Source organism: Peromyscus eremicus, chromosome 7 (assembly GCF_949786415.1).
Source record: "Peromyscus eremicus chromosome 7, PerEre_H2_v1, whole genome shotgun sequence".
Classification (NCBI taxonomy): Eukaryota; Metazoa; Chordata; class Mammalia; order Rodentia; family Cricetidae; genus Peromyscus; species Peromyscus eremicus.
The window spans coordinates 66,201,781-66,718,866 of record NC_081422.1 but is presented as its reverse complement, the minus strand read 5'-3'; the positions used below and the strand labels follow the sequence as shown (position 1 = coordinate 66,718,866).

The 517,086-nt window shown below is 41.6% G+C and overlaps 1 protein-coding gene, 2 non-coding genes and 1 pseudogene across 5 annotated transcripts; all 4 read left to right on the top strand.

Moving 5' to 3' along the window:
- Window positions 1-8,559: 8,559 nt before the first annotated feature.
- LOC131915718 (U6 spliceosomal RNA) lies at window positions 8,560-8,668 on the top strand. Its single transcript, XR_009380379.1, has one exon. It is a non-coding gene; the product is annotated as a U6 spliceosomal RNA (small nuclear RNA).
- An 86,287-nt stretch (window positions 8,669-94,955) lies between these two features.
- Window positions 94,956-95,052, top strand: LOC131915713 (U6 spliceosomal RNA; annotated as a pseudogene).
- Window positions 95,053-129,444: 34,392 nt separating this feature from the next.
- Window positions 129,445-129,547, top strand: LOC131915715 (U6 spliceosomal RNA). Its single transcript, XR_009380376.1, has one exon. It is a non-coding gene; the product is annotated as a U6 spliceosomal RNA (small nuclear RNA).
- An 11,976-nt stretch (window positions 129,548-141,523) lies between these two features.
- Window positions 141,524-413,194, top strand: Tcf12 (transcription factor 12). 3 transcript variants are annotated; one of them, XM_059268212.1, is made up of 21 exons: window positions 141,524-141,684; window positions 142,402-142,498; window positions 143,487-143,559; window positions 237,771-237,844; window positions 257,129-257,231; window positions 308,246-308,310; window positions 332,506-332,641; window positions 337,512-337,564; window positions 372,679-372,784; window positions 374,212-374,351; window positions 374,823-374,967; window positions 375,288-375,352; window positions 382,517-382,595; window positions 389,067-389,140; window positions 390,102-390,173; window positions 391,032-391,238; window positions 399,660-399,774; window positions 400,429-400,591; window positions 402,822-403,054; window positions 406,872-407,025; window positions 410,882-413,194. In XM_059268212.1, exons 2-20 carry the CDS (start codon window positions 142,424-142,426, stop codon window positions 407,012-407,014), a joined length of 2,121 nt encoding a protein of 706 aa, XP_059124195.1. In that variant the 5' UTR covers window positions 141,524-141,684; window positions 142,402-142,423; the 3' UTR covers window positions 407,015-407,025; window positions 410,882-413,194. The 3 variants fall into 3 exon arrangements, with proteins under 3 accessions (XP_059124195.1, XP_059124196.1, XP_059124197.1); XM_059268213.1 differs by lacking the exon at window positions 390,102-390,173 and having other exon boundaries at window positions 141,525-141,684; XM_059268214.1 differs by lacking the exons at window positions 141,524-141,684; window positions 142,402-142,498 and adding an exon at window positions 246,856-246,917 and having other exon boundaries at window positions 143,523-143,559.
- The last annotated feature ends 103,892 nt before the right edge of the window (window positions 413,195-517,086 follow it).

Genomic DNA, 517,086 nt, shown 5'->3' with positions numbered 1-517,086 from the left:
CCAGGAGTTGCTCAGTCCAGGCCGGATGTCTCAGATGGTCTTTGGTATACCCTGAAGAAGCAGACTCTAATGCCAGTGAAGGAATGGAATTGCTAGAAAGGCAAGGGCAAGCAGGCCAAGAGCAAAAGCTTTTTTCTTCCATGTCCTTACGTAGGCTTCCAGCAGAAGATGTGATCAGGGTAGAGGTGGGGTTCTCCAACTCAAATGATCTGGATTAAAGGTGTGTCTTCCTATCTCAAAGATACAGAGTAGAAGTTAAGCAAAAACCAGTCACAAATGTGCCCTCCATTTAGAGGTTTTAGTGAATTACAGATGTAGTAATATGTAGTAATAGCCATCACAGTTTGCCTCCTTTCATGATCCATATTGCTTCCAATTGACATGGTTGTGTTCCATAAATTCTCAGGACTGGTATTTTTTTTATTGACTTTTAATATGCTCATCTGTCCACATGTTCCTAATCCAATTTATAGGAGCTGCCCTTTTTTGTTTGTTTGTTTAGTTGGTTGTTTGGTTTTTCGAGACAGGGTTTTTCTGTGCAGCTCTGGCTGTCGTGGATCTCACTCTGTAGAGCAGACTGGCCTCAAACTCACAGAGATGAACCTACCTCTGCCTCCCGAGTGATGGGATTAAAAGAGTGGGCCACCATGGCCCAGCTATGGAGATGCCTTCTTACTTGCATGTATAAATTATTTCTCTTCCTGCCACAGTGGGGTAGTGGTAAGGCACACCTTTAATCCCAGCACTTGGGAGGCAGAAGCAGGTGGATCTCTGTGAGTTCGAGGCCAGCCTGGTCTACAGAGAGAGTTCCAGGAAAGGCTCCAAAGTTACAGAGAAACTCTGTGTCAAGAGAAAAAAAAAAGAAAGAAAGAAAAGCTGGCTAGCTGAGGCCAGGCATTCATAACTAAGAATAAACCTCCGTGTGTGAATTTATTTGGGAGCGGGGTGGCGGGCCTTTCAAAAGAGAATAAACAAACAACAGCAGCTATGGAAGGAGGGTAATATTGGAAACGGACTATAACAATCTCTTTCTTACAGTGTCTGTATCATAATATGTATGCTCATAAGCCCCGCACTCCAATGCTAGGAAAGGAAGGGTGTTATTGGAAGCTGGGAGGTTGAAAGGAGGAGTTGCAGGCAAATAAGACAGCTTGTTTACCAACACACAGGTCTCTAGATATGCAGATACATCAAACCCTCAGGCACACATGAGCCAAGCACAGACAGACAGACAGACACACCCACATACACACACAGAGAGACTTACATAAAGGCCTACAAGACAGAAGACAGGCTGGTCTAGGCAAAGGCCAGTGCTCAGACACCGAGACAATATTTATGCAGAATCACACAAAAATGGCATTCTGCCAGGAATAGTTATGACAGATTACATCACTGCAGTACTGTTTACATTTGGGCTCCCCATACATCCGACTTGAGTCATCTTGTGCTGACTCACTACCACCCACACCTCACACCCCTTGCCAAAGTGTAGCATTCACCATCTTGGCCCATACTGAATATCTATACCAGCGCTATTTGGTCTAAACATAAACTGCCTTATACAGTCCTCTGTTCGTAACACACAGACAATGAGCATTTTACAGAAGCCATATGTACCATTTTTGGTGAAGTTGCTTTCAAGAGCTTGCTTGCTAAGGAACCTTTCTTCTTTTCGTTTCTAATAGACATTGGGTGGGACCACAGCTGATAAGGTGAGCAGGTCATTAGGTTTGTAGGAAGCTGAAATATTTTTACTGTAAATAAAGGATGACACTTGTTTGTGAGATGCCAGAAAATCCCTAGGAAAGGAGTAAGCCCTCACTCGAAGGTCAAACAGCCTTTGACCTTGAGTATGGCTCATTCCTACTTCAACATTCCTAACCTGAAAATGTCTTACTATAAGAGGAATGTTGTATTTATGTTGACAGCCTTCACAGAAAATTTTATTGATTTTGTGGAATTCTTGATTCTCAGTTGGTGAGAAACTTCAGACTCTGAAGTCCTTCCCTACCCCTCATGCCCCTATATCTTACTTCACTAGAATATCTCTCTCTTGGCTCTCTTGACTCACTTCCCACACCTTCCTTATGTTTTTAAGTGCTTTGCTTCCTCTAACCTCTCTTACATGCTATGTATTCAGCTCTGGGTACCATCATAGTACCCACTCTCCTTACATGAGGTCATGCTGATCACTGGTCCCTAACTGATTGTGACAGATACAGTTTTCCAGCTTCCATCCCACAATTCTTCTGTCTTTACCCATGTAGTTTGGGGGCAGAATTAATTAATATCCTCCTAAAACAGGTTCAAAGATGGCCCTGCTGTCTTTGGGGTAAAAACCTGGCTGGGACCTAGTAACCCCAACAAGGTAGGCTGAACCACCCACTCTAGTGTGCCAACCAAAGAGATGAGAAAAAAAACTGAGAAAGATTTGTTGTGTGGCCACGTTGGGAAGAGGAGCAGATGGAGGAGTCCAGTGACCCAACCCCCACATCTATCTCTGTAGAACTGAAATGATTTGAACTCTTAAATAGAGGAAGAACTGTAGCAAGGACAAGGTGTATACATAATTAAGCAGCCCTAGGTATGGTCTTACTGGTCCTGTTCCGTCTAGCTCAATGGGTCTCAACCTTCCTAATGCTGTGACCCTTTAATACAGTTCCTCACTTTGTCATGACCCCTGTATTAGTCAGGGTTCTCTAGAGTCATGGAACTTATAGAATGAATATATATAGTATATATATAGCATAGAATGAATATATAATATATATATGATAGATTCACAACATGCCCCCACGGTTGGGCACGTCCAGCGGACCTAGACACTTCTGTCTAGCCAGTTCCGGGTTAAAATAGCCATTTCCCGGCCAAGGCGTCTCACATGACCAGGACCTCGTGGCTTTGCATGGTTGCATAAGAGCACACAACGCAACCATGTGATCTACGCACAGCACATACGTAGAGTAGCCACACCGACCTGGGTATGCGTGTGCCACCCAACCTTTATAAGCTGGCGCCATATTCCTGGCTTCCTTCTTCTTCTCCACACACATGTCTCTTCTGCAGGCCTGAGCACTTGTCTGTCCTCTTATCTTAATAAAACTCTCCTTAGTGGATTCTGTCGTGTTTTGTGACATTTCCTCGCAGGGTAAGAGCGCCACCAAATAACTAACAATACACACATACATATAATGACTTACAGGCTGCAATCCAACAATGGCTAGCTATGAACGAAAATCCAAGAATCTAGTAGTTTCTTAGTCCCACAAGGCTGGGTGTCTCAGCTGGTCTTCTATATATGCTGGAATCCCAAAGAAGTAGTCTTCAGTGCCAGTGAAGGAATGGATGTGTTGACAAGGGGAAGGCAGGCAAGCAGGTGAAGACTAACAATCCCTTCCTCTTCCTTTGTCCTTATACAGGCTTCCAGCAGAAGATGTGGCCCAGATTAAAGGTGTGCCTTCCGGCATCAAGATCTGAACAAAAGCCATGTTGTCTATCTGCCTCAAGATCCGGATCGCAAGTGTGCCCTCTATTTTTGTACTGTACTTCTTTCCAGATAGAGTCAAGTTGACATGGATGAATAGCTATCACAGCCCCCAACCATAAAATTGTTTTGTTGTGAGCTGGAGAGATGGCTCATCAGTTAAGAGCACTGGCTACTCTTCCAGAGGACTCAGGTTCAATTCTCAGCACCCACATGGCCCCTCACAACTGTCTGTAACTCAAGTTCCAGTGGATCCAACATTTTCATACAGACATACATGCACACAAAACATCAATGCATTTTAAAAAGTTTATTTTAGGGCTGGAGAGATGGCTCAGAGGTTAAGAACACTGGCTGTTCTTCCAGAAGTCTTGAGTTCAATTCCCAGCACCCACATGGTAGCACACAACCATCTGTAATGAGATACGTAATAAATAAATAAATAAATAAATAAATAAATAAATAAATAAATAATCTTTAAAAATTTTTATTTTAAATTTTGTTGCTACTTCATAGCTTTAATTTTGCTACTGTTATGAATAGTAATGTAAATATCTGATATGCAAGATATCCGAAATTGACCCCAAAGGGGTCAAGACACACAGGTTGAGAACCATTGTCTAGTTCCTGTAAATTGGTCTGAGGAAGTTCTTAGTGCTTGCAGGGGAAAGCTGACTTTCCAGGAGATGATCGTCATCTACAGAGGGTCCATCCAATGAGGCTTTGTTCTCCCTGAAATTTAACAATAATGACTTACCTCTCTGACTTCAGCCTTAAGGAGAGTAAGAAACAGTAAACATTAGGGTTTTTTTTTCTATCTCTGTGAAACACTATGAAACTTTTCAAATTCAAATCTTTTCATCTCCCCCACCTAGTAAAACCTTTGTGCAAATGTTTGAATTCTGCCCCACCTGCTAAAACTTTTGTTTACTGCATTCTCCTAACTGAAGTGACTTTTGTAACAGACTGCTTTCTACTCTCCTTCTTTTTCTTTTCCCTGATTCTTCTAAAACTAACCAATCATGAAAGACTGTGAAGTTGTACTCCAGCCAGTGGGAAAAAGACAGTTACCGCTTGGGTTAGAATAAAAACCATGTAAACTTCCCATCCCAGAGTGCCCCCTGTTTTGTTTGTTTGTTTGTTTGTTTTCTGTGAGCAGAGCAGAGTACCCTTCTGATGAGAAAGAGAAGTAAAGCTTTGCCTGTTGAAACACCTAAATCAGGGGAAAGGGGGGTGGGGTGGGGTGGGAGGTTGGGAGCGGTAGAAAACACACAGACACTCTTAAAGCTAAACAGAAAATCTGTATTGCCGGCTGGCAGCTGCATGGAGAATTTGCCCACATCACGCAGTCCGGAGCCTCACAATTCTGTCCTTTATGCACAAAATCCACATCTTGTTGACATACTTAGGTTAGCAAGAACAGTTATGGAGAAGTGAGATGAGTACGTTTAGAGACTTCTGGAACTGTGGAATAGGTCTTTAGGTGTTGGGGCCTATGTGCTGGTTTCTAAGGCCAGAATGGTACCTCTCACATGGCATCAGTTGAGCCATGTTAGGTCTTGGAGCCTATTACAGTACTCTCCTTCTTTGTGACGCTGGAATTATTTCTAACAGAAGGATGAGCTAGGTTACACAGATACTCCTTAAGTGGTTAACAAGCTGACCTGCAGATAGGTAAACAGTTGACCCCAAATAAACCAAGCACACAAAATTAAGGCAAAGGTGCTAGGCTTCTCCCTAAATTTAGTTTCCTTGTGCACAGAAGTGAGAAATCCATGCTTTTTTAGCAGTGTCTGCGTGCCTGTTTGAGTCAGACTGACCTGATGATGCCAATGATGGTTCTTGTTTCAGGGTGTTTAAACATGACCACTCCATGGTATGGTGAAGGGGAAGGTTTTTATTGTAGACACGAGAGAGAGAAAGAACAGCCAGAGGCATCTAGAAGAGTCCAGAGCAGAGAGAGAAAGAAGTAGAATGAACAGGGCCAGCAGACTGGACCTGGCCGGGGCTAACTGTGAGAGAGGAAAGAATAGCAGGGGAGCAGGGGATAGAGAATAGAGAGAACATAAATAGAGAAGGAGAGAGAGAGAGAGAGAGAGAGAGAGAGAGAGAGAGAGAGAGAGAGAGAGAGAGAACATAGTGAGAGAAGCCAAGCAGAGCAGAGAGCGAGAATAGCAGGGTTATATGGAGAGTGAGCAGCTGGGGAAGGGAAGCTGTGAATGGGAGGGAGTTTAGGGTGGGGGAGGAGATGGGAAGGGCTAGACCACTTGTATGGACTTTGAAATGTGTAACAGGTACTTGTGATACTGAAGGATCCTGGAGGCCAGTGTGAGCTTTGATATGCTAATAGGCACCTCGGGTTGCATTTTCCCTTCTGCCAGAAGTAAGGGAAGTGACTCTTTTTTGATAGATGGGAACCAACTGGTTAGACAAGTTCCTGAGGAATGCTGGCTTTTATCTAACCACCAGAGATCTTCCTATAGCCCAGGTTGAGCTCACTGGACTGCCTTTTAGAGTTTGCAGAACTGGAGTTTCCTTTGGACCTAACATGGAAGTCTGTCAGCATGAGGTTCAGGACTCTTGTCTGAACGCAGGGAAACAAGATTTTTTTTTCTTTCTCTGGATAGTGTAGTATTAGAGGATGAATACAGGAAGCATTGTAATCTTTGTTTATTCTTCTGCCACTGAAGAGAGCCAGCTGATAATAAAGCTAGCACAGGGAGTAGGAAGGGCCAGAAAGATCAAGGAAAGGAAGTCAATTCCAGAGAGCCTCATAAACCTCAAGATCAAACACAGCCTTGAACCCCTTGCTCTCGTTGGACTTCTTAGTCATGTGACTTAATCGATACCCTGGTTGGTTAGGTGAATCCTGTGATATCTCTATAGAGTTCTTTGTTATATGGGTTAAATTCTCCCTGTTATTCAGACTGAAGAATTCCAAGAGAAGTTGCTGTCATGTATTTAATTGAATGTATTTGAGCTCCCAGAATCTTGTATCTATCCCAAAGTGGAACCTTTCAAAATAATCCCAAATAATCCAATTGTTATTGTTATGCCCAGATCTCGGGGACCCCTCAAAAGACCACCACAGAGACCAACCATATGCAAAGGCAAAAAGCCTTTATTCAAGCTTGAGCTTGGACTCTCTGCATGATCAGAGAGCAGAGAGCCCTGAACAGGGGTGGGGTAGGGTTTTTATCATAACAGAGGTTGGGATGAGGGAATTTCCAGGGTTCAGGACCCTGATTGGCTGACATTTGTCTAGGAGTGTGTGCTGGGAATGTTTGGAATGTCAGGTATTTCCCTTTAAATGCTGGCCCTCCCTGGGTGAGGTTAGCTTATGGCTTTTTCTGGGGACCAGGTGGTACCTGCCAGTAAGCCTCTCATGGCAGCTGTGTCTGGGCCCCTAAGCATGTGGTCAAGCTATTTTAGGGCCCCCACATTATGAGTCCCTTCCAGAGAGCAACGGAAAAGGTTGGCTGCTGTTATCAGAGACCATGAGAATTGGCACCACACCAAAACAGACATAATGACAAAACCTTCATACTGTCTCTGTTCCCAAAGGGCCAGCATAGCCTTCCTGCACATCACATCATTTATCTCCTATAAGTGCCCTTTCAGTGCCCCAACTCTAAGAAGTTGTTCCCATTTGTTCTCTCCTTCCCCTTAGGGAACTATCTAAGACCCAAGTTCTTTCTGACTCCTTTACAGACAGTAATTTAAATATGCATCTTCTTCTGCTAACCTTCAGGCTAATGCTCATGCCCTCAATAACTGAACCTAAAAGAGGGTAAAGAATAAGGTTTTCCTTTCAACAAAGCCAATTTGAGTTGTCCTCAGCAACTGAAAAGCAAAGACAATGATGTATATTGGCTACCTTATTTCCTCCTTCCATCCATGAAACTCATTCCCTACTACTCTTGGATCCATCTCAGGCCTTATGACTCTATGTAGCTAGTAAAAATGTAGGGTTCTGGGCAGTGGTTGTGGCGCACGCCTTTCATCCCAGAACTCGCCTTTCATCCCAGAACTCGGGAGGCAGAGGCAGGCAGATCTCTGTGAGTTCAAGGCCAGTCTGGGCTACAGATCGAGTTCCAGGAAAGGCTCCAAAGCTACACAGAGAAACCCTGTCTCAAAACAAACAAACAAACAAACAAAAATGTAGAGTTCACCCAATGTAAACCTATTTAGAGTTGCTGTTTGTTTTTTAATGTAGCCAGGATAAAAAAGCCTGGGAAGCTAGGGGGATGGCAGTGTTAGTATTCATGAGAAGTTCCATAAAAGACCACTAGTCACAATGCAATCAGCACGAGCGTTTATTAAAAATTACCAGCCTGTTGGGGGTCTAACGATCTGACAAACTGGCAAATGGCAACCCTGAGAGAAGCTCCCAAGCTTCTTTTACATACAGCTGAAGGAATTTCTAAGGCAGTGAGATCTTTCTATCTAGGATTGGCTTATGCAAGTGGCAATCATATTAGTATGTTTCTAATTGGTTAGGACTAGCAGGGGTGGGCTAAGGCTGTAGCTTTTCCATTCTTGGGCAAGTCTGAATAAGTTTCAGGCGATGTCCTTATTTAGTTATTACCTGGGGGGTGGGGGGGGTGGGAGGTAGAGGGTGGCCCAAGCCTAGTAAGTCAGTTCCCCTCATTTCAAGAGGCAGGAGCTGAGGCCTCTTTTTAACTGAGTTATTAGGAGCCTGTCATGGTGTTTGCCTGGCTTTCTCATTAGCAACACTAGATGGAAGGACATCAGGTCTCTGAATGATTACACTGAACATATCACTTACCCTCATTGGACTGACTAGAGCAAAAAATAATCCTTATTGGCTTATAAGACTGAGACTTAGGAGTTGTTGGTTATGATAGCTACAATTACTAATCCTGGTAAATAATAAAAATGGTGCACACACAACATAGTAGCCCACTGACTACAGAGCAGGTGTGGCAGACTGGGCAACTGAAGACTGATATTAAGCAGTGACTAACCTGTTACTTACATTACCTCAGAAGGCAGATATCCCTCTTGGTAAAGTATAACTCCAAAGGAAAAGCTTGGAATAGCAGATGTTGGTGTTCTGTACAACAGCACACATACTAAAATTGAAATGAATCAGAGAAGACTAACCTAGCCCTTGTATAAGGCTGAAAACCAGATTTGCAGAAAGCATTCCATATTTTTTAGAAATGTATTTATTTGTATATGGCAGGGTTGGGGGAAGTGTATATATTTGTGTGTGTGTGTCCAAGTCTGGAGGCCAGAGAACACCACATATGCTATCTCATAACCAGCTATAACACCAGTTCCAGGGGAATCCAACGCCCTCTTCTGGCCTCTACAGGTACTGCACACATGTGGTGCACAGGCTGGCAAAACATCCAACTGCATAAAATAAAAATTAAGCAAATCTTTTCAAAAACAGAATTAAAGCTATGCCTATATTTTGCTTTCCTGAGTACAATCTCACCTGAAGCAGGTGCAGGTACTGGGTCATAGATACAGGCCTATTGTCTATTTCTTGGGGGCACGGCTGCTTGAATGTGGGCCTTTCTAGGTTAAGAGTCTCTATGTGGTTTCTTCGCCTAGAGGTAGATTTTAGTGTACCAGACAAATGGATGACTGCCATCCTGCAGGCAGCCCTCCTCAGGGTTACATTTAACTGAGTGTTGAGAAAATAGTGAGCAGCTCTGAATTTGAAATTCACCCCCTCCAAAATCTAGAATACACAGATTCATTATTGTTAATTGAATATAGTGCTTTATGTTCTAATAATCAGCAGAACTAGAGGAAGCACTGACATTTTCTACTGAATATTAAAACATGCAAAAAGCTAGCTGGATAGAAAATCACTCCACCTGGTGCTTGGAGTCATGCCAGAGTAGTCAATGCTAGGAATAAGGATGAGGTTGTCTTCAGAGAGTCAGCTGTGTTCCACTGTAAACTACAAATAGGCTGCCAGTGTTCTGGAGTTCAATACCATAAACCAGAGCCGCTATTGTTTAGTCTAGAAACTATCAAATAATACTTTTCCATTAAAATCTGTATGCCAGAAGTATCCATGGAGCATCAAGATGATCAAGATTTAGTTTGGAGTGACCCTCCTGAAACCAATGACAGCTATGGATACAATTTATCAAGTGTGAAAGTACTACACACACACACACACACACACACACACACACACACACACACACATTTTGAGCCAAGGGTTGAGCCCAGTGCTCAGAGTTAAGTTCATGTTTAACACTCTGTATACACAGGCAAAAGTGACTTTTTTTCCGAGACAGGGTTTCTCTGTGTAGTTTTGGTGCCTGTCCTATATCTCGCTCTGTAGACCAGGTTGGCCTCGAACTCACAGAGATCCACCTGCCTCTGCCTTCCAAGTGCTGGGATTAAAGGTGTGCACCACCACTGCCTGGCTATTTTATGTATATGAGAGCTCTATCTGCATGTCTGCCTTCAGCCAGAAGAGGGCATTAGATCTCATTGCAGGTGGTTGTGAGTCACCATGTGGTTGCTGGGAATTGAACTCAGGACCTCTGGAAGAACAGCCAGTGCTGTTATCCTCTGAGCCATCTCTCCAGCCCCATCAAAAGTGACATTTTTAATGGCAGAAAACAACACATAAATGAATCTTATTTTCAGAACATGAAGATATCAGTGTTTTAAAAACATAATAGCTTGGACCTGAGAAATGGCTTAGTAATTAATAGCACAGGACAAGGTCCTATATGTAACATTATAGTGTCAGTAAGACTGTTTTATACTAAAACCTCCCTCTCCTCTATTTATCCATTCCTCCCTCCTACCAGTTAAACTTCTGGGACCCACTGATCTCATTGTCTACACAGTCTTGCCTTTTTCAGAATGTGATATACTTAGAGTCATGTGCACTACAGTAAAGTAAGTACCCGTGTACTTTAGTGTGGTTGTGTAGATGAGAAATGTCCCTATAGAGTATTTGAACACTGTCCCCAGTTAATGGCACTGTTTGAGGAGGTTATGGAAGCTTTAGGACAACGATTCTCAACCTGTGGGTCATGACCTCTTTGGGAATCAAATGACCTTTTCACAGGGGTCATGTAAGACCACTGGAAAACACAGATATTACATCATGATTCATAACCGTAGCAAAATTACAGTTATGAAGTAGCAATAAAAATAATCTTATGGTTAGGGTGTCACGACAACATGAGGAACTGTATTGAAGGGTCGCAGCATTAGGAAGGTTGAGGACCACTGCTTTAGGAGGTAGACTAGCCTTACTAAAAGACTGCTTCACTGCAGAGCAGGCTTTGAGGGCCTATAGCTTCATTGAATTTCCTGTTCCTGTGTACAAATGAAAATGTGATGGGCCATTGCCCTGTTCCTGCTGCTGTCGCGGACCATCCTTCTGCAACCGTAAGCCAAAATAAACCCTTTCTTCTTTAATTTGCTTTGGTCAGGGCATTTTATCACAGCAACAGAAAAGTAACTAATACACTCAACAATATGCATTTGAGTTTCCTCCATGTTTTTTTCATAGCTTGAAAGATCATTTATTGTCATCACTGAGTAGCATTTTATTATATGATTGTGCCACAGTTTGCTTAGTTACCAATTGAAAACATCTTGTTTGCTTATAGTCTGGGGTGGTTATGAAGAAAACTGATGTAAGCATTCATGTGCACGTGTGTGTGTGGGGACACACACTTTAAAATCCCTTGTAGAAATACCTAGGTCTCCACAAGTTTGATTCACTTGACCAAGGTGATATAACCAGGAAGTAACATATATAGAACCTGAACTCCAACAACCTGACCCAGAGTCTGTACTCGTACCCGTATGAAACTGCCTCTCTACTTGTGATACAAAAATGGGAAGATTTCAGGTTGGGGATTTAGCTCAGTGGTAGACCGCTTGCCTAGCAAGCATAAGGCCTTGGGTTCGATCCTCAGCTAAAAAAAAAAAAAGAAGAAGAAGAAGAAGAAGAAGAAGAAGAAGAAGAAGAAGAAGATTTCATTGATGCGGAATTCTGAGTCAGATCTAGGACAAGACCAAGAGTCATAAGCAGAAGTTGTGAGAAACTTTCAACATATGTTGTGAAATGCTGCTTGGAAAAGTGGGATGATGGTCATACAGCAATGTAAGTGTATTATTAGCTAATGTCACTGAATTGTAAACTAAAAATAGTTAAAATAGTAACATACATATTTTATTTTAATTAAAAGCAAGACATTGTGCATGTTGATTTGTGGGTATGAAAGTAAATTAATTTGACTAAAGCTAAAGCTTTATTATGAGAAGCTGAATATGTAAATTTAAAACAAAACTGATATAAAATTTTATATTCTTTTTTTTTTTTTTTGAGACAGGGTTTCTCTGTAGTTTTGGTGCCTGTCCTAGATCTTGCTCTGTAGACCAGGCTGACCTTGAACTCACAGAGATCCACCTGGCTCTGCCTCCCGAGTGCTGGGATTAAAGGTGTGCACCACCACCGCCCAGCAAAATTTTATATTCTAAGGTCTTGGAGAATCATTGAAAATTTGCAAGGTGAAATACAAATGAAACATGTAATTTCAAAGAACTGAACTGCACTGTATCAAATATGTTGAAGTGGGAGCAGGCTAGAAGCTGCAAATAACTCAGTTGAGTCCACATCTTCTCATTCCTTCTAGCAGAAGCATTATACAGTGGCACTACTGTCTCTATTATATACTTAAGGAAGTGAAGGCTCACTCACTTCTGTGCAACTAGTATTATGTAACAAACAATTTTGAACTAGGTCTCTTTAGTTCAAATCCAGTGGGACTTATGAGGAGGCAGAAATAACTTGAACTTAAGAATCATAATGATCTTTAATTCTGACTTTGTCTGTAAGTAAGCTGTGTGACTTTAAGAAATTCATTGAGCTTGTCTGAACCTCAATTTCTCTTCTATGAAAATATGGTTTAAAAAAAAATACCTATCCCCTAATAGTGAATCCTACATATATGTAGAGCAAAGCTTGGCACATGATCCCCAAGATGTGCTCAGTAAATGCATTTCTTTCTTCCTAAAAGAAGTTACGTTGTTAGGGCTGGTGGAACAGCTCAGCAGTTAAGAGTATTTTCTGCTCTTCTAGAAGACATGGATTCAGTTCCAGATCCATGTCCAGTGGCTGTCAAGTAGTTATAAGCCCAGCTCCAGGCATCTGGTGCCCTCTTCTGGCCTCCCAGGCACCAGCACTCTCGTGAACATACACACAGCCTGTCAGTTGCACATACACATTAATAAAAATAAAATAATATCTTTTTAAAAATTGTGATGTTTATCTGGCATTTATTTTGTAGCACATACGTAAATAAAATTATTGATGATATTTTTTATTTCCTAGATATAAATTTAGGTTTTTCTTGCATTGACAAATGCTAATTTTCACACGTTAATCTTTTTCTGGCTAAGAGAAATACACATCTTACTAATTAAAGGCACAGACTTCTAAAGAAAAATTATGAACATGATTTGGAAACTCATGTACATATTTATTTAACACCATTTCATATCTTTAAGAATCCTTTTGGAAACTTATTTAGAAAACTGAAAAGTCCTTGAATACCAAGTGGTTTAGCAGGAATTTTTTAATGAGTTAAGTGTAAATGAATCAAAAACACATGAATTCTATTTTCTGTAAATAACACATGGTTTTGAAAACTGAAAATATAGTTGGAAAAAAATTATCTCTTGTGTACTATTGAATCAGAACACAGAAGTGGCACTTCCTAAAATGAGGCAGGTCCTATTTAGAAGGCAGATGACTATCTGTTGAGTTCTCCCTGAATGATCACAGCATTTCTTGTGAGACTGACTTTTATTTACTTATTGATTGATTGATTGATTGATTGATAAAATTTAGAATGATATCCAGGCTGCATCTAATTTGACTTTTGGCGTTCCTGTTTCAAAAAGTGTAGGATTAATCATGTTCTTTGGATAAAAGAGAAAGCAATTGTTTTTATCACTGTAAATTTTTAATATGGGACCTTAGATATGAGAATGGTCGGGGGGTGGGAGGAGTGTTGGTGAAACGGGGCACAACAATCCCCAGGAAGAAGTATTCTGTAGGAAAGGCAGGAAGATTAGTGAGCTGGATTCTCACCAAAGCATTAAAGCCTTTCACTAATATTGCCAAGTAATGTGTCTCTAAATACTTTAGTTATATTGTACCTGTGACCTCCTCCTTCTGCCCTAACTCAGGTCAGGATTTTTTAAATTTAATTTAATTTCACTTCATTTTTGTAGGTGAGTGTTTTGCTTGCATGATGTCTATACAACTACTTGTGTGCCTAGTGCCCAGGGGTGTCAGAAAGGAGCATCAGATCCCCTGGATCTGGAGTCACAGAGGGTTGTGAGTCACTGTGTGGATGCTGGGAATTGAACTCTAGTCTTCTGGAAGAAAAGCCAGTACTCTTACCCCTTTGTCTCACTTTCCCCTATTCTCTTCCTCACAGGAGATCTAGGATCCACATGAAGCAGTCATATTTACAGTATTACTGTTCCTCTGGTTGAAACCATCCAGTTTCTTCTTTTGGTATTCAGAAGAGTTTCCATTCACTTGAAGTTGTAGACATTCTCTTCCCTCATTCAAAATGGAGAAAACGACTATATTTTGTTAGTTTTAGAATAAACACATGCAAATAAAATGGCTTTGGGTAAAACATGAGTTCATGCAGTGAAATGAGCACTAAGATATGAGTAAATAGACATCCACTGAAAGGAGCAGAGGACTGATGGGAAATAGACGTGTAGACCAGTGGATCAGAATTAAGAGTCTACATATAACTTCTAGGCTGGGTGGGATGGCACAGGCCTAAAATTCCAGTACTCAGGAATGGAGGAGTTCAAAGCAAGCCCCTACTACATAATGAGTTTAAGGCCAGCCTAGGCTGTGAGAGATCTTGACTCAAAAAAAGTAAAACAAGGGTAAGCGAGGTGGCCCAACAGGTAAAGGTACTGTCCTCCAAGGCCTGAGTGTCATTTTTGGAACCCACATGATGGAAAGAAAGAACTAATTTCTTTAGGTTATCCTCTGAGCTCCATACATCCACTGTGGTGTGCACACACACTAAATAATTTTTTCAAAGGCAGGAAAAGAAAATGATCTGGCCATTGTTCAAAGTCAGACATAGAATTGCCACAAAATTCATCAATTCCTCTACTGGCTGTAAGAGGCACAAGTGCTCACAGATACACATTGGACAAAGTAGGAATGTTAATCATACAAGGTTGTCTCCTCAAAGTAGGATATAAATACCTGTTTTCCACCCAGAAAGCTGGAAGTGGATGTTATTAATGACCTGGTGACCTTGGCTATCTGTCCAGCCAGACCTCATTCAAATCTGCTGTAATGTTCATCCCAGACTCTCCTCCATTAGACCTTTATATTTAGCTTTGTTTCTTTTTGTTTTGTTTTTCAAGACAGGGTTTCTCTGAGTAGCCCTGGCTGTCCTGGAACTCACTCTGTAGAGCAGGCTGGTCTCGAACTCCCAGAGATCCACTGCCCAGCTTTTAGCGTTGTTTCTTAGTCAAAATAACCCATCCTTAGGGGAAGAATCACGTGTACTTTGTAGCCTGTTGACCCTTTACACTATCGCAGTCAGAGACCACACCAGATCCTAGGCCCTTAAGCTATTGAACCCATTTCCATGGTCACATGTACTTTTGAGTTTAGTTTCAATGTAATTATACCTCCTTGTGCACCAGGGACTGTATTATACCAGGAAGCTTGTTTCCAAAATTGTACTGTGTTTAAATATGCTTATAGTAAACTGCCTGGTGTCAGATTCCAGAAGTTTCTGACTCAGAACGAGCTAAGTCAGGCTGAACCAAATTTTCTTTCTTACTTTATGTAGATCATTTCCCTGACATCAGAAGAGATTACAAGGACCCCTGAAATTGGCTACATACCCAAGAAAAAATGAAATGATGGTGTCTATACCAACATTTGTATGAGAATGTTTCCAGCAGCAGTATTAACTGTGACCAAATTCAAAAAGATGTGATGGCCATCACCTGGTGACAGATATAAACTGAGATATAGTCATACAATGGAATAATACTTGGCAACAAAAAGAAACAAAGTTCTGACATGTTGCTAGATTCTAATGGCTCCCTCGGAGGAGGGGGTGAGAAGGCATGGCGTCAATGACACAGATATCAGGAGTCAGTTGAAGGCAAACAGCAGACTCATTTATTCAATAATGGGGAAGGCCTTTTATACCCTCCTCCCAGCACCCAGGATGTGTCCCAATCTGGTGGCACAACATGGTCATCCCTCATTGGATGGGCATGATCAGGAACTCTGACAGTGCCTGTTGCTAGGCCCTCAGGCAGACTCCAGGTTAGCTCATAAGGAAGTACATTAAGTGCATGCCTGGGCAACTGGTTTGAGCCAATTTCCTTGACCCTATACTCCTGTCTGTGGGAGCCCATTTTTCGGGTTCCTCGTGGCTTTACCCAGCAGGTCCACATAGAGGATGATTAGGACCATGGGCTTGAGTGCAGGTGTCTGAGATGGTCTGCACTTGGCTGTGCTGGGGGAGGTCTTTTGTTCCACCCCTTGGTGTCTCTATAAATACCCTGGGGCAGAGACAGTCTGGGCCCATTGGAAAAGGTTCCAGGCCCTCTTGAGGCTATCCTTTATTTTCTGTCTGTTTATCTCTGCAATATTCTCCGCAATAAATCCTTCTATCTAATATTTCCTGATGCTCACACTCAAGAAAACTCTGGGGAACTGTGGGGTTGGTGGGTAAATGCCCCACACCTGTCATACTATATATCCACCATTTTATTTTATTACATGGGCGCGCTCAGCATGGGAGTCAGAGTTCTTTGCTCTGGCCTTGTTGATCCAGCCTCAGGGAGTCTCAGCAACTGGATTGTAGCCTGTCTTAGGTTGATTTGCCAAACAAGGTCTTACCCGTCATTGACCATCAGCCCTTGAAGAGTGTTCATCCCTGGAGAGTCACCCCTGTTGGGGAGGATCAGGCAGTAGCCTTTTGAATTTCAGAAAGCCATACATGCACAACCTCCTGTGAAGGGCTATGAATTGGATGCTAAGAGCCATTAACACCTGTAGAGTCACCTTAGTGGCCACGTGTTGTTGCTGGATGTGATGTAGGAGACACTTATAAAGGAGAAAGATTAAAAGCACTACCCTGCCAATCAAAACATAAGTGAAAATCTAGGAGGGATCAAACAGCCTCTTTATATCATGCCAAACCTTTTCAAAAAGTAAAGTCAAAGGTCATAACCTCTGCCCTTTTCTGATTTAATTGGAAAATTTTGTGTGTTAGCCATAATGAATAATATAGAAACTTAGCTGACTGTGGGACCTTAATATACTTAGGTAGCTCCCAGCCTCCTAAACTAATGTTCTTCATCTCAAAAGGCATCATACAAAATGAGGAAAAGTGAGGGTCCACAAGTCTTCAGCCTTTAGAGGGGCAATGAGAACAAGAAAGGGGAGTATATACATTACCTATCCTGGGTTATTTCCTCCTTGGTAGAAGCAGGCTGATCTGTGGCCAGGCATACATCTCTTGTTGGAACCCATATTGGTTTAGTGGCACTCTGAGGAAAAACACAAGCATACTCTTTTCCACTGATTAGCAGGAGGGCTGGTGGCTGCCACTGGAGGGAGATAGGATCTCTGCATCTCATTGGGGGCAGAGGTATGTTCTTTGGCAGAGATGCCCAGTGCTTATAGCCAGGCTGAGCTCCTTGTAATCAAAACTGAGAAAGTTCATATGGAAAAGGACCCCTGTTAAAGCCAGATGAGGATCTCTCCTATTCTCTGTCAAGATAGTCTTTGTCAACAGCTCCTTAAGAACTCTGTTGGTCCTCTCCACAATGGCTTGTCCCTATGAATTGTAGGGGATGCCAGTGGTATGGGAAATCTTCCAGGACCCAAGAAAGTCATTGATTGTTGAGAGGCATAAGCAGGGCCATTGTCAGTCTTAAGTGATCAAGGTACCCCCATAACTACCACGGCTGACTTAAGGGCCTTGATAACATTGATAACTTCTCCCCAGAAAGGGTGAGGGCATAAACAAAGGAGGAATATGTATCTATTATCACATGAACATATTTAAGACTGCCAAAGGGGGCATGATGTGTGACATCCATCTGCCAGATGATGTTAGGCAACAAGCCCCAGGGATTAACCCCTGCAAGTTGAAGCAGTCCTAAGGGGGCCAGAGGAGTGCAAGTGGCATAAGCCTGGGACAAATGTTTGCATTAGAAAACTGGTAATTCTGGAAGAAGTCTATGCAAATTCTGTGGAGATTGATGAAATTGCTGGTGAAGAGCCCTGGCATGCTCTAGGAGATTCATACTGGCTGTTAATATGATGGTGTCTGTGACCTCATTTCCTCGAGCTAATATTCCAGATAATTTGGAGTGAGATCTAATATGTGACAGGTACCAATGCTCAGTCCTCTGATTTAGGACATCTTGTATGAGCACCATGGTGCTGGTGATGGGGGTCAGTGAGTCTTTGACTCAAGAAAAGGCCAGCACATGAACTGCCTGTACAGTGTACTGGCTGTCAGAAAAAAATATTAATGGGTTCGGTCTGGTACTCCACTAGAACCTTGAGGAGGGCCAATAACTCACCCAAATGAACAGAACCAGGGTTAGGGATAACATATGTAACACCTTTGGAGTCAGGACACTGGATAAGAATACCATATGTGTTTTTATTAGAATCTGAAAAAGCCAGGGTGGTGTAAGGGATGTGAGTGAAGGAGGGGACTGCATGGGACTGTATCTATATTGGAAGTGTGGGGAGTTCTGCTAAGACCTTGGTTTTTGGCAAATGATTGCCAATAGTTCCTGTGAATCCTGCAACCATTTCCTGGAATGAGATAAAATCTGCACAGAGGGACTGGGTTTTTTTTTTTTTAAAAAAAGGGGGGAAGACAAACTTTTCTGGCTCTCATCCATGTGTTCTCTGTGCCAGCATCCGTGCCTTAAGGCCAAGTTGGAAAGATTGGTCAAACTCAGAGGTGACCTTGTGCAGGTCAGAATGTGCTTGATGCATCCATAGAAGGGGTCCAGATTGCCATAACACTCCCAAGAATCCCCTGGATGTCCAGAGGATCATTGCCAATAAGGGTCTTTGGGGATCATGGTGTTGAGGCTGGAGGTGGCTACCATGGCCAAAACCTTTGGTAGGAAATCTTTAGCTTCTCAGGTAAGTCTAACCTTAGTGGAAGGACAGGTGAGGCCCTCCAACAGTAAAAAGAGGTGTCTCATCTCTTGGTCAGGGATAAGTAAGAAAGGTTTAAGCCAATTAATTGTGCCACACAATTGTTGTAGTTCTGATAGTAAGTATGATTCCTTCATTTCCAATTTAAAAGAAAAGGGCAGACCTGCTTAGCAATGGGAAATCCTAAAAAGGCAAAGAGGGGTACCACGTGGACCTTATCTGGAGCCACCATCAGATGCAATGATGCAAGATCTTCTAATACTCCCTTGGCAGTCTTTTACAGGTAGGCTGCATCTGGGTATTTCAGGAGGAGATCATATAATGGATCAAAAGAACATCCCTGGGGACATTGACCAAAGCTTGAGAGACATATAACTGGCAGATAGTGGCTATTCTTCATTCCTTGGGGCAAACAGTCCATTGATATCTCTTAGCTGGTTTATGCATATTAGGTTGCCACACAGTAAAGGCAAAATGACCTTGATCCTAAGGGGCCAGAGGAATTTGAAAAAAGCAATCTTTAATTTCTAAAACTAATATATAATAAGATGGAGGAACAGTGCTATAATGGAGGAGGCCTGGCAGTGTAGACCCCATTTTTTCCATTAGACCACTAACCACACAAAGATCTTGCAGGAGGCGGTAGCATCCCAAGTTCTTGGGGATAACAAATATAGGGGTATTGTGTTTACTTGTGGATGGTTCTATGTGCCCCATCTTTACCTTTTCTGCAATTAATTCCTTTAGGATTGACAGCTTGGGTTCAATTATAGGCCACTGTTCCACCCATACTTCTTGATCTGAGAGCCACATCAATGGAATGGGGTTAGGGGGCTCAATTGCAGTGGATCTCATGGGACAGTGGCCCTTAGAATTGGGGGTGTGGATCTCATGCAGGGTTGTGGACTGCAAGACCCACATGGACCTCAATGTCATCAAAAAAGGCCTTGTCATCTGTAGTTAGGACAACACCCATATCCTAAATATCTCTGCCCCACAGGTTCCCAGGTACAGTGGAAATGATAGGGTGAACGGCTCCCCGATTGCCATCAAGGTCCTTCCAATGGACCGCTCAGGTGGTCATCTTAGAATCTTGTTGGCCTCCCACACCACTGATGGGGGAAGCGAGTTTAAACTTCCAATGAGGGAAACGAAGTGCCTCAGTCTCAGCTAAAACGATGGTGTCCACACCCGTGTCAGCCAAGCCTTTGACAGCTTGTCCATCAAGATAGATGGTCAGCATTGGGAAGTGAGGAAAAATGGGCATTGTCCAATAGATTTTTGGATTACCAGAGCCTCCTCTTATGGGTGGGGCTGAGGAGCACTCCCTCCTGGAGTTTAAAAGGGCTGGTGTTTTGGCAGGCTGTGACCTGCAATCCTTTGCCCGATGAAATTCCTCATTGCATCTGGGGCATCGGGTCCTAGGTTTTGCCTGGGGGCAGTCACACTGCAAATGGCCTGGTTTGCCACATGCCCAGCAAGTTCTGTCTACCTGGGGACCCTTGGGAGTGTCATTAGCACGCTGCCTGACAGCGAGGAGAGCATCCAGGGAGGCGGTAAGAGCAGCAATGGGAGCGGTGCTGGGTTGAGATCTCTGGTTGCCTGAACCCATTTATGTGTGTCCTCACTTTGCATGGCTGCAACTGCATTATGGGTTTGGGTGTTGAGCCCCTCCCAAGTCAGCTGTTTAATCAACGTATCTCTAGTGGGGCTGGCATCTACTCTGCCCTCGCCTGCCTCATTGACAGGCCAGGAAGTCAGGGAAGAACTCCCCGGGCTGTTGAATGAGATTGTGAAAGTACGCCAAGGGGTCTCGGGGAGTACAGGCTCTGAGGGCCTTGAGGGCCAGGTCCCAGACCTGTTGAAAATAGGCATTCAAGCCAATCTGTGTCTGGTGCACAGGATGGACATATTCCCCACACCCTGTGAGCGTATCATAGGTCACCAGGATGTTAGTAAGTTGTCCATCCGGGCCTGGGATTCCGCCTGATCATCATAGGCCAGTCTCTAACTGAGAAAGACTGCAGGCTCCAATACAGCTTTAAGCAAATGGTACCGATCGAAATCAGTTTGTAACTGCATGGACCATTGAGCAAGGACCTGCTGAAAGTAGGGTGAATCTGGGCCTGACTCATTGGCTGCCTTCCGGATGAGGGAGAGTTCAGCTATGGGGGTGGGAATCCAGGGCTGGGCATCAGCATTTGGGCCCATATTGACTGCAAAGGCTTCTGTTGGTCTATGGACTGAACGTGGCACAGGCTGTGAGGATTATAGGATGCCTGGTGCCGGGAGAGAGTAGCCACCTCTGGAGGCAGGCAGGTACTGGGGTAGATCACCCCCAGAATACCACAGCCGAGGCACAGCCATCCTTGGTGGTGGTGGAGCAGAGGGGGGAGCAGCACATGACTTATTGACAGCTGCCTTCTCCTTGACAGATTTCACAGGGCCCAAACTGTCTGTCTCCTCCTCATCGGATATTATAGAGATATCTGACATGGAAATGGTGGGGGTGATGAAAAGATTACACATCTTTTAGAGGGAAACAGCAAGCAAACAACAGTCAGAGAGATGACAGCCAACAGGGGTTGAAGTTTGTATCGGACCCCTATGTCTTGTGCTTAGTGGGAGATGTGCTTAGTGGGGGACTTCTGTGTTTTTTTTTATGCCACGGCTGTATGCCCACATGGTATCTCTGGCTGAAGGGTGGTGTTTGGGAGCTGAGCCTTGGTTCTGCTTCTTTGGGGGTCAATCCTTATGCGGAGGTGCTGGGCAAACCAAAACAGAAAAAAAAAAAATGTGCCTTCCTAACGGGACAGGCAGACAAACAAGACAGACAACACAAAAGAAGGAAAGAAGTGGGGGTCCCAATGCTTACCTGCCAGAGGGACCAAAAGAAACAGCACTGGGGGGGCCTTCTCACTGAAACACACCATCTTGGGGGTGCTGTCAAGCACTGTGAGCGAAGGGAGGGAGAAGATCAGAATCTGCACTGAGAAAGAGAAAATAACAGAAGTCCAACATTCAGGCACCAGATGTTGCTGGATCCTAACGGCTCCCTTGGGGGAGGGGGTGAGAAAGCCTGGTGTCGAGGACACAGACACCGGGAGTCAGCTGAAGGCAAACAGCAGACTCATTTATTCAATAATGGGGAAGACTTTATATACCTTCCTCCCAGCACCCAAGCTGTGTCCCAATCTGGTGACATTGCAAGGTTGTCCTTCATTGACTGGGCACAATCAGGAACTCTGACAGCACCTGTTGCTAGGCCCTCAGGCAAACTCCAGGTTGGCTCATAAGGAAGTATGTTATGTGCATGCCTGGGCAACTGGTTTGAGCCAATTTTCTAGACCCTATACACCTGTCCTAATACACTGATACATGCTACAACATAGATGAACCTTAATTGAAAAGGGTAACTGAAAATGGTAGGGCCAGGGCGATTTCTGTTTTATTTACTTATTTTTTTGATGTTTTTCCAAATACATAGTAGTAAACATACATCAATTTTTCTTCCATAAAAAAATAATTCCAAGATGTGAAATAAAGAACTTGTCTGAACACAGCATTTTCTTTGCTTAGAGACAAACTGGAATGAGAAAAAAATTAGCTGGATGAACACATTGCTAATTGTAATGGTTAATGTTATATATTAATTTGGCTAAGACACTCCATTGGTCTTAGCGTGTTCCCCACCATCCTGAAACAGTGGACCTCATAGAACAATGGAATGGCCTTTTGACAACAGTTACAGTGCTAATTAGGTGGCAGTAGCCTGGAGGGCTGGGGTGAGGCTATCCAGAAGGCTTTGAATCAGTGTCCAATATATGATACAATTTCTCTCATAGCCAGGATTCATAGGTCCAGGAATCAAGGGGTGAAAAGGGAAAGGGTTCTATTGTTACCTCTAGTGACCCACTAGGAAAATTTTTGCTCCCTGTTCCTGTGACCTTAAGTTCTGCTGTCCTAGAAGTTTTGGTTTCAGAGTGGGGAGTGTTCCTGCCAGAAGATACAACAAACATTTTATTGACCTGGAAGTTCAAACTTCCCCCTTGCCACATTGAGCTTCTGATGACCCTAAACCAACAGGCTAAGAAAGAAATAACAGTGTTAGGAGGGGGTAATTGACCCAGATTATCAAGGGGAAATTGGATTGTTTCTCCACATGGAGATAAAGTTTATGTCTGAAGTGCAGGAGATCCTTTAGAGCAGCATCTCTTGGTGATATCAGGTCCTATGGTTAAAGTCAATGAGAGCTACAACAAACTAATACAGGCAGGATGGCAAAAAGACACAGACCCTTCCAGGAATGAAAGTGTAGGTCACTCCTCCAGGAAAAGGACCAACACCTTGTGCTTGCTGAGGGTAGAGGAAATACAGAATGGGTAGTAAAGGAAGGTAGCTAAGGCCAGTTGCAGAAAGGAAGATTATAATTGATACGGATATTTCTGTGGTGGTTTGAATAACAACCCCCATAAGCTCATGGATTTGAATGCTTAATCACTAGGGAGTAGGAACTGTTTGAAAGGATTAGAAGGATTAGGAGGTGTGGTCCTGTTGAACGAAGTGTGTCACTGGGGGTGGGAGTTGAGGTTACAAAAGCCTATGCCAGGCTCAGTCACTTTCTTTCTTCCTGTTGCCTGCAGATCAGGATGTAGAACTCTCAGCTCCTTCTCCAGCACCATACCTATCTGCCTGTGTGCCACCATGCTCCCCACCATGACGATAATGGACTAACTTCTGAAACTGTAAGTAAGCCCCCAATTAAATGCTTTCTTTTATAAGAGTTGCCTTGGTCATGGTGTCTCTTCACAGCAATAAAACAGTGACTATGACAGTTTCTGTTGTATTTTAAGAATGTGTTTTTGCAGATATTTGTGTTTTCTTTCCTTTATTTCTTTATCACGTAATGTAACATCAACTGAGATAATATTGACATATATTCTAAAATAAATAATGCATTTGAGGTTGTACATGGCATATATATAATTATATGTTATATATATATATATATAGTTATATAGTTATATATATAGTTATATAATGTTAGGCTTAATTTTGACCTGGTTATTATTTTCATTTAGAAAAGAAGCATGAAATAAGGAGATATGATTGTGTGTCAGGCTAACAAGGGGTTGACTCATGATAGCTATTTCTGGTTGTCAACTGCAGGTGGAGTTTTCCTGTCCCACAGCCACTCTCAAATAATCACTCAGAGATTAATATTAATTACAAATGTTCAGCCAATAGCTCAGACTTGTTACTAGCTAACTCTTACAACTTAACCCATTTCTGTACATCTATATGAGGCCCCATGGCTCATGGCTTTTACCTCTATCCCATTTTGTACGTCCAACTCATTCTCTGTCTGTCTATCGACTCCTCTGACTTCGCCCTTCCTCCTCCCAGCATTCTCCTAGTCTGGCTCTCCTGCCTAACTTTATCCTGTTCAGCTATCCAGTCAGCTTCTTTATTAAACCAATCACAGCAACAAAACTTCACAGTGTACAAAAGGATTATTCCATAGCAGTCATCTTGATTACATCTGGAATTAACTAAAAACCCAAGCAGCTGGGCATACCCATAATGCTTCTTCTTGATTGGATCATGTGAGATATGAAGACCCACCCTAAATCTGGCCCATGCTTCCTGGACATGGAAGAAAGAAACTTTTGCTTTGTGTCCGCTTGCCCTCATTCTCACTAGCAAGTTCATTTATCCTGCTGCTGATGCAGTTCTTCACTGGTGTTAGAGCCTACTTCTTCAGGACCCTGAAGTATACTGAAGAACAGCTGAGAAGCCTTATGGGTGACTGAACAGCAATTAGATTCTTGGACTTTCCATTAGGAGACAGCCATTGTCAGGCTAGCTGGACCATAGCCTGTAAGCCGTTCAATAAATCTCATATATACATACATACATATGTGTATATATACATATATATACACATATACATATATAAGAATTTATATATTCTATCAATTCTGTTCCTTTAGATTCAAAACTTCTTTTTGTTTTATTTATTTATTTGTATCACAGTGGCTCTCAACCTGAGTGTTACTATTCCTTTGGAGGTCACATATAAGATATCTTGCACATCAGATATTTACATTACAATTCATAACAGTAGCAAAATTACAGTTATGAAGTAGCAACAAAAACAGTTTTATGGTTGGGGGTCATCACAACATGATGGACCATATTAAAGGGTCACAGCATTAGGAAGGTTGAGAACCACTGCTTTAGAAAATCCTAATACAAGCATACCATCTAGACATTCAGTTCATGCCAATTTACATGTCCCTTTGAAGATAGGTTTTCAGATGAGATTAACATTAAAATTAGTAGCCTTTGAGTAAAGCACATTGTCTTTCATAATGTAAGTAAGCTGAGAGGGGGAAGAGAAAAAGATATATAGACTATACACATAGTAGATATATACTGTGTATATATATAATATATATACAGACATACAGACAGTATGTGTATATATACATAGATATGCATTGTAGATTATATATATATATATATACATTGTGCATGAAGAGAAAGAATATTCACCAATATGTACAGTCATACACATGCTGCTCCAGTTCTGTTTCTCTGAGGATTTTTACCTATAACAACTTGGAAAGCACCAAGCCAAGCATTAAGGTAGTAAAAATCATTTGTCCAGTTAAAAACTTTTAGAACTTGTAATGACTCCAACATATTATATTCTGTATCGAATGCCATCAGATTTTTCCCTACAAATACTATTGTCTCAGAAATGTGACTGATGCATTTTTCCCTGTGTCTTTTTATTGTCTTTAATTCTTACTTATTTAGGATCTAGGAATTGAATCCAAGTCTCACATATGCTAACCATACCCTCTGTTACAGAGCCACATCCTCAACCTGTTGATGACTTTATTTAGATACAATTGACATATCACAGCAGTCATGTATTCAAAGTATAAAACTGAATGATCTTTAGTACATTCACAGAGCATACAGCCACTTCTACTATACATAGTATTTCCATTACCCCAGGAGGAGAGACACTTCCTCTCTAAGTAGTCACCCTAGCCCTGCTCCCTCTGCCTACACCTAGGAAAACACAGATCCCTTTCATCTGTAGACTTACTGATTCCAATAGTCTACACCAGGAAGCACAGAGTGTGGAGTCTCTCCTCACTTGCTACTCCCATTGAGCACATGTTTTCAAAGTCCATCCACGCTGATGTCAATGTTATTGCTTCGCCTCTTTTTATTGCCAAGTAGTATTCCACTTATGGATATGCCATTTTAGGATTGTTTTCACTTGGAAGGTTCTTACTGGTTTCCTTGCAAAGTGTCAGAAAAGTAAGAAAGAATACAAAAAATTGAACTCTGGAAAAGTTCTCAAGTGAATGATTACAGAATCAGTGTTCCAAGTACGGTATTCGTTATAGGCACCATTTCTATTAGCAAAGCATTTCCAAAGTCCTACTGTTAAAAATATGCTCTTATTGCAATCATTTGTATCTAAGTACTTTTGTTTATGGGAGAGGAAATTGAAATGGCTCTCTTGGCAGGACCATTGCAGTTGTGTGAGCCAAAGGATTAAGAGTACCTTTGAGAAGGGACAGCATGTGATCACTCTGGCTTTGAAAAGGATGGTAAATTTATATGTACAATGTATGGATGATGCTTTCATTACATCCTTATGAGACTGTCATTCAAACTAGCCTTTCTGTCAGGAACCAGTTTTCAATCCACAAAACTTACTCCATGTGTTAGAATCCTTGCTGGGTCCAGATCACATGCAATTGTCCACGAATCCTGGTCAATTCACTTTTGAAGATCCATTTCTAAAATAAAATGACTCTGTAATTCAGACTTTGAGTAACAACTGTCCATGCTGTCCTAGTACAGGAAAGCTTAAATCTAATCCTAACATCATTACACATCGTCGTGTAAAATAAGAGCCATTGGTATTGCCAAGTCCCAAGGTAGAGCTCATTTGATTTCCGCTGAACTAGCTGGTGCCTGGTATTGCTTCACAGGGCATAAACAGAACAGTAGCTATGTTTCCACAGCATAGACGAATCCTCTAGAAAGAACAGTAAAGTCACTGGACTTAGTGTGGAACTAGAGGCTCAGAAATTCCATAAAATAAGGAAAGCAAAGGAATGCAGGTAGAGCAACTTAGACTGTTTTCCTTCCTACCACAAAGAGCTCCCTCACCAACGTTCATGTTTGGTTCCCTGTTGGTTTGTTTAAATGATTATGAACTATTAGTAAAGTCCAGCCGGGCGGAACTGTTCAGTGGGCAGTGTTTGTCTTGGGTGTTCCCTTCATTTCCTCCCCCTGTTTCCTTTCTCAGCATTCTTTCTTCTTGAAACATCTTTCAAGTTTCAAAGGCAAATTGCTTATTTTCAAAAAAAAAAAAAAAAACCCAAAAACAAAAACAAAAACAAAAAAAACCCCAGGCATTTAAAAAGTAATCATAAAAACTCAAAGAAGTAAATGCTAGTGATGAAATTTCACATACTGTTCATGGATCAGAGGTGAATTTCAGGGTCTTCCTGCATCTGCACTTCCTCTTCCACAGTGACAAAGCATGTCCTACACCCATAGCCATCTCTCCATGTGCAGGAGCACAGAGGACGGAGGACTGGTTCTTAGACCACAAACCCCTGCTGTCTGCCAGGAGTGCCTGTTCCCCTTCAACCCTGAAGCCTGAGAGCAGGACCATGTGACAGAGAAGATGTGGTGGTTCAGCTACCAGAGTTAAGACTAGGAGATGCTGCCCACAGAGTAGGCAACTAGGAATCAACCAGGTCAGGGCTTTTATGCCAGGGTTTGTTTCCTGCTCTGCTCTCTCTAATTGTCCTGACAGCTATTGCCAACCAGGGCATCTTGGGCCACATGTCCATAAGATTCATTGAAAGATTCTCTAATCTGAAAGTTTAAATAAGGACAAAATGCTTATTTGATAGACTGAGACTGTAGTTCAGTTGGTAGCGTCGGATTTGATCCCTAGCACCAACCACTAAATATGGCAGGGCCGTGCAAGTCTATAATCCCAGCACAGCAGAGGTAGAAGCAGGAGAATCAGAAGTTCAAGGTCATTTTCAACTATGTATCATTTTAAAGTTCAACCCTGTTGCAATAATAATAATAATAATAATAATAATAATAATAATAATAAATACTCTGTGTTTGAGAGATTCATATCCTAATATGAAAGGAGACTTGGATACATATTTCCAGTTTGAAGACAGTGGAACAAAATTAGTATTCCTCCTTCTCTGGGAAATCACCCAAAAGCAAATGAGAAGCAAACAGAAATGCAGTCCAGGATACCTATGAAAATATAAGCTACACAAAGGTAAAGGGCTGCCCAAGGTGGTGAGGAGCAGACAGGAAATGGAGGAAGAACAGGAACCGCCTGGGAGTGTAACCCTCTAAAGAGCCTGCAAAGCCAGGAGCACATCCCAGACACTGGTGGCCCTGACCGTCTTGTGTATCCTACGGAAGGGGCAGCGTGATTGTAAAAGACACAGAGGGTGGGACTGTGCTCCTGTTAGGAGCTGAAGAAGAGCAGTTAGTGGGGAGGAGGATTGGAAAATAGGACTGGTATTGATCTTCCAGCAGCCTATCGGACATCTGGGGAGAGGTGACAAATAGGTTGTCTCTCTCCTTTAGGTAATGACCCTTAGCCAATGTTGGCTAACCTTGGACAACTCTAGTATCTCTAACTACCAATCGTTTGTAAATGTTTGCTCAAAATCAGTCCATGGACCCAAAATGACAGATGAAAAATAAATCACCCAGGGTGTGTGTGTGTCTGTGTGTGCATGAGCACACACAATGATCAAAGAGGAAAGATTAGAAAAAGAAATGCAGGGGAGCACTGGTCACAGATGTTTTCCATGGAACTGATGAAACTTTGAACTAAGGGCTTCCCCATGAATTTAACAGTTAACAAAGCAACTCACTTATAAAACATACATACATGGAAACTGTTCAGCCTTACAAAGAAGGAAATTTTGACACATGCTACTGAATGGATAAACCTTGAAAATATTGTACTGAACGTATAAAATGGCAAATACCATAGATAATGGCTAATCTTGGTTGTCAACTTGACTACATCTGGAGTCAACAAAAACCCCAAGCAGCTAGCCACACCTGTGAGAGATTTTTCTTGATTGAATTATTTCATATAGGAAGACCCACACTAAACCTGGACCATTTGAGGTGGAAGACCTGCCCTAAGTCCACCTTCTGGTGGCAGTCTTTATAAAAGGGCATGGAAGAAGGACGGTTTGTGCCTGCTTGCCTTTACTCTTGATGGCAAGTTTACCTGCTGCTGGGGCATTCCTTTGCCGGTATTAGAATCTATTTCTTCGGGATTCCAGTGTATAGTAAAGACCAGCTGAGACATCCAGCCTCGTGGACTGGACAGCTGTCTGATTCTTGGACTTTCCTCTGGGAGACAGCCATTGCTGGGCTAGCTGGACCACAGCCTGTAAGCCACTCCAATAAATCTCTTTCCTGTATACAAATAGGTTCAGTCTATTGTTCTGTTCCTCTAGAGAACCCTGATTAACGTACATTGTATGACTCCACTTAAATTAAACTCCTTAAACAGTCAAATGCATAGGGACAGGTGTGGAATGATGTTACAGGAACTGAGGACGGGGAAGAATGGGGGCTAGTCTTTAATGAATGTAGTTCAAGTTGAGGAGGACATGAGAGCCCTAAGCTAGATGTTTATACAATGTGATGTATGCGCACTTAACTTTCAGCATAAATGAGAACACCAAACAGATACAAGAGTCAGGAAGATGGAGACACACAAGGCGATGAATCTCCAGAAAGGCGCTGGGCATGATGGCACGAGCCTTTAATCCCAGCACTCAGGAGACAGCGTCAGGCAGATCGCCGAGAGTTCCAGGCAAGCCTGGTCACATAGTGAGTTCTAGGATAGACAGGGCTGGGTTGGAGACCCTGTGTCAAACACCACACCTGACCAAAAAAAAAAAAAAAAAAAAAAAAAATCTTTAGAGAGTGTCCTAAAAATGATATGAAATGGAATGAAAATTTGTAGCATGAGGGAAGTACCAAGAATTATATATGAGAAAAGCAAGCAAAGTGAATGAAAAGAAATATAATTTAAAATAATTATAGTCAGGGGCATAGCAGCACTTGGGGAGGCGGGGGACAGAGACAGGTCAATTTCTGTGAGTTTGAAGCCTGGTCTACATAGCAAATTCCAGGCTACCCAGGATGACATAGTAAGACCCTGTCTTAATAAATAGTTACAGGTTAAAAAAAAAAGTGCTATATATAGAAGACAGAGAAAACAGATCCGGCAGACAATTATCTGCAATCCACACTGAATGAATCAGAGAAAATATTGCAATACAGTGGGTGTGGAGGCTGGAATGAGAACGGCCCCCATATGTTTGAATACTTGGCCTCTAGTTGGAACTGTTTGGCAAGGATTAAGAGGCGTGGCCTTGTTGGAGAAAATGTGTCAATGGGGGTGGGCTCTGAAGTTTCAAAAGCCCACACCATTCCCAGGTAGCATTCTCTCTCTGCTTGTGGATCAGATATAAGTTCTCAGCTACTTCTCTTCTCCAGGGCTATGCCTGCCCATCTACTGCCATGTTCTCTGCCATGACAGTCATGGACTCTAGCCCTCTGGAACTATGAGCCCCGTTAATGTTTTCTTTGATAAATTGCCTTGGTCATGGTGTCTCTTCACAGCAATAGAGAGGTAACAAAGAGGGCTGGAGAAAATAGTCCTTTTGATGGAGCCTTGTGGTCTGGGCCCGGGTTAGTGGTACACAACCATAATCATAGCTACTCAGGAAGCTGAGGCAGGAAAACAAGAAGTTCAAGGCCAGCCTCCGAAACTTTGTGAGACCCTATTGCAATACAAAAAAAAAAAAAAAAAAAAAAAAAAGAAGAGGGCTGAGAACACAGCTCAGTGGCAGAGTACTTGCTTTGAGCATTTGAGGTCCAGAGTTCAACTCCAATTATAAGAACAATAATAACAAGATGTCATGTTTCAAGGAAAATCTGACACACTAATGTTCCACCCTGAAACATAACCTCGTATAACTGAGAAAATTTGAAACTAAAAAAAAGGAGAAAAACAAGAATTCCTTGAATAATAAAGCAAAACAGAAACAACAACAAAAATAATGTGATGATATTTTATTTGTGCTTTAATAAATAAAACTTGCCTGGAGATCAGAGGAGAAGGTCAGCCATAAGTAAACAAAGAAGTCGGGCAGTGGTAGCACACGCCCTTAATCCTATCACTTGGCAGGCGGGATCTCTGTGTGTTCAAGGCCACACTGGAAACAGAGCCAGGTGTAGTGGCACAGGCCTTAAATTCCAATACTAGTTAACCATGGAGGTGTGGAGGTCTGGACAGACAGACAGGTAGTGACAGAGCTGTGTAGGAAGAGGAAGTGATGTAGCTGAACAGAGAGAGCAAATCAGATGCCGGAACAGCAAGGCATATAGACATGGGTAGACAGGAAGTAGCTCGCATTTGGAAGCTGCAGAGCTGGTGAGGTAAGGTTGGCTGGTGGCTTTCCCTATTTCCCTGATCTCTAAGGCTTTCACCCCTGTATTTGGCTCCATATTTTTTATTTGATAAGACCATTCAGAAATTCATCTACAAAATAAGTCATCTGTAAAATGTAAAAACAAATTGGGTGGTGTAAAATTTCTCTACAACTACCAGGTGTGGTGGCGCACACCTTTAATCCCAGCACCCCTGGAGGCAGAGGCAGGTGGATCTCTATGAGTCTGTGGCCAGCCAAGGCTATATAGAGATGCTTTGTCACAAACAAACAAACACACAAACAAAAAAATATTCCTTTACAAATACATTGAATTGTAGTGGACAGAATAGAATGCCTCTAAATCCTCAAGGAAAGAAAGTATGAGTCCAAATATCTATATAATCCAATTGTTATTTAAATATACATCTTAAATATCCACGAGCTCTGTGTCAGTATTGGGAAAATATTTGGAATTCCTACTATAGTAAAAATACCAACTTAAAAAATATTTTATGTGTATGAGTGCTGGCTTATATGTATGTATAACAAATGTGGACCCTGTGCCTGCAGTGCCAATTCAGGCCAGAAGAGGGCATTAGATCTCCTGGAACTAGGGTTACATGGATGTGAGCCACCATGAGGGTGCTTGAGAAATGAACCTTGGTCCTGTGGAAGACCAGCCAGTGCTCTTAACTGCTGAGCCATCTCTTCGGCCTCAAGCACTTGAGCCAAGAATTTGAGGTAAACATAGTCATTTGTTTGACTTAAAACAAAACTTAAATTTTTTTAAAATTTAATTTTAATTAGAGAATTAAAAAAATATGGACCGGAGATGTGGCTTAATGATAGAGCATCTGCTAGTATGTGTAAGACCCTAGCACCACAAAGCAACATACAAAGGTATAAACAAAGCAATAACTTAGATGATAAATGTATAAAGAATGTGAGCTATTTACAGAAAAGGAAATATAAACGTCTCTCAGTCGTATATGAGAAGACAATCTCACCATCGTGAGAAATACAAAGAAAGCCAAAGCCCAAAGACATCGCAGCTCATTGGTGTTGTGTAGGGGAGAGTTCGTAGAAGACGTGATCATCTGTCCAAGTTGCAAGCACACATTCTTTGCATCTGTAATTTTACCCCTAGGAACTTATCCTCTGGAGTATTTAAAACATGCACAAAATGTTATAAGTAGAAAACAAGTCTTTGAAGCATTGTTTGTAAGAGCCGAAGTCTAGAGAGCACTTACATGTCCATTAATGTCAGCTTGGTCAAGTAAATGATCATGTAGCTAGTCAGCTGCTAAGATGGGGATACTTTTCTTTTTTAACTGATAAATAATAATAAGTTCCAACTATTGTTTAGTGAAAAAAAAAAAAAAAACAAGCTAGAGTGTATAGAACTTAGCATAAAAGGCCAAAGCTGTAAGTACATATTCACGAGTATTGCACTGAGGGACGTATAAGATTTTGGAAGCGTTAGTTGTCTCTGAGGACGTGTCTAGACAGGACCTGAATAGGATTTACTACTATATATTCTCGAGCTGTCCAAATGTGAAGGCATGAATGCATTATCTATTCATAAGTGAATAAGCGAGCCGTGTGTGGTTCTGTCTGTGGGACCTCTCTTCTAGGAGATCTGCGTCCCCTCCGCTGGGCGTGGCTAGGAAGGGTCCTTGTGCCTCGCAGCTGCTGCTTTTGTTAGCCCCATTCTGGGCTATCTGCCACCTTCTTCAGAGCCTTGCCCTGTTCAGATTACCGCGGCAGTCTGAGTCAGGATGGTGCTGCTTGCCGCAAGGCTTTGAAAACTAGTTTCAGAAAATTCCTGGGCTTATTCACAGGCAGTCGCTCAGAACTTCATACTTGAGACAGCGGTCTTCATAAAACCTGTTAGCTGCTTTCTTAATCGCATTGAACTTATGGAGGTTTCCTTCTGTTTGTCTGAGGACATGCCAAATTAGGAATACTTTCCCCCCAGGGTAAGCCACATTTTCTTTCTTTCTTTTCTCTTTCTCTTCTTAAAAAGCATTTTTAATTGTTATATATGCATTATAGTGAGTTATTTTTTGGGCCCTCCACCCTGAATGCACCCAATCTCATCTTTCATTTTATTTTATTTATTTGTTTTTGGTTTTTCGAGGCAGGATTTCTTTGTGTAACCTTGCTGTCCTGGAACTCCCCCTGTAGACCAGGCTGGCCCTCAAACTCACAGAGCTCCACTGCCTCTGCCTCCCTAGTGCTGGGATTAAAGGCGTGCTCTATCACTGCCTGGGTCCTCTCTTTCTCTCTCTGTCTCTCTGTCTCTCTGTCTCTCTCGTTTTTCCTATTTTCTTTTCTGAGCAGGGTCTCATATATAACAGAAGGTCACCTAGAAGTCACCACGTAGCCCAGGCTGGCCTCAAACTCACTTGCTGTTCTACCTAAACCTCAAAGGTGCTAGGAGTGTAGACGTGCACCACCACACCCAGCCCACATCTTACGGCTTTCATAGCAGTGAGGTGGACATGTAGAACTCTAGAAAAAGTAAAGCAGACCAAGTAGACAAAGATAATTGATGCGCCTTTTTTAATTTTCTACCCAATTTTAGTCATATTCTCCTCAGCTGTTAGAGACTGGAAAATCTTGATTGTCCAGGCTCTTGACATTACTGGTATTTTTGCAACTAGAAGCACACAGGTCATCCCTGCAGGGTATTTTTAGGCTATTTCCTGGCAGATTGCAGGGGTATCTTGACCCCATATTTTTAAACACATAATTTTTCATGAGGTAGAGATTATGGCCTCTTAATGAAATTTACTTGCAATCTCCTGATACCTTATTAAGCCTCCACCAATGACAAGGTCCCATTAGACCTGCCTAAGCTAAAGCCTATTTGATATTAGAACACAAGGAAAGGTCTCTGCCTAAGTAGATTAAGGACACACAAATCAAGCAAGCCAGATCTCTAACAAGGGAACCCGAAGCACAGAATTTGCATGCGTTATTCATCCCTGCTCCGCGCAAACACGCAGATATTGCTCCGTGAACCTTGGCCCACCGTGCTTAAGAACAATGGTTAGAACGTCAGTACAGGATCCCTCTTTCCATGACTGCTGCCAGAGGACTTTGAGGCTCCGCTGGGGGATTTACACAGTAATTCCCTCCTAACACCCTCCAGTCTCCCTTGTCTGAAATGTCACCCGGAGCTTTGTGGGCAGGCTGGTTTCTTTACCTCTGTGTCTCCACTTCATGCATTCCATTCTGATTTCCTGTTGGCCCTTCTCCTACTGGCCTCTGGCTAAAAGAGTAACTTCTCCAGGTCATATTTCTCTGATAAATATACATTTTTAATTTGATCGTTAAACACTGAAGACGCAATGCAGTCTGGGCTGTGCCCTGCTCAGCAGTACAACCCCTCTCTTTTACTCGGCCTTAGGCATGTAGTTTTGTGATCAATCAAGTCTGTGTACATTCTATAATGTGATCTGCTCTCTGAGCCACACCGTCCTCCATCTTCCTTGAGTTAGTGTCCTTACTGATCCATGTCCGTGTCTGCATTCTGTTTACAAAAGAAAAGGAATCTACCATTGTCCTTACAATTGTTCTCCATGAGGGTGACATGAGAGGGTCTCGTCCCACCACCAAGCAAAGCCTCATCAGAGTTCTGACTACTCCAACGGAGTTAGAAAAACCTGTGTCGTCTTCAGGTCTGGAACTCAAGGGGAGGTTTCCACTAAAGATAGGAACCTTCGCCTTACAAACAGCATTGAAAGCCGCGGGGCAGATGGAGATAACCAAAGGAATGAGTGCAGATAAAGAGCAGAAAGAGGCTCCATGGCCCTTTAGAGACTGCAACAAGAAAGGGGTTAGCAAGGATTCCTACTCTGTAAAATTGGAGGAAAACTAGGGGCATGTCAAGTAGTCAAGTAAAGAAAGTATTTTAGGGGTGGGAGAGGTAGTTGGTTTGTAGAGGGGTTTCCTAGCATGCCCTGGGCTCTATCTCCAGCCCCGTGTAAAACCAGGCACGGTGGAACACGCCTGTAATCCCAGCACTAGGGAGGTGGAGGCAGGAAGATCAGAAGTTACAGGTTATCCTCGGCTACATAGGGAGTCTGAGGCCAGCCTGGGCTACCCAAGACCCTGTCTCAAGAACAAAACTAAAAGAGAAAAGGAAAAGTATTTTAGGTCGTCTGTGCCAGCCCTTGATGAGGATTAAACAGTGGGAGGGTGAGGGCTGCTAAGGAATTTGACAAAATGGGAGAAACACTCAGGGAGGGGGTGTTAGTGGAGGGGTGGGACTGAAGCCTGAGCGGATAGCGTGGCACCTGTGGAAACATGTCACTCAGATCTCCTGCCACAGGGGGCAGACTTGACTGACAACCCCAGCTGAAGTGCCTCAGCTCCACCACCGGATTTGTGGTAAGACCAAGGTTACCCAGCCAGCGACCGAACCCGGCTGGAGGGGATGCAACTCCTGTAACCGGCAACTTTGGTAGAGAGATTCACCTTGATCCCCACAAAACCTTCTTGGTGCCATGTGTGGTCTGAGATGCTGTCTCAGCCCTTCCTTCTGCCTCTTCTGCTGGGACATCTTCGTCCACCATTCCTGTACCCTTCCCCTTTTACAGGCATGGCCCCCTGTAAATAGCTTACTTGTCTAATTCCTTCCTGACGGCTGGTTTGTTTGTTTCAGTTTGGCTTGGGTTTTTTTTTGAAGTGGATTTCTCTAACAGTCCTAGCTGTCCTGGAACTTGCTCTGTAGACCAGGCTGGCCCTCAGACTCATAGAGATCCTCCTGCCTCTCCCTCCCGAGTGCTGGGATTAAAGGCATGTGCCACCACACCCAGCTCAGAGTATCTGAACAACAACAAATGGAGCAAAAAGTGGGGTGATTCAGCCTCTCCTGTGCTCCCCACAGTCCCACTAGCACTTCAAAGTAGGGAGGGTGTCTCCCAGAATAAATACTCTTCAGCACACATCGCTCCATTTGTCTCCACGCCTTTCTGTGAATTGGCAGCATTGGTGGTTAGTGTCTGTGTGGAAGAGATGATGAGAGAACTGTGGTTGAGAGTTGGCGTGAATTGTCAGCGTTCCCGTGGCCAGCGGAAGGAAGATGGAAACAAGAGCTGGGGTGCATTGTCAGGGTTCCCGTGGCCAGCGGAGGGAAGATTGAAACAAGAGTTGGCGTGAATTGTCAGCGTTCCCGTGGCCAGCGGAGGGAAGATGGAAACAAGAGCTGGGGTGAATTGTCAGGGTTCCCGTGGCCAGCGGAGGGAAGATGGAAACAAGCAGCATCTGTCCCTTAAGGATGGAGTCACGGTGAAAAGGCGTCATTCGGTTTGGTTCTGTGCAAACTCCATGCAGTGTGTTCACACAGGCCTAGATGGCATGGGTCACCTCCCACCTCTCTGTATTCCAGTCTTCTGGGACCCCATCAGACGAGAAAGCCATCCTTGGCTGGAGTACTGTGACTCACTGCTGTATTTTATTCTGATTCCAAGCCAATGTTGTCTTTGTCGTGGTGTCCTGTAGCCCTTCAAACTGTACGCCAAAGCCCGTCCTTCTCTGCTCCTCCTTCTTTTGGTTTTTCAAGACTGGGTTTCTCTGTGTAGCCTTGGCTGTCCTGGAACTCACTCTGTAGACCAGGTTGCCTCTAACTCACAGAGATTCTCCTGCCTCTACCTCCCAGTGCTGGGATTGCAAGTGTGAGCCAACACCGCCTGTATTCTGCTTCTTGTCAGGGTTTGTTTGTTTGCAGCAAGAGAAAAGGAATGTGCAAATTCTTCCATTGTTCCCACCACTGTATAGACAGGTCCTCCACTCTTCAGGAAATTCTCCGTACCGTTGGTGACAAATCTTCCTCAAATACCTTTGTTTACATTCCACAGTTGTACAGGACTATCCCCTGAACACACTGCCACCATCTTCAGGAGTCCTGCTGGGTCTATGCACCAAAGATCATCATAGCTGTTCTTGTTGACTCAGAAGTAAAGGCAAGCAGGGCAGAAGGTCCACAGGACCCTCACCTGGCTGTTCAGCTGCCCTTTCTAACCAGTTGTGTGCAGTTCTGCATGTGGCCTCAGGGCAGTGTGGGCTGGACTGTGTGGCTGGGGAAGGACTAGAGCCCTCTACACAGCCATGACAGAGTCCTCATCCAGTGTGGCTGCTTTAAGGCCACCCATACTCCTGCCTGTCACCCCTCACCCAGTGCTCTGTCAGGAAGCCTAATACAATCATTGGTTCCTCAGAGTGAACTTTGGGGGAATCAGACTTCAGATTGTCACTGGGACCTTAGTAGGAGGGGGTGGAAGTCTAGCAACATCCACCAATGGCTGCCTGCTCCTCAGCCTTGTTTTTTAGTGGCTGCCTTCCAATTCTAGAATAAAATCAAATCTTGCTGAGACACAGAACATGCTGCGCCAGAATACCACGCATTGGCATGTTAAAGCATGGTGGTGTCAGATGCAGCACTGTTACAGCACAGTGAGGCAGTGTGATGGCACAACGGATCACCATGCTTTCACAGTACACTGTGGTGGTGGAATAAAAGGAGTGCTGTGATGTCATAGTGGAGTATTCTGATGACAGCGCAGCATTGTGATGTCACAAAGGAGTACTGGGATGTCAAAATGCAGCATTGTGAGGTCCTGGGATGGCACAATGGGTCACTGTGATTTCATAGTATACTGTGGTGATGATAAAGCAGTATTGTGATGTCATAGTAGAGCAATGTGAGGGCACAGTGGACCACTATGATGACACGGTGCATCATTGTGAGGGCACAGTGGACCACTACGATGTCACAGTGCATCATTGTGAGGGCACAGTGGACCACTATGATGTCATGGAGCATCATTGTGAGGGCACAGTGGACCACTATGATGACACGGTGCATCATTGTGAGGGCACAGTGGACCACTATGATGCCATGGTGCATCATTGTGAGGGCACAGTGGACCACTATGATGCCATAGTGCATCGTTGTAATGGCACAGTGGACCACTATGATGTCACAGCATATCCTTGTGAGGGGACAGTGGACCACTATGATGTCACAGTGCATCATTGTGAGGGCACAGTGGACCACTATGATGTCACAGTGCATCATTGTGAGGGCACAGTGGACCACTATGATGTCATGGTGCATCATTGAGAGGGCACAGTGGACCACTATGATGTCATGCATCATTGTGAGGGCACAGTGGACCACTATGATGTCACAGTGCATCATTGTGAGGGCAGAGTTGACCACTATGATGTCATGGTGCATCATTGTGAGAGCACAGTGGACCACTATGATATCACAGTGCATCATTGTGAGGGCACAGTGGACCACTATGATGTCACAGTGCATCATTGTGAGGGCACAGTGGACCACAATGATGTCACAGTGCATCGTTGTCAGGGCACAGTGGACCACTATGATGTCACGGTGCATCATTGTGAGGGCACAGTGGACCACTATGATGTCACAGTGCATCATTGTGAGGGCACAGTGGACCACTATGAAGTCACAGTGCATCATTGTGATGGCACAGTGGACCACTATGATGTCATGGTGCATCATTGTGAGGGCACAGTGGACCACTATGATGTCACGGTGCATCATTGTGAGGGCACAGTGGACCACTATGATGTCACACTGCATCATTGTGAGGGCACAGTGGACCCCTATGATGTCATGGAGCATCATTGTGAGGGCACAGTGGACCACTATGATGTCACAGTGCATCATTGTGATGGCACAGTGGACCACTATGATGTCACAGTGCATCATTGTGAGGGCACAGTGGAGCCCTATGATGTCATGGTGCATCATTGTGAGGGCACAGTGGACCACTATGATGTCACAGTGCATCATTGTGAGGTCACAGTGGACCACTATGATGTCACAGTGCATCATTGTGAGGGCACAGTGGACCACTGTGATGTCACGGTGCATCATTGTGAGGGCACAGTGGACCACTATGATGTCACAGTGCATCATTGTGAGGTCACAGTGGACCACTATGATGTCACGGTGCATCATTGTGAGGGCACAGTGGACCACTATGATGTCACAGTGCATCATTGTGATGGCACAGTGGACCTCTATGATGTCACAGTGCATCATTGTGAGGGCACAGTGGACCACTATGATGTCACAGTGCATCATTGTGAGGGCACAGTGGACCTCTATGATGTCACAGTGCATCATTGTGAGGGCACAGTGGACCACTATGATGTCACAGCATATCCTTGTGAGGGGACAGTGGACCACTATGATGTCACAGCATATCCTTGTGAGGGCACAGTGGACCACTATGATGTCACAGTGCATCATTGTGAGGGCACAGTGGACCACTATGATGTCACAGTGCATCATTGTGAGGGCACAGTGGACCACTATGATGTCACAGTGCATCATTGTGAGGGCACAGTTGACCACTATGATATCACGGTGCATCATTGTGAGGGCACAGTGGACCACTATGATGTCACAGTGCATCATTGTGAGGGCGCAGTGGACCACTATGATATCACGGTGCATCATTGTGAGGGCACAGTGGACCACTATGATGTCACAGTGCATCATTGTGAGGGCACAGTGGACCACTATGATGTCACAGTCCATCAATGTGAGGGCACAGTGGACCACTATGATGTCACAGTGCATCATTATGAGGGCACTGTGGACCACTATGATGTCACAGTGCATCATTGTGAGGGCACAGTTGACCACTATGATGTCACAGTGCATCATTGTGAGGGCACAGTGGACTACTACGATGTCACGGAGCATCATTGTGAGGGCACAGTGGACCCCTATGATGTCATGGAGCATCATTGTGAGGGCACAGTGGACCACTATGATTTCACAGTGCATCGTTGTGAGGGCACAGTGGACCACTATGATGTCACAGTGCATCGTTGTGAGGGCACAGTGGACCACTATGAGGTCACGGTGCATCATTGTGAGGGCACAGTGGACCCCTATGATGTCACAGTGCATCATTGTGAGGGCACAGTGGACCACTATGATGCCATAGTGCATCATTGTGAGGACACAGTGGACCACTATGATGTCACAGTGCATCATTGTGAGGGCACAGTTGACCGCTATGATGTCACACTGCATCATTGTGAGGGCACAGTGGACCCCTATGATGTCATGGAGCATCATTGTGAGGGCACAGTGGACCACTATGATGTCACAGTGCATCATTGTGAGGGCACAGTGGACCACTATGATGTCACAGTGCATCATTGTGATGGCACAGTGGACCACTATGATGTCACAGTGCATCATTGTGAGGGCACAGTGGAGCCCTATGATGTCATGGTGCATCATTGTGAGGGCACAGTGGACCACTATGATGTCACAATGCATCATTGTGAGGGCACAGTGGACCACTACGATGTCACGGTGCATCGTTGTGAGGGCACAGTGGACCACTATGATGTCATGGTGCATCATTGTGAGGGCACAATGGACCACTATGATGCCATAGTGCATCATTGTGAGGGCACAGTGGACCACTATGATACCATGGAGCATCATTGTGAGGGCACAGTGGACCACTATGATGTCACAGTGCATCATTGTGAGGGCACAGTGGACAACTATGATGTCACAGTGCATCAATGTGAGGGCACAGTGGATCACTATGGTGTCACAGTTCATCATTGTTTAGGCACAGTGGACCACTATGAAGTCACAGTGCATCATTGTGATGGCACAGTGGACCACTATGATGTCACGGTGCATCATTGTGAGGGCACAGTGGACCACTATGATGTCACAGTTCATCATTGTTTAGGCACAGTGGACCACTATGATGTCACAGTGCATCATTGTGAGGACACAGTGGACCACTATGTTGTCACAGTGCATCAATGTGAGGGCACAGTGGATCACTATGTTGTCACAGTGCATCAATGTGAGGGCACAGTGGACCACTATGATGTCATGGTGCATCGTTGTAAGGGCACTGTGGACCCCTATGATGTCACAGTGCATCATTGTGAGGGCACAGTGGACCACTATGATGTCACGGTGCATCATTGTGAGGGCACAGTGGACCACTATGATGTCACAGTGCATCGTTGTGAGGGCACTGTGGACCCCTATGATGTCACAGTGCATCAATGTGAGGGCACAGTGGACCACTATGATGTCACGGTGCATCATTGTGAGGGCACAGTGGACCACTATGATGTCACGGTGCATCATTGTGAGGGCACAGTGGACCACTATGATGTCACAGTGCATCATTGTGAGGTCACAGTGGACCACTATGATGTCACAGTGCATCATTGTGAGGGCACAGTGGACCACTATGATGTCACAGTGCATCATTGTGAGGGCACAGTGGAGCCCTATGATGTCACGGTGCATCATTGTGAGGGCACAGTGGACCACTATGATGTCATGGTGCATCATTGTGAGGTCACAGTGGACCACTACGATGTCACAGTGCATCGTTGTGAGGGCACAGTGGACCTCTATGATGTCACAGTGCATCATTGTGAGGGCACAGTGGACCACTATGATGTCACAGCATATCCTTGTGAGGGGACAGTGGACCACTATGATGTCACAGCATATCCTTGTGAGGGCACAGTGGACCACTATGATGTCACAGTGCATCATTGTGAGGGCACAGTGGACCACTATGATGTCACAGTGCATCATTGTGAGGGCACAGTGGACCACTATGATGTCACAGTGCATCATTGTGAGGGCACAGTTGACCACTATGATATCACGGTGCATCATTGTGAGGGCACAGTGGACCACTATGATGTCACAGTGCATCATTGTGAGGGCGCAGTGGACCACTATGATATCACGGTGCATCATTGTGAGGGCACAGTGGACCACTATGATGTCACAGTGCATCATTGTGAGGGCACAGTGGACCACTATGATGTCACAGTCCATCAATGTGAGGGCACAGTGGACCACTATGATGTCACAGTGCATCATTGTGAGGGCACAGTTGACCACTATGATGTCACAGTGCATCATTGTGAGGGCACAGTGGACTACTACGATGTCACGGAGCATCATTGTGAGGGCACAGTGGACCCCTATGATGTCATGGAGCATCATTGTGAGGGCACAGTGGACCACTATGATTTCACAGTGCATCGTTGTGAGGGCACAGTGGACCACTATGATGTCACAGTGCATCGTTGTGAGGGCACAGTGGACCACTATGATGTCATGGTGCATCATTGTGAGGTCACAGTGGACCCCTATGATGTCACAGTGCATCATTGTGAGGGCACAGTGGACCACTATGATGCCATAGTGCATCATTGTGAGGACACAGTGGACCACTATGATGTCACAGTGCATCATTGTGAGGGCACAGTTGACCACTATGATGTCACACTGCATCATTGTGAGGGCACAGTGGACCCCTATGATGTCATGGAGCATCATTGTGAGGGCACAGTGGACCTCTATGATGTCACAGTGCATCATTGTGAGGGCACAGTGGACCACTATGATGTCACAGTGCATCATTGTGAGGGCACAGTGGAGCCCTATGATGTCACAGTGCATCATTGTGAGGGCACAGTGGACCACTATGATGTCACAGTGCATCATTGTGAGGGCACAGTGGAGCCCTATGATGTCATGGTGCATCATTGTGAGGGCACAGTGGACCACTATGATGTCACAATGCATCATTGTGAGGACACAGTGGACCACTATGATGTCACAGTGCATCATTGTGAGGGCACAGTGGACCCCTATGATGTAATGGTGCATCATTGTGAGGGCACAGTTGACCACTATGATGTCACAGTGCATCATTGTGAGGACACAGTGGACCACTATGATGTCACAGAGCATCATTGTGAGGGCACAGTGGACCACTATGATGTCACAGTTCATCATTGTTTAGGCACAGTGGACCACTATGATGTCACAGTGCATCATTGTGAGGGCACAGTGGACCACTATGATGTCATGGTGCATCATTGTGAGGGCACAGTGGACCACTATGATATCACGGTGCATCATTGTGAGGGCACAGTGGACCACTATGATGTCACAGTGCATCAATGTGAGGGCACAGTGGACCACTATGATGTCATGGTGCATCATTGTGAGGGCACAGTGGACCACTATGATGTCACAGTTCATCATTGTTTAGGCACAGTGGACCACTATGATGTCACGGTGCATCATTGTGAGGGCACAGTGGACCACTATGATGTCACAGTTCATCATTGTTTAGGCACAGTGGACCACTATGATGTCACAGTGCATCATTGTGATGGCACAGTGGACCACTATGTTTTCACAGTGCATCAATGTGAGGGCACAGTGCACCACTATGATGTCACAGTGCATCATTGTTTAGGCACAGTGGACCACTATGATGTCACAGTGCAACAATGTGAGGGCACAGTGGACCACTATGATGTCATGGTGCATCGTTGTGAGGGCACAGCGGACCACTATGATGTCACAGTGCATCGTTGTGAGGGCACTGTGGACCCCTATGATGTCACAGTGCATCATTGTGAGGGCACAGTGGACCACTATGATGTCACGGCATATCGTTGTGATGGCACAGTTGACCACTATGATGTCATGGTGCATCATTGTGAGGGCACAGTGGACCACTATGATGTCACAGTGCATCATTGTGAGGGCACAGTGGACCCCTATGATGTCACGGTGCATCATTGTGAGGGCACAGTGGACCACTGTGATGTCATGGTGCATCATTGTGAGGGCACAGTGGACCCCTATGATGTCACAGTGCATCATTGGTGAGGTCACAGTGGACCACTATGATGTCATGGTGCATCATTGTGAGGACACAGTGGACCACTATGATGTCACAGTGCATCATTGTGATGGCACAATGGACCTCTATGATGTCACACTGCATCATTGTGAGGGCACAGTGGACCACTATGATGTCACAGCATATCCTTGTGAGGGGACAGTGGACCACTATGATGTCACAGTGCATCATTGTGAGGGCACAGTGGACCACTATGATGTCACAGTGCATCGTTGTGAGGTCACAGTGGACCACTATGATGTCACAGTGCATCATTGTGAGGGCACAGTTGACCACTATGATATCACAGTGCATCATTGTGAGGGCACTGTGGACCACTATGATGTCACACTGCATCATTGTGAGGGCGCAGTGGACCACTATGATATCACGGTGCATCATTGTGAGGGCACAGTGGACCACTATGATGTCACAGTGCATCATTGTGAGGGCGCAGTGGACTACTATGATGTCACAGTGCATCATTATGATGGCACAGTGGACCACTATGATGTCACAGTGCATCATTGTGAGGGCACAGTTGACCACTATGATGTCACAGTCCATCAATTTGAGGGCACAGTGGACCCCTATGATGTCATGGAGCATCATTGTGAGGGCACAGTGGACCACTATGATGCCATAGTGCATCATTGTGAGGGCGCAGTGGACCACTATGATGTCACGGAATATCGTTGTGAGGGCACAGTGGACCACTATGATGTCACAGTGCATCGTTGTGAGGGCACAGTGGACCACTATGATGTCACAGTGCATCATTGTGAGGGCACAGTGGACCACTATGATGTCACGGTGCATCATTGTGAGGGCACAGTGGACCACTATGATGTCACGGTGCATCATTGTGAGGGCACAGTGGACCACTATGATGTCATGGTGCATCATTGTGAGGGCACAGTGGACCACTGTGATGTCACGGCATATCGTTGTGATGGCACAGTGGACCACTATGATGTCACGGTGCATCATTGTGAGGGCACAGTGGACCACTATGATGTCACAGTGCATCATTGTGATGGCACAGTGGACCTCTATGATGTCACGGTGCATCATTGTGAGGTCACAGTGGACCACTATGATGTCATGGTGCATCATTGTGAGGGCACAGTGGACCACTATGATGTCACAGTGCATCATTGTGATGGCACAGTGGACCTCTATGATGTCACGGTGCATCATTGTGAGGGCACAGTGGACCACTATGATGTCACGGCGCATCATTGTGAGGGCACAAGGGATCAAAATAGAGTATTGTGAAGGCACAACTTACCATTATAATATTACAGTGCAGCGTAATAATAGCAGAATGTATGCTAAACAGGAGCACTGATTTCACTTGGAGAATTGTGATGACGGTGTAGCATTGTGATGGGACGATGGAAGATTATGACGGCACAATAGAGCCTTGTGATGTCATTGTTCAGCATTATGATGTCATAATAAAGCCTAATTGGAGAATACAATATTGTGATGTCATAGTTCAGCATTGTGATGACATTATGGAACTTTTAATATCACAGTACAGCATTGTAATGGTACAAAGGGAATTATTTTAGTTGCATTGTGTGTGTGTGTGTGTGTGTGTGTGTGTGTGTGTGTGTGTGCAGGCACACATGCTGCAGGGTACATGTGGAAGTCACAGGATAACTCGGTTCTCCACTTTTACAATTTGAGTCCCAGGGATTAAACTCTGGTCATCAGACTTGGTGGCAAGTGCCTTAATCCACGAGCCATCTTGCTGGACCCGGGGAAAAAATTTAAGAGATATTTCTGAAGGCAAATGAGATTTAATTAAATACGTTGGTGCTGCAGAATGGCTTGGTCAGAGTTCTAGGACACTGTTAATAGGAGTCTGAAGACTGGCTGGGACAGTTGCCTGGGTGGAACATCTGGAGGTGGGAACAGACTGGAGCCTCTTCTCACCAGATTGTGAATCGCAGACACGTCTGAACAGATGAGTGTCGTAAACAGATGTGTGTTTGGGGTAGATAATTTGACCTCAGTGAGTTGGCTGAATTAAAATGGGGACATGTAGAGACAGGAATTATGCCTTTTAAAGATGGCATTCTGCTTTTAAGCAGAAGGCCACTTGATAAAACGGAGAAACTGGGGAAGGGAGCCCATGGTGGCTGAAGGCATTCTCCACCTGAGCCTCGAACTCCCCAGCTCTGTGTTAGGAACAGACTCGAGGTCTGCACCCTCAGTGTCTGCACCCTCAGTGTCTGCACCCTCAGTGTCTGCACCCTCAGTCTCTGCACCCTCAGTGTCTGCACCCCCCTCAGTGTCTGCACCCCCCTCAGTGTCTGCACCCCCCTCAGTGTCTGCACCCTCAGTGTCTGCACCCTCAGTGTCTGCACCCTCAGTGTCTGCACCCTCAGTGTCTGCACCCTCAGTGTCTGTACCCTCAGTGTCTGTACCCTCAGTGTCTGCACCCCCCTCAGTGTCTGCACCCCCCTCAGTGTCTGCACCCTCAGTGTCTGCACCCTCAGTGTCTGCACCCTCAGTGTCTGCACCCTCAGTGTGGAGTCATCCCCTCCCTTGCACTGTCGCTTTGGGCTTTGGCAACTGCAGTAAGCCTAACATGTGAGTTTGCTCGGCGAATTACACACTCTCTTTTTCTTGACAAGTTTGGAACCTTTAAGTATTTATTTCTAGGACTCGCTGTTAATATAAGCTAAATTAGGGAACACTCACATACTATGTATTTCTGGTGGCACTAAGTCTGTGACACAGAAGGAAGTATTGTGTCACATTTGTATTTGGGAGAATAAATTTACAGTCAGGAAATTAACAAGGACTTTGAGTTTACATGATAGTCTGAGTTTATTCAACAATCATCTGAACGGTGTCTGTGCAAGGAGATATAAAGACACATTTAACCAAGTCTTGGTCTCTAGGAGCTCAGAATTAAGAATCAGAGACCAATCAGCACACAGCCGTTAAAAGGTTTACAACAAACCGTAGCAGTTTATCCAGTGTTACATGGCACAATGGGTAGTTAGCTGACTTTACAGATGGAAGGGAAGCTCTGCAAGGAAGCAATCCCTTTAGCTGTCTCCTGGGTTCTCTCTGAGTCTCTTGCCACACAAGGTGGACTAACAAGGAGGTCGTGTATAAAGCTACAAAGAATCAAACTTGGTGGTACCCCCATCTGGGAGTCTGTGACTAATGGATTCCAAGTTCAAATCTGTCCGGACTACAAAGCAAGGCCCTGTCCCACTGACATGTACGGGAAGTTAAAGTCAACTGGAAATAGCAGTAATTATGGTTTAAACATTGAAGCTGTCTGCTTCTGGGTGTAGCTTGTTGTTTTCTAGGACCGCGAGGTCCGTTATTGGACTGTTCATCCTGTCTTTCTGATTTTCGGTGTGAGCACTTACAGCTATACACGTCCCTCTTAAAATCAACTTCCCAAGCTATTACCCTTGCACTTATGAGTATCAAGGATTAGATGGTTTACTGTGAAATTCTGTCTGTATCTTTTTTTCTCCCCACACAAGAAAGAACATGTACAGACCTACACCACACCACACACACACACACACACACACACACACACACACACACACACACACACGCCTTTATTTTCCAGAAGATGCTTATAGGCAATAACCAGCTGGTCCTTACTATCTTGACTCCATTTCTTCATGTTGCCTGCTAATTTACTCCCTGCACACACCTGATCTGTGATTCTACAGAAACCTGATGGTGTCCTACTGGGGCAGCTTCTTGTGGTTCTATGGCCCATGAAGATTGTGGACTGGCTGCCACTATCTTTCCTGGTATGTCTATAATGTTCTGTACTTGTTAAAGAACAGCTAAGATGAACTTCTGGAAGTTTAGTGGATAGAGTGCACTTTTAATTGTTTTTATGAATATTGCCAAATTACTTTCCTAAAAGATTGTACCAACTTACACAAACAAGACTATGTTTTATATTGTTGATATTCATTCCAGGCTTAATTTTTCAACTTTCCCATATTATTATCCTGGTGTACTTTTAAAAGTATATATAAGCCAAACATGGTATCACACGCCTATGGTTCCTGCACTCAGGAACCTGGGGAAAGAGGGTCAGAAGTTTGAGGCTAGCCTGGACTCAGTAGAGAGACCCTGTGGTAAACTAAACCAAATGAAACAGAAAACCCAAAGCAACAGCAACAAAGGTAGATAGGATTTTAGTTATGCGATTCATTTATCTGCAAAGTTGAACATGTTTTTATTACCCATTTACATTTATTTTGATATAAACCTTCTCTCTAATTTACTCACTTTTCTGCTGAGTGCTTAAGTCTTCTCTGGTTGATTTGTTCAGTTTTTCTGCACATTAAGTAAACTGGCCTTTTGTCTAACTTTTCACACACTGACATCATCCTTTCAACCTTTTCTCTGCCCCTCCCTCCTCCTTTTGGGCTTTTAAACACATTTCTTTACAGCTTGGGCTTGACGTAATACCTAGGAAGGTGTTTTTTACTTCAGGATGATATTAGAACCTCCACCATGTTTCTATCAAACACCTCGTGTTTGTTCTGTTATACAAAAGCCACTGCAATGTACATAGTCACTTCCTGTTAGACCCTTCTGCTGCGTCCAGCTTTCTGAATGGCACATCTTCTTGCCCTTTGGATTCCTTAAGACACTGGCGAGCAGCAGATCAACATCTTCTCTGTAAAGCTTTTCATGAAAACCTGTTTTTCTTCTCTAGTTTAATAATCTCAACCACTTGAACCACATTTCATTTCTTTTCTTTTTCTTACTTCATCTCTGATGACTGACTCTTAAATGTCCCCTGCCACTTCACATGAACCTTAAAAGTCAGTGCCCCAAACTGGCGTGATACCTTAAGGGTATGACCAATTCTAAGTTTAGCAGAGGGATAGTTTCCTAACTCTTGGATGTCATAGACCTATTAATACATTTCACTATCACAGTTAGCTTTATAAAACCACCTGCCTGATTCTGCCAGCTCATAGCTATCAAACCCATAAAACGAGAAATAACGTCAAATGTACTAGATGACAGGAAAAAAAAAAGACTTTTAAAAGATCCTGAGAATTTAGAAATGGGGTGAAAATTATCAGGAACAAAACTACAAGTTTTGCATGTATACTGAAGAAAGTATAAGACAGATTTCATTTAATACGTATGAAGCATTTTAGATTACCATAAACTTAAAACTGACCACAACACGAAATCACTGCCAAAATGTTAATGCATTTTTGACTGGAAAAAGAATTAATAGCTGACTGTTCATAGCCTCTCCCCTCCCTCCTTTAGCCAAGGAAATTTTTTTCTTGGCAAGGTTAGTTACTTGGCCTCATTAAGAGATTAGTGGATTGAGTAAGAGGGAAAGGGTTCAATTGATCTCCTGGAAAAGTCAGAGAGTTGCACAAGCAAAGAGATTCTGAAGAATGGAAGAGTTTACTGAGAAGAGCAAAGCCAGTTAGCACCAGCTAAAAGAGTAAGCTGGGGACATTTGCTTACTTCTGTCATACAAAAGGAAAAAAGAAAAAAAGGGAAAAAGAAATTAGATTAGCAGCTGCCTTGTAGCAAGGGAGGCTTTTCAGATGAGGCTGGAGGGCTTCAGGAATTATTGCCAAGGAATCAGGGATACCACCTCACTTAGTATGCATTCTAAAAAACATACAGAAAAGTTAATTTCCCCCCAATTATTTTGGAATGTCTGAAATGTGTATCTGAATGGAGCTTACAGCTGAGCTAAAAGCAGAGGCTATCTCAACCACACGTGGGTCATGAAATCTCACATTCCGTCAGCAGAACTATCGTGTTCACCACAATAAAAATGATCGTCATGTCGGTTGGCCAGATGACGTCCGTATCATCTCCGGCTCTGGGTGCCACATATTTATAAAGTGTACCAGCTTGCTAGGGCTACTATAACAAAGCCCATGACCCAGGGAGCTCAAACCAAAAGAACTTATTTCCCGTGGTTCTGAGGGAGAAGAGTCTGGGGCCCTGAAGTGATTTCTCCAGCAGCGTTTCTCCTTGGTGCTGTCTGTCTTCTCTAAGTCTCACCAATAATGTTGGATTGGGGCTTGCCACAACAACTCATTTGAGTAACCCTCTTTAAAAACACTTTTAAAACCCTCTCTCCAAATACGGTCTCATTCTGAGGTGCTGGAATTGAGGGTTTCAACATGAATTTGGTGGAGAAGACACAAGTCAGCCCATAACATAGGCTACCAAAAATTCACTCTATATCCTCATTTTTTTAGATGCCCTTGAATTTTATTATTGATCTTTTAGGACCCAAGTAACTGCAATTTACTAATTGTCAGACTATTTCACTATTTTCATTAAATATCTATTCATGACATTAACCTGATTGGTATATATTATATATTATTTTCATATTACATATTCTTTTTGAGTTCAAAGCCTTTAGAAACTAATAATATGTTAGTTACATGAAAACAGTATTCTGTAAGATGGTCTTTTGGGAATAAAATATTTGGAGACACAAAGAGAAATGAATTACTTTTCTATAAAATGAGGCATCTGGACCAGAAAGTCTCCAACGCCCCACACAGCTGTCAAGACCTATAGTTCAAACACATTTAAAAAAAGTATAACATGTTGTTAAATATAACTTTAAAATATTAGATTGGGTTACAGATCGTATGCAGGAAGGGAAGGCAGAATCTGGTTAGGGCCTGTGGAAGGTCTTCCTAAAACTCAATTGGCTGACATGAATGAAGTGTCTTGAAGAAAGCCCTTCAGATCCAACTGCTGACCTCAGGCGGGCTTTCACAGTCCCAGTAACTCATACTGATGATATTTCCGGCTTCACACCCCTCTCTTTGATACAGGCTGACCTTGAACTTCCTCTGTATCTAAAGAAAACCCTGATGGTCTTGCCTCCACCTTCAGCAAGCTAAGATCATAGGTGTGGACTACATAGATGTGCCTGGTTTATGCGGTGCTGCGGATTGACCAAAGAGTCTCATGCATGCTGTGCGTGCATGCTACTAACTGAGCTGCAGCTACAGCTAGACTCTTAATTTTGTACTGTTTCCGTAATCAGCACTTTCTTTAATAGTGCTTTAACACTATTCTGTAAAATAGTTAGGATCAACCATACACCCAAGCGTCCCCCATGAGCCATGCCTTGCACCCCAAACCTCTGGACAGTGAGCAAATGCATTTTAGAATTTCCTGAACTCATATTTTATCATTTATTGCAGAAATAGCACTATTTAATCGATATTAACTGATTTCCTATTTAGGCAAAGAATAGATAACAAAATCCTACAGTGTGTAGATGAGTACTGCACTTTGCAGTGTTATATTATTATATTGGCTCATAGTCCCTAGCTTATGTGGAAATCTATTCATTACTTTTCAACAAGCCACGATTACACAGTAGATCTGCCAATCCCTAAAATTAGTTTTTTAAAAATACTTTGTGTAAGTCAGAAAATATGGCTCATCTCTTTGAAGGCTGAAGACAGGTTTAATATTTTACTTTTCTTTTTTTCTTGTTTTTTTTTTTTTTCAGGAGAAAAGATAAGGACCAACTATCAGGAGAAGTTATGAATATGTGGCAGTAATACTTAGAGGCTGCTCTCCGTGGTGAATTACACTTTGAAAGACTTTCACAGACTGAGGCTCATTTCTGACATCAAGTTGAAATCACCTTAGCATGGATAATTTTTAAATGAAATAGTTTCTGAGGGTAGAAAAGAGCCATATTGGATTTTATCTGGTTATTAAATTCAAAAAATGTCTTGTATCAAGAAAGTGGATATTGTCCCAGCATTATTAAAATATTCTATTTAGAAAAATGACATTGTTACTCCTATGAAACAGATGTTGGTCTAGATAAAGGTAAATGCCTTCACGGGTCTCAAACACATGCACATGGGATTACAGAAAATAATTATAGTTCAAGCAGGGAATGCTGCCTCTTCGGCTGGGCAGACAGTGTTTGGGTGAGCTGCTGAGGGCTAACTAAGTACCCCAAAACTTTACGGCTTAAAACAAGGACTGGAAAGCTTTTCCAGCAAAGTGCATCCATTTAAACTCTTGGTGGCAACTGCTCAACTCAGCTGTGGCAAGTCAAAAGCAGTCAGAAACAGTATGCAACCAAGTGGCATCTCCGCTCGCCAGAGAGGCGGTGGGCATCAGCCAGTGGGCTACAGAAACAGTATGTAAACAGGTAGCATCTCTGCTCTCCAGAGAGGCAGTGGGCGTCAGCCGGTGGGCTATAGCTTCTTGGCTTCTGGTTTATAAGGGCTCATAATTTTATAGGTTGGGCTGGGCGGTGGTGGTGGCACACGCCTTTAATCCCAGCTCTCGGGAGGCAGAGCCAGCCGGATCTCTGTGAGTTCAAGGCCAGTCTGGTCTACTGAGCGAGATCCAGGAAAGGCGCAAAGCTACACAGAGAAACCCTGTCTCAGAAAAACCAAAAAAGAAAAAAGAAAAAGAAAAACAAATAATTTTATAGGTTGGTATTGGGGCAGAGTATCTGGCTTCTTGTGGTTGACCGGTTTAACGGATGTGTATGCCTTGAACTGGCAAGCAGACGGAGGGAAGACTGGTCTTTGTTGGTCTCCTTCACACACCTAGCAGCAGACTAGGCTGTTGGCTGTGTACCTGTGTGCCTGCCCTAGCCTCTGTCGTCAGTTAATTTGAGGTTTCCTCCGTAGGAGCTAGGCTGCTGGGACTCAAAAAAGCATAAGCTTCAAGACCTCTTCAAGGTTTGGCTAACAGGTCACATGATGCCATTTTAGATATTGTTAGTCAAGAACATAAAATCACACGGATCGGGGAGAGGACCATCCCTCCTGATGTGAAGAGCTCCAGATGTTGGTGGTCATTTTTAAGGGAGTAAAATTTTATCAGAAGAATGTGTAAACTTCTGCAATTGTTTCTCACTTTAAAAGACTGTTAGTACTTTGTGTATCCTGGCTTCCATTCTTACTGTAAGTCATTCAGCAACATAACTGAAAAATAAGAATATATCTAAATCTCCATTCAAAGTACCTGGAAACGTTTGTGACAAGGAGTTTAGGAGAGTGAATGAGGCTGGGTTGTGGTGGCGCATGCCTTTAATCCCAGCAATCAAAGGCAAGGTAGGCGGATCTCTGAGTTCCAGGCCAGCCTGGTCCACAGAGCAAAAGTGAAAAGAGATAGCCCAGTGACCCAAGTTGAAGTAACCTTTTGATTGGTAATGAGGGCCTTAGTTAAAAGCGCCATTCCCTCTTCATGAAATGCTCTCAGCTACCACACACCCAGTATTAGGGGTTTTTATCCTTTAAACTCTCAACTCAAAGAGCCCCAAAACACTATCACTCACTCATAAAACATAGTCCAAATTTCATTTTGATAATGGTTAAGTGTAGAACATTTGCATTTGTTTGGAATTATTTCAATTAATGTTTCTGTCACTTATATGAACTATCTACCCAAAACTCTCTTCTTGCCTGCTCACCAATTACAGTTCCTGGCATGCAGTAAGTGTTCAATTAATAAGCTTGGAAAACAATTGAGAGGAAAAGGTTCTCTCAACATAATGGTTTGATTTTCACACCAAGTAACAACTTGAATCGTACATGAAGGGAGCAGAAAGTCGCAGAGACATTTACTGGGTCACTCACAGCATAAAAGCAGGTTGGTAAAATTTATTTTAAAGCCAGCAAGAAGAAATTTTTCTGGTAATGTTCAAGCAATTTCTAAAAACAGAAAAAAAAAAAAAAAACAACTTAAAAACAAATGTATCAGGCTATATATCATTTTACCTAAAGACTAGATTAAATAGTTGAATTAACGTTCCTCAAACGGTAAAAGGTTGAATGATAAATTTGTTTTTAATACAGTTCAGCCAAAGGGGGGCAGAATACAACCAATGTATTAATTAAAAAGCCACTGGGGATGGTTTGAGGAAAAGCAGGGCCTGGCTCTTCCCTCTCCTGGCTTAGAGGAGCATGGAGAAGCTGTGAGAAGACCTGCAATGGTGACCTCAGTGTTGGATCCCAACTTCTGCAGTTTCTGCAACAAAGAGCTTGGGATGACTGTCACAGATTGCCCATGACTTCTTCATCATCAAAAGAACATTCTAGATGGATCTCAGTTTTAAAAGATTCCATTTTTGCATCAGGATCTCCTTTTATTTTCCTGCTGACCTGTCTTCATTCCAGAAAAACAAAAGCTGTGTGACACATTCTTAGACACGAGTTTCTAGAACAGTAGAACAACTCTTGTTTGTTATTGTTGCTGTTTGCGGTGATGATTGAATGAAAGTTGAACAAAAGTCTATTTAGACGTGGAATGAGCTATCTTAGACACCTGAGAAGTAGAATCACAATACTTCCATTGCTGTCTTAACCTGAGGTGTGTTCCCTCACCCCTGCCTCCTCTAAGCTCTTTTGGTTTTTAGCGTTACAAAGAGTTCACCCTTCCCAGTCTTATCTCTCTGAGTTGATTTCCTCTGTTCTTCTAGACCCTTGCTATGGAGGAACAGTGGCTGTCAAAGCTCAGTTCAAGGTTAGTGTGCTGGTTTGAATGAGAATGGCTCCTGGGGGCTCCTCTATTTGAACGTTTGTTGGCTGGTTTGTGGACTGTTTAGGAAGGATTGGGAGATGTGGCCTTGGAGGAGGTGTGTCACGGTGGTGGGATTTGAAGTTTCAAAAGCGACAGGAGGCCTACTCCCTACCCCCACACCTGGCACGCCTACAACTTGCCAGTCAGATAGCTCTCAGCTAACACTCTAGTGCCTTGTCTGCCCGCCCCGCCCTGCTTCCCACATGATGATGGTCATGGACTCACCCTCTGAAACTGTGAAATGCTTTCTTTGTAAGTTGCCTTGGTCATGGTGTCTCTTCACAGTAATAGAACAGGAAGACAGTTGTCATTACCCATACTCCAAACCTCCTTAAAAATGTTTAAAATACACCCCTCAAATTGCTCTCCACTGCTCTTCTTGCACTTCCAAGATTTTGATTCAATAAATGAGAGAATATAATAAATCTGAAAAGAATTTAAAACCTCTGTATCCCTTCATTTATTGCAGCATTAGTCACAGCAGCTAAAAGTGGAAGCAACTAAGGTATACGTAGATGGCTGAGTAAAGAAAATGTGGTACATACATGCATGGAATATGCACACTCCCACAATGAAGGAATTTTTGACACATGCAACAACTTGGTCATCCACAATATCTTGGGGGTATGACATTATGTCAGAGGTCAAACAGAAAGGATAAATGTCTTGAGTCCATCCAAATGAGCTCTATTGCATAGTCTAGAAGACATGGCACCTTTAAGATTCTCAGAAGGACTTCTGAAAATTATTTATTTTTATTTTGTATGTATGACTTTTGCCTATGTGTCTGTATGTATACGACATGTGTGCGGGGTGCCTGAGGAGGTCAGAAGAGGGCATTGGATCTCCCTGAAACTGGAGTTGCAGGTGGTTGTGAGTCACCATGTGGTGCTAAGAACAGAACCTGGGGCCTCTGAGCCATCTCTCCAGCCTGAGCAGAAAAGGGGGGAGGAAGAGAAGATGAAATCATTTATTGTGATAGCATCACTTAAAGAAGACTGGCCATTACCTGACTCCAGTCCTCATGGCCAGTGTTTCACGTTTCTTTTAACCCTTTGTGCTCCCTGGCTTTGTTTGTTTGTTTGTTGAGACAGGCTTCTTGGATTTCTTGACTGAACACATTCATTGTTTTATTTTACCAGGGTGAGTATATTTTGTTTGTAGAGAAATAGAATGGACAGCAGTAGAGATTTACTCCTGGATGTGGCTTTCTGTTTGGAATGGCCACGTGAAGTGGGAAGGTTGCAGTGAGGCAGGGTCAGTGTGTACTTCTCTTTCCTGGCTGAGAAGATGGCTGTCTTTGTTAGCATGTTGTATTTCAGAATGTGAGCATTGTGTCCACTCTGACTAGAGATAAGGGAGAGTCAGCAGACAAATGTCAGCTGGTGAGATCTGGTTGGCGTTTACAGCCCAAGGTAAGTAGCTATGAGTAAGAGACAAGAGTCTCACCTGAAGGCACACACACACACACACACACACACACACACACACGATAAAAGTTAGAAAGAAGGATGTGATACACACTACTGATAAGTAATCACTGTACACTGTTTCTTCCCCTTCAACATGACTTCTTTCCTTCTTTTTATTTTTGTTTTTGTCAAATTTATCATTTGACCATTATGGTGGTTTGAATAAAAATGCTCCCTCATAGATTCATTGTGGTGATATTTTAATTGTGCTGAAATGTGATTTTATTTGTATGTTAATAAATAAAGTTTGTCTGGAGATCAGAGGTCACAAAACGAGCCATAAACAGAAGTCAGGCGGTGGTAGCACACGCTCTTAATCCGATCACATGGCAGGCAGAGTCTCTGTGTGGTCAAGGACACAGCCAAGCGTGGTGACACTCGCCTTTAATCCCAGTACCAACTATAGAGACCTGGAGGTCTGTATAAACAGGCAGTGATGAGGAAGTGATGTGGCTGGGCTTAGAACCAATGAGAAGGCAGAACAGGAAGGCAATAAAAGCACAGATTAGACAGGAAGAAGCTCTCTCTCTGGGAAAGCTACAGCGTGGTGGTAAGTTAAGGCTAGTTGTGGCTCTTAGCTAGTTCTCTGATCTCTTCAGCTATTACCCTGTATTTGGTTCCGTGTTTCTTATTTAATAAGACTGTTTAGAAATTTGTCTACAGTTCATAGATTTGAATACTTGGTCTCCACACGATTTGAAAGGATTGGGAGGTGCGGCCTTCTTGGAGGAAGTGTATCACTGAGGGTGAGCTTGAGGTTTCAAAAAGCCCATGCCAAACCCAGGGTCTCCCTCCTTCTGCTGCCTGTGGATCCGGATGTAGAACTCTCAGCTCCTTCTCCAGCACCATGTCTGCATGCTGCCATGTTTCCCTCCGCGATGACAATGGACCAGACCTCTGACACTGTAAGCCAGCTCCAAGGAAATGCTTTCCTTTTTAAGAGTTGCTGTGATCATGATGTCTCTTCACAGCAACAGAAGAACACTGATTAACACAGCCATCAGTTGCCAATAAACAAGGAGCTATCCTGAGTTTACCAGAGAGTGATGCCTGTCGCCAAGATACCCTGGAGCTGGAAGCAGAAATTGGCCAAGAATCTAGGAAGGCAGGAACTTGAGGCTGCAGATGATAGCATGGTTATCACACTGAGCGTGAAGGAAGGGAAGGGTGGGTGTGGATGAGGATGCTGGGTGGTCAGGAGGAATACACTGGACAAACAATTGGCCCTACTTGCCCAGCACTCCTTGTTCTCACCATGAACCCTTCCTTCCCCCATACTTGAGTCAAACTGCTCTAGAAGAACCAAAGCTACACCCCTCCAGCTTGGGTGGTTTTAACTCAGGACTGGTGTACAAGTTTATCTCCCCAGGTTAGTGAATGACTTAGGAAAACTTATGTGGCCCCAGGCACAACAATAGCCAGATACATAGTTTTGCTGGAATGACTGGGAAAGAGACACACTCAGCACAGGGACAGTTTAGATGACAGGTGTAAGTTTGTAGTTCTTAGGGGAGAGTGGCACTATTGTGGTGGTGGTGGGGGGTTGGGGGGCGGATGCTTGAGGGTAAAGCCTGTGCAAAGGACAGCAGAAAAGGAATCAGAATGGAAAAGAGAATGAGAAACAACGGCCTTTTCGTTACCCTTTGGAGTCGGTAGATTGGACACTTATGGGGGAACACACCTTGTGAACTTGCTCTCGTTTGGGTAGGGAGTCTCTCTTATCCTCAAATGAGACACCACAGATCACGCTTTCCTAGTCACCAGGCCCCAGCAGACACAGATGGGGAAATCCCCTTTAAGAAAACATGGGACACAGAGGTGCCACGTGGAATCTGCTGGTTTCTAGTGACAGCCGATAGTAGCACCCATGTCAATAAAGGTCTGTTCCTGCTGGTAACGCACACCAAAGCCCTGAGTGCTAGGCATGGGGGGTTAGAGGCAGGAGCAGAGTCTTCATGGGACCTCCGATGGCTGGATGTTCGGCCTCTTGGCCTTTCTGTGAGCTGCCAAATATGCTTGAATAAATTTCTCTTTGGTTTCATCAGCTAGTCAGGTTTCTGCTGCTTTAAAATACAACTTGTAGCTGGGCGCACGCATTTAAACCCAGCACTTGGGAGGCAGAGCCAGGAGGATTTCTGTGAGTTCGAGACCAGCCTGGTCTACAGAGCGAGATCCAGGATAGGCACCAAAACTTTACACAGAAACTCTGTCTTGAAAAAACAAAAAACAAACAAACAAACAAATACAACTTGTAGTACTAATGTAGCAATCAGCAAATACTTGATATGTCGTTGTGCACTGTTCTGAAATAGATGTTATTAGTTCCTTTTGTATCAGTCAGGTTTTTAATTGTCCAGTATCAGGACAGTTGAAAAAATGCCCAAGGCAAGTATGAAGTAGAAAGTGCTGATTAACTGACACTTTAGGAGGTTCAAATCCAAGTCAGGTAACCTGTTGGTTTGGGCCTCCCTCAGGTGATATTGGCACAATCTGACCAGAGCACAGCCAAATAAACCATTCCCAGCACAAGCCCAGGGTTGTGGATCAAGAAAACCGAACAAGTAAGGCATGGCGGCACATACCTTCGATCCCAGCATTTAGGAGGTTGAGCCAGGTGGACCTCTGTGAGTTTAAGGTCATCTTGGTCTATATAGCAAGTTCCAGGCCAGCCAAGGCTATCTAGTAAGCCCCATCTCAAAAAAAAAAAAAAAAAAAAAGGGCAAGCCCCACAGTCATCTTAAGGGCATCCTTTTATAAGACCCCACCTCTTAAACTCTACCTTCCAACACCATACCTGGCCCCACATTTTTACATAGGGGAACCTCAAGGACATTTCATCAAAACCAGAATGCTACTGGACAGATGAAAAGCAGATTTAGTAATATTGAGTACATCCTACTTAATGTTAATGATACTAATTATCAGTAACTAATACTGATAGGTCATGTATCTAATAACTCATAGCGCAGAGATTTGAATTCTTCTCTTTTGTTTAAATCTCCAAAGTTCATGTTTTTGTGGTACGTCATTGGAAGCATTCTTTTATAACTGCAAATGTGATTTAGGCCCTACCAGTGGGACACTCAGAACCGCCACAAGAAGAGAGGGAATCCACACCGGGGCCTTAATTGTGACTACCAATCAGGTACAGCACAGATGGGCCAACAGTGAGGACACCCGCTCTGCACTGTGGCCCTTGGGTAACCTGATCTTGGAGTCTGCACTGTGGCCCTTGGGTGACATGATCTTGGAGTCTGCACTGTGGCCCTTGGGTGACATGATCTTGGAGTCTGCACTGTGGCCCTTGGGTGACATGATCTTGGAGTCTGCACTGTGGCCCTTGGGTAACGTGATCTTGGAGTCTGCACTGTGGCCCTTGGGTGACGTGATCTTGGAGTCTGCACTGTGACCCTTGGGTAACGTGATCTTGGAGTCTGCATGGGGCACTTGGCCGGGTTATTGCAAAGATCTCTTCTGGAGAGGTGGGTTATATGACGAGATGCTGGGAGTGTTCCTGCCAGTCTGGACCAGATGCCTCCTCAGCCAGTACTTGCCACATGGATTACCTATTCCCTATGAGTTACTGCTTGAAGACTTGACTGGTTCTTGTGGCCTGCTTCTGAATCCTCTCTAACGCAAGCACGCGGAAGGGTCAAGTGCTGTAGAAGCGAGGGGAGAATCAACCTCCCAGTGTAACATGTCGTCGTGAAGAACACGGGCTGAAGGGTTTTGTACAGCTGAATTTTCTCCAATGCTCGCAGACTAAGTTTGTTTATTCTTTTTTTTTTTTTTTTAAAGATTTTATTTATTTATTATATATACAGTGTTCTGCCTGCAGGCCAGAAGAGGGCACCAGATCTCATTACAGATGGTTGTGAACCACCATGTGGTTGCTGGGAATTGAACTCAGGACCTCTGGAAGAGCAGCCAGTGCTCTTAACCTCTGAGCCATCTCTCCAACCCCAGTTTGTTTATTCTTTACAAAGCTAGTCAGCACCACCTGTTTAAGTGGTGTGAGGACATTCAACTCGGTTGAGCACAGAGTGCAAGCAGCGGAAGCCCCTTAGAGATCTCCATAGCTGAGGAGACTCTTAGGAAAATGAGACAAATTGTTCCAAAGTCACACATCCAAAACAGTTGCAGAACGAGAAGGCACACCCAAGGCTAATGATGCCTGCACCAGATCGACTTCCATGACATCAGCTAAAACCCACACTGGACACAAACCGCTCGTTCCTGAGCACCCGACAGTGATGCCGCGGCAGCCAGAGTCTTACGCATCCTCTGTCTGGGTTTTATTCTTATCATCATCTTAAACATTTGACAGAGAAGCTCAATTCCAAAGACACTGTCCCTAAAAATAACTGAAAGACACGCTGGAAAAAAATTAGCATAATGTATTTTTTTTTAAAAACTCTATAATTTACAGTGTAATCTAAAAATGTGTGACAAAGTAATTCTTGTGCCGAGAAAACTCCCCTGGGATGTTTGGTTCCATTTAAAAGCGTCTCGGTATGGGGGTTGAGGGAGCGGCAGCCCTGTGGCACTCTTCCACCAGGGTAAAATGTTATTCCTGTGACTCACAGCAAGGGGCCTGACGAACACTCGGAGTCGATATGGAGGTTCTTGCCATCAGGATAAAATGAGAATTGCAGTGGGTGGTCCTAGTCTAGCCTTCTGCTTCTGTCCTGGCTCAGGTGGTTGCCCTGGAAACAGTGGGGTGGCAAACAAATCCATTTGGAACTTTTAAAGAGAGCCTGCACATGAGGCCTCATTTTGATTTGCCCCCCGGCTTTCCGGAAGGCTCTCTTCCTCAGAGAGGGCGTGCCCCTTTGGACTACCTTGAAAGCTGGTACAGTCCAGCGTCTTTGGCAAGATCCAGTTGGCTGGCTGGCCAGAGTTTGGCAGACCGCGGGGAAAGGGGCTCTGCCGATCATTATTTAGCCTTGGCTCCTCCACACAGATGGTTCTGATCTTCTCCTCCCCCACCTAAGAATTTTTCTAAAATGACACCCAAGTTTTTCTTGGCAGAAGTATCATTCCTGGCAAACAGTTCACTGCAGCTCTAATTATGATGACAGATCTAATGGAGAAGATAATCATATTAAATGGTTCTTATTCTGTTCCGTGTGATGAACCAGTGATTGCCATGAAATGTGTTCAACAGCCAGAAGTAAAGAGAAAGGGTAGCACACCCATGGGACACGTTAAGATTTTAAGGACTCCAAAATCAGGCAGGAGACGGGCAGAATGATAGCCGAGTAGTGCTGGATGTGAGAGCTTGTACCTCACTCACTGATCAAGAAACCCCATTCTCCTCAAGAGTCTTTCACAGCAGACACGATTCTGACACCTGTATGCACAGCGAAGAAGACTTTACTCAAGAGGATCTCAGTAGGGTGGCCTGTGCCCCAGAAGGTGAGAGGGAACAAGCTCTTGTCTCTGACAAAGACAAGTAGGGGTTGATGGCCACTGAGCAGAGTGGCTGGGAGGGGACACTGGGCTGAGAAGATTCTTTCTAAATTGATTTTCTTGCTTTGCTGCTGAGCACAGCCCACATAAGAGAGGAAAGGGGTAAGAAAGGTACTCAGATAGCACGGGTATTCGGGTATCAAACTCCTCAACACGTTGACGGGGGATGCTTACTAAAACTGGGCTAGGCAAGCCAAAGACAAGCAAACCGGCCAGAGTAAAGACCCAGTGGAGAAAGGGGTTCAGAGGAGCCAGTTACGGTTGGGTCTAGAATGTTCCCCACAGGCTCAGGCTGGAATATTCAGTCCCCAGATTGTGGTACTAACTTAAAAGCCATGGGAGACTTGAGGTGGGGCTTGGCTGAGAAAAGAAAGGCCGTCTTTGGGAGCTGTACCTGTTTCTGGGTCCAGTGCCAAGCTCTTGGCCTCCTGGTTCGCCATGATGGAGGAGCACTGTCTCATGTTCCCACCGCCCTGAGCTCTGCCATGCCTTCCCCGCTGTGACCAACTAGACCACTCTGTCGGGTCGTTTGGTCACAGAGAAGCCAAGGTAACTAATGTAGATGCCAAGGGAAAACACTTCCTGATACAGGATGGGCAAGGGCTTCCTGAAAGGGTTCTAATAGAATAAAAAAACAGCCCTAAGAATTGACAAATGGGACCTCACGGAACCAAAAAGCTTCTACACAGCAAAGGAGACAATTAAGGGAAGAGACAAGCACCCAATGAGAGAAAATCTTTGCAAAATCCACATCTGACAGAAAGTTACTGTATAAAATCTAAAAAGAACTTCAAAACTTAACTATCACAAAACAGTCTAATCAGTACATGGGTAAATAAAATGTACAGACACGTCCCAACAGCTGGGCAGATGGCCAGAAGATACCTGGGAAAATGGTCAGTGTTCTTAGCTATTAGGTATTGGTGTAAATGCAGATCTCAGGTCTCCAGGCGCCTCCCTTGGCCCCACCTTGTAGGCATGACAGTTGCCGAAGTCTCAGTGGGGGTTGGAACTTCCAGATCAAAGCTACCCACTACAATTAGGGGAATGCAAATAAAAACAGCCAACCACTTAGCCGTTTCTCCAGCATCCTAATAAAGATTCTGAAATAGCCTCATTCATTTAGTCAAAGATTAATTTGGAAAGCTGAGAGTGGTGCCGCACACCTTTAATCCCAGCACTCGGGAGGCAGAGCCAGGTGGATCTCTGTGAGTTCGAGGCCAGCCTGGTCTACAGAGTGAGATCCAGGACAGGCACCAAAAACTACACAGAGAAACCCTGTCTTGAAATCTGTTTTGTTTTTTGTTTTTTTCGAGACAGGATTTCTCCATGTAGTTTTTTGTTTGTTTGTTTGTTTTTGTTTTGTTTTTCGAGACAGGGTTTCTCTGTGTAGTTTTGTGCCTTTCTTGGATCTCGCTCTGTAGACCAGGCTGGCCTGGAACTCACAGAGATTCTCCTGGCTCTGCCTCCCGAGTGCTGGGATTAAAGGCGTGTGCCACTGCCACCTGGCTACTTAGATGTTTTTATTCAAATAGGATAGTGTTCATCCATAGAAAGCCTACTTACTAAAATATTGATGTACAATTATATGTTTTCTTTTTTTTTTTTTTTTTTTTTTTTTTTTTGGTTTTTCGAGACAGGGTTTCTCTGTGTAGCTTTGCGCCTTTCCTGGGACTCACTTGGTAGCCCAGGCTGGCCTCAAACTCACAGAGATCCACCTGGCTCTGCCTCCCGAGTGCTGGGATTAAAAGCGTGCGCCACCACCGCCTGGCTATGTTTTCATTTTATATTAATGTATGTCTTTGTTTTTTTCCCTATAAAATTTATACGAGGAAAAGAAACATTCTCATTTGTTGTTTAAGCAACAATAAACGTAGTTACAATGTGTGGTGACCAAGGGTTTGTTTGCGGGGAGGGAGGATGACTTCCATGGTGGAAGTAACCTTCTTTATTCTCACCCTTTCTAAACCCAAATCCCGCTATGCTTTCGCTCATTTCCGCAAAAGATGTGCTGTTCCCGAGGAGAAACTTTTCCCTGCTGGACTTGAAAGAGATGAAGAGGGTTCCTTGCCAGAGGCCTGCTTGAAAAGCCACCATGGTGGTCTTAACTCATCAGTAATGTCTTATGGACATTATTCATCTTTTCTACATATTTGTGTTCACATTTGTGTGAAGACCTGAGTCCTAGAAAGGGATGTGGTAATGGGAGCCCGGAACAAGTCTGACGCTGGAGCTGAAGAGGGGGAGAGTCCAGGGGAAGCATCCTTGGGGGAGGAGCTGAATTAATTGCCTGTTAAATCCAAAGCACGGTCACATATGTGAGGAGAAAGAGAGAGAGGAGGATGGGAGAGGGAAAATGGGAAAGGGAAGGAAAAGAGAGATGCAGAAGGAAAGAGAGAGGGAGGGAGGGAGAGAGGGAGTGAGGCAGGGAGAGAGGGAGGGAGGGAGAGAGGGAGGGAGGGAGTGAGGCAGGGAGAGAGGGAGGGAGGGAGTGAGGCAGGGAGAGAGGGAGGGAGGGAGTGAGGCAGGGAGAGAGGGAGGGAGGGAGTGAGGCAGGGAGAGAGGGAGGGAGGGAGTGAGGCAGGGAGAGAGGGAGGGAGGGAGTGAGGCAGGGAGAGAGGGAGGGAGGGAGTGAGGCAGGGAGAGAGGGAGGGAGGGAGAGAGGCAGGGAGAGAGGCAGGGAAAGAGGGAGGGAGGGAGGGAGGGAGCAGATCAAATGTGAGGGCAAACTGGAAGACCAATTGAGAAGCAAGTTAGACATCACGACAGAGGAAGAAACTAAACATTGAGATGGTTTTGTGGCTTTTTAAACATGGGTGCCAGCAGCCCTAGCCTGTGGATGGAAACTCTAACCTGGCCCTTCTTCCGCTGGCTGTATCCTGTAGTTTGTGCAGCTTGAGTGGGTTCTCAGCCGGGGTGGGGTCATGTCACATCTCCTCATCCAGTTGGTGTCCTTCTTAAGAGAAGGACCGGAATGGGCTGTGGTACTGATGAGGATCCAGAGCTTTGATAACTGGGCTCTTCTAGCTCAGCTGCAGGATAAAGGGAAGGACGTTAAATCTAGGGAAATGTCTCAGTACAGGGCTAGAAGAAACTGGCAGAAACAAACCTCATCATTCCTTTTATTACCAAAGCAGAAGCAACCAGAAGACAACTGTGGTGTTTCCCATCATCATGTTCACTAATGTTCTCCTTTCCATCCTGTGATGGCAAACCAAACCCATTCTGGATTGCAAGTCCTCTTAGACCTTGCCACTTGTGGCCAGGATCCTCTCTCACTTATGGAAAGTCTTTTCAGCACTAGTTCTCTCCAGCATCTCAATACTTCCCTTTCTAGTCGTTCATTCCGGCAGCTACCTACCTATTAATTACCCATCATCTATATATCTTTTCCCCACTCACTGCCTATATATTCATCTGTCTATTCATCCATCCGCCATCTATCTACATTTTTGTATCTGTGTTTTATTTCATCTTAAATATATTCTCTCTAGAATGTATGCTCTTCTCTATCTACCCACTGCCGCTACTCAGCTCTCTACATCATCTGAGCAAGCCTCTCACTTGACCTCTTAGTAGTCCCAGACTGCACCCTGGCTCAGTCTGGCTGTACACTGTTGGTTTCTTAGAAGCCTGCAGCCAGCCTCTTTTCTCTTTCTCCCATTTTTTTTTTCCAGAGCTGAGGACCAAACCCAGGGCCTTGCACTTGCTAGGCAAGCGCTCTACCACTGAGCTAAATCCCCAACCCCTCTTTTTCCCAATTTTTGAGTCATTTAAACTCTATCCTTTAGATACACATGCTCACTTTGTGGGAGGTCTTAACCTAGGGCTTTAACTTGTATCTCTGTCAATAGCTCTCTGATCTATATTTTCCAGCCCTGACATTTTCCTTAGCAAATCTTTCTACTTGACATTTCCATCAGATAACTAATAAGCATTTCAAATCAAACATTTTCCAAATAGAGCTTGATCATCTCTCCCAAACTTGTTTGTCCCAGTTTTCTCTGCTGTAGCAACTGGCCTTACTTATCTTATAGCTCAGCTCATATACTTACACCTATATGGTGTCCAAGCCCAGTTATGGGAGCCCCTGCCGCTGGCCCATTGACCTCTTTGTGAAGACCAGGACCTAGTATCCTGGATATTCCTAGCAGATGATGGCCAAAAGCAGTGCTGCGGTCCCTGCTCATGGCTCTGCAGCATCTGATTGCAGATGAAATGGCAGATCCAAAGCGCTTGGAGAAGGTGATCGGTTCTGCACTTCTGTATCTAATTAACCACCCCGCCTGGTGGACAAGAGATCTTGTTCTCAAGAGGGTGGCAATTAAACTTTTCCAAAAGCCAGTTTCCAAAAGAAGGCCTGTCCCCCTGGGGCACAACGTCCCCATTTCAATGGCTGGAGACTGTCAAGTGGATTGGGCTGTTTCGGGTAGATTAGGAAAGACTGAAAGAATGACCCAAGTAATTCTAATTACTTTGTAGAAGGCTTCATTTGCACCTGAGAACCAAGAAAACCTTTTCCTACTGAGCAAGCCAAAGAGAAGAAATGAGGGAAGAATTGTCTGCTAAACTCTAGGAGTTGAGCCATCTGGTAATGAGCCCTGTGGGCCCTGACTCCAAGACTCTGAGTAAAGAAGCACAGAGCAGCTATTTTGGCTGGACAGCTTGGTCCAGGAGCTCCGCCATTTTCTCGGACATGTACTTTTCAGGGCTGGCCTGCAGGTGGTGGTGCAGCCCACAGAGCACTGTACAAGCAAGTGACTGATGGGATGTTAGACCTAGGTAGATATCTGTATTAGGATTCCGTCCAAGTGTGTCTTGCCTACTTGCTTCCGGGTATGATTCATTAAGCATGAGGGAATGACGACGATGGAGCAGGATGAGACCTTAGCCTGCCAAGTAACTCCTTGCCTATTGATCTCAAAACCTCTTCCTCATCCAGACTAGTGACAAAAGAAAAGGCCCTTTCAGGATGTGCTTAAAATGTCCTTTCTTGTTAGGTTGTGAGTATCCACCAAGAAGGTGCCTATGGGGTTAAGTGGCCACTTCTCTCACCATGCTGGTGTAGCTGGTCCCTAGACTCAACTGAGCAGGTGAGTATCTTCTTCAGACAAGTCAATCATTGTTCTTGTCCAAGCTACCATCTATGTGTACCAGGGTCTGTAAGAGTTGAGAAGGCCCATGGTATTACCTGGATCCTCATTGGTCAGCGATCCAGTGATGAGAGTTTCTACTCTGAAGTGGGGACCACCGCAGTGTTTTGTTTTGTTTTTTTTTTTTCTCCCAGTCTAGACTTTTGAGGTAACTATCCCTGAAATTCATGGTTCTGGTCATCTGACTGTACCCCCCCTCCCCGCCCCATTCAGCTAACTCTTGGCCAGAGCCCGCTGAATGTACCTCTGTGCTCTCAAACCAGGGTGTCCGTCAGAACACTCGGGACGCACAGGATCACCTGTGCAACACCAAGTCACGTGAGCTCAGCAGAGGCGATGGTTCACACTCATCTGTCAACTCGCCTCCCACGGCCGCCTCTTCATCTCCACTCACCGCCAAGAATCTGGCCTCTGGCCTGCTTGCGTCTTCTTCTGTTCCTTTTTCCTTCCACTTGGGATCGGGTGGGGCGGGCAGTCTTTCAGCAGGTCACTCGTTCAGCATCTCCTTGCGAGCTATAGCAGTGGGCTACACTGCCTGTCTTCCGTGGGCAGAAAGGATCTTTTTCAGACTTAAGAAAAGACACCAAAAATTGTACCCAGCCCCATCTTAGTTATTAATAAACTTGAACCTAAGAAATCCTTCTGGACAATGTCTAAGTCTGGCTGTGAAGCCGATGCGAAATGTGATCAAAGCAGAGACCAGAACTTGACTGTTCAAAGCTAGGCTCTCCGTCAAGCTCCAAGTGGGTGTTTACAATAAAAACAAACTGGGGGCTGGAGTTAAGAGCTCAGCAGTTCAAACTGCTTGCTGCTCTCACAGAGGACGTGAGTTCGGTTCCCGGCACCCACACCAGGCAGCTTATAACTGTCCATAACTCAGTTCCAGGGGACTCAGACACCTCTTTGCACCCACAAGCATGTACCACCCCACCCCGGACACAAATGCGTAGTTAAAAACGAAGCCTTCAAAAAGAATAGTAAGATAAATAAACTTAATTCAAATATAAAAATTCAGGCTCCTCAGTCGTACAAGCCGCAGCTCAAACCTTTAGTAGTTGCCTAGGTATCGAAAAGCATGACTGCTCTTCTGGAGGACAGCTGCTCTCTCCCGAAGCTCTAAAAGCCTCTGTCTAGATGTGTGGGAAACTTCCTGGAAGAATAAATTCTACCAGACACGGCACTACATCTGAAAAGATAGTCTCAAACAACTATTCATGATCTTCTTGCTCTGGACTCCCAAGAGGCTGGCTTAGCAAGCCTCACCCACGTTCTCAAGGGCCAGTGCTGTTCTCTGTCCCTCCTTACAGGAGGCTGTATGAGTTCTAAGGCCCCAAGATTTTATCCATGAGCTGTTTGAGATTTCAATACAGCCACATTGGAACATTAATCCAAGAAGAGGGTCCTCCGAGTGTGGGGCCGAGTGTGGCTGCATAGTTTCATACCTATGAAGCTGGCCCTGCTCTGAGATAATCACACCCAAAAGAGCAATCAAGGCAGCCCTGTGGGCTTACTAAGGAATTTACTCATGAGCACCAACGCCAGAGTCCACAGCTGCACCAGTGTTGGCCAAGCTCAGATGTTAATTCAGACAGCTGCTCAGGGAATGTCTGTGGCTGGAGCGAGCTCTCCGGCCAAGAAGAAGTGGCAGGAAGCAGAGCCTTAGGATGTATTGGAAAGCCAACTCCTGGAAGGTCTGAGTGTGCCAGGCGCCTCCAGATGCATATGTTTCCATCACAGCCAGGGGCGTGCCCAGCTGGGAAGGCTGAGACTTGTCACATCATTTCAGAGAACTGGAGAACAGGGAAAAGACGGCACACCCAGGGCCTTCAGCACTGGGAATGGCATCCTGATTCCCTACCTGGACTCTGAGTGTGGCAGACTGTGGGGTCTAATCTGCCTCCATCTGAGAGAAGAGGTTTCTAGAAGAGATCAGGACATCAGAGCATCCAAATAAGTCATCAGTGCAGAAAATCTACCTGTCCATCAACCAGAGGGAAACCTAGGAACAAAAAATGAAAGGACTGAAGTGGAGGGACATATTTAGATGTTCCAAACACTTTTTAAGATCAGTTCATTCCCAGCCAGGCGGTGGTGGCGCACGCCTTGAATCCCAGCACTTGGGAGGCAGAGCCAGGCGGATCTCTGTGAGTTCGAGGCCAGCCTGGTGTCCAGAACGAGTTCCAGAACAGCCAGGGCTTCACAGAGAAACAAACAAACAAACAAAGAAACAAAAAAGAATAACCTGATCAAAGTATACTTCAGGAATTTCTCAAGGAATTGATAATAACATTTGAAATAAAAAAGACCAAAGAGATAACACAAAAACAACAATGGAGTCATTCTGGTGGACCTTTGGGTCATTTGAGGGTCAGGCAGAACGGTCACTGTTTCAATGCCTTTGGGCAGATGAAGGCTGACCCAGAGCCCATGGGGGTGAGGGCTGGATGCCTTCTCTGTGAAAGTCCAGAAGCTGCACACAAAACTCTGAGCTCTGTGAGATGTGGATTCCAGAGACCCAGGAGACGTCTTTGAAGGGGACCCTTGAGGTGCTAGGCCCGTCATGAAAACAAGAGAGCTCAAAGGCCAGACTTCTCCCAGTTTGGGAGGTAGCATGGAAGCCTGAGACTTTAGTCTCTCTAAGGTCTTTCCATTTCATCCTGACTTGTAATTCCAGGAGAAAAGAAAGGGAAGAGTAAAGAAAAAAACAAAATAAAAAACTGAATCAACCCAACAGAAAGTAGTAAAGAAAATGATGTTGAACAATGTAAATATAAAACAAAAGGTAAGTAATTTTTCAATAATAAAAATGCATGTTACCATTCTAAGACTGAATTTGCCAGCTAAGGACAGAAATCTCAGAATATTTCTTTATACAGACATGGTCTTATTATGTCACCCAGACAGTCCTTGAACTTCTGGGCTCAAGGGATCTTCCTAACTCAGCTTTCATAGTAGCTGAGGCTACAGGCATGTGTCATTGTGCCCAGCTGAGCTTCATAGAGTTTTTAAAAATTTAGCTATAGGCCGGGCAGTGGTGGCACATGCCTTTAATCCCAGCACTCACAAGGCAGAAGCAGGTGAATCTCTGTGAGTTTGAGGCCAGCCTGGGCTACAGAGTGAGTTCCAGGACAGGCTCCAAAGCTACACAGAGAAACCCTGTCTCAAAAAACAAAAACAACAACAACAAAAAAAATTTAGCTATATACTACTTCTAAGAGGTACACCTAAGACATGATAATTCAGAGAGGTCATTATATAAACAAATGGGCAAAATACATTAGAAAAAATTATTTTAATTAAATATATAACAATATTATCATTAAGTTTTCAAATTGGTTGGAAAAATATAATGGATAAGGGATGTCATTGCATAGTGGCAGAAAGATTAAATGAATAATTCACAATGAAAGAATGCCATTTGAAGCCTATGTGTTGGGGCAGTGCGTGTATGATGTCAAAAATCACAGAGAAAACAACAAATTCATAATCCTGCTGTGGGTATAAATAACAACCTTAATACTCCTAAGTCACAGGGAACACATTCTCTCTAGCCCATGGGCAACTTGTGCAGAAGCAAATTTCTAGCAAATACTGATCACCAAAAGTCATCTCAGACACGTTTTCTCGTGGTTCAATACACTTAGAAGTCAGCATAATAATCACATTATTGCCATTCACTTCAGAACTCCTAACTACTACTGGAAAAATGCAAATTAGCAAATTTTAGTGCCGCTCAGACAATGAATACACAGTACCAAGATATATAGAACTTTTTAAAAAAAAGATTTATTTATTTATTACATATACAGTGTTCTGTCTGCATGTATGCATGCAGGCCAGAAAAGGGCACCAGATCTCACTACAGATGGTTGTGAGCCACCATGTGGTTGCTGGGAATTGAACTCAGGACCTTCGGAAGAGCAGCCAGTGCTCTTAGAGCGGCCAGTGCTCTTAGAGCGGCCAGTGCTCTTAGCCGTTGAGCCATCTCTCCAGCCCCAATATATAGAACTTTAAAGGAATATAGTAGAAAGAAAACAAAGCATGTATCCTAAATATTAAATAAAAAAAAAATCTGAGCTGAGCTGGGCAGCAGTGGCACACGCCTTTAATCTCAGCACTCGGGAGGCAGAGCCAGGCAGATCTCAGTGAGATCGAGGCCAGCCTGGTCTACAGAGCAAGATCCAGGACACCAAAGCTACATGGAGAAACCTTGTCTCCAAAAACAACAACAAAAAAAGCAACCAAACAAAAAAACAAAAAAACAAAAAAAAAAGAAAAGAAAAGAAATGACTCCTACTACTAAGTAAAGCCAAAATCACTATTCTGACTAATATTTTATATAAACTGTAAGCATAGCCGTATGTCTGCCTTCCTCCCAAGTGACTGCTTTTCGTCACAAGCATTCACTAATAAGTTCCTTACACCCAGTCAGAAGCATACACGCTGCCCGCTGTGCGTGCCTTTACTGTGCGTCTATTTATACGGGATGACGGGTACTTTCCCCAATAAATCTCACCACTTCTCCTGCTAAGAAACTTGGTGACACATGGACTCATCCCTACACTTTCCCCAACAGTAAGAGGAATGGACACACGGCAGAGTTTGGCTACAAACATGAACAGCTCTGGGGTATATCAGAAGGGAAAGGCACGCAACAAAATCCATCTTTCTAAACTTTCCTCCCAGCAGCTTGAGCAAAGGCGGGAAGGATCTGGAGACCTCAGAGTGGGTTATTTCCGCTAGTCTGTGATCAAGAAGAGAACCCCGAGTCTGCCAGATCTAGAGCTCAACTACTTCCCACAGCGAGCCTTCCCATGTGTAATATTACATTTCAAAAGTACTATGTCTTTGTGAGCCAGTTACCTTCCTAGTGGCGTGACTTTAATCCCCGTCAAACCAAGGACCACACTGGGGACAATGTCCCTGCCTTCTGCTAGAACAGCTACACTTGCAGGGCCCCGACCCTCCTGGGGATGAGGGGAGACTTCTGCTTTATACGAGCTTGCAGATGATGATGGCGAGGAAGCTGGGGAGAGGCTCAGGGTGCGGCGGGGGTGAGGGGTCGGGGTGTGGGGGAGTTGGGGGGTGGTCGGGGTGGGATCAGGGGAGAGGAGAGAGGAGCACCATGCTCGCCTCTTTTTCGTGTCTTTCATTTCACAACTTCTTCCTTTCCATGCCTGCTGGGGCGCTTGCTTGCCTTGCGTCGGAGCCAAAAGACAGGTCAACTCCATTGCTGCTTATCCAAGTTGGCAGAGGCTGTGGCAGCAGGGTGGTAACTCTGCCCGATGTTCCCAAGCTGTGGCTGGGACGCTTCCAACAGCAAAGTCACTCAGTAAACAGTCCTCTGCTTCTTCCTTGGGTTGGCGGAGATATCACTGGGCCCTTGTACTACCCACTCCTTACTTTTCAAGAAGCCCACAGACCAGAAACTTCCCAGGTCTCCCTGTCTTCAAAGAACCTTTGGGTAGGTATAAAACACCTCTGACATGCCGTCATTTCTGTTCTAAACCCAATACATGGCTTCCTGGGGATCTGTACGTTGGGTACTATTTCCTGTACATCACTGAGTTCAACACTCAAAAACTTTATTTAATGTCTGTGTTAAGCCTGGCTTTGCTCCAGAGTAGGGTAGGGCCAGGGAGACAAATAAATACTGCTCTTAATAGTGTTTTATTTTTAAAAGTATACAAACTAATTGGAGACAGAAACACCCAGGTGGAATTAGTACAGCACCGAGAAAAATGTCTATAATCATCAAAAGTATGGGGGTAAAGATGTGAGAGACATGGTGGCCTGAGCTGGAGATGGGTTTGCAAGAGGGGCAGAGGATTAAGGAGGACTTACCTAGGGGGGAAAGATAGTCAAGGCTTGAGAGGCTGACCCCAGTAGAGCAGACTGAGACTATCAGACCAGTCTAATAAAGCAGCTTGGACCCCAGAAGATAGAAAAGCACACAAGCAAATCAAAGCCAGGAACCAGCATAGAGCAATAAGCCATCAAAGACTCCCTTATCTTGATATGTGTTGAGTCCCAGAGACCAAAGGATCCTCTTGAACCATGTTTTCCACCCCATGCTTTCATTTTACAGGGAAGAGCTGAGGCTTAGGGCACGAAGCTATTTCACCATCTCAAGCAACAGAGAGATCCGAGCCAGAATGGAAAGTCACCTCCAGCACTCTGGATTCCACTGTTCACACCCTGCTTCCACACCACACTGCTGTACCCAGATGGCACAAGCCCCGCCAGGCCAGTGACATGCTAAGAGTAAGGACGTAGGTCTAAGGCAGAAGTATCCTGAAGGGCAAAGCTCACTCTGTGCACAGATCTCAACTTTTCTTGAATTTCACTGCATGTTGTATCACATTTCAGTGGCTCTGATTGACACTCAGGATTTTCCATTGGCCCCACCCAGCCTTTATGACCTTCATTCCCAACACTCCCCAACCTCTATTCTCCAGCCAGACGCTCCACTCAATCCCCCGGCTTTTGCTGGGCCCCTGCGTGTGGCTGGGACACTGCCCTCTCATCCCCTTCTCCCCCAAGGCTGCTTTCCCTATTACTACCTAGATGTAAAGTTCAGGGCTCAGGCTGCCTCAAGTCTCTTCTACACCATCGTTTAATTCTAGGCAACCTGATTCGATTCATTTCAACACACTTTACAAAGGACCTATCATGTGTCAGGCATCCTACTAGGCACTTGAGATTCAAGGAAAAGTAAAGCATGGGTCTAGATAGGGAAGGGAAACACAAAAACAAATCAATCATAGGAATAAGTGAAAGAAACACAGTCTAGAACAGTGGTTCTAAACCCCTTTGGGGATCGAACGACCCTTTCACAGGGGGCGCCTAAGACCATCAGAAAACAGACATTTACATAACAATTCATAACAGTTGCAAAATTACAGTTACGAAGTAGCAACCAAAATTTTATGTTTGGGGGTCATCACAACATGAGGAACTGTATTAGAGGGTCACAGTATTAGGAAGGTTGAAAATCACTGGTGTAGAGGAAGAAAAGGGAAGGGGCCCCATGGATAGAGTGGTGTCTGAGGTCAGTTAGTGGACGAATGGGAACACTTAGGGGCCAGTTTGTAGAAAGAAGGAAAAGCGGCAGAGAAGACCGGATGTGGTAACTCAGAGCACCCAGTGGCTCAGGTTTAGTGTCCAACATTTTACCCCGTAGGACTGGGTTTGGTACTAGGGCTGGCTGTGTCTTCAGTGCGGTGTGCCGATAGAAGACCTGGAAGAGGAAAGGCACGAGGGATGGTGAGGGGCTTCTCCACGGGCTTTGATGAATGGATGAAGTCAACCTAACTTGGTGCTTAGGACCCAAGTGGAGGAAATTACTGAAGACAGAGCTTGAAGCAAATACGTGCAGATGGAAACGGAGGGGAAGTTGCCATGCCGGGAGAAAGAGCGGGGCAGTCATCTGTTGCTTAGTTGTTTCAGGTACGTAACTTTCTCCTGAGACACCTTTCCTAAATTCTCCAAGGACAGGAATTATCTTTCAAATGTCCTTTTCATAGTTCCAAGTTACTCACGCAGCTCTGGATGCACAGTGGGCGTTTGATCAATTATCAAGAATCTTTTGGGGGTCTGACAAAATTTTAAAAGGAAAGAAAGAAAAAGAGAAAAATCCTCCTATTTGTTCATGACGGGAACTTGTTTTTATTCCCCAAATCTGTGACTAAGAATGAAAATTCATAAGCTTTTACAAATCCACATTTGAAAGAAAGATGGTGTGTGTAATTAGAAGCTTATGGTTGGCTAATGAGGGCCAGAAGATCCCAGCTAAAGCCAACATCTCATCTCCAAGCAGCCTTCCTCGCTGTGTGGGCACCCCAACTGCTAAGTTTATTTAATAGATCAAATTAAATGGTTGATTGCTCGCGAAGGGCGTCTCGGGGACTTGGGACTTAGGTTGGCTTTGGTACTCGTTTCTCCAAGCTCGTTACTGACAGAAGTACTCAGTCCTGTTATCTTAAAAATCAAGCCACTTCTAGATACAAAGACTCATAAAAGACTGTGTGTACATACTGGTTATTTTCCTGGAGGAGAAACACAAGGTATGGAGGATTCATTTATTTTATTTTATTTTACCAATTCTTACTCCATTCCTCCCAAATCTGAGCAGGCTCTGAAAAAAGCCTTGAACACACATACATACATACATACATACATACATACATACGTATGTATGTATATGTTTTAAGTGCAAAGGGTAATTTTTAGTTCCATAAAGACAAGAATCCTTGTTGTGTGTTTATATTACAACAAATACACCATTTTTGTGGGCTGGCAGTGTGGCCCAGTGGTGGAGTACTTGTCTGATGTGAACAAGGCTCTGTAGACCCCAATACTGCACATGCTATTTTAAAAATCACAACTATCGAGATACTGTAATGTTCGGATGGTGTTCTAAACAGTTAACAATGGCACTGTGTGTGCCTCAGCTACTGAGAACAGACCCCTGAACGACCTGGAGAGAGACCAGTTGGTTCATTAAACCTACACATAAGAGCTCTGTGTCGACCTTGGTATAGTGTGCTGGTAAGGTCCCATTGTTCAGCCACGTCCCTCTCTGCAACACCCACACATTTCCTTTGGAGACAGTGCCATTCTCAGCCTCTACTCCCCCAGTCCACAAGGCCGAGCATGGATCCGGATTCAGCCAACCGATGTGGGGAGACATGGGAGGAAGGGATTTGGCCAATTAAAGTGTTCTGTCCTCCTCACCTCAGTCATTAATTGACTGACAAATGGGTGTGACACTGGCTTAACCAGGCACAGTCCTCCCAGAACCTTTCCTCATCAACTAATGAGGATGAATTCTCTCCTTGGGAGATTGCTAAACTTGAAGAATGTGAGCCTGAGGCATCCGGAGGCCATCTTGCCTTTGTAGAGGAGAAAGGCAGAAGTTGAGAAGAAATAAGTGAATGTACAAGGGGAAGAAACACGGCATCATGGCTTGACTCTGGATCTAACTGTTTCCGCAGCCAGCTACAGTCTACTGGACTTTCTAGTTAATCAAATAATTTTTTTTTCCTTTTCCAGTTTTGCTTACATGAGATTAAATGAAATAATTTCTGACTTTATCATTCACGTAAGAGCTAATTAATTAGCTCAGTGGTAGAGCACTTGCCTAGCAAGCGCAAGGCCCTGGGTTCAGTCCTCAGCTCTGAAAAAATTTTAAAAAAAGAAAAAAAATCTTGGACGTAATTGAAAAGGCTGCTTGTCCTAAGACTCCAGACTAATGCATCATACAACCAGAAACCATCATGGGTCCTTAACCAGAGGATAACCAAATACAGATGCCGGCAAAAGATGTATGGAAATAATCAAAGCAACATGTGCTCATCCAGAAGTGTGTGTGTGTGTGTGTTCTTAATTTTCAAAGATGCCAAATACCATTTCTTTCTGTTAGCATCACAGAAAAGGACTAATTGACTGCACCTTAAAATAATTGGAATTATTTTAGTCTCTTTCTCTAATTATTTGCAACACTGAACCATGGATTTATCTCATTCATCTATTCTATAAGCATATTTTAAGAAGTTGTATGGGGCCGGGTGGTGGCGCACGCCTTTAATCCCAGCACTCAGGAGGCAGAGCCAGGCAGATCTCTGTGAGTTTGAGGCCAGCCTGTGTGGGTTACTGCTACAGGCATTAGGAATAAAACAATGAATTAGATAAATGCTCTGCCATGCAGGAGCTTACATTCTGGTAAGAGATGGGAATGCGAAGGGATAAATGGCTGAAGAGCTGCCTTTTCCTAAAGAAACTTCCTTTTTTTCTGAGGCAGTTAGACCAGAGCTTGGTCATAAAGGACCTGAGGGGTGGACAAGTCCTCAGGCTTCCAGTCATTTCTGGGTAACTGAATTTTCTGTCATTTCACGTGACGTGTGTGTGTGTGTGTGTGTGTGTGTGTGTGTGTGTGTGTGTGCCTGTTGTAATAAACATTCTTACTGGAACCATATCCATGGTGAATAATAACCCTCTTCATGAGGCCAAATCTGATAAATTTTGGTTAATTCAGATTGAAAAAAAAAAACCCTCAATTTTACATTTTTTAAAGTTTAATTACGCACAGAATGTCTGAGTCAGGAGCAGAGCTGGTGTCCGTCTCAGGCACTCTTGGCTTCATTAAAGAGGCCCTGCAGCTAAGTCTTGGGAGGATCCCTTCATAAGGAAGCCGTGGAGGCCATACTGTTTCCCTCGGTTCCTCCTTGGAATGCTTGATAGTTTAACTCAAGACAGCAGCTGCCTCCTTAGCTCAGTCCCTGGGTTTTTCTGTTTGGTTTTGGTGGATGAGCAGTCTATCTAGAAAACGAGAGTGAAGCAAGTCCTTTCTCCCTGACTTTTAAACCCTCCTCGTGGATTTTCAAATTAAATGGAATCCAAAATGGCCTGTGCCTTCTTGTCCCACAAACCCCTCTCTCAAGGGGAAAATAAAGCATTAATTGGGGTAGTTGACTTATGATGGATTTAGTGCTGAGGTCTAAGGCCAGAAAGCTCGTCAGAACATTGTAGTCCAGATGTTTCATTCCAAAAATATTTGCACAAGTTAAGTTACTTGTCCAATTCTCAGAGTTAGTTAGTGGCCTGGCCAAGATGAGGACCCAACATTACTATTAAACTCCTCCCAAGTCCCACGACAGCTAGGGCACTCCTTTCGAGAACCTTATAATGCAGGCATGCCTACTGTATCACTGTGGCCTCTCCACAGGAACCTCAAGACCGCCAGGCCAGTTCCTCGGTTCAGCTTCCTCAAAGCTCATCTGAAAGACCACTGTCAGGATTTCTCATGGGCAGTCCTTCTGGTGACCCATTTCCAGGTCTCTAAGACCCGTTTCTTCTGAAGCCCCACAATGTCGCTTCCTCCTCTGTGTGGGGATCTTCTTTCCAAGCCCTACCTACCTTCTGTTTAACACATAGATGTGTTCAAGGGCATATGTGTGTGTGTGTGTGTGTGTGTGTGTGTATGTGTGTGTATATATGTATGTATGTGTGTGTGTGTATATATGTATGTATGTATTGCAGTCTATTCCAGAGACATTCTTTTATTTTCATTAGCGCCAAACACGAGAGTTTCCATATTCAGCCCTGTTTGATGGTGCACATCTTTTGTTCCAAGAAGTAGAGGCAGGTGGATCTCTGTGAGTTTGAGGCTATCCTGGTTTACATAATGACCTCCATGTCAGTTACATAGTGAGAACTTTCAAAAATAAATTAATAGGGACTCAGAGAGATGACTCAACAGTTGAAGGTACTGGCTGTTCTTCCAGAGGACCTGGGTTCAATTCCCAGGAACCACAAGGCAACTCACAACCATCTAACTCCTGTTCCAAGGGATTTGACGCCCTCTTCTGGCCTCCAAGGACACTGCAGGCCAAATGCCCATAGATTAAAAAGTTAAAAATAAATAAATAAAATAAAATGTCTACACTTACAATTTCTATTTACTCCTTCAACTTCAAAAATATGACTTTCAAGACTGTTTGTCAATGAAATGTCTGAGTCAAGGATATGTGTGCTTTTTGAGGACATTTCCAGGTCTTACCTTTTCTTCTCTCTCTGTTCCTTAATCTTCTTTTAATGCTGTCTATTTCTTTTAGTCTCTCTCCCTTCTCCTCCACACGCTGTTACTGATGTTTCCTAAGGTTCTGTTCTCTACTGTGATAGTTTCCTTTATGCCCCAATCCTCACACTAAGTCAACACCACACACAGATACCATTTGGAGAAACAGATTTCTCCTAGACATTGAGCGTTGAGTTAATTACTTTTTATTTTTATTTTCCAAGACAGGGTTTCTCTGTGTAACAGCCTTGGCTGTCCTGGATCTCGCTTTTGTAGAGCAGGCTGGCCTCGAACTCACAGAGATCCACCTGCCTCTGCCTCCCAAGTGCTGGGATTAAAGGTGTGTACCACCACCACTCAGCTTAAGCATAAATTTCTTATACTTACATTTTACAACTGAAGTTTTGCAAAATGGAGGCAAATAAAACTAAAAATTGTAAAACTCAGAAAATAACGCATTAATTTATGTAGCTAGGGTTTCTTTAATTTTTTTTTTTACACTACACTGTTGATTTGCATTGTGAACAGGGAAGCGGCTGCTGCCAACAGAGGCTTTTTCAACTGAGATCGAGCCTTGTGCCATCCGATGACTCGGTTCTTCCAGCCCTTGTCTCTAGTCAAACTGCTGTGACACTTTCATTCACATGAGCTAGCAGGCACACAGTGACCCTTGACCAGGTTACATCATTTACATATTAAGCCCTACTCTGTGATACTTGGCACCAGCAAGATGATAAACAGAAACACAAACGCAGAAACTAGGGGAGGCTGGCAATACTCATTCATAAGATGGTCATCCTGATAATCCAGATTATTGTTGAAATCGAAGCGTGAGTGTAAAATCAACCCAGTGAGCACACAGACTCCTGAAAAGGCCGCTGAAGAGTCTCAGAGACTTAGGAACCCCAACTGTGTGAATTTGTATCTGCAGACCCCAAGCCCCGAGCCTCTACCCTGTTTCCAACTGTCTACCACAAACTTCTCTACCTACATGACATCTTGCACACAACATGTCCAAACCGAACTTGTTATTGCTCCCCACGCACACACCCACCTTAACCTCTATTCCCGATCCTAGTCAATGACATCATCATCTACCCAGATACCTAAGCCAAAAAGGTAAGTCTCATCCTAGATCCTGTCCTCTGCCTCTCCTCCTACAGCAAAGCCTTGTTGATTCTCTTTCCTAAACCTCTGACAATTCAATCATCAATTTTCCTTCGTCCAAGGAAACCCATGAGAAATTATCTCAAGGCAGTAGTCTAAATATGATACGACAACAGCAAAGACGGACATATTCATTCCACTGAAATACTCAGTAGAGAAAAACAGCTCACCACTCTCGAGGGAAGCACGAAAGTACAGTTCTTAGAATTTTGAGTATCAAAAGAAGTTTTGGGTAGGGGTGGGGGAAATGAGCTTGCTCAGCAGGTAAAGAAGGCATTTGCCACCAAACCTGAGGACCTCAGTGTTATCCCTGGAACTCATACGGTTGAAGGGGAAAAGCAACTTCTGCAATTTGTCCACTGGCATGTACACACACACACACACACACACACACACACACACACAAAACGTATAATCAAAGAATTAAGGACCAATGAGATAGCTGAGGGTAAGGGCCCTTTCTGCCAAGTCTGACAACCTGAGCTTAATCGTGGGAGCCATAGGGTGGAAAGGGAGAACTGACTGCCACAAATTGTCCTCTGATCTCTACATATGCACCATGGCAAGTATGCACACCCCCACCCCCATACACAGCTATATATATAAATTTAAATTTAAAAAATTAATGCTGAGGTTCAGTCCTCAGCTCCAAAAAAAAAAAATTAATGCTGAATATAAGATGCTTTTAAAATACTGGCTATATTTTTAGATCTGACCTTAGCCAAAAGTGGGTGGTTATATTTTTAGGAAAATGCTTAGATAGATCAAAAGCAGAAGAGAAATCCTTTGGAACTATAACGAAGAGAAAGGAAAACGGGCTTATGAAGAGTTAACGTTCTAGACCCAGCTCATGCCTGGGGTAACTGTCAGCCTTCAGTGGCCTGAAACTTTGTTCTAAAGGGCCCTGAACAGGGAAGACAAGAGGCAGAGTACGCCCACATGGGCAGTAGATGACGCTGGACTTTGCATAAAGCAAGAAATCTCCAAACAGCCCATGTCCCGGATGAGTGGATCAGAACACAATCCACCCATGAGAAAAGATGGTAAGGAATTGCCTGCCTTGGCTTTGGCCATAAATGGAGACCAAGAAATGATTTGCTCTTGATAAATCAAAACTATAAGCCCACTCCCAAGTGGCTTTGGTAATAGGATTTACAAACTCTGAATGGTCTGAAAAAAAAATGCAAGCAAAATTTTTTATTCTGGTTAATTAGGTTGGTGGTGCTTCACATACTTTTAAGAAATGGAACCATACCTCTCAAACGCAGTTTCACGTGAATACCGGAAGTGGACAAGGGTACAATAACAAAAAGAAAGCCATAGACTCATTCCTCTGATGAGTACAGGCATAACACATTTTAGTGAAATACTTGTGAACTGAATTCAGGAACACATTAGGAAGATAATACACCATCATCAAGTTGGTTTCCCCCCCAGATTGCAAGGATGGTTCAATATCTGAAAATCAGCCGATATAACGCAGCACATCAATAGACTCAAAGAACAGAATTCCTATGATTATCATCTTAGCTTTGTTTCCGGTTGCTGTCAGAAAACACCCTAGCAGAGGACATAAAGGAGAAAGGGTTTGTTTAGCTCACAATTCCAGGTTAGAGTCCATCCTATCAGAGATGTCAAGATGGCAGGAACTCTTGAAGCAGCTCGTCATATGACATCCAGAGTACCATGGCAGCAGAGAGCAATGAATTCATGGGTGCATGCTTGTGTTCATCTGGCTCGGTTTGTTTTTCAGGTGGTCCAGGGACTAGCCCATGAAGTGGAGTTACCCACCTGCAGGGAGTCTTCCCACCCCAATTAATCCAAGTAAGAAACTCCTTCACAACCTGATCTAGACAAGTTTCCCCTAGGACCTCCTTCCAGGGGATTCTAGATTATGCCAAGTTGACAGTTAAAACTGACCACCACAATCATGTCAACAGTTGCAGAAAAAGCCTTTGATAAAGTGGAACATTCACCCTTACAATAAAAGCCCGGGTGAAACTGAGAACGGAAAGGAAACAGAATTTGTGGAACAAGACAAGGTTATTCACTGTCTACGTTATCCTCCCAAGATTTGAAGTCTTAGTGGGAGCAATAAGAAAGGGAACAAAGTAAAGGGTTACAAACAGGAAAAGAAGAAGTCAGATTATCCATATGTGCAGATTACACAATCCTATAAAAGACTGTAAAGACAAATCAGTCAGCCTGCTCTACAGAGAGAGTTCCAGCACAGCCAGGGCTACACAGAGAAACCCTGTCCTGAAAAAACAAAACAAAACCCTGCACCAGAAAGCTCTCAGATAAACATTTTCAGCAAAGTATCACTATACAAAACTGACATATAAAAGTCAGTAGGTTTACCACATACCAGTAATGAACTTAGCAAAAACGAAGAAAAGAAAAGGGAAAAAAAAGCTTTAATTTATTGTAGCTTCAAATAAATCCGTAAGGGCTGGGGAAATGCCACTGGCTGTAGCGTAGTTGCTGTGCAGTGAGGACCTGAGTCTGAGCTCTAGCACTCACACTGAAACATTTTAAAAAGCCAGGCATAGTGGTGTGTGTCTGTGGGGAGAAGAAGGCAGACCTATGGCTGGATCTTACTGGTCAGCCAGTCTAGCAGAACTGGGGAGCTCTTGGTTCAGGGAGAGACCTTATCTCAGAAAACAAGATGGAGAGAGATTGCAGAAGAAACCCGACTTCCACTTCTGGCCTCCGCACACATGCACGCACAGGTGGACACACACACACACACTACATATACACACAAAATAATAACAATAATAATAGTTACTAGTAGTAAACATAAGGTATGAAATACTCTATAATGAAACATTTAAAACATGGGGAAATTAAAGGAGACAGCAGAAGGTGGAAAGAACTCACATGCACACGGACTGGCAAATCAATACTGGAAAACTGGGGCTGGTGAGATAGCTTAGTAGATAAGGGAGCTTGCCAAGTCTGAAGGCCTGAGTTCAGTCCCCAGAGCCCACAGAATGGGCTGAGAGAACTGACTCCTGCAAGTTATCCTCTGACCTTCAGATGAGTGCTGTGGGGCTCTCTCACACACACACCAAGTTTATTTTAAAAGACTTTGAAAAATGACTAGATAACCAAAATCAATTTATAGATTCAATGCAATCTCCATAAAAATTCCAGTGATGTCATTTACAGAGAAGCATTTAAAGTGCGAAGATTCATATGAAAATTCAAAAGATCCTAGCAGCCAATGTCATTCTGAGGAGAGAGAGCAATGTTGGAGGGATCACTTAAATCTGATCTTGAGGTACACTATAAAACCATTGTAAGAAAAAATGACATAGAGACCAGAGGAACAGAACGGAAGACTCACAAATAAGCCTGCAGAGTTAATGATATCTAATATTTGACAAAGATACTAAAGACATGCATTGCAGAGGACAGCCACTTCAATGAATGGTTCTGGGGAAACTATATATCTACCTGTAAAATAATGCAACTAGATATAAATCAACACACACACACACACACACACACACACACACACACACACACACACCCTCAATTCAAAATGGATCAAAGGCCTAAACTGCTGGAGGAAAACATAAACAAAACACTTTAAGATATAGGCAGAGGCAAGGACTTACTGTAAAGGATTCTAAAAGCACAGCTAATACTTCCAGAGGACCCGGGTTTGGTTTCCAGCCTCCACGTGGTGGCTCACAACCATCTCTAATTAATTAATTATATTAATTTAATTTAATGCCCTCTTCTGGCCTCCACTGGGACCAGACACACAAGTGGTGAACAGACATACATATAGGCAAAGCACCCATATACACAAAATTAATAATAATAGTAATTCTAAAAATTGACGAAGGGAAATTTAAAAGATTTCTGTACCTCAAAGCAAACAACAGATTGAAAAGACAGCTTACAGAATGGAAGAAAATCTTTGCCAACTATACACCTGAGGGGGAAGTAATACCTAGATTTTATTAAAAAAAAAAAAAACTCCAAAAATAAAAAAACCCAATCATTCTATCAGTAAATGACCTAATGAGCTGAGTAGACATTTCTCAAAAGATGAAATACAAATGATCCACAAATATATGAAAAACTGTTCAACATCCTTTGCCTTCAGAGAAACACACGTTAACTGTGCTGAGATTCCATCCCACTCCATCGAGAGTGGCTATTCTCAAGGAGACAAAGCTGGACTGGCAGTGGTGGTTCACACCTTTAGTCCCAGCACTCAGCAAAGGCAGACAGATCTTTGTGAGTTCAAGGTTAGCCTGGTCTATATAGGTCTATACAGCCAGGGCTACATAGAGAGACTGGGGGGGGGGGGGGAAGGTGTGAGAAAAGGACTCTTAATACAGAAATCAGTATGGAGGCTTCTCCAAAACACAAACTAGAACTAGCCATGCTCCATTTGTAGCCCCCTGGATAGATGTCTGAAGGAAACTAAGTCTGCACATCTATGTATTTTGTTTTGTTTTGAATTTGTCTTTTATGTATGTGGGCGTTTTGCCTATATGTGTGAATACACATGTAAGCATTGCCTGTGGAGGCCAGAAGAGGGAGTCCGTTCTCCTGGAGCCTTCAGATGGCTGTGAGCCACCACGTGAGTGCTGGGAATCTTCCTCGGGACTCTTTCAGTGCTCTTAGCAGCTGAGTCCTCCCCCCAGCCCCTGCACACCCACATTGATTGCTGCACTATTTGAAATAGTGACGATATGGAAGCGGCCTAGAAATCCACTAACACGTGCTTGGGTAAGGAAAATGTGGTAAACAAGCTCAATGGAGGCCTTTCTTCAGCTGCAATAAGAATAAAACCTATGTGATTTGCAGGAAAATGCATGGACCTGGTGATCACTATGTTAAGCAAAATAAGCCAGAGTTAGAAAGCCAGACATATATTGCATGTTTTCTTTCATATGCGAAGCCTAGAGTAAGGATTATGGGGGAAAGGTGGGCAGGATAAGAAAGGGCAGTGGGGGAAACTGATCCCCCAAACTCTGAGAATGCTAGCAGGAAACATGAAAAATATGTGCACAGGCCAGGGCTTTCCGTGAAGGATTCCGAAAGCACGAAAGGGATGCTTCACGTTTTCTCATATGTGGAGTCTGATTTAACTACACACACACACACACACACACACACACACACACACAGAGTGTGTGTGTACATATACATATATATATATACATATATGCATTTTCTCATATGTGGAGCTGATTTAACTACACACACACACACACTGTGTGTGTACATATACATATATACACACATATATATGTGACATGAAAGCATAGGGACTATTTGGGAGAAGGAAGGGGAGCAGTAGGGGTGGGGCAGGAGGTGCTGGGGAACAAATGTGAGCAAAATGTATTGCTGTATTATGAAAATGTTAGACTGAAGCCTCATTATTTTGTATACTAAAATAATGAGGGAATAAGAAATTCCAACTTCCAAAAATACTACTAATACTATTTCAAGGAGTATGAACACTTAATAAAAACAAGGCAGGAGGAAACTTTACACCGAGCGTCAGTCTTAAAAATCTTGCTGAGGGGGCTGCGGAGTTGGCTCCATGGTTAAGAGCACTTGTTGCAAAAGACCAGGGTTCTAGTCCCAGCACCCACATGGAGGCTTACTACTTCCTCAGGCACAGGGTACGTATGTGGTGCACAGACGCAGTGCAGGTAAAGCACCTATATGAATAAAATAAATATAAAAAAAGAACAAAAAATCTTGTTGGAAAGATTCAAAAAAGCTTGAGATAGAAAAATTTCCTAACAGAGTGTAAAATAAGAGCTGGGTGTGGTGGTGTAGACCTGTAACCTCAGCACTTAGGAGGCTGAGGCTGGAGGATTATAAGTTCAAACACCAGCCAAGACTACAAAAACAAAAAACAAAACAAAGGAGGAGGAGGAGGAGGAGGAGGAGGAGGAGGAGGAGGAGGAGGAGGAGGAGGATTAGAAGAATTAGAAGAAAAAGGAGGAGGAGGAGGAGGAGGAGGAAGAGGAGGAGGAGGAGAAGAAGAAGAAGAAGAAGAAGAAGAAGAAGAAGAAGAAGAAGAAGAAGAAGAAGAAGAAGAAAAAAAAAACATGTTCAGAAAACCTTTTTTTGGGGGGGGGCACAGGGCTTCAGTCTGTAGCTTTAAACTTGCTCTGTATCTCAGGTTGGCTTCAAACACACAATCCTCCTGCCTCAGCCTCTGAAGTGCTGGAATTAGAAGTGTGCGCCACCATAGCCCCTGAGGTTTGTATTTACCTGTATGGTCACCGGTACTAAAGCTGTTGCTGGGACCGAACTAGGGCTGTGTGCAGGGAGGATTGCACTCCACCTGTGAGCTGTGCCTTGGGGCCCAGGTACTTGCGCTCCCCGTTTGGCGTCCCTTTGATTACCTCATTGTTGAAGAATAGTTTTGTACTTAAAGGATTTTGGTGGATGTAAAGGAAAAGAAAAGATTCGAATAGGAAAAAGAGAGAAAGAGGGAAGAGAGGAAAAAAGAAAACCTCGCAGCCCTCGCAGCCCAGCTAGATGGTGCCCTTCTTCCTCATGCTTTGTCAAGCTGCTTCCAACTCGGCCTTAGCTATGACTTCCTGTTCGCATCCCGCCTGGAGGGCAGCCAGGCGGCTGTGTGTGGAGTCTTCTCAGACCTTTTCTTCCGTGTGTCCCATTATCACGGGAGAGCACTATCCTCTTGGCAGGTCTCTAGGGTCGTAGATAAAATAATTTATACCGACCCAGAAGGAAACTTGAGGACAATTTTATTGGAGCTTGAGAGAAAGACACGGGGCAGGCGGGCTGGGGTGGGTGTCTGCAGAAAAGTGGGGCTGGACACGAAGGGAGAAAGTTGTCCTTTGTAAGCCAGGGGTCAGGGAAAGCTACGTGTGTGCGTGCATGTGTGCGCGTGCGTGAGCGAGCGTGTGTGTGTGTGTGTGTGTGTGTGTGTGTGTGTGTGTGTGTGTAGCAAGATGCTTGGGATTTTAGGCCATGTCCAAAAGAGGGAGACGGAAGGAGGAAACAGAGAAAAGTCTACACTTTCTGGACAGTGAGCCTGCTTGGCAGTGAGGGTCTGCACCAACCACAAGGGATGGGCTCCAGAGGCACGTATCTCATTAAGGAGGTGGTTGCTCCCTCTTCAGATGAACTCTTTATTTTCAGCTTCTGGCTTCAGGCTGTCCCCCTGAGGTTGTAAAACAGGATTTTCTCCTTATCCCAGGAGGTGTTGGAGGCGCCTGCTGTCTTCAGAAAAGGGCATTATCAACCACTGCCGCAATTTGGAAGAGGCTACTGACCATCAACCATCGTATTTCAATTCTAGCAACGAGCAGTCGTGATATTTCCCCCTTCCTTAAAATTTGTGTCTTTCCAGCACATGGGGTTCCGAAGCTGACTGAAGGAAGGGTCCATCTTCAATGGCCTTCAAACTTGTTGATTTCTAACTAGCTACCTAACTTTCCTGATCTGCATGATGTGTGTGGCTTTCTAGTTCCTGTGTGTGTGTGTGTGTGTGTGTGTGTGTGTGTGTGTGTGTGTTGCCATTCAGGTTGATTTGTTTTGTTGTCCTGGGGACTGGACACAAATGCTTCATATTCATACAAGTGCTGCCACCAAGCCTTTGAATGCCCAAAGAAATTCCTGTTCTGTCTTTCCCAGGCTTACAGTGTGTCTGTTTTTATGTATTTCTGTCTTTCCCAGGCTTACAGTGTGTCTGTTTTTATGGTTTTTTGCCTCAGTTGAAATTTTCAGTTGCTCATAGCAGTAAGAGGTGACTGATTGTCCACTGTTTTCAGGGACAGCCTCTTGCACAACGGCCCGCCTGCCAGGAGTAAGTCTGGTCTGGACAACAAAGGCAAAGGCTAGCATCTTTCTTCAGAGCACGGACAACGTGGCTTGTGAAGAAGACCTGTTCTTTTTCCTGGGACCCAGAGTCCCACATTGAGGAAGTCACTGATGTCTTCAGGTTTACCAGCAAGCCAGGAAAAAGGTCAAGGGTGAGGAAGAGTCACGTGAGCATCCCTATACTTTTTTTTTTTTTTTCCTTCTTTCCCCTTAGGTTTGTATGTATTGGGTGGTGGGTCTGGACACACACACGCCCTAACTTGTGTGTGGAGGTCAGAGAACAACGTTCAGATCTCTGGATAGAGGTCAGAGAACAATTTTCAGGATTCTGTATGGAGGTTAGAGGAGAACTTTTGGGAGCTGGTTCTCACTTTTCACCTTGTACTGGGGTCTTCTGTTTGTACTGCTGCTCAGTGTACTTCAGGATAGCCTGGGAGACTTGATTAAATCGGTGACAATTCTCTAGTTCCGAAAAAGCTGATTTCAACATTTTTCTCTCTTAATCCATAGGTAATTTTATAATGGGAGAAGCTACTGATTCCGGCACATAGAGTTTGCCAGCCCAGCCTAATCAGCAAGCCCCGGGCCCCAAGGAGGGATTCTGGGGTGAAACACAGGATAGGGGACAGAGATGCTCAGCAATTCACAGCACTTGCTGCCTTTCCAAAGCATCCAGGTTAGGTTCCCAATACCCACAGTAGCCTGTAATTCCAGTTCCAGGGGATCCAGATCCAGTGCCCTCTTCTAACCTCCACAGGAACCTGCACACACATGGTGTTTACACACACACACACACACACACACACACACACACACAATAATAATAAATCTTTTTTGTTGTTGTTTTTGTTTTTTGAGACAGGATTTCTCTGTGTAGCCCTGGCTGTTCTGGAACTTGCTCTGTAGATCAGGCTGGCCTTGAACTCACTGAGATCTGCCTGCCTCTGCCTCTCGTGTGCTGGGATTAAAGATGTGCACTACCACCACCTGGCCAATAATAATAAATCTCAGGAAAAAAATTAAGGTATCTAGATCCTGAAGAATGACCTTCAAGGTTGATTTCTGGCTTCAACATACACAGGCACACGTGTGCATGTGCACATATCTACACATGTAGAAACAAACACACACAAAACACACCAAAATAAGGGGAGACAAAAACATTGACAAAATTGAAGACAGAAATACAGATTTTACATTAGTTTGAAACTATCAAAAATGGTTAGAACATCTACAGTAAAAAATCAATAAGAAAACAAAGTATTTTTGAGCGGCATAGACCACTTAGTCCTTTATAAACTAACCAGATCCCCAGACACATGTCGAGCATTGCCCAACAACAACAGGATAGCTCGTCTTCTTCAGCATGATGGGAACATCCTCTACGACAGATCCTATCCCAGGCCACAGAACAGACTCCGCACATTCTAAAAGATTAAGAGCATAGAAAGTTCATTCTCTGCTGTAACTTCACTACTGCGGGTGTGTGTGTGGGGGGGAGACTTTAAAAACAAAACAAACAAACAAAAACTAACAACGACACTCAAACCATGAAGAGACCAAAGAAGAAATCAGAAATCAGAAGGAACACTTAAAAACAGAGATGGCGCCAGGTGGTGGCGGCGGTGCACGCCTTTAACCCCAGCACTTGCGAGGTAGATGCAGGTGGATTTCTGTGAGTTTGAGGCCAGCCTGGTCTTCAAAGTGAGTTCCAGGGCAGCCAGGATTACACACAGAAACCCTTTCTCGAAAATCCAATCTATAAATAAATTAATAAAATAAAAATAGAGATGGATGAAAATGAAGACACAACGTAGAACTTATGGGATTCCACAAAAGCAGAAGTAAGGGAGAAACGTGAGGGAGTAAGACAGCTGCAGAGTTCCCTGGACACGGCATGGCCCCACAGAAAACTGAAATCATCACAAACTGAAAGCTTATCATACAGAAGATAAGCACTCGGGTAAGTCAGGCTCTCAAGAGCTACCAAGACTTTAGCCTAAGCTATCCTGTTCCAGAGTTGCAGGGATTCACTATCTTCAAGCTTCCTCCATGAGGACGACTTCATTTGTATAATATAACAACACCTACTTAAAAAAAAAAAAAAAAAAAAAAAAAAAAAAAAAAAAAGGTAGACCGGGCGGTGGTGATGCACGCCTTTAATCCCAGCACTCGAGAGGCAGAGCTAGGTGGATTTTGAGGCCAGCCTGGTCTACAGGCACCAAAACTACACAGGGAAACCCTGTCTCAAAAAATTAAATTAAATTAAAAAAAAAAAAGATAAATAATGAGTAAGTCCGGCATTGGCTCACTTTAAGCCGGACACAACTGGCGTAGGAGCAGTTAGGGTGGCCTCCTCTCCGATCCTCACGGCTTTCACTGAGGGTAGTTGGCTAGCCATACAACTTCAAGTAGCAAATTCTAACATCCTCACGTGACCTATCCAGACAAGTGATGATGGCGGAAGTGTCTCTGTCTACACTTCTCGATTTTTCTTGCATTGGAATCTTCCCCAAAGCTCCAGGAACAACCTACATGTTTCATGGCCCTGAAATAGACCAGCTGCGAACCCTTGAACTAAACAGACACGAGATCCCCGTTGTCACTTACGAGTCACTTGCCTGGACTGCAGCTGCATTCTCTTCCTGCACTGCCATCCAGTTCTTAGAAACGGGGGTGGGGGGGTGGGGGGGGTGGGGGGGTGGGGGGGGTGGGGGGGTGGGGGGGGGGTGGGGGGGGTGGGAGGGGGGGTGATTCTCAGGTGGCAGCCTAAGTAGTGGTCAACAGTTATTTTTGAGTTTTATGTATGTACTATGATTAAGCAATCCCACACCAACAGGTTGTTAATTTTACGAGGTTCTGAAGCATGCTGAAGTCAACGTATTTCTAGCTTTTTCACACTTCCAAATTTTTCTCCATGACAAATTCCTAGTAGAATTTTTTTTTTTTTTTGCATACAAGCTAATTTTAAGGTTTGAAATTGTCACGCAGAGATCTATTTGACAAAGTGACCGTCCAGCATGTTTACGCAATCGCACATGCTCACCAAGAGGAGAACAGTTCCCTTCACACTTTCGAGAATGTTAATTAGAATTGTTTTAAGTGTCTGTAAATATAAACAAAAGTTGCACAGCTGTCTTCTACTCAACAGCATACTGTCCATGGCTTCCTCTACGCTGCACACGTGACCGGCTTCACTGGAAAGAACACATGCAGGGCTCTCCCTTGCACCGTAGTACTGGTTTGTCACACCCTGCTTGGGTTGGCCCAGCATTTCACTAAGTGTAAGAACCACCAACAGGGATATTCTTGAATGCATATCTTTGTTTCCTAGCAAAAATGTTTCTAAAGACTAAGGTCCCATAATAGTTTCGAGGTCAAAAGCACGTCTCACACTGTTTACTGCTTCCTCATGGTCAGATTGTTCCCTATTCTCAAGCCAATATTTCATATCACTAATACGTCAGCCTAGGGGCTGGAGAGATGGCTCAGTGGTTAAGAGCACTGAATGCTCTTCCAGAGGACCTGGGCTCAATTCCCTGCACCCACATGGTGACTCATAACTATCTGTAACTCCAGTTCCAGGAAATCCAATACCCTCTTCTGGTCTCTGTGGGAACTAGGCATGCATGTGATGCAAAGACATACATGTAGGCAGAACAACATGCCTAATAAATAAGCTTAGTCATTTAGAAAGTAGTTTAGTATTGTGTTGAAAACATTGGCCATTGTAATTCACCTATAAACTGTTCTATTCTACCCCTTACATATTCTCCACTAGTTTGTGTATGTGTGTGTGTGTGTGTGTGCATGCATCTGTGTGTATGTGTGCATATGTATACATGTGTATATGTTTATATGCATATGTGTATATGTGTGTTTGTATGTCTTTCTTAATTTACCTCACAGAATTGTTGATATATCATAGTTACCCTTTGTCTACTATATATTTGAAATACTTTCCCCAGTTTATCATCATTCTCTTACATTACTTGTGGTATTTTTATCATATATATTTTAAATTCGGGTGAATCTTTCCTTAATAGAATACCACGGCAACTCAATTGAAATGGCGCTGTGATATCTTGCTAGCCTGGCATGGCAAACCAATCATTATAACTCTTTCAAAGTCTTCATTTTTTTTTTTTTACACTTCCAATCTAATTCACAACTCTTCTTGAAAATGTCTCCTCTTTCTCACTCAAGAATTTACCACTGGAATACGGCATTCACATATTTTTAGTCATCTCTGACTCCTTCCTCTGGCCTGTGTCTTTAGGACTCCTCAGACGTTGTCACCCTTCACTGTTCACATGGCCATTGCTTTTCACAGGCTTTATCACTTCTGAGTGAATTACTGCAACAGTCTCCTAAGAGGGCTCCCAGTCTCTGGTGTCACTCTCCTTCAACTCGTTCTCTATCCTGGGACCAGAGACACTTCTCTAAAACCAAAGCCTGTGTGACCACAAACTTGTATTCTCCAAAGTGCACTCTGTCCCCTGTAGTTGATGACCACGCTTACCTCACACGTGAGGTTCTGTTCTCCTCCATCCCTACACTTTCTTGGTGACTCTCTTCCTCTTATTTTATGATTCTTCTCACTCTGTAGAGCTGTTTCATTTGCTTCTTCACCTAATGAAACACTCAGCTCAAGCTTCATCTTTCCCCATAGCAGCCTTGTGTAACGGCACGTCTAGTGCATATGTACATATATTCCATAATGTCCATCAAACCATTCACAGCAGTTGTACTCATAATAATCCAAGACAGTCTAAATGCCCATCAATAATAAAGTCATTTAATAAGGTGTGGCTTATCCCCGCATTGGAATGATAAGCATCAATACAAGCAGAGAACGAACTACTAAGAAACAAACAACATAAAAATATCTAACAGACATAGTGTGAAGTAGAGGAACACAGACTCAAATGAGCACAGTACCATCCCACAGGCCATGGTGGAAAAGCTGAATGGATCCTAAGACAGAGCACACGGGTGACACATGCTTCTGAAGCAAGAGGTAATTGCGGGTAGATTGAGCCCTGCCTCATTCTGTACAACAGACAAGTCTTTAAAGTCAGACTAGAAGGAACCAAACTGTTTTGTAGTAACTCACTTGTGTTCCCAGACAAAGACAAGAATGTTTGTAGGAATGCAGAAACAGCCAGGCCCAGCAAGACAATACCACAACATTCCACTAGAAAAGTAGTGTCAGATACACAAAACAGCAGAGCAAACCACTCCAGAATGACCGCTAATGAGAACATGAAATCACTGAAACCAATCCTAAGGTGTGGAGCTGGAAAATTCTTATCAGGCGTTAAAAGAGCTGTGGGAACAGCGTGCAGCTTGCTCAGAACAGAAAGTGGAGGGAGACAGGGATGCTCTGAAAAACGTCCAACTAAAACAGTTGAAAACCATGATGGACAAAGTAAAATGACTCCGGATGATCCTAATAGCGTGTTTGACAGCACCCGTGAGAAGATCAGCGCATGTGATGGTGTAGAAAAGAATGAACTCAAGGACATAGAAATAGAAATAGCAAAATGAAACACAAACAGATGATGGTTTACTCATCAGAACCCAAGTGACCCACAGAATAACTTTAATGTTCTTAAAGCTTAATATTTGTGCAGATTTTCAGAGGAGAGGATAGAGACAGGGTAACAAAAAAAAATTGAAGAAAAAAACCTCTTGAAATCCTGAAAACTTTAAAACCGAATGAAAGTCATGAACCCACGTATTCAAGAAGTTTAGCCAATTCCAAGCGTAAGAAACATCGTAAGCACTGTGCCAAAGAAAACTGTAATTTAATTATTCCAAAAACAATGATAATGAGACAATGTTAAAAAAAAAACAAACCAGCTAGAGTAAAACAGGCATATTGTGGAGAAAGGAGATAAGGATAATAGTAGGTTTCTTATCAGAAATCTGAGATAGAAGAACTGGAGGAGGAGCGTCATTAAGGTTCTGCAAGAAGGCAAACCTGTCAACCCAGAGCTCCATATCTAATAAAAACATCTTTCCTCAAAAGGGTAAACCAAAGGCTGTTTACAACAAATACAAACACTCCTCCTGAGCAGACCGGCACTGTGAGAAAAGTTACAGGAAGTCCTGCAGGTAAGAGAAAATGATGGCAGCTGGAAGCTGGATTCTACGGGAAAGAATGCAGGGCAACGGGGATCGAACCCCCTGGGCAAGCATTTAAAAGGTAACCTTAATAACGTTAAAAGGTAAGCATTGGAACAAAATAATAACAACGTGTTGTGGAGTTTATAATGTGACTGTGTGGCAGCAACACTAATACCTAAGGCAAAAAATTAAATTAATTAATTAAAAAAAAAGCAAAACACAACCCAAACCATGGCCACCACCAGCACCAGCACCAGCACTAGCACCAGCAGCAGCAGCACCACCAACAAAACAAACATGAAAAGAGAGGCTGGAAAGATGGCTCAATGGTGTAAGAGCAGTTGCTGTTCTTCCAGAGGCCGAGTTTAGTTCTCAGAACCTACACTGGGCAGCTCCAAACCAACCTGTAACTCAGTTCCGAGGGATCAACTTCTGGCCTCAACAGGCAACTACAGGCATATGTGTACACAGACACACGGATACATAAATAAAGTAAGCATTTTTAAAGGAAAGCATTTATTGATAAGTGTATGAACTATTTAGAGGTAAATATAATAATCTTACGTACTGGGAACTATAGAACATTTCTGAGACTAATTAAAGATAATCTGAGTGAATAAAGAGACATGCTTCATTATTGATTTAGAAGTCTCAATATTGTTAATATGTCAGTTCTTCCCGATTTGTGTTATGGATTCGATGGCTCCTCACTCAGCTCTTGGTAGAAGTTGATGGTAGTAGCTACACAGAAATGAAATATCCAAAAACTAAAAAAAAAAAAAAAAGAACAAATAAGTTCAACATCAGTATAAAAATAAAGCAATCAATAAGGTCTGATATTAGTATAAAGACTGACAAGGAAGAATCCAAAAAGATACCCGTTATATGTATATGGAAATGCAGTTTATTTTTATTTTTTAAATTTTATGTGTAGATGTTTTAGCTGAATGTATACTTGTGCACCTCACATATGCTTGGTGCTCACAGAACCCAGAAGAGGGCATCAGATACTCTGGAACTGAGTTACAGAGAGTTGTGGGTCACAACCTGGTGCTGGGACTTGAACCCAGGTCCTTCAAAAGAGCAGCCAATGTGCTCAGCTCTCCTCCAGGCCTAATAAGTAATTTTTTATCTTTTTGAGAAACACATAGAACCAATCCAGTGGAAAAGGTTCATTGTCAGCACCTAATAGTGCTACGACATGGAGGGAAACGTGTGTTGCCTTGAATTATAGAGAGCTTTATAGGCGGTGTCAGATTTGGCCACACAAATATTTAGATTTTATGTATGGAAGAAACAGCCTGAATAAGTCAGTGCATGTGGGTTGGATCTTCAATGCCTCCCAAGGACTCACACACATATTGCAGGCTCAGTTCCCAGCTCATAGCACTGCCCCAGGGTGACAGGATTTCTAGGAGATAGCGCATTGAGGAGAAAGGTTGAGTGGTGGTAGGTATGCCTTTGTTTTCTTTTTTGTTTTTAATGTTTTGAGACCAGGATGGTGCTCGCTTCGGCAGCACATATACTAAAAAAAAAAAAAAAAATTGGAACGATACAGAGAAGATTAGCATGGCTCCTGCGCAAGGATGACATAAATTTTTGAACTCACTTCATAACTGAAAACTCAGAAAGGCAACCAAAACCTAAAAAAATTACTCTTCTTCCATTTACCTGTCTACTTGACCTGAGAAAGAATGTCCACACCCTGGGGTACTCCCTCAATACCTGACAATTAAGTTTTAAATGCACTATTATGGTCTCTGTGTGTGTGTGTGATATATATTTGTGAGTGTGTGCCACAGCACACTCACACAGGTCATAGGACAGATTCTGGGGACTGGTTCCCTCCTTTCTACCTTACACAGGCTCTAGGGATAAAATTCAGGTCCCCAGGTTTGTATCACAACACTTTTCCCACAGGGCCATCTTGCAAGCCCCTCCTGAAAGGTTTTTATAGATCAGAACATGGAAGCCTGTAAGCAACCAGCCGCTACGCACTCCCGTTCTTAACACTCACAGCTGAGAATGACTGAGTTTTTCACTAGAGATGAGCAAATGAGCATGAAAAAGGCCCTGAGCAGACACTCAGTGGATCCTAGTTATAACCAGTAGACGTTCGACATGGAAAGTGGAACATTTTATTACTGTGACAAGCCCTGATACTCAGGATGGTGTTTGTAACTTTGAAGTGAGAAGCACGCTGGCATCAGGAACAGAAACACAGGTCTGTTGCTTACCCTTGGTGTGACTCTGAACCCAGGTCTCCACACTGAACTCTGACTTTGCAGTGATCCATTTACACCGTTGGTAATTCTGTTGTTATAGTACCCATTATTTTGTCCTGTTGTTTCATGTCTGATTTGTGTGACTGTCCTCCCAACCAATGTTTAGTGGTCACTTTTCATCAGTGACAGCTTCCCAACAATTATTTGTGTGTAAGACTTTCACCACACATATTTATTTGATGGATACAAAAATTAGAAAGATTTGCAATACTAAGAGCTGGCAAAAACTACAGGTGGCAATCTGGTCAGGAACACAGTAGGCCAATGATTATTTAAGAGTGCTATTCGCCGGGCGGTGGTGGCACACGCCTTTAATCCCAGCACTTGGGAGGCAGAGGCAGGCAGATCTCTAAGTTTGAGGCTAGCCTGGTCTACAGTGAGTTCCAGGACAGCCAGGGCTACACAGAGAAACCCTGTCTCAAAAAAAAAAAAAAGGAAAAAAAAAGACTGCTATTCAAACTAAGGCTTAGTGGAGCATACTTATAATCCCAGCACTTGGGATGTAGAAGCAGGAGGACCAGGAGTTCAAGGTCATCCTCAGCTACCTAGCAAGTTCAAGGTCAGCCTGGGCTATGTCTCTAGATGATAAATGTACAAATATTTACATATTTATAAATAACCAAACAAATAACATGCAGAGTCAGACCCAAGTTGGGGGCTGGAGAGATGGCTCAGAGGTTAAGAGCACTGGTTGCTCTTCTAGAGGTCCTGAGTTTAATTCCCAGCAACCACATGGTGGCTTACAACCTTCTGTAATGAGATCTGGTGTGCAGGCATACATGCAGGCAGAACACTGTATACATAATAAATAAATCTAAAAAAAAAGACCCAAGTTGAGTGTGATGGCACACACTTGTAATCTCAGTACTCAGGAAGCTAAGGTAGGAGCTACTTGGAGTTCAAGGCCAATCTAAGCTACACAGTAAGACCTTCAAAAACAGGAAAGGAAAGAAAAGAATAAAATCTGATGTCTTCCTTGGTTATGAAGGAATAGTACAACTCTGTCCTAAGCCTTCCTCATCACCCAATGCTTTGGCCGTTTTTGACTTTCTGTCAAGTCTTTGAATTGAAAGAAAACCACTTAGAACAAAGTCAGTGCTTTGTTATTTTGAATCCCACAAAATAGCATCGTAATAGATGTCTGCGGGTATGGACTGGACAGTAATTTTGAGAAAGAAGGCATCATTAAGGAAACCTTAAGTCTTCATTCATTACCTGTTGCAATTCCTTGGTAAGGAGGGAAATTCTAAGCCAAAGACTGAAGAAATCACATCATTACGTTGGGCTCTGTTGGGCTCTCTTGGCTCGTGATCCTCTCTCTTGGCCCCCTCTTCCTCTGCTCTCTCACTCTCCCCACCTCTCTCTCCTTTCATGGCCCAGTTCAGTAACTGGCCACATTTAGTCAGCTACTTTCTCTCCCTACTCTGGACTCCTTCAGGTGCCTCTGGCTGTACTCTCTCTTATACCTACAATAAAAACCTTCTCCTCAACCATTAAAAAAAAAGGTAGGGCTTATTCCACACAGTGCTGTGTCAATCTTAGCCCAGGATGCATTGAACTTCACTGGTCCCAATTCACACACTTCTAATGCAACTATGTCAACCCTTGATTAGTCAAGAGTGAATTATCAAATTCATAGTTTACCTTGGTTTTTGCTTCTACTCTCTCTAGCTATGGGCACCGACTCTTGGGCACCTTCCTCTTCTTGTGCATGGATGGTGGTGGGATTGACCATGAATAAAGGAAACCTATGCCGTGCATAAATGGAGAAATCCAACACCACCTGTGGACATTTTATGTGGACATTATGCTGGTCATAAATTGTATTGAAATAAAAATGTCTTGGGATTTAAAATTCAGGGATATTTATTGAAGCAGTTCATCAGAGACTAACAAAGAACTAACTAAATGATGTCTTCCAGTATTCTGTTGCCTCAGATCAGTGTCATTGTCCATAGACTGGACAAAACATGAATGTGACACCCTGAGAGCCGTGGTCAGTCATGCTTGTCCCAGCTTGACCACTGTTTCTTTAATAGCAGGAAATCCACTGCCTACCCCAGCACTACTCATGGTCAGTTAACTGAATGTTTCCACTCTGCTTTGGTCCAGCTGTAATTATTTCATCAAAGAATGAAAAAAACATCTTGTGTATATCCTGTCAAGTGTAATTCAGTCTTTCTTTCTTTTTTTTTTTTTTTGTTTGTTTGTTTTTTTCGAGACAGGGTTTCTCTGTTTCTCTGTGTAGCTTTGGAGCCTGTCCTAGAACTCACTCTGTAGCCCAGGCTGGCCTCAAACTCACAGAGATCCGCCTGCCTCTGCCTCTCGAGTGCTAGGATTAAAGGAGTGTGCCACCACCGCCCGGCCAGTCTTTATTTCTTACACTTTCCATCACTGTAATACTTCACATGTGTGAAAATTTATGCATACAACACACAGATGAATATCAACATCTTTAGAAAGGATGAAACAAGTCACAGAAGGACATGAATGGGTGAAGCTTTAATGTGTACATGTTATCTTGGTTGCACATGCCAATCTATGTATAAAAAAAAAATCACACATTGAAAACAGAGAGGAGAAGAACAGGCTGGGAGTGACAGAATGCAGGACCTGGACCTGCTGCTGTGGCCGCATGAACAGCATCGCCATTTCTGAAGAAGCAGACTTTCTGACCATGAGCTGGATGGAGTCTCTGGAGTGATACAACATGGCCCTCTTGTTGAACTTTGGAATTTGCTTCATTTTATACTTCTTAGTCTCCCAGTATGCTTAGAAATGACTTGTTCCCTCACTAGGAGATGTAAAAAGGAGAAAATAAAGAAAAAGGATGTGAAGTATATATATTGAGCTAATTAAAAAACAGTAATAGTGGCCAGGCGGTGGTGGCGCACGCCTTTAATCCCAGCATTTGGGAGGCAGAGGCAGGTGGATCTCTGTGAGTTGGAGGCCAACCTGGGCTACAGAGTGAGTTCCAGGACAGGCTCCAAAGCTACACAGAGAAACCCTGTCTCAAAAAAAGACCAAAAAGAAAAAAAAACCAAAAACCAAAAAACAAAAAAAAAACCAGTAATAGCTAAAATGTTTTCTAACCTTCCCTGTATGTCAGGTATGGCAGAAGAAGGTGCTATCATTATTTAGAGTCCATGAATAACAGAACTGAAGCCCAGAGATGTTGTGTAACTGGTCTAAGACCACACAGCAACAAGTGGAGAAGAGAGGAGAAGGAGGGTAAGAGGCAATAGATTGTATTCTTTGCAAAACTGTGACCTTCTATGAAGGTCAGAGGCTTCTCTAGCTAAAATATTAGTTCCTTTCACCAAGTATCCTTATGGAGAAAAGCAGCAAACTCAGGAAAAGCTGCCTTCCGTCATGAAATCGGATTTAAGATGGGCCTGGTCACACACCAATAATCTCAGCACTTGCAAAGCTGAGGCAGGAGGATCATGAGTTCTACTCAGCCTGGACTACATGACAAGATACTATCTCAAAATGCCAAAAAAAGAGTGAAAAAGAGAGAGAAGCAGGAGGAGGAAGGGAGGAGGAAGGAAAAATAGAAGAAAAAATCAGGTTTTTAAAAACGATGAAAAACTAAGTTCTAAATATTATATTGCTGCTACAATAATTATTTACAATTAACCCATAAATTAAAACACTAAGTGCCTAGAGTTGCATTTACACTTAGAGCAAATGCTAAAGAGGTCAGGAGTAATTCTTCACTGATTAGCACTTTGTAGACACTTCTATCTTTTACAATGGATAAAGAAATATTAGATGAGGAAACATCACAGAAGCACAGAAGAGGAATAAGAGGAGGAAGAGGAAGTAGAGGAAAAGGAAGAGGAAGAGGAGGAAGAGGAAGAAGAAGAGTAGGAGGAAGAGGAGCTGAGCTTAGGAAGAAACAGTCACATGAGGCTCCTTGAAGGAAAGGCATAGGAGTTGGCCTAAATAGTTTTAAACTGAGTCATCAGCACTCCCGTCCTGACTGACTTCTTTCTAACTTTGAGCTATCCAGATTTCTGCACATCTGATTTATTTTATAGGATCCTATTCATGTGGAAATGCCACCTACTTCACGGGAAATTTTAGCTTGAAAAACCCCAGATTCGGTCAGGCGGTGGTGTCGCACGCCTTTAATCCCAGCACTCTGGAGGCAGAGGCAGGCAGATCTCTGGGAGTTCAAGGCCAGCCTGGTCTACAGAGTGAGTTCCAGGACAGCTGAGGCTAAAAAAAAAAAAAGGTCACATTCCTGTACAAATTATTCTTTGAGGACCTTTGTTCTTTTAAATTATATAAGAAAAATAAATATGACTGGAGATGGTAAAAAAAAAAAAGGGGGGGGGGGGAGAAAGAAAGAAAGCCTCAGATTCCTGCAACGATGTCTTCAAACACAATAAAAAACCACCAGCAGTTAGCTCCCATGGCCCACTCCAGTGTCGCTGCGGTACAGTAAATCATTTGAATGGCTGAAATGTTCAGGGCTGTGGAGGTGCATTTTGAAGGCCAAGGTGCAGCAGCGTTGCTGTTTGACTGCTGGTGTGGCAGGACTGTCGCCGGCTGCCCTGCCTGACACTCTCTTCCCCCGCTTGTCAAAACATCCCATTCTCTGAGCACGGCCACAGCTTGCAAAAAAAAAGGTCTTCTTCATTTATTCCAGAACATTTGGAAAAACGATCTGCAGTATATACATTGTTCTGTAAAATATAGACTCAGAAGGTGGCAGCCCATCCAAGTCAAAAAATGTCACTTGGCTACAACGGGTGGGCTGCCGACCTGGCCACCCACTCCCCAGCTGCAGGAAATGAATGTAAAGTAAGTTGGTCATTTGTCTCAGGACAAAGTACAGCTGCCAAGTATTTTCTCCCCATTTGTCAGCCCTGCTCCAGTCCGGTGCGTTCCATCAACCCGTGGGCAGCCGAGTGGCTTCTTCTCTGTAGAACAATAAGCTTAACCCACTAGGTTTATTTGTTGAAGTCATCTGGTGAATTCTTTCAAATGATGCCTTGTTTCTAGTACCGCTTGTGTTTCGCATTCATGTAAGCTTCTGCGCAGCTGCTCCGGAAGAAAAGAGAAGGCAGCCCTCGCAGAGCAGTGAATAGAGAATACGATCTTAAACTTGCCTTTCTTTCTCCTAAATTTAGCACCTGGCATATGGAATAGTCAGCGGGTGGCTCAGCAGGGACAGGCTTAATGTTTCTTCATACCTGCCACTGAGGTGTTTGACATTTTGGCTTGCTAAAGAACCAATTTTTGAGCCCATTACTGTGTCCACCCCCGTGTGTGTGTTTGTGTGTGTGTGTGTGTGTGTGTGTGTGTGTGGTGTGGTGTGGTGTGGTTTGCATGCACATTCTTATACTTATGGGCATGGTGAGCGACCACTCAGGTCTCCAGAGGAGAGCCTAAGAGATACTGGCTACTACCAGACAATATTCTAAAGCTGAGAAACACATATTGAGTGATTTAAATCCCTCTAGAGGCGGAGGAGAAGGGGGTTGTTTACAATCCAGGAACTACACTTACCATCTGATAAGAATCTGTGATTGTTATTTGAAGAACCCAGTTTAACGTTCACAGAGGTAACGTCTCCAGTGTACGAAAAGCAGCTACAGAATCAGAATTCCACCAACACTTACGCACATGGAATATGTACTGTTTAGGTAATAATACTTTTAAAGAAGAAAAAAATAAAGTCTCAAATGTGAACAACATTTAAAAAAATCTCCTAAGCTGAGACATGGACAGTGAGAGGGTAGAAAAGCCCCAGGTGATCCAGTTCCTGGCTTGATGTAAGGCAAAGGACAGAGTCGTTAATGTTCTGATGAGAGTCTGCGTATAAAGTCGTCACCACCACCACCACCACCACCACCACTACCTCCACCACCACCACCACCACCACCACCACCACCACCACCTCCACCACCACTGCCAGAAGGCTCATATGTTGAAGGCTCAACCCAAGTAATGGCATTAATAAAGGACACTGACTTCATCAGTGACTTAAACCTGCTGATGAGGTCACAGCTGAAAGAGCTGTTAGGAGATGGGCCTGGTTGCAGGAGGGTTATGGGAGAGGGCCTTGTGACTCAAGGCTTCCTTCTCTTTCTCCCTCTGCTTCCCGCCTGTGAGCAGCTGAGCCCAGAGTTCTTTAGAAACAGAAGCTAACGATACAGCTTTGGGACTGACCTTAGTGGTAAGCTAGCTCCATAGTTGATCGCCTCCAGCTGGGGACTCATTGATCTTTTTCCACACTATGGTGACAGTAAGGAAATTCTGGGCTGCATTTGGGACACTTCATTTTCATTCTCCTTTGCATCCAGGCAGCATAAAACTGTAAAAATGAGACTGCAACCTGCAATAGTGCAAAGCAAGCTGAATATCACCAGGAGAGTCAGGGCTCTCCCGTGATCTACACAAGCTTTTATTTAAAAAAAAAAAAAAAGATATATAGGGCTAGAGAGATGGCTCAGCAGCTAAGAGCTGACTGCTAGTCCAGAGGACCCATGTTCGAAGCTCAGCACCCACTTGGATGCTCACAACTGTCTGTAACTACAGTTCAGGGGATCTGACACTCTCTTCTGACCTCCATGGGCAGCTGGCAGGCATGTAGTACACAATCATATATGCATAATCAATCAAAATGCCCATACACATAAAATTAAAAACAAATCAATCTCAATTTTTAAACATTTATTTTTATTACTTGTCATTTAATTTTTTATTTATTGAGACTTTCACAGGAGTACTATTTTTACATCATTCCAACCCCTTCATCTCCCCCTCTAACTCCTCTCATATTCTCCCCAACTCCCCTTTAATTCATGCCCCCCTGTTGACACACACACACACACACACACACATACACACACACATGTATGTATATAGGTATGTAAAGAACCTAAAGAATCCATTTAATGTTGCTCATGTGCACATGTGTTTAGGCCTGACCACTTGAGAATGAATAATCTATCAAGGCAGCTTGTCCATGGAGAAAGCTGATTCTCCCCATCTCAGCAGAGTAGCTCTTCACCTTGTGAAATGTCCCCCATCCACACTGGCATGTCAACTGGTGTTGTGGTGATGCAGGTCTTGTTTAGGCAACAGAATTGTTGAGATTTCATACGTGAAACTCCCCTGTCACTCTTGGCGACACTAGCAGAAGGTATCCTATATGCATCTGGGTGTCTGGGTATGATTTTCTGCAGGTGAGTACAGATGTTCTTAGAGGCCAGAAGAGGGAGGTGGACCCCCTGGGGCTAGAGTCACAAGTGTTTGCGAGCTGCCAGACATGGGTGCTGAGAACCAAACTGTGGTCCTCAGGAAGAGCAGTAAACACTCTTATCTGCGGATCCAGCTCTGCAGGCCCAACATTTCAAAACCTTAAAACTGTTACTATTAGTTATAAATGGAGAGAGAGATGGAAAAAGATAGTAAAGCTGTTGTTTATTGAGTATACTGGAACTCGAGGCATTAGGAACACCAGGAACGGAGGTGTTCCAGTTCTTGGTTGAACATGCAGGGAGAGTAGTTGGAATATTGCCCTCCTTTGCATAGCGTGCTGTCTGGAGAGAGAGCCGATTGCTGAAGGGTTTAGTGCCGTCTCAAGTTCTGGTGTGAGTCTAATGTTTTACCTTTGCATAATCACCTGAGGTATTTCTGAGAGTTTCATGTGGAGCTCTTGCTGTCCTCACTTCTCGGCGGTTTTCACCCTTTGTGCTGCAGCCATTTTCTTTCCCGTGCTAAGCTCCTTTTACCAAGTTCAGTATCTGGAGTCTCTCACGCGATGGAGGGTCAGCATTCCTGCCGTCGGCTGACACTCCTTCTACTTAGGTTTCCATTTGAATTTCACTTCCACCTGTGTCATTTGGGGTTATTGGCCGAAATTTCTTGCCAGTTAGCCAAGTCTCTCCCTTTTCATGAAATGTTCTTTGAAGGTGTCACCAAGAGATGCCACACACCCAGAGACAGCATACTGTTTCTGCCTGCCTGTGACTGAACGAAGATAGAGAATGACCTGTCATTGACAGTCATTGAATGAACTCAAGTGCTTAGTCATTGATCCTGATACGTTTCTATCCTTTACTTTGTGATTTTGGAGTTAAGAGCTATCAACAAAAATTTCAACCCTGGGTTGAAATTAACTAGGTTAAAAAAACCAAACCAAAACAAAACAAAAATCTATGGGTGTGGTGGTGCTTAATCCCAGTATTTGGGAGGCAGAGGCAGGCAGATCTCTGGGAGTTCAAGGCCAGCCTGGTCTACCAAAGCGAGTTCCAGGACAGCTAAGACTGTTTCACAGAGAAACCCTGTCTCAAAAAACAAAATGAAACAAAAAAGTTGAGCCCTAATGTTGGAGGAGGGTTAATTATCAGGAGGACTAAAAATGATCCCTCTTAGAGACATTCAGAGCGAAGCTGTCTGTGAACAACCCCAGGTTAGAGCTGGTAAGAAAAGTCTAGGTATGCCCATGAGACACTCATTCTCTGGTTGATTGCCTCCTCTTTCCCCTCAATTTTTAGCCATTCTTTACATTCTTTCTTCTCTAGACAGAGACAAGGAGAATTTGTACTATAACCTTATCAGTCAATGCTGCTACTGATGATTTGTCTTGAATGTATCGGCTAAGATGGGATCTTTTTTTCTTCAAGACAGGGTTTCTCTGGGTACCAGTCAATTCTGGCTGTCCTGGAACTCACCTTGTAGCCCAGGCTGGCCTCGAACTCACTGAGCTCCACCTGCCTTTGCCTCCCAAGTGTTGGGATTAAGGCGTGCACCACCCCCAACTAGCTAAGATGAGATGTTGAAATTATACTTAATTGTATTTTTTCCATATAGTTCTCACACCCTATGACCATAGATATTTGCATTACTTAAATAATGTTCTGTCCTAGAGAACACTATTCATTTTAATACCTTTAATCAATCCTGTGTTATCCAACATTCCACTCATACAAACATGTTCCTTCTTTGACTCAGCATGTCAGGCACTGTATCACACACTTGGAATAGGTCATGTTCCTGTGTAAAACAAACAGCCATCTTGCCTCTGTGGAACTACAATTTAATTGGTAGTTGAGGCATGAGGCAATAAACATAAAGTTGATTATATTATTTAGGGCAATTAATAATAATGAGATTGTAAATGAGAAAAAAAATATAGACATCTGAATGCACATAAAAAATGATTCACAGCTTTGGCCAGACGATGAAGTGGACAGGATGTGCCTCTGGGCATAATGCTCCCAGAATGATGTCGTGTCACATGGAGTACTCTGGCCAGATATGCATATCTTAAATCTAGCCAAGAGGAGACACCGGGCCGATCCCAAGTAAAGAGCGCTCTACAGAGAGAAAAGTAGTTAGAAAAAAACAGGGTCATAAACGATGAGGTGGGTTTTTGTATGTTTTGTTTTATTGGGTTTTGAGACAGGGTCTCTCTACGTAGCCCTGGATGTGCTGGAACTCACTATGTAGACCAGGCTGGCTTTGAACTCACCTGCTTCTGCCTCCTAAGTGCTGGTATTAATGGCGTGCACCACCACAACTGGCTAAGGAGGTCAAGGGTGTTTTGTTTTTCAATTGTAGGGCTCTTTATTGCCAAGAAGTCTCTTACCAAAGTGCAGTGACTGAATTTTTGTTGTTTGCAGTAAATTTTTCTCCTGTTTATCATGTCTTCTTTCTTTTTTTTTTCCTTCCAAAAAGTGTATTTTTATTTTATGTGTATGAGTTTTTGCCTACATTTCTGTATGTGCACCACGTGTGCCTGGTGCCCATGGAGACCAGAAGAGGGCATCAGGTCCCCTGGACCTGGAGTTACAGATGGTCATCAGTCACTGAAAACCAAACTCAAATCCTCTGCGAGAACAGTGAGCACTCTTAACCACTGAGCCGTGTCTCCAGACCTTCGAGCTCTTCTTAGGTATGGGGGGGAGAGGTAGTGGGGGTGAGCAGGGTCTCATGTATGTAGCCTAGGCAGACCTGAACTTGCTAGGCTGCCAGGGATGACATTGAATGTCTGATCCTTCTGTCTCCACTTCCCAAATGCTGGGATTATAGGCGTGCACTAACCACCACATCTAATTAATTTGAGGACAGAACTCTTCCTAGCCAAGGACTCTACTGAGCTACAGCCCCAGCACACAAAGCTTAAGTACTCTACCTCATCCTTTCATTCATCAGCTTTACTGAGCACCTGCTGGCTCAGCTACAGAATGACTGAGAGTTTAGGCCTAAATTATCTAATTCATAGCCTCATGAACATCTCTGCAGCTTGTGCCAAGCTCTTCCAGAGACAAGAACTTTTCTTTTCTTTTCTTTCTTTCTCTACATAAGAACAAGAAGTATTTTCTTCCCTCTCTGAGCTAAGCCTCCATGACATTCATGAAGGCTGGAGATGGAATGCAGCAGTAACAGCGCTTGCCTAGCATGAGTTCTCCTCATTGAAGCAAAGTACAACAAAACAAAATAAATCATTAAGGCTCCTTTTGACTAATATTCAGATGAAAATTTTTTAAAAATCATTTTCTACACAAGTGGGAGAATATATGTTCATTTTATTTATATGATCCCATTTTTCTCCATTGCTGGAAAGGCCAAGTCTATAAAAAATAGTGACATGACTACAGAGATTTGGTTTCATCTCCCTCCACCCTCCTCCTTTTCCTTGCCCCTTCCACGTCAAGCATTTTGAGAACTCTTGCGGAGTTTCGCCTGTCCATAACACTTCCCTGAGTTTGCCTTTTCCACACAGCAGCACATTTAATAGCCATGTACACTTACCTCTGTCCTAAATCTCCTCTCCAACTTGACCTGCCCCGAGCATAACCCTCGGGATCTTCTCTCTGCTAAGTAGCTGTGGTTAACTAGCCCGAGCCAGTAGACTGAGCTTTATTCTTTAGGTTGGTTTGTGACCAGTAGAGTGCTTGCCTAGAATGTACAAAACCCTGGGCTTGAATTTTAGTGCTGCAAATAAATAAATAAACAAACAAATAAATAAGTAAGTAAGTAAATTAGTTTTTTTTTAAAAGAGTGATTTGCACAGGTAAGCAGAGAATGTTATCTCTTGGAGAAAGTGTGGTTTTAAAAACAGCATTTTAACGGGCAGTGGTGGCGCACGCCTATCCCAGCACTTGGGAGGCAGAGACAGGCAGATCTCTGTGAGTTCGAGGCCAGCCTGGGCTATAGAGTGAGTTCCAGGAAAGGCGAAAAGCTATACAGAGAAACCCTATCTCGAAAAACAAAAGAAAAGGAAAAAGAAAAAAGAAAGAAAGAAAGAAAAGAAAACAGCATTAAACAGCATTTTATTAATTTGTCTAATATCGCTGCCCAGATTCAGCTCCTTGCCCTGCATTTGTTAGATGTGGCCTCTGTAACACTCACATGTTGAGTGCCTGAGCAATTCTGACAAATACTGTTTTAGTTTGTTGTTTTGTTTTTTAGTTTTTTGAGGTCACATGCTGTGTAGACCAGACTCACCTTCAGTTCATGACAACCAACTACCTTAGCTTCCCAAGCATTAGGATTACTAGTGAGAGCCCACATCCAATTAGACTTTTGACTCTTGAGATGAGGGTCTCAGTATGTGGCCCAGGCTAGCTTTGATCCAGCCTCCGGAATCAGGCGTGTGCCACTACAAACAGCTAGAGTGGGTCAGGGCCTGGGACATGCGTGGCAAATGCTTTGCCAGTGAGCTACACCCACAGAATTTGGCTAGAACATCAACGGTAGTCACAGAAGAAACTTCAAGTTAGAATGTGAATATAATATGAGCATTGTAAACTCTACTTTTAAATGGTAGTTTTGATGACTAATCTAAGAACTGAAGATCATAGTGTTCGATGTTTACACTGTGAAAACATATCCATTATTCTGAAAGACACTGTGCCAGTTACCAGTGTGTTCACTCTTAACCCTATGCTCGCTCTTCAGTACTTTCTCTGCAGCATCCCCCTTATCCGATGGGCACAGTGTTAAGACCTGTCCATAGAGAGCTAAAAGGATGTCAAGGAAGAGGGCTTTCCTCCTAGGTTCTTATTGTTCATGTTGGCTTCTTCCAGTTCCTGTCATACTATCCATCAAGCTAGCAAGATACAGGAATGACCTTTCCTGATGACCCAGCTGTGTCCCCAAACTACATAGTCTCTCAGTGACTGTACAGTTTGGAGGCCAAGCCCAGTGACCTTGTCACAGTGGTTTTTCCACGTAGCCTAAGCCTGTGCTCACAGCTGGACTTCAATTCCTTCTAAGCCCTACAGCCTTGGGTCATCTACACTGGTGAGGGAGAAGAGGCAGGATGATTTCCTTCAGCAGTCCAGGCAGGTCATAGTGATAATTGTTGTCATTTTGAGACAGGGTCTCATGCAGCCTAGCCTGGCCTTGAACATTCTATATAGCTAAGAATGTTCTTAAAATTCTGTGATCTTCATCTGTAGCCTCCTGAATGCTGGCTAATGACAATTTTTAATCAGCACTATTGCAGAAAATCTACAAATAGACTGGGTATGAGGTTGGAGTTAAAATGAGAAATCAAGATAACTATACCAAGCAATAGGATAAAGGGTAGTGGGAGTGTTGGGATAGAAAATACTCAGAGAGGCCTGTATTAGGAAGTGAGGGAAGGCAAATGGAAGCCAAGTTTTCTATTTTTTTTTTTAAAGATTTATTTATTTATTGTGTATACAGAAGAGGGTGCCAGATCTCATTACAGATGTTTGTAAGCCACCATGTGGGTGCTGGGAATTGAACTTAGGACCTCTGGAAGAGCAGTCAGTGCTTTTAACCTCTGAGCCATCTCTCCAGCTCTCTATTTTAACCAGGTTTCATTTTAAATACTCATTAAACATGAAAACGAACTTATCACTTAGGAAGTTAGTTTTACCAACTTAGAAGAGAAAATAAGTATATGTACGTATATTCTTACATACATATGAAAAAATATATACTGGTGTATAGAAGTGTATTAGGTCACGGCTCTGGATGAAATTGTCTAAAATTTTCACAGAGGAAGTGGACACGAGAGAAGGAGAGGAGAGAGGAAAGGAAGGAAGGCTGAAAAAGAAGGAAGAGCTCAGAGGTAAGTAGAAAGTAGTGGAAGGGGGAGAGCTGCCTTCCACATTAGCATGCCATTGGTGATCTTGATAAGAAACTCTTCAGGGCGGCAGGCCGAACAAAATCAGCTGCACGGTCCGGCCGCTCCGTCTCCTGAGGGCTCGTTTTCTCAACTCCTACTGATTAGGGAAAAGTCTTCTATTCCTCCAAACACCTCACTGTCACACACCTCTTGGGTCTGATTCCCCCTTTTACTTTGAATACTGGTTCATTAACAAACTGGAAAATGCAAAGTGGAAACCGACTACATCTGAGATCCTTTTGTTTCCCTGTATTTATATCATCGGCGCACATTCCATCTAGTCTCCAGGTTTTGCCCTGACAAGTCCAGTTTTGCCTGAGCATTGATTACATAAAAATCCATCTGGGAACTGTGAGGATGGATATAGGGCAGAGTCCTCAGGACAGTGATGTGAGAGCTAACCATCATCCTTTACTTCACCTTGCTCGCCCCAGTACTGACTATACATTTCTCAAGCCCACTTTCTGGGTCTATTTTTCTTAATAACATTCGTCACGACCTGAGAGTGTGTTGTGTAATTTCTGTCTATCTGTTGACAGTCTACCCTACCCTCCTCCCATAGAGTGGAAGCTCTATGAGGTCATGGGGGAGCGTGTGTGTTGTCCACATCTGCTCCCCCTGTCAACGCATGCATGTGCACAGACACAGCTTGAAGGTGCCATCTACAGAGTAGATGCTCCATATTCATTCTTTCCTGTCTTTCTCCTTTCATTCTTTCTTTTTTAGACAGGGTCTCTCAACAAGTCCCAGACTTGCTATACAGCCAACACCCAGACTCAAACTTGAAATTCTCCTGCCTCTGCTTCCTAACTGCTGGGATGACCAGCATGCACCATACCTGCCCTAAACATAATCTTACAATCCAGCTGTTATGCTGGATTATACCTGAAGGAGATGAAAATGTAAATGCACACACACACAAACACACACACACACTTTCACACAAATGTTTACAGCAGCATTTTTTTCTTAGTCAGAAGAAATCTCCTTCAGCAGATGGATAAATATATAACCTGTGATATATCCACACTATGAAACGTTATTCAGTGCTAAAAAGAAGTAAATTAACTGAGCCACGAAAAGAGAAAAGGAAGTTAAATGTGTGTGCTAACAGAAAGAAGCCGATATGAAAGGTGAACATGTTGTATTGTTGGAACTTTCTGACGGTCTTGAAAAGGTGAAACTATAGGAGTAAAAAGATCAGCATTTTCAGAGAGTGGATAGGCAGAGCACAGGATTTCTGAATGTATGAGGGCAAAAGTCTCATGGAAATCTGTGTACTTAATACTAAGTTACACTAAAAGCCTTAAAGTGTTTTAAGAAACTGAGTCCATTAAAAGTTACATCTGAGCCGGGCGGTGGTGGCGCACGCCTTTAATCCCAGCACTCGGGAGGCAGAGGCAGGCGGATCTTTGTGAGTTCGAGGCCAGCCTGGTCTACAGAGCAAGATCCAGGAAAAGGCGCAAAGCTACACAGAGAAACCCTGTCTCAAAAAACAAAACAACAACAACAACAACAAAGTTACATCTGATGAGTTTATTGGCGCAATACCGGCATGACTATGATGGCGGTAACTAACTGCTCTCTGACTTGAGGCCTGTTCCACAGGAGGGCATTCAGACCTGGTACTGCAACCTCAGTTAAACCCGTAGCTGAGGAGGCCACAGGAGTCAGGGGAGTTTTACTGTAGCTGTTTAGCTAAATTGACACGCCACCAAACTGCCTTCTGAAGATTTATGTGCAAGCCCATGGACAAAAGCTTAGACATCCTTCATCAGAGAAGCTTCCCTTTGCCGGGAACTACAGTGAGTGCAAAGAGTCATGGCAGTAATTGAATGCTCGGGCCCAAGCAGGACTTTTACACTACCCATTCTAAGGCTCAGGGGACACTGCAGAAGAGGAGACAAAAAGAATGTGAGAGCCAGAAGGCAGGGAGAAGGGCTTGGACATGGTATCCTCTGGGCATGACGGCCACTGTGAGCATTCCTTCCCAGCAGCTGCAGTTACAGCCTGCACAAGACTGAGTCGGCTGTGGGTCAGAGAGGAGCTCGCTCACAAGGCCGGACCTTACCCTGCTGCACTATTTTCTACTGAGGCATCTGGGGCCAAGAATTCTGCCTGAGAATTCGTTGTTTGGGTTAACGGACGGACCACCATTGTCTTTAATTGTGTACCCATGGATGAGTGAGTGTATCAGGCTCCAGTGAATAGTTCAAAACCCACGGTCACCCAGCCAACCGGTGGGTCACGAGACAAAACGAAAGATATAAATATAAGAAAGAGACCTGTAGGGAGGGTGGGGATGGACAGAGGTGAAAGGGCTAGATGAGAGGATGGGTGTGTGTGAGAGAATACTTTATATGCATGTCTGAATCTTCAAAGAACAAATTCACCAAAAAAAATTTTTTTAAAGAAAAAAATTACTTTCAATTTTTTCTTTAAAAAAAGATTTATTTCTATGTGCATTGGTGTTTTGCCTGCGTGTATGTCTGTGCAAGGGTGCCAGATCCCCTGGAACTGGAGTTATAGACAATTATGAGCTGCCATGTGTGTGCTGGGAATTGAACCCAGGTCCTCTGGAAGTGCAGACAGTGCTCTTAACCCCTAAGTCATCTCTCCAGCACTTACTTTTAATTTTTTATTTCCTTATTTTTCTTAAAAATGTATTTATTTTTATTTTTATGTGCATTGGTGTTTTGCCTGCATGTGTGTCTGTGTGAGGGCGCCAGATCTCTTGGAAGTGGAGTTACAGATAGCTGTGAGCTGCCATGTGGGTGCTGGGAATTGAACCAGGGACCTCTGGAAAAGCAGCCTGTACTCTTAACCACTGAGCCATCTCTCCAGCCCCCTATTTGTTTTTTTCAAGACAGGGTTTCTCTATGTAATCTTGTCTGTCCTGGAAATTACTCTGTAGACCAGGCTGGTCTCAAACTCAGAGATCCACCTGCCTCTGCCTTCTGAGTGCTGGGACTAAAAGCATACATCACCACGTCTGGGTGTTTATTTTTTAAAATAAGAATAACAATATGGAGAAACCTTGACTATCATACACACAGTGAAACAAGCCAGACATATGCTTGATTCTACTTGTTCCTACCAGAATGCTTGAACTCACAGAGAAAGCAGAATGTTGGTTGTCAGGCACTGGGAAAGGAAGGGAAAGAGAATTATGGTTTCATTGGCACAGAGTTGCGTTTGGGAAGATGGAAAGATTTTATAGATGGATTATGGTACAAAACATTAGCATATTTGAAGGTCAATGAATTGTACATCTAGAGATGGTTAAAATGGTAGCTTTTGTGTATGCATAATTTTCCACAATAAAAATATAAAAAAAAATAGGTCATTCCATGTTAACATATGTATTTTTATGATTGGCTATATTTTTTTCAATCAAAAACATTAGTAAGAGGAAATGGTATTGTTTTACATTTGCAAGCCTCCTGGACGGTTGGTCTCCTAGAAGATAACTTGATTCTGTATGTCTCTGTTCCCAGTCCATCACAATGTGTTGTTTCGGCTAATGTATGAGATGACCTGGCCTCGTGAGATACAGAGTGGTGGGGAAAGGATCATTTCAATCCCCTTTCTGTAGCTGTGAGTACTTTAGTACTTCTTCCATGGTACAGCAAAGCTTGACGAGTGGGGGTTTCTTCAAATGTAGGCTCTCTCAGTAGTTCAGATCTCCCAAATGTCACATTTCAAAGTATGTCAGAAAAAACATTTGTTGATATCACCACCAACCTCAAAGAAAAGTCTTAAAGTACTGGGAAGATGTTAAGCTCCAAGATGGCAAATGTGTTTTCCAAAAATTCGAACTTTTTGCAAATGCAGATTTTAGCAGTATCAATAAATGTAGCCAGTTGTTTCTCTTGGAGTGATAGGCTCACACATATTATTTTAGAAAGTATCTGTCAGAAACCTAAGTCTAAGTAAGTGATCACAGCTGGCCTTTGGGGCCTTCAGGTAAATAAAAGCCAGTAATTCAGTTCAGTGCACAAGCGCGCTTTCTCAAGACTTTTACAGACAACAATCCTCATACGAACTTCCCATTCACCATATAACGTGTTAAGAATGCATGTGCTAATCTTAATAACCTAAGTCACAGAGGGGAACCTCTACAATCTGATGAAACACTAGGCAATACCTATTTCTACTATAATAATAAACTATAGGAGACTAAATGTTTTCTCTTTTGAGGTTGAGCATAAGGCAAGAATGTCAACTTTTGTTGTTCTATCCAAAAAACAAACAAACAAATACCCACCAGCCCTATTTTCAGTAGTTATACCTTTTAAAGGTGTGGGGATTGAACTCAGGGCTTCACAAATGCCAGGCAAATACTCTGCCTTTGAATCACACTTTAGCTCCACGTACACCCATTTTAACGAATATAAGAAGGAGTTTTGGAGCTAGGCATGGTGGCACAGGCCTTTAATCCCAGCCCTCGGGAGGCAGAGGCAGGTGGATCTCTGTGACTTCAAGGCTAGCCTGGTCTACAGAGTGAGTTCTAAGCCAGCCAGGTTGGTGTAGTGAAACCCAATTTCAAGGCACTTTTGGAAAAGAACAATTGACAGAGTATATCACCCATTCAGCGCCTTATTTGCCAAGGATCCTTTTTTTTTTTTTTTTTTTTTTTTTGGTTTTTCGAGACAGGGTTTCTCTGTGTAGCTTTGCGCTTTTCCTGGAACTCACTTGGTAGCCCAGGCTGGCCTCGAACTCACAGAGATCCGCCTGGCTCTGCCTCCTGAGTGCTGGAATTAAAGGCGTGCACCATCACCGCCCGGCTGCCAAGGATCCTTTTTTAAAAATCGGTGTGTGTCTTATTTCCTAATGCGTCTCCCGAGGTTCACGTGACTGGATGCATGATGTTGGTTTCTTGATTTCCTCCATTCAGGTAATAATGGTTGCCTAAGCACTTATGTGTCAGGAAGGCATAGGGCCTGGACATCTGATAATGGATAGATGCAGGACTCAACAGATTTTTGTCGATAGTCAGTGATCATCAGCTACGTGTCTGAGAGAATGTGGTTTTCTTTTCTCTTGAAGGCCGTGTCCAGGGCTCCACAGGTCCTATTGACAATGTTGTGAAAATGAGGACATCAAGACAGAGAGACTGATTTAAATGACTTGCTCAGGGCCATGCACTTCTTCACAAGCTGAGTGAGGATGCAGAGCCCCTCCGGCTTCTCTCCTGCACGGAGATGCTGGGGGGACTCATTCAGATTGACTGGATTTCATATTTCATTTCAACTCTCTCATTTCATCGCCGCGACATCCACCTTCTCTGCCTCGTATTTCAGGACCCGGAGTCTGAATTGCTTTACTTCCACTTCAGACACTGTCAAGATAAATTAGACACCAAGGGTCCATGACACCATCTGAAGCAGAACTGCTATTAGCAGAAAATATGTAAGCAGTTTTGTATTTCAATATAGGGTAGCACTATTTGCGAAGACATATTTTCTACTAAAAATGAAAGTGGGAATAATAAAACTGAATGAGTTTTGAATATTAAAAAGATCAGAATTTGGTTTCACTACATCTGCAAGCAAGCATCGCCAAAGGAAGGGAGGCAACAGTAAATATTTTTATCACCTTTCGGTGCATCTACAAAGCATTCTTCTGAATAAGATCTGACAGGCTCCTGACTGTGAGCAGAGATACGGTAACAACTCTGATGATACACACACTTGCATCAGATACAGGCTCCAGTTTGCTGGATTCATCCATCCATAGCCTAGCCTGCTCAGCTGACAAGGCATGTTATTAATATGGCATATCGTACCACGAGTGCATTGCCCTACATGGTGTTTATCTTGTTGGGAACTGTAATTGTCTGAAACAATGGCCTCGGTGAGAAGATGTGAAATGTTATGAGCTGCGTAAAGATCAAAATAATTTGTAGTTGTTGGAGAAGAATTTAAACAGGAGCACAGAGTTGTGCTACATAGTTAATGCTGCCTGGGGTTAATGATTTGGTCTTGACTTTAATTCTTAGTTCTTTCCCAGTTCCTGTAAGATAACTGAATTCTGGGCCAAGACTTGTGGAGAAGCAAAGGTCCCCCTCCAGGATGTGAATTCCATTTTGGTGTCCCCACCAATGTCTCCCTAGCACATGGCATGCTTCTTGGAAGGGAGTGAACATATAATTGCTTATTTAATAAAAAAAAAAAGTAGAGGAAAAAATATAGGGCTAGGGGTGCAACCAAGCTATTATCAGAGTTTCCCCTAGACGTAACTGTGGAGAAAAAGGAAAAGAACAGGACCCAATTTCCTGAGAATTGGATTAATAGGAAAGAAGCCAGCAAAATGGAAGCAGGTCTCCCATTGAGAGGCTGAAGACACCACATGGCTCCCACACTGCTGAGCCAAACGAAAACCCCATGTACACTGAAGAGCAAGAAAATGTAGCATGTCCTTGGGCCTGCCTCCTCGCCCCCGAAGCATCTGGGCGTATGCTTGTATCTTTCAGTCTGGCTCTTGGAAGACAATACCAGGAACTTTGGTGATCCTCTGATTCTAGTAAATGCAGGAGCAAGTAGAAGAAGGGGTGTTAGAAAATGTAGTGGGGGCAAGCATGAAAGCAAAGTCAGGAAGACAGACAGACAAATGGCCAGATCTGGAAATGGCTTTGGGTTACCTGTCCATTGAGATAGTAAAGAAGGAATCTGAGAGAGGTCAGAACAATTTAGAGGCAATGGAGGAGACAAAAATCAATATCCTGAAGTACAGGAAGAAAGGCTATGGGAATCTAAGCCACAATCACTTTGCCTTAGTTTTTTTTTGTTTGTTTGTTTTTGGTTTTGTTTTCCTGGCAAAATTTGATGCTCTTTGGATTAAACCTCCGCATGTGTTTTTGTTGTTGTTGTTGTTGGCTTTTTTTTTTTTTTTTTTGAGCAGCCTGATGGACAGATTATTGTTTTGTTTTGTCTTTTTTTGAGACAGGGTTTCTCTGTATACTTCTGGCTGTCCTAGAACTCACTCTGTAGACTGGGTTGGCCTCAAACTCAGAGTGCAGGGATTAAAGGCACATGCTACCACACCCAGCACAGGATGAACAGATTATAAGTGGTAATCAGTTTAGGATCGTATGTCAAATAACACTGCACAATAGGACCAAGATCTGTTAGAGGTCTCTAGAAAGCTTTCCTCCAGAGAGGGAGAGAAACACATTCCCTTCACATCTGATGCCAAGTCTCATTGAAGCTGTGGTATAGCAGTGAAGGATTACTGTCATCTGAAGAGGGTACAGCAGAAAGAAGTGCACAGAGGACCTAGATTATGTCTGTGAATTACTCCTAACCAGTCCTGGGCTTCCATAGAACAGCTCAGGAGATGATAAAGTCCTCATTTTTCAAAAGCCACCTCTAGTCAGGACTTTTTTGTTGCAAGCATTTTTGTTGCTAGCTTGATCGTTTCTACTAATGCAGAGGGTGAGAGCATGTGTTAGAAATGTGAACACTCGGGTTTTAAACCCCTGAAAGGGGGATTTCACTTTCTCTCATAACCTTTAGCTCCTTCCCTACCCTCCTGCATTCAGACAAATATAAAAGACAAAAGCACTTTCTCGTCCTCAGGGTCTTTAGCCCCAGCTCTAGCTCAGTGTAGTGGCTTCCTCTTTCCTGGAACCTATTCTGTCCCAGGAGGTTCCCCACTTAGCCAGTACACAGGTTTCTGGAGCCTTGCCTCATAAATTCTGTCTTAGTTACAGGTGGTTGTGAGCCACCATGTGGGTGCTGGGAATTGAACTCAGGACCTCTGGAAGAGCAGTTGGTGCTCTTAACCTCTGAGCCATCTCTCCAGCCCAAGTTAGGGTTTCTAATTGCTGTGAAGAGATACCACGACAGTGGCAACTCTTGTAAAGGAAAACCTTTAATTGGGGTGGCTTACAGTTTCAGCATTTTAATACATTATCATCATGGCAGGACACGGTGGAGTGCAGGCAGACATGGTGCTGGAGCTGAAAGTCCTACCACTTGATCAGCAGGCAACAGGAAGTGAACTGAGACACTGAGCGTGGCTTAAGCATATATGAGACCTCAAAGCCTGCCTCCACAGTGACACACTTCCTCCATCAAGGTACACCCCCCTAATTGTGCCACTCCCTTTGGGGCCATTTTCTTTCAAACCACCACAGGTCCCACAGGCATACATGTCTAAAACCCCAAGCCATAGCTTAGCCTCAAGTGGGGAGTTCACCCACAGCACTATTCTGTACCGAGTGATGCTTTGCAGCTCTGGGGCAGAGCATGTGGAAATGTAGTCAGAGCATGTGGAAATGGCTAAAACATAGGCATGGGAGGGTATGAGAATGCAATTTGTGGAGTTGACTAGATTATAGTTCTCATAACCATCATATAGCACCTAATAGAACTCTACTTACAGTTTTTCTACACGTACATTAAACTGAAATGAGATTATAGGCAGATGGACAAGTGGCTTTCTCTCATAGAATTTTCCCTTTAGTGTCTTTCAAAGGTATCACTTTCCCTCCTAAAAACTAAACCTTCAATATTCTCAATTGGTTGAGTTTATTTTTATAACACACTTTGAGACAGGGAGTGGCAGGATAGTTTTATTTAACTTGCCAAGAAGCAAGACACAAAGAGATGATCAGACTTGGCCACCATCCCAGAGGACATCCATGGCAGAGCCTGGATGGTCCTTTAGTCCCCGGGGCTCTCAGGCTTTTGTTCTGATGTCCCTGTATATAATTGTTTTGATAGCAATTTCTCTGGTTCTCTTTCACTAGCCTGCTAATCACTCATGTCAATCACATTCAAGAATCATGGGCCTAAGGGTCAGCCACAGTCCCAGGGGAACAGAATCCAAAAGAAGAAAATAAGGCATAATATAGCATTTTCTCCTTCAAGCGTGTATGTCAGTTGTGGCCTCATAAATCTGACAGTGTGTGGCAGGAGGAAGTTGAAGACCTCCGCCCTGGGCTGCAGAAAGAATAGGGTCTATGAAGTGCTCTGACCAGAGCTTAAACCAAGTGAGCGAGAACCCTCAAGGGTGATCGATGGGTTCTCCACGCAGTCTCTAAAGAAGCAGGAAGGGAGTCTTCCTTTCCTTCCTCTTCCAAGATTCCCCCCTGTAGCGTCCCTGTGCAGTCTCGGGACATAGGGACTGTGGCGGAGCGCACGTGCACACCTCCTCCTCGACCCTTGGCCATCTTGCTCCAGTTCACTTTCACTTTAGAAAGCTAAATCCTGGGGGGGCCCCCCGAAAGAGCTGCGCCCAGGGTGGGGAAAAAAAAGGCCACAAGACTCAGAGCGACCTCTGGGCTGGGACCCCGGACTCCGCGTGCGCGCGTGCGCGGGGCAGCCCCGGGCTAATCTCCTGCCACTCATCCCGGCGGACGCGGGCGTTCCGGCCGCAGCGCCTGGAGCCTCGCGCCGGGGCCCAGCTGGGCCGCGCGCGGAAGGACAAATAGTCCCGTCGGCTGCTCCGCGCGCCCCTCCGAGACCGCGCTCGCCCCGCCCGAGCGGCCCGGCCTCGGCCTCGGGCGGCGGGAAGTGGGCGGCCGCTCGACCCCTGGCTTCTCCCTCGGGGGCCGGGCGGGTGTGCGCAGCTCCTCGAGGGGGAAAAAGTAATTGGATTCCGGGCTCCGCGCTGCCGAGAACGGCGGAGAGCCGCAGCTGAGGCTGCAGCGCGTGGGCGGAGGAGGGCGAGGCGGGGGAGGGACCGGGGAGACGCCGCCGGCTCTCCCGTGCCCCCGGCGACCTGGCCGGTGCAGGCCGCAGCTGGAAGACGGCCGCCGCGGGGAAGGGCTTAGCGCGCTCGCCCCGGGGACCCCGAGGGCGCCGCTCCTCACTCCTTTCCAGTCGCCACCCGGTCTGTGGCGCTCACCTGGCTGACGACACCCGCCCAGGGAAACGTTTGAAAACCCAAGTCTGTCAGCATCCCTCAGGGGTTCTTCTCCCCAAGCTCTGCTGTGCAGCTGAGGTGGGAAAAGAACCTTTCAGCCAGTGTGCAAGTGGAGATTGCTCCCAAAGTCACAGAGAACACAGGGGGAAAGTAACCCACGTCCTGGCTTGGGTGACAGACTCCCCCTAAGTTCCCTTTCCCCGGAGATTTATCACAAGTGGGAACCCTAAGCAGGGTTTGTGGTTTTCTTTTTCTCCCCAGCTGAACTGGTAGGAATGTTCTAGAACTTTTAAATGTAGCCCTTTTGCGGTATATATGATTTTTTTCCCCTTTTATTTTCCTTTATTACATCTCACACATTCGTTCACTATGCTTTTATCGAGGAATTTCTTCTGTACCAGGCTCTATTCTGCTTATCAGGAATATTATCAGTGAATCAGCCAAAACTCTCTGAGCTCTATGGACTTTGTTACAGTTGATGAGATGCACGATTCAGTACCGTGTGATGGCAAGTGCTATGGAAAAATAAAACTGCAGAGCAAAGGATGCAGGTAGAGGCGACGTTCAGTGTGTGTTTTGTGGGAGTTGACTTAGAAAGACCTTTTCCGAAGACCTTGTGTTTAAAACTGAGGTCTGAGTTAGGAAGCCAAGCAAAACATCCCTGGACAGGTAACTTTACAGATGGAGGGAAGAACAAATCCAAAGGCTCTGAAACCGGAAAAAGTCTAGTGAGCGGTTCAGCAATCAGTGAGGAGGCCGATGTGAGTTCCACGCAGTGGGCAAGAGCAGTTGGAAATGAGGGTGGAGGTGGGCTGAGAGGTCCCGGCCATATGGACCAAGGGTATTAAGGGCTTCATGTTGTTGTTTTCAGATTTTTAAAACTTTGATGGGCACGAGTGTTTTGCCTGCAGGTCATGTATAAACCACGTGCGTGTCTGGTGCATGCAGAGGTCAGAAGAGAGTGTTGGAACCCCTGGAACTCGTATTCCTGATGGCTGAATCACCGTGGGGGTCCTGGGAACTGAACCCAGGTCCTCTGTGTGAAACGTTTGTATAGTTTTTCTGCTCCTCCTTTCCAAGCTGTCTCCTCTTGCCCCATCAGACACTAGATGTGTTTGGTTCTGGTGTCCCCCTTTTCTCTCCTGGTCTCTAACAGTAAATGCTAATTTCTGCTTCTTTCCCCACCCTCTGATACTCATTTACAGCCAATGCTTCAACTGGTCTTCATGTGCAGACCCTTTACGTTAGCCTCATCTTTATTCCCGGTTGCTGTAGACTTTATTTATTTGAGATAAGGTCTTATGATATAGCCTTAGCTGGTCTGAAACTCTGGAGACCAGGTTGGCCCTGAACTCACAAAAACCCATCTGCTTCTGCCTCCTGAGTAGTGGGTGTGTGCCTCTACACCTAGCTGCTGTATGCTTTACTCCTGCTTCATCACCGTTTCCAACAGGAAATTTCCTGTGATCTCCCTGATGGCACCAGGTCAAAAGCTAACCTTGCTGTCTTTGAAAACCTGTGACACACTCCTTCCTCATTACTACCCTTCCCTCTGTGCCGCCCGCACTGAAGTGCCTGTCATTGTCCACACGCTGTTTCTTCTTATTTATTTTACCTGGCCAGTTTTCAGGACCTTTAGTGTCTCGTTTGAAGTACCTCATATCAAATTCCTTCCTCTATCTTTACTTCATGGTTTTTTGCCTAAGACCTTGAACATTGCCAGCCAGGATCGGTTCAACAGTCTTTTTATGGTCTCTCTGACTTCCTTTTCTCTCTGTTTCCATGTAACTTGCCAGAATAATTGCTCATTTTTAGCACATCTCTTCATGCCCAGATAGCTTTATGGTTATATGTTCTCTTGCATTAAATTTAAACTCTGGTGACTGACTTTCAAGCTCGTCCTCCAGTCCTGTTTCCTTCTGTCTTTTGACCCACCCCTCAGCCTGCCCCCTCAATTTTGGTTAGATCTGTCCAACAAGTACATTCCTATTCATTTATTTCTTTGTATATGCTTATACATCTGCCCTCACATAACTTAGTATTTGACTCATTTGGATCTTATAATGACAAAAATATAACTTAGATTTGCTTAAACAGAAGGGGAATCCTGTTAGATTTTGTTCCTGCAGCGGGACACCGAGACTGGCTTAAAAGCAGAAGTTGTGGAGGTTCAAGTCCTGGGCGCCTGCATCAGCTCCCTCTCTCTCTCTCTCTCTCTCTCTCTCTCTCTCTCTCTCTCTCTCTCTCTCTCTCTCTGTCTCTCTCAGCTGTCAATCCGTGGCCATGGCAACAGTGGAAATGTATGCAGAAACAAGTGGTTCCACCTCCATATAGGAGGCCAGAGAGAGGCTGGGTGGGGCCAGGCTCCTGCTTTTCTAGGAAACCTTTCCAGAAACCCAACCAAGACCTAAGGAAAAACACTTTCATCTCTTTCAGGCAAGCGCACACCCTCTGTTGCCTTAAGAACTTCTCACTTGGCCTCGCCTAAAAAGTTCCATAGGGCTTCCTGCAACCGCCACTCTGGGGCCGGCCGAGCTTCCCGATACACAAACCGTTAGGGAAGGTAACATGCAAACCGCGGCAGGAATTTATTGGCTCACGTCAGCGAAACATTCAAGAGTGTCAGACATGGCTTGCTAAAGAGTTGACATTTTGTCACCGAGATTCAGTGTCTCCCTCCTGTATCAGTTCTCTCCTCTGTTCTGAATCTCCACAGATAAGTGTCCAGCAGTTGTAGCTGACACCAACCTCACTGACAGGCGGGATGCTTCTTCCTAACTCAGTCACGGTTGCCTAAAGAGCGCCATGCTTAGACTGGTCTAGAGTGATGGACAGACCTCTTCTAGACATAGGAGTCTGTCAGGAGCACACAGATGATACAAGATGATATGACTTGAAATAGCAGCAGTATGGCTGTTGGAGAAAGGCGGGTGGATTTTAGGTAACAAAGAGCAGACGTAGTCTATGTAAAGCCCTGTTTTCCTAATGTCTCCTGTGTAGGCTTCATAAATAAATGTATCAACAACATTTTCTACCAGCAAAAATATACTCGCTTACTTTAGGTATTAGCGATAACTCTTAAGTGCCCACAGCAGGGCGTTGTGGTTTGAATGTGAAATGTCTCTCCTAGACTCCTATTTTTGAACACCTGGTCCCCAGCTGGCGGCTCCGTGAGGGAAAGTCATGGAATCTTTAGGAAGTGGCTCCTCACTAGAGGTATGGGTCACTGGAAGCTGTATAGGGAGCCCCTCCCCCAACTTCCTGTTCACTTTCTGCTTCTTGAGTCTAGGCGGAATGTGACCAACCTGCCCCTGCCTGTTGCCATGTCGTCCCTGACATGGTGGACTGGATTCCTCTGGAATGGTAAGCCAAAGAAGCCCTTTCCCTCCTAAGTTGCTTTTGTTAAGGTCTTTTGTCACAAAAATAGGGAAGAAAGCTAAACCACAATAATACACAGTCTTCTCCATTAGACAGCAGCATAAATTCTTCTGTCTGGTCTCCAAGGACACATGATACAGTTACCTACAAAGTAGAAATAAATCATAACAAAAAAGAAAGGACAGTACAATGAAAACCACTATTGGAAAAAAATTAATAATGCTGAATACACAGTGGCCTACAAGTCACAGCATCTACCCCATCTTGTTCGACAGTAAAGGAACAAATTTCCTAGCATAAGGGAGGAAGTTCTTCGATCATCTGGATGCCGTATGCTCTGTTCCTGGAGGAACTCTCAGCTGCTCTTCCATAGTCAAATCAAATAGGCAATGAGGAAGAGAATCTTCCAGGAGTCACACTTCTTCAGCATCTTCTTCCCTTATATATTAGTAGGGCCTGAAGAGAAAACAAACAAAACAAAACAAAACAAAACAAAAAACAGCTGGGTGGTGGTGGCGCACACCTGTCATCCCTGCACTCGGGAGGCAGAGGCAGGCAGATCTCTGTGAGTTCGAGGCCAGCCTGGAGCAAGTTCCAGGACAGCCAGGGCTGTTACACAGAGGAAACCTTGTCTCCAAAAACAAACAAACAAAAAGCAAAAGCAATGCTCACTTAGACAACAATAACTAGTTTTTACCAAAAACAGTTGTGATCTCCTTCTGTTGTGTAGAATTGTTGCTGTTAAGTATCCATCTACCCAGGAACTACATTTCTTAGCCTCAGGTTAATCTTAGTAGAGTCATGTGATTATCTCCACTGGAAGTGATGATTGTCACTTTTACCCAGTGTGTTTAAGAATCAGACACAATGAGGAAAGGTGCGTACTGCCAAGACTGAAGACCTGAATTCAGTCCTTGGAACTTAGATTCCTACAAATTATTCTCTGACCTCCACAAGTGTCACACACACACACACACACACACACACACACACACACACGCACACGCACACGCACGCACGCACGCATGCGCACACACACACACAAATAAATGTGTAACAATAGTTAAGTTAGCCTTTCTTAATTGTTTCCTAGCTTCTGGCTGCAGTGAAGGTAACTTTGAAGAAAATGGTGATCAAGAGCTCTGTTCTTAAACTTTTATTTTTATTCTATTTCATGAGTTTTTTGCCTGCACGTATGTCTGTGTACCACTTGAATGCCTGATGCCTGAGGAGGCCAGAAGAGGAGTCATGGATGGTGGTTAACAGCTGCTGGGAAACAAACCCTGGTCCTCTGCAAGAGCAGTGAGTGCTCTGAACCTTTGACCATCTCTCCAGCAAGATACTAGACTTTTTTAAAGTGAGGACTATGTATCTACCACACTTCAGTCCTCAAGCATCAGTAGTTCCCATCATGGTACTTATGTTCGGTGTGAGTAGCCTGCCTTTGCTATCTAGATTTAGTGTACCTCTTACAGTACAGTTTGAAGTCTTAGGAAGCCTCCGGTGTTTGCATGTGACCAGTTCTGTAAGGGGAAGAACCCAAAGCGGAGTGTGTGCTGTTGTTCAAGCTGCCGTCTTGACTCTAGATGTTATTACTACTTTCGTATTTAGCAATAGACCTTGGTAGTCTCCCAGTGTGCTGGCCTCTAATTTGCTTTCTGCCTGAGGACAGTTTGGCAGTGTTCTTTTAGGGCTTCCCCAGTCTTTTATGGCCCCAGATTATTGAAATTTCTGTCACTTTTATTTTACTCTGTAAGCAAAAAATAGTCACTCATTACCAAGTGATTTCTTTTCTGCCTTAGGTAAATCAACCTCAATCTTAAATCTAACTCTCTCATAGGGCCTTATTAAAAGCTAGGAAGTAATACCTAATGCTTTCTAGACTCTAACCTTTAAACAACAATTCCTTTTATATTTAATGCTTGGTAGGCACATGTTCTGAATCCCAGAGTACAGGAAGTACTGATTTAACCTATTGCTTTGCTATATTGAAGTCCAAGCTCAGTGTAGATGAAGTCTCTTCTGGACCAACCAGTTCAATAGTTTGAATTTCTCTACTAATCCCCACTCTTGATACCAATTGATGAATCATTAGACATATCTTAATTGCAAGTGACAAAATGAAAGGACACACTACAAACTGGCTTTGGGGGGCGAGAAGTGTTGGCAACTGACTCACATAACTAAGAAAAAAAAATCTAGTGATATATTTAACTTAAGGCACAGTTTGCTTCAAGGGCATAAGCAATGCCATTAGAATTTTATGCCTTTTCCTCTCTTGGCACTGTGCTCTGAGTTGGCTTCCTTCTCAGGCTCCATGTGGTGGCTCCTGGCAGCTCCAGTTCACATAATCCTCACTGTTAGCAATCTCGGTGGAAGAGCACACATCAGTGTGCTGCGTGTGCCAGTGATAGTCTCTTCTTTCTCTCGCCGGCTCTGATTAGGACACACGGAACAACCCAGTGATTCAGAGCTGATTTGCGTGGCTACTTTCCTTAAGCGAGGATTCAACACCACCTAAAAGACACTGAGAGAAAAATCAGACCATGATTCTCAGGAAAAGGGTGAATAAATACTGAGTGGCAAAACAAAAACAAACAAACAGAAAAACAGCCTCGTCTCATTAGATAGCGACGTCTATTTCCCAATGTGTTGGTTTTCCCTCCTTCACTGGACTGTCAGTGTCCCAAGAGAAGGCTCTCACACTGTTCTGTGTCTTAATAGTGCCAACCCAGGAGGCAGACCTTGGAGACTAGCTGATTGCTGTTTCTCCTTATATTACTAGAGAGGGCACAGTAAAAGAGGATAAAGGTAGCCCAAGAAAGGAACAGTTTCCAGAGGTATGGGAAGGGCTGAAGGAATCCACAAGGAGTGGTAAAGCTCTTAATGACTGGCAGCCTGGGAGGCATAAAGCCTAAAGGAATGGGAAGAGAGCTTTAAGTGGAATCCAGGAGAAGCTGTAGCTGGGAAGGAGATGTCTGACAAGAGCTGTGACTATAAATAGAGAAATGCAGCCAACTGCCAAATGTGGTCCAGCAAAGGACTGGGGAGAAACATTTGTCTTTCCCCTCTATCTTCTAAACTTCTGTTGGAACCTCCCATGAGCTAAACCCAATCAGAAACCAGAGGGCTTTAGCAATAGACTCTGCAGAACCCAGCTTCCCGCAGACAGCAGGGCAAGTGGGATGTAAAGTGGGCCTGGAAGAACGAACAGGAAATGAGCAGTGCATCTGTCTTGTCCTACAGAGCAACTCCAAGTCGGAGGACTCCCTGTTCTGTGCCGATGATATAGAATGGATATATCAGGGGAACACAGTTTGATCCTTTTCAACAAGTTAGTTAAACCCGTACCTCACGTGGTTTAATGTTATTAACATTTTAGGATTTTAACCTTCATGGATTCATACATGGGAAGAAGTCTTCCGTGAGGCAGTGTGGTTAAAATGCTATCACTGCTGCGCTGATAGGAAACTCCTCGAGAATATTATACCTGGCGATCCATCAGGCAGCATAGCTCAGCACCTGTCAGAGAGTGACAATCTTGATAAATGTTTGGTGGTCTTTAAAAACGATTGAATGAATAAATTAAAATATTTGATGCCAGAAGACTGTAAAGAGAAAGCTAGCCGCATTTTCCTTGTTGGAGCTCTGATGCTCAAGAACGCTACAGTATCTCCCGTCCTGTCTCCTGAAGTGTGACTCTGGTGTCTTAGTTGTAACCGAGGCTTGATCTCTTACAGGAGATGGAATGGCAATAAACAGTCCATCTTCAGCAGTAACATGTTCCATAATGAATTGTCATGCTAATAAATCCATGAAGTCCATTTCAGTTAATACTCCATTATGTTTTTAGTCTGAGAGTGGGTTTTCCTCGTGGCTGTGCCCTTCAGGTTTAAAAAAATAAATACACTTGCCTCATTATATAAGCTGGTATTATGAAGTGCCAGTCTAAACTTTTTTTTTTAACGGATTCAAGTTATAGTCAAGCTAAAAATGCATATTCTTGTTCTTTGGCAATCTTGTATATATATGCTCCTGCTTTCATGTATATCAGCATTCATGTATTCATTCAACAAACATGGTAATGTAGGTACCATGTGCCACACATAGCCCATGCCCTTATGGGGCTTATGTCTAATGCAATATTTTCGGAGTTAAATGAGACCCTGAATTAATTGTCTAAAGATCTGTAAGAATAAAGATTCTGCTTCACAGAATCTGGGATAGTCAACTAGAGTACATTTCTAACCACGTCCTGAGCGAAGACCATGTTGATCTATGGACTACACCTGCAGAGCAAGGGTGGATTTATCGATCCTCACAATAGTAACCTCATCAACACTGGATTTTTGTGGTTGCTGTCTGATTCTGTTTTCATATACCTACTGTGCAAAATACTGTTATACACATTACAGAAAATTTGGGAAAGTCACTACACAACAGAAAAAAGCTAGTTTGGCACATAATTATGGTTATATGAATATTTAAATAAAATATTCAGAAAAGGCAAAACTGCCATAACAAAATTAGATGGTTGGTTACCTGGGCTAGAGAGGGATACAGGGATTAACTGTAAATGGCTAAGAGAGGTCCTATTGAACTGATAATATATATATATATATATATATATATATTTTTTTTTTTTTCTATATATATATAATATATGGTTTTTCGAGACAGGGTTGCTCTGTGTAGCTTTTCGCCTTTCCTGGAACTGACTCTGTAGCCCAGGCTGACCTCGAACTCACAGAGATTTGCCTGCCTCTGCCTCCTGCATACTGGGATTAAAGGCAAGTGCCACCACCGCCTGGCTTGATAATTTTTTTTAAAACAAGACTACTATAATGGCTGCACAGCTTGATAGACACACTAAAATTGATTGAAATGAATAAAAGTTGTAAGTAAACACCTCAATAAAACTCCAATAATTTTGATACAGTGTGAACAAATGCAATAGAAACATGTAGTCTTGGCCCCTATTGACAGGGAACTGGAACTGATAAAAGCTGATTTACTCAGTCATGTAAGTAGTTAGTGACCGCATATTAATCTGTCCTATAGAGACAGAAGTCTTAGTCAGAAACCTAGCTGCTAAAGAGAGGTGCGTCAGCAAATTGATCCCCTTTCACCAAGATATTTCCCATCTCTCAGAATTGCCACTCTCCCAGAGACAGAGCTCATCCTAAGTTTTGACCTCCTGGAACTGAAGTACCCCAACTACCAGATGACAGGTCACAAGCTGGGTGGCTTCTGGCAGATCCTTTGGCTTCATCAGAGTTCTTAGTTTCAAGCAACAACAACAAAACCAAACAGTCCTATCTAGTTTAGTAGCTAAGGAGTTGGGCAACTCACACAATCCTGAAGACTGAGAATCAAGCTCAAAGCTGGACAGCTAAGAACAATGCCCATAAGCCATGAACCGAAGGAACCCAGTGAGAGGGTAGCTGAACGTGCTAGATTCTGCCTTTTAATCCAGCACGATTTGAGGAACTCAATCTGGGCATAAGTGCATTGTTGCAAGAGAGAAGGCTGGCTGGCTTTTTCCTTTGTGTTCCTAGTTCCTGCTGAGGCCAAGCAGGTGCTCCTGACTAGGGAAAGGTAGACTGTTTACCTAAGTCTAGGCTGCAAGGAAGGATGGTGCAGGGATTAAATATACAACTTCTACCATTGTTTTTCAAGGCCCACATGTTCAATGAATTCTCCAAGCTCAAAGAATTCAGATGCCAGACTACGAAACAAACCAACAAATAAAATCCCCCCACCTCCTAAATTGGTATGTATTATAGCCATTCACAACTCGCGGTCCATGGACCACTCCCAGAAAATTACCTGGACGCTTGTTAGAAGGAGGGTCTGGGCTGGGGAGATAGTGCAGTGGGTCAAACGCTTGCTTTGTAAGCATGAAGACCTGTGTCCGTTCCCCAGCACCTCCACAGAAAAGACGTCAGGCATGATGGCACAGGCATGTAATCACAGCACTGGCCAGGCAGAGACAGGTAGATCCCTGGGACTCTTTGGCTAGTTTCAGGCCAGTGAGAGACCCTGTCTCAAGTAATAATAATAATGATGTAAAATAAAATAAAAACCCAAACCCCCAAAACAAAGAAAAAAACAAGACAAGACAAAAGGCCCAAGGGAATGGCATCTCAGGATCGATGCCTAAGGTAGACCCATGGCCTCCACCTGCACTTGTGTGTGTGTGTGTGTGTGTGTGTGTGTGTGTGTGTGTGTGTGTTTATACACACAGAAGAAAGGGCAGAATCTGGGAGGTCTGTTCCAGAGCTTCAGGAGTAAGACCTGCCAGCTAATAAATACCCAAATGCTTTACGAAGTTTGAGAAATGTTCTGTTATGGAACATACTTTTTTTTTTAAACTCTCAAAAATCAGTTACCATTGTGTCCTGCTCATCCACAGAACTGTGTTTAATGCAGGAAATGCAGCTAAATTTGAGATAAACAACAAATAATTTTAAAAATTAGAATGTTCCTTGGAAGCTGGGCATACTGGTACATGCCTTTAATCCTAGCACTTGGGAGGCAGCGCTGGGCGGACCTCTGGGAGTTCAAGACCAGCCTAAGCTTATAGTGAGTTCTAGGCCAGCCTAGTGAGACTGTCTCAAAATAAAAGAAAAAGAAAGAAAGAAAGAAAGAAAGAAAGAAAGAAAGAAAGAAAGAAAGAAAGAAAGAAAGAAAAGAAAGAAAGAAAGAAAAGAAAGAAAAGAAAGAAAGAAGTTAAAATAAAATGAAGAGAATGTTCCTTGGAGTATTGGGGGGCATTCTTATACTAAAATTTGTTATCTTTCTGAAACTGAAAATTAAATCAGCATCCTGTATTTTATCTGATAGCTGTATTCACTCACCAAACCTTTTCCTTGTAGTTAACACAAATGAGTAAAAAGAAAGGGATGTTAATTGGCCACAAGAATGTGTTGATATCAGTGTTCTGTTTTGACCTAGGAGACCCTAAGTTTCATGAAAGCTGAACATGGAATTGGCAGTTTCAAGCCCACTTGGAATTCTGCTCAAGCATTTCGTGCTTGTGACTCCTTTTCATTTGAAGGGTGAATGCAGAGTGAGGCGTGGTGTGTGTGTGGCCAGAGGACAACCTTCTGGTTTGTCTTTAGGTGCTGTCCTCCATTTTGTTGCTGTTGTTTTGAGCCAACGTCTCTCGGCCTGAAACTCACTGAGGACGCTAACACGGCTGGCCAGCAAGCTCCAGGGATCTGCCTGTCTCCACCTTCCCAGTGTTGGGGATCACCACCTTCTTTACATGTGTTCTGGGGATCTGATTCAGGGTCTCAGGCTTGCAAGGCAAGCACTTTTCATTGACTGAGCTACCGCTAGCCCAGGGTTTTTAAAATACACCTAGTAAAAACAGAATGATGCAGAGAAGAGTAGCATGGGCCCTGCACATAAAAGACATGCAAATTCATGAAATATTCCATATTTTTTGTAGGTACCACCTTCTCTCCCTGTTTTATCAGGGACAGTAGGGCCATTACTTGTTCCAGTCTGAGGCTCTCTTTCTGGCTTTCTCTTGGAAGTTACTGGTTTTTTTTTTTTTTTTTAAGAAATCCTTTTCTGGAAAATAATAAAATACACCCATGAATTGCAAGTAATTTAACTTAAAGAGTTTTGATCAATAACATGTTTATTTTACAGAATTAGACTATAAGCTAGTAAGGAAAGGAAATGGTGGCAGTCATTTCTGGCTTAAGTCTTGAGACTGTTAGAATTTCATCTTCTTTCCTAAAGAAAGGAGTTGCTTGGGGGCTAAAGAGAAGTTGGCTCAGTGGTTAAGAGTGGTTAAGACTGCTCTTCCAGATGACCGGAGTTTGATTCCCAGCACCCACATGGCAGTTCACAGAGTGTAACTCCAGCTCCAGGAATCTGATACTCTCTTCTGGCTTCCAAGAACACTGCATGCACTTGCATGGGCATACGTCCAGACAACCTATGCACACAGAATAAAAATAAATCTTAAAAACATGTTGTTACCTATGCCCAAGAGTTTTAGAAAAAAGTGGTTTGCAATTCTCTCGGAAAGAGACAGATAGTGCTTTATATCAATCAGATTAAAAAATACTACACCCCAGGGGGCTGGAGAGATGGCCCAATGGTTAAAAGCATTTGCTGCTCTTGCAGAGGACCCAGGTTTGGTTCCCAGAACCCACCTTGGGTGCCTCACAAAGGCCTGTAACAACTCTAGCTCCACGGGATCTGATGCTTCTGCTCTCTGCAGGCACCGGCACTCATATGCACAGACTGTCACGTGACACATGCACATAATTAAGAAATAAGTACATAAAAGGAACATCACATTAAGAAATTATAGAAAACTGCTATAAAACATATACCGATTGCATCTATTTAGAAGGTAGTTTAATTCGCTTTAATGCTTAACCATCTAATTCAACCAGCCAAATAGGACATTTGGGGTAGTTTTGGGAGTGACTTTCATTTCATAACTCTTTGTGTAGTTATAAGAGTCACTTGCCATACACTTCAGCATCCTCTCACCAAGCCTTATTGTATTCTCTTGGCTGATGATGACACATCCAGGGATTACAGTCACAAGAAATAGAATATCCTTAGGGACTGGTAAACGTTAGTGACTAAACATACGCACCTTCCCTCCTCCCTAGCCTCCAGAGGTTTTATACCGTGCTCATTGCCACTCTTTAGTGCGTTATTTGCAAATACCATCCTAGAGAGGTGAAGGATGTATTTGCTCTTGCAGAGACTGGAAATCAATTTGCAGCACCCATGTCAAGCAGTTCAAAACCATCTGTAATTCTAACTCCAGGGGAATCTGATGCCTCTGGCCTCCACAAGCACCTTCACTCTCACACACACATTTACACACACACACACACACACACACACATAATTTAAAAAAATCTTTGATGTACAAATATGTGTATAATTTCATTGTGAATTTTACTAATTCTTGATCTTCATCCAATTCAGCAATGTCCGTGTGTGTTTTTCATTGGCGTTGATCATTCTGTTTCCTATTTATTTGTTTGTTTGTTTGTTTATTTATTTATTTATTTATTTGTGTTATTATTTGTAGGGCTAAGGATTTGATCTAGGGCCTTGTGCATGCTAGCCAGTGCTTTTTCACTAAGCTATACCCCCCATCATCTGATGTTCTAAAAATATTTTTCTATTTTAAGGTTTGTTTTATTTTATTTTCATTTGTGTGTGTGTGTGTGTGTTATGAATTTGTGGATGTGCAGATGGATGCCTGAAGAAAGCATTTGATCCCTTGGAGCTGGAGTTACAGGCAGCTGTGAGGCTCTCCATGTGGGTGCTGAGAGCTGAACTCTGCTCCTCTGGAAGAGCAGCAAGTGTTCTTAACTGCTGAGCCATCTCTCTAGCCCCTAAAACAATTCTTAGTAGCATGTTTTTCATTTTGCTTTTGTTTCTTGGATAGCTGAATATGCATATTAGCCATTTGAAGTCTTTTTTCATGAATATTCTGTGATGTGCTTTGTCATTTGCACAGTCTGTCCGCTGTGTGTAAATTTTTGCATCTGTTTAATTAAGAGAACAACCAAAAATCGTGGACCCATTTAGACACGTTGAGTGAGTCAGTTTTAAGAAGATTGCGCTGCAGTGCAGACAAGTAGCTCTCACTTGAGCGTAAGTCCTCTTCCCCACCCCGGGGTCTCAGGTCTTACCTATTAGCTCATGCTAATTAGCCCAGTGTTTCAAACAGTTCTCTTTCTCCGTGTCTACCTCTCTGTAAATCAGTTCAGTTCTACAGATGGAGCTAAAAGCAACACAGTTGATATTATTGATGGGCCATCAACATTCTTGTGCTCTGTCCTTCTGGCACCAGTACTCTTTGAGATGGTCAGGGACAGAAGACTGATGTGTGGTGAAGAGACCCTTGTTTCTCTGAGAGAAGATAACAGATCCTGTGGGGATATGCGTATGATTTTGATTTCTCATTAGCATTGTGAGCTCCAATGAAGTGTGACTGACAGTTACATAAGTCAATACAATAGCACTTGGGGAGAGCCAAGTTTCAGATACTTTTTTTTTTCCTTATAGATTAGGGCTTCTGTTCTTTCAGAACTCCCTGGGAAAACAAATCAGAGCTGTTTTGATTCAAGAAATGAATGCAATGAAGCTACATTTCTAGGAAAACTATCGTGGCGAAAAGGGAAATAAAACGCTAAACTTATTGATCAAGTAAAACATTCCAGGAGGAGATGAAAGCACATCCTAGACACTAGCCAATGCTTCCATTTTCACTTTATCTGTGGTTCACGTCTTAGGTAAAGACTAAAGGCGACTTTACAGGTTTACAGAGCAAAGAACATTTAGTACCAGAAGCATTCTTCGTGAAGTGTTGGGAAGTATGGACCCCAGCAGACAAATAGAAGGAAGAGGAAGAGAGTAGCCAAAGATCCGAGAAGCCATCAGTCAGTTCCCTCCACTATTACCTGACTCTCATTCCCAACTTCAGAGGAAGTCGGTGTCTGTGAACAGGAAAGACATCAGCGGGCTGGAGAGAAGGGGCAGTCAGTGTTCACCAAACAGCATGAGAGCTTCAGCTGGCCCCCAGCATGCACATAAAAAGCCAGGGGTGGTGGTGTGTGTCTGCTCTCCCAGCACTGTGGAGGTGGAGACAGGCAGATTCCTGGGGTTCACGGGCTGGCCAGCCGAGGTGCATCAGTGAACCCCAGATTCAGGTGAGAGACGCTGTCCCAGAGGAGATGCATGGTATGTAAGGAACAACAGCCAAGGTTGATCTCTGGCCTCCACGTATGCATGCACAAACGTGCCTGTGCACCCGCATGGATGTGCACATACACCCACAAAATAATAATAACAAAATAAAACCTGACCTTTGTTCTAAAAAGAGATGTAAAATTTTCTATAGTGTTCTTTTATCATACTCCTGAATATAATTCAAAGGCTTAAGGTGACATATTGAAATATTAGAAACAATAAAATAATCCTGTAGGCTTATAATGCAGATAAAACTGGAAAAATTATAGTAAATGCATTTGGAGAAGAATGTGCCAATCACCAAAATTTCACGTATAATCGCATGAACATGCTGGTGTGGTGAAATGGGAAATCCAATGAAGAGTTCCAAGATGGAACATTCCTGAGGAATGTGAGGACACTTGTTCCTTCACTTCTCTAAAAAGAAAGCATGGATTATTACAAGAGTTCTCAACCTGTGGGTCGCGACCCCCTCAGTGTAGCATATCGGATATTATTTACATTACAACTCCTAACGGCGGTAAAATTACAGTTGTGAAGTAGCAACAAGATAATCTTGTGGATGGAGTCGCCACACTTGAGGAATTAAAGGGTCACAGCATTAGGAAGGTTGCGAACCCATGGATTATTAAGTGCAATTTAAAACATTAAGTTAATCAAACCAGTTCAAATGACCCAGGGAACCGAACTTCAAGAGAAAGTAACCTGCACTGAAAATACAATTCTTATCTAATTAGTAAAAAATACTAAGGGACTGTTAACATTGGAAAGGATTTTTTTTTTTTTTAATTTGCATGTTTTGAGACAGTCTCATGATGTAGCCCTGGCTGTCCTAGAACTCCCTGTGTAGACCAGACCAGGCTCCTTTTAAACATACATACACATATAAATGCTGATGCCTGAGGAGGCTAGAGGTGTGGGATCCCCTGGGAGCTGGAGTTACGGGCAGTTCTGAGCCAACCCATAAGGGTGCTGGCAAGCAGCAGACTCAGGTCCTTTGCAAGAGCAGTATTGACTCATAACTGCTGAACCTTCTTTCCAAGGCCCCAAGATATGTTATTAATATAAAAGAAAATCAGAGCCTTCACCCTTGAAGACTTCTTAGCTGAGAGAGATGTATATACACATTGAGAGTGCTGACTATGTATTTCGATAGTGAATGTTAAACAGAAAATTGACTTTAATGGACTGATTGTATGTAAAATAGCAATGACTTGTGATAGAAAAAAAAGCATTATGTAATCTCAGATGTCATAAGGGCCAAGCTATTGCCCTTTTTCTTTCCAACAGCAATAACTTTGGCTTTTACCAGCTATTTGGCTAATCCAAATGCACTTGTATTCCTGTCTGCAGCACTGTGGGATCGTGTTAAGTACTCTTGCTGGTGGCCTCCATCTACTTAAGGTAAATATGACCTGGTAGTTCAACTCCATTATTCTCCCTGTAGTCTCAGGGTTCCTACTATAGAGACAGAGTCTCCAGCTCTAGCATACACCAGACCACAGGGAGCCCCACCTCAGACTCAGTCGGAGCCCAAGAACCTGCATTTCTGATTAGTTTCCAGGTGACAAATTCCAGGTGCTATGTGTCCATTTTAGACTTTTAGTCCTTTGTAATTTGTCTTCCTTTGTGTTCCCTTTGGAAGCCTGAAGATCTTTCCTCCCATTCAAGTATTAACCAGGCCCAACCTTGCTTAGCTTCCAAGATCATGCATGGTTCAGGATGTGGAACTGAAGATTTCCACTTTACTTTGCCTTGTGCTCCCCCTTCCCTTCTGCCCAACTTTCCTCCCTCCCTCCCTCCCTTCCTTCCTTCTTTCCTGAGACATGTATTTTTTTCTTTTCTTTTCTTTTTTTTTTTTTTTTGGTTTTTCGAGACAGGGTTTCTCTGTGTAGCTTTGGAGCCCGTCCTGGAACTCACTCTGTAGCTCAGGCTGCCCTTGAACTCACAGATATCCGCCTGCCTCTGCCTCCTGAGTGCTGGGATTAAAGGCATGAGCCACCACCACACATTACATGCTTTTGTGTACATCTGTGGACATTTTACAATTTTTAATTTTGTCATTTTATGTGTATCGATGTTTTGCTTGCATATATATATCTGTACACCTCTTCCATGCCTGATTCTCAGTGGAGGTCAGAGGATGGGGAACGAATCCCCTGGAACTTGTAGGTGGTTCTGAATCACCATGTGGATGCTGGGAAGTGAACCCTGGTCCTCTGGAAGAGCAGCCAGTGCTCTTAACAATGGAGTCATTTCTCCAGCCCTGCGTTGTAGTAGATGTTTGATGAACATGTTCATTTTGTTAACTCACAATTTCTTAGATTTTTTTCATGATGATGATTTCTTTTATTTTTTTCTCTCTACTTTTTTTTTTGTATTTGAACATCCTGAAGTAAATGATAAATTACTAAATAAAAAAATAAATCCTGTTTTCCCTGTATTTTCTTTTTTTTTTTTTTTTTGGTTTTTCGAGACAGGGTTTCTCTGTGTAGCTTTGCGCCTTTTTCCTGGAACTCACTTGGTAGCCCAGGCTGGCCTCGAACTCACAGAGATCCGCCTGGCTCTGCCTCCCGAGTGCTGGGATTAAAGGCGTGCGCCACCACCGCCCGGCCCCCTGTATTTTCTATGGTATTTCATTAACTTTCTTTTCCAATATCTCTAAGTTCTCGTTTCTACTATATACTCTTGTTTCTTTTTCTTTTCTTTTTCCTTTCTTTTTCTTTTTACTTTTTTTTTTTTTTTTTTGAGATAGGGTTTCTCTGTGTAGCCTTGGCTATCCTGGAACTTGCTCTGTAGATCAGGCTGGCCTCAAAATCACAGAGATCTGCCTGCCTCTGCCTCCCGAGTGTTGGGATTACAGCCGTGTGCCACCAATGCTGGCTTCTTTTTTTTCAAGGATTTATTTTTTATTTATTTATGTGTCCCTCTGTGTGGATACCATGTGTGTTCTGGTGCTAAGGGAGGCCAGAGAGATCCCCTAGAGACAGAGTTACAGGTGGTTTTGAGCTATGCTGGGAAGCAAAGTCGGGTCCTCTGGAGAATCCATATTGTATTCTCAATACTCTTTACTTTCTTGTTTTCCTAAAAAAACCAATTCTGCCTAATTTTGTTTCATGATTGCAGTTCTCTTGAACACACACAGAGACTACACCCTGCCTCCTCTTTTTCCTTGTGCTGTCCATTCGTACCAGTCTTTGTCACTTTGTTTTTCCTGTCTTCCACGAGAAAGGCTTCCCTCAGAAGTCTGAGAGTCTTTGAGTATTTGCTCATATTTAAGAAGAAGGCATCACAGTGTTTATGATGATCAGAAGCTGAGTGAGAAGACAGGGACAGGTAATGGTGAACTTCCCTGCAGAGCGATCTGTTTAGACTTGGAGGTGTGCTCAGTGGCAGAGCCCTGGGCTTGCACATGTGAGTTCAATCTCCAGACAAAGAAGAAAGAGGAAAGAAAGAAAATAAAAAGTGCGGCGGTTTGGCCTTGAGCTTATAGTTCAGGAATTTACCATGTCCTCATCTTGTTTGTTTATAGCCTAGGGACAATTTTTGTTTGTTTGTTTGTTATTTGAGACAGGGTTTCTCTGTGTAGCCCTGGCTGTCCTGGAACTCCCCTCTGTAGACCAAGCTGGCCTGGAACTCAGAGATCCACCTGCCTCTGCCTCCCAGTGCTGGGTTCAAAGGTGTGTGCCATAACCTCCCAGCTAGTTTAAGGGCAATTTTATTAGTGTTTGAGGGAAAAACAACAGGGCAGGCAAGCTGTTTTTGCAACTACTAGAGAGGAAGGAGACGGAGAAAGGGAAGAGACATGCTTTTAAGAAAAGTGGGCAGGTTAAAAAAAAAAAGAAAGTGGGTAAGGTCAAAGGTCAGTCATGGTCATCAAGCAGCTTCATGGCAGCAGGGGAGGGGTGTGTCAGAGAAAGTGAGAAAGTCTAAAATGTCTAGAAAGCACTCTTAGACATTTGGCTAGTGTCTGAAAAGAGATAAGAGAGAAGGAAAAGGAAAAGTTAAGAAAAGCCAAGAGGCCGCAAGGCAGCGGCTCCATAAACAGGTGCCCATGCCGGGTCTTAGGGCTTTGCTTTTGGGTTGATCAGCATACATGGCAAAGGATCTTCTGCTCTTGAGAAAAATGGAAAGGTGGTGCAGGATTCTGGAAGTCAAATCGGTTGCTGGGAGCCTTAGCATAACATTCAGTATGTAAATGTTGACTTACAAGACTTATTCCCACCATCCACCAGGAACCTGTCTGTCATCTTTGTAGAAAAGGCATTTGTAGGCTTTTCTTTGGTGCGAGTGCATGAAGTAGGGAAGAGACTGACTGTGGAGACTAGAACCCAGGTCTTTTGCAAGCATAGAAAGCGCTCTTAACTGCTGAGCCATCATCCCGCCTTAACCACCGACTTTTCAACAAATGTTTATTGAAACTGCAATGTATGACGAAGTATCGGAGAGCATTTGGTTTATTTTTCTTTTCTGATATTTGAATTCATTTTGATTTTGATTTGAATGGATATTTTATGAAATATAGAAGAAAGAATCCTGTGGGAGTAAAAAGCATTGAATGTAAGATGGACAATTAGGATCTCTTCACATCTGGGCTTGGCCTAGTGTGGGGACATATGCCTGCCATCCTGGTAGTTGGGAGGCAGAGACAAGAGGAATGGAAGTTTTGAGGCCAGCCTATACTGTATACCCAGTCTCCAAAACCAACTAAGCAAGCAATCCCCCCCCCCCCCTTTGATTCAGGGTCTTTAGCTCAGGCTGACCTCCTCTGGCCTAAGCTTCTCACGTATGGGGTTTCTAGTCACTACCCCCACCCTGCCTTCTCCTTAAGTCTGAAAACAACATCTGTATAAGGCATCCCAATGGTTTAAATAACCAGTATAAATGATACCTGTAAGGACTAGACACCTAGTTTAACTTACTAGTCTTCAGAGAGAAGATACATTGTTTATTACAAGCCCTCAGGAAGGTGGGAGATTCTGAGAAAAAATGAGCACATTGATGGTGATTTGTGTAATCCATATGACAATAGCTTGAACAATCCCAGATTTTAGTTAGTCTACTGGAGGAGTGCCATGAAGTGAAGGTATTACTAAACTGTTACATAAAATTGTTTCTGCTGGGCGGTGGTGGCCCACAACTTTAGTCCCAGCACTTGGGAGGCAGGGGCAGGTGGATCTCTGTGAGTTTGAGGTCAGCCTGGACTACAGAGTGAGTTTCAGGAAAGGCACAAAAGCTACAGAGAAATTCTGTCTTGAAAAACCAAAAAAAAAAAAAAAAAAAAAAAAAAAAAAAAAAAAAAAAAAAAAGAAAGAAAGAAAGAAAAAGAAAAAAAAATGTTTCTGTTTGTTCATGGGGTAAGCTGTTCCCCCTCAGAGCAGACAGCTACAAGAGTTCATGAGCATAAACCCTGCATCTCAGAAGCACTAGGAGGCCGGTCACTTTGTCCAATAGCATTTTGTTATACCCACTTAGCGCTTGACTTGAGTAGCTCTCCTCTCTTCTCCTGAGCTTTCTAGAGCAATCCTCTTCTAAAAAGGGCCAAGGTCAAGTTAATCTCCCAAGGAATCAAAAGCCCATTGCTTTAGCTGCCTTTTCTTTTGACGGTGAATGTTTCTCAGGATAACTCCAGGCTTGTTTATAAAATGTATATGTGTTTGTGTGCAGAGCTGGGACTGAAGCCATGCTGACAGAATTCCAGCGAGGTAAAGCTTTTGAATTACAATCTTGTTGAAGACAGGGTCAATTTTGGACTTTTGGCTCCAAAAGCATTTAGCACCATGCTTTGATGCAAGAAATGTATATTAAATATTTTTCAATATTCATTTGTTGATATTAACTTATCAGTACTATTAGCATGGAATTTGTGTTGCTAGTTCTTTCTCAGATTCTCAATAGAATTCTAGCTCTGTCTGGCATAGTCAATAAATAATGTAATAAATGATGTGAAATTCTAATTAAATTTTTAACATTTATTTATTGTGTGTGTGTGTGAGTGTGTGCACATGAATATACCATAGAGCGCATATGGAGGTCAGAGGACAGCTTTGGGAGTTGGTTCTCTTCTCCCATCATGTGGTTTCCAGGGATAGAACTCAGGTGGTCAAAAACCACAAAATAAAACAAAACAAACAGCTCAGCTTATGCAACAAGCACCTTAACCACTGGGCCAGCTCTCCAGTCCTAAAGCTCCACTTTTTTTTTTTTTTTTTTTTTTTTTGATTTTTTGAGACAGGGTTTCTCTTTGTAGCTTTGTGCCTGTCCTGGAACTCGATTTGTAGATCAGGCTGGCCTCGAACTCACAGAGATCCTCCTGCCTCTGCCTCCCAAGTGCTGTGATTAAAGACGTGGGCCACTATTGCCCTGTGTTAAAGCTCCACTTTTTTTTGAGACATTGTTTCTCTGTGTAGTTTTGGTGGCTGTCCTGAATCTTGCTCTGTAGACCACTTTTAATATTGGATCTTCCATATTTGTCAGGAATATCATTGGCCATTCATTGATAGGAATAATACTCCTTTTTTAAAACACACACACACATAGACCTTATGAAAGCATGAAGATAATTTCATCTTCTAATTTCAAAATTCCAGCTCTCCTTTAAAAAAATTAAATCTACATGTACAGCAATACATTACATATTAAACAACTTTTTTTTTTTTTTTTTTTAAGACAGGGTTTCTCTGTGTAGTTTTGGTGCCTGTCCTGGATCTCGCTCTGTAGCCCAGGCTGGCCTCGAATTCTCGAATTCACAGAGATCTGCCTGACTCTGCCTCCCGAGTGCTGAGATTAAAGGCATGCGCCACCGCCGTCCGGCTTAAACAACTATTTTTATACAGAAGAAATAAATTCAGGTTACCATCCAGTCTACTGTCCTGGGTACAATGTTAAGTGCATGTCAGTCCCAACCCTCAAAGAATTCCCAATCTGATGACAAAATCAACACACAAAATAAATTTGTATTTGCCATAAGTTATGAAGACCTTCCCTAGTCAATCTTTCAAAGAAGTGAGGGAGTCCTGTGACTTCCTCTAAAATAGTTTCGTGAATAGTATAAGACCCTTTCTTTCGTCTCACATGGCTCTATGGCATCGCCTTCCCTCAAGATTTTTTTTTTTTCTAGTTTTACTAGTCAATCTTACCACAGAAATATGGCTTTACAAGTTACCTAATCAAACTTCCTATTTGATGGTTAAGTCTTTGTTGGGTGAGCATGTGAATTTGTGATTGCTGTTTGTCTCACTTCGAACATACCAAATTACAAAGAGCAGATACCTAAACCTCGTTCATTTAATCAATGAGAGACTGGCTCAGAACTGGTTGGCTTAGACTGGAAACATCACCAAATATCAGACCTCTCTTTGGGAAGGCTTTCTTGTCTGTTTCATTTATTCAGCATAGACCTGTGTTTGGAAGATTTTATTTATTTATTTTGAGCATATGCAAAAAAGTTCTCAAAGACCTCAGTAAATTGCCTCTTATTTTTTATTCCAATTAACTAAGCAGTCACTGTAGCAGGAAACAGTGGGATTGTGTTGATATTTTTAGGTGAAATTACGCTACTTTAAGAAGGGAGCACACACTCCACAAGTTGCCAGAGCATGCATGGGCCCACTGGGAAATGGATTTGGGGGGAAGAGTAGACTAAGGTCAGATCCGGAATCAAGTCTAGACGTAGGCCCCACTTCCAAACTCCACTCCCCTTCTCTGGTTGGGCAGCTTCGGTGGAGCACAGTCACGGCCCACCTAACGACTCCATCTTCTTCACACGAAGAAGGCCAGTGGCTCCTTCTGACAGTCCCGATCCTCAAGAGTTGGCCGCTCTCTTCCATTTCTTCCTTGGGATGCTCGTCTTGGGTGCTTCTTCCGCTTGGGCCTGGCTGGTCTTCTCTGCGCCCGCTCGCCCGCTCGCCCGCCCGCCCGCTCGCCCGCCGGCCCTCACCCAACCCCCAGCCTAGCTTCCCCTCAGGAAAACCTTCCCTCCCAGGCCGAACCCTCTCCTTTCTTCTCGTGGGGCTGCTTCAGGCCAAGTTGGGAACTTGCTCATCAAGACTTAACTTCCCGAGCCTGTCTCCGCTTACACCCACGGGCCGGCCGCAGCCATCCCCGGCCCGAGCTCGTCGTCCCCGCGCGGGGCTCAGGTGGGACGGCGCGCTCAGGTGAGCGAGCTGATTCGCGCGGCGCGAGGGGCTGCGCGCTTGTCCCGGAGTCCGCCCACCACAGCTGCGGCCCCGCAGCTCCCCGGGTCCGGCGTGGCTGAGCTCGGGCAGGGGCTGCGGGTGGCGAATCCAGCTGCCGGCCAGCTGCGTCCCCGTCCCCCCCCCCCCCCCCCGTCCCCCCGTGTCCCCCGTCGCCGCCCGCCGCACTCCGGGGCGCCGCGAGCGTGAGGAGACGCCCGCCGCCGGCCGCGGGCTTTGTCCGTCCGCCGCCTCGCCCCGCCCCGCCCCGCGCCGCGCCTCCCCGCCCCCTCCGCGGTCCCACTTCCTCGGCGCGGGAGGCGGGAGCGCGCCGGGCAGCGAGGGGTTAAGCCGACGCGCTGGAGGCGCGGAGGGATCCGGAGGCGAGCGGAGCTCGGTGCTGAGGCCGCCTCAGCGGAAAAAAAAAAATGTCCGCCTGAGGAGACCCACAAGTTCTATCGGGGGGACCGCCAGCCCGCCCCGGGGGAGCCACGGGCGGCCAAGCCCGAGAGCCGCCCGAGCCGCGCGGACCCAAGCGCTCGCGCCGGCCCGAGGCCACCGAGCCGCCGGCGGCGCGAGGTGTAGCCGGGAGGGGAAAAGCCTGAGCCCGCGCTCCCGGCCAAAGTGAACTTTAATCGGGGAGGTTGGATGCAGAGCCCGGGCGGCAGGTAACGGCGGGCGGCGGGCGGGACGCGCGGAACTCGGGTCCCTTTGTACGGCGCGGAGAGCCCGGGGCCGCGTCCAAGTTGCGGCGCGCGGCGCGGCGGGGCGGAGGCGCGAGGCGCGGGGTCCAGGCCCCGGGCAGCGGCGGTCGGCCTGCGCGGCGCTCGGGGCTCGGCGCTCGGGGCCCGGGAGCCGCCGAGCCCGTCTCATTGTTCCGCGAGTCCGGGCCGGGGCGGCCCGAGTGGGAGGAGGAGGAGGAGGCCGGGCGGGCGGGAGTTTGCCGTGCGCGGACGCGCGTGGGGCGCTCTCTCCGCCACCCCGGGGACCCCCCGCTGGGGACGTCCGGGCCGCAGACGCGGGCCTGGGAGCGGCGCGCTCCCCGCAACTTGTCAGCTCTATTGTTGCCGAGCGGGTGAGTCACTTGGGCTCCGGGTCGCCGCCGCGCTCTCCTCCCTCGCCGGGCGCGGGCTCGTTCCGTACTCCGCCTCGGGGGACCCCCCGGAGCCGAGCCGCCTCGGAAACTTGCGGGAGCCCCCGAGCCACGCGTGGGTGCCCTCCCGCAGCTCAGCGGTAACCCGGCTCACCCGCCTCTGCCCTTCCCTCGGTGGGGATGCGTGGGGGGTCTGGCGTGTCGGCCGGCGTCCCCCCCAAGCCCGAGCGCCGCCCCACTCTCTCGCTCTCACCCGGGTCTCCCGCGGCTCAGCTTGTCTTCTCTGCCGTAGGACCTGCTAGAAGTGGCTGAAGATGAATCCCCAGCAGCAGCGCATGGCCGCGATCGGGACCGACAAGGAGCTGAGCGACCTGCTGGACTTCAGTGCGGTAGGAGAGCTTTCCTCCGCATCTTGGGGTTCTGCTGAGCTTTCCCGAGATAGCGAGCCAGGGAGAAAAGGGGGAAGGCGACATGGCAGCGGCCAACTCCGTCTGCTTTTCAGCGATAGTTCTGAGGGCTGGAGTCCAGCTCCCCCAAGTTGGACACCTGAACTTTGATGTAATGTCTAGACTTGCAGATTTCAAACTTTAATGCCAGAGGGGTCATTTGATTTAACCAGTTATAAGAAGAACAATGCAATCATGAGCTTTGGTTGACTCACTGCCTAGCCCTGATGATTATTAAGGATTTTACACTTTATATGAGAGGTTTTTTTTTTTTTCCCTTAAACTCTTCTTGGTATTTCCCTCCCCAAGACTTCATGTGGCTTGTGGTACCTGAAAAGTGTCAGCTTCAGAAAAGTCAACCCAGCGCTAGAAATTCCCAGTTTTCTGAGCTGAATACTTTAACTATGCATATGCAGTGTGTATATGTAATATGGAAAATGATTTAAAAATAAAAGGTGAAGCCACAGAGCCCATTGCCCTTATTTCTTACTAATGTTTTGAATTTCAACATTAACTGCTCCTAGAAGGCAGGGCCAATACCTGCTGTATTAGAGCTGTTATTATCTTTCCTGTATGTGGTAATTTCATCGGACATGATTCTGATTACAAGTGCTATTAAGTAATGTTAATGTAATGAGAATCACTTAGGGCCAAAGTGAAGATCATGGGTAAAAATTTACTGTTTAAACTTAATTATCTTGGAATCTTGCCTGTGGCTGGGTTTTCTTTGCAAATGTCACCAGTTTTCCCAAGAAGTGTTAGTAAATAATATCACTTGTTATTGCCACACTTAGTCTGAATGTGGCTTCCATTTTTATTTCAAATTCTCTATGAAAATTAAGGAACTAATTAATGATACTTGGTGAACTTTTCTTTGCAAGGAGTATAGATGAATTTCAAGATTAACAGATAGATTTGGGTTATTTTGCAGATGTTTTCTCCACCTGTTAATAGTGGGAAAACAAGACCCACGACACTGGGAAGCAGTCAGTTCAGCGGGTCAGGTAAGATGATGTTGAAAATCAGAAATTTATATTTTAGTGCTCTGAGATACTTTAATAGAGAAGCATAAAGCCTGTTAATGTCTGTCACGCCATTCTGTACTGTGTCCGGTTAAAATCATAAGCTGAAAAAAGTCTCAAACTTGGAGCGTTGTCTTAAAGATTTCTTGATATGTTTTAAAGATTTTCAACATGGATTTAAAGTTGCTCTCTTTTTGTGAATGTTAAGATTGAAAATTGTCTTGAACATGGTGAATTGTGTCATGATGGTATTTAGAAAGATGCCCGAAGAAGGCACTCTGTGGTTCATGGGTGTTCCTTTTATATATGCAGCCATTTAATATATTTTCAGCTCATTAGCGTTAATAAATCTCAGCTTCTAAAATGGATAAAAGTATTATTGATCTGTTGCATAAAAGGTAGAATTGAGACAAACAATAATTAGTAAGTTGTATTTATTTAATAGATGGTTCTTACATTGGAAATCTTTAGGAAATTATTTTGTGGCATTAATTTAAAGTGTTATGTTAAAAATAAATGAAACCTTATATTTATTTTATTTTTTCTTTGTTTTTTTCCTTATATTTATTTTAAATGACATATGTTAGATGAGTGAATTTTTGTCCTGTAATCGTTATATTTTTTAAAGTTAGATTTCTAAGCCAATACTGTTAATGTTAAATTTGTTTGCTTTTGGTATACTGCTTTGTCATATTACTAAACAGTGTCCCAACTTGAAGAAAACTTACAATTTAAAAAGACGTGTTCCGGAGCAGGGTATATTCTCATCTATAGACGCTGTAATTTCTGTTTTCCTAAAGCTGTTCCTCAATGTCCAGAGAGGTGGAGAGGGAGCAGTGAGAGCGCTGTCCTGAGAAAGCGCTCTTAGCTTTCAGGGCAGAAGCTCAGGCACTCTGTTTGGATCAGTGCTTTTTGTTTACCTAGTAAAATCAGAGCTGGTTTCCAAAGTGCTGTGAGAGCAGAATTCATTTCATATCTGGCTTTAATGTTTTATTTTACTTCATAGTTAAAACATGTTTCTGTTTAAAATCACACATTAGGTTAGCTGGGTTCATTTTAGCTGTGACATTACAGCGTGTGGGGAAACTAAAAGATGCCTATCACCTAACATACCAAACAGGAGAACAAAAAGCAGTTTTGGATTTCATATAACCTGAAGGCTAGTATTCTTGATTATAAAGACAGGAAGTGTTAACCAGATTCCAGTTCTTCTCCCACGTCTTCCCCTTTGCCTAATAATCACTGGGGCATTTTCTGCTTTTGGGATAGAGGAAGAAGAAAATTATCTGTAGAGTAGTGGCTGTAGTGCAGCCCTCCACTAGCATTTAGAGGACATCTTAATTTTTATAAATAAGTTGATTGTTACGAACTTTTAGATGGACATTTTGTAAGACATGGTAGGTGCCTGGTGTGCTCTGTGAGTCCTGATTGCTATTTTATACTGTTAGCTTCAACTCATGTTGTGGAAAGCATATGTAACTGGGCATTGATTAGGCTAGGAACATTAGAAACTTGTTATGAGAGTGCAGTTATACTTATTTTTAAAAATTCAGACCGACTTCTGTTATGAAAATATCTGCTGGATTGCAAGTATGTGACTGGCCTTGCCACTTCTGCAAGGCTCTGTCACACAAATGTTTGTGATAGAAGTCACACTCATTTCTCTGGATTAAGATGTTATTTAGACTTAAATTTCTATATTCTGTGGACATAGCAATATTTAGCTGTGAGGTTTGTTTTAAAAGAATAACAATAGTAAGATTTAAATTTCAAAAGGAGAAAATTGCATGAGGTTATTTTACAACAAAATATCTGGTGGGTACAATTTCTCTCTAGCCTTTCTTATCTCAAAGTGAATATTTAAAAGAAATTGGCACAGTAATATTCTGTGTATGTACTGTGCATCTATCTTACTGACTTTTCAAAGGATATTTGTAATAACACTCTAGTTTCTATTGATGTGCAACATATAGGATGTGAAGATCTCATGGTCCTTTTGAAGAGCCGTGTGTGAAGACTAGAGGTTTTTGTCTTTGGAGTAACTAACATTTGAGACACTCATCTTTTGCTTTGTGAGAGCTGCAGTTTTTAATGTGCAGTATTACATCCTTCTCATTATTTGTTCCTTAAAAGAAGGACTTAATTTTGTAGTTGATTATTTTTGAAATATAATCCAAATTATGTACAATACTTTTGTATTTTCTTTTTACCTGAAGTACCTAATATATTCTATAGAATGAGATGTTCCTTTTATCTTGTTTCTGAAACAAATAACTTGAAAGTCAGTATAGAAAAGATGAATGTGTATTTATTACTTGAATCTGTACAGTGTCATTTCTTCCTCAAGATGTTATTTCCTTTGCATTATAGGTAGACTGTAAATTAGTCCACTTGGTGTGAGAGGCCGTGTGAGATGTTCTGTACTGACCTTGTGATAAGTATGTCTTTGGAAATGAAAGGTGGGGTACATCAGCTTCAAATATAGTTTATTAGAAATAATATATACATCTGAGTATAGCGGCTCACACTTGTAATCTCGGCCCAGAGGCAAGGAGGAACAGGAATTCAAGGTCATCTTGGGGTCCGTAGTTAAAGGCCAGTGTGGGCTACATGAGACTGCCAAAACAAACAGATCAACACTACAAACAACAACAAAGACGGGAACTACCCACAGATGCAGTGTTGCTCTCCCGTTTCCCTCCAGGGGCAATGTCTTGCTTAAGTGTCATAAATAGGGGATTGATAGTGGTAAGGTAAAGACATCCTCATGCTGCCCTTTTATACTTGCATACATTTTCCTACTAATTAAAAAAATTTGTAACATTATTATTTACTCTCCATTAGGTGTGATAAGATTATTAAATGTGGACCTATCCTATAGTATTTCAAATTGCTAGAGTAGAATTTGAATACATCTAGTGAAAAAGAAATGAAAGCAGAAAACCAAGATTTTACTAAGGTGTTTTAAAACTGAACTATAGTACAAATAGAAATGGTGATTTTGAAATAAAAAGGAAACTAAGTTGGTCTGTCACTCAAGGTATTTTCAGGTTATGAGTGGGGTGTGGGCCTCAGTGTTGAAATTGAGGATAACTAAGTTTTAGTATTATGTATATGATAAGATTCAACATTTTAGATATTGTTGTACTGATGAATAGTAACTGCAGACTCAGCAGGTATATGGAGACATGTAATTTTTTTTTTTTTTTTTTTTTTTTTGTTTTTGTTTTTCGAGACAGGGTTTCTCTGTGTAGCTTTGCGCCTTTCCTGGAACTCGCTTTGGAGACCATGCTGGCCTCGAACTCAACAGAGATCCGCCTGCCTCTGCCTCCCAGTGCTGGGATTAAAGGCGTGTGCCACCACCGCCCGGCTGACATGTAATATTTTAAGTTAAAATGGTTTATTAAGGTAAAGGATAAGTAGCAAAGAGATCTTTTTGGAAAACCTTGTAAATTTAAGTACAAACTTGGAAAACAGAAAAATGAAACACAAGATTGTAGCTGTGAGCACTGTGCTCCTGAGAACAGTTCTGCCGTGACCCTTCATCAGATCACAGTGCTTGGGACTTGTTATACTTAGTGAAATGTGCATATAATTGATTGATCATTTTTGTCTTTTCACCAACAGCTTATGTATAGATTTATATTTCTTTCTTTAAACTATCTCTTGGTATATTGTCTTCCCTGAGTTTCACAGTGGTTCTTTTGGATAGGAAAATGGAAACATTCAGCTTTAATTATAATCAGTTTTTTTCTACATTTTGGTTTAACAGGATCATAGAGTTATTACACAATTATTAAAGTCAGATAGTCTTTTCTGTTCTTAAACGATTGGTAATCATTCTTGAAATTCACTGCCTGCTTTATATGTTTGAAGATTTGGGCATCTTGTTATAAGAGAGTGCGGTTAGAGAGAGGTACTTATTAAGATGGTGTTTCTGGACACTGCATAAGCTAACTTAAAAGAAAAATAAAACTGAAAAAACCAAGAGACCAAACAGACTACTTTTGGGTGTCACCTGAATGTTGAATGTCAACTTTTAGTTGGGAATGTTGAAATTACAAATCTAATGTGTTTAAGGAATAAAGTGAGAAAACCAATATATCACCACAGAAGGCTAATGAATGGTATCCTGCTTTGTTAAATAGTTGAGCCATATGATTGTCAGTCAGATAACCATTTATTAACTACTACTTTATGCAGCTTGGTCTTGTAATACTAGCATTTGGGAAGGTAGGAAATAGAGAAGGTCATAGATTGGAAGTGGAGACATTTCATTGTTTACGTGTAAAGATAAAATAGAAAACTGGAGGATAACCTTCTGTACTTAACAGAATATCAAGAATTATAAATGCACTAATTTATGTTGAGTTCATAAGAGGGCTGTGCTATAGAGTGAGGAAACTAACTTACAAGTTTAATTTAGTGTTGACTGGTGAAGGCAATATGCAGGATTATTCAGTGAGGAGAAGAACACACCTCCCAGAGTTGGGGTAGTATAAAGTAGTAATTTGATGTGACTAAAGGTCTATACAGTTTGAGAAAAGAGAAGTTGGCTTTAACAGATTGCCATCCCAGAATTCATATTTGCCGACTATTATCTGGAGCTGAATTTGTTTGGGTCACATTCAGATATTATCACTTACCAGCTTGGAGGACATGGGTAAGTTACCTAACCCCTGTGGCTACTGTTCTTAATCTATAAGGTGATAGCTACTGGTGAGTTTGTTACGGGGTCAGAGGAGCTAATAAGTGGGAAGCCCCAAGAACAGCCCTTGATGTGCAGCAAATTGTGGCGGAATGAATTGGTACTGGGAAGGCACTAGAATAAGGAAAACATTTATTTGGGAAGTTGTACTAATCTAGAGATGAGATACTAAGGTTTGGATTTAGCCACAGTGTGTGTGGGAAGTAGAAAGAAGGTACTAGGAGTAAAGGATTTACAGAATCAGAAGAGTCCGAGTTCTGTGGTAAGAAGACGACAACTCAGGGTTGCAGTTCTGCCATGATTGGAGGATGGGCGTTGTGAAAATAATGAAGATGAATTGTTTTGAGTCTTAAATTTAACACAACCTTCTTTGGGGAGTATTCAGTGGTAGAACAGTTACCTAGAGTGATAAACCATTGAATTTGATTCCTGTGTTGTAAAAAACCAAATAAACAAGGAACAGCCCCCTACACACTCCCCTACCCCAATAACAAAAGACATATAAATTCAAATGACTCAAAGCTCTTATGGCTAATTTGGAGATTTTTGAGAGGAAAGTGCTGGGAAATGAGTTAAAGTGTTGTTTTAGAAAAAACCAAATAACTCACCCTTACATCTCCCTATAAAATTAATGTGTAGTTGTCAACTGTCAAGAAAATTGGAGAACAGGTAGAAAAAAAATCACCCTTACTTCACTGTCCAGAGAAAACTGTTAGGTTTTGATTTATTTCTTTTAGTCTTTTTTTTTTTTTTTTTCCACCTAGAAGTGCTGTATTTGTATTTTCCAAGGTGAAATCTTAATGGTAATTCCACCTTATACCCACCCCCTAAAAATTTCACTCCATATTCTATCATGAGCATTTTCTCTTGTTATATGTTCTACCAACTTGGTTTAAAATAGTTGCATCTCTTGCATGGAGTAGATACAGAAATTTTATTAAATTTAAAATACAGAATATTTCAGTTTTCTGATTGCTTGAATATAGGGGTTTTGTTAATTTTCCTTTTGATATGATAATGTGGTAATGAACACTTTTTGTACATACGTATATGTGCATACACATACACATTTCCCCTTTGGTAAGAGATACAGACTTTTTTCCCCATACCTATAAGTTATAATTAAGGAGTTAATGAATTCTGTAGGGAAATGAACTCAGTGAGATAAATGATGAGGCTAAGAATTGATGTTAGTGGTGGATTTAGATGTATAGAATCTGACTTTGATTATTTAAGGTAAAGGTACAGTAAAGGTACAGATGCTTGTTAGCATGAATGGAGTGAGTGGTGGTGACAGTCCACTACACCAGTGTTATATATAGAGGCTTTGTGCAGTTAGTGGAGAGAATTCCCTGCAGTCTTTGACTTGTGCTTATTGAGATGCAGAAGAACCAATTGAGTTAGTGAGAAAGTCCTTGAATTCTGGCTTTTCAGGAAAGAGGCACAGTCATGTAGTGGGTGGAGTTGACCTTCAGAACCATGCAATTGACCTGGAATCAGTGCTTTGAATTTACTAGCAGTGTGGCCCTAAGCACATCATTTAAATCCCCTGAGCACACTTTTCTTATTTGTGTAAAGTAGGTAATACCCATTTTCAGAATCCTAGTGAGGATCAAATAAAGTTATTTATTGTGTATTTTGCATATCATAAAGCTAACTCAAATGGTTACTATTACTATTGTGGCATCTCCCCCCTCCCTTTCTCTCTCTCTCTTTTTTTTTTTCCTCTCTTGAGACAGTGTTTCTCTGTGTAGTTTTGGTGCCTGTCCTGGATCTTGCTCTGTAGACCAGGCTGGCCTCGAACTCACAGAGATCCGTCTGGCTCTGCCTCCCGAGTGCTGGGATTAAAGGCATGCGCCACCACCGTCTGGTCCTTTTTCTCTTAAACAGAATATCATTGTGCTGTCCTAGAACTAACTCACTGTGTAGTCCATAGCAGACTTGAACCAACGGTAGTCCTCCTGCCTCAACCTCCAAAAAGCTGGGATTACAGGCATGAGCTACCATGTCCATGATGCGTGTTTCTTCTTAACTAGAATCTATGGGTACATTAATGTAATAATAATTATAATCAGCAATTTATAGCCAGTGTTTATATAATTGTTATGATAGGTATTGTTCTAAGTAGTTTAAAGCATTATCTTTGTGGTGGTAAAGTTGAGTAAATGCCTCATGAGGGCAACGTATCAAGCTGCTCTTTTGATGTGATCGAGTTAGATGTGTTTTTGCATGTTACATGTATAAGACATAAGAAAACCCAAGAGTAGCTTTGAAAGATCAGCTGGTTACCAAAGAACTTAACTGCAGTTTACTTTCTTTTTTTCTTTAGATTGTGTCTTCTTTTTTTTCTTCTTTTCTAAAATTTAATTTTTTTATGTGCATTTGTGTTTTTGCCATGGATGTCAGGGTCCCCTGAAACTGGAGTTACAGACAGGTGTGAGCTGCCATGTGGGTGCTGGGAATTGAACTCCGGTCCTCTGGAAGAAGAGTGAGTGCTCCTAACCCCTGAGCCATCTCTCCAGCTGCTTAGATTGTTTCTTTTTTTTTTTTTTTTTTGGTTTTTCGAGACAGGGTTTCTCTGTGTAGCTTTGCGCCTTTCCTGGAACTCGCTTTGGAGACCAGGCTAGCCTCGAACTCACTGAGATCTGCCTGGCTCTGCCTCCCGAGTGCTGGGATTAAAGGCGTGCGCCACCACCGCCCGGCAGATTGTTTCTTCTTAATGTTATTTTGTAGACCAGATACTACAGGGTGCAGAACAGTGAATGGAGTGAGATTTTTGCAAACCTTCTATGCTTAGGTCTCACTATTTCTTAGATGTAAGTAGTGGTAGTGTTTTTTCCACCTGCTTGAAATTCTTTTGTTTTTAGTTTTTTGAGACGGTTTCTCTGTGTAGCTTTGACACCTTTCCTGGAACTCACTCTGTAGCCCAGGCTGGCCTCGAACTCACAGAGATCCACTTGACTCTGCCTCCCGAGTGCTGGGATTAAAGGTATGCGCCACCACCGCCCAGCCTGCTTGAAATTCTTAGTGGAATAAAAAATATATAACCCGAGAGAATAGCTGGGAGACAGGCTTGGAGAGACTGCAGAAGATGTTGAGGTAGAGTAGTGGTTCTCAACCTATGGCTCGTGACCCCTTTTGAGGGATGGGTTGAATGATTCTTTCACAAAGATTGTGTAAGACCATGGTAAAACACAGATATTTACATTACAGTTAATAACTAGCAAAATTACAGTTGTGAAGTAACAATGAAAATAATTTTAGGCTGGGGGTCACCACAACACGAGGAACTATAAGAAAGGATCAGGGAACTGTATTAAAAGGTCAAGGCATTAGGAAGATTAAGAAACACTGGGTTAGAACTTCTCCACTTTTCTCACTGGTAGAGAAAGAATGCACTGCAAATTAGCAGAAACAATCCTACCTAAATTTCATGTATTTCACTTTCTAATGCATGTTGTAAACAAGCTTGTTGTAAAACTGAGGCTCTGAAGATTACCATGCTTAACACATGGCCCTGCTTGTCTCGTGCTCTGCTTTGTCTCTGGAGATAGGGCCAGGGATGGGTCACTGGTCTGCCCTCAGTTAGGCCCAGTTCTAGAGCACATTCATTAGCTATCCTTTTCTCGTTCTTACAGAAAACTGTATTTAAAGCAAGAGTGGCTTTGTAGGTAGAAAGTTCATAAACTAAAGTTTAGATAGATATGTTCATAGTCTGACTGCCATTTGAACCTGCTTTCTGTTTCCAATCAGGTCATCTTAGAATTAAAAAAAAAGATTTATTATTTTTATTTTACGTGTATAGGCATTTTGCCTGCATGAGCATGCCTGGGGACCATGGAGGCCAGAAAAGGATGTTGAATTCCTTGGAACTAACGTTACAGGTGGTCATGAGCCGTTGTATGAGTGCTGAGGGTTGCACCTGAGTCCTGCAAAACCAGCCGGTGCTCTCAACCACTGAGTGCTCTCTAGCCCCCATCCTATGATTTTTAAATATACATTTGAAATGGGAAGAAAAATTATATTTTTATACAAATACCTTTATTTTTGTTCTGTGTTTAAAGTGTGCTCTCACATGTTGCAGGTTAAAATTGTGGTCTTAGAGTGACCATGATGAGTCATTTAAGCTCTTTGAGGCTGCTTAGGGACTTAAAGATCACACAGAAATGAAAACAGATTAAGGACTGGTTACTAGTCTCTATTCTAGCTGATCATGAGTCAGAGATGGAATATTCAAAGTAATATAATAAAACAATCTGAGATAACTTACAGGATAGACTTATTATTTTTTTTTAAAGCTTTGCTATCACATCTCAAAATTCTTTTGTTTTTAATACTGGAGATAAATAGAAATGGTGGTTTATACCTATCTATAATTGTAGCATGTAGAAGGCTAAAGCTGAAGAATTGTGAACTTGAGGTTACCCTGGGCTTATAGTGAAATCTGGGTCAGCCTAGTCTAAAGAATACCAAACCAAAAGGATCAAAAGTTAGAGAAAGTTTGTCCACTGCTTTGGGCTTAAGAGGGCAGCTAGTTTGGGACCGAGAGGCTCTCAGAATTGTGATAATCAGATTGCTGAAGCATCATTCTTGGAACCAGGTAGAAGTCCTGGTTCATCTGTGTCCTTGCTTCTGGTGACCTAGTGTGAGCAGGAACATGTCATAATTAGTGACTGTAGCACTACTTCATTGGTGGCTGACAGAGTGCAGATTGGACATAATGTGACAGGCTCTTCCACTCTAAACAGAGCTGTGAGTATTTGGGAGCTTGGCAAGATTTGTGTTAGGAGCTACCACACTTCAGTCCTGGAGGCATACCTTGTTTTGAAGTTGTTGGAGATAGATGAAGTTTGCTTGTGCTATTAGTAGAAATATGGTGTGGCCATATGTAGGTTCTGAGTTGGCTACTTGTGGAGCACAGGCTTGAAAATTTTGAGTTCTTCTGAGTTGTATGTTTCTCTGAGGCTTTGTTTGGAAGCTCTATCCAATGAAGCTGTCCTCGTTATCCCGTCAGAGGTTCTGGTTGTTGTCATCTCACAATTTTGTAAGCTGTTTTGCAGTGTTGGTTCCAGTTTGGAATAAAGCTAAAGAGAAGGCTTTTTTCTTATATCAAATCTCTTGGGGCTGGCAAGATAGGTCAGTGGTAAAGGTGTTTCCTGCCAAGCCTGATGACCTGAGTTTGATCCCTGCAACTTGTTTGGTTGGAGAAGAGAACGGACTCTCACAAGCTGTCTTTTGACTTCCACATGTCTTTGTGTCATATTTGCATGCCCCTCCCCATAAATAGGACAAAAAGCCAGCACCTTATATTGACTCTGTTAGTGAGAACACATGGACATCTTAGATGGATTCAAACTTTCTAGTTAGGCAGGTACTTGGAGGCATTTCAAGACTCTCCCAGATGTCCTTAGTGTCTTTTACCCGGGGGTCAGCTGTCTATTTTTATTCCAGGTTAAGTGTGTTTTGTTGCTGCAGCTCCCCTTTCCAGGTCGTAGATGCATAGTTGCTGAGTTGTCATTTTGAAACCCAGAAAAGTCTTATAATTTTTACCTACCAGTTTAGTAGATAGACTATTCTGCTGGTAATATGTGGTTTAATATGAAAGGATGCCATTGATACTATGTCCCCAGTTTTTGTATGGTTAGCAATGTTGGAGCAATTTGTAACATAATTTATATAGTATATTTTCTTTTCTAAAATCTGAAAACCTCCACCTACCTAAACTTTTTTTCTTAAAATCTCACAAAAAATTTCTTTATATTGAAAATGTAGACTGGGAACTTGAAATACAGAAAAAAATGTGGTGAATTAGTTCTATAACAGATTCTTGGGCTAGAGGATTTTCAGGCTGAGTTTGTTCTTTGAATGTCTTCTTTAACAGGCTGATTTAGGGACTTAGATTCTACTTGGAGGATAAGCTAGCTGTCTTTGGGTCAATGAATACTCATACTTCTCTGTTCAGTTAAAGATACAGGAAAACACTCAAGGAACTCTTGGTGTAATACTTTCATTCTTTGTCCATTTTCTATATAACCAGCATTAGATGGTCCCCTTCAAAAGGAAGCCTTATTCTTTACCACTCCCTTTCTGGATTTTGTCAGTTGTCTTGTAGCAGACAGAGAAGAAAATCCTCCCAGCTTTGTGAAGAAACTGTGGAGCCATGATACTTACAGGGGATAGAGTCACTCTTTGATTTTTTTCTTTTTGAAAAGTTTTCAGATGAATGGCATAATTTTTATTCTTATGATATACTCATGGCAGTCTTTTTCATTAAAAAAAAAGTCATGATTTTAATGAGTGTGATCTTCAGAGCTTATGGCTGGCTCTGTGCCACTACTGTTAACACAGCTATGGAAATGATAAAACTTCCATAGTGTCGTGAACTGGGCTTTTGTAGAGTCTGTTCTGACTTTTCCATCTAATTTGCAAACCTGTTTGTTTTACTGTTCCTAATGTTAATTGTCTGAAGATCCATGTTACAGTATTGGATAATTAGCTTAGCTGGTAACTGTACGGTAGGAACACAAAGCAGATTGTATAGCCAAAGTTTCTCTTGTTTTCATATTTACTTAATCCCTCTTTCTAGCCTATGAGCAGTGCTGCAGTGAGCAGACTCCATTTACATCAAGATGGCTAGACTCTGAAGACTCACTCAACCAACAAGTTGTAATAGCAATTGGGTTCTGCCCAGTGAGTGGCTGCCGGAAGGGGCAGTCTCAATCATTATAAAAATGTTTCATAAATATTTACTCATATGCTGTTTACTTCATGATTCTTGTAAGAGGTTGGTAACTGTTCATTTCACAAAGGAAACAGAAATCAAGAGTGATGCATGTTTGGTGTGGTTTCTGACTGCCCCTCTAGCAGCGGGCTGATAACTAGCGGTAGTCACACCTGCACTGATACCAATCTGCACTAGGCATAGTTTGTCTTAAGGAGGAACTTACTGTCTCTAGAAATCGTTAGAGTTTGTTGTTAAAACAAGGAGTCTGATGTAGGGTAAAGTTGATGTTCTCCAAAATAAAGTGCTTCAAGATTTGTTTTTATTAAAAAGAAAACAGTGTAGTCATAAGTTTATGTAAAACAGGTATGCATTTAAAAAAATATTTCAAGATGTTAATTGCATACAGCTACAGTCTGAATCATTTTGGGGGCAAATGGGACTTTCATGTCTTACCGTTTAGTTGTCTTTGTTTTTGGAAGAAATTTTATAGTTTTTATGTATTGCAATGTTCACACCTATTTTCAGTTGAGATAGTAGAAGAGATTACATCTCCTACTGTAATAAAGACCCAAGGCTTTTCTGATGGTTTGTTGTAAATGGCACTGAAAAGCACAGGCAAGTGATGTACAAAACTAAAGACTATGGGAGTTTGCATGAGGGCTCTAGAACTCCCTGTAACATGCTTTAGAGTACTGTCATCTGCCTTTATCTCTTTATTTGTTGTGACTGGTTGTTATTGTTATTTAGGCTATAAAGTCCTTGCAAATGAAAGTGATGTTTTACACTTGTGATTCAGGAAGATATCCCTTTAGGCTCATAAACTCTTGATTTAGGTTTGGTTATATGTAATAATTTGGAAAAAGATTTAATATTCCAGTTTTTATTTTATTTTTCTTCCCTAGTATACTCTGCCTGGTAAGACAGAGGAAACATTAAGATTTATGAAGATTAGCTAACTGGAGACCTGAAGTATGCATTGTTTAGTAGAATGTTGTACCTGACCTCTCATTTCTTCTGCAAAGCTCGTAGCCCATTTAGGACTCCACATTTAAGTATCAGCGATGGGCAGGAAGTGGCCAAGTGGTAAAGCCATTGAGGTTTTAACATGAGTACAGCTGGCTCTGCAGAACCATAGCCAGCTTTGGTTCTAAGCAATGAGAAGTGATACTTTGGTGGTGGTGGTGGTGTGTGCATGTGCATGTGCATGTGCGTGTGCATGTTCTGCCCCCACCCTCCCTGCAAAGAATGTATGGTACATTTGTTCTTAGTAATGTCACACTGTGGAGAGAATAACTAACTTGTTTGGTTCTTGGCTTAACTGGTCATAGGAACTCAGTTTTTTTTTTTTTTTTTTTTTGGTTTTTTTGAGACAGGGTTTCTCTGTGTAGCTTTGTGCCTTTCCTGGGACTCACTTGGTAGTCCAGGCTGGCCTCGAACTCACAGAGATCCGCCTGGCTCTGCCTCCCGAGTGCTGGGATTAAAGGCGTGCACCACCACCGCCCGGCGGAACTCAGTTTTATAAGAGCAGTAGGAACCATTTTACCACCATCTAGAACTGGTAAATGCCCAGGCCAGGACTTTGAAAGTTAGACTTCTTCCTGAACAACCTTGATTTTTGCCAGTTGATTTATGCTTTGGCCTGGAAATGAGGTTGTGTAGTTTGCAGTACAGTAGGTGTGGGGAAGTGTTCTGAAGAGCAGAGAAAAGGCTTGTTGAGTGGAGCTGTGAGTCTGGTCCCTGCTTAATTTATGACAAATAAATATTTTACCTAGTGCTCTGAGTTACCTTTGGTGAGATTTTTAGGGACAAGGCTAGTTTTGTTGATTATAGAAGTATGCTGTCTGCATGTGTTGATGTATAATTTTATTTTGTTCAATGCTGGGCTCCAATTGAGGGCCCCCTGTATACCACTGAGATATATACCTAGTTCCCTGGGAGATTGTAGAGCTAGATACATCTTTAGCAAGTATTTCCTCCTTTTCCTTCTCTTCCTTCCCTCTTCTTTATTTACTTTTTATGAAGAATTAGGTTGGCCACTCTGAGGTAATTAATCTGAAGGTTAAATTATGAAGAATGTTACCAATGTGTATGTGATTTGGAAAAATATTGTTTACTTTTCTGTTGCAATGATAAGACACCATGGCCAAGGCAGCATATAAAGAAAGTTTACTTGGGGCTCACAGTTTCAGAAGGTTAAAGTCCATGACCATCATGTTATGGAGCACAGCAGTAGGCAGGCTCCAGGCATGGCTGTGAAGCAGCAGTTGAGAGCTTAGATGTTGAGGCACAACTATGAGGCAGAGAGAGCTAATTGGGAATGGCTTTTGGAAAACCTTGAAGCCTGCCCCCAGTGACACATTTCCTCCAGCAAGGCCTCACTTACTTAGCCTTCCCAAATAGTTCCACCAAATGGAGACCAACTATTCAACTATATGAGCCTATTGGGGCCCTTCTTATTCAAATCATCAAACTTCTGTTGAAGTAGTTTATCAGAAGACTTCTTGGTTTATATCAGTCTGGAGCTGTGAAAAGATAATAAAAATTTCATCGCTATAATCTTCCTCACAATGTTTTCTGCTGCAGCAGTTCACTGATTTAAGACCACTTAATCTGAGGTACCAGCTGTCAGAATACTCTCCTCTACACCTCAGCACTCACAGCTCTCTTCTAAAACATTTTCTTACATAATCTGAGAGAGGAGATAATATTTTTTTAAAATCTCAGTGGCTTCCATTGCTTGTAAAACCATGCAGATTTCTGAGAATACCACCTCGGTAGACTTAGTGTTGATGGATTTAGTTTCTGAAAAATGCCCATTTGCTCCCTGTGAAAAGAGCAGGTTTGTGTTTATTCAGTGGCTCTGAGATGAGATAATTGGTATTTTTATGATATGAATGGAGCCTTTGTGTTTTTGAATGTTGTGAAACAAAGCTGTATTTATAAACACATTTCAAAAAATATAAATGACACTTTTTGGTGAAGATGTTCACTGAATAGCAAGAAAGTTCAGAAAAAGGAGCTTTGTTAACATTTAATAATAACCTAACTGTTTCTTTTGACTATCTCATTGATGTTTAAAGAGTACCTGATTTTAGAAACTTTTAAATTGAAAAAGATGGTGCTATAGTAGAAAAATATTTTATGAGATCAAATGTCCCTTTTATAAGTTTGGTGTTTTAAAATTATTGTCTTGGTTTATAATATATTCCAAATAAAAATAGTCACAAAAATATCTTTAGGAAAGCCTTGCTTGGTGCCAGATACAAGATGAACAGGGTACTATGCTCTAGCTGATTTAGTATAAATAAGCAATATTAAAGTTTTCAGACAAAATCCAAAGTCAGCCTTTAGGTTTTGAAAATTAAAGTGGCTAAATTTTTTATTTCTTGTCATTTCCTTTTTCCAAGATTTAAAACAAGATTTTATTTAACTTGCATGTATATAAATGCACCTACTGTGTGTGCAGTGCCTGAGGAGGCCAGAAGAAGGTGTCTGATACCCTGGAACCACAGTTACAGATGCAACTAAACCAGGGTTCTCTGCTCTTAACAGCTGAGTCATTTCTCCAGCACCCCTTTTCAAGATGTTTGTAGACTTTTAACAATTATCTGTTTAGTATAAAAGAATTATATTAACTACCTTTGAGAGCTCAGAAGGCTAAACTAGTGCTAAAACAATCTTAATGCTTTGGAAAGATAGAAGCAGAAGTCTCTTTCTTCCTGTACCCTCTCTTCTCCCTTGGTACAGATTCATGCTGTTGAACTTTTTACAGTTTTTCATGTGTATGCAAATGATGCATAGCTCTGATTACTGGGAATAGTAGTTCTGCAGCTTAGCTTTTGAGTTAACAGGAGACAGCAAGGAGGGAGGAGGAGTCCTGTATAAAGGGCAGTGTTGAGTCCATACTGAACTTAGTAGGTTGTTGCTTTCCTCAATTACTTGTAATATTTGGCGTGTTGTAGAAAGTGATGCAATTTCCCAATATATAGGACTTAGTGAAGTCCTTCATGCCCAAAAGCCAAACCAAAACCTGAAAGCATTAGCAGTACTTCCTAATGTTAGGATTTCAGTTTCACCAACTTCATTATCCTCTTTGTTTAGAAAAGAACCGAGTCAAGAAAGGGAGCTGACTCTTTCCTGATCACAAAGTCTGGGGTTTCTTGGCAAGTTCATACTCCTGGATTCTATCCCCAGATATTCTAACTACCCAGTTTATAATAAACAGAAATGTATCTAGTTACTTCAAGGTTATGTCCAACTTCAAGCATATAGCAAAGGCCTTCATCCTGTGTCATGACCAAAAGTAGTGGAAAGTGAGTGGTAAGAGACTAAGATCTACATTAATGAGCATAATCCATTCCTGACCTAAGACTTTCTGCTTGTGTTCTGCCTCCCAATATGGAAGATTAAATTTTCTACACTGGCTTTTACGGGGAACACATTAAGACCACAACATTCTGCTTCTGGTCCACCCAGTTCCTATCCTCACATGTAAAATAAATAGAGTTCATACCAGTAGCCCCCAAAGTTTTAAATCTTTCAAATACCAACTTTAAAGTCTTAGTTTAAATCCAGTCTCATTTACATTTATTCAAATTGGATTTATCCTGGGACAGATATTCCCCTTTAACTGTGAGCTTGTGAAATCAAAACAAGTTATGTGTGTTCAGTATCTCATTGTAGGCAGACATAGGACAGACATTTTTATTCATGAAGGAAGAGAGAGGCAAGAAACAGAAGTACCTGGCCCCAAGTAAGTTCAAAACTCAACAGAAGGAACAGCACTAAATCTTTTAACATTAAAAAAAGTTTCTTTCTTGTGAGCGGAGCGGAGCGTGCGTGCGTGCGTGTGTGCGTGCGAGCATGCGTGTGTGATGCCACACATCTATGTAGTGACCAGAGGACAACTTTTAGGGGTTGGTTCTGGATTGTTGAGGCTTGAGATTTTCTGGTCTCTGTGTCCAATCTTTCTTTAGTAGTGCTGGGATTAAAGATGTGTGCAGCTGTATTCAGCTTTTTGTGTGTGTGTTCCCAGGATAGAACTCAGATGGCCCCAAGTTCTTTTATTCACTGAGCCATCTCCCCTGTTCCAGCAGTGTTAAATCTTAAAGAGAGAGAGAGAGAGTATTCTGTGTTTTGACTCTATGTTCTGCCCTCTGAAAGTACTCAAGAAGTTCCTCCTCTGTGGCCATGCTGGACTTATTAGCTCATGCATGCAGCAACTTTCACAGGTTGGGATCTCAAGCCTGCAGTTTTTCCAGTATGATGTTTTGGTGTGGTTCTTGGCTCCACATTTTACTGTGCATTGCCCTGATAGTGATTCTGCAGTGTTTATACTCTTGCTTCAAGTCTCTGGACTCTCACCTTGTCTGCAGTATCTGTTAACATTGAGTTGGAGGTAGGAATCAGGCCCTCAGCCAGTCTACTTTCTATGGATAGTGCTAGTATTTGATGCTTGTGCCTCCCCAAACTGTAGCCCAAGCCATGTGTAGGCTCTCTTGAGGTAGCCTTACCTGGAGGATCCAAGGAGGGTTGTTGTATCAGAGTGTAGGGAGTGGACTTGAGGTAGCCTTGTTTCTTATTTCAGTGTGAGACCCTGTCAGAATTGCCACATTTCTATCGGCTTTCTGCTCATAAGCATGTATGGTATCTCAAAAATTTGAAATTTTTCTCTGTTCTCTTCATCTTATAGCTCCTCACTAGAATTGCCCAATGCTAACACCTTTTCCAGTATTCACTTCAAAAATAGTTTTAGCTTTTATTCAATCTCCAGTTCTAAAACTGCCCCTCAGTTTCAGTTATTTATTGTATAAAATACTTGACTCTCAGGTACCAGATTCTTCTCTCATAGCTCTGCTGCTGCTGTAGCTGAATACCTGAGACTAAGCAGTTTATGAACAGAAGTTATTATCCCATAGTCTAGAGGCTGGAAAGTCAAATGTCAAAGTTCCAGTGTGTGGCAAGAGCCTTTCTACATCATCAGGTGCCTATATGTGAGGACAGTGTGGGCAGGGGACCAGATCCTTTTAGGCATTAATCCTTCCACAGGAGTAGAGCCCTCATGAACTGAACATTTCTCCATAGACTTCATCTCCCAGAACTGTTGCTGAGGATACATTTTAGCATGGGCCTTGGTGGATGCAGTCAGACCAAACTAGCTAAGGAGTAGAATTCACTAGTGAGGCTTTTTATGTCACATGTTTTCTTTGTGAGGTAATAAAATTTTATTTTAGTTTCATTCATATAAAGCTAGTCAAAGTTTCTATTTTTTAGCCGGGCGGTGGTGGCGCACGCCTTTAGTTCCAGCACTCGGGAGGCAGAGCCAGGCGGATCTCTGTGAGTTCGAGGCCAGCCTGGGCTACCAAGTGAGTTCCAGGAAAGGTGCAAAGCTACACAGAGAAACCCTGTCTCGAAAAACCAAAAAAAAAAAAAAAAGTTTCTGTTTTTAAAATGATTTTTTTGGTACTGGGGTTAGAGAACATAGAGCTTTGGTCCTGTTAGGTAAGCACTCAACTACTGTGTTATATAGCTCTGGATCAGGTTTTGTGATTCACGATCCTCTGAGCAGTTCTTTTTCATTTATTGTCATGAAATTATTTATAATATTACATTTTTATTGGGTTTAAGGTATGTAGTCATGTTTTCCTTCCAGTATTGGTAATTGTGTTTTGTCTTTGGTATTTTTTGTTTGTTTTGAGATAGGGTCTCATGTAGCCCAGGGTGGCTGTAAATTCATACTTACTGTCTTACTAAGGATGGGCTTGAACTTCTGCTTGGCTTCCTCTGCCTCCCAGCTGCTGGAATTATAGGCCTGCACTGTCATGCCTTAAAGAAGGTTACATTTATCTGTGTATTTTCCATTTCTAACGCTATTCATTCCTTGGTGTACACATGCTTCCCTCATCTCATTTTCCTTTTTAATGTAGCTAATGATTGTCTTTATTTCTGTTCCTCTAATAAAAGTTTAGCCTTTACTTTTTTTTTTTTTTTTTTTTTTTTTTTTTTGAGACAGGATTTCTATGTGTAACAGTCCTGGCTGTCCTGTCCTGGAACTCACTCTATAAGCCAGGCTGGACTTGAACTCTGTTGGAGCCCACTAGGTTTCCTAGTGGCTGTACCCAGCAGCACTGCATAAGAGGTTGATTGGACCATGGGCCTGGGCACCAGGTGACTGTAACTAGCAAGGGGGAGGTCTTTTGCTCCACCCCTTGTCATTGTTATACTTTGGAATAAAGTTCTGGGTCGGTGGATAAAGATCCATGCCCACCTGAGTTTATGCTGTGTTTCTCTCCCCTCTCTATTTCTAACTAAGTCTCTTATCCCTCATTCCTCAAGAGTTCCTGGGGTAAATAAGCGTGGGGGCAGGTCCCCCACAGAACTCATAGAGATTCTCCTGCCTCTGCCTCCTGAGTGCTGGGATTAAAGGCATATGCCATACCTCCGTTGGCTAACCTTTACATTTAAAGGATCATTTTGCTGGATTTACAATTCTAGACTAATTTTTTTTCTTTGTTAGCAGCTTAGAGATTTCTAAAAACATTGTATTTTGGCTTATTGTTCATCACAGTAAGTCAGTAATGATTCTTTATATATAAGTCTTTTCTATATAAGGAATATACTTTATTCCTGTGGCTTTTAAAAGATTTCCTAGTTTTCTGTAATTTAATTATGAGTTTCTTATGTATATTTGATGTTTATACAATATTTCATATAATTTGAAAACATTTTTGTTTCGTTATCTTTTTTTTTCTTTTTTTGTTTTTTTGAGAAACATCCCTGGCTGTCCTGGAACTCACTCTGTAGACCAGGCTGGCCTCAAACTCATAAAGATCCATCTGCCTCTGCCTCCTGAATGCTGGGATTAAAGGCCTGTGGCACCATTGGCCGGGGGCTGGGGGTTTTGGTATCTTTTTTTGCGCTGGGGGGTGGGGTGGGGTTCCTTTTTTTGAGACAGGGTTTCTCTGTGTAGCTTTGGAGCCTTTCCTGGAACTCACTCTGTAGCCCAGGCTGGCCTGGAACTCACAGAGATCTGCCTGCCTCTGTCTCCAGAGTGCTGGGATTGAAGGCATGTGCTACCACTGCCCGGGGAGTCTTGGTGTCTTTAAATGCCCCTACTCTCTATCCTTTTTGTTAGGACATAGGTTAATACTGTGAGAATTGTTACTGAAGTAACAAAAACTTTTTTTTTCCCAATATTTTGTGCGGCAATTCAGTTTTTACGTTTTCTAGCATTGTATCTTTTGTTTTTATTTAAGACAAGCTCTCTTTCTGTCTCTCTGAGTGAATGATATAGTTTGAATTATTTATTATTATTTATGTGCATGTGTTTCAAAACCCCACACCAGGCCTAACCTAATATCTATCTATCTATCTATCTATCTAGATAGATAGATAGATAGATATATGTATCTCCCCATCCCCCCTTTGGACTGAAACTTACAGTCTCGTATTTGCAGCTTTTCTCTTGCTCCTGTGCCCTGAGCGTTGGGATTATGGGTGTGTCAGCTACTAGTATTTTCTCCCACCTTGTCTAATATAGAAAGTTTATGTTTCAGATTATGTTATTTTATTTCTCAAAGCTCATGTTATTTTGGTCATTTTTAAATCCTTCCCTTTTCCTTTTCTTAAATGAGTGGTTTGTAATAGTTGTCTTCAAGTCTTTGTTTCGTAATACCACATTTTCATTCTGGGCCTATTTCTGTTGTTTTTTTGTTTTTTTTTTCTGTCTTGCTATGGGCCATATTTTCCTGCTAATGTACATGCTGTAAATTTTTATTTCCTTGCCTTTGGATTTTCTTTTAATATTAAAAAAAATGCTTCATTGTAAAGTGTGGCTTTCAGACACCTGGTGTACAACTTCAACCCTTCCTTTATCCTTACTCTTCTGCTCCGTGGTCAGGAAAGCTGCCTGGTCCTTTCACAGATGTCTTCAGCACACATAGACCACCTGGAGACACTGCTGATTCGTTGTTGCTGTTTCATTTTAGAGAATGGAATAAGGTCTCACTGCATAATTCTCTCCTGCCTGGGTCCATGTCACATGGCAGTTGTGGTGCTTTTCCGACTGTCTTGGTCTAAAGGGAAAAATTCTGTTAACCAAGAAGGATATTAAGCCATTTTTATTGGAAGCTGTAATGTAGGAAAGTCTATGATGGTATGTGTAAAAGCATTCTGAGTGCCTCTAAGATGTCATCTCCAGAAGCAGGGAATGAGAGGGAGCTTTGGCTGGATTCTTGGTGCTGTGACTGTCACACTATTGAATGTTTAGATTCTGTTTTTTTTGTTTTTTTTTTTTTTCTTCTTTTTACGAGACAGGGTTTCTCTGTATAGACCTGCTGTCTTGGAACTCACTCTATAGAGCAGGCTAGCCTTGAACTCACAGAGATATATCTGCCTCTGCCTCCTGAGTGCTGGGATCAAAGGTGTGCACCACAACAACCTGTCAATTTTTTTTTTTTTCCTTCTTGGACTCTAGAGCTTTGTTCTGGCAGGACACAAGTATTTGTATTCCTCCATATTTGTTTTTACACATTTCTCAGGGCAGGGTAGGTCTAGGGCAGTGGTTCTCAACCACTTGACCCCTTTTGGTGGGGTGTGTGTCAAACGGCCTTTCATAGGCGTCACCTAAGACCATAGGAAAACACAGATATTTACATTACGATTCAAAACAGTAGCAAAATTACAGTTCTGAAGTAGCAACAAAAATAATTTTATGGTTGGGGTCACTGCAACATGGGGAACTGTATTAAAATTGAGGTCGCAGCATTAGGAAGTTTAGAATTACTGGTTTAGGGTAACTTTTGTGCTTAGAATAGTCCAGCCATATTTAGTTACTTGGTATAACACTCCTGAGATTCTTTAGAGTGCTTGGATTTTCAACATTTACTCCATATATATTCTGCTTCAGCCTTAAACTATTTCACAGCTCCTGTTGTGTTTTAGCCCTGCTGTTGTGGACTGTCACCGTAGACTTGTAGGATTGCCATTAGTAACATATGTGTGGGTTAGTTAGCCTTGAAGGTTTCTACAGAGATAACTTCTCTAAATAGCTCCCTCCTCTCAACCAATGCCCTAGGAATTGCAGCTGCTGTTGCCTCCCAGAACTCCAGTCTCTTCTGTTCCCTCAGGTCAGGGAGACCACTTTCTGCATGCTGATCTACAGATTATCTTCACACAGGAAATGAAAAAGATGTAGGGTTCACATTGTTTCTCTTTCTTAGGGATTCCAGTTTTATAGTTTGTTTTCCAGTGTTGGAAAACAGGCATTTGATAGGTGTTTTCCACTTTTCTAATTGCTTTGCAGGAAGGTTAATTTAGTGCCAATTACTGAAATTGGCTTAAATCAGAAGTCCGCCTTTCTTGTTATTAGAAAGGTAAATGTGACTGAAAGAGAATATATAATAGGAAGAGAGGAATCATAATACTTGATTGTGGGCAGTATTGACGAAACCAGGACAGCTGCATCCATCTGGTTACATTGCAGTGTAAATTATGCTCTTGGAGGTGTGTGGTGAGAACATGCAGATAGAACTGCATAGAACCTCATTCTGGTTGATAAGATAAGGTGAGGCAGAATGGGTCATCAAAGATGATGTCACGGTTTTTGTATGACTTATCATTTCAGTGGGGTTAGTAAGTCCCATTCATTAGGATTTGGTTCGGCTTGAGATGCATGTGAAAATGCCTTTGTGGTGACAGTGCAATCCGAGTCTGAAGTGCTGTTCACTGCAGGATCCACACTCGATTTTTTATAAACATTTCTAAAAGTGTATAATGTTTGCCTGGTACCATCAGGACCTGTAAAGGCACCGTAACTTCTAAACAGAATAAATGTCCAAGAGAACCTTTCTTTCTACTCTTTCAAGAATGGAAAGCCTAGTATATGAGAATTTCTTAACTTCATAGCAGTCTTTGTATAAGGTATTCATTAAAAAGAAAAAAACTAAACAAAGTACCAAACAAACCAGAGTCCTAGCTGTCCAGATAGACAGGAGTGATTGCCATTGGCATTGTAAATACTTGAGATTTTTTTATGTGCATTCAGGGAAATAAAGCCATGTTTGCTATGGTGCAGAATCCTTAGGAGGAAATCAGGCCTGAAGTGGTAGCACAGTAGAGATAGACAACCACCTTTTTTAGGCCTCTATAGAGCATCAACATATTCCCTCATTGCTGTTCATTCACCTTCCTACGTTGTTCACATGTGCTCAGTATCCTAGATCATTAGAGGGAGAAAATGTTCATTCTTTTTGCGATTAAAGATACTCTTCCCACAGAGAAACCACAGACACAGACTAAAGCCAAAATCGGCTTACCTTTAACTGATTTTGTTTGATTCTCTTGAATCCAGAAAGGTTTTAAAAGAGAAAAATAAGATGTTATGATTTCTTTTTCTTCTTTGAGACACAGAGTCTCATGTATCTCAGGCTGGCTTCCTTACTTGTGGCCAAGGAAAACCTTGAACTTCTGATTCTCCTTTCTGTACTTCTCAAGTGCTTTAATTATAAGCCTGATTTAAGTAGTGCTAAAGCTCAAACCCAGAGCTTTAGGTATAGTAGGGAAGCACTCTACCACCTGAGTTACACTGAAGAGATCGTTTCCATAGCACTTTGGAAAGGCAAAAAGCAATAGTTAACCTCAAGTAATATGGTTGAAATCTCACATTTTTATTCATTTCATTAAAATATTTTAAATGTTTCCTTATATTTTCATTGTTCTCAGCTACTTATCTCATCAGATATTGCATTATTTTGTACCCTAATTAAATGTATTTTACATGTTTCTATATTTCTTAATATTACTATAAATATGTATTAATATACAATTTTTTATCTATTAATTTAAGTAGTATTTTTACCAAGAAAAATTATGATCCTGTCTTACATTTATCACTAAAATGTAAACTCCTCTTCTGTCTCTTTGTCTTATTTAATAAGTAGTCCAAGAATAAAGACTATTGTTATATACAGGTATTTAGTAGGTTTATATTTTTATTTTATTTATTTTTTTTGGCTGTAAGTGTTATGTAAAACTCAGTCTGTATGATGGGAAAAAAAGATTTGAAACTTATGTTTGAATGAATTAAAAATGCTTTAAGAGAGTTATTTTTATTTTATGTGTCTTGAAACATAAATGACATGTTTTGCCTACATATATGTATGTGCACCGTGTGTGTGCCTGATGTCTGTGGAGGCCAGAAGAGGGTGTCAGATTCCTTGGAACTGGAGTTATACACAGTTGTAAGCTGCCATGTGGATGCTGGGAACTTAACTTGGGTCCTCTGCAGAAGCAGCCTGTGCTTTTAACCGCTTGGACAGCTCTCCAGCCCTAAAAGTGCTGCATTTAGACAAGGATGATTTAATAATTTCTGTATCATATGTACATAGCTGACTGTTAACAGCATTTTGTTTTGTTTTTTTGGTGTGTGTGTGTGTGTGTGTGTATGTATGTGTGTGTGTGTGTATGTGTATGCATTGGTGGATTGTGGTTAAAAAGAAAACAAAAACAAACCCCACAAAGTTTAGAGAGCTACAGCTTTAGTAGTTAATTTTAGCTACTTTTAGAGTGTCATTGTCTTTTTTTGGCTTTATAAGGTATGAAAATGTTTGAATTTGTAAATTGGGTTTGTGGTGGATTTGGTTATTGATAATGCTGTTCATCATCGTTTAAACACTGTTTTATGCTTTCCTGTATTAGATGAAAGGCCCATTATACCTCATTTTGTTGTTTGTAGTCTTTATTCATAGACTCATTAGCCTTTAATTTTTATTAGACAGACTCTTTTTTTTTTTTTCTTTTTTTTCTTTTTTCTTTTTCGGTTTTTCGAGACAGAGTTTCTCTATGTAACAGCCCTAGCTGTCCTGGAACTAGATCTGTAGACCAGGCTGGCCTCTGGTTCCCGAGTGCTGGGATTAAAGCCTCTTTTTATTAAAGAGAGTGGCTATATTGAGAATGGAGGTAATCTATCAAACTTTCTAAACATACTAAGGAAAATATTTCAGAAACATGAAAAAAAGCCTTGGAGTATTTTTTTTTTTTTTTGAATGATTCAGTTTAAATGCTACTTTTCAGATAGGAGAAATACTTTCCAGTTTCTCATGGTTGTGATCCAGTGCAAATGTGGAGCTCAGATATCTTCCCATTTCTTTCTTCTGTGGGATTCCAGTAATTGTGCAGAATGGTAGTGTGAGTAGCTTGACTCAGGAATTAAGCTCCATGGGCATTCCTAATGAAATGGAAATTAACTGTGCAATGTATATGTTCAAATGACTTGCAATGTCCTATGTACCATTTAGTGTTTTTTGTGGAGAACTAAATGCTCACAATTTGTACATTCCTTAAAGGAAGGATTTTTTTTTTTTTTTTGGTTTTTTGAGACAGAGTTTACGTGCAGTTTTGGTGCCTGTCCTGGATCTCACTCTGTAGACCAGGCTGGCCTCGAATCCACCTGGCTCTGCCTCCCGAGTCCTGGGATTAAAGGCGTCCGCCACTACTGCCTGGCGGAAAAATTTTTTTGAAGCAAATTTAATATTAATATATAATGATGTGTCATGGCCAGGTTTTTTCAGTTTGTACATTTGTTGTCTGAAATGAAAGTAAATACTAATTACAAAAGATAATACAGCATTTATATAACTTTTTACTTTAGCTTTTATTTTCTAGGCACAATGTGGTCATAAAATGATTTTTCAAACTTTTTAAGAAGGTCATTGCCTTTATTTGTTATAATGGTACTTGGTTTTTGGATTTTATTGTCATGAGATCTACTGTTAACTTTGAATATTACAGAAAGCACATCTTGCTTCGTTTCAGAATGTTGGATGGTGTAGGTTGAAGAGATGAAAAGAAGTTTACTTAGGTTAGAGGTAATATATACATCTGGAGACATACCCTCTGTATATGCCAGTTGTTCACTCATATATATCATATCTCTGTCTGTCTGTCTGTATCTATCTATCTACCTACCTATCTACCTACCTGTCTCTCTGTCTGTCTGTCTGTCTATCTGTCTATCGATAGATTGATCTATCAAATTTTTGGTGCTGTACATAGAACCTAGGGCCTCTGCATTCTTAGCAAGTGCCACCTCTCACTATCTCTGAGGCAGGAGCTCTAGCCCCACCTTCCCTCCTGCTTCCTTTTTGTATTTGGAGACAGAGTCTGGAGTTCCTCAAGCTGACCTTGATCTCAGTGTAGTCCAGGTAGGCCTTGAACTTGGGGTCTTCCTGCTTCAACTTCCTATGGTGTATAGCTGGATTATAGGCATGCATCACCAGGCCTGTCTTACCCGTGTCTTCCCTTTCTATTTTGTTCTAGGAAAACTAGTTTTGGTAGGGTTTAGCTTTGTTGCTTTTAACTAGGGTGTTGAATCTTTAGTATGTTTTTTCAGGTGAATATAAAAGGGTAGGAAGCATTTAAAATCAAGGTACATCCTTTATTTTTATTTTGTAGGAAGAATATTTTGATATCTGAAAAATACCTTTGCTTAAGTTTGTTGATCTTAGTGTTTTATAACATTGGCCTTCATAGTTTAAAAACATCTGCTTTGTAACATGAAAGATTCCTACCCACAGTCTTGCCTTACTCTTTCTGGATACAGCTGTTTATTTTTAAATAATTTTTGCTCTGAATAGTCAGATTTAATTTGATATTATGCATTATAGCAAGTAAAAATTGGTATGATTGTGGCAGGATATGACCTGTACTTCAGAGGAATTGGAGTTTGGACAGCCTTCATGGATGCTATCATAGGGTGCTGCTGATTTGGTTCCCAGGAGAGCATGAGATTGCCATGGCAACACAGGCTCTTTGAAGGTAGAAATCCTGGCCGAGTGGTTGGAGCTTTTGAAGTGCTGGGTGTATTGATAGGAAAGGATCCAGACAGCAATAAGCACACAAGTGTAGGCCAGCAGTCAAGGAAAATAAGCATCTGGTTTTTAGCTTTAACTTGAGGACAAGTACCTTTTAAGTTTGCCTCTCGATTCTGGTGTTCCTTCAAAACAAATATTTATATGAGATTTTCCTCATGTACGCTGTTTCAAAAACAAGTTTCTAGGTATATACTATGTATATAAAACTAGTGTGGTAATGTGCATTCTGGCATTTTTGGCTTCTGATTTTAAAAGATTAAAAAATTGTAAGTTGCTCCTTCTTGAATTTAGTATTGTTTAAAAACTAGTGATAAACAAAAAAGTATACTCTTAAATTCTGATCTTTGTATGGTTGTCACCGTCCTTGTACTAGTGTAGTAGTAACTTTACTTTCCACACGAATTTTAGCTTTAATTTGCATTTTTGCTCTGTTGCTCTTCATGCCTGTTTCTGGGCCATTACTCAAATGAGTCTTCTGCTGAGCATGGTTTCATTTTTACTGTGTCTGTAAATGTTGTTTGGGTTTCATTTTTGTTGCTAAGCTTTGCTTCAGGAATCTCTTACTTAACTTTTTAAAAGATAGGTTCATTTATTTTTATTTTATGTGTATGTGTGAGTGCCTGCATGTGTCTGTGTGCACCACATGCTTGCTGGTGTTGTGCCCTTGGAAGCTGGAAGAGAGCACTGGCTCCCTGGAACTGGAGTTACAGGTGGCTGTGCTGCATGGTGTGGTGCTGGGAACTGAACTTGGGCCTCTGCAAGAGCAGCAAGTTCTCTTAACCACTGAACCATCTCCCATACCAAATTTTTGATTAAAATTTACATACTGAATCACTTAGAGCTTTGTAGTATTTTATGCTTTTAAAAAAATGTGTTCTATGTTGGTCTTAATTACTTAGGATTAAGTCTTTACTCTGTCCTTTTAACAGAGGTCCACATGTAGTTGATATGTGGTAAAACTAGTTGATTTATGGCCCAGTTTAAAGTATAGTTAATGATTTAAAAAACATCATATTCAAATAGTAGATTATTTTACTTTTAGTAAAGTCTGTAGCCAGTCTTCATGGTGAACTCAATTGAGTATGCTTTTAACACTTAGTCCCAGAATTGATAACTTGTGTACAATTTCAGCTTCTTGTCTAAACTGAAGATTCCTGCAAATACTTTTAGATTGAATGAAGAGTCATATATAACTAGTACCATTCTAGATGCTTAGCAGAGAAGTTCATTTAGTGTGCGTCTAGAATTTGGCAGGAAGCAGTTCATGTTTGATGCTTAGCTGCCATTCTTGAGGATGAGCATTCTGTCAGTTCTTACTGTACTCAGGTCCACATGTTTCAGGAGCTGGACTGATAAGCTCTTTTGGTAAGTTCATTTTATTATCATCTTTTAAACTTCTTTTTTAAAGAAATAAATGCTAGGAAAATGATTCTAGAATTTTCCACTCAGTGTAAATTTTAAAATTGGCATAAAAAGAGTAGATTTCATGATGACATAGCACAAATATATAGCATTGCACATTACTCATATTGACTGTTTACTACTCTTTCTTGTTTTTTTCCCAGTTTTCATTGGTTATCTTCCTCTTGACTGCGTTCATGTTCTCTGTATAAATCTAGATTCTGCGTGAGAGAAAAGGTATTTCTCTTTCTTTCCCCAGAGAGTCCCAACATTTTTTCTTTGTAGTCACATACAATCTTTATTTAACCTGCTTCATTGTGTACACAGGATTGATTTATCACAGAAAGTTTTCACCAAATTGTGCTGTGCTTAAATATGCCTAAAATAAACCACTTGAGGTAAAACTGGAGTTTAAACCAACATGGCTACTTAGCCGTTGTGGACCAAACTGCCTTCCTCGGATGTCACTCTGCTGGCTGAGACCCTGGAAGTAGCTCTGTGGTAGAATGCTTCCCTGACATTTATGGAGTCCTGGGTTCAATGCCCAGTACAGGAAATGAAACTGCAAAAGGACTTCTCAAAAAGCAGACATTTATAATCTGTGCTGGTAAAGGCGATGTCACAGCATGCAAAGAGCCTGAGTCCCATCCTTCCATGCAGATGCAAACATGGCTGCAGAAAGCCTCCAATAGCCAGTCAGGAGATAGGGGCCACTTACAGCACAGAGAAGCAGCTGGCCTGCATACGAGGAAGGACAGGCACCAGTGTTAAGGGCCAGCTAGAATGCCCTTCTGATGAGGACAATCTGGACCACTCAGTCTTCCAGCAAGACATCAGTGAAGCCGTAAATCCATTCTTAATGGGAAATTCAAAAAAGTTTAAGTGGTTGCTATCATTTCAAAAGCTATATTGACAGTAGTAGTGAGAAAAGAGGCCATGAATTGGAAGGAGAGCAAGGAAGGGTACACTGGAGGGTTTAGAAGGAAGAAAGGGGAGGGCAGATACTGCAGTTAACTTACAATCTCAAAAACCATTGAAAACACATCCAGGCCCAAGTGTGCTCATCAACACCTTTTTAAAGTTAGGTCTCACACCTGAGAGAATGTTCATCCCTGTAATGAATTCGACTTGATCATAGTGCATGACTTTTGAGTGTCATTAATTCAGTTTGCTTTCTTTTGTTGAGTTTTTTTTTTTTTTTGCATGTATGTTCAAACTGGTCTGTAATTTTCTTCTCTTTTTTAAAGTCATGTCCTTATGTGTTTTTGTATCAGTACAGTATTGGTGTTTTAACCATTCTGTAGCTTTGCACTATTCTTTCTCTTAATTTATGAAATAGTTTTAGGGGTATTGAGGTTATTTCTTTAAAAGTTTGGTAGAATTTCCAGTGAATCTACTGGTTCTGTGGTTTTCTTTTTCTTTTCTTTTTTTTTTTTTTTTTTGGTTTTTTGAGGCAGGGTTTCTCTGTGTAGCTTTGCGCCTTTTCCTGGAACTCACTTGGTAGCCCAGGCTGGCCTCGAACTCACAGAGATCCGCCTGGCTCTGCCTCCCGAGTGCTGGGACTAAAGGCGTGCGCCACCACCGCTTATTGGGTTTTCTTTATCTTTATTAATTTCTTTATCTATTAGTACTATAATTTCATTGTTCATTATAGACCTATTTATGTTGTTTATGTCTTAATTTGGTTGGTTATATGTGCTATGTGCCTAGAAATTTATCTGTTTTTCTACATTGTTATTATTATTATTTTTTTCTGGAATAGAGGTTTTCAGAGCACTCCTAGTGATCCTATGGATTTTATAACTATCTGTTATAATGTTTGTCTTTTTATTAAATTTATGTTTTCCCTTTAGTTTGTTTGACTAAAGGGTTTTCAATCTTGTCTATCATTCAAAGAACTAATTTGGTTTCATTGATTATGTTCCTCTAGTTTTCGTTTCTTTACTTCCTTCTCTGGTCTTCATTTATCTTTTCTGTTTCCTTATTTGATTGACTCTGTTGATATACTGAGATCTAAAGGCACACATACCATTCGGTATCTTATTTGAGCTTTTCCTCTTTTTTTTTTTTTTTTTTGGTTTTTCGAGACAGGGTTTCTCTGTGTAGCTTTGTGCCTTTCCTGGGACTCACTTGGTAGCCCAGGCTGGCCTCGAACTCACAGAGATCCGCCTGGCTCTGCCTCCCGAGTGCTGGGACTAAAGGCGTGCGCCACCACCGCCCGGCTTCCTCTTTTTTAATGATAGTACTCATAGTTATCATAAAATTGCTTCAGTTGATCCCAGAGGTTCTGATAAATTGTGTCTTTATTTTTATTTCATTTTAGAAACTTTAAGATTTCTTCAGTGATTTGTTATTCAGGATTATGCTGTTTAGTCTCTCTGTGTTGGTGTAGCTTCCGTAGTTCATCTTGCTGTTCGTGTCTAGATTTATTCCATCGTGGTTTAATAAAATGTAAGAAATTAATAGTTTTTTTGATATTCTGACGTCATTATGGTCTGAATGTGATATATTTTAGAGGAAGTTTCATGGCTGTTGAGAAAAATACGTATTTCAAAGTTGTTGGATGGAATATTCTGTAGGTGTCTGTTAACTTTAGTTCAACTCTAAAGTTACTTGTTGAAATTTTTTTTTTTTTGGGTCTGGGTCTGTCTATGGGTAAGAGTTGGGCATTAAGTCAGTCACTATATTATATACTATTACATAATATAAAATATATATTATATTTTAATATGTTATAATAATATATATTATTATAGCTGGACCTTTCTCCCTTGGAGTCTGGTAGTGTTGTTGTATGCAGTTAGATGCATCAATGTTTGTTGTGTGTATGTTTGTAATTGTTTCATTTTCTTGGTGGAATATTTCCTTTGTGTCTACCTTGTCAGATGATTATAGCTACTATTGCTTGTTTTTTGTTTATTTGTTATTTATTGTGTATTTTTGTATACTGAACTAATCTTTCACTTTTAGTTTGTGTCTTTGTTAGTGGTCTATGTTTCTTTTAGACAACAAAATAGTTGATCTTGGTTTTTTAATCCAAGTAGCTGTTCTATTTATTGGAGAGTTGAAGCCACAAACATCTATGGTTACTGTTGGTAGTGGTCTGCAGACTTCTTTATTTTGTTGATTGTTTTCCTGGTTGGTTCAATTACTTGTTCTTTTCTTTTTTCCTCTATTTTTATTAAAGGTTTACTGGATGGTTGATAGATTCATTCCTAATTCTTTTTTTGTTCATCTATTTTAATGAAATTTATTCATTCTTGTGCTCTCAGGGGCATAGTAGAAGTTTTGCTATTTTGATTCAGTAGAAATGATTGACAAGTTAACATAGTTTTGAGCAAAACTTCGGCTTGCACAGCAAAATATAGTTCCCACTTTTTGATTTTTGTTTTGGTACCTGTCCTGATCTCGCTCTGTAGACCAGGCTGGCCTCGAACTCGCAGATATCCGCCTGGCTCTGCCTCCCGAGTTACGGGATTAAAGGTGTGTGCCACTGCCGCTCTAGTTTTCACTTTTTGAAACCAGTTAAATTTGGAATTAAGATTTTGTTTTTTCTTTCTCCAATCTGAATAAAGAGAAAGGTGAAAACCAGCTGTCGGAGCGAAGATTAAAAAATTTCAATCCTTAATTTCTAAGTTATTTGCATGTATTTTATTTATAGAAATGTTAAGCTTCATGTTTTAGGTTTTTTTTTTTTTTTTTTTTGGTTTTTCGAGACAAGGTTTCTCTGTGTAGCTTTGTGCCTTTCCTGGAACTCACTTGGTAGCCCAGGCTGGCCTCGAACTCACAGAGATCCGCCTGGCTCTGCCTCCCGAGTGCTGGGATTAAAGGCGTGCGCCACCACCGCCCGGCTATGTTTTAGTTTTTAAAGTAATAAAGCTTGAAAAAGTAATTAAGTAATTAAATTCAGATCTTTGGTTTGATTAGTTAGAAGGTATAGTGAATGCCTGGTCCCTAGGAGACTGCCATGATCTTTATTTATTTGCTTATTTTTATTTTTTATTTATTTATTTATTTTTGGTGTTTTTGGGACAGGGTCTTACTTGGTTACTATGTAGCTATGGCTGTCCTGGAACTCACCATGTAGACCAGACTGTCCTTGAATTTACAGAGATCTGCCTGCCTCTGCCTCCTGAGTTCTGGGATTAAAGGCATGTACCACTGTACCTGCCTATACCTGCATATTTATATAAGTGTTGTGTTTATTTTTTGTTTTCATTTTTATATATACTATTATTTTCTTTTTGACTTTTTTTTTTTTATTTTTAGAGAAAGGATCTCATATAACTCACGCTATTCTTGAGTTCCCTGTGTAGCTAAGGATGATCTTGAACTCCTGATCCCCCTGTCCCTAATTCTTGAGTGTAGTATTACAAGCATGCATCACCATGCCTGATCTGTGATGCTGGGGATCAAACCCAGAATATGCTAGAAACGCTTTGCCTGATGGGCCCATCCCCATGAATTTTTACCTTAGTTTGCCAATTTTTAGTAATGCTTTCCTAGTTTTTGAACATTTAATTTTTATTTTGTGGTATAATCTAGCATTCTAAAAACTGACCTGAGACTAATCAAGCATCTAAGCCTTGTTGAAAATCAGATAATGGGGACTGGAGAGATGGCTCAGTGGTTAAGAGCACTGGCTGCGTTTACAGAGGACGCAGGTTTGGTTCACAGCACCTGCATAGTGGCTCACAACTGTAACTCCAGTACTAGAGGATCTGAAACCCTATGTCTGGCCTTCATTGGGAACAGACAAATGCAGGCAAAACACTCATGCATTTAAAAAAATTATTATTATTATTACTGTTATTGGTTTTTTTTGTTTTTTGTTTTTGTTTTTGTTTTTGTTTTTTGAGACAGGGTTTCTCTGTGTAGTCCTGGCTGTCCTGGAACTTACTGTATAGACCAGGCTGGCCCAGACTCAGAGATTCACTTGCTTCTGCATCATGAGCATTGGGATTAAAGGCATGTGCCACCAACCCTATCTATACATTAAAAAAAAAAATCAGAGATTATACGTTAGGAGTCCTAGATGTATTTCTGACCTCTGCTGTGGAGGACAGTTCCTAGGTTTGTCAGAGCCCCCTTTCTAAGTTATTTCTTTTTTTTCTGGGTATGAGTATAGTAACTTGGTTCTCTATCAGGTGAATTCACATTAAAAAATTTTAAGCCTTTTAATTCATGTGCTAGCAATGTTTATTTGAAAAAATATAAAAAGAAATGTTCTGTGTTATCTTTGAGTATTAATGTTAATGACTGAACTAAAGGAATTTCAAGTAATAAGTGTTTTATATAAAATGCATTTAGTTTTGACTTAAAATTGATAGTGATTAAAATATTTAAATGAACTGAATTGAACCCCATATACAAGCGTAATGAATATTCTGTTGAATGTCTTTTAGTCTGTACTACTGTGAAAATAATATGTGAGAAAATACAAAAGGAATATTTAAATTCTCCTGTTTAATTTTTGATTATAGGGATAAGATTGGTCAGTGAAGGAATATCTGTGAAAATATATTTGGTGGTGAACAGAGCATGGCTTCCTAATTTAATGATTTCTCTCAAGTTTCTCAAATTCTTGGTTCTTGTTTGAGCTTTTCTTTAATGAGGTGCTTCTCATTCTGTGTTTGTAGTTCTGTCTAGTTGGTTGAGTAAGTTGGTCAAAGAGAGCTGTGTGCTAAGGTTCAGGTGTACCGCTTTCCTAGTTGTGATACTCTTAGTTTGAACATAAAGTGTTCCCGAAGCTCACTTGTGTGAGTGAAGACTTGGTAACCAGGTGGTGGCTCTACTTGGGAGGTTTTGGTGCATTTAAGAGATGGAGCCTAGGGATTGGGGATTTAGTTCAGTGGTAGAGCGCAAGGCCCTGGGTTCGGTCCTCAGCTCTGGGAGGGAAAAAAAAAAGATGGAGCCTGGCTGGCAGAAATAAGTCACTAAGGGAGTGCCGGCTTACATTGCTTTCTGATTCTCTGTGATGTGAGGAGCCTCTGCCATATGTATCTACTCCTTGAACTTCATTGTACTTCCCTCATGATAGATTCTCTCTGAAACTGTGACTCAAAATGGCTTTTTACCAGGTATTTGTCATAATATCATGAAAGTAATTTAAGCAGCCTCAGTTTTTTTGTTAGCTTATACATGCAATCATTGGTCCAGATTGAAAGAAGTAGGGAGTGAGCTGATAAGAATTTGGTGTGATTTCATCAAAATTTATCAAAGGGAGAGAGTATGTGCCATGCTAAAGTTAGGTTGTAGGCTTTCATGTCAGTTTTAAAAGAAATTTAGGGATAAAGCATCAACTATTTTTGTTTCTCTGTGATACTGGTAACTAAATTCAGGGCTAGGTAAAACACTGTATCAACCGAGTTATATCCCTAACCCTTCTCTTCCCTTACGTGGTACTAGGCCTTGAACCCAGGGAACCCAGGGACTTGGTGCATGGCAGGCTGGTGCTCTATAAATGAGGTACAGGGTTAGCCCAAACATCAGAAATTCCATACTTTCGGGGGGCTGGAGAGATGGCTCAGAGGTTAAGAGCACTGTTTGTTCTTCCAAAGGTCCTGAGTTCAATTCCCAGCAACCACATGGTGGCTCACAACCATCTGTAATGAGATCTGGCACCCTCTTCTGGCCTGCAGGGATATGTGCAGACAGAACACTGTATACATAATAAATAAATAAATCTTTAAAAAAAAAAAAAAAAAAAAAAAAAAAAAAAAAGAAATTCCATACTTTGGAGTGTTTGCCGGGTGGTGGTGGCGCACGCCTTTAATCCTAGCACTTGGGAGGCAGAGCCAGGCGGATCTCTGTGAGTTCGAGGCCAGCCTGGGCTACCAAGTGAGTTCCAGGAAAAGGCGCAAAGCTACACAGAGAAACCCTGTCTCGAAAAACCAAAAAAAAAAAAAAAAAAAAAAAAAAAGTAGGAGTGTTTTATTTTATGCCAGTGAGTGGAGAAAATTGTCTTTTACATAGCTAAAATGTCAATCATTTTAACTACCAATTGGCTACTAATTGGATATAATTTTGATCTGTTTCTTGTTTTGATTTTACTTGGAAACAGTGGAAAAACCTGACTCCTGTTATTTTTCTTTGGGTCCATTTACATTATCTTCATAGAACCATCTTGAGAGGAATAAATTGCTTTTCAGTCATTTTGATACAGGTGGAAACTCTGGATGTGCACTGACACGGCTATGCCTTTTTCTTGGAGTGGGGGAATGCAGAGAGGGCTTTGCCATAAATCCCAAGCTGGCCTTGAACTATATCTTGTGGTAACTATAATTCCATGACTGAAGAATGGGGGACGTGTGTGTGTGTGTGTGTGTGTGTGTGTGTGTGTGTGTGTGTGTATGTGTGTTGGGTGAGCTGAGAGGACACTGTGGGAAGAGATGATTCGAGTTTGGATATTGAAGTTAGTGTTGATGGATATTGGGCCCACACAGAAAAATAATGGTGTTACCAATAATTGAATAAGGACAAATGAAGGAGGAACATGGTCTGTTTGAGCTTTGAGAAATAAGATATGGAGAATATACTCTTTGCCTTGAGATGCAGCTGGAGGTGGTTGCCAAGAATTGGATGATACTCTTTTTAAAAAAGATTTATTTATATATTTTATGTGTATGAGGGCTCTATGTGCACGTATACCTGTGTGGTAGAAGAGGGCATTGGAGTTCATTATAGATGTTATGAACCACCATGTGGTTGCTGGGAATTGAACTCAGGACCTCTAGAGGAACAGTCAGTGCTCTTAACCACTGAGCCATCTCTTCAGGTCCTTGGGTGATATTCTTATCTGAGATGCTCATGAAGATATGAACTGAAGATAGCCATTTGAAAGCTATTTGAGAATGTTTGGAATCTAAAGCCCAGTTGGACTGACTTTAGGTGAAGAAAAGATTCAAAATGGTATATCCTTCAGCTTTCTCTCTGTCCCTCACCGCCAAGCAGGCTCTCATACTGTTTTCTATACTATTTTGAAACCAGCTTTTTAGCTTCCACATTTAAATGAGAATTACGTGGTGCTTCTCTTCATCTTTTGCTTAATATACTGTCTTCTGATTCTGTTCATGTTTCTGCAGATTTTGGACTTCTATTTTTCTGTGGCTGAAGAATATTTTATTATATATAGACCATATTTTCTTTGTTAGGTGAATAATATTCCTTTGTATATATAGAAAACATTTCATTAACCATTTATTTGTTATTGGAGACATAGGTTGATTCTGTATCTTGGTTGCTGTGACAGTGTGGTAGCAAATATTTTTAACTTATGTACAAATGGAAAATAACATTTTTTTGTAGCTATCTTTTTGGTTAATAGATTAAATTCATTTGGCATTTAAAGGATTTATGTACAGTGTCTTACTCATAGCTGTGATCTATAATCAGAATGGTAACAGCTCATTTAAAATGATGATAATTAGATACTTTTATCTGAGATTGACAAAGTGTAGTCTAAAGCATGAATTAGAGCTGTATTTGCAGTGATTTGTAACCAAGACTTGCATTTAAAATGTTTAATAATATAATTTTGTATATATTACATTATGTTCTTTAGGGAAGAAAATATATAAATTATGGTTTTTTAATGTTCATTAATAATTAATGGTTATATTTTCTTTCAGTGATTCAAGTTATTAGAATCATTTATTACTGTTTTTTAATTTGAGACAGCATCTTACCATGTAGTCCTAGCTGTCCTTCAACCCACTCTGAAGATCAGTTTGGCTTAGAACTCACAGAGATCCACCTGCCTTTGTCTCGTGAGTGCTTGGATTAAAGGCTTACTATCTTAAAAAATTGAATTTGCTCCATAAAGTCTGTCTACCTTTATCTCTATGAGAATGTTAACAAATAAAAATGTTCATAACCAAAAACTAATCTTTTGTGTCTTAAGTTTAAGATGTGGTACTTGTAAACATTTATATGACACAACTAACTGATAGTTAAATAAAGGTTATAGTGATGACCAAGTTTCAATTTTAAATTTTTTTACAAACTTAATTTATAAAAAATGCAAATAAAAAGTCATATACCATAATTAAAATTAAGTATACACACACACACACACACACACACACACACACACACACACACACGTTTTTCGAGACAGGGTTTCTCTGTGTAGCTTTGGTGCCTGTCCTAGATTTCGCTCTGTAGACCAGGCTGGCCTCGAACTCACAGAGATCCTCCTGGCTCTGCCTCCTGAGTGCTGGGATTAAAGGCATGCGCCACCACTTCCCGGCTAAAATTAATTTTTTTATAAAGCTTTTTTTGCTTCTGAATTGAAGTTTCTTTGTATTAGTTCTCATGAATAGTCAGTGAGATTTAAGAAAATAGGCAAAGAATGCAGAAAATAAACCTGGAATCAGAGAACTCAGAGTCCAACTTTGGGCCTAAAATAGGACATTTTGAGCATCAAAAAGAGGACCTCTTCAGTGGTTTGAGATTGATATATTTAAATACATGAGTTTGTAGTGACTCAAAAAATGGCTGATGTATTTTTGTGTGTCCCCCTTTCCTCCAGGAAGTGTTAAATAACAAGATAGTTCTAATCAGAAAAATTTAGATTGGGAAACTTGGCAGGATAAACAAGTAGGTCCTTTTTTGTCCACTCAAAATCTCAGTGGAAAAATGTGAGGAGACATGCTTATACGGAGAGTAGTAACAGCGTAGGGCTGATCCCAAGGCCAGGGAGATCTTAGGTTGAGACTTTTGATTTTATTACATCTACAAAGATCCTATTTCCATAGAAGACCACATTTGCAGATATTGCATGGTTAGGTCTTGGATATAGTTTTTTTCTTCTGTCATTTTGAGGAACAATTCAATTTCTGTCAGCAGTGCTGTAAGTTAAAAGGTATAGTAGGCAGGGGCAGGGTCTTGTCTTTATTTGGATCCTGTTGTAAACTAATAGGTTGTAAAATGAAAACATTCTGAGATGCTGTGCATGTGAATGCTGGGTATTGGATGTATAGTAAAGTGGTTTTGTAAACTCTTGTGAATGGCACTATTTTTTTTAAAGAGTGGTAGGTAAGCACTATCTGCAGTTGTCATATGGTGATTTAGAAGAGGCCCTAGACAATAGCCCATCCAGTTTGCAGTTTGTTTCTGTAAGTGAAGTTTTACTGAGTCATAGTCATACCTACTTGTTTATATGTGGCTTGTGGTTGTTTTTGCAATATGAAGGCAGAGATAGTAATTGGGGCACAAACACTTGGGCCTTGCAAAAGACCTAAAATAATACTTTCTGGATCATTACAGAAAGTTTGTTGGCCCTTGAAACAGGTGAAATATGGAACCACAAGTTGACAATAGTTAAAGCTGTCTGTTGTTGTTGTTTTTTTCCATCAAATATTGAAGTTTAAACTAGGAAAACCTAAAGAAAAATATGAACAGAATTTTCTCTATATAATTTATATCAGGAGCATTTTGTTTCTTATAAATCTAAAACTAATAATGATGAGATGCTAACAGTTTTTAAGTCAGGGTAATGAGTTCATGAAGTTCCTTATTTTGTTCTTACCTATTGGCTGAAATGTTTGTAATTTTATAAGCTAAGCTGTATTGTGCTATGAATCACTATACAAGTGGGAAAGCTTTTGTAATATGACAGCAAAGTGCAAGCTTTGATACTTAAACCATAAGAAACTTATTTATTATTGTTAATTATAAATGTTTGTTTATTTTTTTGTTTTTTTTTTTTTCGAGACAGGGTTTCTCTTTCTAACCCTGGCTGTCCTCGAACTCTCTGTAGACCAGGCTGACCTCAAACTCACAGAGATCTGCCTGCCTTTGCCTTTTGAGTGCTAGCATTAAAGGTGTGTGCCACCACCTCCCCACTAAGAAACTTGTATAAATCATCAAAAATATGCCTGTTAGAAAAATTTGAAAAATTACAGTGATATTTGTCATGGAAAGCCAACTGGCTAAGGTACAAATAGGAAAAAAAAAAACAAAAACAGTTAAAACTTACTGCAATTAAAAATGGTTAATTAAAAACTTGAACACTCTTGGATACACAGTTTGTAGCTTTGGTTTACTTGGCTGCTATAGTTGTTTTGAATAATTGAAGTTGTAGTTTGTAAAATTCAACAATAGGAAATAGTAACCAAGTGTATTGGAACTGAATGAAGTTTCTGTTGTGTGTGTTTACTCTCTTATGCTTGCCAGTTGTTGGATGCTTGTGTAGAGGCTCTCAAATTCTATCATGCATCAGGGTCACTTTGAGGCTGTTGCATTCTATCCCTAGGGTTTTTGATTCATAGAGTTTCAGATGTGGCAGAGAATTGGGTTTGTTGACAGATTTCCCCGTGATCTCCTGTTATTGTCCAAAGGAAAGGACACCCCTTTGATAATCACTGCCTAGAAATTAGGAGAAAGACAGAGTAAGTCCTTTGGACCCTGATGACTCAGCTCTGTCTTTGATACGTAGAGGCACTTTATCATTTGGGTCGTGATCACTTGGATGTGTATTTAAAGAAGACACTTGTTTTATAGAGACACATCGAGAACCTCAGTCTTATGTTTGTTAACTTGAACAACATTGACTCAGATAATAATTCTGAATAAAAGTAGCTTCTTTGTATACTATACTATTTGTATAGATCAAAATAAACTTAGTGGTAACTGAAACTATAAAAATAGATAATACCAAAAAATTCATTCTAATTAGAATTGAATACAAGAAACTAATTTTGGTAATTATATTTGAAAAGCAAGTAATTGAATCTTAAGTTCAATACTGTGGTTCAGGAATATTATACTCCTTGCTTAGTTAAGTAAGTAATCTTTCCTATTTAATATCCAACAGTACTAATTAAATATTAAAAATAAATACCTTGTCTAGTCCCATAAAGAATAGTGTTCCCATAGGCTTCATTGAGCCTGCAGGAAACATAGGCCAGCACTGCCTGGTAGACTTTCAACAGTGATGAAGAGCTGTTTTAAAATCTGTTCTGTCAAATAAATGTTCCTGTTGAGTGCATGAAATGCCACTAATGTGACTGAACTGAATTTTAATTATTTAAAATTTATGTTTGAGTAGGCGCACTTGGCTGGAGGCCACTTCATTGGACAGCTAGGCAGTTTACAGTATGACTTATCTCTTGGGTTATTAATATATTAATACTTTTCAAAAACAATATGCAGGGTTTGGTTTACTGACATTTTGCTTAGATCACTCGGTTTCAATTGTTGTCTTGTTTACTTTGACTAGTACTTTTGTTAACCATAGCAATTTAATTTACTTTCTTGTGCTTTATATACTAAAATGTCTTTAGAATCAGCTGGTACTAGACTAAAGTTTATTGTCAGGAATGCTAATATTTTACTCATGTTTTGAAATTGTCATATAATTCTTTTGTACATAAGTTTTTATTTCAGTTCTGTTGAATTTTTAAAAAAATAATTCTTACACTGACCTACATTTTTTTTCCTTTCTTCTTCCATTTCTTTCTACTCCTCTCCCTTTTCTTCCCTTCCCCTTCCTTTTTTTTTTTTTTTTTTTGGTTTTTCGAGACAGGGTTTCTCTGTGTAGCTTTGCGCCTTTTCCTGGAACTCACTTGGTAGCCCAGGCTGGCCTCGAACTCACAGAGATCCGCCTGGCTCTGCCTCCCGAGTGCTGGGATTAAAGGCGTGCGCCACCACCGCCCGGCTTCCCCTTCCTTTTCTGACCCCCACTTCTCTCCTCTTCTTCCTCTCCCTCCCCTCCTAGGTACATGCTTTACCATTGAGCTACACTTCTATATACTCAGCTAACCCTAACCCTTTTAGTGCTCTTTTTAAATTTATTTTTTTAATTAATTAATTAATTAATTAATTTTGAGACAGGGTTTCTCTGTGCAGCCTTGACTGTCCTGGAACTTGCTCTGTAAACTGGCATCCAACTCAAGAGATCCACTTGTCTCTGCCCCCTTCTCCCCCCCCCCCCAGCCCTGGGATTAAAGGCGTGTGCCACTACTGTCTGTCTTAGTAATCATCTTATTTTGAACAAAGTCTTACTAAATTGCCCAGTCTGGCATCAAACTTGTTTTGCTTCTGCTCCACACTCACGAGTAGCTGGGATTATAGGTGTCTATCACTGCCCCTGACTGTCGTTACTTTTCTGAGCTTCCAGATTAGACTCTTTTTAAAATTTCATTTAGCTTACTTATGTCTTGAGTCATTCAATATTGCTGGCTTGCTTTGAACCTTGAATTCTTGAGAGCTAGGAAATATAGAGGAAATAGACCCTGACTTATGTGCTCACAAACTAGGAGAGGCAAGCATTCTGTTATGAGCATATTTGGAAGTTTTTTAGGAGGCACAGCATGTTTCAGGAGGTCTGAAACACATTGAGTGAATGTAGGAACGGGCTAGGAAAGTGTGTGAACAGGAAGGGCCCAATTGAAAACTTTTATGGATTTCTACTTTGTATGTTCATTGTTTTGTGACTTAATAGTAACAGAGGCTTTCAAAAGATAGGATCTCACTATGCTCTGGCTGGCCTGGAACTCAAGGAGATCCTCCTCTTCCTGCCTCTTAGGTGCTGGGATTAAAGGCGTGCGCCACCACTGCCATTGGATTTTTTTCTCTTTTTTTTCTTTTCTTTTGCTAAATAGTCTGTTTTGGAGATGTTGGCAGAAGCAGAAGCAGGTTTGTTTAGTTGCTTCCCATTGATGCCATTTAGCTCATTCATGTATGTGTTACATGTTCAATAGCAGTTAAAATATATATTCTCCCTGAGGTAGTAACCTCTCAACTTAATGTGATAATTATAAATGTTTAATGATTTTAGCCTACATCTTTTTATTTAAAGACTGCAAGAAAAATAAAAGAGCACGTGCTTTGTGTGGAAGTCAGAGGACAAACTTGAGTGTCATTCTTCAGTGCCACCCATGTTTTGTTTTTGAGGCAGGATCTCCCATTGGTTTGGAGCTTTACCAAGTAGTCTAGGCAGGATTATAACCCTTTACCCATGTCCAATTATGCTACATTTATTGAGCAGCATCATTTATTTATATTTGAACATCTTTAGTGATTTGGATTGACTTCAAGTTATACAGTGTTCGTATAGTAATGAGAGTGATTTTTTTTTAAAAGACATTCTGTAGACCAGACTGACTTCAACTTGTAATTTCATGTCTCAGCCTCCCACCCAAATACTAGTTTACAGGCATGTACTATCATGATCGGCATAAAATTCTCCTTAATATACATCATAATTAAATAATAATATTTAATAGCAGGTTTGTTTAGTTGCTTCCCATTGATGCCATTTAGCTCATTCATGTATGTCTTACATGTTCAATAGCAATTAAAATATATATTCTCCCTGAGGTAGTAACCTCTCAACTTATAATAATCAATAGAAGACTTCCAGTTTCTGTGACAGCATGGATAAACCCAGAGGGTATTATGTTAGGTGAAATATACCAGACATTGAAAAATAAGTGCCATATAGCTTCATATGTAGACACATAGAAATTGAATTCACAGACTCAAGTCGAATGGTAGTTATTAATAAAGGGAGTAGAGGTTGGGGAAAATTTCAGTCAAAGGTTAAAAAATTTCATATTATGTAACATTTGTGTGTTAATAAATACAATTTATTATGTTTTTAAAAATTGACCATTGTGCATTTTTTAACCATAAAATGTTAAATAAGTAAGGTAAAGATTGTGTTGATTCTATTTAATTCTGATATATATGTGTGTGTGTGTGTATATATGTGTGTGTGTGTGTGTGTGTGTGTGTATATATATATATATATATATATATATATATATATATATATATATATATAAACAGATCATGAATGCCTGTGATCTTACCATTTGAGACGTAGTCAGGAGGGTTCGGATTTCAGGGCTACAATGCCTTGGCTACATGAGCTTAAAAAATGTTCCTCCATCATTTCCCCAAACCAAACCAAAACAAAGACTCAACCATGTTGTTGGTAATAACTATATGTAATTTTTATTGATCATTGTTAACAGATAGAGCTTTCTTTTTCTGTAGAATATTTTTTTTCCTACAGTAGTTTTACTGTGGAACTTTGTTGATTGTTTTTCTTTAATATTGTCTCTTTTAAATTCCATCTTTAAATATTTAGTTTTTTAAAAATTAATGAGAATTTATTAAAATCACTAGACAATTTTTTAAAAGAAAATCTGTTTCTAAAATGAGAGTATATGACATAACAATAAAACATTTTGTGTATGTGGTGTATGTATGTAGGTATATGTGTGTACATGTGTCTACTTTAATTGCTCTGTACTTTGTTGTTTGAAATATGGCTTCTCACTGAGCCTGGAACTCACTGCTTTGGCTAGACTTGTGGCCAGCAAGCTCTAGGAATTCGCTTGTCTCCTTCTTCTCAGTGCTGGAGTTGCAGACATTTGCTACAGAATCCAGCTTTAGATATGGATGCTGTGGATGCGACTCGGGTTCTTATGTTTATGTGGCGGGCACTTTACCGACTGACCCATCTTCCTACCTTTGAAATCAGTTAAATAAATAAATAAATAAATAAATAAATAAATAAATAAATAAATAAATAAGGTTATTTACTTCCTCTGGTTTGGAAATATTTTTGGTTTCATACTTTTTAAATTTATAGTAGTTTATCTTACTGTTCCATTAAAATACTTCAGTATAATCCTTGTCTGGTACCCAGTGTTCTGAATATAACCATCTCACAGTTACACATTCATTGTTCATTTGTAATAGGAATTCCTTCTGTTGCTGATGCTCACAAAAGCTTTTTTCACCAAGAAGTTTTAAAAAAGTGGTTATTATCAAATGCCTTAATGCATTTTAGATTTGAGTTACATTTACTTTATTTGCTCCTTCACTAAATATGTGTGAAATACCCTTTTTTAATCTTAGATTTTCCTTAGTGTTTTTTTTCTTTTTTTTTTCTTTTTTTTCTTTTTCTTTTTCCCTGAGACAGGGTTTCTCTATGTAACTTTGCACCTTTCCTGGAACTCACTCTGTAGCCCAGGCTGGCCTCGAACTCACAGAGATCCACCTGCCTCTGCCTTCTGAGTGCTGGGATTAAAGGCGTGCACCACCACCTCCCTATTATGTAGTTTTGAGTTTAAGCTTCAAGGGAAAGATACAAGATTTATTCCACTTTTTTTTTTCTCCCCGAGACAGGGTTTCTCTGTGTAGCTTTGCACCTTTCCTGGAACTCACTGTGTAGCTCAGGCTGGCCTCGAACTCACAGAGATCCGCCTGGCTCTGCCTCTCGAGTGCTGGGGTTAAAGGAGTGCTCCATCACTGCCCGGCAACCTTTTTTTTTTTTTTTAAATTCTGCTTATTTTTGGCAATAGCAGATTAAAGTACTTTTTTAGGAGTACTTGTAAATCTTATGCTAGTTCTAGAAATTAAGACTCCTAAGAGTATAAAATTATTGTAAAGGCTATTATTAATGTTTTATGAAAAATACACATCTCAAAAATGGCTTAATATAATTTCATTAAAAAATTTGGCTGCCGGAAATGAAGCCCAGCAGTACAGCATTTGCCTAGAATGTGCAAGGTCCTGGTTTCAAACCATAGTGTTTTAGTCATTGTTCTATTGTTATGAAGAGATACCATGACCACAGCAACTCTTTTTTTTTTAACTTTTTTTATTTTTTTCTTTTTAAGAGATTTTCTATTCATTTTACATATCAACCATGGATTCCCCTGTCCTCCCTCCTCCCACCCCCCAGCCTCCCCCCCCCAACCCACTCACCATTCCCCCCTCCTCCAAGGCAAGATCTCTCCTGGGGAGTCAGCAGAGCCTGGTACATTCAGTTGAGGCAGGTTCAGTCCCCTCCTCCTTGCACCAAGGCTGAGCAAAGTGTCTCAGCATAGGCCCTACATTCCAGAAAGCCAGCTCATGCACTAAGGACAGGTCCTGGTCTCACTGCCTGGGGGCCTCCTAAACAGTTCAAGCTCATCAACTGTCTCACTTATCCAGAGGGCCTGGTCCAGTTCCATGGGGGCTCCTCAGCTGTTGGTTCGTAGTTCATGTGTTTCCACTAGTTTGGCTAGTTGTCTCTGTACTTTTTCCAGTCATGGCCACAGCAACTCTTACAAAAGAAAGCATTTAATTGGAGCTTGCTTACGGTTTCAGAGGTTTAGTGTATTATTGTCATGGAAGGAAACATGATGGCACACGGGCAGACATGGTGCTGAGAAGTAGCTGAGAGTTCTAGGTCCAGATCAGCAGGCAGCAGAAGGAATAAGACACTGGGACTAGCTTGGGCTTTTGAAACCCCAAAGCCTATCTGAAGTGACACACTTCTTAATCTCTCTCAAGTAGTGCCACTCCTTGGTGACCAAGAATTCTAATCTATGAATCTACAGGGGCCATTCTTATTCAAACCACTACACAGATCATTATAAAAGCAAACCAAAACTAATTGTAGCTTTACCTTTTGCATGTATATGTGCATGTGTATGGAGGCATATGTGTATATGTCTTATACACATGTACACATACACAGAGAGACATACACACTATGGCTTCAGTTCATTTGAAATTTAATTGCCATCAAAAATTAAGGAGAGAGGATCATTTTAGGCATTTGAAGGGGTTAATCTCATTCTAAAAGGGTGTTTGGCCTCCCTTTTGCCTCTTTCACTTCTTCCTTTTGCCATGTGGGGTGCAGACAGTGTCAAGTACCATCTTGGAAAGAGAGTAAGGTCTCATCAGACTTGAACCTGTGGTATATTTGCCCTTTATGCTTTCCAACCTGCAGAAATGTGAGCAAACGAGTTTCTCTTTATAAATACCCAGTCTGATACCTGTTACAGAAGCACCGAGCCAATGAGGGCATTCTTTGCATTCTGTGCTTGCTCCCATCTTTCCTGACATCTTGGAGTTAGCATTCCTGTAACTCTCAGGTCCAGCTGCCATCATTGTTATAAGCTGGTGGAATTCTCAGTGGAGTTGTCTCCAGCTTCATGTTTTATTTACTCTGTTGGCTATTTACTCATGTCACTGTCCTTTCAAATTGATGCTTTTCTTAAAGATGGATCTTATTTATTTGAGCATGCATTCATGCATATATGTAAATGTATCATTTCATGTTAGAGACATAAAAAGTAGTTTCATACTTAGGAATAGAAATTTGTTTTTTGACATTTGTGGAATGTTAGGTTCTCATTATGAAAGAGTTATTTAGATTTGGTGCTACAATTAATTTTCTATATTTCCAGCAATAAATATAAATCTAATGATTATTTAGAAAATGAATTTTTAAAATCTCTTGCTAAGGACAGGAAGTGTTCATTTGGTAGAGTCTATGTATAGCATGTCATCACCAGGACAGTATAAACTGGGTGTGATGTGGTGTGCATACCTGTAATTCCTGTAATAGGGAAGTAGAGACAGGAAAACAAAAGTTCACAGTTATACTCACCTGCATTTTGAGTTTGAAGCCAGCCTGGGATACAGCAAGAGACTCTGTCTAACTTAAACAAACAAGAGAAAACAACCCTGAAAAGTTACTTGTTATGATAGAGTTTATTGAAGTAATGAACTTGGACCACAAGCTTCTTTTCAGAAAGATTGTGCCTTAGCTCGTTTTATGTGCTGTAACAGACTATTTTAGACTAGTGATTGATAAAGAGCAGAGATCTCTAGGCATTTTGGGTAGCAGCATTTGGTTGCTCATTCTGAGATGGTGTTTTTTGGAGATTGAGATGAACAGCATCATGGTCTCACCTGACACAGGAGGAAAAGAGAATGGACCCACCCTGTCTGTAGGCCTCCGTACAGCAACTACAGTTTGTTCCTGGCACTTGGGGAGCTCTCACAACCTAATGCCTTCCATTTTGGCCTTACTTTCTGACCTATTGCTTGGAGGATTAAGCTTCAGCAAGAGTTTTGGAGGGTACAAAATGATGCAAACTGTAGCACTTTTTATATACAGGTTTATTAATGCTATATTTAGGTGGAATTTTTAGCTTCATATAACAGCTATTTGTTGAATATCTAGTTAGGAACTGAAGTAGGTTTGGAAGATACATGGATGAGCAAGACACATTAGCACATTAAACTATTAATCAAGATTAAAACGAATAAAATGAATATGTTGAATAATTAGAAAATTTATTTGTTCAATTGATAAAACAACTTATTAGACAATGGAATTTTATGTCTAATGTAGTTTTATTGTTAAAAACAAGGTTTAGAATACGTCTGCTATAATGAAAATAGGTAATTCAGACTTGTGTTGATTTTATCAATATAGAAGAGCTCATAAAATCAGCAGTTCATTGAACTGGAGCTGAAGTGCTTACAGTTAGTGAGTTTGTAACTATCTATTGTTTTACTCACTGTTGTAAATGAAGTAGGTATTCAGCGTTGAGGCAGATTTGCAAAATTAATCTCAGCAAATATTAAACATAAATGCTTTACTTATCTGCACTTGGATTATTTAGAGCATATCTCTTTGAAGAATGAGTTCTTTGTTGAAAACAAATAGAATCTTGACTAGTGATTTAAATTGGCTTAATTTAAAATCACATTTTATATTTATCTGTAGTGAAGAGTTTCTCATCAAATTTAAAAAGCAGCTGCAATTAAAAAGTACATAAACCTCAATTACTTTTGAGGTAGCTATTTGCATCTACATGGGGTAGATTTAGGTGGGATTAGTATATGTAATAGTTCTGCACGAGTTACCTGAAGTACCTAGCTAAAGGAATATATATAGTATATAAAGGTCATAAGATCTATTTTAAAGAACAGTGGGAAAAATACCCATGGTTGTTATTAGAAGTAGTAGCATCTGTAATATAAGAAGGGTTTATAAGGTTCATGATTGCTGGCTTGAGTGTTCTTTGAACCTTGATATATTTTCAGCCCTGTCCTATTACCTCTGTGGAACCTTCTTTAGAAAAGAAATGAGGAGCTTTAAAGAGAGAAGTTGAAGACATAAACCTTATTGTGAATCTTTGTTGTATGATTGAATGATATTAGGAAAGTGTAGAGGCAAAAAGAAAGTATAATTTGAGCCAAACTTTGGTATTTGATTTGTTTTAAAATTTTATTTGCAGATGAATTCTAAATGGTCTTATTAAATGAGAAACACAGAGCCAAATAAATATAGGTGTGAAAGCCGTAGAGATCAGAGAAATAGTGAGAGACACCAGCTAGCCTTAACTCACCACACCGCCGTAGCTTCCCAAGAGAGAGACTTCTTCCTGTCTAACCTGCGCCTTTATTGCCTTGCTGTTCTGCCTTCTCATAGGCTCTTGGCCCAGCCACCTCACTTCCTTGTCACTGCCTGTCTGTACAGACCTCCAGGTCTCTATGGTTGGTACTGGGATTAAAGGCATGTGTCACCACGCTTGGTTGTTCCTTATTGTGTCCTTGAACACACAGAGACTCAGCTTGCCATGTGACTGGATTAAGGGCTTGTGCTACCACTGCCTGACTTTTGTTTATGGCTGGCTATGTCCTCTGATCTCCAGGCAAACTTTATTTATTAACATACAAATAAAATATCACCACATTTCAGCACAAATAGAATATCACCACATTTATTTTTTATTCTAAAAAGCTTCCTTAGTGGTATGTACTACTGAGTATATAGCATTCCCTAGAGCACTTGGCAGAATCCTGAAATCAAGGGCATCAGTATTTATGAATTGAAACATTACATATACTAATATAGCACATACTCAGTGGGATAAATGAAGACTATAATTATTTTTGTTTCAGTTCAGATCAGATTTTTACTACCAAATAAGTTGTATAAAACTTTTAAATTTATATTTAGAACCTTGAGTTTTTTTTTTTTGTTTTTTTTTTTGAGACAGGGTTTCTCTGTGTAGCTTTGCGCCTTTCCTGGAACTCACTTGGTAGCCCAGGCTGGCCTCGAACTCACAGAGATCCGCCTGACTCTGCCTCCCGAGTGCTGGGACTAAAGGCGTGCGCCACCACCGCCCAGCGAGATTTTTTTTAATTTAAGTTTTTGTTATATAATCTAGTTTGGATTTGAACTCAGGATCCTCTTGTCTTAACCTCTAAAGTATGAGATTACAGGTGTGCAGCACACTCGCCTTCTTCCCTTTTTTAATTGACCTAAAGATTGATAGAAACTATTTCTGTGAAAAGAGGAAGCTACTGCTCTGCTTGGATCTTTTTTTTTTTTTTTTTTTTTTTTTTGGTTTTTTTGAGACAGGGTTTCTCTGTGTAGTTTTGCGCCTTTCCTGGAACTCACTTTGTAGACCAGGCTGGCCTCGAACTCACAGAGATCCGCCTGGCTCTGCCTCCCGAGTGCTGGGATTAAAGGCGTGTGCCACCACCGCCCGGCTCTCTGCTTGGATCTTTATGAGTCATGTGTCTGTAGTTGAAATATTTATATGAACACATTTATACCTTACACACACAAGCTGACACATGTATATAAATAGATACACATTTAGGAAAAGAGTGCATGTTATTCATGTTGAGAATACAGACAGAAGTGGTGGGCCTATTTATTGGCAGCATCCTTGTACTAGTTCAGGTTTGGTTTAACCTAGTGTGATAGAAATTTTAATTGAAGTTTGGCAGCTATGTTAGCATTTAAGCTGTTCACTAACACATTCTCTTGACACATATAAAACCTAGACCTTCTAGGACTATTTAAAATCATAAACAGGATATTCTGAGTGCCATACAAAGTAATACCAAGACATTCTAATCAAGCACAGTAAAATATAGCTTTTAAAGCACAGTAATTTAACTGCTTTATTAATCCTAACAGTGAGAAGTGTTGACTTATGTAGGTACCCAAAGAAGCCATTTTATCTTGGCTGCTTAATAATTACCACACAGATTGTGTTTTGAGATAGGAAATGGGAGAATCTCTGAGTCAATTGAAAAGGTAATAGGAATTTGGGGAGGGAGAAACTGATGATCCATGTTGGAAAAAGACTGGCCACAGGGAATTAACACCCTAATATTATGAACAATCTCATGAGATCTCAGATGACCTCAAGAGACTTGCACTTTTGTTTGTTAAGAGCCTTTGTGAGATTGTGCTATGATGCATACTGTGAAAAACACTGGGGCTCTAAATTCATAGGAATTATTGGCCAAAGTTTTTACTTGATCATGGCAAGATTTAGTTAGGGCCTTAAATCAATCAAATGAAATGAACTTGTGCATTGGATGCATATATATATTTTTTTAAAATTTATTTATTATGTACACAGAAGAGGGTGCCAGATCTCATTACAGATGGTTGTGAGCCACCATGTGGGTGCTGGGAATTGAACTTAGGACCTCTGGAAAAACAGTCGGGCTCTTAACCTCTGAGCCATCTCTCCAGCCCGCATATATTTTTTTTAAATACATTTACTTTGTGCAACCATGCTACATGTGTGTCTGTGTAGGTTGTGTGTGTGTGTGTGTATGTGTGTGTGTAGGTTGGAGGACTACTTGGAGGAATCACTTCTCTGCTTCTACCATGTGGATGCTAGAGATGGGTAGTCAGGCTTTGCAATGAATGTCTTATTACCTAAGCTATCTCCTGAGGTCGGTCTGTCTGTCTTCCTTCCTTCCTTCCTTCCTTCCTTCCTTCCTTCCTTCCTTCCTTCCTTCCTTTCTAAGTTTCAGATATGGAGAAACATTTTGCACGAGAATGAATACTTTAATTTTTTTCTCAGCTGTTTACAGTGCTTTTCTTCAGCCTTCTGTCCCTTGCTGGAAACAGCAAGTGTCTGTACTCTGAGCTCATTCGATAAGTGCTGACTCTTGCAAGAAGAAAACTTAGGAAGTGTGTGTAGACATTGTCAAGAGGAAGCATAAGGAATAAGGCAATTGAGTGAGTACTGCAAGGATGCTTTCAAAGTGCAGCCTAAAGCCAGATTTTACTTCCTTCAGATTGCCAGTCTTCACATGATATTTTGGTTTAATCTATGCATTTGGTTTATTTATTCAGATATAGAAGGGAACATATTGGCATTATCAAATTATCTGTTTTTTCTTAACACAAGGTAAATATTTCTATAACTATAATTACTGTTCTTTTAAGAAATGGTACTAATGAATTTTAAACATACTGTTTAAGGTTAAAGACTGGATGATATTAGTGAAAAAAATATGGTCCTATCTTTATCCCATGAAATCTACTTGGTAAAATCTACCCTTTTTTTGTTTAAAGTTTTTTAAGACAGGGTTTCTCTGTGTAGTCTTGGCTGTATTGAAACTTACTCTGTAGACCATGGTGGCCTTGAACTCATAGAAATCCACCTGCCTCTGCCTCCTGAGTGCTGGGATTAAAGGTGGTGGTAAAATCTACTTTTACTGATTTATTTATTTTTTCTTTCAAGGACAAGTGCTTATGAATTCTGCTATAATAACCTGTTTAGTTAAGGGCAAATGTCTTTTATTTTTCTACTTAAATGAAGAGGTTAGTAACTAAAACTTAGAATTTGGAAGTTATATTTGGTAGAGCGAGTGGGAACAAGTGTGAGGCTGGGACTATATCAATGGTAAGGTTTTGGTTTTATTTACATACTCCATATATTTGGGGGAGAAAGCAAGAAGAGAAGAGCATTTTACAATCATGCCCAGCATTTAAACATAGAACTTTGTTTTGTAGCTAGAGTTTTCCTGCTTGGCCCACAGTCAGGACAAATCTCTGTCACCCGCCAGTCCCACAGCCGCTCAGACCCAACCAAGTAAACACAGAGACTTATATTGCTTACAAACTGTATGGCCGTGGCAGACTTCTTGCTAACTGTTCTTATATCTTAAATTAATCTATTTCTATAAATCTATACTTTGCCACGTGGCTCGTGGCTTACCAGCATCTTCATATGCTGCTTATCATCATGGTGGCTGGCAGTGTCTCTCTCCGCCTTCTTGTTCTCTCATTTCTCTGTTAGTCCCGTCTATACTTCCTGCCTGGCCACTGGCCAATCAGTGTTTTATTTTTTGACCAATCAGAGCACACATTTGACGTACAGACAGTCTCACAGCACTTTGTCTCTTCTTTTGAGATGTGGGGATGACTGTAGTCTGAAACTTCAAGTCTGGAAGATAGTGTACTGGGTGCATCATACTGTGGGTTTCTTAAGTGTCTTGAGTCTTTTATAGAAATGGTTTAAAAATATGCAGCATGAAGAGTAGTCTATGGGACTTAAAATAAGAATAGGGTTTTATTTACCATTATTAACAAACAGCTTACATTGCTGCTAATAATTTTGGTTTTTGGTGTGTACTGTTAATGTTCACTAACACTGACTGCATATGGTAGAAGACAGGGGTGGGGGGGTGAGTGGGTGGAGGAGAGTTTGTGTTGTTAATAAAATTAAGTGCTAACTTTCAAAAACAAAATCTTACCCCTACAAACTGCTCTGTATGATCTGTTTCCACAAGGAAATGTTGATTAAGTAGTTTCCATTTTGGTATTACAGTATGTCCTGTTGTAACTTGCTGAGTATATAAAAATCTATTAAGTCAGAAAAGCAGCTCCAGCTTTAACCTCTACTATTTATTATGGGAGAAACCAAAAATAGAAATGTACTAAGAGTTTTGTGGTGTATTGAATTCCTGCACTTCTCTCAGTGTAAGTAAAAGTTTTCTAAAAAGTCTGAGATTTTAGAACCAAGCCAGTTACTTTATATGTTAACACAGAATGTCTGTTTTGGATGATTTTCTTACATACATGTCTAACATTTAAAAAAAAAAGTTTTATGTTTGAGTCATGATATTGCTGTGTAGCCAGGACTGGTTTAGAAGTCACTTACCTCTTTCTCCCTGCTTGTAGATATCTGAAATACACTAACTTGGATAATGGGTTTGTTGAGTATAAAACTTCATGTGAAACACTAAAGAAATATGCTTTCTGATTTATTCAAGAAACTTGGTTGCCAAGATTTTTTTTTCCGCCCATGACCTTGCAAAATGTAGTAATTAAATATTAAGGGAAATGAATTCTTAACCTTTACATGTTGTTAACAGGGTATATTGAATGTAATTTCTGTATAAATGTTTATTTCTATCAGTACTTCCTCCTGTCAGGGGTAAAAGGGAGAGGAGGAAAACTCAGATCTACTTGTTCTTCATAGGAATTGGTACTCTGGTCAGCGTTAGTTTCCTTCCCTCCCTTTCTTTTTGAGACAGGGTCTCTTGTAGCCCAGGTTTCCTTTCTGATCCTCCTGTCTCCATCTCCCAAGTATGATGTCTTCTACCACATCCAGCTTGTGTGGTGCTGGGGATTACTCAGAGGGACTTGTGCATGCCCCTCTGGTCAGTGTTAACTAGCTATAGAGTTTGTTACTTTGTGGTTTTGGCTTGTGGCATGGTCAATTTTTTTTTTTTTTACTGTATAACTTAGTTTTGCTTTATAATGAGATTAAATTGTCTACCACTTAAAATTATGCTATAGAGGGAACAGAAATATCAGTGACACATAGAAAGAAAAGCTGTCAACTACAGTCTTGTGTGCGGTATTCGTTAAGTTTGTGACTTGAGAATTTAGTTTGGATTATTTTCTTTGTTTGCTTTTGCTTTTCAACACAGGGTCTTCAATGTAGCTCTGGCTGTTCTGGAATTCACTCTATAGATCAGGCTGGCCTTGAACTCACAGAGATCTGCCTGCCTCTGCCTCCCAAATGCTGGGATTTAAGGTGTGTGCCACTAAGCTTGTTTGGATTTTAATTAACATCATCCACAACTAGACTTAAATTCATTTTCAGAATAGACTTAGGAAACAAAACTGCAAGGCAAAAACTCTTTTCCCCAGACCACAGTGAAGAGTGACATTGATTGATGGTTGTTTTTCTTCCTTTTATTTTATTTAATTTTACATATCAGCCACGAATTCTCTTGTTCTCCCCCCTCCTACCCCCCTTCCCCTAGCCCACCCCCCATTCCCATCTCCTCCAGGGCAAAGACTCCCCTGAGGATTGAGTTCAACCTGGTAGATTCAGTCCAGGCAGGTCCAGTCCCCTCCTCCCAGGCTAAGCTAAGTGTCCCTGCATAAGCCCCAGGTTTCAAACAGCCAACTCATGCAATGAGCACAGGACCCATTCCCATTGCCTGGATGCCTCCCAAACAGTTCAAGCCAATCAACTGTCTCACTTATCCAGAGGGCCTGATCCAGTTGAGGTGATGAGTGTTTTGACAGGATCTCTTTTAGGTCAGGCTGGCCTTAAAGTTATCCTCATGCATCCCCTTCCTGAGTGCTAGATTTACAGGTGTGTGGGCACTGGTGCAAACAACCACAGTTCTTAACTGTACCTCAGTTATATCAGGATACCTGTCTTGTATAAAAAGTATTTTATTTTTTGTCAGCAAAGATATATTTTTCTTTAAACAAGAAACAAGAAATTATGCTATTCAATATAACTTTAAATGTTAATTGCTCTAGCTATAAAGAGTATGTGGACTTTTTGAGGTTTGGTCAAAGTGTACTTTGAAATAAACATTGATGTAAACATGAATGTAGTGAATAATTATTTTTTTTTTTTTTTTTTTTTTTTCCGGTTTTTCGAGACAGGGTTTCTCTGAGTAGCTTTGCGCCTTTCCTGGAACTCACTTGGTAGCCCAGGCTGGCCTCGAACTCACAGAGATCCGCCTGGCTCTGCCTCCCGAGTGCTGGGATTAAAGGCGTGCGCCACCACCGCCCGGCGAATAATTATTTTTTAAATTTAATTTTAAATTGTAAAGATATTTTATAGTGTGTCTGAACTGCTAATTCCAAAATAGTAACATGAGTCCAGATCAACAAACTCTTTCTGAAGGCATTCAAAATAGAAGATTGACTCTTTTTTGGTGTGTTGTAAAAATATTGTTTAATTGTGTATGTGTTACATGCATATGAGTGTGCATGTGCACATACTAGTTCAGAGGAGGATGTTCTTCTGTTGCTCTCTACCATATTCCTTTGAGACAGGATCTCTCCCTGAACCAGAAGCCGACATTTTGACTAGGTTGGCTGCCTAGCAAATGCCAGGGATCTTTCTTTGTGCTGCTATGTCCCAGTGTTGATGTTACAGCTACATCTTGCTATGTCCAAGTTTCTTTTTACATGGATGTTGGTGATTCATACTTAGATCTTCATGTTTGCTTAGTAAGTGCTCTTAACCATTGAGCAATCTCCTATGCTCTGTATTAATTCTTAGCAATATGAATTATAAGAAATGGCGAATTGTAATGTTGACTGAACCTGTGTGCAAGTAACTGTGTATTTAAATTCAAGTGGTTAACGGTTTTGCTCTTTTCTTGTAAAGGTATTCTATAGTGTGTTTAAATTATATAGTGATTATAAGATTACCCAGTTTAGAACTTTTATAAAGTACAGAAAAATAACAGTAAAGATAGTGCTTATCAAGAGTTATAACTGCATATTGACATTTTCATGTTGACATCTTTCCTCTCCTTTTTTCTTTTCTTTTTTTTTTTTTGGTTTTTTGAGACAGGGTTTCTCTGTGTAGCTTTGTGCCTCTCCTGGAACTCACTTGGTAGCCCAGGCTGGCCTCGAACTCACAGAGATCCGCCTGGCTCTGCCTCCCGAGTGCTGGGACTAAAGGCGTGCGCCACCACCGCCCGGCTCCTCTCCTTTTTTCTTATGTGTGTCTATTGCATTTAAGTTGGGATCATACTGTTTCTGTAATGGGGTTAGATGCTAACATTCAAAGCATTATAATCATAGTTACATTATAGCTAGAATTTTTATGGAGCAAGGTATTTGTGTTAGAGTTCAATAAATTTTATTTGAAAGGTTCATATAGTATTTTCATATTTTCATACCAATAGACAAAATTGTACATTTTCCTGTTTAAACTATAGCCATTTAAAGATTTTATTAATTTTTTTTATTATTTTGTGTGTATGAGTGTCTTGCCTACATGTATGTCTGTACATCATCACATGTGTGCTGTACTCTTGGAGGCCAGAAGAGCTACTCTGGAACTTCAGTTACAGTGGTTGTGCGCCTCCATGTGGTGCTAGAGATTGAACCTAGGTTCTCTGCAAGAGCAGCCAGTGCTCTTAACTACCGAGGCATCCCTCTAGCCCCTAAACTATAAACATGTGAAAACACATACACTCAGGCTGTGGGACTTCCTAAAATAAAAGCAAAAACAAAATCAAAACAAAGTAGCAGCTGGCTATATTTGGCCGATGGCTTATTTGTCAGCTCCTGTTTTAGAAGATAATTTATTTGTTTTTTATTTATATTTCAGTGTGTGAGTGCGAGTGCTCATATGCCATAATCCTTAATGTTTCTTGACATGGTTACCTCAAAGGCAAGAAGCCAGCCTGTGTTAAAGTCCACTGCCCCTGACTTGATTTCAGCCTTGGTATTGCAGGGATCAGCTGCCTCCTCAGAGGGAGGACTGCCCTCGACTAGTAAGATAGGGTCCTTCACATTTCCTAGTAGGAGACTTACTGAGCTTGGGAGTGAGCTGCATTTAGCCTCTTTAGGAATCAGGAAGGGAGGTACACTGTGGAGTGTGGGGCCTTTCAGTGAGTGTCTGGGCTGCTCTCATAAGCTGCATTTTCCTTCACTTTGCTGCTGTATTTTAGAATCCATTTTTCTAACTTTAGAGGTGAACTTAAACAATAAATTTATATGTTCGTATAGAGAAGTTGAAGATTAAAAGTACAGAAACAATAAAGTAGCCAAAATAACTATCATGAAACCTCATTCTTGTGTTGCGGTAAAAATTATGTCTTGAAATGTATCCATTGTAGAAAAACAACCATAGTTGGCATTGCTATGATTCTGCTTGTTTTGGATCATAGTTTATTCTTTTTTTGGGGAGGGGAGTGTTTGTATAGATGCTGTAATTCTTATTTTTAACTTATTTTTAACAGGGCTTTCTAGCTAACCTTTAAAGAAATGTATAGGGGGCAGTAATAGCGAGTAAAATAATATTATATACTCTTACTTCCTATCATTGTCTCTAATGATATATACAAAGTTAAAGTGTTAACAAACTCAGCTTATAGATTTATAGTTACTGGACAAATACAACTTTTTCCAATAGAGCTCTCTTCACAGTACTGTGTTTCATAAGAACATTCTTAAGGAACCCGGTAACTGTATTTGCCTTTCATCTTATAATCAGCAGTTTTAACAGTGGACTTGGGTTTGAGAGGTAAATTCTAGATTGTCTTTCATAGTGTGTACTCCCTTTCAAATATAAGTGCTTACTTTAAAAAATTAAGGAGTGGTAATGAGGTTTTAAGTTTTTGAATGAAATTGATTTTGTATGTACATTATGATACAAGAGGAAGGTCAGAGGACAGCTTACAGGAATCAATTCTCTTCCACCATGTGGGGTCCGGGATCAAACTCAGGCTGTGATGCCTGAGAAACCCTGTCTCAAAAAACCCAACCTAACCATTTCTCTCACTGAGTGGTTTTCCTATTAATAGAGTAGGTTTGTTCTCCCATCCTTTCCTGATTCCTTTACCTTTTTTCCTTTCTCTGATGTCCTATAGTTAACAGGAAAAAGTAGTTTATTACTAGGTCTAGGCATAAGAAATCTGAAAAGTGAGCTTGCACAGAAGGGTCAAGTTAGTAGCCTTATATCTTCTATCTTAATCCTCCTGATAGATGCATTTTAATGTCTTCAAGTTTCTCTGTTCAGATTTTTAATTAGTCAGCCAATTTTTTTGGCCATTAAGTAAATCTGGAAGAAATCTGTGCAGAATGGAAAGCTTTTTCCAAAAAACATTTATTTTTGTATGTGTATGTTTGTGTACCTGAGTGTATGTATGTGTACTATGTATGTGCAGGAGCCCTTAAAGGTCAGAAGAAGCATTGGATTCCCTGGAACTCAAGTTACAGACTGTTGTGAGGTGTTATGTAGGTGCTGGGAACCAAACCCTGGTCCTCTGCAAGAGCAGCTGCTGAGCCGTCTTTCCAGCTCATGGAAAACATGTTTTACTCTGAGTATAGAGACAGATTTGCCTCCTGCTTAAATGAAGATGCTCTAAAGGTTTTAAACACATTAAGGGTTAATATTTTTGTTTATTTGCCTGTTTATAAAGAAATGAAAACTAGCTACTAATTTTGCATATCTTAATTCCTTTCAAATATTCCTTTGTCAGAGTTACCAAGTTAAATCTCATAGGAACACATAACTATACTATAATATCCTTTTTATTTAGGGAGAATGAGTTATTTTTGATTCATTGTATAGTAATTAACTGTCTTAACAATCAGTGTAGGGAAAGTAAGTGATTATAATGTCACTGAATTTTAAAGTTTGCTATGGAGACAAACATTTATGGTTCATTAAATTTCCTTAAAATCACCTTCATTAAAAATTTATTTATTTTGTGTGCATATGTGTTGGAGATGAGAGAATAGCTTAGGGGAGTTCTTCTCTCCTTCCACTATGTGGGCCCCAGAGATCAAACTGAAGTTGTCAGATTTAGTAGCAAGTGCCCTTACCTGATGAACCATTTTGTTATTCTGAAATGATCTTACTTCTTAAGCTTGTTCCCAAATCATTCTCTTAATTCTTTTTGTTTTATCCTCCTTCCCTTCTCCCCTCCTCTTCCTCCTCATCAAGTTTTTATTGGAGGCCTAGCGCCATCTAACCCTTAAGTCTTCTGCTTTTGATTTTGTTTTTGTTGTTAACACTAAATTTTAAAACATTTATTTCCAAAGTCAAAGTTTGAAATAGACCCAGGACCAATCTTTTGAAATAAACCATGTGATTAAATAATCAAAAAAATTTTTAGATCTGTTTATTTTATATATAAGTCTTTTGCCTGCCTGTGTGTATATGCCGTAGGTGCATGCCTACCTGGTGCCTGCAGAGTTCAGAAAAGGGCATTGAATTTCCTGGAACTGGAGTTAAAATGCTTGTTAGCCACCATGTGGATACTGGGAACTGGATCCTGGTACTCTGCAAGAGCAGCTAGTGTTCTAACCACTGAGCTAACTCTCTAGCCCCAGTCCTTAATGATTTTAATTTGAGTCTACTAGTCATAGTTGTTTGACATTATGTTGTTGCTTTTTGTTTTTTTTTCAAAACAGGGTTTCTCTGTGTAACAGCTCTGGCTGTCCTGGAACTTGCTCTGTAGACCAGGCTGGCCTCGAACTCACAGAGATCCGCCTCACAAGTGCTGGGATCAAAGGCATATGTCACCACACCCAGTGTTGACCTTTTATTGAATGGTATTCCTTAGTTACCTGTAAAGATAAATACACACTAATGTACCATCCTGGTATCACTGTAATTTTTAGGAAAGCTGAAGAGTGAAAACAGAACCTTTGCTGGTAGTGCCTTATATAATGTTGAGGCCTTTGGAGTAATAGTCTGTAATCATACAAGCTTCTTAAGCAAAATGAGCTCATTTTTGTGGATAGTTTGATTGGTACCTGTCTTTCTGTTTGCTACATGTGATCCTGGGCCCTTGGTGAAACAAAGGACTGGAGACTACTTTTTTCCCCCCTCCCCTGAGACAGGGTTTCTCTGTGTAGCCCTGGCTGCCCTGGATCTCACTCTGTAGATTAGGCTGGCCTCAAACTCACAGAGATCCGCCTGCCTCTGCCTCCTGAGTGCTGGGATTAAAGGTGTGTGCCACCATTGCCTGGCTACTTTTTAATATTATGTTACTAACATCTATTGGTAAGAATATCTGAAGAGTCCATGTGCCAATGAGAATTGAGTAACTGAAAAGAAGTTAGAGGCTAACTCTATTCTAAGTAATTATTAGACACACATACTTCTTTTGTTTCACACTAAATGCATCTATAAAACTAGGACAAAATGGAGGAAACAGCTGTCTGAGGACTACAGAATAAATAAATTGGATTGGGAAAGAAAACTATTCAAAGACCATTGGACTGTCTGTGAGTTTATAATTTTTATTCCTTCTAGTATCCCTGGTCATGAATTTAACACAATCTGAAACTAGACAGAAAGCTCCAAAAGAAGCCTGCTAGTTGTGGTCAAGAAGCCACAGAGATAACTCCTAAGCTCAGAGTTCTGCCACTCCACACTTTCTCTTATGCATTGTCAGCAGCAGCTACAGTGGCAGCTAGAACTGTGAGGGATGGGAAGAAAGTTTGCTCTGCAGTTGACAGATAACCATTGTTTTCCTTTCTCTCATCCCTTCTTCTACTTGATCTTAAGACAGATACTGTGTCAGTGTAACCAAGTAGGGCATGGAAGCACCAGCATTCAGGCTGGAGAAGTGAGAACAGGGTAGTGCAGAAATTAGACACTCCTGAGAGCACATGTGCGTAGAAACTTGGAAAACCAGTGCTCTCACCTAGCTGATTATCATCATGATGCAGACAGTGAACATGGACTTTGCAGTGGCTGTTATATGCAGTTCTGACAAGCAATTGTAAATGTTCTGGAAATGAATGGAAAGGTCTGCGTAGAGAAAGACAAAAAAGGAAGGTATGGGGATATTAGAACTGAAAAATACGAAGTGGACAACTCACCAGCAGAATGTGAAGAGCTTGAAGATAAATCAGAAAAATTTCTATCTGGATGGTAGAGAATATATGTTGTTAAAATTGAACAGAACTTCAAGGAATAATTACAGGGGTAATGATTTTTAGAAGGTGATGTAAAGATCAGATGAAGGAGAACAGTATTCATTGGTCAGCGGATCTACTCTAAAAGAGAGCTAAGTAAATTGCTTAGCCAGAAGGGAAAATGATATACAAAGGAGATTTGGATTTTAGGAATAAGGGAAGATGAACACTGTCATAGACCATTTTCTTTTATGAGTTCTTTAACAGTAAAAAGAAAAAAATTGTGAATGGATACACTATTATATTTAACATATATGGTCCATTTGACATGGTAAAATACTGATTCTAAGTAGATTATGAAAAGTTGTGTATTTTATAATCTATAGAGCCAATATTTTTTTAAAAAAAGCAATGGTGTTAGGGCAACAATGGATAAAGATGAAATGCTCAACCTGAAAGAAGGCAGGATAGGGGAAACAAGGAAACCAAAGGAAGAATAAAATGGGAAGTATAAATTCTTATGCAGCAGTAAGTAAATAAACATAACTATTAAGAGTTTTTAGAGTGTATCACAGGCATCCCTACTATTTGCTATTTATTAGAAGCATACTTCCAATATTGTAACATCAGGAGGCTAAAAGTGAAAAAAAAAAACCCTTACAATGTGACACATTAATGGAAAGAAAAACTATAGCGGCTATTATTAATAGCAAAGTAGACTTGAAATACTCAAGATGCAGAGGAATATTGCCAGATAACACAATGTAAAAATGTACAAAGCAAAATTTGAGAGCACCTAAAGGAGAAATAAAGAATTAAGTTGGGTTATAGATACCAACACTTTCCTTAGGGACAGGTAGAACCAAGAGACACAGACTATCAGGTGTATGGAACTCATGGGCAACACTGTCACCCAGCTGGATCTACTTAACATTTGCAGAATATACATTGTAAGTACACATGGAATATTTTGACAAACCATAAATTTGCTTTCAGTATAAGCCTTAATGAATATAAAGTAATTGAACTTCATACAAAATGTTTTATATTAGGTCATAATAGAAATAAACTAGGAATTAGGAATGAAAGGCAATAGGAAAATTTCTTAAGTATTTGTAGATTCAACAGCAGACTTCTAAAACTGTTTGGTCAAAGATGAAGGCTAATGGGAAATTAAAAGATATTTTGAAATGATATAACACATGAAAAATTCCACAGTATATTCAAGATCTAAAAGGAAAGTGCTGATAGTAGTTAGTGCTGATAATAGAATTATAAAAATACCTCAAACCAATAATCTTATTTCCATGTCAAGAAATTGAACACTACACAGAGAAACCCTGTCTTGAAAAAAAAATTAAAAAAAATTAAATAAAAAAGAAATTGAACAAAGGAAGGGAAAATAAATTTAAAAATAAAAGAAAAATCATAAATTCGAAGCAGAAGCACTGTAGTCCAAATCAGTGAAAGCTGAATTTTCTTCTTTATAGATCAATAAAATTGTTAAATTGTAGAAATATGGTAGAAAAGGAAAAAAAAAATAGGTCCCGTATCATCAATCAAAGAAACTCTAGAAATCCAAAGGACAAGGAATACAAAAACAAAAACATTGTACATAAATATGACAACTTAGTTTCTTAGAAAACAAGGGATATAAGTTACTTGTCTATGGCCATTCCACCCCAAACATGACTTATTTCATCTGATCTTGGAACTTAAGCAGGATTAGGCTTTCTAAGCACTTTGATAGAAGAAAAGAAAAAAAAGGGATATAACTTAATCCCAGATGCCCATTGAAAACCAGGAGGAAGAAAGCAAGGTAGACATTATAAAACATTCCTATAGAAGATACTGTGACCCAGTACCCGATTTCCCTCAGGAATCCTAGAGCCCACTGTTCCAGCTTCTGTGAATGCCTTGATACCTTTGCCCAGGGTGATGCCCCTCCCAGAAAGGTTGGCATCTCATAACAGATTCATGAAGAGCTCTGACATCCTAAAGACCTTGCACCAACTCAGGACAAAAATGGGAAGACATATTAGCTCCTGAATTCATAGCAGGGTTAGAGAGAAGTTTTTCATACTTTGTCTGAAGGAATTTGTACATTTTAAAGTTGACATCTAAACTTATAAATTATGTGTATCAGTAGTAATAAAGTATGTGTTTTACATGTTTGATACTGACACTTAAAAAAGCTGTTTAAATGTCCCTTGTGAAACAGTGCAATAATAATTTGATTCCTGCTATCATCCTTTTAAAAGAACAGATAGGTATAAGATGTTGGCATTGTGAAGCACTCACTATTTCTGATGCAGAGGACATTGCTATGTTTCTCACTAGGACTCCTGTTGAAATTATCACTTTTGCCCTGTTTTAATAAAGATCACTTGGCACAGGCTGTTGTCTCTGCCCATTTCTGGCATATTTGTTACACTGGATCTTTCACTCTTGAAATTTGCTAAGCTTATAGTTTTTTCCTAGTTCCGCTAGCCAATTCCATCCACCATCATAACCTTTGAAACTACTTGTGTCACGTGTTTAGTTTGTAGGTCTCTTTGCATTATGATGATGGTACTACTCCTTTAATTACAAAACCACTCAGCATTTTGTTCAGTAGACCTTCCAAAATCTCTACTGTCATTAAGACTCTAGGATTGAATTTTGGAATGATCATAGAGTCAGATTATAGTAACAAGATCAACAAGCCATTTTACCCTTAGATTCTGGCCTCACTTCTTATTAGTGGTTAGTGGTTTGGTCACTTGGATGTAGTTATTCCCAGAGTGTGTTATTTCTTAGTTGCTCCCTGGTTAATAATCAGAAAAGGCTCAGTAAGTATCAGACCACCTTAAAAAACCTGAGTTTGACCTCTTTTCTCCATCATCCCCATACTCTTTCCCCCTTCTTCCTACACTTTTCTCCCTAGCCTTTTCTCTTTTGTTCATTTGGTATATCCAGTGTTGCTTGTTCCTGCTAGGTATCAGTCTATCTTAACTTTAAAGTCTACGGGGACCAGGTCCCGTTTGTGTCCCTCCTACACAAACACCTGTTGACACCTCCAGATCTCTTTCTCTTCCCCATTCCTGTAGCCATTGCTCAGTCAACCTGACCTGGTTGTGGATGAACAAACAGGACTAGTTGGGCTTTCTTCTCTTAGGTAGTCTCTTTAAAAAAAAATGAGGACTAAGACTCCATTACTTAATCTTAACTGGTAACCCCAAGGCATTTGTTCTGGAAGTCATGTTTAAAAGTCTTCCCTGAGCCCTGTCTGTTTCTGTTCCTCATGTGGAGTACAGAGATTGTTAACAGTACTTTCTTTACAGTGTGCCTGGCACTTGCACTGGAAGGGTACTTATAGAGGCAACTCTGTATTAAGGATCCACCAGATGATTTTGTTTTCAGATGATTGTGAGCTGGGTAACATGTATGGAACTTTGTCAAGGACTGACTGGTTCATTATTTATTTTGTTCCAGGCTGTTACCTCTAAAATAGACTCAATATAACTAAGATGAGTATGCTTAACTCCATTCTTGACTTTAGCTGACATGATTGATTATACCACTGGTCTTTAGAGGTATTCTGATCCATCAGTTTAATGGAATTTCCTTAGACTTCTTTATGGATCAGGTACATTTTAAAGTGGATTCTGTGTAATTATTAAAAGATTCTGCAATACCTGGATTATTCTCTTTGTCCCACATGGGAACATGAACACAGAAATATAAGGAGAAAACCACTTAGGTTTCTGAGGTAGACCCTGATGGTTAATATTTGTTTTGCTGATATGGTTTAGAACCCTGGATGACCTGGTGAGGTCAGTACTGATGACCTTACCTTACTACTTGTACTGATGACCTTACCTTACTACTTCGAGTGTTGTCTATACTAGGTTTCATTACAAAGTAAATAAGCTTAATCCTGTCTTTCCTCAGTCACACTAATCAGTCACACTACTCAGCATAGTTGATGGAAGTAAACTTCATTTTCTCTTTGGTTGGTTATAAGAATCCACTTGGTTGAGAGTGTCAGACTTAAAGAAAAATTCACCAGGTGCCCAAGACAGTGTAGAAACACGGGTCGCACATATGTTGGAGGTTATTTCCAAGGGCCTTTGCATTGCCGCTTGGCTCCAAGAGTTGTCCCTGATTGTTTTGTCACAGATTAGCCGTGTATAGTAAACAGCTTTTGCAAACAGACATTTTAACTAAAATCTTGGTGACTGAGCTATATAAGATTATGCACTTGGAGCTAAATATTTCAAAACAATCTTCATTACCAGTTTTACTTGAGATGAGAGATTGTATATCTCAAAGTTCTAACAAATGCAAGATCCCTCACTGAAGGATTGAGATATTATTGTTAAATTTGGCATTGTAGTGCAAAATCTTAGAAGGCCAATAAAAAAATAATCAGTAGAAAAACAAAGCAAAACCCAAGAGAGATTGAAGCAGCAATAAATAGGCATTACTTTTGATGTTTAACACACCTTTTGGTCCTTCTCTGTAGCTGTGAGGAAGAAAACCTTCAATGTGTTTGGAGTCTGTGCTGATTGAGGCTTAGTGGAGAATTAAACTGAAAAAAAAAAGTCATTCATTTTAATGTGCCTTTGATAAGGAAGTCAAGACAAAACTGTTTTCTTTTTCTTTCTTTCTTTTTCCTTTTTTTTTTTTTTTTGGTTTCTTCGAGACAGGGTTTCTCTGTGTTATTTTGGTGCCTATCCTGGGTCTGGCTCTGCCTCCCGAGTGCTGAGATTAAAGGCGTACACCATTACTGCTCAGCTATTTTTTTAATTAATTAGCTAATTAATTTTTGTTTTTTTTTTTTTTGAGACAGGGTTTCTTTGTTGTAGCCCTGGCTGTCCTAGAACTCATTTTGTAGACCAGACTGGCCTCGAACTCCAAGATCCACTTGGCCTCTGCCTCTTGAGTGTTGGGATTAAAGGCTGACCTTTAAATTTAGATACCTACCAAAAAGTCAAGTTGTTGATAGCCTGTTAGGAATTGAGTTTTGACAGTCCATCTAAGAAGGAATAAGGTAGTTTCAATGCTGTGATAGCCACTGCTGACCATCCCAGCTTCTGAGAGGAACACTGACAGCCCTCACAGCCTCTACAGTGCTGGTATTTGCTCACTTCCTCTTGCAACATAAATGGATTGGCCAATGTGTTTTGAACAACAAATTAGTATTTAATTACTTTATTTAGACAAAGAAATTATACTTTTTTTCATTACAAAGCTCTGCAACATACAAAAAAATCCAATCTTATTTAAGTGTCCATTTAACAACACCATGCAAAAAGGGTGTCTAAGAGAGGTATTGCTCTAGAAAATCTAGGACCTATGTACAGTATTTAATGAGTACTTTAGCTGATATGTTTAGGAGATGGGAACCTGCTGTTAACTGAGGCAAATGTGTTGAGTTCATCGTGGTCCTCTTCTGGAGAATTCAGTGTTTTCCATGTTTGTAGTTCAGTTCAACATTATTGGTAAGAATACCTTTTTAAAAGGATACTTTATTTTCCCTATGGAAAATATGCTGAAATACTGAGAGGGTTTCCTCTTGTCCTTTAACTTGTTGCTTGTTTTCCTAGTATAGTTTAATTTCTTCAGATGTTCAGGCTGCTTACAGTAGACAAAACTATGAAGAACATGTCCTCCCCAAAGCTAAAACTGATACAAGCAGCTACATGTATTATATCACATGGAAAATTTGTTCAATTAAGAAATACATTGTTTAAGTGGTTTATTTTTCTACATGAGCAATTAGGTAAGCATGTTATTTCAGGTGGAAGACTTGGGGACTGTATGTAGGTGGAACAATACTAAGCTTGCGTTTGTTAGTAGGGAAGAAGATGAGTAAGTGGGTAAGAAGCTGAGGGTGGTATAGTTCATTGTAAATGAAGGGAGCAACAAACCTACATTTGAAACCAAGGGTAGGAAGTAAATGGAGGGGCAACACATTACTTGTAGATTGTAGAGTCAGTGTATGTTAATTTCATGTTTATACCTCTTTCAATTTCAATGAAATAAAAAATATTTTGAGTTGGAAAATTTTCTTTGTTGTATTATAACCAAACAATATACTAAAAAAATCTAAGAAGAAAAATTAAAATTCTTTGTAAGGAAAGGTGTAAGAACATTTTGTTAACTACTGGGGCAGAATATGTGTCAATAGAGTGCTTGCAACCAAGAAGTAGGAAGGCCCTTGATAGTACTGTCCTTGAGGGCCAGGCTGAGCTACATTGTTCTGTTGAAACAGGAAGACTTAGGTAGGTGAGCTGCTGAGGTCCAGAAGGAGGTAGATGAATGAGACTGGAAGTAGGCCTTCAGCAGTAGCTTAGCTTCCAGATAAGGGTTCCGACTTCCCCAGTTAGGGGGAACTACTTCCTTTAGAGCAGTGGTTTTCCACCTGTGGGTTGCGGCCTCCAAAGACCATCAGAAAACGCATATTTATATTACAATTCATGACAGTAACAAAATTACAGTTATGAAGTAGTAACAAAATAATTTCATGGTTGGGGTCATCACACAAAGAACTGTATTAAAGGGTCACAGCATTAGGAAAGTTGAGAACCACTGACAGAATCCTAATACAAAAACAGGCTCCTACCAGACTGAAACAAGGATATAAAGCTTGTTCTTTGCCATGACTGACTTTTGTCATGGTGGAAACCTAGTAGATAGGAGCTTATATTGAATAAACTGTGATAATTTTGTGATTTTTGACTTGCAATGATGGGAACTGTGATGTTGAATACTTAGGGATTTTTTATTCTTTAGTAATCTTAGTGATTGATAGTTCTTAGATCAGTGGTTCTCAAACTGTGGGTTGCGACCCCTTTGGGGTTGCATATCAGATATTTACATTACAGTTTATATCAGCAAAATTACAGTTATGAAGTAACAGCAAAATAACTTTATGGTTGGGGTCACCACAACATGAGGAACTGTATGAAAGGATTGCAGCATTAGGAAGGTTGAGAACCACTCTTTTAGATCTTGTCAGACAACATGGTTGGTAGAAGGAAATAATATCCTAATTCAGTGGGATTTCTTAAGTGAGTAGAGAACAGATTGCTCTTTCTGGCTTGCACAGAGGGGGACTAGAATGAGGAGCTAGGTGGGCTTTCATCTGTTTGAGAGTATTGAGGCTTTTCTGTCAATATATACAAGGCATTACATTTCACATGTTGAATCCATAAAACTTTTTGGTTTGGGTTACCACATGAAAAGGTTAGCTAGAATTATATGAAATAATCTTAAGTAAAATATTCTTACTTTACACTTTAAGGAGATTATTTGAGTAAGATTGATTGGTTCTTTCAGAGGTCATGTAAGTATCTGGTTTGGTTCCCTTTAGTTTTTTTTACTTTAGTTTGGTTCCCTAACTGTTTATTGAGCACCAAATTTGTGCCAGATCCTTATCTAGATGCTTTTATTTATTCTAGTGGACATGGAATGTTGTTCACCAACTATATCAATCAATTCAGTTCTCCTTGACAAATATTGATTGATATCTGTGGTTATTCATCACTGGTACTCCAACATATGTATCCATATTTCTGTTCCAACAATGTGAGTTGTTTTGTTACTAAGAGTCAATTGTTTTTTGTTCTCAAATCTCTCTCTTCCGTTTTTTTGGAGACAGGGTCACTATGTAGCTGTGGCTGACCTGGAACTCACTATGTAGACCAGGCTGGCTTTTCACACACAGAGATATACTTGTCTCTGCCCCCTAAATGCTAGGATTAAAGGTGTTCTCAAATCTCTTAATTGAATTTATTTAAATGAAACCAATAGATTAATAAAGAATGTTGTTTCCTAAGAGCTGATTTAATGTTTTATGTTTTCACAGAACCATTGTTTAAGGACAAGAAGCTATAATCCTTGCTATTACATTAGTTCTAAGTGAGATATTGGTAAACTGAAAACAAATCTGTAAGATTCTGAAATTTTCTTTCATACGCACTCATTTATGCTATACTTTAAGAAAGACAAGCACTGTGGAGAATGTGTTTCGAGTCGGACTTATACAAGAAGGGCAGTCAGGAAACTAACCATAGAAGGCTTATTTGACGGGTCTTGATCGCAGGCTTGGAACCATATGGAAAGTGAGACACAAGAGAGCGAAAGGAAAGATTAAAGTGCCACAGTGACTTGATTGAAAGGCTTCAGAGCTTGTGCAGCCACATTGGTCTCCTGACAGGAACACTGAGAGAAAAAAAGCACCTAGAATTTCTGCCTGACTGCACTGTAGTATATATCTGACTGAGCAGTCTGTATTAAACCTTGTGCTATGGTCAGGAAGCTCACACTTCTGCTGTGGGAGAGTTGGTCAAGGAGAGAACACAGAATAACTTGAAACAGAAGGGTGAGTAAAGGGAATCGTGTGTGGCTCATTCAGCTTATATAATATGCCTTTGAACATTTGTAATTTACATAATGTTCATATAAAATCATATTTGTTAAAATTATATTTGCTAGAAAGGAACAGAACCAAATTCAACTTAATCCTGTCTGATTTATAAGTCTCCGCCTTTTCACTAAATTATATTTAGGGACGTTTGTTTCAGCCAATCTCCTGCATAATTTTTAGACCTTTTTTTAAAAGCAATTATTAATGTATGTGCACATGGGTGCATACCTGCGTGGAGGCTAGAGGTCGATATCAGGTGCCTTTCTTAGTTCTTGTCCAACTTACTTGTGGAGATGATGCCCTTTTTGCCACCTCCCATTTTCTCTTTTCAGATGTCTTAACTATCCACCCTTGCAACTTAAGACTATTGAACCTATTTTATTGCAGTCAGCAAAATAATTCTCAAACTGGAGGTCTTATATCAAGCAACATAATGGGATGGAATTATAGTCTAGAATAAGGGATAAGAAAGATAATTACCACCTTTAAATTCTTGTAATGCATATACATAATTTTAAAAGTAAAGTTCTCTGTAAAAATGTATCACCAGTATGAAGAATATTTAATGAAACCTTAACCTGCATTAATGGGAATACAATGTCAGTGTCATAGATGCTAATGTTCTTGTCATAATCTTAGGTGGAGTGATAAATTCAATTTTGAACTTTTTTTTTGAATTTTTAAGGTTACTTATCAACTATAGTGTCTATTGGAACATGTTTAGGATTTGAGCTACTCAAAATGGTTTCATAGGAAGAATGGTTAAGAAAAAGGGATGGAGAAAAAGGACAAGTGGAAAGAATATCTAGATTCTTTTATGCTGTCGTTTAAGAGAGAATATAGGTTTTCTGTTGTTTCTTTGGAATATAAGAGGAAAGCTATTTTGAGGGAAAGGACGTACAGGACCAGAATGATACTTATGAGTGGGTATTACAACCGTTGATCCCTGCCAGTCACTATAATGTGAACAAGGAATGTGCCAAATGTATATAGCTTTATTGACCCAAAATCTTAGTAGTGAGCATAAGTAGTAGGGTTCACCTACAGGGCTAGGTAGTGTGTCAGCCTCTGCTCTGGAAGAGCGCTGTTATTTCTCTTAAGAACAAGAAATGAAGAGTTTCATTAGGAAAAGGTTGTTTAGAAAGGCCCAAGTGTCCCATCACTGAATCCTTGTAGACATCCATCTACCTGCTGTTAGAAGTCATCTACTAACTAATAGGACCTTTGCCAACTTTTTCTGATCAGATTTTCCATGCTTCCCTGTATTGGTGACTTTTCTCATTTTTGTGACCAAATACCTAACAAGTAGTAAATTAAAGAAGAAGAGAGGTTTGACTTCCAATTTGAGAAAGTATAGTTCACTCCTGTGGGGCAGACATGTTGGTCATAGTGAGTCTGTAGGTTATCCTACATTCAGGAAGCCAGGAAGCAAAACATGGACAGGAAGTGAGTCTGGGCTGAGAATCCTCAAAGCCTGCCTTTAGTGACTCACTTCCTTCAGCTAACTTCTACTTAAAGGCCCACTTTCATCAGGAACAAAGTGTTCACACACCCAAGTCTTTGGGCAGCAATGTACGTTTAAGCCACAACATTCCTTAATTGATAAAGTTATAAGAAGAGCCATTTGAATACAGTTTAGTGGAACAAGAGAAAATAAAATATGTATTCAACTTTGCTTTGTTTGCTGACTTTCATTTCATTTGTGACTCATCCAATATTTGATTATAATAGTTTCATTGTATGTTTGCATTTTCCTGTATGTAATTAATAAAGTACTATGTTTTGTCTTTGTAAATATTTATAGTTTTCATATACTTGATAAAATATACACTTAAAGTGTATTGTTCAGTGTTTTGAGACCTGTTTTCAGAAATGTATGCATGCTTGTATTATACTCTAATCAAGACTGCATCCATTCTTCCCTAAAGCTTCCTTATATATACCCTTTTCAGTCAACTTTTCTTAACAAATCTGTCTTGAAGCCACTCATCTGATTTCTATCACTGGAAATTGGTTTAGCATGTCCTAGATTTCATGATAATAGAGTTGTACAGGATAGTCTTGTTTCTGGCTTCTTTGGCTTAATGATCATAGAGAGTCATCCAGCTTTTTGCATGTGTCTAAAGTATTTGACTTTCAGTCCTAAATCACAGTTTTCTATATCTGCATGTTTATTCATTTATTTCTTGATGTACTTTGTATTTCTTACAGTTTTTTCTTATTATGAGTAAACTGGTGTACAGTTTCTGTATAAGCATTTTTAGTGTTTTTATTTAGTGAAATTTATTGTTTTTTTTTCTTGAGTGAATACCTAGGACTAAAATTGTTGGGTTACAGTACAAGCATCTAGCTAATATTGTCAGAAAATGGAAAACTACCTTCCCACATAATTCTGTACTGCTATAAGAAGTGTCTGGTGTCGCTTGGCATTGTCTTTAACACTTGGCATTACCAGTCTCCAAACACCCTCTCAGTGTGTTCACACCTCATTGTGGCTTTTATCACATTTCTCTGGAGATTGATGATGTTGACCACCTTTTCCTGTACTCATTATTCATCCACATCTTTGTTTTTTGTGTGTGCCTACTTTGAAACTGATTTGTCAGCCTTTTACTTTAAGGCTTTTGTAATATTGGCTATAAATCCCTTGTCAGTTACTCTTCTAGTCTTTGTCTTGCGCTTTCATTATCCTAACAGTTTTTGATGAAATAATGTTATTAAGTATTCATTTTTGTGACTAAAGCATCTTCAGTCCTTTCCAAAAACATTTTTTGTCTACTTAAAAAAGATCAGTTTTACTGCATTGAGAAATTTTATAGTTTTAGATTTTCCATTTGGTTCAAAACTTGAAATACTTGAAAAGTTGAAAATCTTAAGAAGACACATGTAAAATATTGAGTAGCATGACTGGGAATATAGGTCAATGGTAGAGCACTTGCCTAGTATGTGTAAGATCCTGAGTTCAAGACCCAGCACAATTTAAAAAAAAAAGTGTCCAGTTGCTCCAGTGCTGTTTACAGCTGTCCTTGATTTAGTTGAAAATCATTTGATCACTTTTGTTCTGTGTTTTTTGTTCCTTGTCTCTTAAATTTTTCCTATTTGACTATGTTTCACTTATTCCAAGTTTATATCTTGAAATTAAATTGTGTTCAATTTTTCTTAAAAATTTCTCTTTAAAAATTACTTTGCCTATTCTAGGTGTTTGCATTTTCATGTGCCTGTTAAGTTAGCTTATTAATTTTTACTTCAAAGCTGTTTGGTAGAGTTTTGGTTGACACTTGTTTTATTATATTTAAATTTTTTTTCATTGAAGAAAATATATTTTGTAACACTTATGGATTGTCTCATGAAGTTATTTTTGTTTTGATTTTAGCATTAACATACAGGAAAATTGGCTTCCTTTTAGCTTACAACATCTTAATGTCTGTGTTACTCTTACTTACCACACTCAAGATGTCTATAGTTCTTGTCCTAAACAAATGTACTGGTCTGTTCTCTGATGCTGTGATCTTCTCTTTTGGAAATTGCATTAAATGTAATAATAATAGTGTGAACTTTGGCTCTCTCTAGGCATATTACCTCTCAGGGTTGATTCAATGGTATTATATTACAGTGTATGTGTTACTAGTTCATCTTGTTATTTGGTCATTAGCATTGTATTATATGGATATACACGCATGCAATACATTTGTGTTTTTTGTATTTATTGGAAAAATAATCATTACAATGGTTATGAATATTTTTGCATGTTTTTGTAAGAATATTGGTTTTCATTTCTGTAGGGTGGTAGGTCCTGGTACCCTCCTCCATCCCTCTAGTCACTTTGTATGGCCCATGATGTCCCTCATACTATTTGCTGGGATTACAGGCATGCAAAAACAAACAAAAAGACCTATGTTTTATATTTTTTTCTCCCAGTGGGAAAGATTCATCCCTTAACATTCTGTGTCCTAGCATGCAGAAACCAGTATTTGACAGACTTTCAAGCTTTCAGTACCACCCTGTCATAGAGACCTAGATTTTTATGTACTTGTTTAATTTTGTTTTAATTAGTAGGATTTTTGGGGTTGCATTGATGGGTGTCTTTTACATCTAGTGTACTAAACTTGAGTGAGTATACCCGTATTCAGGTCTGTAAGTGATGATTTAATCAAGAATTCATTACCACCTATTGTGTAAATAAAGCTTTGTTTGTTTCCCAATGTTTGCAAATGACTGAACAGATACATAGATGAAGCATACAGAAAAGGTTTATGGAATAAATTCTTCACTTTTCACATTCACAAGGAACTAATTATTTAAAACCAAGAACATATTAACTAGTATGCGTTCTTGTGTAGGTCGCTTTAGCAGTCACAGCCTTAACAGACATGGTTGCAAGCAGCCTCTCCACATGTCAGGACTACAGAGCTGAAAGAGGGCTTTATTTACTTTTTAACAGCTCAGTCAGTATCTGTGGAGAACCAGAAATGACGTGTAGTTGTTAATCCACACTGCATTAGGTATATGACAGTGTCTGTCAAAGAGCTACCAGCATGGAGAAGGTGGATCAGTGTAACAGCAAGTGCTGACAAAGGGTCTCCCACACCCACTTCTGGAAGAGAGGAACCCGATGCTGAGGAGATGTCATAGGTTTGTCTCTAGAATGGAAGCTTTATATTTACAACTAAACACTCTACTACGGCAGCTTTCATTCAGTTGAGGAACTTTAATGAGGTTTCATGCTGGAGCAGGTTTCCCTTATAAGATTCAGTCTTCCTTTAGATCTTACCTTTATCCTGTAAACACTAAAGAGAATCTCACAGATCCTAGCCCACTTTGTCCCAAATGAACAGTATAAAAATTTAAAGCAATTTTTTCCCCCTAAAATCTATCACACCTGTTATTTCAAGAAAATCATACATCCTTCTGTTCCTCCCTTTGCCTGAGGAACTGTTGACATATTCATTTTGAGTAAGCTGTTGTTTCTGCTGCCTAGACAGAGGCGGGTTGATTCTTCTGATACTTCTTGATAGTCAGGATCCAGCTGTGTTCCTATCTCCCTTTATTTTCAAGTCTGAGTCCAGACATCTTTTCTTTATCAAACGATTTACCCTATGAATGTGTTTGTACTTTTCATCACACAGAGAAGTCCTCATTGTTTCAACAAGCCTTCTTATTTTTGTGCAAAATGAGTAGTTCTGACTCTGACTCTGCTCTTCCACCCAACCTTTGATCTCTAGTGTGGCCATCTGGGTTTTTTGAAAACTGTAATGATATGAGGCTATAAGAGGAACAGAATTTCTTTGACCATCTTTTTAAAGTCATGTTAGTACTTAGTACCTTCCATATTTCTCCCTCTTTTATGACCCCTGTGCTTGCAGAGTCTACAGAAGAAGTCTTCTTTCTCGTTTCAAAGGCACTTTTAGGTATGTCCCAAACTGAAATTATCATCATACTCTATCTACCCATACTGCAATGGGGATGCCTCACATCCTTGCCACTCTTCTCTGAGATCATCTCTGTTAGTTACTTTCTGTTCTTGAGGTTTCCACATTAAGGAATTCTCTAGATTGTCTTTGCTGTGGTGATAGCCACTTGGTCTTATGTCATAACCTTTTCATTTGAAAGTAAAACCAGAGGAAGGCTGATCTCAGGTAATGGCCATTCTGGTCCTTGGGGAGTCAACTCCTTGAAGAGATTTATTACTCAGTTTTAGCATGTCATTCCAGGACCCAGAATTTGTTGTTTGATATGATGAAAAATTTTATGTTCAGCTTCAAGCAGAAGTCATCATTGACTTTGAAGCCTGCTAATTTTGATCCTTTGCTGGTATTTCATCACTGTCAAGCCTGAGCCTGGTGTAATGGCACATGACTTTAATCCCAGCACCTGGGAGCAGAGGCAGATCTCTATGAGTTCAAGGCCAGCCTGGTCTATATAAATAGAGTTCCAGGACAGCCTGGTCTACATAGTGAGACCTTGTCTAACCTTCTCCCCCAACCCCACCCTTCACAACAGAGAAGGAAAAATAGTCCTGTTAGAGTGCTGTCTACCTCTCCCAGGCACAGGAAATCACCAGATGAAAAACTCTAACCTGCCATCTGTATACCTTAAGACTCAGACTTCACCCCTGGCTCTGCTACTGCTGCTTTCCTCTCTTTAGCTGCCATCACTGAGGCTCAGTCTTTGATAGAATGAATTTTTAATGCAACAAATTAGCAAAGAATTCTAATATATTAACTTCGGGTTCGGTTTAGATTACTGATTTTGTTTATAACATAGTCTTTGTGCTTGATTTGGAGACTTCTGACATTATTCATGATAGCTTTTCATTCTTTAATGTTGTTTGGTTTAACAATGAATAAACTGATTTTTTTAAAAATTCCATTTGTTTTCACCGTAGATTCTGAATCTAAAGAAGGCTCCTGGCAAGTGTAGAACCTGACAGAAATGTCAGGGAACAGATGGAAAGGAGTCTGTAAGAATTGGCTGAAAAGTAGAAGTTTGACTTTCTGAAAAATAGCTCTAGTGTCTTTTCTCTTCCCTGGAAGTGATCTGAGGAAGAAACAGCTGTTTTAGGTTGATACTTGATAGCAGATAAATACCCATTAAAATCAGGTACTAACTATATGACTAATTTTTTTAAGAGCTGAGATTTTTCAGAACATTAATAATCTCTCAGGAGTAGATATAAATATAAAAATAATTTGAAGCCAATATGAATAGTTCCTTGGAATTTTCTTAATGATACTACTGCTTTGGTTAGGATGAAAAAAAATGAAAGTAAGATAATTAACCTACAGTATGAGAATTAAGACAATTGAGTTTATTCTTGATTCTGTAGCTAATACTGTGATATATCTTAATATGTCACTATAAGGCATAGATTCAACTCATAAATTCTTTTTTCATAGTGACCTATTACATGATCATCTATGCAAACCTATAATGAGTCTGTGGCATTAACATAGTAAGCTCTTAACTTTCACAAGAACAAAAGAGATTTGAGACCGAACATCCTCACTGATAACAGGTATTTCTGTATTAGATAAAACTGAAAATGTACTAGAAAGCAGATATGATATATTGGGAAATAGGAAAGTATAATAGAGACCTAAAGAAAAATGGTATTTTGACAGCCGAATAGAGTAGACAGACGGCTAGGGGTTTCTGATTTCTAGTTATTCAGCTCTTTACTCTAAAATTGATGTAGTCTTGCTGAATCTGTTGTATAGCCTTACTGAGTCAATACAGTTTGGTCACTACTTGCCTTTTATGTCTTCAGGTAGAAAAGTCAGATGCTAGATTGTCTCAGTCGTCCCCCCTACCTTTTGATCACCTTGGTATAGTTCACAGGCTTTTGTCATACTATAAATTTATTGTGGTAGAAGCTAGACTGTTGCTTCGTGCTAATTTTATAATGTATATAGACTACATTTCAACAAAAGAACCAAGTTGAGCAAAGATCTAGAGCTACTGCCAAATGGGAAGACAACAATGGCACACAGAACAAAACAGAATGTGGGGTCCAAAGCCAATAAAACCAGAATAATGCTCCTTGACATGTGTCACATGTAAATGGGCTTATTTTGGCAGCTTTTGGAGTTAAAAATGCAAAAGACATCACTTATACAAAAGCAAAAGTAATTGAAGTGTGATTGTAGGGGGCTGGGGGGAAAGCAATCTTTGGAAATTTATAGTAGCTGCTTCATTTGAATGAAGAATGCTGCCTTTTGTTTAATTTATTATTTACTTAATTTCATTACTAGTGTGTTGTCTTTCTTCATGTTCATGGACGTTATTTTGGGTGACAGAAGAAGACCCAACCATTACATCCAAAACTCATCAGACACATTTTTTTCTGAGCCTTGCATTGGGGTCTGTAGGTAGAGCTCTTTCTTGGTGTGCTTCAGCTCATTTCATATTGTCATTGTGATTACCATTTTCCAGCCCTTTTTATATGGCCATTTACACAATATAATTACAAAAATACTTTTTGTTTTATCTTAAGGGAAAGAATAAAGCAAAGTGACTCCATACATAGTTATGAGGCTGGTATATTTGTAGATCAACTGGTAGCAGTAGGTAAAGAAAACAAAAATAGATCTTTTTGGAAGACACGGGAATAAAAAAAGAAAGCAAAAGCAAGAAGACCCTTGGTAAAAGACATGGGCATCTATGTGTTTGTTGTGTGTATTCAAAACAGCAATTCCTGTCTTCCATTGGACAATATTATGTGCATCTGAGTATTCTTACTTATGAATTCCTAATTGTACTTTTTTTATTATGATAAAAATCCACACAACACAAGATCTACCCAGTTAACTAATTTTAAGTGTGCAGTATAGTATTATTGGGTACAGTTGTTATACAGTAGATCTTTAGCACTGTCTCATCTTGCATAACTGACAGTGGGAGTCATTGGACAATAGCTCCCTAATATACCTCCTCCCCAAGTGCCTGACAACTTTTCAGTTGCTGATTCTGTGAATTTGGCTACCTTTAAAATAAGGATTCACTCAGGATTTATTGTCTGTTCCTGCCTTGTTTTAATTAACATAGTGACTTCCAGGTTCATCAGTGTTGGAAACGACAGGATTCCTATGTTTTTCTAACCTAAATAATACTACATTGTACTGTCTATATCACATTTCCATATCGATTCATCATCCAGATAGGTTGTTTTCACATCCTGGCTCTTGTGCTGATGCTACAGTGGGCATGGAAGTGTGGTTTCATTGCTTTGGTGTTATGACTTCATTCATTTTGGACAGCTGTCCAGACATATTTGTTGGATCATAGTGTAATTCTGTATTTGGTTTTGGGATGTGTGTGTGTGGTATATGCATGTAGTGTATGTTCATGTAGGTTTGGATATATGTACCTGTGTGTACTCATAGGCCAGAAGAAGATATCTTCTGTCCTGTTTTGTCATTCTCTGTCTTATTCCCTTGAGATGCAGTCTCCCACTGCTAGAAATCTCTGAATTCTAAGCTCCTCAGTAGTGTTGAAGTTACAGGTGTGTGCGAGTACACTTGGCTTTTTACTTAGCTGCTGGGGATTTGAACTCAGGTCTCATGATTGTGCAGTAAGCATTCTTAGCCAGTAGGCTATTTCCCCATCCTAGGTAGTTCTAATTTTAATTGTTTAAGGAATCTTTGTAATGTTTTCCATAAAGGCAGTACCATTATACTTCTATCAGTAGTGCTGAAGGATTTTAAAGATTTATTTTTAGCCAGACATAGTAGCAAACGGCTTTAATCTCAAGCACTTGGGAGATAGAGGCATGTGGATCTCTGAGAGTTTGTGGCCAGCTTGGTTTAAATAGAGAGTTTCTGGACAGGCAGGGCTACATAAAGAGATCCTGTCTAAAAAAAAGATATGTATTTTTATGCATATGTGTGTTCTGGGCGTACAAATGGGTTTGAGTGTCTGCAAAGGTAAGAAAGTAGCACCAGATCCCCTAGAGCTAGAAAATTATAGATGGTTTTGAGCTGCCTACCCAGTGTGGGTGCTTGGAATTGAATTCTGCAAGAGTAGCAAGCACTCCTAATCATCGAGCCATCTCTAGATTATAGAAGGACTTTAGTTACTCCTCAATCAACATTTCCTTTATTTTTTTATGTGTGGTATATGTGCGTGTACATATTCATGTGTGTTCAGGTGTGTGTGCCATGTATGTGCCTTATGTGTGCAGGTGTGGATGCCAGAGGTTGACTAGAGTATTTTCTTCTTTCTTCACTGAACTGGGAGGTGGCCGGCCAGTGAGCTCTGCAGACCCATATCTCTCTGCCGCTTTCTGTAATTACAGATACTGAATTGATTTTTACCACTTTTTATGTTCCTACCCTCTATGTATGAGTATAGTTGCTGTCCTTACTTTTTAATATGGTGGTTACTATGCAGTCTTTTTGGTTTTTCGAGACAGGGTTTCTCTGTGTAGCTTTGCATCTTTCCTGGAACTCGCTTTGGAGACCAGGCTGGCTTCGAACTCACAGAGATCCACCTATCTCTGCCCCCCCCCCCCCCCCCCCAGTGCTGGGATTAAAGGCGTGCACCACCACTGCCTGGCTCAGTCTTGTACTTACTATATTTTGCTATGTTAATGTAAGACTAAGAATCTAAAAGAGTATTATTCCACATACACTTCAGTATTTTTTTGTCATAAAAATATCTCTTATTTCTCTTCAGCCTGAAACCTTTAGTAGTAGTTTGGATTTGTGGTCTGTGAGTCCAGGACAATGGTTGTTTTCATCCTGTTCTTACAGGATGCCATTCCATTGTCTTGTGGCACTCACTGCTTCTCATGAGAAGTTGGTGTTTCCTTGAATCATTTTCCTCTTACGTAATGCTTTCTTTTTTCTGCCTGAATTAAAGTTTTCTATTTTGCATTTTAATTGTCATAGGCATGGGTGTGGTTGGTTTATTTTTCTGCATAGAGATTGCTGGACTTGGTAGGTTTGTAAGTTGGTATTTTTCACTGAGTTGGAGAAAATCCTATCGGTGTGTCAACCCTCCAACTGATCTACTTGCATGAATTTTGGACCTGTTAGTATTACCAAACATGAATTTTTGCATTTTCTCCTTTAATTTTATGTATGTCCAGCTTTGCATATGACTTCTCCTGCTGTTCTAGTCCTTATTAAGCTTATCCAGTACAGATTTCTTTTCAAATAACATATTATTAAGTTCCTGAATTCCATTTTAGATAATTCTTTCTGCAAAGAATATGTTCATTCTTTTGTCACTTTTCCTTAAAAGCTATTTGAATATTTATAGTAGCTGCTTTAAAGTCCCTTTCTGCTTATTCAGTTAACATTGTGGGGCACTTCTTTTCTACACTCAGTTTACATTCTCATTTCTCTACATAGGTAGCCATTTTTTTCATGCTTTTTTTTTTTTTTTTGAAAGTGTTGATGATGGGTGTAGCATGAATCTTAAAAGGTCTTATTAATAAAAACAAACCCAGAGCCAGGTAATGGGGTGAACGCTGAAAGATCAGAGAGACAGAACAGGCCACAGCCACCTCACTTTGCCAATTCCTCAGCTGATCCTGTTTCCTCAGACTGGAAGCCTCTCAGTCCTCATCCAAATGAATCTCAGCCGAGCTGCTGCTCAAAAGCCTAAAAGCTTAACCAGCCTAGTTCCTGGTCCTCACACCTTATATACTTTTCTGCTTTCTGCCATCACTTCCTGGGATTAAAGGCTCTTGTTACCACGCCTGGCTGTTTCCAGTGTGGCTTTGAACTCAGAGTTCCCAATGGATCTCTGCCTCTGGAATGCTAGGATTAAAGGTGTGTGTGCCACCATTTTCTGGCCTCTGTATCTAGTGGCTGTTCTGTTCTCTGACCCCAGATAAGTTTATTAGGGTGCACAATATCTTCGGGAACACAATATCACCACAGATAGGTTGTGGAAATTTTAATTTTTGTCACAATAAATTTGTATTTATTTGTGGTTCTGTTTTGCTCTGGTAAGTGGTTGCCTTTATTGGTTGGCCGTCTTAAGGCTGAACCTCAAATGCTTTATTGGAACAGTTTTGAGGAAGCCCAAATTATGACTGAATCCCCTTTAATTAGCATCTTCATGATTCCCAGTAGCTAAGATCTGTGTGTGGCTGTTTTAGTCTGAGCTAGTGTTTTCCTTTGGGCTTTTGATATGTTTCCTATGCTCAGTTCTTCAGCACTTAGCCAAAGGTTTGGGGAGGAGATAAGTGTAAATTTTTGGACCTTCTGTTTACTTTGTACTTTTTATTGATTTTTTTAAGCCATACTATATCCCCCAGTTCTCTTTTTCTTGTTCTGTAAGTCAACAAAATGAAACTTAAAAAAAACTTCAGTGGACAAAACCTGTAGATTAGGATCTCACTCTCTGACTGACTTTCTTTTTCTTTTAGCTTTTCCCCCATCCATAAGATCTTTCCAGTTTCTAATTTTTTAATTCTGTTTGTCTTTAAATAGTTCTTAGTTTTTTACCCATTTATTTATAATTGGTATTTTCAAGTAAATTGCTCTAATATGTTAGTGTGCCGTTACCCAAAAATAGAAGCCATGCTTTTTTTGTCTAGTATTTTGAGGTTCCCATTTGCTGTTCAGTTTTTTATGGCAGCTTTTAACTATATCAATTCTCCTCCACTCTGATTTAATTTATGCCTCAATATATCTTTTTTAATGGGTCTCTCAGTTTCACAGATTTGCAGATTGATGACTTCTTAAATCAGTAAATTAGACTCGATGCTAAATAACCTAATTCATATGTAGCCTGATTACAGTTCTTCAGGTTATAGAAACTGCAAAGGGACTTTTAGAAAACTTTACCTTTTTGTGTTTCCTGATTTTATGTTTTAGATAGTAATATAGTTTTTAAAAGTTGTATGGACATTTATCATGATTTGCCTTCTTAAGTTTTGAAATGTATAGCACAGTTGTGTGTTTATTGCTCTGATTGGTGGCATGAACCTGGGTGAGCAGGGCCTAAAAATGAAGTGGACTAAAGTCTCATGCAATGGCCGATTTTATTCAGAGCATCAGACAATTTATACTCTTGAGGGTTAAGAAGAGTCACATGAGTAAAGCTTACAGTTACAAGGACAAGACAGACATGGCAGAAACATTTTTCCGTAGAGGCATATGCATAACAACAGCTAAAGTACACTTACACCTGGGAGAAGTATGAAAACACATTCCAAGAACAATTCTGTATTTTGAAGAAACTGAGGTCACAAGATTGTTATTTCTTGGAGTGTTCTCACAAGCCCTCAGATTCTCACAGGACTCCATTCTTGAACTGTGTTCTGACAGTAATGTACTGTCTAGAATTCTATTTACTTTAGATACAGGTTCCCCTTTCTCATTCCTCCAACCCCTTGGCTTCTGCTTTGTGCTTCTGTGAGTTTTACTCTTTCAGACACTTCAAAGAAGCAATTTCATATACTATTTGTGTTTTGGTGGTGGGCTTATTTCACTTAGTATATGTCTTCTAGGTTTATCCCTGTTGTCTCCTTGTAAGCAGAAGTTTATGTCCAGCTAGCAACTCCCAAATACCCAGCAGCTGCTTCCTAAATAATTGACTTGGAGGCTTAATATTACTTATAAATAAAAGCTTTGCTGGTAGCTCAGGCCTATTACTAACTCTTACATTTAATAACGCTTACATGTAAATTAACCCATTTCTATTAATTTGTGCATTGCCATGCGGCCTGTGCTTAATGGTACTCTAGCATCTTGCTCTGTGGGTGAGTGGCTGGCTGGCATCTCCCTGACCCCGCCCTTTCTCATCTCCATTTTCAGTTTGAATGTACCGCCTAACTTTATTCTGCTTGGCTGTTGGCTCAAACAGCTTTATTTATTAACCAATGAGAGCAACACAAATTCACAACGTACAGAAATACCATCCCACAACATCTTCTGAGGCAGAATTTCTTTGTCAGTGGTCTAGGTTCAATTAACCCCCCCCCCATGTGTAGTACAGGTTTTTTTTTTCTTTAATTTATCTACCTATTTATTAATAGATGGATGTTTTCACCTTCCTCATCCACTGGTGCTGGATTAAACCCAGCAGATGCTCATCAAATGCTCTACACTGAGCTGCATATATCTTGATTTATATTTTGGCTGTTGTGATAACTTTGCAGTGAATTTGGGAAAGCACTTACCTTTTTTTTATCACAATTTTGTATAGATAGTCAAATGTTACAGAGTTTTCTGTTCTTAAAAAATATTTTTAATTTTCAGTCATGTAAAGTGTGTATGTCTATATGTGGGTATGTGCATGTGAATTGAGTGCAGGTACTTGAGGAGTCCAGAAGCATTGGACCTCTGGAGATGATGTTGCAGGTGGTTGTGAGCTGCTTGACATGGGTGCTGGGGGTTGAACTTGGGTTTTCTAGAAAAGCAAGTACATGCTATTAATGATGAGCCATCTCTACAGCCTGGTTGTCTATTGTTTTAGGAGTTTTGTAGTTTTCAGTCTCCACGTAGGTCTTTTATTAATTTTGACTTTAATTTTCCATGTGGTGAGGTTGGAGTCTACTTTCTTTCATGTAAGCATCCAATTTTCTGATTATCGAGCTCATTGTTTCTTTTTTCTTTTCCCCCCAGACAGGGTTTCTCTGTGTAGCTTTGCGCCTTTCTTGGAACTCACTTGGTAGCCCAGGCTGGCCTCGAACTCACAGAGATCCGCCTGGATCTGCCTCCCGAGTGCTGGGATAGCCCGGCGAGCTCATTGTTTCTAACAGTGGCATTCACTTCCATAAATTTCTTCTTTATACAACTTTTATTGTATCTCATAGGCTTGATGTATTGTTTCCATTTCTATTTTTCTCTGGATGTTTTCTCATTTTCCCTTCACTGGGTTTTCTACTTTTCTTTTTGGATACCAGTTTCTGAGTTCAGGCTTAATACAAACAGACTTGTTTGTATCATACATCTGTTCTATTCTAGAAAATATTCCAAAAGCAGCACCTGAGAAGGATGCATGTTATGTTCTGCTATTGGGTGGGCTGCAGCATGTGTATGTAAAGTCTGTTTGATCTGTAGTATTGTTTACATGGAAACAGCTTTGATGTTAATTTATGGACCATGTTTATAATTCTTAGGGTTTAGATAGGAACGTAACTCAAATATATGTAACTCACAGGAAAATGGTTTTAGAATTCATCAATAGACTTTTAATTGTTTCATTTAAAAATATTAATAATTTTGGGACAAGATCTTACTATGTAGTTCTGGCTCATCTAGAGCCAGATATATAGATCACAGATATCTGTGAAGTCACAGATATCTGACTGCCTCTGCCTCCCTAGTGCTAATAACTAAAGGTGTATCTCAACGTTTTTATTTATTTTTATGATTTTTATGTATTTTGTAAAATGTTTTACTTACCCTGTAAAAGATTTTCATACCTTTTCTAGATAGCTAAGTGAGAAGCAATAGAAGAATAATTTTAAATTTTTTTTATATTTATGTATTTCTTTTTCTTTTCTTTTCTTTTCTTTCCTTTTCTTTTTTCTTTGTTTGTTTTGTTTTGTTTTTCAAGATAGGGTTTCTTCCTGTAGCATCATATGGCCTCGAACTCAGAAAGATCTGCCTGCCTCTGCCTCCTAAGTGCTGGGATTAAAGGCTTGCACCACCACCACTCAGCAAGGAGTAATATTTTAAATGTTTTACTTTTGAATTTTTAGATTGATACATATATTTCTTTCTGTTTTCCCCTGGCGTGGTGGTTTTGAGAGTTAGGCCATTTCTTATGTCTGTTACTAGCCCATGTCTTCGTATTGTGTTTAATGAGTAGTACCATAGGTACCATAGTTCCTTAATGCATTTTCTCATTGATGGTTTTCTGGATTGCTTTCAGTTTTTGCATTTATTTATTTATTTATTTATTTATTTATTTATTTATTTATTTATATTTTTTAATTTTTTTTTTTTTTTGTTTTTCGAGACAGGGTTTCTCTGTGTAGCTTTGCGCCTTTTCCTGGAACTCACTTGGTAGCCCAGGCTGGCCTCGAACTCACAGAGATCCGCCTGGCTCTGCCTCCCGAGTGCTGGGACTAAAGGCGTGCGCCACCACCGCCCGGCACCATTTTTTGCTTTTATGGTAGAACTGCTCTTCACATTTCTTTGTGTAGAAGACTCCTTAGGGCATATTGGTTTTTGTTTGTTTTTTTGTTTTATTGTAGGTAAAAACTCGGAGGTAGAATTATATGTCTAGGATATATGAATATTTTTTAGAAATTGCCAGTTTTCTAGTTGTTATCATTTTATGCTCTCACAGGCAATACTTAGGATTTGATTTGCAGATTATAGTTTTGTCATAAATTATGTTAATTGAAGGGGATTTAACAGAGCCTCCTCAGTGTGGTTAACTTTGTTCTGTTCTGGTCATCAGTTATTTTCTTTATTAAGACTGCCTTGAATCATGGTGTTCACCAGAGCTGAAGACAGTGAATGTGTATGGATAAGTAAAAAGCTAAACTTATTGTTATTTTATATGTAAAACCTTTTGTGTTAAGCCACTTTATGTATTCAGCTTTGTAGACATGGAATAAAATCTGAATGAGGTCTTAAAATTGAAGACATGGTAGATGGCCTTTGCTTAGGAAATGTGTAGCTTCTCTACTGTGACATATATTTGTAGATGTGATACTTGTATTAAGGAGAAGCCATTAAGTTAGTAAGGGAGAGAAAGGAGGGTGCATCTGGGAGGAGTTGGGAGCAGTGGGTGAATACATCACAATTCCCTGTAGAAAATTCTCAATTAATAAAAGTATTATATTAAAAAGAGTTAGATACTATTATCTATTGTGCTTTATAAATAATACTTTAAAAGGAAAAATGAGTAAAGCAGCGCAAGTTGTACAAAAGAACATTGAATCTGGGAGGTGGTAAAAGTGCCGAAGAATTTTAATAAAAGCTATGGAAATAGTTGTGGCATGCAGTGTATACTAGAGTGTAGAGGTGCTTTATGGTTACCGTTGTTGCAATCAAATATACCACAGTGTTACTCCTTGACTCCATTGTCTATGTATTAGTGCTATAGTAAGAAGTTATTGTGTGTGTGTGTGTGTGTGTGTGTGTGTGTGTGTGTGTGTTTTAGTTAGAAGAGGAAAAGCAATTGCCACTGGATTTTCAAAGATTTTTAACACACATAGGACAAAATCTAGCACTTTTCACAACAAACATTTGTGGAATAGATTAGAATAAACATTTCAAGTTGAAGAATTTTACTCTGCTGGCAGTGAAGCACTTGAAAATGCAGCTTCTAAATCTGGGAGGAATGTGAGAAGTGTTTTAGCAAGATTGTGCTGGCAGGACTTCTTAAGCAGGTGACGTATTATAAAATACTGCTTGGGAAGAGTCAAAGAGACTCAGGAATATGAGTCTAAATAGACACATTATGAAAGCCTGGAAGGGAGAAGGTGACTAAGGAAAACTCATTGTGGAAGTAATAGAGAGAAGTGAAGGGAGAGACTAAAAAGTAATGCCAGTTTTCAGGTCTCTTTGACCTGGACTATTACACTACTACCTGTGGTACTATAAATAGTAACAATAAGGGTGGGATCTCATCTAGATGCGTAGGAAGAAGAGATGAAAAGCATATAAGGAGTGTGGCTGACATATGTTGGCATATGACTGGCAATTTGAGGCTAGTGAAATGGCCCAGTGGGGAAAGGAGCTTGCTGCCAAGTCTGACAACTTAAGTCATGTCCCCATGACCCATGTGGTGGAAGTAGAGAACCAGCTTCTGCAATTTGTCCTCTGACTTCTACAAGTGTGCCATGGCATGCACACAAGATAAATAAGTAAATAACTGTTTAAAAAGATAGGAAATGCGTAATTGTAAATTGATCATTCATATGGGGACAAAAATGGTAAAGCTAAATGACCAGTCTAGGGGTGGAACATAGATTGGCAACGTGGGATAAAAGCAGGCACTTTCAGCACCTGCCCCAACATCAAAACAAAACAAAAACCCATTCAACTTGATTAGAGATGAAGGGCCGGTTGGCGTTAAAAGTTAAATCAGTAAATCTCAGAGAAGGGGAGATGTGACTGAGGGCCGATGATATAGAAACCAGAGTGGGCAAATACAGCCATGGCTAATGGTTTTGCATTTGTAAATCCCCGCCAACCTAGCTATTTCTCTTTGTTTACATATTGCCTGTGGCTGCTTTTGTGCTGTGGTAATAGAGTTGAGTGGTTGGTATAGAGAACAGTTAGTTGGTCCCCAGTGATCTAAAATATTTACTATTTGGCCTTCAAAGCAAAAGTTTGTTGAAGTCTGTTACTGAGACCTAAGAAATTAAGAATAAGAGGTTAGCTTGCAGAATTTAGAGGATTTTAGGTGTTTTTGTTGTTGTGTATTTGTTTGTTTTCTGTGAGCAAATATTTGTGGAGAGGCTGTTGTGTGTCTGGCATTTGGTTTTATGAGGTGGTCTAGGAAGGGGCTAAGTAGCAAAAGATTATTAATATGTAAATGGTCAGCAGTGAAAGTGGTGAACATAAAATTTTCTTTTGTGTGAATGGGAAGAAATATATGGGGGTTTGAGGGATAGAGGAAGAAAATTTTCAATACAGGGAAAATATGGAAAAGATTTTATGGCACTCTTTTAGAGAGGCAGTATGATACCATTACAGGAATTAATGGTCTAAGACTTGAATGCAGGGAGTGCATGGGCCTCATTACAGGAAATGAATAGAATTGTTTGTGGAATTGAGTTAAGAATAGTAATTGCTCACACAGCTGTTTTTAAATAGCAAATGTGTTAGGTAATCAGCAAAAATTCACGAAGATGTACTTGATAGTTATGCAGAAACTGCGGTATTCCTACAGACTTATGATCCTGATGGGAGCCATAAAAACAAGCAAACTAGCTAAAAACCTGTGTATGCAGTTTTCACTTTGGTGTAATATTGTATTTTTTTGTTAAAATGTAAGTGTAGTTTTGTTTTCATCTTTTCTCACCACGGATTCTAAATGTAATTCTTCTGTTCAGGAAGAGCAGTGTGTGAAATGATGGGTGCACAGAGCATTGAGGTGTGTACTTGCTGAAAATAGTGTCCACTTGCTTGCTGCTCTGCTTCCTTCCTAGGCAGAAGTGAAGTGTTGGTTGTGTTGATATTGTTTGTTTCATCTGTATTTGTTTCACTTTAGCATTTGGTATTATTTTTTTAGGCACTGCCTCTGCTCATTTTTCCCCTTCCTTTATACCTTCCCAAGGATGTTGAAATACATCATTAGCTTCTCAGAGACTAGCAACTACTTAGAGTTAATAGAGTACCACATCAGGTAAAATCCAGCTGTCTTTCAAACTGTTTACCTTGGGGGGTCTATTTGCTGCTTTCTCTCATGTTATAGTGATGGCAGTACTTCTAAATGCATTCATTGCAGCTCCTAGAAAGACTATTACTTTTGTTCGAAATAACTGTGTGTTTTGCAGACATTTAAAAAGAGTATTGTCTTACTGATACTTTCCCTTTCTTTCCTCAGGATCCAAGTTACCCTCTGATAACATTTTTCTTCAACCTGAAAAACTACTTTTAGTGTCTTCTTTTTTTTTTTAAACAAATGTTGAAATGAATTCTTAATTTTCTTTCTTGTGAAAATGTCATTTATTTCATCTTTAGTATTAAAGGATATTTTGGTCAAGGTGTAGAATTTTGGATAAGAGTAGGTACTTTAAAAAATATTTTTCTGTATCTGCCATGAACCAGTTTTTGAAGGCAAGCAAGCATGTAGTGAGTTGAATTTTTCCTTTCTAGGTAATATGTCTCCCTCTGGCTGTTTTTGAAATTTTGAAGTTTTGTCTGTCAGTTTTATTTTGATGTGGGTGGATAGGACTTTCTTTGCGTTTTTACAGTTGGCATTCAACACAGTCTTTATTTGGTAGATTTAACCTTTACACATCCCTTTTGGTTATTATTTCTTCAGATATATTTCCTATCTTGTTCTCTTTGCGCTCTCATTATACCTAGGTTAGACTTTTTCATCTCTTCCATTGGGTCTCTGAGGTCTTGTTAATTTTTTTTTTAATTTCTTTCCCCTTTTTATGATTTGAATAATTCCTATTTATCCATCATAAAGTTCACTTACCCTTTTTCCCATTGTCTTCATTCTTTCTTAAACGCATCCAAGAAGTCTTTTTTTTTTTTTTAAATTTTATAATTTAATTTAATTTTACATATCAGCCACGGATTCCTTTGTTCTCCCCCCCTCCCGTCCCCCCCCCTTCCCCCCAACCCACCCCTATTCCCATCTCCTCCAGGGCAAAGACTCCCCTGGGGATTGAGTTCAACCTGGTAGATTCAGTCCAGGCAGGTCCAGTCCCCTCCTCCCAGGCTGAGCCAAGTGTCCCTGCATAGGACCCAGGTTTCAAACAGCCAGCTCATCCACTGAGGACAGGTCCCAGTCCTGGATGCCTCCCAAACAGTTCAAGCTAATCAACTGTCTCACTTATCCAGAGGGCCTGATCCAGTTGAGGGCTCCTCAGCTATTGGTTCATAGTTCATGTGTTTCCATTTGTTTGGCTATTTGTCCCTGTGCTTTTTCCAATCTTGGTCTCAACATTTCTCGCTCATACAAACCCTCCTCTTTCTCGCCACTTGGACTCCTGGAGCTCCATCTGGGGCCTGGCCATGGATCTCTGCATCCAGTTCCCTCAGTCATTGGAAGTCTTATTTCAAACATTCTATTTGTCTTTTTAGAATTTTTTTTTCCTCTGCCATCTCCAGTCTTCTGTCCAGTTGATGTTCTTTACTTATTGAGCACATTTACAGCACCTTCAGCCTCTAAGAATCCAGATATAGTGGTCCTCTTGACTTGGATAATCAGTTGCATTTTACTATATAGGACTTGGTTTTATTATGAATGCTGCTTGTGGAAATTTTGGTTTCTTTATGTTCCTCAGTGTTTTCTGTTGTAGTGAGCCATTTATTTGGTTAGATTCAAAATTAAACTTCTCTGATCCCTGTGGCTACCTGCCACTCTTATTGGATTCTTTAGCCTCTGCCATACACCAGTTTGGTCTTGTATTGTGGGTGTGTGTTCTAGCTTTAAAGATATAAAACCAGACTTTGGCTTACCAAACCAATACACAGAATCTCTTGTATTTAAAACAGAAAGCCGAAAGCTTTGTACCTGATACCACATTTTCTGCAAGACGGTCTGTCTTCACTTCTAAGTTTCCTTGTGATTATATTTCTCCAGTTTTATCTCTAGATTTGTTTTTATTAATTTATAGCATAGTAATGAAAGGAATTATATTCTAATTGATCCTGTATCACAGTGAATTCCTGAGAAAACATATTGGTAGATTTATTTGATGTGTACATGAAACCTGAAAAATAACTATGAAAAACTGTTGGTAGGTTTTTAGATGTCTATTAATTTAGAATTGATTGCAGCCTTTGAGTCTTATATAACAAAGTATCATTACTTCATAAATAAAATGGAAGAAACTATTGAAGTAAGACATTTCATCGTGTTGATTATTTGATACAGTTATTTGCAATCAGATTTTTCTTCCAAATCACTTATTGAATCTCCTGATAGCAGATGGCAGTCTTACAGAGTATGTTATCTTTTATTTATTTACAGTGGTCCTAGATTTGCTATTGGACTTGCTAGAATATAGAACTTCTTTCAAGGTTAGAAATGACTTTGTGGGCAAGGAAGTGTACAGTCTCCTGGCTTGTTCTCCTAACCTGGCAGATGCCCACTTTCTCTGAGCAGACATTGATGTATGCACATGTCCAAATTAAATTGCTGTTTTGATTCCTTTGCTGTGAGCTGTCCGCATCTTCTTTTTCTGTTCTTTGTATTTTTCTTTTCTTTTCGTTCTTTCTTTCTTTTTTTTTTTTTGAGTTTGTGAGACTCAAAAAAAAAAAATTTCACTACCTGAAATATATCCCAACTTCCATATTTACTTTTTCACTTACCTTAGTGTTAGTTCATGATGGCAGGGTTTTAGCAGTAGGCGTGCTAACTGGTAGGTAGAGAGAGAAGACATTGGTCTTCATCACCAGCAGCCTTGCACCATACCATCGTTTATCTCAGGCAGATCTTTCCTGAGCTTCCCCAAACATTGAGACATAGTGTTAATAATCCTTGCCTGCAGCACCTTCATGGGAAAAAACAGATTGTTAGGGCATAGAAAAGTCCCTCCCTTCAAATAGAATATGTTTTCAGTTTTTCTGGTCGATAAAATCCTAAAGAAACCAGTAGGTCCATATGCTAGCATGTTAAAGGTGAAGGGATGGAATGGAAACTGTGGACTAGGATTTTAGAGAGCATTCAGAGTCAAAAACTTATGGTAGAGGCAATGAAGTAAGCAGGCAGACTCTGAGTTTTTCATGGAAAAGAGAGTAATGCCTGCCAGACATTGAACTTGGCCAAAAGTTTGCCTGGTCTTGCAAGAGTCTTATACATTTGATTTCCACCAAATTTTGTTTATTCCTTCTTGAAGTTCCCAACCTTGCAGGAAGCTGCTTGTACTTACAGTAATTTCAGATGTGTTTTTAGTGACTTGTCTTTTTTTTTTTTTAAAGATAGGGTCTTGCTATGTATGTAGTGCTGGCTCACCTAGAACTGGCTATGTAGACCAAGCTAGCCTCAAACTAAAAAAACACACTTCTGCCTCCCAAGTGCTGGGAGTAAAGGCATGTACCAGCACATCCAGCTATGACTTTTCTTATTAAATGTTTTTACAAGGAGAAAAAAAAAAGGCCAACTTCTTTCATTCACACCATCAGTTTTAGAAACAAGGCCTTAAGTTAATGTTTGTTCTTCACTGTGCTGGTTTTGATGAGGTTTTCCCCATAGTCTCAGTCATTTGATCACTTAATTTGGCTCCTGGCTGTGGTGCTGTTTGTTTAGAAGGTGTGGCCTTGTTGGAGGAAGTATGTCATCTAGGGGGTGGGCTTTGAGAGTGTGAAGATTCCTGTTTGCCAGCTCAGCTTGCAATTCCAGCCTTTATGCCTGCTGCTCCACCATCATAGACTCTTATCTCTCTGGAACCATGTGCCTGAATAAACCCCTGTTTCTGTAAGTTTAATTAGTCGTAGTGTTTTATCACAACAACAGAAAAGTAACAGTACACTTTTATCATAGCAATGGAAAAATAACAATAGACTTACTAGGTAAAAATTAGCAAGCTAGGCACAGTGGTACATGCTTGTAATCCTAGCATTTAGGAGGCCAAGATAGGAATTTCATAGTGAGTTTGAGTTACACAGCAAGAAAATAAAACAAAACGAACTGTATGCTTTTTAAAAATAGGGCACATGAAACAAACAGTTACAGTGTATTTTATGTAATTGATTCCCTTCAGAAAGGCAGGCTCTAGAACATACTTTGTTCATATATATGAAGGGTTGAAAAAAAATGAAAGAAATGCTTCAGTGTTAATATGAGTTTTCTTATTGCTTACCTATTTTAATTCTGCTGAACAGAAACACAGTTATTTTTTTGAAAATCAAATAGTCAAAGTAGTTCAATCTTTTAGTCATTGCTTAGCATTCTCATAACTGTCATTTAGATCTGTGGATCACAGAGTTACTCTGAAGTTGTTAGTACCTGTATATAGGTACTAAAAATGGAAAGGAAAGAAAATAAATGAATTTTTTTCAGGTATTTCAAAACAAATGCTTTCTCTCCCCATTCTATTGTAATTCTTATGCATTTTCTTGTTTTTCACGTTTTTATCAGTTTGTATAATATCTTTATAAAGTTTATCTGCAGGTGTTGGTTTGTTTTTGTTGTGTTTGAAGCTTTGGAAGTTCTATCATTGCGGTCATATTTTTGTGTTTGTATAGTCATTGTCTTGAACAGAAAGGAGTCATTGATACAGAATGATTACTTTTGTCAGTGCCAGCCATGACCTTTAGTCAGTCTGGCTATGTTGACAGTAAAACCACAAGAGTTCTGAGTTAAAAGCCTACCTGGATCCTTATTACTCTGAAATGGCCTTTGAGCATCTTTCCTTGTCCAGTAGCAGTGGTATTAGTGTTTAATTGGCGACAAAACTACCTAATACATTACCATTTTATTAATAAATTAATCTTTGCCCTTTCTTCCATCTTGTGGAAGGAGTTAAGAGTCTTCTCGTAAAAGTTGAGCATGTGGTTTCTGCTGTCTGAGATAGTTTCTATAGTTAGCACCGTCTTTTCTTTTTTTTTGAATGGACTTATTTAAAATAACACAGAAATCTCATGTTTATTAATTGTTTGCTATAAAAACATTAAGGTAAGTTTTGGTCTCATTTTCATCGTCAGGACAGATTTCCAATATATAATCAATGAGAATACCTTTTGTACACAAATTTTCTAATTACTTGCAGTTTTATGTCACGTTAGTATATTCTGTGGGTTGAGTCTCTTAGAACTCCTATGTGCTATGTTATAGTGCTGATTACAAAGAAAATGCTTAGAAAGTAGCTCTCAGGTAGTTCATGGTGCTGAAAGAGGTGCCAACTGTGTGCTTTTCCATGGTGCATTGCATGTGTAGAGTCTCTACTAAATTTGGAATTTTAATAAGATTTTCTAAGAGCAAAACATTTTTGTGTTTTGAAAGTTGATTCGCTATAAATTGTGCCTGGAATATTATCTAGACAGCAGTTTCTCCTTACCTGTGGGGATATATTCCAAACTCTCAGCAGATACTTAAAACTAAAGATTTACCCATTTTTCTCCCATATATCTATATCTATCTATACATACACTTTTTCCTATACCATCCATGCTAGAGATAAACTTGAATTTCTAAAATTAGGTAGAAACATTAATGTAATTAATGTATAAATAGAACAATTATAATAACATGCTACAGTAAGAGCTATTAAATTTTATTTGTAGAATATTCTATTAAATATTTTCCTGCTGGGCTAATTGAAGCTGTGGATAAGAACTACTGTTCTTAATATCATATTCATGTCAATTTTTTTCTTTTTCTTCTTTTTTGGTTTTTTGAGACAGTGTTTCTCTGTGTAGCCCAGGCTGGGCTGGAACTCCATCTTTAGACCAGGGTGGCCTCGAACTTGGAGATCCTCCTGCCTCTGCTTCTCGAGTGCTGGGATTAAAGGCATGTATCACTATGCACAGCAGTTTTTTTTTTCTTAAGAAGACTGTTAATGCCCTAATAACTGAGTTAGTGAGGAAGCCATTCTGCTGTGGGCCCTAGTGCCCAGCGCCTGTCTTTGTTCAGTTCCCTATACCTTCAGCTGGTTCCTATAAAGCCTTGGACACTCAGAAGCTGCCACAAAGGTTGTGGCATTTTATTGCTGAACACTGCATTTTCACCTGCATCACAGAGGACTTCTAGGAATACTCTGAAAGAGTTCCTAAACTACTGTTTCTAACATCTAGGTTTTTCTCATGTACACATGAAAGAAAGCCAGCATTGACATTTATCATAGAAAACAGCTCACAAAGGGCTAGAAATCAAAGATGAAAAAACTGGACTTTGAAATACAGAAAAATGTAGAAATAACTGGATTGAATCAGAAAAATGTAAATGACTGGATTAAGAGATTTCTAGTTTTTTTCTGGGACTGATGGGAAGGTGAAAGTGTAGAGCTAGGTATCAGAAGAGCATGATGGTAACTGATTCTTTATCCTCTTATAAGAGCAGATCTTTAATTGGCAGTCACATCATGGGTAAGAACTTTGAAGAGATTGAAGTGCTAGCCACAGAATTACTGCAGCACATCCTCTACGTTACTGTAGTTTTGTATAGCTATTAAGAGATTTTTCTATCCCCAGTTAAGAATATTAAATCTAATCTGATAGAAACCAGTTTATTAAACTGAATATTTTCTTGGCTGGCTTTGTTTTTATGATTGAGGAGCTGAATTCTTCATATTTGCATATAGAGAAAGTTTGAGAGGAATGAGTAGAGAAATGGAGACACTGATAATCCATTTGAAAGTTTGCAGGGAAATATTTTAGTTCTGAAATTTCATGATGTGTAGGGGAATAATAGTGAGAGTAACCGAAGAAGCTTACTTGCTATATGTTAACCGAGGCAGGGAGTGAGGTCAAGCCAGTTCCACAATGATGTTGACACCATGTGATCTGCATTCTCTTATCCACTATTCCAAACATCCTGAGGGTGTGTTTTTAGATTTTATATTGTCCACTGTCTTCTCTCCTTAGGTATGGATGAACGTGGAGGAACAACATCTTGGGGAACAAGTGGTCAACCAAGCCCTTCCTATGATTCATCTAGAGTAAGTTTTCTTAAGTCCTGGTTAGAAGTGTAAAGATAATTGGGTTGAGTAAATGAGTTCTTTCATAAATGAACTTTCATAACAAATAAAGATTAACTTATTTTTGTGGAAATATTCTAGAATACCCAAAGCCTTCATCGTGGATTCAATTCTTTTTATCCACTGCCCTGCTTTTGAGGTTTATTATATTTCCTATACTGGGAAATATTCTTGATATTATTGAGACCTGGGCTGTCTATAGTGCTCCCCGGTGATACTGAAGGAGCACAGAGTACCCATCAAGGGATTCTTTCTACACACATTGCTATTTCTTTGTATGTTACAGCTTTCAGCTTCCTCAAGCTGAGTTTTAGAGGTTATCTGTTGTTTATATTAAGAACTCAGTAGTTCCATCTCTGGGAACCATGTCAAATCAAACAAAAGATGGTATTTCTTGGGTAACAATAGAAAATAGGACTAATCTTGTATTCTACGTGCCAAAAGGTATAAAGAGTAGGGCCTTTACCAGCAAAAAACAAACAAACAAAAAACCCGAAAAATGAAGTAAAAATTTCTGGTCAAGTTTTGAAATGCGACCAGAAACAGAAAAAGAATTGTCACCAATTTCAACACTGTGTTCCCAGCCACTAGTGTACTGGTAGGGTTATGAAGTGAGATACTTACCTAAAAGGCTATATGTTATTAGGTTTTTGTTGTTACTGTTGTTTCTTGTTACCAGGACAGTACCTGACAGAAGCAACTCTAGTTGAGGAGAGATTTATTTGAGCTCATACTTTAATGGTGGGAGGAGGCTTGCTGGTGTTAATGCTGCAAGGGTGACTCCTGTCAGTGTGGGGCAGCTTGGTCACATCATAGCTGATCAGGAAGCAGGCCTTGAGCAGGGTGAGGCTTGACTATATGTAACTCATAAGGCCTGCCTTTCTTTCCCCACTTTCTGCAATGAGGCCCCACCTCCTATAGTTCTAATTTCTACAAGCCGTGATCAGATTAGATCACAGTGTTCAAACCCGTGAATCAGTCAGGGACATTTCACATTCAAACCATAATGCTGCATGCAAATGAATAATGAGCCATTTCTTATTTTTCTCATAGTAAACCAAGAAAAGATAGACAAGCATGCAAAAAGTTATGGACATTTAACCCTTGAAGCATAGTGTCTTAAATAATAGAAAGAAAGCAGCATGCAGTTGGAGCTTGTAGCCTGGGAATGGACTGCTTGCCTTTGTACTGAAAATGTTCTATTACTGTCAAAGCACTTCTGAAAACAAGAGGTTTTGTTGTTTTATTTGGGCCACCCTCTAGTTTATTTTAAATATGTTGGGAAGGACTGTTGGGAAGGACTGTGATTGTTATTTGAAGGGAAACAGACAGGTGCTGACTGACTCTATTAATATAGTGGGAATCAGTGCCCAAGAAAGCAATGTCATGATGTGAAGTGTCTTGTCACTTGTCTCAGGATTTGGATTTTACTGTTGATTCCTGGATACATTATTATTCTTTCTTTTTTAAAATTTATTTACTTTTATTTTATGTGCGTTGGTGTTTTGCCTGCAGGTGTGTCTGTGTGAGAGTATCAGATCTTGGAGTTACAGATGGTTGTGAGCTGCATGTGGGTGCTTGGATTTGAACCCAAATCCTCTGGAAGAGCAGTCAGTGCCCTTAACTGCTGAGCCATCTCTCCAGCCCATGGATACATTATTGTATCTTGGAGATTTTAAACTTGTAGATAGATGATCAATATTCTCTCCATTCTGAAGAGAGTTTCTGATTCTCTGAAAAATATTTTGAGTGTGGAGGTGTATTTCCTGCTTATATTTTGGAAATAGCAGTTTTATGTAGGAGGAATTTATAATACAGTATTTATAAATACTTGAAAATTTTTCTTCAGAGTTTCAAGTTACTGTCTCTGAATGAATTAAGTGGTTCCTTTGTAGTTTATATTTATTTCACTTTCAAGCTCTCTGGGTTTTTCTATTTGAGTATTAGATGAGATTTTAGGAGAAGAACATATATAATGTACCCAAGCACTTATCAAATAGATGACAATGAAATTATTTGCCTACAGTGATGGGACTCAAGGAAAATCGTGCTGTTTTGCCATTTGATCTGTAGGTCAGGTAGGAAAGCTGTCTTCTACTCTGAATGTATTTATTAGCTTACTTTTAGTGTAGGTCATGACAGAGAAAGTTAAACTGATTCTGTTAGGGTCAGCCAGCTTCCTATTTAACCCAGGTACATCCTTACGCACCCACCTTACTGCTCTTAGACATCTTGTTCAGAAGTAGAAAAAGTCACTCCAGCTGAGTTCCTATTATATGTGGCCTCTCGAGGTCATACCAGGTCTGAAAAGTAGCCTCACAGTCCAGAGGTGGTTAAGTTTCTGGTTGTTAGAGTTACTCTTAGAAACTCAGTTAGCAAAGAGTTTTTTTTTGTGAGGAAGATACTGGAGCAGACATGATAATTGATGGTGATGTTAGAGGAAATGATAGACAGACGTGTGTAAATGTTCTTAGGCCTGACACCTTAGAGGGTGGGAGCATTGCTTTTGTTTATGCCCGTGTGCTCTCTATCTTGTCTGTGCACTCTTGATGCTTTGTCTTTAGTGCAGAACAAACATACAAAAATGAAAGAAGTACTATGATATGAAAGACACAATTTAAAAAATTTGTCAAAGTTAAAGCATCAGAGATGAATAAGATTTAAATATTGCATAGTGCAGACCTACAAGAATTGTAGGCAGTAAGTTTTATACTTCTTTTTATCCTTTAGTGCAAGAAATGTTTTCTCTGTTTGAGATTGTACCAAGTGTAAAGCCCAGGAAATTGGATTGTTCTTGTTGACTGCTGTGTTAATGATTTGTTTCAGACTTTTCCCCTTCTTATTATCCGTCCAGTGTTATTCTGGACAGGTTATTTAAATTCATTGTACTTCAGTCATCTGTAAAATTGAGGATAGCTACTTGATGAAGTTCTTACACAGATTGAATGAAATGGTCAGGGTGTGATTTGCACTGTTGTGTGAGTATCTAGAATTCACCTTCTAGATGTTTGTGTCTAATCAAACCAGCTACAAATGAATGATTACATCTGCAAGAGATACTGCCTTATAAATCTATAAATGAGAATTATTTGCTTACTCATTAATTAGTAATAAACATTTTTTCTTTTGGATCTGTAAGAAAATAAATTTCCCTTTACTTGCAATTATGCATTTCTTTCTTGGTTTAAAAGAAAGTCTCTTCTTGTCAAATGATGATTTTAAAAATATTTTTGTTTAAAAAAAAAAACAAAACACAAAAAGCCAAAAAACCCAAACAACCAAAAAAAAGACTGCTGGGCAGGGATGGTGCATTCTTTTAATCCCAGGACTCTGGAGGCAGAGGCAGGCAGATCTCTGTGAGTTCGAGGCCAGCCTGATCTACAGAGTGAGTTCCAGGACAGCCAGGGCTGTTGTTACACAGAGAAACCCTGTGTTGAAAAAAAGGTTTTTGTATAAAGCAATGTTTTATGCATAACTGGTGTATTGTACTTAATTTGTCAAATATAATCCAAATTTGGGAAGTCACTAGATATATTAGGTTAATGGAATTTAGTGGTTGAGGGAGGAAAGCTCACAAGGCCTTAACCCTATACAAAGAACTAAAGACAAGTAAGGAATGCTGAGAGTGGGAGAAACAGTCTTCCCTAGGGAAGAGCACGCCAATAGTTATCCAATACCAAATGGTCATCTCTGAAGAAATACATACAAGTAACTTTATATAAACTGATCAGGTTGTATTTAGGAATATATACATATTTGCATGTAACAACAGTTAATGGAAAAAGAGGCCATGAATTTGAAAGAGCAATAAGGGGGGGTATATGGGAGAGTTCGGAGGGAGGAAAGGGAAGGGTGGAAACGATGTAATTATATCGTAATTTCAAAAAAAAAAATGTTACACAGTGAATGAACAATTTTTTTTTTTTAAAAGGAAAGAACAATGATGGAAGACTGTGAGGCTTATAGTAGATAGTAGTCTGAGTAATGAGGAACAGGCTATTTGTGCTTTTACAGACTTACATTCCTGATAGAGAAGTATCCCATTCAGCTGTTTTATATAAGGTCAGAGACCTGCAAACCTTTACATAGGACCTTAGAGAAGTCAACTTTGTTTTAGGTTGGTTTCTTTTTTTTTATGTCTTCAAAATTAGGAAATTTTACATAGACCTTAAAGGGCTTAGGTAAAAATAAATATTATAGCTATGAAATGTTTCACTTATTGATACAATAAATTGATAGAACAAATAGAAACTATTACTGTTCCCAGTGATTTATCTCAACATCAAATAATTTATTATGCATTTTCATGGTTATATATTTCCTGAATATAGATTCTTTTTGTGAGATGTGACTGATGTCTGGTTCTGTTGTTCTTTCAAGTGACCATGTTGTTTGAGTTTGCTTGTCCTTTTGAACACTGGTACCTAGCCTAGCCCAAACTCTACTGTGGTACCATTGAGGTTTGCACCTCATAGCTTTTGTGAGATGCAGAACTTACCTGCTGTGAGATTTTACAGATACTTTACTGCTTCTTTGAAAATGTCTATACAGGTTCACAACAAGCAAACCACTACTAGGAAACTAATTTCTACATGTCATTAGTGACTGAGTTGTTTTTTTTCTATTTTAAGTCATGAGCATTTTCCACATAACGTGGTTATTAAAGTGGGTATTTATTTATCTGTCATTGTTATTATTTTTACAAAGATCTTGCATTGGCTTGAACAGAGTTTGGGTGCTTCTAAATTTCCCCCAGGTTTTTTGTTTGTTTGTTTCCTTCTTTCTTGTTTTGTATTGTGCTTTGCAGAACAAAACAGTCATTTGCAATTTTGCTCATTTCTTCCCCTCGGCATGTGCCGTATTATAGAATTTTCATAACTGAAAAATGTGGTAGCTGTCATTTGCCCCAGTCCTTTTGTTTCCCAGGCGAGAAACCAGATTTGCAGAGTGTGGTTAGTCGGGTAGCTTAAGTAGGAGCTCCACTGCTCACATGAGGAGGGCTGTGCTTAACTCATCAGTCCTTGCCTCTGGCCTGGGAATATACTAGACTTTGCTAGTGTCTTTTTGTCCCCTCACCTTGCCATAGCAATTCCTACAAGCTATGTAGTCAAAAGTAGTCATAAGTTTTTTGTCATACTTTGCAGGGAAAGTAGAAAATTAGAACAAGAAAGGAGATCTGCAGCTGGTGAAGAAAATTTGAGACATGATGCTTCCTAGCTGGCTGGGGATGTAGCGCAGTTGGGAGAGTACTTTCTTAGCTTCTTTGAGGCTCTGGCTTTGATCCCTAGATCAAACTGCATGTGGTGGCACACTTCTGTGATTATAGCCCTTGGGAGGTTGAGGTAGATGTTCAAGGTCATCTTGGACTACATAGCAAGCTTGAGGCCATTTGGGGCAAGAGATGGGAAGAAGAGAGAAGAGGGGAGAGGGGACAAGAGACGGGTTATTTACAAAGCAAGGGTAGTGTGTAATGAGGTAGAATCATAGAGTTAGTTGTTGAATACCAAAAACTTGATACAGTTGATAGATGGCGTTGTCAGTCTCTATTTCTGACACCTCTCATACCTTGCTTAATGATACTAATGAGTTGATTTTCTTTACTTCAAACTTTTTCTCCCTTTTTTTTCATTGATACAAATGGAATACACACTAATAACGGCAACATCACCAGCCTTCCAGCCTGTGCTGGTAGTAGAGAGGGGGAAAAGCAGCTATGTGTTGATGGTTGGCATTAAAAAAAAAAGTTCTTCAGTTATCTGTTGTGTGTGACTCAGCACAGAATGATGTAAGGAACTTGTTACTTGTCTTTTTGATTGTGAGCCTATCCTCTAATGCCTGAGCATTTCTCCTAAGAGCCCCAGGGACTTTCTCCTCAGGGGTGAGGAGTAGACATGTTATGAGTTCTGAAGTGCTTTTTCTGACTTGTGCTTCCTTCTAGCAGTGGGTTCCCAGGGAGTTGAGTGCACTCAGAGTATTAGTAGTGCTCACTTTGATGGAGTGCTTGTCAGGAACACACTCTGACAGTATCTAACAGAGTCTGTTGGAGAGAAAGCAAGAATACAAGGGTAAAAAGATTTTGGAGTTGCTGGTATTGCAAAGTTTGTTTATAAAGCCATAGATTGTATAATTTGGATAAAAGGGAGAAAAAAAAAGCTACTCAGCTAAAGGAAGACTATAGTTCCCACAAACTGTGAAACTAAAACCAGTCTATAAAGTTATCTGGATGAAGTTGATGTTATTTTCTCTCAAAGCATCTGCAGTGTTTATGCCAGATGTGGCTAAAGGGAACTTTAATTTTTCTTTGGGCTCTCTCCATTCTTAGCTGGCATTTAGTATCTTTTCATTCATGTAGGAGAGCTTGGCTGAGAGCCACTTAGTAGACAGCGAGCTAGATATGGGATAATAGAGCCTTGGATATCTTTCTGTTCTGTCTGTACAAAATACATAGAGGTCATTTTGACCTCACCAAGGGGTTATACTGGCTGGAGTTTTGGATTGACCTGGTTAAGTTTACATGTCACAGCAGAAGCCTTAGTAGTTGCTAATAGAGCAGAGAGACCCTGCTTCTTCGCCCACTGGAAATACAGTGTTATGAGGAAACCCCATTGCAAATAAGAATATTAATACAGTCTGTTCCTCCATATTGGGAATTGAACCCAGGGCCACACACATACTAGGTAAGTATTCCAGCATCAAGCTATATCCCAGCCTCTTATTTTCAAAATTATTATTTTGGAGCTGGAGAGACAGCTCAGTGGTTAAAAACACTGGCTGCTGATGCAGGGACCTGAGTTCAGTTCTCAGCAGCCATATCAGATGGCTCAAAAGTACCTGTAACTTGAGCACCAGGGGATCTCAGTCTTTTCTGATGTCTGAGGGCACCTATACATGTGGCATATACTCAGATGGACAGATAAACATTATTATTATTATTATTATTATTATTATTATTATTATTTTAATAAACTTATTTTGAGTTAGAACCTTTCTAAGTTGCCCTTTCTGGCCTTGTATCTTCTATATAGCCCAAAGTGAGTCTTATATTTACCATCATCCTGTCTCACCTTCCTGAGTAGTTGGTATTGTAGGCCTGTACTATCAAGCCTACCTGGTTTTCTTGCCTTTAAGGAATTTTCTGGCATGGCCCCCACTTTGAATATTCTGCAGTTGGTAAATACATCAAGTTTTTGAAATGTTAGAGGTGAATAAATGCATATTTTAGAGTTCAGGAAGTATGCTTAGAAATATGCCATATTTGCCTAAATAGTTATATTTTAAAACTTTTCTAAAAATTTATTTTACATACCAACCACGGTTTTCCCTCCCTTCTCTCCTCCCAATCCCCCCTACCTCCTTTCTAACTCCTCTCCCCCAAATCCACCCCTCAGAAAGGGTAAGCCCTCCCATGGGAGTCAACAACGTGGCATATCTAGTTGAGGCAGGAGTAAGCTCCTCCTTCCTGCATCAAGGCTAAATGAGGCATCCCACCATAGGGAGTAGGTTCTAGAAAGCCAGCTCATGGGCCAGGGACAGATCCTGGTCCCACATGCAGAGGGCCTAGGTCTAGGTTGGTCCCATGCAGGCTCCCTAGCTGTTGGTCTAGAGTCTGTGAGCTCCCATGAGCTCAGGTCAGCTTTCTCTGTGGGTTTCCCCATCCTGATCTTGACCCTCCTGGCTCATATAATTCCTCCCCCAACTCGTGAGCAGGTCTCCCGGAGCTAGGCCCAATGCTTGGCTGTGAATCTCTGCATCTGCCTTCATCAGTTACTGGATAAAGGTTCTGTGATGACAATTAGGGTAGTCATCGATCTGATTACAGGAGAAGGCCAGTCCAGGCACCCTCTCCACTATTGCTAGGAGTCTTAGCTGGAGTTATCCTGTGGATTCCTGGGATTTCCCCTCATTATCAGATTTCTCCCTAACCCTGAAATGGCGCCCTCTGTCAAGATGTCTCTTTCGTTATTCTCCCTCTCTGTTTCTACCCGTAGGATTTGCTGAAGGAGGCAGAGGCAGGAGGATCATTTTAAACATTTTAACTCTTTTAGGCAGTGAGATTGGAGGTATAATTAGGTAGTAAATAATTTAACTTCCAAAATAATTTTATTGCTCACTCTAAATATTTGTCACTTATAATAATAATATCATTGGCTAGGAAAGATATAATTGAAGAGGAAGTGTTGACTAGGCTGAACAAGCATTTGTATGAATAGAATAAAAAGAGAAACAACTTTGTTGTAATCTGTCTTTATTTAGTAGGTGAGTAGCATGAAATAAGAAGGGTAACTTTTCACTAGGGAAAATGAGTCTATGCTTTTGGGAATAAACTCAGTTACAAATACACTTATATATAGGGACTTGCACAGTGCTTCGCAAGGACTGATTTATTGTGGTGCGAAAGATGGGTCCAGCGTGAAATACTGACAAGAAATGGGGTGATCTGGGAAAATTAACTACATAGATCTGCTTAGGGTAAAATCACACTTGGGTTCGGGCAATAGGAGCCAGACTACAGAGTCATGGAAAGAGAAGACATTTCACTAAACGTGGTAGTTCTTGTGGGACAGCGGAGAGGATGAGGTGGCAGGGAAAAGCGAATCTTACAGACTTTTCCTGCCACAGAATGGCAACTCTGAAATTCAATTCTCTGTAGTTTTTATAATGTGACAAGTTTGATTTTGTTGAGTTAAACAACTACCTGATTGTTTGAATTTTAAAAAACCTTTTTGTGTGAATGAAAAGCTAGAAATAGCTTTTCTTTCTTGTGCCCATTTTTCAGGTTCAGATAGCAAAGCTTAGTGTTACCATCTTTCCCATAGCATAGAAAATGTATTCTCTAAACTGTTTATTATTTGTTCTTTTTAATTTTTTGAGGGGGGAAAGGTATAGATTTTATGGCGAGTAGGAAGTTCAAATGCACTAATTAGAAAGGACACACAAATTTTGAAATAGTATTTTATGCCTCTTGATCTCAGGTACAAAACAGGACATGAAGGAGTTAAATAGCAAAGCAAGACAGAAAGGACAGAGAATTAAAGTAAGTGTTTTCTATGTATTGCATCTATGTTCCCATTGATCTCTGTTTTGTTACATAACTGCTCCTTCAATGCGTTCTAGATGTGAAGAAAGCGATGGGTGAGAAAGGATGTATTTTAAGGTTAGGTTTAAATGAGTTTGTAGAGTAGTTGTTGTGACTCTTAGTGCCATTCAGGGCAGCATCTGCCTGAATTGAATCTGTTCCTCCTTAAGAGAAGGTGGATTATGAGATGTAAGCATTTAAATCTCTGCCAGCACATGTGTAAGGTGAAAGAAATCATACAGACTTCAATTGCCTATTGTTCTGTTTTAAGACAGCTACATTTTCTGTTTTTCCAGTCTGTCAATTCTTAGAGCAAACCTGTTGAGACTTCAAGTCTGTATGCCTATACAGTCCTTATCAGGATAGATTGACTTTACAGTTCCCTATTAGGTTTTTCAGACTTAACAGCTAATCAGTGGGTGACTGAGGTCTAGCTCAGTAAACAGTAGTATAGATCTGCTAGCTACTAGGCTGGCTACTGGACATGTGTTCAGTCTTCTAAAACACCTACTTACCAAAAGTTACCAGGTAGTGCTCAAATATATTTAATTTTTAGTCTTTGATATCCGTTTTTATAACTGTTGAGCTGGATCTTGATAGTCTCTTTAGTATTTCCTGAGTTTAGAGATCTCTTATTTATGAAAATACACTATAGGATAGATTCCAGCTGAACAAATTTTTATAACTAACTAGCTTACTTTTATTAATAGCTGTTAGAGTTCCCATTTATCACAGTACAATTTACAGATTTAACTTTGATGTATGATTGCTTTGATCTTCAGACTATTCGACCAAGAAGCCATTTTTAAGATTCTTTTCATTGTGGAGATGAGGACATTAAAGTTTTCAGAAAGTCTAGGAGTGGTATCCAGGCTAGATGACTAGCTGGCCCCTTTACTGTGTTGACTTGTCAGAGTGTGTAAGAGACCTTAAAAATCCTTCCCATTCTTAGCATCTAGGACTTTAAGGAAGAGTACTTCAGAAAATTTAAGGCTATGCTACCATCAGCATTCATTATTTTTTTCCCTTGTTTCATTTTACGTGTGTGTGTGTGTGTGTGTGTGTGTGTGTGTCTCCATCTGTCTGTGTCTGTGTGTAGGACAATTGGGGGGAGTTGGTTCTGTTCTTACACTATGTGGGTCCTGAGTATGTAACTCAGGTCATCAGGCTTAGTGGCAAGCACCTTTACCTACTAACCCATATTGCCAGCCTCATCATTATTTCTTTATAAAATTTTATTTAATATGTTGTGAAAAAAAATGAGCTGTAGCACCAGTCAGACAGACAACCTGGACAAACTTATTTCTGATCTTTTAATCTCCTCTCTGGAAAGATATTTTTTTCCTAATTGGTAATTAAATAGAGGAAGTTTTACTATAGGTAGACTGATTTGAAATCTGTTAATGTTTGTTCCTCTTTTTATATCTAGTCCCATGAGAAGTTACATATCAATTCTGATGCAAAATCCTGACTCTCTAACAAAAATACCTGAGAAAAATAAAGGAGCAAAGATGTATTTGGCTCCATGATTTCTTGGTGGGAACTGGGACAAGATATAGTGCCCAAGGGCACTTCCCAAGGACCCACTCCTTTTACCTGGGTCCTACCTCTAAAACTCTGGATGTTCCCTTAGAAAGGCAGCTATTTTGAATTCCTGGAGTATGTCCCAGACAAGATGGTGGGCTGTTATGTTTTTTAAATGTCCAACAAAAAATCCTGTAAATTATGAAAAATAAATTATTTTTGAATTACTGAAAGTAGGAAAAGTTTATTGTGTTACAGATCTTGGTATTTGGAGATTATTGGGGAGAAAATGGTGTAATCTAGTTCTTAGATTCTACATTCTTATAACAGAATGTAGATTTGTACATTCTAAGAAAAGAAGCCCTATTTTTTTAAATCTATTTGAAATATGTACATTTTTTGCAAAGTAAGAATCAAAAGGAGATTTTGAATGCCAGAGGGCTTAGGCTTATCGTTTTGTATTCCTTTTGTGACATACTTATGTTGTCCATATTCTGCTGGTAAAATGTTCTCCTTCAACATAGTAAACTGATACACCAGCTTCTCTGTTGTCAAGTGAAACCATTATTTCAGTGTATGCACATGACATTCAGCTTTCTGACTCTCTAACAAAAATACCTGAGAAAAATAAAGGAGCAAAGATGTATTTGGCTCCATGATTTCTTGGTGGGAACTGGGACAAGATATAGTGCCCAAGGGCACTTCCCAAGGACCCACTCCTTTTACCTGGGTCCTACCTCTTTGGTGTCTACCCCTGCCAGTAGCTCAGCAAACAATGAGCCCATTAGTCCAGTCATTTCTCTAAAGGCCCTCCTTTGAACAAGGTTTATGCAGCAGGCCATCAAGAGACCAGCCTCTGGGAGGCACTTGAGACTTTTACCATAGCATGGTATGTGTATATATATATATATATAATCAGTGCGGTGGTTTGTACAGAGAACAGAATATATTCTTGGTTTGTAGAAGGCTGTTTTATGATCAAACAATAAAAGACCAGCTGTCCTGGTGGGTGAACAATGTGTGAAGTATGTATGTCAGTCATTAGGTGATTTCATCATGCAAACATCAAAGAGTTCCTTACACAAACTGCTTTCTGTACCTTGGTTTACTTGGATCTTCACGGCAGTAATGCTTGGCTCTGTCCTCCCTTATAAGGATAAGACCTTCCTCTTGGTCTCTCCTGAGGACCTACCAAAGGCTTTTACTGAGGAGGAACCATGCTGCAGGGGGTCTTGCTTGATCCATTCTTTTCATCACAGACTTGCTTATAAGTAGACAATACAACATGGACATTTTCTTGGTAATGCCTGTAGCTCTTTAGGGATGGGGCCTTGTCAGAATTCCCCCATTGATGATTGGGATGTCAACCTAGGATTGTCACTGTGTAAGACTTGTTTAGGTGACTATATTGATAGACTTTCATGGTTGCTACTCTGTCATATACAGAAGACACTATCTTGTACCAGATGTCCTGGTCCTCAGGCTCTTCTGATTTCCACCTCGTCTTCTCAGATTATCCCTGAGCCTTAGTTGTATGAATTGTGTTGAAGATGTATAGTTAGAAATGGAAGCACCATAGTAAGTTTTCTGCATTTTGACCAGTTGTGGGTTATTGCTGCAAAAAGAAGCATCTTTGAAGAGGTGTGTAAGCTACATGCAATTGCTGTCTTAGTAGTGGGAGAACTTTGATGGGTATATGTCTTTAACTTTTTTTTTTTTTTTTTTTTTTTTTTTGGTTTTTCGAGACAGAGTTTCTTTGTGTAGCTTTGTGCCTTTCCTGGAACTCGCTTTGGAAATCAGGCTGGCCTCGAACTCACAGGTCTTTAACTTTTCAGAAATATTTTATAGTTTTCAATAAACAAATCTTGCTCATTTTCTGTGTAGTTTAACAACTGAATATTCAAAAAATTTTTGATGCTGCTAGTTATAAAACTTCATTTTCTTTTATTTGTTTGTTTTGTTTTGTTTTGCTTTTTGGGACAGGGTTTCTCTGTGAGTTTTGGTGCCTGTCCTGGATCTCACTCTGTAGACCAGGCTGGCCTTGAACTCATAGAGATCCGCCTGGCTCTGCCTCCCGAGTGCTGTGATTAAAGGCATGCGCCACCACCACCTGGCACAACTTCATTTTCTGATTCATGTCTAATGTATAAAACTGCAGTTGGTTTTTGTATATTGACAGTGTATCCTGCAGCCTTGCTAGATTCATTTACTACATGTAGTTTCTTTTTGTACATTCTGGAAAATTTTCTGTTTGGACAGCATTTCATTCATGACTTGTTTGACTAAGGAAGTTCCTATGTTTTATTAATTCAGTGAAGATATTTAACAAATGTGGATATTGGTTTTTTTCTGCTTCTGTTCTGATGGTCTTTCGTCATAGTATGTTTCTATGGGAACAATGAATACCTTTGTTTTCTAATGTTAAAGTAACCCTGTACTTGTAGGCAGACAGCTTTGGCTGTTATGGAGTGTCATTTTTATATTTATGTATTCAATTTGTTACAGTGTGCAGGTGTTCATGCTTAAGAAATTGTAATCTCTGAAAGGTTTTACTTTTTCTTTTTGCATTGTCTTTGTCAAAATTAGGTAACACAGTAATGCTAGCCTTAGGTGGAGAATTACTTATTTATGTATCTGTAAGAGTTTATGTAGAATTGATAGTTTTTCTTTAGTTTTGATATAATTACTACCAAAGATAATCTGGACCTTAATAATTCTCTTTCAGATGATTTTTTTTTTTTTTTTTTTTTTCTTCTTTTTCGAGACAGGGTTTCTCTGTGTAGCTTTGCGCCTTTCCTGGAACTCGCTTTGGAGACCAGGCTGGCCTCGAACTCACAGAGATCCGCCTGGCTCTGCCTCCCGAGTGCTGGGATTAAAGGCGTGCGCCACCACCGCCCGGCCTCAGATGATTTTTTAAAAACATTTATTTTGTATGTGGTGTGGAGGTCAGTGGGCAACTTGTGGGCTTTGTGGATCAAACTCAGATCATCAGACTTGACCAAGCATCTTGACCTAACTAAGCAATCCTGCCAACCCTGGGATGATTTTTAATTAAATTTTCCTATAAATAAAAGGCTACTCAAGTATTTTTTTATTTTATTTTAGTTTTTTTTAGTTTTTAATGTTTACTATTTATTTATTAATAAACAGTGATCTTTCTATCAGGACAGAGCTTGGCAGAGGGTGAGAACTCACTTTTAAATAGCCTACTGTGAAGAATCCTGAGTATGCTTTCAGCTAAGACACATGTCACCTCGAAATCTACATTAGTTAATTAATTAAATTTGTCTATGAATAAAAGGCTAATCAAGTATTTTTTTAAAACAAGATTAGTTGACTCAGATAACTTAAGAAATGTGCCATTTGTCGGTTTCATCTAAGTTGCATTTGCTCTTTCTTTCTTTTTTCCTTCCTTCCTTCCTTTCTTCCTTCCTTCCTTCCTTCCTTCCTTCCTTCCTTCCTTCCTTCCTTCCTTCCACAAAATAAAGTCATACTTCTTTCTTACCTTCTTAATATTTGAGCTAGTTGTCTCTTACTGTGTTAAATGACCCCAAACTTAGTAGTTTAAAACAATGCATTTATTTCTAATAGTTTCTAAATCTGGTATAGTTTGGCCTGGTCCTTGGCTTCAGTGTCTCTTGCCGGGCTGTAGGTAAGGTGTTAGTCAGGACAGGGGGCTCATGTGAAGGATTAGTTGGACAAGCATCTGCTGTGAAGATGTGGGAATTTTTGTTTTGTTTTGTTTGTATGAAGGGTTTTTGGGTGCTAAGATATTCTGATAACCTGAGAGTAACTTACTCAGTGGAAGTGATCGTGCATTAACATGTTTACTACCCTTTTACCAGATTTCTAAAGGTTTTTTTTTTTTTTTTGTAACTGTAGCTGGAGAGTTTCTCTCCAACTCCTGCCAATCCCCGGCAGTCCCACAGCCCACTTATAAAATAAACTCGCAGACGCTTATATTATTTAAACTGTTTGGCCTAATGGCTCAGGCTTCTAGCTGTCTAGTTCTTACATCTTAAATTAACCCATTTTTATAAATCTATACCTTGCCACATGGCTCGTGGCTTACCAGTATCTTACATGTTGGTACTCATGGCGGCAACTGGCAGTGTCTTCTGACTCAGCCTTCCTGTTCCCAGAATTCTCTTCTCTGCTTGTCCTGCCTATACTGGCTACTGGCCAATCAACATTTTATTTATACAGAGCGATATCTACAGCAAGTAACATTAAGTAATATGCTGTCAGATTAACAGACTGAATATATGTAATCCCTTAAAAGCTAGGTGATAGATCACACTCAATAAAAATTAGCTGTTATAAACATGGTACTGCCAGAGCTATGCTTGTGTTTTCTAACTATCAGTATGCTTCATTTGCTTTAAATGTCCTATAGCAAGTCATGATGCCTTCTTCTACCTGCCTGGAAGTACTTTCTGCCTTGATGCTCTCATTTGAAGCTGTGCTGACATTTGGTCATCTGTGCTATTTATGTTTTTGCACAGGAAGTTTAATTTGAAATTTGGCAGGGTAACTGTCCTCAATTTAAAATTTACTGATCCTGCTATCCTGCCTCTTGTACTAAAAGAAATTTAGTAATACTAATAAGACCTTGGTGACTGTGATGTAGCATGGTTTAGATTTCCTGGAAAGGTGTGTGTGTGTGTGTGTGTGTGTGTGTGTGTGTGTGTGTGTGTGTGTGTTTTCCAAACTGTGATCTGTTTGAACACAAGGATTGTTGTACTTATCTTGTAGCCTAGAATATCAGAGTGCTTAATATGTTATAGGTAATAACACACGCGTATTATGTGCATATATTCCACATCTACTTTTAATATTAAATTGACCTAATAAGACAGATAAAATATACAAGAGCTAGGGGATAGGTAAAAAGAAAACGAGATGATAGGTAAAGAGAAGGGAAGACCAGATTTACAAGTGTTGGCAAGCATTTATGTTGACATTTGGGATAGAGGTTGGCAGTGCACATTAAAAAACTTAGACAGGCAGAAAAAGAGAGAATGCACTTGTTCTCTTTAATATTGAGAACTGCCTTATTGATCATATGTATATTATGTTATATATATGTATATGTATATGGTGTGTGTATTTCAGTTTGTGCTGCTATTAGCTTTAATGTTAAGGAGGTACACTTTCCAGTCTCTTAAGAAGTACATAAAAATAAAAAAAAAATGGTATTACTGTGAGCTGTTGAATATCAAAGGAAGGCTAGCCTATTTTTGTTCTGAAAACTTTGTATTATGTGCAAATGTAGTTAACCATTCATTTTTGTAACTTCTGAATTTTTTATTGAGACATAATAAACAGTAAGGCAGACCAATTTGGACTAAATACCTGAATTAGAGAGTACTTTTTAAAGGACACAATTACCATTTTACTTGCACTTTAAATCATACATTCATTATTATTATTATTTTTTTCCCCCAAGACAAGGTTTCTCTGTGTAGTTTTGGTGCCTGTCCTAGATCTCGCTCTGTAGATCAGGCTGGCCTTGAACTCAAAGAGATCCAACTGGCTCTGCCTCCCACGTGCTGGGATTAAAGGCGTGAGCCACCTCTGCCCGGTTCATTATTATTTTAATGCAATGCCCTTAAACTTGTTGACAGTGTGATTGAACTAAGTAGAATGCACATGTGCATACAGGTTATCATTTTCTTCTGGTAGTTGATTAGGTTACACTTTCTGTTTCTGTACTAGATGTAATTGCTTTTGTGTCTTTTGATGCTTGCTGAACTGTCTTTCCAGCCCCATACAATATTTAAAATTAACAGAGGGAGGGAGGAGGAATGTGCATGTGCATGAGGATGTGAAGAGAGGTGGACATGGGTGTTCAGCTCTATCACTCTGTGCCCTGGTACCTTGTGACAGGCTTGCTCACTGAACCTGGAGCTAGGCTGGTGGCCAGCAAGCTCCAGGGATCTTCCTGTCTTCTCTCTGTATGGTACTGAAGTTATAGATATGCCCAGCTATATTTGGCTTTGTTTATATATGAATGCTGAGAACTCAGTCATGTCCTCCCACTCCTACCCTCCCAGGGTTTCTCTGTGCAGCCCTGGCTGTCCTGCAACTCACTCTGTAGACCAGGCTAGCCTCCAACTCAGAGATCCACCTGATTCTGCCTCTTGAGTATTGGGATTAGTTAGCCATCACTGCCTGGCTCAGGTACTCATTTTAAAACAGCAAGTCAGGTTCTCATTTTTAAACAGCATGTGTTCTTAGCTACTGAGCCATCTCTCCCATAAAAATTAAGATTTAAAAATCTTACTAAAAGGTGATAAGCACATATCTGTAAATGTCCCAACTATGCAGGCTGAGATAGGAAAAGCAAGACTTTGTTGATTGATTGGTAGTATAGATATATCAACTGATGGATCTTGAATAGTAGGGATTAGATATAAAAATTTTAAGTGATTATGTGTGGTTTAAATTAGTTAATATGGAAACAGCTTTGATTGATTGTTTCAGGTCTGTTTTCTTATTGCAGCAAAGGCTAACATTCCTAAGTTCTTGCAACATAAAGTGAGCATAAAGTAGGAAGTGAAACTTATAGAATATATTTTATTGGGGCTGGAGAGATGGCTCAGTGGTTAAGAGCACTGGCTGTTCTTCTAGAGGATCCGGGTTCAATTCCCAGCATCCACATGGCAACTCACAACTGTCTGTAACGCCAGTTCCTAGGAATCTGACACCTTCACACCGGTGCACATAAAATAAAGTTTATAAAAAAAAGAATATATTTTATTTATTGAAGCTATGCTACTCACTGTTTACTTTAAAATATATAGGTTAATACAGACATTTAAAATATTTTAGTTGCTTTGAATTTTTAACTGGAATTCTTAATTTTTATACACTTCATTTTAATTCATCTGTTGTATGAATAATATGGCTAAAAATTAGCCTTTTTTTCTAGAGTAGTAATGTTTTATGAGGCTCGACAGATTTCAGTGAGTGTGTAGGCTGTAATGCCTTGTTTTCCACTGTGCCTAAGAATGGCAGGGAGAAGAGTTGGCAGAAAGAATACTGAGGCATATTAGATTGTGGTATGTCAGTTAGTACTTGAACAGTGTTAGTTTTAGAATAAAGTAAACTCCAAGGAATGACTTGTGAAGACCATCCTATTTTGTACATCTCTTTGGGTATGACAGATTGGACTATGACTGTGGTCACTGGAATACATTCTTATAGCTATTACCATGTTGTAAATGTTACTTGAAAACTTCTTGTTGGTCACATATGTATCACCGATTCTGTAGTAGTCAAAAATGAAACCCATTCAATTTGGAGTTTGCACTCCCAGAAGATTGAAACTGAACAGTGAAGTCGTATGTGCATCTATAAGCAGCTGTAATGATTCAACTTTTACTTAGCCCTTGGAATCTAGCCTTTTGGTTGAATTAATAGCTCTTTCCACAGAGATAGTGAAATCTGTTTCTGCTCCTTTAATGTCTTCTTGACTGTAGGGTGCACCCTGGAGAATGATAAATGTTCAGTGATAGAGCCCCAGGAGATGCTCAGTAGTCTAGTCAGGCAGGACAGGCTCTGTCTTTTTTGGTTACTCTTCAGTTTTCATTATCTTGCTGTCATGATTTTAAGTTATCAGAGGGCTGGCTATCACCTGAAGGTTTAAAAATTAACTAAAAACACTCTGATTTTGGAGGCAGTGTTGTGTTGTGTATGGGAGCCTGAGAACCAGAGCAGTTCTAACCCACTGGGTCTTTTGTAGTTTCTTCTGTTCCACCCTAGCCTTTAAGAAGACGTATTAGAATGTAAGAGAAATATAATAGCTACTGTGAAATATTCTTAGCATTATTATTTCATGGTGTTTATAATTTCGTTTTCAGACTTACGGATTTAATGAGCTAGTTTAGTGTTTTCCTTTTTTTATATGGCCCAGATTCTATATAGATCTTATCACATTAATTTTGCTCTGTATTTGTTTTACATTTAAGAATGAATCTATTTCTAGTTTATTGATTGTGAATAATTTAAAGTATTTTAGGTACAGCTTGTAATTGCCTGGCTCTTTTTAAGAATGGTTAACTAAGGAGGAATAGGTGGAGATAAACATTTTCTAATGCATTACAGCTTGTTTTTGTTTTTTCTCATTCTTTTTAATGATGTGTAGAACTGTCCTTTTGGATGCAATGGGAACATGTCCAAAGATCTTTCCTTTTGCATGATTCGAGGTCTTAGGGATAGATGGTTTCATTGATCTTCTATAGAATGTTTATAGCCTTTCTTTTCACTGGAAGCATTGAGAACTTTGAAAACAGTGGGCTGTTTATGTTTACTTTCAAAAACTCACTTTCCTTTAATCCTTTATTAAAAAATAAAGAATTTTTTAAAAGGTAAACTTGTTTATTGATTCAATTTTATGAGGGGATGGTATTGGGTAGTGGTTAGCACATGAAGGTCAGAGAATGATGTGCAGTAGTCAATTTTTTCTTTCTATGATGTGGGTCACAGGGATTGAATTTGAGCCATTAAGCTTGGAGGCAAGTGCTACTCAGTGCTGTGATTGACAAATAAGGAGCTCAGTTCGGAGACCCTATGTAAACCTGTGCATTAATAAGTAAGTGTTACTGTACTCTCTTTAATATTCTGGTGTTTTCTCCCCTTAGGGTTTCACAGACAGCCCTCATTACAGTGACCACTTGAATGACAGTCGATTAGGAGCCCATGAAGGCTTGTCCCCAACACCTTTCATGAATTCAAACCTGATAGGTAAGTTTTTGACTGTGTTAAGTGTCTATGTTCAGAGACCCTATTACCATGTCCTATATAAATACATAAAGGAAAGCTCCCTCGTTGCTAGAGGAATACAAGTTTTCCTTGCTTATTCCAGCTCAAGTAACTCACATCTGGAAATCAGGGTCTTTCCTTTGTACACTGCTAAGAATATATAAAGGGAAGTTGCTATGTTCTGTTAGTTTGGGCCATGTCTCTGTGATGTCATGTATTGCAGTTTTCTGGGCCAGAGAAGCATTCTTTCAAGGGAACTTGTGGTTTACCATTTGTCTTATTAGGTATATTTAGGGAGTAATAAAAAATTATGACAGAACAGTGACTTTGACAAATTTAACTTACATTGGATCGTTCTTCTTTGGGTACTATTTGATAAAAACTTTATTTCATTTATAGAGGGTCTGTTTAAGCACTTGGATTCTTATTAAGGATATATAAAAGTTTGTCTCCAAGTGAAGTGAAATTTGAAGGATGTGACCTCTCACCTACACCTGATCTTTATGTTTTATCACCCCTCTTGTTGTTGATCATTCTCTCTGTCTCTCCCTGTCCCAGGCAGAACACTCTCCCTTTTACATGTGTTTCTTAAGTGATAATTCGAAGTTGTTCAGTCTGAAATAAGCCCAACAATCGTGTTTTATGCCTGCCAAACCTCCTGGTTTGGATACCACTTTTTTGTAAAAAGGCAGTATTTAGTCTTCTTACAAAATCTGTTTGAAAAGAATCTATGCCTTGTAACATCTTTTTTGTTTGTTTGTTTATGCTGTAGCTGAACACTTTCTAAAGGCTTTATGTAATCGCTTGTATTAACTGTCATTGGCATCAGATAAATACACACGGTTTGTTTGATTGACATTGATTTCACCACTCTACCTCTAAAGGGTTAGTTACATTGTGATCTTAGAATTGACCTTTTGAGTCACAACCATGTTAATCTAAGTGGATTACTCCATCCAACGTCCTGGCGGTCTACAGATGCTGCTTTGTAAGGGATCTTCTGTGTGCAGTCTTGGTTTTCTCAGCTTCTCTAGTTTTGAGGAGTGAGAGTCTGATATTCTAGTGTGGATTTTGCCTATGGCAACTGACAGTCTAAAGCCAGAATCATTGAGTGTGACACAAGACCTGTATAAGCAGTAAAATGTGTGTTGAAAACCACTGGCTTTCAACATATGTGCAAATAAAAGTTATGCTGGTAAGTGGGTTACTCCAGGTAAAACCCATAACTATATTTAAAGTAAAACAATAATTTCATCGACGAAAATTTCTACGTTCTTGTTTGAATTTTCTGTTGAGTCTTCTTCAAGGTAAAATGTTACTCAGTTTAGAAATTGGTTTTGTATTTTAACTTTTCCCTCAAGCAGAATTTATTTATACTGTGTGTAACAGGGCAAATGAAAGTTGATGTTAACTGAGGCTGTCACTCTGAACCATAAGAATCCCTGACCCCTCTAGAATGTATATCCTTACTTTCAGCCCTGCTCATAGAGATAATGTGCATCCAGGGGAATAGCATCTTTAGCACAGTTTTGGGCCAAGCTAAATGTTAAAATTATGGGAACTAAATTAAGTCTCTAGGAGATATCGAAAAAATATTCCTATAATTCAGTTTGAGGTTCTATTTCCTCATTTGGGGCCTTTACGAACATGTTTATTGGGTTTTTTTTTTTTCAGTTTTTGGAGAATTATTGGAATACCTTTAAAGGTTATCCCTACTCTGTAAAATCTACATCTAAAGTAAGTTTATAAATAAGATTTGTAAACATACTGTTTCCTTCACTGTTGTTCATGGGGAAAAAAAAAATCTCATTCATCTCAACTTTCAAATGTAGTGAGTCCAGTACAGTTGTATAGATCATGTGTCATCCACTGTATTTTAACTGCCTAATTTTAAAGTATTCTTTTACATTTAAAGGGGAAGGGGAGAAATAATCTTGCAGTCATTAATTAGGTAGATACATTCAAAAAGGATTTGCCAGCCATTGGCAGTGTCTGATTTACCCCTCTTTACTTTTTTTTCAGTGAAATGATTAGATGAGTACTTCTGTATGCCTCCTCAAATGAGTGATGTGCATGGCAGTAACTTGCTTTTGGATATGAGTGTTTCTTCAATTAGGCAGTTGCATAGAGCAGCATGCAATCCAGCAAGATGTGAGATGCAGTAATTGAACTGTTAAGACACCCAAATATATGGGATGATCATATTAGATGAAGTTACAAGAGAGTCTCTTTTCTAGAGGTTTAACAATGTAGGGAGTTTCAAGTGGTAAACACTCTGTTAGAGCTCTCTGCTGGTGTGTATGTGGTGCTATCAGAGGCATTGAACGATTGATACTTGATTGCTGCAACAGATATCTTTGAAATGAATGGTGTATGCTTAGAAACAGTTAAAGGGAACAGAGAAGCAGTAACATTTTATCATTGCTCCCAACATATAAAAATAGCATTAAACAGGAAGAGGAGTCATTCATCTAGGGAATGTTGTTCTTTTAAGTGTTATGTTCATCTATAAGTATATTTACCTGAAGAATGAATGAATTATAAAGCCACTGTTTTTCATGATGGAACTTCCAAAAACTTCCATGATTACATTGTAAAAATTAGAAGTTTTGTCTAACAAGCATTGATAATGGATAATTTGCCACAGAAAACAGATCTCTATATTCATTTAGATATTTTAAGGTTTTTTATGTAGGAAATAAAGCTATTATGCTATGTGAGTTAGTGTTTCTTTTTATGAATTTCAGAATTATCCTGTTGATTTGTCGGTATGCAATAGTAGAGGGCTTTTCTTGTGTTTCACGAGAAATACATATACCCTCTTGTTAAAGCTGTGAGCAGAGCCTTGCCCGTAGCCATGAGTTGCAGTGGTGTCATTGCACAGTTTTGGCTATGATAGTCTGCAGAGCTTTGACTCAGCTTTCACTCTTGATTCCCTCATTAATTTTCATACTTCATGGTTCAAGAGAGCTCAGCAGTAAAAGAGCACTTGCTTCCCTGCAGAGGACCTGAGTTTTGTTCCAAGCGTCCGCATAGCAGCTCCAATCTAACACAGCCTCCTCTGGCCTCTGAACACTCATATACTTTGTGCACATATATGCAACCAAAACATTCATACACATAAAGAAAAAAAACACTTTAAAAACCCAATCTTGAAAAACAAAAAGAGAAAAAAAATGGTGTTATTTTACTTATTGGTACTATTTTGGGTGATTGTAGGACTGATGAACTGAACTGAGAAGTGGATTATTTTGTGCCTTCCACAGATGATGTGGAAAGAACGTCTGCTGTCCTTTTCCTCCATGCTTACTTACACTTCGCTCATTTAAGAGAACATGTGCATATATGTCATAAACAGGAGGCAAGGCTTGAGGTCATCTTGAATTTTTCTTTTTTCTAAGACATTCATTTCTATTTCTCTAGAATTGCTTTGTTAGTATTCTCTGGAAGAGCGACATCAACATGTGGTAGAATGAGGGACATTGGAGAGTTGAAAATTAGGACCTGTAAATAGCCTTTACCTTTCAGTTAGGATTTGCTAGGGATCCTGGAGGTATTCAGTAGCTCTAGGGTTTTATGATTCCATAATATTATCCTGGAAAAGGCTGAAATTAAGTTATAATTTCTGTCTTGCAAATGCTGAAACAGAGTTAGGGAGAACTTACATGTGTATTTGAAGCCACAGAGCCAGTAGATAGCAAAACTAAAAGTGAGAAGCCAGTCTCTGAGTTGACTTAAGCTGCCCATTTGTATAGGTGCTTGTTCTTTCCTTACAGTGCTTCTAAGTTTTTACTAGGCCAGCAGTTCCCAGCCACAATTACCTACATTTTCATCTTGACAAGTGACCGTGAACAGATGTTCCATAGGCAAATAGCCTCAGACAGTATTTTTTTGTCAGTTCTTGTCCTTAGAGGTTTAGTTTGTTCCTTTGTTTGTTAAAACTTTCAGAACAGCAACAGCCTATTTCACCTTGGTTAGCCAACCACATCCAGATTGATAGGATGTGTTCAAGACTTTTAATAAATAAAAAAAATAGGTTTTGGAAAACTATAGTTGTTTTTTTTTTTTTTTTTTTTTATTTTATTTTATAGAACACATGCTAGAAAGTGCTTTCTAGCTGTTCAGAGAAAAGTAAATGTGAATACAAAGTAAAGTAGCACAGTATTTGCTGGGTGGTGGTGGGCAGCGCAGGCCTTTAACCAGGAGGTGGAGGCAGTCGAAGCTCTCTCTTGAGTTCAAGGTCAGCCTGGCATACTCAACTCCTCCTTTCTCTACTTCAGAGTTTAAAGCAACTCTCTCGTAGTAGCCACTGTTTTGTTTCATATAAAGTAGTTAAAATAGATTTTTGTGGGAATTTTTTTGGCGGGGAGCTCAAGCCCAGGTATTTTTTCTATGCATTGAGTATTTCAGACAACCAACTTACAAGGAAAACTCTTTGAACAGTTTATACTGATCACACTGGAATTTGTAATATAGCCATAATAAAGTGTAGAATCATCAAAATACTAAACTACAACAGAACTTTAACCCTAATGATTTGATTATATATGAAATTCCTTTGCTGGGATAATGAAAATGACAATAATTTTGTTTAGGGGAACCAGAATGGCTTAACATCTGACTTCATAGTGTTTCAGAAGGATCAGTCTTTTATGCTTTCTCAGTGTTTATTCACTCCAGATCTCTGAAAAGATGTGATCTTTCTTACTCACTGACTTGCATTCTCATGCCCTTTACTGCTTAGAGACACGAAAAATGGCACTGATAGTCTGTGTCTAATTCCAGCCCAGTGAATATGAACTAAAAAAAAACTGAGGCTATTCTGGGTTCTACCTATAGTAGGATGAATGGCAGTTGCTGTGGTTACTGGAGAACAGAAACTAAAGGGATTTTTTTTTTTTTTAAACTTTACAAGTTAACTAAATGCATTGAATTTGAGGGATACACCTTAGCACACAGTTGAGCATTTTGGGGGCCATTTTGACTTGAAAAAGTTATAGGGTGGCATTATCAGATCATACCACCTTCACCATACCGATTCATTGCTTAGAGTTGTAATGACAATTCCTGAATTGTTTAGTAAAGGCTTTTTTAGTGTTTTATTGAAAATTATATTCTTTCCTTCAGATAGATAGATTTTTGTTTTGTTAAATAAGTCTCATATTACTGTAGCCATGAGCTTGATCTGATCCCTGGCACACACCTATCCTTCCCTATGAAGTAGAAAGATAGATGTCTAACACACACACACACACACACACACACACACACACGCGCGCGCGAGCGTGCTCACTACCCAGTCACACACAGCACAAAGATGCAAAAATAAATTTTGTCTGTATCAGCCTTTTACTTGGTAAGAGACGAAGTTAGAAGATTAGATTGGCTGTAAAGATTTTTCTTCCTTCCCTTAAAATTATAGTCGTAGTTAGAAAGCTCTTAAGCAAGTTTTAGATTTTTACAGCTACAGGAAGCTATCTCTGCAGGAACAGTGTAAAGGTCTAGGTGAAGCTGTTCTGGGTCCCCAGGGTTAGGTATTTTAGGCAAACAATCCCTTAGAGCCTCTTGAGGTTAACCAAAGGGAAAAATAAGGGATGAGTTCTTGGAAATTAAGTTGAGAAAAACACCAGTAAGCTAATGCAAAGCTTCCCTTGAATTTTTAAGGATTCTGCTGGGTTTGTCAAAATTTGGTTAGAAGTGTTTATACTGATTTATATTTTATACTTAAAATGTATACAAAGAGCTAGTAATAAATAAAAAGAGGCTGCTGTGCCATCAATTTTTTTTTTTGAAAAAACAAAGACTAGCTTTTTGGTTAGATCATAATAAAAGTGTGCATAACAAGTTGAAGTTTTTTAGAAATATTTCTTACAGGTAGCATTATGGAGGAGTCCTTAGAGGAGTGCTTTAAAAAAAAAAAATCATGAAATCTAAAGCAGAACAAACCAGTCTTTGCTTAAAAAGAGGCCGAAGGTGAAGTATCCACATCTGGACTTTCTTCCTTTGCTTCAGTGTGTCAGTTAATGTGAATGTAGTGTTCATGTGTCTGCTATGCAGTCACTGATGCATGGAAAACTGAGCAGAGGGTCATGCTCTCCCAGTGGGCGCTTGTTCTGGGGGAATTTGTAACTGTGGCAGTGTGTCGGGTCAGTGGAGAAAGCTAGAAGGGCTAAGATGTCAGCTGGTATAAAGGCAATAAGATTCTATTTGAGGGAAGATAGGGGCGTTTGGCTTTAAGTGAAAAGAATAGACATTTTAAAGTATTTTTATAAGGCAGTTTGGTGAATGCACAACAATGATACCTTGATATTGTAAATAGAATAATCTTTTAAATCCTGTGATCTTTAATTCTATAATTCTTTGACTTCAGCTGCTTTATAAGAATATTAGAAGTTGTTTCCCTTTTTTTGTTTTTGTTTTTGTTTTTTCGAGACAGGGTTTCTCCGTGTTGTTTTGGTGCCTGTTCTGGATCTCACTGTGTAGACCAGGCTGGCCTCTAACTCACAGACATCTGCCTGGCTCTACCTCCTGAGTGCTGGGATTAAAGGCCTGCACCACTACCACTGAGCACTGTTTCCCTTTTTTTTGACATCAGTATTTTAATTTGTTCTTATATTTAGTAACTTAAATCTATGGCACCGTTAACTTTTAAATAATTAGAATAGTTCAAATCATTTATCATAAACAGTTGTCCATATAGTATTCATATTTGTGTTGAGATGAATTCTAAGTATTACTGTATAACCTACAAGATCAGAAATTATTCCTACCAGCTTCATTTGGCTTTCCATTTTCCATGAAAATGTTCCAGTGCTTATTTTGTGTTACTCAGTATTCCCACTGAGATCATTTTCCCATCCCCACAAGTCAGGGTTACATATAGACATGATGATTTCTCATTCAGTGAAAATAAACATGTGTCTACATTGAACTCAAGCAGTAATAGGATAGAATATCCACCAAACTGTTGATGATAGAGAAATACTTTCACTTGAAAAAAATAATAGTGAAAATATGACTACTCTTGTAGTAGACCAACTCTGGACATTGGAGAAAGTGAAAATCACTCCTGAGTTGTTTATCAGATTGTAAAGCTACAGCTCTCAGCGTGTGCCTTCATGGTAAGCACAAGGGAAGTATGTCTGATTAGTGTTTAATAGAGTGCTTGAAAGCAGTGGTTCCAAAGGTTGGTAGTACACACAGCAGGAAAGAATTAAGCAACATAGTAACCAGTCTCAGTTCAAAACAGTGGTAGTTTTTTGTTGAGTTGATTATGATGTTTTTACTCTACAGAGTTCTGTTTGCAGATATTTGATATCTAGATAGCTGGGAAGAGGACCATGCTCTAGCCTTGAGCATAATGGCAGAGTAAGGTAGCGTGAAGCTGACAGACAGGGAGTCATCTTGGCTTTTGTTAACAGGTTCTAATCTTGTGTATCAAATTTTTATTTTGATATAAAAACTAAACAAATGCTGTCCTACTAGAGAAGCTGAAGTTGTCTTTTTATAGTATCCTAATTTCTTCTATAATAATTAGGTTCTTATGAATCTAGTTGAAAGTTTGTTTTTAGTTGGGGAGATTAAAACTGTAGTGTCCAGTAAAGAAAATAATGCATGAGTTTTAATGTAGGCTGCTGCCTCTGTCCAGTGTGATAAAGCTTGAGATTTGGGTCTAGATAGAATTACTGTGTCAGGTGTGGAGAGCTGTAAAGGAACTTGGTTCATTTCATTGTAAAAATAAGGAACGAGAAAATAAGCCCCAATGTTTAGTTACATTGACAGTTGATTGCTTAGAAGCTTCCTTTTCATAATATTCCCATTAATGTAAGCAGGAGATCGAGATAGCAGTTGTATGCTTAACAGCTCCAACTGTAGCATTTCAGCATGTAAAGAACATGTGAATATATGCCTATAATGCACATGAACACTACTCTGGTATCAGTCCCACATGTGAGATCTTGAATCAGGACATCTTTTCAGTGCTCCTATCCTGGCTGTTCTGATCTTACTCTGTTTTTAGTTTTTATGGTAGAGCTCACTCATCACAGAGTTGGGTAGCTGAATAGGCATGTGGTTGGTTTCTAAATGGAATGTGTTTTTTCACCGTACACAGAGGCATGGAAAAGCTGAATACTAGCTAGTTTTAAGGTAGACTTTATGAAAATACTAGTGCCTCTAGTGCTTCCTAGCAATTTATTGTGAGGCTTAAAAAGATGTTTTGGATTAATTGCGTGAGTGTGGTGGCAAGAGTGTGCTGTTGGTGGAAGATCACACTAAGAGTGATCCAAGGACTTCTTACCTTTGTAATTTGTCTATGTGGAGTATTGGAATAGGTTGGAGTTGTGTTTACTTTTCTTGAAAAGAATAAAACACTTTGTAAGTAGGAGAGGGCCAAAGAGAAGAACTACTCCAAAGGGCCACATGAATAAGTGGTCACCACTCTACTTTCCATGCCGTAGAAGACTCAAATCCTGAAGGTAATTATAGCAGTGCACCTTGAGTTTGTAGTTTTTGCTTTCATAATGGAGTTGGAAAGTGAGGAGTTACACTCATGTTCTAACTCCTCAAAACTGAGGGTGAGAATTGTTCTGGAAGTTTCCAGTCCAGAAACACAAGTTTCTGACCCCTGAGAACTCAGCTCTCTAGAGAGGGCTAGGGAGCCATGGGGGCTGGAAAGTTCCTCAGCACCACACTAGCCCTGTGCTATGGGAATACTTCAGTATTCTGGTGATCTGACTTTGTAGCGATCTGGGTGACTGCACAGTATAAAAGAACTATGCCTCAAGTAGCATTTGCAGGAGCAGACCCTGAGTTATAACGTCTTGCTTGCAGGTAGATAGCCCTGCTTTGGCTCATAACTAGAGGAATGAACATGTTTGAATGGGATGCCCTCAGCTGCTGCCAAGCTGTAGCTTGGTCTCCACAGCTGTTTGGATGAAGGGACTGCAGTGAGCAGTTTGGCTAGCTCCCATTGCTGTACTCCAGGAATGTAACAGTTGAGTCTACCCCTTCAGAAAGTTGCAGGTGGATTTGATATTCTCAGGAAATAGTGCAGGTAGAGAATTCATTTTTTTTTGTGTGTGAGATTAATTTGGTATTGCACAGACTAATACTTCTCTTGTAAGAGTTGAAGTATTACCCATCTTCACATTTTATTGAGTGCTTTTTGTGTGCTAAACACTATGCTCAGGAGTGTCAGATGTTATTGCCCCTGGAATTTCACACTTTATACAAAATGAGTTCCCAGCACTCAAGAGATAGTCAGCTAGATTTCTGTGAGTTCAAGGCCAGCTTGGTTTACAGAGCAAGTTCTAGGTCATCCTGTGCTACACAGTGGGACCCTGACTCAAGAAGAAAAATTAAATAGTCCACAATTTATGTTCTAGTACATTTGCCTTGAGTAGGAAAAGAAAATAATAAATGTAAAATTAGCTAAGAGGGAGTCGCAGATCTCTACACATTACTATCCTGAGATTTTAATTTTTTTCTGTTGTACTATCTCAGAGACTTATACTTCAGCTATCTCAGTGATTCTCTAATCCTAGGTCTGTCACTTGTCACCACAAAATTTTGCCTTTGCAAAATGACATTGGTTTTATTTTCATCAATTAAAGAGATTAGTTTACCTTTGACATCTGCAATTTCAGATAAATATCTTGGTAGTAGGTGCTGTTTTATTTGTAATGTATCTTTATCTTCTACTGTAAGCCTCCAATACTGTGGTATTTAATAAACCTTCGGCACTTTGTGGGTGGCTGTCCCTAATCTTTAAAGAAAGAGTACACTAGGGGAGCATCTGCCTGCTAGATGACACAAAAAATCAATTGACAGGTGAAACATATGTTGCTAGACCTGAAACAATCCTTGACATTGGTAATGACCTTCTTAGTAGAGATAGAAGATTTCAATTAGGAACTTAAAATTTAAAAACTATTTTAACCTGTAAGTAACTTTGTTTTTATGATATCTTTGGAAGAATGTTTATTCCAATAACAAGTGATCATTTTAATGCTATTTAACATGTAAAGGTATTCTATCGTTTTTTAATTTATCATTCCATTGGGAGTTTGTTACTGGGGGAAGTGATTTTGGTTGACAGCCATACCAAAGTGTATCACCCAGTGAAAAATGTTACACACAGTGACTAAATGTACTGTTATTTGAAGACTATTCTTTTTTTTTTTTTTTTTTTTTTTTTTTTTTTTTTTTTTTTTTTTTTGAGACAGGGTTTCTCTGTGTAGCTTTGTGCCTTTCCTGGAACTCACTTGGTAGCCCAGGCTGGCCTCGAACTCACGGAGATCCACCTGGCTCTGCCTCCCGAGTGCTGGGATTAAAGGCGTGCGCCACCACCGCCCGGCTATTTGAAGACTATTCTATAGTTTGTAACTTTTCTGTCCTGCGAACCAGCTCCCAAATAACAACACAGAGACTTATTATTAATATAAATGCTTGGCTGATAGCTTATGCTTGTTGCTAACTAGCTCTTACAACTTAAACTAACCCATATTTCTTATCTATGTTCTACTATGTGGCTCAGTACCTTTTGTCAACTTGGCGTATTCATCTTGCTTCTCCCTGCATCTCCTGGCAACTCTGCCCTTCTTCCCTCCAGTGTTCTCTCTGTCTGGCTCTCCTGCTTAACCTCTTCCTGCCTAGCTATGGGCCATTTAGCTCTTTATTAAACCAGTAAGAGCAACACATGTTCACAATGTACAAAAAGATTGTTCCACAACATGATGCAATGGTAGGATAAATAGTGTGGCAAGGGTTAATCTTTATAAGTACTTTTAGAAAGCATTACTTCTCTAAATTTTGTCAAGCTATAACTTGACAAAATGCCAATGTTTGCGTCTCCTTTTCAGATATTAGTATTGGTTTCATAATATAGTTTGGTTGTTTTTTCTATTGTTTGTATTTTTGATACCTAGCCTAATGGCTTTGATAAAGTAGGCACTTTCAAAAATAGGTATGCTAGAGCTTTTTCCTATCAAACTCAGGATGAAAATGGGTTTTAAAATAGTGAACTAAAATTAATTTTGTTGTTGATGATTTTGTTTTTTGTGTTTTGGTTTCTCTGTGTGAAGGGAGCCCTGGTTGTCCTGGAACTCACTCATAGACCAGGGTGGCCTTGAACTCATAGTGATCTGCCTGCATCTGCCTCCTGAGTGCTGGGATTAAAGGCATGTGCCACCACTGCCTGGCTTGTTGTTGATGTTTTTTAATATTTGGAAAGAAAATTGAAAATGAACATGGTTCACCTTTTTTTGTGCTGTGCCTTTGTTATTTGGCAGCACTTATAGCCCTCAGACAGAATGTCTGACTGAGCTTTGGTTAGGCTAACAGTCATTTGCACTTTTATTAAAAATTACATTAAAAATTACTTATTTTTCTTTTGTGTATACAGGCATTTTGCCATATGTCTGTATGCATATAGTGCCCATAAAGGCCAGAAGAGGATATCAGATCTTCTGAAACTGGACTTACAAATGCCCTGTGCATGCTGGGAATAGAACCTGGGTGCTCTGGAAAAGCAGCCAGTGCTTTTAACTACTGAGTCATCTCTCCAGTTGAAACTTTTTAATTTTTTTCTATTTCTCTAGAAAGAAAGATTCTTTGGGTTTTTTTTTTCACTTCATAAAACAAGTAATGTTTTGTCTCCCCTTTAACTGGAAGAATTAAAGAAAGCCAAAAGTGAGAGTGGTGTTAACAGTTACGATATGGTCACCATTGACTGATACTCACTAGTTACAATGCATTTCATTAGATCACTGCTGGAGAGCTATGTGAGCAGATGAAACCCAAGTGTAATTGTGGAGATATTGGCTTCGAACAAGATAAAGAAACTACTCCTGTCTATATTTTCCAAGGTTTCCACATTGAAATATATGTTCTAGTAGTTTGAGGTGGTACACGTTTGACAGTTGTTGACATTGTCCATAGCACTGCAACACCGGCATATTGGTCCTCATCTATTGCAGCTGTGGAAGTGTCTTTGCCAACAACCATAACCTGTTGGAAAGTAAGATTTATCAAGAAGTAGGGTCTGGCCGGGCGGTGGTGGTGCACGCCTTTAATCCCAGCACTTGGGAGGCAGAGGCAGGCTGATCTCTGTGAGTTCGAGGCCAGCCTGGTCTACAAAGCGAGTTCCAGGAAAGGCGCAAAGCTACACAGAGAAACCCTGTCTCGAAAAAAACAAAACGAAACAACAACAACAACAACAACAAAAAAGAAGTAGGGTCTGGTAGAAATTACTTCAAGGAGCAGCCTTGTAGGCAGGATCTTAGAAAATGCAATTTTACCTAAATGCCAATTTTATTTTACTGGTTTACAGTCCAATGATTGAAATTGCTTATAATAATAACCATAATCTTTTACTAAAAAATTAATCAGGTTTAATGAGTTCCTAGCATATGCGTTCTGACCTGGGAGGGAATACATTAGACATTTGGAATGTAGTTTATATATTGGGAATCTGTAGTAGAGAGCTTGTCACAGCGGCACGGGTGCTCAGAAGGATGAAGAATGTAAGAGGAGAGGATTAGAAAGGTAAAACTCACTCCTTAGAGACCTGTTCAGTTCTCAGATTACCATCTACATAGTATCTTCCTGTGTCAGTTCTACACTGATGATTTCTGTAAGCTTGTCTAATTACAATTTTTATTATATTTATTTATATATATATATATATATGCACATGCTTTTCCCCAATAAACAAATGTTAAAATAAAAACTAAAACCATTTGTATAATTTCAAAACTGACTTTACAGATCACAAACATAAGAAAACTTAAAAATATTAAGTTATAGATAAATTAAATTACTCCAAATTGAAAAGAGATTATGTTCAATCTATTTACAAAAAGTGGTAGGAGTACTTAAAGTTTTGTTGATGAATTTGAGTCCTTTTTTACTTAAATTCTTTGGTCATCTTTATTCTAGTGATTCTTAACAGTGTAGAAAGCTTATCGAGTATTTAGTACAGTGATCGATTTAATTGGCTTTCAGTGTTTGGGAAGAAGTTACTTGGTTAAGATGTATTTTGGCACAAGAAAGGCAAACTCCAGTGTTGATTATTACTTTGCCTTGTCTCCATTATGTTCTTTCTAAGCACAGACAGCCTGGTCCTCTGGCACTGACATATAACAAACATCAGTAACAACCTTTTAAAATGTTAAATCAAAGAGCAAAGTGAAGGGCAGTAGCACAGTTACAGAAAACCTGAACTAATCTGTGGAGAAATTGTTGTAATTAAGGTTTGATTAACCAACATAGTGATGTATATGTGTGTCACTTCCTCAGTGTTGTGCATTTGGACCACATCCCTCATCATCCCACAGCTTTGTCAGACAGGCACTGCACAATGAGTGTGTTTGAAGGTTTTGTGTCTGTTGTCTTTTCTATTTCATTTCCAGTTTTTTTTCTCTTGTGTGACCGGTACAAAAGTATTCTACATAGTTGAAGGTTGCTCACTCTCAAGAAGTGAGCTTTTAATGCTTCTTGCACTGCCACAACTTGAACTCAACATTGGTGTTTATGCACATAATACTTACTTAAAGATCTTTATCTTTTCTTTTAGGTATGATTAAAAAGAAATTCTGCAGTTTTCAGAACTAGCCTCCACTTAACGCTTTTTAAAGGAACTGTGACTGTTACCTGCCAGCTATTTCAGAAAAACTCCATTGTTATACTGTGTACTGTGATGGATTGTTTGAATTTGCTTTTAATGAAGGGCTGTTTGCTTCATGCATAACTTTGCAGGTTTTTTTTTTTTTAAAATAACTATTCTATATGTTAGACATTACATGCTATTTCTGAGACTCCATAGTCAAGTACAGTTGTAAACCAGCTAGTAAAACTTAAGTTCCTCATTTTATCTTTGTATTATTTGGACATAAAATCAGAAAGAGATTTCTTTGTTCAATTTTAACCAGCCCTCACTCCAGGTAAATATTATGTACTTTAGATTTTTGATACCATAAAGGAATGGGCTGTGTGTACACAGCATCATTGACTTAGTAAGTATTTAACAAAAACTTGGTACTTTTCTGGCAATTCTAATTAAAAATTAATCTAGTCCTTGTTTGCTTTATTATGATCCTTTGTATTTCTTGAAAACACTGTTTTTTCATTACTAGTTGAAACTTCCCCCCCTCCCCTTCCCTCCTCTCCCCTCCCTTCTCCTTCCCTCCCCTACCTTCCTCTCTTTTTCTTGCTACCAGGTTTGTTTGTTTCAGTACCTGACCACTTAGAGAGCAAACCCTCCCCACAACTCAACCAGCTCCTACAACATGAATCTTGGAGGAGACAAACCATAGCATTCAAACCATAGCAAATATTACTTTGTTAATGAATTTATTAATTTCTAATTCAGAATGAAATTAAATTATATTTAGTTACCAGAAATAATATTCTTTGTAATGAAGCCTGGCTCCTCCAATCAGTGAGGTCAGATCTCAGCTTTAAACTAGCACAGAGAGTTCAGAATACCTCACTAGATCTGACCTCACTGATTGGCCTGTTTCCTTGAGGTTGATGTGATGAAAGGGTATGTCTGATGCTCAGTGCAGGCCTAGCACTTAGGAGAAAAGTTTTTGTTAATTCTTTCTCATCCTATCTCAAATCTTGCAGAAAAGGCTGAAGTTTAGAGGAAGCAGCCACATAATTCACCAGAGTTCATTGCATAGTTGTGAATACTAATTGCAGATCTACATTTTTCAAATTGCTTGTAGATTCAACAATGTTCTCCTCACCACAGCCCACTTTCTTGCCCATGATGAAACTCTTCTTTGTGAAACACTGTTAGTAGATCAGCTTAGTTTTGCAGCTTTCTTTCTTTCTTTCTTTCTTTCTTTCTTTCTTTCTTTCTTTCTTTCTTTCTTTCTTTTCTTTTTTTTTTTTTTTTTGTCTTTGCTACAAAAGCAAACATAGCTAGTTTAAATTCAAAGTTGAATTTTATAAGGTCTTTCTTTGGATTGACTTGGACTGTGCTGTATGTACCTTAGTAAACACAAGACTGTCTTCTTCATACCTTCTCACCTCTCTAGGATAAAGTGCCATTAACAGAGGAAAGACTCGATTGGGATGTGTGTCTTACATGACCACAAGTGCTGCACAGCTAAAATGGTTGAGGAGCTCTAGTCTCCAGATGATGGCATCACTGTCAGACTGTCTTCCTTTAAGGTCTAGTTTAGAGTGCACAGAACAGCTGACATGTTTTATTGACCCTTTGGGCTTTTTGTAGAGTCTAGAGAAGCAGCATCTCTAAATCATGTACAAAATGACTTTTTCTTAAGCTTTGTACAGCTAACTGTAGAAAAGGAAAGGAAAAAAAATCTTTCTAAAACAGAAGAGAAACTAATGCTCTTTGGTTGGATTAGTTGAGTACGTTAACCAATATCTGTATTTAATTCTTTTCTACCATAAGTTAGCCATCAGTTCTGAAGCACTGGTATGAAGTACTAATCTTTTAAAGCAACAGTTGAGATCAGTAATGTTTGCAAGTCGAGATAAGATCATTAGAAAGTGTTCTAATTTGGGTACTTTCAACTAGAATTCTTTTTAAATTAATAGTAAATGATTTTGAAAAATATAGTGCTTGAGATTAGCGACATTTTTAGGTATGTCTGCCTGACTCAAAAGCTCTTCTGTTGTGTTCTTTTTATGTTGCCTTTGAATAGTATTTTGTATTCATACCAGCTAAACAAATGAAATTTCAGTTTTGTACTTCACTTTCCAAAGCATCATTAACAGGCAAATTTTGGAAAATGTATTTTGGTGGTTAAACAGGACATTCCCTCTGGCTGTAGCTGTGACACTGTTGAATAATGCCTGTTATGGTTATCTAACCATTATGTCTTTTGTTTTCCCTTCTCTGGTAAATCATTATAGTAATCTACAGCATCTTTAGCTTTGTTGCAGTAGCTGAAGCATATCTGTGTAAATCATTTCAGAAATTATTTTCTTGATATTTGAGAATGGTAATATATCACTTCAAATGGTATTGTTACTGTATTTGTGAAACAAAGTGACTTAAACTCAAATATTTTTACTTACTCCTTTTGGTGTTGGGTATTAAACACAGTGCATACTAAGCACATGCCCTACCATTGAGCTCAACTCTCAGCCCCTTATTCATATTTCTGTTAAGTTTAAGGAATTGCGTTTGTTTACCTCCTCATGGAAAGAACTACCAAGCATATATTCATAGTGCCTACCTATTTGTGGTAATGGCGAACACATAACACATACCAGTATGCTTCTTGCTAGATTTTGGAATTGGCACATCTAGTTGTTGGTCACCTCCTGAATAGTTGGAAAACAGCTAGTCAGTGCTTTTAGTGTGAGCTGTGTCAGGGCACAGAAGAGGGCCATGAATTAGGAGAAACCCTAATTTTCTTTCTAGTCACTGACTTTATCTAGCATGAAAAAAGCTCCACGATTACAGGCTGTCCTTAACTTAGGATGGTTTGACTTGCGATTTTTGACCTTTTAAAGTTTCAGTATATATTCAGAGAAACTCTTGAGTTTTGAATTTGGTGTTTTCCTAGGCTAGTGACACATACTAACAGTACCGTGGTGGAGCTGAGCAGAGGTGGCAAGCTGTGAACACATTACCCTAGCAATTATTAATCTAAGGGTAATGTGTTGCCCGGATTTTTTTGTTGACAGATAATACTGAGCTATATCTTTGTTAGGAAATAGGCTTTGTGCTAGGTGATTTTGTCCAATGATAGGCTAATGAAATGTGAATGATTTAAGACAAGCTAAAATATGTTGAATAGACTAGATATTGAAATGCTTTTTTTTTTTTTTTATCTACAATGGGGTTGCCAAAATATAAAATCAGGAGCACCTGTAATAATTAAGGACCTAATATAATATCTTAAGTAATCTGTCTGAAGTTTTGCATTCTTTTCTAATTGATATCTCCATTTAGAGAGAAGTTCGATATGCTTTTTAAAGTAAATTGTAGGTAATAGTCTACCAGTGAGATACTTTTTCCAGTTGTCTCTTTGTGGAGGAATCATCGTCATTGTGTCTTCTTTTGGCTAATCACCAGAGACTCTTTTCCCCATGAGGACTCTCTGTTAAATATATTTTATTGTGTGCATACATTTTTTTTCTTTTGGTCTGCAGACTATATTATCACTATTAGCCTAAATGTGGACAAAATATGGTATTTATAGCTATAAGAAAATAAATTCATGTATGTTTAGAATCCAAATCTGGAAAATAAGCTAGTTTTTTTTTTAATGAACTGCCTTTACAAGAGACAGAATACCCAGGGTATTAGCATAAAAATCACAAGTCAACTTTTAGGGTTGTCAGAGGTCAGTTTAGACTCTGCTACATGTCTACATGAACCCTGGCATGGTTAATGGATGTTTCTAATGGGGTCTAAGTACCTGGACAGTTTTAAATTGCCCCCTGAATTATCAAAGAAATCTGCTGTTTAAGAGCAGGTATACCTAGCCTTGATTCATCAATGATTTGAACTGGATTGTTTGCTATTTTAAGATGAAACATGTATTTTCTTGCTTTTCTTTCTTGATTAGATCATCTGTATATGCTCTTCCATGATTAGGTTATTCGGAATACTTAGTTATCCCAGAAATCTCTGCCAGCAGACTCTCTGAGTAAAAGGAACAGGCACTCTATGCACGCTACCTAACAGACCAAGGAGCTGGTAGACTTACAGCAGTGTTTGCTGAAAATTAACCTGTTTATCTTCTTATGTAATTATGAACTATATAGTCACTCCTCAAGCAGTAGAGCTATAGGCGGCAAAGCCCCTCAATATACATTTGTGTTTGCTTCCTGCTCACCTGTTTTTGTTTGCAGTTGATTTTTTAGATTGTTTTAGAAGGATGCAGAGCCTTTCTATTCCTCATACAGATTACCAACTACTCTTTTATTTTCATTCTCCTTTGTCCTTTATCTCTCCAAGCATACTGTTGTTTAACAGTTGTTTTGTGTACGAGTTTAATGTTGCAGAGTGAATCACGTTGCTGTTGATCTTACCCTGAACAAAATACCATCTTTAAACAGGAAGAAGTTTCTAGCTTCAGGTTGCTTCAGCTCTGCATGCCTCGCCTCGCCTGCCGTGTGAAGTCAGTTGCTTCATTCCAAACAGTACTGTATTAATATGCACAACATGACCATTTTCAGTAGAAGGTTATTAGAATGCTAGTTTGTATCCTCTAGTGAATGAAATGATGTGTGATTATGAAGTCATCAGGCATGGACCAGTAAGACTCCAGAGAGCCTGCCCCCTCGGAGGTCCTCAGGGTGCCATTGATTGGTGGCCATGTGTTTGTGCCCGATAGACTGTGAAATGGTGTGTTGCTACACGGCTGTGTTGCACCTGCGCCCCACCGAGGTGATTGATTGGTTTGGTCATGTGGAATGTTCCCATCTGGTCTGCAGTAATGTGTTTTTTTTTTTTTTGTTTTTTTTTTTTTTTCCTTCTGACTGCAAATAGCAAGAACTGGCTGGATAGTTATAGCAAACTGTTTCAGGAGCTAAATAATCCTTTTCCTCTGGGCACAAGTCAGAGTGTGAAGGAGTTTGTTTTTGCTAACCTTGTTTTATGAATAGTAATTTTTCATCAGATTCTTGCTTCTCTCTGTAGGCTGTTCCATGCCTCTCTCTCTTAATGGATTTTTGTCTCCTCCTCACACTAGATTAAGATATGCTTTGTATATTTCTATATTTCTTGTGCATACTTAAAGCAGATTCAGGTCTCCTCTGCTGCTTGTTTTTCTGACAATGCCACTTGAGGTGGCTTTCAATTTTTTTTTTTTTCCCAGAGATGGTTTCTATGATCGTAATTGGATTATCAAAGTACTGATGTATTTTTAAGCCTTCATTTAACCTCACAAAAGTAGTGCTTTATTTATCGAAAGCTACTGATGTTGCAGTTTAAATGTCAAGAAATTATTTATTAGGTTCTTTTAAAAAAAGATTCTATAGCTACGTTGGGCGGTCTTGTTTGATATTTCTTAATCTTAGTCCTTTTTCATAATTGATCTATTCATTCCACCTAATGACTAATTACATATCAGAGCACATCATCAGCCACATTCATCATAGTAGAATGTAATAATCAATGACATTTCAACAAAGGAAAAAATAAATATGCAAATAAGGCCTCATTAACATTTGCATGAGTTGTTTGAATAATCACGTTGCTGACAAGGCTGTAATTAACAGAAATTGATGCTGAGTTCAGTATTTGATAGTGTGTTTTCTCAGCGTTTTATTGTTGTCACTGCGGGGGCTGAAATGAAGTTCTGCTCTACTTGTACCTTTCTAGAGTTGATTTGCTAGGCTGTGCCGGGTACCAAAGGCTTCTGGGAGCTCTTGATTCTGTGACCTGTACTTGCTGCATATAAAAGATACTTTACTTAAATTTTGTTTGTTTTTTTAAATAAAGCTCAGTTACATTTTAGCAATTATGAAACAAATATAAGAAGAAAACAGATATGATAATTTAATTTTTTGTTATTTTTCCAGAACTGATTTCTCTGAATCAGATTCCACTAAAATTTCAAGGTTTAGGTTTGCTCATAGCATGGAAAATTGCTGTCATTAAATTTTTCTCCTCTTAAGTCTGCCCCAGTAGATCACTCTGGAGAGGTTAGTGTACTTGCTGTAATTGAAAATCACTTGCTTAGGCCAACAGCAACAATGACAAAAGACTAATTATAAAATGTACAATTTGAGGAGGAGGGAGGGAGGAAGAGAGGGAGAGGGAGAGGGAGAGAGAGAGATCGCGTATGTGGTGATTTTTTTTTTTTAAATAACACTGCTCCCCACATTCCTCCTCCTTTTCCTGTACTGTTTCCTGTTTTTGTCATGGATATTAACTGAAATGTGCTAAACACAATAAAGCTGTTTATGTCAGTTTTTTGGATGACTGCAAGTGCTGATTATAACAAGTTTAAGGAATTTCCTTTGTTGAATGTGTACCCATGCCATATGGCTCAACATGGAACATTAACTTGACAGGGATAATGGATTGTGGTGTATGGAGACAATTTTGCCTGCAGCTTTACTATAACTCATTCTGGTTGGGGATCACAAGTTTCTAGTATGGGATGGAGCAAACATCCAGATGGATTTACTTTACATAAAAGAGTTGCATTTCTTTTTATTTCCTCTCTGTAATTGGAAAAAGGAGCTTTTTTTTTTTAAAAGAAGCAAAATATTAAAAAGAATGGAAGATTTTAAAAAAGAAAATCCTGAATTTTGTGTAATCTTTTTGTAAAATGCTTTGAAAGAAGATAATTTCCGTGTATTTAGTGTGTGGATTTTTAAAGTCAGGTTTACATAAGCTAATGACAGTGTCTAAAGTTCCTCCCCTCGTGTTGAATTTCAGGACTGGGAACACGAGAATCAGTATCTTCTCTGGTGTTCTTTAGTAATTTAGTCTTCCTAAGATGATGTGGGTTTTTAAATCTTTCTCTCTCTTTTTTTGCAGTATTTTACAAATCATAACAAATTTATTGGTTTTGTTAATAGTAATGGAACAGAATTGTTAACTGTTGGCTCCTTGGTTCTTTTCTGTATCCCTATAAGAGTCACTTTAATTTATCTAATGAGAATAAGAAAGCCAAAAGCAACTCCAGAAAACAATAAATGTAGCCAAGTGTTAGTTACTAGGCTATTAGTGCTGATAGCTAACATCGAGTTTAGGTCAGGGGAAGAAATACAGAACATATTCTTCATGGTATGATCATCTGCTAAGAAACTGTAAACTTTAGGTAAAATGTAGAACTGACATTATCCGTTAAACTGTGCGCAGTTCTACACTTCCTATATAAATTAAATCTTGATAATATGTGTATATGTGTGTGTATGCTTTCTTTTTCAGTGTTGTAAGTTGATCATAAGCTTTTTGTGCTTTAACCAAGTAATCTATTCTATCAGTGAGCCCCAACCTTGGTTTTTGAAGACAGAACCTGTGCTCATAGTCCTTTGGCCTTAGTTTTTTAAGTGCTAGGATTTCAGGTATGTGTCTACATGCCTTACTGATCTTATATTAGAACCTCTTGATATAAGTTAATTTTCTTCCATTGTCTTATTAAACTTTAGCTCCCAAGTCACTGCTGTTTTTAAAGTTCTCCTATAAGTTCCTGGGATCTGAAGTCAGAGGCCAAGTTTCTTACCTATCTTGGCCATGCCATAGACACTGGGACCTGGTGGGAAACTGGGCTGTAAACTGTGTGGAAAGCCACACCTTGCCTTTTCTCTTTCTTGTTGTTGGGTAGCATTTTCTCTTTATGTCTCTTACGAAGTCACAGAGACCCAATAGAATGTAATTTAAGACATAATTTAGGGCGTACCTATAAACATTTACTCACATATTTTTTTGGATTCAAAGTATAAATCAATCATGATTTCCTGTGTAGTACCTCACTGATATATAACAATGAAATAGAGAACTGGTCTTCAAAGAAACAGTAACATTTTCAGACATGATTTTTACATTTATTTCAGTTTTATAGAACTTGAAGTCCTACCATATCCTCATCAACAAAATAGTCTTTGTATTTTTCTTGTTTTACATTTTTAGCCATGTGTGTGTATGTGTCTGTGTGTGTACATGTTTTTTAGCATGTTTACGCACATACATAGACCATAGTACCTGTAAGGAGGCTGGAGAATAACTTCATGGTGTCAGTTCTCTCCTTCCTTTCCATGGGTTCCAGGTACCAAACTTGGGTCATTATTCTTTCACAGCAAGTGCTCTTATCCACTGAGACATCTTACTGGCCCGTATTTTTTAAATACTGTAATTTACAAAGACGGTATGACTGAATAATAAGATAATATTTTTTTCTACTATTGTAAAAGTTTGATACTAGCCAGCAATGGTGGCACACACCTTTAATCCCACCAATTGGGAAGCAGAGGCAGGTGGATCTCTGTGAGTGCAAGGCCAGCCTGGTCTACAGAGAGTTCCAGAACACAGAGAAACCTTGTCTCAAAAAACTGAGAAAAACAAAAGTTTGATACTTAGGTATAAAAGGGTTGTATTGTTTTGAAAAACAATGTACAAAATCCTGTGAAAGTTTTCTTTGTTCCTTTTATATTGGAAAAGATTGTAATTCTGAGGCACTGTTTGTCCTGTGATGAGGAAGATCCGACCTAAAGAGACTACCACCTGTTCTGATTTTTCTTCCCTTTTCGTTCTCTGACCTTGGTCAGCATCTCCCCCCCCCCCATAGGCATTTATCAAAGATAACATAGATGGAGAAAGAGAATTTACAACTTTTCAGTTTTCTTTTTACTTACTAGCATCAGAGTGTTGTGAAACATTTTCGTATGATTGGACTTTGCTCTATGTATGGCAGAAGGGAGACCAATATTATCTGAAGAGCACTGCCCTTCGTGGTTATTGTGACATTGTTTCTCTGCAGTAAGAACTGGCTCTGTAAACCAAATCCAGCAAGAGTTGGTTCCTTGACTTGGAATGAGCCTTTAATTTTCTAACCTTTTCTGCCTTTAAAAAAAAAAAAAAGCCTTTGGAAGGCATTGCAAGCAGGATTTCCAGGGAGTCTGCTCTGTGCACTCGGGCCTCCCTGTTAACCGTGTCTATTTACATTTGCATCAGAGGCTTTGACACTTTACATAACTATTCTCAGCAGTCAGTTGCAGGATAAGAGCATCCATCAGCTTCTTTTAGAAATGGCTTCCTGTCAAAGAATTGATTTACAGACTTGTGATAAAGGACTAGGCAATCTGAGGTAGATGAGAAAAGAGCGGGAGAAGGAAGGGAGGCTAGATAGAATGATCATAATATATTTTATTCATGTGTGTAATTGCTTTAAAAAAACCTAAAAAAGAAAATAGTGGGTTACAGTTTTTGTCTACCTTAATAGAGAAAATACACGTGTGCTAATATTCAGAGGACAGATAGGTAAAGACTTTGCTCAGGCACACTGACAAGAATCAAGTGATGGCATCCAAAAGCACTTTTATATAAATTTATTTTCATTGAGTACCTTAGTAATGTTTGCTGCAGAGACTGCAGATTACAGTAAGGCAAATGGAGACTGCACACTTCACTCCCCATCATCACATCACAGCCAGAAGTAACATTCCCAGCACATTGCTGCGGGTCCTACATCTTTGAATTCAATCAACTGTACGTTTGAAAACACTCAGAAAAAAAGGAACAACACAAAATTACAGTTAAACAGTATAACAACCATTTATATAGCCCTTACATATTATTTGGTAATATAAGGAGTCTAGAAATTATTATTTAAATATAGGTGGGTGTGGTTCAATTCTTTGTAAATACTGTGCTGGGTTTTATAAGATACTTGAATCTTTTGGTTTCCCTGGTCCTGGAGCCAGGACCTAGGGACACCTGGGTAGTAGAAACCAAGAAATACAGCAAGTAGTCAGTCATTTATCTAAAAGCAGTTCATCCTTCCAAAAGTTGAACAAAATTGCCATATTATTTACCAGTTGTATTTTATACCCAAGTTAAAAAGAGGGCCAGGAATAAACTTTCATAGTCTGAAGTTCTTGGCATTCTTCATGGTTGTAATAAAATTACTATTCACAATTATCCAAATGATTGAACAAGTATTCACTGATAGTAAACAAACATAAAGTGAAATATTCATGCAAGGAATTGTTTGTGTGCCTTGCATCTGCTTTAGTGTGGAAGGACCTTGTGCTAATTGAACGAGTATGCTTGAAGTAAACCAGATATTACAAGACAGATTCTATATAGTTCTGTTTGTAAGGATGCTCAGCTCTAGACAAGTAGGAAGTACAGGGTTTGGGAATAAGGTCTGAGTTAGAGAAGGAAAGTAGGGAGTTATTTAATAGGTAGTTTTTAAGGAAGTGGGCTCTGAGGTTGGTTATGTAACAGTGACAATACATTTAATCCTTCAAATGCTTGGAGCCTTGTATCATCTGTGTGCTGACATGAGAAATGACTGAAGCAAGGACACTGTAATCAGCAGTTACTTACGTATTTATTATTTAATGTGTATGGTATGTATGTGTCGGTGTAGGTGCTGCTGTGGGGGATGAGTCAGAGGGGAACTTTTGGAATTGATTCTCTTCCTTTCACCACATGGGTTCGAGAGATTGAACTCAAGCCGTTAAGGTAGAAGAAAAACACCTTTACCTGCTGGACCATCTTTCTAGCCCAGCAGTATTTGGAAATTGGATCAAGGTTTGTCTTTAATGTGTGAGATAGTTTGAGTTCCAGATTACCTTTCTTGATTAACCCATGTCTTTTTGTACTATCTAAAAATCACAGTGGCAAGTTACAACTATAGGTTAAACAGGAAACATAGTCTCTAAAGGCACAGGAAAACCTAAATCCTTGTGGACCAGTTGTGTGCTTTTATCACAGCCTTTCACTTGATCTTGGCATTTTTCCAGCCATTGGATGATACTGTGAGTGTGAGTCCTTGGCCTACTCAGCTTAGTTTTCATAGACATAGCTACCTTTCCTTATGCATGTATATTTCTTTTGTTTGTTTCCTGTGGTTTTGTAATTATACAATTAGTGCAGAAGTACAAATCGTGCAAAGCAGATTTGGGAGCTGATAAAATGTCCTTTTGTGCCTCAGCTGGAGGTACAGGCATTAAGAAAACAACTTCTAAGCCATGAACTTGGAGTGTACTGTGAAGATCACTTGTAATTGTCCAGAGAGAACAGAAGAGCATCAGTGGATCCAAAGGGTTAATTTACTTAGTATATGTTTTTCTAGTCTTTCTACTTTCCATACTTTTTCTTAAACTCAAATTCTGTAATTTTTTTCACTTAATATTGTAATAGACTGAATGTGTCTCCCAAAAATTCATATGCCTAATCCCCAGTGTGGTGATATTTATAAGTGGAAGCCTTCGGGAAATTAACTGATCATAAGGCTGCCCATGGTCTTTATAAAATAGACCCCAGGAAGCTTCCTTGTTCCTGTCTAGTGAGGATACACATCCCTGAACCTGAAAACGGCGTCCTAGACAGCAGCAGGTCTTCAATATCTAGAACCTGAGCTTCCCACCTTCCAGAATGGTAAGAAGTAAACGTTTCTTGTTGCCACTCAGCCAGAAGAAACAAAGGTGGTTAGGGAACAAGCATGGTCCATGAGTATAAATTTGAAAAACTTCTCAAGGTAGCCCATTATACAGATACAGTGCTGCTTTCTAACCTGTTATGAGTCATTTAAATAATTTATTAGCAATTTAATATTGAATATTTTATGTATAAAGTTTTATCTGTCTTGATTGTTTCCTACTAATTTCTTGATAGTTACATTGTTTGGTTCAAATTAATGAGGCTATTTTAAAAAACTTCTTTAATATATACTGTGGTGTTTATTGTTTCTGACACATAACATTATTCATTATTTTCTCCCTAGAATTTGGGTCTGGGAAGTACTCAGTGTCTAACATATGCAGTAGATTCTAAGCTGATACATGTTGAACAGATACAGTGTTGTGGTCTCTGAATCCTGGCACTCGGATTCTGCTCAGTCTCTTTTGTACCTTCTTGATTGGTCTCTTTTACTCATGTAGCATTTTCTCCAAGCCCTGTCTCCTTCCCAATTTTTTCTGCCTTTTATGAAGTGTCACATGTAGTATTTGTCTACCAGCTTTTGCTTTTCCAATTACTTTCAAATTTTGAACAGTGATAGGTACTCTTAAGACATCCCTGAATAGAACACACTGTCATAGTTTCAGGTAACTTATTCTTTGATGTTACCCGCATTGTGGCATGCTTTCCTTGTTTTGCCAGCTAGATTGGAGGTAAATTTTGTTAGCTTTATCAACAGGTAAACATTTTACATGAACCAAAAAGGAGATCACCAGAGATTATGAAAATCCATACTAAGACTTGGAAGTAACATTTTTTAAAAGGCTCACTACCTAGCAATCCTATGGTATTTTAATCTTTCTTCCTTTCCTTTCCTTTTCCTTTTTGGTTTTTTGAGACAGGGTTACTTTGTGTACCCCTGCCTGTCCAGGAACTGGCTCTGTAGACCAGGCTGGCCTTGAACTCACAGAGATCCACCTGCCTCTGCCTCCTGAATGCTGGAATTAAAGGTATGAACTGGTATTTTAATCTTTTAGTCAATAGATATTTATAGATCACGTGCAGTATACTAAGGACTGGGAATCCAAAGGGAACAATGTGGGTAATCTTGCATGCATAGATGTAGTGTCTAATACAGCTGTACCCACAATTTTGGACTTGTGATCTCAATGTGATACGTAACTATAACAGCATATATTAGTCATATTTTAAGGACAAATACTAGGTTCTATCTTGTATATACTAAGTTCATGTAGTTCAGTGATGAGGACTTGTTTTCATTTTACAGTTGAGGCATCTGAGGCTGAGGTAATGAATTTACATGGGACTGAACAGTTTACATCATAACTCTCCATTCTGTGTGATTCTCTATTGTAATTTTAGTCAGTATTTTGTGACTTCTGACTCCAAGTCCAGTATTTTCTTCTTTGTTCTTCTCTGTACCTATATGTAATGTGTCTGTCTGTGCTGTGCTCAGAAATGGCTTTTCTCTCTGGTGGGAACTATCCAGCCTGTGGTTATCTCTGCTAGAATGGTTTTTATGATAGGCTTTTTTTAAAAAGGCTTTCCCCCTTGAATTTTTCTATTTCTGCCTAGATAATGTAGGTCACACATGCGCACACACCTACACACACATTTAAGGTACTTAAACTGTCACCATTTCCCTCTTCCCAAGAAATCTTCACTGGTAGACACATCTCATTATTTTTAGGTGTCGCTAACATCTTTAGTGTCTCAGTCACTGGTATACAAAGTTTAGGTTGCTCATAGTGGGTTTTTTTTTGTTTTTTTGTTTTGTTGTTGTTGTTGTTTCCTGTGATCCCAGAAAATGCTGTACTTTCTCAAGATAGAAAGAGGTTGGAGAGATTGTTTAGCCATTAAAGATGCTTTCATGTTAGGATGAGGGTTTAGATCCCAGAATTTACATGAATGCAGGGTATGGTGGTCCTCTTGTATTTCCAACCTTAGAAAGTGAAGATTGGAGATCCTCAGAATGAGTATAACAACTAACAATTGGTTATATACAAGGGAGTTGATCAAGTAAGTAAAATATATTACAGATAGATGGTTGGGTATTTTACTTTGGAAAAGAAAATTATAAATATGGAAGAACAATCTTACAGTGTTGGGTGGTGATATCAGTTTGAATTTATAGTTCAAAATACATAGTAGGAAACAGAAATACAGATATAAATGTGGCATGTAGGTATGTATATATACCATATGTCACCTGCTCTCTCTGTTCAGGGATCCTCAGAGCAGTAGAACCCCAGTACCATTCTTTGTGTTTAGACTTTGACTACGTACTATCAAAAGGAACAAGCACTCCTCAGAAATGACTGGTTCTAGGGCTATGGCAGAAGAGTACAAAATGAATGAGGAACACCCTTTGCTGTAAGGTAAGATGTTTCTAAAGAATGATGACAGCTTGTTAGAAGGTTGGGGAAGCCACTGGCCTAATCTGATGCACTTTGAGAGGCAAAATGAGCAATGTTAGCTATAGAGTTATAATCCCTTGTATAGAATAGCTAAGTCATGTTGATGTAAATTCAAACCTTTATGAAAAACAAGATTCTTACCTTCCCACGAAGTACTTAGAAGTTATAGCTGGGCGAGATTGTTTTCACTTGGAAAGCACTACAGATACCATCTTGATGTAATGACTGCTGATAATTTAGATTCCTGTGCCACCTGATAGGATGAATGGAGCAGGTCACATACATCACTTCAGTGACGTCCCTCCAAATATGCATAGCCTGAAATACGCTGACAAAATTGAGAAATCTTTGGCCTGTGACAGCAAGGACCCAACAGTTAAGAAAATGTAAGGGAGCTAAAGACAATGTGTGATGTAGAACATACTGTTTTCTAAAGAGTTATTCAAGTGGCCGGGCGGCAGTGGTGCATGCCTTTAATCCCAGCACTCGGGAGGCAGAGCCAGACGGATCTATGTGAGTTCAAGGCCAGCCTGGTCTACAGAGTGAGATCCAGGATAGGCACCAAAACTACACGGAGAAACCCTGTCTCGAAAAATAAAAAAAAAAAAAAAAAAAAAAAAAAAAAGGAAAAAGAAAAAAAAAAGTTATTCAAGCAACATTGATGGTTAAAAACAGTAGTGTACTATGCATGAGCACATACACACTGAATGTGTTTGTAGACAGTAGAACAGTTGTCTACAACTGACTGTAAAAATAGTCCCAAAAGAAAAACTTCCTTTTAATTGCAACTTCTTTGTGAGTTTAGGACTTTATCCAAAATTAAAACAGCAATCAAAAGGATTATTTAGAATCTGAATGTGGAAATCTTTGAATGATGTTTAAGATCATGTTTGATGTCTTGAGTGCAGATCCCTAGGACCCATAGAAGAGCTTGGTGTGGTGGCATGTGGTGGAGGTAATGTTAGCATTTGGGGGTAGGAGGATCTCTGGAAGCTGATAAAGGAAGATACTTGATATCAACTTTGGCCTCCATACACCTGTACACACATATGCATATAACACACAGACACCACCAACTAACACATTAATAAAAACCAATGTTGTATCCATGTAAGGAAAAAAATTCCTCTTCTCCTGCTAGAGCCCTATAAACAGCGTGGCTAAAGACAGGATAACAGGAGAAGCACAAGTTTACTAATGTGTAACACACTACCATGTGTGCATCCAGAGATCAGTAATTCAAAGGGATGGCTAGAGCTTACTTGCTAGAGGGAAGAAAAACACTTGTGGAAGCAGATGACTTTTTTAGTAACTGTTTATCTGTGTGTGGTGCTGAATCCTGTCTACAGGATTAGGGTTTTTCCTATGGAGATTTTTTTTTTTTTTGAGAAATTCTGCTTTTAAACAGATAAAGGATTTTAAGAACTCATACTTTCAACACAAAATGATTGTGACAGATTCTCGCTGTATAACCCAGGCTGGCTTCCAACACTGAATCCTTGCCTCAGCTTCCTAAGTGCTAGAATTACATGTGTACATCCTTCCCCAGTAAAAAACCAATTCTTAGGCCAGTATGACCTGCTTTGCAGCTGTGCCCCAGTCCACTTTCATCGCTCTCATAAGTTATCCTTAAGTTTCTGAACAGTTGACTACAGTGCTGGTGCTGCTCTTGGAACGTGGAATTGTCTGAATGGATAGTTATGGTCAGAGAGTAGGTGGTGGCTTATATCCTGGGACCAACTCAAACAGAGGTAGTGGCAGTTGTTGGTGAAAAGGAAGGGATGGGATATGAGGCATGTCCTAAGGGTTGTCTTTGGGGTATGTAAACATCTAAGTGTAAACTACAGGGGGAAGTGGATGGTATTTAGTGCAAATAGACTCAGTTTCTGGCCAGCATTGTTGGTGTTCCTGGGCTTTCTTGTAGATAATGACATAGTTCTACTAAAAAAGTTATTTTTTAATATATATATTTATTTGAAAAAAAGAGGGCTTAGCGTGTGCTCTGTGTATTAGTATTTGTTTCACTGCTCCATTTACTTTTTCTGTAAACAAATAACGTGACCAACTACATAGAGAACTAAAACTCTTTACCATAGATGCTCCTTTTACCAGAATTTATGTTCATGGTGTCTGCTTTGTAATTATGATGTGCTGTATCTGTAAAGGATATATTATGTGTGTTTTTAAAATTGCCTTTTCTACATTAGGTATAAAACATCTTACTGAAAATCAAAATATAAATGGTTTGAAAGAAAATAAGAACATTCCTGTAGTATCACCAAAGATAGACTTCCTTACTCTTCGACATTCAAAGTTTAGAGATGACAGATACCACACAGTGGAGTTGGGCTTAGAGCCTGTGTCTGTTTCATTCTGAGTCTATCATTTCTTCCATTTGAAAGTCTGCCTACTGTGGGAGCCCGTTTTCAGGTTCCTTGTAGCTTTACCCAGCAGGTCCGCATAGAGAGGATGATTAGGACCATGGGCCTGAGTGCAGGTGTCTGGGATTGTCTGCACTTGGCTGTGCTGGGGGGAGGTCTTTTGCTCCACCCCTTGGCGTCTCTATAAATACCCTGGGGCAGAGACAGTCGGGGCCCATTGGAATAGGTTCCAGGCCCTCTCGAGGCTATCCTTTATTTTCTATCTGTTTATCTCACAATCTAAATCCTTCTATCTAATATTTTCTGCTGCTCGCACTCAAGACAATTCTGGGGAACTGTGGGGGTGGTGGCTAAGTGCCCCGCAGCCTACTTGTTTAATGTTTTAACCATATATCACCCATTTCTCCTACTGATATTTCTCTGGTTGACAAGGAGGTTTGACACTTCATGTGAACATGTGAACTGGTTTGTGTGTTCTAAAAGCAGTTTGCTGGTCGTTAGGAGCTTGTACATCTGCCCCTGTGAATTGCACTGTGGGGAGTGATTGGAGTAAATAGTCAAAACTGGTCAACCTGTGACACATGCTAGACGTGGACTGAAGTCCAGAAAGAGGAGTATTGCAATGCAGGGCAAAAAGTAAAAGTACTCGGAAGAAAGGATGTGTTTTATTATGGCTCACCCAGTCAGCAGTAAGTGGAGTTTGTCTTTGGAACCTCCCTGCCCTGGTATCTGCAGCCCCTTCTGTCTTCTGTGTATGTGTTAAGCAGAGTTTCCAACGGACCCATATGACCATGCTACCCTAAGTGTATCCCAGCTTGTTCCTCCGTACTTAACTTTTTCTCTAGTTGTTTCTCCAATGAATGAGCCTCAGTTCCCCAAGAGTGCCACTACAGAAATGAGCACTGGGAGGTGGGGTGCAGTGCAAGGAATCAGGACCCCAGTCTTAGCAGTCTGCTCAGCTTGTGCAGCCCATGGGTCATTTAGTGACCTAAATGATTTTTAGTCACTTCCTTTTCTGTTCTTTTTCTTATCTTTACTGCCCCCTGCCAACCCCGCCCCCAGACAGGCTCTCTTTATGTAATCCCCGGTATCTTGGAACTTGCTAAATAGACCAGGCTGGCTAGCCTCAAACACAGATCTGTCTGCCTCTGCCTCCCAAGTGGTGGGATTAAAGAGGTTGTGCCACCACACCTGGCATAGTAATTTTATTTTCGAAATGAGTTTAGCGAAACTGTGGTATCAATTGAAACAATGTATATATTAAATACTTGAATATATGATATATACATGTCTATAATTGTGCCGTTGAAAGGGGTGGGCTTTATAATTTTTTTGTATTTTAAAAAGTGTCTTGATTATCAAAATGGCAGAATTTTAGTACCTGTTTCAGAAATAGGATGAAGAGCGTTGGAATAGGTAGGTAGGGGTTACATTGTAACAAGAGGACAGTTCAGTGATACTTCCCAAAGCTGTTAGTATTCTCCATTAAGTCCATCTGCTTAGAGAGCTAAGGCAGGAGGACCACAGGCTTAAAAACTGTCAGAGGTGCAGAGTGAGTTGATCTGGACAGTTCAATACCACCCTTTCTTAAAATAGTAAAAAGAAGCCTGGGGTATAGGTTTGTGTAGGGTACTTAACTAGCATGTGTGAGGCCCTGGGGGTGGGGTGAGGGGGTGATGGTAATAGCAGTAGCAGTAGTGACTAATGTGCTTAGGTGACTGGTCATACCCCTCTTTGGCTTATCCTGTCTGATGTTTGGTATGGACCCTGAGGTCACTGAATTTAGAGTACTGCTTCTGCAGCTTTCATAATCACAGGACACCTGCAGATCTTGTAAACGTGCAGTTCTTATTCAGAACTTCTGAGTTAGACCTGCGATTCTGGTAGCTTAACAAGCTTTAGTCTGAGTGTTACACTTTGAATAGAGTTAAAACATAGGAGTACCTTTCTGTACTTTTTAAAACTGTTTGTAACTTAAAGAATTATTTGTTATTATGGATATCCTCCACTTAATAGGAACTGTTCTCCCTATAAGTAACTGTGGAGCTTTTTGTTGCCCATATGTTGCAGTGAGGATAACATGTAACTAGTGTGAGGAAGTTACAGAGGAACCAGTACCAAAGGAGAATGTAGCTTATGGTCACAGGTTTCCCCTTTTCATTCTTAAAGCTTTGTCAGTGTGTCTTACTATTAAGTGAAATTTAAATAAAATTCACTACTGAATCTGTAGATTTATTACATAATATTTTCTTAACATTATAGAGAATTCTTGTTAAAATTGCATATTTAAATAGCTACTGTACTTAAATACCAATTTATTAAATTTATTTTTAACTTAGAGTTACTCCTAATTATCAAGTTCTCTTAATTTATATGACATTAAAAAAATTTTTAAGCTAAAGTTTAGAGCCCTAAGTCATACAGAATTTGAGGAAAAGTACCAAGACACAAGGGGGCACTGTCCTCCCATAATTTGAATGAATTTTACTTAGCTTTTGCTCACTGTAAATGTTCTTCTTTCCCCTAATTTTGTCGTCTTGATAGTCATGTAAGCTAAAATATTGAGTGTTTGTCTAAATCTACAATATTCAATCCCACTATAAGCTTTCCTAGTTTATAAATCAACCATGCCTATAGCAAAATGCTGAATCTTTTTCATATATTTACATGAATTTGGAAAAGACAGGTACTTTTAAGATTAGAAGAAGTTTTCACACTCAGATGTTGCTCTCTGGGTTTGGGTAGGGATCACTGGAGAAGCAGTTGGGTTGCTCTGGGAAATACAGTGCCTGTGCTTGCAGAGAGGAGCAGGATAAAGACTGAACTGTTCTGAGCCGCAGCTGCATTTTCCATCAAATACCAAGTTGGTGCTGACGACTGTTTTGTTTTTATTGTCATGGAAACTTGGATCTGTAGAATGGATATTCTATTCATCTGGGAAAATAGCAGTTCCTTGCGTAAAACATAGGGCCTTCCAGAGCAGTTCCTAAAATAGATATTGTCTGAGTATGATCCAAAAATTTGAGGAAGTAAGAGTGGAAGAAAGCAGTCATCTCTGATCAGAATTAACAGGATAGCTACATTAAGCTCATTACTTTCTGTTAGAAAGTTGAAAAACATGGCATTTATTTAAAACCAATGCAATGCAAAGCTATATTCTCCTTTGGTACTGGTTCCTCTGTAACTTCCTCACACTAGTTACATGTTATCCTCACTGCAACATATGGGCAACAAAAAGCTCCACACTTACTTATAGGGAGAACAGTTCCTATTAAGTGGAGGATATCCATAACAACAAATAATTCTTTAAGTTACAAACAGTTTTAAAAAGTACAGAAAGATACTCCTATGTTTTAACTCTATTCAAAGTGTAACACTCAGACTAAAGCTTGTTAAGCTACCAGAATCGCAGGTCTAACTCAGAAGTTCTGAATAAGAACTGCACGTTTACAAGATCTGCAGGTGTCCTGTGTTCTGCCCTCTAGGTGTTTCTTCCTGTTACTAAGATCTATTGGGAATTCTGAACCTATGTTCTATTAAGCAAGTGCTCATAATCCCCAAACAGCCCTTTAACATCACATTGCTTATCTGTTATAATTGCCCACTCAAATATCTTAAGTAACAACAGTTTTGGGTTGTTTTTTTTTAAGCTTTACCAAAAATGAAGAAATGCTACTAGAAATTATTGTTTGGTGTGGGAATAAAAAGAAAAGACAAATTTTAACAATGAGGTAAAAAGGTGCAGTCAGCTGAGTGGTTCTCTGTGAGTTCGAGGGCATCTTGGTCTGCAGAGTGAGTTCCAGGACAGCCAGGGCTGTTATACAGGGAAACTTTGTCTCCCCCCAAAAAAATAAAAAATAAAAAATAATAATAATAATAATATTAAAGGTATAATGGGTCCTTGTACATAGTTTCATAGAGTTGTGTTAGGAAAGGAATAATCACAGAGCCATTTTCTATGTAGTCCAAGGGAGTTCTAATTTCAGTTAAAATAAATGTGATTGGGAAAGACTTGAGCTACTGTTGAGTAGCAAAGACTCTTGACCATGAGGCAAGTGTTTAAGGAAGACAGGAAACTCGTCTCCGACCTACTTGGGTACCAAGCACAGGTCCCATTCCTCTCAGTAAAACCCAGAGTCAGTTCAGTTACAAACAAGGCTTGGCTTCTACAGGAAGGAAGAGAGAGGGAAGGGAAATGCCCAGAGGCAGGGCTTTAGAGGACTGTGATATTTAGTGATGATTATCAACTTTTATAGGGTCTAGACTTCCTAACAGACAAGCCTCCATGAGTACCTTTGAGGGCTTACTTAGTCTCTAAGCATGCCTGAGAGGGAGAGGTTATGTTGATTAGGTTATATCGATAGACAGATCCACACTAAAAGTATTCTCAGCGTGGGTCCTGGATTTTAGAAAAAGGAAGAAATTGCACACAAGTATTTGTACCTCCCTGCTTCTGACTGAAACTAGTTGCCTTGAACTCCTGCCACAAGGACTTTCCCACTGTGATGGACTGTATGTATTCTCAAACTATGAGCAAAATTAAACCCTTCTTCTCTTAAGGTTTTTTGTTCTTTTGTTTGTGTTTTTTGAGACAGGGTCTCCCTCTGTAGCCTTTGGAGTCCTGGAGCTCATAGACCAGACTGGCCTCAAACTCACAGAAATCCTCCTGCCTCTACATCCCGAGTGCTGGATTAGAGGTGTACACCACCATGGCTGGCTTCCTCTGATGTCAGATATTCTGCCACAACGACAGGACATATAACTAAGACAAGTATGTGTAGGACATTGAGCTGAATGAAAACAGCAAAGTACCCCAGAAGCCTAAAAAGTATAAAGAAAGAGCAGTATGTCACTTGGCAGTACAAGAGAATGGAATAAGAACTCACTGCCCACATTTAATGCCTTGTATAGGAAGAGGCGTGTCCATTTCTTGGACTGGGCTTTCTTTTCTACATGCAGTATCTTGAATTCAATCAAAATTATAAGACAAATACATGAGCTAGAGAACAAACATTGTCAGGAGGCAAGACAAGAGATTGAACAAGACTCTTGGTGACCCTGATGTTGAAACTGTTAGAAAAAGATTTTAAAGTAACTGAAGGATCTAGTGGCAAAAATAGACATCATGCATTTATAAGTGAATGTTTTTTTGCTTTGGTCTTTTTTTTTTTTTTTTTTTTTTTTTGGTTTTCTAAAGACAAGGTTTCTCCGTGTAGCTTTTTTTGGTGCCTGTCTTGGATCTCGCTCTGTAGACCAGGCTAGCCTCGAACTAACAGAGATCAACCTGGCTCTGCCTCCTGAGTGCTGAGATTAAAGGCATGCGCCACCATCGCCCGGCATAAGTGAATGTTTTTAGCAGATAGAAATAATGAAGAATCAGATGGAAACAAGGAGCATGACATCAAAAGTGAATAATTCCATCAGGATCATCAGTAGGTAATACAGTTGCTGCAATAGTATAAACCTGAATATAGGCTGGTGAGAATTATCTACACTATAACACACAAAAAAATAAGAAATGAAAAGGAACAGCTATGGAACAGTGATTGAGATATGGTGGCTTATACCTATAATCTCAGAGTTCAGGGGGTCAAAGCAGCAGAATTGCCATGAGTTTGAGGCCAGTCTGGACTAGTAAGTAGTAAGTTTTAGGACAGCTTGGGTTATAAAATGAGACCCTGTCTCAAAACCCAAACAAACAAAAACCCAGGTCTCACAGAGACAAATAGAAAGATCTTCAAAATGGTAGACTTCTATTACCCTGATTAGTAATACCACATTAAATGTAAATTACCTAAATAGCACTCAGGTTGAAACCAATAATTGGAAGGGAGGAGCTTGTTCATTTTTTTTTAAACTATGTCTTGTATACACATTTTTAAGAATAGTTTCTTCTCTAAGATGAGAACTGAGTAGTTATCATCACATCTCTCTATACACTGCTCACTAGCATCAGTCCTCTCTACCTGATGAGGGTGGTCTGTGCATCTTTTTCCCATAAGCTAGAGACAACAGTCAGACTATCTGAAAATAATTTGGAACAAAAGTCCCAGGTAATTTCTTGCAACATTTTCCCTGTACATTTAGAAAAGGAGAATAAGCAGGGTTACATTCAAGGCTGCCTATCATGTTGACTTATATTGCAGAATCTGTAACTATTAAAAATGCTTTTATACTGTTTTTTATGTCTCTACTTCTTTTCAGATAATTCTACTACCTTATGTACTTGTTAATTTTTCTGCTCATTCTAGTTTCTGAGCTAAAGTTACCTGTGGCTATATATACAAAATGGTGTTGTGTGGTAGGTGGGTGGGTGTGTCTTAGTTACCATTTCTGTAGCTGTGAAAAGACACCATGACCCTGGCAATTCTTATAAAGGAAAACATTTGAGGTGGCAGCTTACAGTTTCAGAGATTCAGTCCATTATCATCATGGTGGGACATGGCAGCATACAGGCAAATCATAGTGCTGGAGAAAGTAGCCGAGAGCCTTACTTCTTGCATGCAACAGTAAGTCGACTGAGACACGAGGCAGTATCCTGAGCATAGGAAACCTCAAAGCCCACCCCCACAGTGACACACTTACTCCAACAAGGCCATATGCACTCCAACAAAGCCACACCTCCTAATAGTGCCAATCCCTATGAGATTATGGAGGCAAATTAAATTCAAACTACCACAGGGTATGCACACACCTATTCATCAGTGCTAAGTAATGCAGAAGCTTTTAGGTTTTAATGAGATTTTGTGAAATGAAAGGCATAACAAATCACCACATTGGCCAGGTGTAGTGGTACACTCCTTTAATCCCAGCATTTCAGAGGCAAAGTTAGGTGGATCTCTGAGTTCGAGGCCAGCCTGATATACAGAGCTAGTTCCAAGCCAGCCAAAGTACATAGTTAGACCCTGTCAAAACAAAACAAAATCTTAAAACAACTGAAAGGAAGTACCTAGAAATTCCTTTTAAATTCTTTTCCTACAATTTCCTTTCTTTTTCTTCTGTAATTGACTTTTCTCTCAGGTACTAATATTCATGGAACTTATTATTTCTTTTTTCTAGTCAGTGGATTTTGTTGAAAAGTAATTAAGGGGCTTGGTTTGTAGTAGCTCCATTGACACAGGGCTCACTTAGCAAACCTGCATGCCTCAGGCTCTAGATTTGATTCCCAACACCATGTACATGGGTCATGGTAATGCCCACTTATGTATGATCAAGCATTGAGGAGGTTGGGAGCAGAGGACCCAAAGTTGAAGGCCATCGTAGGCTACATAAAACCCTGTCAGAAAGGAAAGTAATTAAAATTTGAGTATCTTTTCTTTTGTTTATCTCTATTCTAGGCACTTTCTTTGCCAGTGCATTTTATCCTTGCAAAAACAGTGAGGAAAGTGTTTTTATTCCCAGTTCACAGTTGTAGCATCTGAGGAATAGAGAGGTTCCATCATACAAATAATCTGCTACAGAGTTGCAGTTTAAAGTGAAGCTAGTCTGCGAGCAGTGTCTGTTCTGAGCTTTCTGTGTCTTCTCATTATCAGATTCTTTTCTATCCCTTCTTCTTTCCTTCCCTTTCTCCCTTTTTCCCTCCCTCCCTCCCTTCCTTCCTGTCCTTCAAAAAGTGCGACACTCATATACTGTTTTAACATTTGTTTGAATAGCCATTTTTATGGCAGTTTCTTCCCCTTTCTTATATTTAGCTCAGGCTGGCCTCAAATACATGATCCTCTCTCTTGCATCTACTTGTCCAGTGCTAGAATTACCGACAGATACTACCACACCTTTTTGTTGTTGTTGTTTTTTCTGTGTAGCCCTGCCTTTCCTGGAACTCACTCTGTAGGCCAGGTTGGCCTCAAACTCAAACTCAGAGATCTGCCTGCCTCTGCCTCCTGAGTGCTGGGATTAAAGGTGTGCGCCACCCAGCTACCACCTCACCTTTGTGTGTGTGTGTGTGTGTGTGTGTGTGTGTGTGTGTGTGTGTGTATTCCCTGGAGCTCCATGTGGTTGCAAGCCACCTGACATGGATGCTGGTAATTAAATTCCAGTCATGTGGAAGATCTGCAAGTTCTCTTAACCACCCATCAGTCTTTACCACACTCCTTTATTTAGCCATTTCAGTTAGTATGTAAGCTTTTTATTTTGCCAACTATCTCATGCTTTGGATTTTGATCCACTGAGAAATTGAAACTAATTTTTACTCATTTTCAGTTTGCACAGATAGTATGACAGTAAGTTGTAATACTCTGTGAAAATTGAATGTGGCATATGTTATACTCAGTGCTTGTCCTCTAGCAGCACTTCTATTTAATGTTTAGGAGACTATAAAAGGGAGTTAATGCCTTATTCTGGACTTTCTCCATATGTTTCAACAAAATGGATGGTCTTCTTTTGATGGCTCTGAATCTCTGTTTTTCTGTGGTATTCAAAGTGCATTGTATTGGTGGAGTGTGTTAAGCCCAAGTGAAAAAATACATGAATATACAGAGCTTTTCTTCATAAGTACAGTGAAGTCTTGGTGGTTTCAGTTAAACTTTTTTTTTTTTTTGGTTTTTTGAGACAGGGTTTCTCTGTGTAGCTTTGCGCCTTTCCTGGAACTCACTTGGTAGTCCAGGCTGGCCTCGAACTCACAGAGATCCGCCTGGCTCTGCCTCCCGAGTGCTGGGATTAAAGGCGTGCGCCACCACTGCCCGGCCAGTTAAACTTTTTTAAAAGCAATTTATTAATGGGTAGGCGTAGCTGGTTCCTCAGAACTGGAATTATAATGGATGGTATGCACTGCCATGTTGGTGCTGGAAACTGAACCTAGGTTCTCTGCAAGCATAGTCAGTGCTTTTATCTGCTGAGCCATCTCTCCAGGCCTGGTGGTTTGTGTTATATTGACAGAGTTTGCAACATATTTGCAGATATCACAGGGTATATAGAATAGACACTTGATGCTCTGCTTTTACATACTCCGTTTTTGTAGCTGCTTGTTACCAAAGTCCCTTCATTTCTTAACAACTTGTTCTTCCCTTCTACTGCATGCAGTACCCAAATTTACTTCACACAAGAAGGAGAGGGCCTGACTCATAGTTGACATGGTTATCAAAATTTTAGGGCCAATTAAATAGGAACCGTTATTGTCAAGATTTGCTGAACTAAGGCAGGAAGGGAAACTGAGGGCTAGAGAAGTTCAGTATGTTGCTCATGTCACACAGCTGGTGCAGCAGAGACTTGACTCTCACGGCTCTGCTTACATCCAGATAATGATGAATGGTAGCAGTTCATTGAGTTCTTTTTCTTCCTTCAATTCTCACTGTCAAGAGAATTTGCTTATTAGCAATCATTTATTGCCCACTATTTTACAACATAATATTTTACACTGTTTTGCTCCCATGTGGCTATATAATATAGATAAACCCTTAGAATAGAATCTGTCCCTGGCACAGAAAAGTCTAGAATTCAAGACCAGTGTTCCCTGAACAAATGGCGTCTGCCTACTGGTTCCTGGGTGCCATAAAAACCAAACTTCCATACTGACCTTGACTGGTAAGATCATGGTCTAATTAAAGCTCCAGAATACAGAAAATTTGAGAATATTACTGAACAAGCAATAGTGACTTAATTTTTTGCTCATTTTATAATACAAGACATTTCTGAGAAGATTATTGGTAATGATTTGATAGGAACAGAGTCAGTCTGTGAGAAGGAAGGGTTATGTAAGTCTGTGGCTACCAAGATATACTAATGCCAGAACGGAAGCAAAGTGCCAAAAGTAGATGCATTTGAGAATTTGCTCTGTTTTCTGCTTCCAGCCAAGTTCTTTGCTGATGAACTGTTAGTTTACTCTGCGTTTCTTGATTTTTGAGTTGTGAGCCTAGCCTTAAGGGCGTAGCCATCTCTCCAGCCCCATATTTCTTTTCTTATCAATATCGGTAAGATGCTGGGTAACTTTAATTTACTTAGTAACTTGAAAGCCACTGAATAAAATACTTTAAGACACAAATGTTATTGTTTTCAACAAATTACACGTTTATGACATTTCCTCCTGAAGTGTAGCCAAAGACAAAGTCTTAATCCTCTAATCTGTTGGATTGCTATAAAAATGAAACTATCTTTTCTAAAAAAAAAAATTAGACATGTGGTTGAACAAGTACAGAGACAAGTCAGAAAGCACATGTGAGTTTTGCTAAAGGGACAGTGACAGTGCAACATTAGCAGTGCGTAATTGATCAAAGTGTTTTCAAAGACAGCTTAAAGATTACTGTTAGTGGGTTGGAGAGATGGCTGCTCCATGGTAGATTGAGGGGTGAGGGTGAACAAGAAATACAGTTATTTAGTACAACATTTTAGAGAAGTGACGTTTATGTTTTGTGCCATATATAATAAAAACCTTTTAATCTGTTTTGTACATGAGACATTGGAATATAAGATAGTCCATAATTTTGATAAATAACAAAAATTGCTAGTTTGTCTCAGTGCTAATTTGCTACCCCCTCACCTTTCTGTTCTTGACTAAAGGCAAACTGTTCTGTATAAAGCTGCTCCTCCTTACCAGTTTGATTATACTGACTTTGTAAATCTGATGGGGGGAGGGGGAGAGCATGAGAAATAGAACCAGAGCATCCTGGATGACTTCATCTTGGGGTTAAAAGTTACAAGAAGCCATGTCTAAGGAACTTTCAAATTACCCCTTTGTGGTTCTGATGCCTGTCACAGCAAGTTGGTATGGGCTGGTTAAAACAGTAACTACACCTGGGTCTTTGTTAATCACTGGCCTCTGTAGGGATCCTCTTTGTTTATCTGAACTCCTTTGACTTAACCATTTGCCTTGCTGTGGCCTCCTCTTTAGTAGCTGTGTGAGTTATTTGACATGAAGTGAATAAAAGTAGGGCACAGAGGGTCCAGCAGCTGTGCTGTTGGCACTAGGTGTCTAAGTATCTTCAGTATAGCCAATGATGTCCCTGGCACAAGTGCTCACCAGTAATACTTCAAAGAAATTATTCTAAAGAAAATAGGTAGACATTTATTTGAAAACCCTCCTCATTTTATTAAAAAAGAAACTGTTAGAGTAAAGCCTTTTTCTCTGTAAGTTTGAGTAAGTTGCTACCCAAATGAGGTTTGTAGTTTTGATAGCATTGTCTTTAGGTTCTTTCAGACAAGAATTTCCAAGTACTTAATAAATGTCAATCAAACTGGGCATGCCTGTGTGAGGCATATGTTACTGAGTAAATTTTTCTAGTGGAATGAATGAAGTCATTGATAGTAAATGACTTGTATCTTAGTTCACTTAGTAAAAGAGACTAGTTTAATAATCTGATTTCCCAAGTCTCAGGCTGAGTGTGTGGCTCAATGATAGAGCACTTACCTAGCAGTTTTAGAGCCCTCTGGTAGAATCCCTGGTACTGCTGAAAATATGTTTTGCTTTGTTTCGATTTTACTTTTCAGGTCATATTCAGTTATATTCACTTCCATTGTACAATTGCTCACTTTGTAAGACAGCATCTTATGTTTCTTCAGATAGTTAATAAGACTCATATTACATGGAACTGACAATAAGGTTCACCTGTAGGAGTGGAGGAGCAGCCTCTCTCTGAACAAGTGTTAGGTAAATGACTTTTTATGTGTACCCAAGGAAAAAGGGGTGGTTTGCTCAGAAGACTGTCATCAAATATAGAGTTGTCTCCAAATGTTTGATATACATGTGTCAAGATTTCATATTGGTTTTCTGAAAAGCAAATATAGGGAAAACTAAACATGATTATGCATTAAATATTTAAATTTGAGCGTAGAAGTAATTTTTTGGTTGTAAGCCTAGCCTTTAATGGCTGAACCATCTCTCCAGCCCATAAGTAATTTTTTAAATACCCAGGGATTCTTTTTTTTTTCTAGGTTAAGATTTTTACCAGGATTGTGTGTGTGTGTGTGTGTGTGTGTGTGTGTGTGTGTGTGTGTGTTTCTGTCTGTCTGTCTGTCTGTCTGTCTTTAAGTTTTAACTGCTCTTAGAACATGGAAGGATTTATGTACTGGTGAATTTAAATTTGCGATTGCAAGTCAGTATAACAAAAATGAACAGAAATCATACTAGCTTTTACAATACAAACAGGGAAACATTCTAGTTTGTGTCTGTGCTCAAGGAATAGTTACTGTAATTAATAAACTAGTTGTCTAGAAAATTAATAAATTTCAGTTGGCTAGAAAATTTCAGCCAACTGAATTTCGGGAAATAAAGCTTGGTCAGGCTCTTCCCTAATACTGTTGTTGCTGGCTCTTTCCTCACCAGCACATTTTCAACTCTAGTAAGCAGACACCATGAGTGTGTAACAGAGCAGGCTTCTCCAGCCAGAGATGGAGATGTAAAGGAGGAAAGTTTCCTGTCCTGTCTCACCGCTACCATCAGATGCTTTGATTACCTACCTCTTGGTGTCAGGTTTCCTAGTAGGAAGAATACAGCTAGCAGTGATTCCTTATAGTGTAAGTAAAGCATCTGTCATAGTTTTTGGCCCAGAATAGCTAGTCAGCAAGTGTTAGTTCATACCACCAAGCCCAGAGCAGTCCAGAGACCTTGAGAGTAAAGGTGAGAAGTGGAAGGATGTTTTAGAAGGGAATGCTAGTCTGTAAGGATGCCAACCCTCCTTGGGATGAGTCTGGTCTGCTCTAGTCTCTCTACCATGCTCTGATGAAGCTTGCTAAAAGTGGACTGAGTTCAAAGCTGTGGATTTCAAAGCATAGTGGCTGGGACTCTGTTAGTTACTCTTCCTTAAGTAGGAGTTCTGCATGATGTATTCTCAGAGTTTCCACAACAGTAATTTGTTTTGTTTTGTTTGTTTGTTTGTTTGTTTTGGAGACAGGGTCTCTCTTTGTATCATTAGCTGTCCTAAAATTCTCTCTGTAGAAAAGACTGGACTGGAATTCACAGAGATCCATCTACCTCTGTGTCTCCCTTCTGGGTGCTGGGATTAAGGATATGTCCCACCAGACATGTCTTCTAAATTTCATTGCAATGGGTTTTGCTTTGCTTTGGCCTTGAACTTCCTTAGTCTCTCTCTCAAGTGCCAGAATCTCGTGCATGTTACACACAAAACAACTGTTTGCACTGACCACAAAAATAGCCTCCTAGGTTGCCATAATGCAACTTCTCATCCTGTCCAGTTTAATTCATTTTTAAAGATAAGGAAACAGGCCCAGGCAGTTAAGATGGAATAAACATTTTTCTACAGGTAATTGAAGCTAGAGTAACATCATAATATATTTTTTTTTTGAGAAAAGGATAACAGTGTTGATTACTTGTGAGTGAGACTAGCATAGCTAACTGTATTGGAATCATACAGTGTCAGTCAGACTTTCATAACTGTGACAAAATACCTGATTAGCAACTTAAAGGAGGAAGGGTGTGGCTGGGTCCTAATGGCTCCCTCAAGGGAGGTAGGGGAAAAGGCTAAGTGTCAACGACACAGACACTGGGAGTCAGCTGAAGGCAAACAGCAGACTTGTTTATTCAGTAATGGGGAGGCCTTATAAATCCTCCCCCCAGCACGCAGACTGTGTTCCAATCTGGTGGCATTGCGTGTTTGGCCCTCATTGGCTGGGCACAATCAGGAACTCCACAAGATCAGGAACTCTGACAGCGTCTGTTGCTAGGTACTCAGGCAGACTACAGGTTGTCTCATAAGGAAGTACGTTATGTGCATGCCTTGGCAACTGGTTTGAGCCAATTTCCTCGACCCTATGGGCCTGTCCTACTACAGAAGGGTTTACTTTGGCTCTCAGATTCAGAGATATCATTTCATAGTTGACTGGCTCCTTTACTACAGGCCTGAGACAAGGCTGAACATGATGGCAAGAAGTTTGTAGTAGAGCAAAGCAGCTTATAATGATGGATATGAGTGGGAAGCAGAGAAGAAAAGGAAGGAACCTAAGAAGACCAGTTATAACTATCAGGTGCACACTTCTATAGACCCAGAATTTACAGCTGAGCCCCTTCTCCCATTGTCTCATTCTCAGTAGTCTACTAAATTCATCGGGGGATTCATCTGTTGATGAAGACAGAGCATTCATGATAGGATCACTCTAGAAGGTTTTCCTCTAAATTCTGCATCTAATGAGAACCAAGCCCTCATGACATATCCAAACCATGACACACAGACAAATCTTGAGTTCTTTAGATTTTGCTGCCAATTGTTAGAACAAGTGCTTGGTGTGTTTGAGGTCCTGTATAATTCCCAGTGTATTCATGAATACACACAGATAATTTTCTACTAAACCATGACCTTAAGAAAATTATCTCTACTCATCAGTGAATTTCTCTTCATCGCATGACACATGCCTTATAGAAGAAAGCCATCCCGAGTTTCTGTCTAGATCAGAGATTCTCAATCTGTGGGTTGCATCCTCTTTGGGGTTGCATATCAAATATCCTCCATATCAGATATTTGCATTATGATTCATAACAGTAGCAAAATTATAGTTTTGAAGTAACAATGAAATAATTTTATGGTTGGGGGCCACCACAACATGAGGAACTGTATTAAAGGGTCTCAGCATTAGGGAGATTATCTCAGTGGTCTTATTACCTAACTTTACTTATCCCTTGATGTTATTTTTCACATAGGAGTCACTGCATTTTTATTCTATTTTATTTATTTTGGTTTTTTGAGATAGTTTCTTTGTTAAAGTCAGGTAGTTATCCCTATAGAAAAGAATGTGCCAGGATCCTTAACCAAACACATAAAAGCCAAACAAAACAGTAGAGCTTTCTGTAAAGCTGTGGCTGTGGACTAGGTGAAGATTTCTTAAACTCTATGCATAACAAAAAATGCTAGGCAGGTGGGAGAAAACTGACAGTGGCCTATAATAAAACGAAAGATTTCTGTTTATAAAGAGACTCCATTAAGAGAGTGAAGAGTCAGTTACAGAAAATAGTTGCATGGATCCAATGAAAGATCTTAAGTGTGGTTTCAGTGTGGTTTATGTCCCCCTCCAAGGTCTATTCCAATTTTAGATTTGGACTGAAGGGTTGTGACATTGAGAAGTGCTGTGGAGCCATTAAGGTGTGTGGGACATCAGAATTTAAGGCTCCCTGTCTCCCTCTTTGTAATGTAAGCTCTTCCACACCCCTACACATGTCTCCATTGTGATGATATAGCTGAATGGATTGGAGAACTCAACAATACTGAACTGAAGTGGAAACCAAGCCTTTGCGCTTCACAGACTGTAAGCTTGAATGAATAAACCTTTCCTCTCTGTAACGTAGTTGTCTTTGATAGTTCATTATAGTAATAGAAAGCTAACTATTGCATATAGTGTTGATCTGGAGTATATGAAAACTCTGTCAATAAGTAAATGACAATCTAAGACAGAGTCAGTTACCCATGAACTCACTTGTCTCTGCAGTAGGATTTAGCTTCTGAAAATTTCCACTGCATTAATAAATTAATAAATCCTCCCACTTAGCTTCTTGTTAATAAGCTGAGCTGAAACCTTACACAGTTTTCTGGACAGGTTGCCTTATTTTGCCATTCGAAATTCTAGTTTCAGTGCTTTCTTCCTTATAACAAACGCACACGCGCGTGCGAACACACACACACACACACACACACACACACACACACATATCTTTATGTCTGTCCTTTATTGCAGGTTTGCTTCAAGGAAACCAGCCCTACTTCTGATTCCTTGTTATATGATAGCTCTGTAAGTCTTAAAGCACACTCCATCTAGGTCTCCTCTATGGGCACAGATACCCAAATTTTGATCTGGATTTCAGATTCTTTGCTTGCTACCTTTTGACTTGAACAGTGTTCTTATGATTTGGAAGGTAGAGAACAGAAAATCATTAGTGGCCCTCTTTTGGTGAGACATTTGGTAGCCTCTAAAGTCATTGTTCTTTTCTCACCTTGTTTTTCTTAAATGTTGATGAAGCCACCTGATTACTTTCTTTAAACAACAAAAACCAACCCCCCCCAAAAAAAAACAACAACAAATAAACAAACTCAACTCTTTCTATGCAATAAGAGATGGGAATGTCTGAATATTTGGTTTTCAACACATGAAAATCCCCAAGACCTGCTAGATTCTCCCTGTATAACTCTATTCTTGCATTTTACTTGAGTGTTTAATTGGCTTGTCATAGTCACTATGTTTCACTTTTATCCTTAAGATGACTTGTTCTGGGCTGGAGAGATGGCTCAGCGTTTAAGAGCACTGACTACTCTTCCAGAGGTCCTAAGTTCAATTCCCAGCAACCACATGGTGACTCACAACCATCTGTAACGAGGTCTGGTGCCCTCTTCTGGCTTGCAGGCATACATGCAGGCAGAACACTGTATATATAATAAATAAATCTTTAAAAAAAAAAAAGATGACTTGTTTTTATAGTGTGGGGCAGCATTAATCAGTATCTAAATGAAAACCATGTTGAAGATTCTAGAACTGTGTTGGGCAGAATACAGCTTATTTGCAAGACTACATTTGTTGGACGATTACTTGCCCAAAGGGCTATATTGTTCTCAAACTACCTACCCCAAAGAGTCTTCTTTTGTGTTTCATCTTTATATTCTGATGGGAGTGGAGTCTGTAGCTTTAGATGCCCCTGTCTCCTCTCATACTACTCACAGTTCCTTTGAAGGTTGCCCCCATGGTACCTATCCCCTACAGTACCTGCCTCCCTGAAGAGCTGCTTCCAACCACTTTTGTGAATTGAAAGTGAAAATAATTGCCATATTCTGGATGTAGACTATGGCTTTATCTAATTTGTGGTGTTTAAAAAAAATCATATAGACTATAAACTGTATCCAACAAAAACAGCAGTACTTTCATGACTTGTTTTTTCCCCAGTGGATTGTAGCATTTTCTATAAGTTGGCATTAACAATCTCATAATCTACTATTTCTCATTTTTCAGTGGATTGTAGCATTTTCCATAAGTTGGCATTAACAATTTCATAATCCATTGTTTCTCAGAGTCACTAGCTCATAAATGTTTGGAGAAATCCATCTAATATGTTTTCAAGGCATACTATCCTCTACAGACTCTTGTGTTTAGATACTTGGTGCTCAGATAGTGGCATTGTTTGGGAGGCTATGGAGTCTTTGGGAAATAGAGCTAGCCTGGTGGATAGAAGCTACCAATGGCAAAACCTTAAAGGATAAACAACCTAGGTTCCAGTTTGGCTTCTGCTTCTGGAACTAAGGCACTGATTGATGCCTTACTTACATTGATGCCTGACTTACACTTCAGTCACTACTGACAGAGCAGCCCCAGCTCCCTTGCCTTCCCCACCATACTGCACTGCAGCCACAGAAACTGGAGGCCAGGAGGATCCTTCCTCCCTGAAGTTGCTTGAGTTAGGAATTTGTCACAGCAACAAGAACAGGAACTACAGTACAAACTGAGGCTCCTCTGTCCAGAGTATTTGCAATAGAGAGAGCTGTACTACTTTACTACCAGAGATCCACCTCCCTGTTCCTCCTGAGGGCTGGGGTTAGAGTGTGCACCATCACACCCAGCTCCAAACTTTTTTTTTTGAGGAAAGACAAGTTTATTAAGCTTTTATTTTTATGTAAATAGATGTTCTGCCTACATGTGTATCTGTCTGTACACCATGTGTGTGTTGGATCCCCTGGGACTGGAGTTACAGACAGTTGTGAGCTGCACTATGGGTGCTGGGAATTGAACCCAGGTCCTCTGGAAGAGCAAACAGTGCTTTTAACCCCTAAGCCATCTCTCCAGCCCCCAGCTCCAGACTTTTAAGTCCTTGGAAAAATAACAAGTTCCACGTGGTGAAAGATGAAATGAAAGCATACTTATATTTCACAATCTCATTTGAATAAATATAATTTTTGTAACAAGCTATTTACTGTATTGGAAGAGATTTGTGATTTGTAATATTTTCATCCCCTCTGACTTGAATATACCTGTGAAAGGAAGGTAGTTTAGGAATATTTATAGGCAAAGTTTTAAAAATTAAGTATTTGAACTTGTATTTATAATTATTATGGGGATGGATGCACCCATGCCACCATTACACATGTGGAGGTCAGAGGACACCTTGGTGGATTTGGTTGTCTCCATCCTTCTTACGTGGGTTCTGGGCATTAAACTCAGGTCTTTAGGCTTGCGTGGCAAATACCCTTACCTGCTATGCCATCCTGCCAGACCAATTTTACATTTTTCTGAGTTAACTCAACATCAGCCTCCCTACAAATCACTAAGACTCTAAAGGGCTTTGTTGATGATGCTCAAGCTAATGTCCACATGTTCTATTGTTTCCTTTTCTACCTTGACTTTGTAATGTCTTACTAGTACATGTGAATCTGAGTATAGTACAGTTTAGGTTGTTGGTTTGGTTTGAAGTCTTTCAAAGCTTGTTTTTAATTGACAATTGTATTTATGGTTTGTAATATAACGTGTTGTAAATGATTGTATCAACTTTATCTACTAATTACTAATGTTTGAGGATGAGGAATTTCTAGGATAGAAAGGACTTGGTGAGTATTTCAGCAGTGAAGTTGATATACTGTGTTAAGTGACTATCTGCATAGGTGTAGTGTCTGTTTACAGTGCTAACATAGTTTTCCAGTTCTTTCTTGCCAAGTATATGAGGTACAAGCTTGTTTACAGTGACAACCATTTCTTAGAAAACTATGAAAGTTTTTTAATATCTCACAAACTATCTTATCCTGTTTATTAAAAAAAAAAGCCTGTAAATGTAGGTGTGAACTCCCTCCCCCCCCCCCCCCACTGAACTCTACAGGTCATTCTGAGTTAGTATTTCCTTTCTATGTCTACCATCCTCTTGCTTTAGGAAGGGTTTCTAGTCCATTAACTTTATATGCATATTTTTCAAATTAAAATTCTTTATGTGAAAGAATATGGTAATAATGGGAGCTGTAGCTGGGTGTGTTGGTGCATGCCTTTAATCCCAGCACTCAAGCAGAGGCAGAAGGATCTCTTGAGTTTGAGGCTAGCCAGTGAGCTCCAGGAGATCCAGAACTACACAGAGAGGATCCCCCCCACTCCTCCCCAAAGAATAGACCTGTGAGTCATGGTGCATGCCTGTAGTCAAGGCATGATTGGGAGACTGAGCCAGAAGGTTTGCCATGATCTGGAGGCCAGCCTGGGCTCTGCAGCAAAACTCCATCTCAAAAAAGAAAAGGAAAAAAAAAAGAAGACAAAGGATGAGAATGTGAAGTACATAGACCACATTTATTATCAGACTTTTTTCCATTCTAAGTTTATGTTTTTATGTGTGGCCTCTACTTCATCAGAAATATATACTGTATCCCAGTAGCCAAAAGGCTCAGAGATACTATCCTTGGCACTTTGGAAATATCTAGACTTAGATTCCTGTGTATCTACAGTGTTAGTAGATGGTAGGTTTAGAGTTGTCCAACTTGGACAACTTGGACATATGATCTCTGTGTAAACTTTTAAACTTGTCCATTTTATTCAGCCACAAGCTAATAACTCAATGTATAGCATGTCCTTATAGTAAAGTTCACATAATCTCTAAATCGTTAGGGTAAATTCTGATCATATTTGATTACATGGTGACTTTTTACCTTGAAATGGAGGAAAACATCTTGACATTGTTTTTCGTCCATTTTTTATATCATCATCAAGTTGTGTTATCTTTACTGAAGTCTTAAGCAGTATGACATGATAAACTATATTGTATTTGCAAGTTTGTTTTGCTGAATATACTTAAACTATTAAAAACAAATGAGTAGGTACTAGAGAAATGAGCCAGCGTTTAAGTGCATGGCTGCCCTTCAAGAGGACCAGGGTTTGATTTGAAGTGACCATGTGGAGTCTCACAATTATCAGTTAACTCCAGTTCCTGGGAATGCAATGCCCTCTTCTGGCCTCTGTGGTCACCAAGCACTCATGCGGTGCACAGACATACATGTAGGCAAAATATTCATAAAATACATAAAATAAAATGAAATAGAAGATATTTTAAAGAAAAGAAACGTCTGAATGCTCTATTTACAAATTAGTACAATGGCTGGAGAGATGGTCAGTGGGTATGATGTCTGTGCATTCTATCCCCAGCACCCACATCAAAGCTAGGCATGCCTGTAATGCAGTAGGTATGGAGTAGGATACAGGAGCATCTTGGGTCATTGGACAGCCAACTTATACAAAACAGAAAGGGCCATGTTCAGTGAGAGACTTTCAGAAAGTAAGATGATATCTAACACTGACCTTCGGTCAACACACTTGTACTGACAGATGGGTTCACCCACACACATAGGTGCACTCATGTATATACCATAAGCACAAGCACACAAATGCTCTCAAGCGATTTGCACACATAGACATAAAAATTGTCAGTTGTTGGTGCTGTGAGGTGTCCACTGTCCGTTCCCTCGAGAACTGCCAGAACTGCTCCTATACTTGGCTGGCTAACTTCTGAACTGTGACTGTGTCCCAAAAGGAATTCTGAAGGAGAGTTCATACTGCCAGAGAGGGCGTCGAGGAATAAGGCAAGTGCCTTATTGTGTGACCTGTAACTGGCACTTCTGCCATGTGTACACCCTGGAAAAAGCTTCATAGTAAGACACTCAAAGAGTATTTGTTCATGGCTCTCTACTCACAAAATTGGAAACTTTTTCAGCAGGGAAGTAGATAAGCTGTGCTTTTATGTACTTAAGGAGACACCAATAGAAATCAGTGAACTAGTATCTATGTCAGTTTATCTCAAAAATAGAATATTATATGAAAATGCAAATTTCAAAAGGGTATGTACCACATAATTCTATCTAAAGTGTTTTCAAATCGTTATGTGTATTGTTTGAGTGCATGAGTGTACATTCATTCACAAACTATACATGAGACTCACAACAGCTTTATAGTAAAACTGCATGCATGGATGTTCATTCAGGTTTATCTGTACTGTTTTCATTTTTGAGAGAAAGAAAGATGTCCAGTTTGAAGCAAATATGTATGAATATCCTCTGTGAGTCATGTTGTTTACTATTTAGGTGTCAATTCTTTATTCCTTGGACAGTATTTTCAGTGAATTCACATTGATGGTCAAATATTTACTGAGACTAGGATGAACAATTTTGCAGCTGAGCTTATTGTCCACCAATGAAGTTTTTAATACAGAGTTGTTTTTTGGTTTTACAGGAAAAACATCAGATAGAGGCTCATTTTCCCTGTACAGCAGAGACTCGGGATTATCAGGCTGTCAGGTAAGTTTAGTAAGACTTATACTTGTGTGATGATAGAGAAAATAGAAATTTATCCACGTAATTTCACCATTGTGTGTTCATAGAATTTTGTGACTTCATGTGATACGGTTGTTCTGTTTTTAGCAGCTCAACATATCTTCTTTTTCCATTGCCCCCCTCTTGAAATGGTTCTCCTTCCCCAATTCAGACTTTCTTTTTAATTGGAGACAAAGTAGACAAAGTTTCTACTGCTTTCTAAAATACATCTCACTTCTGGAAATGATTTTTTTCCCCCAGAATTCCCCATAGGAAAAGCCAGTTATTGGTACATGCATTGAAGAGCATGTGATTAACACGTGCAGTTTGCGTGTGCTGCACTGGGGGCTGTGCTGTCATTGCTGTCCTACCGCTCACCAGTGTTCCAGGCTGCAGCTGGCTTTGACCAGGGACCTTGCTCTCTACCCTTTCGGGTTCTTCACATACTGTATTTTTGCTGGTGGCTATCTTTCCCATTGTTTTCTCATAGGATTCTGAAAACTTATTTTACCTTCAGATTCCTCTCAGAATCAAACCCTCCAACAAAAATAGAAAGACAATCTTCATGGATTTTAATCTGATCTAAGACATGAGTATCTACTCGTCTTAACTGTCATACTAATAATATCACTCTAATTAATATGTACATACTCATAATTACTGCAAATACAACAAACAGTGATAGTCACCGTAAGTGATTTGTTAAATGCTACAGATGCCTCATGAGTCAGACGTGGTAGCCCCACACCTGTAGTCCCAGAATTTGAGAGACTGAGGAATGAGGATTGCTGAGTTTGAGGCCAGTGTAGGCTACAAAGAAAGGCCCTATGTTTGAAATAAGTAGTAAAATTCCCCTTTATCTCTGGGTTTAATTTATGCAGCCACCTTTGTTTTCAAAGTATGAAATTGAAATTTTCAGAATCAAACCATTGGTCAATTTTAGATCGCATGATGTTCTGAGTCATGTGATGTCCCATCTGGAATGTGAGTCACTCCTTTGTCTAAGGTATACATTGCACCCTCCCCCCTTAGTCATTTAGTCTTGGTTCTCAAATTGACTATTGTAGTATCATAATGCTTGTTTCAAGAAACCCTTACTTTAGCAATAATCCCCCAATGTGCAAGAATATTGAGGCTGCCACTTGAGATATACCAAAAGAAACTCTGAAATTCTTTATTTAAGAGAAAATGTTGAAGTTCCCAACTTGATAAAGAAGGAAACATATTCTGACATTGCTAAGATTTGCAGTGCTTTAAAATGCTCACATTGAATCCTTTCAGCAACTTACCATGCAGACCTGAAAGAACACATCCTCCAGGGGTAGTTTGCATGGCTTTATACACAGCAAGTAGTAAACCTATACTGGTACTTGAAGTGTGTGTTTGTTTTGTGGCTTTTTTTAAAATTTTTTTGAGACAGGGTTTCTCAGAAGTGTAACTCAGGCTGTCCTGCAACTGGCCTCAAACTCATAGAGATCCACCTGCCTCTACCTCCTAAGTGCTGGGATTAAAGGTGTGCTGCACCACCACCACCACCACCACCACCACCACCCCCACCACCACCACCGCCCACCACCCCCACCACCACCACCACCACTGCCCACCACCCCCACCACCACCACCACCCCCACCCCCACCATCACCACCACCACCCCCACCACCCCCACCACCACCTCCACCACCACCACCACCACCACCACCACCACCACCACCACCACCTCCACCACCACCACCACCACCACCCTCCTCCTCTCACATTTTTAGTTTATGCTCCAGTGTCCTTCACTTTTAATGTTTTTGTCTGGCAAGGGGACTAAGCTTCCCTATTTATCATGAATCCTTGGAGGCTGGAATTCACATGAGTATTAAAAGGAAGTGTTTGACAGCTGTTCATAAACATTGTAGAGATCAAGAAGTCCCATGGCAAAGAAAGGAACAAACTTACAGAAGGTACATTAACAAAACACAAAACTTAAAGATATACATGTGGGGGGCTAGAGAGATGGCTCAGCAGTTCAGAGCACTGGCTATTCTTTCAGAGGACCCAGGTTGTATTCCTAGTACCCACATGGCAGCTCACAGTTGTCTGTAGCTCCAGTTCCAGATCTGACACCCTCACACAGACATACAAGCAGGCAAAACCACCAGTGCACAAAAAAGTGAATGAATGAAAGAAAGAAAGAAACAAACAAACAAACAATCAATCTGGTTTCTTTTTTAAACAAATGCACATATGAGAAAGATAAATTTCTAAAAAAATTCACAGCCCAAGTGATCAACAGCCCTGGAGAGGAACTCCGTAGTATAGCAAAGCAATGAAAAGTTTTATTACAGCCAGGACAGACAGCATCAGTGAAGACAAAGGGGTTCTTGAAACCAGTAAAAAGGGGTTCGTTGCTGTGAAGAGAACAGTGGTTCTCCTATTTATTACTACTCCTTAGCTCTTACTATGGTGCAACTGTTTGGAGAAATTACGGTGCATCACACCAACTGTTTGGGTACTGAGCATAAGCTTGGGAAATTCAAGAGTTAGAAAAATTAAAGGTGTTGTGGGCATGGTGCTGCCCCCCTGTAGTTCTAGCACTATGGGGGCTGAAGCAGGAAGGGCCTCAAGTTCTAAGACTACCTGGGCTACAGAGCAAGACCCTATCTTATAATAATGATGATGGTAGTGATGATGAACAAGAAGAAAAGCATATTAACTCTTGTTCAAAGAAAAACCTGTATTTCAGATAATGTGTGTTAAATTGGATAAGCAAAACTATGCTTAACTAATGAAACTTTGTCATATATATTCACAAATGACAAAAATACAAGAGAATATAATATAAATGGTGACTACAAAATTATATTCAAATGCTACCTTTACTTTTTTTTCTTCAGTAGCACCTCCCAAGGAACATTAACTCTGCTGTTAATGTATATATAATGTTGCTGACATTCTGCAAGATTCAGGCTAATTTAATAGTGCTTGATAGGCCTTGCTTCAGGTTAAGGCGATATAATAATACATTGCTAATTGAGTCTTCTCATATTACCATCTACCTCAGAACTGATAGGCCATTAAATGGAAGGGGTACAATAGTTTTACTGGAAGTACTCATAGATCATTGCACAATTGAGTTTTTAATTGATGCAGCACAAAGGATAATTAATGCCATTTTTAATTAATAACAGACACAGTACCTTTTAAACTACCTAGTGACGTGAATATTCTTTCATCATTATGATAGTTTTTCTTATGATACTTATACAAATATTTGTTTACATAGCTTAAATAAATTTTTCAGAACCGTAAAAGATAGCAGTGTTAGTTTTTTCCCCAGAAGTTTAAGGTTTTATTGAAGTTCATTATTAAGCTCCTAAGAACAAGAACTTTAAAAACTCACTTAACTCTTTACTGCTTATATAGGCATTTGTATTGAAACATGATGAGAGTAAGAATATTAAGAAAATGTAAGTGACAAATGTGTGTACACCTATTGAGAACTTAAAAATAAATGAAGCAAAAAAAATGTATAGAGTTAGAAGTAAATTTACATAAATGAGGATTTGAAGATACTAGTGCCGGAGAGATGGGTCAGCCATTAAGAGCACTGTGTGCTCTCCCAAAGATATCTGGTTTGGTTCCCACAACCTACACAGCTCCCATCCAACTCTCTCTTCTGGCCTCTGTGGGCACCAGGCACTCAAGTAGTGCACAGACATGTGTGCAGACGAATACCCAATGCATATTTTAAAAAAACAAACAAGATTTTAAGAACTTTTTCTCAGTAATTGACACAATAACAATACAAAATCTTAGTAATAGAGCTAAATTAACTCTCAACAACTTGGTCTTACTGGTACTTACAGACCTCTACATCCAACAATTGAAGAATGTTTCTTTCAAGGGCACGTGTTAATTATAGTCAAAAGGTATGAATCATATACCATCTCATAAAATCAATGTCAACAAAGTGTAAAGGTTTGAAAATGTAGAGATCGTGAACATAGACACCAATAAGAAATCATTTAAGCATACCTGTTAAATAGCCATACTGAATCCCACAAGGTGGAATACAGAAAGCCAACTCTATAAGGTTGTTCTCTGACCTCCATGTACTCACATGCCAACTACATATAGGCACAAACACAAATAATACTAGTGTGTTAGGGTTTCTATTGCTGTGAAGAGACACCATAACCAAGAAAACTCTTATAAAGGAAAACATTTAATGGGGGGTGGCTTGCAGTTTCAGAGGTTTAGTGGTGGGAAGCAGGACAGTATGCAGGCAGACCTGGTACTGGAGAAGGAGCTGAGAGTTCTACATCTTGATCCACAGGCAGCAGAAGGGGACTGTGTACCACAGTGAGCATAGCTGGAGCATATGAGACCTCAAAGCCTGCCCCCACACTTCCTCCACCAAGGCCACACCTCAAAATAGTGCCACTCCCTATGGGCCAAACATTCATATGCATGAGTGAGTCTATGGGGGCCTTCCCATTCAAACCACTACAAATAGTAATTTTAAAACTCATGAAACATCAAGGTGTAAGTTTAACAGCATATAAGACTTTAACAATGAAAATACACAACACAACTAGCTCAATCAAAGATCTGAACAGAGATACTGTGCTTGTGAATTTGAAGACTGTTATTTACATTTTATTTCTTCCTAAATTGGGCTATAGACTTAATGTGTTTAATGTAGATTTTAACAGACTTTTTATAGATATTGACAAGAACATTTAAAGATAGAAGATTGCAGTGATAAGGCTCAGCAGGTAAGCATATTAGCTCCTCAGCCTAACAACCTGAGCTTGGTGCCCTCAGTCACAAAGTAGACAGAAAGAACTGACTCCCATAAGTTGTTTTTTGACTTCTGTATGTGGTCATATGTTTGTGTGTGCACACACAATAAATAAATAAATATAACTAATTTTTTAATTAAAGGCAAAAGATTAAGAAGCCAAAACTATTTTAGAAAAAGGAGGATGTATTTACCATGATATCACTATTTACTTCAAAGTAATACTAATCAGCAGGACAGTTTTGTATTTGTATGTAGGTCGAAACAGCTCAAGGAACAGAACAGAGAGCTGAGAAAGGGCCCTCAGATATATGAAGTTGATACAAGCAATTCAGTAAAAGATTATCTCTTCAGTATAAGGTACTGGAGTAACTGTATCAGTGTGGGAAAGAGGAACTTTATCCCTTATACTGTGTAAAACTTAAGTTTAAAATGGAACTTGAATTTGAAAGCGAAAGTAATAATACATTTGAAGAGAAAACATACATGAATATTACCACCTCAGAACAAACAAAAATTATTTCACAGAAACTTTTTTTTTTTTATTTGTGTGTGCTTTTCTGAATGTGTACCATATATATGCAGTGCCCTTGGAGGGCAGAAGAGGATATCAGATCCTCTTAGAGCTGGAGTTACAGGTGGTTGTAAGCTACCTGATGTGGATGCTGGGGACCAACCTGGGAACTATATAAGAACATTAAGCACTCTGAGCCACTGAACTATCTCTCCAACCTCACACAAAAATTCTTATAAAAGAAGTAGAAAGCATGAGACATAAAAGAAATACTGAGGAGTTGAAATTAGCCACAATTTAAAGTGTATTCAACTCCCATTCACCCAAAAAAGAGCACCAACAAGAAAAAGTGAAGAGAGCACTGTGACTAGCACAGGCCTGTGGTCCAGGTACTCGGGGGCCTGAAGCAGGACTACCTCTTGAACCACATGAGTCCAGGAGATTGAGGCCAGCCCTGGGCAGCATAGCAAATCCCATCTTCAGCCATCCTTCTTTCACTCATTGAATTTATTCTTTCACAGGGGTGTGTGTGCACATACATATATAAAGTATTTTACTTATACTCGCACTTCATTACTTTTGTCTCTGCTGCAGAACCCCTTTTTCCTAGCAAATTCCCTTGCTATTTAAATACTTGTTCCCCCCACCAAAAAAGAAGATGCACAGAAGACTGATTAGCTTATGCACACCACATTATTAGCTATCTGGTGCATAAGAATTAAAATCATCATGGCATACCACTACATACTCACCCAAATAACTGAATTTAAGATCATGAACAACATCAAATATGGGACTATCATGTGGCACTGTGACTTTAGAGAACTATTACCAAGTGCTTTTCAAAGGTAAATATGCAACTATACCATAACTAGCAATATTATTTGTGAATATTTTTCTAAGGAAGATGGGATTATTGTTCATAAAAAGCTATGTCAAGAAAGTTCATAGCAGTTGTGTATATTATCTTAAAACTGGAAGCAACCCAGATGTTCAGTAACAGAATGGATAAACAACTTGTGCTGTGTTCATCCATTGAATGTTGCTCAATAAAATGGAATGTGTTGATGACATAGGTGGAAAGACAAGTAAAAAGACAGGAAAGCATGTAAGCATGACCAGATCTTGAAATATATAATGTATGGCTTTATGGTCAAACATCTATAAAATGGCAAAAGTGTCTGTTGACAACCTAATCTCTGGTTACCTCTGGAAGTCAGATTTGGCTATGTAGGGAATGGGAATGCTTGATATCTTAATGTGAATTCATCAAAACTAATAAACTAAATGCCCAGACATTTTATTGCACATAAAAATATATTTATTGAAGCCAATGGTAGTGGCGGTGCACACCTTTAATCCTAGCACTTGGGAAGGCAGAGGCAGGCGGATTATCTGTGAGTTTGAGGCCAGCCTGGTCAACTGAGTGAGTTCCAGGGTCAGCCAAGGCTACATAGAGAAACTCTGTCTTGAAAACCAGAAGAAAAAAAAAAAAAGAGTACATGCATTGAAAAACAATACATGCATTGAAAAACAAAAACAGCTGGGCGGTAGTGACACATACCTTTAATTTCAGCACTTGGGAGGCAGAGGCAGGCGGATCTCTGTGAGTTTGAGGCCAGCCTGGTTTACAGAGCGAGTTCTAGGACAGGCTCCAGCCCTGTCTCTAAAAAACAAAAAAGAACGAAAAGAAAAAAGAAAAACAATAATCAGATGGAACTGAGGCTAATGGTACATACGTGTTATCCCCAAACTTGGGAGGTGGAGTCAGAAAAAGGCTTGAATGAGACACTGTCATAAAATATGTATGGGCAGGGGGTATTTATAGTAGCCCCTAAAGTTAAAGTGATAAGTAATAATTATTTTAATAATTAATTTATTTGTATTTTATGTGCATTGGTGTTTTGCCTGCATGTATGTCTGCATAAGGGTGTCAGATCCCCTGGAATGGAAGTTACGGACAGTTGTGAGCTGCCATGTGGGTCCTAAGAATATGGGAATTGAACCCTGGTCCTCTGGAAGAACAGTCGGTGCTCTTAACCACTGAGACATCTCTCTAGCCCCATAAGGAAGGAATAAATTTTAACAACAACCAAAAAAAATCTGTAAAACCTCAACACTGAAAACTAGCCAGTTCTTCAAACTATTTAAGATCTCAGCAAGTGGATAGCTGCACTGCTATCCATCTTTATAAACTGGAAGATGATATTCTAATATTGTAAGTTCTTCCCAAATGGGTCTAAAAGTTTTAATGCAGCCCCAGTTATAATCCTGTCAGGGATTACTTTGTGTGAGAATTAATAAGCTCACTATAAAAACTTTGGAATTACAAATGGCCTGGAATATCAAAAGCACTGTTTCTTGAGATGAGCAAAGTTGAGGAATTTATCTACTTAACTACATGACTTAGGAAAAGCTACAATAACTAAAAGTATGACACTAGCATGATTGGAAACCATTACCCAGGCCAAGGTGCCCAGCAAAATAGAGCCCAGAATTTACAAACACTTGGCTGATTCATTTTATTTTCAGTTGTATTTTGCCCAACAAAATGTGTCCATATCTATATGAGAAAATGTGAGCATCATTCTTCCTTTACACTAAACACCAAGAGTATTCAAGATGAATCCTGGACTTGAATGTAGAAGCTAAAAACTATAAGATTTTAACAAGGACATATGCAAGAATGTTCTCACCAATGTGATGGTAAGCAAAGGATTCCTATACAAAACCAAGAGAAATAAACTCAGACTTAATCAAAACTAAAGGATTTTGCTGATCAGAAGATAATACTGTGATACAAAAGAACTCCTGTGAAACTTCTATGGTTTTAATTGGAGTTTTTGTTTTTGTTTTGTATTGGTTTAATTTGTTGTTGTTTTTTTTTTTTTGTTTTTGTTTTTGTTTTTCGAGACAGGGTTTCTCTGTGTAGCTTTGCGCCTTTCCTGGAACTCACTTGGTAGCCCAGGCTGGCCTCGAACTCACAGAGATCCGCCTGGCTCTGTTGTTGTTGTTTTGAGACAGGGTTTCTCTGTGTAACAGTCCCAGCTGTCCTGGATCTCACTCTGTAGACCAGGCTGGCCTTGAACTCACAGAGATCCACCTGTCTCTGCCTCCTGAGTGCTGGGATTAAAGGCGTGCGCCACCACCGCCCGGGCAGCTAATTGGAGTTTTAAATGCAGTGTATTAAGGAGTTTGCAGCCCCTTTCTAGGCTTGTATCTGTGATAATTTCAAACATGATCATTTTTACTTGGAAATGGATTCATAGCTGTAAATTATTTTAGTAACCTAAGTAATTGTTTTGATTTTTAGGTAGACTTTTTATTTGAGGTCATTCTCTTATAAATTTCTACGAATCTTAATAAATTCTTTAAGAATTTTAAGATGATGATTCTTATGTTTTCCTTTTATTGAATGGAAAATGTCGAGGAAACAAGTCCATGTATATTATAAGATTGTTTAGAACATAAGGAAATGAATTAAGTATTTTTTTGTTTTACTTTGTAAATAAAGAATTGATCCAAGCAACAGACTAGAAGATCTGCCATCCACAGGCTGGGGGAAATCAAGCTATGTACGTGTAGAAGATAATTAAAATTATTGAATAATTTGTAATAATTCTCAAATTGTGCAAGTATAATTTGACACTCAAAAAATTAACATGATTTTTACATAAGGAATAGTTTTTAAAGGATGTATAAAATTCAAAGGCTATACAAGATGGATTAAATTTGACATAGTAAACGGGGAGGCCTACTGGAGAGACAAGCAGGATCCAGTGCATCCTGGGTTTTTCTGGTTCCTTTCTTTTAACCCAGCAAAACAACATATATTGTGAGGGTGGTTGCTTATTTGTCTTTCTGCTACTTTATTTAGAGCATACCAAATAGAAGTTATCAGTAATCTGTTATGCATAAAAAAATTACCTTAATGTGTATTTTAACAATAACAGCATTTTTGTTTGGCTTGAATGGAATGTTTACTTAATAGTGTGAGATAGGTGGATGATAAGGAAAGGGCTAGCATACCTAACCAGAGTTTATCTTTTTTCCTGCAAGAATTTTGCCGTAAGTGGAGGTCTGATAAAAAGAAATTTTTCTTAGCAAAGTGAGATATGGATATGTGGGAGATTGGCCAGAGACGTGGAAACTGTATTAGAAATAGCTTTGCTCCAGGCCACATGAAAAGAACAGTGAGATGGAAGATAATGTTAACCTTGTATTATAAATAATTTAAAAATTACCAGCAAATAATTTTTTAAAAGAAAAGGTTAAATTTCACACAATGTAATTCCAACACATAATAGTCAGAGGTAGAAGGATCAGTGTTTGAAGCCAGCACTGATGACTTAGGCATTCTTGCAAGTCAGAGTTACATCATAAGACTATGTCTTTTAAAAACAAAACAAAACAAAACCCAAGATCCTGGAGAGATGGCTTAGTAGCTAAGAGTGCATACGAGGACCAAGGTTCAGTTCTCAGCACTGACACTGGATAGCTTATAGTCAAAAGTAATTTCCCCTTATCAGTAAATAAATGTGTTAAGATGATGTTACAGAACTAATTTAAAGGAGAATCCAAACCGTGATTTTCATAGAGCAAAATACAGAAATGAATGCAAAGGCTCATTTTACCTGGGAGTGTGTGGGAAGTAGGATATGTTGAAGATGGTGTAGGTTGTTCATACCTCTGCTAGACAGCATTGTTTTTCAAGTCTATGACAGTTATTTTCCAATACTACTAGTAATTTATAACTTGGGGAATTAAAATTGCTGCGAGAGTGAAAACAGCTTACAGGAGAATGTAATAGACTTAAGGAAGCAGGCTGTCAGCCAATTCCACCTACTTTCTAATTGGAAAGTGGCCATTTCCATTCCTTACAGATTAGTAAAATCTTTCTGCTTCTTTCTGCTTCAGTGTCAGAGTTGTGTAGTAGTAACAGAGATGGTCTCTCCTGCTAGGTTTGTACGTTTTCTGTCTGGTTCTTTACAGAACCCGTTCTGCTCTTGATAATAGTTTTCCAACAAAGTATTAATTTTTTTTCCCAAGCATGTATGTTTCTGATACTTCTTACAATCAGAGCCTGTCATTTGTGGCCAGTGTTAACTAGCCTATTCTTTCCTAAGAGGATGAAAGATGAAGGTTTTAAAGGGCACTCCAGTCTTTCCTTATAGAACAGCAAACCTACAGTGGTTTGATTGAAATGTCTCCATATTCTCAGGCATTTGAAACTCGGTCCCCAGTTGGCGGTGCTGCTTGGAAGGTTTATGAGGTGTGACCTTCCTGGAAGAAGAGTGTACTGGGGTCAGGCTAAGAAGCAGTAGGAAGGGGTTCGGGAAATGGCTCCATCAGTAAAGTGCCTGCCACACAAGCATGAAGACCTGAGTTTGGATCCCCGGGAACCACATAAATAATGGGGTACGGCACCATGTATCTATAACCACGTTATGGAGAGGGAGATCAGCAACAGGTGCCTGGAGTTCATTTGCCAGGTAACCTGTCCAGTTGGTACCTAGCCAGTAAGTAAGCTCCAAGGTTCATGAAAAGTCCTTGTCTCAAAAAGTAAGGTTGAGAGCCGTAGAAGACAACTGACATCTGGATTAGACACATAACATATATGTACACACCTGCATGCACACTTGCATACTTCTGTACCCCCATACAAACATGTACGTATACCTCATTACACACAAAAATCAAAAGATGTAAACTCCTTGGTTCTGATCCCTACCCTGTCTGAGGACCTTGTTGCCATTGAGGAAATCAAGGATTTTTCTTCTCACAGACAGGAAAAGGGATGCCAGATCTGATAAGAGCAAAAACAAGGAGTTCAGACATAACACTTCACATGGTAGAGTGAGAAAACTGACTCCAGCAAGTTACACACACACACACACACACACACACACACACACACACACACCCCAAATAAATAAATAAAAATGTTAGTAAGATTTTAAGATTTAAAAAATGCAGTTTTTAAAAAATAAATTCTGTGATCCCTATAGTGACAAAGGAAAGGCTTTCTAATTGGTATTGATGATACATCTAAGGAACGACACCAGAAATTATTATTGACACTAAATTATGCATGGAATTAATTCTTACCATATTTGTAACCAGCAGACTAGATGCCTAACTTGCAAAAACTCCTTCCTAGAGAGAGATGCAAGCAACGTCTATTTTTTTCTCCAAAAATCAAGGCATAATTTCACCAAAGTTCACCCTGGGAAACCAATGAGTTTATTGGGCTTCCTTGCAGAGCATAGGTAAGGGTTTTCTTAAAAGAATGTGGGTGGTGTTTCTCCCCTCAGCAAGTCACAGCTGGAAAACCTTTACCCAGCAGGGATGAGAACTTCCCCAAAGCCATATAGATGGAGCTTCTTGTCTCTCCATTCTATAGATTCCAGTGCCATCCCTGGGCCACATGCTGTTCAGTATATAGTATCTGCAGGATACTCAGATGAGGATCTTGTTCGCATTCCTTCATAAGAAGGTGTAAACTGTCACAAGTCCAATTGAACAATCGTTTTTTTTGCAAGGAAATGCAGCTGAACTCCCTAGATTGTGGTTGCTTGGCTTGAAAGTCAACCGCTCACATCACAAATCAGCAGGTGATTAAATTTGATACAGTGATCAGATTTGCAGGTCTGTTAGACAGATTGATGTGGGTGATGCATAGTGGTCATTATTTAGTTTGGTCACTGCAGTACTCTCTGAAAAAATGTTGCTGATGCTGCTTGCTATCCAAGGAACTTAAAACCTCAAGCTGTATTATCTACCTAAGACTAAATAGCTTATAAATGTTAATGCTTAGGAGAGAATGGTTGAAGTAATAGACTCCATGTTCTAGGTTTCAAAGGAAGGAAATAAAATCATGATTAAACTTTAGAACTAGTGGGGGAAGAGGTTAAGATTAGGTCATGAGGTAAAAGTATCTGCAGTAGGAAGGGGTGGTGGCACCGTATAATCAGGAGGCTGCGTCACAGAGAATATTATTAGACTTCTTTGATTTACTGTGCTGCAGTGTTTTCTTTTGGGGAGTGGATTATTAGATTGATGATTGGAGGATTGTTGGAGCCAGGAAGGATGGAGAAGACACTGCTATCTCTTAGATCGAAGTTCAACCTCTGCCCATGGCCGTGCTCTCCTGAAGTAGCATATGAAAGAGCCCCAAACACACAGTAGTCAAGTCAGAAAGTTTTTGAAGATCTGAACCGTGTAATTTAATCAAGGATTCATGAGTTTAGAATATATAAAACAAATTTTGTGGGAAGGAAATCTTAAAGTATCAAGTAATAAACAGTTATAATTTCCCACCAATGAAAGTTAGATTTTTGCATGAGTTGCATGATTTTTGCAATGAAAAACCTTCACTCACTGTTTCTGATGACTCTAAAAATTGACAGTTGCACTTTTGTGTATAGGTTAAATACCTTAAAACTATAAAACCTTACACAGTAAATCTTAACATAATAAAGGATTATTGTAGTTTCAAAGATTTTTGTCAATAGGCGGTGGTGGCGCACACCTTTAATTCCAGCACTGGGGAGGCAGAGGCATGCAGATCTCTGGGTTCAACTACACAGCTAGTTCCAGGACAGTCAGGGCTACACAGAGAGACCATGTCTTGAAAAACAAAACAAAGCAAAAAAGATTATTGGCAGTTTTAAACATTTGGAAATGGCAAAATAGTGTATTTTTTTAAGTGACTTTTCTCATTGCTGTGATCAAATACCATAGGAGCAGAAACCTAAAGGAAGAAGATATCTTTGGCTCACAATACAGTCCATCCTGAAGAGGAAAGCATGGCAGGAGAAGGAACCAGGTCATTGGATCCAGTGAGGAAGCAGGGAGGGATGATCGCTAGTACTCAGTTCCCTTTCTCCTTTTTATTCAGCACGGAGCCTTGGCTCATGGAATGTTGCTATGCACATTGAAGATGGTTTCTCCCTTTTCAGCTAATCCTTGACAGAAACACTATCATAGACATCCAAGAATGTGTTTTTATGGTGATTCTTAGCCAGTCAAATGACAATCAAAATGCAGGTCAAGATGCATTACAAGCAGCAACTTTGTGTCATCAACTATTGAAATTGGGTTATTGGTACAAGGTTTATTGTACCATCTTGTATTTTCATGTAGACGTGAAATTTCCCAGAGTGTCTTGAAGGTGTCCAGGTGTAGGTTCATTAGTAGTTACATGCTAACTGTAATGCTAGATTGAGCTAGGTGTTACTCTTCGGTATACTGAGTGAAAATTGGTTTTGTTTGAAAGCTTTGAAGAAAAAATTGTTTCAGAACATTATTGTGTCCCCAGAGCCTTAGGTTGCCTTCATAACACTGTCACAAAACCCATGTTGTTACGTTACTTAGCTACAGTTGGTTCTTTAATATTCGGAAAAAAAAAAAAAAAGCCTGTAAGTCATACTGGTAGCTCTGTAGGAAAATAACCACAGGAGCCTTTTGACAGAAAGTTTCTAAATTCAAATATTCAGAAAAACTTCTAACTTGAGAGGAGGTGTGTTCAGGAGTGAGGGAGTGTCTCATTCTTTCGGTCTGGGTTGGCTAGAACTAGCACTCTTCTTTGAGGCCCCAGTTCCTGCAGTACAGCATGGACCACCACAGCAAAACAAAACACACTCGGCTCTGGTCACTAACAACCCAGTTTGAGTCTGCCTTTATGAAATCCTGGAGGGATGGTTTGGAAGGGGGTGCCTTCCACAAACCTGTAAAATCCTTCTTTTAAGTTGTCAGGTTTGTCATTCCCTAATATATTCAGATGACTTTGAGCTTGTCGTCGTCTTGTGTCTTTATTTCCTGGAAGTATTGTTTTTCTCTTTCTTATGCTAAGCAGGCACTTGCCAACATACCCATGCCCTCCCTTCAAGTTTTTCTTAATTCCTCTATAACTTAGATCTCCTACTCTGATAACTTTTCATTGGTAGGTGCAAAATTTGGGAGAAAGTCTGCAAGTTTTCATTAAAAATTAACTATTAAGATAATAAAATTTCTCTTTGCTGCTGATACTTAAAGAACATTTTAAAAATGTGAGCTATTTGGTTGACATGCTTTAAAAACTTAATCACACATTGGTAGTTCATTTTCTCTTTTAAAGCCAGAGAAATTGGGCAAATTTCTTTAGTAGGATGCATATAATGGATGGCTGCCATTGTCTTCTCAAACCTGCATGATATTTAAAAGCATAGACAATGATAATCAAATTGTTAAGAATTCGTGTTGAGATGATAAGATTTGTAATGTGTTAGAAAACCTGTGTGGTTGTGGCTAGTTACTGACCGAGGAAGGCATTCAAAGAAGCTCGGGTTCTGTACAGTGTCCCTGAACATGCTCCCTTTCCAGCTCCCACCCTGAATTAATACAGTGTCTAAAGTGTTGGTAATGACTTGAAGCTATGCAGGTTACACAAAGTGTTTAATGAAATCTTGTCTTAGACAAAACACTTTGAGGGTCGTAATTAACAGCTCGTTTTCTGCAGTTCTATTGATTTCTCATTCATGATCCTTTGTTCTCAGAATGATAACCACCAGCATGGATGTCTCTATCTGATGAGATTCTCAGGACAGAATTCTTCAATAGCTTGTAGATAATTGCTGACACCCCTGAAATTTCAATGTAAATAAATTAGCATCATAAAACAATTATTTTTTAAATGTCAGTGTTTGCCAAAGTTAAAATTTATTGCAGTCTGTTTTGTAGTCATTTATGGAAAATTAACAGACTGATGTATTAAAGGCCTCTTACTGTTTGCCCTGAGTTGTCATCCTTTCAGAGTTTGCACTGAGTGCAGCTTGAAGGACTTCTTGGTCACCCTGCAGTCAGTCACCTGTCATCGTCTCTGAAACTTCAAGTGGAGCTATAGTCAAACTACTGTGATTTTTGTTCAGAAAATGAAGTACACATAAAAGAAAAATGGCTGTAACATTTTACTAATTTTGCTCTGAGAACAGTTTTGTGTCTTGATCATCAACAGAAGAGGTTTTCGAGTGCTGAGAGAATGGAACTGTTGCCAGGATAGTGCTTTTTCTGTTTAGTTCAAACATGTTCCCTCCTTGAGAGGACAAACCTTTTGAACAGCTGCTTGCCTTTATGTAGTAAGACTGTGTACCATTTTATGAATATAAAGGAGGCATGAAATTAGACATCGCGTAAGCTATATGCCGCAGAAATATTTTGAGATATATGACTCTAATATTCCCAATTTTATTTTCCTAGAAAACAAATTAATGATAAGGACTCAGTACTTCAAGTTTTTTGATCATAAAATAATACTTGATTTTTTTTTTTTTTAAGATAACACTTTATTCCACAGACCAGACTGGCCTCTGCCTTGTTATAACTCTCCCATCTCAGTTTTCCAATGCCAGATTTACAGGTGTGTGTCACCACTTCCAGCCAGGTGCTTATAGTTTTTGACATAGAGTTAATTAGTCCCTTATTTAATCTGAAGCTAGAAATAGATTTGAGTATATTTAGTAAGTATTTACACCAATCCATTTAATGGTAAAAAAAAATAGTCGGAAAAAGCAAGGATACATTTACCATCTGCTTGTGTTTTCCCTTGTAAATCTTTAGATATCTAAAAGATATCCATATTATGGCTGTCTGACTGAATCTTTTTAGCTGTTTTGCATAGATCTTCTTTCCTATAAAATCACATTTGTACTCTTTTCCAGTCTAACTAGCAGAGTTCACATTAATAAATTATGTTGGCCAAGTTCACTACTTTATTCCTTTACGTAACTTTCAGGTCATACTTAAACTAAAGAGCTGTCCTAAGTTCACATTTGAGAGCCAAGGTAACTCTTGCCTGTGAACAGAAGGAGAAACGTTGAAGATGTATCTCATACAGATTACTAACGTTCTTTATAAAGAAATTAGTCTTTTCGGTTACTGATTTGTCATTTATAATTCAAATGTTACACCCTAGAGGCGTTCTATATGACTTAGAAAGGATGCTTTTTCATTGAGTGTTACTCATTCTTCAATATCTATTTACAGATGAAGTTCTAGAAGACTATGAAAAAGGGTTTTTTCTAACAGTGTCGAAAGAAATGAATACTATCTTGTTTCAGAGTATTAATTTTGCCCTGAATAAAGCAGCTTCTATGGATAAAACTGATTTACCTGCTTCTCTATCCTCTGGGACATTAATATTCTTTCTGCTTAAGATACCTCTAGGCCAAGATCAGTACTAATCAATGGTGCTTCTCGTTTATTTTAAAGCATGCAGAAAAGTCAATAATATGAGCTGATACCTAATTTTATTTTAGGAGAATAAAAGTATAATAGTCTATTATGTTCGCTTTGGTGATAGCTACATGTTTAAGGAAACAAGGGAAATTGTATGATTTTGTTATTGGTATAATATCTAAATGTAAGGCTTTTATAATTTTGTTCTATTTTCTCGGTGTATTTTCCATTGATTTTTGGGCATGGTTTTATTTATTGTCAGATCCTTTCACATGAAATTGTGTCCTAAACTTGGTCTTTATTTCTTTCAATGCTGAAGTGGGTCTGTTTAGTTAACAGAATAAGTTAATGATCTGAAGTGTTAAGGAAACACCCTCCACTGTGTTTACGTGGCTTACTCATGTGAGTTATAACAGTTTAAAAATGCAGAAATAATTATTGCTCTGATTCAGACAGCGGAGTGAAGAAACAGCCTCTGCATGTTTTTAGCATCAATAGTCATGGTGAAACAAGAAGATAGGACATTTCCTGTCTGGTTTGTGTGTAGTGGAGGAAAAGGCTTATCAACACTAGATAGTAACAAGCAATCGGTTTTTTCCCCTTAAATTTATTTTGTCTTTCTCCTCATGTAGTCAGTATACATTTCCAAAGTCTCCCAGTTTGTCCTCCATAGATAACTCAGCTTTAGGATTTAGACTACAGAGTCAGTTAGAAATTACTCAAATTGTTTTCAAGCTAACATCTTTGTGTATGTTAATGAGATTCCTGGACTTCAGGAGTCTTGTATGAAGGAAGAGGCTCTCTCAACTGGCCTAGATAAGCTGCTATAAATGATAACTGAGATGGTACATTTGGAAATGCCACTAGTGAATCTTTGGTATTGTTTATTATTATTTTCTCAAGTCTTTTATTTTGAAACAGTTAAGACCCAAAGAAAAGGTAAATAAGAGTATGATTCTTCATCAAGATTCATCAATTAATATTTTATTTTTCAGTGTGTGTACACATTCTATATGTACTCTGTACACACAGAATCATGGGAGAACATGTGATGTTTTTCTGTTCTTGATTGAGGCTAATACAGCTTGAGTATATTCTCTGGCCTCAGACTCTTTTTTTTGTTTTGTTTTGGTTTGGTTTTGGTTTTGGTTTTTGAGACAGGGTTTCGCTGTGTAGCTTTGGAGCCTGTCCTGGAGCTCGCTCTGTAGACCAGGCTGGCCTCGAACTCAGAGATCTGCCTGCCTTGTCTCCTGAGTGCTGGAATTAAAGGTGTGCGCCACCATCACCCGACTGGTTTCAGACTCTTAATTGTTACCTCTCCTGCAGTGGTTTGGCACTTCTGTCTCTTTTCTCCTCATCTAGTTTTACTTTAGCCATTGGGAGTTACAACCCAACAAGCTTGAATTTAGGGCAGACCAGGTCTTTTGAAACCTCACACCATTACATGGGACAAAAAGTATTATGATTAAGATATAGAAAATTAGAGTACTATTTATCTTATTTCTTCATACATAAAGATAAACACACGGTGCTTTACAGAAGAAAGGGAAAAATGAAAAGAATGTTCTATGATAATTAAATCATCCTTCATACATAGACACTGTTAAGCCTTGCTCTTCCTAGGGCTGCTGGTAATGCATGCATGGAGAGAAGAGGGAAGATTTGTTCATATAAACCATTTGCCTAGTGTCACAATCAGGTTTTGAACATAGGTGACTACTTCGCCTTTACTTTTTCTAGAACATTAGTATATTTATTTGGTCTCCTTATACAAACATGCAAATGCACTTTCCTCTTCATCATTTAGGTCATTTTGTGCGTTTTTACTGTGACCATCTTGACATCCCCAAGAAGATGGCCAAATTTTACTCATGTGCAAGTTTGTCCTTTGGGGGTGTGTGTGTGTGTGTTTATTATCTAGGCAAAGAGATCTTTCTGAACTGAGCTCTTTAACCCACCATTGAGGCCTCAGATTAGGGGTCAAAAAACGTGTTCTGTAAAGGGCTAGAGAGCTGGACTCTAGGCTTGTCAGACTGGTTGTCTGCTCTGATGCGCAACTCTTTCACTGTAACATGAAAGGTCATAGCTACTACAGAAATCGTCAGCAGGACTGTGTTTAATTGAAAGTAACTTCAGAAACAAGTCCAGTTTGACTGGCAGAATGTCACTTGTTGACCCTTAATATAAATCATTATTTTATATGCTTGTAAAAAGTTTATATAGCAGGAGGCCAGTGAGATGGTTCAGCAATCATCTCATGCTAAAAGTACATGCTAAGCAAGCCTGGTAACCCCACCCAAGTTTGTTACATGGAACCCACATAAAGGTAGAAGGAGAAAACCAGCTCCACAGAATTATCCTCTGACATCTAGACAATGTACCATGACATTTGCACGCTCATCACACACACACACACACACACACACACACACACACACACACACACACACAAAATTATATATAGATATCAGGGTTTTTTTCTTTAAGGCTCTATAGAGATGGTTCAACAGTTAAGAACACTTGTTGCTCTTATAGAGTGCATGAATTCATTTACTAGCACCACTCACAACACCTGTAACTCCAATCCCAAGGGGTCTGACAATTCCCTGCTGAGCTTTGAAGGCACTAGGGATGCATGTGGTGCACATACATACATGCAGGCAAAAGCACTCGCAAATATAAATTTTTTAATTAATAAAAAGATTGTTTCAATATGGATTTGTATAGCAAGAGCAGTGTAAAAGGTCTGATAAGAGAATATTCATGTCTGTCTCTTATGTATTTATTTTATATGTTCAATGAACAGCTTCCTCTTCTCCATATCAGACAGAATTATCAGTGGCGGTCAATCTGGCATTGAACAATGAGCACACCTATTAAAAGAATTTTCAAGGTGCATAACCTGTGCTTTCAAGCATGTGGAGATCATATGTTTCATATATTCTGATCTTGCTATTTAAAGAATGCTGCATCTGCCTGTCAAAGGCAAAATAAAAAAAACAAAACAGATGTGGTGACTAAAATTTGTGTATAACGTCTGTGGAAGACAAAGACTTCTAGGCTCCCGCTTTCAAACAGAGCATCATTTGAAGATTCATAGCTAAGGATTTGTTGTGTGACTAGAAGATACATCTATGTGTGATGTTTACATTTAAATTGTTCATTTTCTCCCTTTTTATCACCGCTTATAGAACTTATTTTAAGACAGATTATTTCTCCTTTTGTGTCTGATCACCCCTTTCTCTCTACTGAATGTTGTATCTGTTGGAGTTTATAGTTGATGCTAAATAATTAAATTGATACTGTATGTCTTTTTATTCACATGCTATAATATCTGGTAATTAAAACTACTCACTTGCCTATTTCATTAAAAAAAAACACAAAAAATAACATAAGCTCTGGCTAAAAAAGAATTTGCTTTTTGAGGAATCTGAAGAACACTATGTTCTTTTTTTATTTGTTTTGGTTTTGAGAAAGATGTAACAGTTTGTGCTGTCCTGGAACTTGCTCTGTACACCAAGCTAGCCTGGAACTCACAGAGATCCACTTGCCTTTGCCTCCTGAGTTCTGGGATTAAAGACATGTGCCACCACTGCCTGGAAAACACTGTTTTTAAGACTATTTTTGAAAGATATACAGACAGCTTTTGGCTGATTTATTACTTTGTTTCATGAATGCTGGGGCATTGTCACATGAGCTATAAAGAAGTTGACATACCAGGTGAGTAAAGAGAGCATGGCAAATGTAGGAGATACAGCAAAGGTGATAAGCAGAGGCACATTCGTAGCAGAAGCACTTGGACGGAAAGGAAGTAGCCAGCCTTGCATGGCTGCATGTGTAACTGTGTGTCCCTCCTAAGGACTGAGACAGAACAGTGACAAGCTCAAGGCTGCCTTTGGCACATAGCAATTCCAAATGTCAAAAACCACAGAAGCCAACTCTCAAATCAGGACCCTAAGTTTCCAGTTTTAGAAACTAGAAAAGGGGGAGGAGGCTGGAATGTGGTTCAGTGGTTCAGAGCACTGGTTGGTCTTGCAGAGGACCCTAATTTGAGTCCCAGCACTCACATAGTGCCTCACAACTATCTGTAACTCTAGTCTGGGGTATCTGATATCCTCTGCTGGCCTCCATACATGCAAGGCATGCATATGGTACACAAGCATACTTGCAGACCAAACACCCATACACATAACATAATTAATTAAAAAGAAACTAGAGAGAAAGAAAAGCAGACCAAACTGAAAGTGGGGGTGGGGGGTGGGGGTGGGAGACTTGGGGGATGGGACTGTAAAGATAAGAGCAGACATAAACACAACAGACAGAAAACAGGAGAGGAAATCAGCAAAGTCAAAAATTGGTCCTTAGTGAGGTATGGTGTCCAGCATGGGGGAGGCTTGGCAGAATTGCAGATTTGAGTCCTGCCTGGTCTATATAGTAAGTTCTAGACCAGCATGGGTTATATGCAATACCTCATCTTAAAAAGGATTAGAAGTTGGCTCATTGAAAAGATCAACAAAATTGAAAAACATATACCTAGATTGTTAAATAATAACTTAAATCAGAAGTGAAAGGGTCACATTACTACTGGCTTCATGAAAATAAGAAGTAGAAGTAAATACCACAAGCAATTACATGCCAATGCATATTCTGGATGAAATGAACAAATTCTCACAAACACACACTGTCAAGGCTGGCTCAGACTTGAAACAGAAAAATAAGAGAATCAGTAATAGAAGTCTTTGCAGGTAGCGGAAGGCCCAGAGCCAAATGCCTTTTCCAGTAAAATGTAGTTAATGAGGCTACAGCTTCTGAAACCCTTCCTTCCTTCTTTAGGAGCAGCATTGTACTGATACCAGAGCCACAGACACCACAAGGAAAAGGAACTTGCAGAACATTATCCATTTGAATATCGATACAAAAATCATTCATAGAATGCTAACACACTGATGACAGCAGTATAAGGATTAGACATGACCAAGTAAGTTTGCCCAAGAAATACAAGAATGGCTTAACATAGGAAAATTGATCAGTGTAACTTACCAGAGTAATAACGGGAAGGAAAAAAACTCAGAATCAGGCAACCAATGGGGTAGGGGTTGGGGGTGCATCTAACAAAAATCTAGTATCTCTGCCAGGTAGAGCACAGACTTTCAATCCCAGCACCTGGAAAGTCGAGGCAGGCAGCTTGACTTATATAGCAGGTTTCAGCCCAGCTGGAGCTGCATTGTGACTGTACCACACCTGCTCAAAAACAAACAAAAAACTAGTACCCTTTCATGATCAAACCAGTTGGTAAGGTGAGAATAGGGAGCTAGAGAGATGGCTCAGTGGTTAAAAAACATTTACTGCTCTTCCACAGGACCTGAGTTCACTTCCCAGAACTCATAGCAAGTAGCTCACAACTGCTTATAAGTTTGTCTCATAAATCTTAAGAAAAAATGAGCTAATAATAGGAACTTCATCAACGTAGTAAAGATATTTTTTATGAAAAACAGCCTATCACACATTCAAGATTAGTATTGAAAGCATTCCCCTAAAGCAAGGCTCTTTTCAAGAACCCTTATGTTCAGCAATGTATTGGAAATTCAAGGAGAGTAAAGAAATAGAACTACCTTTATTTGCAGACAATTTGACCTTTTCTTTAGAAATGCTTAAGGAACTTACCATAAAACTATTAGAGCTAAGGGCTCTAAACTAGTAGAGATGACTCAATGGTTAAGAGCACATCCTGCTCTTGGAGAAGACCCAAGTTCAGTTCCTGGCGCCCAAATTGGGTGACTCACAACTACGTTTAACTTCAGCTCCAGCTCCAGGGGATTCCATACCCTCTTCTGGACTCCACTGCTACCTACACTCATATGTACACGCCCCCCCCACCTCCCACACACAAGATGAATGAAGTTCAGAACTGTCATACTAAGTAAAATAAGTCATGTGTAGAAGGTTATATTTACGTGGAATAACCAGAATAGGTAAATCCACAGAGCTAGAAAGCAGAATAGTGGTTCCCATAGACTGAGGAAAATGAAATAAGGAGTTCCTGCTTAGTATGTGTGGGCAGAAGAGGAAAGAAATGACTGCTGTAGGGCTGTGGAGTTTCCTTCAGGCAGTCATCTGGAGCTACTGGTTGTACATGATAAGTATATTGAGTCCCACTGCTAGGAAACTGTTTTAAACAGTTAATTTTATGTTGTGTGAATTCTAAAGTGCTGTAACAGTGAGAAAAATCATGTAACCTAGTTTTTCTTGACTAGTAGAATGAAGGCCGGGACTAGAGTACAGTGGCTGCTCTTCCCAGGTTCTGCTCACTCTTTCGGACTGGAGTGAGTTTGTTCTCACTCACCAAGTCATGATGCTCAGTACTAAGAACATGAAGACGACAGTAAAGTATTAAGTATCTACCAGGAGAGTAGTCATAAGCTGGAGGAATTGTGTTTTCATGCCTGAAAGCATCCTCTGAGCCCCTTCTTCACCACCCTACCCCAATGAAGTCACTTTCTCTTTCTTGTCTCACATTGGTGTGATAGTTTTCATTTCAGCTGCCAGAAATTTCAGATCCAAGTTCTGCCAACTATAACCTCATTTTGTTTGTGATAAGATCTCCAAATCAGTGCTTTAGGTTAGGGCTGCTGACTCTCTGAATTCCAGCAATGGACCAATGCTCTCTCCCTCACTTTTGTCCTCTTGATGGATTTCTTACTTACATTTTGGATGCCTAGGCATTTGGAAACCTAGCATATGTGTTCATTAACAGATTTCAAATCTTAAGACAACAGGGGTAGATGGGTAAGTATTATTGGTCAAATACAACAAGATAAATTTTTGTCAGAGAATCCAAGATACATGTGATACATCTTAGGTCTTGTACTTGAGTCCAAGAAGCATAAACTAAACAAGTCTGACATAAAGAGACAAACCAGCACATGGAGCAGAATGAAGAGCCATGAAGCTGGACTACTTTCAACCTTCAGTTCACATGATGGGTGGTATGTCCCCTAAAGCATCTGAGGCATTGTGCTCTGTGCCATTTTATAAGAAATGTAACAAAGTGAAAGAGAGTCTAGTGGACCATGAGGGATGAGGAGGAAGGGCATCTCCCTCCTCGTCCATGTCGTGAAACAAAGCAAGAGAGATTAGTCTTATAAATGTGGCAACTCTTCAAATGGTAAGAGTAGCCAGAAAGAAAAGGGAAGAAAACAGTCAGCTTCCGTGTGATAGGAAAGCCTTCAAGCAAAGTGCAGGCAGCCACTTTCAAAAGTATTCCTATAATTAAAGGATATAATTCCATAGTCACCAAAATATATTTCACCCCTGAGATTATTGAGTCTGCATAATTACTAAAATGTAGGCAAGGGAGCTGGGTATAGTGGCACACATCTTTAATCCCAGCACTCAGATAGGGGCAAGTGGATCTCTTGAGTTTAAGGACAGCCAGGGCTATACACAAACTGTCTCAAAACAAAACAAAAGACAACAAAAGGCAGTCAAGGGAAGAGTGAAGAAAAAGAGTTTAAAACCGGTGACCTAATTGAATTTTAAAAGTACTTATTGATTACTTCTAAATTTTAAGGCATTGTATAAAGGTACTGTCAGTAATTCAAAAGTGATGAGCTTGGTCATTAGCAGGAACATGACATCTTTCCTTGCCTTGTTTTATAGTCTAGTCTCCTGAGACAAGATCTAGGAATTGGGAGCCCAGCACAGCTGTCTTCTTCAGGAAAACCTGGAACACCATACTACTCATTCTCTGCCACAAGTTCTAGGAGAAGACCGCTCCATGACTCTGTAGCTCTAGGTGAGTGTTTTGACACAGAAAATCCTGTATCTCAGATGTCCCGCTTCCTTAGTCTGTTTTTGGTCATCATATGGTTATCAAGGATATCTACATACAAGTAATATACAGGCTGAATATTCCTAATCTAAAATCTAAAATCCAAAGTGCTCTAAAATATGAAACCTATTGAATACTGACATTATATCATAGAAAATTTCATGACAGACTTCCTGAGATGGGCCACAGCCATAAAGCACACATGTATGAAATCACACTTGGACTATGTAAATAAGGTGTATATGAAACATAAATGAACTTAATCTTTTCATGTGGGTTCTGCCCCCAAGATACTGCATTCTGTTTATACAGATAGTGGACTATAACACATCTGGCCACAAGCATTTCAGGTAAGGGATGCTCGTCCTGTATGCATTAGATACATAATGAATGGAGTTGTTAGAGTTGCCATTGTTGTAAAGAACTCATCTACTTTGTATTCAAGGGTTAGCTAACTATAGTCTTGTTTGACATTTCAGTATTTAAACCATAATATTCATCAATATGAGCACAGTGTGGTAGATATATACTGCTGTGTTTTTAGAGCCCCCTTGAAGCCATAATTTTATTTATAATAATTTTTTGACATTACAATTACATCTCTCTTCCCTTTTCTTCTTCCACCCCATCCCATGTACCCCCTAACTTGCTCTCAAGTTCATGGCCTCGTTTAATTGTTGTTTTATAAGATTATTCCTAAATATATAACTATAACGGGCTCAGTCCGTATAATGTTACCTTTATGTGTATAACCTCATAGCTGTCCATTTAGTATTTGATAACTGATTGAGGAGTTCTCCCATGGGGGAGGCCCTTTCTCTTGCTTTCAGCATTCCCCAGTCCTTTGTTTAGAGTAGACGCCTTCAGAGTTTCCCCTTCCATGTTGGCATGCCTATTGATGTTGTCGGTTTTTTTCAGGTCTTATGTAGGCATCCATGTTAAACCATAATTTTAACAGATTTTAAGGAAACAGTTTAATATTTTGCTTCATGAGAGAATTTAGCCAATTTTTCTTCTTTTAACTAGCAGGTGTTTTCTTCTTAAGTGGAAATTGTATGTTCTATTATTAACACCTAGTTTTTAACTAAAATGAAAATAGTACTGACTGGTTTGCAAAATGGTTTTATAAATTCCTGTCAGTAAATTATAACAATGAAATAATCCTTCTAGTCCATGATTTTAATCATGAATTTAGCATAAAAGCTAAGGCTCAAAAGATGCCACATACATAATAGTAGGTTGTTCACCTGGGATAAATTTTAAGGTTTTTGTGAGTTTGAGTCCAGTGGGTTTTTTGTTGTTGTTTGTTTGTTTGTGTAGCACTCTGATCTTCGGGCAAGCTTTATTTGTTAGATGACAAACAATCACCACAGTTTGCATACTGGTTACTTCTATTCTCTACTTTTCCTTTGAAATTGAGATAAAATTAACAAGCACTTAACTTACTGACATGAAAGTATACAGTGGAATGGAGTACATTCATCTAATCAGTGTTTCCAGTGAAAATTTTGTTGTTTTTTTTTTAAATATAAGAAAAAGTTGTAAAACATGTTTATAATAAAGGTAGACCAGCTCCTAAAGTAAATGTAAACCAAAGTAAAATGTGCTATAATTCCTGATTGCACAAGTATTTGTTGACTGCCTCAAGCTAACATAGAGCTACCTCCTGTCAAGCCATATATTCCTAGTCTCTAAGTCTGAAGTATGAATGAGGTACATAGAAAGGACACAGTGATGGATTGCTGCATTCAGAAGGAAATTCTGATATCTTTTTTTTCATAGGAGCATGATCATGTAATATGTATGGGTGCTATTAGAGTCAGCCCTGGTGCTTTAGACTAGCATTCTTTTTGTTACTAACGAAATGACAGCTTACAAAATGTTGTCCATCTATGTATGCTCTGCTTGACCACCTGTTGAATTAGCCCAGTAGAGGCCTCAATTGAGTCTGTATTGGGTTGGTATACAGGAATGTCTTCTTCATAGACTCTGTGTACACACTGTAGGAACAACCAACTAATCCCTGCCAGTGTGCTACTACTACTAAAAAAAACCACAACTATTGAATAGCTAGGAAAGAATGGAGATACATTCCATTAAAATCCAGGATAAAAATTCAAGTTTTCCATGAATTCCAACTTCATTTCTATTTGATTATGTTATAGATACTATTGCTTATCTAGTGCATCTTTTCAAAACTCTGTGAGGTTACAATGTTAAAGTTAGATTACAAATGAGGAGCCCAATGGAATGCAGCATATAATGTTTCTCTTGATATTTGGAGGAATCCTCTCCATTTCCTGTGTGGATACCAGTTAGTAGATTATTTTTATGCTGCCCATTGCTGTTCCCAATCTTGGCCTCTCCTTGGCATTACAGTGTCTGGTAAAATGTGAGCACTTAGAAGAACTTTAGAGAGCTACAACAATATTAGTGTTTTCTGAAACCATTTAGGTACTCTATTCTGGAGAGCAGCAACTATCTAATTTATAATTGTTTTGGTCTGCATTAATAAGGACTAAAAGTTATTAAATGTGGGACAGGAGAGGTGGCTCAGCAGTTTTGAGCACTGATTGTTCTTCCAGAGGACCTGGATCGATTTCCAGCACCCATAGGATGACTGTATCTCCAGTCTCAGGGGATCTAAAATTGTCTTCTGGCCTCCATGGGTGCTGTATACACATGGTACACAGACATGGAGGTAAAATACCAATACACATTTTAAAAAACATCAAAGTGTCACAAATGTTAGGCAATGCAATGAGCATGTTTCATGTATTATCACAGAACGTGAAATTCACGCAGAGGTGGTGCCCCCCCACCCCTTCATGCATCTGAAGGAACTGAAGCACAAAGAGGTAAAAGTAACCTTCCCAGGTTCATATGGCTGGTGTACTAAATATAGCCAGTTTACTCTCCCCAAACTAGACTGTGAATCCCAAACTGGTGATAGTATGTGGCTAATGATGAGATACAAAAGAAAGATCTTTGTTATGATAACTACAAGCCATAGAGCATTTTCTTGACTGATTTTGTATAAAGTGTAGCTTTTGCTCAAGGAATAAGTTGTAAGGAAGTAGACTGCTGAAACACTTCACCAAGAACAAAGGCTTTGCTCTAAGTCTTACAAATACAGAATGTGCCAGAGCTTGTTTATCTTTGGCACTTCTGTTTTAAAGAAATGTGGGCTACCTCTTGGGGAAGGGATATCCGCGCTGATGAATGCTTTTTGCCCTTTTTATAGTGTAATATTTTTTGCATGATGCTTATAAAGTTGCTTTCCTCGCTTTACAGCCTTCTGGGATATTACCTGTAGAGAACCCACAGACCAAATTTAAATAAGTTTAATCTTTATAAAAATCACGTTTTATTGTGTACTATCATTTACAGCCTAGGAAAATGCTTTTCTTATTTCATTCTCATTTCTGTAGTTTTAAAAAATACGGAGTTTTTTCACATCAGCCTTCCTAATAATGAATCTCTCTGAAAATCCTGGATTTGATCCATTATTTGTGTGTGGTTGGAAAGCTGTGCATATCACTTTTCATAAAATAAGATGGAAAAGTTATAAATTTTGTATATGAAGGAAATTAGAATACCAACTTAGGCATATGAAAAGTCATATTTTCATTTATATTAATTTATTTTAGATATAAAATTTTGGATCTGGAGCTATGGCTCAACAATTATGAGCATGTAGTGCTCTTGAAAATGACCCAAGTTTAGTCTCACACCCATGTGGCAGCTTAACTATCTGTATGGAATTCCAGCTCCAGAGAGTCCAGTCCTATATTTGGACTCCAAGGGTACCTCTACTTAAACATATACCTGCACTCACATATGTGTGCACACACACACACAACACATACAAAAACACATGTGCATATATAGATATACATAATTTAAAATAAAGTAAGAGATACTCTCTCTGTGTGTTCATTTCCTGAAAAAGTATACAAACTTTTAATAAAAGTCCAAATTATACTGTAGTGCTGAGGTTTCAGTTTTACTCACCCATTTCCAAAGCAAATGCCTGTTTAATACTAGATGTGTATATTGGCTATATTTCATAGCATATGGAGCATGTCTTGATGTTACTATAACCTCAGTTTTTCATTCTTTCAGCTTTATTTCAGATTTTTAGCATAGTACATTGTACTACAGCATTTGCTGTTAGATACTAATTTTTTGTTTGTTTGTTTTTGTTTTTCGAGACAGGGTTTCTCTGTGTAGCTCTGTAGACCAGGCTGGCCTGGAACTCACAGAGATCCGCCTTCTTCTGCCTGCCCAAGTGCTGGGATTAAAGGTGTACGCCACGAACGCCCGGCTTGATACTAAGTTTTAAAAATAGGCTTTTAAGCCTAATTCTTTTTTCTTTCTTTCTTTGTTTTTTTTTTGTTTGTTTGTTTAGCTTAATTGTTGATATGATGTAATTTGTCTCTTTGTTAGGGAAGTGTTCTATTAGGGAGACCTGTTGCACAGAGTTCATTTCCAGTGGACTGACAAACATGTGAAGTACTTAGACGCTCATGGCCTAGCAGGCACTTAAGACAAGTTTGTTCTCCTTCCTTGTTTGTGCTGTCGCTGTGTTTTCTTTCTTATTTTGCTGTTACCTTCCCGAACTTCGTAGAACCAGTGCTGCATTCTTGTATTCCCCTTCTTCACAAGCAATAGTAGAAAAAAATAGAAGTGGGGGTCGTGCAGCAGGCCGAGAAGAATGGCAACACCAAGGGTGACAGCATGGAACTTGTTTCCTAGTCATTCGAAGGTTGTTGTTTGTTTTTTTTTTTTCATAATGTTAATGCTAATGAAACGTTTTGTTTTCCATATGCAGATCCTTTGCAAGCAAAGAAAGTAAGAAAGGTGCCTCCTGGCCTGCCTTCTTCTGTAAGTATTTTTTTTTTAACTTGATGTTAAATAAATTGATGTCAAGTATTCAGTATTTACTTGCTACAAGGATAGATTCGATTCGTGCCAGTGGGCATACTTTACCTAGTAACTGTTCATTGCTTAACAAAATCATTGATTGAGATAAATCCACACTTAATGTTAGGCTTTTCGTTTTCCGTGCAATGATTTGTAGCTTACTTATATGCTGTCACTCCCTGTCCCTGTCATTTGAATTCCCCTCTTGGGAAGAAGACTAGGCCTGTAGCTGTCAAAGAAGATCTCCTGTGCAGGTCTTTTGATGTTTAATTAGTCATTATGTTGCTGAACAGGAGGACAGACAGAGATTAATAGCTGAGAATCTTAGAAATTTACATTTGTAATAATCCCAATGGAGCTAAAGACATTAAGATTCGGAGGACATGTTCGGCTCAGCTTGCCTCAGTAGGACTGAGGTTATTAATATGCATAAATCACCAAGTCAGATGTTCATTGTGAAGCCCTTGTGGATTTTAAAGCCTTCATTAAGCCTTTCCCAACTTCAGTCTAGCATCAGGAAAGCTTTCACGCAACTAGTTCGTTGATCCCTCCTTGCTCAAAAATGTATCCTTTGAGAATAAAGAGCTTTGATGCGGGAGGTTGGGAGAGGTTGGTAAAGCAATCATTAATGACTGTAGTAACCTAATACTGTAGGAGTGTTTGTGCTGTTAATATACTTATTCTTTGGAGCAATAGAAGTATTTGTAGATGAACTTACATTATAAATCCACCCACAGTTTAAAAACCTCTGGTGAGAAGAAGGGAAAGGCTTTTTCTCTGTGTATAGAACAAATGGGCAGTGAGGCTGTTAGATTGAGACCCTGTGCCTTGAAGGGTACCCTCTTTGTTGTGTAAATGGATGTTGGGCTTTTATTGGGCAATACTTAACACATGGGCGCAGGTGCTGCCATATGAGTCACAGCTCATCGGAGTTTCGACTGAATGGAATATCCTGCTTGATGAGTAGCAATCTAGATGGGGCAGCAGGAGCCAGAGCTTTTGATTTCTTGTGAAGGGTAAAGTAGGGAAATTCTCTTTCAGTTGTTTGCATTCCTTCTCCCACCCCCACCCCCCGCCCCCTCGATTCCGTGTGATACTTGAAAAGTTGAATTGAAATCTCCGGAACTCAATTCCAGATGGATCTGAGTTTTGAGAAGCATAGAGCAGCTGTGCTCTGAACCTGCAGCCTACCTGGAAGGCTGAATTGCCGAAACAAGCATCCTAAAGCTTTTGCTTGCATAAGCATTTGGACCCACTAGAGGCTGAATAGCTGCTTGATAAACAAAATGAACAATGCCTCAAAGCATTATTCCCAAAGACAGGAATTTCAGCAGCAGCTAAAAATAGTTGTGCGATTTACATTTTAACAGTTGTGTGCTGTGCAAGGGTAGGTAGGTAGTATAATCTAACAGAAACCATACTCAGGTAGACAGAACTGCTAAAACATGGAGCAGTATGAGTTCTTGTAATTTCTATAATTCTATGAAAGTAATAAAAATTAAATTGCATATTAATATTAGTGAACAACATTGCTTTAAAAAACTAATTAGTAAGTGAAAAGTCTACCACATTTATTAGTGTCCCAACATTAGAAAAAAAGCAATAATTGTCCATGTTTCATAGTTACTTCATTTTTAAACAAATGAGCACTATTGACAAGGAGCCTGGAATAAGACTTTGCAGACCCCTTTGTTCTTACATTTTTAATTATAACAGCATTTACTACGTAGAGATAGCTCTCTGTATTATTTTATGTTCAGGAAAGGAAATAGTACTGCATTTTGATGAACTTTGGAGAGTGATTAGGAAATTTTGTAAGCCAAACTTACTTAAGTATTGTATTTTTCTAGCTCCTTTAATACACACCTTTAATCCAAACTTGAGTCAGAGACAGATCTGTAAGTTGGAGGCCAGATTGGTTTTCATAGGGAGTTCCAGGCCAACTTGGGCTGTATAGTGCCACCCTGTCTTAGACATACACACGTATGTATGTTTGTATATAGCAGTGCACATGGTGTGTATATGCCATAATGTCAGCAGCAGGAGCCTGAAGCGGGAGGAGTGCTATATATTCTAGGCCAGCCTGGGCTCTACAGCAAGACTCAGCCAAAAAAAAACAGAAGAAAGAAAGAAAATTAAATTTTTTTCTATTTGACTACTTATACTGAATATGCAGATTTTGACATTGTGAATTATGAAAGAAGTGGGTGCAGAAATGAACACAGAGTGCATATTTTATTTTATGATAAACTTACATTATTTGAATAATGAGTATCATACTTCCAAAACTAAAAATTCAGTCAAATGTTCAGATTTCAAATGGGCCAGCAGGTAAAAAGCACAGAAGTGTGAAAAACAAATGGTTTGCCTAAATTTGGAAGTAAAGTATTTTTAGATTCTATGGTAGGTTCAACTTTGTAATTTTACTGTAGTGTTCCTTTTCCCTTCCCCCAGAGGAGGAGCAGAGGAACACTGTAGAGTACACATGGTCTTGGGGAGGTCTGCTCTGAGTATAGACTTCCAGGGAAGAGTGTGTGTGGTACTGCAGGGTGGCAAGGATTTCCTTTGCCTTTGAGGGTTCCTTAGTCTTCCTTTTCTCTTACCTGATCACCAGTTTTCCTATATCAAATCGTTGCTAAGATAAAAGTAAAGGAGTCTTGAGACATTGGGTAGGGATTGGGGCAGCTTTTCCCCTGGCAGCCTCTCTTTAATTTACAAAAGGAAGCGCATTCAGTAGCCTCTCCCGCTTCAATGTCACTTTGTTAGATGTACAGGACTTCTTTTTTTTTTTTTTTTTTTTTTTTTAAAGATTTATTTATTTATTATGTATACAGCATGTATGCCTGCAGGCCAGAAGAGGGCACCAGATCTCGTTATAGATGGTTGTGAGCCACCATGTGGTTGCTGGGAATTGAACTCAGGACCTCTGGAAGAGCAGTCAGTGCTCTTAACCTCTGAGCCATCTCTCCAGCCCCATACAGGACTTCTTAAGTGTGAGGAACTGTGTCTGCCATTTCACTAAATCAGCATTCTGTTTAGTCTCTGCCATTAATCTACCCTAATTTATATACAGGGCCACAATCACAGCTTATAAAATAATCTGAAAGGCCATTTTCTTTTAACAGTGGAACTATAAATCTTGGTTTACTCAAAAATATTTTGTTTAGTATATTAAATTTCAAACAGTTCTGCCAGTTCCATTTTTACTGAGCAGATTTGTGTAATTGGCTTTGTTGTTTAAGAACTAGCACTGTCTAAGGATGGTGTGGTAGTCAATAGAGATACACAGAATTTCCCCATGTATAGATAATGACTTTTATCTAGCTTCTAGCCTCTTTTCCTTTTTATGACGTAGGAGGAGTTGCTTGTGACTCTCTGAACCATAGTGATTTTTGTTTCTGTGGTGCAGAGGATTGAGCTAAGGGCCTCCTGCATGTTAGGCAATTGCTCTACTATTGACTCATTCTTGGTCTTAAACCTAAGGTTGGTTGCCTGCCTTATTCATTTTTGGGGTACTGAGGATTAAGCAAAGGCCTTCATACATGCTGAGCAAGGACTTCTCCACACTGCATATCAAAGATGATAATGCCAATCTTAAAGGTTATTAGGAAAATATCTAGTACCAAATATTTACCTGATATATCAGATATAATCCAGACTTTCTCTTTCTTCATTTTTTTCTAATTTTTACCACTGTAGCCTAAATTTATTTTTTAAAGTCATTTTACTGTATTTGTTTGAAAAACAAACAAAAGTTTGAAAGTGAAGAAATGAATGTCACAGTGAAAAAAGTTGTATTACTGCACTTGTATATGTAAGTTGGAACTTGGCACACAGTGAATGTTCGATAAATTACAGTTGTTGTTACTGTTTAAAAAGCATACCTTTGTAGAAAAAGAACCTTCAGTGACTGGAGAGATGGCTCAGCAGTTAAAAGTACTGTCTGTTCTTCCAGAGGTCCTGAGTTCAATTCCCAGCAACCATATGGTGGCTCACAGCCATCTATAGTGGAACCTGATGCCCTCTTCTGGCCTAAAGTCAATAGAGCACTCATATACATAAAATAAATAAATCTTTTGTATCCTAAAGCCTTTCTCTGTCCCGCCAAGTCCCTGGTCCCACAGCTGCTTATAAAATAATCACTCAGAGGCTTAATTTTAATTACAGACTGTTTGGTCTGTGGCTCAGGCTTACTGCTAACTAGCTCTTATATCTTAAATTAACCCATTTCTGTTGATCTATATTTTGCCATGTGGCGGTGGCATTACCAGTCAGCTGGCATCTTGTTCCTTGGGCAGCTGAATGACTCTTGTTCCTTAGGCATCTGGATGGCATCTGCCCTGACTCCACCCTTCTTCTCCTTGTATCTTTCCTTAGATTTCCAGCTCTGCCATAACCTGTCTTGCCATAGGCCAAAACAGCTTTTTTTATTAACCAATGGTAGCAACACATATTCACGGCATACAGAAAGACCATCCCACCACACTTCCCCTTTTCTGTCTAATCAAAAAGGAAGGTTTTAAATTTAACATAGTAAAATTACGTATAACAAAACAGTTATCAAGAATTACAGTTACAATATCTAGTCTCTATATATTTGGCAAAATTAAAGAAAATATTCTGTCATCTATCCTATCTTTGTAAGTCTAAAGGTTTATATCTAATTTACCTTTTATCATAACTAAGGAAAGCTATAACTATAATTGTCCAGTCTTCAACTCCATCAAAGACCCCAGAAGGATATAATGTTACCTAAGTAAACAGGAAGTGCATTGTAAGTAACTTCCAAAATTCTAGAAATGACAGAGACAGCTGCCTACCTGGACAGTCATCCAAAGTTTCACTGTAATGTTGGGGCAACTGTCTTCAGCCTACAGGCCTAGAGTCTCTGGCATAGTTTTCAGTTAAGCAGGAAATTTGAAGAACTGTTCTGTCTGGTGGCAAAGGTCATCAGTTGCTTTCCTCTGTGTCCTGCAGAGTGTCTGACAGTTTATTCTGTGAAGCAAGAACCTGAAGGACCATCCTGCCTAGTTTTGGCAAAGTTCAGTGGTCATTTTCCTATGGGTCATGAGTGCCCAGTTTATACAACATACTGTCAAGCAGTCCAGTCAAGAGCAGTTTCTTACCCAAATGGCTAGCCTTTTCTATATTGTAAGCAAACTCCAAAACGAGTTTCTTTGATGCCCATCATCCTCTTTGAAATAATTGGTGCTGCCAGGACCAGATGTGTCTCACTGTCGAGAAAAGTCTTAAGTTCTTAAAACATTTTAAATGCCATATTCTGTAGGTCTTTGAAGTATTTGAAGATAATCTATCTAACTGAAATATATCTTTGTATACATGAAAAACATAACTAGCATGACTGTAAGTTTGATTATCATAGATGACTAATTTGTATTTCTTAATGATATATCATACAATTTTAAATGAGTTGCATAAACATAAAACCTTAAACAAGAGTAGACATATACATACATTTTAACAAAATGGTCCATAAATTTGTATCAGTAAACCAAATCCATATCAATGTAAAGTATTTTGATACTAACAGTTGTTTTTTGGATCAAAGTAGATTCAATAATCTATCTTTTTTATCATTTCTATATCATATCTCCCTTTTTTCTTTAGAAAGAGATTGCATTTATAATCAACCCCCTTTAAATAAAAACAAACATTTTTGAACAGTATTTTGAGAATTTGGGCGTAGCTTTTCATACTACTTCCAACTGATTGGAGGTGCTGACAATCTTATGGGAATCCTGAGAAAATTTGGAATTATGGTCAAGTCCTGACTAGAGTAGTCTGTGAGACTACATCATCTCAGCCAATTGCTTTGAAACTGTTCTGAATATTGAATCATCTGGGCCATAGCTCCTATTGGAGAACTCTCAGGGGATCTTCCTTAATGGAACCATATTAACCTAGAAGGAATCTACAGCTTCTCATCTTCTGTGGAAACAAAAGCAGAACCTCTTTTCCAAAGCAATATATCTTTAGACCCAAATTTTGAAATCATGATACCTTTAAAATACATATATGTTGGTTTAACATAGCAACCTCTACAATCAAATGTCTCTCTGCAGTTAAAAATCCCAAAGACAGCTGGGCAGTGGTGCTGCACACCTTTAATCCCAGCACTCAGGAGGCAGAGGCAGGTGGATCTCTGTGAGTTCGAGGGGGGGGAAAAAGACAATACAGTAATATGCGGTATCCAGATTCTGTGTATTTTCCATCTTTACATGGCTTTTTTTTTTAACTAGATTTCTTTTTTTTTTTTTTTAAAGGACTTTCTGTATCCTTTTTCTTTTCTCTCCCAAGCCTGTGTATATTTTTTAAACACACTGTAACCTATTTAGAGGTTTTTTTCCATCTGAATCTGTTTGATTGTGTATCTTTAATCCTTTTCTGACCAGAAGTTTTTAAACTGCTAAGCTGCGTGGCTAGGACTGAAGTGGCAGCCCTGGCTGCTGGCTTGAACCCGTTTGGCTTTTCAACGTGGCTCAGGTACCAATGAGTCATGCTTACCTCCCCAATCTAGGAAGCAGTATTGTAGCTGGAAGTTTCTCTGGTCCCACTTGGCCCCACGGTCCCGTGTTTCTCCAGGTCCCGTATTTCTCCAGTCCCACTAGCTTCTCCCATCCAAGTCCTGCAGCTACTTGGTCCCAAGTAAACACACAGAGGCTTATATTATTTACAAACTGTATGATCTATGACTTAGGCTTCTTACTAGCTAGCTCTTATAACTTAACCCAACCCATAACTATTAATCTATGTATCGCTACATGTTCTGTGGCTTTACCTGTGTCCCATTGCATGTTGCTCCTTGGACAGCAGTCTGCTGTCTCCCCTTACTCTCCTTTCTCCTTTCACTATCTCTCTTGGATTTTCCTGTCTGGCTCCATCCTGCCCTGCCATAGGCCAATGCAGCTTTATTTATCAACTAGTCAGAGCAACATATATTTGAAGCGTAGAGAAAGACATCCTACAGCAAGTATTAAGGAGCATGCCTATGTTTTTAAGCCCAAGGCTGTGGTCCAAAGCCTGCAGGCAGTCACTGAAACAAGCCTCTTTGTATCATGGCCCGTGAGAGACCATGGGAGTCTGCCATGGTGCCACTGAAGCTCACCACAGCCAAGGCACAATGAGACTGTACTGCAGCCTGTAATGAGACCTGAAGTAGGAAGCTGTTCTTGGCTTCATTTTAGAACCTTTTTTTAAGCTCTCAGATTTTATGGGGAAATTCTTGCCAAATGTCTAGGCACCAATTGTAGACTTAAGTTTCTCAATCCTATCTGATTGCACCCAGGCAGCAGCCATTTTTATAAAATAATCACTCAGAGTCTTAATATTAATTACAAACTGTATGGTCTATGGCTCAGGCTTATTGCTAACTAGCTCTTGCATCTTAAATCAACCTATTTCTATTAATTTATATTTTGCCATGTGACCGTGGTTACAAGTCTGCTGACATCTTGTTCCTTGGGCAGTTGGATGGCATCTACCGTGACTCCGCCCTTCTTCTCCCTGTATCTTTGCTTCATTTTCCCACCTGGCTATATCCTGTCTTGCCATAGACCAAAACAGCTTTTTTATTAACCAATAGTAGCAACCCATATTCACAGTATACAGAAAGACCATCCCACAGCAGTCTTTTAAAAAGAAAAAGAAAAGAAGGAAGGAAGGAAGGAAGGGGGGAAAAGGAAAAGAAACTTCAGTGAGAAGGAAAATTTGCTGAATCACAATCTGCTGCCTAGATTTACTCTGATTGTTATTATGTTCTCAAGTCTCAGGGGTATATTTTTCCTTTAATTTTTTTCCTTTGAACATCAGTGTAGCTCCCCTAATGCAGTCTCAGATGTAGGGAATCTCTATTCTTTACTCTGTATCTTCACTTGATATTGTACTTCCAAGTCTAGATAATATTTTTATATATTACAAAAGATGCAGAATTTGAAAGTAGGAAGCAAGATTTCATCATAAATCTGCCCCAGAGTAACTCCTTAGATAAATTCTGGAATACTTTCTTACGTATTAGAAAGCATATCATAGGCATATCTTAATCAAATGCTATGCTATCCTTTATCTTATATTTTAAAGTGTGCATATGTTTTCCCACAAAAACTGTTAATATAATTTTTTAGGTAAGCTCTCAAAATGTATTTTGCCACCCCATTTAGAAAAGTTTTGTTTTCTAAGTCCTGTTACCCCCACTGAACTTACATCTTCCAAGATGAATCAGAACAGTGTAAACTACTTTTTCTTGCTTTGAAGCAGTACAGTTCTATGACCTTAAGATTGGTAATTACAGTTGGGCACGGTGGCTCATACCTTTTAGCCCAGCATTCAGGAAGCTGAGGTAGGAAGATTGTTGTGCGTTGAGAGCAGCCTGTATTACATAGTGAGTACCAGGCCAGCCAGAGGTGTATGTAGAAAGATACACTCTTAAACAACAACAAAAGAATTAGTAATCCTAATTAGAAATTGTTATTTTCTTTTTCTGGTGTCTGGGGTTCAAACCTAGGGCTCCATTCTAATGTGTATTAGGCAAGCACATTGCCTCCTAGTAACATTTCAGCATACATTTTTTTTTAATTAGTGTGAATTGTTAGTTAACATTAAATCTGAAAATGTATGAACATTTCAAGATAGTTGGAGAGATTCTGAAGTGCCCCAAACCGCACAGGCTCCTGGACCCATACATAATGCTGGAGTATTGCTCTGTAATATCTAAGACTAAGAACTACAAAGAGACAGAATGTTAAGTCTCAAACACATCTAAACTAGATAGGAGAGGTGACAAGCAGTGGGCGTAGGTAGAAATTATTATCTTGAGAAAGTAAAATACAGAGTGGTTAGCTCTCTGATCTAGTGAGAATCACCATCGGGGTTAGAACTGTAAAGAGCCACTTTCAGTTTACCTCTGAAAGTAGCAGGAGCAGCAGCAACTGGCATTCTCCCAAAGGACTGACTGCATGGGGTTCAGCAGGAAGCCAAGGAAATAGTGTCACAGACAGTTGCCTGAGACCTCTAAGACTAGCAAGAAATAAAGCTAAGGAGGATTAAACCATCTTTACAAGCCAGTGTCAGCTTCAGTGTAACTTCACAAATGAGCTCTGTAGTTCTTGAATGTGGATTGAACAGGGTATTTGCTTATTAGTTCCTTGGGCATCACAGCTGGATGTGCAGAAGAGATTCTTTGTTTTTCTTTGTTTGGTTGGTTTTTTTTGTTTTTGTTTTGTTTTGTTTTGTTTTGTTTTTTGTTTTTTCAAGACTTTCTTTGTGCAACAGTCCTGGCTGTTCTAGAACTCACTTTGTAGACTAGGCTGTTCTTGAACTCACAGAGATCCACCTGCCTCTGCCTCTCCAGTGCAGGGATTAAAGGTGTGTGCCACTACCGCCCAGCCATGTGTATCTTGTTTTAAGGAGTGTAATCTTTCAGTTCGGGCTTTCTCTCGACCATTGCCAGTAGTCTATTGTGGAGGTATCTTTGTGGATTTCTGTGGACCTCTCTAGCGTTTTGCTTCTTCCTATTCTCATGTGGTCTTCATTTATCATGGTCTCTTATTCCTTGTTCTCCCTCTCTGTTCTTGATCCAGCTGGGATCTCTCGCTCCCCTAAGCTCTCTTTCCCTCGACCCTCGCCCTTCATTACCCCCACTCACGTCCAGGTTGTTGATGTAGATCTCATCCATTTCTCTGTCATTGGGCGATCCTTGTGTCTTTCTTGGGGTCCTGTTTTCTAGGTAGCCTCCCTGGAGTTGTGAGTAGGAGTCTAGTCATCTTTGTTTTACATCTAGTATCCTCCTATGAGTGAATACATACCTACTCTGGTGATAAGATGGCCAAACACCCTAATTGTCGTGCTAGAAACCTCATCCAATGACTGTGCTAGAAACCTCATCCAATGACTGAGGGAACCGGATGCAGAGATCCATGGCCAGGCCCCAGGTGGAGCTCCAGGAGTCCAATTGGCGAGAAAGAGGAGGGTTTGTATGACCAAGAATTGTTGAGACCAAGATTGGAAAAAGCACAGGGACAATTAGCCAAACAAATGGAAAGACATGAACTATGAACCAATAGCTGAGGAGCCCCCAGCTGGATCAGGCCCTCTGGATAAGTGAGACAGTTGATTAGCTTAATCTGTTTGGGAGGCATCCAGGCACTGGGACCAGGAACCCTATCCTTAGTGCATGAGCTGGTTGTTTGGAACTTAGGGCTTATACAGGGACACTTGGCTCAGCCTGGGAGGAGGGGACTGGACCTGCCTGGACTGAATCTACCAGGTTGAACTCAATCCCCAGGGGAGCCTTTGCCCTAGAGGAGATGGGAATGGGGGGTGGCCTGGGGGGAAGGCGGGGTGGGGGTGGGCTGGGCTGGGGGCATGGGAGGGGGGAGAACAAGGGAATCCGTGGCTGATACATAAAATTAAATTAAATTATAAAATTAAAAAATAAAATTAAATTAAATTAAAAAAGGAGTGTAATCTTTCAACAATTTTCAAAACACTGCAAGTTCTTAAATTGTTTCTAATTTCTTTCACATGTATAGTCATGAAGCAGATTTCAAAAATTTTAAACTACTGACTGATCAAAATTTTTGACTTTTTAAACTATATTTGTTTTAGTATTTAACCCAGTATATCTGTAATGTTGCCAATATTTTATTAGTTTTTGAAAAACAGATTGGTTCTGGCTGGGCATAGTAGCACATGCCTATAATCCCCACACTGGAGAGATGGAGGCAGGAGGAGGAGGATCAGGAGCTTGGGATTATACTTCTATGTGCTTCCTCAGTCTACTATGTCAAGGGGTTTTTGTTTTGGAGGACAGGGTCTCATTGGGTAGCCTAGGCTGGCCTCAAACTCAAAGAGCTCTGCCTGCCTCTGCCTCTTGAATGCTTGGAATTAAAGGCGTGCACCACCATGCCTGGCTCACCTTATTCTGTAAAGAGGTTATATAGTAAATGTGGAGATAAAAGGGCAGATGGTTTCTACTGAAACTACTAGACACTGCTGTGTTACTATCATTGAAAGTAGCTACAAGTGATACCTAAATGAAAAGACCCAACTGTGTTCCAATAAAGCTTGATAAGAGAGTTGGTAGATGAGACTTGACTCACTAGCCTTAAGTAGTCACCTGCAGTGGACTCTGAGAATGCAGGTGTACCCCCCTTGTCATCAAGGCCCTGGATACAGAGCAGTTTTTATTGTACTGTCAGATGCTCGTCAAGATTATTTGCCATATTCAAAAATGTTCCCACTAGTACAGTCAAGTGAAGCAATGCTTCAGTGTTGTGTTTTCTGGTATTTAAGTGTTCCATGAGGTGACGATCCTGCTGGTAATTGTAGATTAAGGCGTCTTCTTTGTCCCTGCCCAACTTGTGCTAAAACAGTTGGCTGTGATCTGTTTTCTGTGGAAGTATGCAATGGAACATGTACTCATTTAGGTGCCATTTAATATGAAGGCTTTACTGAAAACTAAGACAGGTAGTTGTTCATGCCTTGAAAATTCATTTTCTCAATGTTAATCTTTATGAATGTAGGTGAATTTTTTATGGTTCTTACATAGTTCCCTTTTTAACTTTGATGAAAGCTTTGATTAGTAAGTAAAAGCTCAAGTTTTAACTTGTACTTGAGATCTTTTTTATTGTTTGAAGTCAAAAGCAGCTGTTTTCTCCCAGCATCATTAAAGATATTTAAGATTTTCAAAAACTGAGGCTAAGGGTACCCAATCCTCAAGAAGGACAGCAGTTTGAGAATTAGCAACTCTTTGCTATTAGGTCCCAGTGAGTCCCCTCTGAGTCATTGAGAGTGTTCTGAGTACTTACAGTAAGTATAGGACTTTCTTAGGCATTCAAGATTTAAATACAACCAAAACATGGGCCTGACTTCAAGATCATGGTAAGAGTTCATCTTCTGCCTGTGAAGAGAAGTAACTTTTAATATTTTTCTGTTGAGTAATTGCCCTGCAGTTATAGAGTGTACTACCCAGGAAAGTAGTACAGTCAAGTGGGGTAGAAACCATGCCTGTATAGCTGTTACCTTCCTTATCTAGAAAGGAGCACTTGTTGATTTCTGTTGTAAACAGTACTTCTCAGTTTCCTTCTCTGGTTGTTCAAACAGGGAAAAATATGCCAACTTTCTTTATAAAAGTAAAGAACTTTGGTTCCCATTTGTCTTCTAAAATATGCTGTTAAATTATACACAACTCTGTATTGATTCAGGATTGACATCATTAGAAATGTAAGGACTGGCTGAGTGGTGGTGGCACACGCCTTTAATCCCAATCTGGATCTCTGTGAGTTCCAGGCCAGCCTGGTATGTAAAGTGAGTTCCAGGGCAGCCAGGATTGTTATATATACAGAGAAACCCTGTCTTGAAAAACCAAAAAAAAGAAAAAAGAAATGTAAGGACTAACTGGGCAGTGGTGGCGCATGCCTCTAATTCCAGCACTCAGGAGGCAGAGGCAGGCAGATCTCTGTGAATTTAAAACTAGCCTGGTCTACAGAGTGAGTTCCAGGACAGTCAAGGAAGGCTACATAGAGAAACCTTGTCTGGAAAAAAGAAGAAGAAGAAATGTAAGGACTTTTCATAAAACAACATTGGTGTAGAAACCAGAGTATAAGGGACAGATTTTTTTCTCCTAAGAAGAGAAAAAAGTTAACAGTTTCATTGAATACAAGTGTAACATCTGGTTCTTCTATACCATATTTCTCATACTAAAACACCCTCAAGAATTTAACCATCTGTCAGCTCCTGTGTTACTGTCATCTTTGTCCAAGCCCCTTTTCTCTTTCAGACTACTGCAACAACTGCAACATCTCCTCAACTAGTCTTGCAGTTTTGTTTCAGCAGTTTCTTTCATGAAGGGAGAATACTTAACAGTTTAGGTCAGATCATATCATTCCGTATCATCCTCCACTTTAAATCCTAAAGTAGCTTTCCTTATCAGTATTAAGGCAGAGTCCTTACAGTGGCTTAGCAGACCTTTAGGACCCATCTCTTCCCTCTCAGATCTTCTTCTGCCATCTTCCTTCCTCAGTCCAGCCTCGGGTGCTTCTGTGTATTTATGATCTTTCTGCTAGACCCCACTCCTTTGTACCTACATGGCTAGTTTTCTCTCTGCTCAGTGGGGATCTGTCATAGTCATCCTACAGAAAATGGCAGCATAGTACCCAGCCACCCCTTCCTTTCCTGCTGTCACTGTCTCTGTAGCTTATCCAATTTATCCTTTACCCTGGTCACTTTAGAAAGCAGGGATGTGGTTTATGCTGGGGGGTTTTTTCTGTCCCCAGTTGCTAATGGATAATAAATTAATAAATCCATGTGATTAGCAGTATAGCTGTAGGTATCTTTGCCTACTGTACCTTGCTTAATTGACATGAAGATGGACTGATCTACAAAAGATCTGAGTTATCTTCAGAGAAAGAAAACTGTAGCCATATTTTAGCCTTTACTTTATAGAACATTAACTATGCTTAAACCTTATAAATACTTGAAAATGGGAGGGGGAAAGCTCCAGTTTTTCATTAGAAAAGTAAACTTCTTTTGGTTGACAAAGTTTACCAGTATTATTTCCATTCTTGTGAGCATAGACTCTCAGTTTAGACACATGAGAACTAGAAGACATGCATTTCATTTCCATCATGGAGTCCTAATGTTAGAAATGGATGTTTTGAAGTCATATGATCTTCATCGAAGTTTAACAGTAGAAACACAGATTGAATTTTTCAAGGTTAGGGAAGCAGATAGCCTCAAGGTCACACTGTAAAGTTAATATGGTGGTATTGCCTGGTCTTTATCCTGTGAGTTCCTTGGGCTGTCTGCTCATGGCAGCTATTTTGATTGTAATCCATTTCATAGTCCCTTTTACTGCTCTACTAAATCTTCCAGCAGAACATGCAAAGTAGCATGTTATAGGCCCTGTGCTTTTGTTGAAGGATGGTGTAGGAGCCATAGCCCACTCCTTTGACAGGCTCTCTTGTTAGCTCAGTTATTCGCTGCCCTCTCCATAGAGAATTCTGTAGTTATTTTAACAGTTTGAGAACAAATCTTTCATTTTCCAGAGGGGCCAAATTAATCTAAGTGTCTGACCTATGTATGATGCACATTGTTAAGATGTCAGAATTGTTACTGAGTGAGTCATGCTGAAGTTGGGGAAGAGTTTTGACTCTTGGTACCCTGCCAGCCTGGTTTCTTGTTGCCATTGTTCTAGTTACTTCAGAGCTTTGAAGATAGACGGTTGCTTTAGATGAGCGTATTACCAGGCAATAGCCACATACCCTCCACCTGCCAGCACACATTAGAGTTCAGAGCTTTTGGATGCTTATCTTCCAGCTCAGGAGTTGTAATGAGGTTTTTAGGATTCTTTCCTGGATCCATATTTTCATTTTATGTAAAGCTTTAGGCTTTTTAGTAGATCTGATTGTGAAAATATGATCTAAGGTTGCTAACAACTCTGGGCTTCAGGAAGAGTGTATGACAAGATCTGAAATATGTCACAATACCTAATAGTTATGGAGCTCACTAGAATGAAATAAAGCACACTAACAATAATAAATATAGTCCCATATCTCCCATACATGAACAGCTTACTTCAGCATAGCAGCATTTCACTGCTTTTAATTTTTTTCTTTTTGTCAGTTGAATCAACAAGTATAAGATATGTCAGGCTTTGCCAGGCGGTGGTGGCGCACGCCTTTAATCCTAGCACTCAGGAGGCAGAGGCAGGCAGATCTCCTGTGAGTTCAAGGCCATCCTGGGCTACTGAGTGAGTTCCAGAAAAGGCACAAAGCTACACAGAGAAACCCTGCCTCAAAGAAAAAAGAGAGAGAGAGATGTCAGGCTTCATGAACATCTGCATCAGCCTGCTAGGGCCATGGTGATCTTCTCTGTGTCTTCCTGTTTTATTGTATGAGCTGCTGCAGTGAGCGCTGCATTCCTCTTCTAATCAGAAGTCTGAGTGGCAATTATATAGCTTCAGTTTTGTTTTAAACTATTCGGTGTAACTAAATAAAAAAGAACTTAAACCAAAAATCTTTCAAAGTCAGAATTCAGAGTTTGGGGGTGCAGTAGATAATAAAACATGGATAGTAGGTTGGTTAGGTTGTTTTTGAGACAGAGTTTCACTATGTAGCCCAAGCTGGCCTAAACTCATGGTAATCTTCCTGCCTCTTGAGTGCTGGTATTACAGATAGGAGTTTATGAAAGGTTTTATTAGTAATGAAATTGTTAGAAAATCTTCAGCATAATTTGATGGGTGCCTGTATTTGGAAGAAATAATTGAATAGAGTGAACTGAAATCTCATTTTCTGAAAAGGCAGAGCTAAAACTTGAGACCTGGCTTCTCATCCAGTGCTCTTTTGCATCACATTAGCTCTATGTGACATAAGCAACCTGTCTTGATCTCTGGCAGGAAGAATGTAATGCTCTTGTGCATGCGTATCTGATAGAGAGTCTAGACCAAATATAGACCATGTAGGTGCTGGGAATGAAACTCTGGAAGAGTAGCAAGTCCTCTTAATCACTGAGCCATCTCTGCAACCCCTTGAATTTTTTTCCCATGTTGAAAAGGCAGCATTGACATGCTCTTCATCTCCCCTTCCCTGTTTATTATAGCTTTCTCAGATATGTATTCAAAATGAAGTATTTGCCGGGCAGTGGTGGCGCACGCCTTTAATCCCAGCACTCAGGAGGCAGAGCCAGGTGGATCTCTGTGAGTTCGAGACCAACCTGGTCTACAGAGTGAGATCCATGACAGGCACCAAAACTACACAGAGAAACCCTGTCTTGAAAAACCAAACAAACAAACAAAAAAAAAACAAAACAAAAAAAAAAGAAGTATTATCTGGCTTTTGTTAAGAATTTAGAACTAAGAAATGGTTCTTAAGATAAGACATAAGTTTAGGATCTTCATGATTTCTTTTAGTAAGTATGGCAGAAGCTAGCCTTGCTTTACTCCTTGAGTGTTAGAAGTGTACGGCAGGTGTTTTGAAGTCTTAATGTCAATTGTGCAGAGATAAGAAGTCTTTAAAATCACTGCCACTAGCAACAATTTTTATTGAAACAAAATAGACTATGAACCAGAAATAACTTAATGTAAAGAAGTTTGGAGCTTTGGATTGCATGTTCATGGATGGTTCTAGGCAAAGAGATGTGGAAATGGCAGTATCTTGATGTGTTCCACTTCTGTGAAACTTTGGCCAGCCCAGAAGAAAAAGAATATGCCTAGAAAACAAATCAGAAACTGTGGCATAGTTAAAGAAAAAACTCATGTCTAAAGCTTTGTCTACACTCACCTTTATAGGTAGTTTAATTAAAAAGTTGTGGGTTTTTTTGCTTACAGTTTTTGTTAGATTGTTTAACAAAGTTCAAAGTTCTGGTGTATTTGAGGAAGTTAAGACCTGTGGGTTCTTATCATTTTGTTGTTTGCTTTTATGTGTGTGCACTTGCACCAGTAGGCAATCCTATGATTATAGAGCCATCTGCAGGAAAACTATCAAGTTGCAACATAGTTAATAACTCTATTACCAGATTGTTTTAAGTGATAAATGAGAAGTGACAAACCACAGTTCATGTGGTGAAGGAAATGGACAGGCAAGAGATGTAGAAACTGTTAGTACTGGGGGAAGCCAGCACCTCACCCTACTCCCCATTTCATGTTTTAAAGAAAACTGCTTTGTCATGGGAGTATGTGATCAAAAAGTATACCCTATGCTTTGGAGCTTACAGATTTCAGTAGTGGTAGGTCTGCCCCATTGGAGGAGCTGTGGAAGGAGTAAGCTGACAGTTCTGTTGGTCTCTTGACAGAGGATACTATTTGTTTACCTGCTTGCTTCTCCAGGAGATTGGGCTGCTTTTAACATATCCTCAGTATAGTCTTGGGATGGATGGATGGATGGATGGATTTATTTTGGTATTTTGGGACAGGGTTTCTCTGTCCTGCAACTTACTTTGTTGACCAGGTTGGCCTCAAACTCACAGAGATCCACTTGCCTCTGCCTCCATGAGTGCTGCAATTAAAGGCCACCAAGCCTGGCTAGCTTTGGAATTTTCAAAAGAGAAATTAAACGCATATTTTTTCTTTTTTTGATAAATATTTTTATTTTTGTAATTAATTTAATTTTACATATCAGCCACAGATTCCCCTGTCCTCCCTCCTCCCATCCCCAGCCGTCCCCCCAATCCACCCCCTATTCCCACCTCCTCCAAGGCAAGGTCTTCCCTCGGGAGTCAGCCCAGCCTGGTAGATTCAGTTGAGTCTGGTCCAGTCCCGTCCTCCCTGCACCAAGGCTGAGCCAAGTGTCTCAGCATAGGCCCTAGGTTCCAAAAAGCCAGCTCATGCACCAAGGGCAGGTCCCAGTCCCACTGCCTGGGGGCCTCCTAAACAGTTCAAGCTCATCAACTGTCTCACTTATCCAGAGGGCCTGGTCTAGTTCCATGAGGGCTCCTCAGCTATTGGTTCACAGTTCATGTGTTTCCACTACTTTGGCTATTTGTCCCTGTGCTTTTTCCAGTATCTCTGGCTCATATATTCACTCCGCTCTCTCTCGCCGGTTGGACTCCTGGAGCTTCACCCGGGGTTTATCCATGGATCTCTGCATCTGCTTCCACCAATCACTGGGTGAGAGTTCTATCATGACAGTTAGGGTGTTCGGCCATCCAATCACCAGAGTAGGTCAGTTTGGGCTTTCTCTCAACCGTTGCCAGTAGTCTATAATGGAGGTATTTTTGTGGATTTCTGGGGACCTCTCTAGCACTCTGCTTCTTCCTGTTCCCATGGGGTTTTCATTTATCATGGTATCTCTTTCCTAGTTCTCCCACTCTGTTCATGATCCATCTGGGACCTCCCACTCCCCTAAGCTCGCTTTCCCCCGACCCTTGCCCTCCATTACCCCCCTCACCCCCATTTTGTTCATGTAGATCTCATCTATTTCTCTGTCGCTGGGCGATCCCTGTGTCTTTCTTAGGATCCTCTTTACTAGGTAGCCTCCCTGGAGTTGTGAGTTGCAGTCTGTTATCCTTTGCTTTACATCTAGTATCCACTTATGAGTGAGTATATACCATGTTTGTCTTTCTGAGTCTGGGTTACCTCACTCAGGATGATTTTTTCTAGATCCATCCATTTGCCTGCAAACCTCATGATGTCATTGTTTTTCTCTGCTGAGTAGTACTCCATTGTGTATATGTACCACATTTTATTTATCCATTCTTCATTTGAAGGGCATCTAGGTTGTTTCCAGGTTCTGCTTATTACAAATAATGCTGCTGTGAACATAGTTGAGCATGTGTCCTTGTGGTACGATTGAGCATTCCTTGGGTATATGCCCAAGAGTGGTATAGCTGGGTCTTGAGGGAGGTTGATTCCCATTTTTCTAAGAAAGCACCATATTGATTTCTAAAGTGGCTGTACAAGTTTGCATTCCCACCAATAGTGTAAGAGTGTTCCCCTTGGTCCACAATCTCTCCAACATAAGCTGTCTTCAGTGTTTTTGATCTTAGCCATTCTGACAGGTTTAAGATGGTATCTCAGAGTCGTTTTGATTTGCATTTCCCTGATGATTAAGGATGTTGAGCAATTCCTTAAATGTCTTTCAGCCATTTGAGCTTCTTTGAGAATTCTCTGTTTAGCTCTATAGCCCATTTTTTTAATTGGACTGTTGGGTATTTTGATGTCTAATTTCTTGAGTTCTTTATATATTCTGGATATCAGTCCTCTGTCAGATGTGGGGTTGGTGAAGATCTTTTCCTATTCTGTAGCCTGTCGTTTTGTCTTATTGACCGTGTCCTTTGCCCTACAAAAGCTTCTCAGTTTCAAGAGGTCCCATTTATTAATTGTTTCTCTCAGTGTCTGTGCTACTGGTGTTATATTTAGGAAGTGATCTCCATTGCCAATGCGTTCAAGACTACTTCCTACTTTTTCTTCTGTCAGGTTTAGAGTAACTGGATTTATGTTGAGGTCTTTGATCCACTTGGACTTAATAAACGCATATTCTTGCCCCTACCTGGAAAAATGCAGGTTATTTAGTTGGCTTCTATTAGCTATACAGATGGATATTTTCTATTTTGTTAATCATGAAATATTCCTAGAGCTCAAATTAGATTGTGAGATATTTGTGAAGAAGCAATAAAAAACTTGCTATCCCATAATAAATGAATTTCATCATGTATCTTTGCTCTGTGCTGAGTAATGGTTTTAAGGGTGTGTCACTTTTTTTGTTTTGTTTTGCTGATGATACCAGAAGTCAAACCAGGACTATGGGCAGACTGAGCACACACTCTACTACTGAGCCACATCTCCAGCATCCAAATGATGTGGACTAGTGTGTTAGCATAGTCTTTGGATTCTGGTTAAAATGTAGGTCTTCACAATTAAGACTTAGATGGAAATTTTTTCCATGGTCACAAATTAGGTCATTTTAGAGAGTGGTTGCAAGATTTCTGATTTCAGGTCAGTAGCTGTTATCTTTAATGTGGAGCAGACATCAGAGGTAGGGTTAAGGGATCAGTGATTTCACTAGAGTTTTATATTTTTGTTTTCTTTGTTGTAAACATTTTAGAATATGAAGGTATTGGGGCTGGAAGACAGCCTCTTCAACACTCAGAAATTACTGGGTTTTTTTGTTTGTTTGTTTTTAACTAAAGTAGCAAATACTACAAAAATTGGTTAGATATAAAATCTGGAATTTGGGTGTCTTATTTAGTGCCTGACTTAACAATATTGCCCCCAAATCTGCAAATTTAGGAGACTGAGTCTCATACATCATTTCTTTCCAGGCTAAATTGGGGAGGGGAAGCCTTGGGAAAGTGTCTTTCATTTGACATTTACAGATTCAGTACCTGCCTTGTTTTTGAGATGTGTCAGGCTGGCCTCAAACAGCACTCCTATGCCTGAACACTGGGATTGTTGGTGTATGCCACCACATTAGGGGGTTCAGTTTTTTTGTTTTTTATATATATTATATATATTATATGCATAGAAGAGGGTGGCAGATCTCATTACAGATGGTTGTGAGCCACCATGTGGGTGCTGGGAATTGAACTCAGGACTTCAGGAAGAGCAATCGGTGCTTTTAACCTCTGAGCCATCTCTCCAGCCCCAAGAGGTTTCAGTTTTTAATCCTCATGCCTCTCTTGGATTCAATAATTTGTTATTTACTAAGTTTCATCCTTCAAGGATTGTGGACTTAGTTTTATGTGAACTTTTTAAGTTTGGCTTCATTATTCTTAAAGTCTGCCTTCTAGGAACTACTTTTCTTAGAAATAATGTCAACTTTTCATGAGGAATTATTTGTGTCATGTTTAGATTTATTTTTCTAGCCAGGCTGTCTAGATTTTTTGGAATAGTAGAATGTGGCTTGCTTAGAAGATTAACTGTTAACTGTCTTTGATTAATTCAATATATGTGACTATTCAATTTTCTTTGGAAAACTGTATAGAATTTTATGTCACTTGAAACATTATTGCTTAAGGATAGTTTAATAAGCATGTATTAAAACAATATATGACCCTTGCCTTGATCCAAATATCAAGAATAAAGATGAACAAATAAAAGACTAGAAAATGCAAAATAGATAATTCCAGTTAGTTTTGCCTGTCTTTCCAAGGAAGATCTATTTTCAATCAACAGAAAATGAAAGAGAACAGAGCCTGGAATTTGAAAGTTTCTGCAATAGTCTTTAGCCTACTTCACTTTATTGAAACTATTTTTTCAAGACTCTTCTAAAAAGAGGTAAAGCATTTACTTACCTAGTTTAGGCCTCTGCCTCATGATTATTGTAATAGCAATAAAAAAATTTGGAAAATTGATGAAAAACTATAAAACTTAAGCCAGGAATCTTGAATTTGCTAATCAAAGCTGTGTGGCTCCAAGTCAGTTTCTTCAGGGTCTCTGGCATCTCATTCATCACATTGCCTGCATGCTCAGTGATTCCCACCTTGTGATAAGACGTGTTCCTTTAGGTGGTTAGACTTAATGACGTGAATATTAAGTCTGATGATGACATAAGTGCTTCTGCAGCATTGTAGTCAGGATGAAGAATGCCTGCCTGATGGGGCAGAGCTCCTGTGCAAGGCAGGCCTGCCTGAAATCAGGTTTGAAAATGCGCCTTCTCCAGCTGACTGAGTCAGGAGATTAACCCTTGACATGTTCTTTTAAAAAAAGGGGGGGGGGGCAAAGATTAAACAAGTGCTTTGACTAAGGCAGCACTTGATCAGCTAGAAGCATTCCCTGTAAAGTGAGTTCCCCAGGAGAGGGGCTGCAGCTGTTTCATAGATGGAGATTTTTGTTGGTGGGTGTTGTTGCTGTTGTTATTTTGTTTGTTTCTTCCTAGAAGAGAAAAAACATTGTCATAGAACATGATTGATAAATATGATAAAGAAAATGACTATCCATATTAGCCAATTGCAGTTTTCCTTGTGTAAGGTACACTTGTAGAAGATGGTACTTCAGAATATCAAACTTAAAAGCCTGTGCTGTGGCAGGCAGGTAGAATTTGGAAAAAAATTATATAAATGCATTAATTTTCTCAATGATTTTATGGTTTTCAGGAAAAATTATTAACAATATTATACAGACTTGTCCAGATGTGATTTGTTGAGTTCCTGAACCTCCTCTCAATTTAAGTAGTAGTGCATATATTGTGGCTGGTGCACTGTGGGAGAGGAAGTCTGGGGTGGGTGAAAGGCTTTATATCATTTTTAAAATGGTTTATGTGTATGAGTGTTTTGCCTGCATGTATATCTGCACATGTGTGTCTGGTGCCCCAGGAGAACAAAAGAGGGTGTTGGATCCCCTGGGCCTGGAGCCCCAGATGGTGGTGAGCCACCACATGGGTGCTGGGGATGGAAACTAGTCCCCTGAAGAGCAGCCAGTGCTCCTAGCTGTTGAGCATCTCCAGCCTCCCTCTACATTTCAGTGAACAGTAAATCTCAACCAGTTGTGGATTGTATTACCCTACCCCCCAAGTTTGTTTGGTTTTACTTTGAATTTTTGTTGTTGATCTGATTGTTTCCCTCAGATCATTACATTATTGCCTCTAAAATAAAAACTGGGGAGGAAATTCTAAATGTTTCATTGTGTTGTAATAGCCATGGTTGCATAGAGGATTACATTATACTGCTTGTTTTACCAGCTAGCAAGCACTTTCCCTGTTGAGTTTAACCCGTGCAGGCTTCTCCTTTCTTGCCCATTGTAAGTTACCCAGGTAGAAAGGAAGTTCTGAGTGTTTTCAATGCCTTGATGCTTCCCTCATCTGGTTCCTGGGTTTGCTATTGCAAGATGAGATATTTGTATAATTAATAGAAAAGAAATTGGCTTTTTTTTCTTTTTTCAGTTATTATGTCAAAAGAGAACAACTTGTCTATGAAAGACTAAAATTTACTTAAAAGATTTTAAGACATGGCATTGTTAACTGTCAATCAAAGCTTTTCATGCAGTTCTCCAAGGGCTGAAGCAGGCCTTTGTGGTCTCTCGGGAGGGAGGAAGTTGCCTGTGCTCTGCAGACCGGCATTTAATAGCTGCTGTGCAGGGATGTTCTTTTGCAGCTGCTGCTAGGCCTTTTCTCTGTGTGGGGAGAGTGGGGAGCTGCATTGTTGGCCGATGCTGTCAGCTCTTGAGTCCCGCCTTAGTCAGCCTTATTGCCTGGTGCTGTCTTATTCCTGTGACTCAGTCAGTATGGTTTCTAAGAATGGTGTTTGTTCGGGGGCTTTATTGTTGGATTGGTTTGGTTTTTGTTTTTTGTCTCTTACAGACTATTCCTAGAATATTTCAGTGGTTTTCTGCCTCATGAAAAGTGTCTTTTTAAAAAGTGATGTGTCCCTTTGCGCAGTCCGGTTGTTATCTTTGAAGCACAGAGGGAAGAAATAGTTCAAAGAGGGTTTGATGGGGGAAATGAGAAAAATTAAGGTTGTTATTCTATTTTTCTGGTTAGAATCTACACAAAATGGTAAAGTGTAACACTTTTTAAATGGTAAACATGTCTGTTTTAGAGACAAAGTTTCAAATCATTTGACTTCATAGTATGATGAACTAGAAAAATCTGAGACATTTCATTATTTTCTCTAAGAAATGTGATTTTTAACACGAGTAACTATTCCATAGAAATAAGGAGAGACTTCCAGTAAACCATGTTTAATATTACTACCTAGAGTGCATGTTTTATCTCTACATCCACCCGTCTTTTATTCTTTACATTAAAACAAGCCCTTCTTATTCCATTACCTAGTTGTTGACTACATATTAGATGTTTCAGAGGACTGCATTCTTTTGTAAACTTTTCACTAGTGTTGTGAATGAGAAATCTGACAAACTTTATAAACAAAAGTCTGTATTATTAAACTTTTCCTTTTTAAGAATATCATTTTAAACACAGGTAACTTATTTTTAAGATAATTTCCAATTTTTTAAATTTTTTTTTCACTGTGTAACAAAAACAAAACCAACAACAAAAATTTCTAAAACACGGTATGTTCTAGCTAGTGAAGTAGTACTTAAATGATGGTCCATTTTCTCCAGGAAGTGATTTTGTACAAGGCTTAACTGTCTGGATCCTCCTTGTCCCACATGATTCAGTGTTTCCAGTTCCTGATTGCTTGATCCTGTGTTTATCATAGTTGAAAGCAACTTTAGACCATACCAGATGGTAGTGTTGCTGGAGGTGTAGCAAGCAAGGCTTTCTTTCTCAAGTGATCTAATTTAATTCAAACTAAACACAGATTAGGACAAGACTGGTCAGTCTCTGTCTCTCTGTCTCTGTCTCTGTCTCTGTGTGTGTGTGTGTGTGTGTGTGTGCGCGCGCGCGTGCACGTGCGTGTAAATTTGTTATTTTTTGGTACATTTACTTTTAGAATACAATATCTCTTTATTTAGAGAGTGTGTGATTTGGATATTTACTTTAACACCCCAAAAGTTTGTCTATTTGGTATCCTCCACCAATGCAGGGCCTTGGTGGAAATTGAAAGAGGTTGATTACAGCATAAACCCTCCCTCTGTGCTCTGTGAGTTGGTTCAGTCCTATTTTGCATAAGTTCCTTTTGAGTAGTTCCATGTGTGTATGCATAGTACTAAGGACTTGTACTGCTTGTGTGGATGTATGTCTTAGAGAAAAGCTGTGTGTGTCAGCTGCAAATAACATTTTCAAAATCAACATGTATTGTGCTTATCCTGTCCCTGGAATGGGCAGCAATTCTTTGATGTATTACTACAATGGAAAAACGGTAAGCCTTTTTCTTTCTTCATACACTGCCTTACTGACTTGTTTAATGGAAAGCAGTGCAATTTAATTGCATCTTAGTAAAATCTATGGGCTTTTTTTAATTCTTTTACCATAAATTAAATTGTATATTTATTTGTGTCAGTAAAGTAGTGTTTTCAGTAGTTACTTGGAATAGTGACTTCAGCAGCTAAGTAGTTGTTGACTTTTTTTAATTAATTATTGGAAATAAACTTGAATTTGAGTTCTTTTTCATTCTAATATTAATATAGCATGAGTTTGAAAGTAATTTTTTATGTTTTCATATATTATAAACATAATTTATTACATAAGAACATAAACATATTGAGTATTGTGTGATGCTTTGTAAATGGATGGGAAAGATGAAAGTCTTCTTGGGGTATTCATAAAAAGAACAAGTATGAAGCTCTGGGAATGATTAGAGAAGCAGTCAGCCAGCGAGTGCCGTATTTCCTGTTTGGAGTTTCAGGTCCAAAGCCTGACTTTTCATGGGATACCATCTGCTTCTAATCATTACTAGAATTTTGACCCTGTGCAGATTCATAACATAAATCACTATTTTTTAAAATGCCCTTCTACATTTCCAAATAATATATTCCTGATCAATTTATAGCCCATTTCTAGGCATTTTAAAATAGTTTTCTGTGTTGCCAAGCAAGACTTAGTATTAACTGCTTAGTATATTTCTGAAACTGTGTCTTTAAAATTCATAGGCATTTTGTATATTTTAAAAACTATCCTAAGAGATTTAGAGTTACCATTGTGAAATATTTGATTTACATTACAAAGCATTACCTTAATGCCTGCTTAGTATTCACCTGAAGCTTAGGAGCCACTATCTCAACATTGTTTTAATTCTCTCATATTTTATGAAAAATTTATTTATTATAGCTTCAGTGATTTTGGAGAAAGGCATTTTAAATGTATTTTAAATTTTGAGAAACTAATTACGTTTTCCTAAAATAGTATAAAGTTGGGCATGGTCACTCTTTCCTTTTTGTCAATTGAAAGTGTTTGAAAGTAGCGTGTGCTGTTGGAAGGCCCCTGAGAACTGGTAGAAGGCTTTTTTCTCTCGGCTGCTTTGGAGCCTTTTGGATCCGTCTAGTGGATTATCTGTGGGTTGTTGAGTAAGCGTTCTTAGCAGATGACAGTCGGGCCAAAAAAATACTTCAGTTCATTGAAAGTATGTGTTCAAGCTTCCTGTATTCAAGACCTTTCGAGAATATGAGAGGTGGATTTAAGTGGGTAAGTGAAATTACTTTCTCTCTGATAGTTTCTTTGCTAGCTGCCTTTCAAATGTAAAAATACTTTTCTTTTTTGTCCACTTCTAAGTAAAACAGTCTATTGTTTAAAGGTGGCATGCAGCTATGTGAGCATGCACACATGTAAGTTCAATAAAGTTCACTTCCCAGAGCCCTGGAGCATGAACTGTAGCACTGCCTTCCTCTTTGTTCTGCACTGAGGCGGGTGGGGGGGGACAGTTTTGATAGTAGGAAGCATTTCCAGGTTATGGTGCATGGCACAGCTGGTATGGTAGAGATGTGCTTCTTGAAAATGGATGGCCTGTGCCTCACATAGATCAGGGTGATTTACATGTTCTGGAAAGACAGGAAGCAGTCGTGCATTGTCTCCATTTTGTGTTGTGAAAGTCTACACATCTTACTGTTTTAGATATGGTTCTCTAATAACTTCAGTTTTCTTCAGTAATGGTATTACAGAGTGTGTATTTATGCTAACCAAAGAGTATGTGAATATATCATCATCATCATCATCATCTGAAAGTGTCAGCCTACAAAGCTTTCATGTAAAAAGTAAAACTTTATTAATATTTTGACTCTAAAATGAAATGTTCTTCAAATGTACTATTAAGGAATTTTTATGGAAGTTTGGTGGTGAATGGGTTAAGTTTGAGGTTATTCTTTAGCTCATTTTACTGATTTAAGATGATATATAGAACATTAATATTTTAAATGCTAGTAAGTGCCCATTGATTTCATTGTTAACACAGCATAGCAGGTGTTCTGAGAGAGAGTGAGTAGTTCTGGTCTAAAACATAATGCCTTTTCTTTTCCAGCATTTGTTTTTTAAGTTTTCAGTTTTGTTACATGTACCTTAGGGTCTGAGATCTTTTTATAAAACCAATCAAATGCTAGGACAAGAGAGATTAACCAGAGAGGAAGAGCCTTGTGTTACTACGAGTGTGTGGTTAGTGTTGTATTGTTGTGAATGTAACAGACTTAACTCTGTTTTTCCACTATTTGAAAACAGATGTCCTGTGTCACGTGTGTGACTGTATACTATGCAGTACACTGTAAAGTATTAATCTTTGTGATAAGTAGGGGAAATAGAACTACTTTTGAACATTATACCCTTTTTAAGATTTTTAAAAATATCAAGGAATAGTAAATTTCTGAGTCTTCATTTTAAGAATTTAGTTTGCGTTCAGTCCTCTTAGTGACAAAATTGATGTTCTTCAAGCAAAAAAATGTAGAAAGTCTTGCAGGCGCATTAAGACTGGCATTTTTGCCTGTCTGTAATCTGAGTAACCTTTTAATTAATTTATTATTATTATTGTTTAGTTGGTTAATTGGTTCAAGATGCCTTGAACCAAAAATACCTCAAACTTTCCAAGTATTTTAACCAATGAGAGTCAGGACAAAAGTCAAAGTTTTAAACTCAGACTGGAATACATTTTGAATGACGAACTTTTTTGGATGGCATCTGGATAAAAAAAAGACAGAAACCAATACTATTCCAAAGGCCATTCCAGGCCATAGACCATGTGGAAACCTTTATGTCTGACTCCTTTAAGTCAGAAAGCTGTCTTCATCTAAGTGCTGTGAGCCTCGTTTCATAAATAAGCACGGTGAGATTCAGAGGCATAAAGTAATTTGTTTAAACCCTACCGAGAACATAAATTCTGATTTGAGCCTGATTCCATCTCCAAGATGGGTTTTTTCCTTTATATCATCCTACAAGTAAACTTGTCTCCACAGTGGACTAAATCAGGTTTGTTACCACTTGTGCTAAAATAGTCTATTATTGCATAGCAGCTGTAACTGGGGAAGACAATAGAATACCTTTACAGGTAAATTGTGAATGCCTGGTCATAATGCTAGTTGTCTCAGTTCTTATAGGTGTGGCTTGTCAGGCTTTGTGTAGATCTGTGTCTCTTTGTGTGTGTGTGTCTGTCTGTCTGTCTGTCTGTCTGTCTGTCTGTCTGTGGCTGGGTATAGAACCCAGGGCCTCACACATGGGTGGCAAACACTTTACTACTGACATATATCTTCAGCCAAGTCAAGCAGGAATTTTCGATTTTTGAATAATACACCTGTTAATTGTTGTAGGTGTTTAAAAACATAAGAAATTAAACTGTCTGGTTCCCTCTTCTAATATAATTTGTTACATTAAAAATTGGTTTAGCCTTTCTGTGCCCACATAATTTCTTTCTTTGTAAGGATTAGAATAGTAGCGAAGTCAAATTCCATTGCAAATTGTTATGACTTATTTTTCAAGTGAATATTTTTAATGATCATTATTAAAAGCACATACACATGCCCTCCAAAAATGTGAAAGTATATAGAATTGAAGTTGTGTTCTTTTGGGGGTTTAATGTTAGTTACTGTGGGAGAAGAACATACAATGAATTCAAATGTGCAGACCATCTGTGGGCCCAGCATCTTAAGTGTAACATTACTATGATAGGAAGCATGAAGTCATGCAAAAATTCTCTGAAAAAGACATTGAATGATAAGAACATTTGCATAAATCTGTGAGGGTGCTGAGACTATAATATATGAACTCAAAGAAGTTTTTTTTTTCATGTAGATAATTGAAAGGTGATGCACACTGTTCAGCCTATTACCCTAGAAAGTAAGACCCAAGCTGTTCCTTAGAAATACCATTTTCTGAAGAAAAATTATCATTATTTGAAAAACAGTTGCATTTATAAGCCCAATGAAATATACTCAATGATGTTCATTTTTAAGATATACCTCATTTAATGTAGGGGAAATTTCTACACTGTTAAAAATTGTAACATTAAAATGCTTGTTTCTCAGCAAGCCGGCAGTTGATTTCAAGATACTTTGCACAGAAAACTGTAAATACCAACTGTCTAGAGAGGAAAGTTTTTACATTCTAGAAATGTTCCTGGAGATTGGGTGAAAAGAGAATTGAGTGTATTTCTCCCTGTCACAGAGGCCCAGTGTGCCGTAACACTGATGTGAAGGGAGGACCTCAGGCAGAGCTGGCTGGTGTCCCTGCACTGGGTGCACTTGGCTTGGTGGCGCCTGTGGGTTCAGCATTTATGCAGCTTTGTTGGAACTCTCTAAATCTTTTCTGTTTACATTGAAATTACCATAAAAACTCTAGTAATGGATTGGACTTTATGGCAAAATTTGCCATTTTAATGTTGTATTAAAATACTCAAAGCATTAAGATTTTTTTCAAATCCAATTAAACTGCTACTTATAAATTGGGCCTAACATCTTTATGTAATTTTCTTTGAGGTTGTGTTTAACTTTGATTAGAGAGGAAACAAAGTAGAAAGACCTGAATTTCAGTCTCCACAAATCAATTAAAGGTTTGTTTGTTTGTTTCTATGTATGTGTCCTAGTGTACACATTGGTATATGTTTACAAATACTGGACACAAAATAGTTAGAAGAATATTTAGGAAATTATTTTCAGAACTATCTTAAGTCCTCTACTGTCTGTCTGGTACTTGTTGTAACCTATTTTTTAATGCTCAAATGTTATTTATTATTTAACAGCCTCTTTTTAAAAAATTCAGATCTTAGAAATTCAGAAATAGAACTACTCTGTTGTATACCATTGTGTGTTAACTTAATATAAATAATCAGCAGTAACTAAATTGAAAAGTAAAGTTGTCTAAGAATACCTCATTTTTGTCCTTAGTCCTGGAGTGCTGGCTTGTAAATGTACATGGTTTAACATTATACTCCCAGGGGCTTAATTCCCTCTTTTTTTAAATACAGGGTTTCAGTTAGTTTGGGATTTTTCTTTTTCTATTGATCTGGGCTGATTTTTTTTCCCCTCTTTTAGGTTTTAAGTGCTCAGATAGATTTTGTAAAATATGTATTTGTTTACTATTTAGTATCATTACATAAGCCATGAGATAATTCAGATGATTATTTCTGAATATAATATGTTTTTATTTTAAAACTGTGATGATAAGATAAATTAGTCAAGGGATTTTTTTTAATATATTTTTGGAGGTTGTCATGAATGTACTGAAGATAATTTCTGTTACTAGCCTAGACTGTTGACATATTAGTTTTCTATGTTAGCCTGTATTAAATTTTTTAATGATACTGAGTATAATTGATTGAAACTTAAAGAGAACTATTATTAAAACCATCCTGACAAAGGAGCCAATAAAAGTCTGCACATAGAATGTTCAGAAAAATGTATATACTTTTCCTTTTCTGCATGCTGGAAGTGTTGATCCAACCCAGACCTCAGGTATGCTAGGCAAGTGCTCTGCTACTTAGCCACACACCCAGCCATCCATGTTCCTTTATTCCTAATTTGATGATAGTTTTCAAAATGTTTTGAGAACTTGGATTGCTTTTTCATAGGCCTTAGAGTGTGTGAGATTTCAAGTGCTTCTTTCAGAGTATTTTGTGTAGTCTGAACTTCTGAGTGAAGGACTGTTTACCCATGTGTGGTAGTTTAAATTAAGAAAATGAAATGTAAAATTTCTTTCCTTTTTTTTTTTTTTTTTTTTTTTTTGTACCATCTACATCTCACATGGCCACTGCTGAACGGCTGCTGTATTGCGTGGCACATAGGATAGCATTTCCTTATCACCTAAAGGTCTTCTCATGTTCTGGAAAGGGCCCCTTAATTAATAGTCACACATTCTAGAGAACACTCACCCCTGCTCGTCATTTGAGCTATTCAAAATATCAGCCTTCAGACTACGGATCTGTTTTTCTTTTTAGCTAAAGCTTCTGATTTACTTATTTATTAATTTTCATCTTTTCTCCATAGTTACCAGACTCAGTGTGCTTCCTTGTTCAGTGCAGGGCTGTTTCCAATATTAATTACAAAAACGGGTATGTTGAAAAGAGTTGTAGTGTACATTGCCAACCTTTAGAGCTCCAGAATTCCCTGCCTCAAATTTGGGGATCATTCATATGTCTCAACTGAATCATCCAAGGTGGAGAGGAATCTGTCTTTGCCTAAGTGGCTCCAGTTGGTTGCACGAAGTAAAACATTCTGAGCATAATTACATAGTCACTGTTGTAGATATCCTTGAAGTGGGCTGGGCTGGGCTGTCTTTTTTAAAGTTACACTGGGGTATATGGGATGAGAACATTCAAGATATTAGCAAGAGTTTGTTTTCTTCAACCAGACTTAATGATAATGGAAAAGAAGTATGAGCTTTGTTTCAGTTGTGCCCTGAGTTAGTTCAGCAGATAGTGAAAATGTACCTTAACACCTTAAAGGCAAAATAGTACCTCTGCAGTAGCTGGCTGTGCCTGACTTTCTGAAACCAAAGCTGGAATTTTAAGCAAATTCCTGTCTAGAAATTAAATAGAACATCCTAAAATACTTAGTTGTCCCTTTCTCTAATATCTTTAAAATAGACTCCTGGTAGATTTTAGTCATCTTAAAGCATAGGGACTCCTCCTTAACTTGTTTCTTAATTTTAAGATTGTTAATTGTGCTACAGAATCATCTTTGAGATTTAAATGTATCATTAAAAAAGAATTAAAAAAAAAAAAGCTGGCATCTGTGTACAGGTGATCGGATGACATAAGCAGTCTGGTTTTAATTTGTGGCCAGTGCTGATTGTAACAAGGAAAGACTTGCTCTTTTTGTGGAACTGGCTGACTGTTTTTCCACATCTGGAGCTAATAAACTCCCTGACCACATCAGTTGTTCTTTGATCTGAACTCGAGACTGGCACAACTTCTGGTCTCTACTCTGCATCTGTGTTTTGCAGGCCATGGCTGCAGTGCCAAAGGCAAAGTTAGAACAGTGTGGGGCCTCTGAGAGCCACAGACTGCAAAGTGTTTCTAGTGTGATGAACTTGTGCTAGTGTGTAAACAGTAAAGTTGTTTAGGGTTTTAGTTACAGTCTTTATTTGTACAATCTATCTTTTTTTTTTTTTAAGATTTATTTATTTAGTATACAGTGTTCTGCCTGCATGTGCCCCTGCACTCCAGAAGAGGGCACTAGGTCTTACTATAGATGGTTGGGAACCACCTTGTGGTTGCTGGGAATTGAACTCAGGTCCTCTGGAGGAGCAGCCAGTGCTCTTAACCTCTGAGCCATCTCTCCAGCCCACAATCTTATCTTTTTTATGGTGTTTGGAGGAGGTTGTTTTGTTTTTTTTGTTTTGTTTTGTTTTTTGATTTTTGTTTAAGACAGGGTTTCCCTGTATAGCCCTGGCTATCTTGGAACTTGTTCTGTAGAACAGGCTGGCCTGGAACTTAGTGTTGGGATTAAAGGCATGTATCACCATGTCCTGTTTTATGTTGTAAAAATTCTTTTTATTCCCAAAATCTGTGTACAGAGATTATCTCTAAAAACAAATTTTGTCTCTAATGTGAGGCCTCATTTTACTGTTCAGCTTAGGAGTCTTCAAGTGCAACTAAATATGTGTATGTTTTCCTCTAATTGTTCTATTTGCCTCAGCTTCCTCACTTTGTGTGATAGCCATCATTCTTTGGTTATCTGCAATTTGTGAATCAAAGTAGATATATATCTTTACTTTTGTCATAAAGGCAAACTTACAAAAAGTTTGAATCATAAGTGTATCTTATTTGGCATATAAGGAAATGAAAGTACCAAAGACAAAGAAATATAAATCAGCAAATCATTTTGAATTTTAAGATAGAAAATTATGTAGGTCTTTTTGTTGCATGAAATGATATATCAAAACTTGAACTTTTTTATAATTCTCAAGTGTGAGTTTCACATATTTTGGGCTATAACTTGAATAGAATTGGATAAATTAGAGAGTTATTTCTGATCAAATGTATGTGTAGTAAGAATAGGTTTGTAATGAAAAGCATATGTTCTGATACTGTCTTCTACGTTTGATTCTGATTTGTATTTCTCAGCAAAGGCAGAAACTTCCTCTACTTTCTGTTTTTGGTGTCCTCTTCTCTTAGGGAATTCTATAGAGAGAAGGGCAAATGACATCAGTTTTGCTAAGATTAGAAACTGAAAAAAAAAAAAAGAAGAAACTGAAGCTTTGCTGATTTTCTTTGTTTGCTTGCTTATTTACTTAGTTAACACAGGATCTCACTCTGTAACCTAAACTACCCTGGAACTTGCTATGTAGCTGAGGCTATCCTTGAATTTATGGAAATCCTCCTGTTTCAGCCTCTCAAGTGTTGAGATGACAGGTGTGAACCACCATGCCAGGCTTTGGAAGGTGAAACTTAAGAAAAAAAATATAGTCAGATTCCTTTCCTAAAAAAATTGTGGGATACACACACAGTTACTTAAATCTAGCGTGGTGTTTCTTTTTTTACACTACTAAAGTCCATTTTTTTTTTTTTACCTTTTTATTCTTTTTATGTGTGTGGGTGTTTTGGTGGCTGTTCGTACGTTTGTACACCACTTGCATGCCTGTTGCCCTTGGAGGCCAGAAGAGGGCATTGGATCCCCTGGAACTGAAATTATGGATAAATGTGAACCTCCATGTGGTGCTGGAGATAGAACCTGGGTCCTCTGCAAGAGCAGCCAGTGCTTTTGCCTGCTAAGCCATTCCCCTAATGCAATCTTTTATGAAATTAGTGTAAAATAGAAAAGTGTGTTAAATACATGTGTATGTTACACTCTCCTGTCTGGAACTTTTGTGTGATTCCTAAGAACATAGCTTCTCCCAAACATGAAAACCAGTCCAAATAAAAATACACGTGTGTGCTAGTGTTATCAGGACTAGCAGAAGACTCGAAAGGACTTTCTAGCCTTTATGTACAATAGACTGTGCTCATATAAGTAGAGTCGAATCTTGCAAAACCTATGACAAATGGCGTTAAAAACTGACCGGGCCGGGCGGTGGTGGCGCACGCCTTTAATCCCAGCACTCGGGAGGCAGAGCCAGGCGGATCTCTGTGAGTTCGAGGCCAGCCTGGTCTCCAAAGTGAGTTCCAGGAAAGGCACAAAGCTACACAGAGAAACCCTGTCTCGAAAAAACCAAAAAAAAAAAAAAAAAAAACTGACCGGTACCAAACAGTGTAACTCCTTCTGTTGGCATGCTAGAATAATGGTATATTAGCTAACTCTTACTGGCTACTTCCTGCACTATCAGAAGCACTGTACTAAATCATTGATTTATATACATTACCTCATCTCATCTTCCCCTGTGAGGTACAGGATAGAGCCACCTTACAGATTTGAGGTTCAGGAAGATTGAGAAATCTGTATGGTTAGTGCCTTTTTGGGAAGAATAAATTTTGTTAGCTTGTGAATTTATAATTGCTAGTTTTTGTAAATTTTTAAAATTGCTCCCAGTTAGCCTTGGTGTAAACCAGCAGCACCCTCAGAGCTTTGTTTGCTAGGCTCACTCTGCCAGTGAGCTGTGTCCTTTGAACCCCAGCTCTTCCCCTTACCACTGTTTAAAAGCATGTGCTCGAGTTAAAAATGCTACGTTATATACTAGCAGTCCTTTTCCCCACTTCTAAGATGTAACTGTTGCTAAGTTTCTTCTATATGATTCCAGAAAATCTCAATGATTATGCAAACAATGTGTATTTTGTGGTGTGTTTCCATAATGATAATGCTAACTTTCCCTAGTTAAGTAAAATTTAAATTTTTTTACTTTATAGTGAAACTTAATGGATGCACCCCCAACAAATTAAAATAAAGCTAATTTCTTATGCTGCTGAAATTAGTCACTTTCTTTTTTTTTTTTTTTTTTTTCATACTTCTGGTGTACTTTACAATCTATAGGTGGCTTTTTTTTTTTTTTCCGTTTAAGACATTTTTTTTTGGCAGGGTTGATGTTAAGACAGCCTCAGTCTTGCCAAGGTTGGGTTGAACTTGAAGCCATCCGTCCTCCTGAGTTCCTAGGGGTGCAGGCATTAGCCCCTGTGCCAGGCTTCAGACATAGCTACTTGTCATTGTTGTTTCCCTTCTAAGGTTCAGTATGCTGTGGTCATATGTCATTCACTGTTTATTTGGCTGCCCATTTAGGTTTCCCAAAGATTGTGAATGTTGGCCATTTGATAGTTCAAAATGTTCATGCTTTCCTTATCTGTAGCAAACGTTCATTAAAGGAAAGTATTGCTGCCCTAATGGTTAAATAATCTTTTTCTTAAAGATTATGTGCCAAACTTGGAAGTATACCTAAAATGTCAGAACCAAGCCCTCTCAGCAGAATTTGATTTGATTTCCTAAGTTAAGGAAGTTTCTGAGCCACATTGCTGGGCCTTCATGCTTGCCTTGTACCAGGAACATTTCCTCTCATTCCCTGGGTTTGAACTGACCAAGTTTACAACAGTGGAAAGTTTGTGTGCTGCTTAATATTCCAAAACACGCTGCTAAGAAAGCTGTGTTCTCCTTTCTGAGTCTCATAGGCCTTTTCAGCCACCTACTGTAATGTCATAACAAGATGGAATATGTGAATATTTGAAGTAATTTATTTTCTAGTAACCAGCTGAAAAGAAACATGTAAAGAAACATGTAGTTAGTAACCGAATTTGATGTCAACTATGTAGTAATCTTTCTGTTTGTGACATGTACTAATAGAGATTAGTAGATGAGCCTTTTTAGGTTCTTTGTGGAACATAGAACTCATTTTATATAAGTAATATAATAATCATTTACATTTTAATTAAATCTCCTGTTTTGTTTTAAGGTGTATGCACCATCCCCAAATTCTGACGATTTCAACCGTGAATCTCCTAGTTATCCATCTCCCAAGCCACCAACCAGTATGTTCGCTAGCACTTTCTTTATGCAAGGTAAGCACTACCAGCAGTTGAGAGCCAGCCAGAGCTGTTGGTGTGCTGGCATGAAATATAAGAAAAGACAGCTGTGCAGACATTCAGACAGTGCTTTTCTAGGTGGTGTGTTTTCATTTGTGTTTCTAAGTCAGTTAAAATTTAGCCATACAATATTCTAAGAGCATTTATTGCTAATTGTAATTTAATTAAATTATCCAACAAACCTTTAAAATGATCATTTACTACTAAGAAAAATGAGCAAAGCCACCATGATTTGTTCTAGAATGTTGAAATATGAAAGCTAGAAACAGTAGTGGTTTATGGTTTGGATTGTAGTTCCATAAAGAGTAGATGTTAAGGAAAAGAAGTGTTGCATTTCTTCTAATTCCTGTCTTGACAAATCATTTTTTATTTGGTCTCCTGTGGTTTGGTATTGTGGGAAGTGTGTATGTAGGAGCTGTATGTGGGAGCTGTACATCATTACATAAATGGTTCCTTGACTATGCTGTAGATGAAGTCACTGTGACATCTCACTTAGCCTCACTATATAATGTGGTCACTTTTTACCCCAGCTTGCTGTTAGAGAAACTTCTCTATTCCATATTTTCAGAGTGTCTGATATGATCTGTTTTGCTTATTATGGGTTAAGGCCTTTGGTTCAACATTTAGCCAAAAATTAAATCCAACTTGCCCCCTATATTTCAAGTATGTATTACCTTTCTTGGTATGAAATAAATGTTTTTTGAGGATTGTTATAATAACCCACTATTACAGTTGTGCTTTTTTTTTAAACTATATAAGTTACTTTTTAAATAGTAATTTTGAGGTTAGGAGGGAAGAAAACCTGATAGAACATTAGATTGGATAGGAGGAATAATATCTGGGTAGGAGGGAAGAAAACCTGATAGAATATTAGATTGGATAGGAGGAATAATATCTGGGTAGGAGGGAAGAAAACCTGATAGAATATTAGGTTGGATAGGAGGAATACTATCTGCAGGCATCATTTGTTTCTGTTGCTGTAATAAAGTACCCTGACAGAAAGCATCTTAGAGAAGGGTAACAGTCCATCACAGCAGGTAAGTCAAGGCAGTAGGGATTTACACAGCTCAGCACATCAGAGTCAAGAGCAGAGAGAAGTGAATGTATGTGCCCTCACTTGATCAGCTCACTTTTTTTCAGGCTTAAATAGTTTAGACAACAAATGGTACCATTCACATTCCATTAACTCAGTTAAGAAAACTCTTCACAGACATTCCCTCAGCCAGTCTGATCTAGCTAATCCCTCACTGAATTACTTTTCCTGGATGATTCTAGATTGTAGCAACTGGACAGTTGAAACCAATTGCCATTATACCCTTTGGATTTTTTTTTTTTTTTTACATAATCAAAATAAAAAATTCTGGCTAGGGAAAACTTTGTATTTATTTTTCTTTTTATCTTAGATGGGACCCACAGTTCTTCTGACCTTTGGAGTTCATCAAACGGGATGAGCCAGCCTGGTTTTAGTGGAATTCTGGGGACCTCAACTTCCCACATGTCTCAGTCCAGTAGTTATGGCAGCCTTCATTCACATGACCGCTTGGTAGGCTATCAAATAATATTTTGTCCTTACATCTTTATTTTTGTGTAAAATCAATTATGCCAAAACTTCTGAACTTTGAAGTATTTATAGGCTTACTTTACCATGACACTTCTCAGTGTGACTGCCTTGTCACACTAGATACTAACTTGTCATACATTATGCTCATTTTAACCTTTTATACAGATTGTCCAGTGTACATTCATATTATTCAGAAAATGCATGCTTTAATTTTTTATTTATTATTTCTGTGTGTGTGAGAGAAAGAGAGTATGTGCATGCACATGTGATTGAGCGTGTGTGTGTGTGTGTGTGTGTGTGTGTGTGTGTGGTGTGTGTGTGATTGTGATCATGTGAGCAACACGTAACTAAGGACTGAAACCTTCATGCATGCTAGGCAAGTGCTCTACCACTAAACAGTATCCCCAGCCTACAGAAAACATGTAATAGATTATGTCTCTCTTCCTCTTGTAGAGTTATCCTCCACACTCCGTGTCACCTACAGACATAAACACAAGTCTTCCGCCAATGTCCAGCTTCCACCGTGGCAGCACCAGCAGCTCACCGTATGTTGCTGCCTCCCATACTCCTCCCATCAATGGATCAGATAGCATTCTAGGTGAGCTTCTGAGTTGGCAAAGCTTCCTAATCCTAATTTGAGAGTTGTATTGAAATCCATATTGTTCAATTAAATATTTAGTATTTAGCTTAAATAAAAATGAAAGAAGATAATAAACTTTAAGTTTCATTAATCCAAAAACCAATAAGGAACTCATCTTTATTTATATAGCTTGTTAAATAGCACATAGTGTTTCCTGATTCACTGTGACATGTGAGGTCACAAGCCAGGTATCCTTGAAGTAATAGGTACGTGCTTAAGGGAAGAAAGTAGCATTCTTGCTAGTCTTCTTGATTTGTTTACCTGTTTGAACCATCCAGGAGCCAGAGGGAATGCTGCTGGAAGCTCACAGACGGGTGATGCGCTCGGAAAGGCTTTGGCATCTGTAAGTATTGGCTACACGTTCTACTGAGGAGCCAGGGTTTAGATTTTGTGGCCGTAAATGGCATAGTTTCGACACTTTCAACAGCTGTTTTCTATTTATATTGGTACATACCATTAAATTAGTTCATGATAACACCTCCCTGATCCATACCTACAAGAACTGTATTGGAGTTTCATTTAAATACGTCTTTATTTGAGTTGAACAGATACAGGTAAAACAGAGGAATTTGGGGAAATATATGTGTTTAAAATACTCAAGTGGCCCATTTAAATAAATCAAGAGGAGCCAAGAAAAAAAAAATCCAACTCATCTTATGTGAAGGAAATGCCTTTATAAGAGTTTTCACAAGATGGAAAACACTTTTATTTATTAGGAAAAAACAATCAGCTACAGCTGGTTCACTCAGAAACCAAGGGGTGGGGCTCAGAATCATTGAAAGACTTGTGCTAAAACAAATGAAACTGATTGAAAGAGATTTTATAATATGGTACAGCTAGTCTTTATCCCATCAAAACAGTAGGGACCACAGTGATAACAGTTTAGTATATCTGACTCTTAAAATGTTAAAATTAGTTTGGAATGCTAAAGCCAGAAAGGAGAGAAGGGTATTTATTGTCTGTAAAGACTCAAATTTAATTATTCAAATTCAAATTATTTTCTGCTTTGTGAAGTTTCTCCTTAGACCTTAACTTTTTTTCCCTCCTCTTTTAGTCTTAAGCAGTATGTATTTTAGAATTTCAGAGTTTTCTTACATTTTTGTCTGCAGTCCAGTGAACTTTCTCAAACATTTGCTGTTGATAGGAAAAGTAGAACTCTGATATGTGAGCAGCTGTTGAGCTCTTGAAGAAAGAAACTTCTTTATGTATTGTTTGAGTAAATAAACCTTTCTCTATAGCTGTAAGTATGAATTTTTTGAGAAATGAAGCCAAGTCAAACTCTTCTGCCACATATTGGAACTCTGCACACAATGGAGCACAGTAAATGTTTGCTGGATTTAATCTTGGAACATATGTAATAATAGTGGTGGTACAAACCCACAGAAATGATCAGCTGTGGTCTGAGTGCTTTCTAGTTCCTTGGCACTAAGCGTTTCCATGCCCTATTTCATTTAATCCTCAAGAAAACCCTGTAAGGTTGGCATTATTGCCCGTACAGTACAGGTGTGGGAACTGAGGGTTAAAGGTTAAGTGACTTGGGCTCCAAAGATTAAGTGGTTTGCCCTGGGGATCAGCAGCTAGTAAGGATAGTGCTCATATACAAAAGAACCCCCACCTAACTAGCCTCAGACTGCTCCTCTCCACTGCTCTGGGTGTCTAGGAAGCTGGGCTATAGGGACTGTCTTAGAGGTGTTCAGGATGATTAAAGAGAGCTGTCCTTTCTGTTTTCTGAATTTATTCACTGAAGGAAACTTCGTGTGTAGGAAGAAAATTGGTATTTGTTTGGCATGCCATATTCCTCCTCATTTTAGAAGAACCAGTAGCAGTTCATTCATATATGTAAGAGGACAAGTAACATTTGACTCAATATTAAGCAAAATTTAAAAATAAGACCTCCATTTGGGAGTCATTTTTTTTTCTCACAGGTTTTTGTTTTTCTGAGGAAAATGTATATATAGAAACCATTGTATGGGCAGACAAGACTTTGTGATGTTCTCAGGAGTCCTTCAAGCTTACTTTAGTTACCCTGACATCCTTGATATTTCCTTCCATATTATGAACAGCATACTAGCCAAACCAGGATGGCATTTGGAGAAAAAAATCCAAATTCACTCTGAGTGGAAGCCAGGAAGAAATGTTTAATTTAGCTAGTGGGTGGGCTTTGGTTGTCATGGAAACTCAGCTCTCTCATCCTGTGTTGTTACTAGGCGGGAACAGCCAGGTCATTCCATAAATCATTTCTGTCATAGCCGAGAGTGATGCATTCCATCTGCTCCATCACTGCAGACCCTCATATGCACACTTCCTATCCCTTCCCTCAGTCTCCTTCTATCTCCCCAAACAATGTTGTTTCTCCAGTTTTCCTTATATACTCCCGTTCTCATAAATGATGTGTAGTGTTTAAAATGTACTAAAAAGCAAAAACAGTGAGTTGTCTGGTGATTGGAAGAATTAGGGGAGATGAGAGGAAGAAATTTAATGAGGATTACATCTGAGAACCTGACATGCTTATCAGAATTTTACGTTAAGCATTGCAGATGACTAGAATGTGGCATCTTTAATATAATACAGCATCTACTTTTGATGAGAAAACACTGCTGTTGTCTTTAGAAGTTAATTCTAGTTTCCTAGTTGTCTTAGAAGGTCTTTCATGTGTGAAACACCAGAGAGTACAACCTTTGTTCTGCAGTTTAGGTATTAAAGAACACACGAAATACTGCGTGATTAAACATGTAAGGCCAGATAATGCGTTTGCAAAGGTTCCTTTATTTTAGGTTTAAGCCTGGATAATTGTGGTCTTAATCTCAGGATAGCAAGAAAGAGAATTGTACATGAAGGTATTTACACAAAGTCCCCAAAGCCCTATGGATTGTGCACTAGTTTAGATAATAGACGTGGGTAGATAGAAGAAAAGGAAAAATCTGTGTGTCCCTGAATGTTTGCCAGACAATCACCCTTTAAGACTGTGCCCATGGAGAGTTATATGGAGGAAGAAACATCTGGTTTATTTCAGTGCCTAATACCATATCAAAACATTCAGTCTTTAATTTAGAAGAGATCAAACGAGAGGACTGTTTAACTTTGTTGATTATATCAGACTTCTTTGTGATAATTTATGTTTTGATTTCTGTGAGCCAGGGAGGGAAGAAGAGAGGGAGAATGTGTGTGTTTTAATCTAGATAGTTAAATGGTCAGTAGTCTCTAACAAAAGAAAAGAAAATCCAGGGAAGTTGACGTTTAGAAGTAATTCATGAAATAAGTTTCTTTGTTCCTTAGACTCAATAACATTAGCATAATAAAGATTAACTGAAATGTGCAAAAGCTTCAGTGTTTAAAACCTTAGACTCTCAGTTCCAGGGTTGGGGCTGGAACTCTCCATTGTTTCTTTTTGTCTGAGGCTCTTTTCATTAGCCTCTGGCTTTATTGGCACCCTACTGATTGGAATGGACCATGACTGATAGGAGGAGGAGCCTCATTTGTTGCACTAAAATGAGGAATATTACCGTTTAAGCCTGGCAGAAGGTGCTGGGAGTTATTCATCATTGGCCATTTAACTGTGGGTGCCTGTGGGTTGCATGTAGAATGAGCCCTGACTTTGTTTCTGCCCTAGACTCTTAAGTCACTGCCACCTCCATTTTTAAAGTGACATTTTTCTTCTTTAAACACAATATTGGAGTCCTTTAAGACCAGAAAATAGAGAAAGAAATCTTTATTTAGAATGTTCTTTGCCAAAAAAGCCTGGCGTTTAGGATTTCTAAAACAGTCACAGTTTTTATGAACTAATGTAATTCAGTTGTGATTTGGCGATAGAATGAGTCTGCAGAGACAGGCTGGGGGAGTGGTCTGAAAGGCTTTGGTGTGCTTGTAGTCTTCCTCCCTCCCTGAGTGTTCTCTTTCTCTGTGAGAGTAAAACAGCTGGGTTTGGTTTGGTTTTGTTGGGAGGAGGTAAGGAGCACAAACATGCCATGATCAAAGTGTGGAGGTCAAAGGACAACTTACAGGAATCTATCTCTTCCCAGGTGGATCCTGGGGATCAAATTGAGCCATTCATCTGCCCTACCCATAAATAACTTTTTATTTATTTTATGTGCATTGGTGTTTGCCTGCTTGTATGTCTGTATGAGGGTGTTGGATCCTATGGAACTAGAGTTACATATAGGTGTGAGCTGTCATGTGGGTGCTGGGAATTGAACTCCACTCCCTTTTTTAAAATGTAGATAAAGAATGAATAACAGTTCTGTCTGGTGTCACATCAAACCGCAAATGTAATGAATAAATGGTAAAAATGGCTTCTATTATACAAATAGAGAAACTTCTTTTGAGAAAGATACATTTTAGTATAACTTCTCCTGTTTACACCATGATTCTCAAAAGCTCACGCGTTTTGAGTATAGGATCAGAACATTCTCCTGTCACTCAAAATAGTGATCATACATGACTCTGAAGTATAACTTCTGTTTTCTTTGACTTAAAGGAACTCTCACCAGCGTTTGACTTACTTAGGGATTGCTTCACTGAAAGGGCAGAGCTGAAAAAATTGGCAATCCATTCATACCCAGAAAGCCATTGCCTACCTGAGCATGAGATACACTAATTCTCACCAGTCACAGAACCTTACCATGTAATTGTTCTAAAAATTCATACCATGCTATAGATTTGGAGTGAAGTGAACTATATATAACAAGCTCTTTCACTTTCTTACTTTGGTTACTGATCCCCATTACCTAAATACTAAGATGCATTCCACCATTTAAAGAATCTTCATACTGATAAGTATTATAGCAAATTTTACCACTCTTTATGATCTGTATTGGAGCCAGGTGATGGCGGCACATGCTTTTAATCCCAGTGCTTGGAAGGCAGAGGCAGGTGGATCACTGTGAGTTCAAGGATGTTAACACAGAGAAATTCTGTCTTGAAAAAAACAAAGAAGTCTCAACACTGGGAAGACAGACAAATGGATCCCTAAGGCTCGGCCAGCCAGAGGTCTAGGCCAAGGAGACATCCTGTCTCCAAAAATAAGATGGACATCTCCTGGGGAACAACACCTGAGGTTGTCCTGTGGCCTCCACACACTTATATATGCAATTTAAAGTGGTGTGAGACTTAAAGAAAACAGCTCTCTGAACAGATGAAGATAGGTTTCTTCTGTATCCCAGAATCTAATCAATATTTATATATATAATTCAGCTATCATTTGGCTTAAAAGGGCTTATTGGGAAATGCTATCGTTTATACTATTTTCTACAGAGAAAATATTTTACTGTTTAAAATAACCCTAGACTTTTAGATTACAACCTGTTTTTATGTTCATACTATCTGAGTATTATTTCTCCTGCAGTTGTACATAAAATGTTTTTATGTTAAAAAAATATTTAAAAAATAAAGTGGTGTGAGAATGATGTGTACCTATCCCAGAAACTGAGAATTGTGAATATTGATATCTACAAAGGAGAGAGCCAGGCCAAAGAAAAGGGGGAGCACAAACCAAAATAGAGGAACAAGTGAAAAGGTGGGGAGGGTAGGAAGCAGAGTGGTGACTCGGAGTTCACATGTCCTACTCTGTCTGCCCAGGTGGAGAGGTCAGGCAAGAGCTGTCAGCTCAGGAGTCCTTCACCAGCATGTGTAAACCGGGTGGTGACTAGAGAAGACGAGGGTACTTGGGACTCTGGGGAAACCTTTGAGGAAACTGGAGAGTAAAAGAGATGGAACATAGGTAAACCTGAAGCCCAAAAGTCACTCCAGTGAGAATTCCTAGCACAGGCTCTGCCATTTCTACCTCCCTCATCACTTGTCAGCACAGCAGCGGCTTGGCAAGCATTGAGAGTAGGAGACACATAATGGAGAGCTCAGAATACCCTGTAAGCACCAGCATAGAAGTAGGAGCTGCCAGCTGCTACGGAGGGTGCTGTTTCTCCAGGGCTTTCACAGTTGGTTCTCACGGGTGCGGAGTGATGGTCAGCAAGGCAAACTGATCTGTGAATGCAGTTTTGTGACTATTTTCTCACTTCTCTCTTCACCATCAATGTCATCATTTTTCCCTCTCTCCCTCCCTCCTTCCCTCCCTCATCGATGCTGTATTGCATGCTTTATGAAGTTAACATTGGTTGCTTATAGAAAAAGTACAATTGACTCCTGAACATAAGAAATAATGAGTCACAATGATAAAGAGATTGAGACATGTTTGTAGAAGTTTAGTGTCCTTTGAGAGAAAGCTTAATTTAATACACAATTATTACAGCTAAAACAGACGAGTAACTTTTTAAAGGAGTAAGGGGTAACTATTAATCTTCTTTAGTTAGCTTTTTAGAAGGGAAAACATAAAAAAAAACCTGTTTTTCAAAGTTTTGTGGGGTTTTTGTTTTTGTTTTTGTTTTTAATGGGGGTGGTGGCAGTGGGGGTGGTAGTGATGGTAGAGGTGGTGGTGGTGGTTGTTTTGGAGACAAGGTTTCTCTGTGTAACCCTGGCTGTCCTGGAACTCACTCTGTAGACCAGGCTGATCTCAAACTCAGAGATCTGCCTGCCTCTGCCTCCTTCTGCTGGGATTAAAGGAGTGCGCCACCATGCTTGACTTAAAGACCTTTTTGATGCATAATGGCCAGGCTTCATGTGACACACTTACAACTCCAGACCTTGCAGAGTCAAGAGGATCACAAATGCAAGGTCTGAGCCTGTTGGGATCCTGATGACCTAACCTAGACTCTGACTCAAACACCAATAACAAAACAACCTAAAAGACCCTATCTTTTTTTTTTTTTTTTAGTTTTTTTTTTGTGAGATTATCATTTTTATATTACTTGGATGGTATATTTTTTAAAGATTATTTACTTTTCAAATATTTTAACTTTACAATAGCTTCTTCTATTTTGAGGCAAAGACTGACCGCAAATATGGGACCTTAAAGTTGCAGTCTCGGGTTGGGGATTTAGCTCAGTGGTAGAGCGCTTACCTAGCAAGCGCAAGGCCCTGGGTTCAGTCCTCAGCTCCAGAAAAAAAAAAAAAAAGAAAGAAAGAAAAAGAAAAAGGAAAGAAAAAAGAAATAAAGGCTCTTTGCTTTAAAAAAAAAAAAAAAAAAAAAAAAGTTGCAGTCTCCCCTCTGCCTCCCAAGTGCTAGTCACAGGTGTGGGCTACTCTCCATGGCCTGTTAGTGCTGTGTAGCCCAGGCTGGCTTTGAACTAGGTATCCTCCTGCCTCTGCCTCCCAGGTGTTGATAATTGCAGGGGTGCGCCTATACCCAACCTCACGTCTTCATTAGAAACTTTCCAACAACAATAATTAAGAACTATATATCTGTGTTATTCCTCTCACATTTGAAATTGTATAATATTTTTTGTCCTAGTTTGAAAACTGAAGCTACTTTGGTGTCTGGTGACAGGAACAGTTTGATGAAAGTGTTTTCACTGTGAGCCTTGGAGTAGTGTGACCAAGATCACAGAGACGTCTTCATGAATGGGTTTGTATTTTCGCTGCTGTCTAACACGTGTGTATCTCTTACTTTTCTGGTTAGATTTATTCTCCTGACCATACAAGCAGTAGTTTTCCATCTAACCCATCAACACCAGTGGGATCTCCTTCACCTCTCACAGGTGAGTTTCTTTTATTCATGGCATATACAAGTCTTCTACTTGAAAATAATTCTGATTCAACAACATTTCAGTAAAATCCTATTTAAATTATGAAAAAATCATTTTGACAATAAATATCTTACCAGAAACTGTCCCTGGAGTTCATTTTGAAGAAATATTGAAATATTTGCTCATCTTGAATTATTTATGCGTAATCGTCCTAGGTTCTTAAATAATCTGTGATAGTTTCCAATACCAATTGTTGTAACTTAGATAACTTCTTTGAGACTACTAGATTGTAATTATACGTTTTTATGTGAAAACTTACCAGGAGACTGCATAGTTTTCTGTTGAGAAAAAGACTATGCTGTGGATGAGCAGCATTAGTGGAGCTGCCGAAATGGTTCACTTTTCCTTTCTCCTGATTTTGAACATTAATTTTGACAAGAACTATCCTATGGAATGAATTTGTTGAGATACTATAATTATAAATGGTAATTTTTATTAGTATTAAATAAAGTCATGAAAATATCATTCAAGCAATAATTGCAAAACCTTACCCATATTTTTCTAAGCAACATTTGGAAGGGAGGGACTTGCTGAAGAAAAGTATGTTTGTTTTGAAGAGGAGACATTATTAGACAACTGGGTGGAATCACCACATCCCCCCCCAGCATTTGGCCTCAGCAGCGGCTCTGCTTTCTCCTCTAGCCACGGTTAGACAGTGGTAGTTTCCTTTAAGCACTCTTGTGTTGTGCAGGCTCCCTTGAAGTCAAGACTCTTATTGTCTGTCACCTGTGCTTTGTTAGTCCTGGGTCTCTGCTCAGCCACATTCCAGGGGGGACATGCTGAGCTGCAGCAGCTGCTCTTGGCTAGTAGCAGGCTAGGCCACTTTTTCAAAGACATGGCTTCAGCTGTCTAGGAAATGTGAAGCAGCTGTTGCTCACTTAAGCAAGATGATGAAAGACCCATTGACTTAGAGTTGTTTAACAGAGCTGAAGTTACAGGGAGAATGATGTCACTTAGCCCTGCTCACTGTCTTGGCACTGTTTTACCAAAATCCTTGGCATAATTTTTGCCACAGCCTGTTTTTGCACTTTGTCATCTGATGTGTCCATGTCTGCCTTTACTGGAGGGGAGCCTGGTGCTCAGTGTCTAAGAAGGCGTGAGTGAAACAGACTCGTTCAAGTCTGAGGTCTCCTCCATTGTTAAGTGAGGTTTAACTAGTCCTAGTCTTTTTCTCTATAACTCAGATAACTACTCAAAATGTAGACTACTGGTTATATTATGTTTGGTAGGCTGTTTTGAATTTAGCAGTCATAGAGAACCATTTTCACATAATGCTACTGAAACACCAAGTTAGATTGTATTTATAAAGGCGTGTCTCTCCCGTCTTCTCTCGTCTGTACTTCCCTTGCATACGTGAGTACCCACACTATGGTAGAGCAGAGTCAGGGAGGAAGGAAAAGCACTGTGATAAATGTTCATAATCACAAGAAAAGGAAACAGCAAACCAGAGCTCCTGTTTGTACAGATTGCTTTGTACCTTATGTGGCCTTGATGTGGTATCTGGAATAAGTGGGTTGTCCACAGTTGGCCCTGTTCCCTATGCCTGACCATCAATCTGACTTAGCACAGGATCTGTGAGGACAGACACACAGGCAGCAGACCCTCACAGGCAGCTTCATGGCTGTCATTCTTGAATAAATCCATCTCATCTTCCTCCAGAAATTTCCACTCCAGGAGCATACATTTTTATCTCAAGTACTTGTGAGGATGCTTCTAAGACATTGTGCTTATTAAGAAGCTTGGGATGAAAGGAAAAGGAACTCTGGTCCCTTCTAGCTTGAACATTAAGAGCATTTGTTGGAGGTGGGGGTGATCATTGAGACAGAATGTTACTACATATGTAGCCTTGGCTAATCTGAAACTTGCTATGTAGCCCAAGATGGCCTTCAACTCAGATCTGTCTGCCTCTGCCTCCCAAGTGCTGGGATTAAAGGTGTATGAGCATTTGTTCTTAGGTAACAAGAAGCCCATAGCAGGCTAGCTGTGAATCTGCATATCAGAGCCCCTGCTCTACCTCCTAGCGGTTGGTTCTTTCTGACAATTGAGACACTACAAACAGTATCCAGTAGAAGAAAAAAGACCGTTTTTCCCTCCATGTCTCTTAAGAAATCTTTTCTAGAAGCCTCTCCTGTCGATTTATCCTTATGTTTTATTGGCCAGCACTAGGCCTACCTCAGTTACCTGCATCTGAAGGGTACCTGCCATGTTTATCTTAGGTATTGAGATTTATCCAAAGTTGGGATAGAATTATCCTCTCATGGTATTAGAACAGAACAGGTCCATCCCTTCATCCCCTTGAACAAACTCAGGACTTTGGCATCAAGGTGAAAGAGAAATTGGCTGTGCCTACTACAGTTTAAAAAGTGACACACATTTATGTTAGGAGAATATGTTCAATATGGGAGTTGGGAGGCAGATAAGAGCTAACCATTCTTAGCTTTGTTTACCTTCTTCATTTGGGATATAGATGAAGAAGGTCTGTAATGTTAGGACCTGGTAGCAGTACTCAGAACCTCACAGTAAAAGTTGAATTTAGGTTTATGTCAGTTTAATCAAAACATTCGTGTATGTCGTCTGGGAGCATGCCTCATTGTTAAATCACTTGCCTGACTTCAGTAAGTTTTCAGATGAGTTGTGAAAATAAAGCCACAGATTGAGTTGTGGTCAGGTTAGGGCACAGGTTTTTTGAAGAGAATTTGAATAGGAGGAGTATTTTTGTGAGTATAAAGGAAAGAGTGTGGCACAGATCTGGATATTAGAAAGTGGCTGCCCTCCTCATCTAGTCACGTGTCGAAAGGGTGACTGGAGTATATTGTGGGAAACTGTAAGCATTAGGATTCCAGTGGGACGGGGCTGAAGGCTTGAGTTTATGGTGAGGTTACAAAGAGAAACTACTGGGGTCCTAGAGTAAGAAATAACTCAGAGCCAAGCGTTGTGTTGTACTGAGGGGGCTGGGCGGGGGCAGTGCGGGGAGTGTAACTGAAGTTTTCCTGTTCAGATCTCTCTCAGCCGCTTAGACCCAAGTAAACACAACAGAGGCTTATATTAATTAAAACTGTTTGGCCATTAGCTCAGGCCTACCACTGACTAGCTTTTATACTTAAATTAACCCATAATTCTTATTTATGTTTAGCCACATGGCTTGGTACCTTTTCTCAGTTCTGCCTTCACATCTTGCTTCCTCTGTGCCTGGCTGGCGACTTCTGACTCCTCCTTCCTGTTCCCAGAATTCTCCTCTCTGCTTATCCTGCCTGTACTATACTTCCTGCCTGCTACTGGCCAATCAGCGTTTTATTTATCAACCGAATCAGAGCAACACATATTCACAGCATACAGAAAGACATCCCCAGCAGGGAAGGACATACAGAGAAGGCAGATGGATTTCCAGCCTGGTCTATAAAGCAAGTCCTAAGCCACCCAAGGGTACATAGTAAGACATTGTCTCAGAAACAAGAGAGAACTAATAAGTGAACTAAGGCCTAGACATGCTCTTAGCTATACAGGAGAGAGTATCCATTCTGTGTATGAACCAGTTATACTGGGTGAAGGAAGTACTTTCTAAGTGCTGGTCAGAGTAAGAGCAAATCAGAAACATGCGTAAATTTAGATATGACCAAAGTCTTCCCAGAAATAATTCAGCTCTAACCTTAGTCACCACCTAGCTTGCTTCCTATAAATATGTTCAATAAATTTTAATAAGTAAATTTGCTGTAATCCTTCTAAACTAAGAGCCACATTTCTAGAGTGGCTGGTTACTTTAAAAAAACAAAACAAAAAACAGACTGCAGGACAGTTAAAGAAATTGTTTCCCACAAAGTATGTGCTCTCCCTGTGGACATGTCCAGCCGCAAACATCAAGTGAGGGGCTAAGGGAAGGAACACAGCCTATTCTAAGTCACACGAGACTTGCAGCCTTTGCGCTGTTCGTTTCCTCTGTTCTGTATGCAGCCGTTGGTAATTACAGGCTGGGGCACCAGTATGGTTCTAAATTTAACCTGTGTATTTTATTCTCATGCTGATTTTACAAGGAGATGAAGCTATAGCTCTATCTAGTATCAGATGCATGCTAGCTAATGTTATAGTCTGTGTCTGGAATCTGATTACCACCCCACTCAGAGCTCTCATCTATGGCTAATAAGACACCAGTATTCCAAGACTGCCAAGATTTTGGTATATTTACCATGCTTTTTTTTTTTTTTTTTTAATTATTACATTGGAATCTATACACAGAGGGAGATGGTATTAATGTTCCATTATCAGAAAGACATTTAGCTTGGAGGCATGCTTTCATATCTCTTAAGATCATCTTTATAAGGCGGATTAAGATAAAACTATTTCTTTTATTTTTGTGTATACCAAAATATATATACCATGCTAGGGATCAAACCTAGGGACTTACACATTCTAGGTAAGTATTCTACCACTGAGCCACACTCCCAGCCTCCACTAACTGCCTGCTGGTATTACCAGATGATGGTGCTGACTTTTGAGCTAGCTCTGCCTTGTTTAACTATTCATCATCCCCTTTGTGATCAACAACATAAAATATTAGGTGACTAGTACAATTATAGGACCTTTGTCCACGAAGTGTAGCTCAGAATTTGTATGAAGTTCAAAGAGATGTCTATCTCTGACTTAGCCCTACTAATATTCTGCTTTAACCTTGTGTTGTAACAGTGTGTAGACCAATCAATAATAAAACAACAACAAAGTAAGTTTAAGTATGTGTCTTTTTTTAAATGGTTTTTTGTTACTATTTTTTACATCCCAACCACAGTTACCCGTCCCTCCTCTCCTCTCCCCCATCTTTTTTTTTTTTAATATATAGTTAAATGGGTGATATTAGAGGTAGATCTTTACATGGTTTCTCTCTCTCTCTCTCTCTCTCTCTCTCTCTCTCTCTCTCTCTCTCTCTCTGTGTGTGTGTGTGTGTGTGTGTGTGTGTGTGTGTGTGTACATACCTATCATGGTATATACATCTGGAAGTCAGGACAACTAGCAAGAGTCAGTTCTCTTCTTCTATTATGTGGGTTTCAGGTATCAAACTCAGTTGTGAGACTTGATTACATGCATCTTTACCCACTGAGCCATCTCGATGACCCGTTGCATGGTTTCTTTATCATTATCCAAAAAATATAAATATAAGGCTGGGGAATATAGCTTAACATGTATGAGGCTCTGGGTTCAGTCCCCAACATACATATACAGTCTTCTGAGTGCAGAATTCTCATGTGACTGATGCAGTGCATTCCTCTGTACCATCATCACTAAGCTTGTGAGGAACCACAGACACTGCCTGCTTTGCAAAGCATTTGTGTGCCTACTGACTGTCATGTCTTCAAACATTTCAGAGCACCTGATCTGATGATCAGGCTCCTGTCACAGACTGATCACATAAGAGTTTGGAGGAAGATTGGACTAAAATGGTTGAAATGATTTTTTTTTTCTGTTTTTTTTTTTTTTTTTTTCAAAACAGGGCTTTTCTGTGTTACCTTAGCTATCCTGGAACTCTGTAGACCAGGCTGGTCTACAGAGATCCACCTGCCTCTGCCTCCTGAGTGCTGGGATTAAAGGCGCGTGCTACTACCGTCTGGCTGAAATGATTTTTTGTATCAATAATTTGGGGTCTTTAGCCTATGATCATCTCCCCACCTAAACATTTTTTTTAGCTGGTGCACCTAGTACATTTTAGCCTTTGAAACTGCTTCATCCATGCATGGCTAGGGACACTGTCAGAAGATGCACATGAATGTGTATACACTCTTTAAGTTGAGAAATAACTACTTCATTTGGAAATGTACTCCCCAGAGGAAGAAAGTCTTATATATTGTGGTAACAATCAGAGTAGCATTGCTGCTCAGTCGAAACCCAGCTGGGGCATGGTGGCACGTGCCTTTAATCCCAGCACTTGGGAGGTAGAGGCAGGCAGATCTGAGTTGAAGGCCATCTTGGTCTACATAGCAAGTTTCAGGACAGCCAAGGCTACATAGGGAGACCCTGTCTCAAAGGGAAAAAAAATTGCTAGTGATAAGATGTGAGTAAATAAGCAAATCATAGTACAAACAGCAAGTATTAATGTCATCATTAATAACATTATCAAACACTGTAAAGCCATTATGGGGAAGCAAACATTTTAAAGAGATGTACATATTCAAAGGTGCACATGTGTGTAGACAAAGTCTAAAGAATATACAAACATAATGCTAGCTGTGTTTTACGGACTTTTTCCTGTTTAATTAACTTACTAAATTGGTATATTAAAAAGTTTTCCAATATTTTGTGCTTGTAAGTTGCTAATATTATGCTGAATGGTAAACAAGTTTTCCATTATTTGTTTATTATTACTGAGTATTTTTACCCTTTCCTTAACATCACCAAGACACTGAGTTCATCCATACATGTGAATGCTTTTTGATGTAACAGGTACCAGTCAGTGGCCCAGAGCTGGAGGGCAAGCACCTTCATCCCCAAACTATGAAAACTCGCTTCACTCCCTGGTAAGAGCCTCTACTGTCTTTCCAGCTGTTACAGACTTTTGCTTTAGGGTTCAGAGGGTTTTTGTTAGTAGTGGTTTTGCTATTGTTGTTTCTAAGTCTTATATAACAATAAAGAAACAGTAGGATAGCATTACTCACGAATTCTTTGCTAACAGATGCCCCGATTTAGTAGACAATATGATACTTTAGGTGTTCTTATTGTCATCTGTCTTTTGGGACATAAGACTTATATAGACAAACGGAATTAAAGGAGTACTGAAGGACTTTTGTTTCTTTGAATAATATAAGACTTAATTTTTCTATACTGTCAATGTTTACGTGTAAGAGGAAATTTATTTTTAAAAAGACAAGAAATCAAATCCATTGATTCAAAATCATGTGTTATTTATTATATTTATATTATACTTTTAATTGATATGAAATTTTTATTATAAAAGTATTTCTGATATCGTCTTATAATAAAAACGTACATATCGCACAAGCACAACATTGCTTGCCAGACAGATAGGACTAGTCCTCCAAGGTGAAGAATTTGTGGTAGAATGTTCACTACTGTTGCTTTTGTGTGCTTACATTTGTAACCCAGAATCACAAAGTGTAATAAAAATAAACAAATGAGCGTGATCTGGTGATAGGCTAAGTCACGCTATCATTCAGTAATTCTAGGTTGCAAACAGAAACACTCTTTTTCTGTGCCTAACAAAATATTTTAAGTTGAGGAGAAGTTGTCTTCTCACATATTTTGCAAGCAAACCCAAGCAGTGTGTGCTGTTTAAATGCTAACCTTGTGAGTCCCTGTTAAATCCCAGCCTTTTCAGAACTTAATACAAGTAGACCTTGCAGATCTCCACATTAACTTTACTAACAGGTTATGCCAACAAGCACATCAGCTATTTCCTCATCTCTTTTGGAGTTAATCTTAACCTGTGCTTTGCCTCCTGTTCTGTCTTGACTTTGCCAGAAAAATCGAGTTGAGCAGCAACTTCACGAGCATTTGCAAGATGCAATGTCCTTCTTAAAGGATGTCTGTGAGGTACTATTTCTTTTAGATGGTGCCTTTTTCTGTGTGTTTAAATTACTTAAACGTCCCTTATCCATTTAAAATTATCAAGCTGTACAGACTCCAGCGTCTTTTAAAAATCAAACAGATGAGCATTGCAGCTCTTGTAGCAGTGCTAGAAGTAGATGTGTCTGTTGAGAATGGCTTCTTTTAAGAGCTCTACTGGCATGTGCTTTTGGTTTTCAGAATCCTAATGTGTTTGTGTATAAGGCATGTGTGACCTGGGCAGTAGATGTCTTTTCTTCAGTTTTGTTAAAGAGCTTATCTGGGGCGGTAGTGGTGCACGCCTTTAATCTCAGCACTCGGGTGGCAGAGGCAGGCGGATCTCTGTGAGTTCGAGGCCACCCTGGGCTACAGAGTGAGTTCCAGGAAAGGTTCGAAGCTACACAGAGAAACCCTGTCATGAAAAAACAAAAAAAAAAAGCTTATCTGATGTGTACACTATTGAAGATAAGGTGTGTTCTTCTCACCTAAAACTTAAAAACTAAATAGATTTGAGAGCCTTTCCCCAAATTGACATCTTCCAGAGATCGTGTTAAAGTACCGTTTGTCCCTTTCCATCAGCTGTAATTGAGTATTGACATAGTAGCCTTCATTTATTATAGAAACTAAAAGAAATAACCTGATAGATTGGTAAATTCGTCTTATAAAGCAGTGACTGGAGATAGCTGCCTTTGTTGTTGATTTGAAGTGCAGGTAGTCACTTTTGAAGCTAGTTAATACTGCATTGTACTTGCTGCCTTCCAGATATCCCTGAATAGGAGATGTAGAAGCTTAGTAAATTGAGTAGATACCAGCAGTAACCACCCTGTGTTGTTTTGATTCTTACAGCAGTCTCGAATGGAAGACCGTTTAGACAGACTGGATGATGCTATCCATGTGCTGCGGAACCATGCAGTTGGACCTTCTACCAGTCTGCCTAGTAGCCACAGTGATATACACAGTTTATTGGGACCATCCCATAATGCACCAATTGGAAACCTCAGTTCAAACTATGGAGGATCAAGCCTTGTTACAAACAGTCGATCAGCTTCAATGGTAAATCATGCTCATCTATGTGTAATAACTCCTATTATCCTAATTATTTTTCATGAAATTTTGGAGGAAAGGGTTAGAGGAGCATCTCTTTTCTTGAATGGAATGTTAAAAGGAGCCTTTTAAAATTTCCTTTATTGGTGACCATCTGTCAAATTCTGCTGTGGCCACATGCAAAAAGAAGAAACTTTCTACAGAGATCTGTTAGCTTCAGCCTGATCTTTTTTCCAAATACATACTCATTGGAATGACAGTGTATGCCTTGAGTAGTGGGTAGGAAGAATGAATATCGTAGCCTGTAAAGCAAGACTGAGTTTTAAAGGCCCTGGTCTAGCTGGGACCAGTGTCAGAGGCCTGTCATCTCAGCTATTCCAGAGGCTGAGCTAGGAGAAGAGCAAGGTCAAGGCCAGCTTGGGGAACTTAGTAAGACCCTGTTTCAAAGTAAAAAGGCAGCTGGAGATGTGGCTCAATAATTGAGCACTTCTGTAGCATGTATTAGGTCCTAGGTTCAGTTTTAGGTTCATGTACCACAGTTTAGGGGAAAAAACGAAAACAAAACAACCTAGTCTAGGAAGAAATTTTTTCTAATTCAGAAAACTTTTCTAGACTAGAAAAGTTGTTTGTTATGATCTAAAACTTGCCTTTAATAGCAAAAATTTAAAAAGTGAAACTTTTTAATTTATACAGGTCCAGATTTATCCTTTTTTCCAAATCAAGAAAAAAAATGATTGTTAGGGAATAAGCAAAGGAAACTCTTTTAGACTGATCCATCTTTTAAAAACATGGTAATTCTTTAAAAAGGAAGAATAGACTTCTAAAGCTATGTACATAAAAAAAATTCTATGTTGAATTATTATTTTTCATCCTTACATTTCATCTTACATTATTTTTCATTCAAATTGTCTTTTAAAGATTCATTTTGAATCTGCTGTGTGACTGATACCATATGTTTGCATGTTTATTGCATGGTTTTTAAAGTTCACTGCATGCTACAAAATATTTTCCTATGAAATAGATTTCAGGCTATAAGCCATGTGATCAAGGCTAAAACTCTCCTCTCGCCACAGTAATTAAGTACCCCAATGCTGATGGCCTGATTTCTGTAAAATGGTATTGATTCCAGGTCTTCACATTTGCATGTTCACAGAATACATCAAACAGCCACCTGGTCTCTATCTCAGTATTTCCACCTCATGTTTTAGCAGTTAGGGATGTTGTTTTTTGTCTTGTGTGTTTTGGTTTGTGTGTCAGGAAATCTTGAATTTTAACCACCTTCTAAATTAGTTTTTGCTGATAAACTAATATGAAAACATTCATTAACTCAGATATGTATTGTCTTGACTGTGACTATTAGAAATATTTTAGTAGAGCCAGGCTTGGTAGCACATGCCTTTGATTCCAGCACTTGAGAGGTAGAGGAGGCATGTGGTTCTCTGATTTTAAAGCCAGCTAGTGTTACATAGAGAGAACTTGTCTCAAAAAAAAAAATTGTAGTGGTATAATTAGACTAGTAACAGGGCATTTTGCAACTATAGATATAGAAAATCAGATTACTAACAAGTTGCTGATATGTTACTTACCTTTATTTCTAGCAGAATGACTTGAAAATCATGTTTTTAAATCTCAGGTTAGCTTTTGAAGCATTTGCAATTTGTATTCCTTTTTTTTTTTTTTTTTCCGGAGCTGAGGACTGAACCCAGGGCCTTGCACTTGCTAGGCAAGCGCTCTACCACTGAGCTAAGTCCCCAACCCCTGTATTCCCTCTTAAGCTTTTTACTTTTTGCTATTACTAGCACTCACTTTGTAGCGCCTGCTGGCATCGAACTCACAGAGGTCTGCATGCATAGAGAAAAGGCCTCATAGTGTTCTAAAAAGAGGGGTCTCATAAAAGTAGTGTGACTCTGACTCTGTAAGAGCAGCAACATTCAGGCCACAGCAGTTAAGCTCAAGCTATTTTCAGTGTGTATCAAGACCTTTTCAGTTCTCACGTCTTTAGAGGGCACATGGTTGTTAAGTTGCCACCTACTGTCTACCTTCTCCACCCTATCTATAAACAATCCATAGTATGCTAGTAGTAGAGATCATGCATTGCTACAGGCTTATACTCAGAAAGTATCTGAGAGGATCTGACCCCCTCTGGTGAGCCAGTGTTTGTTTCTCATCCTTCCAAGGGCAAACCAAAGGATGGAGTAGATAGGTGATCACAGGAAGGTTCAACCTTCCTTGCTCATGTGCTCAGTACCCAACCTTGTTCTCACAGGATGTATGATTTAGGGACACATGTTTGTATCTGTTTCATTCGGCTTCAAGAGTTAATCTCTTTTTATTGTCCTTCATGACCATATATTCTAACTGACTGAAAAGAAAAAAAAATGGTTTCATATTCTAAAACTATTTTCCTTTTTTATCATAAATGTGAATACTTTTTAACATTAGTTAATATTTGTATTTGATTTCTAAAAATAGTTGTTTAAAAAATGACCATAGAAGTAATCGGTTTATTATAGGATTTTATGAGACAATCTTTCTCAGAAAATTTTATTTTCATCACTTTGGATGGTTGGTTGGCTTTGGTTTTTCCAAACAGGGTTTCTCTGTGTAGTTCTGGCTGTCCTCGAACTCACTATGTAGACCAGGCTGGCCTCTAACTCAGAGATCCACCTGCTTCTGCCTCCCAATTAAAGGTGTGCACCATCACCACCTGGCCATCACTCCATTTATAACTTAAAGAGTAAAGTTACTCTATTAGACACACATGTCTTCAGGAACTCACCAGAACATTTAAATAATATTTGTTTGTTCAGTGAGTTTATTCTAAGGACATGACTATAGATGAGTATCCAGACTGTAGGTTTAAACATGATACTAGTTTCTTTCCTAGCATTTGGAAAAGATTTGACTCATGCTCTGTATGAAGGGAAAGATGGAAGGCATAGCAGTCGTCTTCTGCTTTGCATACTGCATAATCTCTCACACTCTTTGACTCTGGGGAGAATAAGGATTGAGTCTAGGGTATGTTTAGTATAAAAGGACTCTAATACTGAGCTCTACCCCATCCCTACAACGACACAATCTGACGTTGTAAAACAAAGCAACCTTTGACATATGGGGAAAAAAATGAACACAGCTAAATTCCAGTATCATTTATTTACAGAAATAGGTGCCTTTATTTAAAAACAAAAAACAAAAAAACAGAAGACAAGATTTATCCACAGGCCTGCTTTGTCAGTTCCTTACTTTGATGATAAATTGACTTACCAATATATAAAATGGAGGTTGGCATGGTTTCCTTTTAGGTTTTGTTTTATTCTTCTTTGCTTTCCTTTTTCTTGGAGTTTTTGTTTTGTTTGTTTGTTTGATTTTTAGGCGGGCTGCTCACCGTGTAGCCTTGGCTGCCCTGGAATTCACTATGTAGACTGGGCTGGCGCTGGCTTTGAACTCAGAGATCCTGCTTCTGCCTCCCAAGTGCTGGAATTAAAGATGTGTGCCACCATGATAAGCTGTTTTAATAACTACTTTGGGAGTTTTATAGAAGTAGTTTTAAGTATTTAAGATGAGCCAAGATGTGCTGAAATGGATTAAAAAGTTGATGGGAATCTGCATCTCAACAAAGTGGGAACAGTAGCTCATCTCTCAGGCCTCCAAAGCAAATAGATCAGTGAACAAGATTACCATTAGTATAAAGTCTGTATGGATAGTTTAAGCCGTTGTTCTTTGTCAGCAAAGTAGTTCAGCTGTTAAGAACCTTTGCCTTCTCTAAGCCCAGTGGTAATGGTGGTGGTGTACACCTTTAATCCCAGCACTCAGGAGGCAGAGGCAGGCGATCTCTGTAAATTCAAGGCCAGCCTGGTCTACAGAGTCCGTTCCTCAACAGCTAAAGCTACACAGAGAAACCCTCTGTGTGTGTGGCTGGCGCGCGGGGGGGGGGGGGGGGGGGGGGGGGGGGGGGGGGGGACCTGTGTTCAGCAAGGTAGCATCTTTCCAGTGCCTGTGTCCTTCACAAAACATTAAGACAGTGATTTCGACTACAGGTGCAGACCATGCCAAGAGAGATAGAGATTGTGTTTGTTTGCCAGCGAAGCTTGATGCCAGTCCTAAAAAAGTTAATGAAATGAGCAAGGTGCCTCTGTGGCATTTGTCAGCACACAACGCAAGGCTGAAGACTTGAGTTCAATTCTCTGAACCCACATAGAAATGAGAGAAATTATTTCACAGAATTGTCCTCTGACCTCTACCCATATACGGTGGTATGCAGTAATAATAAACAACACTTTTTAAATTCTTAAAAGGTCTTTGATGGTACAGAATGAAATTCTCTCCATAGATATCTTACTTTTATTGTTTTATAGAAGTTTATATAGATTTTTTAAAATTATTTTTGGTGTTGCTTGAGGGTTTTGGTGTCAAGAAAATATAATAAAATTTTATTCAGAGTTTTCTTAGCCTTTTGTCACTTAACTAAAATAATTTGGAATCTTTGTATGGGGCAAATTGGCTGCACATGTTTGCACATTCATGTATACCTAAGTCAAAAGACAACATTGGGTATCATTTATTTCGTTAGTAAGTTTTGGTTTTTCAAGACAGGGTTTCTCTATGTAGCCCTGGCTGTCCTGGAAATCACTAGGTAGACCAGGCTGGCCAGGAAGTCAGAGAGATCCACCTGCCTCTGCCTCCCAGGTGCTGGGATTAAAGGTGTGCATCACTCTACCTGGCTTTCTTAATCACTGATCACCTTTTGTTTGAGACAGGCTCTCTTTTTGGCGTGAAACTTCACCATACAGGCCAGGCTATCTGGCCAGCAGCTCCAGCAATCCTTTTGTCCCCGCCTCCTGTCAGTAGGACTGTGTGTCTGTCCTGCCACAGCTTTCTGTGTGGGTTCTGGGGAATCTAACCTCAGAGCCTCAAATTTGCAAGGCCAAGTGAGCAGGCTTCTCAGCCCTCCCAACTTTAAATATTCTTGTTTTCCCTTTTGGACAGGAGTTAATTCTAGTATGGGCTTCCATACTATAGAAAATTATGTGTCTAGGTTTCATCTAAATAAAAGAATTATAACGACTCCTCCTGTTTTAGTCCATTTTTTCCCTAAATGGAAATTCTGATTTTTTTGTTTTCAGGTTAGATAGTGTTTTTAAATTTAGAAATAATTTAGAATTTTTGGAAAATAATAGAAATTATACACTTAAGGAAATGTAAGGATTAAGGAAACAACAAATGGGTTAAACCAACAGAGTATTTTAAGACAGTGTTTAAAATCATGTAATTAGTCTGTCTATATATTGATAATGGTCATAGTAAAAACAGTAATATTCAGGAAGTAGTACAGATGGACTAGTTACTAGAACACAATCAGAGAACTTCATACTGATAAATTTGAAGTCTGTTCTTTAATTCATCAACTAATTAGATTTAACATGTTTTCCATTATGAGTACTAAAGTCATTGGCCAGATTGAAAAATGAAAAGAAGTTCCTTGTAGGTTATCCACCAAAGTCAAGCTGTGCACACATTGTGAAGGCCCAGTGTACAAGACTAAGTCATTCAGGAGGTTGGACCTTTTATTCTGAAGTGAGGTTCTTAGAAGATGGAAATTTAGAGCATAGCAGGCCGAGGGGTTTGCCTTCCCTGCTGCTCCCCCAGGAGTAGCAGCCTGTCAGCTGTATGCTAACGAGATGAACAATTAAAATGGTCCTATCTGGCTGGCCCACAGGCTCTGGGTGCAGACAAAGAACTGTTTATACACCTGTTGTTCATGTAGACAGCCATATCATTGTGGAGCCACAGATTAAAGGAAGGCTGTGGGAGCCAGGGTTGGCAAGGGTTAAAGAGAACCATTAAAACTGTGGAAGTCAAATTCTTCAGAAAAAGGGGAATCAAGTTACAAAGAAAAGGTTTCTGCTGACTGCATTAACATGGGAAACTCCAGACTTCAAGCTTTCTGCTAGTCTGAGACCATATTTTAAAGGTTTATGTTTTTACTACGTATGTCAATTGAAAAGTTTTTGGAGGCCAGTAATGTGAGTTCCTGTAAGAAAATAACCTTGTTTTGTTCCATTGAGGCAAAAATACTTGCTAGCATCTATATTCCAAAATAAGACACCCTGCCTTATTTCTTTCAAGGAGAAAGTAATGACCCTTTGCTGCAGAGCCTTTTGTCAGGAAGAGAGTCTGTACAGTACTTTTTATTAAGGTGCAAAAAGTTTAGTTTTCTTTTAATAGTGCTATTGAAGCCAAAGGAAGTCAGAAGTCAGCAGATGCATTGTCTCTGAACAACTCAGCTGTTACTGCTCAGGCTGGGCTTTGCTTGTGTGATGCGGACTGAATATTTGTGTATTTTGAAGTTCATAAGGCCATTCCTTTGGTGTTTTTTTTTTTTTTTTGGTTTTTGGTTTTGATAAATTCAGAATTTAGATAAAAATAGAATTAGCATCTCTTAACAAGATCTGGTGAAGTTTTAAGTGCACAAACTCACAGCAAGTTCAGCTTCTGCTTTGTCTCACAGAGATTTTCTGAACTAAGTTCCTCTATGGTATTTCACCTTTAAAATAGGTCGACACTTAAAAATAGCAGCTGTATGTTGTGTTTATCCCATGTCTTTTCATAAAATGAGATCTATTTTGTGTGTGTTCATGGGGTGTGTGTGTGCCTGCACGCATGTGTCAGAAGTTAACAGCTGGTGTCTTCCCCCCTGGCTCCCCACCTTATAGTATATATTGAGTCAGGGTCTCTCACTTGAACCCAGAGTTTGCCAAGTAAGCTCCTCTAGCTAGCCAGCTTGCTCTGGGAATCTTCTGCCTGTGTCTTCCTTGCCCTGAGATCACAAGCTGCTATCATTCCCACCCAGCCTTTATGTGGGTGCTAGGGATCTGAATACCTGTCCTCAGGCTTGTGTGACCTCAGCCCCTAGAATAGGATTTCCAAGTGGCCTCCTTCTCAGCAGTCAGTAGGAAGAAGGCACTAGTGAGTGTTAAGGACAGACTTGACCAGGCTGTCTTATGTCAGAGTCCCATGACACTGCTGAAAGTTTCTCCTTCAGTCTCCTTTCTTCACTGACTGTTAGGCTAAGTGCTTCAGGAGTTTTTAGAATCTTTAATGGGGACAGGGAATCTAAAGCTCGAAATTTTAAAAGTGGGAAGAGGTTGGAAGTCTGATGTCATTTTTATGGTCCCTCTTTGCTTTAAGGTATGATTCTAATGCATGATGAAATTTACATGGTTTATGGGAAAAAAGTACAGACTTGAATATCCAAAGGGAACAGAGTAATTCTCAGTGGTGGCTAATCTTCAGATAATTTTGTATAAAAAGTAACTAAAGAGTACACTAAAGAGTACATTAAAGATGAGACTAAGGGTAAAAGACAAGTATTTTAAAAGTGTGGTAGACACCTGGTATACTCTAAGCAAACCCACTGCCAGATGACCCCCCGAAACTCTGCTTTGGGTCTTTTCGTTTAGCTCACAGGAAATCAAAGGATAAACCCACATGAGGATATTTATACATCTTAGGATAAAATCCACAGTCATAAAAAGATAAAAAGGTACACCAATTACTTGGAGTATTCAATGCTTGATAACTTGTTAAGGCTGAAGGATCTGTTGAAAAACATTTCTCCTGTCTAATCCAGGCAGTAAACTATTTAATTAAAGGCTTAATATTCCAGTAGACAAGTCTGCTACTGTTCTAATAAAAAACTTTATTTGTAACCCGTTTCTCTTAAAATAGTGCACTATCTAATGGTTGGTGTTAGTGTGCTTTTCCTTCTCATTTGGGTCAGCTACAGCTTGGGTTACGTTTTTTAAAGCTTTAGAATAAAAATGAGGATTTCCATGCCCAGGGATGCAAAGCCTTTAGTTTGCTTTAGGTTTGCATTACAGGTGAGAGGGAGGAAAAATAAGCTGCTGTGTATGTGGGAAGATGCCAGTTAGATGAATACCAGTAGTACCTCCAGTGTGGGGCTGTTTTACTCAACACAGGAGCAGGTATGTAGAGTAGGTTTGGGGGCTTATGGGCTCTCTAGTCCTGTCCCTTTCAGAGTGTCTTACCTAGCTAGGATGTGGCATTCATTGGCAGCCCTTTTGGCTTTTACTAACAACACTCTATGGAATTTTAAAATTTGAAACTTAAGGATTCAAATACTTTTTTGTCAAGTATTTTAAAATGTTCACTGAAATTCAGAAAAAGTAATGCCCAAAAAGAGTTGTTAAATTCAGGTGGATAGTACTGTATTCTCTATAAAATCCTGTATAAGACTTAAACAGAGCCGAGTGAAGTGGTGCAGGCCTGTAATCCTGGTTATTCAGAAGACTGAGGCAGGAGAGTCACTTGAATTAAGGAGTTCGGGGTCAGGCTGACCTATCACAAAAAATAAATTTAAAAAAAACTGGCCACTTTGTGACTTCTTTTTGTTGTTGTCTTTCACTTTAGGTTGGACCTCATCGGGAAGATTCAGTTAGTCTCAATGGTAATCATTCAGTCCTGTCTAGTACTGTTGCTGCCTCAAACACAGACCTGAACCATAAAACACCAGAAAATTACAGAGGTAACTTCTGTCATTTTTTGAGTAGTACTGTAGAAAACAATGTCCTTTGGACTACTGTCCTGTCCATCTGAACTGACGTCTGTGGATCAGACTCTCACATAGTAGTGTTACCCTGTGAATGCAGAGGGTCACCGGCTAGTGTTTATTCGGCCATCTTGGCTGAGCCACCTTAACTCTATGCTGGCTGGAACTGGTCGAAAACCACAGTGTAGTACTCAGTGGTGGTCTGTCTGTTCTGCTCCTGTCCTGTCTGTTGATTACTTCCTCTCATGAGTGAGCCTGCACAGTCCCTACAGTCAATGAGAAATAGATTTCTTAGTCTGTTGAGAACTTTGAATTATAATATGTTGTTTTAGAGATTCTAATAGAACTGGAGAGACATAAAATTTTTTAAAGGAAACAAAAAAACTGTGGTCCTTGGTACAATATAGATTTATGAAAAATGCAAATATCTAGATAAAATTAGGACTGCTGACTACTTGACCACTAGTTTCTGACAGGTTCTTTCTGGCTCTAAATAATGTACATTCCTGTACCTCCAGAATGTTTCATACAACCTAAACCCCAAGTTTATCCTCTAGAAAGTTTTGAACCATCTTGATTGGAACATGTGAATCTAGACTTATATTTTATGTTTCTTTCCCTCTTTGTTAGGTGGCTTGCAAAATCAGTCTGGAAATGTTGTTCCAACAGAAATCAAGACTGAAAACAAAGAAAAAGATGAGAACCTTCATGAGCCTCCTTCATCAGATGACATGAAATCAGATGATGAGTCTTCCCAAAAAGACATCAAGGTCTCGTCTAGAGGTAGAACAAGGTATGTGTTAGTGTCCAGCCCTTAAATCTCACACGTTTGCCCTAGAGGGAAAAAGTTTTGGGACATTAAAGGGTGTCATGAGTTAGTAATAGCCAACTACAGTCTAGGTGCCAGTATATATATATATATATATATACACATACATAAATTTACCCATCTTATCCTCCCATCTCTAAAGAGAAGGCATGTGGATGTTTGACTGAAGGTGTGATTTCACACCCCTTTGTGTCTTCATAGAAAAAGGAACTGCTTACCTTGTCTCAGTTGTCAAAGTTTATAAAAAAGGCAGTGAGAGGACAGGTTCAACTGTTTGTTTTATGTCAGCCAGTAAATATTTAATCTATTAAAGAACTAAGTATATGGCAGACTCCACTGTGGTTCATGCAGGCACCAGCCTGTTGCTTATTATGTGGTATTATTGGAAACCACCATATGCTTTGGTTTTATGTCATTTGTGGCCAGGCTTGCTTTACATTGGCAGGTTTCAGTAGTTGCCACAGACGCCATTTGGCTCACAAAACAGGAAATATTTACCATTTGGCCCTTCATAGAGTAGGTTTGCTATTCCCTGATTTCAGCAGTAATTTGAGAAAAATGTAAAAATGAATAGAGTGATACTCTCAGGAAGAGTTTTCTGGAAATTAAAATTGACTTGCTTTCAAACATGAATTTGGACACATTAATACATTACTTTCAAATGATTTGTGTGCCTTCCTTCAGATTTTTTTTTAAGTTTTAGTTTTACATTAAAATTAGGTGATTTCGGGGGCTGGAGAGATGGCTCAGTAGTTAAGAGCACTTACTGCTCTTCCAGATGACCTGGGTTCAATTCCCAGCACCCACATGGCAGCTCACAACTGTCTGTAACTTCAGTTCCAGGGGATCTAACACCTTCACACAGACATCATGCAGGCAAAACACCAATGCACATAAAATAAATAAATCTTTAAAAAAACAAAAAAGGAAATATTGCAAAAAAAAAAAAAAATTAGATGATTGTAGCCTAGGCTGGTCTTGAACTCATGGTCCTCCTGCTTCAACCTTCCAAGTTGCTGGGATTACCCACATGATCAGCCAGACCCAGCCAGGACTTAATGTATTTTCAGTGCATCTTATTTATGGTATATAAATCATTTGTCAACAATATATCTATCCCTTACAGGTATTGATAATATGTTTTGTGTGTTATATTATAATGCAGAGGAGACTGCAGTGACGGAGCTAAAAGAAGCCATGACCCTTTCTTCCATTTCTACCCAACGAAGAGCTCCTTTGCCCTTGGCATTCTCACAGCTTTCAAAGCCTGAATGTTTCTCTTGAGAAAAATGAGTTTTTACAATGCTGTGGTTTTAATATATGTCTTACTCATAGGAAGGATGTAAATGAGAAAGTAAATTCAATCGGAGAATTCCAAAACCACTTCTAGGCATCTTGACTCATAGTGCTATTATTCTGAACAAATTTTAAGAGATAATTTGTATCCTTTCTTCTCTCCATGTCCATTAGGAATCAACAGACTTTCTACTCTAAAGGGCCAGATCATCGATACTTACAGTCTATGGGCCCTGATGTCCCTGTCACAACTACTCGATTGTACTTTTTAGCACCAAATAGCCAGAGATACATATAAGACAGTTTGTCCTTCAAAAAAAAAAAATTTCCCCCAAATCTCCCAGTTTTTTCGTCATATCGTCAACATCAAAACTATGTTTTGAGCCCATCTGTGTCTAGTCTTCTGTCCCTTGTGCACCAGGTGACTGCCAGAGTGCATGATGTGCTCCTGCTCCAGGTCAGGACCTTCAACACTCGGTGCATTTGAATCAATTGGGGCCTGCTAAGATGCAGTTTCTGGGTCTGTAGATTGGATGTAGACTTGAAAGTCTGTGTTGAACTGGTCCTGGTAACACTGGGGCTGCTGATGTGTAGATTCAATCTGTATAACAAGGTGGTAGAATTTAGTTTTGTTTCTTGTTTATGAATAATTTACTTTCGTAGAGAGGCCTTTATGCTAAAATGTGTGATGAAAAATGTATTAAAATCGTGGTACAACTTAACTAAATGACTGCTCAGGTACAGTGAAGAAGGAAAGGACTACCGAGGCACAGCAGTACAGCTGTTGCTCTTGTCGAGTAGGAGTTACACTTTCCATTTTCACCTGCATGCTTTATAATCTGGCACAGTCAGCAGATCTATAGCGAAGCTCATAGACACTCTTTCTACTGTTTTCCAGCAGTACCAATGAAGATGAGGATCTGAATCCAGAGCAGAAAATTGAAAGGGAGAAGGAAAGGCGGATGGCTAACAATGCCAGAGAGCGCCTGCGAGTGCGGGATATTAATGAGGCATTCAAGGAGCTTGGCCGAATGTGTCAGCTTCATTTGAAGAGTGAAAAACCTCAGACAAAACTCCTCATTCTTCATCAGGCTGTGGCAGTCATCCTTAGTCTAGAACAGCAAGTCAGAGGTAAGTCAGTCCAGCAGAGACAGACAGTCAGACATTTGTTAACTGTGCTTTGCTTAGGCAAGTTGTCTGAAAATTCTCTGAATACTGCTGTATTCAAGGACTCGGTGTCTATCTCTCACTGCTGAATTTATTTGTCTAGACCTACACTCCTCTCTGAACCACGTTGTGTTCCTTCCTCAGTGCTAGGTTTCCTCACATGCTTTACCCTGGGGCATCTACAAATATAGCTAGCTCCCCTCGGTCTTTATCACACTGGTGTCCTTTACACCCATGTCAGATCTCAGGGCTGCTTTATTGATCTCTATTAGAAATGCCATAAACTTCTAAGACACACCCATGTGTCACATGTGTCTGGTTTGAAAGGGTTCACACTTGATTGAGGCAACTATTCCTTTTTCATGAAGTCTGATGAGATCCCCCAAAAGCTTTAAAACTTCATTTGTTTAGTGTGTATTTGTCACAACAGCTCTTCTGTGCGGAGCAGTTATCAAATAGTAGATACTTCTGCCCTGGGGGTTCCACCATCTAGCTTGTCTTTCAGCAGTCACCTGTATAGTCCATCCGTTGCTAATGCTTCATCTACAACCTTTTTGCAAGGATTTAATAAACGTGGCTCTGAACCACATTTGCTTGTGAGCAACTCTCTCCCTCCTGTTTGTGTTGGGTTATCTAAATGTTTGTATTGGGTTTTAAATAGAGTAGGCAAGTGCTTGAAAACTACGACCATAATCCCTCAGCATCACTGAAGATGACAACTCAGGGAATCACTGGTACAAACTTTCATAAAAATTGATAGTACCTGAAAATTCTTCATCTCTATGTCCTTCTGATATGTTTGATGTGTATGAATGGTGCATAGTCACCCTGTTCCTAAAACCAGGTATGTGCTCATCTTGTTCAAAACCCTAGAAGTGTATGTAGAGGATAAATGTTCATGACACCAGATCTTGAAGAATTACAGCCTCCTGTGAAACACACAAAGGCTGGTTGTTGCTCATGTGATGATAACGGGAACATTGTTTTTTCCTTAGCCAGCCATTCTCATATTCATTCATTACACCACCCTTAATTCTTTTTTTTTTTTTTTAATTTATTTTATGTGCATTGGTATGAAGATGTCAGATCTCCTGGAACTAGAGTTACAGACAGTTGTGAGCAGTCATGTAGGTGCTGGGAATTGAACCTGGGTCCTCTGGAAGAACAGCCAGTGCTCTTAACCGCTGAGCCATCTCTCCAGCCTTGCCTGCCCACCCCCCACCCCCCCACCCCCAATTCTTGAGCTGTAATGAACACTTGGCCCCACTCTGAAGGCAGCAGGACACCAGTGTGAGGAAGTCCCAGACACGGTCTCCCTTCCCTTTTCAGCCCGTGGTACTTGAATTCTGATTTCACCAGCAATTTACAGTTAAAGCTGCCTGCTCTCTAATGGAAGTCTGAGGGATCAGCAAAACTGCCAGGATTTATTCTTGTTGAGCACCTTTTCATTCCCACATGCATTAGAGCTGAAAGAAAGAGTCGTTCTTTTAAAACTTTTGAGAGTGGAAATACCTAGTTCAAATCCAAGCCATTAAAATGAGAAATGTTTCATTATTTTAAAGAAGTTAGAAAACCCTGCCTTTCACAAGTAGACCTTGTTCATTTGTAACCTGTGACTCTGCAGCAGTCCTCTGCAGGCACTTAGACCAGAAACAAGTCGGAGAGAACATCCAGGCTTGTCCATCTACCTATTAACTAACTCCTAACTATACAGTTAGGAAGATAGTTCTGACTCTTTCACGTGTTCTGAGCTGTCTGTGGGATTCTTTACTGATTAGAGATGGATGAACTTAAGATACACTGACCTGCACCTGTGTTAGGGATTGCTTTAATCTCAGGAAGGCCTTTTCTTCTATTTTCAGACGAAAAGGCTGAAGTCCAGAGCCTTTGTCTTAACAGCTCCTTTTCAAGACTCCTTGGAAAGCATTCAGATGCCCTTTGCCCAGTATCTCATCAGCTGCCGGTGCCTGTGCTGGTCCTTTGCAGTGTCTTCTAAGCTTGATGTTGTCATGGCCTGGACTGTGGCTCCAGCATTTGAGATATTTGATAATATGTTCATTTAAGAAGGCTTGGTATACTTGCAGTTCTGAGCCCGGCAGTTTCTGTAAAGACATACTTTGTTTACTTGGCTTAGTAGGCCTAGTCTGGCCCCTTTTGGTTTACAGTGATGCTCCAGACTATGTCTGACCAACCCCAACCTGGAGTTTCCTAGGGCAGACAGACCTAGAGTTAGTAGTCATTCTTCATTTTTTTTCTCACCCTCCCCACTTCGTGGTGCCACTTAGGAGGCAGAGGCATGCAGATCTCTGAGTTTGAGGCTAGCCTGGGCTACATAGTGAGACCCTGTCTCAAAAAAACCAAACATACAAAAAAGTTGTCATTTCTATGAATGTTTTACTCATTACAGTTTAGTTTTAAATGATCCCTTTGTATCCATTAAGGTATTTTGAATCAGTCTGTAAACTGATGTCTATGACACTTGGCCCCCTATAGCATATGCTTATAACAGAAACAAAAAATTAAGTAAGGAACTGTCATAAGCAAGATACCTATGCTTACTTTTCCATTTCTTGTTTTTTAAAGATGTATTTACGTGGTTCATGTATATGCATTTAAATATGCACACCAGAAGAGGGCATCAGATCACATGACTCTACAGTTATAGACAGTTTTGTGCCACCCTATGGGTCCTGAGGTTTGAACTCAGGGCCTCAAGAAGACCCAGCCAGTGCTTTTAACTGCTGAACTGTCTCTGCAGCCCCACTTTTCTATTTCTTACGGTAGCCCCTATTCTTCTCACTTCTGAGAGACACCTGCATCACTCATCGTATCTTGTCATCTTGGCTGTCTTCTATAAAAAGTTTTAGCACCATCCTTGCTATACCACAGCCACAGCAAGAACTCTGTCATCTTATTCTGTGTATATATCAGGGTAGGGAAGGAAGGAATGCCATGGTCATCTGTCTCCTTTGCATTCATGTGTTCCCTACAAAGGAATAGTTTTCTGAACTGGTAAATGTGAGGTGCAGCACAGATGTCTTTCCAGGTAGAAAGAGGGTATCACCTTCATATCAATTCAGTGTACCCTGTCATAGCACAACCCATAAGAAGAACTTGATCTTGACTGACAAATAATGGCACTTGCCAAGATTTATTTAAAGATTAACATGTTGATTTCAAGCAGGCTAAACCCTAGAAGACTAAATAATAATCAAAAAATAAAATATAGGGCTGGAGAGATGGCTCAGAAGTTAAGAGCACTGCTTGCTCTTCCAAAGGTCCTGAGTTCAATTCCCAGCAACCACATGGTGGCTCACAACCATCTGTAATGAGATCTGGTGCCCTCTTCTGGCCTGCAGGGATATGTGCAGATAGAACATTGTATACATAATAAATAAATAAATCTTTTAAAAAAAATAATAAATAAAAAGGTTTTTAAAAAATAAAATACAAAGTAGTCACTAAGAATTCTGACATCTCATTTAATACTGAAGATTTAGTTCCAGCATATCATGGCTGCCTCTGTAAATTAGGAGATTTAATATAAAAATGAAATTACAGAGATTGATCACCCTCACCGAAAGAACAACAGCTGTTTGTTCAGCTTAAGACCCAACAGGCTTTATTCTTGGCAGGAAGATAGCCACAAGTTAAAGGCTAGCCTGGGTAACAGAGACCAGTCAGGCCTGAAGATCCAATCTCTGTGCCATTTGCCCGAGCCCTGTCCCCAGCCCCTCCTTCCACCTTCTTACATACTGATATCAATTCTCTCCTGCTATAGAGAGGAACCTCAACCCCAAAGCAGCCTGCCTTAAGAGAAGAGAAGAAGAAAAGGTCTCTGCTGCGTCAGCAGAGCCACCAACCACGCTGCCAGGAACCCATCCTGGGCTTAGTGAAACTACCAACCCTATGGGTCATCTGTAAACATCAGCCAGGTGCGTACGGGTCTGGAAAGGAAGTACAGGGGGATCACTTCATTTTAAAGTGGTTAGAACTGTGGAGCGGTTCTCTGGCAGGCTCTGGTGATTGTAAAGATCACATAATTTGGAATACAGTGATCTATGGGCCTTGCTGTTGTCTCATTAAAACCAGTGTCATTTTAGACCAAATTACTGTTCAGATCATTTGAATAGCCTGTGGCTCATAACGAAATGCCAGATCTTCTGAGTCAGCACGTGTGCTTTTCCCAAGAAGACAGTGTCACAGTGACTCCTTTCTCAGACTGTCTCTGCTCCTGCCTGTACTCCACATCCTACTATTCCCAAGCACTGGCGACACTGTGGAGCAGTCTGCCGAGTCTGCCGAGTCTGGCTCGGCTCTGCAGGATAGTTCCTGCACGTTTCACTTGGCTCAGTGATACAGTGTAAAATGCAGTTTCTGTGCCACTGTAGTCGTGAATGTAACACCCTCTAGAACCACTAGATGGTTGCTGGATGAATGTGAAGATGTTAGGTGATAGACCCAAAGTAGCCCTCTTTCTGGTGGGTGTTATTTAATGAAGGCTCAGTTGCAGAGTTAATATTTTGGAAGCTGATCAGTGTAAACTATAGTTAAATATTTTTAACAGTAGCATTTTAGCTAGTAGCATGGGTTAAGAGTAGAACTGATAACTTCATTTTGGGGATTTTTGGTTTTTTGAGACAGGACCTTACTATGTAACCCTTGCTGGCCTAGAACTCACTGTGTAGACCAGCTGCCTTGAATTCACAGAGATCTGCCTGCCTCTACCTCCCAAGCTCTGGGATTGAGGGCATATGCTGCCACTTCCAGCCATAACTTATTCTTATAACCTGTCTTCAGTACTGTATAGTTACTTTCTTAAGTTCTTTAACAGATCTAAAATAGTAGAGACAAATGGATGGGAACAGTATAAGCAAGTGTTACAGTTCTGTGGGGAAAGGTAGCCTGACTGCTCAGGAAGTCAGGCTATAACCTTGAGCTACTAGGATAGCTCTGGCAGCTGGAGCTGGTGAATGTAAAGGCCACATAATTTGGAATACAGTGATCTGTATTGGAACAGTGGGACAGCTCAGCTCTGGAGGGAAAGGTATCTTGACTGTTCAGGGAGTCAGGCTATACCTGGAGTTGGGGTGCTGTGGGGGATGGTCTCCCCACAGGATATAGCAAACCTAGAGAGCCGCTATAGCTGAACTTTGCTCAGCTCTTTAAGGAGGCTTCCCAGCAGAGCTCTGCTTCTTTGGCCGAAGATGTTGCTTCTTTTGCTTCACTCTGCTAAAAAGGAAACTCCTACAGAAATGTAGCAATCACCTCCTGCTCCATCTTGCTCAGCCCCCTAAGGGATGTCTTAACAAGGTTCTTTTTCTCTGCACTGGTGAATGAAGAGCTTCATACCCAAGACTTTTTTGAGAAAGAGATTTCTTTGGGAAGGAGGAGTCCAGGAGAGCGGCTGCCTCTACCAGGGTGGGAAAGAACAGCCCACAACTGACCAGGCAAGGTGGTTTATATAGGGTTTTTTAGGGGTGGAGTTTCTCCAGGGAGAAGATTTTCTCTTTAGGGATTGGTTAGTTTTTTCCTGCTCAGGGAAAGAGATGACACTGATCTCAGAGCCAAACTGTTTTTCTTTCACTGACCTTTTTTAGCTTTTTGGCCCCAATTCTAAGGCTAGGGCATATTTCTTTCACTGGCTCTGATTCTAAGGACAAAGAGTGTTTCTTTGGCTCTGGTTTCAGAGTCAGGGCATGTTTTTCTTGGTTCTGGGTTCAGGGATAAAGTGTTTCTTTCGCTGGTTCTGGGCTCCAGGATCAGGGTGGGTTTCTTTAGCTGGCCCCTTTTCCCTACAGTCAGGAATAATATCAGATGCAGTTTCCTTTGGTTAGCTCTGTGGCTCTCGTTTTGAGATGAAAGTCTGGAATTTGATAGAATAGTAAGTAAGCTGCTCTTTCAGTGTTGAATTTGGTTTATGTCACTACTACTTGGATCAAATTAGAGTGCAGTTGAAAATGCATGTGAAGAAAACAGACAGGCACTGATCAGTTTCATAAATAAGCGGTGTCTTCAGATAAAAACATGCCATTGTTTCTCGGTGCAGAGGTGACTTTATAGTTGCTAGGTCTAGAAGAGCAGTAATAAGAAGTAACTTCATACAAAGCTCAAGTCCTGGGTCTCCTCCAGCCTATGAAAAGGATATTTACACTGGACTCGGAGCCTGTTTTGTTCCCTCTCCGCTATTGTTGGTCTCTCTCAGTTTACTTCCTGATCTCTTCCTGTTTTGCTTTCTGCTGCTTTGGAATCTCTAGCCTTATCTTTCTTTCTCTATACTATGGAGCTACTCTCCCTGAGCGGTCCCTGAGAGGCTCAGTGGTTATGCGTGCTTGCCATGCAAGCCTGCAACTTTTGTTCAATCCCCAGAATCTACATGGTTGAAGGAGAGAAGCAGCTCCTGCCAGTTGACCTTAGACCACGTAGACACTCAGTGGCAAAAGTGCTTCTGCGTGGACACTAGTAGTAGTAATAATTTTGGAAATATACCAGATATATCCAGCAATTTGCCACCAATGTAAAACCAAATAGCTTTTAATAGTTTTCTGTCCCCTAGAGTATCACTGTTATCAAACAGTATTGTCTATCATCTAATAAGGAAATGAAAGTGTAATTCTTTCTAAACTGTTCCATTATAAGTGATTTTAATAGAGTTTTTCAGTGTTACTAATACATATATTGTATTGGGAACATATGCATGTATAAAATTGGAACTAATAAAGTAATTTCTTAAATTCTTTAGACAAATATTTAGTGAGGACCTACCGTGGACCAGCAGCTGAGGCTTCAGAACTTTCTATTTAAAAGAAATGAGTAAAACAATCAACCCAACATGGTGGGCTGGGGGCAGCAATGAGGGAGTGCTGTGATCACAGTGCTGAACAGTCAGTTGGTAGAAGGTATTGCCAACCTTACCTGTTCCCAAAATGGAAGTGTGCGTAGTTGGCCGATTCTACTGTTGTATAAGCTCTTAATCACAAGCTCTCCTGTACACACACATCAGGTAAAACTCCTGCAATCACAAACTAGTTTCTTTCTTTGGAAGCTTCACTTTCCATAATTCCAGTTTCTTATAGCCAACAGTAGTCCATAAACAATTTGTAATGAAGGCTGGTGTGGTGGCACATCCTTTTAATCCAGGTACTAGGAGGCAGAAGCAGTTGGATCTCTATAAGTTCTAAGCTAGCCTGATCTTTATATCAAATTCCAAGCCATGTCTCCAGAAAACACAGGCTATTTTTATATTTATTAAATTTATATTATTAAATTGCATTCCATCCTGCCCAGGAAGACACTTGCTCTGTCTAGTGTATCTACTCCATGTACACTGCTCACCTGCTGCTCACTAAGTAGCCATTTGGTCATCTTATCCACTGTCATAAGTACTTGTTGAAGCAGTCCTTATCATACTTAATAATGGCCCCAAAGCACAAACTTACATTACAATATATTGTTAGGAGTGTTCTATTTTATTATCATTGCCTGTATTTTACTATGCCTAACTTGTAAACTTTATCCTAAGCATTTATGTAAAGGAAAAATACTATAGTGCAAGTAAGATTCAGTTCTTTGCATAGTTTCAGGCATCCAGTGAGGATATTGGGCCATAGCTCCCTCTCATGAGGAGGGACTTCTGATAACCTTAAAAGAAAGAGACTCTTGTGTAAGTCACTTGGACTAACTTAGTGCAAACCTAGATATAATGACCAGTAACTGGGATTTGGGGGAGTGGTATTATTTTTAATAACTGTATGCTAACTGTCTGTCTGTCTGTCTCTCTCCCTGCCACAGTTCCAGTGTCATCAGTAGGCTAGATAGAAGGTGACCTCTCCTTATAAAGACTTGGACAACTCAGATTATCTGAAGACACAAACCTGACAGGAAGGAGAAGAAAAACAAAACACTTGAAGCAAGAAACTCAAATGTAATCCTATGATCAAAGCAACTGGTCAACACTTCCATCAGAAGTGAGGACAGGAAGCTCATCGAGAACGTCGGCCGTGAGGTGTTTGCAGCGCATCATTCTGCTGTGAGCAATGTGTCGCTTCTGCACAATCAGAGACTGTCTCATCTCTCCACTCCGCGTGGAAGTTGCCTTGTGCCTAAACTGAATTGACAAATGCATTGTAACTACAAATTTTATTTATTGTTATGGAACTGTGAGGTCTACATATAAAGGGAAAAGTTCATGTGGGAAGCTGATCCACACTCAGCTAATGCCAGCATTGTTCAAGCTGTTCACAAAGCAGTGGCAACCATTGGCCCTTAGCATTCCCGGCATACCTGTTAGTGTCTTAAAAAGGAAGGGAGTCCTTTGTTGCCCTCTCCGACCTTCGCCATATGAATAGTGTTTTCCATGAAATAGGAAAATATTACTTGGTATAGCATTTCTCTCTTGTTTTTCCACTCGTTATTATTTTCTCTTGGTGGGTGTGATATTTGATCTGAGTCTGCACAGTTCATGGTCACAGTCCAGAGCCCTCCTTGTAGCCCGTGTGCTTTGTCCATGTCCACGGTGACAAGCAGACACTATCTGTGACCATAGCCTAGCTGAGATTTTTGAAAGGGGAAATATTGTCCCCTGGATTTGCCCCAAATAAACATTGCTTTATTTCTAATCATCACTAAGACTTTTCAGGCTTCTAGGTTTCATAGTAAAGCTATAATAGCAAAAAGTGTAACTTACAAGGAAGAGTCTACTTTTTAGAAATTGCTTTGTTTTCCAAGCAGTAAGTACTACATAATATAGTACTTGTAAAGTGTTAGCTGTAAGTAAGCACAAAATGCATTCAATACAATACAAAGATGACTTTTCAGGCCATGATCATGGTGAGTGTAACAAAACCCGGTAGTCACTGGGACAGGCAGTGTAATGAATGCACACAACCACTCTGAGGCTAATTACCTATGGAATCCAAGAGCAATGGTCACATCTCCTTATCCTAGCCTTTACTTCTCTGTCCTTTGGGTGGCTGGTCAGTGGGGGAAGGGCAGGAGGGTGATTTAATCACCTGCAAACCGCCTGCCTCTGCCCAAGAGCCAGATCAGTACTGAGCTGTACTGTCAGTCCATCTTAGCGTCATGAATTAAAGCACCTCTGTCTCTAATCCTTCAGAGCTGTATTTAAGACACAGTAATCACTTCACTTCCATGAAATCTGTCTTCCACCACAGCAGCCCTGGGAGAGAAAAATATGCTGAACACAATGGTCTCGGCTAAGTAACTCCTTAGAGCCAGTATAAGTGGCAGTCTGCACACAGAAGAAAAACCCCAAGTCGTTCTGTAACTTAGAGACTCCGGAGAATTTGAAAGAACAAAAACTATTACAACAGCACTTCAGATCCTCCATCAGGACTATTTCTAACGAGTCAGTCTTTGGTGAATTTAGTGGACTTAATTTGTATACTTTAATTTGCATATGTTCTCCAGTTCCATCAGACTCTATCTGTGGCCTTGTTCTTCATTTCAGTGTTAATCGGCTAAAACAGAAGTTGTTGCTTATGATGTGTGAGTGAACATAAGCCACTGCCTGGCCTTTTTTCTTCAGAGCTTGTTGTCTTTTTCGCTATATTAGACTTTGCAGTATGCCCAGAAGCTTTCCTTCATAAAATAGAAAGAAAAAAACATTTGGCTTATTTTTCACTGTAGCTAGTCTTTTATACAATAATCTTGTAAGAAAATTTCTTGAATTCTAAATATTACTCTTTCTAGATTTTTGAAATCAAAAATTTTCAGTAAAAAGTTTCTTACTTTATTTTATTATATTAGGTAGTTAAAGAAAATGTAGGGTTATTTACCATAACCTGTTCATTAATATCAGAAATTTACACTAGCATTTTAAGAGCATAGTAGGTTCTAGCGTACCGTGTAGTTCCTATGGAGTATTGTGAGAGCAGTTGTTGGAGATGAGCTGCTTTTCATCTTGTTCTCCAGTTTCCATTGTTGGTTTATTGCAGCTTTGTATCCTGTGTCAAATTCAAGGTATTATTGATAAACCTTTTCAACCAGCAGCAAGAAGTTCAAATTTTTTTTCTGTCACTGTAACAGAAAACACAGTATGTATATAACATTTATGTAGCAATAAATGTGCCATCCTTTTTTTAACATAGTAAACTAGTGAGTTTTTTACACTCCTGTTTCCCACAGAATAATGTATTTTGTTTTCTGTACCTCCTTCCCCCAAGTGAGGCTCCAACAACTTTTCCTGTCTTCACTAACTGTGACCCCGCAGGACAGATTGGGCTGGGAGAGCTAAGAGGGCACCCCAACCCCGGTTCTCCTCTTGCCCTACTGTGCTGGCTTCTTAAGTCTTCCTGAAGGTGGAACAAACAGAAGTCTGCAGCAGCAAAGAAAACCTCCTCTTGCAGATGTAGAGAAGAATGAAGACGATGGGAAGGACTTCCGATGAGGGTTTTTAAATTAACAGCTCTTAAAGCACCTTCACAATTTTTTTCTGTCTCTCTTCTCTCACCTACAACCAAAAATAAATAAGCAATCGACCTGCCATGATAGGGGGGTGGCAATATTATGAAAAACTCTTTCATCCGTTTTTAACACCACATCCATGTATGCATGTATACATGCATGCATTGAATTTGTGTGAAGACTTCATGGGAAGCCTGAGATAGGGACCATCTGGAGGTCCTTTGCATGAAGAAGGCAGACTGAGTCCATGGGACCCTGACAAACCTTTCTTTTGGTGGATTTTGAACTTTGGTGTTGATGTGAGACCCACCCAACAGATCATTTTACTTCTTGTGTGATTTGATAAATATAAACTTAGTAGTTTGGTTTTATACAAAATGATAAACTAAAAAAACTCCATGCAGGAAGAAAATATCTGATGTTAGAAGTGAAATGAGATCTAGAGAGCTAGTCACCTTATCTCATTAACAGGTTCGTAAGAATGAGCCCAGAAAAAATCCTGTGTCCAGGAGCACTTACAGCTGGTCAAGACTTAAAACTTTTCCTACAGAAACCCTACCTGCCTTCAATTCTTTTCCCTCTGTACAACTTCTAAGGGCTTCAACTCAGTAGTTTCATTTTCTTTATGTATTTTCACTAATTTCTCTCTAGTTAATGAATTTTTTTTTCCTTCCTTAGAAACTCAATTATTTTAAACAGACATTACATAAGAGGTGGCGTGTGTGTGTGTGTGTGTGTGTGTGTGTGTGTGTGTGTGTGTGTGTGTGTGTTTAGCTAAAGAGTGTTAGTTTTGGCATCAGTCAGTTGATTCAAACCCAAGCTCAACATCTAATTAACTCCATTTCCTTGTCTGGAAAATGGAGATCTGTACAAGAATTATGTAAGTATTGAATGAAACAATGTATGGAAAGCTCTACCATGGTTCCTATCACATAGTAAGTACTCAATAAATTATGGATATTTTTAAAATAAATAGTATTTTAACCAGTTCCTGGGTGATTCCTCTTCAGCCACACTGTGGGAAGTAACTTCTAACCCCAGGAGATAGCAAGCTGTATCTGCGGGAGCCTGTCTTCTGCATTCCTCCAGTGAGGGGTGGCACTGCTTTCCAGTTCCTGTTGTTGGTGTATTAAGATTTATTTGTTGTTTGTTTGTTTGGGGGTTTTCAAAATAGGGTCTCTCTGTGTAGCCCTGGCAGTCCTGGAACTCACTTTGTAGACCAGGCTGGCCTCAAACTCAGAGATCTACCTGCTTCTGCCTCTAGAGTGCTGGAATTAAAGACTTGGACCACTAGCCTGGCAGTGGTGGTGCATGCCTTTAATTCCAAGCACTTGGCAGTTGGTGGTGCATGCCTTAAATCCCAAGCACTTGGAAGGTAGAAGCAGGTGGATCTCTGTGAGTTCGAGGCCTGCCTGGTCTACTGTTCTACAAAGTAAGTTCCAGGATTGCTAGGGCTACACACAGAGAAACCCTGTCTCGAAAAATCTAAAAAGGTGTGCTACTACACCAGTTAAAGATTTATTTTTTTTAAACCTTCACATTCCAGTAGGAACCTGTAGGCTTCGCCCAGTACCATTGTGGGTGGGTAGTGCTGCCAGTGTGGGTTCCAGAAAACAGTACCAGGAGCAAGTTCAGAGTATTAGACTTACTGGAAGGAGGGAGTAGGCAAGGATGGCCTTCGGGCCCTGATGCAGACCTGACAAATTAGAAGAGTGAGCAAGGAAGAGGTAGACTGTCAGGAATGGTCACTTGGCTCCTAGAAAGGCATGCACAACCCTGCAGTGGTTAACAGCAGAGAGCTGTGCCTATTGCAGAACTGGGTGTTCAAATCTCAGGCCTTGAACGCTGCAACAAGATGTTACAGCAAGTGACACCACTAACAGCAGCTTCCCAAAATGGTAACCTTAAATGGAGGCCTTGACGGTAAACTACTGTGGCTTCCAACAGTTCCTGTACAATTAGCAGAACAAAACCAAGGCCTTCTGAAGTCATTGAGAAGGAAGTGAAGGGTAGTGGTGCTTTTCCTTCGGGCTCTCCGCAGCAGCCAGTGGACCTACGCTTCAGAAGAATGAGACCTGTACTTCCAAGAGCTCTGGTGAGTAATTCCAGGTACAACCAAACGAACCCCTGTGAGTGCTGTGCATGGTGTTCTGGAGTCCTTCACAGGACTTGATGATCCTCTCTGCCTGGTGGAGAGTGGACAGTGCATGTCTTTGGGACCACCTGTACAAAGCCTATTATTTCCTCGTGAGTGCCCTCAGTCCTACAGTTCTGCTGGACTCTTGAGCATGGTCATCGGAAAGTCCACTCTAATCTACAACGTGTCCATGAGGGCTCAGTCACAAGCAGCAGCACCATACGAAACAGGTGTGGTGGTGCATGCCTGAGGAGGTAGAAGCAGGAGGATCCAAAGTTCAAGGTCATCTTCAGTTTACACTGAGTTTGAGGCCAGCCTAGCGTATGTGACACCCTATCAAAAGAAGTTGCAGGTCACAAATGAACATAAAAGATACCTATGTTTCTATCTACTAACAGTTATGTAAGACAGAGTTCTCACAGCAGCTACAAATTACTGCCTAGGGTATATGGCCCAAAACTGAAAGACATTGAAGAGGCACAAGAAAATACCATGTTTGGTGTTTGAGAAAACTAATATTGTTAGCACATACTACTCAAAGCAAGCTATAGGATCAATGCAATCAATCCCTGTCAAAATTCCAAAGATATTTTCCAGAAATTAAAAAAAAAAAAAAACTTAAAAATTGAATGGAACCAATAACCAAAGCAGTCAATGGGCTGGTGAGATGGCTTAGTGGTTAAGTTTCAAGCTAAGTTCAGGCCCCAGGACCCATGTGGTAGAACTAAACCACTCCTTCAAGTTGTCCTCTGACTTGCACGTGCACCCACACATATACACCAATTATAAAATTTTAAAGTGTAATACTGTGGGGGGGGGGGGGTGTCTTTGGTTTTGTCTTTTGAGATGGGGTTTCTCTGTGAAACAGTTCTGTCTGTTCAGGAACTCACTCTGTAGACCAGGCTGGCTTCAAATTCACAGAGATCTACTGGCCTCTGCCTCCTGAAGTGCTAGGATTAAAGGCATGCGCCACCACAGCCCAGCTAGTAACTGTTTTTAAACAGTTTTCCTATACTTTGTAATGTAATTTTAAAATGTAATGTAGTCTATGGAACACAAAAGATCCCTGACAACCAGAGTGATTGATCTTAAACAGAAAGAACCAATGTGGAACCATCACAACTCAAAATGTACCACAAAAACATAGTAGTGAAAACAGAATGTTATGACAAACACATAGACCCTATCTCAAAATAATTAAAGGGTCTGGAGAGATGGCTCAGTGGTTAAGTATTGACTGTTCTTCTAGAGGACCCAAGTTTGATTACCAGCACTCACAGGGCAACTCAGTTATCTAACTCCAATTCTAGGGGATCTGATGCCCTCTTCTGGCCTTCTTGGGCACTGCACACATGGTGCATAGATAAACATGCAGGCAAAACACCCATGCACACAAAAATAAAAAACTTAAAAAAATAATAAAGAATGCCAGCCAGGCATGGTAGTTGTGCCTCTATCAGTTACATTGCTTGGGAGACTAAGACAGGATTGGCAAGTTTTATTTGGGTGTTTGTGTCGTAATGTGTACTTGGGTACAGGTGTCCTTGGGGAACAGGGGAAATGGATCCACTGGAGTTGGAGTTAGAGGCAGTCGTAAACTCCAACATGGGCGCTGGAAACCATCCTTGAGTCCTTTGAGGAGCAGGAAATGCTCTTAACCACTGAGCCATCTCTAGCCTGAGACTCATTTCTTTGTTTTGTTGTTGTTTTGACACCTTAAACTGCATAGCCTTGGCTAGCCTGGAACTCACTGTGTAGACCAGGCTGGCCTCCAACTCGTGGAGATCCTCCTGCCTCTGCCTCTTCCTCTCAACTGCTGAGAATAAGAGTGTGCACTAGCACAACTACCAGCCCCCATTTTCAAAACAAAAGGCTCAACAATAGAATGCAGGCTTTAGCATGTTCAAGGCTGGGAGTGGGGAATAAGGACTATTCTGTCATATGATCTCACAATCCCATCCTGGATATTCATCTAAAGAAAATGAAATGTGTGCATGAAAGAGACATCTGCCCATGTCAGCACTGTTTACAACAGCCAAGAGATGCAAAACCTAAATGTCCAACAAATGAATAAAGGAAATGTGTCACATAGACTCAGCAGAGCACTCGGCTTAACAAAGGAGAAGTTATCCAAACACCTATAATATGCAGTCGAGAAAAGCCGAACTCAGAGGCAAACATAGAATGGTGGAATAATGATTAGCAGGGTGGGAGAGCTATTAGCCAGAGGGTCCAGAATTTCAGATGAGAGTAATAAGCTCAAGGGGCCTACTAATATGTAACATGCTAAGGGCTGGAAAGACAGCTCAGCAGTTAAGGGCACTGGCTGCTCTTCCATAGATTCTGAGTTCAGTGCCGAACAACCACATGGTGGCTCACAACCATCTATAATGAGATCTGGTGCCCTCTTCTGGACTGTAGGTATACATGGAAGCAGAACATTATACATAATAAATCTTTAAGAAAATATGTAACATGCTAAATAGCTAATAGCAGTGTGTTGTGTTATTTATTAGCATACAAAGAAATGGGCTTCAGGGGCTGGTGTGATGTCTGACAAGAGAGCTTGCCTACTGATGAGTTCAAACCTGGAACCCACACAGGAGAGAACTGGCTCCCACACATTGTCCTCTTAGAGTTAGCAGGTGTGCTCTGGTGCTTCTCCATACCCCCAAAGTTGTTTTGTTTTTTTTTATTTAAAAATAAGTTTCAAGCCAGGAGGTGGTGGCACGTGCCTTTAATCCCAGCACTCGGGTAGCAGAGGCAGGTGGATCTCTGAGTTCGAGGTCAGCCTGGTCTACAGAGCTAGTTTCAGGACAGCCAGGGCTACATGGAGAAACCCTGTCCTGAAAAACCGTAAATAGTAAGTAAGTTTCATTGTGACATTTTCATACATATATATCATTATATTGTTCCCACTGCTCTCCCTGGCCCTCAGTCTCCAAAATCCCCCATTCTTTGTTTCCAGTACCTTCTCCTGTTCCCCCTCACCCTTCCTTTAGACCTCTTCCTGCCTTCTCATAGTCTGCTTTTTAATCTCATGACCCTACACACACACACACACACACACACACACACACATCTAGACTCAAGAGAAAACTCCAATTTGTGTTTCCGTCTCTGGCTTATTTTGCTTGACATGACCTCCAGCTCTATCCTTTTTTTTTTTTTTTTTCTGCAAGTGTTACAATTTTTCTCTTTTTCAGAGCTGAATAAAATTCCATTATATGTATCTACTACATGATCTTTATCACATATGTATATGCTACATGGTCTATCATATTATATGTCTCTACTACATGGTCTGTATCACATGTGTGTATATTACATGGTCTGTAGATAGAGTTTTCCTGCCTGGCCCACAGTCAGGGCAAATCTCTCTCACCTGCCAGTTCCACAGCCGCTCAGACCCGACCAAGTAAACACAGAGACTTATATTGGTTACAAACTGTATGGCCATGGCAGGCTTCTTGCTAACTGTTCTTACAGCTTAAATTAATCCATTTCTATAAATCTATACCTTGCCATGTGGCTCGTGGCTTACCAGCATCTTCACATGCTGTTTGTCATCATGGTGGCTGGCAGTGTCTCTCTGACTCAGCCTTCCACTTCCCAGCTTTATTCTCCTCCTTGTCCCGCCTATACTTCCTGCCTAGCCACTGGCCAATCAGATTTATTTATTGACCAATCAGCAACACACTTGACATACAGACCATCCCACAGCAATGGTCCTTATCACATATGTGTATACTACATGGTCTTTATCACATTATATGTATCTGCTACATGGTCTGTATCACATGAATATACTACATGGTCTTTATCATATTATATGTATCTACCACATGGTCTTTATCACATATGTATATGCTACATGATCTTTATCACATGTATATACCACATGGTCTTTATCACATTATATGTATCTACTACATGGTCTTTACCACATATGTATCTACTACATGGTCTTTATCAGTTCAGATGCTTTGTTGCTGTCATTGCATTTGACATGGGGTCTCATAACCTAGGCTGGCCTAGAACGTGCTATGTAGTCAAGGCTAGCCTTGGACTCTTGGTTCTCCTGCCTCAGCCTCCCCAGTGCTGAGATTACAAGCATCTCCTCCCTCTTAACTTTTCATTTGTTTTTGTTGTTGGTTTTGTTTTGTTTCATTTTGGTTTTTGGGGGGGTTGTTTTTGTTTTGGGGGAGTTGGTTTTTCTAGATAGAGTTTCTCTGTGTAGCCCTGGCTGTACTGGAACTAGCTCTGTAGACCAGGCTGACTGAAACTCAGAAATCCACCTGCCTCTGCCTCCTGTGTGTGCTGGAATTAAAGGCACGTGCCACCACCTCATTCATCTGTTGATGGACATCTAATCTAGTGCTTAGCTATTGTGAATAGTGCAGCAATGAACAGCAATACATATCTCTGTGGTATGGCATATGGATTTCTAGGTATTCTTACTATAAAAAATAAGCAGATTGGGCTAGAGAGATGGTTCAGCAGTTAAGAGCACTGGCTGCTCGTCCAGAGGTCCTTACCTTAGTTCAATTCCCAGCACCCACATGGTGGCTCACAACCATCTGTAATGAGATCTGGTGCCCTCTTTTGGCCACATTCAAGCAGAACACTCTATACATAGTAAATAAATAGGTCTTTAAAAAAAATCAAGATAATAGTTTAAAAAAAAAAAGCACATGGGCTAGGCAACAGTGGCACACATATTTAATACCAGCACTTGGGAGGCAGAGGCAGGCAGATCTCTGTGAGTTCGAGGCCAGCCTGGTCTACAGAGCGTGTTCCAGGACAGGCTCCAAAGCTATGCAGAGAAACCCAGTCTCACAAAAGAAAAACAGAAAATAAGCATATGAAATAATATGCTAATGTAGCACAAATTCTAATTGGTCTTTTTTTTTAAGATTTATTTATTTATGTATACAGTGTTCTATCTGCATGCATGCCTGCACGCCAGAAGAGGGCACAAGATCACATTATAGATGGTTGTGAGCCACCATGTGGTTGCTGGGAATTGAACTCAGAACCTCTGGAAGAACAGGCAGTGCTCTTAACCTCTGAGCCATCTCTCCAGCCCCCCTTATTGGTCTTAAAATAATAAACCCGGAGTCAGATACAGGAGTAAATGCTGAAAGATCAGAACGATGAAGGAGCAAGCCACAGCCACCTCTTACCTCACCAACTCCTCGGCCTGAAAGGGCCCAGCTCCTGTCTCCACTCCACATTATCACTTCCTCTCTCCGCCCAGCCACATCACATCCTGTTTTCTCCTCCCAAGTGCTGGGATTAAAGGCGTGTGTCTCCCAAGTACTTTGATCAAAGGCATGAGATCCCAAGTGCTTGGGATTAAAGATGTGTGCCACCATTGCCTGGCCTCTGTGGTTAACTAGGGCTAGCTCCACACTCTGATCTCTAGGCAAGCTTCATTTGTTAGAGCACAAACAAAATATCACTACATGCTAATTAGCTCAATTGAGTCATTCTATAATGTATGAATATTTCAAAGCATTATATGTAATAATTATGTACAAATTTAACTTGTCAATTAAAATGTTTAAACATCTTTATGCTGATGCTGGATCTGGCTCCTGCCAGTCTTAAGCCAGCCTGGTTTCCTGCAGTCTGTACCTTTCAGTTCTTAGATTTCTGACTTCCTCATAGTTGAGAAACATGGTGTGTTTCCCTCCAGAGGCAAAAGCCACTTTCAAGTCTCTGGAGATTTAACCTAGAGATCCCCCAAGTAATAGCAAGACTCTCAGGAAGCTTTAACCAGACTGTTCTCTTGTTCTCAGGGCAGTTCTGTGTGTTCATTCATCCCTGGCCTTCTGCAGCCATGATCCTTGTTGGACTAATGTGACAGCCCTGGAGAAGGCTGGTGGCAGGGCCTCTTAGCCTACAGCAAGGATCACTTGATTCTGGCCAACTCTCATGATGTTTTGTCCCTCATCTTCCTAGTATTCCTATTGATTACACTCATGGATGGTGCCTCTGGCAGCCCAGTTAATGAAGGTGCGCTCCCGTCCCCCCACCCCTGATCTCCAGGGCCTTGGCCATCGATAGCTTTGTCTTGTGGGGCCCACCTTGCAATAGAGTAGCCATGAAAAGCAGGTTCCCCAGAGGCTCATTCCCTACCCTGCCCCCAGCCTGGTTCTCTCAACTCCTCTCTTGTCAGGCTAGGTGCCCTGCCCCTTGGCCTCCATCCAAGCCTCCAGGCCATCTTGCCTTGTCCTCATTAAAGCCTGAAAGGAGCGGGTGTGCTTTCAGACTCTGAGCAGCAGGGTATTGATCAACACTGATAGCAGGAGTAGCTTGATCCTCCCCGAACTGCAGAGATTAATTAGCTTGATTCCCAAGCATAATTCTTAATTAGGCACAGGAAGAAAGGGAAAAACACAAAGGGACTATTCTTCCCCCAAGGACTGCTGACCTTCTGTCCAGGGTGAAGAGGGAGGCGCAGGAAGTGGGAGGCAGAAGCAGGTAAACACGTACTGGCACCTCAACGCTTCCTGCTGGGTCCAAACCTGTACGGTTCATGTGGACATGTGTGCTTCTCTTGTTTGTCCCCCTGATGCACAGAGAGGCCGAATCAAGGCCCGAGTTCCCCCTGATGCACAGAGAGGCCAAATCAAGGCCCGAGTTTGTTCCCCTGATGCATAGAGAGGCAGAATCAAGGCCTGAGCTTTGAAGTTCCTGCCCTAGGCTGTGCATATCTATTGCGAACGCAGCTGCACTGGCTTCCGGTAGAAAAGCTGGGTGGGGAGAGGTCAGTGTCCTGAAACTTGACTAGAAACACCAAAGGAATGCTTTCTGCAGCCAAGAAGCAGGAGTTACCTTGTATTCCTGACATTTTCTAGAACTTTTGAGCCACAGCCCCACTAGTTCTTTACTGATAGTGGGGAGGGCAACTGAGTTAGAAAGAGGCTATGATTTTAGCAAGTGTGAGAAATACCCATCAGCCTGCCTGGCCCTGAGCTTCAGGATAGGGTTAGAATTATTGAGGAAGTGCACAGGCACAGAGTAGGTTCTTGAAGCATAGTAGGGGCTTCCAATCCTCCCCACTAAAGAAGGCAAGCCAAGGAAGCAGCTTGTCAGAAAATGAGTTACAGGCGGCTCATTCACCAGCACACAGGTAAGGGATGTGTTGACCCAGGATTTCTGAAATCAAGTCACATGATGAGCATAGACGAACTGTAAGGACTGCAGGCAATGTGACCTGGGGAAGACAGAGGACTTGGCTGCCAGACCAGGGTCAGAGTGGGCTGCCTGGAAGAACTGCCAACCTGAGTCCTGCGTGACGTTCTGTTCAGGAAATAGTGGCTTATGGATGTGTTAAGGACCACTGGAAGTCCTTGACATGGGTGGGAAGTCAGACCACAATGCCCTGCCCTATGACCAACCACCACTCACCCCCCCCCCCCACTAAAATATGTCTCCCATCCAGCTCTTTTAAGCCTCTGTAGGACATTCTGATCCAAACAACCAGTTATAGGCCAACTACTGAGGCAGTGTGGACCCTGACCAGCTGGACACTTGATGCATTCAGAAACCATTAGATGTGACTGTGGGGCTGTTTTTCTACAAGGTCTTGTCTTGAACAGGTATGTATTGACGTCTGAAGACCTCATGGTAGGATGTGTGGCACTCACGTATGGTGTGTCGGGAGCCCGTAGGAGAGGTCTAAATGAAACTGGACTGGCTGTTGTCCCTTGTTAAGCTGGGTGGAGTCATTGTACGCTACTTCAGAAAATGCATGAGATGTCCTTTACAGTAGGTGGTGGAAGGACGTGCTTAAACAGGAAAGCTCTGCGTTCATCCTGACTTGGTCCTGAGGGGAGGAGACACTGGTTTCTGCCCAGGCAGATCAATAAGCCTGTGAGGAGACAGATCCCTCCATGGGGAGCAGCTCAAACCGCAGTCTCCAAGGAACCAGCCTGTAGCATGGAGACCTCAGGGCAGGAGACAGGAGCATAGCACAAGGGGCATAGGGACATCAGTCTGGAAAGGGCCATTGGGCCAGGAGAGGGGCCTCAGCACAGGTTAGCATTAGCTGTAGATGGGACACAGGAACTCATCTCTCCCCTCCATGGGGACCTGCTCCAGGATTAGCTCTGTCTGAAGGAAGAAGATCGCCTAGTGTGATCCTAAAAATAGCAGATGACCCAGCCAGAGCTGTACCTATTGTCACTCAGGACAAAGAAATGACAGGTACCCTGAGTCCCAGAGTTCCCTCTGGTCTCTCCAAGGCTGAGGTTGAGGACAAGGTCAACATCCACCTAAACCTCCAGCTTTCTGCAGAGGAAGGGTTGTGTCCAGGGAGCCACAGGCCTGTGAGAAGACCATGGGATGACATGTCCAGATCTGCCCAGGGAGGCAGAGAGGCTGCCAACCCACAGCATGTGGGAGAGTGCTTTCTGCAAGGACCTGGATGATGTTAGGAGCTTGGGGGCCTGGGAAGGCCAAATGTTTAATATTTGGAAAGGAGGCTGTCTAAACAAAGCAATTAGGAGCTCCTTTGTAGTGCTATGAAAGAGATGGATTGGCTCTTCCAACATCAAAGGGAGGCTGATACAATGGGGACTAGCCAGGCCAAGGCCTCTGGTGGAGGAGGGGATCCCTGCTCCCGACAGGGCAGCCCACAGAGTGCTTTGAAGCCCCCCAATAAAACTTGTTTCCAATCACTTAACACACGTCCTAAAACTTCCCGCAGAGGAAGGTTATCATTGCCTAAAACCACTTTTCAAAAAGAACATTTGCCACCAAAACAGAGACCCACTTGGGGTTCACCCTTCACTGTTTGCAGTGGGAGATACAGAGTGTGGACTGTCCCCTTCTTCAGGGGGACTGACTGAGAGGATCCCACCCCCCACCCTCACCCCCATGAGTAAGCTGGGTTAGCAAACTGGGGGAGTTCTGCTTATTGGCTGAGTGACCGGACAAGTCAGTGAGTGACTGAGTACTGCCAGCCTTGCTTGTAAAATGGAAATAGAAGGTGGTAGATCAGCAGCAAGACGGCCCTTGGGTTAAGGCCCCTGATGGTGTGAGTTCAACCCCTAGGACCCCACGGTGGAAGGAGAGAACCGACTTCTACAAGCTGTCCTGTGATCTCCACATATGCCGCCGTGTGTGTGTGTGTGTGTGTGTGTGTGTGTGTGTGTGTGTGTGTGTATGTGTGTATGCATGTGTGCATGCACATGTACATGCAGCTACACACACACGCACTGTAATAAAAAGAAAACATTTTTCATGGAAATGGCAGTCCCTCATCACATGGGTGAGCAGTGTAAGTCCAGTGGTTCTGGGTGAGGGGTAGTCACAGAAAAGGAATTAGGAAGATCATGTGGATGGGGTCTGGTGGGCCCAAGCACTAAGATGCAGGGAGCCTGTCCCAGAACCCAGACTGGCCTGGAATCTGCTGTATTCTATGACCCTCTGATGCAGCCACCTGTAGACCCTGGATGTTTCTGGGGTCCATTATGGGATGGTGATGGCTTTGCAAACGAATGCAGGTTGACATTACAGATTCACTCAAATTCAGTGATTTTTACTTCTCAAACCTACACCTTGAAGAGGTTATAGGTAAAAATGAGATGATCTTGGCATTTCCTGGTGAAGCGTTCTAGAAAAAGAAAAGTACATGGGAGCCAGACATGGTAGCCCAGGCTGCACAGTGGCGGCACTGAGGAGGCTGAGGCAGAAGGCTCTTCAGTTAGGGCTAGCCTGGACTAGCTTTCCAAAGGGAAGTTTATTTCAAAAACAAAACAAAGTTAGCACATGGTAGATGAAATAAAAATATTAGGACACTGATATTAACTATGAAAATAAATGGCGATGCATCTCACGGTCACCGGCAGCCTGAGCCAGCAACCTCCTCTTCCTTAGCCCTCTCCGCCCCCCTCTCCTACAGCCTGCCAGAGAAACAAAACAGCAGGCTGGAATGCACAGCTTTACTTCAAGGAGCTGGCTCTTACCGTCTTGAGTGTTGGCACGTCCAAAGTCTTTATGGGCTATGCTGGCTCTCTGGAGGACAGGGATAAGCTGATGCCATCACATCACACATACTCAGGCTTCCATCTTGCTTGTAGGAAGCGGGTCAGGATTTGTTCTATCCAGGCCTTCAACTGATCAGATGAGGCCTACCTACATTATGGGAAAGCAATCTGCTTTACTCCAAAACCATCACCATCCCATAATGGACCCCAGAAACATCCAGAGCGTCGTTTGATCACGGAGCCCTGCTAAGTTGACGTTAACCACTGTCTTCCTGCCTATACTCAACACAGGAAAATACTATTAAAATGAACGACTGTCAACGGGCTGATACTGTAGTTCAGCTGGTAGAGTGCTTGCCTAGCAAACCAGAAGCCCTAGCTTCCATCCCCAACACCACATAAAACCGTATGTGGGGCGCTGGAGAGATGGCTAAGTGGTTAAGAGCACTGGCTGCTCTTCCAGAGATCCTGAGTTCAATTCCCAGCAACCACATGGTGACTCACAGCCATCTATAATGAGATCTGGTACCCTCTTCTGGCATGCAGACATACGTGCAGGTGGAACACTGTACATAATAAATAAAATAACAAAACAGGTGTGGTGGTACACACCTCTAATCCCGTCACTCAGGAAGTAGAGGCAGGAGCATCTGAAATGAAAGGTCATCCTCAGTTAGTTACCAGTTACAAGTGAATGCAAGGTCAGCCCGGGCTCCTGGGCTCCTGAGCCCATGTCTTAGACATGGGCTGTGATATGAAAGAGCTGTCACCTGTCACTACAGAGTGGGAGGTGTGCCCGGTACAACCTGTTCCACAAAAGAAGGTTGACCATATGGGTAGGGTCTGGCCATCTTGCCCCACTGCAGAGTACCTTTATGCTGTCCACACTGGACAAGGGAACTAAACAGCGGTTACTTCTTCTAGGCAGGAACACTCACACTTGTAACTGGAAAGTCTGTAAAGCGTTTCTTATCTGTGAAATGGGAATGATGGGAATGGTGGAAATCACCCAGTAAGGGCTAACATCAGGACAGAGGCCACCAGAAAACTTGTCAAACTCTTGACATGCGCCATTCATTAAACTCTGGCCCAAGTAGCACATAGCTATTAATACTTGTGCTTCCGTGTCCAATGACAACCCCAGATCCCCAGGAGGGGCTCAACATGGGCCAGTCTGGCCCTTGGGAGGAGAAAGTCTGCAGACCCAGGGCCAGAGCCATCAAGGGTTAGAACTGAACTGGTAGAGTAAGGAGCAACAGAGAACTCTGGACTGACCAGGAGTCCAGTACTGAATTCCAGATTCAGGTTTTGGGTATTTATGTTTTGCCCACTGGCTGCGGGATCCTGGGCATGCTCCTTCACTTCTCTGGGCTTCAGTTTCCACCCTTGTAAATTGTAAAGAGGTAGAGAAAGGTAGATTCGGGCCTTAGGAGAGGAGCCACTGACCGGCTTCTCCCTCTGTCGCTCCCCTTCCTGCTGACTTGGCGTCTCTTTTCTCAAAGCTGGGCCGCCCCGCACTTATCAAAGGCCGGCACTGTTAGAGACTTTTCCTGTGTGTATTTAGTAGGCAATATTTGTCCTGCTGGTCTTTGCCCTGGGCCTCCTACGCTTTGGTTCTTTTGTTTTCTCTCGTTTCTCATCGGCCCTGATGGTTCTCATCTGGGGCCTGTCTTCAGCTGAGGAAAGGGCCACGTTTGTTTTAATTAAAAACAAGACCACCGAGTGGGCTCCTAGATGGGGCTGAGAGGCAGAGGCGAAGATCTGTGGGCTCCTTCCCTTCTGACTTTTGGTTTTAGATGAAGACCCTAGCATGGCTCTGCGGGTCCCTAGCCACGGGAGGGGAGGAGTCTGGGAGTCGGGGTGGGGGTAGGGGGCTTGAGCAGCTGTTCCTGTCCACCCCAGGCTAGGAAGTGCTTTCCATAGCTGGGCCAGGAGGGACTGAATCATTGCTTCGGATCTGTTTTGCCGGTGCGACTTCTTCCTAGGCAGGCTTCTTCTAGACCTAAGTCTCGTGTTGGGTACTGCCTGGTGTCTTCAGCAGATCCCAGATGCCCAGCCTGCTGCCACCAGGGTGTCCCGGGTCGCCTCCTCCCCTGGCCTGCTGATCCCTACCGTCTTTTCTCACGGTCAGCCCGCGGCTCCGGGGCGCCCCCTGCTGTCAGGAACTGCAGACTTTGCCCTTAGCTGTCCCATTCACAGGCAAACTTGGTGGTAAAACATCAACCAGAAAGAACTTTTTCTGAGGAGATATTGATGGAGTGCCTGCCTACCATGTACGAAGCCCTGAGTCCCGTTTCCCGCACCGCATGCACTAGTGTGGTGGCGGATGCCTCTAATCCTGGCATCCAGGAGGTAGAAGCAGAAGGGTCAGAAGTTCAAGGTCATCTTCAGCTATGTAACCAGTTGGAGATCAACTTTGACCATTTGAGACCCTGTCTTCATGGAACCCAGGCTGGGTGTAGGGAAGAAAGTGGAACTCCATTCTGGCCAAGTTACCAGTCCCAGGAATGCAGGATCCAATGCCTGCCTCTTGCAAGTGCCACCTCGCTGGTTGCCAGGCACCTGACCACATCTTTCTCTCAGGCCCATACTCTGGGACACCTTGCCCTCATAATGAGTCAAGCGCCTTATGAAAAGACCCAGAGAGACGCGTGGGGAAAGCTGGGTAGCAGATTCCCTGGATCTAGCCTCTGTTTTCAGTGGAGACCAAACCCCACACGTTCTCCCTTAGGAACCAAATCTGGCTGCCTACTTTTCAAGGGTAGAATCCATTCCCCCAGCTTGATGAGTCTAGACTGGCCTGTCTGTCCCAGAGGATATAGCCTTAGAGCTCCAAGCCAGAGTCCCTCACACAGCAGACTTGCCATGCGGCCTTATGGCACAGTTCCCAGGCCCACAGTGTATTCTCTAAAATCAGAAGGAAGAAAAATAATTTGGGGGTGGGAATGTGGTTTGATACACAATATTATCATACTTATATGCTAACACTCATAAAATAGAATTCTAAATGCTGTAATGGGGAAGGGGCCCAGGGAAGTTCTAACACGATCCTGATGGGGCTGTCTTCTGGGCAGCCACTGAGCTGCCTAGATTCTTGCAGCTGGCCTACACCGCTTGGGAAAGATCCCTGGGACACAGCAACAGTCAGGTGTAGCACGAATCTTAAAAGTTCTTATTAATAAAATCAAACCTGGAGCCAGGTATTGGGGTGAATGCTGGAAGATCAGAGAAGCAGAACAAGCCACAGCTATCTCACCTCGCCGGATCCTCAGCTGATCCTGTTTCCCCAGACTGGAAGCCTCTGAGTCCTCATCCAAATGAAATCTCAGCTGAACTGCTGCTCCAAAGCCTAAAAGCTTAACCAGCTCTAGTTCCTGGTTTTCACACCTTATATACCTTTCTGTTTTCTGCCCTCCCTTCCTGGCATTAAAGGCTCACTTTCTGGGATTAAAGGTGTGTGTCACCATGCCTGGCTGTTTCCAATGTGGCCTTGAACTCACAGAGATCCAGACGGATTTCTGCCTCTGGAGTGCTAGGATTAAAGGTGTGAATGCTACCATTTTCTAGCCTTTGTATCTAGTGGCTGTTCTGTTCTCTGACCCCAGATAAGTTTATTAGGGTGCACAATATTTCGGGGCACACAATACCACTACATTTCCCCTTTTTTGTCTAAAATTTAAAAAAGGCTTATAACTAATACAAGAAAAACTATCCAATAAGTATATACAATATATACAGTCAAGAATTACATTAACGATGTCTAGTCCATTAATATTTGACAAATTCAGATAAAAACTCCATTATATATATTAATAATGTCCAGTCCATTAACATTTGACAAATTCAGACAAAAAATTTTTATTACTTATCCTATGTAAAACAAGTAGTTGATTTTTTAAAGTAGATTCAATAACTGACCTTTTATCATCATATCCATATTCTCTCTTTTTTCTTTTCATAATAAATTCAGTAATCTACCTTTTTGTCATTTTTATATCTTCTCCTTTTTCTTTTTAGAGTAGATTCAATGATCTACCCATTTATCCTATTATTTCTTCATCCTTTTCCTCAGAGTAGATTCAATGATCTACCTCATAGCTATATTTTTTTTCTTTTTTTTTAAACAAAAACTCTGAATCTAATCTCCTTGTTCAGCTTTTTTTTCTGACTATTAACAATTAACAACTTGTAACCAACCATCATAAACAATGACAATATCCATAACTCATTAAACAACCCAAAAACCATCCACCCTACCTCTTGGGAATGTGGACGTCGTTTTCTTAAAATTACTTCCTGCTTTCTGGGGTTGTAGACATCTTTAGGGAATCCTGAAAAGAAAAATCTGGGGTTAATTGTCAAGTCCTGTATCATGTGTCTAGTCGCTGTATAATGAGAAAGTGCAGGGCTTGTTTCAAGTCCTTGTTCAAGTAGTCTGTCAGGCTGGATCATCTTAGCTAGCCATCTTGAAATTGTCCTGAGTAGTTTGTAGTCCAAAGTCGATCTTTTTGGTGGTGTTATTCAGCTTAATGGCTTTATCATAGTCCATGTGGAATCATCTTTGTGGGGTCCCATCATCCTTTTGAAGATTTCAAAGTTGCTATTAGGCATGGCCATGGTTTCCTGCAGAATGTTTTTTCTTTCTTTGTGTGTGTGTGTGTGTGTGTGTGTGTGTGTGTGTGTGTGTGTGTCCTCTGTGATTTGGAGCAATCACAGTCTGATAAATGTCTCTCGGAACCATGAACGTTCTTCCCTAGAAGAGAAAATTTTCACAGCAATTTCCCCACCATTTGTCTTGCCAAACTTTTCCAAACTGACTTTTTTCGATGCTTTTTTGGAACACAATGGTCCTGGCAATTCTTCTCTGAACAAGCAGCAGTAAGCCCTTCGTCCCAGGTAGCAGCATCACCGCAGTCACCAACACGATGAGAAGGAGCCAGCAGCTCGGAGCAGCAGCCACTGCCTCCATGGTCCAACCGTTTGTGGCTGGGCCAAAGCTTTTCCTTAGCAAGCCTCGTAGGCTGCCCTCAAACTCGGGATCCTCCTGCCTCTGCCTTCTTCAGTAAATCCCACCAGTGTGCTCCACCACAACCGGCTGAGGGTAGCTCAGGTCTGAACTGGGGCCCACAAGGCCACAGGCAAGCAGCTTTTTCATGAATTCATACCTGACAGGTTGGGCACCAGATGTAGCACGAATCTTAAAGGTACTTATTAATAAAAACAAACCCGGAGCCAGGTATTGGGATGAATGCTGGAAGATCAGAGAAGCAGAACAAGCCACAGCCACCTCACCTTGCCAGTTCCTCAGCTGATCCTGTTTCCCCAGACTGGAAGCCTCTGAGTCCTCATCCAAATGAATCTCAGCTGAACTGCTTCTTGAAAGCCTGAATGCTTAACCAGCCTAGTTCCTGATTTTCATGCCTTATATACCTTTCTGCTTTCTGCCCTCCCTTCCTGGCATTAAAGGCTCACTTCCTGGGATTAAAGGCATGTATCACCATGCCTGGCTGTTTCCAATGAGCCTTGAAATCACAGAGATCCAGATGGATTTCTGCCTCTGGAATGCTAGGATTAAAGGCGTGAGTGCTACCATTTTCTAGCCTCTGTATCTAGTGGCTGTTCTGTTCTCTGACCCCAGATAAGTTTATTAGGGTGCACAATATTTTGGGGCACACAATACCACCACAGTCAGGATTCTGTACTTTTCTTTAATAAAAAAAGTGTATGGGGTTTACAATTGTCAGGGAACAAACAGAACTATGGCTTGTGTTTCATGTCTTAGGAAACAGGCATACTTTGGACTATTTCTAAAAGTTACCGATTTGATTCCATGTAGTGGAACAGTGTCACTGTGGGGTGGAGACTGGGCCACCATTTCTCTGCCTTTGGGAGGTTGGTTAGTCACCCTAGAATCCCTGCATGGGGATGGTGGGGGAGAGCCCTGTCTGTACATACAGTCACATGATAAAGTGGCTGGGTTTAAGACTTCAAGTGAATCGGAAGGAAAGATACAACACACAACACCTCCGTGCACTAAAAAGTGTTCAAACTACAGGGCACAAATACATGAGCGATGTCAGTCAGCTGTCAGGGCATGACACAGAGCCCTGAGGGCTGCTGGTTAGGGTAGTGGGAACAGGAGAGAAGTCAGGAATTGGGGCAAGAGGGAGCTGACTTCAGGTAGGTCTGCTAGCCCTGTGAGGAATGTCTCTCCATGCTTGTGAAGTGGGAGTTTTCTGGAAAGGACGTAGTGTCAGAAATTAGCAGGCCTACGTCCTGGGCCTGGCTCCTACCTCTGCCTGGCTATCCCTGACTTTTTGTTGTTGTTATATTTCTGCAATACTGGAGATTTAGGATTTTCAATTTTATCTTTTTCACACAGACACGCACAGACACACACGTGTGTGTGTGTGTGTGTTTCTACCGCACCAGTGTGGAGGTCAGAGGACAACTTGCTGGAGTCAGTTCTCTCCTTCCACCATGTGGCCGACAGTATGGTGGGTTCCAGACAGCAGAGCAAAACACTAGGAAGGCCCAGACCATGTGCCAGAGCAGGCAGAAAGGGTAAAGGCGTGCTGGGTCCGGGGTCGTGCAAAAATGGGGGACAGACCACCAAAGTCTATTAAACCAGAAGCAAACTTTATTCCAGAAAAAAAGGGAGAAAAAATATACCACCGCGGGGGGGGGGGGGCACAAAAGCTTATCAGCTGGCCGAGACCACAACCAGAGTTGGATTTTGAGGCTGTGGCAATGGACGCGGGTTCTGGCCCCCTTTTTATAGTAAGGGGGAAAGCATCAGGCATGGGGTGCATGCTGGAAGTCACGTAGAAACATCTACTAAAAGTTAACTTTGGGCCAGGCAGTTGTCGGCTATAAGGGCAACGGGGTTAAAAGTTAACCCCCGGCTGTTGACAGAGGAGCTGACTGGAAGCAGAGAGCCACTGTTAGAAGTTAACCTTTAGAGCTGGTGACTGTTGCCAGGTGGTGGTGGGGCATGACTTCAAGCCCAGCACTCGGGAGGCAGAGCCAGGTGGATCTCTGTGAGTTCGAGGCCAGCCTGGTCTACAGAGCGAGATCCAGGACAGGCACCAAAACTACACAGAGAAACCCTGTCTCGAAACCCACCCCACCCCCCAAAAAAAGCGAATGAGTGTCAGCTTTTAATATTTTAGGTTTACAATGTTATATTCCTATATAACGAGGGGAGGGGCTGTGAACGACTGAATGCTGTGGGTGTTTGCTGAGGCTGACCTGGTACTGTGGGGTCAGTTCCCTGTACTTTGTCAGCCAGTAAAACAGGATTTGAGGTGGGATTGTAAAGGGACGTTGTTAACAACCGGCGACGAAGCTGAGGGGACAGAAGGCCTTGTGAGTCACAGCTCTTTGGAAGAAAGAGGTGAGGGGGCTCCATCAACATTCAGTGTGGCTTGTGGCCACCGAGAGCCATGGATGTCATGCTTGTCTTGACTCAGACTAAATTCTCCAAGGAGCTGAGCCCTGGTTTACCAGAGAGACTAAAGCAGTTTTCAGAGCTCAGTGTCTTCACCATGAAGTGGGGTCCTCAGAGTACAGTGTAGTTGGAAGGGTTCTCCGGTCCTCCCAAGGCCCCGCAGTCCCTCGGCCCACTTATAAAATAATCATTCAGAAGCTTATATTAATTACAACTGCTCGGCCATTAGCTCAGGCTTATTACTGACTAGCTCTTATACTTAAATTAACCCATAATTCTTATTTATGTTGAGCCATATGGCTTGGTACCTTTTCTCAGTTCTGCCTTGTCATCTTGCTTCCTCTGTGTCTGGCTGGTGACTCCTGATTCTGTCCTTCCTCTTCCCAGAATTCTCCTCATCTGCTCGCTCTGTCTATACTTCCTGTCTGGCTACTGGCCAATCAGCATTTTATTAAACCAGCATACAAGGGCATTGTCCCACAGCAGTACAGCGCCCCTGGAGCTCCTTGAAAAAGCAAGATTTCCTGGCCCCAGCCCCTGATCCTGACCTGCGTGACAAATTTTCATGAAGGGTCCAGAGTCACTGCTCAGAGTTCCAACTGTGATTTGGAGAGCCTAGAAAAAAATGTGAGACAACTTGTTTGAACATTTTAAAAACCAAGAAAGAAGCAGTAGAAATGTTTTGTTTTGTTTTGAAGTTACTGCAGAGGACATCAAGCTGGCTCAGGAGGTAAAGGCACTTTACCACCAGACCTGACCATCCGAGTTCAGACCCTGAAACCCACCTGATCAAAACAGAGATCCAGCTCTGAAAAACTGTCCTCTGTCTTCCACATGTGCACCATGCAAACACACCACAGGATACACCAGCAGCAGCAGCAGCAGCAGCAGCAGCAGCAGCAGCAGCAGCAGCAGGGGCAGCAGGAGCACACATTAGATAAATACAGCATTTTCTAAAACCCCTCGCATTCAGTTCCTATACTGTATGAGCCTGGTGTAGGTGTGCACACGTGTAATCCTAGCATCCGGGAGGTAGAGGAAGGGAGATCAGAAGCTCAAGGTCATGGTCTCTAGTAACTCTGCAAACAGTCCTGCCCTTAGTCCCCTCAGATCCCAGCCTCCTGGAGGGCAGAGTGAGGAAGGTGGTTTAACTTGTATAGCTCTGTGCAGTGTTCCTGCCCTCTCGTCCTGATGCAGAAAGAAGTGACACTCTTCAAGAATATGGACCACAGCTGGGCGATGGTGGCGCACACCTTTAATCCCAGCACTCCAAAGGCAGAGGCAGGAGGATCTCTGTGAGTTTTAGGACAGCCACAGATACACAGAGAAACCCTATCTCAAAAAAAACAAAAACAAAAACAAAACAAAACAAAAAACTGTGGTAGTTTGAATGTAATTGGCCCCCATAAGCTCATAGGGAGTGGCACTATTAGGAGGTATGTGGTCTTTTTGGAGTAGGTGTGGCCTTGTTGGAGGAAGTGTGTTACTGTGGGGGTGGGCTTTAAGGTCTCATATATGCTCAAGCCATGCCCAGTGTTTCAGTCCACTTCCTGTTTGTTGCCTGTGGATTAAAGATGTAGAATTCTCAGCTCCTTTTCCAGCACCATGTCTGCCCACACACCACCATGTCCCACCATGATGATAATGGGCTGAACCTCTGAACTGTAAGCCATCCCAATTAAATATTTTCTTTTATAAGAATTGCCATGGTCATGGTGTCTCTTCACATCAATAGAAACCCTAAGAAAATGTATATATCTGTATTAAATTTGGGCAAAAAAAATCTTAAAAGAAAATGTACAATACATTATTTTTCTTCATCTGGGCCTCTTTTTTGTTGTTGTTTGTTTGTTTTTGAGACAGGGTTTCTCTGTGTAATAGCCTTGGCTGTCCTGGAACTTGCTTTGTAGACCAGGCTGGCCTTGAACTCACAGACCACCTGCCTCTGCCTTCTGAGTGCTGGGACTGAAGGTGTGTGATACCACTCCCTGCTCATCCAGGCCTCTTAAAATGTCCTCAAAACCAGCTTGGGCCAATGGCAGCATAGGGTTCTGATGTCTTATTTGTGAAGATAAGAAGGCAAGAACATGGGGGCCCTGATGAATCACACGCCATGTTCCCAGCACCTAGGCTCCACTCTCCCCTAGCAGCCTCTACCCGGTGCTCTGGGATTACTAGTCAAGATAGATGGGGAGGCAACCTCCATCATCCTGGGTAATTATAGTACTGACAGCTGGTCTCTGCCAGACCACTGCCCAGCACATGACTCAGTCATGCCTGGTGGTGTTCACTGAGCATCTGAGGCAAGGGGTGTGTGGAGGGATGACACTCATTTTCCTCTCCCAGCTTCAAGGCTGAATTTCCAGCTTGGCCTTGGCTTTGGGAGCCAGAACCTTGCAGCTTCTTGGCAATGAAACAGCTTTCGGATTTCTATTTTTAAAAGCCTTGGAAGTGTGTCACTTGGGGGGGGAATCGGGCAGAGGCCTTGTCCTGGCAGTAACCCAGTGCAGCTATGAAACCCAAATGCCACGCAGGACCCTCTCACCCTCTCTGCTCACAGCTGACAGGAAGAGCAGAGGCAGAGGAACCCCAGCAGCCCATCCTCTTGGGGGAAATAGCATGTGCTCCAGACTCCGGCCCCCAGGCAGTCAGAAGCATGTCTGCAGGTGTTTACACAGGGGTCTCTATGGCTAGCTAGACAGAACTGGTCAGAGGCTGAGATTTACAGGAAAGGGGTGTGTTAGGGAGAAGTCTTGGCATCCGAGCTAGGGAAGGGATGGGAAGGAAGGGTGTTATATGACACTGTTCATGAGAAGAAGATGTGAACATATGTTTACTCTCTCCAGATAGGGAGCCAACAACACAGTGGAACAGTAACTCGGGTTGTTTCCAGGGACCGTGTGTGGGGAATGGGGCTGCACTGACGAGCGCTCACCCTGGTATGGGGGATAACTCACAAAAGCCGAACTGTGTGGGTGGAGCAAGTGACATCCCGAGGGAAGGTGCTGTTGACACAGGACCGGTCATGTCAAGGACCCCAACGCTTCAGACCTATGGGAATGGCAATGCCTTCCCTAGTGAGGCTCAGAAGGATGGCCAAACTTTTCTCTCGTCCAAGTGCAAATGTTGATGGTGCATGCAGAGAGTGCCTACCTTAGCTTCTCCTCCCCATGCTTACAGCCAGAAGACGACTCCCTCACAGGCCTGCTTCTACCAAGATTAGCCAAGCCTGACTTCTCATTCAGCTGTATACCATAAGCACCCCCATCCTTGTTCAGCTGTGTGCAATAGCCCCTCCTGCCTATCCAGCTGTATAACATAAACAGACTGAGCTTCTGGGATGCTGAGGCTTCTCCATTAGAGAACCCAGTCCCCTCAATCCCAGCTCTCTGTGTCAATCTGTCCTTCATTCCCTGGTCACCCTAGTTGGGTTTCCGGAACCCAAGCTCTACAAAGACATGAATTCTGTCTTAGTCAGGCTTTCTATTGCTGTGAAGAGACATATAAACAAAAAACATAAAAACATTTAATTGGGGGTAGTTTACAGTTTCAGAGGTTTAGTGTAGCACAAATCTTAAAAGGTCTTATTAATGAAAATAAACCTGATGCCAGGTATTGGGGTGAATGCTGGAAGATCAGAGAAGCAGAACAAGCCACAGCCACCTCACCTTGCCAATTCCTCAGCTGATCCTGTTTCCTCAGACTGGATGCCTCTGAGTCCTCATCCAAATGATCTCAGCTGAACTGCTGCTCAAAAGCCTAAAAGCTTAATCAGGCTCTAGTTCCTGGTCCTCACGTCTTATATACCTTTCTGCTTCCTGCCATCACTTCCTGGGATTAAAGGCTCTTGTTACCATGCCTGGCTGTTTCCAGTGTGGCTTTGAACTCACAGAGCCAGACGGATCTCAACCTCTGGAATGCTAGTATTAAAGGTGTGTGTGCCACCATTTTCTGGCCTCTGTATCTAGAGACTGTTCTGTTCTCTGACCCCAGATAAGTTTATTAGGGTGCACAATATTTTGGGGAACACAATACCACCACAGTTTAGTTCATGATAGTCATGGCAAGAAGCATGGCAGCACACAGGCAGACATGGTGCTGGAGAAGGAGCTGAGAGTTCTACATCTTGACCCTCAGGTAGCAGAAGGAGACATTATATGCCACACAGGGCAGAGCTTGAGCATATATGAGACCTTAAAGCCTGCCCCCACAGTGACACACTTCCTCCAAGCCCACACCTACTCTAACAAGCCATACCTCCTAATAGTGCCACTCCATATGGGCCAAGCATTCAAACGCATGAGTCTATGGGGGCCTTTCCTATTCACGTCACCACAACATACAACCCTGAAGCTGTCTGTACGGCTTGCAGGATGCTGGACAAGTCAGAGAGTTTCCTCTCCCCAGCAGTCCTTATTCCTTCTGTAACTTTGGAGGGAAGGACCCTATGAATCTGGTAAGCTTCAGGGATTTCCTGAGCCTTGTGAAGGTTACTCACATACTGTCTAGAACTTCCTGAAGCATAACAAGCTTCTCTCCAGGGTGGGATGTTTCAAGGTGGAGGAAATTGCTGTTCAACAAATGGAAGGAAAGAGAGGGTAAAGGGGAGGGTGAAGGGGGAAAGGAAAGGACAGGAGGTGAGGAAGAGCAGAGAAAAAAGAGGAAGGAGAGTGGAGGAAGGGAGGTGGAGGGCAGGGAAGAGGGAGAGGACAAGTATGGATAGAGGGGGCCTCAGGCACAGAGTAAACTCAGCAGGGTCTCAGCGGTCCTCTGTATACTGAAGTCCTAGAACTGTAGAACAAAGGGGTGAGGCAGGGATTGCAGGCTTGTACTGATGTGGTGCTGGGAATTGAACCCAGAGCTTTGTACATATAGGACAAGCACTCTTTGAACTGAACTACACTCCCAGCCCTGATCTTTTGACTGTTTTAGCGTCTTTGCCTTTTCTGGAAGGTCATCATAGGCAACCTGTTTGGATAGGCTGCTTTTACTTAGCCACACACATTTCTGTTTCTTCCCTGCAGGTCTTTACATGGACATCAATTTTTATTTCACTGGCCAACGACCACGGAGCATGGTTACTGGGTTGTGTGGTGAGACTATGTTTAGTTTTCTAAGTGTGAAACACTGTCCCTCTGAACAGAGCAGCCATTACCTTCTTCATCAGAACAGCTGTGACTATCCACAAGTGACCTTCAGGTTGACGTTCCCCCACGGAAGGAGGGGCTGGGAGAGTCACTCAACCCTCAGCTGAGATTCCAGCCACTCTGTTCTGTGCGGTCCGGCCAACTGTGTGATTCTGCCCCAGTCCGTGTGGTCTCTGGAGATGCTGGAGTGCATAGGATGTGGAAGGTTGACTAAGGATGCTTTGCAGCTCTGGGGATTTTGCCATCCATGCTCTGGTGACACTTTTCAGTGACACAGCTCTTCTGGGGTCACTCATGTTCTCTTATATCACCCCTTTCTCACACTCCTGTAAGCCCAATGAGCTCACTGATCACCATGCTAGACATGAGCAGCAGTTTTTCTTGGACCTGTCATCAGAGTGCCACCAGCCTTTTAGGTGGGCGCTGGGGATGGAACTTGGGTCCTTAGGCTCACACTGCAAGTACTTTTCCAACTGAGTCGTTTCCTGTGTGTGCATTTAAAATGTTGAGTTCTGCGTGAGAGCCTGCAGTGGTTGAAATGTTCAGTTTCTGTGTTTGGTGGCTTTCTTTCAAACATTTTTCCCCCTTTTGTCTGTTCAGGTTTGGATCTTGAAGGGCCACATACTGAAGGCTTGGTCCCCAGCTGTCCTCTCTGCTGCTGTGATGAAGACCATAAGTGACTCAGGGAGGAAAGAGTTTGTTTGGCTCACTCATCCTGATCTTAGTCCATCGTGAAGGGAACTCAAGGCGGGAACTGAAGCAGAAACCACGGAGGAATGCTGCTTACTGGCTTGCCCAACATGTCTTCCTCAGCCTGCTTTTTTTACATGACTCAGGAACTCCTGTCCAGGGGTAGCACTGCTTACAGTTGACTGGGCTCTTATATCCATCGTAAATCAAGAAAATGGCCTGCAGACTTGCCTACAGGCCTATCTGGTGGAGGCATGTTCTTTCTCAGTTGAGGTTCCCACTTCCCAGACGACCTTAGCTTGTTTCTTTATCAGTGTTCTATTGCTGTGAAGAGACACCATGATCATGGTAACTCTTTTTTTTTTTTTAAAGATTTATTTATTTTTTATGTTTATAGCATGTATGACTGCAGGCCAGAAGAGGGCACCGGATTTCATTACAGATGGTTGTGAGCCACCATGTGGTTGCTGGGAATTGAACTCAGGACCTCTGGAAAAGCAGTCAGTGCTCTTAACCTCTGAGCCATCTCTCCAGCCCTGATGGTAACTCTTATAAAGGAAAACATTTAATTGGGGCTGGCTTACAGTTTCAGAGGTTCAATCCACTGTTATCACGGTGGGAGCGTGGCAGTAGAGCATGCAGACATGGTGCTGGAGAAGTAGCTGAGAGTTCTACATCTGGATCGGCAGACAATAGGAAGAGAGAGACACCGAGACTTGCTTGAGCCTTTGAAACCCCAAAGCCCACCCCTAGTGACACACTTCCTTCAACAAGGCCACATCTACTCTAACAAGGCCAAAATGCTCATCCCTCCCAAGCAGTGCCACTCCCTGATGATCAAGCATTCAAATACAGCAGCCTATGGAGGCCATTCTCATTCAAACCACCACAGTGTGCGTGTGGGTGGGTGTGTGCGTGTGTGTGTGTGTGTGTGTGTGTGTGTGTGTGTGTGTGTGTGAAGTTGACAAACTACTTAACATATTAATGGTGGTGCAATTGGGAGGTGGGATGACCTTTAGGACAAATAGTTCTCAACCTGTGTTTCACAGGGGTCGCCTAAGACCATGGGAAAACAGATATTTACAATACAATTCCTACAGTTATGAAGTAGCAACAATAATAATTTTATGGTTGGGGGGGGTCACAACACAATGAGGAATTGTATTAAAGGGTCACAGCATTAGGAAGGTTGAGAACCACTCCTTTAAGAGGTGAGGCCTATAGAAAGAAGTTAGGTCAGGCTGGAGAAATGGCTTAGAGGTTAAGGGCACTGGCTGCTCTTCCAAAGGTCCTGAGTTCAATTCCCAGCAACCACATGGTGGCTCACAACCATCTATGATTCAGTCTGGTACCCTCTTCTGGCCTGCAGACATACATGAAGGCAGAACACTGTACACATAATAAATAAATCTAAAAAAAAAAAAAAAGTTAGGTCAAGGTGGGAATGCCTTTTAAGGGGATACAGGGGTCCAGCTTCCCTCTCTCATTTATTTCCTGGCTGCCATGAGGTAAACAGCTTAGCTCCACCAGGTCCTCCTGAAGAGCGCTCTCTCTCCACAGGGCCAACCAACCATGGAACCACAAGCCCGAATATACCCACCTCCTCCAGGGAGATTTACTGTGGGTGTTTGTCCCAGCAGCTCAAGGGAACAGCCACTGAAAATGACTTTTCAATCCTTTTTTGTTCAAAGAGTGTCATGCTTTTTGTTGATATGCTGTAGAAACCAAATCCTGACCCTCTTACTTATTATTCTCTGCCATTCGCTTTGTTCATAATAATGGCATTGTGAAAACCCCTCCCAGTGAATGGATACAGATTTTTTTTGGAGGGGGGGTAGGGTGGGGTCTCATGTAGCCCAGGCTAGCTTCAAACTTGCCACGTAGCCAACCATGACTTTGACCATCTGATCTTCCTGCGTCTGCCTCCTGAATGCTGAGATTATGGGCACGTAATACAATGCCAGGTTTATGTGACGCTGGACTCGAAGGCAAGGCTTCATCCATTCCAGGTAAGCATTCTTCTAACTGAGCAACATCTCCAGGCCCTGATCTTACTTTTCAAAGATTTACTTATTATTTTTATTTTTTGTGTATGAATCTTTTGCCTGCATGTATGTATGTGATTTCCTGGAACTAGAGTTAAGGACAGTTGTGAGCCACCATGTGGGTGCTGGGAGCTAAATGTGAGTCCTCTGCAAAAGCAGTCTGTGCTTTTCACTGCTCCAGCCCCTAGATCTTATTTTTAAATGTTGAGTGACACTCGTGGTGTGGATTTCACAGAGAGTTCCCGTGTAGCCAAGAGACTATTTTCCCATGGTAAAAGAGAAACAGAATTTATAAAAACTGTTTGGAACCTTAGTGAATTCTTTTTACCTTGCCGGGAGCTAAACCCATGTCTGGTTCAAAAGCCCAGATCAGCAACCTTGAGGGTGTGTGTGTGTCAAAAAAGAAATGGACTGACTGTGCCCCAAGGGGTTGGTTCTTTTGCCAGGCTGCTGAGACACATGTGGCTGCGGAAGATGTATGCTAAAACACGGGTCTGAGGAGGAATATTGGGGCTCAGGACATGGGGAGGGGCAACTGGGATGGAGAAAACCTGTGGGGAAAGTGTGGCATGAGGAGGGTAATCCCACAGCTGTGTGGCTAGCCATGAGCGGGGCAGGGAAAAGTGGGATTGAATACACCACATTTCTTTTCATCAGGAGTCAACGTACCCCATCCCCACCTCTCCCCACCCCATCCCCACCCCACCCCCACTCCCAACCCCACCCCTACCCCACATCCACCCTCATCCTTATCACCACCTCACTCCTACCCCCACCCTCATCCCTGTCCCTACCCATACTCCCACCCCCATCCCCACCCCTACGCCCATCTCCACCCCACCTCTACCCTACCTCCATCCCTAGCCCCACCCCTACCCCCACCCTCATCCCTAGCCCCACCCCTACTCCCATCCTCACCGCCACCCCAAGAATCTCAGCATCCCCAGGCTACTTTGCCTTCTGTTTCTCCTTGGGGAAGTCCAGCCACTGGCCTCTCGGTTTTCTAACTGCAGAAGGGATCAAAGTCTGAGATTTCAATCAAAAGCTTAAGAAAATAATAATGCCTGGTTGTCCTAATTCTTTAGTGAAAACACCTCACGGGGGGCAGGAGTTGCCCTTAAGCCCTTCACTCCTATTTCCTGCTTAGCAGTTTTTTCTTAATTAAAAAGACTTGTTTGCCTGGTGTGGTCTCCGGAGTGCTGATTTAGTTTATCTTCTTGTTTTTGTTTGTTTTTTTCTTCTTTTCTTTTCCTTTCTCCTTCTCTTCACCAGTGACTGGATAACCACGCGTTTCTAGTCTCCTGTTGTCTTAAATGTCTGTTGCCTCTGACACAGCATGGTACTAAGCCTTAGTCAGTCCGTTTCTAGTCCCGCAGAAGGAAGGTGTGTCCGTGACGTATAGATAGTCACACGGGCCCTAAACTCAGCTGCCCTCAGTTGTCTGCACGCTCCTACTAGAGTGTTTAGATTCACTTCAGTTCCACTCAATACCACCAACATCTAACCACAAACCTTCCCTAAAAATGGACAGGAATTGGCATCTGCATTCCAAAGCAACCTGTACAATTCATCATGTTGATTGACAGAGTTTTCTCCCTTCCCTTAAGGTGTCAGCGTGTAGCCCCTGGTCTGAGAATGCCTCGGAGACACGCCCACTCTGGATCCTTGAGCTGGGCAATGCTGTCACAGACTTAAGTCTGACTCAACAAATGAGGTCATTGGGAAGAATCACCAGTGTTCACGGCACTGTTAGTGCCAGGGTCAATTTCCCGAATGCTCCTCTGCATGCGGCTCCAGTAGACCTTTAGGTAAATTCAGAAAGCGCCCAGGCAGAAGATAGCTCATGCATGAAGTCAGTGAATTCCAGTCAGGGTGGTTTTTAGTGACCAGTTCTCAGCATGACAGAATGTATTTATAGGAATGTCATCTGGGTGTGCAAAGCCTTGGAGACCGTGCAAGGTGTTAGGGATGGAACCTAGGGTCTTGTATATGTTGAGTCATATTCCCAGACACCCCCCCCCACCTCCTTTTTTTAAATGGAAACAGGGTTTTGCTAAGTTGCTCAGACTGGCCTTGCACTCTTAATCCTCCTGCCTCAGGCTCCCAAATAGCTGGAGCCACAGCCTGTACCACTGGTCTCTGGGGAAGGAGACTTCTTATGTTAGTTCTTAAAATGAGAGGGCTATAAATAATATGTGGATATTTGTGAATGGTTGGGATAAATGTGAATGGTTGGGAGACCACAGGTCTAGATCTCCCAGGGATGTTGACCAGCTCCACTCTTCACACCTCTGAACTTATCCTAAAGATGTTCTCGGGGGCTGGGGATATAGCTCAGTGGGGAAGTGCTTGTCTGGCATGCAAGAGGCTCTGAGTTCGATCCTCATATACCAAATGTGGTGGGGCATGCCAGTAATTCCAGCACCTGCGAGGTGGAGGATACTCTGCTACGTAATGTTTTCAGGACTAGGCTGGGATGTATGAGACCCTGCTTCAAAACAAAACATGGGGGCTGGAGAGATGAGTCAGCAGTTACAGGAACTGCCTGCTCTTGCAGAGGACCCAGGTTCGATTCCCAGCACCCACATGGCAGTTCACATCTGTCTGTGACTCCAGCTTCAGGGGATCAGATGCCCTTTTCTGGCTTTTGGGTACCAGGCACATGGGCAGTGCACAGACACACATGCAGACAAACACTCATGTACATAAAATGGAAATAAATAGATCAGGGGCTGGAGAGCACTGGCTGCTCTTCCAGAGGTCCTGAATTCAATTCCCAGCAACCACATGGTGGCTCACAACCATCTGTAATGAGACCTGGTGCCTACCCTCTTCTGGCAGAACACTATATACATAATAATAAAATAAACCTTTAAAAAAAAAGAAAATAAATAAAGCTTTAAAATGAAAAACAAACATGTTCTGAGTAAACACTCCATTTTCCCAAAGATGGAGAAGTAAGGAGGTCAGTCAGCTAGGCACTGAGCATAAAGAAGCCATTTCCTTACTTTCGGGTCTTGGTCATTGTTCTGTGGCTGTGAATGTTATGCCAGGATCTCAGGGACCCCCAAAGACAACCTTGGAGACCAAATCCCATATGTAAAAGCAAAGAGCCTTTATTTCAAGCTGGGAGCTTGGACTCTCTGTCCCACGCATTGATGAGAACAGAGAGCCCCCAGCAGGGCAGGGTGAGGGTTTTTTGTTTGTTTGTTTGTTTGTTTTTATCCTAGCAGAGATTGGAGTGAGGGGATTTCCAGGGTTCAGGACTCTGATTGGTTGACGTTTGTCTAGGGAGTGCTGGGAATGTTTGGAATGTCGGGTATTTCCCCTTAGATGCAGGCCCTCCCTGGGTGGGGTGAGCTCAGGGCTTCTCCTGAATCCCAGTAAGCCTGCCACAGAAGCTGTGTCTGGGCCTCTAAGCCTGTCATGGCAGTTGTGTGGTCAAGCTGTTTTGTCCTCCTCCTCCTCCCTGCCCCGTGAAGAGACACCATGACTACAGCAAGTCTTAGAAAAGAAAACATTCAGTTGAGGCTTGCTTATGGTTTCAGAGGTTTAGTCCATTATCATCATGGCAGGAGCATGGTGGCACATATGGCCCTGGAGCAGTAGAGGAGAGCTACATCCTCATCCACAAGCAGAGGAGAGAGAGACAGAGACAGAGAGACGGAGGAGGGAGGGATGGGTTTTTGAAACCTCAAAGGCCACCCCCACTGACACACTTCTATCAAAGCCACGCCTTCTAATCTTGGTAATCCTTTCAAACAGTTCCACTCTCTGGTGACCAAGCATTCAAATGTCTGAGCCTGTGGAGGCCGTTCTTATTCAAACCACCATATTTCATGAGCCTCAGTTTCCCTGTCACACAGAAACATTCATTATCTGTCTCCTAAGATTGTTAACGTGAATCTGATGAGAATATAGATATGTAATGGTCCCAGAAGACCGAGTTCTATAAGAAAAAAAAAAATGTCCACGTTCTACAAGAATAGCATCAATAGAAGTCATTTCTAGATTTTTCTGACAAAGAATTCTCTTCACTTCCAGTTGCCATGTTAGGGATTCATTGAACACAACCTGTCATTGTGCCTGTGGTAGTTCAAAGGTCACCACTCAGTGGCCAGTGGCCTCTTTTTTGTCCATTCCCCTGGGGTCAGCCTGAACTTCCTTGCTGGGTCTGCCATGCTCCCTCCTCTGCAGTGGACGTGAGGGACACACCTCGTGGTGTCTTCAGGTCGTCTCACAGAACCGCTGGCCGGGAGACCACCTTCCTTCAATCAAATCCAGTCTCTTGCATTCCCAAGGCTGCATGGCATAGGGTGCAGGCTAGGGTTCTGTAGGCTGATCACTTATTTATGATTCATGGACTTTACTGAGTTTGGGTCTTCTCATCTGTAAAGTGTGTGTGGGGGGGAGACACACTATATTACTGGGAATTGGTGAGGACGCGGTTGACGGGGAGAACATTGTTGACATGAGAACCAGGGTGATGGAGCCAGAAACATTGTAAGAGCTGAATCCTTTTCTCATGTGTCCCTGCTCCTTCTTTCCAACTCACCTTCTTCCTTCAGGCCTCGTCCACTGTAGAGCGTGTCCTGTGTCCTTCCTTCAGGCCTCATCCACTGTAGAGCGAGTCCTATGTCCTTCCTTCAGGCCTCATCCACTGTAGAGCGAGTCCTATGTCCTTCCTTCAGGCCTCGTCCACTGTAGAGTGAGTCCTATGTCATTCCTTCAGGCCTCGTCCACTGTAGAGTGAGTCCTATGTCCTTCCTTCAGGCCTCGTCCACTGTAGAGCGAGTCCTGTGTCCTTCCTTCAGTCCTCATCCACTGTAGAGCGTGTCCTGTGTCCTTCCTTCAGGCCTCGTCCACTGTAGAGCGAGTCCTATGTCATTCCTTCAGGCCTCGTCCACTGTAGAGCGAGTCCTATGTCCTTCCTTCAGGCCTCGTCTACTGTAGAACGTGTCCTACGTCCTTTGTGAAAAGGTCCTGAAAGCGAATCTGGCTGCATGGGTGTGTGTGTCTACCCACAGCAGGCCTCACAACAGACACAACTGCACCCTCCCCTGCCCTGCCTCTGGCCTTCTCTCTGTTTCATTCTCCACCTTTCGGAGTCCTGAGACGTATTACTTTCTCGTGTCACGAGTTACCGCTCCAGCTGCATGCGACCCAAGTCGGCTTTGGATGGGTGGGGTCCAGGGTGGGCACGGGAGTGCAGGGTAGAAGGGAGATGGGGAAGGTTGCCACCCCTTCCAAGATTCCCAGGCCATGCTGGGAGAAGGGATGAGCCAGGAAGGCTGCAGGCTGGTGGGCGTGAGGACCTTATCAAGCGTCTCTGCTGAAGGCTACAGTCATATTCCCTCCAAACACCCACACTACTGTTTCCTCCGCACACACCATGGCAGGGGCTTCCCATGAAATCAAGCCAAGGTGCTGTGGGATGGTCTGTATGTCAAATGTGTTGCTGATTGGTCAATAAATAAATCACTGATTGGCCAGTGACCAGGCAGGAAGTATAGGCGGGACTAACAGAGAGGAGAATTGAGAGAACAGGAAGCTGGGTTTCAGAGACACTGCCAGCCGCCGTCAGGACAAGGAAGATGTAAAGTACCGGTAAGCCACAAGCCACGTGGCAAGGTATAGATTTATGGAAATGGATTAATTTAAGCTATAAGAACAGTTAGCAAGAAGCCTGCCACGGCCATACAGTTTGTAACCAATATAAGTCTCTGTGTTTACTTGGTCGGGTCTGAGCGGCTGTGGGTCTGGCAGGTGAGAGAGATTTGTCCTGACTGTGGGCCAGGCAGGAAAACTCTAGCTACACCAAGGTTTCCTGGGTCACTTGAGAGTTTCTTTTGAATCCAGGGCATTGGAATAACTGTCAACCACACCTGTTCTGGTCCCACCCTTCAGGTAGCACAGGAAGAAAGCAGGGACGATTCCCGAAGTCCATCCTGGCCTGTCTCCACCCTGCAGACCTTCATAGTGCTCCTTCTTCATCTTGTCCCTGTGATGTCAGAGGGACTTTGGGTCCTTTTGTTATCATCAACCTTCATGCTCCCAAGTGTGTTCTGGGGGACATTCACTGCTTGAGAAAGTGTCGCCTGCAATGGACACACCCCAAGATTACGTACAGGGACCGTATTTCACCTTTGTCTCCCTTGTGCGTTTTTTAAAATTATTTTTATTTTTAATAATGATGTGTATGGATGTGTGTCTGTGTTGGGGTGTGTGCATATGAGTGCAGGTAAGAGCGCCAGAGTTGTGTGGCCCCCTTAGAACTGGAGTTACAGATGGTTGTGGGCCACCCAATGTGGGTGCTGGGAACCAAACTTGGGTCCTCGGCAAAGGTCATATGAACTCTTAACTACAGAGCCATCTTGGATGGGGTCTTAATTCACGAATCCATTGAAGAGCCTTGAAAACCCCACAATAGACGGCTTCTTTTCGCTTCGTGTGTTTTTCCCAAGCTGTTTTGATGGTGGCCCCTTGCTCTGACTTTCAGAGGAGTGCCTGTCAGCGGAACTCAGGGAAACACTCTCTGGGGAAAGCCTCCATGAACAGTGTTTTATCTGTAGGGATGCTGAGAAGTCAGACTCACTAATGAGAAGCTGGGCATCAGAGGTCTATGGAAAAATGTGTGTGCTTGGCTTTAATGAAAAGACGACTTTCACATGGCTCAGAGGTTCCGACCCCTTGCACCACAAAAGACCCCTTTGAGTTCCCTCCTCAAGGGACTCCATGTTTTGAAAGCTTTCATCTACCCAAGAAACTACACTTATTGAATAATAATTTGTTCCTTTGAGCTTTATTTATCAAAGAAATTTAACTGCCAATTAGTGCCTGTGATCGGTACAGATCAACCGTGGTTACCACACTGACTTGATACGATCCAACCCAAAGCAAATAAACTTAATGTTTTATTTAGTCTGGGAACATCGCTGAAATAAATGGATGATTTCCTTTGGGCTTTTTAAAATCATGAAAATAGCTTTCAGCCTCTCCCCCCCACACCCCCCGATTCTGCCTTCCCAGGGTGTCTGGTGGGTGGGAAGAGGGCTTGTGCTTGGACATGAAAGAAGGCTGGAATCTCAATGTGGAGAGGGAGGGAGCTGGTACCGGGGCCACCCGAAGGCAAAATGACAAGGAGGCACTGGGTGACTCCAGCCACCGGGAAGAGTGGGAATCTACATCTGGGGCTTTGGGCCCTGCTGACAGCGGGTTGAAGATGTGAAGTTTTCTCATGTGGCCAGGCACCTGGACATTACTGTTGTCCCTCCCTGCCCTGATCACATTGCATCACTCAAGCACCCTGGGGGACGCCAGGCAAGCGAATAAGGGGATTCTGGGAAGGAATATTTTCCCAGGCCTCCATGACACATTTCCCAGCTATGAAGAGCATACACTCAATATGCCACAGCCACTTCAGGTGTGGGTGGAGGCCTGGAACCCCTAAGGCTCCCCAATTCTGTGGCTGCCTCACTCCTCACCCTGGGGGAAGAAGTCCTACCCAAGGAGGACTCTACTGTGATTAGCAGAGTCTGTTTTATGGAAAAGGGGGAGGTCTAAAGAGCAAGGTCATCCTGGGACCCCTCAGGTAGGTCTGCCTCAGCGGGTGGATTGCACAGGTTCCTTATAAGGACTTCAGGGGCACTGGTGTGGGATTCTGGGTCCTGTGCTATAGTGTTCATCCATCTGCAAAAGAGCTGCCCGGAGCAGCTGGGGCACAGCTGAGATATGGCTGGGGTTACAACTGGGTGACCTGTTACCCAAAGTCAGCGAGCACCAGACCCTGCCTCTGACCCGATGGGTCTGCACAGCCCAGCCCTTCTTGGTCTCCCTGGCTGCTCTCACAGCCCCCAGCCCTGCTTAGCAATGGCCCTGAACAGCAACCCGTCTCTCTTCATGGTTCTTTGCCCTTATTAGCGAGGACTAGCATTTTCCCAGAAGATACTATCTGTGTCTGGCAGAAGCTCGCTTGGAAAAATAAAGTCTCCCCTGAACGTTTTCCAGGCTGGTTTTAGAAACAAGTCTAGATGATGCCTTATACTCACTTCCACAGGCAAACCACCTGCACCCCAGCTTGCTTCATGGGCAGGGATGTGAGGTGAGGCCCATTCTCTGGAGAGCTGGCCCCTTCGCCATGGGGCTCAGAGAACCCCTCACTCCACACCACTGTTTCCACTGCTAACCCTGGTCTCCTGGATCTGCTGCGGGATGGAGCTCACTGGCCTGGGGAACTCAGCCTGCCGGTTCGCTCTTACGTGGTGCTGGACCCGCCCTCCCACCCCCCCACCCCACCCCACCCCCGCCCCGTAGAAGGAGGCTCCCTATAGCATCTGGATGGAGCCCACTGCATAGACTCCCATCTCCTCAATCCATTCATCCCTTCCCTCAGTGTTTATACCGAGAACCTCTCCGTGTCTGGGTTATAGTGGTTATAGCGGTTGACATGTGTGCATGGAGCCTGCACAGAATGGGCCATCATCGACAACACAGGGACAGGAGGAGAGGGACACTTGGGTCTTCTGTGCTCTGACCAAATTGTTTCTTGGAATCACATTAGCCTGTGAACAGGGTTGGAAGTAACAAGCGGAGAAGACAGAGGAGAGGGACCGTCTTTTGATGCGTCAATGCCCAGATGGAGGTCTGAGGACAACATTGTCTTCCTCTATCACACTCCACTTTATTTGTTTATTTATTTATTTTTGTGGTTGTTGTTTTTGAGACATCTCGTTATATGGCCCTGGCTGGCCTGGAACTCTTAATGTAGACCAGGCTGGCCTCAAACTCATAAAGGTCCACTTGCCTCTGCCTCCTGAGTATTAGAATTAACTCTCTCTTGGCTCTTAACATCATTTTTAATAATTTTAAAGTTTTTGATAGTTTTCAAATTCAAATTACAACCACGGATTTTTTTCTTCTTTCTTTCTTTCTTTCTTTCTTTTTTTTTAAATTATGAATGCATGGCCTTAGCTTGGCTTAGTTTCTAGCCAGCTTTCCTTAACTTTAAATTATCTCGTCTATCTTTTCGCCTCTGGGCTTCTCCCGTTCTCTTACTTCTGTAAATCTTACTCTTACTCCGTGGCTTGCTGGTTGTGTAGCTGGGTGGCTGGCCCCTGGAGTCCTCCTCCTCTAGCTGCTAGATCTCCCCCATTCCCCAGATTTCTCCTTCTATATATTCTCTCTGCCTGCCGGACTCGCCCATCCTTTTACAACCATGGATTCTTGCTTGTGCAGTTACATGTGGTGGCCAGAGGAGGGCGTCAAGATTTTCTACTGCTTCTTCGCCTTATTGCTTGGAAATTGAATCTCTCACTGAGCCTGGGGCTGTTTAGGCTAGCCTGACCCGCCAGCGGGCTCCTGAAATTGGCCTCTCTCCACCCTACAATGTTGGGGTTACAGAAGCATACATCTATGCCTACTTTGCGGGGGGTACAGCTATCCCTCTTGCACACTAAGCAAGAGCGTCTTTTGTGATTACTTGCTGGGATAGATCCATTTTTTTTTTTTTTTTCTGAATCTGATGCCCCAACTGAATAGGCTCTGACTGGTCCACAGAGTTAGACCGTGATGACGAGAGGAGGGCTGGGAGATGCAACATGACCCCACTGGGAAGAGGAACAAATAAAGGCTCTCCATCAGGCTAGGTTTACACTGAATGGATTGGATGGGGTGAGAGGCGTGGGTAATTAGGCAGACCTGGTCACCCGGTGGCCAGCTCTACTCCTCATTGCTCAAGGGACAGTTTGATTTCCTTGGATCCCACCCGCCTGGGACTGGGGTGACCTCCTCATGGGGTGGGCTGCCTGGCAGGCTCCAAGGTGACAGCAGGCGGAGAACCATGGCCAAGGACTCTCAAGACTCCAGGAGTCTGGAATGGGGCATGGTGATGCAGACAAGCACTTGGGCTGTGGCCAGGACAATAGTTCTGGTGCTGCAAATAGCTGTGCAATGTGGGACAAGTCCTGTAACCTCTCTGGTCTAGAGTTCTTTCCTTTGCCAAATTGGTATCCTTCACTACTAAAATTCCCGTCCATCACTAATTAAGAAAACGCCCTACAGGCTTATCTACAGTGTGATCTTACAGAGGCATCTTCTCCATGGAGGCTCCCTCTCTGATGATTTTAGTTTGTGTCAAGTTGACATAAAGCGAGCCAGCATAGCACTGAATGATCCAGATTGTGAGTATTCAAGGCCAGCCAGGAATTGCTATGACTCAGGAGGAGGGAGCGGGGCCACCCCAGGCCAAGGCTAGGGGATCGGGCGGCAGTGAGGACGGTGGTGCTGAGCAGGATAATGTCACTAGGATCCTCTCTGTACCAGGACCCTTCCAAGTAGGTGTCAGAGCCACCAATCGATAGCTACAGTCCCCGACAAAGTGAAGCGGACAGGGTGGGACCTCTGGCCTTCCCTGAGAGCAGTCTGTCACTGCCAGGCTCCTCCCTCTGCATTTGGTCCAGGGGGGCCTGGGAGTGTGTGGACACAGTCACATACGTGAGGCCAGCCTGCCTCCATGGCAGCTCAAGGACAGAGCCTGGGACTTGTCCAGGCCTGCCCAAAAATGATAACTGTAACCTCCAACCAGTAAATTCAAAGGTTACACACCCTCACCCAATCATATATGCAAAGGCTTGTGCCACCCTGCTTGTGGTTTTTCCCTTTAAAAACCCCTCACCCTGAGAGCTCAGGGCCATCCTCCTCCACCAGCTGTGTCGAGTGTTGGATGCGGACCAAGCCTGGGCTTGCTTGTTATCAATAAACCCCTGTGTGTTTTGCATCGGATATTGGCTTTGTGGTGGTCTTGTTCGGGGTGGTAGCTTTGCCCTGGCCCTGTGGCCAGAAGGCTCCAAGCTGTGATGACTCAGTTTCCATCTTGACCTCAGCCCTGCTGGGGATGGACCAAAACTCACACATCCCATTTGGGAAAGATGGGTCACTGATCTAGGACACCCAGGCTGGAGTCATAGGACCAGGTACTGTGGTTGCCACTGTGTGGGAGACTGCACAAATCCCACAAGAAAACTGTGGTTGTCTTCACTTCACCCAAGCAGACCACGGCTAAGGCGCTTGAACACCTCTCCTAAATCCTGTAAATAATAGGTTGTCAAAAATGGGATTTGAGCCCAAATCCCTTCATCTTAAGTCCAGTGTTCTTTCCATAATACACCCATGGACATTGCCTCGGTACTTCAGTGTTTACAGAGATAAAAAGCCTTTCATTTTATTCTCAGACCTTCCATTTGAAATTCCAACGTCTTCAGACTTACGTTGCTGGAGGCGCTACTCCAGACATGACCACCAGGTGGCGCCACCACACAACAGCTGACTAATTATCCCAAGGGTTCAGTGCTGTGCGGAATGCTCAGATTGAGTTCACTGAGGCTGGATCCATACTGGCTTGATCATGCAGTGCTGTCCTGATTTGTTAACAAGGGCATGAGAACCGGTCCACTTACTAATCCATCTAGCTGACAAACATTTCTATTTTCCTTGTTAGATCTTTGGGCCTGGCTGTGTCTGAATGTATTCTCCTTTCTTGTCTGGAGGCACAGGTACGGAACAGGGATCTTTCATGAAGCACTCCCTCCCCCACCATGACCTAAGATGGTTGTCAATCAGGGCTGGAGGTGGAAGGTCAGAGGTCATACATAGGCCAGCCAGTGGCCTGCATCTGTGTCTGGGGGCTTGGAGAGCTATGGGGTTAGATGGCTGGCGGGGAAGAAAGACTGGCCATCCCCCTCTCACAGGTGATGACAGAAATCTTTCTTCACTGGCCACTTGATTCTAGGATTTTGGAAGCTCCTAGGGAGAGGTGTTATGTCACCAGGCTGTGTCTGGGTGGCCTTGAAGTGCCCATTATACAGGAGGCCCAGTAGAGGAAGGAGAAGCAGAAAGTCAAAACCTCCCAGAGCTGACTTGGAGGAGAGAATGCAGCTGTCCTGCTGGTGACATCACCCTGGGACTACCTACCATGAGGATGACCTGCCCTGAACTTCTTTAGGGGGCAGGCAATGGGTCACTGAGGTGTCACTGGTCTTAAAACCCTACTTCCTGTTACATAGGGAAGTCTGATGCATGTCAAAGGTCAGGAGAGGGGTCAGGGCCTCTCAGGGTCCAGGCAGTCACTGATAGGGCAATGTGGCAGTTCAGGGAGTCCACACTGAGGAAGGACTTCCAGGGATGCTAAGGAGCATGGCTTCCTACCCAGGCCAGGCAGCAGCTGGACTGACATCACCCTGACTGTGGGCGGAGACGGCTCAGTGACCCAGGCCCTTCCTCTTCACTCCTGTGAAGGAGGTGTCCTTGCCTCCTTCCCCTCTCCCCAGCCTTCCCCCACCAACCCTCCACATCTCTCCCTCCAACCCTGCTCTCCTCTCAGAGGGAGAACCCAGTTCTCCACTAACACTTGGTAGCTTACGTCGGCTCCAAAACCTCAGCCCAGAGTTAGTACACAGAAGCCATCCATAGGAAGGAAAGCGGGATGCCGGGAAAGACACCAGGCTGGTTGAGAACAACCATGAAGTGCCAAGCGGAGCTTTGTGAGTTACAGGGTGAGAGATGCTTTCCAAAGCCCATGCCCGGCATCTTAGCGTTTGGGAGGCCGAGTCAGGAGGGTTGATAGTGAGGCCACAGTGGGCTGTAGAGAAGAAAGCTGTCTCAAAACGAACAACACAAGACCAAGGACATATCTTTAAAAAAAGAACTAATTAACTATCTTATGATGATAAGGAGCGATCTGTGAGGTACTGAGTATTTTATTCTTTTTGTTTGTTTGTTTTTTGAGACAGAGTTTCTCTGTAGTTTCGGAGCCTGTCCTGGATCTCACTCTGTAGACCAGGCTGGCCTCAAATTCACATAGATCCGCCTGGCTCTGCCTCCTGAGTGCTGGGGCTAAAGGTGTGCACCACCACTGCCCAGTGTATTTTATTCTTTTAAAATTAGTGCATGCCTGCATGTGCATGCCTGTGTGTGTGTGTGTGTGTGTGTGTGTGTGTGTGTGTGTAGGGGGGGTTATGTGCAAGTATGCACAGTGACCTTGGAGGCCATAAAGGGGTCTGATATGGAGGAGCTGGAGTCACAGCCCAATACGGGTGCTGAGAACAAACACGGCCCTCTGCATAGCAGTATGCGCTCTTCACACCGGAGCCGCCTCTGCAGCCCAAGCATTGAATAAAATGCTGTTTTTAAAAAATGCTAGAGGGCTGGAGAGGTGGTTCAGAGAACACTTTCTGCTCTTCCAGAGGACCCAGGTTCAATTCCCAGCACCCACACGGCAGCTCACAACTGTCTGGAACTCCAGTTCCAGGGGGTCTGACATCTTCACACAGACAGACATGCAGGCAAAACACCCACGCACATAAAGTAAAAATAAGTAAATTATTTTAAAAGTACTATAACTTATTTCAAAGAGGTTGAAACAGAACTGTATTGAGGAATTATTGCTGCACTCAGGAGAAAAAAAAAAATCCCCTTTTGTACAACCTGCGCAACACCGTATGGAGAGTCTCAAAGCAGAAGGGCTCTTTTTGTGTAAGAAAGCGCAGTGTTACGGTAAAACCTCATAAGAGGACCTCTGTGCGTGCAGAAGTGCTTTTTTCTTCTTTCTTACTTAATTGGGATTTAAAGGGCTCTGAGTATTTTTACATGTTCAGTACGGTACTAACAACTCGAAGCTCTTCCAGGCTTCCATTTCTAAATTCCAGTCTGTAAAAAACAATGCCAGTTCCCAGGTATAATGGTATGTGTCCTTCCTTTTACGGGCCAAGTCCTGACCCCGGTTTCTCAGAATGTGACTATGGCACGGTCCTTTAAAGAGGTCATTACCTGTGGAATGAAGTCATGTGCGTGGGCTCTAATTCAACCAGCCTGGTGACCTTATAAAAAGAGATTAGGGGACACAGAGAGAGACAGAGACACAGAGACAGAGAAGCTCCATGACATAAGGAAAGTAACGCCAATTTTAAGCCGAAGCAAGGGCCTCGGCACAAACCACCTCTGCCGATTCTGTATGTCAGGCTTGTGGCCCCCAGCACTGCTTACCGCCCCCCCCCCAGCCCCCAGGTCTTTTGTAATGGGGGGGCCCCAACATCCACCTCCTGAGATACACAGGAAAGGGAGAGGCGTAGAGACAGGTAACGAAGACACCTTTCTACAGGACAAATCCTCTCCCCAGAACTATCTGTACCTGTCTCCTGAAGGATGACGGATGTTCAGACCCCGTACACATTCTTCCCATGCTGCCGTCTGTGGCTGCAGAGTGACGGTCATCCTCCTGAGCGCCTCCCTATCTTAGACAGGAATGGCCTGAAGAAATGACCAGAGAGGCCCAGCCTCTGAGCCCCAGCAGAGCTCGGGGCAGGTGTCAGGAACCAGTGAAGGTGGCTGGGGGCGGGGAGACTTGGGCAAGCCCAGGCAGATGCTGGGGTGACCTCCAGGGCTCTGTGGCTGCAGTGAGCTTGACAAGGATCCTCCGCCGGAAGGCCCCTGTAGGAAGGAAAACCTGCTAATGCAGGCCGTCATGAAGGCCAGGCAGGCCTTCTCTTCCCTAGGGGTTCCCACTGAGGTCAGGCTGACCACACCTGGGGGGCGGGGTGGGGCTTCCCTCGACCAGCATTCCTTTTAACGGACAGTAGCTCACTAAATGGGTAAGTGTGTAACTGTGTGCAGTGTTTGTGTGGGGGTTGGAAGTCACCCTCAGGGGTCATTCCTTAGCCGTCATTCACCTTGTCTTTCGAGACAGGGTCTCTCACTGGGACCTGGTGCCCCAAAATTAGGGTAGAGCGACTGGCCAGAAATCCCCAGGAATCCTCCTGTCTCAACCTCCCCAAACCTGGCATCATAAACATGAGCCACCATGCCTGGCTTTTCTGTGGGTGCTGAGGATGAAACCCCAGTCCTCACACTTAAAGCAGCAAGAATTGAATGCCCTGGGTCACCCCCAGAGCTTCCCTTTGTTTCGAAAACAAAGAGTTCAGCAGCACTCAGGAGGCAGAGACAGGAGGATCTCTGGGAGTTTGAGGCCTGCCTGGTGCACATCGTGAGTTCCAGGTCACCCAGGGCTACATAGTAAGATTCCCCATCTCAAACAAACAAACAAATAAATAGTAAAATAGCTCATGCATAATAGTGCTTTTTTGGTAGTAATTTGTGTGGATGAACTAGATGTTTCCAACATGGGGGAATTTTCTGGGGCAGGTGGCAAACTCTAGCATTTATAACTGTGTGTGTATCAGATTCTCAGGCCAAGGAGAAAAATTAATTACCTTAGAGCCATGTTCCTGGGCAGCTGGTGCCTGCCGGCACCTTTTCCTGCTATAAAACCTTATTAATTTGAAATCTAAAGGACAAAAGGCAAGTTCCTCAGCAGCCCCCTCCCCTGTACCTCCTAGGCTCAGCTAATCTTAGCACTTTCATTAACCGGCACTAAGGTTCTTGTCGGCAAGAACTAGCAGGCCCTTTGAAACAGTCTCTCTGTTTAATTAACCGACTTTAAAATAATGAATCTTGATTGCAATTTGGTATGATTTAATCAACTCTACCTTAAGCCTCTTTACCCACTCAAGGCATCCTCAGACACTCGGCTTCTCTGAAGGAGCCCTTGAGTGGCTCTTCTGGATGGCAGTGTATGGGACCCTGGCTCCCAGGCTCCTCCCTAAGCCGTACCAACCCTGCTACCCTTCCTGTTCTTTCTTTCTCTCTTTCTTTCTTTCTTTTTTTTTTTTTTTTTTTTTTTTGGTTTTTTTCGAGACAGGGTTTCTCTGTGTTGTTTTGGAGCCTGTCCTGGATCTTGCTCTGTAGACCAGGCTGGCCTCAAACTCACAGAGATCCGCTTGCCTCTGCCTCCCGAGTGCTGGGATTAAAGGTGTGCGCCACCACCGCCCGGCCCCCTTCCCTTTCTGAGTGTCGGCCCTCTCATCAGCAGGCTTGGTCCCTTCTCCTCTCAAATCCCACAGGCTCCTCTGCAGAAAACCTTCCCACAGTTTCTGCTGTAACTGGAGTTCACAGAGATCAGGGGTTGGTAGAGTGACCTTGGCTGTAGCCATGGCTACATAGCAGATGAAGCAGAGGAGATGTAGGAGTCCAGGGCAAGTGACTGTGTGCCCAGCTCTGCCCTGCTTCCTTCCGATTCAAGCAGAGAATGTCGGCTAATATTTGTTGTGTAAACAAAAGTTAGGAACTAGGCTTCCCCCCCACCCCAACCCCATGTACTCCAGCATAACCATCAGACCGAAGCAACACACTCCAAAGCCTGCTGGGCCCGAACATCCTGTCATTTTACACCGCTGTGCCTTGTGGCCGTATCCTGGCTCACACCCTGTGCTCCTCCGGGGCAGCTGTGGTTTCCGAGGTCCTGGAAGGATTATTACCCCACACCACAGGCCACCTGTGCGCCTCTCCCTGGCGGGGCCACGGGACTCCGGAGAAAAGCAAAGCGTTCTCATGCCTTCTGAGACCCACTGGAGAACGTGGAATTGAGGGATGGAGACCTAGCCGTGGGAGATGATGCTAGAGGTTGGGGGGCTGTGGGTCAGGAGCCCCATCAGTCAAAACTGAAGGGCAGAATGTGTATGAAGGGGCCGAGGACAAACCAGGGACCAGGGAAGCCGGGTGAGCAGAGGTGGGAAACTGAAGAGGGTGGTCAGGGTATATATAAGGAGCCCCTGGTCCTAAAAATGACCTGGGTCTCCTCACTGTGAGACCCTTCAGGAGGTCTCATGGCAAACCTTCCTCTCCACCACAGTGGCTGGAGCGACCTCTGTTCCCACCAATGAAAGAGCCAAACATACCTTGTTGGCTGGTCCTGGAGCAACTCAGAGGCAGAGATTTAAGTATTCAGTTTTCATCATTCCCTACTGCACTGGGACACAGATTCCCCCTACGTGTGTGTGTGTGTGTGTGTGTGTGTGTGTGTGTGTGTGTGTGTGTGTGTGACGAGAGAGAGAGAGAGAGAGAGAGAGAGAGAGAGAGAGAGAGAGAGAGAGAGAGAGATGCATCGATGCATCCCAGGTTAGGCTTGAATTCACTTTGTAGACAAGGATGAACAAAACTTATTTGTTAATTAAAACTAATCAGGAGTGAGCTCACAAACGAGATTTCAAATAAGGCCTAGCCCCAGCCCCGTGTATGGCCAGGCTGGCCTCGGCTCACAGCTGTCTGCATCTGGCTATCTCCACCCTTCCGTGCAGCAGACCCTTCCAGACACAGGCCTCCCTGTGCTGTGACCACTTGGCTTCACCACTATCACCAATGAAGAGAGTTGGCTTCTCTGGATCAAGGCGTAAAGAACGGAGGATGACACGAGGACCCACGATTTAAAGCGGTCCCAAGACAGACCACGGTGTAAGGAGAGAGGCAAATGTTAGGCAGAACTCAGTTCACAGAAGCAGAGTTTGCCTCCGGGTGGAAAAAGGGAAACTTCTACGGACGAGACATGGCTGGGAGCCCAGCAAAGGCCCTCTGCAGGCTGAGTTCAGAGACCAGGCTTCGCAGGGAAGCAGCCTTGGTGTTGGGCCCTTCCTTTGCAGTGTGGACTCTCATCATCTGCGTCGGAAGAAAGTGAGACAGACTGTCGGAAAGGCTTAGCCAGTGGGGAAGACTGAGCCCAGGCCACCCAGGCCACCCAGGCAGGCTCTGCGGCCCTTGCACGCGGCAGTCATTAGTGGTGCCCTTGGAGTTAGGTGGCTGGGAAATTCAGTTCTTGGAGTTGAGCTGAGCTCTGGGTAGTGGATACACTTCAGCCACAAGACCTTCTGTTTTCTGAGTTCTAGTTTTGTTGAGAAAAATTCTAAAATGTACCCAGTTAACCTTGAATCAGGCTGCAGGAGCTACAAGATGACGTTAGGAGCTACAAGATGACGTTAGGAGCCCAGATCCATCTGAGGCCGACATCAAGGAGCTCACAGTGTGCTGAACTGATAACTGGGTGTCCTGGTCTTCAGAAAACATCTAAGTGACACTCATTACCCCGGGCCTGGACTCATCTCCTGCTTCCATTTCTCTAAAATACCAGGGTCAAGTCAGGCCTTGCTTATCTTCATCTTTATTTTGTTTTATTTATTTTTATTTTTGGTTTTTCAAGACTGAGTTTCTCTGGAACTTGATCAGTAGACCAGGCTGGCCTGGAACTCACAGAGATCTACCTGGCTCTGCCTCCCAAGTGCTGGGATTAAAGATGTGCGCTACCATATCCAGCTTCCATTCTTGTTTTTGATATTTCAGACAAGACTTTCTTCAAGATATGTTTTCTATCAGGCCTGTAATTCCTTCCTAAAAATAGTCAGACTAGAAATCCAAGCCTCATTAAGCAGGCCAATAAAGAGGTCTCTGATGACTTCCTTATTTCAGGAAAGCTTGAATTAATTATTTCCACTCAGGAAAATGTCATGCTGGACAAGTCCTACCCTAGTCCCCAAGTGAACTCCAGGAAGAAACAAAGGAAAAGCCATCTCCGTGTATACTGAGCCAAGGGGGGAGAGGACCCCATGTTCCCCAGAATAAGCTTCAACAGTTTAGTACAGTTACATGCTACGTAACAACAACTTATCAGTGGTTTCACAAGATGACATTGCCCTCAACATCCTGGAGGCCTTTGTGTAAGCAACACTTTGATGTTTATACAATGACAGAATCTAGTAGTGATGTATTTCAAATCCTGTATCCCTACTGTCAGGTGATGCATGATTGTGACCATAGTAACTCTCTGCTTTCCACTCTGGGAAGAGCTGAGTATTCATTCCTTTATTCATTAACTTCTCAGCCATCAAGGGTTTACATAGTTATCTATGGCATTGTGTGGCCGTAAGACTCACCACATAGGTAGCCATCCAGGCTCCACTACTTAATGGTTGCAAACTCTCCTAAGTTAGCCTTGGCAGCCAGGGACCAAGTCCTCCAACATGTGAGCCTGTGTTGGCTGGTCTACATCCAAACCACACTAGCCAACATTTTTCTTTTAATTTGTGGGCTTAGTCCCATTTCAGACTTTAAAGAAACTCACTCTGATTGCACTTCCAAATTCCTAAGAAACTGGGAAAGTAGAGCATGCACGTCAACCATCTGCAGCCCTTTTCATGGGAAAGTCCTTTCTGGGGCACCTGCCGGGCCAGGCCCCTTGCTCCATAGACTGTTTAAAATGTACCCTCCTGTCTCCCCCCAACAGAGGACCTGGACTATGAGCAGAGTGCAGGGCTAGCCACAGATCTCCAGTGTGAAGCTAGAGAAAGAGAGTGGTCTTGAATGGAGTTTTCTAGAGAGAGAAAGAAGGGGCGTGTGTTCCAGTGGTGTTGAGGATGGAAAGATGGCTTTGTGTTCTTGTGGCGAGGGAGAGTCCTGGGCAGGGAGGAGTCTTATTGTCTCTCCTGTGGAATGTGGACTTCCTGGTGAGATGTCATGATGCTGTGAGGCTTGGTGGCTGGCCCTTGGTGTCCTCTCTTCTTGTCTTGTTCCTTCTTCTTCTCCTCCTCCCAGATTTCTGCTTCTATATCTACCCTCTGCCTGCCAGCCCCACCCATCCTTTCTCCTGCCTTGCTATTGGCCCATTCTTTACACAGGAACCGTAACATAGCGCCACAGAGTTAAACATATACAACATGAACAAAAGTAACACACCTTACAATATTCTACTACACTTGGGAGTTGGCTCAGTGGTTAAGAGCACTGGTTGCTCTTGCAGAGGACCTGAGTTCAATTCCCAGAACCCATATGGTGGCTCACAACCACCTATAACTCAAGTTCTTCTGACTTCCCTGGGCATGCATACATACCTACATGCAGGCAAAGCATTTATACACATAAAATAATAAATCTTATAAAATTTTTTCTTTTTTATTTGTTTCTCGAAACAGGGTTTCTCTGTGTAGCCCTGGCTGTCCTGGAACTCACTCTGTAGACCAGGCTGGCCTCAAACTCACAAAGATTCACTTGCTTCTACCTTCTGAGTGCTGGGATTAAAGGCATGTGCCACCACCACCCGGCATAAAATAAACAAAATTTTAAAAAAAGAATTCTTTGAGGTTTTCTACATAGAAAAACTGTCACCTATGAGTAAAGGTGATTTTGTTTCTTCTCTCTCTGTATGCTTTTCTTTCATTTCTTTGGCTTATTTGTTTTGTGTGCATTTGAGTGGGCACATGTGAGGGCATATGTGTACCATGGTGTGTGGAACCCAGGTTGTCAGGCTTGATGGCATGTGCCTTTACAAGCTTAACTTAATCTTGCTGGACCTATTCCTGTAACCCATGTGCCTTACAGTCAAAGGGTTCAGTTCCCTGCTTCTTCAGTCACTGTTTCAGTGTGTTTTATCCTCCATTGTCTGTTGTCTTAGTCAGGGTTTCTGTTGCTGTGAAGAGACACTGTAATCACGGCAACTCTTATAAAGGAAAAACATTTAATTGTGGTGGCTTTTCTACAGTTCAGAGGTTTAGTCCATGATCGTCATGGCGGGAAGCATGGCAGCGTGCAGGTAGACATGGTGCTGGAGAAGGAGCTGAGAGTTCTACATCTTGACTCACAGGCAACAAGACATGGTCTGACATACTGAGCATGACTTGAGCATATATGAGATCTCAAAGCCCACCTCCACAGTGACACACTTCCTTCAACAAGGCCACACCTACTCCAAAAAAAGCCACACCTCCCAATATTGTCATTCCCTTTGTGGGCCATTTTCTTTCAAACCACCACAGCTGTGCTTGGCTATGGCCAAGCCTCTGGTCAACCCTTCTATAATGGTTATGTCATCCAGCCTTCTTTGCAGCTGTCAGGAATACCTGAGGGGCTGGAGAGAAGGCTCAGTGGTTAAGAGCACTGTTGTCTTGCAGAGGACCAAGTTCAGTTCCCAACACCCACATGGTGACTCTACAATTCTCATTTCAGGGGATTTGTCACCCCATTCTGAACTCCACAGGCACCAGGCATACACAGAGCACATATACATACACGCAGGCAAAACACTCACACACATAAAATAAATAAATCTTGAAAACTTACAAAAAGAATACTTGACACAAACATCTCAGAGGGAGCCGTTCTTGGCTCACGGTTTCAGAGCTGAGTCCCTCACGCTTGGCTCCGCTGATTCTGGGCCTGTGGAAGGCAGAGCATCACAGGGGCAGCAGCGGCATGGAAGGGGCTGCTCACCCCATGGCAGACAGGAAGCTGAGGAAGAAGATCGACCAGAAGGCTGGTCCCAGTGACCACTTCCTCCAGCTGGTCCCCACTTCCTAAAGTTCCCATCATCTCCCCAAGTAGCTGGAGACCAGCATTCAACACCCAAGCCTGTGGGAGGTGTGCCATGTCCAATCCACACCGTGGTTATTCTTAATTCAGAGTATTTATAATTATTCTCGATATTTGCCTATTTTCCCCTAAATATTTATTAATTTTATATTAACATGCTGTGACATACATGTAGACAGGTCTGAGGATAACTTGTTGGGAGTTGATTTTCTTCTTTGCCCATGTAGGTCCTGGGGGTGGAATTCAGGTTGTCAGCTGCCTTTACCCACTGACCCATCTTGCCTGTTCTTGTTTCCTAGTTTAATTTTATGAATGCCGTTCCTAATTTCTGGTGTGAGGATTTTAAGAATGTGTGTGTCCTCCACCAGGACCCAGCCTGTTTCCTGGATCTTTCCTCTAGCATCAGATGGACTCATACATCTGGTCACTTTCTCAGATCTCTGTGCAGGGCAGTGTCCTCCCTTGATGGTTTCCTGCTTGCACACTCTGGCTCCAGATTTCATCTTAGGTTAATGCTATAATGTTCCTGCCCTGAGCAGAGACTGAATTCTAGGTATTGGACATGAACCAGTTTCCAGTCCTGCAGACACCTCCGTAGCTGTCTCCGGCTGGGGGCAAGAGGTGTGTTTCTGCATAGAAAGTAAGCAAGCCATGTCCACCCTTGGTTTTTTAGCAGGCTCCGTACAAGGCTCTCATTCAGCCACCTGCCAACATGAATCGGTGACCTTGGCTCCAGTTCCCGGATGCTGAAGCCCAGCTGCCAGCTTTTCCTGCCCTTAGCTTCCTCTGGGCTCAGTGGTGGCACCGGTAACTGTAGGTTTCTATTCCCTGTGAAGAGCCTGGAGCGCAGAGAAATGGCTTTAGTTTTCGCTCACTTAGTGATTTTGACTGAGAAGTTCTGAATTGCTTCTATAATAATAAAAAATACAATTGTAAATCTGAAAATGTGCTTGCCTTGCAATCATAAGGACCTGAAGTTGATCCCCAGAATCTATGGGTTTGTTGTTGTTGTTTCTTTCTTCCTTCCTTCCTTCCTTCCTTTCTCTCTCTCTCTCTCTCTCTCTCTCTCTCTCTCTCTCTCTCTCTCTCTCTCTCTCTCTCTCTCTCTATTTATTATGTAAACAGTATTCCCTGCAGGCCAGAAGAGGGCGCCAGATCTCATTACAGGTGGTTGTGAGCCACCACGTGGTTGCTGGGAATTGAACTCAGGACCTTTGGAAGAGCAGTGGGTGCTCTGAACCACTGAGCCATCTCTCCAGCCCTATTTTCTTTTTTATTTATCATTTTTTATGTGTGTGTGTGTGTGTGTGTGTGTGTGTGTGTGTGTGTGTGTGTATGTCTATGTGAGTTTATGTGTACCATGTGAGTACAGGAGCCTGCAGAGGCCAGAAGAGGGCATCAGGTCCCTTGTTACCTGGAGTTATAGGAGGTTATGAGCCTCCATATAGGTGCCGGAGACCAAACTGTCTTCTGGAAGAACACCCAGTGTTCTTAATCACTGAGCGATTATCTCTCCAGCTCCTAGAAAGCTGTTTCGTTTTATATATATATATATAAAACCTTCCTACTTCTTTTGGTTATATATACACATGTATGTGCACATACACACACTCTGCTGGAGATTTTTTTGTTTCTTTTCCCATGTGACTGAGACTAAGGTGTCCATTTTTCCAATTGTGGTAAAGTCTGTGTAATATAAAACTCTCTTTATACTCAGGTCCAAGGAACTGGTCAGACATCACCTCTGCATTGTTGAGCGTTGGTAGTGTGAGCCATCTCCCAAATTCCTCCTCAAAACACAATGTTCTAAAAACTATCCATTTTATTAAGTGCTTCTCATTCAAAGAGTCACAGCTGAAGGGGAAAGAAAATGTGGACATGGTAACATTATCTTTCCTCTGCCCCTGTGGGGGGGGGCACAGAGAAGCCCTTTGGAAAATAACTCTTCACTTTTTATCATTCCTTACCACTGTGAGACAATGTTTTAGGAAAACAAAATTTAGAGCAAAAACGAAGTATTTTGTCCCCTGATGGTATACAAACCCGTAAGCTTGCACGAGACAGCTATTTCATAGCTCTCTGAGCTGGCTGAAACTCCATTCTGCTGTGGTGTTCTGTCTTTTGAAAGGTTTCTAATTAAGATCAACGGTGTGTGATCTGCAGGATCCCCACATGGAGATGGCTGGTCAAATTTAGCTTACTATAGTATGTTCTTCTAGTTTACCGCAGCAGAGCAGGACTTAGCTGCCTATCTGACATCATCAAATGTCAGCCATGTTCTTCCTAAAATCCTCTCTCACATGTTATATCCACTCAAGGGGATCTGTTCTGATGTCTAAGTTTAATTGCTGAATGGACGGATTTTTTCCAGGACTAAGTATAAATTTTACGATGGGTGGTGGTGGCACACGCCTTTAATCCCAGCACTGGGGAGGCAGAGGCAGGCTGATCTCTGAGTTCAAGACCCACCTGGACTGCAGAGTTCTAGGGCTACACGGAGAAACCCTGTCTCGAAATAAAGTATAAACAATATTAAGTCTTTAAAGTACAGATTAGAGGGCTAGAGCTATGCCTCAGCAGTTAAGAACACGGGCTGCTTTTGCAGAGGACCTGGGTTCCCAGCACCCATATGGTGGTTCACAACAGCCTGTAACTCCAGTTCCACAGGATCTAACCCATCTTCTGACTTCTGCAGACACCAGGCACACATGTAGTGCACACACATACATGCAGAGAAAACACCTATACACATTAAAAAAAATCTTAAAAAGTAAATTATACTATGTTTATGGAAGCTGTGTTTCATTTCTATATTTCCTAAAAAATTTAAACCTATGAAAATCAGCCAGGTCAGGTTGGAGAGCTGGCTCAGTAGTTAAGAGTGCTTGCTGCTCTGTGAGGGACCTGAATTTGGTTCCTAGAACACAGCATCCCAGCTCCTAACCGCCTGTAAATCCAGTTCTGAGGGATCCAATGCCCTCCTCTGTGGGCACTGGCATTTACACATACATATCCACATGTGAACGTGCACGCTAACACACACACACACACACACACACACACACACACACACAAATAAAAATAAATTTCTTTTTTTTAAAAAAAGGAAATAAGAAAAGGCCAGGCCACTTATCAGCATCTGGTGTTCAGGCTTCCATGCTCTGGGCTTGCAAATGTTGCAGTGTGGTAAGGCAGGCATGGAGTGTCCAGGACCAGGAGCAGGGACAGGACAGGAAAGTCTTTAAGGACAGGTGGGCATCTCACTCTCTGGCTGTTCTCAAACTCCAGGAGCTGACTGTGCTGGGACAGCGCGGTAGCCTGGCACCAAGGGCCCCGGGCAGCCTGGTGAAGGAGGCCTGGCTCCTGTAGCTCCCCACACTTTCCTCAGTCACCTTGCAGACAGTTTCCCTTCTTCAGTCTGGTTGTAATGGCTTCTGTATCTAGTCAACTGTTGCAGAATATTCGTTGACACTGTGTGAAGATGTGTCGCCGTGATTGGTTTAATAAAGAGCTGAATGGCCAATAGCTTGGCAGGAGAGGATAGCTAGGCAGAGGGTCTTCTGGGCAGATAGAGGGACTCGGGTGAATCTAGGGGGGTGAGAGACATCAATGACACACTGAAGAAGTCAGACATACGGTCCAGAGGAGAGGTAGCTGAGCCATGTCGCACAAATGTGGATGAATTAAAAACAGTTTAAGTTATAAGAGCTAGTTGGGGAAAGCTAAGGCCAAGCTTTCATAATAAGTCTCGTGTCGTTATCTGTGAGGTGACAGCTGAGAGAAAAGTCCACCTACAGTTAGCCCTTGATTCTCTCTTGGGAATGTAATTCTCTCCTATTGTTGTGGTCCCAGGGACTGAGTTCGAGTTGACAGCCTTGGTGACAAGCACCTTTACCAGAGGACCTAGTTAGTTCCAAGCCCTCACCTTTAGTGACCCACAATCGCTTGCAACTCTAGCTTCAGGGGGACCTGACGCCTTTGGCCTCAGGCACGTCTTGTTCTACAATAATACTTGTAGTTTCTCAAACCGAACCCCAGGTGTGAGCCTCATACCCCACTAGCTCTGGAAGCTGTCACTGGAAGATTCCTGGTTTCCTGCCTTTCGCAGGGTCAGATCTTACCCTTGAGGCAACTATGTGAAGATCAAAGGCTGGAAGGTTAGATGGAGCTGCAGAGGACCAAGCTGGCGCTCTGGCTAGCATTTCAAAAGCATCCCCTGACAGGCACGTTGGAAGGGCTTTCCTGGGTGGAAAAGAAGTCAGCCTCTGTGCTGGGAAAATAAGAATCTACAAAAACAAAACAAAACCGGGAAAACTATCTTCTATGGAGAAATTAAAGATCCTACTCGGAAAATATTACCTAAGCCAAGGAGAATCACCTGAGAGAATGCACAAAAAATGTTCTCCCTGGACTTTGGATTTAATTGGTCCACATGAGGCCCAAGCAAAGCTGTTTTTCTAAGTTCCCTGGGTATTAGTGTTGGGCACCAACTCATCCACACACAAGCAAGGCGCCATTCAGTAGTCGGAAGCAGACGGGGCGCCTCCTGGATCCAGGGTCATTGACTTCTCTTAGAATCAGAAGGGGTGGAGAAAACTTTCAGGGGGAAGGGGCTATTTTTATATTTAATATTAATATATTGTTCTATATACCAGCGTACCAATAAAAATATGATAGTCGTATGGAGGACGGTCCCCACAAGGTAAAAGTTCTCAGAGCCTGTGAGAACCATGGTTTGAGAGATACAGTCCATCATAGCAGAGGAGGCGGGGCAGGAGCAGGAGGCACACTTCCCGATCTCAATCAGTACATTAGCTTGGTTTCTGTCACCGTGACAAAACACCATGACCAAAACCAAGTTGGGGACTAAAAATGGTTTACTTCCAAGTCCATCATGAAGTGAAGTCAGGGCAGGAACTGGAGCAAAGACCATGGAGAAATGCCGCTTACTGGCTTAAACCACCCAGGACCACTTGTCCCGGGGTGGCACCTCCCACAGTGGGCTACACAGCAAGACTCTGCCTCAAAAAACAAAATAAATAGCAAGGCGCACACCTTTAATCCCAGCACCTGGGAGGCAGAGCCAGGCAGATTTTAGTGAGTTCGAGGCCAGCCTGGTCTACAGAGCGAGATCCAGGACAGGCACCAAAACTACACAGAGAAACCCTGTCTCGAAAAATAAATAATAAATAAATAATTTTTAAACATCTAAAACCAAGACAAGTGACCCCAATACCCATGTCCAGTGGCTCACTTCCTCCAGAGAAACTCCACCCCCTAAAGGGTTTTCCACTTTCTAAAACAGCGCCACCAACCGGGCACTAAGTGTTCGATCAACACAGTGTGTGGAGTAGCTGCTGTCCAACTCAAACACCCGCTGCCTTTCAGATGTGTGATGGGCCTTGTTGGGCCGGCCGCTCTGCCCCGCCAGCGTGAGTTCTCTGCTCCAGCATCCTGGCCTGGACAGCCCTGCTCTGCCCCTACCCGGCCCTTCTGGCAGAAGCTCACTTCAGCGGTGATGTAAAGTTCTAACAGAAGGATGGTTTATTTTGGCGGATGGTTTCAAAGGTTTTCGTCAGTGGGATAATGGCTCTGCTGTTTCTGTACTGAGAGAGTATCACGTGGAAGCGTGGTAGAGGGGAAGAAATGGGGGGGGGGAAGGGGTTGGGCTGAGATGAAACTTCCAAGACTGCTCCCTCCCCTACAAGTGCCCTCTTACTCCATCTAGGCCCTGCCCCTGGGGTTACCACGTCCTCCTGATAACAGCATTGTTATGATTTCATCCATAGATCAAGCCACTGATGAGGTGACAGTCTTTTTGACTCAGTCGTTGAAAACAATAGTACAGTCCTATATTAGAGATACAGGTACTCCAGGTGGGGACCCAGCCCTTTGAGGGGACACTTCATATCCAAATCAGAACAAGCTGTTTCCAACATGGCTGCTGTCACTGTTACTTCTAAAAACACTCCGGTCTCCTGACTCATTCTCACCTCGTTGGCCCAAGATCTGAACTTGCATGGTAGGGAAGAGGAACTCGAGCGTCATTTTCTGTGTCCTTGAATTTCAGATGGGAACCTGAGGTGTGTGAAAGACTGGCGTACCAGTGCACAGAGGGACAGATCTAGGCTCCGTTCCGACATCGCAGGGCGTGTCTCCGAGGAGGCAGTCGCTGTCCTCACTGGTTGCAAGCCTGAAGCGCACCGAGAGAGACTCACACGACACCACCCATCCTGAGAGTCCCGAGGCTCTGAGGTCCTCTTGTCAGCGAGCTTAGGATGCAGGAGAAGGCGGGTGTGACGGAAATGAGGAAGGATGGGGTCCTGGGGTTGTTCTGCGAAGCTCTGAAGCCCAGGCTCTCAACCTCCGCCCTCCAGTTCTTGCCAGGGATGTGATCTTGGGAGAGCTTGTGCTCTTCTGAGCCTCAGCTCCCTCGCCGAGGAGGGAGAGATAAGAACATCTCCATGGCGGGCTGAGGGAGGCGTAGCTTAGTGGTAGTGTTTGCTGGGCGTGTGTATCCTGGCTTCTGTCCTTATTGCAAAACAAAACAAAACAAAACAAAACAAAACAAAACAGAACAAAACAGAACAGAACATCTGTTTCCTGGAGTTGTTCAGCAGTTTGGATACCGAATGTGAAGTTCTTCAAATTGCCCAAGAAATCTGAGTTTCTTACTGTGATCATTATTCCCACGACCATCACTCTCCATCGACATTCCAGAGCAGATGCAGTCAGAGCTCTTACACTTGAGGTCTGCACTTAAGGACCTGGCTGTGGATGGACTTGGGGTGGGGAGGTAGAGCGCTTGCCTAGCATGCCCCAGGTCTTTGGTTCTATCCCCAACATCCCATAATACTGGGGTAGTTATACATGTCTATAATCCCGGGTGTGGTCATACATGTCTATAATCCCGGGTGTTGCCACTGTAATCCCAGCTCTTGGAAAGTAGAGGCATGAGGCTCAAAAGCTAAAGGTCATCCTTGGCTGCAAAACAAGATTGAGGCTAGCCTGGGCTACATGAAACCCTGGACCTGCCTACAGAAGGCAAATTAAAATCTTCATTATTTCAAGCCTAGGTGCTAAGCGGTCCAGCTTGCTCCTTTCACTTTAGACGTACTTTATAAAAACGTCTCCTAGAAGTTCCTTGCTAAAGGGTCTCTGCTGTCTTCACTGAAAGGAGCCACAGGCCAAACATTAAAACATGTTTACTGGAATTTGGGAGTCTCGCCCACCGCTCAGTTTGAATAGTCTGCAAGTACCGCACTTGTTACCAAATAATTCAACCCAAAGAATGGTTGATTGATGTGGCCCAGAGAATACAAAACATTGTTAAATGTTTTAACTTTTTGTCTTTAATCTTGGAATTTGAGCCATCCTGGGTTTGGCCAAGGCACGGTGGAAAGGGGACTCACGTCCTCGTGTATTTGGACACAGTCGGGGCACTGGAGGGTGTGTGTGTGTTGGGGGGTAATGTTTAACAAATAACATTTCATTGGTTGTGCCAGTGGCTTGGGGTGACCAGGATGATGGCGGTGAAGCTGCTGTTTTCAGGTTTATACTTCCCTCAGCTGGCTGAACCCTGACATCCTGCTTTTATTCTTGAGCCTCTAAGGCAGGAAGCCTAGCGTCTGGAAGTACAGGCTCTGTTTGTAGCCAACCAACCAACCAGCCAACCAACCAACGAACCAACCAACCAGCCAACCAACCAGCCAACCAACCAACGAACCAACCAACCAACCAGCCAACCAACCAGCCAACCAACCAACCAACCAACCAACCAGCCAACCAACCAACCAGCCAACCAACCAACCAGCCAACCAACCAACCAACCAACCAACCAACCAACCAACCAACCAGCCAGCCAGCCAGCCAGCCAACCAGCCAGCCAACCAACCAACCAACCAACCAACCAACTAACCAACCAACCAACCAAAAGTTCAACAACGCGGAATCCCTCGACGTTCCCAATCTCTTTTCTTGGTTTCTCCTGTACTGTGAAAGCTTGAAATATCTGTACAGGAAGTCTGTGTCCCCCCTGGAGCTGGTCCTGTAGAGGCCACACAGAGTCAAGCTTCATGGCCTCATTTGATTGTTTTTCCTATTGAGAAATGTCATCCCTATTAGAGTGATCCTAACTTCGTGACAAAGATGCCCTACATTTACAGTGAATAGTAACAAAAGCAATGGTGTCTTCTTCTTCCTGCCTCCCACAGAATATGCCTGTCTCTGGACACCTTCACCTTTCTCCTTCCACAGGACATATAACCACAGCTGCTTTCCCAAAGTTCCCTGAGACCTGTCACTGTTCCTTAGATCCTGCCTCTCTCCCTGTGAGCTCCCAGTAGGTGTCTTTTGTTCACTTTTGTTCATTTGTTACATATACTGAATACCTGCTGTGTTCAGGTGGCTAAATACCCAAGGGAAATCTGTATGTATCTATGTGCACCATGTGCATGCAGTTCCCATGGAGACCAGAAGAGGGCATTGGAACCTCTGAAACTTGAGTTATAGATGGTCTTATTTGCCATATGGATGCTGGAAACTGAACTTGGGTCCTCTGGAAGAGCAGCAAGTGCTCTTACCTGCTGAGCCATCTTTCCAGCCCAGCCCTCATACTGCTTATAGTACAGGATACTTTGAAGTGATAGTTTAAAACTAACTTTTTGTTGTTGTTGTTGTTGTTTTGAGACAGTCTTGTTCTGTTGCTCAGGCTGGCTTTAAACCTGTGTTCAAATGATCCTCCTGCCTCAGCCTCCCGAAGAGCAGAGATGATAGGCATGTGCTGTGTGTATACCTGTGTAGTATTAGTAAATGTGTTTGCGGGTGAGTGCTCCTAGCTTACAGTTTCTACTGCTGTGATAAAACACCATGACCAAAAAGCAGCTTGGGGGTAAAGGGTTTATTTCACTTCCACTTCCATATCTCAGTCCATCCTCAGGACTCTGGAGGCAAGAACTGATGCAGAGGCCATGGAGGAGTGCTGCTTACTGACTTTCTCAATCTGCCTTCTTATATCATCTAGGATTACGTACCCAGGGCCAGTACCACAGTGGGATGGGCCCAGCAGCACCAATCATCAATCAAGAAAGAGTACCACAGGCTTGCCTGCAGGCCAGTCTGGTGTGGGCATTTTCTCAAGTGAGGTTTCCTCTTCCGAAGTGACTGCAGCCTGTGGGTCAAGTTGCCATAAAAACTACTCAGCACAACTCCTGTGTGTTTGTGGAGGCCAGAGGAGGATGTGGGATGTCCTGCTCTATCACTCTGCCTAGTCCCTTGAAATAGGGTCTTGCGCTGAACCCAGAGCCAGGCTGGTAGCCAGCCATCCTGTCTCCACCCTGCACAGGGGTGGGGTTACATGCATGTCCGTACCTAGCTTTTTATGTGGGGATTTGAATTTAAGGACTCATGTGTATACAGCAAATTAAGCCATCTCCCCAGCTGCCGAGACAGACTGTTCCTCTGAGAGGTATGTATAGTGTAGTCATGAGGCTGAGACCCAAGGGATGCTTTCCTTCCCTGGCTCTTAGCCAGGTCTATAGAGAGGCTAGAGCTGGTTTCACTGGAGGACAGAAGAGCCCATGATGGCATGCCATGGAATAGCCACAGATCCAACCTCTGGCTGTTTATGGGGAGACAGTTTGAGCTGCTGCACTGTGACACCTTTGGGTAAGGTGGGGAACAGTGCCAAAAGAAACTGTTGGCTGCTGTATGCTGGGGGGGAGCCATGGACACTGGGGCACCTGATCGAGAACAAGTCCTGTGTGCAAACAGTTCCACGCTCTGCTGCTGGCTCCCTCGAGTGAGAACTTCTGCTCCAAGGATCCCTCTTAGCATGGAGGTGGAGTGTGGAGTTGTGAGTGTGCCCTCTGAGCCGAGCACTCACTATCTTGGGGAGTTCAGCTTGCCGCTTTGCAAAAAGATTATCCCAGCTGGACCTGTGGACTGTTTAACCCCCCCCCCCCCCACACACACACGGAGACCCTCCCCTGAGTATCCAGCCACTTCCTACTTGCTGTATGTGACTCTCTCTGCCTTACCTTATTGCACAAGGCCTTGGGGATTGGCTAGAGTATATAAGATGGGGGAGACCAGGGAACAGGGGCTCTATCTCTGCAGCTACAGGATGAGCTGGGTGATTAATATTGGGAGGCATGTCTGCACCCCTGTAAACAGCCCTCCCCTGTCCTCTGTAAGGAAGCCTGTGGCTCCCAGAGTCAACTGGCAGAATTGTGCCTCACTTGGTGTCTCTTTGGGACCTTAGGAAAGGGGGTGGACACTGTTTACATCTCCCTTTGGGAAGGAATTTTAGTAATAGGGGTGTAGCCCAGAGTGGGGAAAATTACCTTGGAGCATCTTCCCCAAGGTCCCGTGGAAATCTTGTAATGCCCTGAGTTTCTGACTGCCAGTTTTGGGGCCCCTTGGCATGCTTCTCAGAAGACCCGGTGGGGAGCGGAGGCAAACAGCCCCAATCCCCTGAGCACACCCTAAAGCTGGCCTTTCCTTCTTCCCTACGTCGCTCTTCCTGCTCCGCACCCCTACATCCTGGTGTCACTTCCTAAGTATAAAGCCTGCTTCCAAATCCTGTCTCAAAGGCCCATTTCCAGGGCAACTCAGATCAAGGCAGTCTCTTGCTCGCAGCTCCAGACACAGACCTCTTCCCAGGGCTCTCATCAGATCCATCTGTCTCCCTAGGTGCTCCTTCACAGCTTCAGCTGAATAAGCCGCTGCCCTCTGCATTCTCTGCTAGCCTCATTCACTAGGTCTCCAGAGTGTACCAGGGAAGTGCGTTAGCCCTGCTGCCTCTTTCCCCTGACCCTTCCAGTGGGTCACGCTGCTCTTGCCAACCTGGTGTTATCTGAATATTTCGGTATTACGCATTTCATATTCACAAAACTTGGAAGAGGAAAGGGTGATGTTAATGAACTTCCTCCTGAATTTTTTGCTTTAGGTAAATTGCTGCCACTGACAAACATCCCCCCCCCCCGCCACTCCCCCACATACCAAGCCCCACAGAAAAACCTCTCAGGTTCTATCCTGCTGTCAAGACAGCGGGTCTTCCACTGAGGGAAAGAGACTGGGAAATGTGTGGCTCAGAGTATCCCAGGCATTGCTTGTGCAGGCTTGAGTATCTGTAGGGACAACAGGGAAATGGACAGCTGCTTCTCTGGTGACCCCATCCCGGTTCCGCCTCTCTCCTTGCCTCCCCACCCACTCCCCTTATTTTGGTTATCATCAGACTACCTGTTGGGAAAGAAGCGAGCATGCTGGGGAAACGCTTTTTCTGTGGTTAGCAAATGTTTGCTGAGCATGTGCTTTCTGCAGACCTTCTCAAGGGTCTAGATGGGACTAAATGAGCAGCAGGTGGTCCGGCCTGCTCCTTGGGGAGCTGCTCACTCTGGCTTCCATCTGACTCCGCAGGTTCCCCCGGCACCTCTCACACTCCCCTTCCTGTTTCTCCCTTGGGTGAGCCTTCCAATTCCTGGCCCTGAGTGAGGGCACTTCACCCTCCTTTCCTAGTACCTGGCCTAGCTCATATGTGGTCCCCACACTCCATTCCAGCCACCAGCCTGCTGGTCACGAATTTTTCATGGAAGTTCTACCAAATCTTCAGTAGCTCTCACAGAAACAACCTCTCCAGCTGGGGAGATGGCTTAGCTCTTAAGAGCACTTGCTGTGGTGTGGTATGGTGGCGCACACCTTGAATCCCAGCCCTGGGGAGGCAGAGGCAGGTGAATCTCTGAATTCTACAGAGCGAGTTCCAGGACCACACAGAGAAACCCTGTCTCAAAAACAAAAACAAAAACAAAAACAAAACAAAACAACCACCAACAAAAATAAAAACAAAAAACAAAAAACAAATAAATACATAAATAATCAATCAATCAACCACTTGCTGCTTTTTCAGAGGGCTGGGCTTCAGATCTCAAGCACCTACATCAGATGCTCAGCCACCTGTAACTCCAGCTCCAGGGGATCCAACATCTTCTTCTGACCTCTATGCGCACTGTATATGTATGATGCATGTACATATATATATATACTCAGGCACACACATATAGACAAAATAAATACATCTTTTAAAAAAACCCTACCTCTCTCTCCATGTCCCTATTTCTGTTTCCAGAAACTACCTCAGGACACATATCTGGTCACCAAATTTAGAAGCTCTTTGGGAACGTCCTTCCCTGCACAGCTTCCTGCTGCAATCCTGGTTGGGCTGATTCCTTACAGCCCTGCAGGTTCTGCGGGTCCTGGTGTTCAGCGCCACTTAGCTGCAGGATCCATTGCAGGCATTTTGAGGTGTCTGAGGTGTGGTTAACCTGTGTCTCTGCCTGGGTTATGTGACGCCTTTCCCACCACCCAGCACGGTCTCCCCTGATAGTTCGCCTAATTCCATGTTCCGGATGTACCCAAAACCCAGATGCCTTCGCTCAGGCAAGCAGTCCTACCCAAGAACGCTGTTCGCCCAAGAACGCTGCTCGTCCGAGAGCGCCGTCCGGGCTGTTTTGTCATCTACAAAGACCAGACTCGAGAACTAAGCAATTAATTTTTTGACAAACATCACAAAACCCTTAGCGTTCTAAAGTAGGTTCACTACTTTCTTTTGGGAGACGGGAGGAGGGCTGCATTCCTAACCATCCTTGGCTGTGGCTGACTATGGGTGGAGCATGTCTAGTAAACCCACTGTTTCTGAAAAGTTTTCCAGAGGGCTCCAGGGAGGATGGCTGCCTCCTTTGTGCTCTTTTTAAACAATCACTTGTATTTATTTTATGTGTATGGCTGTTTGGCCTGTATGTATGTCTGTGCACCACATATATGTAGTACTGGAGGAGGCCAGAAGAGGGCACTAGACCCCTGGGACCGGAGTTACAGAGGTTTGGGAGCCACCACGTGGGTGCCGGGAATTGAACCGGAACTTCTGCTAGAGCAGCAAGTGCGCTTAACTGCTGAGCCATCTCTTCATAATCACTGTGCATTTTTTTTTTCTTCTGCTGTGTGTTTTTCCTACAAAAGAATCGCAGTTACTTTCTGAAATCTTTTCACGTCGCTATTTTGAGTGTTGATTTTATTCAACCGGTCGGCAAACATTTACTTATTAAAATAGTGTAGGCCACGTGACATTTCTGCAGTCCTTTCTTCAGGAACGACTGCTGGAGTGGAGTGGGGTGCCCTGTTCACTTTACAACGGAGGAAACTGAGGCTTGGAAATGACAAGTTTCGTACTGGTGGCCCTCACAGTTGGCAGCGTAATGCCACCTTCCCTGGGAACGGACTAAACTAGGGACAGAGATCTGGTTTCTAATGTCAGTTCTGCTACCCGCAGCCACCGGGTGACCTCCGACACAGGCCCAGTCACTCTGGTGCTCTTCTACCAGTCTGATTGCATCAGGTGAAGAGAACAAGGCTGTGTGGAAGGGTAGGGGGAAACAGCTCGGGGATGGGGTGGGACTGCGAAATAGGGAAGGCTTCCTGGAGGAGTGGTGGTAAAGGATCGCTGAGAGGGAGGCTGCAGGGTAGGGAAGAGGTGTTGGAGAGGGCGCACATGGAGCAGGGTGGCAGGGAGCGCCCCGGCCTGCCCGCGAGGGCCCTCAGCCCTGGGTCGGCTCGGTCCGGAGTGTCTGGGAGGGTCCGGACGCAGGGCCGTCTGCTCCTCCTCCCGGGAGGGCGGGCGGGCGGCTGCAGGGCGGGGCGGGGCTGGCGCGGCCTCCTGGCGACGCGGCGCTCGCTGCTCTCCGGCCCGGCTCTGCGGGCTGCAGCGGGAGCGGGACCCCGGAGGCGGAGGCGGTAAGTGAGCTCGGGAGCCGGAGCGGGGAGGGTGTGCGCGGGCCCCCGGGGCTGCCCCGGACGCCGAGGGGCTCGGGCTCCTGCCGCTTTGCGCAGTGCTCAGCCTGAGCGTGGGTCCCCGGATCCCGGCGCGGACGCCGCAGTCCCGGGGCTGGAGGTGCGCTCCTGCCTCCCGCACGGCGCCCTTGCACCCCGGACGCGCCGAACAGTTGGTGGCGAACCTGTGCAGGGCTCCAGTGACAGCTGCGGGCGAGCCGCACGGAGCACCGCACTCGCCGCCCTTCCCTGCAGTGTTTGATCTCAGCGTGCTCTTTAAGACCATTCCTTGAACCGAACAGGCTGGTGGTCGCTCCTCTGTCCTGGCCCGCGCGCCACTGCACGGTCCAGGCAGGTCACCCCGAAAGTCCTTATCCCACAAGAGCACTTTTTTTTTTCCCTTTGCCTTTTGAAGGACTTTTCCAAGTTGCATCACCGTTTGGCTTCTAGACAGGTGCCTGGCTGTGGTATTGGACAGAGAATTTTTAAAAGAACTTTGTGTATTTACTATGTGCGTGCCCCTTCACCCCAAGAGCCCTTCAACACCGAGCACCCTGCTCAAAATACAGTGGGAGTTCTGTTAAAGGTGACCCGGCTCGCAAACACACACCTGGTGAGATTTAAAATCAAAAGAAAAAGAAAAAAAAAGATCCTCACCTTCGTTACCCCCTGCCTACATCCCGATTCCAGGGGTCTCGGGGGGGGGGGGCAGCTCTCCCTGGGGAGAACCCATCTGCGTGCAGCGCTCAGGCTCCTTACCCACCTCTCCACCAGGGGGGCCTGTGGACGGCGCATGCCAACCTTAGACCGCAGGCGGTGCCTTAAAAAAAGAAAAGTTCCCTTTGTTCCTAACTCTGTTTACAGTAAATATTTCCAGGGGCACTTTCTACCCAGGAGGTTGGAGTGTGGGCATTAGAATCTCAAGTCCTTGCCAGAGTCAAGGTTATAACACAGCGTTGTCCTACCAGGGAAAACCAAGTGATTTGGAAAGGATCTCAGACGAAAAGGGGAAGAGAACACTTAGGATTTGGTGAGCTCTTGTAGACCCTTCCTTACACACTCATGCGCGCGCCCACACACACACACGTTGAAGTACTGGCTTTTGCATAAACTTAAGTTTTTTTTTAAGTTGGCGAGATTCTGAAGGCTTTGCATCTGGCACTGTGTCCACGTGTGTGTATTTGTGAGTTAGTTCTATTTGATGTGTGCTCCGGCCCTCAGGAGCAACCGTCTGTATGTTTCCTGATCGAATGAACCGGAGTCAGTGAATGCGCGCTTCCAGTAGCACGGCAGGGCCCAGGTAACTTTCCAGTCACCTGTCAGGTTATTTGAAGAATGATAGGACAAAGGGAAAAGCTGAGCCCATGTTTGAATCCAGTGATTTTGGTCACATATGTTTTATCAACACAATTGTCCCTAGGCTGACACTCTCTGGTATTCTAAGTAAATATTCTCAGGAGTCCCTCTCCTGGGTGTTACAATGTGGCCACAAATCAGATCTTGCCTTTTCCTGAGGTGCTAGCCCTGTGTATTGTCTTTTTGTAGTATCAACATGCAGTCCCTTTAAGGATGCCCTGGGGAGGGTGTTGGCCTGTGTTTGTTTCTGACCTCTAACATGAGCCAGACGGACATTGATTTTGAAAAATAAAAAAATGATAGAGTCTTGCTCCGTTGGTCTGTCCGGCTTCCCTTTCCTCCTGCTCCCATATGTACCCTGTCCTGTCGCTGTGTTCAGCTGCTACAAGTGTGACCACTGGGGAGTGGCCACCAGCTCAGAAGTGGAGGTTATGTGGAGTGCAGGGTGTCACAGAGTGGCCCCGGAGCCAAGTCTTCACCCTTTGGGGAACAGAACCATATAGAAAGTATTTTCCTGTGTGTGTGTGTGTGTGTGTGTGTGTGTGTGTGTGTGTGTGTGTGTACATGCTTGAGCATGTACCAGCCTATCAAAATGGGGGTTGTAAACTCCTTTTCAGCTGGGGAACGAGATTTCCCTAAAGATGCTCTGGGACTCTCGGTCTCTGAAAAGTCGTGCCTGAGGAGCAGCAGTTAGTTACCTGTACGCTGAGACTGAGCAGTGGCAGTTGCCTGTGAGCTGGGAGCGCAGTCTGTCCCCACCCCGTGTGTAGATCAGTGTGGCCAGAGGCAGATTTACTACAACCCTTCTCACTCTGGGATAGCAGTGGTAGTGTGCTCAACCGACCAGAAGAAAGTAAGTGAATAAAAATGGGACTCGTGAGTGGGACACCTTCATCCCAGGGAAGGGTACAGCCTCCAGAAGAGGCCGGTGATTTGTCCTGAGAACTAGATTGTCTGTTATAACCAGCCACTTAGTATAGTGGCTTCATTTTGTGTGTGTGTGTGTGTGTGTGTGTGTGTGTGTGTGTGTGTGTGCGCGCGCGCGCGCGCGCGTGCGCGTGTGTGCGTGTCTTAAGTTCCTTTCCCATGCTGGTGGAGTGAGGAATGATGGAATTTAAAGGGTCTCTTAGCTCTTTCCCTCTGAAACTCTTTATCTAAAGGATGATGTTAACCTTTTCAAAAGGCTCAGCTGAGTGATCCCTCCCTCCCTCCCTCCCTCCCTCCCTCCCTCGGTCCTGGTACTAAAGGGCAAAGATATATAAAGAGGCTGGCACCCAAGGAGAAAAATAAAGTTCAAGGGATTGAAAATTGGGTAAGTTCCCCTGGGTGACACCCAAGCACACACTTTCTTCTGTCATTTGGCGTTGTTGTTAAGACAGAACCAGTTATGATATGAGAACCCAGAAACGGGGGGGGGGGGGGGGCGGGAGGGGGAAGGGAGGAGAGGTGCTCATGGGGGCGGCACCAGGGCTGAGTGGTCTTCGTGAAGTGGGAAGCTTGCTGGGGTGTTCAGTCAAATGTCCCCACTGGGGCTGGTAGGATGGCTCAGCTGGTAAAGGTGCTTGCTGCCAAGCCTGAGGACCTGAGTTGGAGCCACAGAACCTACAAGGTAGGAGAACTGATTCCTGCAGGTTGTTTTCTGACATCCATGTGCTCGCCCCGACACAATCTCCTCTACTTTATTCCTTCATGTGTCTGCTTTCCTGTTCCCTAAGCCAATGTTCCCAGGTCCTCGCACGCACTTGTGCATGCGTGCGTGCGTGCGTGCGTGCGTGCGTGCGTGCGTGTGTGTGTGTGTGTGTGTGTGTGTGTGGCAGGAGCTCCTCCGACTGAGGTAAATCCTCCTGCCTTAGCCTCTCAAGTGCCGGGATTTACTGCCCAGCCACATGAGAGGTGGTGGTTGTTATTTCTTTCTTTGGTTACTCATTGAGCAACTATTTAAAAAGCCACTAATGTTGGCTGAGCTCTGTCCCATCTGCCAAGATCTTGGTCAACAGGATACATACAGGTCCTTGCATTAAAGAGCCTGAGTTTGGATAGTGGGATCTCAGACTGGGTTATGGTGAGCTGGGTACTATGTAGGGCACAGTCTAGCCTCACCTGGCTCGATTCCCCTGCAGTTCATGGATATGGAAGTCATAAAAAACACTTTCTGAGATTCAAGTTGCAGCTCATTTCTGACTCTGGGACTCTGCACTGGCTTTGAAGCGAGTGAGCTGCGGGACTGGAGGAGGGGGAGGGGCAGGCCCCCATCACTCAGGAGGAATTAAGAGGATGCCAGGCTCTGGTGGATGCATTTTGCTGGAGGGTCTCTAGGGAGCTGGGAAGCCTGTGTGAACAGGACAGGCCCATCTGGCTGTTGGTGGCTGGTCATGGAAGGTTAGTGGCGCTTCATCAGTGACAGAGTCGTGGTCGGGCAGAGTCCCCGCTGTTCACAGTGGAACCTGCTTCTGCGCTCAGCCGGCATCCTGCATGGCTGCTCTAACACAGGGCTCCTGAGCTGGCTGCAAGCCGCATTTCACTCACTCCTCAGTCTTCCCAGGAGTGCTTCACAGGCTCACAAGCTCCCAGTTACTAGAATGGTTACCACTGCCAGCAGTAGTTACTAATACACAGGCTTGTCATCCCAGCCATTCAGGAGACGGAGCCAGAGTGTAGGTTCAAGGCTTGCCTGGGCTGAGATCAAGGCCAGGTTGGGGCAACTTAACAACTTAAACCCTATCTCCAAACCACAACAAAAAATACTTTTTTTTTTTTTTTTTTTGCTTCCAGACTAGTCTCAAACTCACCAGGTTGCTAGGGTGACCTTGAACTTACTGGCTGCACCTCCAAAATTCTGGGATTATAGGCAGACACCAGATGCCCGTTAAGGCAGTGCTGGTAACTGAACCCAGAGCTTCATGTATGCCAGGTGAGCCCACCCCAGCCCGGTATTTACTATTTGTTTATTGATCATATCCAAGTGCCAGGCTGACCCTCTGCACTTCCTTCCTCTGCTCTGAACCCTGACATCCCTGGAGACTCCAGGTCCTGGGGGTACTCACCGAGCCTGTGCTGTGGCTGAGCAGAGATTTGCAAGTGCTCTCGGGGTCGGGCCTTACTGCAGAGCTCATCTCTTTGCAAGGCTGCTCCCTTAGGCAGAGCTGACTAAGACATTGTGTTTTCAGGGGCAGGAGGAACAGTTTAATGGTTAAGAGCACTCACTGTTCTTTAAGAGGACCTGGGTTGGATTCCCGGTGCCCACACACCAGCTCACAACTGTCTGTGACTCCAGTTCCAGGGAATCTGACACAGTCTTCTGGTCTCTGACACACATGAGGTGCACACATGAGGTGTACATACCTTCATGCACACAAAATATTCATACACATAAAAATGGGTGCATCTTTTAAAAAAGACGTGTTTTTAGTGCTCCCCCTCTGCCCCCCCATGGCACAGTCCCCTCGGGTTTAGATGGATGTATAGATCCCTCCTGGAAGATGTAAATGTCTCAAAGACCATTGCGTCCTTGTGGTCCAAGAGACTTTTCACAGGCTCTTCCTCCTCTACTTCTTTTCTTGTTTTAGAGGAGAAGGCAAATTCGGCTGTTTGGGAAAGCTCTGAATGGGCCCACTCTGGGTTAGGGAGACACTGTTCCTGCGTTTCTTCAGGCTTTGCAAACCTCTGAGTTCTGGAAGTAATTGGTTACTGAGTAAGAGTGAAAAGCACAGTTGAGTGCTAGGCTTTCTGGGGTACAGTGAGGGTCTGCAGTCCTTGAGTGCTGGGCTTTCTGGGGTACAGTGAGGGTCTGCAGTCCTTGAGTGCTGGGCTTTCTGGGGTACAGTGAGGGTCTGCAGTCCTTGAGTGCTGGGCTTTCGGGGGTACAGTGAGGGTCTGCAGTCTTTGAGTGCTGGGCTTTCTGGGGTACAGGAGGGTCTGCAGTCTGAGTCTGGTTCATGTGATACATGCAGCCAGAACAGAACTCGGCTGCACCGTAATTACCTTGAATTTATCTTAAATTTGCAGATAGTCGTGGCTTCAGGCCTGACAGAACTGTCATTACTTATGAGTCCAGAACAGATTCACAAATGAGCCGCCATCATTACCATGGGCAATACCGTGGGCACACACACAGGATTCCCACCTAGAAAGACTGGACTGCCAGGGACTTAGAGAGTCAGCAGGGAGTTAAGTGTTCAGGATTACAACCCAGGGCATATTCTATGAACTTGGACTGTGCTGCCAGTCTGCCTGGCAGCGTCTTTGTTTATAGCGTGGGGTTTATTCCCTGTTGTCCAATCACAGGGATTTTGCTTGCCTTAGGTAAAGTACCAATGGTTCAGGACTTTTTTTTTTTTTTTTTTTTTTTTGTATCTGTAACAACAGTATTGTTGTTATTATTGAGACAGGCTCTCATGTAGCTCAGGTTACTTCAGATTCACTATGTAGCAGAATATGACTTTGAACTTCTGATCCTCCTGCCTCGGCTTCCCAGGTGCCAGGATTGCATCCCCATGCCTGGTTTACGCTGTGCTGGAAGGTGGAGCCCCTGCATGTTAGGGACACATAACCAGCAGAGCCCGGTTCCCTAGACCTCTTGGTAGCTTTTGGAAGGAGGTGGAGAAAGCTAGTTTTAAAGGTTTAAATCTCTGCTGTTTGCTTGTGAGGTCTTTATGCCCCTTCAGAACCACACAGTTGCAGCTGGAAAGTGGAGAGTGTCCCTCCCTGGCCCAGTCAAGTCTCAGAAGCCTGGGGGTGGGAGACGGACTGGCTGAGAGCCATGATTACTGTCGAAGGATTACAGTTAGAGGAACTGGTCTGGAGAAATAGCTCAGTGGCTGAGAGCACTTGCTGCCCTTACAGAGGATCCAGGTTCAGTTCCCAGCGCCCACATGGTGGCTCCCAACCATCCGCAACTCCAGTGCCAGGGGATCCAATGTCCTCTAATAACACCCAAGGGTAACACATGTGATATATGCAGACATACAAGTAGGTAAAGTTCTCGTACATGTAAAATAAAGTAAGTGAATTGGGTAGGGGGTACTTTGCTTGGGGACCATAGGGCGCGGCATTGACCAAACTCATGATCTCCTTTGATTATGAATTTTTGGTTTAGGACTTAGATATTTTTGTCTAAGATGTGTCCAGACCAGTTTAGTCCTAAATGTTCCTGCTTTCCTGGGCCTCTTGTAAGCTTTGGGAAGTGAGGAGGTGAGGGAGAGTTGGAGCCAGGCGGTTAGACTTAGCTTTTGGCTTATTATGTAGCACTGGCCTTCTCAAGGCATGGATACCTCTCCCTGAAGGCCTAAGTCAAGGTTTCTGGGTGTGAGGCAGCAGGGTTGGATATGAGAAAAAGAGAGAGAGAGAGAGAGAGGATGAGGGAGAGAGAGAGGATGAGAGAGGGGCGCATTTCCTTCCTCGGGGGGGGGGGGTCTATCCAAGACTAGTTCCTCTCCTGTAACAGCACCGGTGATCCTGATTCACTCACCCCAACCTTGTCTGCCCATTTCCCTGTAGCGTTTCTGTGGAATAGTCTCTTTCAGCCCGTTTTATAAGTGAGAGAAGCAAGGCCACGGGAAATGGGATAATTTGTCAAATTCAGGCAGCTTCTTAGGGGTGGGATTCAGGGTTTAAGCCCGGGTTTCTAGCTCAGTTGCCCTCACTTACTCCCCAATAATTCCTGCCCTACACATGCGTGGTTCAGCTTTCTGTTCCTGGCTGGTTTGTATTCTCTTAGCTCACTCCTCTGTTTCTTCAGCAAATGAATGCTTATATATATGCCTTCATTGATTTATTATTATTATTATTATTATTATTATTATTATTCTTTTTTTTTTTGAGATAGGGTTTCTCTGTGTAGTTCTAGCTGTCTTGGGACTCACGCTGTAGACCAGGCTGGCCTTGAACTCACAGAGATACAACTGCCTTCTGCCTCTCCAGTGCTAGGATTAAAGGCGTGTGCCACCACTACTCGGCCAGATTTTTTTTTTATAAAGTACTCTTAAGGAAGAGTTGGTTAAGTCTTAGGATGTGGCCCTCATCTTGCTAAGAGCTTGCTGGTCTCCAGCAGCTGCCTGGAAAGCTTTCTTTGCCCGTCATTAGGAGTGTGGTTCTGGCAGAGTCCTCTTATCTGGAGTTTGTATCTTCATCTGTAACGTGAGGGTCAGAGCCTGCTTCTGGTTGCTAGGTAGAAGTAGATCGTCACAGTGGGTGGCACAGCGTAGCATTGCTACCCTGCTGCTGGAGGTCAGGGATGCTGCCACCGGGTCTTCAGTTCTGAGAACAATTGGCGGCTGCTGAGGACAGTGGGCTGAGCCCCGCTCCATTGAGGTGTTAGCTCAGTTTACCATCTCTGATCAAAGGGAGTTTCTAGTAAGTGATAAAGGTCCCTCCCCGCTTTCCAGAGTAGAGTGCCAAGTGTAGAATTTCACTTTTTATTGGTGCTTCTGTCTGGCCGGCAGGTGTCCCCGAGTGGGACTAGCCAATTTACTCTCTACTAAGCCCCCTTTCACTTCATTTGTAATTGCTTTCACTGTTTACATACAAATAACCTTGCTTCTAGCAGTGAAACCCCTTAACCTCCAGGTAGTTAAACTCAAACCGGGAGGCGGTCGCCAGGTGGAGTGGCCGGGGACTGGCTGCAGGCATTAAAAGCTGTGTGTGTGTGTGTCCCCATCCTGTCTCATTTTGCCAGTTAGTTTTAACTGTCAACTTGTCACAACTTAAGACTCACTTGAGAAGTGAGCCTTAATGAGGAGTTATCTAGATGAAATTTGCCTGGTAGGGATTGTTTTGACTATTTACTAAAGAAGACCCAACCCATTGTGGGCCACACCATTCTCTCGGCAGGGGGTCCTGAGCCCGGTTAGAGCAGTGAAACCTGGCTGAGAGCAAGCCAGGAGCCACACTGGCTTATTTTTTCTCAGCTCTTGACTGTGGATATGATGCTGTAAGTTCCTGCCTTGACGTCCCCACAGTGAGGGACTTGAACCTAGAATTGTGAGCAGAATAGACAAAATGCCTCTTCTCCTAATTTGCTCTAAGTTAGGGTATTTTTTTTATCACAGCAATGGGAAAGAAACGAGGACCCTTGTTTTGTTCTAAGGGGTGAATTAACCGGTGAAGGCGCTAGTGAGATTCCAGGCTGTGCCTTTAAATTATTATTATTATTGTTGTTGTTATTGTTATTATTATTATTGTGGTGCCTTTGCGCATGCTATACAAGCACTCTGCTACCAAGCCAAACTCCCAGCCGACAGGCACCCCCACCCCCGCCCCCGCAGGTGTTTTTAGAAGCTGTAATTCGGGCATGAGCACAGTGGAGGGCAGTGCCAGGTGACAGGAGCAACAGCTAAGGAGACCTGGGTCTCATACTGGGGTACATCTGTTGTTCTGCCAACAGTTCTTCTGCTGACATGCGCACACCGTAGATCTGGAGGCAGCACAGTCCAGGCCTTGGAAGTGTGAAGAGGGGAGTAAGTTGCTTGACTATCGGTTTCACCTGGGGCTGTCCCTGTGTTTGTTGTGTGACCTCTTATGCCTCAGTTTCCTCATTTGTGAAAATGGTAATTCCTACCTGGAGATTGGTATGAGGGTTAAGTCACCCTGGGGAAATCCAGCCTGAAGACGGAAGCTCGGCTCAGTATCTGAGTTGTTAGTAGAACAATATTCATTTTATTTTGGTCTGTAGTGTGTGTACTGCATTGGTACTCAGGTAAGGGAGGGATTGCTTCTGGTTTGGGAGTTTCCAACCACATTAAAAAAAAAAAAAAGATGATTTTATGTATAGGAGTGTTTGCCTGAATGTGTGCATGTGTACTGTGTGTGTGCAGTACCTGTGGAAGCCAGAAGAGGGAGTCTGATTTCCTGGAATTGGCATTACAGATAGTTGTGACAGGCCCTGTGGGTTCTGGAAACTGAGCCTGGGTCCTCTGCAAGAGCAGAGATGTGCTTGTTCCAAGCAGCCAGTGCTTGGAATGCTGAGTCATCTCTCCAGTCCCTGGGAGGTGTTTGTTTGTTTGTTTTAATTTAATTTAAATTAAATTTAAATTTTTGGTTTGTTTGGTAAAATACACAGTGTGAACATTACATTTCAGAGGGGTGGAGTACATTCCTGATGTGGGGTGACTGTCTTTACTATCTGATTCTAAAACTTGCCATGTCCCCAGACAGAAACCTTGAACCTACATTTTCCCTGCCATCAGGGCCTGCCTTCTTTCTGTCTCTGTAGAAATGCTTATTCTGGAGATTTCACAGACGTGCATTTTCTGCCATGTGCTACCTTCTGTGTCTGGAGTCTTTACTGACACACGTGGTCAAAGCTCCTTTCTGTCTCCGAATCGTTGACTGGCTCTCTAGTGCTTCTCACCAATGTCTTTTGGGGTGTGTGTGTGAGAGAGATGGGGGTGGACAAGATCTCACTCTGTAGCCCTGACTGGCTCAATATGTAGATGAAGCTGTATCCCAAGTGCTGGGCTTAAAGGCATCCTGGCCCTCTTTACCAGTGTCTTTCTGTAGCACGAACTTACGGTGTTTCATCAGGCCTGTTCTCCCAAGGCATGCCCTGTTTCAAGTGTTAAAATGCCCACCTTTAACCATCTATTTGGATCCTTTTGGCCTACCAGCCCTAATGTTTCCATTTTTCCCATCCCATGCTTCCAACGACCCTTGACATGCTCACTGGAATGAAGCGCTCTTGCTAGGCTCCCGGCGTGCCCAGGAATAGGTTTTCTTGGGTGTTTTATTTCTGCTGGAGATCACACTGCAGGAACGCACATGGGGACCCCACCCCCCCGTTGTGCTTAATTTCCCGAGACAGCATGGCAGGTTTTCAAAACAAGTGTCTGGGAGACACCCGCCAGGCTCCCTTTATTCCTCCCTTTAAAAGCTTTCCGCCAGGAGCCGTGGCCCTCAATTAAGTCATTTAATAAAAACCTCCCTTCGTTTTAGAGCTTTCTTGGGATGTGTTTACATTGCATGCCACCGAGGGCTTCTAAATGAGGCACTGCCGAGTGAGGGATCCTTAACCTGGGCCTTTAATAACATCCTTTGCTTTAGACCTCAGGCAGAGGCCCTGCCAGATTTGTCCTTTTGTCGTTGGCCCGGACCCGAGGCCGGGAGGTGGGGGCTGGGAAGGTGTGTGTATGTGGGGTGTGTGTGTGTGTGTGTGTGTGTGTGTGTGTGTGTCCTGTGAGGGAGTAGAGGTTTCAGCAGCCTCTGGTAGGAGATTTCTACCTCAGTGAAGCCTGAAGCTAAGTAGAGATGTAAAATTAGCTCTCTGGAGAGATTGTACGGAGCCGGAAGCTTCCCTAGGAAGGGCAGCTGCCCCCTTTTCCCTCAGTCACCCCTTTATGTGTTCCCAGGGTGAGGGCTGCAACAGAAGTTTTAAAAAAAACCCTCAGGAGAGCAGGTCAGCTCTAGGGGTCTGGGCTTTGCACACACACCCCCCCCCCAGGCTGCCTGGGGCTGTGAGAACTGGGGGGGGGGGCTGTTTTTTGCTTTGGTTCAGGAGAGGTGAGTGAGAAACAGGAGGCTGCTGACTCCCTCACTTTCACCAAACACTTGAGAATATACCATGGAGGAGGTGCTGAGGGGGGGCCAGGCCCTCAGGTACAGGGTGCTGCAGCCTAACCTTTTGTTTTTGATAGTGTTCTTCGGGACCTCCTTCTGGTGCTGGGCCAGGACAGGAGTGGCAGAGAAATCCCAGCAAGGCACTGACTGGCTCAGGTTGGGGTTCACAGGTTGTGGGGTCCAGCCAGTCAGAGCTGGCCCTGCTCTGCCCAGGGCTGAGGCCTAGTGACGCCTCCCCACCATTCTGAGACAAGTGTGCAAGGTGCTTACAGGCTCTGGAGATGCAGCCCAGTGAAGCTTCCTGCTTGGCTTTCCTACCTGGTGGGCTTGCGACATCTGTGAGACATGGTGGGTGTCATGTCTGGCTTCTGGAGAAAACGTGGGGAAGCTATGCTTGATCTGTCTGGAAGTTCCCGAGGTGGGCACACTGAGGACTGTGAACTTTTCCCGGTTCCTTGTTGAAAAGGCTTCATGGCTAAGGCTCTTCAGTATGTGAGCCTCTCACCTTTCTGAGTGGAGATAGACACTGGGAGGAAACAGGCCTGTTCTCACAAATTGTCCTTTAGAGAACGTCAGGGAGAAAATGTCCCATTTCCTGATGAAACACAGACAACGGAGTTAGACTATAGGGAATTTTTCCCCCTTGAGACAGGGTTTTACTGTGTCACAGCCCTGGCTGTCCTGGAACTCACTCTAGACCAGGTTGGCCTAGAATTCACAGAGATCCACCTGCCTCTGCCTCCTGGGTACTGGGATTAAAGGCGTGTGCCACCAATGCCCTGTCTAGGAGGTTTTTGTTGTTGTTGTTGTTATGCTTTACATTTAACACTTGGGTATTTCTTGGGGGGAATTCAGCTATACTTTTAAGTAATCCCATGGCATTTATCCATTGTACGCGGGCAACCAGGTTTGGGATTAGTGGGGTGGGGGAGGGGATCTTAAGGAAAGGCATCAGAAGGCCCTGGCTAGGACAGTCTGAAACTCGACCTAGTGGAGGACGAGAGTCCCTGTAGCTGTGTCTGGTTAATGTAAAGGGGAAAAGCCCAGCAGTGAAATAAGGTCTTTTTTTTAAACCTCCCCTGGTACCTGGCACAGAGTGAGACACATTTGAAGAATGAATGGATGTTTAGGTCAAGATCCAAATCAAACTTTATGAAGTGTACAGCCCCGACCTACCAGCTCAGCTCAGCAAGGAAGAAGGTCCTGCTGGAAATTTATCCTGCAAATAAAGCTCAGCTGTCGTTTCTGCTTTTGCTCTGCGCTCATTGCTGGGAATCAATCTGAGGATGGAACTCTCTGTTCATCGGTTCCACACTGACGCCTACAGTACCAGGGGTCCAGAATAAAGCTGGGAAGGGGCTTCACAGAGAAGGGTCTAACAGAATCATCTTGGAGATGGCGTACAGTGTGGTGTGTTTATAGTATGTGGCTTCTAGAAGTCTGTGTCTTTTTCTCTTTTGAGACATGGTCTCACTTAGGTAGCCTTGCCTGTCCTAGAACTCGCTCTGTCGGGCTGGCCTCAATTCAGGTTCACAGAGATCTGCTTGCCTCTACCCTCTTGGATACCCTGGACCAGTACAGCAGAAAACGCTATCTTGGTTGGATTACTTTGGTAATAAGAGTAGAACCACTGCTGACAGTCGGTGAGACAGGAATCTTCGGTGTCATTGATGGTCGTCTGTAGAAAAGTGTGAATGTGCCTGTTGGTGTGAAGAAGCATTATATGCAGTAGCATTCCAAGCACCGTTCTCCCTTGTGGGAACACGGAGGCAATGAGCAATGGCAGACTTTTCTGGGATCATGGGTAGTAGACTATCGACTTGTGCTGTCCTTCAGTCCCTTGCTCTGGGAATGGCTTTCTGAGTTGCTTCTGGTACATCGGAAGGGAGAGTGTTGTAAGGGATATTCCGTGAAGTTGCTGTTAGCTCCTGTGCTCCTGGGTTTTAGCATTCAGCCGTGTGTAACGGCTACCGGATACCCACACCACCCAGACAATGCTGGTGTCCGATGTCATTGAACTTTGCTACAGCCATTTCCTTTGGAACAAAATGAAAAGCTTTCAACATTTACAAAGGAAGGGAAATGCACAATCTTAGTGAGCCTTCTCTGCTGCAGGCTGAGAGGAACCCACAGTCATAGCCCAACTGCTTTCTCAAATGTGTGTGTGTGTGTTTGTGTGTGTGTGTGCATGTGTGTGTGTATGAGTCACATCCGTATGAGTCCTTAGACATATTTGGAATTAGAATATTGTTTCTCATCTTTTGGGGACACTACATTGAGATGCTGAGAATCCGACCTCGTTGGCACACTATGTTCTAAAGTTTACTTGATTTAAATTTAAATTGTGTGTGTGTGTGTGTGTGTGTGTGTGTGTGTGTGTGTATGCACATGCATATATAACATTGATGTTCATGCTCCCTTGACACAATTTTAGTAAAAACCTGCTGGCTTTCAGGAGTCTATACTATATCCTCCAAGTTTGTGGTGATTGAAGTGTGTCATTTTAGATGAATTCGGCACCATTATCAGAACCGGTCATAAGACTGAAACTAGCTAATACCTGTAAGTGCTCGCTGGGTACTAATTTATCTTCTTGTAATGACCTCACTGTCAGTCCATCTTACTAAGGAAACTGAGGAGGTGCAGAGAAATTAAGTACTTTGCCAAGGTGATACAACTGGTCAGCAGTGGGGCTGGGTTTGAACCCCAGGACATGTGCATTAGTTAGTTAAAGCAAAGGCTGGTCGGAATGAGTCACGTTCAATCTGCATGCTGACCTCATAAACTGGAGGACGTGTTTATGGTGTTTCAATGATCTGAGCTAATCCAAATCCTTTACCACATGACCAGCATCTAAAGTTATTTCACCCACAGGCATATGCTTCGCAAATTGAGTATAAATCTGGGCTACAGGAAAGGATAGTAAATTTAGCCAGTCAACATGAAACACTTCGAACAGAGGGCTGGCTGTCTCCCCTGCTTCCTTAGGGAAGAAAGATGAGCTGGTTCAGTTCCCGAGCGACTGCTCCATTCCAAATGAGTTATTTCACCAGAATAAAATATTCTTTCTCCTGCAAAACCCAGCTACTGCTTTTAGAGCCTCTCATCATTTTTCCTCTTCAGTGGGTGATTAATCCTGATGGGGTGACTCTGGCCAGTTTCCTTCTGCTGTGACCTCAGAGGCAGCATCCGCAGTGTGACGCATGCTTCTTGAGATGAAGTTGGGGCCACATGCTTCTGGATTCCCTGGGCCACCCGCTTGGCTTCTGGCCTGAGAAACAGATAAGAACAGGCACTGGAGAGATGGGGTTGCAGCAAGATTAAGGTCTCAAAGCTCAGATCCTGACACCAGATAAACTATCAGTAGGTGTTTGCTGCAGCTGCTACTGTTCAGTACTGAGCTCTACCCAGAACCCAGCACTGTGTTAAGTACTACTGCATGGACTGACTTCTCATCACATTTCCATGAAGCAGGTGATGTGTTTATCCTCATTTTCAGGTTACAGATGTTAAAGGAATTGGCTCAAGGCCACACAACCCTTAAGCAGTGACAGTTACGGCTCAAACCTAGATTTTATTATTTTGTTTAAAGTTAAATATATGTCATAAGGATAGAGAATCTTGTACAGGTTTTCTCCTGCCTTGTCCTAGCTATCACTCTTTCTTACCGTAGGTCAGTCTTCACTATTTGAACTTCATGACAAATGGAAGGACTCACAGAGCATGTACCCCTTTGTGTCTTACTTTATTAAGAAGACTTTTTACATTTATTTCTTTCTTTTACATGTATGCGATAGCATTCCCGTAGAGGTCAGAAGACAACGTGCAAGAGTTGATTCCCTCCTTATCGTGGGGTCCTGGGTATCAAACTCAGGTCATCAGGCTTGGTGGCAGGTGCCTTTACCCGCCGGGCCAGCCTGCCGTCACTTACTTTGTTTTTGTTTAGTATGACAGTTGTGAGATCACTCGATGGGGATTGAACCCAGTGTGTACTAGGCAAACACTTGAACAACCGGCTTGCATTCTCATCCCAACAAGAAACAACAGATGCACCTAGGCGTGGTGGCCCACGCCTTTAATCCCAGCCCTCTGACAGGCAGAGGCAGGAGGATCTCTGAGTTCGAGGCCAGCCTAGTCAAAAGAGTTTCAGGACAGCCAGGGCTACACAGAAAAACCCTGTCTCAAAACCAACCCCCCAAATACCAAAAACCAAAACCCAAAACCAAAACTAACCTAACCAAACCAACCAAACAAAAACAATAGATGCTTAGAGCCCAGAAATATTTTGAAAATATGAAAAAAATAAGATGAAAATTCAAAACCATTTTCAGTTTTACCACCAGGTTAAACAGTTGTTAATCTATGGAAGTATTCCCTGAGCATTTATTTATGTATATGTGTGGTTTTTCTTTGTTTTTGTGTCTTTTCCTTCAATTCTAAGTTAGTGTTACTTTGTTCAGGAAAAAAGGGATATTTTCAATCCATGTGTAATGAAACTGGGAAACAATGAATAGAAAGTTTAGGAATAAAGACGTGGTGACGTCAGGATTCAGGATTTCCCTTCTCTTGCGTTTTCTGCCTCTCTTTGGAGGAAGAGGGAAAGGGGGTAGGAAGTCTCACTGACTGGGTGCTCACACCCCAGTGTGAGGGCTGGGTGCTCACACTCCCAGAGGAGACCAGAGCTGTGGAAGGGGCATGGGCTCAGCAGCCATTGGGCAGAAAGCATGTTTGAAAACCAGTCTTGTTCCAGCCCTACAAACAGCATGCTGGGAGATGGGGTGCGAACTGTCTGCTCAGACTAGACTGGCAGGTTGCTGGGCCAGTTGCTGAGGCAGACACCCTGCTGTGTTAACCCGCCCCACATGCTGGCATAGCACAGCACCTGTGGAGAGTAGCACATAGAGTGCAGGCCTCCTGCCCGGGACAGTTGCCTCTGTTCCCTTCAAATGTGTTGAATCCAAGCTTTGTTGTCCGACATTAAATATGATGGTAAGGGACAGCAGGTAAAGGTGTTTGCCGCCACGCTTGATGACTGCAGAGGGACCTCTGGGACCCACGTGGTACAAGGAAAGACCTGACTCTTACAGGTTGTCCAATGACATCTACACATGTACCATGGGGCTCATGAGTATACACACATACACACACACACACATACATACATACACACACACACCTCACACTCACACACCATACACACACACCATACACATACCACACACACACACACACACCATATACACACACCATACACATACCACACACCATACACACCACACACACACACCGTACACATACAACACACACATACACACACACACCATACACATACCACACACACACACATCATACATATACACACATACACACCACACGCACACACCATACACACACAACACACACACACACACACACTCACCATATACATACACAACCCTACACACACACACTACACACACACATATCTGCAAGTAAATAGGTATGTAATAAAGAAATTAAAAACAGCCGGGCGGTGGTGGCGCACGCCTTTAATCCCAGCACTCGGGAGGCAGAGCCAGGCGGATCTCTGTGAGTTCGAGGCCAGCCTGGGCTACCAAGTGAGTTCCAGGAAAGGCACAAAGCTACACAGAGAAACCCTGTCTCGAAAAATCAAAAAAAAAAAAAAAAAAAAAAAAAAGAAAAGAAATTAAAAACAAAGAGTTCAACCTTAAAATTCCAAGTATAGTTAGATAAATGGTGGTGTTGTGGTATTATTGGCTGAAATCCAAGTAAGTCACTTGTGTTCTGACAAGTTAAACCATGCTTCACTTTTTTACAGCCTGCTTATTTTGGCCAGTAAAAAACCTGTGGGTGAGACATAGGAAAAGAAATAGTACTAGGCATGATGCTGAACACCTTCAATCCCAGCACTGGGGAGGCCGAGGCGGGTGGATCTGAGTGCCAGGCCAGCCTGGGCTACAGAGTGAGTGCCAGGCGGCCAGCCTGGGCTACAGAGCGATACCCTGCCTCACAAAGAAAGTGCTACTGTGTTGGCTTTTTTTCTGTGTCTTGTTGCTTGCCTTAGTCTCTTGGGTTTGTCTTAATTGTGGAGAGCAGAGTTCTCTGTTGAGGAAACCTCGCTGCCTCTCTCCCCGGGGTTGATTTCCCAGCGTTCTGTGCTCTCTCCCCCGGTCTGTACATAGGAAGTGCTTGCAGGCATTTGAGGAGTTAAACACCCGAACGTGGCTGGTGGAGTTTAATGGCTTCAGCTGCTGTGATCTCTGCCCTTTCTGTCTTAGATGAAGTCACTGCTAGGGACCTCTGATTTTCCTGTCCTAGCCCGCGGGAACGTATTTCCTACTCCTCTGAATAGGACTTTAAGATATAGATTCAAATATTAAGAGAAGGCAGTGGGCTACAGGCACCCGAGACTCCGGCTGCATGCATCCACACATGCATCCATGCGTGCTTTATTTCAGACGGAAAACTGAGAGCTGGGTACTTTTCCAGCTCTTCTGAAGAGGGGAGGAGTGTTTCCAATGATGTCAGCCTGAAGCTTCGGATCACAGAGCTGTACTTTCCACAGTGCCTTCCAGGGACAGAATGTCAGGGGAGTGTTTAGAAAGTGACTGTTAAGGAGCTTTGATTGCTAGCTAAGGATGAAGGGGGTCTGTCTCTCAGGGGCGACCATCATGGTGGTCTTGGCTGGACCAGTCTGTCCCTGACTCATACTGTGCTTTCTCAGTGGGCTGGACCTCCTTCTATGGGGCTGGTTTCCTGCAAACATTTAGGCCAAGACTATGGTGCTAAGAAAATGATACTGTTTTTGCAAGCATTACAGTATGTTTAAAACACTTTCTCTCAACTGGGTAAAGCTTCTTTTGATGAAATAGAAGTTAAAAAAAAAATTCCCAAGCCCACAAATCAAAGCCTGGGAAAAGAACTATCTGCGGATGCTCGGGTGTTTATTTCAAAACAGGTCTCATTGACTTTGAAGATCAGGAAGGCCTGCTCCATTGTGCAGCCCTGAGACCCTCCAGCAGAGGCCGAGCTGTAGTGCTTTTGTGGGCAAAAGTGAATTTCATGGCCAAACCTCAATGGCTGGAGTATTTGCTTCTGGAAACCATTATAGCAATACACAACCCTTGAAAGGCAACATCTGGCTGGCTAGAGGCAAGCTGGCAGATACTCAGTCTAAATAGAGGTGATGCTGTCCTAGAGATGGCCGGGTACCATTCTCTGAGTCTAGAGCGGCAGCTCCTCCCTGACCTGGGTTGACACCTCTGGAGTGGAAGGTGGCCCCTCTCTTCAGAAGACACGTGTGCTGCCAGGGAAACCAGGAACCTCCCCTTAGCTCATCCAGGAAGAGACTTCCCACACTCCTTGTTCCCGGAGACATCTCATGATTGCCGCCTTGGGAGTGCCCTGGGCCAGTGTTCTGTGGGCAGCTGTGGCTTCCCCTGCAATTTGAGGTGTTGATTTAGGCTGTTAGAAGCGCCTCTGCCCCTGTGGCCCTTTCTCAGGGCTGCCTGGGCTCTTGTTCTTATTAACTGGGCTCAGACGTCCAGGGACCTGGAAGCCTTGTGGTATTTCCAGGAAAATGGCTCAGCGTTCGCCCTCTGTTCTCCCTTGCTAACCCTGGAAAAGCTCAGTCTTGTGTCTTTGGAAACACTGGAGCTAACTTTCCCCTTCTGCCCTCTGGCACACAACTGTGGCGTCTTCAGGGATTTATGGATGGTGAGGTTCCCCTTAGCCTACAATTTTTTAGTAGTATGTAAGGCATTTTCTCAGGAAGAATGCTGGTCTAATAAATCCGGTGAACCTGTCATTGATTTTCTGAACCCAAGTTTCTATGAGAAGCTGTGGGAATGGCACCCTGCAGGAGCTTATGAGAAATATGGGCCCTTATATCAAGTGTTTTTGCAAAGGGTGCATTTTCATATAAAAATGCTTTCCAGCCGTGGCTCTGATTTCTCAGCCTCAGGCGATTGGTCTGAAAGGGTGAGATTTAACTTCCCTCTGGTCACTTCAGCTTTCAAGGGCACTAGAAAAGCAAAGAGAGGGAATACCACAGTTCCTCCCTATGAGCAGAGGTGGGGGAGGGGTGGGGGTGGGCCACAGAGTGACTCCCTCAAGCCACTCAGAGGTAGGAGCCTGATTTTGAATAGCTGTTAGCCCCACATGCTTAAAGCCCTCCCAATTCTATCTCGAGAGACCTCAGCAAGGTTGAAAGGAAAGATTGGAGCACACAGAACCCAAGATGTCCTGTACCAGAACAGTGGGGTTTGTGTGAATGTTAATGAAATCAAGTTGTTACGAATATTCATGAGGTTTGTGGGATAGTCATGAGGTGGGTGACATCTCATGGAGGTAAGGTGACTCTTCCTCCTTCCAAAACATGGTGGGCACAGGGTGGTGGTAGCGCACGCCTTTAATCCCAGTACTCGGGAGGCAGAGGCAGGCGGATCTCTGTGAGTTCGAGGCCAGCCTGGTCTCCAAAGTGAGTTCCAGGAAAGGCTCAAAGCTACACAGAGAAACCCTGTCTCGAAAACAAAAACAAAAACAAAACAAACAAACAAACAAAAAACCATGGTGGGCTCTGCTAATCCCCTGATCCCGTGGCCATCGCCGTTCCATTCATACCTGTGCTCTCCGCTATCAGGTGCTGACCTTGGTCTCAAGGTCATGCTGCTGTTCCACGTCACCCATTCTTCTGTCCACAGGCATGCCATATTGTTGTTCCTTCTCTCTAGGTGGGTCTTTTCCCTCTCCTCTCTGGATGGCATACCATACCTGATTTCTCATATTGACTGTGGGTCACCATGAGGTGCTCTTCCTTTTTAAAAAATAATTTTTATTTTATGTGCGTTGGTGTTTTACCTGCATGTATGTTTGTGTGAGGTTATTGGATCTTGGAGTTACAGACAGTTGTGAGCTGCCATGTGGGTGCCGGGAATTGAACCTGGGTCCTCTGGAAGAGCAGACAGTGCTCTTAACCACTGAGCCATCTCTCCAGAACATCCTGCTCTGGCCAGCCTGCCTTGTCCCTGTGTATTTTTTTTACCTTTGTAACCTGTGGCTCTTTCCTACGGTGAGCTCCAGCGGTGGGAGCACAAATGAGCTGAGCCTTTTGAAAAACTCTTTGGGGGACACAACTTTTAATACAAATGCCATTGATTGATAGATTTATTTATTCGTGTACACATGCATGCAAGACATTTTCTCACTGTCTGCTGTGTGTGAGGTTCTATTTTAACAAAAGATCCCATCCTGACTCTTGAATGGTAGAGGAGGAGACACAATAAACACTGGCGGATAAGGAATAAACACACCTATCAGTTCGTGATGGGGGCCAGAAGAACAATATGGCCGATAAGGTGGTCTGGAGGACTGGGCCCTCCCTTATCAGAAAGGCCTTTCCTATGAGCTGTTGGGAGAGTTTCTCTGAAAAGCAACAATGAGCTGAGCTCTGCAGCTGGCCTGGCTGCTTGGCTGTTTGGAGGAAAAGACTCAGACATTCATCGCAGGTCTGGAGGATTGCTAGGGTGTTCTGAGAACCCAAGGGAGCAGAAGTAGCTGGAGTGAGGGGGAGGGAGGAAGTGCTCTTAGGGGAGATGGTGGGGATGGGTGGGCAGGGCGTGGACTTTGCAAATCATCTTAAGGGGTTCGTTCAGATGGAAGCTGAACATCTACTAAGAGTTCCGAGAAGGATGCTGGTGGGCAGCCCAGGGAAGCAGCCAGGACTTGCCGTGGATTCATTTTGCAGTCATTACAAGGCGGGGGATGAGAACAAGATGGGAACTAAAAATCTGGGATATCACTAGAAGCCAGGCACCTGCCTGACCCAGAAGGTTTAAAAACATCAAACATACTTGCAGAGTAGTCATCAAATACGCATGCAGTGTCCTCATCAAACATCAGACACTCACGCAGCGTCGTCATCAAACACATGCAGTGTAGTCATCAGACACACATGCAGTGTAGTCATCAGACACTCATGCAGCGTCGTCATCAAACACATGCAGTGTAGTCATCAGACACTCATGCAGCGTCGTCATCAAACACATGCAGTGTAGTCATCAGACACACATGCAGTGTAGTCATCAGACACACATGCAGTGTAGTCATCAGACACACATGCAGTGTCGTCATCAAACACTCACAGGCATGCTCATTCAGTTCCAAACCATGAAGACTGCATGCCCTCGGGTGCTTGTTTGACGTTGCATGCAGTATAAAACATTTTTCTTACGTTTATTTGTTTATGAAAACGTTGAGTGCTTACAGACCCAGCAGCCTGATGTTTCCTGGGCTGGTTGAATCTATGATCTGTGGCTGTTGCTTTATTTCTGGGCCGTGGACAGGGTATGGAGAAGCTTTTCGCTTTCTGGTGGGGGATGGATGGAGAGTGGTCGGGTCGTCTGATGACTGGACGCGGCTTCTGAATGTGGCTGTGGCCGTGAGGAATCAAGACACTGGACGTCTTGCCTGACCTGATAGAGCGTATGGCAACCTGATGTTTGGACGGCTTTTTCTCCGTTTGTGGCTAGCACGTGTGCTGAGCAGAGACTCCCTACCAGCTCCACTTTTCTCTACTGCCTTCGTTTTTACCATTCCAAACATGTTTCACGAGAATTTTGAAAAAAACTAATCCTATTGTGGCTGTGATTTTTTTTTTTTCATCAGAAAGCTTATTAGAATAACAATTAGAGTTGAGATGGCTCATGGGGGTAAAGGCACTTGCCAAGCCTGATAACCTGATTTCAATCCTTGGGACCCACATGATAGAAGGAGAGAACCAGCTCTGAAAAGCTGTCCTCTGACCTCCACACTCACTCCTTGGCATGTGGGATCCCTGAAGCCCATATACCACATGATCTCCCCCTCCCCCATATACATAAATGCAATAAAAATTAAAAAAGAAGAACTAGTCTTTTTGCTGCTCAAACCAAAATATTCCCTCTTGATATTTAAATTTTGTAAGTTTAAAATACCGGTTCAGACAGTTGGCTTGTAGTCGGAAAGCGTTTTGAGACATGGTTCTATTTGGTGCCTTCTCGGGACATTGAGGGGGGGGGCCCAGAAGCCGAGGCTTCCGTGATCTACTGTTTCTCCATTTCCTGCTGACATCTTGCAGAATTGAATCTTCAGGAAGAAAGCAGCCCATCCTAATCAGAGGGCCTTCCCACAGCATTGCGGGGCGAGCCACACCCAGTTCTGATAACTTTGCTGGAGGCAGACAGAGTTAGGTTTCCCTGAGGCCGGCCGGATAGACACACATATTCATAACCTGAAGTTATTTTCTTTGATAGACACCTCCTTAAGGCTGTTTGGTCTCCAGCATACCCAGTCTGGTGGTTCCTTTGGGATCCCAGGGTCCATTACTCTGGAACATGACATAGTGTGGTCGAGTCATCTTCCCAGAGTGAAGTTCATGGGTATTAGTGTCCTTTCCCCACCTCTCTTGCCTCAGGCAGCAGAGGAGTTGCTAAGAGACTCTCTTAGACTCCCTCAAAGTTGTTTGTTTATTTTACTGATCTATTTATTTTGAGACAGGATCTCACTATGTAGCCTAGGCTGGCCTCAGACTCATTGTGTGGCCCAGGCTGGCCTTAGACTCACTGTGTAGCCCAGGTTGGCCTCAAACTTGAGATCTTCCTGCCTCATCCTTTGTAGTGCAGGCATTAAAGGTGCATGGCACTATGTCCCACTCAAAGTTGACTTCTGATTCCTTGCCCTGGTCCTGTGCATATTCATTGTAGAGGACCTGGGTTCGGCTCCCAGCACCCACATGGCAGTTAGTAACTATCTGTAACTCCTGTTCCATGGGATCTGACACCCTCTTCTGATTTCCTTAGGCACTACATACACACAGGAAACATACATACACAATGTCAAAACACATAAAATAAAAATAAATCTTTGTTTTTTTCTTTTCTTTTCAAGACAGGGATTCTCAGTGTAACAGCTGTCCTGGAACTAGCTCTGTAGACCAGGCTGGCCTTGAACTCACAGAGATCTGCCTGGCTCTGCTGTCTTAAAAAATGGCTCCTGAGAAGTGACACCTGAGGTTGACCTTTGGCCTCTACATGCACATTCATTTGCATACACATGTGTGCACCTCGTCCAGCACATATACATTGTGAGCTCTAGCATACACACATATACACCCGAAGAAATTGTGAAAATTGGCCCTGGCCTGTGAGGGTTTCAGACAATTGGAAGCCACTCAGGGAACGCGTAGGTGTGGCTGTGTGTTCTCAATTGAGCCTAAACCAGGGAGTTGTTTTTCTTATGAGAAAAATGCAGAGAAATGGGTCCAATCAAAACTGTGTTTGGACTGAGAACCCAAACAACTAGGAGGGAGTCATGGACTGAAAGCTCCCTGCCAAGTGCTGGGCCTGTGCAGTGTTTTGCATTTAGACTCGTCAGTCTGGGGCTTGGCCGGAGGCTCTGGTCCCCTCCCTAGCGGAAGGTTAAAGGCCCCAGCTATCAGCACAAGAAAGTATTTGATACTTACAGGGCTGTTCAGGACTCCTCTGAGAGTGAGCACTGACTGCCTCGGGTAAGCCATGCTATGGCTTAGTGGAGGGAGGGTTTGAGGACCATGTTTAAGAAGGAACCTGATTTAGTATAAGTGGGTGAGCAAAGATTGTGGAATGGCCTAGAACTGTCGTCTACCAGTATGAAACATGACACACCCATGCCTTAGCTTCTTTCTGCTTTTGCTAAAAAGATAACAATACATTTTTCTGTGTATGGTATATGCATGTGCGTGCATGTATGTATGCATTTAAACATGTCTGTGTGATGGAGGAGATCTGATGCCCTCTTCTGGCCTCTGCAGGCAGACACACACACACACACACACACACACACACACACACACGGATTATAAATTGAATTTAAAAAAATGAAACTAGCAAGTTGAATGGTGGCAGTGGCAAGTTTTCAGAATCAGTTTGGGTGTACTGAGTGGACCCTGAGGGACTCTGCTGAGAGAAAACAGCGGAGACTGGATTTACGACTACAGGAATACAGGCTTGGTGCTTCCTGTTTCCCTAATGTACAACAGCTGATAAAGCGCTTCCTCATTCATGACCTCATTCCATCCCATAATGGCCCCATGAAGTGGCCATCCTGTTCTCAGTGTGCTTGGTCTTTCTTGGGAGGCCAGCATGGAGGACTTACTTCTAAGCTCCTGTGTTGGAATGTAAGAGGAGCTAATAGTTTCCCCTCCTATCTGCTATGAATCTGAGATACTTCCAGATCCACATGGGGTCAAGGTGGCCTGGGAACTTGTCTTGTCCTCACTGTTGGGTGTGTGCACATCTTTGGTATATGTTCAATAGCTAGACCCCCCCTTTTTTTAAGTTTTATTTTGAGGTGGGGTTTTCATATATCCCCAGGCTGGCTCTGAACTTGTGAACATCACATCCTTCTGTCTTCATCCCGTGAGTGCTAGGTATGTGCTATGATGCCCAGTTTTTTTTTTTTTTTTTTTTTTTTTGGTTTTTCGAGACAGGGTTTCTCTGTGTAGCTTTGCGCCTTTCCTGGGACTCACTTGGTAGCCCAGGCTGGCCTCGAACTCACAGAGATCCGCCTGGCTCTGCCTCCCGAGTGCTGGGATTAAAGGCGTGCGCCACCACCGCCCGGCTATGATGCCCAGTTTATGGGGATCTGAGCATTGAACCCAGGGCTTCATGTATGCTAGGCAAGTACTCTACGGCCTGAGCTATATCCACAGTCGTCCCCCATCCCCGCCCCCCACCCCCTGCCACCCTCCCCACTCCCTCTTACAGGAGGTGTGAGCAGTGACTTGCCTAAGATCCTATTGCTTCTGGAGATGGGAGATGCTTCTGTTTCTGGAGTGGTTGGGACTGTACTGCTCCACTTCTTCACGGTCATCAGGAAAATTCTCATTTTCTCTTTAAAGGTCTACACGACTCTTCATGTTCTCCTGTCCCTCTCAATTGAGTAAGCCAGCCTTCTCTTGATTCCTCAGCTCTGTTCTTCCAGGAGCCTCCTTGCCGTGGGAACCTACAGACTCCTCCTCCCATCTGCTGGGAATTTGAGATATTCCAGAAAGATCCCCAGATCGCATGGGATCAAGGTGGCTTGGCAACTTGTCTCATCCTTGCTGTGTGCATGTCTTTGGTATACGCCCAATGGCTTGTTTCCTGGCAGACGCACTACCGGTGGCAGCACCACCCCCCACCCCTGGTTTTTACAATTCTCTGCATCCCCTCCCCTGTCCTCCTACCCCCCTTTCCCCGCAGCAACAACAACAACCACCTACACTCCAGATGAGTTCCAGAAGCTCATTTGGCTATTAATTGATCGTGTGGCTTTTGAGAGGATTTCTTGGGATCAGAATGGTGGGCAGGGTCTTGAATGTTGAATAAAGCCCGGCCCCTTAACCAAGATGCCTTTGCCTGTTGTATAGTTAACTTTGGAGGCAGATGGGTACATGTGACCTTTGGCGCTGTTACAACTGCTAGGTGACCTTAGGCAAGTGATTAAACCCCTCTGAACCTTAGCTTGCTTCATCTGAAAAATAGTGGTCAATTACAGGATACTTACTGGTCGAGCTTGGAAAAATATTATAAATATATACTGTTCAGCATCACCCTTGACACATGGTGGAATGGTCAGTATGGTTTATGACTGTACTACTAGTTATTACTAATTCGTGATAATTACTGGTGTGTTTAGATCAGACACCTGTGGGTAAAGTGTCTGTTCCGTGGATTGTTTTGGTTTGGTGAGGGAGATAGACATTAAGTAAAAATTTTAAAAACTTGCAGAAATGTAGAACTGTAGTAACTATGAGGAATGATGTTGGAAAACATGCCCTAGGAACCTGGAGGAGCTTTGGTGGGCAGGGGCGGGGTGGGGTGGGGGTGGGACCTGTGTTGTTAGTTGACGGACTTTGTGTGCAGTTAGGTGGCTTGGGGCTCTGATGCTACTGGGTTCACATCCCAACAGGGTGGAGGTGGCCTGAGCTCTGGGGAATTGGTGATGGTAGCTGTTTTAATAGGCAACCATCAAAGCTGACTGAGACAGGGACACCCCCAGTGAGTCTGAGGTCACAAAGAAGGAAGTCATCGTAAGGGGAGGAGCTGGTAAGGTGCCTGTGAGCTTGGAAGGAGGTGTCCTACACTTGGATCAGGGAAGCCAGGCAGAGCGTGCCTATTAGGGGATGTTTTAACATGGTCTTCTCTTGTACTGAGTCCAATTTTACCCCCACCAACACTTCCTGTCACAGGGCTTCCTGTGGCCACACAAGCTTAATGAATATCTGTCTTCTCCATGTAATTCGCCTCCATCTTTCTCCTTCCTTGCTCTGCGTACATCTCCTTTCCAGTTCTAGTCGGTTTCTCTTGGTTCTGCTCTGTGACGAAATCACAGATGAGTGTGGGTGCTGGGAACTGAACCTGGGTCCTCTGCAAGAGCAGCCAGTGCTCTAACCACTGAGCCGTCTCTCCAGCCCCAACTTTTTTTTTTTAATCCGTAACTGCCAAGAAAGATTTCCTTTCTTTGTTTCCATTGGCGCTTTGTCCTCTTCCTCTTCAGTTTTTTTTTTCCCTTTTCCTTTCTTTGCAGTGATTTTTGTTTTTTTAACTTTGCCTGTTCTATTTCACAGCTTGACACCTGTTTTGGTAAGAATGTCTGCTTCCTGCCGCCGGCGGCAGGGCAGTCAGGGCACCGGACACTTTAGTCTAAGACTCCAAAGCATGGAGGCCGCCGTCAAAGAGATGCACCAGGACCCAAAGGATACTTTGGTTTTCATACATGTATAAATTATTCCCCTAGGGAAAAAAAAAATCACAGGCATATAACTGCCTTCTCTCCTCCTTCAGGTTTCTGTGCACATCAGCTGTTCACCTGTGGCCCGTGTTAATGTTCTAGCTGGGCTAATGTCCAGAGGATTGTTTTGGACGTTGCAGTCCTGAGTGGGTTAATGTTCAGAGTGGAGGCACCAAGGTTCAGAGTGAGTGAATTTAGGAGTTAATTCACTGTTGTTGCAGTCGGAAGAATTCCATTATGTTGATTGTTGTGACAGCCATAAGGCACAGACGCAGGACCCCATTTAGGCTTAGAGGGTAGACTAAAGTTGCTATGGTTACATGACTGGTGTGAGAGACATCACGACAGGGATGGAGAAGGGCATCCCTGAGCAGAAGTTTTGATTCCCAAAACGTGGAGCTAGGAGCTTGAAATTGGTTCATCTAGGGGGAAGCTCAGGTGTGTTAGCCTCTGGACACTTTTCCCTTTGCAGATTGTGATCCACCTGCATGTGATGGGATGAGGTGGAGGATGGGCACCAGGTTCTGGAGAGGACAGAGACAAGAGTGACTTTGTTTTGTATGTTTGGGTTATCTCACTGATGTCTTTCCTGGCACTCCCAAGGCAGAGAGGGATTTCCCTGTGCTGACATTGTCGTTCTTTGTTAAATCCCTACCATACCCAGCAGCTGGGCTTGCTCTAACTCCCTTAGGAGTTAGGCATCCATTCAGCACAGCAGCGAACTACCAGAAGGAAGAAGGAAAGTGCCTCTCCATCCCGTTCACATTGACCCCACTCTGTTCTTTGCGCACGAGCACTGGGCGATGTCTGATTGTACTCCAGGCTGGGGACAGAAGACAGGTCTGGCAGAGTTTACATCCTGGGGTGGAAGGAGTGAGTGGCCAAGGAAGGCTGCTTCTTTTAAAGGTCAGCTTTCTTATTCTCTGTTGAGACAGAGTCACATGTACTCCAGCTCGGCCTCAAACTCAGTCTGTAGCAAAGGATAACCTTGAGGTTCTGATCCTCCTGCCTCCACTTCCCAAGTGTCCCAAGTGCCGATATTGCAGACCTGTATCACCACATCTCTGTGCAGTGCTGGGGATCAAAACCCAGCCTCCTGCATGCTAGGCAAGTCCTCAGCAGGCCATGCAGCAGGACCCTGCAGCTTTGCCCCTCCCGGACTTCCAAGGGCCTTGCTCGAGGCCTGTGTTTCTATAACACCTTGAGTCTTACTGGTGTTTTCTCCAACTTTGGCAAACCCTAGAGTCTTGTGAGGCTTTCCCATCTCCTCCTAGGATCTGGCCGAGCCATTTCATTGAGCCTCTGACTTGCCTGGCTCAGAGCTCTAAGCCTCTTGTTGGCATGAAAACATGTCTCTGACCTCAAAGGGAGTACGAAATCATTTATTCTGGAGCCAGATAGGAGTGACCATGACCTAGGAATATGGATTCAGGTTGCTCCCAATACCATAGTCTAATGTGGTAACACTTTCATGCAGCATTTCTTCCTTCCTTCCTTTCTTTCTTTCTTTCTTTCTTTCTTTCTTTCTTTCTTTCTTTCTTTCTTTCTTTCTTTCTTTCTTTCTTTCTTTCCTTCTTTTTTTTCTTTCTTTTAAATGTATTTATTTATTTTATGTGTATGAGCACTCTATCTGCATGTATCCCTGCAGGCCAGAAGAGGGCCTCAGACACCATTATCAGACCCCATTACAGATGGTTGTGAGCCACCATGTGGGGGCTGGGAGTTGAACTCAGGACCTCTGGAAGAGCAGCCAGTGCTCTTAACTGCTGAGCCATCTGTCTAGTCCTCATGCAGTATTTATAATTACAGGAAAAGCAGGATGTTTCTGAAAGGGCTCTGGGAACATCCGGGAGATGAGTTACAGTAAAGTGGAGAGATCTCTGCTGCAGCCTCAGAAGCTGTGTTTAATGATACTTGGAAGCAAGTGGTGTATTAACACATACCAAAAGTCACATGGTAGTCATCAGACAAACAGGTAGACCATGGATGCTTATTAAGGGAGCTAAAGATAGCCCGGGATAATTTGGATCTGAATCTGCAACATTCCAACTCTCAGTAATTGCAAGTTCTAATCTGTCAATCAGCTTCATAGAGTTTTTAGCTGTGTGTGTGTGTGTGTGTGTGTGTGTGTGTGTGTGTGTGTTTCTCTGCAAACTTACTGTTTTCATACTGTTTTCCCTGCTTGGTACTCCCTGAAAGGCTCAGGATCTCCTTCCGGCCAAAAGTTCCCCTCTTAGTGAGGCCTTCCCTTCCTCTCTAACAAAGTGGCCCTTCTCTACCCCACTGTCTGTCTTTAGCTGCTTTGTTTTCTTCATGGTACTTACCACTGGCTGAGTCCACGTTTACTCTCTCCTTCCCGTCCACTGTGTAAGTTCTGTGGGACCAGGGCCTCAGAACTCCGTGCACCCATCACAGAAGACTGGCAAGCATGGTAGCAGGCTCTCGGGAAAAACTTATTAGTGGTGATGTACAATCATAGCATTGGCAAACCCCGAGAGAGCTGACGACCTCTGGACGCTGCCACTTGACTGCTGTGTCAGCGTTCAGGATGGTTTGTGTGTCAGGTTATACTGTTTTAACTATGAGCTGTAGGAAGAACCAAAGTGAACGGACTACTTGGATGATGCCTTCATCCCGTGTGATGGTCCATTGGAATCAAGAAAGGGTAGAGGGCTGGGGAGAGGCCTCAGTGTGTAAAGCATTTACAAATGAGGCCCTGAGCTCAGATTCCAGAACCTACGTAAAAGCTGGATGTGAAATGTATTAGTCCATCATCTCAGTAAGAGATGGGGTGGGGGTAAGCCAGGCAGGGCTCCTCATGCCTTTAATCCCAGCATTTGGAAGGTAGTTGCAGAGGCAGGTGGATCTCTGTGAGTTTGAGAGTTTGTGGCCAGTATGGTCTACATAATGAGTTCCAGGCCAGCCATGGCTACATAGTAAGACCCTGTCTAAAAAAAAAAAAAAAAAAAAAAGTAAGAAAAAAGAAAGAGCCACGTGGTGGTGGCACATGTCTTTTATCCTAGCAATTGGGAGGCAGAGACAGGCAGAACTCTGTGAGTTGGAGCCAGCTTGGTCTAGAGTGAGTTCTAGGACAACCAGGAGTACACAGAGAATCCCTGTCTCAAAAAACAAAAACAAAACAAAACAACAAGAAAAAGAAAAGAGAGTTGGAGGCTGGGAAGCCGACACAGGAGAATCCCCACAGGCCTACCAGCCTGGCCTCTGCAGTGGTAAACAACAAAGAAATTCTCTCAAGCAGGGAGAACTGTGAGGACCAAGACCCAAGCTGTCCTCTGATACACACACACACACACACACACACACACACACACACACACACACAAGCAAACAGAAGAGCTGGAAAAGAGAAGCAGCCGCCGCATAAAGTGACCTGTGTGAGACCATGGCAGAGAGGAAGGCCCTGTGAATCCTTCTCACCCATGTACTGTGAAGCAGCCTCTTGCTGTCCATGTCAGTGTCGGTATAGAATTATCTTGGCTTTGTGTTCAGATTTGTATTTAATGTCCAGTTTCGGTTTTATGGTAACATAAGAACTAGTAGTTTTTATATTAGTGAATATTAAATGTTTTGAGATTTTTTAATTTAATTAGGATTTTTTTTCTCTGTATAATGTAACTTGTAAAAGTCTAAAGAGGAGTGAGTCAGTGTTGGAGGTTAGCTGAAGCCAGGGACACATGGAGGAAGTTCTTAAACTCTAGAAGTGTTCTTTTCTCTGATGCTGTGATAAAATACTATGACCAGAGCACCTTAAGGAAGAAAAGCTTTGTTTTAGCTCAGGGTTCCTGAGGGACAGAGTCCTCACAGCAGGGACCGAGTGAGGCATGCTGGCTCCAGGAGCATGAAGCCTCTGATGGCATCCATCTGCATACAGGAAGGAGAGAGAGAGAGAGAGAGAGAGAGAGAGAGAGAGAGAGAGAGAGAGAGAGAGAGAGAGAGAGAGAGAGAACACGAACAAGAACACGAAGTGGGGCAAGGTTTATTAGACCCCTAAAGCCCGCCTCCAGTGACATACTTCCTCCAGCGAGGTGCACCTTCTAAAGGTGCCATAACCTCCTCAAACAATGCCCTCAACCGGGGGACAAGTGTTCAGCTACAGGAGCCCATGGGAGACATTTTTCATTCAAACCACAACAGGTATTTTTAATGAAATTAAGATACATGGAGTAGGTTTTTAAATTTTACCATGTTGTTGGGACTGGGAGTGCAGCTCCATGCTAGAGTGCATGTTTGGCTTCAGCCCCTACAAAGTCCTGGGCTCAATTCTTAGCACCAAAAGTAAATGAATGAATACACAGTGAAATTTAAGTCTACCTACACCCAAGAGGTGAAAGTACCAAGAGGTAATTTTTGTTTATGTGATTGGAACTTCTGTGTGGCAAAAACTTCAACTCACCTGAATTTCTTGCTTAGACATCGGTACACAATAAAGACTTTATCACATATACTGATTCTGGGGCCCAGAGTGGGGAAGGGACACAGGGCAGACTCTAAATTCTAAACTGTGCCCTAGGCTCTCAAGAGACCAAAGAAGGGATTTGGTGCTTGGAAATTGGAGGCCAGTGGAGATACATTCTTTCTTTGAAAGGAGGTGTGAATGGACCTCATCCTGTGTACATTTCACCTGAACACGCGTGTGCATTTAAATATCTACTGCCAAGTGTAATTTAATAAAGGCCCAGCCACATGCAGCTGTGACATGGGAAAGCCAAGAGCTGAAGATGAGGCTGGGCCTGGGTGCAAGGGCTTCAGGAAGGAGAAGCCGCTCCAAACCACAGGGTGTTTCCACAGACAGCAGTTCGTCTATGGCCTGAGTAGTTGTTGAGAATAAGGTGTAGCGTGGCCAGGTGGCTTCAGAGTCGGGGTTTGGATCATCCACAGAATGAAGTACCCCCGTCACCAACTATATAGGTAATAGTCACCTTGAACAACAGGCCACTTGCATTTGTATGTATATGAATCTGCCGAGTTTCTGTTTTAGGACTTTATTTTTATTTTGTTTTAAAACAGTGCTATGTTCTATTTTTCTTTCACTTGTTTTTGCTTTGAGACAGAAGCTCTCTATGTAGCCCGTACTGCCTTGGAGAATACTATGTATCACAGGCTGACCTGGAATTCACGATCCTCTTATTTCTGCCTCCCAAGTGCTGGGATGACAGGCATGTGCCACCATGCCCAGCTCCTGTTTGTTTTCTTCTTTTAACAGCTCTACCATATGATATTTAGAAGGTGCCCCTCATTTATACCACAGCCCATTTGGCACTTGGGCCCAGCAGATTGAGACAGGCTGGAGACTTGATTGGTCTGTGATTTGGAGACAGGAAGTGGGTGGCAGAGAGACAGGGAGGCTGCACCCCGGGAGCACCCCCCAGTGGCTCTGTTTTATAGCTGTTTGGCCACGTTTGCTCAGGTCCCTCCACCCTTTCTCTGATGAGGACTCAGGTGAATGTAGGATACCTAGTGGGTTCTCTGGGACCTTTCAGAAAGCTCCCCGCCAGGCAGGGGGAGGGGTGAGCAAAGGATTCACTTGCAGAGGCTTCTTGGGGTAGGTTCCTGTAAGTGGCTTGTCCAATGGGCGTGGAACTGCACTGTTGATTTTCCTCCAGTGATTCAGACTTGGCGATCCCAGGGCCTGCTCCCTGTCTTAGAACATTCATCCCTTGAGACACAAAGGTCACACGGGAAGAAATGTCACAGTGGGACTATGGATCTTGTTCTTTAAGGTAGGGAGGGATAGACACTCTGCCTGGAGGTGCCTGAAGGCTGAGCAGTTGTTACAGGACACTTGGGTTTGCCTGCGTGTCTGTGTGAATGTGCGTGGGGAAGCCCTGCGTTGACATTGGCCATCGTCCTCAACCACTGCTCTAAGTCTTAGTTTTTGAGACAGTTTCTCACGGAACATGGAGCTCACTGACTAGGTAAACTGGCTGTTGTCTTTGCCCCTCCGACACTGGAATTTCAGATGTCTATCTGACCATTAAAAAAAAAAAAAGGTGCTGGAGATCTGGACTCGGGTCCTCATGATTCACTTTACTCACGAAGCCGTCTCCCTGGCCCCTTATGGAAAACCTAAAAAAAGCGTGTATGTCTGTGTCTGTGTGTGTATGTTGCAAACAGATGAGTGTATCAAGTGTCTTCCTCAATTGTTCCTCTCTCTCTCCTCTCTCCCCTCTCCCGTCTCCCCTCTCTCTCCTCTCTCCCCTCTCCCGTCTCCCCTCTCTCTCCTCTCTCCTCTCTCCCCTCTCTCTCCTCTCTCCTCCTCTGTAGACCAGGTTGGCCTCAAACTCACTAGATCCACCTGGCTCTGCCTCCTGAGTGCTGGGATTAAAGGCATGCACCACCACCACCTGGCCCTTTTTCTCTTCTTAAAAAGAGAGAGGAGGAGGCTGGGAGGCAGAGGCTGGTGGATCTTTGTGAGTTCGAGGCCAATGCTAGGGTTATAGGAACCTGCATCCATGCCCCACTGTTTGCTTGGGTGCTGGGGATTCAAACTCAGATCCTCATGCTCACTGAGCCGTCTCCCAGCCCTCCCCGTCAACTGTTTCCGTGGAAAGGAACTCAGAGCTGTGCACACTGAAAATGATTCTTCCATTCACCCATTCATTTTTTCACTCAGTGGACCATCCATGAGACACTGTATCTGGGGCAGGAAATGTGGCAAGGAGCAAGGTGTGGCTCTGGGATATTCCCACTGAGCTTTGCCAGATGAGATGCTGCTGTGGGCAGAGATGTAGTGTGGGATGTAGGGATGTGTGCTGGTCCATAGCCCCTCCAGTGACCAGGTCAGGATAATTATACCACACACACTGTGGGAGTCAGGAATATGGGAAGACCCCAGGGTGAGTTCAATGAAGCTGGAAACTCTGTCTAAGTCCCAAGGCTGCTCCTGACTTGAGTGTGAGACCCTGGAGGAAATGACCAACCTAACGGAACTTGTACATCTCTCAGGTGATGAAAATACTGTCCCATGCTGGTGCTACAAGGGTCTGGCCCAAGTGATATAAAGGAGGGACCCTGCCTCCTGTCTGGCATGTAGGGACAATGAGCATGTCTGAAAAAAGCTTACAGTGTGGTTTGGGGGTACAGAATTGGCCTGTCAGAGGGGCCACTGCTGATGGGCAGGTGCTGAGCTCCTCAGAACTGAGTCCTGATGCCTTGACAAGAATCAGTAGGTGAGCCCTGGGGAGAGAGAGCGCTTTTCACAGCTGGGGATGGAGCTGAGTTGATAGAGTGCTTGCCTGGCATGCAGGAAGCCCCAGGTTCCACCCTCTGCACCCAGTAAACTGTTTGTGATGATGCACAACGGTTACCCTAATACCCAGGAGGCGGAGGCAGGAGAATCAAGGTCAGTTTTAGCTGTGGAGTGAGTTCCAGACCATCCTGGGCTCCATAAGACCAGATGAAAGAGGAAAGAAGGGAGGGAGGGAGGAAGAAAGGATAGTATAGGCCATAATCCAGGTCAGGCCACATAGTGTAGACAGCATGTCTGCTGGTTATCTGCAGGATGTCCCCTCCCTTGTGACCCCTGGCACCATGGTTAGTGGCAGTGCTCAGGCAGGGCCACTGTAGGTACGTCCTGCCTTTGAACAGCTTCTCCATGCTGGGCTGACCTCATGTTACTCGGTACAAGACAGAAATCTGAGAAGACTCCACGTGATTTTAGGAAGTGATTTCTTTTTCTCGGGTGTTTTGGCTTGAGTATAGGTTTAGGTCTGTCAGGGTGGGTCAGCAGGCTTTATTTTGTGTCCACATTGGCTGTAGGCGTGTGGTGTTGAGGAAGCTTCAGAAGCCAGATTTGGGCTGGAGATTTGGGGTGCTTCTTTATCCTTCTGCTGTATGGCATTGGGCTCCACACAGGAGACTGAGGCACAGATGGTAGGAGCTGGTGTTTCTGCTTAAGACCTTGGCCGTGCCCAGGGCGCTGTGGAGCTCCATTTAGTCCATGGACAATGTTTATGGCATCTCATCTGTGGACACAGCAGTGTACTTGAGATTCCCTACCCTCTGCTTTCTTAATCCATTAATAAATTATTTTGGAATGTTAGTGTTGTCTGGTCAAGAGCGGAACTTTTTGCCTCGTAAGTATTTAAAACTGCATTATGAACAGCACCAGTGTTCTTGCGGCCATAAATACAATGTTGGTGCTCCTCATTTCCAGGTTCTAGCCTTGCATGCAACAGGTGACTCAGCGTTCTCATTTTTCATAATAGAGTCTTCCTTGCTAGCCTGACCTTAGAGATAAGAAAACACTCAGGGAGGTGATACATGTATCCGCCTGGGATTCGCCTCTAATCCCTGAGTGAGAAATAGGTCCCGCCTCTCTCATGCTTCCTCCTCTCTTCTGGTTGAGCCTTTCTGTTGTTTTAAAATATGTTTATTTACCCTTTAAAAGATTTGGGGGGGGGGGGAGAGTGTGTATGTGTGTGTGTATACTTCTGCCAGAGTGCCCAGAGGCCAAAGGGGTCTCCTGGAACCGGCATTACAAATGGTTGTGAGCCACCATGTGGGTCCTGAGACTCGAACCCAGGTCCTCTGGAAGAGCAGCCAGTGCTCTTAACTGCTGAGCCGTTTCTCCAGCTCCCTGCTGCTTTTTGGTTTATTTGTTGCTGTTTGTGAAACAGGGTCTCACATAGCCCAGGCTGGCCCCAAACTTGCTATGGAGCCAAGGGCTTCAGCTTTTGATCCTTTTGCCTCCGCCAGCCAATGCTAGGGTGACAGGCAGGGGGTCACCATCTCTGGGTTTATGTGCTGCTGGGGATCAAACCCACGGCTCTGTTTATGTTAAGTGAGCACTCTACCTACCGAGTCACTCCGTAACCCACTGCCGTGCCATTCTGCCTCTTGGCTCTATTTCTGAAGCTTTTAGAAATCATCACAAGGATCAAGACGTGAACATACCTTAAGTATTATTTTGAGCATGAATTCTGTATTTTTCCAGAGCCTGAGTACATGAGGCCTCACTGTGTTTATTACTAAATGTGGGTGTGTATTGGAAGTGCAGGGACTGCACATGACCTTTGATAGTCTCTTCTCAGCTCAGACCTTTTTTTTGGGGAAGATTTATTTTATGTATGTGGCTGTTTGCCTGCATGGATGTCTATGTACCACATGCATGCAGTGCCCTGGAGGCCAGAAGAGGGCACTGGGTCCTCTGGAACTGGAGTTACAGATGGCTGTGAGCAGCCACGTGGGTGCTGGGAACCTAACTCAGTTCTTTCACAAGAGCAACAGGTGCTCTTAACCACTGAGCCATCTCTCCAGCACAGTCACAGGATTTTAAAATTCTGTTTCAGAACATAAACATGCTGTAAACAGAGAGGTGATCTGTCTGCTACCAAGATAGAGAAGCCAGAGGCCCACCCATGCAGAAAGGTGGAAGTTGGCATCCTGAGGGCAGAGGGCAGTCCTCAAGTCACCAGAGCCTACGCATATGTTGTATGGGTTAGTCCAAGTGACCCGATCTTGAGAGCCCTGGTTGAGTCGCTGTGGTCTCCAGGCAGTTAAAAGGACCCTTCTCACGGCCTCTTTTCTTCTTTTGTGCCATTTCTCTGGAACGAGGCGGGTCTGACAGACAGCTGTAGCACTCAGTACTAAAGATGTACTAATTCCTACCCTCATCCCCCACAGCAAAATAACTTGGGCTGGAGAGATGGCTCAGTTATTCAGGGCGGCTCCTGCCGAGGACTCAAGTTTGGTTCCTGGCACTCACATCAGGCCACTCATAACGAACTTCCTGTCACTCCAACTCCAAGGGATCTGATGTCCTTCAGGTTCTAAGAGCACCTGCCCTCAAGTGTACAAACCCACAAGAGACACACATAGACTCAAAATTGAAAAATAGCTAAAAAGTGTTTTTAAAAACCAGACAATTTTGTTGTCAAGGTTATTCAAAACTCAAGCCCCCTTGAGCTCAGTGCTCCTTTTCAGACCTCACCTTCCTTTTCCAGATGGTGTCCCCAGGGAGTTGTAAAGGCTCTCCTGGGCTCCAGGAGGCTGCCTTGGGGTCATGGAACTCTTGTCAGCTTCCTGTCTTTGCAGGAAGTGCCCACGGGACACAGTGCTTAGTTTAGGGAAGGCTGTGGCATTCTGTCCGCTTCAGGGGCATGGAGAGGAGCTCTGTGTATTGTTCATTTTAGGCTTCTAGTGGCTCACTCTTACCCTTCAATTTTAATGGTGGTTCTGTGTGTGTGTGTGTGTGTGTGTGTGTGTGTGTGTGTGCATGTATGTGTATGCGTGACTGTGTGCATATACATGGAGGCCAGGGATAACCTTGGGTGTGATTTCTCAGGTGACACCCACCTTTTTTTTGACTCTGGGGTCTCTCACTGGCTTGGGATTCACCAAGCCTGGCCAGCTAACTCCAGGGCTCCGCTCGCCTCTGCCTCTCCGGCACTGGGATTACAAGCGCAGGCCAACATCACCATCATGATACTCAGGGTTTTTTTTTTTTTTTTTTTTTTTTTAATGTTCTGAATTAATCTTTTAAGGAATCCTGAGTGTTGAACTCAGGTCCTTACGCTTGTGTGACAGGCACTTTACTGATGGAGACAACAAAATTCTGGCTTTCCCTCTGGCCTTTCAGGCATGCCCTCTAGGGGTAAACGTGTTGTCATTTGAAGTTTTAACTTATTCCTTATTAGCCTGGCAGTGGCCTCCCTCTGACTGGACAACCACAGCATCACACTCAAGGGGATTATTTTGGGTTCCAGCTCACTTCTTATTTACTGGACTTGCTCAAAGGCGCACTGAGACGCTCCAGCTTCCCACCTCCCTCTTCGTTGCTGTGTTAACTAAGTCGTATGATAAAGTGGAATTATCCACACACATCAAACGAGTCCCCCGAACCCCGATGCCAGGCACCACACTGCAGGCTTGGGCATCACTGTCCTAGGAAAGGAAGCTGCAAAAGATTTGTGATGGTGTGGCTGCCTTTCCTCAGAGCCAGGATGCCCTCTGTGTGCCTGGCAAGGCCGCTGGGAGTTAGAGAGGAGCAGGGACACATGCACCAGGCTTACGTGACTAATCATGCTCCCTGGTCATGTGTGATGGCCCAGAGAGAGGACACGTCTCCATCTGGCATGGGTTTTGAGCTCTGCTAAGAGCTGCGTCTTTGTTCCCACACACATGCCCATTGATCTCACTAACTAAAGCGATTATCATCACTTAGCAGCCTTTTCAGAAAGCCTTATTTCCACTCCAAGACACCACTTTTATTGCCAAAGTGCTACAATGTTGCATCCTGGCAATTGATCAGCGTTTACTGCCAGATTATGTAAGCCCTTGGTGGGGCTGCCTGGCAGGGCAAATGTGTCTGTGATGTGTGTTAGGACCTTACACCAGGCCTGGCGGCCGGAAGTGGAGAACAGCTGTCCTTAGATTAATTCACTCATTAATTCAGTGTTTATGCTTTGGTTGGGTAGGAAATCTACATTTGCTTAAGGCACTCAGCTGAGAAAATGTCTGGTTGAGGTTTGTTGTCGAGGAAATGTGAATTGTGGCTGGTTCATGAAATTCGGATACATGGACTGCTTTACCAACCTGGAGCTGGGATTGGAAGAAACCATGGCGGCCATATTCAAAGACTGAGATGTAATTAATGTTGACTGTAGTAACTGTGGCAAAGGACTATTAAAACCCTAGTTGAAGGCCGGGCGGTGGTGGCGCACGCCTTTAATCCCAGCACTTGGGAGGCAGAGCCAGGCGGATCTCTGTGAGTTCGAGGCCAGCCTGGGCTACCAAGTGAGTCCCAGGAAAGGCGCAAAGCTACACAGAGAAACCCTGTCTCGAAAAACCAAAAAAAAAAAAAAAAAAAAAAAAAAAAACAACCAAAAAAAACCAAAAAAACAAAACCCTAGTTGAGCTTCTCATTAATAAAATCAGAAGAAATGTTTCCATTGAAGAGTCCCATAAGGAGAGATTGTTGGTGAATGAAAAGAAACTCCCTTGGGTAGATAAAACACAAAAAAGAGCCCCAGTGGAAAAATTTGTTTGTACAGAGGCTCCGTAAAAAAAAAAAAAAAAAAAAAAAGCCACAGGGCTGAGGTATACTCAGGGGTCCAGTGCTCCTGTGGCTGAGGTATACTCAGGGGTCCAGTGCTCCTGTGGCTGAGGTATACTCAGGGGTCCAGTGCTCCTGTGGCTGAGGTATACTCAGGGGTCCAGTGCTCCTGTGGCTGAGGTATACTCAGGGGTCCAGTGCTCACTTAGCACCTGGAAGGCCCTGGTTTGGTCCCCAGCACTGACCACAAAAGATCTGTAATGGACTTTGAAAAACAGAAAGAATCCCATGATGCTGCTGAGAAAGGGGTGAAGATGTGACTGGTGAGTTTGGTAACTGTCCATCATGCATTGCTTCATATGTGACCGGTGAGTTTGGTAACTTTCCATCATGCATTGCTTCATGGATCCAAGGCAAGGTTATCTGTTTTTAGAATACAGTCTTCCTGTCCTCCCCATTGCCAGCCCACTTGCTCTGTTTAAGGACATCAGTAGGCCTTCCTGTAACAAGCCTAATTCAAACCATTGGGACACACACACACACACACACACACACACACACACACACACAATGCAAGTTAGTTAGGTTCAAAGGTTTGTCTCCCCAGTCCTCCTCAAATGATAGTAAAGGAATCAACAGGTCGAGACCCACAACAGGTGAAGAGTGTGCGTGCCTGGTTAGTGGAGGGGCACGAGTAGCCCAAGATTACCGAAGGAGGCAGGGGAGAAGGGTCAAGATCCAGGGAATCACTTAAGGACTTGGGGAACCAGAGTGGTTAGCCCTCAGAGTGTTGTCAACACCCCGAAGATGGACTGGCTTCTCCCTGAACCTCTCCCAGACTCCAGCAGCATCAGGGAAAACCAATGGACTTGGAACAAGTAGTGTGTGGACTGAGGGGCACTGATGGCAGCTGGGCCCTCCAATTATCTTCTGCCATGTCTTATGACACCAGTAGACATGCATGCAGCCCGGCAGTGGAGTGACAATGATCAGTTTGGAGGACTTCATTTTCCAGCCTGCCCTTGTAGTTGGGGTGGCCAATGAGTAGGCTTTTCTCAAGAAGAGATATGTGTGGATGTTTGTACACATGTGAGTGCAGTGCCCTCAGAGTCCAGAAGAGGGCATGGGGCCTGATTGAGCTAGAGTTACAGGTGGTTGGGAGCGGAACTCAGGTTCTCTGAAAGAGTGGTGCGTGTTCTTCATCACTCAGATATCTCTCCAGTCCCAAGAACTAATTTTTTTTTAAAGAAACAACTAAAATATTCGTGTATATTTTCATAGCATAAATTGGATATAGAAGGAAGCACAGACACAATTGGATAGAGGGAATGAAGTTCCTTTGCAAAACTCTGTGCACACGTACTTGAAACTCTGGTTGTAACAAACAACTTTGTTGGGAAATTCAATACCAGAGTTGATTGCAGAATAGAAAGGAAGACTCAGGAAGACCCCGGAGAGGGACGGAAACCAGATGGTTGTTATCTGTGAGGGGCAGTCACAGGTCTCTTGGGGGTCTCCGTGGCTGTTGCAGTTTCTCAGGGTGGTTTCTGCTTGGGGCACTCTGCAGTAGGCATGGCACTTGTCCTGCTTTGGGCCAGTTCTGCAGGCATCTGGCATGGGTGACCACACCCTGCTTAGGAGAAGGCTGTGATTCTTGGTGTGGTATCAGGACCCACCACAAAATAAAGATTTTGAGTCTTATCCCCCCCCAATCCCTGAACCCTCACTCCTAACCCTTAGGAGCACTTTTCAGATGAATATACCTGGTGAACTTTTTGGTATGAAAAAAGATTTTTAAAAATTCCATCATTTATTCTCATTGTTATTTTCGCAAATAATTCTTTAGGGTAAAACATGTCTTAAACGTTACATTTAGATTGTATTAAAGGTCTCAAAGCTAGGGAAACTGGGATGTAGCCCAGTTGGTAGCTTTGCTTAGCATGCATGAAGCCCTGGGTTTGTTTGCCAGTGCTGTGTAAACTAGGCATGGTGATACACCTTATAATCTGAGTGCTCAGGAGGTGAGGACATTCTGGGATACATAGCAAGTTTGGAGCCTGTCTGGGATACATAAGACCTGGCCTCAAGGAAAAAAAAAAACAAAAAAACCAGAGGTGGACAGCTAGATGCCTCAGTAGGTAAAAGTGCTTGCTGTCAAGCCTGATGACCCGAGTTCGAATTTTAGGGTATAAATAGAAGCCGAGAATGGACTCCTGTGTCTTCGGTCACGTGCTTACTGTGGCAAATATGCATCTATATACGTGTATGCACATATATCCATACACAAAATAAATAAATGTAAAAGATTTTAAAGTCGGATGTGCATTAAAAAGGCT

Coding starts and splice junctions, on each gene's coding strand:
- Tcf12 (XM_059268212.1), top strand. CDS start 142,424: ATGAATCCCCAGCAGCAGCGCATGGCCGCGATCGGGACCGACAAGGAG. Junction 374,352..374,822: donor TTCATTCACATGACCGCTTG/GTAGGCTATCAA, acceptor TTCCTCTTGTAG/AGTTATCCTCCACACTCCGT. Junction 375,353..382,516: donor TCGGAAAGGCTTTGGCATCT/GTAAGTATTGGC, acceptor TTTTCTGGTTAG/ATTTATTCTCCTGACCATAC.